Source organism: Lichenostomus cassidix, chromosome 1 (assembly GCF_008360975.1).
Source record: "Lichenostomus cassidix isolate B80296 chromosome 1, HeHo_3.0, whole genome shotgun sequence".
NCBI classification, from domain to species: domain Eukaryota; kingdom Metazoa; phylum Chordata; class Aves; order Passeriformes; family Meliphagidae; genus Lichenostomus; species Lichenostomus cassidix.
Genome location: NC_139479.1, coordinates 65,600,701 through 66,177,416, shown reverse-complemented (window position 1 = coordinate 66,177,416; position 576,716 = coordinate 65,600,701). Strand labels below are relative to the sequence as shown.

Sequence of the window (576,716 nt, the reverse complement as noted above, 5' to 3'; positions counted from 1 at the left end):
ATGATGAGCATCACCCTGAAACACTCTTCAATACAAATGGAGCTGCAGAGCTGCATGAGACAGAGTTGAGTGTGCTAAAAGGCACCAACAGAGTCCTACACTTGGCTCAGATGGACTTGGGAATAAAGAAATTTTGTCCACAGCTCAGGTGATTTTAAATTTTAATCAGGGGTGTGTTGTTGGAGCCATGGGAATTTGAAAGCTATCATCTCCATAGTGGAAGTACTCTAATATTAATTTTATTATCAACGTATATGTATGTACACTTGAAGTGAGATAAAATAATGGTTTAAGTGCTGAGGAGAGTATAAGCAAAATTTCTGCCACTAACTGTGATTTCAGTATTTTTCCTGCAAAGTTTCGAAACAAGTGACAAGGTACAACCCTCTGCAGGAAAGTACTTGCAGGTACATTTAGGTTCTGCTGTTGTTAGCAGCTGTTAAGCAAATATTAAAATCCTAGTGCATGGTCAAGAGCTGTACTGAATATGAATTGTGAAGTAGAGGCTTTAGTTACGGTAAAATCCTTGGGATGCCCAACAGTAAATTAGGATATTTATAGGCAAATATCCAGTGGGGGATAAATTCTTACTGTCTTTCCCATGTTAAATAGCAATTTATTCTACCCACTCACTCAAGTGAGCATCAAAAATTGGTCCAAAGAGCCTGTAACAAATCTGTACTCCAAGTCAGGATTTTCTAGGAAACATTTTGTAATACCCAAAAACATGAATTTTAAGCTATTTATAAATATAAGAAGATAATAAATACATGATACAAGGGATCTTAGATTTTCTTGTCATTCCTTAGTTCTGTTAAAAATACAGAAATCTTTTAGATTTTCAAAAAAAAATGGTTGTTGCAGAATTTCTTTTAAGCAAAAAACTTTCACTTTTTTTCCTAATAAAACAAGGCAGTTTTCAATGCCTGACTCCAAACTAAACTTAAACTAATCTTTTTTAAAATCCAGCCTGTCATTAAATAAAGGGTGTATTTATTAGATGTGGGTGTTTGATAATCAGAATTGTAGAATGTGTAAAAGCTGTGCTTTTTCATCCTAGATATTTACACCTCTTGATCTCAACTTTTCAGCGTGTAGGGAAAGAGTGCAGTCAAAAACATATTGTTTGGTCTAAAACTTGCACTTTAAATAATTTTTCAGTTTAATAATTTTTTTTATTTGCCATAGTGAAGGCAACACATAAATGAAAACAGCGGAAATATCAACTTGAATAAGTTCTTAATGGCTGCTTTCCTTTTATTCCCCAAAATCCCCCATTTGTTATGTCATAATAATGATTACTTTCAAAGGCTGTCATTTGACAGTCCCACACAGTGTAGGAGGGGTGAATGAAAGCTGCTTCTTCTGCCTTCAAACTGAAGCACACTTGCACAAAAATCAAGAGCTGAGAGGATGCTATATATCATTATCTCAGTCATTGCCTAATGATGCTCTCAGTTGTTCTTAAATTTGCTTTTATTTTCCAGAGGGGTATAATAAAATAAGCCTCTATTGCCTTCTAACCCCGGAGGGTCATATTTTATGCTTTTAAATATTTGTTTCATTTTGACCTGCACTTCAATAAACACGAGGCTTGAAAAATTATTAAGTAGATCAGGCAAAGATAAAAATCTCCCATTAAACTGGACTTTTCCTCTACTCCAGACAGCCCACACAAATCCATGGACATTATTATCACAGGTAGCATTTAAATCTGTTACATTCTTGGGGCCTGACTGCCACTACCACTGCCTTTCAGCAATTTACACAGATGACTCTCTGATCCCTTGCTGACAGGCTAATGGAGTCCATGAAATGCTGTGCAGTGGTTCAGCTGTACTGAATTGCACCTGAAAATACAGTATGTGAATTGATTTAAGGGTCGATGTCCACCCTTTCAGCAGCAGCTTGTGCATACATTTAATTTTATACACATAAGAAAAGCCATGGTTTAATTTGGAGCACAACTAAGTGCCTTAATTTGTTCTTCTGCCATTTATAATGATAGTATTTCTGATAACTGAGCCACTCCATTACTTATTTATGCTCTTACAACATTATCTGTTACTATTTTTAAAAGCTTCAGTTTACACTTACAAAAAGCATGGTCTTGATCCTCCTCCCACAGAAGACCCTATATCTGCATAGCCATTGTTTTTGTAGGTGAGTACTGAGATTTTACCAGCTGGATTCACTGTGTTTCAGCACACCCAGCTGTGTCCACATTGCAGCCTCAATAGCAATACCAGCTCTGCCACATCCACCCACCAGCTCCCTCACTGTCTTCCCCGCTCCCTCAGGGAAGTATGTTATTATCAGCAGTGCAGGACTTTGGTATTCCTGTGGCTCTTTTTTCTAACCATGACCTGCAGTGGAAGCAGATTGGAATGGGGCATAAGAAGGAGGGTAAATAAAGCACCTGAGTGGGAATTTAGCCCCTCCTTCTTGCAGCTCAGCATTTTACAGATGGCACAGTTCTCAGCCTTTTACCTGACCAGCAGCCCATAGTATCCTTATCTTGCCCCTTTTCCATACTCTGATGCGTGAGAGAAGATCCAGCTGGAGCACCATTTCTTTGAATGGATGCTGGAAGGTTGCATCCATTCCTCAGCAAGTCTAGGTTAGAAGCACACCGTGATGGGACCATATCAGGCTAGAAACATGATATTAACTCCAGTGGGTTAAAAAAACCTCTTTCTGGGTACAGGGCTACTCTTACAAGCTGTGAAGACCTGATTTTGTTTCTGCCCCAACAGTGCTGTTGCTCCCAGCAATGCAGGTTTCTGTCACAGGAAGATGCAGGGTTGAAGCAGGACTTTGGATTGCCCAGCCAAGAAATGAGTGTCAGAGCACTGTGGAACCACAAAGTGAGAGTCTTGGAGAACCACTTTGGAGGAGCAAGGTTATCCATTACCAACACTGTCATGACTATAACTCTATGCAGTATCATCCATGCTCAGCACAGGATGCATCACAGATGCATCACAGGAGACAGGTGTTATTTTTTTATTCTCCTTAACTTCTCCTTAATTAGTAGTCCTTTATGCAGAGTGCAGAGTGAACTTCTGCTCTGAGAGGAACTCCAGTGCAGAGGCACATGGTGGATATCAGCCACTTCAACATGTAGGTTAGCTGAGTATTTTCAGGCCTTTACACGCAGCAGTATTCCTATGGTCCTGTTCCATCCTTGTCTGGGTCTCTGAAGGCCAGATAGGAGAGTCTGCTGGGAGAGGTGTGATGCCTAAAGAGATGGGGACTTCTGTGTTTCTGATTTTCCAGTCCCTGAACCTTTGTCTCTGCTTTGGAAAGCCTGAGGTGCTCCCCCAGACTCACGGCTGCTGTCCTACCACACAGGCGTCCTGACTCTGGTAGCACTCGGGCAAAGTAACAAAAACAGGGCAAAGGTGGCTTTATTCAGACTTTTTCAGACTAACAGGTGATAGTAATCCTCAATTAATCTTATGACTTGGAGTCATTGATCATTGCCATTTAAAAGAGATATGGATAAACCCACAGGTCTGTCTCTACTGTAATATAGGAGAACTAGAAAAAATTTCAAGTTAAGGAAACTTGGATGACCACATGACTGCAATTGGTGTAAAACAAAATAGACTAGGACCATCCAAAGTAGAAACAAAAGACTGAGGCAGACCTAATATGTTAAATATTAAGAGAATATAACATGAAACCATCAATATAAAAAATTAGTTATAAATATATAATTTTAAAATTATGTAGAAACGGTGAATGAGGAATGATTATTCACTATTTCTCACAGTAACAGAACTACCCAACGCCAAGGAAATTATCAGGTAACAGGATGAAAACAGGACAGAGAAATCAAGCTCTTCAGTTCTACTACAGTAGAATGTGCCTTTGCTGACATTTAAAAATTGAGTGAGACACCATGTGCAAGAAAACCAGCTTTAACAGCCACATATTCTCACAGGAATGGGCAGCTGAAAATGATGTTAAGAAGGAATGTGTGAGACATCTTCTGAAGACATGGTGTGAAAACCAGGTGAGGTATTTTCCACCATTAGTTAATATAAGTTGTCTTAATTTTCAGAGAATCAGTATTTTCTTCTTCATGAGTTGCAAGCCATGGCATCTAAATCATTATTCCCCCAAAAAGTACTTAAATATATAACATTGATAATACGCACAAAAGGAGTAGGAAAAGTCACTCTGTCATACAAACAAGCTGTGCACTGGCTGCTGTAAAGGCACATGCTAGAGAGAAGGAAGCCAGTAGTCCTGCTCCCAGTACTCCCAGGAAATTGTGGTCATCCCATTCATCTTGCCGAATGCCCAGCTGACAAGGAGGAGATGAAGCCTCTGTCACAGAGGGCTGAATCTTCACTCACTGACAGAAGTTACTGAAAGCAGAGAATTGGAGACATTTAAAGCTAAAATATTATGATGTCTGGTGAGCTTTGAAAAGTCATTTGACAACAAAGGCCAGAGATCCTGAATTGTTTTGAATTCGGACAGCAGAGGGTCTTTTTACATACAGAACAATATAACACTGTGAACGTCATACCCTTATAATTATTAATCTGGTATTTATGTCAGCACAAATTGGTTTTACCAAAATCAACAGAAAAATGCAATATAGAAATACTGCTTTTATGCTTATTCCTCTTCAGTATGTCATAACAGAAAAGTAATTTGAGAGGGTACATAATAAGAGAATGATATGAAAGTATACAATAAAATAATCTCTTTTACACTTTGGGGACTGTGAACAGCTCTCAAAATAAAATTGCCAGGCTTGTGGAAGTCAGTGAAAACTCTATAACAACTCAAGCAAAGTGAAATATTCCAATTGCCTTGCGCAGCTAGAACTTGGTACCTTGCTGTCAGAAGTCCTAAATGGAGCAACAGCCTCACCATCCACCTATCAGACATGTACTATACCTTGTAAAAAATGGATATGTAACCTCTGTATATGGTGATAGTTGGAGCAGAGTTCAGTCATGGAAAATAATCACCCTCCCTTCCACAAACTACAGAAATGGGTCTATGAGGGACCCATGGCTAGCGAGTGATAAAGACAACAGGGATTATTTTAGATATCCTAAAGTTGGAATGAAAGGACATAGACTGTACTCAGAAATGAAGAATAAGAAATCAGTTTCAGTGTCTGGAATGAAGGTAGTGATAGCGTGACAATGGCAGAGTTTATAGTTTCAAAAACAAGTAGAAAATGAAGAGGTAAATGCTAGAAACGTTCATATGTGTGTCAATAAATATAAAGAAGCTGCTATGGAGTGAAAGCCTACATTTGGTTAAGAGATGAGATAGCAGCAGGGTATTGTCAGCAGGAGAGAGGACCAAGCTTCTTTACTTTTTCTGGATTTGATATATTTTTCTTCTTTCACTGACAGGTAAGATAAGTCTTATTGTTATACAGAGGTGAAGACACTGAAGATAAAAGTGTGCCTTGTTTCACAATTAATAAATTTACTGGCTTCAGTGGAATCAGGTTTTACCCAAGGTCTTTTAAATACATGGTAAGATTTCAAAACAGGGAATGTTTCTTGCTTTTATTTCTTTTTTTTTTTAATTTTTGATTTTTTTTCTTTAATCATGGTGTGGCAGCTAAATTAATTTGAAGTTTAGGAGACAAAACTCAAGGAAATTTAATTTAAGTTAGATTTTAATGTAAGGTAAGGAAGCCCAGTAAGCCTTATAACCAATGCATGTTCTGTCTCTGCCCTAGTTGAACATGCAGAATGGACCTTTTTCCCCTTGGATTAACAGAGGATAAAACTAGATGAATACCACATCTTGCATCTGCTATCATGAAATATTTAGCATGTTGCTTGCAGAACCTTGTTTATGGGATACAAAATAAATGCCGTATGAAATGGATCTTTTCACAGTCAGGCTATTTTTTTTACCTGTAATGTCTTCAAGTTGCTTTAAAGATCTTGAAAGGGAATTGAGTTTGGATTTTTTGGGTTTGAATATTTTGAGGGGTTTTTAGCTACACTAAAAGGCATATAGGAAGCAAGTTGCCTGATCCTAACATTCTGATGACTACTGTCACAGGCAAGTCCAAGACAAAAGGTTTGTATTGTAAACAGTGGAGTACATGTTACTTCTAAATGTTCAGATTATTCTTCTTTTTTTCATGGAGAGCATCAAGCTCTTGCAAGCATAAAATATCAGATAGCAGACATAGCACTTAAAGACATCATTCATCCCAGTAACCTTTAACTTGACCTTTGGTAATTAGCCACTCTTTTTTCTCAGCCTGAGGAAATTGAGGCTATTATCTAACAAAGAAAGTTAGAGACCTTAGAAAAAGTTTAAGAGTCCTTGCTTCAGAATGCAGTTTGGAAACAGCTAGCTAATATGGGCTTTCCATATAGTATCTTTAATGTGCTACTGAAAATAAAATATTTGCTTTTATTAACAGCCAATAATAGTTTTTTCTGTAGAGGATTTAACATCAGTGAATACATCTACATCTCGGGATTGTGGTTCCCTAATATTTTTGTTTTATTTTAAGTTCCATTTTTTTTAAAAATGCATTTCCATCTGGAAACTTCTTGCAGAAAGCTCAAATAATATTGCACTGCTGAAGCTCTCTAAAAAAAGTGGAATTCATTTATCTTTTACTATTAGTGCATCAATTTGTTCCAATTCTTAATATCAGTTTCTTTCATTTGACACTGCAGATCAAAGCCACTGGCAAAACTGTGGCAGTTGCATTGAAACTTGCATTGAAATTCCTTCTGGGATTTGGTAAGAAAAGCTGAGCATTAAGTTCACAGTCCAAGGAAGCCAGAAATATTTTTTCGGACTTCAGGGTCCTTTAGAATAAGACCCCAAGATATATAGCATTTATTTTTCCTTAAAAAACTGGGATATCCCTCTGAGACTACAGGACTAGACCTAAGCCACAGCAAGCTGATGTGATTTCATTGAAGCTGAAGCTGTTTCTATCAAAGATGTAGCTCTGATTCACACTTTCCACAATGCATGATGATGTGGAACAACTTTAAGTATTTTGGCTTTGTTGTCCAAAGTGTTGTCCAAAGCTCCTTGTTCCTCTTTTACATATTTATATTTACTAACTTCTTCGTAGCAAATGCCTATGTATAAAGTAAGTGAAGAAAAGGTCAGGACAGGAAGAGCGGAAGTTTTCCTGTAGGCATTATTTATTTTCTCCCAAGAAAAAAAGAGAAGGATTTTAAATGTGTAAGCAAAAGCACTCTGGGGCAGGAAGAAGAAGGCAAAAGACTTAGAAAGAAATTGTACTTCACTCATGAAAGGACAGTCAGACAGCAGTGAGGAAGCAAGAAATGGTCACACATCACTGTCATTATCACATCTTCCACTAATGTGAAGTTTTATGAATTTTTCTGTGGAAAAAAAGAAAAAAAAGGGAATAAACAAAAGCACTCTTGGACTTTATTCCAAAAATCAGTGTAGTGCAAGTCCATTAAAACTGCCATACCTGAAACATCATGAATGTAATTCAAACTGTTCTGAGCCTTTTGCCAAACCTTTTACAGTATTTAAACAGACTTAAGCAAATTATACTTCAAACCCATTATTGGTTCTCCCTAACAACTCTGTTAATTAACTAACATAAACTAGCTGTAAAATCTTAATAAATCAGACCGCTATTAAAGTACAAAGAAATTTCAGCTAAAACTCAAGGAGAGCATACAAGTCAATAATACAATGGCACACCTTGTTTCATTGAAGTCATTGGCACTGGTCAACATGTAACAAAAAATGCATATCATAGAATCATTCAATATTTCAAGTGGGAAGGGAGCCAAAAGGATCATCAAGTCTTCATCCAAATAAATATATATTAAAAGCATCTGCACTTTCAGTAAAAAAACCATGTCCTAATGCTACAATGAATCAATCCATTTCCATTTCAAAGCTACTTCAGACATCAGAATTTCTCTGATTTATTCTGGTGCATTTGATTCCCTTTGAGACTGCTTGAATTCAGCCTTCAGTTACAAACACAATTGCTCAAATTGCATCAATATCAACATCCTCCTCCACTGGCATCCTCCCTGCACTGCTCCCACAGCAGGGACAAACAACACACGTTTTTGTGAACTAATGAAGGATCCATCAAAGATGCCACTTCAGGGTTCAATCAGGTGTTCATTTTATTTAGATAATGGAGAAGATCATCAAAGTCAGTTTGATCTAGTGTAGGATGGATTTGTTTAAAAAGTGCCTGGAGATATAACAAAAGAACTAATTTCAAGATACCTAAGTGGTATCTTGAAGTGGTAAGGATTCATTTTGAAAAGAATAATTATGTTATTTATGTTTAGACTGAAATATTTAACTATTCAACGACCAACAAGATTTTAAAATTCTACCTGTAATCTTTTCCTCTTCCACAGTTTTTGATTGTGAAAATATCTTCTTAGTTTTGTCCAGTTAACATTTTATGCACAAAAAACTTTTTGTAGCCCACTTTTTGGGGCTCCCCATCCTATTGTAGTGCTCCCAGAGCTGTGGCCAGATCTGGCTTCAGTGGCAGCTTGGGGGAATGGCTGTGAAAGCTACCAGGAGTGCTGAAATATCAACGTATGGCAATCAATCCTCAGGATGAGAAAAAAAGCTTCTTCCTCAACTTCTAAAACAGACCCAATATTTGGTCCCATCTCGAGGCTGCTGAGAAAAATATCCCATTTTTTAATGTCACTTCCAATTACCTCCTTGGTCTTGTGTCTGTTAATAGCAGATCAGCTTTCTCTAGATTGAGTCACCATACAAATAAGAAAGTCCTTTGTGAGAACACCACTGCATTTCCTTTTGATTAGCCAGAGCACATTGCGCAGTGTTCAGGTGGCTCTGTGTCAGCTGCATGAAGAGAGATACCTGGTGCACTGGGAGGCAAAGCTACCCCTTCAAAAACACTGCAGGAATTTCAGCTGGTAGACTGAACTTGCACTAAGTCAGTTCTGTACTTCATATGAAGGCAGCATCTCTGACTCGGTATTTTGTACCCTAAAATTGAATTATTTTATTAAGAAATCACGGTCTTGGTGACCCCTGAAACTTAGTCTGATGTTGGGAAAAAAACCATTTTTTTTTACACAAGCATAAAGTGCAGGCTAGCACTGAAGACATCCCAAATAAAGCTTATTCTATAAAAGAAGAGACCTGTTTTGTACACATATACCTTGGGGATGTTTTTGTTGTCCAATGCACTACAATGTTGTGTAGACATCCATGAAATTCCCTGTATCAAAACCACACATATCTGAGCCTTCCTGTTTGTAGACAGGTCCAGGTCTGAAATTAAGCACATAAGCACCAGTTAGAACTGGGACCTCTACGATTCACTAGCGAGTAATGAGGACATTTTGAAGGGTGATGGAAACAGGCTATGGAAAAGCTATAAAGATTCAATATTTTAAATTTAGCAAAAACTACATGTAGGTGGTTTTATAAGTGTTAATGAGTTATCGTTGGCTGGGATATCATTGTTACAGAAGGAGCTTGGAGGAGAAGAGGAGATAATTAACCCAAATGGGGACTTGCGTATTTCTGGCTCTTGTGGCTGGGAATACAGACACAGACTAACAAGTTGTGTTAGTGGAGGTGCAGGGATAGATACATCTGTTTGCATGTCCAATAAAACATTTTTTACTGGTTATTGTGGTCTCGAGATGATTGCAAAATTTATCTTAAAAGCATTCTGATTTAGGGCTCTTGAAAATCTATGTGTTTACTTTCAGTGCTTATAGTGAATTGGTTTAAAAGTTAATTCAGAAAAAAAATTGTTATTCCTAGAGAAAGGAAATGTAGCCAAGGCTGAGGTTTCATCAGATATTTTCCTTCACATTCACGTTTTATCCTGTTTGGCTATTCATTAGGATTTCCAGGCTTTTTTATTATTTGTGTAATCCTGTATGGGAGCTGCTATCTACAGCTTTTGAATTTATTATCTTAGGCTGCACAAAAGGACCAGAAGATAACCTCCTCCCCTACCCTTCTGTTGCAGTTGACAGTGACTTTAAACATTCCAATAATGGAAAAGATCAGAGCTAGGAGCCAGCTCCTAGCTTTTTTAAAAATGTATATACTAGTACTGCAATATTAGTACATACATTCCCAGAGCTGAGAATGGAAAAAGAAAAGAGACTAGCTGGTGGGGAGGGGAGGGAGGAGAGAGCAAGGAAGGAAACAGGAAGAAACATCTTCTTAATATAGTGCTACACTTTGGTATATCAACCAAGGTCTAAAATGAAAAAAGGAAAATTCAAAATGACTCTAAAATGTGAAGCTATTTCAATCCAAAGAGTGCCTTGGAAGGCATTCCAACATTTCTCGTGTGGACAGTGACTAAGGCAGGACTAGCTGTAAGCTGCCCTGCAGCTACGTTTGTCCTGTATCATGTGCTTGAGGGTCACCCGTGTCACAAAGAGCTCGTGTCTCAGCCAAACAGTGCACCCTGTTCTAACTTAGTGCACGTTTTTTATTTCTCTCTCCGCGAATGAGAAATGGTTATGGAAGAAGGAAATTGTTCAGCAGCGGCGAAGGTCAGGAGCTGAACAGATTTGTTTAACAAACCATCTCAGTACCATCTCTTTACTCCTCTGAGAGAAGAATAGAGCAGAAGTGCTGGTAAAGTTCAGTCTACTTCATTATTAATTTGCCTTTTTTCTTCCCTATTAACTCATATACTATAACACTTTTCATTTCTAAGCAATGGCCTGGGGCAAAGCCAGGGCCTGGCCTTAAGTGAGAAACATGTGCTTGTCTTGCAGGGGTTATCCAAAATGATGAGGCCATGGAGCCTCCAGCTGAAAGAAACAACTGCACCTTCCCTGTCACCTTCACCCTTGCTGCCCCAAAAAACCTTATGGGAAATGCAGCAAAGCATGAATACCTGCAGCATGAAATCCATTTTCCATTTCACACCTGGGAACTGCTCACTGTGTTTACATAGATGTGTTTGCAGGTGGGTGCTTATTGACATCTGCCCAACTCTGGAGATGAGTATCATGGCTTTAGCAGAGTTCAGTATAATCTGCAGATTTTTTGCAATTACAGCAGGTTGTGCAAGACACAACACCTGCTGACACCCACCCTGAGCAAAGTCTGAGTGTAACTGTTGGGATACAACCAGAACTAAGTAAAAAAAGCCTTTTGGGCAACAGGATTGCAGGTGTTAAATTTGTTCTTCAATCCACAGAGCAGACCTATGTACATAATAACCCTCTAAGGATTTCATATATACTGTGTATACATACATACAACTGAGAAATCAGTAAAATGCCTCCATTAAAACATACAGCAAAACTGAGAGCATAACTGGAGAAGAGCTGTTATATATAGTTAATAGCAAAATAACATACTGATGGGGTCTGTCTGGTACAACTGCCAGTACATTTCAGCTAAGAATATCTGAAACTTCACTAGAGTGCTTTGTTCTGCTGAGTGTGGTAATGGAGACCCGGCAGAAAATAAGACAGCAGAAGTTCTCAGATGTTCACAGGGTTTTTTGGTGTAGTTGTTTGGTGAGGGGCTTCATTTGAGGCAATAAGGGCTCCTAATATAGGCCAACCAAGCAGCTCCCGGGGATAAGATTTCTGCTCCACTGCTTTCTGGTGCATTTCTTTGGAAGTCTTCCCAAGTGGCCTTTTTTCACTGCAGCTGGATGGTCTATCTACCTCCAAGCTCTGCCTCAAGCCTGACGACACTCCCCCAGGTGACTTTTCTTAGTTTCTCTAGTTTCAAGACTCTTACAATTGATTTTCTCTTGTAGAGAATCCCATGCACTGTTGGAAAGAAAAAAGCCCCCACCTTTAATGACATTTTCTTTAGCTAATTTCTGGGGAGCAGAAACCCTTGCTGCAACTAGAGTCATAGACTGTGGAAGGTGAAAAGAAAAGCTCCTATTCCCCCCAGCATTTCATTTGCAGCTCAGGGACAGGTAAGAACACCAGGGAGGGAACCTAGTGCATCTCCCACTGTGCTGAGCTGGACACTTAGGGGGTGTGTGACGTGTGGTACTCACTGTCCAAATCCTTCTCCTGAGCTCATGCACCTTGTGAGTGCTGGTGTCTCACTCTAAAATAACTACAAACACACCATATATGAAAAAGGGGGAGCTGTCACTGATAATGCCCTAATGATGGCTGTTCACTCCAGCCATGGATGGATGTCAGACTCAGGAACTCCTGTCCTCTGCCTGCAGGGAAAAAACTTAGCCACCATGTTAACACAGGTACACAAAGTATCTTGCATCATACCTGCATAAAATAGTTCCAAAGTTAATCTAAATTATGATTACCCTTCCAGAATAAGCTGGTTCTACTTTTCCCTCAGGCATATTGTAAATTTTATGAACCAAAGACCATGCTGCAGGCTAAAATGGATTAAGAAGCTAATATCACATATTTTTGTTCAAGAAGACTGAGATAAATTCTTAGAAACACACTCCTGTTTATAGTAATGGATTCAATTCAGAGCATGATGATGATGATGATGATTATGATGATGATTATTATTATTATTATTACCACCATTATTCAATGTTTCTACTCAATTACTCCTTTTGATTTTGCTCTCTGATTTCTGGCTAATTATCACACTCATAGGTGACTTCAGATATTTTCAGGAAGTTGGATTTCACCCTATTGTCTCTATTAACCTTATTTCTCATTAGTACATAGGCTGCAGTCATGTAGAACTGATGGAAAAGTAAAAGGCACAAATCTTTCTAAAACTAATCTCAGTATAAAAAGTCTTTCCTGGGGACTGTTGGAAGCCGGGTTTTATGCCTTGTTAGAAAAGATGCAGTGGCCTTTTGACACAAAAAGGCTCTCATTAAAACTCAGACATTAGTGAACTCTCTTGATCAGGATTGATTTCTCTTTCTTTGTGCTGTGATTAATGTATGAAAAAGAAGCAGAATTTGAGCCAAGGGTTATCCATTTATGGACAATAATATCTGCTCAATCAAGAGACCTCACAGAACAGCTTTTTGTTCTGATTAAGATATATACTCAATTGAAGATTTCAAACCAGTTCCCACTCAAATCAAAGGGAGCTTTCTCCACCAACTTTGATGGTTGTTGATTAAGCCTGCAGGAGAGGATGTTCCTTCATATATGAAACTTTCCCCAGATCATTCTGTTTTCCTGGAGGTAAATTACTAGTTCAAGCAGGAGAAGGAGAACCCTGAGACAACACATTGCCTGAAAGATTTCTGAGGAAGAAAATTTGCAAAAAGACAGAGGTCATGAGTTATTTCTAATAATTTCTGCAAAAGATTAATTTATTGAAGTCTGTACTTGGCTGTGAATCACACATGGGGTGTATATACATAAGGTGCAAGCATAAGCATGCACAGAATAATCAGAAGATTGGATCTTATTTCTGCTTGAGAGTGCATTTAAATAAATAAATAATGTGGGATGATAAAGTTTTGTTTTGTTTTTAGGGTTTTTTGGATCTGTTTTGGTTTGAGTTTTTTTTTCTACAAGTACTAGTGAAATGAAGTACCACTAGAGAATGATCACACTAAAATCTCCCTTGTTAATGCCTGTAAGAATGCTTGAAAAATATTTAATTTTAAGGAATATTGGAAGAGTTATGGAAGGGATGGTAAAGCAATTTATCTGAACAGAATTACATTCATAGAGGCATTATGAGAAAATAATGCTAGTACCTATAGCTCTTTGGTACCACAGAGCCTGCATCTGCAATATATTCACAGATATCACAATGAACTGGGATTGCTTTCACAATTGAGTAGCACTGTGACCTTTTAAAACTATTTTTTGACATTAATATGTCTATAAAATATTTTAGTTAAATAGATGAAGTGAAATGCAAATAATAAATTCAAACATTAACAAACATAATGCATAAATATTAAAAAGTAATTAGAAAACTAATAATGGTACGAGTTGTGCACTTAGAATCAAGATTCATGCATACATTGAGTGTTACATGATTGTAAATACTGAAAGATTAAGAATTGGATCTAACTTTCAAAATTACTTTAACTTATACCATTTACCAGAGCTGAGATTTTATGCTTAGTTGGTTTAATTCTGGTGTGTAGATCCATCCTCTTCAAAAACATGGAATTTGTTCAATATTTAAAGGTTGCCTTTTTTTTTTTTTAAAGGAACGTTTAAATTGTAAAGCAGTTAGAGGGCAAACTTTAAGAACAAAACCAACTAAGGTACTAGAAAACTCATAAGATTAAAGGAAATTAGCTTTTTTCCAGGTCAATGTGACAAGAAAAAAAGAAATGACTTCAAGTTGCTCTGGGGGAGGGTTTGATTAGACCTTAGGAAAAATTTCTTTGCTGCAATTTTTGCCAAGCATTGGACCAGCCTGCCCAGGAAGGTGGTGGAGTCTTTATATACCTTGGTGAGGTGTTTGAAAGATGGGTAGACAGGGTGTTTAGGAACATGGTTAAGTGGTGGACTTGGCAGTGCAGTGTTAACAGTTGGGAGTGATGATCTTAAAGGTCTTGTCCAACCTAAGTTATTCTATGATTATTTTATTTTTGTCAGAACACTGCACATGCTGCCAGTACATCCACTGCTCCACCTACACTATGTGCCTCCAACAAGTTTCTAGATCCCAGGAGGGATTACAAGGAATGAAGAATCCATTAGGACCAGGTAGATCTGCACATACATAAACAAGCAAAAATATGCAATTTTCAGATTTGAAGTGAAGAACTACTGGCATTTAGAGTCTTTTGGTGCAAAGCAGTTAATGAGTGAGAGAATTTGAGTTTGCTATTTTGGACTTTGGATATAAAGTTCACCTAAATCCTTTTCTGGATTTGGCCTGTAATTGCTAATGCCACACTTCTGTGTATGTTCTTTCTCTAACTCATCTTTTCTTAATTCAGACCATATCCAGTTTCTGTGTGAGTATCAAATGGCATAGTATTAATATGTCCCACCATTGTGCATGCTCAGGCTTTTGAATGGAGAATTTATTTGAATACTGAACATCTTAAAGAATGCCAAGGAAATCTCACATAATGCCAGCTTCAAGAGAATTAGTGGGCTATGGTGAAAAGAAACATTCCTGGCATCTCATAGTTTTGATCCTCTTGGCTAAGCCCTGTTTGCTTTTAGTAATTTCTTAGAAAATGTAAATCTTTCACTTGTCTGACAAAATACTCAGAAATTACTAGAAACCTTGAGTTAAATATATCATGTTTGCATTCCTACAATATTCATGCTTATTTTACAAATTTTGTCCACCCAATATTCCTATCAGAATGAATCCTAAAGTTGAAAGCATCATTCCAGGTGCATGTATTGTTAGAGTGCCTATGGACATATCAACCCAGCATTTTTACAGTGCACAGTGCTGTACTAAGAAAAAAACAGAATGCAATCCCCATTTTAAAAAGACTGCTATCCAGGTACAATAGAAAAACAACCAAAATCCTACCATAATTTAATGCAGACAAGTCAGCACAAAAACTGTTAGTAACATTTTTTTTCATTTCTGGAGATGCAGAATTGTTCCCTAGTCTTTTGTCTGTCTTTCTGAGTGCATCCTTTAAAATGTTAGATTTCATTATTCTTACCTGCCTGAAGTGAACATTTTCAATCCTCCATTCTCACTTCAGAAAGAAACAGCCAAACAGTGACCAAGTATCATCATTATGCAGTTAGCAAATTGAGATGAATAACATTCTTGAATTCTATTTCTTCGGTATTTTAAAATTTTGTATAAAATTAAAAGAACAACACACTCAGAGGTCTAGGTCTGCCTAGTTTGCTTCGTGTTAGGCTAAGCCGGAGATGTCTGAGTTAAAAGAGGAAAATGGATGCAACTGACCTTCTCTGAGCAAGAATAACTTCATCTCTGTTAGCTTCCCAAAATATCTATCATCTCCTCAGTGGTCTGAGTCAGCACGTCAATCATAGACTAGAATCACAGAATCATTAAGGTAGGAAAACACCTCCGAGATCATCAAGTCCAACCTGTGACTGAATACCACCAAGCACACTAAACCATAGCACAAAGTGCCACACCTACTCTTTCAGGGAAACTTTCCTAATATCCAACCTGAGGTGATTCCTCCTTGTCCTATTGCTTACTGCTTGGGAGAAGAGGCCAATCCCCATCTTACTACAACCTTCTTTCAAGTATTTGAGGAGAGTGATAAGGTCCCTCCTGAGCCTCCTTTTTCCCAGGACAAAAAAATTCCATCTCTCTCAGCCACTCCTCATAGGACTTATGCTCAAAAATTAATTGTATAAGGCCTGTGTGTAAATTCTTCTGGATACAGCATCACCATCAAGCAGTCAGAGGTTCACCTGACTTAGGTGCTGTTTATATTGCTTGTTCAGGTAGAGACTGGTGTAGTGAGCCTTCTGATTGTCATCTGTTTTTTATATCCAGACACATTTTAGGTACAAGGAAGCAGGAGCTGGATTCTTGCAAAAGAAGAGCTGTTTGCTGCCACCCAGCCAGGTGAATTTTTACCTGTGCTGTGGAGTCTCTTCTGCTCTATTGCTGTCCAAAGGTGTAAATTGGAACCACCCATGCCTATAAGTAATTATGTCTTAAGATCACCTGCATGCCTTTGCATTGGAAGAAATGAAGATCAGTGGTCTCAGTGGGGAGGTGGTGAACACCAGAAATCCCTTTCAGCTGGTGGAAGTTGTGCACTGCATCTGTTCACTGCCTGTGACATTTCAGCCCACCAGCAGAGCATCCTATCTTACTGTGCTGCTTTGCCCCAGCTGCCCCAAATATGCATCAGGTAATAAAACTTAATAAGCAGGTTTTGGTAAAACTGTGGACACAAGGGTAAGTAGTTTTCCAAGTTTAGTGGGCAAGAATTCTACTTTGGCTTAACGGTACCCAAATGGTTCTTCCAGACAGTGTACAGCCTGTCCTTCACTGTACCTCTGGGTTTAGACTGAAACAATGGGTCCTGCTGCTCACAGAAAGTCTCCTTGTCAAGCTAGATGCAACATGGAATGAAATGAAAAACTCTTCCTTGCAAGAGATGAAAGGAAAAGAATCAGAGAAAGTGACCCTGACGGTACCCTCAGGGAAGGAAGAAACGAGGAAACTCAGATTGGAAGAATCAAAGTGGAAATAATAGAGCTGGGCAGTGGAGAGAAGTCTTCATTTTCACATTTTCAAGGATGTAAATAGTTATTCTCCTTTCCATAAGATTAATCTCTAAGGTTTTTCTCTCATGTCAGTCTAAAATCCCCTGATGTTCAGACTGAAAACCACTCCAAACTCAACTATTACATGACATTTTGGGTACTCTATGACATATATATAACATGCATCATTCATCTTGATTTTGCCAGCATTTTATTTACTGTTCTTGCCTCCTTCTTATTTGAACAGGACGTCACTGTTTTATTTGCCATCTGTGAGCTCCATATGGTCACAGCTAATGAAAGCAAGTAGTCTAAAAAAGATGACACCATTAAATAACCTTTGTTTGATTAGATACACAGTCTATTTCTCTTAGACTATACTTTCCATCACTAAATGTCAAGATAGATAGTCTTTATTTTTTGCAGACCTCAGTGTTTGGGATAGCTGAAAAAAATATTGGCTGTCATGTTACAACTCCAGTGAAATCTCCTAAAACTCTCAAAAATTAAAGTTCTGCTATATCCTTTTTACTCAGATAAGACATATTCATATTAGCAGCTTTCCCTGAATCTCCAATTCCATCAGAAAGAAAAAGGACGCTGAACTAAGCCATCACATTTTTTGTCCACTAGTCTTAGACTCTTGGACCCCTCAATCCATAGGGCTCATCTCCAGCTATGTGATCTCATCATGAGCCCACTGATCTTGTTGGGAAGAACAGCCTGGAAATCCCCTGGGTGCTCTTAAACACCACTGTGTTTCTGAGCTCTTCAGAAGAATGAGCAACAGCAAAATCAGCTGCATGTGCCTCTCAGTTGTCTGTCTCATCAGTGTCCTTTGCACTTAGTGGTCAATAAAATATTCTTATCTAAAAGAATAGACATATCTGTAGCAATGAGGGATTTCAGACCCACAGTCTCTGCCTTCCCTGGAGGGAGTCTTAGTGACCAGTAGAGCATCTGCAATGTCCCAGCAGAATTCTCTGAGGAAGATACTTTCCCTGAAAACTCTTGAGAGAAGAGGCCAGGATTTGCACCTGAGATATTTTTACACTTCAGGGATATAATTAAGGCTGGCTTATGTCTGAGAAACTCCATTAAAGCTCTGGCAGCCAGAGTCAGGACCTTTTAAGCCAGTGAGTTTCCAAGTTTGATTTTTATAAATGAAGTTGAAATGGATGCCAGCTTTATGTGGCTACAGAACTGCTACTGTACACATGAATAGGGATTTTAATGATTAGTTGAAATCCCTATGGTGTTGAATGAGGTTTTAAATATTGTTTTAAAATGCATTAAATGAAAATAATTAAATAATGTCTTGCTTTTACAGTGCAACTAAAAGAGCTATGTAATTAGAATGAAGGGTAATATACAATATTTAATTGTGGCCCTGGTGTTCTTTATAATGAAGTTTGAGTAATTAGTGGCATGATGACTGAGTACTTATTACTTAGTATGAGGTTTGTGTTCCATTACACAAAACATCAATTACTGTTTCCCTGTGACAGCTGCTATGGCAGTGTCTCTTTTTGTCTTTTCCTCTGACTCTGATACAGATTTCTACTAGCCCCAAATTTTGTTTAAGCTTTTCACTGTCTATCTTGATCGCTTTGACAAATAAGGCCAAACTCCATTGCCATCTATATAATGTAGCATGAATGATTACCAAAAAACAGATTTATTTTTTCTTTTGATAAAACTCCTTGTATTCAAAGGCATGGTGAAAAATATCAGGTTAAACAATTTCGGCAGCATAACTGTCCATCTAAGAAGTTTTTAGGCCTACTTAATACAGAATTTAAAAGGCCTTTTTGTATCCTCTGAGAAGCTTTTGTCAAATCTTTGTTGATATGTTCTTTCCATATTTTTCCATTCTCTTCAAGAATTGAGCCATGGAAAAACATCATCTGAGATTGTTAAGTCTGATCTTAAAGGTTTTGAAGTGCAAAAAGTGAGTGTTAGTTTTGTGTTTAATTAGGAGCCAATACTGGAAAAATGTTTTTCCCATCACGTTTTTGTTTGCAAATATTCTACTATTCCCCTCCACACTGCCTCAGGTTTCTCCTGTAACCATGATCAGTCTGCATTCTATTACAATGAGAGTAGGTTACTCATAAATGTCTGGGGTTTGTGACTGTCTGACATCATGGTCCTTCCGTTTTTGGCTGGAGAAAAGGCCGAAAAGTCTTTCTTCTTGTTATATATTTCCCTATTTTAGATATGTTAGGGAACAGGCCAGAGCAGTTTTAGTAACTGAGTAGCTGGCATTCTAATGGTAATGGGATGGTATTAATTGCCTCTTTAGAGGCTGAGCATTTCCTGACTACATCCGAGACAGCTGTTCTTTGTTCAAAGTCTGATACCACCCAGACCTTGAGACCTGACAGAGTATTTAGGGTGAGCATGAAAAATAACAGCCACTTCTCAGTAAAACTAATGTGTAAGGTCATAGCATCTCCCACAGATCCTGCTGTCAGTTTTCTGCCAGGCTGTTTAATGGTCAGGCTGAGATCCACAGGCATTGCCTTACATCACACACATGGAAAGGATGGACCACAACGATATGATTAACTAAAAGAGTCTTTCTCAGCTGCCACAAGCAATGACCTGCCATGATAACTTGTAAATTGCAATGGCACATTTTCCACTTCAGTGAATGGGTGTCATATTGTGAGTAGAGGGGACAACACAGGTAATTGTGTCTGAACTGAACTGACCATTGCAGAGAACCCAGTGATTTGCTAAACACAACCAACAGCAAAAAGGTTTTTCTAAGATGAGCAGAACTTAACTGTATCACATCATGGCAACCTCTTTCTAACACCCAAGAAAGACAATGGGAAAAGAGCCTTTTCTATAGATATAAGCAGACTAAAACCAGAAAATTCTTCTGCCCTGTATCTTTTTCTTCCCTTCTGCTGAAGAAGCAGAAGAAGACTTATTAACATAAGAAGTGGAATGGGTGTTGGATAACACACCCGGTCTGAACTCCCCAGTTTTTTAAAAAATATTTTTCACTTTATTCTTTTTGTTTGTGTGTTTTTATTATACATTCAAGGAATAGTAAGAGACAGCCTTCTTGTACAAGAAGTCATTTTCATGAGAAAATTGAGACATGTAAATATTACCAACTTGAGGCATAAAATCAATCCTGAAAAGATGCTGATTTGCACTTGCTAGCTTGTTTGAGCTGGGCAAATATGTAAGGAACCTTCTCTGACAAAAACTGTTGCTTGTGCTCAGATTGACTCATACAGTCAATTTCATTGACTTCAAGTGAACTTTGCTGAATGCCATCAATTCCTATTGATTTAAAGTAAGTTTTAAGTATATGGAATACATTATATATAAGATGAAGGCAGAATAGACCCAGGAAGACCATTGGATGTAAAATGAAAAATGAAAGTATTAAAAAGAGGAAAAGGGAATAAGGCACAGGGCAAGTTTAGTTTCACCTAAGCTGGGTCGCACAAAATCTAGATGTGTAGACTGTATTAATTGTACAGATTTTCTCCATAGTCATGAAGAGGAAGTAACAACTCCACAGAGATATTAATTTCACAAATCTTGGAAAATTATTTCAGGAATGAATGAATCACCCTTCAGGGCATCTGTGTCTCTCCACTGAGTTTAAAGGGAGTATAGAGAAGGGTGGGGAAATTTTATCTGTGAGATAAATGCATTCTTTGAAAGAAAAAATTCAACTATGGAGCAGAGGAGAGCATACCACTATCCTAAAGACAAACCAATTACAAATTTGTCAGATTTCTTTTTTTCTTTTTGATGGTTTATTGACCTGTAAGGTATAAAAGATCTGAAAGGCTTTTTCCTACAGTAAGGCTATTAAGTTCTGTCTCTAGCTCCACTCATTTCTAATCAAATGAACCTAAGTGTTTTAAAGTACCTGAATGCCCATATACAGAAAATAAACCAGATGTTATGTGTCAGAATCATCTTATATGCAATCATAAACATTTGCATTATCACTGCTTGATCCAGAGTGGGTGTATCCCATAAGACCTGTAAGTCCTTCCGTGTGGGCTATAATCACAGAAAAGCTGAAGCATCTAAACTGGAATTTTGATCCCCCATAATCTTACTTTACAATCATTAAGCCTCCACCCCATTGTGGACATATTTTCTCTTTGATTTCTAACAGCTTGCTCTGCAGGCATTACTCTGCAGAATTATTCCCATCTGAAACAACAGGCATGTCACTCATTTCCAAGAGATGCCTATAAATAGATGCCATGAAACTGTCTGACCACTTGCTAATTAGGTGCTCCAATGACTAACTTTCAAGTATCTGGACGCCAGCCTGGTATCAAAGACTCCGAGGGGGAAGCTTAAGTGTCTTTCATTCAGTAAGAAGATACATTTAACTAACCCCTGGGAAAGGACATGATATTGGGAGGAGAAGAGTGTGTGGTTGGACAAGATAATGGCCAAGGAGGCCTGAGACAGGACATAGGGCAAAGCAAAATATTCTGTCTGAGACCAATGATCATAAGATCACACAGGGAGAAAGTGTAATCAGTGGGCTCAGGAGTGGAAAACAACCCTGCAACTGTCTTTGTCCAGCCACCTGCACTTCAGTTCTCTGGTCCTCCCAAGTGAGGAATTCCCAATGAGGACAGCATGCCTGCCCTTGGGACTTCCTCCAAGAGATCCTTTCTGTTGATTGCACAGCTAACATTGCTCACTTATTTTAAGGTATGCTCAAGTGCCACCTGAGCATCTTGGCCCTGTTGCTTCCAGCATCTGAGATCTTGCTGGGCAGGAGGTGGGAGCCTGTTTCTGCTCCCTTGTCAGATTGAGGAGTTTAAACCTTGGTCTCTCATCCCCACTGCCCCAAGAAGACACTTATAGCTTTGACTGAGTGCAGGAATCCTCTTCCCCTCCTGTGGAAGTTCCAACATTGCCTGGGGGAAAAGAAAACAATATTTCTATAATCAGAAACAGAGAACAGACACAATCAGCTGAAAAAGAACAGTTATCTGCCTTAGAACTTTAAGCTTTTTTTGACAGAGAATAAAAAAACCCCAAACACCTATTTGGAATATCTTGAAACAGTCTGTGCCTGTCTCATACAGTTCCTGCCTGGGTGAGTGTTCTGATTCCTACCTGGGGAATCAAGAGTTCTCTTCTGCTTTTTCTTTCTGAGCCTTGAATTTCTGAAATGAACTCTTAACAGTCCAGTAATCGCTACCTGACTCTAGGAGAAAGACTTAAATATATAGGAATATTTTCTCAGACATGGCTTCTTTTGCAACCCAGAAATCTCATCTGTGAGTGGCTCAAGAAACTGATGTTTGTTCCCGTTGTCCAGCAGCGTGTGGCTCCTGTTCTCCTGGAACAGTACAGCCCTCCAGCAACAACAGTGCAAGTGCTCAGTGGGAAATGCTGGACCTGTGTAACAGAAATAGTGGAATGCACTCTGGGATAGTAACACAGCAGAGACAATGTTTTTTTGGAGGCACTGGATTTATAGCTCACATTTCATAGATGTTTTGGCCGTGTGCAGTATGTATGAGGCCTCCTGGAAGAATTTAACTTACTGAGCACTTCCCAAATGTCAGAAATGCTCTGTACTGATCCTTGACACCCAGACCTTACTCCATGCCAGAATAGGCACTGAGAATTTATTTTGGTTTCCTTTATCAAGGTACAAAATTCTCCCTGAGTGCCCCACAGACCTGCCCAACCCACCATTGCAAAACACTGCACTGTGTAACCTTGATGCAACTCTGTCCTCTTCTAGATTTGGTCCCAGCTGTCAGTTCCTATTTGCTGAACAGTGATATTCTCTGCCTTGTGTTTGCATTAATAACTGTGCAGCATGAATGTAAAATTTTATTCTTATCTGATGATCTTTTGCATTAATTTTATTCTGATATACACAGGTGACAAAGGCTCAAGTCACTGCTCACTGAGCCTCACTCTGATTTTAGTTGCCTCTGAGTAGCAACATTTACTTTATTAGATTGGTTTGTGATAGTCAAGATTAGTTTCCCAGAAAATACAGCTTTTCTATTCCACCTGAATTCTGGGAATAATACCATGAAACTGTGTCATCACTAAAAACGATAAAAAAAGGAAAACCAAAATTTCTCAGAAATATGACTGAAAAGCAGTTCATATTACCTCTGGTCACTTAAGGGTATTTTATCACCCTCCAACTTCAATTTTTTAGTTGTTATGAGAAGTTTGTAACTTCAGAAGAAATCTTACTACATGTCATTTTCCTTCTCACTGGTTCATCAACATCAAAGATGCTGACACTTTCTCTCACTTGACACATTCTCCATCTACCTCTTCTACAAATGCCAGCAAGATGAATTTAGCAGTGTTTTCTGTACTTGCACAGCAGATAGCAACTTAAGGACAAGAGGGTATGAGTGGTGACTCTGCAGTCAAGATATCTGCTTACTTCCCTGAGCCAAATTTAACCAAGCTGATTCCTCATAACCAGCGTAATAGGTTGCTAAGTTTTAACAGGTCTCCAAACCTGCATATCAATCTGACTTCTCACCTCAGTTAAGACCCTCTTCAAAACTCACTGAAATATGAAATTATATTTTTTTAAAGAAAGGAAGTTAAAAAGATCAATATTTTAAAAAGCTGTGCCGTATCTGTCATATCCACATGGGCACCTTGGTTATCCTACAAAATATAAAATGTCATCAGACATGTACATTCGGTTGCTGTGATTGCTCACCACAGGTCCAGGTTGGTTGCCTGAGTTACCCTTCATAACAGGTAGAGGCAGACAGACAACCCCAACAGGCCAATCAGTCAATCTGCTTCAGAAATTCTCTGCTGCAAAATGAGCCTCCTAGTGGGCCTCTGCCTCTTTTCATCAAATGGAAAGAGAACATATTATCTAAGGACAAATGAATCCCATTTCAAACCTTACATCAGTTCCATGCCTATTTGTGTAATGCACACATGCTTGTGTGTAATGCAACAGGAATAATAACATCTTAGTTATCTGACTGTCAGAACTTCACAATGTATCTTACCCTGAAAGTTCTATGTAGATTCTGCTCCTACATGCACTGGTCCAAATAGAAATACAACTAGTGAGAACAGTGTGAATCTCCAAAAATATTTAAATTCCTGACTAATGCAACATGCACAGTGTAATACAGAGGGTTACTTGCAGAACAGTCCATCTGTTTCATGGCTTCTTACTTAATGGGAGTGAAATTAAACAGTTTGCAATAATTTCCTAAAGAATTAAATTTTTTTTCAAAAGTCCTTTTGGGGACTGAAAACAGAAAACTTTTGCTTGTTTAAGATGTGGAGGGTATGAACATTTTGGTAGACACCTCACTGACCTGATCAGGGGAAAGCCACGCCCAGATTGTGCCCTGAGCCAGAGAAGGGCTTTCCATCCCAAGACCACCCTAGATCAGGAAAAACCCATTTGAGGCAGATATGGTATCTCTGACTTACTTCTTCTTGAGCTTTAAAACTCATCCACTTTATTATAATCAATTTGTTCCATTTCATTCACAGTATTATAGGCACAGAGGAAGTATTAATGGGAGGCTGTAGTTAAGATCAGGTCGTTTTTGTGTAAAATGCAAGTTGCTTGTCACAGTGGTATTTTATCTTTATAAATGGTTTCTGTCCCTAAAGCAGATACAGAAAAGGAATGGTATACTTTTGAGATTAAGAACAGTGAAACTAACAAAAAATTTACCCAGAAGAAAAGATAATGATGATTTGAATCAAAGTATGAAGAATCAGCTCTATCAAGGAAATCCTGATGCTATAAAACTACTCAGGCAGAGGTTTGGGTTTCCACTTTTTCATTGAACTGAGGATATTGTCTATTATGGTCTGTGCAAATCTTATTTTAAAAGCTAAGGACCTGATGGGCAGTTTTTAGAAAGTTCATCTTTACATAGACTAGAAAGGAAGGTCAATAGGTTTTGACCTGCTCTGTTCTTTCATGGCCATGTTTTCCTTTATTATGAGGGAAATCATGTAATATTTCCCCAGCCTTTTGAATCAAGCTGTGATCTGAAGCTTAATAAATTAATTTGTGACACTCATACTCATTTTAGTAGTTTACAGTCAGTCTTTATTGGGCTTTTCCTGAGGCATCCTGCCCCACGTATTACTTGCAAAGATGCCACCTTGCTGGCCTAAGTTTCAAAAAGAAAGCATCACATTCAGAAATTTTACTGAGCACTAATCAATTTGCTTTCAGAAACGAAATCATACTTTTTCTTACTTGCAAAAAAATGCAGACATATGAAGATTTGGTTCAACTCGCCCTGAGATTTGGGACAAGTACAGGTGAATGCAAAGGGTAATGTTACAGCAGTGTAACATGTAACCTCTCGTGAGCTGCTGTGATATCTTTCAGGATGCATAGTCCTAGGCAATTACAATAGTAAAATAAAACATTTTACCATAAAGTTCCTTGGGAGAATGTAAAGTGATCACTCTTTGTCTCCAGACCTGACATGAAAGGTGATGGGGATGTGTTAGATTCAGTTCAGAAGGACACATCCTCTGATCCCCTTGAGTATACCAAGTAAAAGACCACAGCTGGAAATCTGGGCCAGGCACTTTTACTGCCACGTCTTTTATTTCTTTGGTTCATTAGTTTGTGTAAAACTACCAAGCAATACTAATTAGGCTGCTAAAAAAAAAAAAAGACAAGAAAAAAAAAGAAAAAGAGAGGGAGTAAGAGTAAGGAAAGATTAGGAGGGTGCTCTGCATCTTGTAACATCATGATCAGTTAACTGTGAAATTACTGCTTATCACCACTATACATTTTCTATTACCCTATGGACCTTTTCAGACTCAGTATGTTGCTGGTGGAAAAATAAAATTTTTAAAACTGCAGGTTAAAGTCAAGGTTAAGCAAATATGTATGCATGTATTTCACAGTAAAAACAAAAAAACCCCCACTTTTTGGTTATATTTTGTTATTTTTTAGGGAAAATTACTTGTTTCAAGGTAATTACTAGTTATGGTGGGCATTTGAATAATCAGAAATTTGCCTTAAGATATCCAGGCATTCTAAACTCTGCTCTACATGTAGATATTAAGAACCTCTAAGAAGCGTGTCCTATCAACACTAGCAAACAATTCATCCTGCACCATGTGCAGCTTGGCCAGACTCCAAATCTTTTCCCAGAGAGTGTATTTTCCAGTGGATATAAAAGGATTATATTTCTCCTTTAAGGGATACATTCTGCACATGATTAATTGCCACAGGGATGTGATATTGATCTAATCAGAAATCTGTATTTTAGCACCAAGATTAGGAAGTGTTAATTCAGAGAAATTCCAGTAATTCATTAAAATGGAGATCCAGGGGTTCATGTATTTTTTGCAATCCCATCAGTCATGATAAAACTGTGATAATTGATAACAACACAGATGACTTACACACATACACAGTTTGTTGACTTGTGCAGCACAACTAAGCCAGTATTTGAGCATAGCAAAATATCTTAAGAACAAGAATCAAAGCAGTTATTCTACAGTAAACATTTTAGAGAAATGAGATAGCTAAATGTGAAAAACACATAACACTTTTTAAAAGCCATCTTGTTTTAATAGCAGAGGTTGTAATAGCAAGTTTAGTTTATATAGCTGTATTCTTAACTTTTGAAATATTTTTAGTTATGCTAGTTGTATGAACTATAAAGATGTCATGATGTTTCATTATAGGAATTAGCATATCAATACTGAAAAATAAAAGATCAAACGGTATCTCAAAAATTTTCCATAAAATATCTTCCAATTCCCTCAAACAACTAATTTATCAAACTATACATCAGAGCCTAGATCTTATAACAAAAGGTAGCATTTGCAGGCGAGAAGAAAGATGTACAGAAATAGCACATCTAACTAAAGAATATCAATTTAAGAATGGAGTGTTGTCCTTGTCTATTATTGAGCTTCATTTTTGATCTGATTTAACTCCTACTGAAGTTGACGAAAAATTTCCAATTACTTCAATGAAAACTGTATCAGTAACTGTGTCCCTTAGTAGATGTGCAAACTGAAACAGTTATTGGAATAAAGCAAGAGCCAAAAGAATATAAAACAGGGACCTCAGTCTCAGATGAAACTAAATACTCAGAATCTCTCAAGAATAGCTGTGACAGTTAATAATATGTTTATTAGGCTATTCAGAGAATGAAAGTTAACAGAATTTTCTTGCAGCCTAAGTGCACAGTGGTATCTAGGTTCAGCAGTATTGGACACTTGTGGGACAGGAGATGGTGAGATGGATATCCAGAAACCTGGGCAGAGATGGAGGCTGTTGACACTGAACTTCACCTGGACAGGAGGTTTTCCCCTCAACAATGAAAGTCAATTTACTTTTCATAAAAAGAATTGTGCCATGTAACATGACAAACAGATATCAGAGGCATGTAAGCTTCTAACCAAACACCAGAGTTTGGTGGTTTTACTCAGGGTTTTCAAGCTTGCTCTGCTAAGTCCCCATACTGTCTCAGACACCTGAGAAGGGAAGTATGTGTCACTGCTGTTCTCTGGTATAGCTCACAGGTGTGAATAGGCATGTAGGGTTTTACATTTTATTTTACTGATCAGATGGACTTTTTGCTGGCATCAAGATTAATTGTGGAATATACAAACTTCAGCCACAGACGTGACATATCGGGGATGGAGGAATGTGTCAAGGGGCCACGTGCTCTTTAAATGCAAATATTAAGTGGGAAAAACATTCTTCTGAGAAAGGTAAATAATGAGAGGTGCTTTAAGCTGTGCAATGTAAAGGGATGAGACAACATCAGCACTGTTAAAACTGACCCCATTTTTATTTCTTTTGACATTTGTACACGTTGTCTCATCTGAAATGGCAGACAGAACAAAAGCACTGCAAGCTGGTGTCTAGTGCCAGTTACACAGCTAGCACTCCTGGAAGTCTTGCCAGCATCTATGAAGGGCTTAGGCTTTTGAATGGGATCATGTGATTTTATTTACTATAGACTTTGCAGGCCAGCAGTGGAATGATTTGGAACCACAGCTGGAAGATGCATTTAGCTACTATCATCTTACAGCAAATTAGTGTCCTCCTGTATGGGTGTCAAGGAAAGAAAAGCAGAAGGGGCTAGGTACAAATCTAAGAGCTTAGTTAATGCATCCTTTATCAAATGGTTTTCTCAACAAATTATCAGAATATTTACTATAAAACATTAGTCTGGTCACAGAAAAAATGTTTACGTAAATGTATGAGACAATGGGAAAAACAGCATTGATAAATTTCTTCAAATCATTAATATATTTGCAGTATTTATGCACTCACAAGATAACTGGGTTTTTTTAGTAATTTATACTTTTTGTAGATTCTAGAATTTCTTCTGAGGTGAGATATATGTTCTGAACTTTTGGCAAATATTTCACATTATGTGTTTGCACTTTCTGTGGTGGAGTGTGTGGTATTGTTCTCATAACTTCTTTCAATTATTTCATTGCTATAGGAAACAATATTTAACATAGTATATAGAAAAGAATAGTTCCAAAATGATTTCATTAACATCTCTGATGCAAATTTCTTCCCTATTACTTTGTGCAAGCAGTCAATGTGATTCTATTTTCTGCATATGAGCTCAATTATTGCAAGTTTACAACTAAACCCATATAAAAGCTTTTAAATACCAGAGCAGTAACTGCATTTTCAAAAATACTAAAGATACTTTATGACATTGAACATAATGTCAATTTCATGCCTACTCTAAAAAATGGACAAATGAATGTACTTTGAGTTACTTCAAACTTTTAAAGGTGTAGCTGCAAAAGTTGCAATTGAAAATGTGAATTCATATTAAATTTAGACAATGGCTCCAGAAAAATACTCTTTACCCTGCCCACATCTCAGAAAGAGGCTAGGCCAGGGTTACTCTTAAAATTTTAAAACATAAAGCAAAGGGTTTAATTGGGACAGGGTAATTGGTGTCAGATGGAAAATGTGACAGACAAACTAGCTCTAGTAAAAAATGGAGAAAATTACTTTAATATTTTGAGCATATATACCTTGAAGATTTGAAGACAGTGGATAAACCCATATTGACTTTTGAATTTAATTATACCCAAGAGTGATAGGTAAATCCTGAGTTTCTTGCAAGGGCTGGAACTTGTTCAGGATAAGGACGTGCTCACAGCTGAACTGATTTCTTTTTCTTTTGTGTGACAGTAATGCCTCTGTGTGAAGGAATTAATTTTCATGGAGCTCTTTCCCAATTTTCCACAGAAGTCTTAGGATATCTTTTCCCTCTCTCCTCTCCCTACCCTTCTGCTAAAAACCTCCAGGAAAATACCAGGAAAATGTAAATGTGAACCAGTATTTTTTATGCTGTCTCCTAAATGAAAACTCAATATAAAAAAAAAGTTCTTTGGCATCTTATCTTACAAGCCTTTTCTAGTACCAAGACTATATTGTGCAAGTTAAGGTCAAAAAGCCCAATATCTTCCAGATGCAATCTAGGCCACATTTGTACCAGTGAACATAACTAACCCTGGCCTGTTTCCTAGGTCTGACATCAAGTGATGTGATGTGATGTCATGTAAGCTGCAACAGCAAAATAATATTTTGACATCCTGTTTTGAGAGAGGAAATTAGGCAGCTGATGAATAGAAATGCATTAGGTTGACTCACTGCTTTTCTTCCTAAAATAGCTAGCTACTCACTGAACAGGTATCATAGCTTCAGAGAATTATGGAATTGTTTGGATTCGAAGGTACCTTTAAAAAGATGATCAAATTCAACCCCCCCTGCCATGAGCAGGGACACCTTCCACTAGACCAGGTTGCTCAAAGCCTCAGCCTTGAGCACTTCAATTTCTTTGGGAAACCTGTTTAAGTGCTTCAACACCCTCACAGTAAAGAATTTCTTGTGCTCTCACTCATTGCCCACCCTATATCCATATTTGGGACTGCCCTAACCCAAATGTGGGACATTTCTCTTGGCCCTGTTGAACTTCAAGAGGTTCACTCCTGAGCCTGTCGCTGTTGAGCTGCTAGCAGAGAAAAAGACCCGGATTCTCAGCGTGGCATAGAAAAGAGAGCTTTATTACTTTGATTCCAACTTATATAGACTTTTCAGAGATCACCCAGACTGGTCAGTCAGAAACCTCCCTCTAGGCCTGATTGGCCAGGCCTGAACTGTCCAAATCTCGAGACACTGTTTTAATAACATCCAAAGTTTAGCTTTGTTTATAAAACACAGGAGAAAGTTCTCATGGGAAAGACCTGTGCTAGCCACATGAGCCTACATCACTGGCCTGCTGAGGTCCCTCTGGATGGCATCCCACGCTCCAGAGTGCCTGCCAGCAGCACCATTCAGCTTTCTGTCATCTGGAAATTGCTGAGATTACATTCAATCTCAATGTTCATGTCCCTAATGAAGATGTTAAATATTACTGGTCACAGCACAGACGCCAAGGAACATAACTTGTACCTGATGTATTTTCCAATTCTACCAAATCATCTCTGAGCAGAGTAGAACTACAATGGGAATGGAAAGTACTGAATGCAACAGTACTTTTAGCAGGATTGATATGTTTTTATTTTTTACTTTCCCCCAGGTTTTTATTATTTTTTCCTAATAATATCCTGTTTTTTCAATGTTGCTTAGTTTTGAGATAGGAGTATAATTTTTTCCCTTTTTTTGGATTTTATTCAGCATTTTATTACGCTGTGATTCACTATCTTTACCCTTTTCTCCAACCTTTGTTAGTCAATTCTCCTCTTGACATATGTTTTTATGACTTATTACTATCAGCAAACTGTCACCTAATTATTTTCTCTTGTTTACAGATCATCTGTGAATATACTGAACAGTGGCAGTAGGGATCTCCATTTCCAGTGGTGAATGGTAGCTCAGTTCTTCTCTGCACTGGGAAAAGCACTTATTACTGCTCTGGCTTCCTGTATCTAACCATGTTAGAATGTTCCTTTTAATTCATGTGAGTTATTTCTGTAACAGTACTTTGTGAGTTCTTGACAAAGGAAATCGTGTAGTCTGTTATCTTTTGTTATCAGAACTCTTTTAGGATGTCATCTTATTTCTGTCTTGAGTGCTCTCTGGGTCTTTCTAACATTTTAAGTAATATGAATTTTCTGTGAATACCCTATATGTTGTCTATTTAATGCATTTTGCACATCAAGTAAAGACATTTTACCCTGTGGGTCTGCCCTATTTCTTCTTTTTAAACAAGAAACATCATCCTGTCTTGCTTATGTGGTCTTCTTTTCAATATTAAATAGTAGTATAAAAGCCTGGCTGATAAGGAGCTTGCCAGGACTACAAAAATCCTGGATCTAAGTAAGTACTACATCAAGAGCTTTTTAGTAAAAATTATGTGTTGCACAAGAGCAAGCCCCAAGTTCCATCCCATCCTACATGCTCCCTGACTAGTTCCTCTGCAGATCAACCAGCCATGTCTAAAAATTTAGTCTCAGCATCTAGCCCTGTTGTGACATGTTCCCTTTCAACGAGAGCATGAACAAACCTCCTCTGCTATTCTGTTTCTTGGCCTTTTGGTTTGATGATTGCTCTGAGCAGATCACATAAAATCATTGTCATCCTAGTTGTATATGACTACATGTTTCCTATTTAGAATGAAAATTTCAAACATCCAGCAGGGTTTCAATGTTTCCTGAAACACTGAAATTATTTCTTTGATTAGACTATTTCCATGAGATTGATTAGCCAATACACTACATTCTATGCTGTATTTCACATATAGTTTCTGTGGTTTTGTTACTGTGTCTCTAATTATCTTCCTCCCATTAAGGTTTTTTTGCATATTTATAGCACAATTTGCTAGTTTAAAACATGCAGTTTTCCTCTTCTTAATTCTGGGCTTTTTATAATTCCCACACTGAATTTTTATTTTTCAGTGCCTTATTTACCTGGGAACTCATTTTTTGAGATTGTTCCTCACCATTTACTGTCCTCTCCTTTACACGAGGATACACAATTCATCCACCTGAACAGTACTGTCAATGTGTCTCTGCTGGCTTCCTGTTCTCCCACCAAGAGCATATGTTTAACTTCTGTGGGTTTTTCACCTTTTTCACCTATTTTTTACCTTGAGCTATTTTCAGGGAGGGGAGGGAAGGGGAGGGGAGGGGGAGGAAGGAGGAAGGGGGAGGAAGGAAGGGAGGGGAGGAGGGAGGGAGGAGGGAGGGAGGGAGGGAGGGAGGAAGGAAGGAAGGAAGGAAGGAAAGGAAGGAAGGAAGGAAGGAAGGAAGGAAGGAAGGAAGGAAGGAAGGAAGGAAGGAAGGAAGGAAGGAAGGAAGGAAGGAAGGAAGGAAGGAAGGAAGGAAGGAAGGAAGGAAGGAAGGAAGGAAGCTATCTGTCCTGGGAATAGTACTTCTGTTCCAGCTTCTGAAGAATCTAAAAGCCTTCTCCGGTGTTTATCCTGATGTCTTGGCAGGAGGGCTCTGCATTTTCCTTCCTTTTTTCAACAATGTGTTACTAGCCTGGAATTGGGATTGCTCAGCAGTGTTTTTAGACATACTGTGGAATAAACTTCCTTTCTCCTCGGAGGACCTAGCTCTGGACCCCAGCACCTGCCCAGGGAATTTTCTCAGCAGGAATTACTGTAATGTGACAGAAGAAGACTGAATAAAGTTAATATAGCCTTAGACCGTGGAAACTTGATGATACAGAATCATCCTGGGGAGCAGAGCAAGTTTTGGAGTCCTTTAAGTAAGCTTGTGCCAAGGGCGCAGAGGGACTTGTCCGTGGTACATGAAGAGAGTTGAATGCGCTACCATGACTCATGACTTCTGCGGCCTGGGTCTCCCCAGACTGCATACAATTGGAAGGTAGAATAAACCCAGAGTAATTCTCTAATGCAAGTAAAAAACTGAAGGTTGAGTACTGCAAGGTAAACACCAGTGAAATAAGGTGTTTTCAATCAGCACGTCCAAGTGGAATTTTAACTACAAATATTTTTGCAGTTCTGAAGGAAAAACACTTTAGTTTAGTAGAGGATCTGAACGAAGGGAACAACTGTGGCAAAACAGAGTGTGAACACAGTAGATTCTGCCAAAACAGAAATCCTTGAGGGTAAAGGAGGATGAAGGTGAACTCTCAGAGTTTTTATTGGATTAGTTCCAGTATAGTGCTGCATGTTGAAATTATCAGCAGTGAGGCTTGAAACAATTTCTGGTCAGGAATCTGGATTTTTTTTTCCTCAGGTCAACAATGCTACAGATTATGGACTGCTTTTATGTTGTTCATTAGCTGCACCTTGCTAAATAACCCCTTGGGCTCTATAATAATTGCAAAATTAAGTCACTTTATTATATTTAAACTCCTTTTAACTTAACTATCTTTAACCAAACATATAAAAACTCCATCATTTTATTCCCTCATTGGAGCCTGGAACCCTCAACAAGTTACTAAGAGTCGATTTATGACATTGCAAGAACCAAGTCAGAATAAAATGTCAAAAAATGTAAATTAAAGGACAAGCAGAGACTCCATTGTGGAGAGATGTGGAGAATTGTCTTGTTCCCCTTGTTTTTCATTCAACACCTTTTGGAGGTTCCAAGACCTGGTGACAAACTGAGAAACCCAGGTTCTTCTTTGAAACTGCCATCATTTCCTCATTCCTGTTACAGTGCCAGGTACCTGCAAACCACTGCAAAACTGACTTAGCCTCGGTGTGAGCCAGAACTAGAAATCCAATTCAGTGTTTTAAATCAATGAGGAAGCCTTGCCAGAAGTCTTTAGCTCCAAACCTCATTTCTGTGTCAAGAGAAAATCCAAGTCCAAAGAATTGCATGAGTAAAATAAAAAATAGTGCTGACCAGTGTGACAGCAGATGTATATTTCCGTTAATAAAACAAATTTAAAATTTGTAGCAGCTCACATAAATATAAAATAGAATTTAGTGAAAGAAAAATATAATGAGGAACATTTTAATTGAATAGCTGTATTAAGAAAGGAAAACTGTGAGTCTACCTGAAGCATTTCCATTCATCAACTTCTCAATTTCCTTTGTCTCTGAAAACAGGATATGAAAATATTCTCTTGCTTTTACAGCTTACATCACCTAACAAATTGGAATATTTGGAAAATATGTTTTAACTGAAATCTCAGTTTCTATATCAAATTTCTAACTCAGCTGTGGTATCTCTTTTCATCATTAAAAAAAAAAGACTGACTGATGAGTGTCTTCCTATTAAGGAGCTACCATAAATGTTTAAAAAAGAAGCTCTGTGGGATATGAATGAAAGCCTTCAAAGAAGGATACAACTACATCACTATTTTTCAAACCGCCCAATCTTAAGCTCATAGCTCAATGCTTGACCCTCATGAGGCCTCTCCTGAGCAAGAAAATTTAAACCACAATTCAAATCTTAATGCAGGCTTAACAAAAACCAAGCACAGTTCAGCACACAGTACCCCAAATACGGTTCTTCAGCACTGAGTGCTGTGAACCCAATCTGCTGTTACCTAAGGAAGCATCATGCACAGGAAAGCATGGATTATGGGGTTCAGTGCACTTAAACTGCTCTAAGATAGTGTGTGGTAATCTCCCAGGAGATCTGTTATGGAAAACTGCTGGGAATGTGCTACTTCAATCCATCATGACAGGTACAGAAATCCCGTAACGTTTCTTTTTATAAAAAAATGCCAAGGATGGTGTTTGCAGAGGGGTTAATTATACTTGGACAAATATTTAGCTGTATTATGGAAAACAGCTTAGCAAGCTATTTGGGATCTCCTAAAAACTAGGACAGTTTCCAGGCAGAACTTCATCTTTATTTCAACCTAAAGAACAGTCAGCGTGTTCCAGGAAAGGGAGCTATCTCCTGACACCTCTGATAAGGAACAAACATCACACACAGCAGGAAAACAGTGAATTGATTAGGTAGAAAAAGAATATGCTAATAAAGGTGTATGCTCATGATTTGTGTAAGTGCACTGCTGAATCATCTGGAGAATAATACTGCAGTTATAGAACAAGTGAGACTCAAAACCCTTGCTGATGCTGTGTAAGTTTCTATCCACACTGCCTAATTTCAGCCATTAACAATTTTCAGAAGTTATCATCCATCAGGTTTTTCAGGTAGCTTTACTGTTCCACAGAAATTTAGTTTTTTAAAGTTTAAAGCTAAATAATCCAATTACTTTTGAAAACTGGAAAATTAGAGGAATACTATCCCCATGGCAAATAATGAAAACCATTCCTAATTTTGTGAAAGCTTTAGAGCTTCAACACCATTATCAGATCATGAATGATATCCCACATTTGCATCTAGAGAAACACAGCTCCCTCTCTTGTAGAGCAGGGAAGAATCAAAATGTACTGGGTCCATTACTTATATTTGGTGTACCTTTACCCATGGTGCACAATAGGGTTACCTTTTGCCCCCCTAAAATGAAAAGGAACATGCAATTTTTACCAAATTGCCAAGCATTTTGGTAATTATTAAGGACTTCAAATTAGACTATTTCTCATTGAGATCAGGGAATTGAAAATCATATTTGAGTGCCAAGCAAAAGCATTTTGCAAAGAATGACAACTGTACTTTAGCTGCCACTTTCCACTTGTGTCAAGTGGGTGGGATGGTCAAGTAGCCACGGATTCATGTACTAGAAATTAATTTATCTGGGGCTAAAGTTAGGAACCTGCACTCCCTCATCCCCTACAGAAGATGGTGACCTGACTCTGAAGGGAGCATATGAAGCTTGGTGTCCTTCCTGTATAGTAAATCTCTGTAAATAACCCCAGAATGTGTTTTTCATTCCATCCAGCAATAATGACCTGTAAGGTAGGCGACTTGGACATCAAGAGTGTCTAAACCAAAGACAGTCTAGGACAAGCTTTTACAGATTGCAATTTATCCCACCTGTTTTGGAGTCCTGTCCCAGGCTAAGGCACACATCTTTTACTAGCCATGGAAGAAGCTAAATTACAAGCCTAGGCCAAAAAATGAATTGCAATATTTTAGAAAAACCTTTTTTTTAGATAAATACTTCCACACCAGTGGCTTCTCTGATAGAGCAGCCACCAACCCATGGGTTAATACTTGAACTTTGAGGATATTTGACAGTAATTTATCTTGGCTAAGGTTTGGTTCTGTGTGTTACAGTGAGAGGCAGGGCAGCTGCCTGCAGCCAGACTCTCAGGGGGATTTCACTCCAAGGGATGGAAGCTCCTTGCAATTAATTACAAAAAATTAGTAAGACAATTTGCAATCATTGGAAGGATTTCTGGTGGTTCTTAACATTTTGAAGCTTCTACTGGTTTGAAAGATTGTTTGAATGAGCATCTGACTATCATGGCACTCCTAAGACCTGTAGTGATTTTTAGCTTTTAGCCTAGGAGCATGAAGCTGGGAGGGAACTCTTCAGTCATCAAGGACAACTGTTTGCTATTGTAGAAAATCACTTCATGTCATAGGTCTTTGAGAACAAAAGACCTGAATCAAATCTCTGACCTAAATCAAAATTTTTCCTTGTTTTTTCTAAACAGCTGTACAGAACATCACTACATTTATATTTACAAGCTTTTCTTGACTTTTCAGACTGAATGTACTTACTGAAAGTCTGTGATTATCTATTTTTTAATGCCCAAAGTGTTCTATTCTCATGTTTAACTGGTAGACTTCTACAATTTCTGCTTGCATCATTAATAAATTGACAGGAAAAAACCTGAAATTATCCTTTAGGAACATTGCTGGGAATAATTCTCTAGATTCATGATTCCCCTTTTGGCACAACCACTCCTCTCATCCTTAACATCTTTAAGCTTTCCTCTCTGTCTCGCTCTTTGCTGATATTATTGTCTCAAATGCCACCATAGCACTTAAGTGAATATCAGATACATTAGTTCCTTTTCTAAAAAAATATCTTTTCTTTTCTAAGAGAGATATTGTATTTTTCTGGTGTTATCTAGCATGTGTGACATGTTATGTTCTTATAGCATTCATTTCAGGGTTATTAATATCTCCTCAAATTTATTGCAAAGCTTTGCTTACTATTGCAATCAGTCTACTGCAGGTGACATTGCTCCATATTTTCCTGTTTTGAAATAGGTAATTTTCCAGTCATAAAGCACCACCCAGCACCAATAATAAATTTAAAAACTTTATGTCAAGATTTGTGATTTTGCACAGCAATTTTTCCAGATTTTGCGATGGTGATTTTCTGATGGGAGCATATTTTGCTTCATGAATGAGATTTTTACTCTGCTTGAGGTATTTTTTTTTAATACGCATGTCCATTATTTCCACTGCCTTCACTTGCTTTGTCTGTAACATGATACTAATTTAACTGAAACAGCTAAGGAAAATGGAAGGAAGGAACAACTAAATCTTTTTTAACCTCAGTACCATGGTTATTGTATAGGATTTCCCCTCTCATTTTCCTTCTTAGAAACACAGCAAAAAACATACCAGGTCAAACAGGAAGTCCATCTCCCTCAATATCATCATTACAAGAATACGCAAAGCATTTTCAATGATAAAAATAATAGCACAAAACTATAGATGCCACTGTCAAACTTTCAGAAACTGTCACTGTGCTCTTCTTTTCATTTAAACAACCTGAAAATATCAAATCTGTTTATTCTAACTTCGAATGTAAAACCTAACCTAGTTTGACCTGGGGCAAGTCTGAAGTGCCTTCTGCCTGAGCTTTAAGATGTTTGCAGTCTCATTCTGTCTCTTTTTCTACTCCTGATTATACCTCTATCTTTTTCAGGGGTGGCACTTGAGCCTGTTAGAACAAGAACCCTCACCTTTCTTCTTTAGTTGAGATGCAAACTTGAAGACTTTTTGCAACTTTGATTTAAGGGAAGTCCAAACCAACAGCATATTAAAAATCCTATATTGTACCATTTAAGTCTTTGAAGCTTGTTCCTTTGAGATGGAAAATCTTAGATGAAAAGCTAATTTTATGCCTAGGTAAATTTACATAAAGCAAAGCCAACACATATTATTCAGTCCAAGACTGTATTCTAAAGTCAGTCTTTCTATTCTCATGTGCTTTAGAAACCTAGCCTTAACCAACACCATTTCTTACTCCTGTAGTGTTTATGGGAATAAATCTTTGAGCCAACATTTTGAGAAATACCTTGACCATGTAATTCACTTTTATTGTCTCTCTAAACCAGTTTGTCTGTGGGAAGTTAAAATCTTCTTCCATTGTACCATTCCAAAGAGTGTTTCTTTTTTGCAATATTTCAGAAATCTCTGTTCCAGTTCCCATCCAGTCCTTGTATGCCACATATTACCTCTAATCCTCGGAATATATTTTACAATTTCCTTCAAAGGAATTTTTTACTCAGGAAGCTTCTCTTGTGTCTGTATTTTATAACCATCATATTTCTCTCTTATCTTTACAATATCTTGAATTCTTCCCTTTTTTTCCCCCTCTACAACTTGCACAACCCACAGTGGTGTAAATCTTGACCTTGCACATATTTCTAGCTGACAGAGGCATGGTCTATGAACCTTTGGTACTAATGTTAAGTTATACAGCTTTTAAAACTTGAAAATCTCATACAGTCTTAAGTGCTTGTTAGAACCATTTTTTAGGAAATCTGAAAAGACATGAATTATTCAATATATTATTTTGAAATTTAATGTAAGGTTATAGATTATTCCACTTTAAAATTTTTGCTGCATTATGTATAGTCTCACAGCCAGTTTTTGCACACACTTCAGCAGACAGTGTTTTCTCTTTGAACAGATACTGTTATAAAAAAAAGAAATGAGAAATTTTTATTAAAATATATGTTTTCATATGATGTGCAGAATAATCAACTATAAACCAAAACAATATTCAGACGTCAATCGAGCACCATTGGAGGATGTCTGGAAATTCTGACACTGTGAGGCACTCAGACCTGAGAGATCTAAATAAGGGCTTGGTGTATTTCAGAGGATGAGAACCTGAAAACTGCTTCAGACACACAGAGAAATTCTCAGTATATTTCTAAATTGGTTCTCTTTCAGGGTTCCCTTTCTTTAATGTAGATATAAGAATAAAGGTTTATGTCTGACAAGATTTCGTCATTCTGCGGTACAAAGTTGATGTTGCTGGATGCGTGGCTAGATATGCAGAAATATGTTGTATTTCCTGTACCATGACAGTTCCTCAAACTGATCTGAAAAATTCAATCAGAACAAAGGACCTATTTCAAATTTGAAGAGGTCATTCAAGTGCCACCTAGGGCCTCCTACTCTAAAGAGTTTAGTCCTGTGGTTGCACTGCCTGAGCCTGTAGATGCTGGGTTGGCTTTACCTACTTCTTTCACCACTGTGTGCCTCCCATATAACCCACACTAAACAAAGTTCTTCTTCCTCAGTTCACTGAGCCTGTCATGTCTAGAAATCACGCAGAAAAGAACAGTCCTGTGGTTAAGCAGTTGGAATGACATCTCCAAACTACCACACATTTCATAAAAGACCATAAGACTGCACATATGTCATAGGCAACTGCAAGGATTTTTCACAGACACGTGTAACATCTGTTATCACTTTCTATTGAGCAATTGTCCTAGGTTACAGTACAGATGTATTTAAGTATTCTATTACCACCAGCTGTGGAGCATTAGCTGTTATCTCCTGCTATGACTCATCCCTGATAACAGACAATGGGCCATCAAGAAACCACCTCATGACTCATGGACTTATCTCATCCTATTGTGAGATGCTCCACCCAGGAGGGAGGAGCCAAGCATTCCCACCTGGATATAACCTGGCCTTGGAACTGCCTGAGCTAGCCCTGTCTACTGGGTTCCCAGAGGACAAGAGCTACCACTGGACCTTCAGCTGGAGACTAGACCTTCACAGGATCACTGCTTCAACTGGACTACTTCAGTTGGACTGCTACTACCACCCTAACAGGGTGTCAGGCTATATCTGACTTTGTCAGCGCTTTTCCTTGTATTATTTCACTTATTTTTAATTTTTCCTATTAAATGTTGATCCTGACTTGTGATCTCCCACTGGTTTGTTTTCAAGCTAATACAGCAATGGAGAGAGTCCACAGCAGGTAACTTCAACCTCTTGCTATAGTTAGGTGAGCTGGACCTGAGAGGATGATTCCAGTTCAGAGTATAGCTGTAATGGGCATAAATACAAGCTCCTGAGGAGTACTAGTGAAGTCAAGGGGTTTTAAAAGCATAATTAGGCCTAAATGTGTTAATGGGTGAGAGCTTTTCCTTCTGTATCCTTTGGTTTCTTATTTAGAAAGAAAAACAACTCTTCTACATTCAATTGCTTTCTTTTATTCAGTTTGTGACATCTCTAGGGCAGATAATGTCTCTTGAAGTGGAATTGAAGACTGACTTCTCTGTGCCTTTGTATTTGCAAAGTTGATCTCATAGTTGAGACTTCTGAAATCACCTGACACGCTGGAATCCAGGCTTTCATTAAAAAAATTGTAAGCATCTCTGCTTCATAGATACAGAGAAAGGTTTAAATACATGTTGAGATTTATCTTGACAGTTTAGCAATCAGGCAACAACAAAAAAAAAGAATGAAAATCTTTAAAGCGTCATTACTTTTAAATTGATCTGATGATAATTGGAGTTTCATTTAGAGGTTTTGAAATTTTGATCTCCATAGTACAATGGGACAAAATGTTCACCAGAATCAAACACTGCAAAGAATGACTTATTAACAAATGCATGCTTTAATTGAAAGAACTTGTGTACAGATGTTTATGGAAATATGATCTTTCCCAGGTAGGAAGCTAGACTATTCCATCTCTCCCCATCATCCTTCTCAGCTGAGGCAATTGTCAAAGAATACCTAATTAATAACAAGGATCCTGAGGAACAGGGGTTCTGGCATTTAAAGTAAGCAAGGAGAACTCAAAGTGGAAGCAAAATTTTTCAAATATTCACTGTTGTGGGCAGCCAGCTTAAACAGAAAAGTCAGACACTTAGGTACAAGTTGCTTATTCACTGTTCTTATTTTTCCTTTTCATGTTATCAATCAGCCTACTCACAAAGAATATAAAATTCAAGATTTCTTGTCTATTCTCCTATTCTTTGAGGAACACAATTAACAAAAGTACTGAGCAATCAGAAGAATCTTTTCCAAAATTCTCCAAGTTTACTCAAAGTCTAGACAAGCTTCCAGTGAATACTATTTGCTACACATAAAAATCCCCCAAAACTCTTTCTCACCTGCTGAAGGTTTGAATAGATCCTCATTTCTTTCGGATCCATTTGCCCACTGCCAATTGTTTGTATTCTGTAGGAATGTCTGGTCCCTAAGACAGCTCCAGGTATTAAATAAACTGTGTCTCAGCAGGTTAGCTACTTATGACTGCAGCCACTTGAAAACAGAAGCAGTAGGAGAGCCAAGTGAGATTATCATGCGTGTTTGAGAACAGAACAAGAAGTCAAGGAAAACAAAAGTCTCTCACAGAAGTAAATACTAGAAAAAGAGTCCAATTATAGAACAAGCACATCATAAATTCTTTTTCTTCCTCCAAACAACAATAATAATGCTGCAGAAACAGGAATGTTATATTTAAAGACTAAGTACTTTTCAATTACACCAAATTGGATCGTGAGCAAGACAAGGGTTTTCCTCTGAATGCATGTACTTCAGATTTATACTAGGGAGGTGAAGAAAGGGATCTTACCAAAAACATGGTAAGCAAGATACCTGCAAGATGATAGATTTCTCCAAAGCCATTCATTTGGCAGCATAATTCCTGATGCCTAATTTGCTTAGCTCATGTCTAGATAGTTATTCAAAATCTGAGTCACTATCACCCAGGCAGGCAATCCACAAGTCAACCAAATTACAAACAGAAATATTAGAGGGGAAGGTTAGTGAGCAGAAATGCTCTCCAGAGATGTTGACTCCACTCCAGACAACTAACAAAGCAAATATAGCAATTTTTTCATAGTAGCTACTGAAGTCCCAAAATAGGTAGTTAGGTGAGCAAAAGATAATAGCAACAATATAGCATGGTCAAAATATGTTTCTCGTAAAAAAAGTGTATCTCATGTAGCACTTAATTTAGGTAATTATTTTTGAATAGGAATATCAATAGGAAATTAATATGTCTGATAGGAATCATCCAAAGGGTCTTTCATTTAGAGATCTTCCAGTACTTTTTTGTAAAAAATGCTTTAACTTTTTTCATGAGTGCATGTTGGTCCTTTTTATGCTTGTAGAAGAGATATTCCATGGCTTTTTAAAATATTGTACTCTTTATCTCACTAGCAGTGAGAAAAACATTTACTTTTTTTCTAATTCTAATTTCATATTAATATGTAACTTAGCTATTCTGTCATTTAAATATTTTTACATCTATATTTTCCTCCTGAATCGTTGGGATGAGTTTTAATTTGTAAAAATAGTATTCTTGAGCTCATACTTACACTTTTCATAGGAGCCCTCACCAAGAAATTCATCTTCCTGGGAAGGCAAACGTTTAAAGAATGGACAAATGTTTTAAAAAGATTGGGGTTTTTTTATACAAGTCTAAGCCTAAACTCAAGTAGAAGTGAGGCAGAGAAAGTTGGATCATCAAGCATTCTTTGACTTGAAGCAGTTAGATTTCTTTCAAGTAAAGTGCATGGAATATCTTATCACTGATGTAAGCAGATACCAAGGCAGGAGGCATAAAAATTTCTGCCTCTGACTCCAGCATTTACACAAAATTCAGGGTCCTGCAGCTTATTTCTGTTAGAAGAAGGAATAGGAGAGCCAGGTATTTTGTTGCCATCCTGTTTGTTTACAAACAGTAAAGGCTGAGTTCTCTTACTCTCAGAACAGCAGGAATGGAAAGGCCAGAGGCAGTTTCCTTGCTTGCAGTTCCAACCCCCTTCTAGACTCAACACCACTTAGTAAGTACCTTCCTTTCATAGCAGAAAGCTGAGGAAAGGTAAGAGTGTTTTTCTCTTTTTATTGTGGCCTTCTGTTTGTTTTATTTGTGGTGAACTGTAGAACTTTTAGTAATTCTTTTCAATTTATCACATCAGCCTGCCTTCCCCTCCTTTGTTGTTATCTGACATTTGAGAAAATCCTGGAACCACAAGACCTAAGTTTGCATTAAAGTGCTCCCATTACTTCAAACCAAAGAAATGTCTCAAAAAATTAAAAGAAGTAGTTAAATGTCAAAGTTTGCTTGAAACATTTCTATTGGTAAATTGAAACATTTCTATTGGTTTTTTTTCTTTGGGCTCCTCTCAAAGAGAAGAATAGCTGGTCAGGAACCAATTCATCCACTTAGCCTCAGTGAGAGAAGGCAACCACATTCAACTAATTTCAATGAATAAATTAATTGTACTACTGGTTTATTTGCCAGCTGGGGGCACTTTATTTATGCTCAACAATATGATTTCCCCTATGGTAGTCAAGATATACAGTGATACTGAATGTCAGGTGTCTGAGCACATTGTCCCACTGGTGGGGATTTGTCTGCTTGGGCTCAGGGCCAACATAGATAATGTGAGGGTGCCTGCCTTGAAGAGAGCTGTTGGCAAAATCTCTGCTAAAAAGCCTCAGTGGAGGCTAATCCTGAGAAGCTCTGCTAAAATACCCCAGGGAGGAATCCTCCTTCTTGCCCAGGAGTTGGTTTAAGATGAGGTTTTCCCCGAGGTACTGCCATAGCCACTTCCAGTCACAGCCATGCTTGTACCCTGCACATACCTGCTGGACCAAATCTGGGCTCCTGACCCACAGGCTAACCCCTAGACTTGGCCCCAGACCTGCCTGCTGCTACGGATGCCCAGCACTTGCTGCCCCTTGGGGATCCCCATCCCCACCTGCCCCTCAAAGAACAGCCAACCTGCACTAAAGGTTCAGTAAAAGGCACCAGAACCACTATGAAAGGAAATAAACAGCTTTCAGGCACCTGCATTGTACAGGAGAGCACAAGTTCAAACAGCAGCCAGAACAAATGATTGTGCTGATGGCAGAGTCTGGTAAGTAAACAAAATGCAGGAGTGCTTGCCCTGAAAGTTGTGTGTATCACCATCTTTCTTTTCAAATGTACTCAAAAGCATTGCATGCCTATTACATACACTACTACATACTCTACAAACTCTGCCAATCCTGAAACCCATAATAAAGTGATGTTTGTGAGGATTTGACCCTGAAAAACAAAAGTAAATATTATCTTGTGTTGTATCTCCATATAATGGATGGCATATTCATTTTTAATGCCATTTTTTAAAGATGCCTGACTTAGTTCATTTAGCAAGCCACAGATTTTAATGAAAAAATATTTTACTGCCTGCAATAAGACTGATAATAATTAAAATTATTTCAACTACATTATCGTTAGAGGCCTCAGGTTAAATGAATTCACATCATCTTCTAACACATTTAAACACATCATAAATCCTCTGACTTTTTTCTGTGCGTTGCTCAATAACGTTTCTTGAAATTTTCAGCTTAAGGGGAAACACAGTCTCTGAGATTTTTTTTTTTGTCTACATATATATTTATAGAGAAGAATCAATTGTCTCTGATCAAAGAGTGATTTATTAACAGAGTGCATAACAGAGGAAATAATCCTCCAGGTACTCGATAACTTCTTACTTAGCCTGTAAACTACATGTATATATTGTTTTTTTACATTCCAAGTAAAATGCAGATTCCATCGATAGCTTACTCCACTTTTTTTTTTAATTAAATCAGTAAGAGTGCTTGCATGGCAAAATCACACCTGTTTAAAAAAAAAGTAACAGAGAATCTGATCAAGATTGGTAAAAGACAAAATGTTAAGGCTGAAAAGTACTATTAGCTCTGAGGAACACTTCCAAGACAAAAAGAAAAACAAAGATGCAAAAACCCACAGTGTGTAAATTTGCTGCTGAGCTGAAGTTAGGAGTTAGTTATATAGAGCAAGATCAGAATATAATGCAGCCAAACTAAATGACCATGAAGACTAAGAGGAGCCAGTGAATGGTAGATTAACAGCAAAAGGTGCAGTGCCATGTAGGCAGAGACAGCTCTGAGAAATTATTTGTAAACTTGGAGTTTATGCTTGGAAACTGCTGGTAGATTTCAGGGAAGAGACTGACACACAAGAAATATGTCCAGCAACATGAGGAAATTGAAAAATGAAACTTTAAATCTAGAGTGTATCCTTTCCTATGGAGAGAGAGAAGGGGGAAAAAAAAAGTGAATAGTATACTTCTCTGGAGGTCCTATCCCACACTTCTGGTTACCTGTGTTCATACACTCGGATAAGCTAAACTCAGAGAAGATTAACCAGACTGTTCCAGAGAATACAAAACACCTTTTATTAGTTGAGGTAGAGATATGTGGCTTAGACAAGCAGGAAGAAATCTGAGTGGGGGTGTCATTGCTGTCTATAAATATCTAAAGCAGAGAATAAAAAGAGATTCAGATCTAATTATGCTAAAAAAAACTGCTTTGGCATAGGTATGAATGAACCGTGGACGCATTAACTGCAGATTAGATTATTTTCGTTTACTGTTGGTGGAATTATTAACCATTTTGCACAGACAATATATATACTCCTATTGTTAAATATATATATCTATGAGAACTATTGTAACAGTATAAAATTATACTACAGGAACAGTCATTGTGACTTCACCCTCCATAGAGTCATGCCTGATCTGAATCATATCCTGTATTTACCATTTTAAACTGATACAGAATGGATTAGTGCAGAAAGGTAAAGGAGTTTTCCAGATTTTCCAAGAGCTGTAGGCAACGTTGGAGGGAAGTGACTGCTCTAATACAGTGTTTCTCAAATTGGTGAAGCTCATTGGAAACAAGACTTTTTAACCAATGACATAAAAGTGGGAATTTAATTCAGTTCCTTGCTAACTTTCCAGCTCCTTCTATGGCCCACTGAAGCTCAGGATGGTTCTTGCCACTACAGCTGGTGGACATTTCCCTGTGTATACTCTTTCGGGCATCTTCTCTGCTACATTGCTAGCACCAGAAATTACACTGAGCTGTAGACAATAAGAGCCTTATAATGCTCATGCTGTGTTCACTTCTTCAAAGACTGATGTGACATTTTGGATGTCCTCATGCACAGCATTTAGAATGAGGGAAATCTGTAACTGCAGTGCTGTCAGAAAGCTGGAGCTCAAGCAAGGCTTGCGGAGCTGCAAGTGACCAGCTTCTGTGGAAGCTGCAGTTATGGAGTTTTTAAGGAGGTTTCTTTAGGGAGGGTGGCTTCCTATCTAGGTCCACTGCAAGGGATGGGAGACCTTCTCTGTTGTATGAGCAAGAAGTCCAAAACTTTGCAGGGTGGCAGCTGTCAACATAAGGTAGAGGGGACTGTTGTCACATTGCCATATGACAATCCAGACACCCCACACTGTTGTAACGTGTGTTCTTCCTGTCCCTGACCCCACCCCCCTGACCCCTTCTGACTGGATGTGAGTCAGGACCGCCTCCCATCCCTAGAGATAAAATCCCCAGCCAGATCCGGAACGGGCCTCTTTGGTTCTGGACTCATATGGAACCTGTACCCTCCCTCGCCTTCCCTTCCCCCTCCTCAGTCTCCCCATTCCTCCCCTGTTTTCCTCAATAAAAACACCATGGAGACCAGGAACCAAACAGCTGCCTTTCTAAACCTGCGACGCTTCTACAAGAACCGTGTCTGACCAGCCCCACAGCTCGTGGCCATGGAATGACCATCCTGCGTGTTCCAGTTCTAGGGCAGCCCTCCCCCCCACATCAGGGGAGAGCTGCTTTCAGGTTCTGCACTGCTGCACCACACCAGGAACTAACCATTGTACCATGGAACAGACACTTTCAATCTGTGAGCTTAGCCCCTGTTCATGTCACTTGCATTTACACACCACTGAAGCCTTTAACAGCTGCACCAGCCAGCCTTTGCTCAGCCTCTTCTAAAGGCCTTTTCTATTCTTACTAACTTTCCTCTCCAGATTTCAAAGAAATTTCTCCTGCGTTGTTCTCCACGTTCCATCATTTCTTTCTTACCAAAAAAAGTCATAACAGCCTGATTGAACTATGGCAAATTTCTCAGTTTCCCCTCACCAGTCAAATGTTTATTAGTAGAAAATGTATTTGTTTGTGACCCGCTGGACTCTGACCAGAACCTACTACAGAGTTACCCAGGCATCTTCTCCTTCAACCAGCATATACTAAAATTTACCTATAGCCATACATATATTCTGCTTAAGGCATCTTCTACCTAATCCCAAATGATATTGTATCAAGAGAAACAACTCATAGTAACTGTGAAAACTGTTTTTTCTATTCATTGCAGATTAACTCTAAAAACAGGCCAATGAAAAAGGGCAAACCATAAAAAATGGCCTATGTCTAAGAGCACTGTGCCATTTGGAAGAAAAAATGAGGGTACAAAGTAGGTATATACAAAGAATAGCTCCTTCTGGAGCCAGCATACCTAACAAAAATACCCAGATGTAATGGATAAGAAAAGGCTAACATTTGTATTGAGAACATTGTGCACTACTTAGAATCAATGGCTCAAAACATTTTATTCCTAGGTCTGCTTCTCTTACTTGAGCCCACTTCAATTAGGCCAAGCACTGTCACAGAGCAGTGACATTTCAAATATCTTTATTTACCTGAGTCACCAGGAATCCCTCAGTGCCCCTTCAGACAAAACACACAGATTAAATACCAGCTGCAGGAGGTTATTTAAAGAAAGGCAAGGAACTGGAACACTCTATTTTCTGAGAAACAAGAGTTTCTTCACAAGTCCAAGAACCAGTTACATGGCACCACTGGTACAGCATCTCCAGGGTGCACAGAAGAAGTGTGACATAGATTGTGTTGAGGACTGAGGAATCATGGTAGTCCTGTTCCAGGTGATCCACAAGAGCTCTTCTGCAACTACCTGCCAAGTTTGCAGGGTGAGGTTTAGCTCATGCCCTGCAGGAACATCATTCTGATAGCTGTTGGCCATTGCTGGCTTAGGAATGGGCCTTTAACAAATAGCAAAGAGTTTTTTGGATGCCTGTGGTGAGAGGAGGCATTCTCATACATATCTGTAGTTTGAATAAATCTTTTGGGGTGTCCTTAGTTTGAAAGCCTTCTTCTTGCCCTTCCTTCCCCACATCCTCACTGGTAATGATGCTTTCCCCTATAAAGCCTAGGCTGAGCATTCCCAAGGGCCATATAGCAGCTTTCACAGAATCTGCTAGAATGGATAAGGTTGGAAAAGATCTTTGAGATCATCATTTCTGACTCAGTGGCTGAAGCACTTCTGCAAAGGGCCCTTCTGTAAAGTCTATTAATTGCACCAGGATAGCCAGGGCTCAGGCATATATGCATTCAGTCTGTGTGTGGAAAATTAAAAAAAAATTCAAAAAATTAAATTCAAGGTTCATTCTCAAATGATTTTTTTTTCTTTTTCATATACTAAAATTCATAGAAATAACAGATTTTTGAATTATTTGGATTTTTTTAAAATATATTGGTTTTGATTTCCTGTCTCTATAGTATTTCCCAGTATTGTGTTAATGTACAAATACAATGGATACTTTTCTTATGACTATGACAAAAGTAAAGAGGCCACAGAGCAAGTTATAACCAGGCCCATAGATTTTCTTGCCCTTTTTTCCTTTGGACAATTTAAAAAAAAAAAAAATTATTTTATTGTGTTGTATTGTATTGTATTTTATCTTATCTTTCCTTTTCCTAGTTTTTTCTCTAGAATACTTTTGAAAGGCTTGGATAAAGCTATTTATTTTAGTTTATTTCCCTGGGTAAAGGGGTTAAACTAATTGTGAAAAGGACTGCACTTGACTAGCAGCAGATGTGATTGTTGGAAGCCTATCATTTAGGTTTTTATGAAAAGAATGAGAAGTATAATGAGTATTCCTGCAGCACCAAGGTAAAGTAGCACTACATCTGAAAGTTAAGAAAAGCATCAAGAGGCAGAGAGGCATCATTTTCTCCCTTGATATACCATTTGCTGTTTGCACAATGATCTACATTTAATAGGAAAAACCTGTAATTCTTTAAAATGACAAACAGCCAAAGGAAAATAATGTCTTTCAATTTATAGCAGATAGAGTCACTAAAGGTATACCAGAATACTTTAACAAATAAAAGGTCATATGAGTTAATTAGGCTTTTTTTCCTCTTCCATTTAATAAGAAACAAAGTTACCATGGAGACTCTCTAGATAATGCATTCTATTTTGGTACAAAAACACCTTTTAGAAAGAACATATTTAGTGAGGAATTTTCAAAGTGAGTGCTCTGGAAAAAAAACAAACACATGAAACCTTTACTTATTAATTTTCATTTGTGTCTGTAGTAGTTGTTGTTCTGTCCCTGTTGTCTGGTGGTTGTTTGGGAAGAGTTCTCCGTTTGTCCGTAGAACAAATAGATGGAAATAACAATTTTGGTGAGGCAACAGCCCTATCTGGCTAGATTGCAACCTAACAGGCCAAGTTATCTGTGAATCTGATATCCCTGGACCCCTGGACTCTGTGAACCTCTGCTGAATTGCTTTCTAATGCCATGGACCCTAAATTCCCTGTGCCTATATTGCTCTGTCTTGTACTATTGTCCCTAACCTAGTAGTAAGGTTCACAGGACAGAGAGAATACTCTTCCTGCAGCTCTCTGTGTTGGCAGAGTGTTGGTGGGAAGAAAAGTAGTTTCCCTCATGGTTTTGTGTGGCATAGATACCTAATTCAGATTAAGGCTTCCCTCTGACAGTTTTTCTAATGAGACAATTTTTTCAATATTATTTTCATCTTGGTAGATGGTGTGAAGTGTGGTTCTTGGGCACCAATTTCTTCTTCTCCAGATCATGCTCCAGGCTCACCATATTAGTTGAATGGTTCCATACAAGTTTCCATAAACTAAAGGGATTGCCATTATCATTTATAGATAGTTTGAATTTTATGGAAAGAAGCTTCTCTCATAGAATATTTGGAGACTGTGACTATAATTCTAAGACTTTGAGTTTTAATCTTGTAGGTTTATATTTTTCTGTAGTTTTTCATTCAGGTTATTGGATGATACATCTTTTTCACCCGAAGGAACAGTCCCGAAATATTTTCTGATTTGTAATTAAGTTTACCTTGACAACAGATTTTTTATGTGAGCTTTCATATAAACACAGAACAATTTCCTTCTCCAGATAATAATAATAAAAATTATATTACATTTAAAAGTGTTGAAATGCTACTGAATTCTACTTTTCATTATTCATTGTTTTAGAATACCATTGTTTAGCAAAAACAGATTAATCTTACTCAAAACCAGGCCTATAAATGAATTAAAAAATGCATATAGTAAGAATATTTTGAAGGACAGTCTCTACCTATATGTAGTAAACTAGATAAAATGCATAATGAAAAGTAAATAACATATATATCCTAATAGATGTGAAACACTCCATAATGCTAGACGTAGTTTTTCTCATTCATTTAAAATTCTTTGCTTGTCCTTGCACCTAAAGCAATTTAAGGAAATAATTGCTCATACTTCAGTTTAAAGGTTTTGTTGAAATAGTATGCCACTCTCAGCTTTTTGACACATACATAAGACCTTGGATGCAAATGGGCTGTTTTGAAATTTATCACAAAAAATCTTTATCAAGGAGGCAAAAAGCTCTGGACAAACCTGATTGCCATCTCCAAACAGAGCAGGTTGATACTCCATGGAACCAAGCATAATCTATCATAGGAAAGGTTTACTTGGGGTACTTGGTAGAAGTGAGACCATTTGAGGGGAAATAATTTTTCTTAAATTTATTCCCTGAAGGAGAAAAAGAAAATATTAAATATTTAATGAATGTGCAGAAAAATAAAATTGCCAACTTTAACTCAATTTTAAAGTCTGATTGATGCTGTATTATTTCTACAGCTGCATAGATGACTAAGAAGTAGATATATTCCCATAGTTTCTTAGCGAAATGCAAAATAGAAAGTAAGATATTGGAAATATTACTATCTTTGATGGTTTTGGTAATTGACTGGAAGAATTTCTCTAGCACACAAACCAGATTGACACTTTGAAGATGACACACTCAGGTTATCATTACTAGTGGCAATGGAAAATTCAAAGGAAGTGCTCAGAATTTAAAATTTCTATAAAATAAAATTAAGGAAGGAAAAGCATCAAAAGGAGTAAAATTAGCTGCCTGTACAAGAGATGGCTAGCAGTGTAATAAAGGCATAAAATAGTTTTCCTTCAATCTACAATATGCTACAAAGCTTGTGGTAGAGGACCTGTAGAGTGGGAGCTGTATTGTCAAGATGTCTGAAAGTGAGCTGTCAAGCCTGAACTAATCCCTGTGAGATACTTTATGATCAAGAGATGAAAATAGACACTACCAAAGAGGGATTAATGTGCCCTTTTGTTAATTCTGATGACAGGACAGCTTTTTTTCCCTTTCTACTAATAATAAAAGGAGCCTACGTTGTGTAGATTTTCTAATTTTTTGATGCTTAAACTAAGAATGATTCATTGCCCTTGTTTCTTGTGAAAACACATATTTTTAAAATGTGCACTCCAACTTAGTTAGAAGTACTTCTATGTAAGGGGAAGAGTGCACCACATTTTATTAGTACCCAGAACAGAATAACCATCCTATGGCTGTTTGCATCTTGAATCACAAGCAAAGTTCTGGGAATGTTTGGTGTTGGGTTTTTTGGGGGCTTTTTTGTATGTTGCTTACCCTATCAGAGCTTTTCATTGATTTATATTGATGCTTGAACATTGGATGTAATGTGTAGATACAACCTCTTTCCCATTGAATCTCATGGGATTTAGCTACTTTGATTCTTATAGCCAGAAGCCCTATGGGAAACTGAAGTCAAGACTGTTCATTTGTGCAAAAAAGGTTATCCAAATACTTGCATTCATTTTTCCATGCCTTAGGATCAAGTGACAAGTAATATCCCTCATGTTCTCCCCAAAGCACGACTGATTAACACCTCTAAGGGATAACAGTGCCTCTGTCGCACTCTTGTACAAGGTAATCCTGACACAAAGTTCTCAGGCAAAGATGTCCCATTTTGCAATCAGATCCACGTAGGTGAGAACCAAGAAATGCAATTCCCACTGACAGTGATCCAGACAGGAAACAAAACAAATGCATCAAAACTGCTGCAGATTCAGTTTGAAAATGTTGGCATTTTCAGCATCAACCATGGTACTTTTGCCTTCATGTAAAGTCCTTTGGTTCTAAGATGAAGCTGACCACACTCCTGTCAGGGGTGACTTCTCACAATTAATTTAGGAATGCAACCCTAGAAATTTGTAACAAAATCCTTTAGTGTTGCTCCTTTTGTCAGAGAAATATGAATTCCTCAGCTACTCTGCTGATAATAAAACACGCACCAGATATGGTGCACCTCATTCAGTAAGAATGTCTTCAATTGTTTCATTTTCCTCTCATTTTTAATCCCCAGAGAACTGGCAGACATACAACTCTCTGAGGTACCCAGTACTTGCATGCTACAGACATTTTTTATTTTGCTTCTATGAAACCATTTGTTTTGTTTTAATCTCTGACTTCTTTTACAGTGTCACTGGGCTCCGTCTACGACGATTTACTGAAGAAACAGGTTAATTGTTAGACTTCCCATACTTGCATTACTTATCTTCCAAGATACAATATTTTTCTCTTCCTCTTCACAGGAAACAACTTCATTACATTGTAGATGAGCAAGTGGGGATGTGCCAAGATACACAGCTCAACTTGTTAATTTTTGTTGATGTGATTTTTCAAGCAGGAGCAGCAGCTTGATAACACAGGGTTTGATTTTGAGTACTTTAATGGTTTCTATAATTTCAGTAATTTTTAGTCATCTACAGAGTTAACAACTGCATCAATCACTTTAGTGTGAATTAAAATATGAAACAACAAAGTATTTGGTAGGGAATCAACATTTGATGAACGATCTCAGTCTGTTAGGGGTAGCAGGGTGCTTTGCTTTGGTAAACAATTTTGAGAACTTTGCTGGATTTAGCTGAGATTCTTTGACAAAAGCAACAGTAATTTTATAGACAGGCATGTATCTATACATGCTACAGAGGATCACTTTGGACATTTTAAGGATTTGCATTATATCTCTTTATCTATCTATCTATCTATCTATCTTTCTATCTATCTATCTATCTATCTATCTATCTATCTATCTTCTTCCAAGGGTTTATCCCCCGGACTCACATGGCAGTTCACAAGTGAACAAAAGCAACAACTTCAAAATAGCTAAAGGTATGTGTTTTTGTCAGAAATAGCCATTCAAAAGAAGCATGAACACAAAGAGCTATGACACAGCTCAAAAATCCTTGCCATTTAATATTAGTACTGGATTGTGTCATAGCACCCAAATCCTCTGAAAGCCTGACTGCACTGCTCTGCTGTTTGCTGGAGATGTGGAATTCTACCTCAGCAATGACCACATTGTTTATTTCTCCTCTATTTTCTTCAAAACCCATGATCAAGTGTCCAAAGTGTTCTTGTAAAGAGCTTAAATTCAGTCCAAGTTCTGATTGCCTTCAACTCCACCTGCCTTTGTGGCTTGGCACATCAAAGTGCTCCTAGGAAAGGTCATGGTTTCTTTTTTAAAAGGATCCAAATCATTTGTTATATCTGATATCTTCATGGCAAGGTTTCCTAAAAGATTGCTAGATATATATGTATATGCCTCCTCCTACTAATATAATTAAGTCACCACTAATAATATCTGCACTATAGCCAATACTATGATTAATAGCTACTTAATTAATATGAATTAATTGGGGCTTGGGTCTTCCCTGTGGCAGTGAAGGCACAGTTATCCTTTCTTATAGAATAGCAGCGGGATTTTTCCAGTCTGCATACCCATATGTGCAAAGCAGAACCCCTGGGCAGTGAAAAATAGGATATGTATTTAACCAAAATCACAAGCAACTTCTTCAATAAGCCTTTGAGTGATTAAAGTGATTTACAGTATTCCTTTTCACTTGGGCATCTTTCTGCTTCATCTGGAATGTAATCACTTTCTCTTTTCTGTGTCCTGATTTAGTAATTTGAATTTAGTTTTTCCATTTTATTTTGAGTTTATTTTGCTTTAAAACAAATTCTTTGAGCACTGATTGAAGTAATTGCAGACATTAAAAGTGATTTTTACAAAATATGTCCTCACTGGAAGCACTCTATAAAAACAAAACAAATACAAAATAAATACACATAGGATAAAAAATTTGACTATGAAAGAGAAATACAAGTCAGAAGTGAACCATTACACCCTAAGTGGAAACCAACCATTAAAGCTTTGTTGATATGAAGGGAAAATGCCTGAATTCCACAATGCCTACCCAAATTAAAAACTGAGAAGTCAGGGGCTATTTTTTTCAGACTGAATTATAGTCTGTTTTGTGGCTTGCTTTTGAACTTTTAGTCAAACAGACTATATTCTCGAAGCACCAATAAAATAGTATAAACATATGTCAATTCCCCATGAAAGGAAAGCCACCATTAGAAATTTGGCAAATATAGTGCATTTCATTTGGTGCTCAGAATGACAGCATAAAAAGTCAGTACAGCTTGTTGAGGCAAAGAGATAAAACATTCAGCAGCTTCATCCATTTAGAGAAAAATAAATGAAATATTGGCAGTCTGGGAAGGAAATCCATTGAATGGGAAAAGAAGCTGTTGTGCCCTTCAAAATGTGTCTTATATGCCACTAAGGCAGGAGAATCTGCACTGTAGCTAAGATGCAACCATATCATAAATCTTGTATATCATACTTATTTGATGATGCTCTGTTTTGCAAAATATATTTGAAATCTCATTAGAATAACACAGCTTAGTGTAAGAATACAACCTGACAATATTTATTGTCAACTGTTTTCTGTGAGTTAACCACAGAAATTTGAAATTTGATGAAGTAAGCTCTCAGAAAAAGGTATTTCAATAAAATTGAATGTACTCCATTAAAGAATAGCAACTCCAGACAGTAGTGAAGAGTCTGGTAATTTTAGACTTATGCAACTGTTTTGAAAAGTGTTAAGCATTTCATTTTTCTTGTCTAATTGCCACTTGCACACACTGTATTGTGATGAAAAAAAACCCCAAAACCCACCATTTTCTAAAGTCTGTGTATTAATATTTGACCAGACATGTGTGTGTCTGTGCATAAGAATAAGAAAAAGCCACTATGTTTTGGGTTGATCCTTTACTTCCATTCCTTGGTGGTTTCCTAGGCCCATCCAAAATCATTCATGGCACATTTAAAAAGGCCACTACTCCAACAGGAGCCATGGATAAGTTGCAACCAATCACACTAAATCAAAATTGTTTGCAGTCCTCAGAATAAATTTCTGAAGAATTTATGGAAAACTGTGGTTGCTAATTCTGTAATGAGGAGAATGCTTTCATATGAAAATGAAAACACATGTTTATATGGCACTTTTTTCTTCATCATTTTCCCCTTGTGCTGAAGGGCATGTCTAGAATATTTTTCCATAGCAGTCAGTATTAAATGTTTGAAAATCTGGTTCTGTATTTGCACAGTATGCACAGAAAGTCAGCTACATTATAACCCAAGCTTTCTATATTATCTCTGAAAGCAACCACATACTGTTTCAGTTCTTTTGCAGTAAGCTCAAAATTGCTGTTTTCCCGTGCCAATCGTGGCAGTTGGCAATTCATATCCCAGCCCATGCAATTAAATGGTCTTGGGCAGTGGGCCATGCCCAGTGCACACAGGCAGGAGAGGACACAAGTTCTGGAAACAGAAATGGAGCAACTGCACAAATCCCCCCAGGCCATCCCCAGCTGCATGCCCTGCCTCACACCACTACATACTGAGCACTGTGCAGAGCCTAGCTGGTAGAGGTGGGCATTGTAAAAGGCTGATCTTATTCTGTGCACATCGTGGTGATTCAGAGACAAGAAGAAAAGAATGAGTACCCTGTGGAGATGCAATTCTACCCCCTAAGTTCATGCCTGAATTCGTTCAAATTAATGGCTCTTTCCTGTTTGCAAGGTTTATGCGGCTATTAAGCCCTGGAGGCTTGAACTGACAGTAGAGAACTGAGGAAATCCGTATGCTACTACAAAGTTTTATCATTGTATTGTTATGTTTTACTTGTAGGCATTTCATATCTGCTGCTGATTTACATCCTTATAACAAGGAAAACTCTGTTATTTAGTTCACCTTAGGACTGGTATGTTGGAGTAGCTTGACAGAGTTTTATTGCTGTGTCACTCAGAGAAGTCTATATTTTAACATGGCACAGAAAAATTTGCTCTACAGAAAATGGACAACCACCATACAGAGATATGAACAGAGCTGTATGTGGTTAGATTAAACGTGATTGGAGCAATCCATTAATTTTTGCCTTGAATGAAGCCACATAATTCCATTATTTTATTTACTGATGCAAGAAAGTAACCAATTAATTGGATGGTGTTTAACTAGATGTTGACAATCATCAGTATTTCCTACGAGAATGGAACCATGGTTCACAGAGCAGATTGAAGATTGGTTCGTTTTTCTGTTACAGTTCCCATGCCTCTTATCACATTGTTCTGATAAAGGATTTTGTACATTACTGGTAATTCTTAAGTGGAACTTAACATATTGATGTAAAACCCAAATATTTTTCCCTTTGGGGCTTGGGTCATACCATATCTAAAGTTCATAAACCTTCTACTTAGTCCCAAAGTCACATAGAAAATACCTTGATAATGTGACACGTGTAACAGTTAAGATCATGGAGTAGAGAGGTACTCTTTTCTTATCTTGGTAACATGTCCAAAGGAAGAAGGGGTGAAAGATACAATAGTTTATTATATTTAATCCATCACTGGACTAAAATACAACAACAAAAATTGGTTTGATAAATAATCATATTTGTAATATATAATCACATAAAGCAGAGAGACAAGGAAAATCAAGTAGTCCCCTGCTTTATTTTGGGACAGATGTTATTTTGCCCTCTTTGTGTGTGGTCAGGGCTTTTGCATGCTAGCATAAATGTATGGACAGAAAAGAATATTTATATAACACTAAAAGCTCAAGTTGTGAAATCTGTCATTCCTGGCTGTCTTCTCAAAGAAACCAAACAGCAGTATTCAGAAGAATCCAATGAATTTTAAGTTTCTTAAATTTCTATTTTTATGTATGGAGGAAACTGAGCAGAAGAAGTAAAATGACTGCTTTAGTAGCTATGAGTTTTAACTATTAGTGGCAAGTGCTAAAAGAGTCACTTTAGTCTCTATGCTTCTGTAAAACTGGTAAAACCTACACTGATTGTCTTTGTTAATTTTCAATCATAAAATTTCACCAAGCACATATCAGTGCTCATTTTAAAGATGAAGCACTAGGGAAGACTCAATTGAAAGAAAACAACTTCTCTCTCAGATATGAAGGTAGAACTAAAGAAAAAAAATGCTTCTTTCTTCTGCTAACTTCATGATTAAATTTAAGTAGTTGTAATTATTTGGTGACTTAATAATTTGATGCAATAGATTTATTGATTCAATTTCAATTATTACCTTGATTTAATCCTTGCATTAGTCTATTATTAATTAATATTTGAAAGTAATAGTAGCTTTAATCAATGACGTATGTATTTAATTCTAGATTAACTTGTCTTTTTAATAAAATTAATAAAAAATAATCCATTTTGATATATTGTTTTTGCTTGCAACATGGGCCAATTCATCTAAAACAAAGGTGTTCAGATGAGGTATTTGAAAATCAGCAAGTTTTATTTCTAAATTCATAACTTTGTCTCTCACAGGTATGTCATACTAGTCACCAATAAAATTGTGGTTTGTTCTATGAATTGCTGTTTACTGGCACTCCCAATAAGTGGTTGCCTTAGGAATGTTATTGCCATTACCACCAGACACAGAATAAATAGTTGGACACTCTGATTTAAAAGTAAACTGGAAGAATATTACAACCTGAGCCTTTTGTATCAAAATAAAACACTCAGTACTTCCCCCCTAGGTGGGCCAACACTGTTTTATCATCCATTTACTCTGCAAACAGAAAATAATAATTTTATTGAAAATTAAGCATGAAAGATATCAATAATCATGTCAAAAGTAACAAGGCTCGTAGTGGTTTATTAAATTCTAAAGAGAGAATGATGCAAATAACAAATCAATCATGGATTTTAGTAGCTAGTCCACAGGCTGTCCTAGGCAGATGCCCTTGGAGCTGGTCAGGAATAGCATGAGAACAATGCAGAGACAGCAGATGTGCAGCACCCTGTCCTGGCACCTGAAGGCTGAAGCCAGGGGTGTGTCAATACAGACAATACTGTGCCACACCAGCACCCATGTGGGGATTACCTTATGTTTTTATCTGCTCCAGTTTCTACCTACAATGTGCCTCCAGTACGTGTGTGTGTGAACTAACCCAGTCACTCAGGATCAGCTTTCAGAGACAGCAGAGATGCTTCTTTCTTTGTGCTTTCTCGGAGTGACAGGCTGTCAATGACATCAGAGCTGATAAGGGATCTCTGCTTTTTCCATAGCAGCCATATTCACCACAACCCTGATGCTGGGCATCGTAATGTTACCTTCATACAAAATACTAACTCACCTTGAAGTGTTTCCAAGCCCATCTTCAACAATGAGGATGGTCAGTCTGCATAACACCCTCTCAGTTTTCATTCAAATATTGTGCCAACCATTCTGCAACATAATCAACACCAGAACTGCCAGAATTTCATGTAGGTGGTGTCCTCCAGCAGAAAACTAGGCAGACCCTGCTCATCCCAGACTGAGACCACAGTGCAGTCCTGCGGGTCTTGCCATCTCATTTACCAGGGAGATATTCAGCCAGTCTCTCATGTAGTACTTGTGACCTTTTCTCCCCTCCATTACCTTTCAGGGTCAGGGTGCAGCAGAGTAATTCATATTCCATGGTGCTGCAGCCGCGTATGACAAGCTGTGATACACTTACCCTATAGCCAGAAAATACGGGTTTAAATATTACACTGAAGGATCCATACTAACTAACATCAGAAAGTATTAATCTGTAAGAAATCAGTGGTCTCTGTTGTTGGAGGGAAATTAATGCTTAATGGGCTTTCTATGCTTTAGGAGGTCCTAGAGGACTTACAGGATTTAGTACATAAAGGTATTTATAAGAATCTGATCTTTTCCCCAACAATGCTATGAGATGCCCACAGGGCCTCCAGAAAAAATTGTCATCATCTACAAGGCATAAATTTGGATTAATGCTGAAAACATGTGCCCTGGAAATAGCTGGTTAAAAGCAGTGAATCATTCATATAAATGCAAACTGCAAATATAGGCAAATAATATATATGAATCTTTGCTATTTCTCAAAGACACAATGCATAATTAAGAATATTGTCCATGGATGCACCAAATTCACCAAGTTCTCTACTCTCCACTGCAAAAATCTTTCTTCAGAGGTATGAATTGAGCAAATAGGATTTAAGAAAAATTGAAGTGGAACCAATACCAATGAACTACTTTGTAAAAAATCTTGTACATTTTAAAGATAAAAATTATGTTTTTTTTAAATTTTCTTATATTGTAAATGTCTGTGTACTCTGAGTGTTTAATAGCTTAACTGAGAGTCTTTTGCTCAGGCATGAAATACCTAATGAATTAACGGGATGAATAAAAGCATGGATAAAAGTTCACCTTTTGCCTCACAGCAAAGGGAGACAAACAAAATATTATTTTCCTGTTTTAAACATTGAATGAGTTAGGTTATTTTAAACATAGCACTCAGCTTGTGCTAGGCCAAATTAATATGACCAATGTCTTTCATATGTTAACAACAGGGAAATGTAAGTTTACATGCTGGCTGCAGAACTGCCTTGAACTCAAGTCACAGCATGTAGAGCCCACGTCAGAAATTTAGCCTGGGTCATAACTCAATGTGATTTATTTAAGATTCTGTATTGAGCTTTTTGACAAATTTTCTCCTTTCCTTACAATGCAATTTTCCCTCAGTATTTAAAGGACAGGAGAGGGAAAAAATTGAAAAAAACACTAAAGAAAATTGGTAGTTAGAAGACTGTGGAATGCAGAAGTAATAGGAGGATGCTGTCATACAGAATTGCAAATATTTAAAGCATTTGTGCAGAACATAGGTACTGACGTGCAAAGTATGTGAGCAGTATGAGACCAATAGCTTTGCATCCTCTGGGTTCAGCTGTTACAGCTGAAGCACAATGTACTGGGGAATGCAGCCATCAAGTCTCAAATAGAGCTGGCTGCTGGTGTGCAGTACAGAAACCTGTCTCCTAAGAAACACAGGCCAACAAGAGCATCTTTGGGTGTCTGAGTGACACCCAAGGTGTCAAACAAGTGACAAACAAGGTCAAACACATAGTCTTGATGTTATCCTGACTCAGAGAGTTTTTTCCCCCACTATTATCCTCATGGGAAAAAAGAACTACTGTTTGTCTGAGAGCATCTCCTGCTTGTGCCTTGCCAGTGACAGATCCCACCGCTGTGATGACCATGCAAGGAGGAGTTGCTCACCTTCAGGGCAGGATACAAGACATATTTTTGTTATACTTCATCCACATGCTTATTCTTCTACATCTCAGAGACCTTCCTGAGACAGAAAGGAAAACCATAGAACTATCAATCAGGTCAAACAAGGGAAAGAATTAGTCTTGGGAGAAGCACAGATGACCTACCTAGACTGCATCAGTAGGGAAGGCACACCCATTTTACAGCAGCTAGTTTTGAAGATGGCTTAAAGGCATTAGAATAAAGATATATCCAGCTCAGATTCTAGTGCAGGCTATTGTTTTTATTGTGCTGAAACCAGTATTTTACCTGATATTCTTACATGGGAAAGAATACAATATTGATAAAACTATTTCTTGGAAATTAGGGACATTCTACCAGGTAGAATAATTCATTAAAATATATACTCTATCATGTGAGAGATCATATTCTCTTACAAATACAATTTGGCCCTAAAATTTTATGTATTCATAGCTCTTGAGGTACTACAGCTGATGTTATTTACAGTCAGTATTTCTTAAATCTTGGAAAGCCTATACATGTTTCCCAAGAAAAATTTTTATGGGTCTTTTATAGGCCAGGTTTCCAATTGACTGAGAGAGGTGACTATGTACAGAAGGCTCATTGTCATTCTATGAGTTCAAAGAGCTGTCAGTGCCAAGAAAGTTGTTGACATTAGCAACTCTCCTTTCTGTTGTCAAAACAACTCAGAGCTGCAGCCAGAAACCAGTGGAGGAACAAGTTTTATACAAACAAGTACAAGGTGTGTGCAAATACATGTATACATTGACATTGGTGATACATTATTTGGTGGGTGGACAAGCAATGCATAATTATTGATGTCATAATAAATTATTTCATGTTTCCTATTTCCACATAATCTCAAGCAGTTTTGAAGCCACTCCATTAATCTGTACCATTTTAGCCATTTCAGTGATAAGAAGTTGAGTGAAGGAAGGAAGCAAGTAGGGTCCATATGTACTACTTTTATTTCAATTCTCATTGTGTAGAAGCACCTTTGCCCAAGAAACAGTACATTCAATATTATATAGTAAGAGGAGAGCATTTTTGGTATTAATCCATTATGATGAATACACTTATGAAAGGAATAGAGAATGTAGATAAATTTGAATGTAGGTAGGTTTATTTTCATATACTTTGTTTACAAATTTGATTACAAATATGGAGATAAATTCTTAGAGAAAAAATAAAAATAATAATGCTCAGAAATGTTAATCTATAAGTTGTTAGTCTGAGAAATTTTTATAACTTATGATTTGGTATAGCTGGAACATGTGTGAAAGACTCCTGAAATCTCATTCAGACCTTGTTTTCAAGATTTTACGATCTGTGCTCATCTTTAACAGCAGCTTTAATGTCATATAAAGTTTTAGAATTTTTTGTAAAGAATTAAAATAATTTTAATTAATAAATTAGAAATATTGTGTGCAAGTTTATATATACATTTTCACCATATTGCTACTACTTCAGAAGTAGAATTGTATGTAGTGCCTGCTGTGATTCCATAGGCTCCCCACCAGGACTCAGAAGGAATAAAAGGGCTACCCACTGGGAAGAGGAGCCACAACTGTGAAGCCTAGTTGGTTTAAGGAGCAATTATGAAAGCTGACAAGAAAGGGGGGAAAAAAATCAGAAACTGACTCCTATCATAAAGAGTGTGGCATCTTGCTTTGCCTTCCTGGAAAAAGGTGGGAATTAGGAGCCTTCTTTGATCTGAGAAAGGAATTACTTGAATAAATGGATTTGAAAATGCCTAAAATGGACTTTCACAAGTGAGAATACCTGGAGGATTGCTTTGCCAAACTGTCTCCACTTTAAATACAACAGGTTTTAATATCTGGACACTTCAGAAGAAAACTATGATATGTGCTCCTGTAACATCTGTCTTTTCCAAACTCCTTTTGGACATACCAATAGATATTTGTACAAATACCTCTCATTGTTATCTTATATGCAAAAAAGGTCATCAATCTGATTATTAAAAAAAACACACTGTGTATGTCAAAGTGAAACCTCCACTCCACTCTTTCTAATATTTCCAACAAAATAATCTGAAATTTTTCAAGGCTCATCTGCCTTACCTGACATATTTTTAAAACAGGATGAGCTACCAAATGGTGAAAAGAACAACTTTTCCAGCATTTCAGATTATGAAAAGTCTTTTGTACTACCCTCTGTTAGAATGTTTCTCTACTCGTTCAATGATTCAACTCTAAATTGTCACAATCCATGGACTGCGAACGGTATGAATATCCATACTCCTATAAAGTTCTTTCCAATACTTTAATGAATTAGATTGCATGCAAAACTTGAAACAGATTTTTTGAGTTTGGATTTTCAAATAGGTTACTCCAAGACTTTGTACACAAAGTACACAAAGACTAAATCTTTTCAAGTTATTCCTTAATGCTCTTCAGACGATCACTAGGAAAAGTTTAATCCCAAGTATACCAAGATTTCCCTTAGGAGATGATGATTCATAGTCAATCAAAAACATTTAATTAATACATGCTGTTCAGTGCTTTAGAGGAGTAACAACACACTCAAAAGATATCACTATATGCAGTCACATTCTCACATTAGAGATTCCCTAAAGGAAGAGAAGTTTTGGCACCACAGCATTCTGGAAAAATGGAAGCAATACATGGGCAGGCTATTGAAGCCTTTCACTGTTGTGGTTTGACCCCAGCCAGCAGCCAAGCCCCACACAGCTGTTCACTCAGTACGCCACCCGTGGGATGGGGGAGAGAATCAGGAGGGCAAAAGCTAGAGAACTCGTGGGTTGAGATACAGACAGATTAACTGGGAAAGCAAAAGTTCCAAACGCAAGCAAAGGGAAACAAGGAATTAATTGACTGCTTCCCATGGGTAGGCAGGTGTTCAGCCATCTCCAGGAGAGCAGGGCTCCATCATGAGTAACAGTGACTGGGGAAGACAAACGCCATCACTTCAAACATCTCCCTCTTCCTCCTTTTTCTCACAAGGTCTGGAAAATCCCTTTGGCCAGTTTGAGTCAGCTGTCCTGGCTGTGTCTCCTCCCAGCTTCCCAAGCACCCCCAGCATCCTTGCCAGCCTGTCAGTAGGAAAAGTAGAAAAGACCTTGGCTCTGTGCAAGCCCTGTTCAGCAATAACAAAAACATTTCTGTATTATCAACACTGTGTTTGTCACAAATCCAAAACGCATTTCCATACTATCCACTGTGAAGAAAATTAACCCTATTCCAGCCAAAACCACCACAACTGTCTTCTCATTTATTACTGGGTAAGAGCCCTCTGGCCCTCTAACTGTGATTTGCCTTTAAAATAATGCAGACTGAATGGTATAGAAACAAATATCTATTAACCTTAAATAAAATTTTTTATATAAAAAACAATATCCATGAATTCTACCTTACAGTTCTTCACTTTTCAAAGCCCTGTGCAGATATCAGTTCAGTTGCGATATGAATTCATTTGCTATATACGACAACTTGATTAAGTTCTAATCCTCATTCTTGTTCAGCCTGTAAAAAACACACTAGAAAATATAAATTTTTCAAACACCAAAGAATGCCTGTTTTTTGTATTGGTACTCTTTTCAATAGTATTCACATAAATAGACTGCTCAGTGTCTTGAAGATTTCCTCCAAAATTATTCCACCTTTCAAATAAAATTAGTAACTTTCCTAACTCTGTAGATGACTTCTGATTTGTTTCCATTTCTCAGCCAGATCTCACTCTGCCTCTCTTGAGCTGCACTGGTTTTAAATCAATTGTCATTGCTCATGCTCTGATATTTAGGCTAAGCCATTTACTTTTGCATGAATAACTTTATTAAAAACAAAGAAGAGAAATGCATGAAAGAATAAAAGCAAAATTGTTTTAGAATTTATACTATGTGTTTGGGTCTGAACTATGCTGCAGCACTTTGACCAACAAACTGTTCTCATCATAAAATGAAGTAAGTCCCACCCAATGACACTGTATCGCTGTATTCTCATTAAATCATGATACCCACAAAAAAAAAACCAAACAAAAAGCAAACAAAAAAAACCCCTCCAAGATATTTCTTTGGGTACTTCTCTCTTAAACTTCATACACTGGTAAGAATTCTGTCTAGTGATTTGCATTCTCTGGTAAACTCATAAATATTTTTTTATTTCAGTATGAAAATAAACACTTGTTAAGTTGCCCCATGATCTTGAATCCAACAGGAAGGATATAAATGCTTCACACCTATGGATCTTTCTTCACTGGAAATCAAAACTGTTGTGCAAATAATCATAAACAGATAATTCTCTCTTCTTTTTGCCAATTAAACTAGTCACCTTAGCTCCCTCTGTCTTACTGGGAAAAGGCATTTGCCTCCTACCTGCGTTGACATTTTTCTTAGGATGAGCTCAATTGTCTCTCTTTTTCACATCTCTTTCCAATGTGTTTTATTATCTTCAGATGGATAGCATGAGGGGGGTTAAATTCAGTGAAATGAATGTCCACCTTTTTGTGTGTATTCTGTTACCTCCTATGTAAGAATCATGTTATTTTCTTCCCTGTGCTATTCAAAGGACAAGGTGCCTTTCCAAGTTTTCCAGTCCAGCCTTGTCCTACACATTCTAAATGGTGATACAACAATCTTACAGAAATTTACAGATGTTGTGTAGAAACTGGAACTCCTTGTTCACTTTTCTAAAATCCCTAGAACCACCATGTCCTTTTGATACATTTGATGCTTGAGAACATTGTTGGCCTACTGTTGTATACATGCTAATTTGGAGATTCAAAACAAGATGGAGGATAAATATATGAAAGCATTCAATCTTCTGCAATCTTAGAATTAAAATGGTGGGTACGCAAGAAAATGGAATACATGCTATTATGTCAAAACAGTCCACCACATGAGGAGAGCATTTTGCTATACCACTGAAAAACAAATAGAGAACTTTTGAGGTGGAAAACTCAGCCCATGTGAGCATAAACAGCAGACTATGCTGCAAACAAAAGCACTGCATTGATTTGGAAAAAAACAAACACACCACCTCTGCATTAGAGTAATCAAAGTATTTTATGTGAAAATTTTGCCTTTCTGAACAACAAGATAGCAAATAAGCACAGAGCAAAAGCCATTTGGTTTCATCAACCGAATGAAACTCCTCCACAAATAATTACTTTCCCTTCAGTCTCAAATTTCTCTGAAAACTTAGTGTGTTAAAAAGTATAGTTCTTTTTTTTTTTTCCTATTTACACAAGATTTATCATGGTAACACAGTCTGCCATTCTTTATACAGTCACATAGCCAGATATGAAACAGTTGGCTAAAAAAAGCCTGTTTCCAAGCTTTCCTTATATGGCACGTCATTGGCAAATGCCTCTCATGGATATCACAAAAATGTAATTATAATGTCATGGGGTTTTATCATTCAGATACAGTGAGTATTAGTCTGTTTGAGTCTACTGCATGGGACTTTGAGTCTAGACAAAGCATGAAAGCAAAGCATTGGCTGACAATGCTTTTTGCTGTTTCAGTTATCCTCATCAGTCATATGTTAGTGTGTCTGTATCATTTCCCTGATCCTCTATTTTATCATGAACAAAAATGTATTTTCAAACTGACTGGTCTTTGATACAGTGCCAATGTTGAGAATTTCTGGGACTTCCAAATAACAAGTTTCTACCCTGTCCTTACAGATACATTGGTAATATAAATGAATATGCCACAATATCTTCATAAACAGTAGCAGAAGAAATAAATTAGAAGCATATTCAAGGGAGTAAAGAACAATAGGTACTGCCTTGAATTCTGGGAATTTCTTTTGGTGTGGCCACTATGCCAAAACTGTGCACAATATAGACCCTAGAGTGTTAATGGTAAGGATAATTTAATGGTCAGTGACATTGCAACCAGGAGCCTGTGTAAATAGCAAGACATACCAGGGAGAATTTGGAGTATGAAAAAATAATTGTGCTTTGTTTACTATGGACACAAAGGCAAAATTGATGAAAATACAGATGCATTTTGAAGTAAACTGCCTTCAGGGAATGAAAACACAGCCTATAAGACCCTTGGTCAGTAAGAAGAAAGGACATGACTCTCTAAACTCCAAAAGCAGAATTATCCTCATGCCCTTGTTTCACTTCTGAAAATCTTTCTTTCTCAATTTTAAGTACAATGAGGCTGCAAAACATAAAATGCTAATATTAACTCAATTCTGCCAGAGGAAACAGAGCAAAATTTCTACTGTTAATAAAGTCTAGCTTTATCAAAGTCATACATATAAAAAACCAGCATGAAATTCTGTTTCTTGCAAGTCCCTGGTTTGCTTTCAAATGAAAAAATGCACATATTCATGTACATGTTGCATTTGAGACATTCTAAGTCAGTTAAAATACTTTAAATTTGATATAATACTTTGTGTATTACACCCTATATATCTCTCTATATATTTATATATCTATCTCTATCTCTATCTCTATCTCTATCTATATCTATATATCTATATCTATGTCTATATCATCTATATCTATATCATCTATATCTATATCTATCTATATCTATATCTATATCATCTATATCTACATCTATAACTCCTACCAAAATTTTTATGATAGTTTAAGGAAGAGAGGCTACTTCCATACCATTTACTGGGGCCATCTGTTGCAGCTGAACTTCTCAGATCATTTGAATATATCATATTTAGGATGCATATATAATAAAAGACAACTCTAAATTATATGTAATATGTCAGTAATCAAGCACAGACAAATAAAGTAGGCATTCATGGTCTCAATTTTCTAAGAAGCTGAATAGTTGCTAATTACAGTAGACAGCATTCTATCCCATTTCAAATATCTTTATCTTTGTTACTAGGAAACCAATAACACATTATAGACAACATAAAATATTATAGTAATGCAAAAATCTGTTATTTAGCCTTCTGTTTTACTTATTAACCCTTTTAATATGTGTTTTGCTCTGCATAGTGGAGAGGAAATATTTTATAGCACCCATGAAAGGTATTATGTTTAAGATAAAAAACCTGTACACATTCAAATGGTTGAAAATGCATTGGCAGTCCAATTTACACAAACTAATATGTTCATATGTCTCACAACATAGAACGAGCATTTTAGGCACAAAGGATTTCTCTGGAACTTCTTTGAAACTAAAAGGGTTGACATTAGCTATCCGTAGATTCAGTTTATGTGGTAGTACCACATTTACTGGAAAGTAATTTAAATATGTATTATTCCCACTAACTCAGACATTTTTAAATGTAAGGTGCAATCCTGTGTTTTCAGAAATGAGTGTGAATAAATCATTTAACATTGATACAATTTTCAAATTATTATTTGCAATTACGGTTGGTAAATGGTGGTGGAAAGCCATTCTCATATTACTTAATAAAGAGTACCCTTCTAAGGAAAAACATTTGACAAAGCTGTAGAATGAGGAGTATATACCAAAAAACAACAGCTCAGAAAGGGGAGAGTAGCAGTGGACAAGCAGCTCAGAAAAATGTTCCAACACCACTCATCAATGTAAATGCAGAGGAGTACTTGATATTACCAAAGTAGAATATTGCATGTAGTTCTTGTATTTACACCCCTAAAAAATGTAGAAAAATTCCTGTAGAAACAAGAAATATTACTGAAATTATTAAGAGCTAGGAAAATCCTCTTGCAGTCTGAAGGTGTTCAGCTTTTCAAAAGGAAGCGCAAATGATGTAGGTACATACAAAAAGATTTTTCTTTGAGATAAGATATTAGATGTGAAAGGATTCTGTTGGGACAAAGTCTTAAAAATCCAATTGCATAAATTGCTGAGACACATCAGCTTCCAAAGACATTATCTCTTGCAAATAGTTTCACTCTTACCCAATAAGAATTATTTGCATAAAAAAATAAATGCAGTCCCAGAAATACATTAAACAAGAATCTATGTTTCTTGGATTTTGAATTGTTCCTTCTCATCTCTAAATAAAAAAAGAAATTAAAAAAGTGTAATTTTATAAATGGACTTGGAAATGAGGGAATATCAAACATCTATACCTTCATGAAGAAAAAAATAGTGAAAAAATGACTTAGTGTTCAGAAAAGAATGATCATATAAAAGTCTGTGCCAATTCTTAAAATACCATCTTCTTTCCTCCCTCTATATGAGTAGTTTTTAAAATTGCTACAAAAAATAAAAAGCTAGCAGAGAAAGGTTTTCCAGTATTTCATTAATCAAAGCCTTCTGAAGTTCAGAGTGATTTTAACAGCAAAATACATCATCAATTTATCACAAAGTACATTACTATGATAAACAATAAGGTGTGACTCTAAGTCTTAAAAAAAAACCCCAAAACCCAAATGTCTAAGTGGTGCTTATTCTTAGGCAAGGATGTTTCTCAGATTTGTTGACTTGAGAAGAAGTGTCAGTGAAGATTCGCTTTGGTAAAAATCAGGAATGTGTGTACAAACATGCAGTGATCAGTTTCTCAGTGTTGTCCATTTGAATTTGAATTATGAATTAATATTTCCTGATGATTTATTATTTATTTATATTTGTTTAAATAAAAAATCCCCAAGCTTAAGAATACAGGTGCAGTAGTAGAGAACAATAGCACCATATTATTCATCCTGAACTTTCTTTACAAAAATTATTTAAGCAACGTGGCATATTTATAACATCCAGGAGAAAGGATCAGTGTAATAAAGCTGCAACACAGAGCTCTGGCAGGAGACTGATTGTTTTTTTCCTGGCACCACTCACACAATCTGGATAATGGCCACCATATTGACTTTCACAGTGTAGGCTGCGAGAGGACAGGATGCTAATCTTATAATGTTTGTACAGTGACTCATCTTCCACATCAGTAATAGAGGCAGAGGACACTACTGTCTTTGTAGTATGCCTTTTCACAGGAGGCATTACCAGAATCTTGGGGCGAAATAGACTTGGCACCAGGAGAAGGAAGGAAAATTAGAAAATATGAGTAAAAAGGGAGGTTGTGTAGAATTGCTCTTTAGATTTTCATCTCTGTTCTCCCTCAAAAATGAAGATTATTAATTACCTGCTCTCTTAGCCATGGCAAATGATGAGAGTGGAGATTAAGCACACTAAATCTGCATATTCCAGAAAAACAAATGTTACTTCGGCCGTCACAATTTCAAATTTTATTTTAAAACAAGAGGAGGAATGTAGAAGGATGAGCCTGAATCATGCAGGACACTGAGAGGATGATTGGGGAAGGAAGGGTGGGAGAAGCTGATTTAGTTGCAATAGACAGAAGTATAGGACAGCAAAACAGTTTATGAAAGGCCTCAGTGCATCAGGCAGGCTTGAGCAATACCAGAGTGCTAAGAATTGCAATAGGACACCTGCAGCTGCTGGAGGGTGTTGATGGGAGTACATGTGAGTATATGATATTGGCCAGTGCCTTTTTTTTTTAAGAACTGGGCTGCTTATATCATAGGATTCAAAGGCAAAGCCCTGGTACCGGAGGCACTCGTGTTCACTGTCTTTATCATTGCTCTTCATCTGTGTGTCATTTCCCCGTGGTTGCTCACTGTAAGATCAGTGAAAGAGAAGGCAAGAAAAAACACATGACTGGATGAAAAGAGGATGCTAAAGGAAAGGAAGAACTATTGAGTAATGTCAGCCACCCTGATGAATGTCTAACATTCCAGCAGGGCTGCTAGAGACGTGAAATGCATGTGATTTGGAAGATTGGAAAATAAATCTAAGCCTGGAAAATGCTGTTGCCTGTTGCAGTCTTTCTCCTTTTCCCTAGAAGGCTTTTAAGATTAGCTGTTGATGCAAGAAATCAGTGTGGGTTAAACAAAGGGAGCTATAAGTCATCAGAAGGAGGAGCCCAAGTGAAACACATTTAGCTTCAGTCCTGAATGCAGTGATAAAGAGTAGTAAAGAGCCAGTGTCCAAAAGAATAAGAGTGAAAGCGGAAAAGACTGCTCATTGGATATTTTGGACGGGAAAGCAGACTTGCTATTGATAATACCAAAATTGAACTTTGCATGACCTTTAAAGCACATACCCATTTCCTATTTAGAAGGCACTTGGGAGACATGGGGAAACCACAAACGAATGAGGGAGCATTACTTTACTAGGAGGGTTCACTGTAATGACAATGAATGGGAGCAAATGCATGATCTGCTGGGATGGCAGGCAGAGAAGAAAGGATCTTTGAAGGGAGCAGCACAGTGCTACAGAGAAACACTGCACGTTAAAGAGGAAGAATGGTTTGGAGGAGGCCCGCATAACTGCATGCTGTCATCAGAGGGAGGAGTTTGGAGAGTATTTTAGAGATACAGAAAAATATGCAAAGCATCATTTGTAGGAAAGTGGAATTAATCAAACAGTTTCCATGCATCATAGTCTGTGGAAATGGCTAGACAACAGCCAAAGACACTGAAGAAGAACAAAGAAATATGCTAAAAGCATGTGAACAGAAAGAGTACTCATTGAGGAAATAACCTTGAGATCAGCAGAAAAGCTATTTAGCAGACTGCAAGAGGAAACCAGGAGGAAGGACAGGAAAAATTGCCCAAAACTGCAAAAATTGCTCAAATTAAAATGAATAAAATGATCAAGGGACACACGGAGTACATTTTCATTGAAAAAATTTTGTAGAAGTCTCGTGTGAGAAATATTTGGGGCTTTTTGTTTACCTGAATGCATATGACTTTTAAGGAATAGGAATTGTATGATGATTTGCATTTCATAAATTATCTGCTGTTCTGAGTTCCTCATCTTGACTAAAGCTTCTGAAGGTTGCAATACTATGCATACAGTACTACACCAAAATTCTACGACAGTAATTTTATTACTTATGTACAACAACTAGCATGGAAATAATGTGTCTTTGGGCACATTCTCTGTATTTGAGCACATTCAATCATTTCAGACACACATACGCAGACTTAATTCATTTGGATCTGGAAAATACACCTAGGGTGCTTTGGGCACCCTGCCACCAGAGCTATATGCGAGCCAGAGCAAATCTGCTGACAGTTATCTTTCTGGTTGCTGTAACAGAGGCACAGAAGTGCTTTGCCTCCCTCATAGCCATGACACAACATTTAGTAAACCTGTCACAATCATCTGAATAGCTGGTCTTCCATGTTCAGTATGTCCAGATTCACTTTGTTTCCTGAATGTCTGTTAAAAACCAAAGAGGTCATGAGCGACATGTTACTAAGAGTACTCAGAATTACAGCAGACTTGCTTTGCTGAAAGTTTGGACTAAAATTGTTCTGCTATTGTCTTTTAACTTGACTCTTGATTTCTGTATGCACAAAATCAAGAAAAACTAAGCCTGTAAATTCCTGACCATGACGTTAATGCTGAACAAATAACATTAATAAAAATATCATTAGGTAAAATAAATTTAAATAAGGGTTACATATGTATGCAGAGGGGAAAAAAAGAGCAACTAGAGCAAAAGAGTCTAATTAAAAAATGAAGAGGAAGAAAATTAGTGATGATGATATCACTGAGATGCTGACTACTCAGTTTTTAATGAGGAAAAACATGGGGGAAGTAAGTATAATTAGGAAATAATGAAGCTTCTCTAAATACACCTGTTTATAAAATAGAGGCAAAAAGATGCTGTAATGTACAATGGCTGTATTCACCAGCATATTGCTTTGTACAGAAAGTACTAACTGAGATCAGATTTTCTTCTGCAGAGACTGCTCTGACAAGCTATTCAAGGAGCACAAGAGTTATGTAGGGATTTCTAAAGAAGTTACCTATAGAATTTAACCTAAAATCTTGTTGGTCTCTACAGCATCCTGAGAGAGGGAAGCAGAGAGAGAGTTTATGAGCTCTTCTTACTGGTATTCAGTGCCAGGACACATAGGAAAGGTTCAAGGCTGTGTTAGGCAGGGTTAGATTTGAAATTGGAGACCATTAATTTGCTGAGATGGTAGTCAGACACTGGAACAGACTCCCTAGAGGGGTGGTTGATACCCCAAGCCTGTCAGTGATTAAGAGGCTTTTGGACAATGCCCTAACAACATGCTTTAACTTGTGGTCAGCCCTGAAGTGGCCAGGCAGTTGGACTAGATGATGACTGCAGATCCCTTCCAACTGAAATATTCTATTCTATTCTATTCTATTCTATTCTATTCTATTCTATTCGTGTCTAACCGATCTCCTACACAGTTCAGTATCTGACTTCAGACTCAGAGACTGTGAATGAACTTTAATAAAAAATTTCACAGGCTGTTTCTACATATAATGTGAGAGACTGTAAGAGAACTCATGAGGGATATAAACAAAAATAACCTCCTACACAGTAAACTTCAAGGATCAAATTAAGGCAGGGATATTACCTTCAGTACTCTAAAATTTCATCAGGAGAATGAACAGTCATACAAATGGATGGTGATATGAACATTCAGAGTGTGTTTAGCAAATAAAGGTAACATGGTGTAAATTGAAAATTACTTGCCTGTATTTTCTTGATAGCCAGCAAACAAGTCAAACACAAGTTTTACACGCAAGAAATCTAAAGGGAGTGGGTAAGACCTCTGTACCTGTTCATCTGGAAAAAGAAAACAGATCATTGATTTATAGTTAAAAAGGTGTTTTACATTTCAGAAAGGTTTTGGAGTTTTTTGTTTCAAATGAAACACAGATAGTTCCAGGTTTATTTTACATTTCCAGGTCTTGAAAGCCAAATTCAGTTCTCATGTCATACAAAACTCCCAATGTGCCTCAGATCTGTTGTTTATGTACAAGACTGCAACTATAAAGAATATTAGAATTTTCTCTTGCAAATAAAAAGCATTTATTCTAGGAAGTAATATTTGTACAGTGCCTATTATGACAGGATGTATCTCTAATTGTTGTCACTGGTAACATTTAAAACAAAAACACATTAAGTGTACCAAATAAAAACAGTACTGAGTCTTTCTCATTCAATAACAAATAAACAAGAAATGAAGCTGTAGCACTATTTATCCTCTTTTTTAATAATTAATTGAATTAATCAATAAAATGTAACATATTTTATATCAACTTTAGAATAACAGTGCATGGAGATCAAGGATATGAATTGCATTAAACCTTAACAGTTTAACCAACTGAAATCCAGTTCTAAACACCTTGAAGTTCTGTAGCTTCCAGATCCAAGCATTGCCTTGTACTGTCTTCCATGCATATATATTTTCCAACATGTCTGTTAAGGTAAGAAAGTTGGTATGGTTTGGGAGTTCTGCTGTAGTTGAAAACCTCTTACTTTCTTAAGCACTTTTTAATGGTTTAGCCCCAACCAGCAGCTGAGGACCACACAGCTCCTCACTGCTTTCCTCACAATTGGGTGGGGGAGAGAACAGGAAGGGTTAGAGTGAGAAATTTCATAGGTTGAGATAAAGACAGTTTAATAGGAAAGGTGAAAGCTGCACTCAAAACTAAGCAAAACAAGGAATTCAGCCCCCACATCCCATGGGCAGGCAGGTGTTCAGCCAACTCCAGGAAAGCAGGGCACCATCACACTTAACAGTGATTTGGGTAGACAAATACCATGAATTTAGATGTCCCCCTTCCTTCTTCTTCTCCCAGTTTTCATTGTTGAAGGTAGCACCACATGGTCTGGGTTACCCCTTTGGTCATCTGGGGTCAGTTGTCCCAGCTCTGTCCCCTCCCAACTACTCTTGCACTGTCAGCCCAGTCACTGGCAGTGTGGGATGAGTAGCAGAAAATGCCTTCACACTGTGTAAACCCTGCTCAGGAATAACTAAAACATCCCTTAATTATCAATGCTGTTTTAAGCATAGATGAAATCTCATGGAATAACAAATATTGCAGGGTTTTGGTTTTTTTTTTTTTTTGTAATTTTAAATTGGGTTTTTTTACTACAGTTATTTGTTGTTCTGATACATCTGCTGCCACACTCCTAAACAAGAAGACCCTGCTGTCAGTGTCCTTCAAGTCTCACAATTCTTGGCATGAAGATGAAACCTTAGACAGTCCTTCTCTTGACAGACAAACAACTTCTGAGCTCTTCTGAGGGCCTCCTTGCCATGTATTGATGACCCCTAACCTATAAGGGACATAGTGGACATAATTTGCCAGCCTTTCTCAGCATTTCTGGCTCTTCAGTGGATAATGGTAGATGAAGGAAGTCTCTATCTCTGAAGTCCTCAGGGAATGCTGGGCTGTTCAAAGATATTCCCTGAGGAAATATCCTTTGAAACACACACTTTGGTGGTGTGACTCACCAACAACGGCAACCCCATACATTGCATGCTTCAGTTCATCAGGTTTAAATATTTGACAGAATTTGTGATGTGCGCCAATTAAATGTACGGTAAGAAAATGAAAGATTTTTTATTCACAATTGTTTTTCAGTTTTAGCATTCTGCTGTCACAGAAACAAGTTTTTCTTGATTATCAGGAACAAGTAAGCAAAGACTATCCCTAACTAATCTGTTATTCTAGGCACCTACATCCTCTTTGGCAGTAGTATAGTGCAAATAAAGAGTGGGCAAGCTTAACTTTTTTGATGTATTACAGTAAACTGTAATTCCCAAATGACAGGTGAATAAATTTTACATACTTGCGTTTATCTTCAACTCTGTCTCAACTATGAGGCAGAAAAATAAAAAGAAAATTGTTCTTAAAATATTATCTTGCTAGATTAACTCTTTCACTCTTACAAGAAACGTTTATTAAAAAGGTGGAGCTCCTTAGACATGGAAATGCAAATAAGAAAGACTGCAAACTAGTTATCAGAGGAACCCCTGGATTCAAGCGGTCACCTTTAATACCATGTGACTGGGGCTGTGAGGCAAGAGATGCAACTTTTTTTCTTTTCAGCAGTAAGACCTGATTCATCTCACTTATCTTTGGATTTTTAGCTGAAATTCTAAGTGCATGGTGGTGTACAGGCACTAAAATGCCATTCAACAAAGAGAGGTATTTGCAAAGGGTGACCCAGAACTTCAGTAGGCATTTCACTCTGTGTGGATTATAAAGGGATGTGCAAACACTTGGCTTCTGGCCTAGATAATTCAGTTAACTCTAACATTAGGCGGAAAGAATCCTTGATGGAGTCTTAAACTTGTAGCGGTAGAGACACGTGGCAGTTTTCTGGCTCAAAAGGTATTATTAGTGAGAACAGTTAGCAAAGCATGCAATGGAGAAGTGAAATCAGAATAGAGGACCTGCTTTACCTATTCTTTCAATTCCCTATATTACCTGCAAAAACTAAAAAAGTAAAATACTGTAGGTTTTTGGTTTTTTTGGGTTTTTTTCCATTCACTGGAAGAAAAATTTGCGTCTACCTATTGCTCAACTGCATTTCTCTGGTTACCTATGATTTTGATTTTGCCACACTCTGGGAGGGCATAAGACCAGGAAACCTTAATTTGGCATTAGCAATAATTATTGCCACTGAATATAAACTTCATGTACCAAAAGAAGGATGATAGAATTTTGTTGAAACTTAATTTTTTTTTTTTTTTGCAAGTAGCAAAGAAGTGAAAACATTGAGAAAATACAGAAAAGTGTAAATAAAGTTGTTCCACAAGGTTCTGACTTGGTGAAACAGGAAAGGTGTATAAAATGAACATGACTAAAGAGTGAGAACAAATAAATCAAACAGTGAGAGCAAAGATATGGTGAATAGTTCATTAAAAAGGGTAGTGCAGGTTTCATCGTGAGTAATTTCAAATTGTACTAAGAAGCATGTGATGGGTGCTGTGGGAAACTGTGTCATGATTCAGACAGTCCTCTTAACCTGACTATTCAAAGTTGTTGAACCTATGCAGCCATGGAGAGGTCGGAATGCTTTACTTCTCTAAAATCCAGATTGTCTGCTTTGGGTCAGAGTAATCTGTTCTAGTTTTAGCAACCAAGCTAACTAACTTAGATGCCTAAGTCAGAGTTAGTAAGAGCAGATGTTCTCCAAAGCTAGTGAACAGAAATAGGCATCTTTAGCGAACAGATCAACTCATCCTGAGGCATCTAAGCATCCTTGACAATTAATGACCTGGATGAGGCAACACAGCGTCATCAGCAAGTCTGCACATGAAATGGAGCTGGCAGAAGTCGTTGACCCACCAGAGGCTTGTGCTGCCATCCCGAGTCACCAGCAACAGGCTGGAGAAATGGGCTGACAGGGACCTCAGGTTGCTCATCAATGAGAAGTGCAAAGCCCTGCAGGAATCCTGGGAGGAACAATCCTTTACACCAGTACAAGCTAAGGCCACCTGGCTGAAAAGTAGCATCGCATTAGAGGTCCCAGTGTTCCAGGTGGACACCAAGTTGGACATGAGCTAGAAATGTGCCCTTGTGGCAAATGTGAATGGTATCCTGGGCTGCATTAGAAGTAGTGCTGCCATCAGTTGGAGGGAGGTGGTCCTTTCCCTCTACTCAGCACTGATTAGGCCACACATGGGATGCTGCGTCTATTTCTGGGCTCCTACGTAGGAGAGAGACAGAGAGAGTCCAGCAAAGGACCACAAGGATGACTGAGGGACTGAATCAACTGAAATCAGGAAAGGCTGAGGTAGCTAGGACTGTTCAGCTGGGAGAATAAAAGCCTCAGGGGGGAATTTTATTAATGTATATAAAATGCATGAAAGGACGGAGGAGAAAAAAAATGGAACCAGACCCTATTTGGTGCTGCCCAGCAACAGGATCAGTGGCAATGGGCAAAAACAAACACAGGAGATTGCCTCTAAATATGAGGAAACACTTTTTCCCTGAGAGAGTGATGAAGCACTGGCACAGGTTGTCCAAGGAGGTTGTGGAGTCTCCCTCCTTGGAGATATTCAAAAGCCATTTGGATATGATCCTGGGAAACCAGCTCTAAGTGGCCTGACTTTAGCAGGGGGTTTGGACCATATTTCTTCCAGAGGTCCCTTCCAAACTCAGACATTCTGTGATTCTATGAAGTAAGTTCACATATTCCACACTCAAAAAACCTGATTTCTTTCACTTGATTATGAACAAAAATATGGTGAATAGCCAGGTCTCAGAGGTTCAGTTTCCAGACATATGAAGTTAAGTTAGATGACTTTAATGATTTTCACTCACAGTTACCCAAATACAGAATTAATTTCTTAACTAGACAGCACTTGGACATACAGGCATAGGCAAGGCATTAAGATGACGTCTGCTTTTTTTCAAATTTAATTTTCACTAGTTCAGTAAACTGTGAACAAGGTCCAAACTAGAATGTGGAGATTATAAAGCTTCTTATTGCATAAATAACTGTTCAGATATATTTACTGATCTGAGTTATTATTTTTCTTATGAAAATGAATTCAGAGGGGAAGAAAAATAAAATTGCACAGTGTAGGCACAGAAACTGCAACAAAAACTACCACACAATTGTAGCATAATCTTCCAAAATTTTTTACCTTTGCCATGCCTCTTAGTACATGTTATTCTTTAGGTAATATAGTTTCTAAGTGGAAATTTTGCAAACTTCCTTGAAGTAGCTTTAAAACAGTCAAACAAAAGCACGCAGGAGTTAGTCAACATAAAGCATCATTCTGCACTGGATTCTCTTCCTAAGGTATGAATATAACAAAATATTTATTTGAAAACACTCACTAAACTGACATTACTTAAAGCTGTGTAAATATCAAGCTAAGGCAAAATTACTGTATATGTAAGGATCCTGAATTTTTAAAATACTTCCTCATTTTATTCATGTAGATAGGATCAGATAGTGTAAAGATTTGTAATTCCTCAGCTGAAAGTTGCTATTCCCATTTATCACCCTCCTCAGCTGAAATCCAGTCCCTGTCATTGAGACAAAGAATTGTTCAGGCTGGCAGTGATCCTGGAAGGTCTTAAGTCCAACCTTCTGTTCAAAGCAGAGTCAACAGTGAATTCACAGCAAGTTGTTCAGGGATTTGCCCACAGCAAATCCATGCTGGCTTGTATGAATTACTTCATTTTTCTCCATGCACCCAGAAGTGGCTTTCAAGCAGACTTGTTTAATCATTTTCTTAGGGAATAGACTGAAGTTCACTGTATTGTGCTCCTTTCTACTTTTGAGTACAGTACATTTGCTTTTCTTCAGTCATCAGGAGTCTCCCTTCCCCAATCTCTGTGGCTGTTCAAAGATGATAAAGCTACCCTGCTCTGCATCCTTGAAGGTGTACTGTTTTGCCCGGCAGATTTTGATGGCCCACAATGTCTAAAGATCAGTTCTTTTCCACTACTGTTATTTCCTCTCCTCCTTAAACTCTGACCCTAGGCACAAAGGCACAAACACAAACTAAGGCCCAAGCAATTAAAATTTCCCAGCTGTGCACACAGTAACTGGAAACTGAAGGGAGGCAACTTCTTGTATCACTCATACATCATCATCATCATAAGACATCTATGCAATAGAGATGGGGTTCTTAGGTAGGTATTATCAGAAACTTATACTGAGAGTGATCTAATGTTATTCAGACATCTGAAATTTAACTGTATGGAAATGTAGTCATGACAGTTTGAACAATCTCATTACAAGATCAAGAAGGTAGAATAAAAAGGAAGAAAAATGCATCTAGGGGTATGAATAACAGCCAGAAACATTCACCTCTCACTCAGACCAAGCTGAAGGCCTATTCAGCTGAACACTAGCACTCTTGGACAGTTTTACAGCCCATGGAGATGGACACCTGCAATAAACCATAACTCTAACCCAGAACCAACAAATAGTCTTCTGGGTGTTCTTTCTGACTACAGAAACAGCATGGTGGTAACTGCCTTTGAAAGAATTTGTCATTTGATGAATTGTGATTTCAACAGATGTTTCCACTTAATAACAGTCATAAGTGACCCACAAACAGATGTCCTAGTGTACAGTATGGAAGGTAAAGCATACAGTAAAGCTAGGACCTATTTCAGACAGCATTGCCAACCAAATAAATGCAAGTCAGACTTAATAAGATTTAGATACCTAAAGTCTGACCAGATAGATCCCATATCTTTTGTGTACACAAGGTAACCCTGGAATTTTTATGTGTAAAATATTTGATACTCTATTAAGAAAAAAAAGACACATTACTAATGTTTTCTGGGTTTTTTTGTATCTTATGTGTAGACAATAAACTTATGAGAGGCTTATTATAGCTAATGGTAAGTGATATCCAAATATAGATTTAGGGAGCTGGAACCAGAGACATGGGCATTCCCAGGTATGCTGCTATAAATACATAGTTATGGGACAATATTTGAAGGGTCATATCTTTTGGATGAGGATTTTGGCTTAACTCATTTCCTTGTTTTTCTATTTTCACTATGAGGGAAATTCATCATTCATTTCTACATTTTTTTTCTAATTTTAGTGTTATGGATACTTAGTTTGGATTAAATTAATATTTGTTCTTGGTGGAATAAATAACAGGTACTGTTTTAAAAACTCTTACTTCATTAATAAATATTCAAGTATGTTGAGTTTTCTTTATAAGCCATTCCTAGCTTGCTGGTTTTGTCACTGAAACATTTACACTGTGCTAGATGTGCTGAAGTAGCTTAATGATTCACTAAATAAATGCACTAAATAAATGCATTCATTATTTTAGTATAGTACCAGATGAAAAGAAATCAGCCAGTGCTACACACAGATTTTCCGCTTTGTCAAAAATGACCATGATACTATCAACAGAGAAAAGGAAACGATATATTTCTGGGGTTTGCTAAGTGAAGAGGTGAAAAGGGCCTGCTCCTTGTGCTGCAGCTGTTGATGGATTTTTCTACCTGTTATAAAAGATCTGGCCTGAGAATTTCCACTCTAGTGTCACTCACAGAAATGTTAATGACTTTTCAATCCCACTTTTCTTTTTTGTGTCAGTATGCTGCCTAATAGTTCAAGGCACTGCCTTGGAATATGTGTATGCTCATAAATTAAATCAGCAGGTGAATCAATGTTTAATGTTTACATTGCAAACACCTCAAGATACTTTAACACCAAATTACATTCATATTATCAGATTACTGTAGAAAATCTCTTGGACCAGCTTCCTATCCACAGCAATACATGTTATGATCTTGATTTCAGTGGTGACCCATTGAAATGAAAACTTTAATGAATTAAGACTCAAGCTTTTAATGGAAGAGAGGTAAAGGCTGGGGAGTGGTAAGAGCAGAAGGATGTTTGCTTGACATTTTTATCAGATTTAATTTGCTTTTTAAAGAGGGATTACAGACCAAGAAAACTTCTGAGGTTTTTATTAACATAACCATGTGTAGCCTCTTATATTACAAAGAGTTGCAGCATCACTACTAGTGCTAAATATGAATGTTTAGGTGACAAGTTGCACAGCACAACCACTCAGTTTCCATTAAGATGAGGCTATGCAGACACTTTATTGCACAATTTCCAACATAAAATCTAAACACATAGGTTCATATATTTTAATTTTACTCTATACCTTCAATTCTAATATAAGAAAAGAACAGTGATAATATAAAAGAAATTCTCAGTCACATAAGCGAGTCTTTCCTCTTCTGTTTTGTTCTGGATTCATTAAGGGTGGTATTCCCACAGCAAGTATCAGAAATTTGATAAGAAATCCTCTTTTCCCATAGGACTACTTGTCTCATTGTAGCAGTGCATAATTTGTTTTACAGTTTGACTAAATGTACGTGTTTAAAAACTGGTATTAGCTATTTCAAAGTACTAAGAAACTGTAGTTTAAATTGGGCTTGTACTGCATCTAATTTATTCAAATAAGCAAAAATAATAATCTTCTCCTGGCTATCCTAAAATATGGTCAAAGAAAAAGACTATAATCAGACACTATGAACACCAACAGTAGGAAGAAAAAAAGGATGAAGAGTAAAATATAATGTACCACATTGAGTGGTTCAGAATCATATTTGTAAAATGATTCTTTTTATAAGTACAACAGACATCAGTAAAGTATGTGAAATGTCTTTGTTGCAATGTGTATAAAAGCCACATAATGAGACACATTTGTGCAAATCACATTAACATTTGGATTATGTGATAAACTAGAGTCATAAATCTGAAAACAAAAATCACAGGAATAAATATGTCCAAGCCAAACAGAAGTTGAAAGTGAATACAGTTATTTTTATCTCAGGAAGAAGTTTTAGTACTTTGATGGCAATGAAGACCTCTTCGTATTCTGATGCAAATTATTACATATGAGCGATTTTTATGTTTTTATTTAAGTTTTTTCCTTAGTTGTGTAGTGCCTAGACAAGTAAATCACGTAAAGCACTATCACAAACAATTGTCTTAAACATAGGCAGTACTTGAAAATATCTCGCTAAATTTATTTCTGATAGCTATGCAGAGAATGCTATCTATTTAGATATGCCTAGTAATGCCTTGAAAGGCAAATAATTGCTCACCTTGCAGTAACCAGCTCTGTGGGGTGCAGGATTTACAAAGATTCCATTTTCTTGTGCATCTGTATCCCAGGTATGAGAAATGTAATTCTTTCCTAATAAACTAGGAAAATGCATGACAACTTTATGAGCCTCCCATTTTGCTCAGTAATAAAGACACTTCATTGTCAGGAAACCAAATTTGTCAAGACAGAACACATGCTCGAGAAGCTTAGCTACAATAATATGAACAGCATTCTTTCTTTTTTCACATGGTAGAAACTTGGTGAGTTGCAAGAAGTGCCTTATTTGTGGAGATAAATAAGAAGCCTACTGCAATATCAACAGAAAGAGCTATCTATCAAATCTTTTGTATCTAAGTTAAAGTATTACACAATAGCACAATGTGGTATCAAAGTACAGACTGCACTCAACAGCAGATATTATATGACTTAGTTCCTAGAAATTGGCACACATTCTAGATATTCTTCCTTATTAAAATAAGTTATGTCTATTTGCTATTTGAAACCCAGTGAGACTCTTTGAAGGTATCCACTTTTCTGAAAAATGTTAAAAACATTTCAGTGGAAATGTAATTGATGGCCTATTCCAGACCTCACCAGAAATAAGAAAATCAGTATAAATATATCCAGAGTGCAAATCTGTGCATTGGCTTGAGGTCTAGGAAAAGAAATGTAGGAGGGGATTCATTAATTTGAGGGTAAATAAATTCAGTGGAGAACTTAAGCTGAATGCTTTCAAAAAAACCTGTCTAGAAGGAGCCAGCATGAGCTCAGGAATCATTTTACTTTCTATTAAATAAGTCATAAACAAAGAAATCTTCAAGAAAAAGTGAAAAAGAGAACAGGTATTGAGAATCTGCTAAATCAGGAACTCAGCATATAGCATGAGAAGCACAAATAGAAACTTTGTCCCTTAAGTAACCTTGATAAATAGATTTTGATCTTTTACAGAGTGAAAGGTAGTGCTCTTCCCCTTGGTGTAGAGCATCCACACCAGTGCCTGTAAAAATAGTTTTTATTCTACAGTGTAAGGATGGGACAGTTAGAAAGCAGAAGACTAGTCCAAAGGATTAAAAGAGATGACAGATGCTGTAAACTCACATCCTGAAAATTATTTCCAAAGGAAAAGTTTTTAAAAAGCTGCAACATTTGGATTATCTAGGATAACAAGTAGCTGGGTCTTTTAAATTCATCAAGTTCCTATATTGAGAGACTGACTAATATTTTCAAATGTGCTGCATTCTTCTTAAGGAACAAAGGGTGTTTATACTCTCTTCAAGATTCTATATGGCAGCTGTATCTATTGTATACACCCTTACATAAATGAAGCAGGGACCATTCTCTGGTTACGAGGTCAACATTTCAGCTTCAGCTGCTGCACATCTAAACTTCATAATGAAGCTTATAGAACTGTACAATACACATGATACCACCATCTAAACACCTCACTGAGTTGAATATATGACGTGGTACTCTGACAACCATGTCTGTCACCAGCAGGTTAGATTGAGTTCATTTTACATCAGAGACCAAAGAGGATACAGTGGAAACAGCTTTTTATATCCTATACAGACAGTTGTGTTGGCACTACTCAGTTTTTTCCTAGTAATCTTCTTAACAGTATGTGTAATCTCTTAATCTGGGTGGTTTTGAACCCTTGGTTCCCAGTTGCAAGGATACTGCCCCAGCCACCATGCTGGAATGATAATGTAGAGGGACAGTTGGACCTTTCAGGAAGAAGAAGAACAAAATTGATGGAAAGTCATAAAACAAAAGAAATTGACTTTCCAGTTGAAAGAAGGCAGAGCCCCAGACCTGCTGAAGAGAACTTCCTGGCAAACTTCATGTAAATGTATACTGTGCAGTCCTGATTTAAGTTCTTATTTGATCACACCCTCTTAGTCACTGTTTCATTGGTCAGCTCTAGGCTGCTCTTCACCCAGGATATGAGAAACCTTGCCACTGCTGGAGGCAAATATATATGGGGTAGTTGCCTCAAAGAAAAACAGAGAAAAAGAAGTACCTTATTTATATCTTCCAAGGCAGACTCTTTTGGGAAGCATCTTTACAGAGAGACAGAGCTCACAGATAAGCCAAACCACACTGCTGTAATCACAAGGCTTAATAGCAGGCAGAGAATAACACAAAGTCTGGCCAGTCAACCAGACCATTTCTATAAAAACACAGGGGAATAAAGAAAACTAGATAGAAGTATCTGTCCCACCACACAGTAATTCTGCTGAGAATGCAAATGGATGCTGAAATGAAAGTATATTGTGGGACGGCACCTATCTGAAAGCTGAAGACAGAACAAACAGAAATATTTACCAGAGTGTCTTGGATAACCAGCAAGTCAAAACAGGATTTTATCAGTTTTTCTAAAGAACCATTTAGCCAGAAATTTATCAGGTAATGTCTCTCTTTTTATTTTCAAACAAAAGAATAAAAGTCCAGTCAATAGCACACTTTGTTATTTCACAAACTGAACTAACTGAACAGAAAGCCCTAGGCTGAGCTTAATAAAACTTCAAGAGGGTAAGAATAACTTCAAATGAGCCTACGCAAAATATGAGCAAGCAGGCCACTCTGTATTAGGTAGGGAATAGAGAGTATCTAAAGTTTTAAAGCACATTAAAAAAAAAAAAACCAAAAACCAAACAAACACAAAATTAGGGGGGAAAAGAGGTACCAGGTAAGATATCCTACCTATCATGTTGCTTGCCTCCACATAAAATATAAAGGTACAGGTTAGACAGCCCAGACCACTTACCATGATAACAGCTCCCACAGATACTGCAGCGAAAGCCGACATGAATAGGGAAAATACGGAGATTCTTTAAAGACTAAAAAAGAAATGAAAGTGCAAATATGATATTGTAGTAAGATCTGTTGGGCTCTTCTGTTAAACAGTGGAGAAACACTCTATGAAAGAAGAAATCATCTGTGTAAACTTTATCTATAAGCAACAGTGAAGTTAAAAGCTAAAGTCAAGACTGTCCTGCTTCACTCATATCTACATCACACCCAAAGACCTTGCAAACTACCTATAAAGAAATTAAATATAGCATTGGTGTGTCTACCTGAAGTTGGAAACTGCAAGTAATTGAACTGTGCCGAGGTTAATAAAAACACAATGGGTATCCAAGGAAATAAGTCAAAGCTGTGAGTCTTGATGAGCCTTTTTTTTTTAAACACGCAAACCTTTGGGATGCAATGTGTACATGGCATACTGAGACTGACAGCTCCGATCAAATATAACATAAGCACTGTTCAAACCTTGTAATTTAGTTATTACTCACCAAGTCTGTATAACCTGTAGAGAAAAAAGGTTCTGATATTATAAACAGGAAAACATTCAAGTTATTTCAATGTAAGAAAAAAAAAGAAAATAAATGAAAGTTGATGAAGCTCTATTTAAATATGTTGCATTAATGCATTCTTAAAAGCTAACTACAATTTAGTTAATAAAAATAAAAAGGTGTAGAATGGACAATCTTACAGCCCAGAAATGCTAAACTTAAGTTTTCCTAGGCAATTATAGCTGCTCCCTTGTGCCTACATGTTATGACAATGTAATTGCTTGATCACCTACTAATTTTCAAATGATACATTAGAATATCTTGCAATAACTTTTACAGCTCTTATGAGGCACATTGTGGAAGGAATGGTTTTCCTGGGGACTTTACCTCATTCACCAGGAATGTCGGTAAATAAAGATTATTCATGGACTTTCTCATACAAAAACCTTGTGCATTTATAAAAAGATTTCTGAAAAAATGTATTATACACTTTTATCACAAAAATTATACGTAACTCTGAAAGAGAAGACAAATTTGTCACATTACAAAAGTCTGCAAATAGCTTCAGTGAATCTCAGTCTTCATTAACAACCTCCCACCCCCTTTCTCTGTCTGTATTCTTTATTGCTGTCTTAGGAAGATTAACTAAAGACTGATACTGTGAACCAAATCCATTCAATAACTTCAGTTGGGGATGTATCTGCTGAAGAAGTTTTCAGAATTTCTTCCTATAAAATATTTGTTTAATAGACAAATGTAAAGCACCCAAAAGTTGTGGGTTTTTTCCTCTTCACCTATAGGTAGGATTAATTTACAAAAGAATGACTTATCATTCATACAGTGAAGGTACCATGTCCAGCAGCCAAAAAACAGTATTAGAAGTTGCCTGTTAGGCAGGTAATCTAGTGTGTGTGGGAGGAAAACAGGGTTGTGCTGAGGTTCTTATTTAACCAACTCCTAGGGAGTGCCACTGACCAGGAACACCACAAATTATATGGAAACAGGAACTCTGAAGTAAGTGAAGCAGTTCACATTAGAGAAATAAACAAAGGAGCTCGCAGTCTGTTTCTGAGACACCACAGTTCTACAAGAGTCAGCACAATGATGATGTTGGCATTCCACAACACGTGCTCCCCAGCCGGAGCCAGACTGACTGTTCCTGGTGCACAAGTATTGACAGAGATGAAGCTCCTGGACAGGATCTTAATCATCTGGGTCTCAGGCTGCAGAGAGTGCCTGGCACTTCTCTCCAAGACTCCTGTGGAAGAGATGGTGTCCTCAATTGTATGTGTGCTCTGCTCAAATCATTGAGCTACCAGATGAAGCTGCCAAGACTGCATAATGTTGGAGAGAGTAAATGGGAAGAAATCTACAAGTTCTTCATGAAGATTTGTCAGAGGTCATCCAGAAGCTACGTTTGAGTGGGTGGTGGCTGGAAGCATGACTTCCACCAACAGAAAGCAAGCTCTTTACTGTACATGTGGAACTGAAGGACACTTGCCACTGTTGAACACCCGAGGGAGGTGCAGGCTTTAATCACTCCAATATCTGCTGCAAGGATAGCATGGTGGTGTGTAAGCAGTCCAGGAGTTTTCTGGAATCCAGGACAGTCTTTCAACACAGGAGAGATTAGCTGCAAAGGTGATTCAACACCTAGGAGAGATTCAACACACATGAGATTAGCTGCAAAGGTGATTCAACACCTAGGAGAGATTCAACACACATGAGATTAGCTGCAAAGGTGACCTGCTAAGTGTTCTACTAATAAGGAAAAACTTACTGGTAACACAAATATCAATAGTAGCTTTGGCTGCAGTGACCATGTGGTGATGGGAATTCAGCATCCTAGGAGAATCAATGAAGGTAAGAATCAGCATAAAGACCTTTGATCTCGGTGCAGATTTTGACTTGTTCAGGGATTTGCTTAGCAGGATTTCATCAGAGGCTGCCCTGAAGAACAAAAAGAGACTAGGAAAGCTGACTGATCTTCAAAGACATCTTCCTTAAAATGCAAGAATGGCTCCTTTATGGTGTTCTAGAACTTCAGCAGATATAGTAGAAGGTCAGGCTGAGTTAACAGTGAAGGTCAGGCTGAGTAAGCAGAGAACTCCTGATTGTTCTCAAATAGAAAATAGCAAGCGTACAGAAGGTGGAAGTAAAGACAAGCTATCTGGAGTGAGGTCAAGCTACACAGGATTACAGAACCACTGCTCAAGTGTGCAGGGAAGAAATTGGGAAAGCAAAAGCTCAGTTGGGATTCAAATTGACAAAAGACCTGAAGGGTCACAAGAGCTTTTGAAGGTAAAACAAAAGGAAGAGTAATATGTGGACTCATTGCTGAATAACTTGAGGGCAAAGTGACAAAAGATATAGAAAATGCTTAAGTACTCATTGCTTTCTCTGCCTCAGTCTTTACTGGCAACGTCTGCTCCCATTCTCTGGTCCCTCCAAGGTCCCTGGGCCCAGTTGCAGAGTTTGAGGTAGTCAAATGCTACTCATGCTAGAGGAAGAGTGAGCTGATGAAGAGTGAGCTGATGATAATTTAAACAAGCTGGGCATGCATTCAGTACTGCTGAGGGAGCTGACCACTCTCACTACAGGGCTGCTCTATACCATCTTTGGTCCTGATGATCAGGGAAAATTCCTGATGACTGTAAAAATGCAAATTTCACTATAATCTTCAGGCAGGTTGTGGAAGATTGTAGAAACAACAGGCCAGTCAGCCTCACACCAGTCCCCAGGAAAACTGCAGAGCAAGTCCTCGTGGAAATATTTTCTAGCACATGAAGGAGATGAACATGTTTAGGAACAGTAAGTACGGTTTTTCAAAACAAGACATGTCTGATTAATCTGATTGCCTTCTGTGGGTAAGGGAAGAATACTGAATGCTGTTTATCTTAGTTTTAGAAACACTTTTGACATAATCTCCCCTAGTATTGCTGCCGGATGATTTTTGCCTTTTTTTTTTTATATATATTTGTAGCCTTCCTAGTACTTTTGCCTACCCTCTTCCCCAGCTAAGAAGACCAAACACATTCCAGAGGTCCCAGCCCCGAGGGGCACAAGGCCCCTACCCTACCTTGGCTCTTCCTGGGAACCAAGATTGAGAACAAGGTTTTCAAGACACATCTTCATAAACAAGTACAACTAGTACCAAGGGTGGGGTGCTCCAGAGAAGGGGTTTGACCTGTGGGAATTGCATCATCACAACCGTCTTTGCTGAGGCCTTGTTTCCGAGCTGTCTGGAACCACTCTGTCCAAGGACCCCAAAGGAAGGGGAGCAGCCCTCCACTACACTATCCCTAAGTTGACCCTGGCCTCCAAGAGAGACGATTTTCTCATGGCCTTCACACTGATACTACTACTGTCCTTATTAAAGACTAGAATGACAGGATGGAGTTCACTTTCAGTTTTGTGAATGATGTCACCATGAGCAACAGTTGATAAGATGGAGGGCTGGGCTTCCATTTGGAGTAGACAGTTGGTGGGAGGTAGAGCAGGAAGAAGCAGATACTGGCTGCCCAGAAGGAGAAAACTAACTGTCTTCAAGGCAGGCAGGGGCAGACCTCACTAACAAGGATCCAGAAGGTTGAGTAGTTAAATCAGGATCAGGTCTGGACAGAGCAAACAGGTGTAGCTCAAAAATCTGCACTCACAAGGCAGGTCCAATGTTAGATAGGCCCAAAATCAAACCAGACATTCTGGGCCAGGGTCAGGATTAAGATGGTACAAGATCAGACACAGATGTAGATGCTACACAACAGCAATGTAGTACAGGCAGGGTACAGTAATACAGCCTCATCTAAACACCAGTTCCCAAGGGAATGGAGTGGCACGGCCTCATTTCTGTCTTGCTTTGCAACAGCTCTTACAATGAAGGAGCTGACCTCAGACTGAGCCAGCTACACTTCTTAGCTCAGCCAACTAAATTACTAGAAGGGGGGAATGTGCTCAGGAACCTGGCAGCATCTCATGAAATTCAGCAAAGGCAAATGCAAAATCCTGAATCTGGGACATAATATTGTAATGGCACAGGCTGACTATCTAGAATGCAGATCTGTAGAAAAGGATCTAGGTTTATGAAGATGAGTGTGAATAAGCAGCACAGTTCTGCAAAAATACAAGCTTAAACACAGATTGGGTTGCATTAGTAAGAACATAACCAGCAGGTTAGCTGAAATGCTTATTCTCTTCTTCCTGGCACTTGCAAGACTGCATTTGGAGAGTTGTGTCAAGTTAGGGGATCCTCAGTATAACAAACACATTGATAAACTGGCAGAGTCCATCAGAGGCCATCAAGATGGCTAGGAAATGGGAGCACACAATATATGAATAGAGGTTGAGAGCTCTGGGCTTGTTCACGTGTAATAAAATAAGGCTGGGTGACAGCTAATTGCTGCTTTCAACTATGCAGTAGGTGGAAACAGTAGATGGAACCAGGCTGCTTGAATATACACAGTGAAAATAGGAAAGGCAATAAGCAAAAATTGCAGGAGAGAAAATTCCTGATAAGTACAAGGAGAAAAAAGTCACCACGAGTATGGCCTAACACTGGAAGAAGATTCCCAGAGAAACTTCAACTCTGAAGATACAAAAAACTTTGGTGGATAAAAGTTCTTCAGCAACCTCAGTCACTCACATTGTTGAGGACTGGAGAGGTTAGAGAAAGGGAGAGTTAGATCAGGTTAACCCGATCCAGGGACCCTGACAGCCTAAATCTATGTTGTGCATAGATTGTCAGCTCAGATTATAGGAATGTCTTAGAGTGCATTTTAAAAACAAGACTTGGAATCATGGTATGTGTGTAACTTTTATTATAGGGTTATAATAAACCTGTGGATACTGTTCACTACAATGAAGAATAGATATTGATGGCTCACTGTCCACACAGAAAATAGTGCCATGTGTGCTTCCGCAGGGGTGACCAAGGTTTGATATTATATAATAATGTCGTTAATGATCTGTATGATGGAATGCAGTGTGTGCTTATTAAATCTGAAAACAATACTATGTTGGAAGCAACTGTGTACGTTGGAGGACTAGATTAGAATTCAAAATGATCCTGACATACTGTAGGAATGGTCTGAGAAAAACAGGATGTTATTGAACAGACACAAGTATGGGGCATTACTTTTAGTAGACATACTAAATTACACAAATACAGGATATGGCTCATCCAACTTGTTTATACTTTTGGAGAACATGATTCAGGGGCAACAGAGGATCACAGGCTGAGTAAGAGTCAACAATGTCATGTTGCAGCAACAAAAGCAAACAACACTGGCATTTTTTCTTTAAAAGGTGTAAACTGAAAGTCAGGAGAAATAATCTTTCCCCTCTGCACAGTACTGCAAGGTCTCAACTGTAGTAGCCAGTCCGGCTTTTAGCACTACCTCAGGGAAGATGCTGAACAATTAACGCAAGATCATGACTTTTAGCCCTACTGGGATTGTGATGACAGGGTAATAATTTTGACTTACTTTCTTGGTGAAACTGTAAAAGTCCAGAAATGCATCCTTTTCCCTGCTGTCACATCCCTTCTTTTACAGTCATAGATAGCAATCATGATGCCATTATCAATAAAACATCCAGAAAGGTAATCCCAAAGCAGGGAAATATAAATAATGCTTGTAAATTGAGGAAGAAGTGTTTCATAGCTCCTTCTTTTCTAGGTAATAGATGGCTTTTTTTTTTTTTTTTTTGTTTTGGTGGTTTGTTTGGGTTTTTTTGGCAGTAATGTCAGGAAACAAAAGAACTATCCAGAAGAACACCTTATTTTCTTTTTAGTGAAAGTAAATTAAAAACTAAATAAATTCCTTTGCATAAATCCTGCATGGATTTTTCACTCAGAAAACTTTTTGTGAATCAGTTGCTTTGCAGAAATATAACAAACATGTTTAGTAGGTGTTTTGTTGGTTTTTTAATAAATTATTTCCAATGTTACAGATATAATAACTAAATATAAAACCAGGAAGATAATATTAGAACCATTAAATCATAGAATAGCCCAGATTGGATGGAACGTCCATAGATGATGTGGTCCTGCCTTTTGTGGGAAAGAAAGCCTAGATGAGGCTATCTAGCACCCCGTCTGATTGCACCTTTAAAACCTCATGTGATGGGGATTCTACAGCATCCCCAGGGCAGTTGTTCCAACTAATGAGTGTTCTCAATGAAAAAAATTTATTTCTTATGTCAACTTTACATCTTGTACCCCCTGCCACTTGTTTTCTCCATGTGACTCCTTGTGAAGGAGACTCTGTCTTCTTTATAGATGCTCTTTAAGTACAGGAATACTGTGATGAGGTCCCTCCTGAGCATTCTCTTCTCCACAGAGAAAATATATAACTCCTTCAGCATTCCCTTGTAGGGTGTGTTTTCCAGCCTTTGAGCATCTTTGCAGCCCTGGTTTGGACCCTCTTCAGTCTGTCCACATCTTTCTTGAATCGTGGTGCCTAGAACAGGACTCTGATTGCATTCCTGACAAGTGCTGAGTAAAGTGTGAAATTATGTCAAATAATACTCATAGTTACTGTAGGTTCCTTCTGATAATATCAACGATATATCAATAAACTCAATCAATGGGTGTTCCATGATAATAAAATAAGGCCATGAATTGCATATACTTTGTTGAGATAAGCTAGCCTGTCAATTTTAAACTTTCCATTGATTTCTCTTTCCTGGTGTATTATGAATGTTAAGTCCTTAAAGGTATAATTTAATGGTATGTGTTTGGAAAAACGTTTCTAATAACATACAAGAGCTTGTTACCCTTCTTGTCTCCTATTGGTGTTCATATTGCAGCATGTAGGCAAAGTGTGTTACCAACATCCTTTCTGTCTAAGCATTTATTTGGTTTCAAGTAGCTAAAGTAAGCATGCAGAGCATGTAAATGAACATAAATTGTTAATGAATTAGGTATTTTTCTTCAAGAAATATATGTTTCATAGCAACAATTAGTTTGTTGCATTATGGCAGTGTTTCCACCAAAAGTTAATTTCCATTGTAAGCTATCATCTACAAACACAATAAAATAAGTATGTCAGAAGCAACAATAATTTACATATTTTTAACGCTAATTAGAGTTTGGAATTTATTAAAATCAATACTTTATGCTAAAAAAAGCTCATAGAAATCTAGCTGTAAAAAGTGTCTTGGACTAACAATGGCAGCATGTACTGACTTCTCTAGGATTTGGCCACACTGTGATGATCATTGAAGGATAACTCTTAAAGTTAGCTGGCAGTGTGACATGCTGCATGAAAATAAAGTGTTTGAAAAAGAGTAGAGATTATAAGGAGTGGAGAGACCAGCAGGAATTTTCTTATGATTCTTACTGTTGTCCAGATAATATATCTTTATGGGCCCTTACGTTACCACATTCCCATTATGCAAGAGCCAACAACATAGATTAAGGCATCCACAGATCAAGGAGTCGAGATATCAGTATCAATAAAATGAAAAATCAGTTATGGAAAACCAACAAAGAGGTCAATATTAATAACTGACCTTCATAATAACTGATCTAATAATAACTTCAATACCAAAAATTATTGTAATTATTTCAGTACTCAAAAGGCTGTCACGGTTAAGTTTGCAAAATATAAGCAAGATGAGAATAAAATGTTCAAAGGGATTAAGCAGCTCAAACTCATGGTTTTAAAGCAAGATTTGTGAAACAAGCACAAATAAACTCTTTTACAGCCAAGAACTTAAGCTATACATTACTGTAACAAATTGTGCAGTATGTTTTCTGTAATAAAACATACAAATCCTACTGTTTACATGTAGACAACTTTTACTACGATTATACCCTAATAAAAGCAATTAAGAAAATAAAAAGGAAAAATTGAAAGCATATCTTCATTTAAAAATAAAAGTTCTATTTTATGTAGGTGTGGTTACTGTTTAACTACTTCCCAGACTATTACCTCTTTTTACCATAAAAGCTTATGTTTAATGAATTCTTTTTAGCAGAATTTATCATTATGAGAAGAAATATAATGTCTCTTATTTTTACTGCTCTGAGTGTAAAAATCAGAGTGATTTATATAGATTAATATAAATTTCTTATAGATAATAGCTATATATATTTTTAAATTGCAACTGAATTATTTGGATAACCCATTTCAATAAAAACAAAATTGAAGTCATACCATCGTAATCTGCTTCACTGTGATTGAAATGCTGAGAATCTCACTTGGAAGGTCTGTTACAGTGTTTCTGAAATTGTACAGGGTGTAACAAAACTTGCCTCAAGAAACACACATAAGGGTTTTTTAAATATTGCTCTCTTTCAAGTCTAAAGTAAATTATAGAAAAAGCATGTAGAAACTGTAGAATTTATTTACAGTTAGAGTAGCAAAAAATTCTAATAAGTTTTTTTTTACTTCTGCTTTAATGCACCCTGTCACATGGAAAGCAAAAACTGAATAAAACACCACCAAGCTGTGTGGTGCAATTGACATGCTGGACAGAAGGGGAAGCCATCCAGAGGGACCTTGACAGGCCTGGGAAGTGAGCCTGTGCCAACCACGTGAAGTTCAACAAGGCCAAATACAAGGTCCTGCACCTGGCTCAGGGCAATCTCAATCACAAACACAGGCTGGGCAGAGAATGGATTGAGAGCAACCTTGAGGAGAAGGACTTGGGGGTGCTGGTGGGTGAGAGGCTGGACACGACCCAGCAATGAGCACTGCCAGCCCAGAAAGCCAAACATGTCCTGGGCTGCATTCAAAGCAGTCTGGCTAGCAGGACAAGGGAGACAGTTCTTGCCGTCCACTCCACTCCGGTGAGATCACATTTGCAGTACTGTATCCACCTCTGGTGCCCCAAACACAGAATGACATGGACCTGTTGGAGCAAGACCAGAGGAGGGCCATGAAGATGGTCAAATGACTGGAGCACCTGTCCTATGACAACAGGCTGAGAGAATTCATTCAACCTGAAGAAGAGAAAGCTCTAGGCAGACCCCATAGCACCTTCCAGAACCTTAAGAGGGCCTACAGGAAAGCAAGAGAGGGCACAATTGGAAAGGGCATCTAATGATAGAACAAGGGGGAATGGCTTTAACCTGAAAGAGAGCAGGTTTAGGTTAGATATTAGGAAGGAAATCCACTGTTAGTGTGGTGAGACACTGAAACAGGCTGCCCAGAGAAATTGTGGATGCCCCATCCCTGGAAATGTTCACGGTCAGATTGGGTGGGGTCCTGGGCAATCTGGTGTAGTGGGTGGTTCCCTGCCCATGGAAGATGCTTGGAAGTAAACAACCTCTAAGGTCTCTTCCAACCCAAACCACCCCATGATTGTATTTGGTGCAACCCATATGCACAGCAGGGAAAATTTAGATATTGTGATGGGCTTTCTTTTTACATTTGCCAGAGGATTTTTTTTTGAACTTACAAGAAATCCTGGTTTTCAAGAGAAAGGGGCTAATAGCACTTCCTGATCCTGGCACAGGAACAAATCACATTATCCTTACTCATGAGAATAATCTAATTAAACACAACAGGAGTCCTCATATGGACATGGTAAAGCAAGCAGTATTTTGATGCCACAGTGGCAGACAAATAAAAATTCTTTTCTTCTTTCAAACACCGTTCAGTTCTGATCTATATAATTTAATTATTAAAAAACACATTTTTTCATGTCAGTGAAAATATATGCCTGTACAGAGCAGTCCATACTTACTGAAATAGTTCCATGTTTTGTAGCCAAGAGTCTGTCTTCTAAAGCATGTTCTTTCAAGCTTTCACAGTTGAATGATTGCATAATCTTTTTACCCCAAAAATGAAGTAGTATTGATAGAATTTATTTGAGAACTGAAATAAAAATTGAGCTAAAACTTTAAACTCTATTTGTCAGTTTTATTTTCTTCCCCATCTGCTTGTGGCAAACATAGGAACATGGATAAAGGTCTTTTTCTTTGGGGTTTTTTTATATTATATTTGAGACCACCTTCTGGCATTTATGGAGAATGGAATCTGAGAAAATTCGAAGAATATCACAGAAAAAAAATCCCTCCTGTCAACTATTACAGCTGAGGGGGAAGCATACACTGGAGGCAAAGGGATTGCGTTCTCTCATTTCAGTGGGGAGCAAGTGATGTAAAAGGTACAGAAAGAGCCAGGATCACATCCTGTCATCAATCCTATTTTTGTGAAGGATTAAGGAGTCCATGGCATCCTTTCACTCCTGCCACACCTAGTCTGGACCTGTGTCAATGACAGATCTTGCATGCTGACCTAAAAAATGGCTACAATTATGCAAATGCTGTGACTTGTTAATGCAAAGCACCTTGCTGGACTGAGATCCAACAAAACATCTCATGAATGAAATTGTCACTGAGAAATTCACAGTCTTTGGAATGAATATGTCAATATCAAGAAGATGAGACAATATTTTTAAAGGAAGGATATGAATCATGCTCCATAGCATTTCTTGCGTGTACTTACTTTAATTTTCAGTCTGATGAGGTGTTAGAATGGAAGCAAATGAACACCAGAGTTGTAATTACTAAAGGGCTGAGATTAATGTTTCAAATTTGTTTTTCTTTCAGAATGCCAGTGCTACAATAATGTTCACATGAGTTGATGAATGGCTCACCTCAATGAAAGTTTGCTTATCAAAAACAAACAGAGTTGATTAGAGAAGACAGCTACTTCTTAACAACACTCCAGCTTATAAAAATAAAGAGAACATGGTTTTGTAAAAAAATTATTTGTAAAACCAAATATGAGTTTAAGAACTATAGGAAGTCTCTCCTATTAAACATACTATTGGGAATTAACCTTCTTTTAATGCTTGGGCTTTTTTTCCTAATACTACATATAGTATATTGCATTATTTCAGCAGTGGAAATGCTAACCAGCTCAAACTGGATATTATATAATAAAAAAATTTCACTAATACAACTTTTAGAGAAACTCATTATTGTAAATTTATCAGAAATTCAATGTGGAGGACTGCACTGATAGTTGTATATGGAAAAGCTGTAGTCAGGAATTACTGCAGCAGTTGGGTACATTGGTTATTGATGGAGTCTTCCATGAATAGTAGCATGAAGCATGGAATGGATAATAAAACATATCAAACCATATTTTGTTATCCTGCTTTTCTAGAGAAAGAAAGTTTATGTGGTTATGTGCTATTGGTTCATCTATTCGACCACAAAGATGAACAAGTCATTGACAAATTTTAAGCCAATTTAACAATGGATCTCCAAGCTTCAAAGTTATTTTGGGATTTGCAAAATTCAGTAAGTCAACATAGATCAAATTTAATATACCTACCAGTAGAAAAGCAATGATAACTTAGCTTCCTACCCATTTGGCAAGGACAGGCAGTAACCATGAAATTAATGAGAACAAGAAAACCAGTCAACCCATCAACCAATATGAACCTCTCAACCAACAATACTATTTGTAGCAACATGTCTCACCATATAGATGTAGATGTGAGAATAATGAAGAGAACTGACTTGGGTGAGCTCCTAAAGGTGTTATAATTTTTAGTGACTGTTACAGAGTTCTAGGCTCAGGGTTCAGTTTTGCAAAAGAGGTCATGTATTCTTGAAAGCATTTAAGTGAGTTTGTATTCAGCTTTGCTAGTTCTGCTATGGAGCTTGTCAGAATGGAATCCTTGGCACTTCCATGAGTACAAAAAATTAAAGTAGACCTTTATTATGAATCATACATGACTGCTTGTGGCTGGTGGCAAATTGTAAAGGAATTTACTTCCAAGAAAACTTTGTGCTTTCTTATCTCCATAAATGACCTTTTGGGGTTTCTTCCCATCCTTTGCAGCTTTCTGAAATAATGTTGGTTTCATGTTTCACAGCTAACCATGGTTTTAGTCATGTCTTTTTAGTCCAAAGTACTTATGAACTTTGCCAAAAAGTAAATGTATCATACTGTATCTCCAAGTACATAGAGAAAATGCATCTTAGTACAGAGCTGAGGTATTCTCTTTCTTCCCTTGGTGGAGTTTACAGCAGCTGCTGTAATCTAGGAGGATGTACTGATCCAGCTTTGCTGATTCATCTTCTTTATGCAGTTCATTACCTAAAGCTGGATGTAAGGAGTACCAGCAGACCAGCCAAAATCCCAAGTTTGAGGCTACAGAAGAGTCAGGATGAATGTTATTCCAATACCAGGGCACAAGCTTTGTTGTAAAATTAAACTTTGTGATGACAGTCACTATTGAGGCCAAGAACATCTTTTTTAACGGGTATGGTTTAACTCCAGCACACACAGAGCAAATATACACAACTTTATTCAACATTCAACAACTGTTAGAATAATTTGAGTCTCCTCAAAGCATTGGAGGTACTTCTGTTTTTTGAGTACTGGAGTGGCTTGACAAAAATGCTCATGAGCATCACTGCTTGGTGAAGGGGCTTGGTAAAACTGCTGTTGACTGGACATTGCTGTATGTAACATCACCACTAAGCAAGAAGAGCGCAAGTAAAAACAAGAACCCTGGGAATATATCCCTTTCCTTGAACGAGCAGCACAAGATTTCTCAGACTGGCTGATCCCAAGGTTTCCCGTGTCCCTCCCCAAGCACAAGGGAACCCCAGCTCAGGACCAAGGCACAACCCCTGACAACCTCACTCCAACCTCACCACTTGCTAAGACTGGAGTCGCTAAGAAAACCCACCCAAAAGGTCACTACCCAAACACTTTCAGAGAGCCACAGAATGGGTCAGGTTGGAAGCGACCACGGTGGTCCAGCCTCCCTGCTCAAGCAGGGCTATTCTAGACCACATTGCACAGGATTGTATACAGACACTTGAATATCTCCAGCAAAGGGAGACTCCACAACCTCCCTGGGCAATTTGTTCCAGTGCGAGGTCACTTTCCTCCCAACAAGCAGAGGCGAGAGAGGCACACACCGTGCGGGAGCGGCCCGAGGGGGCGAGGAGGCGGCACCTCCCCGTCACCTGCAGCCCCGGCCGCGCGAGGCCCGACCCGCCCCTTCCTCAGGGGGCGCGCTGGGGCGGCGGGGCGCGGCCGGGCGGGGGCACGGGGGGCTCCACCCTGTCCCTTCGGGCGGCCTTGCGGGATCTCCCCGGGCGGGAGGGCGGCGGCCCGCGGCGCACGGGCGGGCGGCGGCGGCGCGGCGTCTCCCCGCACCTGCTCACCTGTGCCCCGGCCGGCTGGGGGGGCTCGGCCCGGCCACTCCCCCGACGGGCTCGGCGCAGGCGCCTTGGCGGCTACCGCAGGCAGGGGGCGGCAACATGGCGGCGTGAGCGGCGGCGGGTTCGGCTCCACAACAACAGCGGCAGCGGCATCGCTCGCGCCGCCGTCCGCCCCGCGCGCCGCTCGCCCCCGCCGGGCCGCACCGCACCGCACCGCGCTCGGCGCCGCCCGCGCCCCCGGCCCCGCGGCGGGGAGGCGGCCCCGGCCGGGCAGCCCTCGGCTAACGGGGCATCGGCGCCCATAATAATCCCTCATTATAGCGGAGCGGGGGAGCGGCTCCTGGGACGGTGCCTGCGCCTCGGGCCGGCTCCCTGCGGCCCCGCCGGGTGCGACTGCGGTGGATGCGCGGCTCGGCCCGGCCGGGCGGGGAGGCGGCGGCGGCAGGTGCCGGTAACGGCGGGGGGTAAATGGCGAGCGAGAAGCCGGTGTCGGGGCCGGACCCGCAGCCCGCGGGACTCATCTCCGTCGGGGCCGGCGGTGGAGGAGGCGGCGGAGGCGGCGGCGGCAGCAGCGTCGCGGTGATGGGGGAGCTGAGGGCGTCGGGCTCCGGGTCCGTGGTGCTCCCCGCGGGGATGATTAACCCGTCGGTGCCGATCCGCAATATCCGGATGAAATTCGCCGTCCTCATCGGACTCATCCAGGTTGGGGAGGTCAGCAACCGGGATATCGTGGAGACGGTGCTGAACCTGGTAAGCGGCCGGGCACCCCGCCCCGGTGACGCCCCGGCGGGCACCGGCCCGCGCAGCCCACCTCCTCCCGGGGCTGCCCCCGCGCCCCTCCGCCCTGTGCCACCCGGCAGGGACCCGCATCCTCCCAGCCCCCGTGTCCCTCCTACACGAACGGCCCTTCTCCAGCCATCCTTCCTTCCCAAACTCCTCTCGTGCCTCTCTCTTCTCGTTAATCCCGCGACCTGCTCGTCTCCTCGTCGTGCGTGTGACAGAAGCCCCCTCAGCGCTCCCTAAACTCCACGCAGGACCCTACCTAGTGCAGACAGGCCACTCTTTCCCTTCCCAGTACCTCGTCCCAGCCGCCTCCTGCAGAAGTGTAGTGTGTGCGATTTACAGTCTGAAATATAAGGAGATTAAGTAATTTGCAATTTTATTTTATGGACACTGCCCTTTAACCTAGTAGCTTTCTCTTGGGAAGAAGAGTGGTGCGAATGTTGTGTGTGTTTTTAGTTGAAAAACGTTAAAAAATATCCAGCCTGGGCTGGTATCTTTTCTTGGTGGCTGAAACATGTGAAGGGTTTAACCCTGTTAGATCAGAGCTAGTTGAGCATTTTTTGTGGAGGAAGGGGGAGGAGGGAGATTTTTGCAAGGATTTAATACGCTTTAATATCTGTAAGAAAGAGTTAGTTGTATTGCAGTATTGTGTTGGGTTGCCCATGTCTTTAATAACCTGCCATGCTTTCCAAAACACATTCTTGTCTGCAAAGTAAGTGTTGTTGCTACTTTGGTTCAAGGTCTGTGCTTTGCAAAATACTGTTGTACAGAGGTAAATAGCTGAAACTAGGAGAAGATGCTAAAATGTAGCTCCTTAGTCAGCTGCTCACTTCATGGAGTGAAAGAGTTACTGCAGGACTGTATGACTTAATGTTTTTGCGCTACCTACACCAAAGCCTGAAGAATCTACAGAAGCCAAGCGAGTGCATCTAAAAATGAATCACTTTCAATTATGTGCAATTTGGTGCTGTTCCTGAATGCGAGATTTGCTGCAGCAAAGCTTTTGAAGCAGTTTAGTCAATGAAATACCCTCAAATTTTGCATATAGAATAGGATAGAAAAATGATTGCTCAAAACTGAATGGCAATTAATTGAAACTGCCTTTGTTTCAAATGAGTTTAATGCTGCTAACCTCCAGTCGTTTTATACAAAGTCATGTAAAGGATATATTTTGTTTCAAACACTTCAAAAATACGTATTCTTCTGTTTAGCAGTTATTTGCATTTGACCTAGCACAAACTGAATGGAAAAGCTGCAGCATGCAGGGAAGGACGTAATTTGGTCAGATCATTTTAATATTTATGGCTTATCTGAACACACAGGGTTAAAACTCTGATACTTTTGAGAATATGTCAAAACAGTAATCTGGTATATTTCCCATTCCTCTCTACAAGCTGTTTGACAGCTTGAAATGTGACTTGTAAATTCTATTTTTGTTCTTTGTACAAGTGTGGTACAAGTCAGTATAACTTCATTGGTTTATTACCCATTTCTTTAAAAGTAGCACTCAAAATAAGTGAATGACATGCAGTTATTTTATTAACTGGCTTTGTATAGATTATGGCAGATACAAAGATGTTTAATCCTGTTCTGGTTTTCTTTCTTCTTTCATTCTTACTGATATTTAATCTCATTTTAATTCTGGCTGTTAGTGCACCAGCAACTGGATTAACATTGGCTTGTCTTTGGTGGGGAGGTTAGAGTATGTTTTGGTATCAGTGTGGAGGACATTCATTGCTTGAATATAGGATAGACTTACTAATTAGTTCCTCTTGCGGAAAACAATGTTTATGTTTTAAAATAAACACAAGAGTGTTTAACAGTTCTTTCAGCATTGGAAATGTATATGAATGTGAAACTGCTTGTGAGTCTGCTGCAGCAGCGATGCATCCTGGATAAGTCATTACTTAACAGATGGAGTCTAATATACAACAGTCAGTATTCCCAAAGCAGAGAGAGGTTATATTGTGTCTGTAATTTTTTTCTTCTCAGGGCAGTAAATGTTTCAATATTATGTTTTTATATTTTAAGCTTAATTTACTCACATGTGAAACAAACAGTGAATATGGCAGATACAAAGTAAAGCTGATGGCATATCCCTTAACTACTAAACATTGTCTGATTCTATATTGAAGATTTCAATAGCAACATGAAATAAAGTTCAGTTTTCTATTTTAGAAGCATTCTTTGGGGGGGTGGCTGGAGGTAGAGAGAACTATTTGGTTTGGTATTTTTGTTGGTTTGTTTTTCGTCAGTCTTTACCTGTACTACTTCTGAATGACTTTTGATGCAAGTGTGATAATGAGTGAACAGTGCTAAAGAGCTGATCTTGTTTTGATATGTCAGTTGATATGTTAAGTCTCTGAGAGAAATATGACCTATACTATGCCATATTGGGTATTTATGAGCCATTTGGTAATACTTTTTTCATATAAGAATTCTGCATAACTGAGATGTTTTATTATCAGAATCAGAAGTTAAAGATTGAGATACTTTTAAAATTTTCTTGTATGAGATTTTTGCTGTATTTTGTGTAAAGCTTAAGTAAGTCTATTCATTCTTCCTACATCTGCATGGAAGCAGCAGTAAATGTTCAACACAAAACTTTGTTTTGGTATGCCCTTCTCATGGAGGTGGTTACACTTCTGTCCTGTTAAGTTGTACTTTTAGGGTTTCTCCTGAAGAATGTTTATCTTTAAATGTTTGCTTTGGTGGCCACACACTGTGATTTCTATTACTGCATTTGGGACTTATTAGTGTAGTATCTTTTGATACTGATGGACACAATGATTTATTATATCTATGAGGCGAGGAAGTGGATTTTTTTGCAGTGCTGGAAATCTTATTCTGGTCTAATACCTTGTTGGATTTTCAGCTTTGCCAAATTTTTACAGTGGACTTTCAGCTCAGACAGTATGTTGTTCTTGGGACTGCCTCCATTGTTTATGGGATTAGTTGTTTCTCTTGATACTCTTCTTAGTGTTCCCTCAGAACTTGCTGAGTTAAAAGTTCTGTTAAACTGGTGAAATTTAGTTTTATGAAGGATCACTTTGTAGAATATCTAGTATTGCTTGTGTTATTTTTCATTGTTTAATGTTATAGTGAAAGACCTAATGGAGAGAGGGTTCAGCCCTTCATATGCCAGTGACTATGAAGGACTTAGTTATCCTTGGAAATACCTGCTGGGGTTAGTATAGTGAAGGTCATCAGATCTTAAGAATCTATGAGCTGAAGGCTTTTTTAGAATTATTTTATAGAATATTGTATTCTTTTTACATTTCTGGAAGTAGGAGCGAATGCCTCATTGTATCACATGCATTCTTCTGTGATGATGCTTATTTTGGTTTTGGTCCATGGGTTTAGTATGAATTCCCAGGCTCAGCATGCTCTCTGAGATGTGTGTTCACTGACCCTTGTGTACCGCAAAGCACCAAACTAGAAAGGGCTTTCCTTAAAAACAGTGTAATCCTCTAATTGCTCTAAGCGATTTCTCTTTGGGGATATTTTGACACCAGTTCTATACTTCTGTTGATGAGGAGGCCTTTCCCCTTTGAACTGCTGTATTAATTTTCTTAGGGTGCTGTCAAGGATATTGTTATTGCATGGTAGATGTGCTTCTTGCTGTTTAAAATAAAGTTCTACAGCATGTGCTCCAGAAAATGTGATGCTAAAGTGGAAGTGGGTCAGTCTGTCTACCTGTGTTCTTCTACTTTTGTTTATCTTATTTCCTAGTGCAAAGTTTCCACACATGGTTGTAATTAGTTTCTATAACATACCTTGACTGGTCTTTCCTTCCATTACTTTACTGATTTGCTTTCTCAGTTTTCTTCCAGTGTTTTAGGGGTCTTGGGAGTTTTTCTGTGTATATTTTGAACTGACTCTTGTTTGGCCGTCTTTGATCAAACACAGCTATGTGAATTGCATTGTTTCTTAGCTTTTAGGAACCTTTCTCTGTTACAGTTTGAATTTCGTAGCATTTTTGATTTTGGGTTTTGTAGTGCTGATTCTATGGCAGTGCACAATAAACAAGGTGAACAGGAAACTGAATGACACTAAAAAGTTGTGACTGGTGCTGAAACATGCTGCTCATTTTGCCTGTGCATCTTGAACAGATGATGTGGTGCAGATTTGAACAGATTTCAGTCTGATACAGGTGTAGTTGACCAGAGTTCTCCTCGTGCAATCTGGAAAGCTTTTATATATGTTTTGTCAGGCTAGAGAGTGCTTGTAAGAAGTAGGTCAAACACCAGGCTTAGTTCAAAAAGTCTTTTTCTGTTCTTGTTGACTGCAGCCCACGCTTCTGCCTAGCTCTTCTCATTTTCTTGCCTGTTCCATCCTACTTCAGTGTTAGTCACCCATCACAAGAGGTAAGCCATTTTTTAGTGCTCTGTCACATTGTGTACTCGTAGGAGTGGCATTTGCAGCTTCAGAGCAAATGGGTTTAATTATGTGAGAGAGATCCTCATCTCCCGACAGGCTTTGTCTAGTAGTGGTCATTAGGAAAAGTGTAAAGGGAGGCCTGTGTAAGAAAGTTTTTGGGGTTTTTTTTCCCTCCTTTGGTGGTACTTTTCTTCAGAGGTTGGCTGGGGGTCTTCTTAAGCTATAGTTGTCTTTGGTGTTTGAGTTCTTTGAATTCATTTACAGTTTTGGTTGCTGCACTGTCCCATGGTACAGTTCTACTTTTGTGTGGGGAAAAAGAAGTACTTTTGTTCATTGGGTGCTGTTGTGGTCTGAGAAGAAGTGGGCCTCCTGAGCTGTAGCCTCCATCATATGACTTCTGTTTTTCTTGTGGAACTAACTTTGCAGGCTTGAGAATCTTATTCCATTTTCATGGTGAAAGCCTTCTCATTTTGAGTATAATTCTCTGCTGATAAATGGTGCTAATCAGAAAAATGAAGTTCGGGGAAATGTTGAAGTTGGGTTTTTTTTGGGGGTTCTGTTTGTTTGTTTGCTTTGTGTGTGAGTTTTAGTTTAGGTAGTACTTAACTGAAGGTTGCAGTCCTTGTCCAGGTTACTCTCTGTCCTAATGGTCTCTTGGTATCCTGCTCATCTGTCCAACTAATCTATATTTGGACATTATTGTACAAGCTACCAGACCCTTATGAAAAGGGAGTATGTAATGTGAGAGTTTGTTGTAACATTCCACGAGCAGCTACTTTAGAGTACTATAGCTGTTGGCATTATTTAATGTTTCTGTGGAAAACTTAGTTTTGCTTACAGAAAATCTTTGAGTGAATGTTTGCTTAATTATTTTAGTGTAACTGATTTTTTTTTCTTTTTTTATCTAATCTTTGACAGTAGGTGTTTATGGCTGAGAAGATTTTTTCAATCCTTGTATCAGTCGTAAAGCACTAATGGTATCTCAGCAGGCAGCTTGGAATCTGCTGTGGTTCTGGTATGATGGGTTCATACATTTCTATAGGCGATAACTTTAAAAAATCTGTCATGTTGAGCATATAACTGAGTGTTCCTTAATGCTTAACTCTGAACAGCTATTTTCTTCTCAGCTTTACATCTTACTTGACTTTTCTTCTCACTTGTCTTTACAGGATTGAGTTTATGGATTATAAGGCAGATGAATACCTAGGGTTTTTTTTATTTTTGTCACACTGAAGTAATAAAGTTGTGAGACTGGTATTGAAAAAACACCTGCAATCCTTGGCCTTTCCCCTGACTCCCTCCTGAGACCCTACCTGTGTTTTATCCCTTTGCATCAAGCAAAGGGTTAGCACCTTTCTCTGTCAAGATGCTATTTTTATGAAATTGTGACCTGATTCCCCATTTAAGCCATGAGTTTTAAAAGACTAAGCATTTAGCTGTGTACTCAGTTATACACTAAACTTTCTCTCTGCCCTCCATATTTTCCCCCTGCTTTCCGATGAGCACTCAAAGGGGTGGAAGCTGGGGGCACAACTAATAACATTGATGAGACTGAGGTATAAGAGGCTGTGGTACAGTTTTTTCTTTGATGTTAATGCTTTTCAGTGTCTTCACTCATCTCAAATATATGAATCACTGTCTGAAGTGCATCCTTAAAAAAAGCCAATCAAAAACTAGCACCCAAAACCTTCATAATCATCTTAGAATCCCTACCAAAGTGTTTGTTCCCCTTTTGCACTGTATTGAATTTAGTCAAAGTGGAATGAAATCTGTGATTGGGTTGGTACCAAAATAGAATCTTTTCTGATAAATACTGTGCGCAGTATTAACAGAATGTTAACTTAATAAGCCATCTAAGCTATTTTAAATCAGCCTCTTAGTCTTACCTGTTCATTATTTGGTTTTCCATTTTGTATTTTAGCTGCCTCAGTAAATCTATTTCAGATCAATTTGTGTTGCTCTTCCATTAATGTACAGAGTTTTGTTGTACTTTACACAGAACAGTATCATTGTTTCTACCTCATTATATATTCAATGTGCCTGGTGGCCAGAGGGTTACTGTACCAGTGTGTGTTTATGCTGATGAAGTTACATTTATTTTTTTAGTGAAATTTGATCTTTAATTACCATTTGTTTTTTATGGCAATACCCCACTGTGAAATTTTAGTAATCCTTGCATGGACAGAACCTTCAAGCTTTCTTTAAGTCTGAATCAAATTTAGAACTTGCTTTTATAATCAGAGGCAGCAGATCTTTTGAAACATCAGTTTTGAATTTGATGTTCTACCTCCCACATCTGTCTTGCAAGAGTTTGGCATAGATTTACTGCAATGATACAGGATCCAATATATGATCATCAGCATAAAGATAATAAACAATTAAAAATATTTTATTTGTGGAGAGTCACATATTGCTTCCTTAATGATAGAAACATTCACTTCAACTGTAGGATTAAGATGGATTTCAGCTATTTGAACTGTAATTTTGTAACTTCCAATTTAAGAAGATTGTTAATGACATTAATGTCTAAGAGAAAGATCATCTATTATTTCCAGTAGAGAAGCACCTTTACTTCTGATCAACCTACTGATTGTCCACAAAAATTGCATTCCAGTAGTTTTTACAGTTTAGCATTATACTTTTGACATAGATGGAAAATGTTAACCTTTAGTAAATAAGTAAGTCTAAGTAGTTTTGGTGTTACTGAGATTTATACCAGCAATGTCAGTTTGCATTTATTTTAATGCAGCCCTATAATATGACTTGCCTGCTTTGCTTTAAAATTGGGTGGCATCACTGAAATTGTTCCAACATGACAGTTCACTGAAAGCTTGTATGAATGCAAGTACTGCTAATGCTGTTCAGTAGCTTACAAATGCGTCTGTCTTTGGAAGATGATGTTTTCTTCACTGCCCTTTTGTTTACAGGTGAAAGCCTTTCTTAACTATGAGGAATAGGTATTAAGTTTTGGAATTAGCTGAAAGTGAGATAGGGCAAAATATTCACTTAAAAGTGAAGTTGTTATTCATATCACACGTTTGTAATACTGGGACAGTGTAGTCAGAAGGATGGAAATAATCATTCTTTGAGTAAATTCTTCTAAACCAATGAGGCATTGTAATCAGTTTTGTGCGATCTCACTTCTTCTTTTGCTTTATAAGTCTTCATATTCTGCGACAAATACTAAATTACATAAAGTTTTCCAACTTTTATTGAATTTTTATTGCCTGCTTTAAGAGCCACTATGGCATGCTTGTTTGGTTTTTTAATTTTTTTTTCATAAAAAGAAAACAGTTTGAATGTTTATAAACTCAAATATGAATTTGAAAACCTGTCCTTTGATTGACAAAGCATCCCATACAAACCTGTTGCAACAAAGACTCCTACTACAGAGTTATAGAAAACAATAAAATATGCTCTCACTGAATATAGAATAGCAGACATGTTTAAGCTAGTGGTGAACCGTTTTATATTGCTCATGCCTGACAACTCAGAGTTTGCCCATCATCTTCAGCAATATTTAGTATAGCTCACTGCATTAAAATATACTCATTGATTTAATTGGGAGAAAAAAAGTCTCCCTATGTCACTGTTAATGTTAAAAGCTTTAATTAAAAAAATAAAAAGGAAAAAAGATTACTTTGAAATCAGGGGACCATTCATGCTTAAAGTCAAGTGTATGTTTTTATAGCTAGCAGAAAGGGGAAGCTGTGTGCCCCTTCCAATAGGACACATCAGAATGGAGCTACAGAGTGATGGCACCTGCTGTTGCATAGCATCTTCATAATGAGAGCAAACGTCAGCTAGTATTTGTGAGAATGCAGGGAGAATGAGCTTCCCAGTGGTCTGGAGAATGGACTTGGAATTCAGTGTCTTTGCAAAAGGACATTAACTGCATCTGCTTAATTGCAGGAATTGGAATGTTGAGAGAATGGATAAAGAGCTGTTCCCTGAAAAGAGAAGAAAGCCTATTTTATAGGAAAAAAGTCAGTTTCATCCCTCTTCAAATCATATTTTTTGTGTCAATAATGAAACTTAATGAGGGGCCTCTGAAAGCTGCATTTTTGGCTATGTTAAGTCATGGAATAGGGAAGGAGGTAAAGAACCTTACTAAGTGGTGTGCTATAGTTTCAAGGCTGGTACCATTTGCTCTTTTCTTTTGAGACTGAGAGCTCCAATAAAAGCTCAGCACCCCCTCTTTTCCTTCTGTTGTTCCAGTGAAATAAATTATCTGTTTTTGTAAATGGCAAGGTGTGTGCAGTATTTATGAGTCATGTCCGTGACTGATGGCATCTTGGCTGCTAATATTCATCTACTGAATAGCTGAAACTTATGGAAACAGTGTAAGACTGCATTGGATTGAATAAGGTCTTCCAACCAATGTGCTCAGGAAATGGGAGCTATTTCATTTTTCTGTTTCCCTCAAGAGATTTGTGGAGTGGTGCCCAGTGTTTCAGTCTCTGGGGTTCCAAAAATCTTTGCTGCTGCTTCTGTATCTTCAGCTATGGCATATATACCTTCAAAGTACCTGCAGAAGTCTTGTTTTTGTTTATGTAGCTTACTAGGTGATTTGAAAGACTTGGTTGTCCACGCTAATGCTCATGGAAATGTTGCAGTCTCCACTGAGTCTTTTGATACCTTAGAGAGTGTGAATGCAGAAATAGAAGAAGACCCTGTTACAGTTATATCTACTGTCCAAGGCTGAAGTGAATTGAGTCCATCTGAATAGAAACTTTGTCATACTGTCCTGGGCTCATACACAGTACTGAGAAGAGTCTGGCTCCCTTGTGTCTACTCCCTGCCCGTCCTACCCCCCCAACAAATACACATTTATAAGATCTCTTCAAACCTTCTCTTCTTAGGGCTAAACAATCCCAGCTCTCTTCAGCCTTTCTTTGTATGTCAGATGTTCCAATCTCTTAATCAGTCGCACATTTAGATCTTTATTCTTGTGCAGACAACAAAAAGTGGGAGGTGGAGTCTGGGAAGCCTTTTAATTACAGCAATCCTCTTCCTCATCTCACAGTATGAGCTGCAATATCTACCACAAATAATCCAGTCAATGTTGCAATGCCTAACTCAGCAGAGGACAGTTTGCACCACATGCAGCCAAAAAAGAAAACAGACCTAGGTGAGCCACAGCAGTGAGTGCTTACTTCTCATCTGTTGTGCCTGTTTGTTAGTAGATAGTCTTGGATGAAACACACAAACCCAAGACAGTCTGTCAGTTCTGCAAATCACAGTTAGGTAAGCTTTATTTATTGGATTTCAGAAATACAAAATGTAGCTAGATTTAATATTTTGCTGAGAAAGTGTGGAGTTAATGGTGTAACACTGGGTTAATGAAACTTTGTGGCTCTTTACATATGGTGTAAATACTGCCTTATTCAACAAATTAGCATGAAATGAAATTAAACTAGAAGAGCTGTTAGAATAGTTTTCAAAGCTACAGAGGCTTGATTTTATAAGGAAAAATAAAAATATAAAATTCAGTATAGAGCCAAAGCTGTTGAAATTCTGCATTGGGTCTGTCAAAAATAATAGATTCATGACTTATATGTAGTGTAATATTTGTGAATTAAATGTTCAGTAGCACTTTATGTGCTTATAACTTTATGCAACTTAGAAATTGTCATGTATGAAGCAAAGATGATGGTGTAACAAAATTTTTATAGTTTTTCATGAACAGAAAACATTTATTCAAATTTACTTATAATGTACAGTAATAAACATGTTGTAACTAGAACAATGTGTAGGCTTAGTCACTGAGAGGTAGTCAGTCTTTCACAGTTGATACAGTACAGAATTTGACATTTTAAACATAGTGCTCCCTGAATAGGAGCTGATACAGTCTTTAAAATGGATGGTTCTTAGAGTGAAGCTGGTAATTACTATTTTTTCTAAAACCCAAAAGCAGGTTATTCCCAGTGCTCACAGTTGTGATGATTTTCCTTAGTATTAGGGGTTTTTATACTTTCAGGGCCAGATTGGATGGGGCTTTGAGCAACTTGGTCTTGCGAAGGTCTCTGCCCATGGTAGGGGAATAGGAAGTAGATCATCTTCAAGGTCCCTTCCAAACCAAGCCGTTGGATGGTTCTGTGATGATTCTGTAAGAAGGGAAAATGAACTATAGTAACATAGTTTCATTTGTTTGTTTGGGTTTTTTCCTTCATAGAATGTGATTGAATTCTATTTAAGGGCAAATTTGTATCTATTCACTTCGTTGTATGTCCTGTTTCAGTAAAAAAAAAGTAGTTTTCAAGTCTGTCATCCTCTTTGTCACTTGAAGTTGTAGTTTAAACTTACACTTTTCCAGAAACTCAACAGCTCAAGCTAATGCAAATGCATTTATAATGTATTAAGAGCTTTAGTGTACTTTAGCACAGTCAAGAAGGCTGGGAAAGGGGGGAAGCAGAAGTTTCAACTGAGTGAGACTTATAACTTTTAGACTGTTGAAGCTGATAGTTTTCCATCTTAGACTTAAAAAAAAGTGGCAGAAATTTATCAAAATTACCAAAATTCAATTAGCTGTTTAGATAAAGTTTATCTATTGAGAAATGGTACAGTTGAAAAGAAGCTTTGCATTAAAAAAAACTAACAGCATGAGTGGAAAATCCTGAGTGCAACAGGTTATCTTCTTTCAGTGATGCAGTGTCCGCCTGGATTTACAAAGACCTTGAAATGACTTGTTACATGATGTTTTATTAATTTTTGAGGTGTGTGAGGGAATTATCACCATCTGTTAATACCAGAGTCTAAGCTGACATGTGGGTTTCAACATGTTTTGTGTTGAATTTTTTAAACTAAGAAATCCTTCTCTTAAAACTAAATGCAGTTAAGAGGTTTCAGTGTAAATAGGAAATACCTTTTATAGTCCAGATTTAAGCTCTTGGATCATTTCTCTCAGAGTTGGTTTGTGGTCCTAGCCTGTCCTCTGACGTTAGGAATGCTGCAAGTACTTGCAATCGAGCTTTTCTCATGCAGGAGTTAGGACATAACTGGCTTTTCAACTTGTGTTAAGTCAGTGGAGCTCTGTTTTAGCCACAATTTACTTCACCCTGAAAATAAAGGAGCACATATAATGTATTTTCTTCTTGCCAAGATCAATCCTAAATATGTCTTGTACCAAAACCTGATACAGAAAAAACAGTAAATGTTTTGAAATGTCGTTACAATCTAAATCCTTTCTGGAGGTCAGAGAAATCTTGGCAGTACCTTGTTTAAATTATTACTTCAAAATTCCTCTCTCATATGCTTTTTGTGGAGTTACAGTAGATTTTAGGCCTTCCTTAGTAAGAAGGCGGTGAAGCAACCTGAACATCTTTGGGAATGACCATTGGGTTGTTTTTGCTTAAGCATCTGAGCTGGCCATGTATGTTATGTTGGTTTTTGAAAAATCACAGATTTAAAAATCCCTTCATGTATGCATTCTGTGGAGCATGAACAGTTGAGGAGACCACATACTTCATAGTACAAGCAGGACATGGCACAGCTGCAGCTGACAGTATAGCCAACATAAATTTTGATTTAAAATTCCTTTAAGAAATCCTGAAGATTGCCTGGGAGATAGGAAGATTTGTGGTCCAAATGCAATCCTGACTTCAGAAGAACTCTTTGGCATTTCTATTTATTTAGAAAATGGAAATCCAGCTAAATAGTCTATACTTAGTATAGCAAAATGAGGTCTTTAAAACACTATAATGAAAAGCTACTCAAGCATTATTAAAAATTAATACAGCCAAGAGAGTTATTGAGAAAAGTTGCATTTAGCAGTAATTGTTAATACATTTTGGTACTGCTATGTGGGAAGTAGCTTCCAGCTTTGTTCTGTGTTCTGTTTCCCTTGTAATATTTTCCATGATTTTTCAATGGTCTTTTTCTCCTCATATATTTTAAAGTTAAGAATAACCATTCTAGGTCAATAGGTTTGTACTGTGACTGAAAACAAAGAGTTGCCTAAAGTCTTTTACTGTATAAGCATCAAAATAAGCTGTAGAAGAAAAATACTTTAAGTAATAAAACTGATCTTTGGGGAGTAGAATGTCATACAAAAATCTGTATTATGATGCTTTGTGGTGATAATGTCTGGGATAATACTCAGTTTTTGAAGGTGTGGGGTTTTGGGGATTGGAGTGGAATAATCCTGGTCTCAGAGGGTGTACTGGCTTTCTGTGTCCAGGCTTTGGTAGTGAGGGCAGCTATAAGTGGTTTCTGTGACAGCCTGCCAGGAGCTTCTCCTATATCTGATGGAGCTGGTGTCAGCTGGCTCCAAGACAGACCCACTGCTAGCCACCAGTGATGTTGGCAGTGTCTGTGGGCGACGGATTTAAGAAGTTGCTGCAGAGAAGCAATTGCAGCTGGAGAGAGGAGTGACAATAGATGAGGGAAACAGCCCTGTACATGGCAGGGTCTATGAACGAAGAGAAGGGAGGAGGTGCTCCAGATGTTGGAGCAGAGATTCCCCTGCAGCCCAGGGTGTGGTAGCTGTCTCTTTGCAGCCCATAGAGGTCCATGAGGGAGCAGAGATCCACCTGCAGCCTTTGGAGGACCAGGAAGCCAGGGGGATGTCCAAAGGAGCCAGTGGCCCCATGGAGAGCCAGTGCTAGTGTAGGTTTTCTGGCAAGGCTTGTGACCTCATGGAGGACTTGTGCTAGAGCAGCCTGTTCCTGAAGGACTGCACCCCATGGAAGGGACCTGTGCTGGAGCAGTTTATGTAAAAACTGTGGCTTCAGTTGGAGAAGATCATGGAGGAATGTTACCCGTGGGGGGAGATTAAGGAGCAAGGTGTAATGGAGACAATGTGAAATGAACAAACCCCAGCCCCCATTCTCTGTCACTCTTCATCATTTGAGGGAAGGAGGGAAAGAATTTGGGAGTGACGTTGAGCTTGGAAGGAAGGGAGAGGGATGAAGGGACAGTGTTTTAAGGGCTGATTTTATTTATAATTGTCTTACTTTTGATTTTTAATAAATTTGTTTTCCCAAGTCATGGCTGTTTTTCCCATGGTAGTAATGGCTGAGTGATCTCTTCTTGCTCTTATCTCAATCCATGAGCCTTTTGTTGTATCTTTCTCCCCCTGTCCATCTAAGGAGAGCAGTGATAGAGTGGCTTGGTGGGCACCACGTGTAAGGAGATACAGTAAATCTGTAGCTTAAATACTTTCATTTGTAGTTGTAAACGGAATTAGAGTTCTATGCAGGGATTGATTGATATACACTACTATTAATCTGTCTGCATTTCAACAAACAGCTGCTTTTCAGCTTTTGAAATGTGGACTTTCTTAATTGCATTGACATTTGCAGTGGTGAGGTATAATTAAAAAAATGTGATTGATACTTTTGAGTCGTGAATAAGGCTTAGTTATGCTTAGTGGCTGCCCTAGGTGCATTGCTATTTGTGATACCCTAATAGATGCTGACTAGTTATGAGAACTGGCAGTGGCATGCAGCTCTTCTGTAACTTCACTGCTGCCTCTGGAGAGTCATGTTTGACAGAGGGGAATCAGCTTGCTCTCTTATGCAGATTGCTGACGTCTCTCTTCATACACGTGAAGCTATTCAAAGACTTCTTGGAGGACTGTGATACCAGTAAATAGGTTATAATAAGTTTTTTGTGTCTCTAATTCCACATTCTACGCCATGTGATGTGGATGCAAGTGCTTACATTTGATGCTCTATAGCTTTTATGTACACATCTTGGGATTATTTTCTACTAACTAGCATCCCTTGTGTGACACATCCACTGGAAATGCAAGCCCCTCTTTAACACAGAATGGTCAGAACTTGTGTCTTGTAGGATTTGTATCCCGTAGCTGCATTGTGCTTTTAAAGCCCCTAGCTGAACAGAAAGGCTTTATCTGTTCTCATTGTGGCAAGTTCATAGTGGGTGAGATGTTTTACCCTGGCTTGTAATATAACAATTAAGTGTGTGTTAAAGTGGAAAATAAATGTTTTCTTTTTCATGTCTTACCAGACAGCTACTGCTATCTAAAACTCTTTTGCATAAGAGAAAACTGTAATTTATTTGTTATGGTGGTAGAGTGGTAAGTTACAATTTAAATTATCAAACAAATGGACAGGAATTTTTCAAGTTTGTCAGTTCTGGATATATTCAAAATGCATCCAATTAATTTTAAATTAAGCATCACACTGCCATGGCAGAGTTAGTGGGGGATTTCTATTTTAAAGTGGAAAGTTGGAAGATTTTTCTTTTTTCATGGAAGAAAAGATCAGGGTCATGTTTGAATTCCTTCCTGCTTATCACTGTCAAATAGTATTTTCTGTTTTGGTCGACTGCCAGAGTCTAGTATATGTGTGTGTGTTCTACTCGGAAACATTTGATTGTCTTTATCTGTATTTGGTAGTTATACTATGGATGCTTACATAAGATTTTCTTTGTGTGGGTGAGATTAACATTGTTTAATTTTGTGTGCTTTTAAAATTGCAGAACCATTCCTTTTTCCTTGTACAGGGCTAGTCAAGACTTTCACAGATATCTGGCACATTTAATTGCAAACTACCATTAAACTGCACATGTGCTGTTTAGTTGGATCATATTTTCTATTTTAAAAATTCATGGCAAAAATGAGAGAAAATGTGGAATGCCTAGTGAGCATCAGTAAATAAATGTAAATATAAGCACTTGGAGGCACTTCTATGGTATGATAAAAGTGTTGATGTAGATGTTGTTACCCAGTTTTGAATCACAGGATTCTGAAGACTTAAGAGATGACCTATGTACGTTGGTTAAAATTATTTAAAAAATAGCCTTGGATCAATTACAGAATGTTAAATCATGACTCACAGAACAATTTAAAATGGAAGGCCTCTTATTAGTGGTAGTCGAAACTGAGGAAGCATGTATTCAGCTGTAGGCCCTAGGGAAGGCATGATGGAATGCATGCAGATCTAAAAATCTAATACCTTCCAAATACTGTGGTTTTGTTTCGGTTTTCTGTTCACATACTTAAAAAGATTTGGATTTACTTTCAAAAATGTTAAGAGGTTGCTTGTTTTTAAAAAATGTGGCATTATTGGATCTCTTGTTCTCAACAAGTGGTTCTTGGTTGGCTGCATTGGGGACACATGACTTATAGGTGAAGAAAATTTTCTCCTTTGAGAGAAACAGGCTCTACAGAACTGTTTAGAATCAAAAAGTAACTAAAGAAGATACATATCTGTTCTAAATAAGATAAAACTGGATTAAAAAGGGGACATATCTGTTTAGTGAGGCACTGATAGTTTTTCTAGATATTTACTGGCTAGTGATTCCTTTATCGTTATTCACCTAGTTGGACTTTAGATTCTTCAAAATGAAAATTTGAAATAATTCACTTTTTAAGTACTTTACCATCTTTGCTGTTTAAAAAAGATAGCATTTTTAAAGTCTCCTTTTGGTCTTCAGTAGTAGTATTCAGTATAATCTTTGTCATAAGTATTTCAAGAAGTGGTTTACGGCTTTGCTTTCAAATTAAGTCAAAATTGAATTGTCGTGGAAAACAAGTATTGAGGATGCATTTCAATGACTCTTTGTGGAGTATGGGGTAGATATTATTAGCAAAGGAAAGAGAAACTAAGCATGGATGCATACTTTCAGTCTGGTTTTTTTTTTTTTGTCTTTGTAGGCCCATTCAGTTGAGCTTCCACAACTTCACTATTACACTTTATCAGTAGTTAAAATTATTTGGTTTTCTTTTCAGAATTCTGTTTTTAAATCATTCTTCAAAGTCAGTATCATTGCTTATTGAATGAAAGTAAGGCTACCATAGTCTTTTATCCTGAGTAAACATTAGTTTTCTGTACTTAAATTTTCATTAGCATCAAAGTAGTATCTGTTCTAACAGAATTTTGGGATAATTGTATGGTTGGATTTTTTTTAATGGATTGCCGATGAAAAATATGCATATATTTCTAACTCTTCATCCCTTAAAATAAAACCTATGCTTTTCAAATAATCTCCATGATATTAGAAATATTAAGTCTTTTTCCTGGCTGGAGCATTTCAGCAAAATATTCTTTCATAAAAATCTTTAATGTGTTTACATTGATTTTACTAAACTACTTTTCATACAGAACAATGAAAAATCAGTTTCAGGCTTGTGTGGTGGTTTTGTTCTTTGTTTGGTTTTTTTTTTGGGGTTTTTTTTGTGGTTTGTTTGGTTTTTTTAATTTCCTTTAAATACATATTCTTACAAAAGAAATAATGACAAACTAAAAAAAAAACCCAAAAGACAAATCCAAACATGTAATGAAACAATCTCACTTGACTTGAAATGAAGTAGTTACTTTTTTAAACTTATTTTTAAATAATTTTCTTTCAACTAAATTTTAAAGCCACTTATTTGTGTAATGGTTTACTAAAGGGGTATCAGGAAGTCTCAGCTCTGGTTATGGTCTGTGAAAGTTTTCTTTCCATATTGCATTATGATAGGCCTTTGAAGGAGGAAGAGAATTTGGGAATGTTGGTGGACAAGAAGTTTGGTATGACCCAGCAATGTGCTCTTGCAGTCCAGAACAACCATATCCTGGGCTACATTCCAAGGAGTGTGGCCAGCAGGTCTAGGGAGGTGATTCTCCCCTTCCACTCTTGTGAGATCCCTCCTGTGGTACTGGGGTCTCCAGTGTAAAGAAGATGGCAAACTGTTGGAGCAAGACCACAGGAAAGACATGAAGATGATCAGGGGCTGGAGCACCTCTCCTGTGAGGGCAGGCTGAGAGAACTGGGCTTGTTCAGCCTGGAGAAGAGAAGGCTCTGGGGATATCTTACTTGCAGCCTTCCTGAAACTAGAGGGGGCTTACAAGAGTCCTGGAGAGAGTGTTCTTACAAGGGCATGTAGTGGCAGGACAAGGGGCAATGATTTAATTAGATGTTAGGCAGAAAATCTTTGCTGTGAAATGCTAATGAGGCACTGAAACAGGTTGCCCAAAGAAGCTGTGGATGCCACATCACTGGAAGTATTTTGGGCCAGATTGGGTGGGCCTCTGAGCAGCCTGGTCTAGTGGAAGATGTGGAAGATGTCCCTGCTTATGGCACACAGGGGTTGAACTCGATCATCTTTTAAGTTATCTTCCAATACAAACCATTCCATGTTTATATGAACACTCTCTGGCAGATGACAAATGGCTATTTAATTTTCTTAGAGGACATAAATAGAAGCTATAGTCTGTCCTTCGCATCCGTCTTGAGGATCTGTTTCTCTGGGATCAGTTTTTCATTGAGGGCTCAAGAGGAGCATGCTATCAGTCTACTCAAGGTCCTCAGTCAGTGGTCTATGTTGTATTTTTCCTAATTCCTTGGTGACTGAGATTTTAATGTAGTTGAAGTGAGTACAGTGGAGGAGTGCTTGTGGCCCTGTGTAGGACTGTGTGGAGATGTGTGTTATTGTTGTTTCAGTCAGTTATTAGCTAGGATTTGCAAACCTGTTGTGTTTCTGAAATACCTGCTCAGTCAGAAGGTGAAGGGGGTATCTCTCAGCTGAACCTCATATTTCTTGTGAAATGGAGTTTATATGCTAGGTACCTTTCTTTCCTAAACTTGCCTAAAACGTGGTAAGGGCTGCATGGGTTACAGATTCAAGCATGAGTTGTGCTTGTGAGTGATGGTCGTCATCAGACTGAGACGCTTCTCAGGCTGTGAACTGCATTAAGGTTGGCTGTGTTGAAACTTTTCAACATGAGTCTTTCCTTGATCTGCTGTGTTATCTCTTTCTCCACACTCCTTCCACTCCCTCCACTCCTTACTAGGGGTAGTAAGTTGCTTACATTTTCAAGTAGGTTGTACCTCCATGGGATCTGAACTTCACAGTCAGTAGATTGTTGGCAATCCATTTGTTTCACCTTTTCAGAGAATGTGTCTCTCTACTGGAACAATTCCTAGCTTTACTGACAGGTTACTGTTATGCTGGCTTTTTTTCCAGTAAGAATGGAATATCAGATCACGCATCCACCATGAGGGTCATGACTGAATTTCTCCCCAGATGAGCTTAATTTATGTCTGTTTTGTTCACTGTCTGTCAGAGGCATTCATCTGTTTTCTGGATCCAAGGAAATCACCTTCATGCTGCAACAAACCAAGGTGTTGAAATTATCATGTGTTTTTAAAGATGCAGCTGTATTTGTCTAGAAGATATCAAAATTGTGTTCTATTGTGTCAAGACTTTATACAAAGCCATGAAAATGGATTCCATTCAAAGTTGTAAAATTTTCCTTACTGGACATCAAAAGGTTGCTACCTGGAGTCTTTTTCTCATTTCTATCAAGCTGTGTGTAGTCAAAAAATATCCAATAACAATGCTTTTTTGGCAGAGCAGTTACTTTCTGCATGCATTCTGAAAGACACTTCCAGTGAAATCATAAGATACTGCTATTTCACTTGGAACAAGCACTTGTTTGTGCCTCATAGAATTAAAAATTAAAAAATAAGACATACAAAAATTGTTCTTTTGAATATCTTAGTATATGGATGTCAAGTTGGGAAATTTATATTTCTGTCTATGAAACCTCTAACATGACAAGACCCAAGATATTTTTCTGAATTACTTTTAATTTTTTTTTAAATTCTACTTAGTCCTTTGGCTGATGCAGATGAGCTATCTCTAACTCAGTGATGTGATCGTGTTAGTGGAAGAGTGCTGGAGATGTCAGGATCCTACAAGTCTTTGTTGATACTTAGCTATGGCTAGACTTTCTTTGGAACAGAGTTGTCTTGTTTTTTAGATAACCTCTGTCAGAAAAAGGTCCCACATTAGCTATGAGTGGTGATACCAGGGACTTGGAAGAGCACCACAAGTGTCCGCACGCCATGCATTTTAGGGGAAGTTACTTCAGATTAATTTTAGCCTGGTCCTGTTTGTTAGCAACTAAAACATACTTTATTGTGTAAGATCTGGAGTTACTCAGGTTGATTTTTGTGACTACTCCTGGCGCATATGTTTCATTTTAGTAATCTAAAATATAATTTGTGCACTCCAGGTTAATATTGTGATATGAAAATGAAGACAGCTTAGTAAAGCAAAGGCTGCATGTGGAAGCAAAGAAAAATAGAAAATTTATTCTCAACTTCCCATCAGGAGGCAGTGTCCTGCCACTTCCTGGGAAGCAGCACACATAGCAGCAGCTCTTGAGGGCCAACATCATAATAACAGAGGTCCCCACCTTCTCCTTTCTCTTAGCTTTTATTGCTGAGCTGTTGTCATATGTTATCGAATATCCCTTTGGACAGTTTGGGTCAGCTGTCCTGACTGTGTCCCCTCCAAAGGTCTTGCCCACCCCCAGCCCACTGGCCATTGAGATGGTGAGGGGGGGAGAATGTTGGAGAGACAGCCTTGATGCTGTGCCAGGACTGCTCAGCAGTAGCCAAAACACTGGCATATTATCAGCACCTCTGTAGCCACAAATACAGAGTGCAGCACTGTGAGGACTCCTGTGGGGAAAATTAACTTCCTCTCAGCCAGACCCAACACATCATTTTATATCACAGAATGGTTACTGTTGGAAGAAATCAGTGGAGGTCATCTCATCCAGCCCCCCAGCTCTAGCAGGGTCCCCTAAAGCATGTTACTCAGGATTGTATCCAGATGGCTTTTGAGTATCTCCAGGGAAGGAGACTCTACAGCCTCTCTGTGCAGCCTGTTCCAATGCTCTGCCACCCTCACAGTAAAGAAGTTCTTCCTCATGTTCAGATAGAACTCCTTGTGTTTCAGTTTTTGTCTGTTGCCTTTCATCACACTCATGTAACTTCATCTGCAGTCTTCCTCAGAGATGCTGCTGAGACACCTGTCTGAAGTAAGGTTCTGTGTGTGTATGTGTGTGAGTATGCTCTGCTATGCATTTAAACCCATGCATTAGAGTCTGCTACAAGAAAATAAATGGTAGGAAATTGGTGCTGCCTTTACCAAATAAAATTTGTATGTGCTTTGGAAAACTAAGTAGCCTTAGTCTGTCAGTACAGCTGTTAATTCCTCAACATTGTGCCTCTTTTCAAGAGCTATTGATTTCTGACTGGACCACCCATTATCTTATGGGTCTCTCTTTTTCTTTTCCTCAGATGCCTTCTTCAACCGGATGAGTCACGATTTACGTAGTTCTTGTAGTAGACTACTCCCTATTTAAACAGAAGAGGTGGTGAATTGAAAAATGTTTTACATCCAGCATTTCATTTCTTAACTGGAGTGAAAAGTGTTTTCTAGAATTATACCTTTCAATCTTAACTACTGTTTGGGTTTTGAGTTTCTTATTCGTGAGCTTTCTGGAACAGATTGAAATCATAATCCCTTAGTTTTAAATCCCCTAGTTTTGAAAACATACTGTTTGGTCCTGTGCATTGTGCTTCCCCCCCACTTCCTGCTTAAGTGAGTGATACATGAAACAAATCCTTATCTGTTTGGTTTACTTTCTCCTTCTGCCTTACTGGGCCTTGCAGCCCTGCTGACACTGGTTAGATTGTTTTGTCACAAATGATTGCAATAATGATGTAGGGATGCAAGAGTATTTTACTAGAATTAAATTTTATGACCATTCATTCTTTTCAGTGGAAAGAGAAGACTGTGGAAGTTTGCAAAGGCCATTACCAAAATTAAATTGCAAGACTTACACAAGCGTGATGTGGATTACATTTGTTGCTTACGCATAGCTGAGGTTGTTGCTACAGTGATATCCCCAGAATCTAGTGGTGGCACGACCTTAATTCTGTTGGCTGGATTTAGCTACCTGTAACTTTGTTACCATGACATTGTTTATCAGATGATGCTGAACTTCAGTAATTTATCAGAAGTTTTCATCTAAGTGGAATTTCTTTCCTAATGTTTGTATAGTGATTATTGTTAGAAAGTAATATAAAACTCCTTTCTTGTTTTACTCAGGGCATAAGGATCTATATATTTACTTAGCACTTCACAATAGGCTAATTTTTTTATTCTAAAATGTGAAAATACTTTATATATCAAATTGCCTATTCTGTGATTCTGTTGTAAAGGTACTTGGGAGCAGAGGTATTAGTGTGTTGTTTCTGGTCTTTGTTAATAACATCTCAAGGTACTGTTATTTTTTCATATTCCCTTGGTTACTGGCAGGAGAATTCAAAAGGAGATGGGATTTTGTGAAATTTTTAGTATTTCTCATAGCTGCTCCTTAATTTGCTGTTTTTTTTTTTCTTAAAGTAATTTACTCTGATGAAGGAGAGATAAACTTTTTTTGCCTAGGTATGTCAGATTGTCAGGTTTTAATGTTTCATTCTTGAGCGTAGACAAAATGTGGCCATTTTTCAGTGCCTTCAGTTTGCATGTAAATCTGATCAGGTGACTGTATAACTCTTCACTAATTTAGTTTCTCCAAGTTTGGAGTAATTTTTTCAGTCTTGTTGGTTTAATTGTTTGTAATAGCCTAACGTGCTTTTATGAATCACTTTCAAAATTTACTGTGTTTTTTCACACTTTCAGACTAATCCTGCTACTAAGCAGTGTGTTAACATAGGTATTAAGTGATCAATGCTCACAATGATGTCACCAGTTACGATCTATTGAGATTGCGCTTACCATGTGACAGAATGGGGAAATACCATGGTTTTCTATAATTCAGCAAAACCTAAATGAAGCAAAGTAAAAAACAAAACTACCATCCTGTAAAAGAGAAGATGGTATCTCTTGTCCTGTGACCAAAGCACTCTGCTGAAGGGCTGTGAAGTATTAAAGATACTGTAGAGTAGCTCATCTTTTCCTGGAGTTGAGTCATGCACCTATTACCAGATTGTGAGATTGTGTAGTTTGAAGCATATCAAGCAACACATCCTGGATTCTCTGACAGACCTTTTACTGAGACTCTGATAACTTGTGAACATGTCGTCAGGGGAGGATAAAATGAAGTTGGAGAGTTGGTGACGATTACGGTATGTAATAGGCACTATGTCTGAGGCTGTCATCTCTATAGATGCACTTTATAGCCTTTCAGAGAAGGGAGGAGATGGAGAAGGAGTCTTACGTAGATGGGAAAATGCCTGAGTTAGAATCTTTCTTTCTGTTGACCTTAGAAAAGCTTATTTTCCCATTTCCCTTGTTGCAAGAGATGAGTCATTTATTTAGGAACCGAATTAGATCTTTTAAATTTGGTGATGTGCATATTTTCCAAAACTAGTGATTAATTTTCAGTTAATCTCAGATCCATTGTTGTGTAGTCAATGTTGCCTTTCTTCTTGTGGTACAGTTAGTGTTACTGACATACTCAAATCAAATCTGGGATTTGAACTTTGTTATTTTCTTCTTAGAGCTTTACAACTGTTTTGGATTTTTTTAACCCAGACTTTTCTATTATAGTCTATTTTTGATTTGCTATGTAAATTATACTGGTTTTGCTGAGCAATTTTGTTACATTTGATATAAAACATATCTTTAATTTTCTAATAGAAAAGCTATGAATATATATGATTTCAGACTCTGTTTAGAATAAAAACAGTGAAATGTCAAGTTCATTATTTTGTCTCTTTAGGCATTGTGCATATTTTTGCATTGTGCATCTCTCTCCTGGGTACTCTTCCCTGTTACATGACCATTACCTAGTTAAAATCAGTGAGTTTATTCTTGGTGTATTTTCTGACCCAGATACAGTCAATTTTGAATGGGTGGGTTTTTCTTGTTTGGTTGGTTGGTTTTTTAGCTTTGCTTGAATAATAATGCTTTTATTGAAAAATAATTCTGTTTTGGCAAAAAGCAATCTTGTCCTCTTATTTTCATAAGGTTTCAACTCCAGAATTACCAACAGAGATATCCTTCCTTACAGACTGAAGACTGTATCAATTGGAAGTCAGTTTCATTTCTTACATTATCCTTAGAAGTCATAACACTTTTAAAAATATATAAGTAATAATCTGTTCTTGCAACTTTTAAAAAATTGCCATTTCCTATGTGTGAATCTGAGTAATGACTTTTGAGCATGATTAATAGATTGGTATAGTAAGTGTTGTCAAAGCTGTAACTTGTAAAGCTTTATAAAATAACTTTTGGGTACCAAAAGCCAAAATGAAGCAGGATATGCAATGTATTTTTATGGCAGTTTTATGGGAAAAAAACCCGCACTCTTTTTTAAACAACAACAAAAAGTTTTAAATCCTTGTCTTTTATTGTTTGTCTGTTTTGCACTGAATACCTAGCCTGAGGCTTATGTTTTGTTCTCTGCTTCAGTGATGTTATAATTGAGCATGTCTAAGGAGACTGATGGAGGTATTAATTAGGAATGATTCCTAAAAGAAAGTGTTGAACACTGGAGGGCAACATTACCGTTTGCTGGAAGCAGTCAACCTCTGCATGTAGGAGAAACTGCTCATAGTCAGTGCTCTATGCTGGCTACCTTTTCTATTTCCTGCCCTGTTTTAGAGGTTTTCCAATACGAGTTAGAATTAATGTGACTGTTAGAGCTGATTGCTAATGTGGCCTTTGCTTTGTTTCCTGCAGTGCAGTGATTTAATGAAATTGAGTACTCAATTTTAGTCAAACTTTAAAATTACATCCAGAAGTGTAATCTTTTAATTTATCATTTACGTCTGCTTGATAATTGAAATGTTATTTTCCATTCCATATAAGCTATGGGGTTTTATCATTGATTCAATGAGTATTTTCAAAATGCATATAAAAATATAAATTCCTTTACTAGACAGCTGTGTGTCAGAGGGAGTTTGGATGACCATTGGGTTTCGTTGAAATACATGAAATGGCATTTTAACAAGCTTTAAAAACAACAATGCTTGTTTTATGAAATTTTAAAAAATCTAAGAGTCCTGTGCTCAATAGTTCAGTATTTTTCAACATACTGATTGGAAATTTGAAAAATTAATGAAGTCAGTGTTTCAAAACAACTTACATACACCTGTAGTACCAATGACATACCCAGGTGCCTCTGAAACACTGGCTCCACATCTCCTAAAGATTTTTTCTTTTTTATTTTTATAGGTGTATGTCACTTATGAACTTATTATAAACTTTTTTTTTGAGCAAAGGTTTTGTATTATTTGCAACTAGTTCAGATAAAATATTCTGCTTTCCATTAAATAGGACAAGCCATTACTTCCTTGCCTCCTTTAAAAACATAATGCTTAGCTTGTGTTGCAGCGCTTCTGTCTCTGCTTGCTTTGACATGGGACTTGCCTCTTAATTTCTAAATTCTAATTCCTGATGCAAAAATGTTTTTGCAAAGATACTGCCAAATAGCATTTTTTAATGACATCTTGTTAAGGTTAGGTTTCTTCGTGGACCTGCTTCAACATAGTCAAAATTATCTTTTGCAGGTAGAAAATTGTTTTCTTTCCTGAACTCATGTGGGATGTCTTCTTGTTTGTGTGTAGATTTGGTCTAAAAGAAAGTTTACATACACCAGCTTTTTACAGCATATCAGTATATATGTGTAGTTATTGAAATCAGTGAGGGGTTTGCATTCAAATTTTTTTAACAGATGTGTGTGAGTTACAGGTGTGGAATTGCTTTGCAAAAGTTAGCTGTCTAGGTCTTCATCTCCAGCTGGCTGCTGAACACAGTTGTCTAACCTAAAGCTTCGGTCTCTGTGATTAAAAGAGAATGCCATGAGTAATTCAGTTCTGAGATGGATTAATTTTCTGACATAAACCTCTATTGGCAGTGTAAGGTGTGTGCTTGTTAGATGTTGCCCATTGAAAATGCCTTGTGGTATCAGTAGGATGAGATTTGCTGTGGCCAAATTGAAGGATTGTCAGGAATAATGGGCCAAATTCTTCTGCTATGGTAAATATTTAAAAGACCCTGATGTTCCTATCTCTTCATAAATGTATTCTAATAACATTGATATTGAAGGTTTAGGAAAAAGCCATTGTGTGAAGTATGAATGAGTAACTGATGGGTAAGAAAATTTAGCTATTTTGGTAGAAATGGGTAGAAGAGAGGAAAAAGAGAGCAAAGAGAAATAAGGTGACATTTGAGTGACAGTGCAAAGAAAGGATTTGGAATACGGGAGATTCAAGAGGCATCATTTCATCAAAAGAAAAGATTAATATGCTTGGGAACGTGGAAGATATGCAAGAAATTATATAAACCGAAAGAACAAGAAAGAATAAAAATAAGGATAGTCCTAAAATTTGAGGATGGGAGGAGGAAAGAGAAATGGAGATAAGTAAGGGGGGAGCAGTTAAACACTAAGCTTCGATTTTGACTGAAAAAAGTACTATCTTCAACATTTAATTGGTCTGAAGATATGGTCTTGACTCTGTATTTTAATATCCTTGATTTACACTTTCATTTAATGCATGCAATTCTGATAAATAACAGAGGAATTTGAGTAAAGTATAGTTAGTTGTGAAAGGTATCCCAGGCTACTTGTATTTCTTGTCCTTAGATCAGTGAACCACTTAAACTGGAATCATGCTGTGAGTTCTTCCATAGTTGGCCATTCTTCAATAAGAGCCAAGGAAGCTCTTGGTTTTTCTACACTGCTAATCAGGTTCTACTCTATGTACTTCCCTCCACTCTGTCAAATGCTCAGTGCACTTCTGGAGTCACCTTTTCCTGTCTTCCTGAAGCCCTGCATGGGCTACCCATTGCAACCCATCTGAGAACGTTTGCCTGTTTGGCTCCACTGGGCACTCATCAAGATCCACTGCCATAATATCATGCTAAAAAGTGAAATTGACCCAAATCCAGGAAATACAGCATTTCAACAGGAGATAGCTTGCTGCATTTGAAAGCTAGTATGTCTTAGTTTTCTACTTGGTATTTGCATCTTGAAAAAGTACATCCATCATGTGAAGTGTAATACTTTTGAAAGCAACACACTTGAAAGTTATTTAACATCTTGGAACTGTATCCATTATTCTGCATCATACAGATTACAGTTTTATGTGTGGATGTTTGCATAACTAAATATTTTAAGATTCCTTTAATTGTCATGTAGCCCATGTGTTTTATGGTATCTAGGTCTCATAATAAATCATGGAGGACTCCTCAGACAAAATCATGGACAAAATAAATCATGGAGGGCTCCTCAGAAAGCTAGATTGATAGATGTGCTTCACTGTATATCACCGTTTGGAAGTGGGGTTTTAATGTGTTTGGAAATTCCATAATTTGCCTTAACATCCAGTTTTTCTGAAGGTTGAACTGGTAATAATGTAAAAATTTTATCTGTAGTCTCTCATACACATAATTACACATCAGAAAACTGATTGAAGGAAAATACAGTTATTTATGGTTTGGCTAATTTGCATAGATTTGAAAAACAGTTCTACTTTTAATGGTTGTCTTCTTATGTTTTAATAAGATTTCCTGATTTAGCACTGGCAAACAATGGCTTTTTTAGAGATTAGCTGGAGTTTACCTCTGCATGTCCCGCAAGAATAAAATAGGGTTAGGAATGTTTGTTTAACAGAAGTAATTTAAATGACACACACCTCATTTATATAGTGTAATTGTATACCCTCAAAAACATCAATCACATAATTAAAAGAATGAGAAATTTGTAAAGGTCACAAGCTTATATTTTAAGTGGGTTTTTTAACAAGTAAGCCTTGTTCTCCAGGGATTTAATTCCCTAAAAGTGAGTGTATGAAAACCCTAATGGTGTTTTTACTTCAAATTATAGTGTAAATGCTTGCATTTTAGCAAGGTATGCTCCACATAGATGCTGAAAATGTTTGTACAGGCTCAGTTAGTTGCCAGTTAAGAAATTTGAGTTGTTGACCTGGTATTTTATTTTAAATGTCCTACTTGTCCATTTTCTTTTGAAACATGTCAGAAATGTTTCTCAAGGCTTTTATGCAGGAATACTACTGCTTTTGATTGGAGTCTAAGAACCACTTTAAAGAACAATGAAACTAGGATGTTGGTTCTTCAGATGTTTTTTTACAGTCCCACACGTATAGGATAAAGAAGCTAGTGGCATTAACTTCAGAAACTTGTTCCTGAGCTGTATCTACTGATCAAGTCAATGCATCTCCTCACACAGAGTTTAGAAGCAAGGAAGACTGTCTTTTTTTTATTCTTTCTAACTCCTAGGGTGGTTGTAAACTTGCATTACCTTCAGAGTTTGAATTGCTTTCTTTTGCTATTTCTGTGATACTTTCATAAAGGGGAAGGAAAAGGTTATGTGCCACCTGCAGAGTGCATACCTTATCTCTGTCAGCAAAGATGGAAGCATTGCCTTTGGCTGTTCTTAAGGAGAAGTCAGCTAGGATCAAAATCCAACCAGTTGCAGCAGTGGAGCTTCAAGAGCTTGTAACACTTGATGATCACATTGTGTTTCTGTTACAGCATCATCGATATGTCCTAGTTTGTCCATCACTTTTTTGGATCTTTCTTCAACCATATATCATTGTTGTACAGCACATGGCCACCTTATGCCACTGCAGCCTGGTGAGCTGCGGGGCTTTATTTACGTAGTGGTAACTGAAGAAACTTTTTTCAACTTAAAGTTGAAAACAAACAAAGAAAAATTGCTATACTGCTAGATCTTAGAAAATGTACTTTACTTGGTAAACTTCAAAATAATTAAGATAAGGAAGAACTAGATCTGGCCACTGATGAACAGGCCTTTGGACTCAGCAAATTGGTATCTTAGATAAAGTGTACATTTCAAAAGTAAAAATGTTTATTGGGGGGAGCGGGGGGGCAGGCATGGTGGAGAAAATTTTTCATTTTGTTTATGATACCACTTGAATGTACCAAAGACTGCTTAAATAGTTTAGAAAGACCAGGAAAAACAGTTGAAATATCTAGAATCTTACTCTGTGTCACTTATTACACTCAGGATTGCCTAATTTCTAAAGTTATATTTTAAAGATAAAGTAAGTACAAAAAAGTTATTGCTTCTTCACTGGACGTGAATGACTGTAAATTAAATGTGAAATTACATTTGCTTGGGAGTAAGGTGTTTAAAGAAGGATTTTGATTTAGTTATAATATTATTAAAGATTTTCTATTAGAAATGAGATTAACCTGTACTTGGGGGCTGTGGGGATTATTTACATATATTCGGCATCCAGAGAAAGAACACTTTTTTGCCCGTACTCCTTTCTTTTCAGATTTTAGTTTACAATAACTTTTTTCTCATCAACTAGCTAATAAGTAATAAAAGTGACAATGAAAATCTATGTAAACAGGGTATGAGGGTTTTTATGGCTAGCAGAGAACAGGTATGGTTACTGTAAAATTAGAAGGGTAAGTGAAAACAATCCTGAGGAACTATATCAAAGCAGTTTCTCATTATTACAGTGGCTTTGTTGTAATGAACATAGAAGTCATGTTCACTAATGTTCATGGAATATTCAGTTTTTCCTAAATTTTACAAGACTGTGATGCTTCAGAACATCACAATTGCATTTAAACATTTCTGTGAGAGAACAAATTTAGTAATACTGTTTTGGTAATGGTATGAAGCTGAAAGCATCAGACATGTCTCCATAAATCTGCAGTTGAAAAGTCTGAGACTGTTTTACCTACTTCAGGTGATACAATTTGCCCAAAGTCACCCTGAGTATTGGCATTTATAAGGAAGACATGATCTTATTTGACTAGCAGAGAAGAACAATTACTTAAAATAATTTATGTTAGGAAAGCATATGAATTAAACTTCTATGAGTGTTGCAATTTACAGTTCATGAAGCTGTATTAAAATTTATATGGAAACTTATAAATAGTAAACCAACTGTGTTCAAGTGCTCAATACAGTGACTGCTGATTTGACAGGTGCCTAAAGATAAAATGTTTGTTTCTATGTACATATTCTGAAGATTGCTGTCCAACGAGATTGATGTTCAAAGTCCTGAGAAGTATCAAATTCTCTTTGATCTCTTTTTCTTCATTGTAGTGTTAGAATATGTAAACTTATTTTTAAAGAATAATTTAAAAAATACTGCCCCTGGTATGTGAAGTTCTTATTCTTTTTCTAAAGAGGTTTAATATTGGCATTTTTTGAATCAGAGGTTGATCAAATAAAGACTTTGAAAAACTTTATGAACCTAATACAAACCCCAGCTAATGTGATACTAGGATGTGGTAGTTTTTCAGCAACAGTCTGGTGTTTCAGTGTTGCCTGCAGTCTGCTCAGTGCAGTATGATGTCACAAAATCAGATTGGAAATAGTCCAAACAGCGCCTGTAATGTCCTCCTGTATGGTAACTAGCAACAGATAAAATCATCAGTCTGTTGTTTCCACTTGCTGATACATGAGTGCAACATCTGTTACTTAATGAGTATCTTAGGGAGCAGAGAAAAAGAGGGAATGTTAAAGACTTCTTTTTTTCAACCCACATTGACCTGTATATTAACCTAGTATGCTTCATTTAATTTTTATCAAGGGAATGTGCAGTTTCATTTGGGGAGATTGGTGTCTGTTCTTGTCTTTTTTTTCTAAATAAAGCAGGACATGTCCTACAACATGCAGAAATTTAATTGCTGGGAAGCAAGCATGCAAACAAAATCAAGGACCTCATTCCATATCTGATTTCATAGCTGCTGTCTGACTTTTGAGGGAGTTATTTCTTACATCACCCTTCTCTCTTGGGGAGGAGTGCTTGACACGTAGCATGATGTACTTTCCAGCAGTCCCTCAACAGTGTGACAGCTGTGAGGTGTGTGCAGTTTCTCCCAGAGGTAACTAACTGAATCAGAGCAGAATCCCTCAATTGAACTAGTACCTTAAAAATAAACAAATAAATAAATTCCTTGATCCCAAACTATTATCTTGAGGTCTTTGTTGCTCCCAAGTTTGAGATTTGCAGCGTTATTGCAATTTCAGGGTGATTCCATTAAAGGTGAGTCTGTGACACTGAGCACCCACTGGCTGTAGGGCTGCATGAGTCAGCTGGGATTTGCAGTGTAGTGTTCCTTGCTGTGTGAGTGAGTCAGCAGTGTGTTCAGCAGCACGAGACCATTCTTCAGCATTTGCCTCTTGTGCTGCTTGCTTGCTCCCAGTCTGCTGCCCCTAGCAGGGACTGTATGTGTCATGTCATCAGCAGCAACGAATAAGCACAAGTCATCCTCATCAGCCTTGCTAACGAGTTCAAGTGTGAAGAAATGAATTTACAATATATAATAATGAAAATGGTTCTGAGGAGATCAGTGGAGGTGCAGGTCAGTATATCTGATAAGTATACTGGCAAGCAGCTAGAAATCACAGTTCAAAATAAGAGAGCATGTGAGTGAACACTGAAAATATTTCAACATGTTTTAAGGAGTAGCATTTTTTGAAGGAAACTGCATATATGAACACTTAATATCATCCAAAGTTTTTGGCTAGATGTTTCACCAGCGGCTCTTAAAAGAATTTGAGCTGCCATGATATAATGAGAAATTCTTACATGTGTAAAAACTGCTTAAAATGTACAATGAAAAGGACAAAAATAAGTGCCCTGATTTCATACTGAAGGGAGGTCATCAATGGAATCCCATAAGGATCTGAACCAAGGCCTGTGTTTTTAATATATTCATAAATTATTTAGAAGAATGAATAATGAGGTGTCAAAGTTTGCAGACACTACAGAATAATTCAGGATAAGTAAAAAATATCCAACTGATAAAATGCAGTTCAATGTAAATAAGTATGTACATGGAGTGGGAATAATCCTGATATTACATATTGATCTAATGTCCTTCAGTTGATTGTTGCTACTTAGAGAAGGAAACCTTGTAATTGAGAGAGATTAATGAAAATGTTAGTTGAATCCTCAGTCACAGAAGGGGAAGTTTAGGGAATCATTACAAATGTGATTGAAAGGAAATGATGAGAACAGCATGCCAAGAGGGTAAAGTTCTGCTGAAATAATGATACAGAGAGTTGAACAGATTTGCTATTGCTTGTAACTAGAAGTTATGTTAATCTAACAAGTAAAGAACATTCAAAATTCAAGATGCTTTTCAACATCATGTGTAGTTAAGTTCTGAGACAGTTTGCTATGGGCTTTTGCAGTAGAAGCCATCACATACAAATATATACCCACTAGCTCAAGAAGCTTAAAGAAAATACTGGAGGTTCTAGAGAGGAAATTAGGCCAAGTGATGTATATGTTTACCTTATGCTTATATTTTTTCCATGGTGTCATTCGATGTCTTGTTAATAAACAGGTGTTTTTCTAGATAGATGTGTTTTTGTCTGACCTAGTATGGCAGTTTTTTTGAACCCTTTCAGTATGAAAGCCCTTATTCAGGCCCCAGGCTTTAATTAAACCTCTAATTAAATTTCTCTCACGAGGGAGAGGTGAGAGGGAAGACAGAAGTAATATCTTTGATACCTCTTCTCCTGTGTGATGGTATTGATGTACAATTCTCTTCTAGTCTTGCTGACACTGGTGATCTGACATTACTTGTAATATTCTTTTTGTCATATAGGTCTGTGTAGGTGGGAAGTGTTCTGTTTGCTTTCCTGTTAGCATGCTAATCCTGTTCTCCCACTATAGCTCTACAGTTCCAGCATGCATAGTACTTCTTTAATTCTTCAGCTCCTTTTATCAGATTTAAGAAACTTAAGGGGAGCTATAATGGTCTGCTAGAAATAGACATTTGCTTCCAACTTTGCTGTGAAGCAGGAAAAAAGGATTGAAGCTGTACTTATTTTAAGGTCTATCTAATATATAAGTCAGCCTATTTAGAAATATTATTCCCCCTCCTCTCTCCAAACTAATTCAAATTAGAACAGGATAACCAAAATGGTTAATGCAACTTTATTATCCTAAATGGGAACTTCAACTAGGAGAACTTAACTGTAGCTGTCCCTGAACCAAGGAAGGAAGTTGTTCTGTGCCATGGCTCATTACCTTCAAAGACAGTATTTGTGAAGTTGGGGTTGTTTGGAGCTTGCTAAGAAACAGTTCAGTGTTAAATAAAGTTAAGTCAGAGACATGCCTTGTGTGAAAATTGGGGGAGATTTTGATGATCCTTAGTTTGGATGACATTCATTGATCTTGACCTGACTTCTTCAGAAATCTCTCTGCACTACAAGATGGGATAGGCTTCATTTTTGTGCTTCAACAAATTGTGGCTGCAACTTTAAACATGAAATTGTATGTGACCTTTTTAAAATAAAAAAAAAATTAAAAAGGGAAACCATAGAACAACATTAATATAAGTAATAAACCTTTGAGTGTAATATTGTGAGAAAGCAGTACAGGAACAGGAAGGTCAGACATGATGTGCTTTTATAGCATTTGTTTTCTAGGCACTGAAGAATGTGCCCTGATATGCTCTTCTGTTGTTATTTAGCCGGACAAGGGCAAGTTATCATGTGCTTAGATAGATTTACTTCATTATCTGAATTTGAGATACTATTGTATAGAGTAATACTAAAGTGTAGACTGAATTTTCCTCTTTACAGCCATTTAGGATTTCAGCATAGACTGAAAAACCTTCACAATCCCTCCTTCCATGAGACAAACTCCTATGTTAGCAGAAGATGACTTTTTGTACTTCCTGATCAGTTCTGGAAAATTTATTTGACTTAATTATCATGATGCATTTTCTAAATACGTTAATAACAAAAGGAGGTCTAAGGAAAATCTCCATGCTTTCTTGGATAGTGGCAAAGGATAAAGAAGAGATTGAGGTACTTAAGCCATCTTTGACTCAGCCTTTAATGGGATGACTGGTTGTGCTCAGGGTACTCAGACCCCTGAGCTGGATGACAGGGAGCAGAATGAATGATCCAAGGGGAAATAGTCAGTGACCTGCTACAACACTCAGACACATATAAGTCTCTGGGACTGGATAGGATCCATCCCAAAGATACTGAGGGAGGTGGTAAAAGTGCTCACTGAGCTACTTTCCATCATTCACCGGCAGCTCTGGCTAACTGGGCAGGTTCCACTTGACTACAGGTTAGCCGGTGTGACACCCATTTAACAGAATGGTCAGAAGGAGGATCCAGGGAACCACAGGCCTGTCAACCTGACCTCAGTGCCAGGGAAGGTCATGGAGCAGGTCATGTTGGGTACCATCACAAGGCTTGTACAGGACAAGCAGGGGATCAGGCTCAGCCAGCAGGGGTTTGTGAAAGACAAGTCCTTCTTGACCAACCTGATCTGTCGCAGGGCGACCCACTTAGTGGATGAGGGAAAAGCTGTGGAAGGTGTCTAGACTTCAGGGAAGCTTTTCACAGTTTCTCACAACATTATCCTGGAGAAGCCAGCTGATTATGGCTTGGACAAGTGCACTTTTTGCTGGGTAAAAATCTGGCTGGATGGCTGGACCTGGAGAGTGGTGGAGAATGGAGTTACATCCAGTGGTCGCCAGACACCAGGAGTATTCCCCAGGGCTCAGTACAGGGACCAGCCCTGTAATGTCTTCATCGATGACCTGAACAAAGGGATTGAGTGCACCCTCAGTCAGGTTTCAGGTGAGGCCAAGTCAGGTGGGAGTGCTGATCTGCTGGAGGTCAGGAAGGCTCTGCAGAGGGATCTGGACAGGCTGGATCAAAGGGCTGAGGCCAATTGTATGAGGTCAAACAAGAAGTGCCGGGTCCTGCACTTGGGTCACAACAACCCCATGCAGAGCTACATGCTGGGTGCAGAGTGGCTGGAAAGCTGCCCAGTGGAAAAGGAGCTGGGGATGCTGGTCAACAGCAGCTGAACATGATCTAGCCCAAGTTCTTGGCCAATGTAATCCTGGCCTGTATCAGCAGGATGACGGCCTGTATCACCAGGGCAGTGGTTGTACCTCTCTGTGGGGCATTGGTGAGGCCACATCTCAAATCCTATGTCCAGTTCTGGGTCCTTCACTACAAGAAAGACATTGAGGTGCTGGAGTGAGTCCAGACATGGACAGTGGAGCTGGGGAAGGGTCTGGAGCAGAAGTCCTGTGAGGAGCAGCTGAGGGAGCTGGGGGTGTTTAGCCTGGAGAAAAGGAGGCACAGGAAAGACATTACCACTGTCTATAACTTCCTGAAAGCAGGGTGTAGCCAGGTGGGAGTTGGTCTGTTCTCCCAGGTAACACCTGATAGGAGTGAGAGAAAGTAACTTACGTTGTACCAATGGAAGTTTAGGTTGGATAGCAGGAAAATTTTCTTTGACAAGAAAGCTTGTCAAGCTTGTCAAGCATTGGAACATGCTGCTGAGGGAAATGGTGAGTCCCTGTCCTTGGAGGTATTTAAAAAATATGTAGATGTGGCACTGAGGGACATGGTTTAGTGGTGGACTTGATGGTACCAGGTTAACACGTGAACTTGGTGATCTTAAAGGTCTTTCACAACCTAAATTATTCTGCAATTGCTGTATATGTTTGGAGAAATTTACTTTAAAGCATTTAACAAGCTTGCTACTTATTCATTGGACTGAAGCATTTAGAATTGCACTATATAACTCAATAAAGGAAATGACTGATTGTTTTATTCTCTCTTTTTCCTGAATTTTGAATAGTGCAGATAATACAGTGTGTGTGCATGCACACCAGTATGCAAATGGAAAACATCTTTGAAATGATACTACTTATGAAACCATGTCTAGATCTAAAGTGGATTATATGTATTTTGAGATGTGCATCTCTCAAGCGTTCCAATGTTGCTAAATATGGTAAAAGTAAATTTTGTGTTTAGTGTAACTGTTTCTACTCAAGTATGTGTACACCTGAGGCAAGTGGGGCCTACAGTTGTCTGAAAAAGAGATGCCTCTTAAATGTTGAAGCCCATGTGTAAAGACATGGTATAAGGACAACTTATACCAGAGCAGGGACAGCCCTGAGTTTATACGATGTAATGATCCATTTATTGATGAACATAAAATACATAATATAAATAGTATTTTTTCTGGATTCATAAAAAACTGCTTGAGAGATCTGACTAATTAAAATAAAACCAAACCATCAGACATGTCTTGCATGCAGCCCAAATTAGGCAGTTTAACCCCTCATGTCTAGACAGGCAATATGTTGTTCTAAAATGCACTTAATCTTCTAAACAGACCAGAAATTTGTTCTAGGTAATGTTTCATGTCATTGTGGTACCTATTTACTGTACAGAATTGTGGAAGGTGTGGCACTCAGAGGTATGGTTCAGGGATGTTTGTGATCATGCTACATTGACATTTGGACTTAGATGATCTTAAAGGTCTCTTCCAATCTTGATAATTCTTTTTTTTTGATGTTTGCTGTTGTGTAACTTCTTCATCTGGTGTGTCTTTCACTTAAAGACAAGGTCATATTAGTTATGTTAGGGGCATAATATGTGAAAATATAACCCAGTTACCCAAAATAGTCTGAAGTTTAGTGTTTAGTTCTAAAAGAACATTTATTTTTGGAATGATAAAATTGGCCGTTTTCTTGGAATATCTTTGCTTATGTTAGGTTAAATGTATCAGTGTTACAAGATACTTAAAGGGTTTTTTGTAGGGTCGTGGAAACACGGGAGATGTATATTTCCTAATTTCTGTAGATGCTTTAACAAGAGACTCATTAGCCTGAATTAATAAAAGGCAGATAATATAATTTATTTATAGGGTTCACGTAAGAATGCCATTGATGAAAAATTTGCATTAACTTTTAATATTTGTACTAAGTAACCCTGTCCTGCCCTAGGGTTCACATTTCATATTATGGATACTGAGCAGTCAAAGACTGGCTGTGTTAATGTTACAGCAAGCAGTGGTGTAACACAGCTTATGGTGTATTATCAATAAATCAGCAGCTAGAATTTAAAGCTCACTAGCCATGACTCTTATCATGTGCCACAGTATACTACTGTGTAACTACTATCACTTGGTAGTGACTGTAGTGACACTATTAAGTGGCTGTATATTTATGACATATTGTTAAATAGCACATGACTAATTGTTCATGAAAGTATGTATATACTTGTATATATATACACATTCATATATATACATTTATGTATATAAACATATGTATATATACATTCAAATATATTGTTCAGTACCTTTGTTGTGTTTAGTGTACGTATGTGTTAGTTTTGTACCTATTCTGGCTCTTTTGTTTGAATTACAGAGCATGTGTGTAATACAAATTACTTGTGTAGCTGTTTTGCTAGCATATTAACATTAGATGCAGTCCTGCAGCAACCAACAGTTTTCACATTAATTGTTGCTGAATATGGTTTTTCCAGTCTTTTAAACCTCACCTTTACTTTTGTTCAGCAATGAATCCGCATTTAGAGATCAGGATTATTTTTCATTTGCTAAGGAGAGATTCAATATCAGTTAAAAATTCTCTTATTTTTACTAGGAAGGCTGCAGAGGTTATAGTGTTGAGTGCAGGAACATCATTCAGAATTGAAAAGGGGATAGCAAATGAAGGGGGTACTATGCATGCTTATGCAGTATTGTTGCATAAAAGTGTAGCAATGCAGTGAAATCAATGATAAAGTTCTGTATCATAGTAGTCATCCCATTTTGCACTTAAGAACCACCTCCTCAGGTTTTTTCATAGACGCTGTTACTCAGCTAAATCTCTCATTTCTTCCTTACTTTTCTTTTTCAGGTTCCCCAATGGAAATAAGAGAAAACAGAATCATAAAATCATAGAATATGCTGAGTTGGAAGGGACCCATAAGGGCCATTGAGTCCAACTCCTGACCCTGCACAGGACACCCCAAGAGTCACACCATGTGCCTGACAATGTTGTCCAAACACTTCTTGAGCTCTAGCAGGCTTGGTGCTATGACCCCTTCCCTGGGGAACCTGTTCCAGTGCCCAACTACCCTCAGGGGGAAGAACCTTTTCCTGATATCCAACCTAAATCCCCCTGACTGAACTTCATGCTGTTTCCTTGAGTCCTGTCACCAGTCACAAGAGGGAAGAGATCAGTACCTGCCCCTGTGCTTCCCCTTGTGAAGAAGTTGAAGACCACAGTGAGGTCTCCCCTCAGTCTATTCTCCAGGCTGAACAGCCCAAGTGACCTTAGCTGCTCTTCATACCACTTCCCCTCAAGGCCCTTCACCATCCTCATGGCCCTCCTTTGGACACTCCCTGATAGTTTAATACATAATAGGTCTTCTTAATATTTTGATGCCCAAAACTGCCTCCAGCACTCATGGTGAGGCTGCCTCAGTGCAGAGCAGAGCAGGACAATTCCCTGTCTTGCTTAGCTGCCATGCTGTACCTGATACATCCCAGGACATGGTTGTCCCTCCTGGCTGCTGGGGCTTTGCTGACTCATGTTCAGCTTGCCATCAACCAGGACCACCAGTGTTGCTCTTCAGCTGCAAATTCCCCAGTCTGTACAAACAGCCAGGGTTTCCCCATCCCAGATGTAGAATCTGGCACTTAACCTTGTTAAACTTCGTATGGTTTGTCATTGCCCCTTGCTCTAATTTCTTAAGGTCTCTCTGCAGGGCCTCTCTGCCTGCCAGGGATTCAACAGCCTTCGCTAATGTGATGTCATTGGCAAACTTAGTATTCTTCCAAGTCCTGTGCCCAAGCCATTAATAAAGATGTTTAAGAGAACAGGGCTGAGGATAGAGCCTTGCAGAACCCCACTAGTGACCAGTTGTCCGCTGGATGTCACCTAATTCACTAAAACTTTGTGTCTGACTTGAGAGCCAGTTGCTCACCCATTGTGTAACACGGTTATCCAGCTGAATGTGGACAATTTGGCCAGAGGGATACTGTGAGAAACAGTATCCAAAGCTTTGCTGAAGTCCAAAATAATTGCATTTACTGGCTTTTCAAGATCAAATAGATGGGTTACCCTGTTGTAGCAGGAGATCAGGTTTGATAAGCAGGACAAGCAGGTCTGCTGGGAATTCTCCAGATTCCCAAGACCATCACAAGTCATTGAGAGAGGCTTTGCAGGGACATCAACTAGCTCCTTGGGGATTCTTTGATGAATCCCATCAGGCCCCATAGATTTGTAGGGATCCAGCTGGAGCAGCAGATCCTGCACAAGGTTGGGGTCAACTGGGAGTTGACCATTCTCTCAGTCATGGTCTTAAAGCATGGGATCAGATTTCTATGATTTCATTCTAGTCATCCATTAATTTGCCCGCACTATTTTCAGACTACTCCCAGGCAACGTTGATAAATGCTATTAATAAAGTTGTTACCATGTGAGTCTTTTTCCTAGATGAATATGATTTTTGCCTTTATGGAAGAAAGGGGAGAGAAGCACTGTTTAACACACTTCACTCTATCATTTGATGGATGAACTGTTTGCCTCTGCATCCTGTGTCTGAAGACATTTTCTCTGAGCACTGGGTACTTCTGTCAAGGAAGTTTGTCTTTTCTATCATCTGTATGCTCAGTTGCTACTTATGATCAGAGAATGCTCAAAAGAGGTGCAGGATAAGTTGCATTTAATCAAGCTCTTTTTTTCCAGTTTAGACCTTTTGATTATTCTTGCACAGATGCTCATGTCTTGCTGGACTGCAGTTCCTATATGGGAACTGCATGGGTGTTTACATATCTTATCTTTCACATGGATCACATGCCTGACTTATTATAGTTGGTCATTTATCAGTGCCACGTGGATGTGTAGGTAGCTTGCTAAAGGATTTCATCATTTCTAACTTGTCATACCACCTCATTTAATGAGGATATAAAGATGAGGTATAATTTATTTAATGAATACTGCTCAGGAGACGGATCTAGGATCTGCCTTTGCCGTAACATAGCCAATAAGCACAACAGCAGTCTGATAAACACAACAGCTTGCAACAGTTTTATTCTGGTTGAAAGCCTTTAACTGGTGGCAGTTCCATGCTTCATAAACTTGTCAACTGTAATAGCCTTTTTGTCTATTATTCCCATACAATTACTGGTAAGATCTTGCAAGATATTTATCACCTGAATAACATATGGAAAGTTCAAGTCTCCTTCTAAAAGAGTGTCTTTCCAGTCATGGTCAGCAGAGAGAATCCACTTTTCTGTACCAGTTGCTTTTTCTCTTTTCTCATACAAAATGGACAAATAAATAAAGCCTTAGTCTTGCTGGGAAGATTCTATAATTCCAAATTCAACACAAAAGATGCCATAATAGCTCACATGATCTTTTAGTGGACCCCAAAGTTGACAGTAAAGCTCCTCCATGATAACTATTCATTTTGAAGGAGAGGCCATGTAGTGGTTGGCGTATCTTATGTGGAGGTGAAAAAGAAATACTAAGTATCAAACAGTTTCAAAAGAACAGGGGTTTTTTGGGGTTTTTTTTGGTTTTTTTTTGTGGCAGTACTCGTTCTAAAATAGAGTATTGCTTTTAGATTCCCTGCTGGCATTTACAGATCAACATAAATTATTCTGTGAAACTAGCAGAAGTCTTTGGTGATTATTTTTAAAGATGTAAGAGTTCATACTCTCTTGAAATGCGCATTTTGATTTGGGCCATTTACCTTATGAAGTTTCATGTTAGCTAAAATCTGAACACGTTTTAAAAAAAGCTGTAAGCTGGAATAAGCCATTTTTAAATTCTTTTGTCTTTGTATTTGTTTCTGCAATAAAAACAATGCATTCCATAAGGTTTAAACTCTTGTGATCCTCACCTCTTGAGCAAAGCAGAGCATTGAAGTATCTGGGAATATGAAACATTCAGGAATAGCTATGAGTTTTAATGCAATGGGATAGGAGTGCACATATCTAATGCAGACCTTAGCACAAAATGATTAAGTGTCTAAATTGTGTAGCAGGTGAAAAGAGATTTTTTCATTTGCCTAGCATCCAGATGGTACATGGAGGAAAATAGGTTAATCCCTATTTTGTATACAGAACTAGTACATACTGATTAGCAGATTTCTTTTCCATGGAAATTTCAGTCTGGTTACAGTAGAGCTCTGTTCCATTGTTGTTCCAGCGTTTCTGTTTTTATAAGGATATTGCATAACATCCAGATCTCTGTGATCCTAGAATTCTTGAATGCTATGATACAGCTTTTCTTAATCAAATCCTTCACAGGAAACACAGCATTAAAGGGTGTTTTGAGTGTAGTTCACTCTGTCATGGATGTTCTGTTGTGGACTATCAAAAAGAATAGTCTGCTTCACTGAAAATGCTATTTGCAAAAGTAAAATCTTTCACTCATGGTAGAAAGAGAAAGGGAAGTTTGAAGGTAATCACGCTTGAAAGCACTGTCCTGATCCCTTATCTTAAATATTTATATCTACTTTTCTTTGATTTAATAGTAGTTTTAGAATTTGCTTTGGAAATTTATGTGTGCATCTATCCGAAGGTTTTTTCCACAGGCTATATGTGCTTGAGAGAAACCAGTCATTGTAAATGAGCTCTGCAGCGACTTAGAGACTTACATAGGCAAAACTTTCCAGTTTGTGAATTGCGAATCACTCTCTCATACTGACAAGATGTTGTCAGAAAGACCTCAAAAGCAGAAGAGGCTTCTGATCAGCTTTTTCCCAGAGCAGTGCCTGGATATTTGGTGGACACAGATGGAACCAGATATGGAATTACCTTGTGAGGTTGCTGGAATGTTTCCAGAAGTCAGGAATGTCTGTAGTACTTGAAAGCAGTCACAATCCTTTTCCCATAGATGAGATAGTCAGTTTAAGCTAAAAAAAAAGTTTTACAAGTTTGGGGAATTTATTTGTTGGTTAGTTTGTTTTTTTTTCTCTGTTCTGGGATTTTTTAGACAATTCCTATCACATTAAATTGATGGTGGTAAGCTCTTGGTTTGTCAAAGTTTTCATGTCTTTGCAAAATGTCATACTTATTGCAAGTATCAAAAGGGGCCTTTTTTTCCCCCTGTATTGTTAAAATGCACTCTTGTGATTTTTTAATCTTATTTTTGTCAACAGTCTGGCTATTTAAACATATACAGTGAAATTACTCTGTGTCCCTTCCAGATAATACAATGATAATTTTAAATGTTTAACATGGCTTTCAGTAAAAGGAGTTCAGATTAACTTTTTCACTTAAAGAATACTGACTGCAAATATTTCTAGGTCAAATGAAGTGATAGTTTCAACGACCATAATAGCAGGATTCCAAAACGGAAAACTTACATCTAAGAAAAGAATGATTTTTGGCTTTAAATATTTTAATATGAAATTTCCCTTCTTAAATGACTTGTTTGTTTTTAGCCTTTTAGAATATTAAATGCAGGCCTAAGAAGAGGCTGATAATGTCTATGGAGGAAAAATCACTGGTTTTTTTGTTTAAAAGTCAGAAATATAACAAACTTTACCATTCTCCAGTGATCCTACTGGTAAAGCCTGTTTCTTGGACTTACATCAAAATCCATGGTTGTTTTTAGGGCCTAGCTTTTAGAAACTTACCTAATTTTCTTACCTTTTCTCACAAGAGATTTGGAAAAGGCCGTAGAGAAATTTTTCTTGCATATAAAGTCAAATTGGTGCTTACAATTTGTTGTCAGCACTGAGGCAGGCTTCAGCCCGAGACAGAAACCAGAGGGATTTCTAATGTTTCTGTCCTTTTCTTTTTTCCCTTGAATGTTGATGGCTTTGAAATGAAAAATGTAGATTCTTCTTTAATTATGTGACTTCAGAAATCAGAGCAAATTTGAATGTAAGCATTTAGTGGTACACTTTCCTGAAATTGCTAATTTCGGGAGATTTTTTTATTTCTGGGGGGGGTGGGGAGGGGAAGAGGGATATGTACATGTCCAAGCCCTTGGGAGTTTTAGAAGGAATTTTCTAAAATTAGATCATAATCTTATATCAAAGTAATTTATTAAAGGGATACATGTCTATTTTCAGAGTATCAGAATTTTAATAATTTTATTGTGTTTAGGCTGTCAATTTGTCTTCTACTTCTGTGTTTTTTGGTTACATTTCATAAAGGAAAGCTCAGTGCTTGTTGCCCTTAAGGTGTTCTAATATACCCCTAAATAAAGCTTCATTCTGAGCTTGAAGCTGCCTTTCTGTCAGTAGGCATCAAAGCTTAGTATTTTAAAACTGTTTTTGTTGGTAAATATGTGTAATTTTAGGTGTTCTAATTACAGTTCCTCAAAATCTTTGCATTTAAAACAGCTGCAGAAATACTGCAGGTGGTTTGAGACTCAGTTAACTGAGTTCCTGGTTCTTCATGGCATTAGATCTTGTAGGTCTGCTTTTTCACTCACAATCACAGATTTAAAAGGGATGTGGGTTTTATTTTTTTTTTAAATATCTTAGCCTGATTCAGAAATTTGAATGAACTGATAAGGATGAAGGTACTACTAAATTTTATTAAGAAATAGACTAAAAGTAGGTATTTTTCAAAACTTTTCTGTTACTTCATAAAAGACTTTGTTGAGGGACGGTTTAGTCCGTCAGCAAGCAGACTTTGATGCTTAAGCAATGGCTTTTGTCTGTTTAGCTAAATTTATTGCTTAAATGCCTTACTTAATTAGACCATTCATTACTACAATGTGTTTACAGTTTATGTGATAATTTGAAATGTAATTTGAAATTTGGTTTTAATAACTGTTTATTGTGAAAGAATAAATTTCTCAATGATTTAAGCAGTTTTAGAGGTGACGAATTGAGTTGACTTAGATACATGTTATTTTCTTGGTTTAGTCTTGAATGACTTACAGATATGGGACATTCTCTCTTTTTGTCTTCTTGCTGAAATTCAGGCCAGGCTCTCTAAAGGCAGGAACAATTCTTCTAGTGTATTCACAATGTTGCTGGTTTGAGTTCCTTCTTTAACTATTCTGATAAAAGAGAAATATTTGTTAGGCATTCAAATATAAACAGTTATTTTACAGTAAGAGAAAGGAGACCTTTAGTGCAACAAAATCCGTGGTTACTTTAGTGCAACAAGTAATGAGAAAGAATATCAGAAAATTCTGTTACTGTTTGGTTTTTGTCTGGCTCTGGAGCAATTACTTCACTGTTTTATATACAGGGAATCTTACTCTGCTGGAAATCTTGGTAATGATCCTTCAGGTCACAGCATCTTTAGGTCTTCTCAGAAATGGAACTGTGTTGTTGCAAGCAAGTATAAGATGCTGCTTTGTCTCCTGTCCTCTTTCTTTCCACAAGGACAAATGCTAGGTGGCTGGGGAGAGAGGAAAAAGGAGGAAGACTCAGCAAGGTGCTGAGGCTCTGCAAGACTTTCAAGATAGAAACTTTAGTGTAGTCCAACAATGTTCTTCTTTTTAGCAGAAAGAAAAGGAGATCCAGTATATATAAAGTACACTCATTTTAATCAAAGTCTGCACCTTGTGGAGGAGAAGGTAAATTGTGCTAATCATCTCCATATGCAGTACATCAGAAGTAGCATTTTTGTAGTGTTTTCTTTAGAGAAATGGCTCAACAATTAGTTTTGCTTTAATATTTCAGATATTTTTCTTTTCTTTTTTTTTTAACTTACTTGTAATAGAGGGAAATTCACTGACTCCAATATTTTTTAATTAGAAGTTTGTGCTCTCTGTGCTTTCTCCTGTTTACTGAAGGAAACTTGGGAAGTACCTTTCTAGGGACTTTGCATTTGAAAGTCCTAACATTGGTCATTGCCACTGGGTGGGAGTAAACCCTATCCTCTACTAAACTGTGTCTGCTTTGGCAAATACAGTTTTCTTAGAGAGCAAACAATGCAGTGTTTGAGATTGTAACTTCCTGAGAAAAATTGTGGTCTTTACCAATCAAACCTCCCTTACTGTAACAGTAAGAATAGGAGGATGGGAATTTTCTTTTAGAAAAATAGAATATTCTATTCTATATTATAAAACTGGAAAAATAGTTAAAGAAGACAAGACAGAAATGAGTATAAGTCATGCTTTGTCTTTCAGTTTAGTAATGGAGTCATTGTTTCACTATTTGACCTACCAGCCAAAAACAACCATTGATGAAGTTGGTTTGATCTTTTTGTTCCTTTGGATTGTCATGCTATAAACGCCATGTTTAGTCCCAAATAAGCATCTCACTTTGGGACTTATACCATGTCTGGCTAATTTTTAGCCTAATTTCATGATGAAATGGAAAAAAAATTAAAAAGGAGATAAAATAAACATTGAATTTCCATCCTGTCTTTTGCCTTGAGATGGTGCTTTTCCCCTTCTTTCAGAGAGTGTTCTTAAAATTGCATTTCCAATGTATTATTTAATTAGCTAGAAATTACAGTTTTCATCAAGTCATGGAATCTTCAAGAGCATGGATAATTTTATGAATAGTTAATGGCAAAATATTTACTCTAGATACATCTTACTGAACCTGAAAATTATGGTGTCTTCCCACATTGACCACAACAGGCAGTTAAACTTGGCAGTTTGACCACATTTTTGTAGACTCTACTGCCCTGCTGTAGCCTCATTTGGGAGTCCAGATATAACAGTTGATCAAAGACTTAAATTGAAGTCTTAGATTAGTTAGATTTGTTAGGTGAAGAAAAGCAAGTGACTATGAAATTACTAATCAGTCTAAGAAGAGGAACTACTGGAGACATTAAGTGAAATAAGTAAATTTGTCACTTTCATTTTGCTCCTGAAAATCATTAAACTCTCGTATATTGTGATAGCTCAATTGTAACCTCTGTGTTCTGTTTCAAATTAAAAACAAAAAAGGTGAGTCTAGTTTAAATAATAGGTAGAGACTTCGTTGTAACTGGTGTTTTCAGGAATTTGGGACTAAAAATAGAAATTTTGGCCAAAAGACAATGTCATTAGTTTATTCAAACTTGAATAAATGCTTAATACAAGATTTACATAAATCTTGAAACCTTTGAATGAGTTCCTGCAGTTCTGCTGCAAGTTCTTTCTCATTGATTGGAGTAGGAATGAAAGCTGGAGAAGACAGGGAAAGTGGAACAGCACAGTCAGCCCAGAGATGTAGGTTGCTCCATATATCCCAGCATTTTGCAGTGATCTGTACTGATCAGCAATCACCTCTCGTTCTGGTGTCTTTCTAGACATTACCATGTGCTTCAACATCAGTATTATCCTGTAATCTGTGTGCTTCTCTACTAAAGCATTGTCATTCCAACAACCCCAGACCTCTGACTGTTTCTGGAATTGAAGCAAGTTCTGAAGCAGTAACCTAATCTTTTTTGCCACTCTGAATTCCCTTTGAGTATTGGTGTCACTTAGATGAAGGCGAGAGATGATTGCTCCAGCTAACATCATGAGAATTGCAGAATACTGAACAGGCATGAAGCTGTTTGAAGGAGAGGAGGGCTGTATGAGCAAGGATGGGAAGAATTCTGGTCCGGTGAAATTTTCAATACTGTACTTGGCGCAAACAACTTCTCTGTGACTTTGTTGCAGGAAAATGTGCTGCATTAATAGCAAGAAAATATGTTCATGTATATTTCTGTTTGCATAGTATTAAACTAGTTTACACCATTAATAGCTTTTGCTTAAATAGAAATTATGTCTAGTTTCTCTAGAGTGCTTGAATTTTGCAGTAAACTAGCAGTGTGAAAGAGCTGAATTCATTCAGAATAGTTGAATAGGCAGAAATTTTGGGCTCAGAATGAATATAGTAAACAAAGATTAAATATATAGCTAAAGAGGAAATGGTGTCTGTTCAGTTTGAATGACATAAATAGGTAAGGTTTTAGCTGAGTCAGCATCTAGAAAGTGATGCATGGGCAAAAGGCAGTTTGAATGCTTGACATGTTATTTTTTTTGAAAGTAAAACTTTCACCATGGATGTTTTCAGTCTTTTCTTTCTTCTTTAAGGTTAGAAATCTTTCCCAGGGTCAACTTTTTTGTTTTGTTAGTATTACTTTCTTGAAATTAATCTAGGGGAAAAGAAGAAATAATCCCAGTCTAAACAATTATATAAATACTCCGTTAATTTATAGAAATGAAGAGGTGGATTGCATGAATGCAAGAGAATGTAAGCAATATTATCTTTCTTTTTGTTCTCTATAGTACATGTGTCAGTCTGCTAGACATTTTGCTTTATAGAGAAAATGGAAGTCCTATGCTATAGTATGTTTTATGTCACTTTTTTTCATTGTGGTAATAATTATTGTGTCTTTCATGTCCATTTCTTATTAGAGAGAAAACGTGGTTTGAGTTTAGGTGTATGTCAGCCATAATTTGTGTTTAACGGGCTGTGACCTTGAAATAGAGGTAATTATTAGATGTTATATAGGCAGATTTGTTCATAAGCTGCAGCCTGAACATCATGAGTACAATGCTTGAGTTGTTCGACTGAAATTCATCTTTTGTGTGCATGCTTGCATATGCACACCAATCAAAACACCAAAGGTTTCTCTTAAAGAAAGACTTACAGTAAAAAGCGTAGTGTTAAAAAATGTGTAATAGTGCCATCTGCTGACCCCTGTCATAACATAACTAAGTTGTATGAGTGGGCAGTGGAAATGTCACTGCAGAGAGTTGACCTAAAATGAGAAATGAGCCAAATCTGGTAAGAGAAGTTAATAAATTTTGAGCTTATGCTAATGTAATGAGAATAAAACCTGAATAAAACTGGAAGTGAACATGATTACAGTGAGAATGTTCTTGGGTATTTTTTTGTATGTTGACAAATGATGAAATTTCACAGTAATTAAGGTCAATCTGATGCTTTCTTGCTGTTCAAAAATGTTTGACTTTGTTGTGGCAGTCAACATAAAGAGTTTTACTGTCGTGATGAAACATATGCATCTAGAAAATTGATCCAGCATGACAGCATATAGAAATTTATGGCTAGAAGAGAAGAAGCTGATAAGACCTTTTGTTTCCGTGGCAGTTCATTCTTTGATGGTCTTAAGTTGCTCTCATGTCCATGTTTATTAAAGACTCATTTGAACCCACATAAGAAAGATATGAACCTGTTGTAGTGGGTCCAGAAAAGGGTCATTATGATCAGAGGGCTGGAGCATCTCTCCTCTGAAGGCGGGCTAAAAGAGTTTGGGTTGTTCAGCCTGGAGAAGAAAAGGCAGCCTTCCAGTTACTAAAAGGGCCTGAAAGAGAGCTGGAGAGGGACTTTTTACAAAGACATGCATGATAGGACAACTCTACTTAAAGAGGGTAGGTTTAGATTAGATATCAGAAAGAAAATATTTGCTGTGAGGATGGTGAGATACTGGTACAGGTTACCCAGAGAGTTGCCCCATCCTTGGAAGTGTTCAAGGCCAGTGTGGATGGGGCTTTGAGCAACCTGGTGTGGTGGAAGGTGTCCCTTCCCATGGTAGGGGATTGGAACACGTAAAGACTAGTTGGTGTTTATGGTCTCCTGCGACCCAAACCATTCTATGACTCTATGATCATAAACATCTTTTGGCCATATTACCTCAGTCCTGCTTCTATCCTGACAGCTTTCCTGAGTTTTTCATTGTAGCATGCCTGCTCTTAGAGGAACTTCATGGAAAGATTGCTCTCACAGTTATATAGAAATGTGTTTACTGCTTGAGTTAAGGAGTAAACTGGAGGGGGATTTTTAAAGTATTTGGGTGCAACATCTGAAAGAGCAAGGACCTTGGAACTAAAGCTGATCTCAGAAGATTGTTTCAAGGTCCTGAAAACTGACTAGAAGCCTGGATAGTGAAGATTGCTGCAGGTCTGTTTGTAAGGAGAGACAATATTCAGTATTAGGTCAAGCATTTGTGTTGGCATTTTTTTACTCAACATGTAGCAGTAAAGGGTTATAGTTGCAATATTTCATGTAATTTGAAGAGCTTTTGAGAATTACACTAGCCTAAATTGATCTTCCTTTATATTGCACCATAGTAAAACCAGTAGAGTGCTACAATACTCTAAAAAAAATGAGCAAAGTAGCTGACAACCTTCTAGATTTTTAAGATTACTTCAAAAACTTCATTGTTTAGGACACCTTTACTTCAATATATAACAAGAATTTCTACAAAATCATTTGAAGTAAGAAAACCTGTATTTGTAATGTATCAGTAACTAGTGCCTTTTAGCAATATCCATTTTATTTTGCTATTGTTTTCATGGGTATTCTTTCTATTGCCAACATGAGAGTTTTTATGTTTTATTTTTACTTTGCATGCTTTAGTCATTGGGTCTTGTACTCATATTCTATATGACTAAAACAAAGAATTGTCATACACTTGCCTCCAATCTTCAAGAATGGCAAGAAGGATCCAAATTCAAGAATGGCAAGAATGCCAATCTTCAAGAATGGCAAGAAGGAGCACCAAATTGAACATGAGCCAGCAATGTGACCTTGCAGCAAAGAAGGCAAATATTACTCTGAGCTGCATTAAGCAAATTATTGCCAGCAGGTCGAGGCTGTTGATCCTTCTCCATTATTCAGCACTGGTGAGGTCACAGCTCGAGTTCTGTGTCTGGTGCCAGACTCCCCAGTACAGAAGATAATTGGCCATACTGGAGAGGGTCTAATAAGGGACCATTAAAAACAAGAAGGAACTAGAGTCTCTGTCCTGTGACTAAAATCTGAGAAAGCTGGTCTTTTACCCTGGAAATGAGAAGGCTGAGGAGGGGTCTTATTAATGTATGTAAATGCCTGATTAGAGAGTGAATAGAGGGTGCAACCAATCTTTTTTCAGCAGTGCCCAGTGACAGATCCAGAGGCAATGGGCACAAACTAGAACACAGGAGGTTCCTCCTGAATATCAAGAAACAGTCTTAATTTTGAGGATGGCAGAGTACTGGCCAGGTTATCCAGAGGGGTGGTGGAGTCTCTCAGTTTATGGATAGTCAGGAGCTATCTGGATATGACCCTGGCCAACCAATTCTAGACAGCCTTGCTTGATCAGGGGACCTGGCCTGATGGTCCAACTTTCATTGTTAACCATTTTGTGATTCTGTGATATACCTTTGAATTTTTAATAATGAACTAACAAAATAGGGGGAACTTTTAACCATATTACTCTAAGCAGATCAGAATTAAAACTTCTACTAGATTATCTTGCTTCTTGACTACATCTTTTTTAATCAAGTCATTGAGGTATTATTTTGTTTCAAAGTTTTTGGTTTTTAGTGGAATTAATCTGGGATTATGTAGCTTTTAAACAAACATAAAAACAACTCAGCCCACTCAAACATCCCCAAATCCAAACAAACCTTGAAAAGATGATTCAAAAATGAACAATTCATATTCTCACTGAACTCCTTAAGTCATATCTTGTGGCTGTGAAAATTTGCAAAAGTTCAGCAAAGACCAGTTGTCTGGATGACACTGTCTCTGCTGTCTGTGCCATCACTGAACACTTCTGTGTACCTTCACAGCATACAAGTCTACATGTGATGAACTGAATAGTTCTTTGGATATCACTGACTGAGCTGCCAAGGTTTTTACTGTCAAGAATGCATACTTACATAGACAGCTGACATGTAGATATTTAAATTAAGGACATGTTTAAGCTGTGCTGAAGTTCTAGCTGGTATACCTATAAGACCTCAAAGCTCATCCGTATTGCTTCTGTTCTGGAAGCTGTACCCATCCAGGTTTTTGAGGGATCTCCAGTTGACTTTGCCTAACAGTCCCATTTTTAAGCAACTTCTTTTTTTTGGTGTGCCTGAATACTGTTCAGGGCTTTTCTGTTTATCTTTTCCAAGTTCTTCTTTTACATTTCTAGAGAATCACAGATTTCCTTTTCACTTCTCCTGCATGTAACTATTTTTTCTTTTAGTACATATTTTTATAGTAAAGAGGGTAAAGTTTGTCTCCCTGTTCTTTTTTCATCCATCTTGTTTGACAATTTATGCTCATGTATTTTTTCTCTTTTTTTTCTCTTTTAAATTATTTTTCTCTTTTGCTCTCTAACATTGTTAAAATTATTTTTATTAACTATCCTTTTCTTTCTATTATCTTTCCTAACAAAAGTGTCAAGACACCTTTGTAACCTCATCTCTGAGTTGTTAAAATACAGTCTTTGAACTTCACTGCTTAGTCCAAATTTGTTCCACTTATTCTGGCCATATTTTACAGCATTTTATGTCCATTTAGGACCTTATTTTGATTCCTGTGTTTGAATGTAAACTCATTTTAATAACTAATCAGTTGATGATGAACCCCCTTGTTCATTGACTGTCTGCCTAGCATGCTGGTATTAATTCAACTGGACTTTTATTCTTATTGGCCCCTTCTGTTTTTTAGAGTACTGTGTTATTTTCTTTCCAGTATTGTAAAAGTAGTACTGACTTCTTTTCAAAGTACACTGTTGATGTCTAGCTTGCAGAACACTTCATAGGGCAACTTGAGGTCTGTCCTTCAGTCTAAACTTTATTTTAAGATTTAAAAATAATGTTATGTGCTCATGCAATTAAAGCAAACAAACAAAAAACTGAACAACAAAATGAAGAAAATCTCAGCATATATTTGATATTCATGGAGTTTTTGTGGTAAAGCACTCAGCTTTTAAGTAAAGGCTAGTTGGAGTCATTATAGGAAAGAATAAAGAAATTTGCCTATTTTACCAATACGTATCTGAAAGGGCAATCTGATGAGAATTTCAAAAACGTGATTCTGCCCCCCAACCCCACCTCACCCCAAGCCGCCACCACTTTTTCTCTTATTTTTCACAGCAGTAAGCTCAGTCTCCTGGACCCAAGGATGTGCTGACTTGGGATCCCAATGCATGTGTTGGGGAACAGACTTAAAAGACTAATGCACTTCTGTTTTGGGGGGTGGGTGGGTGGTATTTGAGGGGCTTCTTTTTGTGGTGCTTTCAGTAATGGCAATTGTTTGATATTTGCTTTGTAATTTGTATTTAGCTTTGGCCTGTGGTTCTGGTATGACTGCTTCTCACTTTCAGGTTTGCCTTTCTCTGCACTTAATTTTCAGTTATAATTCTTCGTTGGTGCTAGGGGAATCTGTGACTGTAGCAGCTCATGCTATTTTACTGTCTTACAATGGATTTAAGTGCTTGCAACACAGTAGGTTTTCCAAGTTATTTACTTTTGCTCTCCAGTGAATTTTTAGGTGTTATAACTTAATTTACCTGTCTTCTGAAATCCAATAGCTAGAACTGTAAAATTTCCATTAATTATTACATTTTATTACTCATTTTCAAACATATTTCATTTTGGAACAGAGCCTTAAAGATTATGAATGTAATTTATTTATAAAGATGTAAATTACATTTTTCAAGGATTTTTTTAACAAGTGGTAGTTGCTTTGTGTTTTTTTTAATGTTAAGGCGCCTTAAGGGCATTGCATCAGAATGCCTAAGTATTTCAGACTTACAGAGCTTAAAGAATGGTGTAAACCTTGTTGCTTCCAAATCTTTCAAATATTTATCTTTTGTGTTCCCTAGTGTATTAGGTATACCTGAATACATCTAAACTCTTACTTGTATTGCTAGAGAGAAAGGAAAGCACTGTAAAATTTTTAAAAATAGGGTGAGCGCAAGGAATGCACCTCTCTTGGTTTGTTACAGATTTTTTTTTTTTCTTGTCCCATACATATTTTACAGGTACTTCACTGAATCTAGCCAAAGAGCTTTAGGCCTAAATAAATTTGCCACTGCCTGGTATGCCAGAAATATGAGAAGAGGGCTGCTCATGCATGGTAGAATGTGAAAACTAATAGGGTTAACTACCAGTGAGTAACTATTGCCTAATGCCTTCACCATTGTCATGCTTTGGTCGAATGGTCTTGCCTACTCATTGAGGTACCTGTGGAGTTTGCTGGTGAAATACAGAACATAGTTTCACTTTTCCAATTCTTTTTTTTTTTCCTTTTTTTTTTTTTTTGGTGATGCTGAAAATGAAAGATAATCTCCATATGTTTTTCTCAAAGCTCTTGTATTTGACAAGTATTTATGAGCTGCTTTGTAGACCTTCCAAAAGACTCAGACTAATGAGTCCTGATTGATGAAATTTGCCCTCCTATTCCATGGTTTGTGTGGAACAGTAATCATTTTATTGATGCAGGGACATCTTAAGGCACTACTATAAGAATATAGGTTCAGAAATTTTCATGTGCATGGTTGCCAGATTCATAGTTTTTTAAGAAGAAAAGGAAAAATTCTCAAATACGTAATAAAGTGTGTTCTTCTTTGAGGGAATCCTTTTCTCTTTATCTTAATAATTTCTTTGAATAAATATCTGTTTCCTCACTAACAGAGTGGGCTAAACGAAAGCATTTTTCAATATATTTGGAATCTCGGAAAAGACAGTATTTCTTTTTCAATACGGAAAACGTACAGAAGTTAAATGAAATTCTCAGAGTTAACTCAAAAATCTGTTTAATGCAAATATTTGGAAAATAATATTTCTAATATAAAGCTACAGTAGTAGATTTTCATTGTGGAATCAAAATGATTGATGGTTTGACATTAAAAATTCTTTCATCCTTGAAGTGTTTCTCTTTCTAGATCTGTTAAAAGTTATTGCAAAGGAAATATTTGTAATAATTTTGTTTAGTAATGCATGACAGTCTCTATGTAAATAGTTTTGTTACCTCTGAAAATCGGTGAAGTGCGCTGGAATTTTCATTCTTTCAGCATTGTGTGTGCACAGAGAAGGGAGTAAAAAGGAAGCCAGCTGGGCCTGGGCAAAAGGCACACTGTGTATCTCTGGTTGCATTACAGCAAGGTCATTTGGAACAGGCACAGAGCGATGAGACACAAATGCCTGTGGGATACTAGAGGGTCTTTTGTTAATGCTTAGTAAGCGTAATGTAAGGGCAACTGACAGTGGAAGCAGGTGGAAATGCTGGAAGTAATTACAAACACATATTTTAGAACTGCCGTTGGTAAAAGTGAGTGAATAAATTGAGAGCATGAATATTTTACTTTATAGGTTTTACCATGAGAATTTTTAAGTCTACTTTGGTGAAAATAGAGGGAATGCTAAAGCAAGAAATCTTTACGCTCTTCAGGTAAAATCATGTAGTATCTACGGTCTGTGTATGCAATGTTGAGTATGCTTTGCAGTTCTATATGGTATGCATACAGCTTGACTGTACTGTAATTTACAAATTCCTAGCTAATACTCGACAGATAAAGCACACGTTATTCTAATAGCACAGACTGTTGTTATGTCTGAAAACTCTACCATTGCCGACTTAAATAAACCCAAGAAACCAGGCTCAATAGTTAAGTCTTTTTGTCAGCAGTTTCTGCCATCAGCAATCTAAAATGTCTTTGAATGCAAAAATGGTTTACTTTGATATGACATTTCTCTAAATAAAATGGAATGGTTATGTGAGCATAACTGAAAATAGTTTTAGACAGGATTATGGAATTCTCTCTAATAAAATAATGAAGACAAAAAGTAGCCATCTTTGAGTTCTGGTTCTCTGGACATATCTCTACGAATAGTCATAGTACTTTTTCTACCTTTTTTTCCTTAACTCGTATATTAGCTTCAGATAGTGTTTTCACTTTGTACCTTTACCTGATTTCCTTTTTCCTCCGAGTATTATATCTCTGAATAATAATAATAATCTCTCTCTCTTATAATTCTGAAAAGTATTTAAGGTGAGGTGAGCCAGCTTGTGTAGAGGGCTCAAGTCCTTGTCCCATTAATCAACCACACCTTCAAATCTGTTGCTGCGTGCTGATTTACAGTTAGTATGAAAATGGGTTATGCACTGCTGAAATTTAAAGAAGGATATTTGCTCCATTACTAATTCAATTTTCCTTATAGTTAAAAAGTCAAAGCCTTACATGCCCTTGCATGTTGCAACTTCGGAGCTGGTGTTTTCTTTTCTTACAGAAGGTTGGGTTAATGGCATCACTCTGCTTGTCTAACAAATTGTTGAGAGCAAAACAGCCTTTATTTGGGTATTTTTAATTTAACTCATTGCCAGTTAACACAACCTTTGGTCACTGATTTGCGTACTGGGGAGAACTAAATGATCAAACACTTAGACAAATGCTTTCTCCCATTTACCTTAGGCTGGAGGCAAGCTGAATGCCTGTTCTCCCTCCAGCCCCAGCTAGCCCTACAGTCCCCATGCGTGGTTTCAGGTTCACCTCAGCTCCTCCAGCAGGCTCTGGGCAGCACACTCAGGGTCATTTGCATTGCAGTACCCATCTGACATTTCTTGTGTCTCAGCAATCTCCTCCACTATACTCGTCTCTCTCATTTTTTCTTGCAGCTGTTTGTTTATTAATAGTTTTCCCCTGCCACACAGGGTTTCTTCAGGCTTTTCCTCAGTGTCAGTCAATTGGGATGCTGCTGCTCTGGTGGGGGTCTACCTGCAGCTGTTGTCCCTGGGGGATGCACACAGCTGCTGGAGTGAGATGTTCCTCACCCCAAGAGCACATTGGTGTCCCCTGCCCCTGAGGCTGCTGCCTCAGATGTACAGACAGCTGAGCAGATCAGCATCCTGCTCAGGGGTATCTGTTTGGGGTGCTACAGGTTAGTCACAGCAGTCTGGGGGCTGGCTGGAAATGAGAGAGACCAGACCAGGGCACTTCACATCCACTCCCACCTTTTGATACCAAAATGTGGAGAACCTGTAGTAAATTCTATATACCCTATACCTGGATGGGTATAGGAAAAATAACTTCCTGTAAAGTAGCAACACTTCCTTTAGGTCCTAAATTGCTGGACTAGATAACTTTTAGTGATGGACTGATGGCCATGTATTATGTTTTCATTAAAAATTCTAATGATTTTCTGTGGTAAATCTTGAGAATTATATACTGGTAGAGATATTGTAGACTAGAAGCAAGATTTTGAGTAATCCAAACCTATTTATTTATTAAAAAAAAAAAAAGAATAATATTTTAAAAAAACAACCCCACAACAAAAAAACCCTATGTGCTGAAAGAATAGCCTAGACACAACCATTGTTCAGATAAAAGCTTAGGGATTTCTCTTTGTATGGGCAATAAAAAGTAAATTCATGAACAGGGAATAGCTAATGAAGGAGCACTTAGAAACCAATATACGGGTAGAACGTAGCATTAATATATATGACAGTCCACATAAACATCCCTATTTCTAACTTGTATTTCCATGCATATTTTTATACACTGCTTTTCCATAAATTAGCTCTGTTCAATAATTAGAGTAATTTCAGTGATTTTTCCTCTGGTACATCTTTAGAAAAACTCTTCCCAGTTCCACAAGTGAATACAAAAAGAAAGCTATTTTAGTATTCACTCAGGAAATAACAGAACTTAAAGTTAAAACATTAAATTTGGTTTTATAAACAAATTTTGAATATTATCATTTACCTGTATTCACAGAACAAAAATAACTTGCATAATTAGTGAAAAATGGGAGGATGATGTGAAGAAGAAAGACCAGTGAATTAGGAAGGAAGAAGATCAGGACATTTTTAAGTATGAGCAAGGGGAGGAGAGACAAAAAAGAGGATCTCCTTTATATCTTTAAGATTACATGAAAGAAAAATACTTGAGTCACTTAAAAATTTGGCAAAATTAAATGGAATTAAGCCTTAGTGTTTGCTGGGCTCAGATGAGTGAGGAACTCTGGGATGCATTTGTTTTCCTAAAGAATTAAACAAAAAAGTGTGGTTGAGAGGGTTATTTCATGTTTGAGCGGGTTTTTTTGTTTTTTGGGGTTTTCTTCCTTTTTGTTTGTTTTTCTTGGAAGGTAACTTGAATGCTGCTTAGGAGAAAAAGCTTTTTCAATAACATTTGTTTAGGTTTATTTGTTGTTAAAAGAAAGATAGAGTTCTAAAAGTAAGTGGTTGTTAGGTTTCTCCCAACTCTTCTTTTCTTTTTCACTTTCTTCTTTTTTCTACTGTTTGTGCATAAATTTTTAACACGTAGCTTTCTATGTAACAATACATTTATTACACATTTTTTACTTTTTTTTTCATTTTAGTTTTATTCCCTCGTATGCCTAAAGCTTCTTTTTATTTTTTTTTTCTCCTGTCTACTAGCCTTCAAAAGTAATTTGTTTTATATCTGTAAGAGAACATCTTGCAGGAAATGACATAAAGCTCAGTCAAATGAACTTCTCAAAAGAGATGTGGTGTGACTTGATCTGAAGTGTTCAGGGACTTCTTTGTGGTAAGATTTTCTGTAATAAAAGTCTTGTTATTTGGTGACAGAAAACTTCAGAAGAACAAATGGCCTAAAACTGCATGGGCAAATTAAAAATGAGTTATACATTTTTAACAGAATGAAAATCACTGCAAGAATTTACCCATTAGTTAGTAAAGGATCCATGTCTTTTTATTATACATTTTTAAATAGAGATTTTTGAGCTGTTTACATGGTCTTTACCAGATCTAAGCACAGACAATCTCATGTTTCTTTTGGAAGAGCTTTATATTTGCTTAAATTTGAATAAAAAATGCATTCTGATAACTGCTGCGTTTTAGAATACCTTTCAGAGAAGAGCAGACTAGTGTTTTGCAAAGAAGTGGTTTAGGGGATGCAAACATTTTTTTTCCATTGCTATTTTGTCAGTATGCTACCACAGGTGTTCAGAGCAGACATGTGGTAAAATAATTGTATTTAATATCAGCATCAGGTCCTTAACCTAAAATCCCATTTGAACAGGAGTTTTCTGAGCATTATGGTGTAACCATCGTGTAAGTGGAGATCTGAGTATGTTTGTATTCAAGCTGTCATGTGGAAGTAAACATGACATTACGCTAATTACTTTTGTTAGATGTGTGCATCTGATGATGTAAACTTTTACTCACTGTCTCTGCTTTTTTTCCTAATGTATTTTTTCTAGAGTAGTAGAGCTTAAGTCTTGTATTTCCTTCAATTGTAGATATTTATGAACATATATATATATAATACATATTGTGACATAAAGATTTTTTCTTGGTGTCCTCCCATCTGATAAAATCATGACCTTGTTGAGCAATTTTGTATGATAAGTGCCATGGTATTCTCTCTTCTGTATGCAGGAATCAGAGGAAACCATTTTTTACAGTGGATAGTCCTTTTTAATCACCTGTCCTTCTAGTCAGAAACTTCTTTCTTTAAAAAGGGGCATAAATCAAATGAAGGGATAAAAGGACATAATCTTGCAAGGTGGAAGACTCAAGGAACAAAAACTGCTTGTATGGGTGCTCTTGATATGGAGGGGCATTAGTTATATTTTGATATAACTAGTTTCATCAGTAAGAAAGCTGTAGTATATTTTTCTTGCAAACATTGCATAAAAATACATCAGCTTAATTTCTACCAATTTTGTAAAACCATCTTATAGTTTAAGAATTTAATTACCAAATTTGTGAGCAAATAAAGTAAATCAAATGCAGTTGTATATATGTTTTTGAGTGTTTCCTCAATGTGATGATTGACACAGCAAATAGCCTAAAAACTTAAAAGATAACTGGACATAACGGGACTTCTTAATTGCATCAAGTTTCCTAAGCTTCATCAGAATTAATTTTTTTACTGTAGCAATGACATTGGTTGAATCTGTATATCAGTGTCTGAAGCTTGTGTTAACGTACAGAAAGTAACCTAGTTTCTCATCTCCCTCTCGTAATGAAAACACAAAGTAAAGGCCTTTTATAAGCGTATTTTGTAATGGAAATTTTAGCAGCCTTTTGAATGAACAATTATGTCTTTGTTTCCATGGAGCTAGCACTAAAATAGCTCAAAATCAGTTTGGTGGTATTAAGGATCTTATGTTAGGGCTTCTTTGGGGAACTTTCCACTTGTCCTGCTCAAGGCAATTTCAGTTAAAGAAATTGTCAGAAAAATGTTAACTGATCAAAAGTAAAATTCTGGAGGGTATTTGTTTTATTGAGGCTTTATTTAGTAAATGTTTTTGGTGCTCCTCCCTTCCCTGAAGCCTTCCCATCAGCAATAGGAAATGTTTCACTTTTGTGTATAAACACTGCACTGGTAACTTCACCCACAGTCTCTCACCCATAGGAGGTATGTGATGAAACCCAGGAGTTTGGGGGAGTACATTTCTCTGTTTAATAAGAATTTTACTTGGACTCTTTCCTAAGGTCATTGAGTCCAAACATTAATCCAGCATTGCCAAGTTCACCACTAAACCATGTTCTTCAGTGCCACACCTACAAGTCTTCTAAATACCCCCAAGGTTAGGGACTCAACAACATCCTTGAGCAGCCTATTCTAATGTTTGATAACATTTCCATAAAGAATTTTTTTCTAAAGAGTTTAGTGCTTCAAAATCTCCTAGTATTTCAGGTGGTAAAGCATGAAAATGATATCCTGAACCAGATTATTGTTTTAGGATAGGATTTTAGTCTGTGTGTTTTAGCATAAGAAGAGTAATTGCAAGTGACTAGTTGATACTGCAAGTGTAATGTGTTTTCACCTGTGGGAGTAATTTCAAGGGTTTGAAATATCATCTGTTGTTTTCTGGTCACTAATGTGGTCACTAATGACTGTGAAGGTATGTATTTCTTTCATGGGACCTCTTGTTCGCTGAGGAATAAGTTTCTTACTCTCCTCTCTTCCCACTCCCTTAAAACATTTTCCCAGCACCAGCCCAGGGTTTGCTGCATCTTTTCTGTAATGGAAAGAGAGCCCTTAACACAGATGTCACTCCTAATTACCAGATTCTGATCTGTTTTTAGAAAAGTGTGAAGTTTGTACCACAGCAGGGGGTATCAGAAGAAACCAAAAAGGAATTTGCTTTTTTTGTCCTCTTCCCTTTTAACCATAGAATAGTAGCCCTAATGCATCATGTTGGAATATGTAATCAGATTATTTAGCACAGTAGCAGTACAAAACAACCCCATAAAAACAAAACAAAACTTCGGGAAATCTGAGAAATAACAGATGGATCTCAGACATATCCTTTGTAGCTTGCAGAATAAAACAATGCATATTTAGTGTCAGATGTTTAACTAATTATTTCAAAATATGTGAAAAATGTTACAGAGGAGGTATCCTAAACACTATGTAATGGCTGATTTTTTTCTAGCTGAGTCACTGCAGAGTATTTAATCTGGCCAATCTGTAGTTCCTTTGTTTCCAGACAGTCTGGTACATATGGATTTGAGAGATACCTGGGGCGTCAGCAGCTGTGGCTCTTGAAAAGCCTTTCTAAGATTGCTCTTCTGTAGATGAGTAAGGCAGACTTGTGTTCTCTGAATACTTGCTGAAACACCTGGTTGTCTGACCTTCATCCAGCTATCTTTTTTCTGGGATTTTTTTCACTTGTTTGGTGCAGCCATTGACTTTTCTCACTACCCGATGTTCAGCTCAAACCTTAGCTGTGTTCCTACCTTGCCCTTTGAATCAGTTTCATTCAACTGGTGACTAGTACCTTTAGCTGTTCATTTGGAATGTGTTACATTAAACTTCTGTAGCTGAAGAAATTTTGGTTTTGTTTAGCAATAGTGAGAAGAGGATAGTAAAAACTGTCATGTATTTATCAAATATTTATTTATACCAATGGTCAAAATCCTTAAGAATCAGATGGGAAAGCCTGTATGAGTAAAACTATTTTACCTGCCCATTAAACATCTTGAGGAGGCTGTGTGTACTTCCATAGCTTTCCCAGCATCTTCAGTTACCAAGCGTTGACTGTATTCCCATTTTCAATGTGATAAGTTCTGGACATCTTCAGGAAATAAATATCTGTAGAAAGAAAATAAATATTTGTAGAAAGAAACTGAGAAGCTTGCTTAGTATCTGCAAGTTAAGGTAATTTCTGCATGTTATAACTCACTATTTATTGAAGATCTGAGAGGTTCATGTAGCTTATACTTCTAATAGAAGAGTACAAAGATTTTTCAGTATGTGCAGTTTTTAACAAGTACTTTCAGAATTTTCCCAGATTGGATCTTGTCTTTCACAACCATTTGCAAGACTGCTAATATCTGGACAGTACTTTTGTAAAGACCTCTTAAAAGCTTTACTTAATAACCATGTGGAATATTCTGCTTTCTATCATTTGAAGCTCCCTGAGTTGTTGATTTTTGCCCTTTGAAAAGATCAAAATTACTTTACTTTTGAGTTTTTTCCAGATTTGACATTTCAAATTTAAAAAGAAGGAAAAATACCCCGTGATGTGCCAGTGTACTAAAGCTTTTGTATGAAACTGTGATCATCTGACCATAGTGGCTTTTGTTATAAAATGTGATAGATAAGGCATTTGCTCATTCATGTCTTTCATCACATGATTTCTTCATGTTTCACATATTCTCAGTGCTAAGTCTAGTTAGGTTGTGATCACATACATCTTAAAATGCTTTTTCTAAAAGCTATCATATTTTCATTATTTTCACAGCGTGCAACTTTTAACCTTGGACATTTTAATATTTATCTTATTAAACATGATTACAAATTGGTGTTTATTGTCTTGTCATTCTGATTGCTACTGATGTAGCAGTAAATACTTTTGTGCTGCATGAAAGAATAAATAGCATTTAAAATATGAAGTATGTTCAAGTGCTCAGTCTGTGAAAAGACTTAAGCAGATTTTCCTAATGTCCACTCTGAGCTTCCCCTGATACAGCTTCATTCTATTTCCTCATATCCTATCACTGGTCACCACAGAGAATGATCAGCACTTCCCCCTTTCTTGCCCACTTTGAGCAAGGTTTGTAATGCAATGAGGTCAACTCTCAGCAATGAGGTCACCCCTCAGACTTCTGTCCACCAGGCTGAACAGACCAAGTGACCTCAGCCACTCCTCGTAAGTCTTTGTCCTCAAGGCTTTTCACTGTCTTGGTTGCCCTCCACTGGACACAGTCTTATAGTTTGATGTCCTTATATTGTGGTGCCCAAAGCTGCACTCCAGAGGTGCGGCCACCCCAGTGCAGAGCAGAGCGGGACAATCCCCTCCCTTGCCCAATTCGCGATGCTGTGCTTGATGAACCTGAGGCTAACAGTTGTCCCTTTTGGCTGCCAGGGCATGCTGTTTATTTCAACTTGCCATGAACCAGGACCCCGAAATTCCATACTGCAGTGGTGTTCTCCAGCCTCTCATCCCCCCGTGTGTACGTATTACCAGCATTACACCCATCTCAGATGGAGAATCCAGCACTTGCTCTTGTTAAACTTCATGCAGTTGTTCATTGTCCAGCTCTCTAATCTGTCCATATTTCTCTGTAAGACCTCTCTACTCTTGAGAGAGTCTATAGCTCCTCCTAATTTAGTATCATCAGCAAAGTTACTTAACATACATTCAATTCCTGTATCAAGATCATTTATAAAAATGTGGCAGAGCACTGGCCCAAAAACTGAGCCACAGAGAACCCCACTCATGGCTGGCCACTAGCCTGATGTGACCTGATTTACAACAAAACTTTGAGCCCAACCTGCCAGCCAATTGCCCATCCAGCATATGGACTTGAACTTGTCTATCCATGTCCTGGACATTTAGTCCAGAAGGGCACTGTAAGAGATGATTCCAAAAGCTTTGCTGAAATAAAGAAAAACCACATCTAGTGACTTCCCTTAGTCAACTAGTTGGGTGACCTTGTCATAAAAGGAAATCAAGTTTGTGAAACAGAAACTCAAAGTTAATGAACTGCCATGTAATCAAGTATTAGAAAATTAAACACCTGTACTGCAGCTGATGGCACACCTTTTTAAATAGAAAATATTTGTTCAGCTAATTCAGCACTGTCAGTCAGTCTTCATGTTTCTATATTCCTAGCTTTTATGGTTTGAGATAAAATTCAGGTTATTTATTTTGGAAAAATAGATTTTATGTTGTTGATTAAATAACTTTTTAGTGGCTTTAGTAAATAGTTACTAATTATTAATTTTAAAAGACAGATTATTAAATATATATGTCTATGTGGAACTGTAGTGTCTCATAAATATTAAGACAGTTTTTACAATATGGGCATCATAATATATTAAAAAAAAAAGTGAGAAAGAAATCAACTTTCTTGTAACATTTTGCAGGATTTTTTGAAATTCCATTCTACCAGTGATCTGAAGTAAGCTTCAAATATTACTTAGGATATTTAATTATTTAATTTTACATTAAATACATGTAGTAAAAAAATGTAAATATTTCTATTATAGTGTTTTTATACTGCTGTTAAGACTATCGCTACTAAGCATGCTAAATACTTTTTATAAAATATGTTTTGGTGCATTCTCAAGAATCCTTTAAGAAAAAATTAATTTTTCTGAAGAAATTGATGTAATTTGAAAATAATTAACAATAAAGTGTATCTAAAAGGACCTATCCTATATTATGTCTTTTGAAAATTATGTTGTGAATGTGACTTGATCAGTAATCTGGAATATCAAGAAATTATTCAGATGAGAGAGCTTTTGTTGAAATTACTATTTATTCTTCTAAGGTAGTTTAAATCTTTTGAGCTGAGAGAGCAAGGGTTATCCAAATTTTGATAATAGGGTTCTTTAGACCAACTTGGTTTGCTTTTGCACGCTTGCTGTGTTGTCATATTTTGTTAAAGATAGTTTGGATAGCTTTTTGGTGTTTTTTTTACATGTGAGCATTAATTAAATGGCACGCTGTCTTGCTTTTATTACGTTCCTCAGACTGTGAGGTATTTTTTATGTAAACTTAGCCTTATATACTTTGTCTATTACAGTTTTTACATTTTTATTTTACTTGGAGTGACTCTGAAATCACTTCTTATAAATGCAATTAGTGGGACTTTTGTGGATTACCAGCATGGTAAATTTGTTAAAATTCTAACTAAAATCAGAGCAGAGGTTATTCACAAAACTGTTTCACATAGTAACTGCACTTGTGTGTTTGTCAATATGGAATCTCCTTTAAATGCACTCGTGCCCTAAGTGAGTAATTTTACTTGTGTATCCTGTGCCCACTGCATGCCCATTTGTTCTGGTACAAGTCTAAAAAGCAGGGAAGGCATGACCCTCTCTACTTCTCTGTTCTATGAAGTGAGGAAGATCGGATATAATAGCATTCAGTCCATGATACTGCAGTCTCAGATCTTTAACCCGTTCCAAAACAAAACAGGCAAGAAAATCACCCCTCAAAAAAACTCCACCCAAGGCAATGTAATCTTAAATCAGCCTTTGAAATCTTTATAATGTTTATTGATTTTAAATTAAGTAAACAATCTCCTGTAGTGCCGGTATGGAATTGTTAACGTGGCCCTTAAATTAGAGTGGAACTGGACAAGGAAGTGTTTATCTCTCTCTCCCACCTGATGAGATCTCCCTGTGTTGCACATGGGTGTCTGTGGTTGGACTGAAGGCTGGCACAGCCTCCTCCAGCTTGGCCACTTCTACAAGCACCTCGGGGGGGAAATTGTGTTGCAGTAACTACTTAGCTTCGGTCAACAATCAGGTTGGGAGGGAGGCTGGTAAAAAAGCATCTTTATTAATGAGGGAAAAATCAAATTGAAATTTCTGTGTCAATCAAACCTGCAGTATGTTACCAAAACACACATCTGAGTCACCAGCAAAGGGAGGAGGAAGTGTCTAGGCTAGATCAAATTTGCATCATTATTGTCACTGGTATTGAAAATAGTATTATTTACAGTACTAGAGATTGCTTTTCAACACAGAAGAGGCTTTTGGAAGCTGTGTGACAGTACCTCGAAGGATGATTCTTTCCACATAGAGCTCCATAGGAGAAGCATTCAGAAGTAAACCCTCGTCTCCTGTGGGACTGAGCAGGGAGCGACATACGCTGCTTAAGTTAAAGTTAGATTTGACACCAGGAGTTTCACTGGCACTTCTTGGAGGACAAATTGATACAGATTCAGGTGCTTTTAAGTGATAAATGTTTTTAACACTGCCATACTTAATTTTCAAACATTGTGGTTCTGAGTAGGTGTAATAGCCTTGTTACAAAAAAGTTAGAGCATGACCTGTTTTTCTTTGGGAGTGATGCTCACTTTCTGATTGAGCTATTAATTTTCTTCTGGTTGTTAAAAGCAGTCACAATTTGGTTTTGCAACTTTCCATGTGCTTTATTTCTGTTTAGCTAATTATGACTAGATTTTTTTTTTGTGGATTTTCCTGCTGCTTAGACAAATAAGAAATGTACAGAAAATACAGAAATGAAGAGTAATTAGTAAATTATTTAGACCTTCAGAATCAGAACAAAGCCATCTCTTGTTTAAGATATAAACTGTAGAAGAACTTAATCTGGCTACTGGTGTTCAAAGTCCTATGATTGGAAAAAGGTGGGTTTTTTCCCTCCCTAGTGTATTTCTGTAATTTCTGTAACTTCTGTTATGGTAGATGATTTAAATGTGACATTTTTTGAGGAGGTAAGCCCCACCTATATCTTACATGGAAGTGTCGCAAGAAGAACTAATGGAATAATTAGTTGTTTCATTAACTGATAAACCTGAAAGTGAAGTAGAAGAGAAGTATTTGGAGAACACAATTAAGGTTATTGCCTGTATTCAGTAAATTAAGAAAATCATTAGATTTTTCATGTACGAAAAGTTGGGAGGAATACTGGAAGGAGAGATGTTGAACTTTTGATCAAGATTTTACAGTCATTTTAGTGGCTATGTTCTTGCAAAGTTGTTCTCTTCTATTTACACATAGGATGAATTGGCATACTGCTTCTGATTATTATCTATTTGATTAAAGAGCACCGGAATAAATTTTCTATTTTGCCAGTTGATAATTGTTTTTGAATTGTTTTCACTTATGAAAGAGCTTTTATGGATTATGATTATTTAAATAGCTCTGCTTTTCCCATTTATATAACTGTTCCATTTCCTCTGAAGTAACATTTTCACCTAAATTAAGCACTGATTCTGTTTTACACCACACAAAAGGGGAAAACTGTACTCTTCTTGATAATCATAATGAAGTAAGACATAGGCCTCTGGATATTTATGTAAACATTTTAATGTAAATTAAAATGTCTATACTTTATAAACTAGTTATAAATAATATAAATTATTGTTAAATATCCATTAAAATAAAATAATGTGTTTCGTAAGGTGAAAATACAGAGTAGCAAAATAATACATTCATATTGCCTTTCTTGAAGTATCTTTGTTGCTTGCTCTTTAGCATTCACATATGCATATTTCAATTTGGAGTGTTTAAAATGAGATCTGACAAGTCCTCTTGATAGACTCTGCTGGATTTATGGCATTAGATATTTTTAAAGGGTGCACTGGAGGTATAGTTCCTTTTTATGTTTTATTCCCCTTTCTAAATTGTGTAAGAAGTTGAAAGCAGATGGAAAGTAGCTGAATCCAGCCATTTGAGAACACCTTGTTTAGAAATTCTTTCCTTTCATTTACTGTTTAGTATTTTATACTTTTTCCCAAAACAAAAATGTAATTGTAATGTAATTGTCCTTCTGAGATGATGCAAAAGCAGTCAAATACCACGTTTGACTGTTGTGTCATGTGAATGACTTCTAATTTTTTTTTTTAATTATGGGACTAGAATGTTGTAGGGTTTGGGTTTTTTTCATTTTTTAATAAGTCCTTTGTGTTCTAATTTCTTTTCTAAAACATGATTGAAGAATATAGGCATCACCAAACGTAGTTACTTTAAATGAGAACTGATTATTTTAGAACCAAAGTCTTTGTTAAAAAAGCATGGCTACATAGAGGGACTGTGTTTGAAAATGTGTTCTAATATGATTAAAACCCTCTTTTCTTACAGACCCCTCCTATTTTTTTAAAATTCTTCTTACTAATAAGTTAATAACTTTGTTCTGCTGAGTAGAGGTAAATCTTATTTATGTACTGAGAAAAAAATGTCATAAATTGTTTCGTATTTTGGCAATTTTTGAGGTTTTTTACTAAGCAGAGTATTAATTTCTCTGTTAATGCAAAGAAAAGCACTTGAATTTCCTCCACTATGTAAGATCTACCCCTGTAATTATTGACACTTCATCTCTAGTTGTCTTGTAATCAAATCAAAAGATATGTGATTTTGGTTTTACTCAGTTATATGATGCCTTGAAAAGAATGCTTAGTACAGATGGAGCTCTGTAATTTAGATTTGCAGATGGAGTGTTTGAAACTCAGACCACAGCAATATTGTTTTCAAAATCTGAGTATTAAAGAGAAGATAAAAGTGTATCCTTAAGTGTTCCCTCCAAGCTTCATTAGTTGATTAAATGACGAATAGAAATAGTATCAAAAAAGGGAAGAAATGTTAAGATGTGATGGAGTATTTTGCTGAAAAAATATTGTTGCCTGTTCATGATATTTTTTGTAAGCACTTCTCTCCATTGTTTTTTTTTTTAATTGAACCAGATGAGAGTATATATTTTCTTTTTTGAGGGAGAAGAGAGTTTAGTATCCTAATTCTTTATTAGTAGAATTATCCTTCCATTTGAAACTTTGTTTAGCAATTACATATAAATATAGTGTGTGATGGGAATCATAAATGGGAAGGGTTTGTTGTTTGTTTGAAGTATGGTGCTTATGTTACTGCATTTATGTTGTGTATGTATATTTATAAGAAGGTTTTTCAGAAGTCTATTTTCTCCTTATCTCATAGGGAGTAATAGAAGTTTTAACTTCATATCTGCTACCCTGTATTAACTGTGCACTCCCACAAACTGTATTATAAATGGCCTCGCAGTGATGGTAGCTTTGTGGAAAATGTTTTGGTTCTTAGTAGCAATCAGAAAATCAAATTAAATATCAGAGAGTATTAATAAGAAAAAATGAGCAATAGAAAAGTCATTTTTATGAAACTCTTATAAATTAATGATATGTCTATATTTTGGATGTTGTATGATGTTCTGGTGATTCCCAGTCTCAAAAGAATATATTAGGATTAGCAAAAAATATGAAGGGTAAGAAATGTGATTAAATATGGATTTCACGGGAGGAGTGAGTGAACAAAGTAGGATTGTTCGGCGTGGAAAAGAGATGACCAAGTGTATGAAATGTAAGTGAATAAAGGGAAGTATGTGTTAGAAAACATCTGATTTCTGCTTTTCAAAATGCAAGTAGCAGAGGGCTGAAATTAAATAATCCTGTGGCAGGTGTATAACAAGGTATTTTTACACAATTCATGGGGAAAATGTGGGACTCCTTACTATGGTCTATGAAAACTCCAAAAAGTTGAGAGTTCAGAAATCTGATCAGAGAAATTATTGGAAGAAAATCTATTGGCTTATTTAAACAGAAATTTTATTTCTGGAGCAAGAAATTCCTGTGTCACAAGTAATGAGAGGTTGTGACACTATAATGGAAAAATTACTATATGCCTAGCCTAGTATATGATATAGTTTTTGTAGATACTTGGTCTCTGGTCACTGAGTTTGAAGTGCTGAGATACTTCGTGTAATGAAGATCCAACAAACTTATTACATAAAGAAAACTCAGACTACTAGGAAATTGTTTCTTACACTTATTTACCTGCCTTTCAGTTTCCTCCTCTAAAATAGTCCTTTGTGATTAGAGTTCCATCTCCTATATTACTGTAAAATTCTGGCCTTTGTTCTTAACTGTGTTATTTATACGTTAAAGCAGAGGTCTTATTGGATGAAGAGCTGCATAATAAATCAAGTAGAAGCTTGGGGGAAGGCAATTAGGATGCACTTAAATGGTTGTAAAACAATTCATTATGGTCTGTGTGGTGCCTCCTTTAGCAATTGAGGTTTTGGGTTTTATCATTGCACAAAAAAGATCTTAAATCATTAATGACAGCTAAAACCCTGTGGGAGTCCAGTCACAAACTAGAACAATTTTCTTACACTATTTGAGTTATTTAGAGAAGAAAAGGGGACAAATATTGACAGATCTGGTTAAAACATCCTAGCTGTACAAATCCTGGTATCAGAAATTGCCTTTACAACCAAAGGGAGCTTTTTCTTGTAAGGACTTGAAAAAAATAAATTGGATTAGAAAAGTTTTAAAAGCTTTTAAAGCACAATTCTTGTCCTGTAACTTGTGCACTTTTGAAGACAAGAAAACGGTAACAAATAGTACAACTTGTCTTGATTTTCTTAAGGAAGCACAAAACCTTAAAGAATATATGGACTGTCTTTGCTTGAAAATTTAACAAACTTCAGGCTACCAAAACTGAAAAGCAACAGGACTTATATGGCTATTGTTAGGGAGTCTGGCTATCGATTTTTCCAGCCTTGACACCTTAAATTCATGTACATGTGTAATGTGATGGTGTTCTGCATTTTTCCACCTACTTAGCAACACTGTGCTGTTGCAAATTATGGTATTTCCTGAGAAATTTTTGTTCTTTGCAGTAACTCATTAGGTTTAGAAGGGTTTTGCTTGCTATAAATTGAAATTTATATGGGAAAATGCACTTATCAAGGGAACAAAGTAAGGTTTGAGTTAAAACCATACTTCTTTATACATTTGACTGTGCTTATTTATAAAATATAGTCAATGGGCATTTCAGTCTTACCAATAATTAGGTAGATTCTACAGGAAGCCTTTGCTCAAGCTTCATTAATACATCTTACTCTATAATAGATATTGTTATAATTTCCTGCAATATACATATATTTTTTATTAGGAAAAATTCTGCTTGGCTCTTCCTCACATACTGTTGGCTTTTACCTAGTTACGTCACATGCACAGAACTAAACGAAACTCTATATCACCTGTCCAATATTGTCCCTAAAGAGTTACTGTTCTGAAATGATTGAGGGCTTTTCTCTGTGCCAAACATTAGGTTGTTTTCTCCCATGTTAACTTTTTTGGGAAGAGGACTGCATAGTAAGTAGTTAATGCATTTGGTGTCTAATTAAAAATGAAAGATTGATGAAAATGAGCATGTTGAAATTGAATGTAGAGCTTCCAAAGGTGATGATAAACATTGCCACTGGAAAATTTCAGAATATTGATACCAACTAAAAATATTACTACAAATCTCAAAATTCTTCAAGTAAGCAAGCTGCAAGGTGTTGGGAATTAAGCACACTGTTCTTCCCATTAAGCTCATGCTTTTCAGCAATATAAAGCTGAGGGTAATATCAGTGTTGTCCATGTCTCACATCAATGTTATTTGAGATAATTTGTACCTGACATTGTGGTTTGCCTGGGCTGCCACTCTGCCATTAATTATTAATGTTACAACTATTGGTATCTGTTGGAAAATGGCACTGTCATAACTAAGTTCATTGGAATTGTTTTACTTTTAAATATAGCATAGACATGATTTAGTTTCCAGGCTTTTCAGAGTTTTAGAGTGTTTTGTGACAAGAGGGAAATTAAACATTTCAAAGTGGAAGCAGTGAAGGACTCTAAAGAAAACCAAAACTTAAGAGAAAGGTAAACATGAGAGTGGGACACTTCAAAAAAGAATTATTTGATTTTAGAAGTTAAAATAGTAATAGATAGCTTAATCTTAATATAGAAATATAAGTAATTCCTTTTCTTGTCAAACAACAGTGCAGTCATAAAAAAAAAAACAAAACTGGGTTTATGACAAGTGGTATTTAGCAAGGTAAGAGAATTGAACATGTTTGCATTAAAGAGAGCTCCTGAATAGTAAAGAAAAATAGGTAACACCCTCAGAGAGCAACAACTTTGCCTCCCTGTTTGTACCTCATGGGAAAGAAGGGGACAGTAAGAGAGCCTACAGACTATTTGTTTTTGATTTACAGACTAAGGGTCAAAAGATGATTCCTGCTTAGAAGAAGATACTGGGCTAGTATGTGGGGCTAATGGGCTTTGTCCTGATGTGGCTATTTTTGTGATCTTAGCCAAAATGTGTAGGTACCACATGTGCCATAATCATGTCGTGTTTTTCTTCTTGATTTGCTGTGTCCTTGATGTACGTAGGAACAATCCCACAGACTATTCTGAAATATACCCCATCATTTTCCAATATGAAAATTCCATTGGGTGTATTGTTGCAATTCATTCTAGTCACAGAATGCATCTGTGAGTTAACATACAAAATAAAAATTGCTTTGACAAGTATGTTTGAATAATAACAAATGAATAATATAAACAAACAAATGAACAAAATTTAACAACAATTTTTCTGAGTTACTGGCAGCTTCTGTTGACTGAAATTGTCTATTAGTATTTAGTTGCAAATATATTCTGTTTGCTCCTGTATATGAAATTCAGGAAACAGGTGTGTGTGCATTGAGGGATTTTTCGGTTGTTTTCTTTTAAAAACAGATACTGCTGTTTGCACAAACATGTTGTGTGATACTGTTTGCTGTGCCATTCAAATTAGATTTAAATCAATGTGTAATTGTTGAAAGTTTAATGTTTCTTAGAGTTTCAGCTTTTTGGTGATGTTCTCTGATAGCTATGTTAAACCTCTGCAAGGTTTGCTTTACAGTGATAATATATCATTCAAATTCCTAAAAAAGAAAAACCCCAGAAATATACATACAGTTTGTGACTCTTGAGAAATAAGGGATGCTGCTGACCTATTAGACTCGGCTGTGCAAGTTTCAGCAGTGCAAGAGCATAGTCTTATTAGAAGCGGCTACAGAAGTAATTGCAAAAAATATTTATTTTTTCAGAGAATATTTTCTTTGTGACTTTGGTAACTCTCAGTTATTCCAATTTCTTTTTCCTGTCTTCTGGCTTGGAAACAAAGAAGATACCTTAAAGCAAAAACAACAACGAAAAAATAAAGCACAATTCCAAAACATCACCAACTAACTTGTTTCGAAATATACGTGGTTATTGAAGCCAGGATATTAGAAGCATGAGCTTGTACTGTACTAGCATCTGTACCTTGATCTTAAAGTTATTTTTGAAAGTGAGAGAAGGCAGACAAGAATGGGCTATGAAGTATTAAAAGAAAAATGGACCAGTAATATCTGTTTAGTAATGCTATTTTTCATGCTCTTTAAGCTGTGCTAATTTATCAACTTCTTTATAGTCCATAGAAATCCAAATTGAATTTTTACTTTCAGACATGGGGAAAACCTAAGCTGCTTGGTTTTATTTATTAAAATATATTGTCAATAACTGTTCCCTTTTCTGAGTTGCGGAAGTCCCTTATCCAAGTGGCTGATCTCTTTTGTGATTAAAATCTGAAGTAATTTATAAGAGAAACTGAACTAGATAAACTGAAAACAAATTAGTTCCGCATTTGAGAATGGTTTTAATTTTACTTCACTGAAAATAAACCCACAAGTTTTCTTTCTTAGGGTCACCATCTTGAGCTAAAAGCTCATATTCTGCTTTGGCCAAAAATGGCTTAGTGGAGATCGAAATAACAAATAGGAAGAGTGTCTCCTTCCAGTGACACAGGAGCAATAGACCAGGAGGAGGACTTCTAGCTTTGTGTTTTGGATTAGCTACTTCCATCAGTCTTCATTTCTGTCAGAAGGGATTGAATTACTTTACGAATTCTTCTAAGTGGGTGAGATTTGTCCTGTGTCACACTTTAAAAGTCTCTTTATTTACACTCCTTCTAAGGTGGCACTTTTTATTTCAAGGAGACTGAGTCCTGCGCTAAAGAAGCTTCTACAAAGGCAGGCATTTGAACTTTATCAGACCAATTCCTGTCCTACCCCAAAATAGTACTTTTAACAGTTAGGGAAAAAACAGCTTAAGAAATTTGTGCCGAATAGCCCATTTTGGGTTTTTTTTGGTGTGGGTTTTGTTGGTGGTGGGGGGGCGGGTGGGTTTGGTTTGGTATGTTTTTTTTGTGCTTTGTGGTTTTTGATTTGGTTTTTTTTTTCTTTTTTCTCTTTAAGCCTCCACAATACTTAGAAAAGGTCTGACATTGTCAAAAATGTGTTTAAGACAGCAGGGGAGAGCAGGAATTGAAATTTTCTCCTAGCAAACTATTAAATCGAACTATTAACTCTGAGTTATACAGCCTTGTGGTCTATCTGAGTGTAACTGATACTTGTGTCAGTAAATCATATGTATATGCAGTTGATCTACCACTGGAGTTCATCTGCCTACAGGAGTATCCTCCCTCAAAAGGAAAATGTAAGAAAATAAAGGTAAATCACTGAGGTATTTTTAAGCTTGTATAATTACAAGCTCATTCTTGAAAACACTAAAAGCTGACCATATGAATTCATTCGTATTGTCTCAGCAAGTATAAAAACCATTTAAATTCGTTTCACAGATTACTTTAAAATGGTCAATAAACTTTCTGGGTAGCGTTCCCTTAGTGAAAAACTGCTGTGTATGTGCAATACATTATTCAGGGTAAAAACATTTTTGAAGTTAAAAGGAAGGAAGGCTCATTTAAAAGGGGTATGTTAATGTGCAGAATTACATCCTGTTGTAATGATTCACATGAGAATCAGTCTTTTTAGTGCTGTCATTTGGTTATAAGCCATATTGTGAGCACATTGGTTAAGATTTATCTGACATAACTTTAGATGTTCCTGTCTGAACTAGTTGTCATTTTATAGTCAGTAAAAAGTACTACATTCCCTGAAAAAGATTTATTTTATTGCATCTAAAACCACTGAGATGAATCACTTCCCTGAAGCATCTTTTACTTTCCAATGATGGTAAAGAGAATTGTGAAAATTAGCCCAGATACACATAGCTGTAATTCAAATCTCTAAGGACCTCCATTCACCAATTTAAATGTTCCATTTAAAAATAAATAAATAATGTGTACCAGTTATGAAACATACCTTCTTGAGTTTTTTTTAGCTTTGATTTTCTCTGTAGTTATATTGATATATTTAGGTTAACAAGTGCATATGATCAGCACACATTTCTGTCACCGAACAGTTTAATATATTCCATTTAGCATTCTAAATACTTTTGCCTAAAGAAATCTTCTTTCATGAAGCTGAAGAAGAATCTTTTTAAAAATCTGAATTAATTGTTTAGAAATTTAATTGTTTAGTTAATGACCAGAAAATAATAATTGTTTTTTCCTGCCTGGGTCCCCCACTGCTTTTCTCAGACAGCTGTTTTAATGCTTATGCTGTTGCCTTGTCTTTATAAAAGAAAGAGTAGCAGTCTGATTCCACATATTTTGAATTCTTACTGGTGATTATAAAATCAATTCAGTGTTGTTTTGTAGAAAAGATGTTCCAGTTTTGACAAAAATTATTCTTCAATGTTACATGATGACTTTAATTATCAAGAGTTAAATATTTACTAATATTCTCTTCAAAACAACTAATTGATTTGGGATTTTAAGAGATTTTCAGTCCTATTCCAGTAGGTTATTCTCAGCTTCTTTCCTGTGGAAACGTATGCCAAGTCATGCCAAATCAGCTGTTTTGCAATGCCTAAATCTCCCTGATGAGCATCAGGGAGAGGAAGAGAATTATTAATTGTGTTTCCAAACTGCTTACCTCCTACATACCTACAAGGAAAGATTTTTTTAATTTTGGTTGTATATGTATATATTTGAACCTCAAATGCTTCAGTCCAGAGCAAATGAGGGTTGTTGTCATGTTGACTGTGATATGCACTCATTTATTTTTGCCTTTAGAAAAAGCAGGGTAAATGTGATAGTAGTTAATTAGGAGACAGAATGTAGGAGTGACTTGGTGCATATTGAGCTTGGATGTGGTTAGGGCTGTAAAAATTACACTAGTATGATATTGAATTTTACAGCGGCACTGTCTGTCTAGTATTGGAATTCATATTCTTGATTTTTTTTTTTTTTTAATAAATGCAGATAGGACTCAGACTTGAAGGAAGCTAGAAAACGCTTCTTTGACAGCAATGAACCACAAATGTAAATATTTAAATGCTTGGAGAGTTTGGTTTATATAGTTCTAAGATACTTTCTTTAATCATTGCTTTCTACAGTGCTCCTGAGGGAGGGAAGTGGAGAGGGAAGTTTTGAGCTCTTCTCCTTGGTATCCAGTGCCAGGATGCATGGGAATGGTTCAAAGCTGCATCATGAGAGTTTAAAAGTGGATGTTAGGAAGTATTTCTTTGTGAAGAAGGTGGTCAAACACTGGAACAGGCTTTCTCAATAGATATTTGATGCCCCATGCCTGTCACTGTTTAAGAGGCATTTGGATAATGCTGTTATCAACATGCTTTAACTTTCAGACAGCCCTGGAGTGGTCAGGCACTTGGACCAAGTGCTTCTTGTAGGTCCCTTCCAGCTGAAATATTCTATTCAGTGTGAGTTTTAATCCATTCTTCCGAACTTGATTTGAATAATATGATACTAAAAAATTCCAATCTTCACAAGTTAAAAATTTAATTATATATGTTCAGCAGCATGTATTTTACTGCATTTCAAGATCTAGAAAGAATATACTGTGTGAAATATGTAGACAACTTCTCTTGTTTGGAGGAGTATTTGTTCTCTGTTATAGATCAAAAGGCCATAAAAGACCAGCCTAAGTTCTGCAGAGGTGTGGCAACTTAGGAAGAAACACTTTTATTGCATAATATGATGAATGGTAGAGACTTACTGAGGAATGTCTACAGTATTCAGAAAAATGGAGATTCTGAGTAAAGCAGCTGCCTTTGAGAATGGTGGTATAGGTTAAGGTCGGTTCTTGGAGCAATTTCAAGAGAGCATCAACCTGTTATTACAAACAATCTCAGCATGGGGAATATAGCTTAACTTGCTTATTACTGGAAGTTCAGTACCACTTTGTGAGGAGTTGTGTTTGTTGACCACAGTCAACAAACCTGGAACCATGATCTGAGCATTAGTTTGGTGCTTTGTTTCTTACAGCTGTGCTGCGAAAGATGCAGAATAGGACAAAGTACAAGCAATACTTCAGGATACTTAATCACAGTGAAAGCATGGTCTTTACTGAATATTATATATTCCCTTGAAGAATGCAAAGACAGTGTTTGACACAAAAAAAGATTGTATTTGAGATTTATAGGAGGAACACTGATTTACAGTATGGTATACTGGGTTCTGTAAGGATTTCTTTTGAAGTGTTCATATTATACTGCAGCTAAAATTTGTCTTATTACATGCTATATTAAAAGTAAGCTACTTTATGAAAGTGTGATTTAACTTTTTGCTACGTGGTGTTGCATCCACAGTGTTATTCCACTTAGAAAGTTGTAAATTCATTATGAATATTTAATTGCTTATTGGCAGTTTTTAATATGGCATTATTAACACTTTGAAGTAGCACCCTCAGGGACTCCAAGATCTCTTTTCTGGATGAAAATAGCAGACTTTGGAGAGTGTTGTCTTGTACATGTGAGGAAAACGATAATAATGTAGTATTACTTTGCATTTACTAATTTTCAGTTTTTAAGCATTGTTGCCTGGACCGTTGATAGAAAAATCTTTGCAGCTCTTAGTAGTTGGCACTTTTTAACTGTGTTTAATGATTTCTGGCTCTTTGGCAAACTTTATCCTTTCATTAGTGTCAGCATGTTGCCAGCTCATTGTCATGGTGGTTCTCCGCTGGTTACCTCCCTGTGTTGTGAAGACTAATTATTCCTCTCTACCTACTGTCTTCCTTGGGAAATGCAGGTGCAGAAATGTTGTTAGAGGATAGTTTATCGTAGTGAATGTTCTACTTTTATTGGTTGAATTCCATTTGATTGTGCACATTTTAAAGCAGGGATGCCTTCTTTATATGACTTCTTGAGCACAAATTCATGATGTTCATTTATTTCTGTATACTGACTTCATTTTTGTTTAGTTTTTCCTTGTCATCTTAGACTTCTTATTATCAAGACTGTTAATATTTTTAATTCATGATGATTTTTAGGATGACTAAAGAAGTCACTTCCCCCCGCCTTTCTAAATTTTTGCCATCATCGTCAATTAGTTCATTAATTTGTTTCCTTTATTAAGGAAGTTAATTTTAATGATAATTATTATAATTTTTACTGTCTGAAATATGCTTAAACTCAAGGCCAAATAGGAACATTTTGATGTTTTCTTTGGTGAAATAAGCAGTTACCCTGATGTGCTATAAATTTCTTGTTGCCGATTGTACAAGTAAAATAATTGTAGCACCTGCTGGTTAGTCTGCAGCCCAGAAGAACGTTCTCCATAAAACCAGTTTCATTAGCATTCAGTGTATTTTTTGATGCAGATTTTCTGAAATGTTTCATAGAAAGAGACATCTTGGTTTTAATAGTACTGAAATATCCTGTCACTTTAGACTGATATGGGAGCTTCATTTCAGTCTCTTAAATGTTACATATTAGTATATTGATTTACTTTAGAAAGCAGATAAAGTTTGAATTATTCTAGTCTGCAGTGAATTATTACCATCTGTTTTACTATATCAGTTTATTAATTTAAATTAACTAGAGTTTTACAATGAATAGTGTTTGTGGAAAGGGGATAAATCTCTATTGCACCCCTTCATTCCAACCGAGGCATTACTAGATTTGTCCTTGTTTTTAAGTCCATCTTACCAAACAAATGGTGGGATTCATCTCACCTAAATTAGGTATCTGAAAGTAGTATATCTAAGTATTATGTCAGAATTTTTGAGGTTTAAACAAAAGTCTGGAGGTTCTCTGATCCAACCCTTCTGCAAAAGCCAGGCCAACTAAGGCCAGTTGTCCAGATTGGTGACCACATGGCTTTTGAATGTATCCAGTGATGAAGACTCCACAAATACAATTTTTCATCCTAGATTTCCTCCATGGAAAGAAATGGAAGAAAGTAGACACTTCTAGGAGGTGTTTAATTTCATTTTAGGATAAGCATCTATCCTAAGAGTTCAATTGAATGTCTTCTATAGGTGGCTGTTTTACTCTTGTGTTTTTAACATATTCTCAGTGAGGTGAAGAGATATCTGAAAGTGCAGCAACCCAGATTGCTGATGAAGTATGCACAAGTTGCTGCTGTTTTCAGAAATAAAAACTCCACCTTGGTTTCTTGAAAAGAGAGTAAAAACTCTATGAAAATATTTCATGATTCTAAAGAATGATCATAGAAATATGGTCTGCATATTTCTATGCTGTGCTTCTAATCTTGAAGTTTTTTTGTCTTCCTTTTGTACACATTATTTGTTTACCAAGTATGCAAATATATGATATGCAGTCACAAGTTTTAAATAAAAGTACTAATTATAATTAGGATAATAGTTTTATTTGAATGTAATTAAATGTCTCAGGAGAACTAAGGAAGTAGTCAGTTTATATATTTAGCATATTAGAAGCTTTTATGTTAGAAAATTATAAATTGGTTATTAGCAATTAATTGATAGAGGAAAAAGTAATTTGAAAGTGAATGAAAAGTATGAATTAGGGTGGAAGCCAAAACTAGTCCTTGCTTACTTGTATTAATTGTCTGAAGATTCAGTATAAAAGAAGTCTTTGAATATTTGGATAGGTTTAGCCATCAAAAAAGAGTTTGCATAGTATTTAAACTTGCTTATTTTTTGGAGTTTAATTTGAAGGCAATACCAACTGCTTTTGAATAGGCCATAGAATTCCCTTCTATTAAAAATGACTGTTGAAATTATGCACTTCTAAGAGATAATTTTTTAATATCTTTAATACATGTTATTGAAATTTTAATTATATAACTCCATGAAACAAATAGAACAAAAAGTCTTAGAATATTTTAGGATTAATTTATTCCTTTATTTTATGTAAAATATTTACAGTTACTGAAATTAGTGTTACTGACAGGCTGAGAAAGCTGGATTTGTTCAGTCTGAAGAAGAGAAGGCTCCAGGAAGACCTTATAGCATCTTCCAGTACCTAAATGGGACCTAAAAAGGAACTGGACAGGGAGTTTTTACAAGGGCATGTACTGATAGGCTGAGGCAGGGAAGGCCTTAAACTGAAGGAGGGAAGGTCTAGATTAGATATTAGGAAGAAGTTCTTTACTGGGGGAGTGATAAAGCACTGGAATGGGTTGCCCAGAGAGATTGACCAAGGCTGGATGGGGCTTAGAGTAGCCTGGTCAAGTGGAAGGTTACCTGCCCGTGGCAGTGAGGTTGGAGCTAGATGTTGCCTTCCAACCCAAGCTGTTTTGTGATTCCATGATTCCATGAAATTTCACACTGCTGGTTTCAAAATTCTTGCAAGGTACTAGGATAAAGTGGGATGCATGAGAGTCAGGCTGTGTTTCCTTCAGAATTGAAAGATGTTTGTGCCATTAAAAGGGGACTGGTTTTTTAAACTAAATTTCATATTCAATTCAGTAGCTTGTCTTGAGTTCAGCTTTTTAAGTTACACAAATGACTGATAAAAATTGAATTCCATTCATGAAGATATATTTGGTCTTGACTGTATCTTATGCTGGTTTGCTTTTCCCTCCCTCCTAATACATCCCTGGTAGTTGTGCTATTTAATTGAAGCTCAGGACTTTGGGTAGTGTTTTGCCAATATCTGGGTAGACAGGAGTCAGGCTGTAATTTCATCAGTGCTGCTGTTAACTCACTTCTCATGTGAGTGCTTGTTCCTCTTCTGGTGCAGTCTCTCCCTTGCACCAGCAGTAGGTTTCCTTGACAAGACAATGAGCTGATCTGTGGTATAGTAATATAAGTTTTCTATGTCTGTGTTGGTCCAGAGCAGATCACTGATTCTTTTTCTGGGCATAACTGCATGACTGTTTGGATGGGACAATGGAAAGGGCAGTAAGGTCTTCCAAACACGTAACTAAGGGCAAATGTTGGCTTATATCAGGAGGGAAAGCTGTTAGTTTTAGTGTCTTTTTAATTTTGAGTAGGCAGATTTCAGAGAATGGTGGAAAAGCCTCAATGGCTTTTTGAGCTTTTCAGATTCTGCACTGCATCTGTCTGGGGCAGGCTACCATTTCAATTACTTCATAGGAAGGAATACTTCAAATATATTTTTATTTTATTTTATTGAGATGCTGTATTGAGAGCACTGTGACAAAATTGCAGGTAGTGTTTCATACTAGTGTGTATATTTTTTACAATCTTTGTTTTGCATAGTGTGATTGTCAATTCGCTCTTACAGAGCGTAGCTGTGAGTTTCTCTTACCAAAATTTTCTAATAATGTAAAATGTAGTCTGTATTGGTCACAATGAAGGTATGAGAGACACCAAACTATGTATTTCACACTGTAATGCTGTTCTTGTTTTCTTTTTTAGCTGGTTGGTGGCGAATTTGATCTAGAGATGAACTTTATAATCCAGGATGCGGAGAGCATTACATGCATGTCAGAGCTTTTGGAGCACTGTGATGTAACGTGCCAAGCAGAAATCTGGAGTATGTTCACTGCAATTCTCCGTAAAAGTGTCCGTAATTTACAGACTAGCACGGAAGTTGGCTTAATTGAACAGGTACTGCTGAAGATGAGTACTGTGGACGACATGATTGCAGGTATAAATTGCCAACTGATAAAATAATTATTGCATTTTTAAGCTGTCAATGTTTTGTGATTATGGAAGGGTGTGGAATGTTTTGGTTTTTCCTTAAAGTGATGTTTTCATTAGTACTGCCATTGACTCAGAAGTACTATTTTATTAATTTCAGGAAAATGATAAAAATATATTCTTACTTAGAAATCTATGTAGATACATTGTGTAAAATAACTGTTAGTTCATCGGAGAAGATATTGTTATCTTAGTGATGAAAAATAAATTTTTAACATAATTAAAAACAGTATGTTAGACTTTTTAACTAGTAGGGAATATTTTAGTATTTAAATACATTGGCCATTTTTAATTATGATGTCAGGATTTCTAGAAACATTTTAAACATAACCTCATCTAACAGCATAATAGATATTATTAATAGGTTTGAATGCTGAACATACGGATTATGTTAAAAAATCATTCCATAATGTATACCTTTGACACCTATATTTTCATTTTTTCTACTTGGGGGGTTTGCATCTTATAACTTTTTGCAGCATTAAAGAAATAGCATGCTTTGTTTGTTTGCTGAAAATAAATGATGAAGTTATTGCCCAGTTAAAGTTTTTATTGTATATGTATTTGAAGGAGTTCATGATATTCCACAATATATCCTCTCAGTAACAGGGTACAGGTTATAATCCTGATTACATAGATAAAGAACAGGTTTGCTTGTCATATTTAAATATGGCACCTGAAGAGATACATACAATTACTATTTATTTTCCCTGAGGAAACTTAAGCAGTTTCTTTCAACACAGTGTGAAAGCAGTTCTTAATTTTTATATGGTTTGTGACTGATAGTAGGATACTTATATTGTGAGGCATTTTTGAAGGACTGAAGCGGTTTACCTTCCATAATTCTAATGGTTTAGTTGATAATCTGATTCCTGACACATATACAGGTTTTGTGGAATAGTAAATTAGCAAGGATTGCAGATGAGAAGCAAGAAGACTACAACAATAGGATGAAATCTGGATTATTGAGGAATTATTTTGTCCTTGCCTTTTTTTTTCCCCAGTATAAATGCATTTTTAATATTAATTATTTAGAAAAGCTACATTCTGTTTTTTCAAAACAAGTCACAATCACCATCTTGTTAAATAGAAATGTATCTGTAAATATTAAAATCCTAAGTGTTGTGCTAAATACTATACTGTGATATTCAGACTGAAGTATAACAGACCAATAGATTCACAAATGATGGTTTCACCAAATATATATCATTTTGAAGTACTTGTAAGTATGTCAGAATAGTGTAAGGGTAAAGATACGATTTTATTCCATGTTAAATATAGCAGAACAGACATTTCTATCTTGAAGTTTTTCAGGGTTTTACTCATGGAAATAATGTTCTTACATGAGTAATCACACCAAAAAAATTCATCCAGTTTAAGGCCCCTAAGTAGTACTTCCAAACATGGCATACAAGACTGTAATGATGTCGCCATAGAGAGATTTTCTTTTTAAAAATGCTTAGGTAACTGTAGAAGTCAAAAATCAAGGGCATAGGATCTGGCTTTCAGAAGCATTTAGGAATTGAAAAATCACTCTGAATTTACAGATATTAATATAAGCCAGGGGTAAGAAATGAAAAAAAAACCCAAAAATCCCTAATGGACCCTCTATCTCATTAATCTTTTTTCTGAGTGTGGTCACACAGTGCTTCAGAATGAGACTTTCTGCAGAAAAAGCTTGCTCTTTGGTATGTTTACATGGATGAAGGGAGCACATATTTCATTTAAAATCAAAACTGAAAATTGGAATTCTAAAGACATTTTAGCTTTGCAGTGTGTTTCAAATTACCTGAATAGTCTTCTATATATGAACTTTTGAAAGCAAAGGAATAAAGTAAGAAATTTTGTGCCAAAATTATTTTTAACATTAAAAAGATGTTTTGAATGAGAGCTGAGTTAGTTTTTACTTCTAGGAAGTTAGTACCACTTCCCAAAACAGTTGCTAATACTCTGTCAGCCCAATGTTTTGAAATTGGCTTTTATAATCTGTAAAGAGTACAGGTTTTCTGGTTTTGGGGTATTTTTGTAGTTTTGATGGTTGGTTGGTTGGTTTGGGGTTTTTTTGTTGTTTTTTTTTTTTTGTTTGGTTGGGTTTTTTGTTGTTTGGGTTTTTTTAAATTTAATTTGCTTCTCTGGGAGCTGGTTGTTTGTTTTTAGGTCATCTCACTTCTTCCTTTGTGAAACACTTTGATTAGACCTAGATAGGTTTTAAATAGACAAGACAAGCATAGTGTCCATTTATGTTCTGACAGCACACCTTCAGGACCACTCTAAGTCTGAAGCCATCCTCTGGTTTTGTGAGTGTAAGACAGCAACAAATAAACACGTACCCAAACTTTTGCAATGAGAAGAAATTTTCTGTCTGTTTAGATGAAGACTATAAGATTCATGGAGTTCTGAGTACTTTAAATATCTCACTTTATGCAATTTTACAGATTCTGTGATAAAGAATAAAAGCTCAATCACTTAGAAAGTCTCAATGGCAATCCAGTTGGGTTCAATTTGCTTTGTAGAAGTATCACCTGTCAAAAGTAATCTTTGTACTGTCATTATCTGTTATATCAGGGATGGTCAGTAATTTTATCAATAGTTAAGGAGAAAATATTTTCACAGATGATTGGTGCTTTTTTGTTTGTTTTTTTTTTTTTTAAAGCTGCACAGGATCTTCCTTGAAGGATGAGGGATTCACTTTTTACAGTTCTGTTTCCAGGTGATGACTAGTGAAGCAGATGATGTGCTCTCAGGGACTCTTTGGGATAATGTGTCTGTAGACCTTTCTGAGATGATAGAACAGTGGATGAGAAAGTAGACTGAACTCATAGAGTGTAGCTATGTCTCACCTAAGTTACATTTTTTTCCCCACAATTCTGTTGTGATGCTGTAGGTAATTGTTCTAAAATTGCTGGGACTGAATTCTTAAGCACTGAAACAGTTCCTAGTTTTCAAGAGACAATGTTGGGTTTTGACTGCTCTGTCATTAATGCACTGTTAACAAGCTTTTCTCTTCCAACTCATTCCATAAGAAAAACTGCAAAATTATCACACTCTATATTTACAACCCATAGAAATTAATTTACATCACCAGCAAGGGTTAAAATTCACAATTTCATGGCCATGGATTGTTAAATGGTTAAGGAGACATGAGGGTAGTTTTCTGAAGTTTTCTTTCAAATGCTGTTTAATAAATCTTCTAAAGTTAATGCCAGACCCTTCATTTTGATATATGTGCATTGTCACTTGAAAGACAGGCAGGCACTTTCACCATTGTATTTTCTTATTAAATGACTGAATTAAGCATTCCTTTAAGGTTGCTGGTTAATTTATAGATCATATGAAAACTGCTTAGTATGAAAGTATTCAGAAGGTGCCATTAAAAGAAATTAGAAATGCATTAAAAATGAGAAACTGCCTGTTTTCTCCTTCTGGACGTAATATTATTTTATACAATCTTGTTTCTGAAATGAGATCATGGATTCCAGTTATATATGTAATCTTACTTAATATTAAAAAAAAAAAAGTAGACATTAAAAAATCCAATTGTAGTATGCTTTCTGACCTTTGTCCATTTATGGATGAGTGGATTATTGGGATTTATAAACCAGATGGGACTGACTCTTTTATGAGATTTCTAATAAGTATGAATAAAGTTATGTAATAGTTCTCTTTAAGTCTTTTATATTGAAACAAGAAACAAACCTTCTTTAGAGGCATTTACAGAAATACCTTTAAATAGCCTTAAGTGCTTCAACTTCCACAGATATTTGCTTTATCTTTACTTGTTACCTACTGGGCTTCAATCTTCCAAGTCATTATTTTACCCAGAGTTACATAATTAGGGAGCTTACATTTGTTTCTCTCCATCAATGTTTAATTCATTACTTATAAATATGTATTTCTAATGCCTGTAGGTTATCCACATAGTCAGTAAAAAATAAGAATTCTTCTGTGCCATAAGGTAGTACAGGGCTCTAACAATGAAACAAAGCACCGCATGTTCAGTGCTTTTTATAATTTGCCAATTCTTCCTGTGTTTTACTGTATTAATTTGCACTTTTTTCATCTATGTTAGAAGATTTTTTTAAATGATCTGATTTTCGCCAGACAACTTTGCTTCTACACAACATTCTTTCTCTGTAAGGGAATCCAAATTTGCAGTACTTTGATCTGAAACAATCTGAAACTACAAAATAAGAATTGAGAAATTCTCAGCCAGAGATTACTGTTCACTTGTGCTTATTTCTTTTTCTGAGCATTCTATGTGTGACTGTTCCCATTTTTGGATCATGTACAATATGTGCAAATAACTGCTAGCTTCACACTGCAGGCTGGAAATACAGTGAAGGAGGCAGGTACTAGAGGAGCTGAGTCATACAATTCACCACCATGAAAGACAAGGCGTTTAGTTTTCTTAGCTGTATTTTCTTTTCTCTAATTCTGTCACAAATCTATGTGGCACTATTTTTAAAGGGAAGATTAAAGAAATGGGAGAAGGAAAAAATCTATTCTTGAAGATTAAGACTATATTCAGAACTTATTGTGAAAATGTCTGCGAAGTTGCAGTGCTTTTCTTTTGCCTTTCCTGATGTGCAGTTTCACTCACCAAACAGTTTACTGTGTCTTCTGTAAATTAAATGATATTTCATTCTTCACACATGCCTTTTGCTTGCTAAGGATCAGAGGCTAGTTTCATAGTGGAAAAAGCTAAGTAGATATTAATGCTTTTGCTCAAAATCACATATATATGGATTTGTAAAGAGAAAATTTGTTTTAAAACAAAATATGAATGTGAAATGTCTTTGGAAAGAATAGTTGCTCCTGAAGGCTTTTCTTTGTCAGCACCTGTAAGAGTCATCCTTTCACTAATGAGCAAGGAGAACATGCAGTCCTGCACTAAGATATAAACTTATATGTAGAAAGTTACGTCTTCTACAAGTTTTAGCAGGGAGGCAGGAGGGAGGCAAGGGAATACTGTAATTGTTGAACAGATAGGGAAAGTTTGTTAATGCTGATTCTGTTGAGTCATACCTCATTTTGAAAACTCTGTACTTCACTGCTTGATCTTTGAATTAAATTCTTATGCCTCATCTGTGAGGATGAACAAATTGGTTTTCCTCCTGGTAGAGGAAATAGTAATTCTTATTTGTACATTTTATTCCAGAAAAAAGGTGTGGAGTATAAGGAAACGTCCACAAACTAAGAAATTCTTAAAATGAACTTCTGGGATTTTAAATAGAAGTTCAAGCTCTACCATTAATTTTAAACCTGATACTCTCTGAAAGGAAGACTCTGTTTAATGTTCTTACTGTAAAAGTTTATGGGTTTTGAGATGTTACAATGAAAACTGTATTCCATAAGTTTTTTAGCAACTTTGGTAACTTATTTTTATTGTGCTCTTTAATTATTTTCTTGCTATGATTTTGGGGTTTTTCTTCCTTTTTTTTTTTTTTTTTATTTTGTTTTGTTTTGTTTTGCTATTGTTTGGTATGATTGCTGGGTTTTTGTTTGATTGGTTTTGTGGGGTTTTTGTTGATTTGGTTTTTTCAGGGGCCAGAGAGAGGTGTTGGTTTTCTTATTTTCCCCCTGGCCTTTCATTCTGGTAAAGACCAGAAACATTATCGCTGTATCAAAAATGTGGGGATGATAAAATTATAGTATAATGTGCTGGGCTTAGGTTAATGTCAAACATCTTTTAGGTCACAATTTTTTGAAAAATACTTTCTTCAGAGGAAGGAAGGAACTCTTATCCTAACAGTATACAGCAGGAAGGAGAAGTTTATAATGTGTGATGAATGTTGTGAAATGGGAAGGATTAATGGTCCGTAAATTTAATAGTTTTTTCAAAGTGTGATGCAAAATTTAAAACTGCACATGTAACTTTTTCATTCCAAAAAAGCTAAAACAGTGAAAACATTAAATCCTTTGTAAAATATTTAAGACAAGTAAGTTTGACTTTTAGAATTTGTGAATACATTTACTTTTAAAAGTATTAATTTTTTCAGCTTTTTTTGTGTCAAAGCAATCAAATTCAGAGTTCAGAATAACTTTATTTTCCTTTGAAGATCTCCTAGTTGATATGTTGGGGGTTCTTGCCAGCTACAGCATCACTGTCAAAGAGTTGAAGCTTTTGTTCAGCATGCTTCGAGGAGAAAATGGAATCTGGGTAAGCTGTGATCAGATAAAGCATTAAGTGTCATTCCATTAGAGCCTGAAGTTCACCTAAACTGTCTCCTGGGACATATAAATTTGAATTAATTTGTTTTCTCATGTTGACTGAACATATGTTTAAGAAGTATTTTTGGTAACTATTTTAAAGTTAATTTGCTCTGTTTGAAAACTGTCCACTTTGCTGTGCAGCCTAGAGAGTACAAAAAAAAGGGTTGTATTCACTTTTGTGTAATTTTCTTTTTTTTGCAGCCAAGACATGCAGTTAAATTATTATCAGTCCTTAATCAGATGCCACAGAGACATGGGCCTGATACCTTTTTCAACTTCCCTGGCTGTAGTGCTGCAGTAAGTTTTCAACCAAAATACTTCAATTTCAGGAACAAATGAACAGCACCTTATTTGCATTTCCCTTATTTGGTTTCAGAAATTCTTGAAATTCTGAATTCTTGAAGAGAGGGAAAATACATATTTGAGTAATGTAGACATTGCTTTCCACACACTTACATGGTAGCCACATGGTTGAAAAGTTGCACTTGTGAGGTCAGATTGTCAAGCAGATTTTGGTCTCGGCAAGTTACTGTAAAAGGGAAACCCGAAAATTCCAAAGTAAAATGCTATTTTATTAGAATAATATAATCAATATTATATAAAGGAGAGAGTTGAGGAAAATCAAGCAGTGAGCTTGGCCATATTATTACAGTTTATACTACCTGCTTAATCATAAATTTTATTATAAAGTTTTCAATTTATCTGAATTCCATCAGCTGTTTCTTTACCATCAAGGCAGTGATTTAAGTGCAGATGTCTGACTTTTCGAGATAACTTACAATGGTGAAATAGTATTCCTTTAGAAACCTCTCCAAGTATGTATTCTCTCTTGCATTCAATGTATGTACTTTCAAAAAAAAATCCCTACAAATAAATTCAAGTATTGTACACAGATTTATAGATTACTGAGAGAGTAAATGCAAATGGTTCATACTGAGAAATAGAGATCTGAAGTACAGTTCCGTTCTGCTATGGAATTGCTTAGGTAGAACTTAGAATCTTCTAACAGAAAATAATCCTGATATTCCTGTTTTCTCATGCCAGTACATGAAGGCTGCTCTACTTGCATTTCATCCATCAATGGCACTGACAATTTTCTTTAAGCACAAACCACTACATCCATTCCTTGTGAACAGACTTGTCAGTGTGGCAGATTGCATTAGGGAAGTAAACCGGATGAAAATCACTGTTTTACACCTGGGTTATTTTTTGCTAGATTACTTCTTTGGTCTTGTTTGATATCCAGCCTCATAAACAGATGTGTCAGCAAAATGCATAGGCTGGATTGTGTAAAGAATTAATTACTAAGTTTTGAAAGGGAAAGTTTCATTTTCTCCTGCTAAATTAAAACCACAGTTAACCTCTCTTACAAGTACACACACCACAAAGACAGCTGTTGCAGAATATGAATGTTTACAGTGACACATACTTCTTTGACATTTTTGGCTTCAGAGACAAAGCCTGATGAAATTGCTGTCTTAAATTTAATTTTGTATCAGAGGTTCAAAAAAGGTTTTGCAGGGGAAGAATTTCAAATATTCCTTCCTGTCCAAAGATGTGCATCAATTACAGGACTTTAACATTCTTGATTGAAATGCAGAGTCTCCTTCCCTGGTTTGGATCCTTCTAGGATCTTGTTTCACATAGCACTCATGATGTTACTGCACAGCTGTAATTCAAGAAATATGAGTTTCAAATTTACACTTCTTTATTAGTGAACGTTTGTCAGAGACTGATGGATTACGCTATGAAGTTCTGGAGAGGATACATCCTCTGAAAGGGACCAAGGGCAGATAATTATAAAATGACCCAAAACCAAAGTCGTTCCATTAGAAGAAAAAGACTGAATGGGACCAAGCTCACTAGCACTGAGTTCAGGTTAGCAGGTGTGATGCACAACGTTGACATCAAACAGAGAAACAGCATAACTTTTAACTAGCATGAGAGACATCAGGTTGGCCCTGTTTAAAGTTAGGTGCATGCTCCTTGTATATCCAAGCCTTCAGTGGCATTTTGAAGGAGCCAAGAGCCTACTGAACCAGTCTATGGATATGCTGCTGAGAGCTGCTTCATTTTCCCAGCTGAAGGGCTCTTCCCAATACTGTGTTACATCTCTACCATCCTGTACAGGTACCATGTTAGTCACTCCATTTGGAGGACTTGTGGTGGTGTTAGTACTACTCCCAGGTGTTGTTCCCATTTGTCATCAAGCAGCTTTTCTGTTTCAGGCAGGAAACTGCCTCTCAGGAGCTCCTTGAAATGTTTCATTTTAGTTTTAACAATGAATCTCTATTTTAGGATCTGTTGATTAATTTGATTTTATATTTATTGATGAGATCAATAATTATTAAAAGCTGAATTTATGGTTTAATTTCTGTACAAGTATTTTTTCTATTTTTGTTCTGTTAATGCTGCCCATTCACAAATTTGATTTTTTTGTCCTCTATTGATAGAATTTACGTAGTTAAAAGTTAAAGTATTTTAAAATAGTTATAAAAATAATGCATTTATTCAACAGCACAATTTGAAGATTTTTTCTCTATTTTGTATTTGGAAGTTAAAGCAGATCTACAGATCTAGAATGACACAGGATTTTAGAAAGGCATTATTTTTAACAGTATTTCCCAAAAAACTAATTTTTTGTTTCTTTTTTTCTCCCCTCCTCCTTCCAGGCAATTGCATTGCCTCCTATTGCTAAGTGGCCTTATCAAAATGGGTTTACTCTTAACACCTGGTTTCGTATGGATCCACTAAACAATATCAATGTAGATAAGGATAAACCCTATCTCTATTGGTAAGTAGCTTTTAATGTTGCAGTTATGGGTTTTTTTGGCTTCCTAACAGCAGTTAATCTTTCTCATTGTTTTTAGTCACTGACATGCTTTCCCCCTGCCCCCGCCGAGTAAATGCAGATTTTAATGGCAGTTCACTGTATACAAACTCTTAGAAAGCCATCTGTCCTTTCTGCTTTGCAATTCATAAATCCATGGATTCAAAACATGTTCCACATAGATAAACCATAAAACCTAGTCTGGTGGTTTCTTTAGGAATTTTAAAATATATTATTTCTTAGAGCTTAAAACTGAGAAGGTTGTCATATTTTCTGTTTTGTGGTAAAGATTCTCAGCTGATGTCAGTACTACAAAATAAATCTGTTAAACTTAAGAGTGGACTGTTTGCACATTAAGAAGGTAGTAGAAAGTAGGTTTATGACTATAAAAATGCCTTACTGATCACCTGTTTCCCAAAAATGTGAAATTTTAATGTGAGTGTAATGCACATAACAGAAACTGAATATGCGAATCTCAGAATCAGAAATCACAGAATATACCGAGTTGGAAGGGACCTATCTGGATTATCGAGTCCAACTCTAAGCCCTGCAGAGGCCACAAGAATCACACCATGTTCCTGAGAGCAGTGTCCAAACTCTTCTTGAACTTTATCAGGCTGATGCTCAGACCACTTCCCTGGGGAACCTGGGCCAGTGCCCAGCCACCCTCTGGGTGAAGAACCTTTTCCAATTATCCCACCTAAACCTCCCCTGCCATGACTTCCAGCCATTCCCTCAGCTCCTGTCACTGGTCACTAGAGGGTTTAGATCAGTACCTAGCCCTCTGCTTCCCCTCACAAGGAAATTGCAGACTGCAATGTGGTCTCCCTTCAGTCTCCTCTTCTCCAGCCCAAGTGACCTCAGCCACTCCTCATACAGCTTCCACTGAAGGCCCTTCACCATCCTCATGGCCCTTCTTTGAGCACTCTCCAATAGTTTAATGTCTTTCTTGTATTGTGGCACCCAAAGCTGCACACAGTACTCGAGGTGAGGCTGCCCCAGTGCAGAGCAGAGCAGGACAATTCCCTCCCTTGCAATGCTGTGCCTGACGCCCCCAGGACAGGGTTGGCCCTCCTGACTGCCAGGGCACTGCTGAGTCATGACCATCTTGTTATCAACCAGGACCCCTGGATCCCTTTCCAAAGCACTGCTCTCCAGCATCTCATTCCCCAGTCTGTCCATAGATCCAGGATTGCCCCATCCCAGTTGCAGGACCCAGCACTTTCCTTTGTTGAACTTCGTATGACTGGTGACTGCCCAGTGCTCTTATTTGTCAGAGTCTCTCTGCAGGCTCTCCCTGCCTTCAAGGGAGTAACAGCTCCTCCCGGTTTTGTACTGTCTGCAAACTTGCTTTTATCCCTTCCAGTCCTTCACCCAAGTCATTTATGAAAAGGTTGACGAGCACAGGACCTAAGATGTAGGACTACAGACCCTGCTAGTGACAGGAACAATGAAAATTCTTATCATTTTTATATAGTGGATTAAACCAAGCTCTAATTAGTCATTCGAAATAGGAAAAATATCCATCTAAACTTGACACAGATTTCAGACATGAGAAGTTTGCATCTCACACAACCACCAACAAGAGAAAGATACCAAAGCAAACATTTATTTTCTTTTAACATACTTTTTGGTTATGCAATATGTTCAGTTTAACTACATGAAAAATGGCCATATAAGTAACTCTAGGCTTTAAGTGTGTGCAGTGCCTCTGTAGTGTAAGGCAGCATCTACACCAGCCCAACCATGATGTGAAAACTGATTCCTAAAACTGGAGACGGGTAGCAAAAATATGCTTTCACATTTGCCAGATGTGAGGGAAAATTGCCACTGTTTTGTAATTAGGTAAATGCTAAATTCTACTTCAAGAGCTGTAAACCAATTAATTTTTTTCTAAAAAAGTAATTGTAGTTATCTCCGAGGATGTTGCTGGGCAGCTGCTGACAGTCTATTAACACTTGTGTATTGGAACAGTATTGTAGCTATCTTACCAATTATAAACTGAGTGTGACAATCCTGGAAGAAAATTAGAAGTCTGACATTTGCATGACCGATAAATAACAACAAGGCAGAGCAGTCAAATACAAAGGGTAAGATTCAAAATTCTGTAGCAGGGATTTTAGTGTAAGCCAACCAACATGATATACCTAGCAGTGGATAATGGATGCCATGCTTTCAGAATGACTAGTTATATATTAGAAAGCAGGAATTACAGCAGGATGTTAAGGGTTATTGTAGGTTGCCAACTGACCATAAAATGCATTTTTATTGCTCTAGCTGAAAGAGCCAACACGATCTTTTAAAGGATAGTCCAAACAGGATAATAAAGGTGATATGATCCCTTCCTGAAATCTTGGCAAAAGCATTACTGGAATGCCATTTACATTGAAGAATTGCTACTTCTTTTAAGAGACCATGAGAAAAATTGGTGCTATTCAGAAAACACTTGGGAGTGAGCTGTCCCCTGGAAAATACATTTTATAATCATTTTTTTTTAATCTGACATCCAAAACTGTACACTGCAAAATAGGAAAGTTCCAACTTTAAGATACACAGTACTATGGTCACTTTAACTATCCCAATTATAAGACACTATAAATAATAATCCTAATCATAATATAATAGATGGAATTGTTTCTTTAAAAATAAGGTGTAGATTCTTTGTCATAAAGACACTGCAAATTTAGATATTTAGGTCTAACCTTAAGCATGCTCAACTGGGAAATCTCCATCCTCTAAATCACTTTACTTGTTCCTGCTAAAAAAGGGGATGGATAACATAACTATTAAGTAAGCCTTGGAATTAGAAATAGTCAATCCAGATGCTAAGACTGATTTTTAGTGGGGTTTTTTCTGTTGTTTTATTTTGTTATTTTTTCAGAGGTCCTTTTTTTCAGATTATGTATCAGGTTCTGTAAAAGAATTAGAAGGTGAACTGAGGCTGGATTGTCATAATTGTTGTTTTTTGGCCAAGTGCGTCCACAAGCATTTAATGGAAGAATGGATAAAACTTCTGAAAGTGCATTTCACATTTAGTTTTACAAATGCAGAGACAGGGAGGAAAAAAAAACCAACCAAAAATCAAGCTGTCTAGTATTTTTAGACCTTCTCTGGGGCACATGATAATCGAGATAATGCAGAACAGTTGCAAAAACATACAGTGGAATTCCAAAGTTAGTAGAAAGCAAATTTCACCCACACCTTTCAGGCAAGAATGAATTAATATCTTATCAATATCAGTACTACGATCATGTGTTAAATTGCTCAGAAAATCCTAAGGTAAAGAAACTGGAATCCCTAAACAGTTCCACCAGTGAATAGAAGAATGCTCTCTTGCTACCGAAGTGTAATAACATTCAGAAGCTGCTTTGAGAGACCAGCTGAAATGAAACATAATTGTAAAGGTTATGTGAATGAACTGTAGGAAAATTGTGTTCCAGCTGCTAAGGGAGGTAATCTAAGGCTTATAAAACTATATGGCTGTTGACAGTGCTGCTTTGTTGTCTCTGTGCATTTCATCTTTGCATGTGGCAAGTTCTGCACATGTGGGTAATTGGTAAGATAATTTCTTTGTAGTATCCTAGAGACCTGTCCTAGCCTACATTACCTTTGGCGAGAGAGAAAATGTGAAGATTAGTGTTATGTCGTATGATGTTGAGGTAAACAGAACATATTTGAATACTCAGTCTCTTAACTACTGTTGTATTAGAATTCTAATTAATTTAGAGGAAAAAAAGTCAAATCTTGGCTAAGTTGCATGTTTATAACATCATTCATTCTATTCCAAGACAAAGAGCCCTGCTAAGAAATTAGTAGCTTTTTCATTAATTCTTTGCTTTCCTGTGTTCATGTGCTGAACTACAAAAGTTACACACATAAGGACAGCTCAGTATTTAAAATTTCAGAAACAGTCTGATTTGACCATAATGGTGATAAAATCAGCCCAGTAACCTGGAGGGATAGGAAAGGTGAAAAAATTTAAGATGTAGACATTTCTTCAAGAGATATTCTTTATTTCAAAATGCTTTCTAGCTCTTGTTCAGAGTAGTAGGATGCATTTTACACATTGGTGATCTTTTTATCAGGTAAAACATCATGATATTTACAATGAATGGCTGTTGGAAATGTAAAATAAAAGATTGTATTTGACATCTATAATCAAATAATACAACATCATTTGTCAGAACGTAGTGAATCTGTGTATTGTTTTAATATCCTTCAGAATGATATTCTGTTAAACAAAATCATTTTAGACTGTGGAGATTACTTACATTGCTGAGAAACAAATTTGACAATGTGAGAGATGCAGTTACCTGCTGAAAACTTCTTTGAATGGCATAAGGCCCTATGGAGATAAATCAGTCTCAAATTATCTCTCAACACATTCAGTTTTGTATTGAAAGAGCTGTATTTTAAGTTTTTTAACTTTCATTTTATTGTGCAAAATTCAGTGCTGTGGTTGTGTATACGGATAATGCAGATTGTATGGGTATATAAGTGATATTCTTCCACGAGGCTTTTCACTGCTCCTTTTGTTGAGGGATACAGCTGCCTATGGGGTCGTTGTGGAAGCCAGATCATTGGCATGATCCAGGTTAAAAATAGCCTTCAAAAGATGCCAGGGAATGGCAGTGTTATAAAGTGTCTTCATTGTTGAGGTCAGTGGTAATGGACAGCATGTAATTTTTGTCTTCATTCTTAGGTTATGTCTTAGTTTTATTTAGAGAAGACATTTTACGTTTATTAAAGAAGCTTTGTTATTTCTTTCTTTGCAAAGAGAGTTCTATGGAAGCTCTTACTAAAGGCAGTGGCAGGGAATAATGTTCCTTTTCAGCACAAGAGCTTGAGTGGAGAGAGAATTGTGTACTATGTAGAGAAGCACATGAATGAATGAATGAGGAGGATACAACCTGAATTTGGGGGAAAAAAAAGATATATTCTATATATACTTCAAGACTGGAAGTAGGAACTTCTGTGCAAGGGCCCATTAGGGTTCAGAAAAATAATCTATAGATTTTAATACTCCTGTTCTGTTTACTCTGCTTTTAAAATTTGATAAAAGTATTCTAATTCATTGAAACAGAAGTGGCTTTCTAGAATTTGAGAATTTGAATGTCTCTTTTTTTCCTCCTTTATAAATTCCCTCATAGGAGAAGAATGTCTCAGCCCTGACCACCTCAGGGTCTAATCACAACACCTATCTTGTAAGGAATTTATTTTTTTCATAAGGTCATGGTTTATCAGCTATTTTTTTGACAGTGAGCAAAGAGGAAAATCTGATTCTCTCCTTAATTAATGTGCACATACAGATTTAACTGTAAGTTTCTGAAGATCGAATTAGGTCACTAAATATGCAATTTTTTCCATATTAAAATCAAGATTGTATTTGTGTGGTAGACTAAAAATATAGAATTTCCCCAGCTATTAGGATGAAATTTGAACTTAGTGTTTGCATGTACCTTTCATCTCTTAATAGTCCTAGAAAAAAACTAGTAAAACTGTTTGATGAAAATGTTGCAACAAAGAAACCATTTAAAGCATTATTATTGCAATAACATAAAATTATTTTATAAGTTAGCTACATTAAGAGAATGAGAAAGTATTAATTAGTGGACTTTGTACGCAATTAGAATTTTGTACAAATGGTCAAAATTAATAGTGTCTTTTTTCTATTTACAAAGCTTCATTTTAGAATTCATAGATGAAATTCACTGTCTAGACTTTGTATTTCAGCCCTTGCTTATTTATTAAGGAAAACTCTAGAAGCTGTATAAAAGAGTGCTCCATATTATTGATAGCAAACTGCTCTTCATTGTACTTAGCTTTTCAGAAGTGATTAAGCAGCATAGCTGTAGATATGGACTTGCCTTTTAAAAATTGTTCTGTGAATGTCATTAATGAACTTTCCACCTTTGCAAAGTGTTTTTTTAAGAAGTCCAGAATTGCTCTTTAAAATGCTTTTGATTTCAAATGTAAGTGGAGAAATATATGAGCTTTCAGCATTATCTGTCTTTATTATATTTATCACAAGAAAGCTTGGAAGTCCTTGTTAGACTTACTTTCTTAAAATTGCAGTCCTTTAACCATTTGACAATGAAAATAAATCCACAACTTAGAAAGTTAAAACTTCATGGATCATTAGCATAATTAATTCATAAATCTTGAAAAATAATTCTTGTGCAGAGCAATTATCTTGAGTAGAAATTTATACATCACACCAGCCGCATTGTTCTCTGAACCCCCCAAAATTGCAAGGCATCTCACACTCATTCTGTAATGGATATTTCTTCACAACTTTAATCAGGTGTGTTATTTTAAATGATGATTAATTAAGAAGCTGAGGGGGAAATGTGATAGATATAAATTATTTTTCTTGGATCTTAGGAAAAAAAAGAAAAAGTTCTGATTTTTAAAATGTAGTCGGGAATCAATTAAGTGCTAAATGTGAGTAGCCCTCCAAAAAGAATGGTGGAAGAAAATTAGGTTCACCATTCCAGGTAGGAATTGATTTTCCTTCTCGTGGCAATTTAATGTGATATTTGGACCTTTTTATTAAACAATAATTCCCCTTTTCCCAATTTCATTCATAATTCTTTCTTTTCAGCTTCCGCACTAGCAAAGGTGTTGGGTATTCTGCTCATTTTGTTGGCAACTGCTTAATAGTTACATCATTGAAATCAAAAGGCAAAGGTTTCCAGCACTGTGTGAAGTATGACTTTCAGCCACGCAAGGTAAGCAAAATGGTATTTACAATAAAGAATAACACTGAAAATGTGATAAACTGCTTCTGGGAAAAGGGCTAAAATCCTTTTAGTGTCATAGTGTTAGGAATAAGTTCTTGTTTAGAAGTAACTGCTCTAATGGTCATGCTAAATTATAGTTCAGAATCAATTAAAGAAAAAGGTAATAATTTATAGGGTAACACTTCAATAAACTCAGCTTGCTTTTCAAAATTACTGCTTAATTAGCATCAGATGGAGAAGAATTTTGAGTATTTGTGAAATGCTCATTTTAATATTTAAATACCATCACTCTATTTCTGAAAGTTCTGTACCTGCTAACTTAGTTGCCAATGTCTTGAAAAATTTTGCTGGCAATGCTATAGTTTCATTAACTGATGCTGTATGATGTAAGGCTCTGAACTTTCTTCTGTGTCAGTGCTGTTTTGGGATTTCTCATTTTTTGTAGTAAATCTTGATTACACCTCTAGATCATTTTAGTGTTCATTTCTACTCTATGCCTAGTAGTCCTAGGGGAAAAATTACTTTGCGTCCTTCAGTATTGCAGTTCGTTGACTGAAGAATTGACTTTTCTGTACAGCAAGCATTATGTGTTTGTCATTGATATCAGTCTTGTGTATATTTTGCTGTGAAGCTCATTAATTTTTTTATGGGCTTAAAATTTGTATGTTGAATATCAGTGCTTGTTTGGGTTTTTTTAGCTTGAGAAACCTATCTCTTAGGGAGGGAATGCCATTGTTCACACATCACCTTAATGTTCTACTATTTCTCTCGGTGTGTATTTGTGGTTCAAAATATCCCATTCTAATTTTGTCATGTAACTTTGAGGTCACTTGTGGTTTTCTTAAAACTAAGCACTGTCTTTTTCTAGCATATCACTCAGGTTTGTATAAAGTCTTATAAACACATAAGCTGCTGAGTCTATCGGAGTGAATAAATACTGTTTGATGCATTTTATTCAATTTTGTAGCCTGAAAAGTGTTTTGATGACAGTTCAATTTTCTGTTTAAGTTGCACATCTGAATCTAGCAACAATTGTAATTGTTAACTGTGGTATTACGTTATTGATGATCAGCTTTTGGGATCTAGCTGATCTTTACTTGTTGATGAGCAAATAGTCTTTCATATTTTAGCAAGATATGCTTTTGGTTATTTTTAATGAATTATTAGTTTTCTTCATGCCAACTCTGGAAAATTTTAGCTTTTGCTGTTCTACTCACAATAGCTAATTCTGAAACACAAGTACCTGTATATCTCATTTGATGAATACCAGTTTCAAATCAAAATCAGCTGATCTGCTGAAGTATATCCAAATATAACTCCCATGTTAGCTTTACAAATCCCAAAGTTCATGCTTCATGTACTTTGGGTCATATGTCAGATTAAAAAAGTAACTCAAATTAATATTCTAGAATATATTTGAAAGTGGTTTAATATATATTTTTTCCATCATTAAGTTGTGTTTACATGTATGTGTTAAGGTACATCATGCATAATGGTGGAAATAAAACCTTTCAAATACAATTCCTGGCCCTAACAAGTCAAAATTTATCCTATTTAACATGTAAATTTATTTCCTTCATGTTATTTAGATATGATATTGGTTTCACTGTGCAAATTTTGTGCAGATATTTATTCAAAAAATGTGTACTCATTTACAAAGCTGCTAACTGTCCAAATGCTAATTTGAGAAGAGTGTTTTTTGCCATCAGATATACCATTCCCTAGCCATTCACTCACAGACATTTCACCAATAGATTTTCTCAGAAACATCATCCTAAATAAACATCTAAATAATGTGTTTTGGTGGTTTTTTAAAATTTTTTGGTGAATCACAATGAAATTCTGTATGTAAGTCACATGTATGTAGGCAGGTCAGAGAGCTCCTGTGTTCATGTGAAGATCTTCCTGCTGTTAACTGTGTCATATGACGCCATTCACAGCACAGTATGTAATCTCAGTTTATAACTTTAAGATGTCCCAAGTGGTTACTTTAGGTTTCAACTGGTGCATTTTATTAGTACTGTAAAAGCAAGCATTTATAAAAATATATGGAGAAATTTGGTATCGTATCCCCAAATAGAAAATGTGGGTGTAGAATAATAGCCTGACATCTCAACAGAGCTAAACTAGCTTTGGCAGTGTTATGTTTAATACATTTACTGCTTTTTTGGGACTCCAAATTGAAATTTTTGTGTGAGTAACTCCCAGTGGTTTTTGCTCCCTTGAGTTTCAGCCTCAGCACAAATCCTTGGGAAAGTGTAACAGGAAAGCATTGTAGTCAGGAGCAAATAGCCTTTTTTTTTGTCTTTTGTGTGTGTGTGTGTGTGTGTGTGTGTGTGTGTCTTTCTAATCCTGAAGACCTTTATTAGCTGTAGCATAGACAGAAATAAGTTCCACATCCTGGAAACACTTAGTGTGTGATGCCTCATCTCTGATTGTACTGTGCTGTGGAGTAGGAATATGACTTAGTGACTTAGCAGCTGGTGACTAAGCTTGACAGGTCTCAGCAGGATAAAAAATGCTTAGTGAAGTGTCATTTTGTACTACCTAAAGAAGCTCTTGTTACAGCAGAGAGGCATGGGCTTTGTGCATTTTTGAGAAAATAATATGGGGAAGGCAACTGCAAGATGAATGTGAAAGAAAACTGTATTACTGAGTTTGACGATTAAGGGAAAAAAAGGATTTTTTCAACTAAAAATTGAAGAAAAATTGTATGTGAGATCATACAACTTGGTTTGGTTTGTTGTGTAGTAGTATAGTGCTGAAAGTCATGTACTCAGATACACGATACAGAAATAAAAAAAAAGAAGCCTGTACAGCATCAGAAAAGAGCATTCATATAGATGAGACATAGATACTAATAGGTTATGATACATACATGTACGCCTGCCTCTACATATCTTAAAAAAAAAAAGAAAAAGAAAAGAAAAGAAAAGAAAAGAAAAGAAAAGAAAAGAAAAGAAAAGAAAAGAAAAGAAAAGAAGTTGGAATTACTTATTTTAAATGTAGGTATTGACATAATAGAAGTATCAGAGGTTTTGTGGACTTGCCCATCAGTAGTCACAGTTATGACTGACAGTGGGGCAGGCCTTGCCCATAGCTTGGTGGCCTGTATTAAAGACTTAGCCTAATCAGGTAAATAAGTTCAGTATGTGACAGGGTTTCTGTGCTCTGAAAATCAGCAGCTCAGTAGGAAAACCATACTATTCAATTAAATTGTTAGCCACATGACAAGGATGGTTACAGCATTTGTGATGGACTGGAAAATATCAGAAAGCATACTAATGTAAAGAAGCTTACCTTGCTATAAAATGGGTGGTACCTTACTGGTAAAGGAATGCAAACTTTTAAATGACACAAACATTTAGATTGATTTATTTATTTGGGGAACTTTCAGAGAGTTCAGACATTGACTCTTGCTTGAATTTGTTGTGAAAAATGCAGAAAATTCTAGATGTGCAGGATTAATGATTTTTAGTGTCAAAGGAACTGCAAAATTCTGCCTTTCCTTCTTAAAAAAAATGCATTTCCTGGTGCTAGAGAAATTGCCTAAATGCAATGATACAAAAAGACTATAAGCAAATACACCATTAGTCAAAAAATCCAATACAGTGTTTAAAAGCTCCTTACAACGTATGTGAGCATACATAAATAGCAAAGTACAGATCACTTTAAGTAAAATGAAGTTGTTCAGGAATTTGAAAATGAAGAGTACCTAAAAAAGTACAAGTTATAGCATACTATGTGCAAAATTATTAGACAAGTAATTTTTTTTTCCAGTCCATAGGTCCCATTAGATGACTGAGGCGTAATAGGAGCACTAGAAGGATATATTAACATGGCAAGAAATCTAAATTATTTAATTCCATCATTGTTTACTACAAGGCGACTCAATGGGGATGAGTCCGAGGAAGTGTCTGAAATTTAAATGTGAATAGAAGAGACATAGAAATGTATAGAAGAGATAGTAATTAATTTCCAGGACCTTAGAGTAGGCACCCCCAAGTTCAAAAGAAATTTGAATGCAAAATTTGCCAAACTTTCAATTGGGGTACATAATTTTTTTTTTCCAAAGAAATTGTGGATGGACAATAACACAAATTTTAGAAAATGGATTTTATGATATTTATAATACGATATAATCATGCTTGATTTCTTTGCCATGAAACTGGGATAGAAGCCAGGAAAATGCAAAGTAAGGATTAGAAAATACACAGATAAACCTATCTGGGACAAAGCAATGTGCTGTTGTGTGGCTAGCACAGGTCTTTCTCGTGAGAACATTTTGCTGTGTTTTATAAACAAAGATAAAGTCTGGATGTTTTTCAAACAGTGTCTCGAGACTTGGACAGTTCAGGCCTGGCCAATTAGGCCTAGGGAGAGGTTTCTGTCTGACCAATCTGGGCGACCTCTGAAAAGTCTATATATATACGGAAATCAAAATAATAAACGCTTTTCTTGCTACACTGAGAGCTGGGGTCCTCTTCTCTGCTAGCGGCTCAACAGCGACACTGCTGCACTGGAATTTTTGTCCCCTGCTTCCACTGAATTTTTTTAAAGATTCTCACTTTGCATAAGGAAAGGTTTGTGAGCCAGTTGATACACACTGTGTGGATCCCTGAAGACCTTTAGGCATTATACTCATCTGAAAGCCTTAAAAAAATAGTATAATTATGTGATAAGAGAATTATATTCAAGAAAATACAGTGATGGAAGGATATGAATCAAGTGAGCAAGCAGAAATCTCAGATTTTGTTTTCCTGTTGCGAAGAATGCATCATGGACTTGGTGGAGTTTGTCATCCTCTATTCAGGAATTAGCTTTGAAAACCTACATTACTCATTTTATCTAGATTGATAGTGACAAATACGAGACAAAAGAGTAAACCATTTTTTAAATGCTTGAATACTTTCCTGGCTAAAAAGAAGTCGCTATTTAAGATGTGAATTTAGTTAATTCAAGGGTAGGAGGACAAAAAGCAGTATTTGACTGGATTAGTTACAGTAGTGAGCTGGGATAGACTGTGTGCACACAGGTGTGTTTATGCACGTGTTCAAGAAGATCAGAGCTGAGGAGTTTTTTTTAGAGGTTGCCTTGTGTGTGAGAGTAACAGACATAGGCAGTGCTCTGACACAGCAGCGATGCTAAAGATTCAGAAAAGTTGCTTGGAAGAAATGAGGCTTGAACTAAAAGAAGCTGCATGTGCATGTATGAGGGTTAACATGAGGGAAAAAGATTATAAAAAGGAGTTTATGCAATTTTCCTAAAGTTTGATGTGAACACCAAAGTTCTCCCAAGATAGCATTGCTCATTTTAGTTCCTTGTAGGCTCTGTGGACAGTGTTTCAACAAAGGTAATAAACTATTTATTTCCAAATGAATGAATCATCTGTTAAGCTTTAGCTACACCCAGAGACAGCCTTACAAATCGGTATTTTTTCAGAAGGGCTTTAAAACCCTTTAAAAGAAAAATCACAGGCAGAAGATAGATAAATAGATAAAACCTGGGGCTTAGGGATTGTCAACTGATTTCTGCTACAAAAGTATCATACCTGAAAATATGAATAAATACACAAAAGGTGCAACTTTGAATAGTACCAGTGCAAAGAATACCTGCTGTTAGGATGAAAATATTTAAAATCAGCATCACTTGGTGGAGGTTATTGGTAAATTAACCATTAAAGGAATGAGAACGTGGGAATATTTTTCTGAGAGATTTATGTTAGGTTGTATGGAGCTTTTGAAAAGAAGTAATGATGTAAGGAAAGCTCTAGTCATGTGGTTTGGACTTAGTTTCTGATTAGCAGTTACACATCTAGACATTGAGTTATGAATATTTTGCTGAATTTATAGTGAGTGTTCCTTCCTTAAATAAAATCTGATTACAAAGTAGGAAATAAAATTTGCTTTGTGAGTTTTGAGTTAGGTTTTTCAATTTTTTTTTTGAGGTTGACAGTGACTGACAAAAATTACTTCGTACATGATTCCTTGAAAAAAAAATAGAGTTGCCATACGTGTCTTCAAAAGCCAAAGACGGAGCAGTACTTCTTTAATCCAATATTGCCCAATAAATCTGTTTGGTTGGAAATGGAAGAAATGAGATACTCTAAAGTATTATTTATGATCAACATCGTTTTTCTATCTTCTGTCAGCTGTAGGCTTTAAGAAGGGAAAAATAAAAAAATATTTTAATATCTAGAAACAGATGTGTAAAAATATGTGTAATCTCATATCTATAGATATTACAGACGTGTAACAGAATACAGCTCAATTTGACGACTTCTGTAACGCTTATTGTCAAAATGTGTTTTGCTGCATTTTTTTTTTTTATTAATTATGGGTTTGTCTAATTTCAAAATCAACATGTGAAAACATTTGCTTTTATTTTCTCTGATACGGAGAGACAGAATTTTATATTAGTAGGCTCTGTATCTACTTATCCCATTTCAGGAAGAGTCAACCACCCCCATGGGTTGCAGAACTTTTGTACCTTGAAAAAAGGGACTTATCTGTACATGGAAATAAAAATATAATAATTGAAAAAGATACCCAGAAGGGAATGATGATGAAAATGTCAATTATTGTTCCAAATTATTAGAAGATAAAAGGATATTTTTAAGACAAGCTGACATTTTCACAGAGTCAATAGGTTTGGAAGGGGATGTGTTGCGAACATTTGGTCTCTTCCTGTTTGAAAAAGGGATACCTAGATCAGGTTGCTCTGGATTTTGTCCAGTTATGTTTTAAATGTCTCCAAGCAAGAGGACTCCATAGTTCTTCTCAAACTTATTTGTCATGGACATAATGATTCCTGTTAAACAAATTATGGGAAAGATCGCCATAGTTGTACATGGAAGCATTTAATTGTGGTGCCTTCTCTGTTGAATTATTTAATGCATTTTTAATGATATGACAGCTGTCCAAAAGTTGGTGGAATGGTAAAGAATAGAGGAAAAATATCAAAGCAAGCAATCAGGATTGCATCCTAAACTGGGCTCTAAATCTTCTACTGTGAATTTTTTCTATTTATTTAATAATTTCTGATAGCCAGCTCTGATGCAAAGACAGAGGTGTGTGATATGAATTTGTTAAGGTAAGAGCACATAGCTCTGGATTTCCCATCAAAACTTAGCTGTGTTTTGTTTTATAGAAGAGTGTTTAAATTAAATTGCACTGTTGAAATTAAATTGTATGTATGCATTTTTGCCTCTAATCCCATAAAGGAATGCAGGTAGGTACATCACTACATTTAGGCACAGTTCTATTGACTGGACTTGAAGTCCCACTGACTTGAATTTTAATTTTACGTGTTTGCAAAGATTCATCTGTCTGTGTAAGTTTATGAGACTGGTCACTTACTTTTAGTGCCATTCATTAACTGCATGTTTTATAGCACAAAAGCTGCCCCTGTGTACTGATTTTTTCTGTCTTTCCAGTGGTACATGATAAGCATTGTACACATCTACAATCGGTGGAGAAACAGTGAAATACGCTGTTACGTGAATGGGCAGCTGGTATCCTATGGTGACATGGCCTGGCATGTCAACACGAATGATGTAAGATTTTATTGTTTTTCCTTTCTCATAGTTTTTCATTTTAAGGTTTAAAAATAAAAAAGTGCTACATTTTTTTCTCAAGATCTTTGCAAATTTTCTTTTTAAAATATTCTCATTTATTCTTACTAATTTTTCTACTTAATAAAATGTAATATTATTGGCTTTTGGGGTTTTTTTGTGTGTGTGCTCTCTCTCTGTACCTTCAGCTTTGGAAAGTTTGAGAGCCTGAAACTAATGCAGAAAATATTACTCTTTCTATCTCAAAGTTATGGCTGTGGAAGGCAGGAAAAATTATTTGCTTGTGCTTTGCCTTCAGCTAAGTCTGTGATAAAATTTCAGAGGTTCTTGATTCATCAACTTGCTACACTTTTGTTATTTTTTATTTATAATATGATTTTCATTTTATGACTGCTGTAAGGGCTAAGGAAGCCTTTTTGTACTTAAGGAAATGAACTGTCTTTTGCTAAATTCTAGAGGCAAAATTGGATTTGAAAGGGAGAGTTTAAATATTACATGTTAATTAAAGTAGGAGAGCTCTGCATTCCAAAGGTTCTAATTTCCATTCCTTGGGGGTTTTTTGGTGGCATTCCTACTTGCAAGAAAAGGCTAGCGTTCTGGTTTTTGCAGAGCATGGTTTCTCCTTGGTAGTATTAATTTTTTTGTGATAAGTAGAATGTGCTGACTGAAAAGCCAGATGAGGTCTCAGAGGATCTGGGCTGGGTTACTGCTTATATGGTGTGGGGATCTGTAATCCTTAATGACAAATGCTTAGCAGGAAGAGCTCCTCCTTCTGTTTGTATTTTCTCCAGTGTATTCCTTTCTACTTTGTCATGAAACAGAAGTACAGTCTTTTCTTAAGGTGAAATTGGTTTAACAAGCTTTAGATATTTTGATGTAAGTCTTATATATGTTTTAGGGTTTTATTTTGTCCACTGGAGAATAGTCTAACCTATAAAGGACACTAGTTATCATTAGCTCTCTGTTTTTTAATAACAAAAGTCTGTTCTATCAATAGTAGGAAGTAGAATAGAAATTTTGAAAAATTCAAGAAGGCTGTATGAATGCAAATGTATAAAATACATAAAAGGGAGGACAGGGGAGTATGTACACAGGCTTCTTAGCACTATTTTGCATTATCTAGGAAAAGAAGCTCTTGTTTGAACTGTAGTAGAACTTCTACTACTCTTGTAGTGGAACTTTAACTGTAGGAGAATAAAGGTTGAATTGTTACAAGCATTCCCTTGAAAAGTCTTGAGCAATTATCAAACAGTTATTTGTTAACTTCTCCCTTCATACCATTACACTTGGATATAATTTTAGTCTCCTGCAAGATGACAAGAAAATACCTTACCATAATAGTTTTGTGGGAAAAGAAAACACTGTAAGTCAGCCAGTAATTCTATCTTTACATCCTGTTTTTTGCAGGAGTATTTACGTAGTTTATACTGACAGATTTAGCAGGAAAAGTTATGAAAACTGGAAGGGTCAGGAGCTGCACATGGTTGTTGTTGTTCTCTTCAAGGTGTAGAATACAGTGATGCAGAGGCTTGGTGGAAGATTTTCATTCAGATAGTTGGATGAAGATGAATTAATGATGCCTTGGCATCTTTCACAGAATTTTGCGTTTCCATTGTAGAATAAGGAAGCTATGGAAGGATCTAAAAAAGTTCACTTAAGTGATAAAAAGCCAACAGGTCAATGGCATTAGTAACACTTATTTGAAAAAAGGCTTATAACTATCAAGATTATTAAGGATAAAGTTTAATCCTTAAATAACAAGATCCATAAATCCCAAGAGTTTATTTTTTTTTAATTTAAATAAAATAGGAGGTTTTGGGCCAAGGGAGTGAGTGAAGTAAATCTGTCACTCACTGCATCTTGGAGTTATTAATGACATACTACCAGGGATGTACAAAAATAGGCAAGCAAACTTGGTGTCTGTCAGGTTTAAAACCATGGAAATGTCAGATAGAGTGAGGAAGACCAAATGAGCTATGAGTATTGGGTGCTGATTTCTAAATAAATTAATTAATTAATAAATCAAGTTTACAGATTACTTGGCATCTGGAACAGAAGTGAATAAAATTACCAAGAATTCAGGAGTTAGCCCTCCCCTCCAATTAAAAATAATGGAAACCCCTAATCAAGAATGAAGTGCCAGAAATGGGAAAGTGTAAACTGGGAAGAATGAAATAAGCCAGAACAGGAAATTACTGCAGGTTAACAAACCTAGAACTTAACTATAATTATAACTCAGAATCTGTTGAGAGCTACAATAGCTGTTGGACAATTAATGATTACTAGAGGAATCCAGGAGAATACCCTTATAATAGGCAGGGATTGAGTCTCAGAGTATTTAAGTATCAACTAGGAAAAAAGTGGCATCAGTAGCACAGACAAATTCCTCAAATAACCATTGAAAATGGTAATTGCTCAACATTAATTGTTGTAACACTTTCTGACAGTAATGGCACAGTGTCAGGACAGCCTTCAAGGCTAAGAAGAACTTGAATAAAGTAACTCAAAATTGTTATAAAATTTCACCATTAGGTTTATCAGGAGTCAAAGTGGTCTAATTAACCCATTTTTTGCACTGTACACCTTGGATATGACTTTATGAATCAATTTTAATGTATGGGTTTTGCCAAAAGTTTTTTTAATTTTGTCCAAAAAATTGCTTAAAAAAATAGAAGTTTCAAGGGGAAAAAAAAATAAAAGAGGTATTTGGTCCAAGGAGGATAAATCAAGGTAAAATCCTCGATACTTCCCTCACCTGTTCTCAAAGCTGAGCTCCAGATCTTTGCCTGTCGTTAGACCTTTTCCTTGTTAACAGGCTATCCACCTAGACCAGTTGCTGTAACAGTTCACCATATTTGATTTCATTCTCTAGACTGACAAGAGTTTTCCTTAGGGTAAATCTTAGCAGTCAAGCCAGATGACAAAGCAGGTTTCCTGATGTGGGCTCTACTGGTTTGCTGATTCAGCTCAAAAAGTGAGGTCAGATCCTTGTTTCCATTCAATAAAGTACATGTGACTCAAGGAAGCTGAGACAATAACCTTCAAAGATCCTTGAGCTTCCTTCTGGTGTCCTTTTGTTCTGCATCATGTTTTCTGGTTACTCAGGTCTTTGTTCTAGACAGGTTTTTTTGGAAGCACCTGAAAAACTTTACCAAATCCTTGCAAAATAGTCACAAAGAATAATTTCTAATCTGAAATAACAGGACATGGACAGATGGAGAACAGCAGAAGGGAGGGACAGTTTTTGGAAGAAGAAATGGAAAATAAGAACTCTTGTGGGTATAGAAGAAGGCAGAAGAGGATTCAAGGTCAAACCAAATCTTTATGGGCTGTGGTCAGAGAGGGAAACTATGCAACAGCTGCAAATTAGAAAATTTGTATTTGTTTCCTTTTTTTTCTGCTAGAGGTGTTTAGCTCTATTAGCACAGCAGTGAAAGAAGAGGGCATTTCAGCATGTGTTCTTGTGTATTAGCAGTAGGAGTTCTGAGTACAATTACAAGGAACTTCAAGTGTTTCATATTCCTAGAAGGCAACAGGGGGGATTATTTTGTACTTGAATGTACTATTCTAATTTTCTATGTTGTGTGTTGACCAATTAATAAAAAATGAATCCTAGCAGCCAGTCATATGGACCTCTAAAACAATTAGTGCTACAATATTCAAAATGAAGTTGTTCACCACAGGAAAGTAATAAAAGATTGATAATGGTTGGTTTATCTTTTTAATTACAGCCTCCCTTTATTTGTGGCTTCAGTAGCTGTGCATTAATATTATTTCATTATTAACTGCCTCTTTCTGATACAGAGCTATGATAAATGTTTTCTTGGATCTTCGGAGACTGCTGATGCAAATAGAGTGTTCTGTGGCCAGCTTGGAGCAGTATATGTATTCACTGAAGCACTCAACCCAGCACAGATTTTTGCAATACATCAGTTAGGACCTGGATATAAGGTAATACCAGATCTTAAAAAGCATAAAACTGGAAAAAGAAAATGATTGATACATATGGTTGAAAGATATATATGCATGTGAGTATTCGTTTTAGGATCACATAGATTTTTTCCATGTGATTTATTTCAGCAGCATATTTTGTCGAGTATCCTAACTAGCCCTAATTTTCTACCATCTTTTTGAAAGATGCAAGTTTTGTTTAGAGCAGAGCTGAAACATGTTTGTATGTGAAATTTATTACTTTGGGTCATAATCAGATTAGAGAAATTTTGTATTTGGTGGTGTGAATACCAGAAAAATAACTTTCTTCTCTGCTGTTTGTATTTAAAAACTTGAGTTAAGGCAGATTAACATTAAACAAGGCATAATAAACCAGTTCTGTTCAAATGCATGGTTTCAGACAGTCCTGTTGAAGTAAAAGTTGAGCTTTTTACTAATGCTTTGCGAGGCATTGAGGGGACAGATTGGACAAATTAATGGTGCATGCATAAACTTGGATCTCTAGCCAGACACTTATGTCTTGGAATTGCTGTGTATAGTATTATTTCATCAAGAAAAACAGCACAGATATTTTGCAGGAATCTCCAGAAGCTCCTTAGTGGATAATGCTTGAAAATTAATCTAACCCTGGGTAAACAATATTGAATTTCAGTTTATACTATCAGTTATTCCCAAGTTTGCTTTTTCCTAATTTTTGAAATCTGTGGTTTCATCTGAACTGGACTTTTGGCTTTTCAACATATATCATATACTCTGACAATAAAAACTTAAATGCCACAAGTAAAAATCTACATTTAGATTCTAATAGTATTAATTTTGTGTGTTGAAAATGCATACTCTAAATCATTTGATTATAGCTAGCACTTGAATGACAGGGAGAGTTGGAAATATCTTTTCTGGTATGTATGTATATGGTGTAAATAACCATGTATATGTCAGGATTACTTAGAGAAGAGGAAGTCTGTTGCATATGATTGATGGTTAAAATCTGTCTTGAAACTAAAAATGTTTAGTGATTTAAGAAAGGTCCATCTCCTGTGCAAACAAGGAACATTTTATTTCAGACTTAATACTGTATTTTGTTTGGACAAACATTTCTGCAAATATTTTTTGTTCATACAAAAAGAAATTAATGTGACCTTATACTTCTTAATAAGAAATGTAGTAAGCCTTTATGATTTTAATAAATTACTGGATTTTAGTATGCAGAAGCATACAGAAGTGATAACAAATAGGAATAAGGCTTTCATGTGTTTTAAAAAGTGAAAATTATTATGTAATATTTTGTGAGCGTTGAAGGGGTCGATAAGGATATCTGCTTTCATGCTAAATGACATTTCCAGTAGTTACTGCACTAACCATGTTACAGTTGTCAAATTGCCCTTCTCGATGCGTTAAGCTTCCCTTAAACTACGTTTCTGCACACCTGTAGCTTCTTAGTGATTTTTTTTAAATGTCAGATATATTTAATATTTTTGGGAAATTATTCTTTCATGTATTGTGATTTTAGATTTGGGTCATGTTCTCAGCACAGTTAATGCCCCCTTGGTCTCTGAAGGATTTTTCTTCCTTGTCTAAAAATCTGGAAGTATACTTTACTATTCAATACCAGTTAAAAAGAACAGGCTCCCAGAGCAGTACCCTAGAAATATCAACATTTATTTCTTTGACTTTCTGATTCCCCCAAAAAATGAGAGACAAGACTTTTTTCTGACCTTGTTCCAACACAAGATCTAGTCACAACCAAAAAAGGAACCATGTCTTGTAATTTAGAGATTTCAGGGCACCAACTGTAGCTTCACTCAAAGACTGCCTGTTTCATATCTCATTTAAGGTTATTTCTGTAAATGCTTTCAGATTCTGTGCTGGTGAAAAGGTCCACCAGTTCAGAATACTTCAGTATAGAATTTAATAGTCTAAGGGAGCCTCAACTGGCATATAGCTTCTATTACTGCACCTTAGATCATGTTCTTGCTCTTACACAACTTGCTGATGCAAGCTGGCCTTTCAGAAACTTTTCTTTAGTAGTTCACTACATGTCCTATGAATTCCAGTTGTGCCAAACTTTTTCTCCAAAAATAGGGTTATTGAAAATATTTGGGCATTTTTGGAAAATGTCTTCATATGGATCTTTTTTCTTTTCTATGACTGTATATGGTAGTTCCTTTGTTTTACAATTCATACTTTGGTTCATAATATCTACAGATCTGATTCTTTAGGGGAAGCAACCATTCCTTTATCTACTTTGTTTATGAGAAGAGACTATGATTTTGCCTCTCACTCAGCTGCCCTCACAGTCATTCATAATTCCCCTAGTCTACAATGCTGGCATTAAGACCTCTGGAATACTGAGAAATCTGCATAATCTGCCAGCATAGAGGACAGTTTGCACATTATCTGAGAATATACATATTATATAGTAATGCAAACTACACCAAAGCCACAAAGTTCAGGAAAAACGAGAGCTTGATCTACAAATGAAAATGAATGTTGCTCCTTGTCCCACCTGTTCCGTGGTGCAAGTAGAAGCAACTAATTTTAGGATTGAATAGAGAAGTCATTAAAACAAGTCTTACTTATGATACATATCAAATAATTATATATTTATGTATAAAGTTGTTATTTATTGCACATGACATGCTTATGCAGAGTGTAATAACACAGAAACAGTTCATAATACTTCCATGCTGATCTTGCTCAGCATGTCCTTATTAGTGCATTTGATTATAACCAGCATGCCCTAATATAACAATTCGTTAAGCAAATAGATGTTTTCATTTGAAATACTAAATTTTCACTTGTAGCAAAAGGCTTTTTAAAAAAAAAGTTACATTATGTGTTGAAATATTTAAATATTGAAAATATTGAAAAACTGACACTGTTAGTAGCTATTGAAAAGAGGGGAAGAGAGGCAAATATACTGGCAATAGAACAATGTGATTTGTTTCTTCTTCATTAAGTCTTCCAAAATTAATCTATAATTTATCTTGAAATTTAAAACTATATTTAGTAGAAATGTATTGCAATTCAATATTTGCATTCTGAGGTTTTATCTGTAATAAAGCAATCTCATTTTGAGCCTTGCCATTGCTGAACAGGACATTTACCTACTCCACTGACACTTTCAGTTGTTAAGGACTGAAGAAAGCAAAAGGAAATGAGAGCAGTATTCTTGCTCTCACTGTGCTTTCTCTGCTGCCCATCCTTGTTCCCAGGCAGCAGAGAGAAAAGCCTGTCTGTGCTGGGATCCCGAGGGGCTGATAAATAGAATAGAGGGACAAGGGAGGTAATGTGAGAGGAAGTGATGCATCTGATAACAGCGTTTGGTGCTGTTTATAAAAGGATGCTCCTCAAAACCCTGTTCTAATAGCCCTGTCAAATCTGTGCCATTCCTCTTAGCCTTCCCTTGGGCATTTCAAAGCAAGTTATCAGATTATTCCATATGTTGCTGCATCTGAGTTTGGTCTTGATCAGTGCTGCAATATCAATATTTTTGTCACATAAGAAGGTTGGAGTAAGAATATACTCATGCATCCACATACACAAAATAGCATTGAAAATTTAAATGTGCTTAAACCAATTATATAGTACAAGATAACATTTTATGTATGATCACTGAACCTACAGGGACAAAATGTAATGAATCAAAATCAAAAAGCCATACTCTTGCTGCTAAAGGAAAGGAGAGAACTGCTGGTATTTAAGCAGTGTTCCTGATCAAGCACAGATTTTTTTACTGGACAATACAGTGCTGGAGTAATTCTCATCTCTCTCTTTCTATTCCTGTAGGAGCAATAAACATACTTTATATGGATCCTGTATACATTTTTACCTTAAATACAATATGTTAAATCCAAGGCTCTTTTTTTTGTCTTGGTGCCCTCGCGCTGTTTGTGCCCATGTAAGCCCATGGCTCTCAGTGGGAGCTCAGAACTCCAGGTGTGGCTTCACCAATGCTAAGTAGAGAAGAAGGAACACCTCCCTCCAGCTACTGGCAGCACCCCTCCGAATGGAGCTGAAGATATTATCCTTGCTGTCAAATGCAGATTGAGCCACAGACTTGCCATTCCCATGCATTTGCCTTTCCTGGTTGTGTTTTCTGTTATGGTACCTTTTCAGCATTGCAGCCTCCCTGCTGCCAGACGTCACCAAGGCTGGGACAGTGCTGACCAACAGATGTGCTCCAAGGGTTCTCCAAAGCTCCAGTCAGGTGGCCAGTCTGTTCAGCTTGTGGCCCACATACAAAGGCCTGCTAGTCAGCAGGCCTTATATTGCCATGTGTCAGTCACTTGAGCAGATGAGCTTTCCCATTGTTTGGCTGTAATCAAGAGAATTTTGTTTCAGGGTTTCTAGCAGCCCTGAGAGTTCTGAAAAGGCTGAATGGGATTTATGGAGTTGCATAAATGGTAGAAACCTCTAACTTGTTTGGAAAGAGCAGCTGATAGCCTATAAGTTGCCTGTTTTAATTCTAGCATGGATAACAAAACCTCCTGTGGTGGTACTTTCAATAGTTTCATAATACAGGATTTCATACTGGGGGGAAAGGGGAGATTTGGTAGGACCAATGGGATAAAGAGAACTGTGATCACTATATTTCCCAGTGAAAGCAAGGGAAATGATTCCTATAGAACTTCAGAAATAGATAATTTTAAACTGAGTAAATATTTTAGAAATAACATTTCATAGATAGATAGGTATCTTCATTCAATGGTGGTAATTTCTAACAAATTTGCTTTCCTTGTATCACTACAGAGCTGTATTGTGTTACTGTGTTACTACTAGCTTTTTGCCACTGTTAAATAATTGTTATATGCAATAGTTACATGCCAAGTAAATCTGGCAATGCTTTGCAGAAAGACAGTAATCTATCTTCTCATGCCTTAGTGATTTGTCAGTGTTGCCAGAAAACTTAGTTTCAGATCAGCTATGAATCATGATATGTTTAAAAATAACAATGACATTCTTCAGTCTTCCTTGGAAAAACTCGGAATTTGAGAATGATTAATGTGAAATATGGTATTTATGATTTATTTTTGATTTTATTTTAGTATAAATAGCTTTTTATATATACACCTGACTGTTAATGAAGCATGGTTTTTAATGCTGTTCAAAAATAGTATTCCTTTAATCAACATGGTATAGCTTTTTATATTCGAATTTCAGTGAGTTTATATAAACTAAAATACAAGGCATTTAATTTGTTCTTTTTTTTAATGTGTTTTATGCTTAATTTTTATTTTAAAATATTTATGGCTGGTTAATGTGACTTTTTTAAAGAGTTACTTCTGAAACTCTTTTTAAGAGTTACTTCTTTTTTACAAGTTACTTCTGAAACTTGTAAACACTGATGCAGAAAGGAGAGATAATACATAAAACCCCAAATATTGTATTGTCACATGGATGTGGTGTAGAGTAAATAAAAGAAAAATATATCTCATTGTTCAGTAGTATTAAGCTACTGGTAAATGCAAACAAATTTTAGTAGTTTATTTATTCCCTCTCAAGTCTGATGTAGTTTTTGTACATTTTGTGGCAAGGAATTTATCTAAATAAATTACTTTGTAAAACTTTTGGTTTTTTTCAGAGCACATTCAAATTTAAATCCGAGAGTGACATTCATCTGGCTGAACACCATAAACAAGTGCTGTATGATGGGAAACTTGCAAGTAGCATTGCTTTTACTTATAATGCAAAGGCCACCGATGCTCAGCTATGCCTTGAATCCTCACCAAAGGAGAATCCTTCAATTTTTGTACACTCCCCCCATGCTCTCATGCTTCAGGTTTGTGCTGCTAAGTTGATATTCTTTGATTACTCTTAGCTGAACGTCACACAGAGATTTGTGCGCTAGTATACAGAGATTGTTATTTTGTGTTATGTCAGGTCTTCAATTTTCACTTGAACTGTACTTTCTTTGCTAACTTTCTAAAGCAAGAAAAAAATATACCATAAGAAATATAGTCTATATATTAGAAATACATACCATAAGGCATGGTTTACCGTGATACTGAAAATTTTCTGTTTAATGTTTGCCTTTAAATATAGTGATTATAATTGAAATATAAGTAATGAAAAAAGGTTTTAAAAAGTTTGCACTCAATTCTGTGTTAAAGTGCTCCAAAATTATATTTTTAACTGTCCTTTAAAATTTAGATTAATTGTGGTTTTTCCCTTATTTTATATATTTAGGATGTGAAAGCTATTGTAACCCACTCCATTCACAGTGCAATTCATTCCATTGGAGGGATCCAGGTTCTTTTTCCTCTCTTTGCCCAGTTAGACAATCGACAGCTGCATGACAGTCAGGTGGAAACAACAGTTTGGTAAGCCTCTTTTAACAAAGATAAAAACTAAATTAAGTTTATAATATTTTTCCTTATTTTTAGTGGGAATGTTCTATAATTTTTTTCTACATTTTAACTTTGTTTCTTTAAAAAAATTACTATTTTTTAAAAGGTAGTTTACTGTACAATATGTAAATTGTATTGATCTGCTGAGATTCCCAGTGCAACTGGCATAAAACTGATATGATTAAATAATGAATTCAAATCAGTCTAGAGTCTTTAAGGGTAGTTTTATGACAGTTCTTCTAACTTCTGAAAGAAATTAATGTGCTTTTACTTGAGAGTGCAACGCTGTTTACCTTCTCAAAGTTTGTGTCATTTGAATTCATATTTCGTAGCATTCACAATTTATTAATGCATGGTCAGAAATTCACAGAGCTATGATTAGGTGTTTTGTGGCCATATTATATCTGCAGCGGTGACTGGGGGCACCCCAAGAGAGTTTTAAGCTGGGCCCCATGAAGTCTGTCCTCTGATACTACGGAAGACATCATTATGTTGAAAAGCCTGCTCAGATATTAGAATAATGCTTCCACTGGAGCCTGAAAAGCACTACCTAGGAGTCTGTCAGTAGCCATGCTGACTTAGAATCATAGAATCCTCTAGGATGGGAAAGACCTCTAATATAATGGAGTTCAACCATGAACCTGGGAGTGCTAAGTACACCACTAAAATGCATCCCTAAATGCCACATCTGCATGTCTTTTAAATACCTCAAGAGAGGGTGACTCCTTGCTGAAAACTACCTCAGCTACAGTTGTTTTTGGAAAGATGTCCTGCCACTTGCTTGTCAGGGCAGGCTCCTGTCCTAGTGGCAACACAGGATATCTGAACTTCTCCAGAAAAACGTGTGGCCTAAACCTTTAGAGGTAACAAATCTGAAAAGGTAGTGCAGAAGAACTGGAATGGTGTTTCACTGTAGTATTATTTGTAAGCAAAATGTGCTAAAAAACAGTATTTAGGGCCAAGATAAGCTGACTTTTCTATTTGAATTAAGTGATAAAATAGGTGTGTAATGCAGAGCACATGGCTTATTTTCCTGGTTAAGAATATTCTTCTATTAATTAATCTGGGTATTTCTTATTGCATGGGATAGTTCAGTAAAAAATTAGTTAACTGAAAATAATTAAATTATACTAAAATTGCCAGCAAATTTGAAAGACAGAAAAGCTGGTTGTGTATTGGCTCATGTGGAACATTTATTTTTTTAAGTCTGTTTTGCAGCATGTACTTTGCATTGAAGTATTGTAAAGCAAGTGAAATATAATAAGAAATGGTTGTTTTGGAATAAGCTTGGGGAAAAAAATCGTGTATGGTTGTATTTACTGGCAAAGCAGAAGGCAAAAATGCTTTATTCTTATTTAAGGAAGAATATGTGTGTATGTGTCCCCACATGGGAATAAAATATATGTTAAATTCATTATTGAGCTGAATCTCTAATAGATGACAAAGCAATAACTAGATCTGTTTAAAAATGAAGAGCTAATGGAATGTAAGTTTTAGAAGTTGAGATAAAGACTAATTCTTCCCAAGTGTGTGGTCTACCCAGCAAGGGAGAACATTCATAATGTTTAACTGAAAATGTACAGAACATTTCTGGAGTTAGTTGAACTGTAAGTAGAAAAAAAAATTGTTCTTGAATAAGTCAATGCATTTCTTCTATAATTAGATTATATTCTAAAAAGAGATCTGTAATTCATTGTGCTATATGATTGTACAAATGCATAATACAAGAGGATGTGATCCTAACTCAAGAACATATTGAAAAAAAAAATTAAGCAAATGGCTGCTTGATGAGGTGTAACTTATATGTTGAATTAACAGTTTTGGTGTATGTGAATTATTTTCACTTACTTTGTTTAATGGCGTATAGATATCAAGACCAATAATACTGGAAGTGAACAAGAAAGTAGGCAAATAAAATAATAAATTTTTTTGGGGACCAAAGAAAGGAGGTGATGGGGAAAGAGTGCTAAACATGAAAATGTTCATTTGAGGGGTGAAATAAGTGATGCCCTTAGTGGGTCCTTCTTCCCCCTTATGTGTTAGATTATTCTTGCTCTTTGTTTCAAACTGTATCTGCTCTCAGTTATAACTTTCTTACTTTTGAAAATATATCTACAACAGCAACAGAGGCTGCCCCAGTTCTACTACTTTTCTTAATCCTTCTCACCTCTTTCTCTCCCTCAAATATTAAAATCTGTTTAAGAAGTTCAGGGTTCTCAGTTATTTAATTTGTTGTTTGGATTCTTTTAACTGTCGAAGGGCATTATTAACAGGACTACAAGGGAACAGCTTGGTTTTTAATCATCTTGACCCATATACAATTTTAGTTTTTCTAAATTAATAGATCTATCGTAAATAAAATTTTAAATTATAAAGCAGGGCTATATGAATATAGCAAATATGTGCATCAGTGGTATTCTTTGTTCTTTATTCCTGTTATATGTGTGCCTTATCTACATCTTTCATGAGACCAAGTATTGAAATAACCTACAATTCTGCTTCTGGAGCACTGTGTACATTCTCCTACTCTTGTACACTGAAATTAAAAGAATGGAAACTGTGTTCCTACCTTAAGTATATTTTCTCAGATGAAATGATGCACCTGCTGTTCAGAAGAGTGGTCTTTTAATTTCATTTCCGAGACTGCTACTTTTCATTCTGATTTTCCTTACTCTGGTTTGAATAAAAAAAATAGCAGTTTAGGACAATAAGGCATTTAATGTCATAAAAAGAAATATAGAGTCCTTGTGGTGCACTGACTCTGACTGGGTGTATCAAGTTCCCCACCAAAGCCCCTCCATCACTCCCCTCCTCAGCTGAACAGGGGATAGAAAATATATCAAAAAGCTTGTGGGTTGAGATAAGGGCAGGGACAGATCACTCACCAGTTACACTCACAGATAAAACAGACTGGACTTGGGGAAATTAGCTGAATTTATTAGCAATCAAATCGGAGTAGGATAATGAGAAATAAAACCAAATCTGAGAAATATCTTCACTCCTCTTTCTGGGCTTGATTCCTTACTCCTTATGCTCTCTCTTTTCCCCAGTGGTGCAGGGGAACAGGAAGTAGGTGTTCTGGTCAGTTCATCACATGTTCATCACATGTTCATCACATCTACTGCTCCTACCTCCTCAGAGGAAGAACTCCTCACACTCTTCTCCTGCTCCAGCATGGGGTTTCTCCCATGGGAGACATCCTCCATGAACTGCTCTAGCATGGGTCCCTTCCATGGGGTGCAATCCTTCAGGATGACACTGCTCCAGTGGCTCCCCATGGGGTCATAAATCCTGCCAGCAAACTCATATGGACTTCTCTCTCCATGGGGCCACAGGTCCTGCCAGGAGCCTGCTCCAGCATGGGCTTCCCTCAGAGTGTTGTTCTAGAGTTTCCTAACTGGATTTGCTAGATCACATACATGATACAATAAAATTTAAGACTACATCTGCTGTTTATCATACTAAATAAACACAGTGTCTAGGTCCACTTCAAGTACTTAGAGTTGATATGTACACCCAAATAAAATTTGTAGCAGAGTGAATATAAGCAACTTTTCAGACAGTTTTATTACTGACATTATTTTCACTATTTAATGGAGGTAGCCCAGTTACAAAGTACATTGCCCACCTATTGTAAGTCAGTAAAATGGATACAATTCCTGTTCTTGATTTTTTTCTTTTAAATGTTTAGTGTGTTTTGCTTTGATCAACTAATATCTCATTAATAATTGTAATAATTCTGTTTTTTTCTCTTTGCTATTTTTAATGTTCAAATGATGATGTTTTGGGTTCCTGTCTAGTTGTGTTGCTGCATCTAATTTTTTAGATTAATAGTTTGATAAGAGGCAGTTTTCCTATCAGTTTCCACAGATATGAAACAACACAGCTTGACAGGAATTAGAATTTGATGTATTGATTTTATTTATTAGCTTAATGTTAAAAATCTGTGAGTTTCCAATAATTCTTATTAATGTCTTTAGTTTAATTGAATTTATCTTAAAGTACATGGCAGCAAATAAGATGAATGCCATGTAGTACCCTACCTTCCTAACCTGTCCTCTCATCCTGTCTTTCAATAATTTTCTTGTCATAGCTGGCACAGGTATTTAAACTTGAGAGTAGGTATGGAAGCAATCCTTGCTGAGGTTGTTGCATTTGCCTTTGTGCCTCTGATGGAGAGCCAAGGTCCATTGCCTCCTCCAGTGTAAAATTCAGAATTTGCATTGTTGGCTGCTGGTAACCTTCTCCCTCTGTGTTTCAAAGGGAAGAATGCTAGATATTGCTCCTAAAATTTCACATCTCTAGTAACCTAGCTGTGCTCAGATAAAATCAGCTGTACTGAAATTTTCCCAAACTGTGACAAGCAGAAATGTGACTTGCCAAAACAGACTGCCTGGATAATAGTATATAATGATAATACAGGCACTGCATCATGTAGTAGAAATCCTGTGTAAACTCCTAAACTGCCATACCTCTTCAGAAGATCCAGGGACTATGAAGGGTGGCTAATTTATTACTGGAATATGTGTCCCAAAATGTTTTGCCTCTTGTAAACAGAGGTGACTTGCCTCTCTAGTTCTCCCACACAGCACCTGTTCAGCTGACTCATGTTTATGAATGAAACCCAATTGTCTTATTAGCTTCATCACGTTACAAGAAAAGAAGTCAAAAAGGTAAAAGAAGTCACTTTCTCTCCAACAAGCTTATACAAAGAAAAAAAATACTTAAACTGGAAGCTAATGAAGCACTTTAGAGAGCTGCCATAGCTGTAGCTCGTGGAAATAGTAATTGTTGGTGTATGGTTTTCCCTAATACCGCTTTATCTGTTTATGCTGAGATTAATTTTCAGTAGTTATCATATTAACAGCCTGTGATGGAGTTATTCATACAATCTTTTTGTATTATTTTGGAGAAACTGAAAATACAAATAAAAGATTTTTATCTTTAGAAAGGATTCTTTCCCAAAGAGAATCAGTCAAAAGAAATACCTGCCTTATTCTCTTTTATATAGTCTCTTCAAGTTAAATGGTCTGTTATTAATAATCACACTTAGATCTCCAAAGCAACATGTCTACCTTAGCTAAAGGTGTCTTTTGTAAAACCCAATCCAGATAACTTTGTAATACATAATCCAAAATGAAACTTATATTAAGGCAAATCTGACAGAGAAATTATGATGGGCATGAGGAGCCTAGAGAAACTGATCTGTGTAGTGGTTTAAAAATAAAATAGAATAAAAGAGCAACAACAAAATAAACCAAACAAAAAACCAAGACAAATTTCACTTTTTTTCCTAATAGTACAAATTCCTGACTTCTAAAGTACTTCTAAACTATATCATAACCGTTGGAAGTACTGAATCATCATGCTTGGTCCATCACCTTTTTTTTTCCTGCTTTTTAGTAATGGAAAACTTCTGGATTTTTTCCCCCTGAAATTAGCTATATTTTCAGTCTTCATCGTAGTTCTCTGATTTAGTCTTGGTTGACATACATAGTTTCATTTTCTGTCTGTATCTTTTAGCTCCACTGCAGACAAACTGACATGCCCTAGGAAGGGCATGGTGAAGAGGAGAAGTAGGAATGGGCTGAGGTATCCTTTATGTTTGCATTTGTATCTAGAGGTGTTGAAAATAGACAGGAAAGGGGAGAAATTTTGTGTGGCAGTGCACAGAATTTTGCAAGTTTAATGTGAGCTATGCAGTAATCTGATGCATATTAGTTGCTGGTAAGTTCGTAAAATTCTGTTTGAAAAATCGTGCAACTTAGAAGACAGTCTTCTAATCAATATTTTTTTCCTCTGTCTACAAAAACCTTTTTAAAAGAATGATTTTGGCAACCTGTTTCTGCTGATAAATGTTTTCATATTTCAAATCTTCCAGTTTAATTTGTGTTCAGCTGCCAAGGTGACTACATAAATTGAGTATCCTTAGAAGTTGTTAAAAGTTCTGTATATAGTCCTCCAAATTAGACCTTCTAAATTCTTAGAAGGCAATATTGAGGGGAAAAATACATAACTTCAGTATGGATTTTTATATCTAGATACACATTCGCTTGAGGTCAGTCTGACCGTGTGGGGAAAGAGAAATTTTGAAGAGGTTGAGAAAGGTTATCTGGGAATTTAGGCAGATCAGATGCTCTCTAGCACAAACTATGTAAGGTAGAGAACATAATATGTGAAACCAGTGTTGTGTGCAAGAGCTGTTACTTAGTACAGTTTCATTCCTCCTTCCTCCTCCAAAAAGGAAGTTTCACCTGAAACAAGTCTAAGCACCCTCTCAGAGGGAAAAAATCCACAAAACAAAACCCAAACCACAAGTGCCATACAACACCGTCACCCCCCAAAAAAACCAAAACAAAACCCCACAGACAGCATGTAGTCTGTTCTCTGCCTATCTCTGATCATCTTCAGGTAGTAATAGCTTCAGTGCTGTTCATGCAGTGAGAATTTTAAAGCATTTCTATTTTGATATTGTAGTTCTTCTATGAGTTGAAATATTACAGATCTTTAACCTACTACATTTCCTGCATAATAATGTGAGCAAACTGCTAGTTAAATTTAATTATTATGTTAATTTTTATCAATACTGTGGTCCTATACAGTATTCATCTCAAACTTCATTGTGCCTCTATGTGCCTGCCAGATGGTTCTCCTTAACTGCTGCTTTTTCTGATACTTGGAGTTTTTTAATGTGCATGAAGCTGTAATGATGCATTCACATGTGCTTTCCCAAGATTTGAATTACTCTATATTACAGTCAACTCTATTATTTATGGTGGCAATCTTGGGTAATGCAGAAGGATTAGAAGTTAGAGTTACTGCCTGCAGACCTGAGCTGACTCTGCAGAGCTGGATTGAGGTATCTTTATGTGTCTGGATCAATAGATGTAAAAGCCATTTTGGAATTAAGTAAAAGCATAGCTCATTCACAAAGGCATTGGCTAAATTAATACTTTTTCCTGAAACTAGAAACACTGGCATTGCTTCGCAGTAGCAGCTAAGGTAGCTCTGTGCAGATGTAATGTGGGCAGGCAGGATTAATTCAGCCAAAACCCACATAAAGATGGTTAATATCTAAAAAGTGATATTTGGGCGCTGGCTGCATGTGAATTACTACATTTTTCTGAGTTGGTCTTTTTTACATAGAATCAGCTTGTCTGTTTCTGTGGCTGTGGCATGGTTAAATATAAACTGGACACTTACTATTTCTGAGTTAACTCGTTGTTTATGTGTGCTTAATAGAGGGAGAGAAAAACGTTTGTTGTTAGGGTGTCAGTGTGTCTTACAGCTTGCATTCAGAGTCTATCAGAATTTCTAACAGTTGTATAGAGATTGTATTGATATGAGATAAGAATTACTATAGCCCATGAGTTTACATATAAGTTCACAGAATGAACAAGTAAATTGTGATACAAAGTAAAAGGCATTTGGCAAACTACTCGTGAAAATAGAAAATAAACTTAAGTTCGGTGCTATGTACATGATACAAAAATCTTTACAATCCATTTTAAGATTTTATTTTTTGACATTTAAATATAATATTGATAGCATTTGCCATTGTAATTTAAGTTTGAATTCTGCAAAGAGGTGTGCTGTTTCTTGACTTTATGAGAGTAGATTGTTGTCCTAAGGTTACTCATAGAGGATGGTAGTAAGCACCATCTATCTAAATGGAGTTTTCTTTTACATATTCAATTTAAGGAAAAAATAAATCTAAATTTAAATCTTCAATCCTGTATGTGAGCTGCTTATGGATTTTCATGTAGTAAAATGATTAGATTCTTATTTTAGATGACAAATACAGTAGAAACTTTTGGTTGGGGTAAGAAAAAATGAAGCAAATAACGTGGTTTGAAATTGATGTGACAGCTTGACAAGCTGTTTTGATAAAAGCTTTGGAGTACTATAAATGGTTATTATCTGTGTTCTTTTACTGCTGACACTCTGTGGAGCATTCTGTATGTGATTTTAGGTGGATTATTATGACCATTCAACAATGAAGAAAGACAAGGCACTATTTCATGTTCCCAGCATGTACTTTGGCTATACTGTGGTTTTTTTGCATGGCAGCCTTACTCAACAAATAGAATAAATCTTGTTTTCCTCAGCACTTTGATTATTTTTTGGTGCTGGCATGGATTAACCAATATCAACACTTATTTCAAATTAAAACATTCTGTCTGGAGAGCAAGTGAACCTTTAGATGACTAGATACTGCAAAGAAAGTTGAAATGTATCAAATGCAGCTTGGACATATCCTTTAATTCACTTTTTCATAGCTGCAAAAGCTGCAGTTTTCACCTTTGCCTGTGCCTACTACCTGTGTGAGAACTCTCGTGGTTGCAGACACTTGTCTGTACTGCTAAAAACTGTTACATTTATTTAATTTTTAGAAAATAAAGATTTTATATATGCATTGTATAAGCACTACGATGCATTCTGTCATCTATCTTTTTGAGCTATTTGAAAAATAATTTTAAATACTTCCTTTCTGTCATAATTTTTTTTTCTTTCTCGCTTTCCTCTGGGTTTTTCAGCCACAGATAAGTGTATTTGTGTTTTGTTCTCATCACCCAAGAGTCAGCTATGATTTTTTTCCCTGCGGTGGATTGATCTGTCGTGTTTCTACTGCTGGTTTCATAATATAGTTTCACTTTCTTGCTGATTCTATCCCCTGAAGTCTTTCATATCTCTTATGTTTCTGTACTGTAGCCTTTTCTGAACACTTTCCCTCCGTGTACTTTCTGAACACTTCACTGAAAGATACTGCTGCTATGGGCTGTTAGGTGATTTCCTTGTGGCCTCTGGAGTCTCTCTGTGCTTTCCTAACTGGATGAAAGCTAATCCTTAATGTTATTTGGCCAGGCAGATCCTATTCTCCTGTTTGGTCTTTAGAAAGTGTGAAGGAAGCTCTCCACCCTGCTATTGTTCCACTGTGGATTGCAGTGGGCATCGCTGCCCATGTGCATGTTTGAACATTTTATGCCTCATTTCCATGGCAAAAGAGTCTCTAAGGACTGAAAGTGTGGAATGGTGACATACCTAGTGGCTGAAAATTTTGCTGTTTAACATAGTTAGTCTGGATAGTAAAATGTTTGGTATGGCTCCTGCCTGCATCATTCTAGCACTTTCAGCTGGATTCCACTCAGCGTCTTCTGCCTCTTTCAGCTGCCAAAACTTTGGCTAGGACTGCAAGCTCCAGGACTGGATATTTAAAATATGGGATAGTCCTGGTCAAACCAGGAGTATTGACAGTACTTGTTTGGATATGAATTCCCATTCCTACCATTGTAATATGTGAAAAATCACTGGTGAAATTTGTCAACAGGAAAAATAAGACTTGTATTCTTTCAAGGAATTCTTCCCCACCCTAAGTCTGTTTCTGTTCACTTAATAGCCGATGCTTATTGAGAAAGCATTTTTAATCTGAAAAAAAATCTTGTTCTTTACGTGCAGTGCTACCCTATTGGCTTTCTTGGTTGAGCTTCTTAAGAGTTCAGTAGCCATGCAAGAACAAATGCTTGGTGGAAAAGGCTTTCTAGTCATTGGCTATCTCCTTGAAAAGGTATGTTTGGAGAATTTTTATCTTTGTTCTTAGTGTTTCTACTGTCATTGTGGTACTTTCGATCATTTGGCTCAAATGACTGGTGGAATAAAATATATTTGTTATATAAGTATTAAAAATTAAAAATATATTATAAGTTGTCTACAGGAGTCTCTTCATCTTCTCATCCTCTTATAAACCAGAATTCAAAGAATCAATTTGCTGGAGCTGGTTGTATTCTCTTATTTATGTTCTTGGTTTAGATCTGTTATGAATCACTCTGAACTAGTTTAATTTCTCCGCTTACTGTCCACCAAACTTGCTTAGGAAAGTTCTTTTGTTCCTAGATTGTACAAACCTGGCAGAAGTGTCATAACTGAGGTTTAATTCTTTTGTGTGTATGTGTTAATGAAAGTTAAATTAATCTTCTGTGATTAAATTCTGAAAGTGTTGTTTCAGAATTGAAATTCTGAAATAGTTGCTCTGTGTTTTGAAAAAGAAAAGCTGTAACAAAATTACTTTCGGAAGCAAATATTTGGAAGGGGCATTCTCTTTACTTGCTCGTTTTCAAGTATGATAAGCAGTTATCATGAAACTGAGGTTCTGTTCAATTGTCTGAGGAGCATTACCTGCCACCTGGCCCAAAGCCCTCATGAAACTCTGTTACTGGGGTTTAATAATCTAAATGATCTAAACTACGGTCAGCTATACCAAGATAGAGATGGTCCTACGATTGACGTTTATGGCTCTGACATTCCTGAATGTCTGCTACTGGGCTTTTATTACCATGAGGTCAGCATAGCAATGTTTTAAGAAGATAAAAAACATACTATCACCTTTAAAAAATGTTCTGAATTTTGAAGTAGAATGATAAATAGTTTCTCTCATTCTGTTCCCTTTTTTCTTGGTGGCTAGAGAAATACCTTCACTCAATACCTAAAAGCAGATTTTCTATGCTTTGGTTTTCATTACTAAGCAAGTGTGATTTAGAATGTCAAAGAACTAGCCTAAGGTGGTGGTTTTTTTCCGAGGGTAGGTTTTCTTGTGACATAACCAGAATGAATTTGCAAAGCCGTTAGCTTTGGTTTTGTAAGTTACACACAGGCATACTGGTGAGCCTGTGTGGAGGGCTTTCTTCTGAATAGAGCACTGTGGTTTACGCACTTGGAATACATTAATTTAGAATGCTGTACACAAAATTTTTTTTAAAGTTTGCATGCTCTTCTAATTAACACCTGCTATGATCATTAGACTTGGGCATGTGAATATTAAAAAGATTTCTATTGATCACAGCATAATTCTTACAACATATATTATTTTCTGAGTATTTTTTAAAATTATATTCCCTTAGCTGCAGTTTTTAGAAAGGATGTATTTTATTTTTTTCAATGTATGCTTCTATTCAGCTGGCACACATGGTGGGAAAAAATCCTTCGTTTCCTAGCCAGTCTCAATTTTATTATTTGTAAATTATCTGTTGTATCTGTTGTTCATTTGCATGCAATCAAATGCTTTATAGAAGACAGAAAGCTTTTTTTTTTACTTGAACTTCTAAATAGCATTTTTGTTCTTATTAGTTGCAGATTATTTCTTGTGAATTTTGTTGTACAAGCCAAGGGAAATTCAGCATCCAGGCTGAACTTGTATTACTGACAAACAGATTTCAGATCTAAAAATAACAAATCTCCCTATTCCCAGACTGTACTTACAGCATTAAAAGTAATTGAAACATAGAATCCCAGAATCATTTAGGTTAGAGAAGACCTTTAAGGTCATGGAGTCAACTGCTAACCCAGCACTGCCAAGTCTATCACTAAGCCGTGTCCCTCAGTGCCACATCCACATGTCTTTTAAATACCTCAGTGATGGTGACTCCACCACTTCCCTGGGCAGCCTGCTCCAATGCTTGATGTTTTGTGGAGAAGGAAATGGGAAGGATGCTTAGAGTTTTTCCCTATTTATTCATTTTTTAATTTAGCATACAGAGGAGTTTGTCAAAGTCTTCATGCCATGTTACTACATAAGAGCAAATCTCAGCAGTGATTTTATGGCATATGCTATGAAATGGAAAGACCGCTGAAATTTGAGGAAACCATGAACCCAACTCCTTCAAATAGCTACTTATGTTACAGAAACAAAAGCAAGTCTCCCAATAATGTGTGTTCACACACTGAGACACCCAATTTGTGTGGCACTTCTTTAACTTAAGAAGGAATAAGGACTTCAGATGAAGTTCTCAAAGCACTGTGTTACAAAATGTAGGATCCTGACTGGATTTTAATAAAATGAAAACAAACACAACTAAGCAAAATACAAAAAACCAGAAAGTAAATTTATTGATGAATATTTTAACCTGTTAAATATAGAAATTAGAAAGACCATTAGTATTTTTAGAAAGTGTAAGTTGCCTTCATATTCAATGACATCAAACCATGCAAGGCTACATGTATTTAGTAATAATGAGCTAGGAGAAAATACTGCTTCATAGTTCTGCTGTATTTATATTAAGGAAGAAGATTATTTCTTTATTTTTTTCTTTCTGATTATTTTCCCCCAGTCATCTAGAGTTCATATAACCAGAGCAGTTCTGGAACAATTTTTGTCATTTGCAAAATATTTGGATGGATTGTCTCACGGAGCACCTCTACTGAAGCAGTTATGTGATCACATCCTTTTTAATCCTGCTATCTGGATACATACCCCTGCAAAGGTAATAGTACACTTGAATAATGTTATGACTCTCCCACAACAAAATTAAATACTTGTATTCTATTATAACATTCTACTTAGGTTTTTGGGTTTTTTTAATAACATGCTAATAGCAATTATTTTTTAGATAATGCAGACTATACCCTGCTTAACTATTTACTCCAATAAAACCAGTTCAATTATTGCCTAAGAGTCTCTCTAATTTTATTGAAAAGACTGCTTCTAGAAAACTGGTCCATTTTTCAGTGGTTGCATTACATTGTTTACCTACAGATTAAGTATAAAAGTTTGTATTTTCAATTGCGGGCCAAATGTGGTTTGTTACACATTAATGTAAGCTCTCATTTTAATTAAAATTATGTATTCTAATTTGATAAAATCTATAAAATGTTGTCATTCCTCTCTGGTTATAATGAAGTTTTTGTTTTCCTAAATAATCACAGTAGAGATATGTGAACCAAAGTGAAAAGTGGCATTCTCCTAAAAACGGATAACATATACATCTCATATAAAAAGTCAAAATAAAAAACCAAACCAATATGTTTTTCTTTACTTAAATCATAGAATCTCATTCCTAGATCAGTCCAGTACCTGCCCTAATGAAATTTGTAATTAGTTTAGTTTTTTGTATCATATCCAAAGTGTACTCTAAAAACCCTCTACAACTTAAGGTTACTAATAGAGAACTTACATTCATATGGATAACTATTTCATTCCTCAGGTGCAACTATCTTTGTATACCTACTTGTCAGCTGAATTCATTGGAACTGCTACGATCTATAACACCATACGCAGAGTAGGAACGGTGCTGCAGTTAATGCACACTCTGAAATACTACTACTGGGTGGTCAATCCTGCTGATAGCAGTGGCATTACTCCTAAAGGATTGGGTAAGTGCAACACTTAAGAAAGAAAATATAAGCATTTCTCCTGTAGGAAGATTTATGATGTAAATGTCTGAAAGCTCCTTGCATCTGTAGACAAGGAGGTAAATAAATGTCAATAGTTGATACTAGTGGTTATCAGTAGAAGAAGTATGGAAGTACTCTTGGTGTGTCATACATGCCTGATGATAATTTTATGTTTATATGTATTCCCAGAAGATTCCAATTCTGGTCTTCAGTCACGTAGCATATACTTATGTGGGCACACTTTATGAAACATATTAAAATGATTGATTTTTCTTCTTCTGTAATAAAGAGGAAATATTACATGTATTTCATATGCCAAAGAAAGCTTTGTGTGGTTTGAGTGATTAGTAGCGTTAAGTGACCTTGAAAACAGAGTGGAAACTTCTAGCCCTCACTGCAGAGGTCTCTGAAGCTGTATTTCCAGTTCAATAACATTTTTTCTCTGTCCTTATAAAATAGAGATTGATTTAACTTTGCTTTAAGTGATGCGCTTAGCCTAGCACAGGAAGTATTGAATGACAGCACCAGCAGAATGCAATAATAGATAGTGGCTGAACGCTGCATGTTACAGATGTGTATTAAGCAGAGCAAATCATTCTAATCCTATACATTCTGGCTGTAATGCCATTACATTTAGCTATCCACTTGTGTAAAGCAGGGAGGATTTGGCGGAAAGTCTCTTAAAAATACTTGATAAATGAGAACTTATTAATTATTTTGTAACTATTACTGTCATGCTGAGAAATTGAATAATTGGGGAACATTTTTAGTACTGTCACATATCCAAATATTCAAGAGTGTGACATATCTAACACATTAGTTATTGGATAATTCTTATTTCTAAATGAGCTGTATGCATAGAGTTTTTCCTCTCTCTCTATATATATATATATATATACTTAATAAATAAAACCAGAAATAAAAATTCTTTTCCTAGGTAAGGTATCGTAATAGGCAGTGAAGGTGTTGAAGGTCACAAAAAGAGCTGCTCTATGATCACTTATAGTTTTCTTATAGTGTAATATTGGGTGAACAGTAGTCTTCAAAAAGTATTAAAATTTATTTTAAAATACTTAACAAAAGCCCACTCTTCTCTGTTCATCTGAATGAAAGATTTGGAATCCTAGATAAGGAAAATTACCTGTGGTGGTTACTTGATTAGCTTGAAATCTTTGTCAGTGATAAATAATATTATCCACTTACACTGATTCAGGATTCCTGCTGCCAAAATGCAAATAATTTCTTTTTTGGTGCCTACAGTGAGGGTGTCATCATCTGAGCTAGGTGTCTGCTGATCACAGACAGTGGAATGCAGGAGCCACTTGCCTTAATACAGGTTTCTAGCATCATTATAGTCTCGGTGGGCCATCCCACCTGCCTCTCAGAAGGATGCAGGCTTCCTGTCCATCCAACATCAAATCTGCTTGATGTAGATATTTTGCATACTTTATGGCATGAAAGCTTACACTGGTAAGTATGTTTAGGAAGCTGTGTCCTCCCTCTAATTGACAGACACTTGAGAAATACTTTGTTTGAACTGCAGTTGATTCCTAGACTGCATTGCTTCCATTGATTAGATCTCCATTAACCTCGGTGGGAGGTTAGAAGCTGCGCTTGTGTGGAAATTACACTGTTTATGTCCAAAAATAGGGTGAGCTGAATCCTACCCTGGGAGTGGCTTTACCCGGTTTCATGCTTTCAGAGCTCTGCTCTGTTGAGGTTTACACTGTTTTACTGCATAGGTAAAGTTCTACCATCAGACAAATTAACTGTGTCTGAGGTCCATGCGGAACTGGGATGTTAAAACTCAGCTGATCAGCTTATAACATGTACATTGTGTTAGTGACTCTTGAATATCCAGCTATCATGAAGTACAGTTTTCAGGTGTCAACCATGTTTACAGCTAGATAGAGACTTGGGAAATTGCTCAACTACCTTGAGAGTGTAAGTTTGATAATAGAGTCTACTTGTAGTAGCTGAGATTCTTTTTAATTTTTTTTCTAATATATTTGTCTTAATTTAAAAATTCCTGTGCTTCTGTGTCATGATACTACTACCTAACAACACTTTGAAAATGTATTGTGTATTACAGACTGCTTCCCTCTGGCTAGGTTTGCTCTTTTGTGGAGTCAGTGACATTTCTTTCTGTAGGAAGCATGGATTGTTTTTATCTTGTCCAGACCTGCCTCTTTATTTAAAAAATAGCTTTATTTTTTTAGTATTTGTATGTGTAATGCTGGTTTCATAGCTTCAAAATATATATAATGTATTCATCAAAATCTGAACAGAAGGCATGAGGTACACAAGGATACAAAATTAGGAATGAGAAATGAATCAGTTAAGTCTAAATTAGCATACATATGGGTGGTTTATATCCCTGCCTTTTCTTTCATTCAGAGTATAGTGCATTCTCCACTCATTTGTGTCAGTTCTAGACAAGATTATTTTTTTATCAGGACGGCAACCAGGTCAGTCCCTGATAGGTAATCAGACAGTGTAAATTAGTGGTTGCTTGGTGTAGCAGTTTGACAACAAAAGTCACAGTTATTAAGGCCTTCATACAGTAGTTGGGAAGGTGTTTGATAAACTGAGGCCATGCATATTTTCAAAAAACATGTTATTATCTACTATATCTGAATTTTCTCATTTTGTCTGTAGTTAGATTTATAAATAGGCTTGACTTTTTGAAAGTTTAATATCTTCTTTCTTCCTCGTTTCTTATCCTCTTCCTGCCTCCCTGTTTCTTAGACTGCAGAAAGCCCTGTGTAATTGATACAGCTATAAAGAGGTAGTAGTCTCTTTTCTATCTGTAAAAGTGGCTTTTCTTCTATTCAGTTGAAGAATGCCAGCCTGAGAGAAGGATCAGTGACTTAGCAACAGATTTGCAAGCCCAGCACAGCTATGGAATTTTCTCCATGCAAATCAGCACTGGGACTTTGTTTTGCTATTATTTCACAGATAACTTCTGCTTCTGACTAAGACAGCTGTAATAACTGTGGTGATTTGCAAGCAAACAACTGTGAAAATATAAAAATTGCTGAGGTGATGGGTTGCTAAATTTAATTTCATATTAACCTAACTTCATATTAGATTTTTTAGCAAGTCCACATTAGTTGCTTTCAACTGATGAAGTTCCTGAAATTTTTTCAAAATTTCTTTTCTTTACTAGATGGTTTTATAACATTAAGTGCAGGGTTATAGTAATAGAATACAGTCTTAAAAGTAGCTGTAGTTATTACACTTAAAGGTTTTTTATTTTCACCTATGTTTTCAGCATCTCCTAACTTCGACAATCCTACTTGTTAAAAGAAGTTAATTCTTTCAGGATTTTGGTTTTGTGTTGATTTTTATTAACCTGCATGCAACCACAACTGCCAGAAAGTTTATTATTTGTTAAAATGTAGACTGTAAAAAAAAAAAAGTTAAAGTAAGGAAGTTACATTGTAAAAATACATTTATGTGAAAGTTAAAGTTGCTGCATCTTAAGTAGCATTTGATACATCAAAATGGAAGAATATGACCCATTTTCTATGGACATTATTTTTAATGTATGAAACAGAAAAATGTCATCATATTGAATAAATGGCAGCTGAAATTCTAAGCTGACTTGACATGAGACTTTTCAGATCTGAAGACTTTATGGGAAATCTTGCCAAAATCCAAAATTTGACTGCATGTGCTACAGTGCCTTCAAATAATTTGCTGTCATATTAGGAAGTAAGCTTATTCATGCAGACATTTTAGTAGTGTGATGTTTTCTTGTCTTCTGGGCATGTCATTTTTTATGTGGAGTTACTGAAACACTTTTTAATATTAGTAGTTTGATTTACTATTATTTGCAGACAGCTACTCTGCTTCAGGGTCTTACTCCCTTCTCCTGTCTTAATAAAGCACAAAGTGGGTGAGTTTTCTGTACTGACAGTTTCGTAGCCCTTATTTGAAGACCAAAGGGGCTCAATATTGAAGTTTCTCATTTGGCTAATGCTGTTTGCTTTTAAAAATGAGTTTTTCCCTTGCATCTCTTAGTAATCAGCTTATAAAATGGGAGGTATAAATTCTGCTCTTTTTTTAATGAATTTTAATGAATTTTTTAAAAGGCTCAGATACTTATTTTAAATTTGGGGTTGCATCTTTCATTATTGGTTTCCTGTTTCACACTGGTATTTCTTCTTAGATTCAGAATACTGAATAAATATTTGTTTTTCCATTTCCTTCTGAGGTACTGGAAACACTGTTTCAAAGTGCAAAAGTATCAGCTTGCTCCGTAATTATTCTTAATAAGTTTAATATTTCAGATATAGATCCTCACAATGGAGACAAGTTTTCCCATTAAAATTATGTGTTATACTTTTCTTCTGGTGTTGTTTGTTTTATATTTTTTTACAAAGAGAGTAAAAAGTAAAACCAATTTTGAAAGGAAAGAATCTGAATTTTATTATTTACTTAGAGTGCTTGGACCATGTTTATAGCTGTTTTCTTGATTTGCCACATGCATGCCTTTAATATTTTATTAAGTCATATTAAGCATCACCCAGCAGTTGCAGATTCTAAACACACAGCAAAGCAAGCAATGGAGTGAAAATTATTTAAAATATGTAGCTTCTTTCTGTAATTATTTTATTTTGTGCTGAGTTGGATGGGGTCCATCACAGTCATCAAGCCCAATTCCTGGCCCTTTACAGAACAGCCCAAGAGTCACACCATGTGCCTGAGAGCATTGTCCAAATGCTTCTAGAACTCAAGACAGGCTTGAGGACCTCTGCCCTGGGGAGTTTGTGTTGTATCAGAGAAATGTGCATTTAAGTTCCAGACTGTGGAATTTAAGTTCCAGACTACTGTGTAATTTAGTTCATTCCTGAACTAAATAGCCAAGCATTTCTCTTTCTCTACTGGTGCTTCCTGTGTGCTTCACGTCTCTTACTCTGAATGGACCTTTATGATAGTATTATGTCTCCTTATTGAGAATGCGTCATTGTTAAAGTGCAAGTTGTCTCATGCTAAACAGTTTTCAGGAATGTTTTTCATGTCCAGTATTTTTGAACAGAAGCTGTAGAAGTGGAAATTATGAAAATTATGAGGAGAAAGTAACTATAGTTTTTGTGGATAGAAAAAGTTCCACAGTTATTTCAAGAGCTGGGTTAGATTGGAACTCAGTTCTCATTAGATTTACAGCAGAGAGAAAAACAGGTCCTCTGTGATCCACATACCATGTGATGTTATTTATGTGTGTGTGGAGATCAGATTCTGCTATCCATATCATGTTTTATTAATTTGAGTAGAAAAATCATGCTCTTAACATATGAAAAAATTAATCAAACCAGATGGAAGAATGTTACATTTGGTTGTTGGTAGATCTGATAACACAATGTTTTATTTCCAAAGAAAGAATTAGAAATCATTATTTTTGTCATACAAAGCTCCCTGGCAGTTTTTTGTTGCTTTTTGTTTTTTGTTTTTTTGGTTTTTTTTTTCCCACAGCAGTACTGATTGTACTTAAATCTGTGAATAGGTTTACCTATTTCCTCTTATTTACTTCTGGTTTATGCCCCTATAACTTCTCTATGCTGCAGGGATGAATTAGATAAAATTATATTTTTTTCCTTTATTTTTGTCTGGATAAAGCTGGCTAACTCTTAATATGACTGTATATTTTTAAAAATCTGACGCAAATTATGGACTCTCTGTGAAAAATACATACATAAAGAAATCTAAAAGCTGGAAATGCTGTAGTGACTCATCCTCGTGTGGGATAAGGGAGGAATCCTTTCTCTTTGCCAATTAAAAAAGAATGTTACAATTAAAAAAGAATGTTACTACTTTGTATTGGGGATTTATGGTTCCTGTACCAGATCTTGAAAGGCTTATCTTTACAGCTGATCTGATCTGAGCTTGGTTTTAGTCTGTAGCAGTGCTGATTATCAGTGTCCAAGTGATGGTGACACTGAATTATCTGTATGCAGTGATGGGCATAAAGATTAATAGACAGTAAAGAAAATTGCTTTTCAGTGTTTGAGTTGAACAACAAGATCTACTAGTCTTTCTTTACCTCAGCATATGTGTGTAAAATACATATTTTTTTAAATTATAGCATAAATCACACCACTGTTTGGTTAATACTACTTTTTTTTATATGAATCTTCAACTAGTAATGAGGTCTTTCAGTTAGTAATGAAGTAAAAAACCGTGATGATATAAAAATAATAGTGGCAAATCTGCTTTAGGTAGCTTTAGAACTTCCTATTTAATTAATTCTATTCAGTCTGTGTCAGGTGATCATTGCATTATATGGCTGCAGTCCTTTCTTCCGTTCTTGTAGCTGTCTGGTGGTTACATAGCCTCCAGTTTCTCCAGCCTGTCTTATTTTTTCTTGCAAGTCCTCCTTTAATTTTTGAAATTAATGAAGTCTTTTGTGTAGCAGCTGTCCCCTCGTTCTGATTCTAGTGCAGTGAAGCTTCAAGACACAACTAAAATGCAAGGAATAAATAGTACTAGAGGACAGAAGGGAAAAGTACCCTTTACCTGCTTGGCATACAGCCTGCAAGCAACAACTTCTTTTGTATCTTTTGCATGTTGAAGAGTCCTTTTCAAGGTTCTCAGACATCTCCAGGGAAATGAGTGGGTACATGAAATAGTGTAAAACTCATGTATCTTTGAAGAGGTTCCTAGTTAAATTGGGATATCTTCTTTCTGATATGTCCTTACAATTTCTGTTACAGAAATATTTTGCAGATTTCCCCATTGCCTGTTTTCTGTTTCCATCATTACATCAGTATTCTGTTTCCATCTTTCAGAAAAGACAAAATGTCAAAATTATTTTTTTAGTCCTGGTTTTCAGATATTTTCTGATACTGAATCGCAGTAAGGTGTAGGAAGGAAGAAGGTGTACAAAGAAAGAGACTTCTGTGATGCAGTTAGGGAAATTGAATCCTCATTTGGATTAGGGGAAAAATAGCTGTTGGTAAGAAGCACACCACTGCCATGAAAAAACCCATGCAATCTTTAATATAATTATATCTAGTAAAAAAAATTAAAAATCCAATTTCTCTTTTTACCGTGGAAAATAGATGTTTAATGGTGCCACTAGAATTAATTAATATAAACTGGTCTGATATCTTTAAAGTGTATCTGATAGTTTTTTACTACAATATACTTACTGTTTTTACACACAATGGTAGGGAGAGCTTGAGATGGATTTGCTTTTTTCTGAAGCATACAGAGAGCTCCTCTCTCCAGTCCTAAACAGGGAAGAAAACTTGAGTGTATTAGCCATTCTTTTTGTTCCTGCTAGTGAAATAAATGTACCTTACATGAGGTGTTCTCTTGTTGCAAACTTGAATTGCTGTGTGTAAAGCAGTGGCTTCCCTTCATACAGTGGCACCAAAGACTAATAAAAAATCTTCATTGAAAAATTGCATTCATCTGGATTGGAAATAATATTGAAACATAGATTGTTACTAAACTTTTATCTGTGTTTATCAGCATAAGATGAAATGGTTGATGAAAAAAATAATTTTAGTTGCATTTATTTTTAGTGTGAAACTTAAGACTATCTATGACATGCATTGTTTGAAAAGAGAGAACTTAAGAAAGGAATTTCCAGTTCAAATTCAATATTTATGAAAGAAGAGAGAGAAAAATACAATAGAACAAGTTACAAATTACTATAGTTGTTCGAGGTCTGCTTTTTAGATATTTCTGTTTTCCTAATGCATTTAATCAAGCACAATTGTTTAAAGCGTTATGGATTACATTTTTTTTCCTGGTTTAAATGGAATATATTTTTCAGATACTAATTTCTCTTTGGTTAAATGGCTTTAGTTGCTCCTACAGATAATGGCTACCACTAGTATTTCATAAATCCTTTCTCTGTTGGTTTTCATTCAGATGGTATTTAACATACTGGTTTAGTCATTCCAAGTTGTTATCATGTATTGCTATCTATTACTATCACCTTATTACTATCTTTCATCTTCCTGTGTCTTTAAAAAAACTGAATAAAATGTAGTATGGTTTCCCTTTTTTCCTAATGGAACATCACTTAAATATATTGGTGTTGAAATACATAATTCTGAAAGGTTATAAATGATATCATTTGCAAATATGAACTTTTATATAAGAGTAGACTACTAAATCTGTTGTAGGAACTGTGATTTCCTTAAGAAGCTGAAGTGATTAAAGGAATTAGTTTATATTTAAAAGTGCTATATTTTGTTTCTTCCAGATGGTCCTCGGCCCTCCCAGAAAGAAATCGTATCATTAAGGGCGTTTATGCTTCTGTTCTTGAAACAACTTATATTGAAGGTAAAATAGTCTATGACAGATTGAAAACATTGACATCTGTTATATACTTGTTATAGGATCTTTCATAGTAGAAAATAGGTAATACCTGTCCAGTATTGTGTCTTTTTCTGGTTAATTTAATGTTCATGCACCTCCTTCCAATCAACATAGAAGTAGTAAATCCATACAAAGTTTCTTATTAACTTCACCAAACTCTGTCATGTATCTTTTATTGAATTTTTAATATAGTCATATTAAATATATAAAATATGTTTTAAATTAATTAAGCAATATTTTAAAAATTTTAATAAAATGGTCAAGTGAAAAAAGGTAATTGCAGTTATCAAGCTACTTATTGCTTTATCCTTCTTGTTGGTTCTACTACCGGTTGAAATGGTATAGGACTTTTTCTCTCTCTTGCAGCTGAATGCTACTCTTTGTGGGATCATCTGCCATTTCAGACTAGACTAAAAATCAGTATTTTCTGTTCTCTCTCAAAAATTGGAGGAGTAACAGTAATAGTTTCTGGAATCTGAGGGCCCACACTAAAATAATCTGACCTCATACTGTTTTGAATTGTCAGTGTGATAAAGAAAAGCAGTAGAATGATAGAGAGAATTTGGTCTTTTAGGTTTAAATGAAAAAGCTGTAGGATTATTTGACTAGGTCCAATTTTTGCTTACCCAAACCTGAGGAATAATGGCTTTTTTTTTTTTTAGGATCGAGGAGTGAAAGAAGATGAACTGCAGAGCATATTAAATTACTTATTAACAATGCATGAGGTACATTTCTGTAATTACCTTCCTTTTATTGTAATTCATTGTGCCACTTCTGTGGGAAGCTTGCTGTTGAGGTTAGTTTGTAGAATAACATTGGTGCTTGTCATACAGGATGAAAATATTCATGATGTGCTGCAGCTGCTAGTGGCACTAATGTCCGAACATCCAGCATCCATGATTCCTGCCTTTGATCAGAGAAATGGGATACGGTAAGACAGTGAAGTGAGAAAATACCTTAAATGTAGTTCCAGTATCATCACTCTCTGTTTGCTTCTTTTTCACATAAATGTCACACTTGCTGATCTTTTAAATTTCAATTTCATCAACTTAGACTTTATTTTTTAACTACATGAGTGATTTCAGTAAGTTGACAGAAAAAAAACAATTTCCACTTAAGATTATCATTATGATATTTCAAAGTAAATGTACTGTTTTACTTGCTTCTCAGTCTCAAATAGAATATGTAATTAACAAGATGCATCAAATAGCCATATATACATCTCAGAATAATTTTATGTATTCTTTCTTTGAATGTTTAACATTCTCTGGAGAGAAAAGGAGGAAAACAAGAAATTGTGCCCTAACCTCTCAAATTCTGCCTGGAAAGAGTGGAATTCATTTGTTTATCTGTTTGACTGTGAAATTAATAACTAACAATTCCCAAAGAAGTGTTATTATTTTTCTTGGGGTCTTATGCCTAAGTTGTTAATATAATTTTTTTCAGAGACTAATAATTTTCACATTAATAGTCTCATATTTACTACGGATTTTTTTTGTGCTGTTCTGAAAATACTTTTGGAAAATGCAAGGGACTTATAAAAGGGAAAAAGAAACCCACAGCATCTATTACTTGATAAATTCAAGCTTCATTTTTCAAAAATACTAAGATCTTTATACAAAAATGTGTACTTAAAATTTTTGAATGACAATGCTAGTTGAAGGGAAGACTCATGGTTAGGACTTTTCATTCTGCCTGTAGCTTGTATTCAAACAGAATTCTATTCCTGACATTTTTTGAAGAAGGGTAAGTCTGGTCTGCAAGACTGAAGATGTCTTTATGAAACATCTGTGGTACTGATATTAAGAGTGTTTGTGGCACAACCTTTACATTTAAAAGTCTGTGTTGTAGAAGTGGGGAGAATGCCCAGAATTGTAACATTTAAGTATTTAAAAAAAAAAAACCAAACCAAAAACAAGAACAAACACCCAAAGCCTTACATAAAATTAGGGGTTCATCTACTTAAGTTATCAGAGAACAAAAGCCCCACAGGTCATTTGGTAATGGCATAAGTCATTTCAAAATAGGAAAATATTATTTGCTACATCACTCATTAGTAGAGAAAGACTAGAAAGAATGGTTAAAAGCTGAAGCCAAGCAAATTCTGATGTGAAACTAAAATATAAATTTTAAAATTTCTTGCAGAACAGTGAAGGGAAAGCCTAATATTTTCTGTCTCTTGGTGCCTTCAGATCAAGGCTTGTTTCCTTTCTGAAAGACTGCAGAAATTGTGCTTAAACCTATCATAGTAATAAAATGTATCATAATTAGATTAGTTAATATTTGAGGCACTATTTTTTTACCCACAATTTAAAAACAGAGGATGTACTGAAAGGAGATTCTCATTAGCATCCAGGTGCTCCAGGAAACTGCAGGGTATGACCTTATGTGTTCCGGTCTGCTTCTCTTGTCCTAAGCTACAAGTTATCAGCCTGTCTTTTATTTGGTTGTTCCAAGAGAGAATTATAGGATAAGATGTTAGTTTCAGTTATAAAACATTGAACTGAAACAAAATACACCATGTCTCCAACCTCAAGAATTCATAATCGAACTCTTACGCTGCACTTCATTCTTTCAGTATATCCTTCTGTGTTGTGTAAATTGGTTTTTTTATTGTTTTATTTCTTAATAAATGTCCTTGTTCAGTGAAATATAATCTATATATGTGATGTTTAGTAATAAGCTTGAATGTTTTTTTCTTTTTTAGAGTAATTTATAAGTTATTGGCTTCCAAAAGTGAAAGTATATGGGTGCAAGCTTTGAAGGTCCTTGGATATTTTCTTAAACATTTGGGTCATAAGTAAGTGTCATTTTAAAATTTTTATAGTGGTGTATTTAAGGTCCCAATTCTTCTTGTCTTTTTGTCATGATTACTGTATACTCTTTGTCAGTCTTTAGAAATTACTTTAGGTTTCCTGATTAATAATTTGTACACTGTTATTTTTATATATCAGATAGAATTAATTTTTTCAGTTAACTTGCTATTACTATGATGCTTGAAACAATACATTGCTTGTCTTTCACATACGATATGCTGAAACTCAAGTCTTAAAACAAGAGAAAAACATTTTCCAGAAATATATCTTAAAACTATATATGTCATGTTCAGTCAAAGTTAACAGGAAACATATGAGTGTGACCTAAAATTTGCTTCTGGAATTATCAGTGTCATTGCAATAAAATTTTCAGGGCAGAACTTCTAAAATAGTTTTAGAAGGATGGGAAAAATGAAATAAAATGTTTTACTGACATGGGAATGTTTCAGAAGGAAAAGCACACAGATCAAGCAAGTGGTGTTTAAAAATGCTGGTAAGGACATATCACTGATATGTCTAATATTTCTATCACATAGAAAATGTGGCAGCAGGAAATACATTTTAAAAGACCTGATGTTAAGAAATAGGTTTACTTAATCTCATCTTCCATATTATGGTGTCAAGAAAGCACTAACAATCATGCAGTGCTGCACAGACTGCTGTTGCTCATTTTTCCCCTTCTACACGTGGTGTTAAGCTCCCTGCTAGGATTAGCCCAAAATGGCATTTTAGTGAGAGGCTGTGTATTATGAAAATTAACCACAAGCTTCACAAGAGACTTCATCATGTAAGCCTCCTTTGAAGGGAAAGGAGGTAGGAGTCCAGCCAGAGTGCAGTGTTGCTAGAAATGCTTTTCTCAGTAAGATCAATAGAGTATGACTGTATAATTGCAAGACAGTTAGCTGAGAATATGCTTCTAAATGGTATTTTTCCTTTGGGATCCAGCAAGTCAAATACTGTTCTGAGAATTAATATAGCAAATTGACAGTCCACTCAAGAATCTCCAAGGACTTTTCAAACATTACTTACTAAAAGTCATTCACATTGATAGGAGTTAGATTAAGTATGATACACCAGATGCAGATTTGATTTGTCAGAAGGCTGGTTGTATCCAAGTAAGTACATTTGCTTAAAATATTTATCACTTATTCAGAAAATCAAGTAGCAAACTATGTCCTGGGGGGGCATCAAGCACAGCATCACCAGCTGGGCAAGGGAGGGTATTGTCCCCTCTGCTTTGCACTGGGGCAACCTCATCTTGAGTGCTGGGGGGCAGTTTTGGGTGCCACAGTGTAGAATAAGACATTGAGCAATTACAGAATATCCCAAAGGAGGGCAACAAAGATGGTGAAGGGCCTTGCAGGGAAGCTGTGTGAGGAGCAGCTGAGGTCACTTGCTCTGTTCATCCTGGAGGAGACTGAGGGGAGACCTCGTTACAGTTACAACTTCCTTGTGAGGGGAGCAGGAGGGGCAGACACTGATCTCTTCTCTGGTGACAGTGACATGACCCAAGGAAACAGCATAAAGCTGAATCAGGGTAGGTTAAGGTTGGATATCAGGAAAAGTTTTTTCACCCACAGGGTGGTTGGGTACTGGAACAGCTTCCCAAGGAAGTGGTCCCAGCACCAAGCCTGACAGAGTTCATGGAGTGTTTGGACAATGCTCTCAGGCACAGGGTGTGGTTTTTGGGGATGGTGCTGCTCAGGGCCAGGAGTTGGTCTCAGTGATCCTCGTGGGTCTTTCCCAACTCAGCATATTCTGTGATTCTATGGTTACAGAAGAAAAAAAGTGAGAATTTTCAGAAGCTGAAATTTCAATTCCCAGTCCTTAACATCTACTTGCAATTATGGATATATCAATGTAGTTTCTATTGTTGAGTGAACATATGTACTTAGCAAAAATTAACTTTATTTTTCATGTAATTGGAGTGATTGAAATCCCCTTGAATACTCTGTATGACTTTCTAAGTTGGGGTTTTGTTTTTAATTTTTAGACCTCTGAACATCTGCAAATGTGCATATTTTATGTAGATTTTAGCAAGTAAATACACCCTCCCATTTCATGTTTTACAGCTTGTGCTTGTGCCTTTTTGTTCACATACATATGTCATATGCATGGGTTTATAAAATGAAAATCAAGCATAGGAAATTCTAAGCAATTATAAAATTATAAGCTACATAAAACTATAAAGCACTTAGATTTCTGTTTCACAGTACAGGAAACAGTCATTGCATTGTAACACACTGAAGCAGAATTGCATAAAGAGATGTTACTTGATTTATGAAATCTAAACCAATACAATATTACTAGTAAATGTGTAGACATAAAACCAATTACTGTTGCTGTAGTTCATATATAGAATCACAGATGAAGCAATAGAGTGGAAGTAATTGATTCTCAGAAGTGACCAGTAATGTGTTAGATGAGAGCCTAACTTAAATGATTTTTCTTTGTGATGTGTGATGATAGACTGCTTTGTCTAACCTTAACAGTTGACAAAATCCTGTTCTTTCTCTTTGCCATATTTGAGTCTTTCTATACCACAACTTGAAATAATAGTCTGTTGTTCACTTTTGGGTTTTACCTGCACATTTAAATCTACCAATGGATTTCTACTTCTATCTGCTAAATCATATCTTAAAAGGTTGATTAATTATTGGTTTTCTCATAAGTAACTCAATAACTCCCTTCTGTGCACAAAAGAGTACACGCCATTGTAAGTTGTTGCCACTCTCTTTTGTGCATCTTTGAAAATGATAAAATAATCTGTAGATTTCAAAAGTTCTAGAATGAATCTATATAATTTATGTGTTATTTTCACTGGTAATCATGGAAACACAGTTCCTTAGCTTCTGAATGCATAAAATTTTTAGGAAGTTTTCTGTACTGCATCCTATTTAAAATTTTTTGTTGCTTTATTATTATTTATTTTGAAAAATTATTTGTATTTCATATCCAATATAGTAGGTAAATGTAATGATGCAAAGTATGAGAAATACTGTATTTATGATGTTATATCCCATTTTAAGAGGCTGGGGCTTGGAGGCAAGGGGAATTCATTGATCTTTTTAAGATTTGAGTAGTTTCGGGTCACAGATGTAAAATACACTTCAATTATGTAGAATTTCAGAACTTTTCAGGATTTTATTTTTTTCATTGTAACATGTGTTATTCCAGGATTATATAAAGAAGAAAGGTGGTACTGAAAAATCCATATATATATTAATACATACAGATTGCTTGAGCAGTCTGAGGGAGGTTGGCCCAGTTCACTCACTGTGGTTGCTCCCAACTTAACCAATTCTGGGATTCTGTGACTAATGCTGGAAAAAATGAAGTTCGATTGTCCTGAGTTCTTGAGATGTGACGAAAGGTGTGTTCTTCAGTTGTCACATTTTAATCAGCCTGTGAACATCTTGAACTTTCTTACCCTGAGTAAGATAGAAGGAGTTGACTTTGAGAATGGTGTGTAATTTATTCTACACAAAAGCCCCTCCTAAATACAACATTGTTTTATGAGAACATTTATGCATTTCTCCAATTGCATTCATCTTGGGAAATATAATAAATTATATGTATTACTTAATATATACAGAATAACACGCTTGAGAGATTTTTAGTACAGCATCAAAATATTTGGCTTTTGGATTTTATCTTGCGTTTACTTTAAATGCTCAACCTGCTTGGTATGTGCTTAATGTTTTTGCTTTCTCTTACAGGAGAAAGGTTGAAATCATGCATACTCACAGTCTTTTCACACTTCTTGGAGAAAGGTTGATGCTGCACACAAACACAGTGACAGTTACAACGTATAACACACTTTATGAGGTACGAATTGTTAAACATAAAAATTTCTATTGTAAAAAGTATGATTTAAAAATGTCTGTGCTCTATAATATCCTGATTCTCAAGACATTTGAAAAAAATTTTGGCAATTTTGAGAAATTACTTCTTGATTCAAAATGTATTTTGTTATGTTTTAGATGTTTTTATTAACAAGGTAATAATTTTTACATGGGCTCTATGAAACTTTCCAGTTTTGATGGAGGAGATTCTGCTACTTAAGATGTTCATCACCTTCCACAGAAAAACCCAGAACAGTTACTGCAGACCTCCAATTGCTCATACTTCTCCACTGTTTGGAGAGTTTTTTTTCCATTGAAATGGAAGGTGCTGAAAGCTGATATGACTCTCTCTTTTCTTTTTTCTTTTTCTTTTTCTTTTTCTTTTTCTTTTTCTTTTTCTTTTTCTTTTTCTTTTTCTTTTTCTTTTTCTTTTTCTTTTTCTTTTTCTTTTTCTTTTTCTTTTTCCCTTTCCCTTTCCCTTTCCCTTTCCCTTTCTCTTTCTCTTCTTTTCCTTTTTCTTTTTCTTCCTTTTCCTTTTCCTTTTCCTTTTCCTTTTCCTTTTCCTTTTCCTTTTCCTTTTCCTTTTCCTTTTCCTTTTCCTTTTCCTTTTCCTTTTCCTTTTTTTCTTTTTCTTTTTCTTTTTCTTTTTCTTTTTCTTTTTCTTTTTCTTTTTCTTTTTCTTTTTCTTTTTCTTTTTCTTTTTCGTCATTCATCTCAAGTTCACAACACTTTGAAAAGTGCTGTTTTTTCTTTTTTAGCCATGCCAAATGATAACTAACACAGCCACATTTATGCAGCAGGTACTGCTTGAGGCAGATAAGTACAACCCCAAAGCATTCACCTCTTCTACTAGGTTCTTGTAGAAACTTCAGTTTTGATGATGAGAAACTTTGTAAAAGCAAACCCATGTCTTTGTGCCTGCACATATAAAGTTCATTTCCAATCATCAGTTATTACTAGAATGGTGAATTAGAATAGAATCTCTTGCAATTTCTGAAAATCTTATGCGCTAGAAAGATTTTTAGTATTTTTTTAGTCACTAATAGATTTAATGACTAGATGCTCAGGGTTGGTTCCAGAAAAGAAAAAATATAGTAGAAGAGTGCTTGGTTTTCAGGGTTCTAAGTCTGATTAATGTAGGAATTGATTTTCCTGAGATTGTAAAAACTTAAACATCGTCTCTTTGCCAGTGACTTAGACATCAAGTTCTTTTTTTATTGCACATTACCTTTTATGGTTTGGCCACTTGAATCTCACAATCCAGTTCCTGCATTCAGTGTTCTGAGAGTTTTTCTGATTGGTATTCTCAGAAAATGCTTAACTCATTGACAAAATCAAAGTCCTCATGGAGTTCAGCATCCACAGGCATTTACATTTGAAAAAATAGCCAGAAAAAAGGAGAAAAAAGGGGTTAAGTGCCATTAGTACAGAATATTTTCTAAAGAACTGGTGCTAAAGAACAGATATTTTTCCATATTCTCTCATAAAAAGCAAGAGCAGATTTGCATTCTATTTTAATATGTAAAGACCTATTCTAAAATACTGTGTTCATGACTGACATTAGTTTAATTACTTTTTAATGAGTAAGCAAAAGTTCTGCTTTAAAATAAATATTGCTAGTGAAATTATTTTGAAATGCATTTACATGGTTGTACTTACTGAGAACTCTCTGTTGATGCCATTGAATTTTTAGCTTGTTCTCTAAAAATGAAGTTGCATACACAGATCCAGTGACAGGTATCCCAGTGTGAAAGGTTTGTGGTGTTACCTCAACACAGATTAATTAGGTTGTCAGGTACAATTCATGCAGCAGGAGAATGTTCTGTCTTCCTCATTATGTGAAACCCCAGGATTATTCCTATGGAATGCTGTCTCTGACTCTTTACTAGCTGAAGGAAACCAAACCCAGTTTTAAGTATGATTCAGTTTGGTTATAAATGAAATGTATGAGAATAATTATTGACGTATGTAGCTTGTGAAAGATATTTTGATCTGTGAATGTATAACAATATGAGAAATATGAATGGAATATCTTTAAAATGATGCTATTGTATATTTAGGCAATGAACTCAAAGGTTAGCTAATCAGCCACAGTGCAACTGTGAAAATCTTGATCCTTGCATAGAGTAATTGCTTTATCCCACTGTCATGAGCTAAAATACTTTACCTGATTTTTTTATATGAGGTAGCAGTAGCCATGGTAAATGTTCTTAACAAATTTAAAAATTAACAAAGAAATGAGAGAAGTGCTGTAGTGTTTCATTAAAAATGGTAAAAGGAAGTTAATATTCTGTTTTAGATTTTGACAGAACAAGTATGCACCCAAGTTGTTCATAAGCCACATCCAGAGCCAGATTCAACAGTGAAAATTCAAAATCCAAGTAAGGATAATATATTATGTTTGTTTGGTAAATGTATCACCTAGAGGTTGTGGGGTTTTTTGAAATGATGGTTCAGAAAGTGAGAACAATTCATTCATGTATCTTAGATACATATGGGTTTCAGTTGCCTCTCACATTAGTGGCTGTCAGCAACTATTTCTTTTTTTAAACACTGTTAAAGTGCTTTACATAACTAATTTATTCTTTCAAAGTGATTCTTAAGGTGGTGGCAACGCTGTTAAAAAACTCCACGCCAAGTGCAGAGCTGATGGAAGTTCGACGTTTGTTCTTGTCTGATATGATAAAACTCTTTAGTAATAGCCGTGAAAACAGAAGGTATGTCAGTACAAATAGTATTTTCTCATCTTTGATTTCTGGGTAATAGCAATCTGTTAGTCTCTGTGTAGAGTTTTATACTCTGTAATAAATTAAATATATTTAAAATAAATTTAATAGGTTTGTGGTAACTTTCCTTAACTCAGTAACTAATACCTGATTCTTTTCTTTAGAGTATACTTTATTTTTAATTAATACTGAAGAATTTTTAAGTTTTATTCCTAACATGGGATTGATGTTCAGAGATGATGTTCCTCCCATCTTAATTAGCATAATGTTAAAATAAAGAATCTTTGTTTGGATATATTTTGAACTAATTATTTCACTTTAGATGTTTACTTCAGTGTTCAGTGTGGCAGGACTGGATGTTTTCTCTGGGATACATTAACCCTAAGAACTCTGAGGAGCAGAAGATCACAGAGATGGTTTACAACATTTTCCGTATTCTCTTGTACCATGCAATAAAATATGAATGGGGAGGCTGGAGAGTGTGGGTGGATACTCTTTCTATAGCTCATTCCAAGGTAAGAAAGGGCTCGTAGATTTTTTTTAAATACTGCTAACCCCCAAAGGCAGTAGCGATATAGTAATACAAGCTGTAAAGGGATTTAGTGCCATCTGGTGGCTGTCGCTATTCATGTCAGGGTGGCTTTTTTCCTGTCAAATGCTATGTAAGCTGTATTTAATATATTCTTAAGAATCTTGCTAGTTTTTGCCCAAGTTTATCTAGCATATGTTCATCCACATAATATGTTTTTTTTATTTTTAAGGTCACGTATGAAGCTCACAAGGAATATCTGGCAAAAATGTATGAAGAGTATCAAAGACAAGAGGAAGAAAACATAAAAAAGGGGAAGAAGGGGAATGTGAGCACCATCTCAGGTCTTTCCTCTCAGACAACAGGAGCAAAAGGTGGAATGGAAATTCGAGAGATAGAAGATCTTTCACAAAGTCAAAGTCCAGAAAGTGAAACAGATTACCCTGTCAGTACAGATACGAGGGACTTGCTCATGGCTACTAAGGTGTCAGATGATGTGCTTGGAACTGCTGAGAGACCTGGAGGAGGAGGAGTGCATGTGGAAGTTCATGACCTTTTAGTTGATATAAAAGCTGAAAAAGTAGAAGCTACTGAAGTAAAGCTTGATGATATGGATTTATCACCAGAGACACTGGGAACGGCAGAAAATGGTGCACTGGTAGAAGTGGAATCTCTTCTGGATAATGTATATAGTGCAGCTGTTGAGAAGCTCCAAAACAATGTTCATGGAAGTGTGGGTATTATTAAGAAGAATGAGGAAAAAGATAATGGTCCATTAATAACTCTGGCTGATGAGAAAGATGAACCTTCTACTAACAATACCTCATTTCTCTTTGATAAAATACCTAGTCAGGAGGAGAAACTTCTTCCTGAACTTTCAAGTAATCACATTGCTATTCCTAATGTGCAAGAGACACAGATGCATCTTGGTGTAAATGATGATTTGGGATTGCTTGCACACATGACAGGTAGTGCAGATATAACTTGTGCTTCAAGTATAATAGAGGACAAGGAGTTCAAGATTCACACCACTTCAGATGGAATGAATAGCATTTCTGAGAGGGAGTTGTCTTCATCATCTAAAGGTTTGGAATATGCTGAAATGACTGCCACTACTCTTGAGACAGAGTCTTCTGGCAGCAAAACTGTACCTAATGTTGATGCAGGAAGTATAATATCAGATACAGAAAGATCTGATGATGGTAAGGAAGCAGGAAAGGAGATACGGAAGATCCAGACAACTACCACAACCCAGGTAAATTTCAAGTAGTCATGTATGTGTCTGATGTAATCACTGTTCATTGCTGAGAGATAAACTAATAGTATGAGGTCTGAGAGATATTTGAAGTATATTTCTTTAATTATATGAGAAGTGTGCATCTTCCAGGCCTATTTTCTTTGAAAATGCCATAATATGAAGTCTTTCGTGACTGTACAGAAAGTATATTGCATATACTACTTAAATAACAGTTATTTCCCACTAAAATCAATGATAAACTACAGTTAATTGATTTAAATATGTGGACATCAATCTCTCTTTTAAATAATTTTCTTCAAAAGAATTATCAACTGAGCAACTAGCAGAAATTTATCTTCTAATCTTTTCTTTGGGTACTTCAAAATACCCTATAAACTCTAAGCTCTCCATGGTTAAATATTTTTTTCTTAAAACAAATTTAACTGTATTTTTTTAAAAAAATTAAGCAGGTGTTAAATACAAGCAGTATGGAGAATTATTGTTTTATTAAATAATGAGCATTTTTAATTTGAACATGTATATAGAGGAGCTGGCGGTTGGAGTATTGATTGCTGTAGATGTGGTAACTGCCTCATTAGATCTGATCTCCTTGAGAACACTGAAAACACTGAAAATTACTTAAAGACCAGACACCAAAGTGTAGTTACTTACATGTTTCATGCTTGTTTATGCAGTGGCAATGCCCATCAAAGCCTGTCATTGTAGATACAGTATTATTGGCTAGATTAAAGTTCCTCTGTTTTGGTACAGATATTATACCACTGCTGCTGCTGGCATGACAGTTACCTGCAGTTGTACCTGGAAGAGAATGTCTTTGACTGGAGTTGCTAACCTCAAATTCTCTAAAAAGAGGTCTACAATAATCTCCCTGCCTGATCAGTAACTGTCTTTTATTCAAATGGACTGAAAGAAAGCAAGCAAATTATGCAACAGATGTGGGAACTGTTGCTTAATTCTAAGAGTTAATGCCATTATCAATAATAGATCAAATATTGAAGAATATAAAATGCACTCTTTCCTATGTTTCCAATTAGAAAAAACTGAAAATACAATTGAAAGCACTATGAAGAAGATTTATGTGAAAAATTGAATTATAAGTCTAAGAAAAAAAGAAACTAATAATTTAAAGATAACTCTAAGAAAAACATGAGAAATGCAAGCAACACTGACAATTTTACTCCTGAGAGGTCAAATTGAATAAAGGAAGTCTGCTCTCAAAATACTGGCTACAGGAGAGCAACATCAGACTAAATAGACAAGAAGCTTTTCAGCTCAACTCCAATGCTATGTCCATTTTTACATTACTAACATAATTGTTTTGCAAAGTTCTCTTTTGCTTTTAAATTGGCAAAATGGGATTTGAGAGACTAAATGTAATTCTCTAATGATCCTGCTAAAAAGACCAGATAAATAAATTGGCTTTGAAAAATGAGGAGCTGTGTAAAAATACACTCATTCCCTGAAGCCATCACTGTGTAGTTTGTCCATGTTTTGATTCAAATCTTCAAAGAATATTGTGTTATTAACCCAAAAAGATAATTGTTTCATATAAACAAAGTCTTGTCACTGACCCTGTATGGATTACATTTGGCCTTTACTGTAAGACTTCAAGTGAAGAACCTGAGTGTAAAAGCTTGGTGAGTAGCTGAAAGGGAAGCCAACCACAGCCCCTCATCACTGATTGATTTGACTTGGAGCAGCTCATCTACTGAAGGGTACTGCCTGCCTTGGAACATCAATATCTCCTGTGGTCTGGGGCCACGTTGTTTAATGCTGTCCTTTCTCAGATTCTGTATTGCATTCCAAAACACATTGCATAAAGTTAATGTCATTTTTGAACCTCTTTTTGATGTAGGCAATACAGGGTCGATCTGTCACCCAGCAAGACCGGGATTTACGTGTTGACTTGGGATTTCGAGGAATGCCAATGACGGAAGAGCAGCGGCGACAGTTTAGTCCAGGTCCACGCACAACTATGTTTCGTATTCCAGAGTTCAAGTGGTCTCCCATGCACCAGCGGCTCCTGACAGACTTGCTTTTTGCACTAGAAACAGATGTCCATGTTTGGAGAAGGTGGGTCGTTGTTTCTTCTTTAACTCCTGATTTGTGTGACCATCAACAAGGGACAATTAGGCATCTTGGAGAGGTGATGTTACTGGGATAGTGGGGAGGAAAAGAGTTGGTGTTAACTGAAGTGCCCTTCCATATCTGCTATCTTCTCTTTTTACCCCTCCCTAGCCTGGAACAGCTCTATTTCACAGGTATTTCTGTTTTCTTGAGGGACTGTATAACTCCTCCATACCTAAACAAATGAGCTGCTCTTTCAGCTTATATTTAGTGTTAGAATCTACTGCCTCTGTTCTAGACAGGATGACTTGTGAGTCTGCTAATGGCCATTTTCTTAACTGATCAACTGAAGGACAGCTTCTCTACCTGAAGGTAGCTTCTCTACCTTTTATAGAAGAGATTCTATAAAATCTCTTTCCTATAACATTTTCTAAGGCACTCCTCCTAATTGACAAATTTTCTTTTGCATGCCACCTCCTGGTTGGGGTTAGTCTTGGTGACTATGTAATATTTTATGACAGCAATGTGATTTTCTAGGGTTTTTGTACATTTTGTACATGTTAATAGAAGTACTCTGTACCTATAATACAATAGAGGAAATTTATTCTAATTTGCACCAGACGATAGTTCATTTTCACAAAACTTGAGCATAGTTTTATCAAAGTTTTATCAAATTTATGTTGCATTTTATTTCCAGTTTGGTTAACTGTTCTGTGATACTCACTTGGAAATAGACAGTTTTGATATTTTTCTTTCGGTCAATTATATGGGACAGATTTGTATTTAGATAATACTTGAAGGTTGAAGTTCAGATTGTGTATTTTCAGTTCAGGCCTTTAATTTTTGCTTGCTGGCTGACAATAAATGTTGTTTTGAGCAAAGACCATACTTATAGACAGAGTATCCCTCAATATTTTCACACAGGGGTTTTATAATTTTGGGGAGTGACTGTTTTATTGGACAATATCTCACCAATTAGGAGTTGCAGAGTTTTCGCCTAATCTTACTAGCATCTGTGACTTGCAGAGTTATTATTAATGCTAGATTTATTATCAGTTAATAAAGCTAGTAATAAATCAAGGTATGGCCATGCTATCATGTTTTTCCTTTAAAACAGTATCAGGTGTTACCATTAGGTGTTAGCAAGGATGCTTGATATCAGTTTGTTCTTTAGACTTGTGGGGATCTCATGCCTTTGTTCCCCAGTGCTACACAGACTAGTCTTGTTGATGTTTTTAGACAATTTACCTGCAAAGATTTGTAGACCAGATTTTTCATTTTTGTCAAAGAAACATTCACAGTCTGGTTGCAAAGAATGTATTTATCTAAAATTTATTTTAATTGTTTGTTTTAATCCATCCTTTCTTCTGTTCTTGCAGTCACTCCACAAAGTCTGTGATGGACTTTGTCAATAGCAATGAAAATATTATTTTTGTACACAACACAATACACCTCATTTCCCAGATGGTAGACAATATTATTATTGCTTGTGGAGGAATTTTGCCATTGCTGTCAGCAGCCACATCCCCAACTGTAAGTACAATATTTCCACCTAGTGGACATATTAGAAATTATTGTTAATAATGCAAACTACTTTTTACAGCTGTCTTTTCTTCCTGTCCCCTTTCTGCTAATTCCTTCCAAAAAATTTAAATTTTTAATCAAACTGTTACTCTCTGATATACAGAGTATTAATAACGTTTTGCATTTGAAATGCTAATTTTATCAGAGAAGTACTACTAAGTAAGAGTAATATTTCATAGTTGTTTTATATTTCATTTAAAGCAGTTACCATTAGGATAATGATTCCTGTAACAAAATAGCATGCTTTATGATTTCTACTCATTGATATTCATAAACCTTCTTTTGTGTGGCTACTATTAGTTTGCATACCAAATGATACCAGAAGTCATCATCTCTCTACTCTGTTTGCTTCTTTCTTCAATAGGTCCTTTCCCCCTCTTTTTTTTTTTAAACTTGTATTTAAAATAACTGATATTTTTGTCCACTCAAATATTCTTAGTAAATTTTAAGTGCTTAGCAGATTAAAGATCAGGCATGCAGAGTATCTTCACTAAAAAGGAAGAAATATTTTATAAATATTTCATTATTGACAAGAGTAATTATGTTATTCAGATGTGATGCCTTGTCTGTGCATTTAATATCTGTGACTATTTCTTTAATACTAAATGTTATCTTGAGCATCTTCGAAACATCTGTAGTTAATATTGGTGTTTGAAAGGGAAGACAATGAGACCTAGAAGGGACAAAGAGGCTCCCCTGAAATAATGTGGGCAGTGGGCACTGGAGACTGCAAATGGGGTTTGCAGTAAAAGCTCAAATCTTTGTTCTAGCCATTCAGCAATTCATATTACTTTACTTTTTCTTCAATGTTACTTTTAGTAACAAATTTTTTTTCTTTGCAGATTTTTTTTGAAAGGTATGAAAGTATGGGCTGGCAATTTGCTAAACATTAATATGATTTTCAGACAGGCAATTAATATTAAAATGCTGTCTCCTTACTGTTTTCACTGTGTTAACTGGAAAAATATTTGCTATAAGTGAAAGTGAAAGACTTCAATAATTGTCTGTAGTCACAAGAATAACATTAAGATCCTGATTTTGCAAGTGCTTTATTGTAAATATTGATGAGTGGATACACACCGAGCCATCTTAAAATACAGGCTGTAATATCATTCTTTAGAGTAAAGGACATTGGGGGATTTTTTTTAAAGTGAACATTTTTGGCACCATTTGAAAATGATGGTGTTTTGATACTTTTATATAAAAATATAAAACAAGCACAACATTAATTAGGCTGCAGTTCCACTGGGTGCTTTTTGTGGGTTTTAGCTCTTGTCCTGGCTGATAATAATGCAGAGCTGTTCTATGGAATAGCAATTTTGAGGTTCACCATTTCCCTCTATTTTTCTTGGATGATGTACCTGTGTGTGTGTATGTATAGATAGTGACCTAAAACATCTTTAATAATGACACATCTATTTATTAAAATATTGTGTGTCAATACTGTCTTGCTCAATAGCATTGATTTTCATGCACTGATACAAAAGACTACATTTTCAAATTTGTGTATTATGCACACATTTCTCCACTGTATGGGGACTATGTGCATTACTTGAATGCTTAATTTTACCATCTGTCTAGGACAATAAAATAAAAACAAATTGTGAAATAGAGTAATCCACTAAAAGTTTGGCAGCTGGCTTCAAGCTGAATGAATCCTGCTGTGTGAAATTTAAAAAAAAAATATTCTTCCCACCCATTTCACTCCATTCCTTTTCCTCATTGCCCATCCATAAACATAAAAAAGAAGGTGGATTTATTCATCACTGTGACAGATACGAAGAGCACAGCACACCCTCCCTCCTAAGAGAAGGTTCTCTCCCTCAGTCTTGTTCTGAATCATGGTTTTGAAGGGAGCAGATGCCCTGCTGGGCATCAGACCACTTGTGAATATCCATCATATGATAAATGAAAAGAAGTTTCGTACTGATTCTCAGACTTCTAATGCTTGTGCATCCTTGAACTGCTGTGGAGAAGTGGATGGATTGCTGGTACAGAATATATTTCTTCTTAGTCTTGAAAGGGCAAAGTAGGCCACTGCAAGCAATCAGTTACAAAAGGCTGGCTCACCCTCCTCCTTCCAGAAGCTGCTAATGGGAAGAGAGAAGAGGTTTGAAACAGGAAGATTTATATGACATCTGCACTGCATAAAAACGCTTACAGCAGGTCTGCTACTGGTCGCTTTCTGCCAGAGTAACTCTAAAGAGAGGAAGAGAATCCCTCACGGATTCAAAGACAGAATGGTTGAGGCTGGAAAGGGGATGCAGGAGGTCACCTGGTCTAACACCCATGCTCAGGCAGGCCCAGGACTGTGTTCAGACAGCTTTTGACTATCTCTGAGGATGGAGTCTCCATTACCTCCCTGAGCAACTTGTGCCAGTGCTCAGTCACCCTCACCATGGAAAAGCATTGATTGATTTCCATGTGGAACCTACTGTGTTGTAATTAATTACATTAATGGATGAGTTTTTATCCATAAGGTACAGAATTCAAATTTTGTGTTGCATCTCCTGAATCCCTTCCAACCCCAAACATTCTGTTAGTCTCTGTAGTTCTGTAATTGAAACTGGGCGTGGCATTAGAAGTCCTCTCAAACCTTATTGCACTACTCTTCCAAGAGGAAACTCTTCACAGGCTACGTAAGCTGCCTCTCTGGGTCAGTGTAAGGGCCCAGCTGCTTTAGCATTCTGCCTCCAACAGTGACTGTTTGCAACTTATATCAAAATGCAGAAGTCTGAGCAAGCATATTGATTGCTATAATAGCGCTCTGTTTCAGCATTTAGGATTTTAACAACTAGAGAGGGTGTTTGAGTTGTCATATTTAATAACTGCTGAGGAATTTATCCTTCTAGACTTTATCTAATCTTTTTTGAAGCTACTTACGCTTTTAGCCTCCATAATATCCTATGGCATTGAGCCTGACAAAGCAATTACATAACCTTCGAAGCACTTCTTGTCTTTGTTTTTTTTAAGCCTGCTTAAATGCATAAAGTCACTATGTGCTTTACTGTTTAGGCTATGAAAAGAGTGGTTAATCATGTCTATTCAGCTCCATATCCTTTATGACTTTGTAGGATTGAGTCATATCTCCTGGTGTGCCTGTTTGAATCCATAGCATCTTCATCTTGTTTAGTCTCTGATCCTCTGAATCTCTGTTCTGTGGAGCTTTTCTGGGGTGTCAAAACCCTCACATTTTTTATATCCTCTAGAATACATATACTCAATTTATCAACAGGTATGAGCTCATTTTACTTAATTTCTTCCTTCTTCATGTTCATGAGTGGTGACACTCTCATGAATGGTCCCAAATGAATGGGCTTGAGTGGGGGCTGGGATGTACCACCATACTCTCCAGTATTCCCACTGGAGGTTTTTTTTAAATTTTAAAGTAGTAGTTCTTACTTATTTCCTCTTAGTATATTTCATTTGTGGCATAGGTGACATGTTTACATCTGCTTATAAAAATTAATTTACTTTGGTCTGAAATAATGAAATATGAGAGAAAAAAGACTATAAAACAGAAAGTAAAGGTCATTCCACCATTTAACTTCAGGATGATTGAAACAGGGGTGGAATTCATTAAGAGATTAGGGTAAATCTAAGTATTCACTTGAAGTACTTACATGTGGCCTGGATTTCTATCCAATGGAGATCTACCCAACAGAAGCAAATGATTCAGCTATCTCTGATGTAGACATCTACCAGATCCCTGTAGGGTCCAACTGGAATGATTGTTAACCTGGAGCTCAATCCAATCTCTCTTTATGAGTTAGCCTACTTGTTTTCTAATGGAGAAAGGCAGAAGCACACAGTTCCTTTTTTCAACTGTCTCACACTCCTGCCTGTGCACAATGCCTTGATTTCAGTGTATCAGTCAGAGTTCAAGCAAATCTGAGTTCGTCTTGGGCCATTCAAACAGTCCTAAATTCTGCTGCAAAACTCTCTTCTCAACAATTTGCTATAGAGTTGGTTGTTCTTACATATGTCCCATTGCCTCTTGTTTTCATAAAGCACTTCACCTACTTCTCATTAGTAGAAAAGATTCTGAATGGTAGATGCTTGAATTAATTAAGTCTATTTGTGGAAAAGAGCCAAAGATAAATTTAGCAGAATGACTTTCAGGGCGTTGGAGCAATTGCAGTTTTGGTTTGGATTTTTTTTCTTTTGTGCAACAGATTCTGTTTGCACAGATTTGTGTGCAACATGTATTGTGTTCCCTCCCTTGCTAAAAAAGCAGTACTGTCACAGTTGCCTTAAAAGATGAATGTTTGAAAAACTTCCCATTTCAAAAAGACTTTTTTTCTTTTGCATAGTTCAGATTTGGAGTGAAATGGCAACTCTTTTGGGCTGGGTGGAAGATTACTGCATGGTTCCTTGCCTGCTGTAGAACAGGCAGTCTTAACTATGGGATCCCCTCACTATGGAATTCTTGTAATAGAAATCTGCCTTTTATCTTGTAGAGTTTTTGTTTTGTTTTGTTTTGTTTTTGTCTGGTTTGGGGTTTTTTTCATTTATTTGTTTTGTTTTTATTGTTTTGTTTGGTTTTTTCAAGATTTTTTGTGTAAACAAGCCACTCACAAACCTGTGAGTAACTTGAGAGTGCAGGGAAGGTTATATGTTTGTCTGGCATACAGTGGAAATTTCACTCTAATTCACAATAATCTATTCCCACAATTTTTAATATTTCACTCAATTTCAATTTTATACTACATCTGTCCCAGGGTCTCTACATGGGAGGTTCAAATGCTGTTTTTTTTTTAAAAGTGCTGTCAACTGTACATATGAAACAATTTGAAACTGAAGCAAATATTCACAAAAAATATGAGCCGTTTTGTTGGTTTGCAATATAATCTGGAGTGTATTCCACTTTGGATTCTGATGTCTGGTTTATTAAATTGGGAATGTTAGATAATTCTGCTACAATTATGGAGAGGTCATAAAATACAAAATACTGATTTCCTTTTATTTTCTCCTTTCTGTTGGGGAGGTCTTTGAGGCTTTCTAAAAATAATTACAGCCATAAGGAAGACATTATTAAGATGTTGTGGAAGTGTGAAAAACAGGATCTGTAAGGGTAAAGGGTTTTCAGAAGATGCTTTCTGTTAATAGAAACTGGTTTACAGATAAAACATTTTGTGTACAAGCTAGCAATTGGAAGTAATCACTGCTTGCTACAAGGATAGCAGCTGTGGCAAGGACTTGAGGACATTGAGCAAGGCGAAAGCAGTTTGAGGAGTTTAAATATATGTGACAGTTCAGAACAAATTTTCAGACCCTTTGCAATCAGTTTGTTTTTCCACTTACTCCAAGAAGTCTATAATTCAGCTTGTTACTTGGAGAATTGAAAACATCAGCTCTCAAATTTTAATCTGAGGGCTGCTGGTGTTATATGAATGGTCCATGAAACTCTATCAAATATTTAATGATGGCCTCATTAGGTCTGTGGATTAAAAGCTGAGATGTATGTCCTGTGTCTAGTGTTAGCATTATCATGTTCAGGACTCGTGTGATTCCATGGGTTCTATGTGATCTATAACAATTCTAAGAAGCAAAAGTGGTAAAATTGATATGAAAATTGTCAGTCGGTAATTGAGAGATATTAGCCACAGGTTAAGTCTCGAGGTGCATCCTACTACAAAAAGACAAAGACACATTTAAAAACTGATTGAACATGGTATTTTCTGTCCTGAGAGGAAAGAAAACAGTTCATTTCAGCTTGTTTTTCTTTCTGTTAGATTAGACTTTTCCACTGTTTAAATTATAACGATAACTGACGTACTCTGAAGGTTCTTTCTATTTTTAAAACAGAACCAGTGAAAACTTATGAATTAGTTCCTAGCACACTGTGATAATAGAGAAAGTGCTTCTACCTAAAACTAAACCATAAAAATTCAACACACGTATTTAATTCTGAACACAGAAATTTGAAGGCCAACTCAGTCCAAGGGACTTAGTAAATCTTGATTTTTTTTTCCTGTGGTTTGAAAACATTGTCATACTGGTTTAGGTTGAAGAAATCATACCCAAATGTAATATAGTAATGAACTATCTGGTGGTGCATCCAAGTGAAGAGTATTATGCATGAAGAACCAGGTTGCTTGTTGTAATTTATATTTGTTTTGTCAAAGCATTTTAAACATATTTGCCTCCTCATAAAAGGATTAACTATTTTATTACATTTCACTTGAAGGGCTTGCTCTAAAATGCTCATATCTATATAATCATTTAAAGCATTACTTTGTTTTACATTGCTTCATAAAATTACTCTATGTACCACAAAAAAAGATGTACATTGGTTTGGAAGAATCAGTGTTTACATGAACTCCATAATAATACAGGATTTAAAGTTTTCCTTGTGCATAGCTATCTTTGACAAGCCTTTATTTTCAAATGTTCATTCTGAGCTTAAATGTTTTGCTATTCTAAATATAAATTAAACAAATGTATAATTTCAAGATACTAATTTGTTTCAATTTACCTTGTATTTTTAGTTAACTTAAATAATTTTCTTTTTCTTTTATTGTTGTGATCTGTTGTCTGTTTTGTCTGTTGCATGTCCAGGGTTCTAAGGTTAGTATTGCTGCTGTAAGTTTCAGTTTTTTGCATTTTCCAAAGTACCTTATTTTTGATCATTTAATATTTTGCCTTTTTTTTACTATTATTATTCTTACAATTATTTTCCTATATCATGCAGTAGGATGTGAATAAGAATATATCAGGTGTAATAATTAACTTTTCCTGCCATATTTCCCCTGAGTAACTTAATGCATTGTCAAGTATGGTGCTTGCTCTTAGCTCCTGGACTGAATGTAGTCCAGTCTGTGAGCTAATTTAAGTTATAAATGCAGAAACTCTTTATGTCCTGAGCATGCTCATTGTATGGGAGAGATGCTACTGCTCTTAAATTACACTGAGTAGTCACAGAGTGGTGATCAGCTCACTTTTCAATGAGTTTTTGAGATATCCCTATCTAAAATATTGGTGATACTAGAAGGCAGCTTGATCAATAATGGAACATATTTTAAAAACTATTGCAATGTCAATGTGCTGTATTTAACAGGTAGAAGTGATGGTAAGTTGGGTGTAAAAAAACTCTTGGTCATTTTTTTCCCCTTCATCTAGCAGAATTTTAGGGAGATCTGTGAAAAAAAGAAAGATTCTTTTTAATTCAGAGTTTGCTAACATCTTGCTAGAATGCACTAAAGTGTTATGTTAAGTGAATTTGCTACGTAACTTGCAAAAATAAAATGCAACAGATATTCTGAGAGTTTTAAGACTGTGATTGGCACAGTACAGTTGAGACTTGATAAAAATCAACATCAGGCAATCAATTGGCTGCAAGCAAGCCTGATGTTATTTCAAGCATGAGTTCAAAGTTCAAGTTTCTGTAACCACATATGAGTTTTTCTAGCAGACTGTTATGGCTATAGATTTTTGCAAATAGATTTTATTTGGCTGAGTGCTTTCAAAAAAATCTTTTTCCAGTATGTTATAAAAAAAGTATTTTTCCAAAAAGTGGGAACAAAGTGCATACTAAACAGGGGAGCCCTGGTTAAAGAAGATAGGAGATGATAGGCTGAAAATCTTTTTTCTGAGAGTTGTCATTTTACTATTTTTCTGATATTAGTGGGCAGTTCAGACAGATGACAGCCCTTCCCAAATCACTGATGTAATCGACATGCTACATCCTTAAGAGAAATTAAATGAAGGGCTATCTATCATTATGGTGACACATGCCACTTTGTATCTTTCATCTTTGAAAACAGTTGTTTCCTTAATACTGTTTGGCACAGTTTGCACTTTTATAATTTTGTATGTAAAAACATTCCAAAAAGTAAGCCATGAGTGAGGCTAATAACGTTTTAGGCATATGGAAATAAAGGAATTTTTGGTTTTCTGTATTTTTTATTTCCTTTGGAAGGAAATGGCCTTAAGAGCACAAAATATATATTTTTAAAATACTTCTAAGCAAATTAATAGAAGTAGAAAAGCACAATGAAACTACTTTTCAAAGGGACTAAACTCTGTGCTCAGAAGGCCTTGCAGTTGGAAACCTTGTTGACAATCAATAAAAATTAGCCACCTGTAAACCAATTTTAAAACAGTATTTAGACATATAATTCTGGACACAGACAAGTATCCTACTTTCCTGTTTTCAATTTGCCTAGCTCCAGAGGTAAAAGTCTTTAAACAGATATTTATTTTTTGATTAAGCTGTTTTCTCACTTATCTGCGCTGTTAGATACCTTAAAGCATTTGAAAACATGACTCTGGACATCTAAGTGTCTTCTCAGAAAAAAAAATTGAGCTTTCAGAAATATTGACCTCATCCAGAAATTTTCTCTGGACTCCCACAAAGGAGAGTCCAACACTACATTAGGAAAGAAACAGCTATTCTCTGGGACATGTGAGCTGCACACCATGTCACTTGTCACATTTTTACTTTACCTCTGTTTTTGTTGTGAGGTAGTAAATGTTATTGGAGGATTGGACTCTGTCAGGATTCTATATGCTGTAAACATTCCAGGGAAAATCAATTAATGGAAACAGTGCAAAAACTGTAGGTTTTTCCCCACTTCACTCCTCACATTTAGCTTTTTATCTGAAGGAATATAAAAAACTAAAAGCTATACACTAAGTGATTCCTTTCATCTGTTACCTGTTTGCATAGCCTATGGAAGAATGTAAGAATATGTTGCACCCTTTTACACCATGCATTGTTTTACTATCTGCCCATACTTTGTCTTTATGTAATTGCTAATAACTTTCTCATCTGTACTAGACTTTTTCTCATCTATTACAGCATGTAAATGTAAATAATTTTCTCACTCTTCATGCTGTCTTACTTTGAAATTCACTCACAGCTTATGTTAATGGTGTCAGTAGGAGATTTTTAAATAACTTTTCAATCTATCTGTCATTAAGCATAACAATTTAGATTTCTATGTGTATGTGCTGTCTTTATATTTCAGTTGTGTTCAAACTGTTTAATTCAATTATCTCCTTTTAAAGACTGAATTGGAAAACATTGAAGTGACACAAGGAATGTCAGCAGAGACAGCAGTAACGTTTCTCAGCCGTCTGATGGCAATGGTTGATGTATTAGTATTTGCCAGTTCTCTAAATTTTAGTGAGATTGAAGCTGAGAAAAACATGTCTTCTGGAGGTCTAATGCGACAGTGCCTAAGGCTTGGTAAGTCAGCAGACAGGATGTATTAAATAGTTACTTACAGATCAATGGCTTGCGATGGATCAAAAAGTGACACATGTAGGAAAGGACCTTGTAGGTAGAGTTGGATGTGACAAAATAAAAATCCCATTTATTATTGATTTGATACATTTTTAAGGCCAATTCAATTTAGTCATAAAAAACACATGTCTGCAAATGTTCTTCCTTATGTATTTTCCTTATTATAACTTGTATATATTCGGGGAGAATAAAAATATTAAATTTAAGTCACTAAACATATTATTTTTTTTGTTAAAGTTGCTTTGCTGCTGCTGTGTTGCAGGTTTATTTATTGAAGTCTCCATGGATTTGTAGGACTCTTTATAAGCTATGTAAGATATAAATCGTGGGATACTTGTGCAGACAATGTAGACCCCAATATATTTTGCAACAGTATGGCATTTATCTTCACTATTTACTATTTGCTACATATTGTTACAAATAATTTAGGAAATTTTAAAAATTATGGATAATTCAAACTATTCTATGCAAACTAGTCACTTTATCCTTATGAACATTAAACTTTTGCTGTTATCTGGCACGATGCTGTTTTGCTAATGTTCTGTTCCACAGACTTTTTCATTTCTCAAATGATGAATAATTTTTGTACTCAGCTTATTTCCTGTTATTATTCATACCACTTATTATGTTACTGATAATTTTACTATTCCTGGTGTAAAATTTGTGCGTTATTCTCAATTATCATTTTTAATCAAATTTTCAATTATTGCCCACTATTAAAGAGTGCTAATTGATGATCTAAATATAATACTGAGAAAATATTCTAATTTGTGGCGTTTTCACTTCTTCTTTCAGTTTGTTGTGTGGCTGTGAGGAACTGCTTAGAATGCCGGCAAAGGCAAAGAGAGAGAGTAGTAAACAAGACATCATTAATTGGTGGTAAAACTCAAGATGCTCTTCAGGGTGTAACTGCATCAGCAGCAGCCAAGGTAACTGAGCCTTCAGTAACCAGAAGCAAATGCAAGTCTGAACCACTGCTTTTCAGGATCAGAAAATAACTGTAACTGCCTTCTCAAATATTTGGCTAAAGCTTCGGTTTTCCTATTAAGTGTTTTATGGTAAAAGTGTGTGAGGAGGCTTATTTGAAACATGAAAACTTTGATGCGGTAATATGGAGCAATTCTAACCAGCTTTTTCACTCCTGTTTGGCCTACTTCAAAAAGCAAGTCCCTTTACTCACCTCTGTCATACAAACCTGCATAGATTTTTTTATTCCATCAGGGTAATTTGCAGTTTTGATGAAATCCTTCAATCTCATCTCTGTTGGTGGAATATCTGGTTTCCAGTAACTTCAACAGACCTTTGAGTGCTTATTAGGCATCAGTATTTACTATCTGCTCTTAGGAGTGAATTTTATTGAATATTTAGTTGCTTAATTAATTCTTTTCTTTTTAAACTTGTTCACAGCTTTAAGACTTTGGGAATCCAGAAATAAAAATCTGAAAAAAATTGGCAGAGCCCATGACTAAAATACAAGTCATAACATGATGTAAAGGATCCCTTCTTTTTTGCTATTATATTTTCGTTATTAAATTCAGTATTTTGTCTTCTCCAAAGACTTTCTGTATAAGCCTTTACAATGTCAGCTCCTTTCACAATATTTTTTCTTTAAATCTCACAAGACATTACATTTTTCATAATTGACACATTCAATGCAAAGAAAACCAGTATAAGGAGACTTTTAGGTGTTTAGGCCTCACTTTTAATACATTTTATTTTTTAAAGGAAGCATAGTATTCCATGTTTTTTTTAATAGTAGTGGTTATTTTATAAGTAGCCTGTAATATGTCTCAGTAAAATTAATTGGTTTTTTATATTTCTGTTCAGCATTTTCAAATGTAACATGCATAATAGAAATAATTTATTGTTTTGCTATGAAGCAACTGTAATCTGAAACAAACTTTTGAGTGCACAGTATTTTCTTAACTCTGTCTAGAGATACAGTTGTTCCAAGCTACTGGAAAGATGTAACAATTTATATCTAAATAGTTTGTATGAAGACAGTAATTCAAAACATCACTTTATTTCTGGAGCCTTTGCCTGAGTATTTGGGGGAAGCACGTCAGTAGTAACATATTATCTAAGATTAATGTGATATATAAAAAATTATGCCAAATTAAGGTTCTAAGAGAAATGCTTTGATATTTTGAGGGGACAAAAAAATCTCACTACTTTTTATTTTTAGACTCCCCTTGAAAATGTCCCTGGAAATCTTTCTCCCATAAAAGACCCTGATAGGCTTCTTCAGGATGTTGATATTAATCGTCTACGAGCAGTTGTGTTTCGTGATGTGGTGAGTAATATGTGCTGTAATTCTTGCTTCTGCAAAATCATCACTTATGTTTTGAAAGAGATTTTGATTGTACCCAAACTAAAAATATATTTCATGGGTCGCACTTCATATATTGTCTGCAAACCATCTACTTGTGGCTTTGTAACTACCAGCCACCTTCTGCACTTCAAAATTATATTGATTAGGCTTTTTGAGATTAGTAGTTGACTGTGTTTAACACTCAGCCTTAATTTTATAGTAGCCAAATAATCACAGCCCAGATAAATAATTTATGACTTATGTTAATTAAAATTGTATTACTAAAGGTGTCAACTATTTGTCCAACTAGGGTAGGAAGAATTAGTATATATGTTACAGAAATGCAGCTAATTACTTTGTAAACACAATTCTTGCTTCTGCTAAATATATATATGTATGTAAACATATTTAAAAATGTTTTTCAGATTTTTCTGCAATGGTTTTTAGCGCAAAACTGCAACATAATGTGCTTGGTTTTGAATGTAGTGCAATAGGGATTATAACTGTATACCTACAAATATATATGTCATGTTTAAACTTCTCCAACCTGAGTTCAAAGTGGCAATTTTCTGTCTCTATTTCTTTTCTTAACTAATGGAGAAAAGAATACAACAAAACACGTTTTTGGAACTTCTATGAAAGAAATTAATAAGAGAATTTCTAGTTATTTTAAGAATTACAAAACCATGCATCCAGGTTAAATAACACCCAGAAAACATGGAAAACAAGCACTGGATTTGTAATAGAAAGTACATACTTGTGGAATTGAAAAAAGATGAAACCCCTATAGGAGTAGATAGAAACTGATGTCTTAAGTCTTTCATGGTAAGATAATAGAAGACACGATAATAGAAGACATTTCAGTTGAACTATCAGGACAATATCTAAGTCATAGATGGCAGTTGTCCCTGAACAGCAGATTATGTGGGATGAGAAGAAGACAGCAAAGTTGTAGTGGTCCTGGCTTTCACTTAAATCAGTCCTGGAAAGCTAGGATTGCTGCTGACAGTCCTGTGGAAGGGGAAATCAGAATGTACGAGCTGGAATTTGTTGCTGGAAGAAAAACAGTGGTACATTCTCCCTGCTTTCACATGTTACCAGAAGCTGTTATGCCTTCTTATGCATCCAGTGTCAGCTAGAGAAACATCAGTGAGCTTGGATTTCCCTCTCAGCAATAGTACTCTTTACCTCCTTGTGTCAGGGGCCTTCACCATCTCATCCATGGGGCAGCAGAGCACAGTTGCCTTTGCTGCTGGGGAGCCTTTAAAGCACTCTCAGAGTAGAGTCAGGCCTCTGTTTTGAAAAGTCCATTGACTCCACAGACCCAGAGATTTGTGTAGTTGCCAAATTACCTCCAAAATTCAGTGCTCAATATATGCTCTGTGTGTGTAGGACTCCATTGAAAATCCACTCAGCCTTCTGCATTATCCATTTGCTGCTATGCTGGCAGAAGCAGCATTTCAGAAAGGTATTATTTGTTAAGCTTTGTAATGATCTTATAAAAAATTCCATGGACATATTCAATATTCTAGATGTGTTTCTTTTTCCCTGACACAGGATGACAGCAAACAAGCTCAGTTCCTAGCTTTGGCTGTAGTCTACTTCATCTCCGTCCTGATGGTCTCCAAATACCGAGACATCCTGGAACCACAGCGAGAAACTGCGAGGTCTGGGAGCCAGGCAGGTAGAAATATCAGACAAGAAATAAATTCACCGACTAGTACAGGTAAATTTGTTTTCCTCAAATGTTATTTGATTGATATTTTTTTTTTAGAAGTGTTATTTTAGTACAAATTATTTTTAGGGAGTAGCGTAAGATCCTAATAGGAAGTTACATATTACTTTCTTCCTGTATAATAATTTCTGTTTTAAACTACATTGGCATATTTCAGGTATTCTCTATATTTGCTTGTAGGGTATTACTAATTTTCATTTATGTATTTTTTTATGTCTTTATTTTTCTTTAATTTGAAAGTAATTAAAAAAACCCAGGATTCCTGCTGGAGTTAAAGTTTTTAGGTACAAGATAGTTCACCAAAAATCTTCCTGAATCTGTTATGTGTAAGGAAGAAGAGATCTCTTTATACCATGAAATGAATAAACTGCAAACACAGCTGCTTGCCCATGTGAGCTCCTTTTGAGTTAGGAGGTTTGTGAAAGGGTGGTAGTGGAGGACGGAGTACTTTCTTGGAGTCCTGCTGTATTGGTGCCTGCATTTAAAAGCCTATGGTAACAATATAATAAAAAGGAAACATTGCTATTGCCTTCTTTGACTGAACGGTTTGTGATTTTTATTAGAAGTAGTAGTTTTACTGGCACGTGTTCTTCAGCCTGAAAGGGAGAGTCTGTTAGCTCTCAGAAGCTGTTAGAAATGAGGGATACAAACTTTACCCCACTTTGTTTCATGTATTTTGTACTGTCAGTGCAGTGTGTTTTTTCAAGTCTGATTGGATTGATTACAACCGTACCTTCTGTGTTAAAATAGTTGAAAACAGTTGCTAAATTTGTCCATGAAACTTTTTGTGTATGTTTTCATTCTTGTATTGATCTGTAATTGCTTACTTCATTTATGGAGATGCGGATTTTCATCCTTCATAGATATTTTCTTTCAATTTCTGTCATATTTACATTTATTCATTATTTTATGATTCAACATAATATTTTAATTTGTTATGTTTACATAATTTTCAGAAGTCAATGTGCTTGTAAGCTTCCCATTTTAAAAATACTACATGAACATAGTCAGTTATGAGAAATCATAATTTTTTGTGCCTTTCTGATTAAATGTTATGGTTCTGAACTAAGAAACTGCTACTTTCATCCATGATTGTCTTGCCTGTTTGCTTCTATATATCTACCTATCTATCTATCTGTGTCTCTTTTTCCCCATAAATGTTGCTCTTGAAGTGCCCAAATAATAGGTATGCTGTTTCCTATCTCTTGATACAGAACTTCTTTTTTCTTTTAGAAATGCCTTTTTTTGTTGATAATACCATATTTGCATGTTTCAATGAGATAGGATATCTGTCATGGATCCACAGTGGACCAGGCCACACATGAGTACAAGCTGGCTCACATTTGATTCCATGATTTTCTCCACAGTTGTGGTCATACCATCTATCCCTCACCCAAGTTTGAACCATGGATTCCTTGCCAAGTTAATTCCTGAGCAGAGCTTTGCCCACTCATTTTACAAAGGTAATATTAACATCATCTCCTAACCTGTTTGGGTGTTCTTATTTAATGTAATGCACTTCAAGAACTAAATGTGATGTTACTGTTGATAAATAAGTATACGCCTCAGGTTACATGGAGATCAGACCTGATGATACCTTCAAAACTTCCTGCCTACATTTTTCTAGAAAATGTCTCTCCCATTTTTACTACCATTTATTATCTTTAATTATTATATAATAAAAGGAAACAATTGAAAAAAAAAAACAGTCAGGAGAAGGGAATGGATATAGGAAAATTTAAATACTTTTGGTTTGTGGTTATGCTGTTATAATATTAGGTCCATAAAAATAAAATCAGGCCTACTTTAAAAATATTGCATACCACATGAAGTATAAAGTAGCTTTATAGTATTCCCTTTCCCTATATCTTTTCCTGTTCTTTTGCCTTCCTTTCTTGCTTTTTTTTCTTGCCTCCTGATGGTTTGTAAACCTCTGATATTGTATGTGAATTATTTTATGCCTGTTAATGTGCTGTGCTGTGTTTCTCTTGAAGGACACCAATTTTTCTGCCAAAGCAACTATTATATGTTTTGGGCCTGATTTGTTTTGTTTTGTTTGTTTGTTTGTTTTAATAGATACTCTGTAAGGTAGGAATATGGGGTTTGTCGTCACTTCTTGAAAATGAGAGGGTTACCTGAATGTAACTTTAGCCAAGTTTGCATGTACATTTCCACATTTATTTGCATGCATTGTGCTGTGAACACAGAATGTAAAACAATTAAAAAAATTTAATCTGATGAAAATGTCCTTAGTATAATTTTGTAAAATCTCACTGGGTAAAAAGACTTATTTATAAAAAGTATAAGCAATTTAGAATGCATCTAGTTTATGAAGAACAGAATGCTTAACTTCCTACGTCAGTAATAAGGTGACTTATGTTTGTCATATGCTGTTCTGGGAGCATTATGTTAAATACTTACTACATTGCCTTAAACTATCATTATGTTAATCTGGCATTTCTTAAGCTTTGATATGTACATGCATGTATATTGTAAATTGCTTTAATTTATAACAGTGTGTGAGCCAGGTTTTGTGATTTTGATTCATAAGTCTATTGTCTGCCATACAGAAAAAAAAAGTCTTGTATTACTCAATATCCTGATGTAATATTTGTTGTTGTGACCTTGACAACAACATTGCATTTCTGTGTTTACATTTCTATGATTTAATCCGTCATTGACAGAAAAAGGAATAATTTGCTCTTAGTTCAGAAGAAGACTGCAGTGCTATATGGTACTACACAATAGACTTTTTTTTTGTGGAGAGTCTGGTTTGGTTGGGGTTTGTTGTTTCTTTGCATTTAAAGCAGTTTCTGTGTATCAGGCATTGGATATTTTATTTTTAACCATCTTTTCTTGAAAATTTGGATTGATTAGACTGCCTCAAAACGCAGTTATTGAAAGACATTTTAATTTTTGTTAAATCTAACACAATAAAAATAGACTATGCAGCAGAAATTACATGATATTGCTATTTGCATGAAACTTGACATTTGATATAATGGGTGGCAAAGACAGGGGAAAAACAAAGTTTTTCTTCTTATTCAAAAATAGTAGCTGAATAAAATATATATATCAAAGGCAGAAAAAAAGGTTAAGAAGACCTGGCAGCAGTCCTACAGACTCACCAAAATATTTAAGATAAAGCATTTTTTAAGAACTGTATCTTCTGTATTATTATTTATGGCACTTGTTTTACCTTGAGTTCAAGTAATATAGTGTTGGTTTTGAAGTAGTTCAATAGAGCTACATTAAAAGTGTGAGCAGGATAGAAGGAAAAGTGAGTTTGGCTTTAGAAATAAATTATTCAGTAAAGCAAATGTTATCTGTGGTTAGCTATTTTATTTGTTGATATCATCACATCCTTAAGGGTTTTAACTCTCTGAGATCTCAGTCTCTTCCAGCTTCAACCATTAAAGAGGAAAAATTCCACTTTTTATATGGTTAACAGATCCTCAGTTTTGAACATCAGCAAGAGGTTAAATGAGAAAAGATTGCAAACACTGCCATAAAAGGCCAGAAGTCAAAACATATTTTGCCATTTCAAGAGAATCTTTCATTCCAGTGGATAAGCCAATTGGTTTCTTGCTAGTGGCCTGACTTACTTTCAGGTGTTGGTAGCAAACATGTAATTTTTGAATATTATTTTAAAATTTAAGGTATTTTTACTTCATACAGAGTGGCTTAATGTAGCATTTAAAATTAGCAACACATTTTTAAAGCAAAGTCCTATTTATTAAAAAATTAATAGAAATTTAGTAGTTACCTTTATTTTATCCGTTCCATGTGACTCTGGGTGGATATAAAGAATTTGTTCTTTGTTAATCCAGCAAATTGTATCATAATTGCTAGAACTGTACAGGAAAAGATCTCTGTGAATTCAGGAGGAGGGATTGACTCCTTAAAGAAAACCCTTTAAACATTTTTAGTAGGATCTAATTAAACTTACCAGGAAAAGGGTAAGATAGAATTAGGTATATTACCAGTATTTACGATGATGATTTTGTTCTAAATGATGTTTTCTTTTTTTTTTTTTTTCTCCTTTACATGGGGCAATATCTTTAGTGAAAATCTATTTAAAGCTATGTGAGACCCTACTTGTCTCAGGTACAATAAAGTATGTGATCAGCAAATGCTTCCTATGAGTAACTGCAGCTGGTATTAAGTGTGGGTTAGAAGAATTTTAATATCATTTAATTTGATATGAAACTCTTCTGTTATCATCATAAAAATATTAAATTTTGCCTTCTTTATTGATGTTATATTTATTGTTTATAAGTTAGGTGTTACTTTGTGGTGCTTCAAAGAGAAAGGTCACACCCAGGAAGGAAAAACTATTAGAGTAATGTCCATGACTGCCATTTAACAATAAAAATATTTATTTCTTTACAATATTCTATACCTCTGTATTTATTTTTCCTTCTAACCTGATACATGGGGAGAGAAAAACATCTGTAGATTTACTCTTATCATAAGTTTGTTGAAAGTGCTTAGGTTTCTTCTCCCTGTTTCAAGTAACTTTAAAGGGTCTTCAGTACTTCTAAATTAGTGTTTAGTCAGATAAAGCAGATCTTGCAAAATTAAGAGAAAGTTCCCTCTCTTCAATTTAGGTCATATATAGTATTACACTTTGAAGTTATTAATTCCCAGAGTCTCAAGGGAAATGGCAGATCAGAACTTTTCCCTTGCATCTGAAGGTTGTCTGAGAAACACAGTCCTACAGAAGTAAATGCTGCAGACTTGCTTCTTTCTTTATTTCTTTCTCCTCTTTCTTTATTTTTTAATTTAAAAATAATTAAATAAATAAATAAAATATGGAGATGTAGTAAAGATGAGAAGAGCATTAAAAAATTACTAAAACCTCTGTACTGGATATTCAGGGTTTTGTCTCAAAATATTCAGTCATATGTGAGTTCTACTTTCTGGAAAATATTAGTAGTGATTCAGTATCTGAGCTATTAATTTTCTTCTCCCTTAATAATAGGTGAAGTTAGGGCATGTTTAGGGTACAGTTCATCTGATCTGCTTCAAGATCTAGTGGTGACTAGAAATGCCCATCTTTTTTCATTCACTCTAGCTGCCATTGTACCAGATCTGTCTTGGTCAGATCAGTCCTGACTCCCACAACTTAACTGGCTTATTCGAACTGCAGACACAGACCTTGGTTTACAACAAAAGCTGGAATCAAATTCTTTGATGTCAGGCATTTAATCCAATCTAATGACTTTATGTGTCTCTGTAATATCCCCATCCATAGCTACAGTTTTTTACATATATGTTCATAGATACAACTCTGTTAGTCAAGACAACATTAGAGGCCATTTAGTGGTTAGCAAGAACTACCCTCGTGAACTTAGCATAAAATGCTGAAATTTTCATTTCTGAAATGGGAGCACTTGGAATAGCTTAGAAAATACTGGTTTGTTCTCTGTTGATTTCTCTGGTTAGATAAGGATATTTTCCCGAAATTGGAATGAAAATATCTGTGTTATATCTGGAAGGTGTGGAAGTAGAGACTGAAAAACACAGAGCAGCCCTTTCTCTTACCCAGCAGAAGGTAATCAGTACATATTTTGAGAGAAAAATATCATTTCATGAGAATAAAGAGGAAAGATAGAAGAGCATGGTATCTTCTGCTAATAACAACTAGTCAGCCTTACCATGTCAAGCCAAGTAACCTCTCCAAATTACAGCTACAAATTACAGCTCAAGTAGATTTAAGTATAGTGGTCAGGATCACTTGAGATGAGTTTTTTCAATTCTGGCTGTTATTGAAGCTATTCTTGCTTACCTTGAAGGTTTATTGGACTATTTCTTTCAACCGTGTTTCCACATCTCCAGCAGTAGAAAAGTGTGAATCTTTTCTTTTCTTTTCTTTTTACACTTCAGCTGACAGCCTGTTAATTACTGAGAATACAATTAATGTTAACCAAGTAATGGATAGAAATTTGCAGTTGAAAATTGGTGCTTCCATATGCATTATTCAGGAGTGTTTCAGGAAATAAAGCATTGCAATTGTGCAATTCAGCTTATAATGTATTGTGTGAAGCAAATCAGTATGTAGGTTATCAAAAACTTTTATCAAAAATTGATTGACTTTTCTACGCCCTTGCTATCACTGTCTGTATTTTTCCCAAAGCACTGTAAATTAATAGATTTCTTAAAAGTGTGTGCTGCAGATGGACTGGAAGCTATTGATTTTTTTTTCTTGACAGAACGAACTATATTAAAAGATTGCAGAAACAGCTTTTTCTTTGAAGACAAGTATCAAGGTTTTTCAGATCTCCTAGGTATATAGTACTCAGGGAGTTACATTGCTACACTGTTGTTTGTATTTCTAATGTAGTGGCATAGAGATTTCCAGGCTATTTTTAAGCTATTTTGCATAAGAGTAACAGCCTAAGTAGGCAAAGTGGACTAAAGAATTTCCATTGCCTGTCAAAATATTCTTTGCCTCTAGGAAGTCCTGACAAAACTCATGTCTCCATCTTCCTCAAAATCTAGTTAGTTGTACATATGTTTCCAAAAAAAGGGAATACTTAAGGAACATGGGTGATAATCATGGTTATCATAAAAGTCCGATTTTATTGAATTTCTGCCTGCTGCTCAAAATAATCATGCTACTCTTCTGACAAAACATGTGCTACTTATTCCAACTACATCTGAGAAGACATGCATTTGAAGATCATGAGATAGTAATGAATACATCCTAATCTATTATTTATTGCCTTTCACCAGCTACTTAAGGCATCACAGGAGATGTTTGCACATATATTTCATTATTAATTGATCATTTATTATGTATGCATGAAGCAGTTGTAGTAGGGATTTTTGTAAGTAACATCAGTATTTATTTTCATTTATTTGTACAAATTACAGATCTTTTAAAAGTTTTGGTTTTCAAAATAGTACTTAAACCACAATGTTTTAATATAAGTTTTGTTGTCTATATGGAACATACTCTGTGCTTCACTGTTAACTTTTCTTGCTGGATGCTGTAGTCTATGTGAGAGATTTTTTTTCTTTTAATTTCTCTTCTAAGAAATGTCTAATTACAAAAACACCATCATTCTCAGCATGCATCAGGAACACAGATATTATGATAAGTACGTGTAAAATAATTTATTTTTTAATTATGTGGTTTTGAGTTTACACAATACAAAATAAATGAACAAAAATATACACTGAAAAAACTAGGGAAATCCACCTAGGAAAAAAAATTACCATATTTTTTCCTAATTTCTATTTGGGTTTTGTTTCAAAATGTAAGCACCTGTTTCTATACTCTAAAGCTAACATGCCCTTAATACAGCTTTTCATTTTCTTATTTTTATTGTATTTTGTTAGTATCTTTTAGTTAATGTCTTGGTAATGCTTTGGTTTAGAACTGGTGGCATTTTGTTTTGCAGCCAGGTAATCAATCAGACTGATGTCTTATCCATCAAACACTGAGTGAAAGACTTTTGATTAGTAAAGAAGAATTAAGACATTGATTAAAGGCACTGCCTAAACAGATCAAGAGGTTGTGTCTGTCATAAATGGCCCTTTCAATGTCCTTTCTATGGTCAGGGTAGAAAGAACTGCCTTGTGTGGCTGCCTTAGTGACTGCAGGGAAAGAAACAAATGATAAGACTTTTGAGGAATTTGAGCGCGCAGAAGAAATTTCCAGTGAGCAAAAAGAGAAGATGTGCACTTAGGCATGTCCAGCTGTGAAAAGGGGCTGATGATAACTGTCCTCTTCAATCACTTCCCAACCTTGATTTCCCCACTCTAAGTCTCTCCTATTCTATTCCTCTCCCATTTCAGAGCCTCTCTGCTTTTCCTGCTTGGCAGGTACATCCCTTCTCCTCACAAATCCACTCCAACTAAAATGAAAATTTCCAACCCTCTGTCCTAAATCTCCTGCCCCAAGGTCTGTGCCCTTTCCAGTTGCCAACCCATCCCAGAGTCTTTCTTACCTGACCTTCCTCAGACCTTTCACATTCAGCTGTGTTCCTTCTGCCCTCAGCTATCCATATCAGAGCCCTGGGGTATCCTCCCTGCCATGGCATGTGCTCTACTTCCACCTCTTCATGTGCACGATTGCTGCCATGCTGTTAGACAATTGAATCTGCACTGTTGCATTGCTGTCCTTGTGGAAGGAAAGGGACAGTGTTTCGTCTGGCAGGAATCTCATAAATCTGGATAAATATGTAGGCTGAATAACAGATTCAAGTTAAATGCAGGTTGCATTTATCAAATGTTTTTGTAAAGACTGATAGTGCAGGAATGGCAAATTGTAACACTAAGCCACTATCTTTCCCCTCACTTTTTAATAATTCAATTTACAAAGAAACTAGTTTAAAAGTATGTTAGAACAGCAAATTAGTTCTGCTGTCAGTGTTGTTCAGGTAGCCTTGCCTGAGAAATAACAGAACCCCATGAAGTCTGTTGGTGGGACATGACCAAATTTGCCCATTAATGCAGTTACATGAAGATTAATACCTGCCAGGCTGCCACAATGAGTAGGTTCTACATGGTTGAGCCATGACCAGGATCAGTATAAAAGAAATTTCTACTTTGGTCTGCTAATAACTTTCACAGAGAAATAGAAATGCCAGTAGAAGAGAAAGTCCTGAGTAGATACAGACCAGCTTGGGATCTTTAGAGTGATTCTTCTCACTGTTGTGCCTCAGCCTCTCAGGACATCTATTACAAGTCCGTTCTTGCTTGCTTCTCTCAATGTACTTTTAAATCAGACCCTTATTACTTTTTGATTCTGTTCCCATACTTAGTTTCTCATCTCAGTTTAATTGTGCTGCTTCTTATACATGAAAATAAGTAGACTCATATTTCAGGAAAGAATTTTTCAACTCTCTCTTTAGAGCCTAGAGTTTAGGAATTGATTAGTTGACTCTTCCACCTATGGAGGAAGCTGTAATATCCCTGCCTGGTTGGAATGAGAGCATTTTCAGCTTGTAAGGTACTTTTTCTGGAAGTCTGTAGAAAACTACAAAGGGGTATATAAAAGGCAACTATTAAGGTTATCACCAGTGCTTTAAGATAGCTATGCAGAAAACAACTCATAAATTTTTCAGTGCACATGCAGACTGAAAGGTGGCAGTAATTGCTATATGAAATTTGCCCCAAACCTTCCATTGCCAAATTTTTCTATATTGTTTACAGCAGAAATTTGACAATGATTTGGGATAGTATTACTTCCCAATATTTTTCAGCCATATTGTAAGCAATCAAAAAATAACTCATTCATCTTTTCAAAAATTCAGCGCATTTTTACCTAGTATGGAGGTTTAACAATACGAAAAAGACAAAAAAATCACAGGAATATACATGTAATTTTTCCCTCTTTTAAAAGTAAATAAACAATAAAGTTATGATTGTTATAATCTTTTTTTTATAATGGTAAAATTGTGCGTATTTACATATGAAACGTCTCATTATTAGGTTAAAAAAGAGGGGGGTTGTATATTTTAGGCATATGGAAGCAGTGCAAGAGCTATTTAGGTAACTCAGTAGGTTAAAACAATTACAAAACACTTCATAAATCACAAGCAAACAAGATATTTTAGGGAAGGAGCGTGACGGATGAGGTCACCAGATATACAATATGTCATTTAGTTAACTTAGGCCCATATTTTTCCCATAATGTAGTAGATGAACTCATTAGTTACAATGAAAAACAGTAAGAAGGAGGCATCTGGCTTCCAACTGCCTGTTTCTGATGGGGTTAAGATCACTAGATCTAGTAATGATTCTGCTTTGTCTACTGACATGGCCTTGTGCTGTAGAAAACTGATGAGGTTTGCTGAAAATTTAGAGGCTTACTGTCACAGTGTTAGAGCATAGACAGATGCAATCAGTCGTGGCTTTGCTTCTGTTCATGTTTATCATTTTGCTAAGTTGCTTTAAGTATTTAGGATTTTTATAAAAGAATAGATGTTTCTGATTCAAGATTTTTCTGAATCACATTATGAAGCAGTACTTATTTCTGCATTCTGAAGGCAACAGAAGTGCTAGGAGATGATATGAAAGAATATAGAACAGAATGTATGGATATGCACCTTTGTAACTAAAATTGGTTGGGTTTTGTGACCTCTGCTAAGTTTACCAATTACCTAAAATAGTACTAGTAATAATAATACTGTTCAAGAAGGTCTTCTATTACATCTTTTCAGTCATATTTATCTGGATTTCACATATCCTAATTTGCTAGGATTCTTATTTGAAAAGTAGTTAAGTTTTATCAGTTCTGAATTTGTTTTTCTTTAATTCAGAAAAAGTAAATAGGGCCTTTTAAACTCTTCTTCATTTAGCTTGTTTGATGTTTTAAAAATGAGAGTTAATGCATTTGACTTAGGTAGTTTTTAGAGATTGTTATTCATAGTGATAAATCAAACTGAGCTTAATTGGCTTAGTGCACTATATTCCTATTAGGTATTGGAGACACAGTAAGAGAAGTAAAGTTACAAATCTGATTTCTGTGGAAATCAAGTATCCATACACTTGACTGCATATCAAATAACTCCCTTTGATATTTTTTTTTCCTAAATCCTTTGCATTAGTATTGGGTACTTTATAGTATGTTACGTTTAAATTCTATGCCCACAAATATAATTTGACTTCCATTTTTAGTGTCAAATGATGAAGGCCTTTCTGCATTTTATTCTCATTTGGGAACAAAGGTTTACAAGGCACCTGCTGAGTAATTAAGTATAGTCCTATTTATAGCACCTCGTAATTAGTTATGTTTTTTTAACTTGCTACACTGATTGGAAAGCTTTTCCATAACCTTAATTATATATTGATGACTGTCACTTTTCAAACTAAAATTTATTCCTGGTGAGTTTGCACTGTTGCACTGTTTTTCTCATGCCAACTCTGCAACTCTGCCATTTAGATTAAATTCCTTTTTTTTTTTTTATGAGTCTTTATCAACAGCTTGTGATAACTGTTGTATAACTTCTCAGTATTAGTTTGGCCAGCCTATGTCAGCCAAACCCTTTTTCTGCAACAGTAGGTCTCTATGTAGCTCCATAGCGGTACTTCCACCTTTCTCAAATATAAAAGCATACACAGTATTCCATAATGAATCCTTCCAAGGCCTCCTCTAATGTCATTAATACTTTGCTGTTGCAGGAACTATTTATTCAAAAAGGTTTGGAGCCACATTTGCCTTTACTATTACAGTATTGTATTGGTACACAAAGAGTTACCCAGTAATTGATGTATCCAAGTCCTTTTCACTCATTTAGAGAAGATTAATTCCAGTTATAACTGGAAGTTTTGTGATCTTCACTAGAATCATCCTTCTGTGACCATCAGTTGTACCTTGTAATTTTGTCATCAGCAAATTTCACCAGAATGTTTTTACCTGAAATCTTTCTTAAAATTTTGATCAAAATAGCTCCCATGGTAGTTTGTCTCAGTCTGATGGGTTTTTCTTTTGTTTTGAAAGTAACTGATGGCTCCTTCTTCACCAGTTTATTTTCCCACATTCTTTTAATTTCCAGGTTGTCATGACTAAATTACAATCTGTTGTGACAACCCCACTTTTACTGAATTTGCTATATTACTAAATTACCTTATTTTCTGTGAGCAATAAGTATTTAAAAAGCTCTTTTAACAAAGCCATTTTTTTAATCTGCCTCATTGCATTCCTTTACTATTCTTTATTTCAAAATAAATCCTGAAATCTTGCTTACTGTTGAAGGTTTGCAGTTATCCAGATAATTTTTTCCTATTTCTTACAAAGAATCCTTTTGTGGTTTTCTGCAGTCGTGTGTTGCTGTCTTCAGACATCTCTTTGGCAAAAGTGCCTGCTACTAGACCAGTGATATCATGGATGTTTCTTTCACAATTGGCTTGGAGTCAGTTCATTGCTATGATTTCAACATGTTAAAATCTTTCTTCTGGTTTAGTCAAGGTAGTTGACTTTCCACAACTGTGTTTCTATCAGGTTTCCTGTCTTTAGTTTTCCGTTCAGCATTGTTAACTGTAATGAAAATTGAGGTTGGGTGTAACCTAACTTCACCATGTAGTGGACCATCGTCTTTTTTCAGTGCCCTCTTTTCATTTGCATAATAAAGGAGCCTTATGCCATTTTATTCACCATACATTTCATGGGCAACAACCTGCTTTACTGGCTCTCCAGTCCTAATCTTCCCTTCAGTTGAGAAGTGTTGTCTTTGTATGGATGGAGTTTAAAGAGACAGGCAGAAAATTCATTAGGATCATTCTGTGGATCAGATGTCTCTCCGTGCCAAATATAGGCAGTACTAAGTAGATACGGATCTTTTTGCTTCCTGACCTGGCAGATGCTAAATGCATTTGATGCAGCTCATAAATCCAGTCTCTACTTCCTGCTTCACAAAGAAGAGCTCATATCTATTTGATAAGATGTGTTTAAAGCACTTAGGAGAAAAAGGAGGAGGAAGTGGCTTCAGTGTTTATGGCTGTTAAAAGAAGAAAACAATGCTCCTTATAATGGGTGATTCTGCCTCGTCTTTTTAAAAGCCTCTTCTGTTCTTTTTTAATACTTGTACATATGCAGAGGTTTACATAACCATTAGTTCAAAGTCATAAATAATCTCTTATAGATTTTTTCTTATGTGCACATGCATGCACCCACACTTATGCCCATATGCTAAATAGATATTTTATACCTGACTGTACCAAAATATTGGTAGCAAGTTATGAGATTATTATTAAAGTTACATTGCTGAAGTAGATTTTTTTTGTATCAGAGCTTCATCCAAATACATTTTAAAATATTTCCCATAATATCTAAACCACTATATCAGAGCTATTTAAAAAGTGTTCTTGTTTCATGCATAGGACAGCTAAATTTTTTAATCAAGAAAAGTAATCTAATGAAAATAATATAGTTTCAAAATAAACTAAAAAATCACTTTGTCATCAAAAATAGCCAGTTTGTTTTGCTCTAACCAAAAATATGAATATATAAGTTACTCACAACTCTAGCTAACTTTTGTCTAAGCATAGCAAATTACTCTTATTTAATGAAGTTTTTCTGTCTGTTTCACTGAAGTAATTAATAGAGGTAGGATCTTCTCGGTCACAAGATGTTGTAGAATCCTTTTCAATCTGGAAATGTTCCAAACTCAACAGATTTCACTTGCCTATCTCTATGAAGCTGTATTTATTTTGTTCATGATTTTTTTTTGAATTACAGAATTTTACCTTTTGTGAGAAAAGAAGAGGTATCTAAAAAATCAATAATAACACTTTTTTATACATGTATAAATGAATCTCTGTTCAGTGCAATGATATGTGTGTAGAAATGTGTGTAATACATGTTTTAAACAAAACACAAAGCAAACAAAGGGTCTAGCAGTTTTCTTTTGAATGCAAGCTTAATATTTGGTGACAGCAATACAAAAGACTAAATTTTACAGTAATCCAAAAGCATAAGTGATGGCAATTTTCTCTTCTAGTTGACTCAAGGATCATACAGTTCTGCAGTTGATAGGTTATAATTTTTAATGTTATTTTTGCTGGCAGTATTTTGCTGCTTGATTACTGTGTGAGTAGTGGGCTGTAATTTCTAAATGTCACTGAGTTTGTATAATGCGATTTTGGGCTCCCTCTTCCAAGTCTGTCTATATGCCAAATAGTTGTTGAAGGTAAAATGTTTTGTATGTAGAATGAGTTTTTAAGGTTTAAAATACCATGATTTGTGGGCTTTCTAACAGATTTCTGTCATATAAAACCTTATTATCATATTTTTAGGGGAAAATATCAAACTAAATTTTGTTCATAATCTCTATTTCACTGCAGAGACACCAACGGTATTTCCAGAAAATATCAAAGATAAAGAAACACCAACACCAGTTGAAGATATTCAGCTGGAAAGTTCTATTCCTCATACAGATTCTGGAATTGGAGATGAACAGATGCCCAATATTTTGAATGGGACAGACTTAGAGACCAGCACAGGTCCTGATGCTATGAGTGAGCTGTTGTCTACTTTGTCTTCGGAAGTCAAGAAATCTCAGGAGAGCTTAACAGAAAGCCCCAGTGAAATTCTGAAACCTGCATCATCAATATCCAGTATCAGCCAAAGTAAAGGCATCAATGTCAAAGAAATACTGAAAAGTCTTGTGGCAGCCCCTGTTGAAATTGCAGAATGTGGCCCGGATCCAATCCCTTACCCAGATCCTGCACTGAAGAGAGAAGCTCAGGCTATTCTTCCCATGCAGTTTCACTCATTTGACAGGTATATTGTTGGACTCACTATTTTATATTGATGTAATTCAGACGTTTGAAGGGTTTTTATTTTTTCAAAAGGTTATTTTACTATTGGTTTGTATTAGACTATGCTGAAATCAGCTGCACTGTGTCTCCTTTTCTGCGTTACCAACACAGATCATGTAGTGTAGACAAAAGTAATTCACCCTGTTTTTCTCTGTTAGCAGTGAATGCAACAACACTACAAAGTACTAGGAAAACAAGCCTGTTGCAAAGAAATATATTTGCAATAAAAGCTTTTTTTCTTTAAAACGGCATTTTAGTGAGAAGGAGGAGGGGTAGTATCTGCTGATATAGAACAGATTGTGCAGAAATTCAGCACAATGAATATTCTTTCAAAGGCTTAAATCTTAATTAGATCCATCATTGAGCTCTTTTCTGGTACCGAAATGCTTTGACCATGGCAAATTGTTTGCTTGGTCATGGCAGAAACCAGTTTCCTTTTAGGTCTTTAAACAGCAGAAGTTGTTAAAGCTCAAAAGTTAGTGCTTAAAACTAAAATGATGAACATTTCCACAAAGAGTCCTTTGTTTCTTTTCTTAGGCTGTATCTTCCTACTGTATCTTCCTAGTTTCCAATGAATATACTTGCCTTTAAATGTCCAGTCCCCTTCAGTTATCCTGAACATAGTAATTATGCTAAGAGTTGCAATTGTCAGCATCCCTCAAGAAGTGTAGCCCCATCCATTGTGAGTTTAGACCTAACTCTTGCAAGTGTTGATGTGGTTGTTTTTTCCAGTATAAGATCATTGCAGTTTCTTCAGAAAAATATTTGTAAAAAGTTAAAAATAGAATCAAGACATAGAGATATTTTAGGACATGTCTTGAAAATTTAAAAGTATATTAGTGAATCAGGCAGGTATAGGAAGTAAAACACTGGAGGAAATAAACAAATTAATGTATAAAAAAGTTATATTGTGATTTAGGAAAAAGAAATTTGCATTTGCAGAAAACTTTCAAAAATATCATAAGTATCTTCATTAAATCTTAAGAAAAACAATATGCAATCAATGTTTTCAACAGTAAAGTACAAAAAGATATGTCAGCATTTTAGAGTAAAAGTGAAATGCTTTTCCATTATGAAGTCCACAAAAAAAATAGATGTCTTTTTGTCTCTCTGTATAGAAAGCATTGGGGCTGCTTTTTTGAAATAATTCAATTAACAATCAGATAGTGTCTGTTGTAAGAAAGTTAATTACATCAAGCTAGGAAAAGTGAAATATACTTTAGAAACAATGAATATATACCTTTCTAATAACATTTTAGGTCTTAAGACTGTTCTAGAGAAAGCTCATTTAGCAGCTTTTTCATTAAGATGATTTTATTTTGTTCATCAATCTACGTATTTTGATTTCAGATTGATTTCAATGTGAAGTGAAAAATACTTTTTCTTCCCATAAAGTTAGGAATTTTGTCTTATTCTCTGTGAGGAATCACCGTATTTCAGAAGGCATTCTTGTACATTAAGCAGTATAAAAAAATCATGCTACATGTAGAAATAATAACACCTTGACTGTAATCACCAAAAAGGTTACTTTATCTAAATTTCTACCTGGGTTAATAAGAAAAAAATTTCATTCAGAGGGCTACAGTTGATTCACAAAATGCCAGACACCTAAATTAAAAAGGAGCATATCACCTCATGAGATGTCTTTTTCATTGTCAGAGGGGACTTGACAGCAAGGTGATTGAAGACATGAATTTCACTGTGCATTTCTAAATGATAGCTCTATAAGAAAGCCTTAAAAACCTTAAAGGCTGCAGTAGGTTGGCCATAACCTGTATTTAATGTGAGCACCACCATTTAATTGATCTTGCAACAATGTCACTGTTTGTAGGTTTTGAACATCATTAGTTGTAGTTGCTAATACAGAATTATGGAATTCTTTAAGAAGTGATTCATGTCTAAAGCTTATGCGTTTTGATAGATATTTAATACTTAATAACTTCAGGAGCTAGTCAGTTTAGTGGTTTGTTTTTTCCCTGACCTGTTACCCTGACAACCAAATTTTATGATTTCCTGTACAAACTGCACCACTGCATTTGTATCTTGGTAGCATACGTTGTACATGTCAGCCTTTGGAATTGTTCACTTCTTTAGAAGAAAAAAAAGGGGGGGGGGGGTAGTGGGTGAAATTAAGGCAAAAGAATTCATTTTTACATAATTTTTGTGGGCTACTTTTTTTCTCTTAAATAAATGATCCTGCTATCTGATTTTGGTGAGTGAGGTAGATCATGGTTTTTAGTAAAACCCACAACTATGAAGGGAAAAATTACAGGTTCCGGTAGGTCCAGCAGATTAGGAAATGTTACATTCTTTTATCCAATTAAACGAATGTTTTTGAACTGTGGGCATCTTGATAAAAATAGTGAAGTTCTTAGCCCACAGGACCTCAACTGGCTGGTTGCACCCCATGGCTGCATTATTGAATGATGCTCACTGTTCAAGTAAATATTTCTCTGTGCAGATTTTTCATATTGGCAGAGTACTTACTCAACCACCGTGACAATCTTAGGAGGCAAATATGGATGGGGATGGTGTTGCTTTTCTAAATTACAAAGGTGGAGTGGATGCATATACTGACCCTATAACTTTTCATGGGGGATGAAGCAAAGGTTAGGGTAGAAAAAGCCTTGAATAATATATTGAAATAATAGTAGAATGAGTTTAAGGATTAATTGAGAAAGCAGCATGAATTTTACCTAGTAGTGATTTCTGAACATTTTGTTTCCTGTAGTATCCCAATGACTATTGAAAAACTGAAAAAAAATAATTACAGCATGGTTGTCCTTCTGTACTTGCTCATGTAAATGTTTCTGTGTTTAATAATATAAAATAACAGTTAAATAAGATAAACTGGTTCTTTTTTAAGCTAGCCCTATGCCTGTAAACTGTGTTTCTGTAGGAGCTTCTGTTGCTGTAGTTGATGCAGCTTTTGGTACTTCACTGAGCAATGTAGCTATTGGTCATCTTTGTTGTCCCTGGGGAGAATCATGAGCAGTGGAGTGTATTGTTTTGTCAGGTTCTATTTGTTTCAGGTTTTATAAAATAAGCACAGTGATTCCATATTTATAAGCAAATCTAGGTTAGAGAAATGTATTTTTCACATTAATTTGAAGATATTCTTAGTCCTTGTGAGGCTAGCCTTTTTTTTTTTTATTTCTGCATTTGGATGCTGAGTGCCTAGCAAAAGAACAGTTTTCTGTAATTTTCTTTAATTATCATCACAGATGAAGGTAAACACCATGTAAACTAAATTTCTGCAAATAGAATTGAAATTGAGAGCCATATTTTAGCATTTAATGTTACATGTTTTGCTCTGCATGTTCTTTTAATTGTACATTGCTAATGTGTCTGTAAGGATAATTTTCTAACAGGCTACCGCGTATTCTCCCACAGAATTTGCGCAGTCATAAATGAAACATAAAACGAGAAAAAGTGCCCACCACGTTTCACCAAAGGGGAGCTGTGTGTAGCTAATGTATGCAGCAGTTGAAGTGCTATCGAATGTAAATGATGAGGTGATATTGATGAAAGGAGGGGATTGAGGTCTCGGGGGGCGCTGATGACGGATTGAACAGAAGCGCCCTTGCGCCGCACGTAACTCAAGTCTGTCGTCTTCACCACTCAAAGCCGTAATGGGAGGTGGCAGTCTGAAATGAGTTGCCACGGCAAAGAGTATTATTTTTGAAATGCTTTCACACAAATCACTAGGCCCTGCATACAACTTAGTTTCATGCTTTAATGTCATCAGGAGGCACAAATTGGTGTGTCTAATTGTTTGCCACCTGCCAGCAAAATGAGCTGCCAGGCGGCCAGACGGGTTTGATTGTCTGTCAGCTCTTCAATAGATTGAGAGTGACAACATCAAAAATTTCACTTCAAACTCTGAAGCTTTGAGCAGCTTTTCAGAGACCTCTTCCCCACAAGTGCTTCTGGACAACTGCATTTTTCAATTAGTTTTCAATATATTGCTGCCTTCTGCCTCATCTGTCTTAAGGTAGCTGTAATTACATTATGAGCTATATAAACAGATTTCTGGGACACAGGAGCCTGGATCCTCGAAGTTATGACATGTCTTTTAACGTCAGACTGAATTTCTTGAAAATGGCATCCAGGTTGACATTTTTAGAAGCAAACACAAAGGGTTATTTCACCTAGATTTGCGACTAATGGAGCATAACTCACCAATAATTCCTTTTTGCCTTCTCATCTTTTGTCTGACAATAATCAGTCCCTGTTATTGATTTTTAGGGTTTGGGGATTTCTTGTTTCTCTTTTTTTAGGTCAATTTGCGTTGGTCCCACTAGATGCAACCTAGATCATGATGGTTTTTCAATTTGTTTGTGATTCTACTCAGTATTGCATTTTGAAGCTTACACTTGTTCCTTTCTGCTTTTTTCTAATAGAGATTTCTTAGGTGAGTTCTGTTATTGAAATTGAGAGTGCTTGTGCTTTTGTGTCTCATTCATTATTTTTTCAAACCAAGTTAATTTACAAATATTTTCTGTCCTTGGAATTATTTCAATGAGAAGCATGCTTGCACAAGCAGAAAATCTGGAGTTCCTAGAAATGAAAAGATCAGTATTTTTTGCTGCTGTTAAAGCTGTTATTCACTTTTAATCCATTATCACGTCATAAATTGGAAGATTATGGGTTTGCTTAGTTTACATGCTTGGTGAAGTCTTTAAGAGCATATTTGGAAATATTGTGGAGAACACATTTTTGAAGTATTTTAGTTTTGATTTTTGTAGTTGCGTTTGGATTTTTTTCCCCAAAAGAAGAACTCTGAGGCCGGTTTTAAAGGTGCTAGAAAAGGTGAAAAACTTGTGAAATCCAGTCAGATCTCATACATGTCCTTCCCATTAATACAGAGACAGATGGTCTTCAGAAATATGTTTAATTTGATGTATTTATGCTATATTTAGGAGGACTACTCCAAGAATCTATGTGTTTTACTAGAATACAGTAGGGGAGTGTTCTTTTCCCTTCTTTTTTTTTTTTTTTTTTTGCTTTAATGGTAACTGACAGAATGGGAAAAGACAAGAACTGTGTGAGAAGATGCACTGGAAGTTCAAATAGAGAAGTTCAATATTTATCTGTTGTATGACTTCCCACCTCTGGGAGATCATTCATATGCACTGGTCTACTAAGTCATTTAAATAGGAGGCTATGTTCCTGTTAGAGTATTAGATTCTCCAAAAGATGATTACTGAAAAACAGATTTGATTTTCCTGAAATCTTACTAAAAATTAGTTATGGATAAATACATTTTAGTCTTCTCCCAACAAAAAAATGGTTACTTTTTAAGTTCTTAATGACAAATAATTGAAGAAAACCAGAGCACCTTTCCCATGAATCAAGAAGGGACAGGTGCAGGTGTCATCTGTTCTTAGGCACTGCATTCCCCATTACTTTGGGTATCACAGCAGTGTGTGAATATATGAATGAAAAATCTAATCAGTAGTGTGGGAATTAAAGGACTTATCTGGGGTTCCAGTTTACTCAAGGAAATTTCCATTGTCTTTGTACAGTGGGGACTGGTCCAAAGAAAAGACTTGACAGCTTCTTTCTCTAGAATATTTTTTTCCAAGCTAGCAGTAAAAATACACTCCGGAGAATGAGGTATGGTTTCAGATGCTGTTAGACAGAGAAGAGCTGAAATTGCATTGTCTGTATTCCTAGAGAGTGCCTTGGTCACTCATTTATTATAATGGAAGACAAAGGGAAAGCGCATCCCCACCTCAGCTGTTCAGGAAAAAAATTCTAAGTTTTTGAATAGGTTCAAGTCAACCAAAATTGGGCATATTAACCCTCAATTTTATTTTCATCAAGTTGTAATCATATTCCCCATGTCTATCATTTAGCAATCTATACAAAGGTAGCTCTTTCAAAACTCCTCTATCACCCTTGCAATGTGTGTCTTTTCATATTCATGTCCATGGAACTGTAGGTTTATCTGGCCTGAAGTTGGTGAGGAGAAACCAGCATCTCCCCACTCTCTGATATAATTCACTGGCTATATAGATGAAAATTCTTCTGTATTTTTGCCTTGCTGTTTACCCCTATACACCTCCTTTTACAGGACTGATTGCAGCCTTACTTTTTTTTTTTACAGTGTATATATAGGGTTAGGTTCCTCACCCATACTCATCTGTACCCTATTTGATTTTCTTCTATGAGTTTTTTTTTCTATATTTGATGATCTTCCTGATATTTAATACATCACATGTTCACTTAGATTCTATTCACTTTCTTCAAACTTATTACACTTCCAGTATTTTCCATTGCGCTGTTTGGCCAAGACCATTAATCTTTCTTGATAATTGGCTTTTTTATATTTTTAAGTTTTCCTTGTTTCTTGTCAATATTTTAGATCATTTTAGATGCTTCAGCTAATTTATCCTGAATGCAAAGGATGGAATTTCTTTGTGAATAAATACTTACTGCTCTGCTTGATCTGAGGATCAATGATCTTCATGTCCTTGTCCTAAAACTGCGCCTGAGATTATTTGCTTTCTTCTAGTTAGAAACAAGCAATTTGTGTTTAGTAGATTAGGTTCATTTCATATACTTTAAGAGTTGGATGTTTTGGTGCATGTGTGGTATCAAATTATTGAAAGAATCCATAATACATGGACATTCAGAACTAATATTTCATTTACATAAATCCCAAAGATTTTATCCTTCTGTCAGCCTTCCATATCTCTTCTACAACTCATGTGTATACCGCACAAATTTTTAATGCAGTTTTTTTCTCTGGCTGTTTACCCTGAGTTAGACATTTCCTTTTTGATATCAGATGTATCTTATCTTCATGCAGTCTGCCTAATAGGAGGTTGTCTAAAGTAGCATTCAGAATATATTAGTAATGTTACTACAGGCTCAGGTCAGAAATCTGAAAGAACAGGGAGTAAACAGTGTAAATGTTTCATAAAGGACTAGATCTGTACTGAGATATGGCCAATATAAATAACTTTCAGAGAAGAAATATAAAGCTTTCTTTTCAGAGATTAAGTTAACTTAAGTGTAGGAGCAAGATAGCATGTAATATAGCAGACAAATTGCCACCCACTTTCTAATGTGAATTCTTCTGTAACCTCTGAAGTTGCTGTTTGACACAGAGCAATTCTATGAAAAACTTGCCTGAAGTCTGTGCTGCTTTTTGAAGAGCACTTGAAAAATCCTCATGCTTTCTGCTACTGTGGGGAAGGAGAGGAGGGGTAAGAATATTAATTCTGCCTTAAGAGGTTTCATACATCCCACAAGAGAGTTAAGTGATTCTAATTTAATTGCTGCTGCTCAGATAGGTAGCTCAAGACATCCAGTATTGAAGGCTTATCTCTGACCTTTATGTTGACCAGAGTGATTAAGTTGGAAAGCCTTCAAATTTTAAACTGGAGAAGAGATACAGAATGTGAATCGCAGAGAAAGAGAGAGAAAATATAGAGCTGCATAACCTGATTTGTCTCTCACCAGCACTGTGTAGCTAAATATTTAAGTAAAGTCAATTTGAGAAAGTGGTGGGTTTTTGGGTTTTTTAATTTCCATTTTCTCTTTTTGCAGTTCAATGCATTAATGGTATTATGTTGTATCTAGTTACTTCATGCAAATTTCTAAACCCCAGAAGAATCCTGTAGCTATTTGCTGAGGTTATTTAATGAACCAGCAGTGCATATGTAGTATGTGGACAGAATCAACAACACTCATCTTAAGCATGATATGAATTACGATGAATTCAGGATCAGGTTTAAAACTGGTAAAGGACACTCGGAGAGTAAAAGAGCAGTGATTAGTAGCCACAGTTATATTTTTAGAATTATAAAACACCCAATGAACACAGAAATAAAACCAGTTTCTACAGACAATTACTACTAAATTTTTGCTGACTAAATCATTGGGGATCATTTGAGACCATGATGATGTGATTCAGACAACTGTGGGCCAGTTTGGAACATTTAGGAAGTCTGAAACATTTTGTACAAAACAAGCCTAAACTGAAATACAGAAGTGTATATAACCTTCTACTCTGTAGATTTCTGTTCCTTTATGAAAGAAAAACTTGAATGCCTGACAGATACATGTAAGGCATCTATCACAGTAAATTCTTTCCTTAAATCATGTTATTCTCAAGTATAATACTTCTTTCATAAGTCTGATTTGTTTTTATATGCCTGTTTTGACAGTATGTGCCGTTGGAGTGGTTAGATTGGTTAAAAGAAGACTTTCTTTACTTGAAGGGCAGTCATTCTCTGTCACCTTTCTTGTTCTGCCATCTCTCCTATTGTTTTGCACATTTTTGACCACTCTGTTGTATTGTTAATACAGTTTTTCTGTCTGCTCCCTCTTGATGTCATTCTGTATTCACTCCGTGTATTTTATCTGTAGGAATGAGACATTTTGACAAGGTCACCATGTATGACATGTCAGAAAGCTGCATTTTCTTTCAATCTGGGATGATATCATCTCACTGATTTTCCCTGTTCTTATGGTAGAGAGGTTTCTCTTGATATTTTTTGATAATTTGTTATTTAGTAGCACCTGACCTATCTTAATGTGGTGATTTAGACATACAAAACATTGCCAACCATGTGCAGAGCATCATATCTGTGGGATCTGGGAAGGATTGTCCTTCTTGCTATAGGAGCTGTATTTCAGCCCTAAACTACACTTATAAGAAAAGAATCTGCATTTATAGCAGGTGGGTACATTTGGGGATTGGATGACTCTTAAGAGTCCCTTCCAAATCAAACTGATTCTATTACATCTGAGAATTAAAGCTAACATTTGTGGTGTTTGCTGTGGAAAGTTAGGTGACCTTTTGGACACTTGGAAAGACCACTGTTTAAATTGGAAGAAGACCTTGAATTTAGCTGCATCTTTAGAAAAGTAGCAGGAAAGTGGGAAATACTTCTGCAGCAATTGTATTGGCAATTTAGCAGATAAAAGTACCAGACTTTGTATGACGGACAAATTGTTTTTCTTAAAATGAAATGCAAAACAAAATGTATGTCTTTCACTCACAGTGTCTCACGTTTGCACCCACTGGAATAAATGTGTGTCTAAGGAGACTGTTCAGCAGTCAGGCATTGCTTGCACCCAAATAAGAGGCCCAGGATCTGCTCCAATGGCATAGAGACCATGGGATAACAGCTGTCAAGTCTTCCTCACATGTCCTCTGTTGTCCATATGTTGGCCACTCCTTCTGGGTTTTGGATATGCCTTTTTTTACCTTTATGGACCTGCCAACAGTCTTTCTGTCCTTCCCGAGCTCTTGACTCCCAAGAGTCGTTACTCTTCACAGGTTTTGTCTGCAAGGTCAGATTATACTGTGAAGCTACACATTTCCCTGTGGTCTTGATGACCTGATAATCCATGTGCTCTTAGAATAGGGCAGTATAAGATGCCTTTTCCTCCTGTGTCTTTCCTTCTTGTGCCCCAGCATACAAATATTCCCATTCTCTCTTCATTCACTCTTTCACTTGCAATTCTCTGCAGAGATGGTGGATAATGACAGTAGTTTCCTTTTGAAATTAGTATAATTGGGAGACACTCCTACTTAAGAAACAAGTCCTAATTTCTTCTTGTGTTTCTATGATACTAGAGGGACTCTGCCTTTGAGTATTTATTCAGTATTATAACCCAAATTCAAATATTTGATTGAAGTATTAATTGAGCTAGAGATCTTTGTATGTAGACTGGGGCTAATTTTAGGAAATTTCATGGTGTTACAGAGCAGATTAATCTAACCCCTGTAGACCAAGCTTTGTTCAGCTGTAGCTGCTGCTATGTAAACACTTCATATGAACAATGATTGTAAGATTATTAACTACAGACAAAAGCAATTATTTTAGGGTCACTTATCTTAATCAATAGCTATTGCATTGTTCAAACCCATCTCCTCCTAATGTAAATGGACTGAGAAAAAACCCCATCGATATTCCTTGACTTACCTCTCTCACAGTATGTGCTGCAGGGTAGGGGAAAAACTGTTGTTCAGAATGCAGACTTCAATTCTCAACCCTGTAAAGAAAGTGAGGAAAAAAATACTTAAAGGTTGTCCTGTACACTCTCACCACCAGTCTTTAAAATCCAGGGAGATGGAGGATTTAGACATATAGGAACAAAGTATATTACTGTAAAACATTATGCCACATCCTACGATTCATTATATGCATCATATTTACACAAGAGTGTAACAAAACAGTTACTGAAGGAAGTTCATGAGCAAAATGTGGCCTCATCACCCTAAATAATTGCCTTTTCTTGCTCTTTTTTAATCACCATGATTCATTTTAAAGAAGAGTGTATCTGCTTAAACAGAAAATGTACATAAAAATGAAAATATATTGTTCAACATTATAAAAATATGGGTTTTTTCTGGTGTTTTTTCACTCAAGTTTGCCAGTGAAACAGGCTTTTAAGAAGGGAATTTTATAGAAAAATGGAAATATTAAAAAGAAAAATGTAAATATAATTGCTTGCTCTGTGAAAGCTGGTCAGTGCTGAAAAAATATTGTCTCCAAAGAGCAAGTATTTTGGTCTTCACACTTAAAAATCACAAAAGTGTGATTTAAGATTAAGTTAAAAAGTGTTTGTTTGAGTGCAGTGTTGTCTGCTTATATTTGATATTGTGTTGGATTTTGTGCATGAAGGCCCTGTTCTCTTCTTAAAAGCTTCAAATTCTCAAGACTGCTTTTTAAACCTTAGCAATATCAATACTGTGAAAGCAAGTATTTATTGTATTACATTTTTGCTGTTCAATGTACATCATGTGTTATTGACTTAGTTGAGGATGAAAAAAGGCTGAATCTAAAATCGTGGTTCTTCACCTCTGTTTGAAAGACTGATATGTTCATGGTACTGAGAAATAACCTACTGTATTCAAATGTTCATATTAAAGACAAAAAATTGTTATCTTCATTCGGATCAACAAATTCACAGTCTTTAGGATCTCATGCATATGGACTTCTAGTCTGCTGGCATAATTTCTGACAGCTAACATTATCTTTGCAAATCTAGAACACATTGCAGTGTTACAGAGTTGATAGCAGTGTTCTCAACATAATCACATGAAGCTGCAGAATAAGAATAAGAGCATGGCTTTAGGGCCTGTTAAGAGACTTTCACCCTATTTCCGAAAGGTTATGAAAATTTACAGTATTATGTATTTCTCATCAACTGCATCATGCAACAGCCCAAACCCATCACAATCAAAAGCTCTTCCTGGCTCTGTTGTGCAATTTTCGTAATCTGCTGTTTCTTTTTCCACAGGAGTGTGGTTGTACCAGTAAAGAAACCCCCTCCAGGTAGTCTGGCTGTTACCACTGTTGGAGCTGCCACAGCTGGGAGCGGACTGCCACCGGGTAGTACACCTAATATATTTGCTGCAACAGGAGCTACACCAAAAAGTATGATTAATACAACAGGTATTGTCCTTAAATATTCTTGTGACCCTCATTTTGTCTTTGTTTTTTGTTTTGTTACCTTTAGTGGTGTTTTGTTTTTTAATCATCTTTGTGGTGGTCGTTTTGTAGCGCCAAAATAAAAACTGGAAAGACTAAACCTTGGCCTTTATTAGAGACAGTGTTTTCTTTTGGTCTATGTTTATAATCCTTGATAGTGCACATTGGACTTTCACAGCTTTAAAGAAGTTAATAAATAGCCTCAATATTATTTTAGAAGTGTAGTTTAGAATAAAATGAGCCAACTTTTCCAGTGCCCTGCAGTAGAGGATGTTTATGTGATACATACCAATTAATCCCTCCTTATGTGTCATAGAAAGTAAAGACAAGTAGCTACTTAATAGACATATTATAAATTTTAGGGGTTGAATATTTTGGACAATTACTTTTTGTCAGTGAAAATTATGTTCTTTTTGAAGGATTTTTTAGTAAGAAGCTACTTAATTTACCTGAATTCATGTCTTATCAGTAGTTGTTTATTGTGACCTATGGAAGGAGGATCAGACCTTCTTTTTAAATTATTTATAATAGTAATAATGGGATTCTCTATCGTGAAGGAGCCTGTTGACAGTGGAGACTGTGGTTTCCATTACAAAATGAATCTTTACTGAGAGCAACTGATATTTACTTAAACTCCTTTGAAATATCTGGCTGTAGTGTGTTTTCTTTCTAAAACAAGCAAAAGCACTTGAGAGAAGAGCTCTCTTCAAGGATATCACAACTTCAGTTTAGGGTTGAGAACGTGAAAATCTCCCTGGGATTGTAGCAAATAGAGGGGGATGCTTTTGGCATCTTTCTGCTTTGTGGAGTAATGTGAAGACACACTCATTTTTTTTCTCTCCTTTTGCAGATTACCTTTAATACCTGATAATAGAACTTGGATTTTTCCAAGGATAAAAAAACCCCAAATCTTCAAATCTAATTTTCCTGAGGCAGATGGGAGGAATGAATACTCTGAATAATGTTATTGCTTCTCTGAACAGTTCCATTTGTGTAGACACTACTGTTAATCTTGAATGGAATTCCTTTTAGGTATTCTTATGTCATGCAAAAAATATCCTACACTGGAAACCTTGTTTTCCAAATTATACTGAATAGTAGTAAGCTTTCAGTCTTCTCACTGATTAAAGATCTGAACTATTTTTTCTGGAATGTAGTAGCTCTTGTTTGTAAGTAATTGCATTTTAAAATCAGTCATTTCCCCAATACTGTTGTTAGTAGAGGACCGTATTACAGAAGCCATGGTACATTCACTGTGGATTAAAGGCTCCTTTTTTTGACAGATCTTACAGTTTCTTTTTTTTAATGAAATTGGTTTTGATCCCAATCTATGGATTAGCTTGATTAAAGGAAGAGTATTGATTGATTTGAATTTCAGCAAGTTTGAGGTTTGATTATAACTATATTTGTACTGATTTCTTTAGTGAAGCATAATAATGCTTTAGGTTTGAATGAATGTTTGAATTTTTGAAGATTTGAGATCTATATTAACATTTTAGAAATGCTAGACATATAAATGACAGTTTTAACAAAGTAGTATCACATTGAAAATATTTAAATATATATTAGATTAAAATGCTCATTTTGCCTTTTTTAATTAAGCTATGCCCATGGTAGTCAAAACAGTGACTCATATATGTCAGTTTTTGAGACATGTAGACAAAATATTTAGATACTTTCTGGTTTTATACTTGTAATATATGAAATATCTATGTTATTAATGATTTTAAAGTAGCATATAGAATTTAATTGAACAGCAATTTTTTGTTTTTTGCTATGATAAAAAAGAAGCAGATTGCAATTCTTTAGAAACACTAGATGTCTCCCCAAACCTATTTACAGTTATTTTTACAGTATGTCACAGATACTCTAGCAATACAGTTATATCTGTATATATGTATATATACAGGTATATTCTGTGTTGGATTTGTGTAAAAGGTGGGATTTTTCTCAGTTATTCATGGGTTGCAGTCAGTGTTTGCATTCCATCTCCCATTGCTGTCACAGTCAATGTCACTGTCACGATTTAATGAGATGTATGTTACTGAACTCCTATAGTGCTGTGAATGTATCTTTGGGAAGATAGGTTTTCTTCCGTCATCTTTTTGTGTAAGAAACTGGCTTTATAGTTTTTTAGACTGGATTTCTGTAATTCATATCCTGATTCTTACTTCTGTGTTAATCCAACAGTTCTTGGTCTGTTTGCCTTTCTAGAAGCCTAGTTGGTTGAACAACTAGCAACTGAATTTTTAAACAAGCTTAATGAAGAAAATTTTACTTTGGAAGGAAAAGGGAAGAAGCAATAAAAATATGAATTGCCTATGCATATATGAATAAAAATATGTGAATAATATAAACACACATGTGCACACACAGAGACATATATAAAAGTGAGGGCTTAATCTTTTTTACGATATCCTATTCTCAGTTAAGTTGCTGTGACTCCTAGGTTGGGAGAGATAGCCTACCTTATATTTTTATGTTTCTCAATATGTTTGTGTACATTTAGAATTTGTGTTTAGTCTGAGTCAGAACACACAGTGTAAGCCACAATCCGTCTCCCAATCTCATTATTAAAAAAAAAAAACCAGCCTAAATAATTTCCTAATCTAAATCCTGAACCTCACCAGCTACTTTAGTATCAGCAAGCCCAGTAAATCCTGCTGCATTTTGATACTGTTTTGAATGTAAATATTCTTAAATGAGCTAGTCAAAATTCCAGTCTTTAATTCTTTTATCAGTAAAAAATATGTAAAGACACATAAAAAAAAAACCAACAAAACCCTCATTCCTGCTGCCAGAGAGTTTAACAGAATTTGACCTCTACTTAACAGAATTTGACCACACTTAACAGAATTTGACCTCTACTTTACTGCTGGCTAGCTGCTTAAGCAGTTAAGAAACCATAAATGCTTTGTAGATCCCTGCAGGAAACTGAAAAATAATATATACCTGTGTAATGCAAAGGACAGTGATGTATCAGCTGCTAAAACTGACCAGAAATCAGGTATTAACAATTATCATTTTAGAAAATTGCCAGAATAATGTCACTAATCTGTAAACTGGGGTTCTTCACCCCTCATTGCTAACTTGGATAAATCTTGTTGCCTGTCAGCCTCTTCTCTGGTAGCATTGCACTCCCTCAGGCTTCGAATTCCAGCTACAAGACTGTTTGTAGCTACCTCTCTTGCAGTGATGTGTTGCAGAAGGACTGTGCAGAACAGGGACAGCATTTATCACAGCACTCTCACTGTTCATGGCCTCTCTGAGCCTTTGCTGGTTTGCTTCAGAGAGGCTGAACTCACAGTACCATTTCAGCAAACATGATAGATTGGCATTTAGAGTCTAAGTTTAGCCCTTAGCTCTGACCCAGATCACTTAAAGTATAAATATATGCTCTGTGTGCATCTTTTTTTCTGGGCAGCTGTTTACAACCCATTGAAATTATACCCCCATTGCCCTCCCTACTTTAAAGATTTTACAATTCTCCTTAAATCGAGGAAGGAAACAGAACAATTGTAATTAGAGTCTTAATACTCCTCAGACACTAATTTACCCTATTACTTCCTATAAAAGTAATACACATTTTCTATCTTCTCTCTCATTTTTTTAATTTCTATTTTATTTTCTGCCTGTAGTTGCAACTGGGCAGCCAGTTTGCACATATAAATATTTAAAAAAAAATTAAAATTCTATTCTCCACTCAAGGTCATCTTAAGTATACCTTTACTTCAGCAAGATCTTGCTTTACAGGATGATGTAAAATTATTTTCAATTTTGGAATATAATTTGGGAATAATGAAAATGAGGTAAGGATTTATTTTGCCTGACTTTCAATAGATTTTAAACTTATTGTTTTTATACCAACAAAGTTAAGGTATTAATTGTTATGATAATAATATGGAAAGCTTTTCATTATTTTAGAAAAAATAGGATTATTTCCTTACTTAGAAGTAGGTCAATAATACAAGGACTACATGAAAAGTTTTTTAAAATTTTGTTTCTTAAGACTGAACTAAGGTTTGTGTTTTTTTGGGGGACAGGTGCAGTAGACTCAGGATCTTCTTCTTCCTCTTCATCATCCAGCTTTGTGAATGGTGCTACCAGCAAAAACCTCCCAGCTGTCCAAACTGTTGCTCCAATGCCAGAGGATTCGGCTGAAAACATGAGGTACACAAGTTCCATCTTTTGATATTAATTAGAATTTCGTTTCCCAAAATTCTTTTTAAAAAAAATTAGCTCATTTAATGTGCATTACGGTAGTTATACATATGCTACAGTGTGTATATTTTGGGGTACTAAGAATGTATACACTAAAATAACACTTTACTGAAAAGTCTGAGTTTTTCAACTGAAGAGTCTAACTTGTTCAAACTATACCAGACACTAAAACTTCATTAAAGTAATTCTTCAAGTGGTTGTTTTTTTCTTTATTCAATAATGATAGTACAAATTGGAAAGTTAGCAGTTTGGTAATGGAGCACTAGAAAGTGGAAAGAGAGAGACAACCTCTCCTGAGCTAGCGAAAGCTGCGTTAAACTGGAGAGGACAAAACCAGACCTGCACTTGTGAAGGTCAGTAAGTGAGGAACTCGATCTGAGTTGGTGGTCCAAGACACTCATGCCCAGAGTGTCTCCAAGACACTCATGCCCAGGGCCTCTCTTGCCCTGACTGGCAGCCAGGAAAATGCCCTCTGAATTTCCTATTAAATATCTTGTATAATAGGTTATTATTGCAAAAAAGTTTTGCTGCAGCACTTCAGCGACAAATTTTTGACCTTTTGAAGGTGCACATGCATCTGCCCTAAAAAGCTGACATGGGACATATTAAGGAGTGGCCAACTGTCCCTTAGTTGGCTGGGTACTGCAAAGTATGGCTGTAAGAACACTGGAATGCAGCAGCAAGCTAGGTGTTCATAGGCTCTTCATGAGGTAACAAGCTTAGAAGCTCATGAACAAGAGACTTCGTTCCCTAATGAACTAGAAAGGAAATAAACCTAAATCAGGGGCCCTACATAACCCATAAAAAAAATATCAGTGCTTCAGTGATTGAAGACCCAGTGAAAAATATTACTTTTTTTTGCTGGTCCTGCCTAAAGGATCAGATGAGTTTGTGCAGGTGGAATCACAGCCAAGGGTGCAGGAGCAGGCTGAAGGGAGAAGGGATGTTGGTTCCGCACCAAAAAGATGCAAATTTTCAAGGAGACAATGACCATTTGTATGATGTTATTTATTTCTTGACAGTTTCATAAGGCAAGTCAATATAATTGTGGTGTAATTAAACCACTCCTTTTGCTTCTTTTCTTCATGTGCTAGGACAACACTTCACAGAGGGAGACATCTTTTTCTAAATTCCGATACACATTTTAAAATCTATTAAAATTAAATAGGTATGTTAAAATACAATAGGATCAATAATCAGTTTCTTTTTCAGTTATTACAAAAAATGCAAGGTCATGTGGCATTTTTAAATTTTTTGTCCTGGAATCAAAGAAAATTTGAGTTGCAAAATCTGGAATTAAAATTTTGAACTCAGAATTTGAACTCAGATGTACTCTGAGTAGTAGCTGAAATGTACTAACATGTAAACAACTTAAAATTTAATCAACCCAAGGAATGTCTTTTGGGCTTTCTTTCCTTTCTTCTGCCTACCCTCCCAACTCTACATCTTCTGCCTAAGAAACAGCTAAACCTTTATTTTGGTAATTTTTTTTTTTTTGTTATGTCATATGAATTCATTGTGCTATAGCTTTTATGAGATTACAAATCAGAGTTGTTTGTGGGGACAGAGGGTGTGACATGAAAGCTAACATTTCAAAGCCTTCCCTTATGGCAACTGCATAGGAGAATTTGATTATAGCTGTCGACTGAGCAGAGGAAAGTGAAGAGGAGAATGATCTTGAGCTTTTAGACATTTAATAGTCTTGATTTGGAGGCAGAGGTTTGCCTTGGAATGAAGTTGGGAAGGTAGCATACATGGGACTGGGACAGTGGTGTACACCCTCACTTCTCTTGGCACTTTCTTGTGACCAATTCAAGTAGGAGGTAGTAAGAACCTTCCACAGGATTATTTGGTCTTTTTGATCACAGTTTTATTAGTGTCCTTTTACTTTGGTCTTTCAGTCTTTTCTGTCACAGTTTATCACCTTTCTATATCTGAATTATATATATATTTAGATATAAGCCAATTATAAATGTATATAATTTGTAGTAAGTATTATAGCAATATATATTATATGTAATATATATTTATATATAGCTTATTTTCTGATATGTATTGTCTTTAATCTGCAAATTAAATAATCTTGAATTTGGGAGCTATTAAGAATTTATTTTCATTGAAGGTCCAGAAAGAGAAAGGGGAAAAAATATTATTTCTTCTCAAAAACCCCTTAAAATCCTTTCACTCAGTCATGAAAAATAGTTACATTAATCTCCATAGGAAATCCCCTAACGATCGCAGTATGCTGTATAAGGTTTAATAAATGTTAGAAACAGCTGTAGAATCAGTTTAGTCTCTCTCATCTGTATGAGTGAATACAGAAAAAGCTGTAAATGGGTCACCCACCTATCCCTGAAAAATTTTTGGAGTCTCTGTATAGATTTATTTCTTGATTTTGCTTGTTCTTCTTGGAACTGAAGGACCTGAACTCTACCCAGTTCTCAACATATAAATGAACCAGGAACTTCTCTTCTTTCTCTATTTAAATATTAATTTCTGTCCTTAGATATGCATATTTTAAAAATGCTAACCTTTGAACTCATTTTTTTACAGAATACTATTTTAAATTGCCCATTAATAGGTCCATAGTAAACAAGATCCATCAGCTGTCCATTTGATAAGAAGTTGTTTATCAGTAGTTCATCCAAGGTGTTGGTTAATACCATATCTGTACTTCCAATATTGCTTGATTCTTAAGTAAAAATTAATCTCAATTTAAAAATGTTTGAACTTGAATTTTTTTCAATTGTACTTGAAATTTTCAGTTACCTTTAAAATTAGAGATTTTATAAAACAATTTGCAGCAAAAGTATCTTTTAAAACATGATTTAGATAAGTCTAGATCAATCGAGGAGGTTTTTATCTCTTATCAGTAAAAGCTTGGGTTAGATTCATGTTGCAAATTAAAAACTCTAAGCTAGTCACCTGCATTTCAGCTATAGTCAATAGAGGCTTTACACCAGTGATGTTCACTTCAAATAATCTTTTTAAAACAGTCTTAAAAGGCTGGTGATATGAGTCCATCCTTTATAGCATTAGAAAATCATTATCTGAATTTCAAATGAGAGACAGCACACTGAAAGAAAATAAGCTACAGTAGTTCAGTGAAATAATTTCACTCTAGGGAAAAAAGCTTCCAATATGTTTACAACATCATCTTTTTAAATGTAGGGATCTTCAAGTGATCTGAGTTAAAACATCCACATTTGCTTAGTGTTTATAGATAGTAGGTAAAGTATAAAATTTAAATGTTCATTCTCTTAGATTCTTATAATTGCACTTTTGAATGCCAATATTATATTGGTGCCATAATGCAAGCACAATGAAAACCCCTTCAGCCATCAGCAATCTGAAAAAGAGCAGCAAAAATTCTTGGTACACCAGAATATGTATGTAAGTTCATTTCCATTTTAAAGTAATAGTTTTAAGATAATATATCAAGTTTTTAATCTTGATGTAAGAGGGCAAAGGTGTCACACCCTGTCAAGTTTTAAAAGGGAAGAAGGAACCCTAAGGGGTACAGTCCTTGGCACACTGCTGACATGCTCAGGATATTGCTAATTTGTATCCCCAGACAAGGGAATATTATTTCTGGTATTCAAGAAGCAAACAGAAGTCACAACACCTCTTCTCATTGTGCAAGGAAAAATTAAGGACCATATCATGCTTCAAAGAGCCTCAGCAGGCAGAGAAGTCAAATGCAAAAACAAAGTGATTTACCTGGGATCATGTTCCCACAAAGTTGAAGAAAAGAATATTGGTTCTCTTGATATTTGTGCTATTACAGTTTCTCATATGCTCCCTTGCAATACCAAATGTTGTTATTTGAAAGCTTGAATAAACAAGCAAGTTGCTTGTGATTGTTTGATGTGAATAAAAATATTCTCTTTTCAAGATTACAAATGTATGTAAAATCAGATTTTAGCTGTGACAGGTGAAATAGTCCTATACTTGAATATCTGACATTCTTCTGATCATGTTTGAAAATGATAATAAAAATTGTTCTTGTTCTGGAGTACTCTGCAATTCCTTTAGAATTTATGAGGCTGATACACTGCTGATTCTGATATGATATTTTCATTTACTTGAAGCCATTTAAATACTATAAAGTTTATTCAAAATTATGATCATCAACTTTTCTAAGGAGCTTACGGAAACTTTTAAAAACAGGTGTGATTTGACATCATTTAACTTCTACTGTGAAGTGTTCTTCCAGTCATGGTCTCTGTTGTTTTTTTTTTCCACAGTATCACTGCAAAGCTTGAAAGAGCTTTAGAAAAAGTGGCCCCTCTCCTGCGAGAAATTTTTGTTGATTTTGCCCCTTTCCTTTCCCGAACATTATTGGGCAGTCATGGACAAGAGCTGTTGATTGAAGGTACTGTTTCTGTTATAAGATTATATTATTTTAGCTATTATTCATTTGATATAAACAATTTTTCATTTTGACTGGACTTTCTATAACTATTTTTGATAAATAAATTAATCATTTGTCAATACATTGTGACTTCACTTCCTTGCATTTAATTTCATTTAAAGAAATTAAAAGTGATAGCTTTTGTACCTGCTTTATCTTTCCCTGAGATCTGTAAAGATACATCCTGTCACCTAAGAATGAAAAATCTTCTCTGTAGTTTGCTTTTATCTCCTCAGAATAATTCAGTGCTTCAGCCTGTCTTTGAGAAACTAGTGAAAATACAATTAAAAAGTGTAATCCGCTCCCACAACAGAATGTGAAATGAAGACCATGCTCCAACATTATTGATGCATGTATCTGCATTTGCTAGGGCTGTTATTTCCCCGGGTTGGTCAGTTGGATTCACACAAGGCAGATAGAGTTGTCCCTAGAAGGGGAATAAAAAGTGGAGATTTTTAAAGAAAAATATCCTTGACCACTTTCAAGGATTTTTATGGGGTTTATGTGCTGTCTTTACTACTTCATATTTAGAAAATTTGCCTCATAAATCAGGCAGGAAATAATGCAGAAATTATGCAGAAAGTGCAAATATGGCAAGCTCACGGGGAAAGTAATGAATCAGTAGTAATGCAGTTAAAATAGTGACGGGGGAATTTGCATGAGCTCCCAGATCATGTTTTCAGGGAAATATACTCAGCCAAGTAAACCTTTTTCCTTCCAAGATTGTTGTTATACACAGTATTGCTGTTTATTGAGAGGAAAAGTCTCATTCTGACAAGGCTTATAATATGTGAAGATCTACACAGAAAAAAATACAGCTTTGTGTTCAAATTTCAAAACTCCTTCTATTATATATGTGTTTTACGTAAACATTAGTGTTCAGTTTTTCTATGGTAATTCCATGATTACATCTCACAATGTAGGCTCTTGTTAATGGGAATATTTACATCTTGTAAATGAAATCTCCCAGAGCATTTTCTTCTTTTGTCTTATTATTGTTTAATAATATTACTGTTCAATAATACCAAGGAATGGTATAGTAGCTTAGTAATACTCAGAAGCTTGAGGTATTTTATATTGTTAATTTTATAGCTGTAAGTTGCACTTCCTGCTTAATGACAGCTACAGTTAATGGTCTGAGATTCACATTGAGATGACTAAGATAATGGATGGGTTATATTATTAAATCTCTTAGTGAAGTTGGTTGAAAAATTTGTAGCAGCATTTTCCTTTTCCATTTGGCAATTGATTAATTGCTCTGTAGTTTTTATAAAAATATGACTAAAATTGTCTGGGTTTTACTTGAGTTCTTTTACAGATTAAAAAAATTCTTCATTGATGCCATTTTGATTTTGTCTTTGGTCAGATCTATATCATGAACAAGACTACAACAGCTCCCAACATATGAGAAAGACTAAAATTTAGAGGTGACAGGAACCTCTAAACTATATGGCAGTTTTTTATCTTACTGCTTATCCACAGAGAAATGGTCTTTTTGGCTTGTTTCTGGCTTGTAGCAAGTTTCTGATAACTGCTTGGAGCATCATTCCAGATTTTTTTTCCATCTATGGGAAAAGCGATAGATTAGCCACCCAATTCAGAATCAGAAAACATTGTTTACAAACCAAACACAGTTCTAAAACAAGTAGTATCCTCCCCAAAATTTTTCTTTAATGTTATGTCTAACCTTCTATTCAATCACTCTCTCATCCCTGATTTCTAAAACCCAGTTCTTTCTTCCCAATATATTGAAATTACAATCTGTAAGTAAAAAGTCCAAGCACACCATAGATTTTTACACTGCAGGACTTGAATTTCTCTTTACCAGCTCTGAAATAATTGGGCTTTTTTTCTTCTTAACAGAGGATTCAGAGAGTTGCTTTTATAGTCATTGTGTGCTTGTGACCTTTTCCTTCTTCATTGCCTCTGTGAGACCCTTTTCCTCAACCAAACTGAATTCTTGACTAGTTAAGTTGCCTTTGAAAAAGAATACCAAATTTTCTCCTAGTCTGATACCTGATTTACTTTGAGAAATTTCTTGTCATTGCTTACTGAAAGCCAGTGGTAGTCTAGAAGTATTTGAAAGTGCTCTCCAGGTAATGACTCTGCAAAACAGAGGGTTTTAGTGGTGTTATTCAAAATATGAGAGTGCATAGAATTCCCATGGGGCTTACTTAATTGAAATTTGGTTGGTTTTTTTGTTTTTTTTTTAACTGACAAGCAGTAATTAAGTTGACAGTTTTACATGCAATAGTTTGATTTGTTACTTCACATGTAAAGGTTTTAGTTACAAGAATCAAAAAGTAGCAAATAAACTTCATATAATTAAGTCTTTAGGCATTGTCTGTTTTTCAAATTGATCACCATAAAAAATATCTGTTGCATTCTATGAAGCTTGTACTTTCAAGCTTGACATAACAATACCTTTCCTTTGTTGTTTTTCAAAACTTCCTTATGGTATGAAGTTTTTCCCTATCAGATTTTGCTAAAATCTGAATACTGTAAGACATCCTTCATGGCACGTGCTTTTTCCTGAAACTCTTCCCAGTGCTCTTGTGCTTGTGTGGGTGTAAGTAATGCTAAATCATTTTCAGATTTAGTAAAAATGTACACAACCTTGTAGCTGACTCTGCATACTGAAGAGCACAAAATAAAAGGGAGCAGAAAACAAAATTAGTTTTAATGCTTCTAAAACAGTCTAATTATGCAAACTTTCTAGAGTATCTGATGCTTTAAGATACACTTTGTCAATATATTTTTGGAAATGTGTATGCACCTTAGTTATGATTTCACCCTTTTGTAGTAGTGCAGCTGCCTCAAATTTTTGATGAAAAATCTTGCAGTCATCACCTTTTATCATCATCCTGTCCCAGGGAAGATTGGCAGATCTATTATTTGAGTAAATTATGTTTAATGTCTCAGTGGCATCTTAACTTTTGATAGAGTTGAAATGTGCAGGCTGCAATGATCTGGTCAGTCTAGACCAAAAATTTAGACCACTAATACTTGAAATTGTTCATTTTTCTTGTTTGTTCTGGTGAATTCCCAAATGTGACTGGTAAGAGAGGAACCCAATCAAATAGTAATCTGACATTGCATAATATATTTATTGGTAAAACTCTTCATCTATTTACTCCATTAAAATTACCAAATTACTAGTTACTGAAATAGTGCTTGCTCCTTTTGCCAAAACCAATTCTTTCTTCAAACGTATCTTACACTCAACTGAATTTCAACTATTTCATCAGCTCCTCAGAATATTTTAGAAGTGGAAAATATCTTCAGTGATGGGTTAATAAAGACTTGTTTGCATTTGAATGCAAATAGCTTCAAACAGAGTATACCAGAACCAGCCCAACACTGCTGTGGTTCATCAACTGAGGTTCTTCCAATGCCTCAGAGAACAGAAGTTGCAAAGGTTAAAGTTGTCCATATAGAGTCTAATTGGAAACAAACATGCAATATGTCTAGGTCACATATTTGAGCTTAGCAGAGCTCATTGTGGAGTTCCATTTAACACTTGCACAGATATGTTTTCACTAACTAGTTTCCATATGGTCTGCAAATCCCCTCCATGTAAAGTGCATTGCAACATTCTAGCTTTTAGGTGAAAATGTTACAGGCAAGTGTAATCTGATCCATAGCCGAAAGAAAAGCTATATCCTCTTTTTGTCAAGCACAGATGGGTCAAAGTATTTCCACTACAGCTATTCTTGGAGTGTCTTGAACTGTAAGTATAGGTCCATGATTGAAACATAGTCACATAGAATGCTTTCCCCTCTCTTGAGTGAGGTACCAAAGACACTTCACTGATGCTTTTATTTTGCTATATCATTAGCTGGGTAGAAGGTCAGCCAGGTAGCCCTTCTCCAAAGGATCTCTGATGAATTCCTTGGTGTACATTTGATATGTTTCTGATACAGGCACAATTCAAATCAGATGACAGAGAGAATGTTTTTGCACTGATAGGAGCAGAATCTGTTTCTCCTCATTAACTCACCACATGGCCCTATGAAAATATTCAGTAGAGGTGGTGATGGACTAGCTTTGTATGGTGTTTGACAGGAGGCTTCTTGAAACAATTGAAAAATTGCCAAAAACATTCCTTTGGAAACCACAGATAGAACTTGGGTGCTAAATGACACTACTTTAAAAGCTCCCCAAGACCACAAGTGTGACATCACTGTGGCATCTACCAGTACTGGCACAATTAGTTTCTGATTTCCTTGAAGAATACTGAATTTTGTATTAGGGAAAGCATTGTATTAGGACAACTATTTTCTATAAGATACTGTGGTAATCTGGAAATCCCATATACTTTCTGGAGAAAATTTACCTGTTTTTTTGAGCTTAACATGCCCCTTGTGTTTATCTTAGAAAGTTTTCCGAACCTTTGTATTTCTGTGTTGAGGAGCACAACTGCTCCTCAACTGTGCTATATAGATGCTATAAAGTAGAAAAATGCATGTTCTTGCAGAACTTTTTTTTTCTCTATACATGTAAGTCTCTCATTCTTTTTTCTCACTTTGCCACATCCAAAATATTTCTGTTTGTGTGCCCAGGCATGCTTTCTTCAACTAATTGGACTTATGGTAATTGCCCTACCAGTCTGTAGCACAGCATGTAGACAACATTCTGAAAAAAATAAATAAATTAATAAATATTTGCAATTCAGGGGGGAAAGGAATAAATTATTTTATGATTTTGAAATTTGTATTAATTCAAATTAACAGCATGTAAATAAAGCCTTAAGCTATTCATGGTAGTGAAATTTCTATAATACACTTTTGATCCTGTTTTGCTATTTTTATTAACAGTCTTTTTCACAGTGTTGAATTGTTTCTGACAAAACTAAGCACTTAGGTGGAGATACACAAAACAAGAAGCAAAGGCATTACATTGGAGTGACACATTGATACATTTTCTGGACTAACCAAAACTCAGAGAAGAAGCCAGATTTCAACATAGCCAGATGCTGAGTGCAATTCTAGGAGCAAAGAACCTAGACTCAGATGAGTCCTAAAGGGTAGGAGATGAGGGACAAAGCCACGCAAAGAATGTAGGGATTGCCAAAATAATTTGAATTCTTGGCTTCCTTAGCTCAGTGCTGAGGCAACAAAGATTTGTCCAGTGCCTTGGAAGAATAGGTGAGGAGGTGATTTCATTTCTGTGCACAAATTTGGTAAAACTCCTACTATCTTCTTCTATAGTCAGCACGTCAAGAATGAAGCACACATTGCAGAGGTAACAAGAGAGCAGAGCACAAGAATGACTGATGAGTGGAGATAAACTCCATGCAGTACAGTGTAAGGAGCTTGATATGTTCACTGTATCAAAAAGAAGAGATAAAAAAGTTAAATAGTACAGGATGCCTTTCCACCAACAGAATGCATAATGAGGGTAAATATAGTTGGAGAACTTTAATAGGGTTTACCCTCAAGTATTGCGATTGATGCTACTTGTAGTCATTATGACTATTTTAAAGATTGGTTATAAATATAATCTTCAATCCACGTTCTCAAGAGAAAAAAATGTCATGTATTTGCTGGATGCTTTTGGAGCTTCTTTGTGCGTTTTGAGCATGTGAATCACCATTTTCTCTGTGCTATATTGTGCAAGGAACAATAGTCTGCATTAACCTTAATTTGCTTTAACATTGCCATGACTGCATTTGTTTACATGGTGATAGACAGGTGTACTTCAGTGTCAGCTAGCCACCTGCAGAAATCAGTAAAAAACAGTGGTTTTTTTCCTCTTGTTCTGCAGCTGACTGCATCTTGAGTGTAGATGCAGTCAAGAATATATCATTTTCCCTTGAGGCATCAAAGATGGTCAGTGCTTATGTGACTTCATGAAATAAGCCTTTCTTCTGTTCTTTTATATGTGTGATCATGTGTGTATATATAAATTGATTTTCATTTTTTATATAAGAAATTTTTTAATCATTACCTTGAAGTTCATTTTAGTATGAGACATTTTCTCCTTTCTCTACATAATGAAGTTTGTCTTTTCAGGGAAGCCTCATACAAGGTTCATGCCAGCTGTAGTTTGGTCTCAGATTTCAGAGAGCTCATGCGATTTTATGACTGCATAGCTATATATGTATTTTAATGTGATTTTTTGAGACCATGAAACTTATGTGATCACACTGGGTGAGGAAGATCAGCCTTTTAGTCCCTTGATAATTTTTCAATGTGTTGGCCAGTTTCAGCCAGTTTAACGGAGATTGCTTAAAAGGTTCTATTTTTACACAGTATTCCCAAATACAAATATCTGTTTAGAAAGAAAATACCCTATAATATCTTGGGTTAGGGTGTATTTCTTACCTTCAATATTTGCTCTGCACTATTATTTGAAGTATGCCATCATCGTTTAGTAAATGAATGGAGAACTGAACAGTATCTCAAAAATAATCACACCCAATCCATTTGTAGCTGTGTAATATACTGTGTTGGTACAACACTGTGGGTCTTGCAGCATAAGGAGCAGGAAAGCAATTGATAAAGCAGGACTTAGGGAGCAGTGGGAAATCAGCCCTATTAGACATCAGGGAGTCCCTGTTAGAAATCAATGCGAATGTTGAAACTTTTTGTGGAGAGGTCAGGCCAGTGTCATTTGCAGTAGGTGTCTCACTGGACATGTTCATTCTGTTCAGTAAGGATGAGGAATCTTATGGATTATTTGGTTTGTACTGGGTCAGGAGCTCTGAATTGATTTTCAAGGCTAAGTTAATAATGTACTTCTTCTCCAGTGTGCCACATCTCACTCCTTCTTTTCCATGTGCCCTAGGTGTACTTTCTTCTTTGTCTAGGAAGAGGCAATGCTGCATGTTTTGCATGTTTTTCACAGTACAGTTAAATCCAGTGAATTTCACGACTCAGTCTCCTATAAGACAGTTTTCCTGAACTTGTGGTAGTAGGATTCCTATTCATAGATTCCTTTTTATCTTCACTATAAAGACTTGCAAAAAGATCCCAGAAAAAGTGCACTACTGTCTGAAAATAAGTCCTGTATAGATAGTGAGGTTGGAATAATGATTTACAGGTAATGCTTTTATTCAATAAGTTATGTGTTTTCCTTTTTTACTTTATGAATTTCTGCAAGTAATTTGCAAGGTTAGGTTTTTACCATGAAGAAAACCATAAGTCATTTTAAACAGGGTATGTAATCCTCTAGTAGATATAATTTTGAATACTGCTGCTGATTGAAAACCTGCCTGTGCACGTTGCAATCCATTCATAAACAGGAAAAATATAAAGTTCATGAATTTTGAACTGCTATTTACAGGCATGTCAGAAATTTGTTTTAAGAAATTCTCTGTCTATGGTTGGTATGATTAGCTCATAGTATCTTACTGAAAGACTCCACAGTGTGATCGTGTTTCTGCACACACTTCAAGACTGACTGTGGATTTTACTGAAAGCATCAGTAAGTCTGGCACACATGGAGACAGGAAAAAACACCAGTTTTCCAGCAGTCTGTATGGCAGGAACAAAGAAATGCTGAAGGGCCAAATGTATATTTAAATTTGCCTGTTTATTTACACCTACTCCAGAGAGTCAAGGTTCAAAACTTTGCAACTTTGGAAATTTCTCTAGAGTATGCTACTCCTGACAAGACAGATGCCAATTCAGAGAACTGAAGAGCAGATGCCACAAAAGAAGTCCCTGTTATTTATCCACAGTGACATCTTCAAACTATAATGACCCCAACACAAGTTACAGAACATTTTTCTTTCACATAATATTCCTTTTTGACATCTTTAAAGGGATATCATTACAAACACCAGAAAGAGGATACACGTATATTCATTCGATTTTGATTTAACTCTTGATTTACTGAAGTTCCTGTGTGCAGAAGTATGTTCTGAACAGATGTTTAACATGGCAGGAAACATTATAGATCAGAGATCCAGATAGCAACTAGGAAATGCATAGCATCTGGCACCTTTTTGAAAGTAAACCTGCCAATAATTAATTACACATATGAGCCACTCTATCCTTGTCTAATGAGTTGGACACTTACTAAGATGTATTAGACTATGGAACAGAGGTTAACTGCTCATGCCCTCTCCTCTGTCTCTGACTTGTGTGGTCCCACTGTAACTTAAGGGTAGAAATTGTTGTTGGCACTCAGATTATGTCGTTGAATATATTATGATTATTATATTGATTAATAATTAAGATGTCTTTACAATCCAAAATATAAGGAGTTCCCATTAGACAGAGAACAGGGGTCTTCTCTGGCTTTGACAATGAAGAAAAAATATGACTGAAATTGTAAGACTAATTGTAAAGTTTAGTTAGGAGAGCACAACTGTAAAAAATAAAAATAATAATAAATACATGCCCTCAGGAAAGGAAGAGCTGGTAACAGTGTAAAGTAGTCAGGTTTACTGGAGAGAAGCTCTGAAAGTTATTCTTGAAAGTTATTCTTAAAAGTATAGAAATCACCAGATGTTGGAAGTTACTAAATTACTGTTGAAAATGATACAATAGAACTTTCATTATTAGGAACTAAAGAGTACCAATTGCTCTTCTTTTAAAGGACACAAGGAAATACACAAAATACTGGAGCCTTTAATCAGTAAGAAAAGAAGTTAGTTGTTTGTTATCCTTGGGTCCCACTTAGTTCAGCAGTGTTAGCCACTTCCTCACAAATCTATTTTTCAAGCTAGTGGCCTGTATTCCAGTTGCAAGCCAAAAGACCTAGAAAGGACTGGTCTTTCTGTGTAGAATTCCAGAAAAGTACCCTCCCTGCTGTCCATCTCCCTGATTCCCTCCTTGATAGTCCTTCTTTGTGGTAACAGCTTGTAATAGCACCAGTTTCTGTCTTTCTTCTTGCTTTAACTTTCAGCTTTACTAGAAAATATTTTTAGTGACTTTTCATACTTAACTGCTACCAGAAAAAAAAAAAAACCAAAAAAAAACCCCAACGTAAAGCAGCAAGAGAGCTATTTAAAGTTACTTCAAGGCAATAATTTTTAAAAGATTTTGGAGAAAGTTCTTAATATGTGCAGGCACTACTGTAACACAGCCTGTAGGTGGACTCATCATATCAGGTATACAGCAGTGCTGAATGGTAACACTGGACTAAGTTGTACAATTTTTTTTTTTCTTAGAGCAGCCACCTTTTCCCCCCTTATTATTTTCTCCTCTTCTGTCCAGGTCCAAAGAAAAATGAGGTGGTATGCCAAAAAGGTATTCAGTATCTACAGGATGTTCATGCTGTGACTGAAGCTCTCCACAGGCAGAGGTTCTCTGGTTCTTATTCCACTTAATTCATCATTCAGAACTCAGCAGGGGACTCTGCCTGATTTTGGACTTGAAACAGTTAGGCTGGTATTTGCCCCAGCCCTTGTCCTCTAAAGGCTTAAAAATGGAATCAATCTACTTTATTATACCAGCAGTGTTTTCCAGAGAACTACCTAACCCTGATAATCTATAGGGTGCAAATAACATCTCTGTATCCCATGTTGCTGTGAAAGATGTATTTTTCATGAGACATAGTAAAATAATCCTTTTGCATGTAGCCTGAGCTCTATGACCAGGTTCTTTACAAAACTAATCTCATTAGAACTGGTCACAGTTTTTCCTTGTATATTCCTTAACTTTCTGTCAACGTACCACCTGTTCTTATGACCCAGACTGAAATACTTTAATTAGTGACCAAATTTACCAAATTTCTTTACTGGTCTTGATGATTTAAAGGAACTTCTTCAGTTCATACTGTTGAATATGGATTTGCTCGTTTCTATGCCATTAAGGCTTAAAAAAAGAATATGGCACAAAACCTATCAACTAAACCTGAGAAACTAATACACTTGAATCTTAAAAATATACCTGTTTATAGAACCTTTTTTTGATAGAAAAAGAAGTTAATTGTAGCATAAACATTAATGAAGCATCAAGTTTGATTTACCTAGATGTTAACAGAGTCCCTACATACCTGGGATTGTTTTTGCAAGAACTAAGATACTATATCTTTACTGTGTTCAGTGCAACTTTATGTAAAATTTTGCCTCCTTTAGAAATGCTAAACATCTATTCTCTTATGTCATTTTTGTCTGATGGTGTGTGGAATTTTATGATTCAGTCTTTTCATACTTCTTGTCTGTGGAGATTTTCTTGCAATAAGAAACCCTCATGCTGAAAGAACTTGTCAGACAATAGAGACAGTTGTGATATGTCAAATTAAGATGGCAAAGTGATGTCAAAGCAGGTCTAGGGAGAGCCCATAACAATGTTACTGTCAAGTAAATAAAGAAAACTGAAACACAAGAAATACAAGTTATTTCAAGAGATCTATGACTGTGGTAGGTTTTTGTGTTTTGAGAGACACTGTTTCAGAATGATTACCATTTGTCAGTAGGGCTTCAGGATAGGAGCAAGATCTGATGGCTGCCAACTAAGGTCAGCAAAGTTCAGCTTGCAAAGAGAGATTTATTTTTTTTTCCCCGTGTTACGAAATTCTCACGAAATATTTATATTTGTACAAAAATTAGTTTTGCTTCTCAGGAGATCATACCTAACTTGAAATAATGGTCGTCTTGGCCTTAGAAATTAAGTAAGCTGCATGAGCTCTGTGAGGTTTTCTTATACCTCTTATTTGTAGCTGCACTGGTTCACTCGTGTGGCCCCAGTGTTACTAAAGCAAAGAAATATAAGGAAGTAAGGAGGATCAGTAGAGAGGATTTATTGCTGTGCAGCTTAACCTTTTCTCACCATCCTTTTTTGTCATTCACCAGGCACATATTTCAGTTTTGTCATGCCATGATGATAATTCTACCCCTAATAATAGGAAAGAATGTAACAAAGAACTAGAAGGAAATAGTAGAAAGAAGAAAACAAAAGGTAATTTCTATGTTTACAAAAAGAGGAAAGAAACAAAAAGGAATAAGCTCATAAAATAGGACATCAAATAGGAATAAGTTATAGACTGAACCTAAGAAAAAGTTGATAAACTTCAGGAGTAAAAATAAAACTTCATACCTAAGGAAAATATAACATTGAGTAATGCCTTTTCAGGGAAATCCTGGTATTCTAGGGACTGTTATTTGGGGTCATACCTATGACGTATTTTTTTCTATCATGTCCCTTTTGAAAACTTTAGAAAGACTTGGAAAAAGTCATCGAGATGAGGAGAAAGCACCATTGTTATAAAGACGGTATAAAGTACAAACATTTGCTTGTGTTAGCAAGTGAAATTAATGTCTTTATTTCAGTTTGTATAGTTCTCTGAAAATAATTAACTCTTTAGGTAATAATTCCAAAATGTATTTCCTCCTGATTTGAAAGGAGGTGAAGGACTGAGGAAAAAAAAAGGAAAAAGAGGGGTCGATGTTTCTTCATTTAAATAAGAAAATTGTGAGGGATCAGTAGGACATAAAATCTCAGAACAGCTGGGTTTTGTGCATTTTTTTCAATATGTGGCCACTTCTTTGGTATCGCTTGTTTTCATTTAGTAATTTTTCTACAAATTTAATCACAAATTTGGCAACTTTTTCAGGAAAGGAATGACAGGAAAATACCACACAACAAAACTTGAAAAATCTTTTAAATTGTCACATTTTAAATTAATTTTAAAAGTCTTTATCCATTAATTTTTTCTTACTTCTTCCATTGAAATAAAATATCCCTGGCAGCAGCTCTGGCAGAAATTTATTGACAATTCTGAGCCACTTATTGGAATAATGTTTTAGTATAAAGAGGAAAATCTGAAGACTTTCAGGAAATGTTTGAATTTTCACAGTGGACTGTTTGGTTTTGGAGGAAAAACTGTCATGCTTTTCATTAAGATTCTTTCTAGATAAATAAGAGTTTTGAATTTTCTAGAACCTGTAATTGTAGGGGTTTTCCAGGCTTCTGCTGGGAAGAAAAAAAAAAGTTTATAACTTACTCAAGTCTACCTGAAATTGAAGTACATTTTGACAGAAAAGCAGTAATTCCATTGTACAGACATTTTCAAGATTTGAGATACATTAGTTTGATCAACTGCAGTGCAGCATGGGTGTTTTGATGGGTGTTTTCACCCATAGTCTAGAAGAAGACTTTAGAAGAGGACGAAATACATTTCAGTTAAAAATTAAATTCTAGTAAATAATACGCATCTAACCATTAAAAAAAAATGGCTTCACTTAAATTTAACAGGGAATTGTTTTCTTATAATTAACATTTTTGTTGAATTCTTTTTTTAAAAAAAGAATATTTTCGTGTTATTGTTTTTGTGTTATTAATGCTGATTAGAACAATTTCCCAATCGATACATGATACACTGATGTAAGTTTTAGATCTGTTCTGTTATAGCAGCTGGATAAGCACATTATTTCACCACATCAAAATATTTGGAAAGATGTGGTAGATATTTGTAAAGAGTTCCGTCCAAAGAATTACTGTTTTAAGATAATGACAGTGAAACACAAACGCATATAATGAGCATTGACCAAATAAAAATTACCACAGGTATTAAATGAAAAACTGAATCAGTTTTGAAAGTCTTCCATGGGATATTAAAGTGAACAGTGCTAGTGGATTTTATTTTATAGTTGAGGTCGTCTCCTTCTCATTTGATGAACAAGAATTTGTAGATCCCATTACAGTAATGGAAAGTTGCCAGAAAATCCACAGGTTGGCATAGGGTTGGAAGTTTCAGAGTAGTGTGGCACTAGCATCAGTTTTGTCAATGTCATCACAGCTCATGGGATTATAGTACGAAAGTCTGTAATTTAAAAAACTAAATCATGTATGCATTGTAATAAATCCCCTCTCTGTGTTCTCAAGGGTTTCTGCCATTCTGTGATTCCATCTGGATGTTTTACCGTCCACATTTAGATTCCTTTTTAGTAACTGCAGTGGTGAAGAAATTTAGGTTTTCTCACTTTAATAAAATAATTCAAGAAACTATGACATACCATTCTTACTCTTTTAAATATTATCCCAGTATTACATTCTATTTTATTTTACAAATCTAACTAAAAAAGGGCTGAGATATTTGTGTTGCGTTTGAACAGATTAAAATCTGGGGGGGTTTGTTGACCTACAACTGCTTATTTGAGTTGTTTATCTTAAGATGTCAGTTTCTAAAGATTTATGATAAAATTTTAAAGGTAATTCCATTTGATAACTTGAATGATACCTTTCCTAGATTTCCAGGTACCAGATAAAAAGAATTTTGCTTGTATTATGCAGTGTCTTTCACCATAATAAAAAATCCTTTAAGAATTGTAACTATCTTGATCAACTCAAAAGCATTGAGTCAAATTCACATTCACTGTATTTTTCTGTGTCACTCTTCTGTTCTGCAAAGGAGATTTGCCCATACAAAAAATGGTCTGGAGTACTAATACAGCCATCCTTCATGGTCCCTAGAGTTGGTGGTAATGTCAGTCAAGGCTGCTGAAGGGATTGTTAAATCTATAACCCTGACTTTGTTATTTTAGTGAGTTATGTTCTTTGGAATAGTGTTTTCTTTCATCTAGTAAAAGCAGAGTTGTAATTACATTGCAGCATGGCTGTGATTTCCATCTGTAGACTTTCTGCAAATCTGACTATTTCCCAGCCTTTGCTTTTAGTAAATTAAGACCATTAGTGTAATTTAAATGCCTACAAAATATGTGACATATGTATGGTTCTAAAACCAATTTTGAGTGTAATCTTGCAAAACTTTGCATTCTGTTTAATGCATATCTTTTTCTTCCCCCCTAATAATCGCTTGGTTTGGAATAACAACATCTGTTGTTTCAGTTTAAGTTTTGCATACTTAGCATTTACTTCTAAATTTTTCACCAATCTTCTATTTTCTCTCCATACTCTCTCCTTCCAGATCTGTAGAGAATTCACCAGCAACTTGATAATTAATGAAAAACATTAATTTCAATCTAATTTTCTCTGACAGCCTATGGAAGAGAGGAAATAATAAGTAGATTTAAATTATCCAGATAAATTTTTTGGTCAAAAAAGAAGTCCTAAGGTCATTTCTTTGACTATAAGTTGAAATATAAGAAAGATATTTCAAGAAATCATTTGCCAGATTTTGCTGGCAGAAGAAGGAGGGTTAGAAAGAACAAATAAATATTAAAGAAAACTCACATTTCCAACCAAAATATCAGCATCACTTTTTTTGTAATATTTTCAAAGCCAAAACATGCATTAGTTTTTGTCCCCAGTGAGAAATCTCCTTGAATCTTTGTTGTGCCATTCCTAACAAAGGCTGAACAAAATATAAAGGATTAGTCAATCAAAAATGAAAACCCAATTTGTGAGTGGTAATTACCGGTAGAAAATTCCTACTCTGTCTCACGGCACAGAAATTACTGAGGATTATGGGAAGAGATATCACAGTATGAATTACCCATAATTATAGTGAACAATTTGAAACAATTTGAAACTATACAGTTTTTTTCAAAGTACATGTAAGACTATATCACTAGAAAATAGAAAATCGCTTGCCTTACAAAAATAAAAGTTACATAAGAGACTTACAATGTTTTCTGATTTTACCTATTTTTAGGTCCTTTTGCTCATTTCTAGGTACATTCACACTTCTCACATTACTAAAATAATGGATATAATAGTATGTGTGTATTTTTTCATAAGTATTTTTTACTCTACAAAGGTCCTGTAGTTTTGATGACATGCTGTAGAGGAGTAAGAGACCAAGTTTTCCCTGTGAACTGGGTTAAATGGATTAAACTTTCTAAAGCATTTTACTTAGCCATACCTGAGATTTTTCAGATAAGTAGAAGCTATAATTGAGTGAAAGATTTCTGCAGGCTCTAAAGTTTTGTTAATTGCATCTTTTTTCCTAAGTCGAACATGAGCTATAAAAACATTTAAGTTTTGGTTTTGCTAGTATTACAATTGATTCCAGTTCCAATAAGGGTTTAAGTTGACACAAAGTAAAATCATTGAAAGAAAATGCAGGCAAACCTTGATAAATACCAGATGAAATTGTGGTGGTATTCAGTTAGACTCATACACACATTGTATTAATAATAATAAAAAGAAGTTCAAAACCATGATCTTATTTCATAAGGATTTTTTTAAAATTGATTTTATCAGCCTACATTATATTTCTTCAAAATGGAAATTCACAGTGACTAGTTCAGCATGGTGACTTGGAGGTTTTGAACCCATGACTTCATTAATGCCACAGGCATGACTAAAACAGTATCGTTGAAATTAATCTTTTTTTAGACATTAATAAGGCATACTGGAAAGAAATAATTAGCATATCTTTGGGCCAACAGAAGAACACTGAAAAAGAAGTCAAGTAAACCAGAGCATTTCAAGATAATTGCCAGGCATACATCATTTATTCCAGATTAGGCAAGGTCATGCACTTGATGCTCCCAGTTTTTGCATCAGTATATTTAGTCATTGTTGCCATCAAATTGCTGAATTTTGATGGCTATAGTTAATGTTCTGAGAATAGACCATGAAGAAAAGTACTAAGAACAGCAAATGTAAAAAGTGCATACTCCATTCAGTTCAACAGTGACCTTTTTAACCTTGCTGTATGCAGGAAATATCCACTTGTATTTTAGTAATTACATTAGTTTCCTTAATGGCATTTGATACAGATGGTATAAGAAGAACTTCTCTGCAGCTGAAGAATGCAGGCAACAGTTTTAGTTTGAGTGGCAAATACTTTTTCTCATTAGAGTTAAGGAGGGGTAAGAGAACTGAAAATAGAATTGTGTGCTCTCTTCAATCAGAGAAGACATTATTTTTCAAAGCTCATTATCTCTTTTTTTCCTCATTATGTTAAAGCTAATAAAATTTTGCTCACACTAAAAATCTCTGTTGAATCCTGCAAAACGGCAAAAAGTAAGAATAAATGCAATTGTTAATGCATTTGGAACTTAGAAAATCAATTAGAAAATTGGTATTTATTCTGATTCATAATACAAATTCTATTTTTAATTTTATGATGATACCTCAACTAGTTTGTGTCTTCTGTTCTGTCTGGAAAATGGGAGGAGAACTTTTCTACCCCTCTTTTACTTTTTGCCTGTCAGGATATAGACTGTGTACTGAGGGAACTTTTTTTTGTTCCTGTGCTATGCCAAAAGAAATGAGTCAATTCACACAATTTGGACTCCTACAAGAGCAGGGGGCACAAATTTGGAAACCAAAAGACCAATAAAATTATCTTTTTTTTTTTTTTCTGCTCTGTGAAGAAGTTAAATAGGACAGGAATTGTAGTTCTTCCTAAACTTGCTCCTGCAGCTTTTGATGATGTGGGATCTTTGTAATGCAACCAGAGATTGCATTCTGACAGTTTTTCCTAATAGGCAGAAATGGATCTGTCCTCCATTAGGCCTGATCTGTTTTTATCATTCCCTGCTATTGACTGCACAACAATTCTGACAGTAGATTTTGAAGATTAATTGTGTTTTGCGTAACAGAAAAAAATCATTATTTAATTCAAATCTTAACTGCTCATTCAGGAAGAAGCAAAAATGGGAAGAAGCTCAATAGAGCCCTTGGCAGCTAGGAAGGAAGAAATGGAGCATATCATGGAGGGCACACACACTTTCCCTGAGGTTTGAGTGGAAGGAGTCCCTGAAGTAGGATTAGGGGGTTGATAAGTAAGAAATTTATAAAGTGAAATGGTGGCCCTGCTAGGAATGTTTCACATTTCTGTATTCTGTTTTACATCGAGGAATGTATGATATGAGTACTTAAGGGTGAACAGAAAGTATTTTTGTTTCTATTTCCTTCTTCCTACCCATCAAAGTGCATAGGATTCCCCATTTTCGGTCTGGGCTACTCCCAAATCAGTTTATTTATAAGCAGAGTGCTGCACACTTAATTTCTGAAGTAGATTGAGAGAAACATCATTGACACCATGACCTTCTTTTAGGAGGCTTCCCTATCCAGCTCTCTATTTTCATATGAGAAAATGCTACAGTCTCTAAGATAATTATTTGTTCCTTTTGTACATGGAAACCAGCTTCTTTTAATACGAGTGGTTATGAGAGGTGTTAATGGCTATTACCAGTGGGTTGTTTCATCAGCAGGCAATTAAAGAGCTGGTTACAGCTGAGGGGCCTGCTGATGTGCTAACCAGATGTCAGTTCTGTGTCCTCTTTCTTTTTCTGAATTTCACCAAAATCAGTTTGATTCTCCTTACCAAAGCTGGAATGCTACATCCAAGCTTGGAGTTGATTAGATGTGAAATACAAAAATTATCAAGTAATGTCCAGAGGAATTGTGAAATGACCTAAAATCGATTTTAGGTCACATGACCACTTTACTTAGACCCATAGAATCATCAAGCTGTTAAAAAGTTAGAGTATATAAAAATTCTTATTGTAAATAGATAATCTCGGTCTAAGTTAGTTATGACTTTCTTTAAACTGAGTCCTGTTTTGTCAAGTCTGTGGCTTGTGTTATTAGAGCTGGATCATCATTGTTATCTGGATGATAACCATGAGTATTTATTCTAGCTTTGTGCCATTTTAGGCATGTTTGTTTCGGTCCACGCTCCAAATTTTTTCATTGTGTTTGAAGCTACATAGGTAGCATAAGAATCCCCAACTCTTTGAAACTTAAGAACTTCTAATTTAATTAATTAAGTCAGAAAATATTCATTAATTATTTCTCTTTAAAGTGTATATTTTGCATCAGGTTTTCTTTTTGAAAACCTGGTGAAGCTACAAAGGCTTTTTTGCTGATGCATAGTCACTTTTATGTAACTTAGTTGGGTTTTTTTTCCGTAACTGTCTACGGTGCTTGGTCTGGATGCATTTGTTCTTTTGATGTAAAATCAGAAGTAAAAACATGTACATATTTAGAAGATTGTAGCATGGAGATAGGTTTCCAAGAGTGTTCTTTTGCCCTAGTCATGTTTTAGTACACCCGAGGTCTGATTTTGAAAGATAAGTGAGTGTGTGACAGAAAGGGTTTCTTTGGTTTTTTTTAGTTTTACAGAATATGAGGTGAATTCATAATAAACCAGACAAAATTCTATGATTAAATATTTGATGTGCCCGTGCTACCTGCATTGGCTTAACTGTAGAATTGAGTCTTCTGTTTGGATTTTCTTTGTCAGCTTTCAAGCAGTGGAGGTAGCCTGCAGGTGATAAGTATCTCATTAATCTTTCTGATCCTCTAGCACTTGAGCATGAGAATAGCTGATCAATTACAGCAATTGTCTCCCTAAATGAGCTTTGCACATCTGCCTCTTATTTCATTAACTGCCTGGCCCTATATCTGATAGAATGGAATCCTAGCGGCTTCTTACACCTTGTTCTGTGTTACTGTACAATAAGGATGGGGTTGTTAGCAAAATGGGCACAAAAGGGTATTTATCCACTACCCGAAGTAAATATACATGTTATTGTGTAGGAGTGCTTTTGTCTCTGATCACTGTTTGTAGAAACCTTCTTAAAGCACATCAGTTTGCTTTCCACCTCCTATTTAGTCAGTACTTGTAAGCTTATTTGTGAATTTATCATTCTTTTTAACACAACCAAAGTGTTTCCATGCCCTAAATCATCATACCAATGTCTATATGGTTTTAGGCAGCAGAAGCTAGCAGAAATAAAGTTAACAGAAGTGAAATTTCCTCCAAGTGTCCTTACAATGCATCTTTAAAATACTTAGATATGACATCCTTCTCTCAGAAAGTAAATTCACTTTTCCAAAGCTGCAAACAAGTATTTGCAATAGTAACAATATTATTAAGTATTTATTATTTAAATCAAGTACAAAACAATGAGTAACAGTTAGTCTACATAATTCAAGGTTTGTTTTAAGAAACATGCCCTACAAATTATGGGTTATGATTTTAATAAAAGTAAGATTTCACATGAATGCCTCTTTTATTAATACTCAAGCTTTCAATTACAGGATAATCAATTACCAAATGAAAATTAAAATAATTTCTAGGCAGAGGCTTTATTCTTTACCTGTTATTAACTGATCACTTTATTCTTAAGAATTTACACGATTCAATATTTAAAAGTTGTTCACTTATGTTTATCATACATTAAATTGCTTTGGAGCATACCAATATTTATTCATTTATTTAAATAACTAAGCTAAATGCCAAAAATAATTAAAACATATTCTGTCCTGAACTGGTGTAGATTATTCCAGGTGATTCTTTGATGTTTTATGAACAGTAGAATATTCTTGAATCTGAAATTCTCAGTTACTTACGCTTGAAATTTGTTTTAGTATCTTTGAGTTATAAAAAAATATACATTTTATATATTTCATGGATTTCTGGAACCATGGAGCTAGAATAGCAAAATATCACTGATCTTTTAAATTAATTTTTGACTGTTTATTGCAGGTCTTGTTTGTATGAAGTCGAGTACTTCAGTGGTTGAACTGGTTATGCTGCTTTGTTCACAGGTAAGACATTTTCTGGTTTTGATTGTATTAATTTCCTTGTGTAGATCACTGTCAGCCTCAGAATTGGATCTGGCAGTTTGCTTCATTCTTCCATTTCATCATAAAAAAATACAAATTAGTTTCTTCTGGTAATATATAAATTGTAGATTGTCTTTTTTTTTAATATACATTCCATAGCCTTTCTATATTCACAGGATATACAAGGCATATTTGTATTTGTGTTCTAAAAGAGTATAGATGTACATTATGCATTTTCTCTGTGTATGGACTCTCTTTCAAGCCCATTCTTATTTTGAATATGTAAATGGGATACTGTGGTCATAATTTTATGTTGAAATCTGTCTTTGAATTAGTGAGTTTTTAAAACTTTACTTTGTGCTGACCTTATTGCTTTTGATATACATGACATAACATTAAATATTTTACATAGCTGCTAATATATAAAAAGCAGAGAAATATGGTTTAGGTAGTCCTCAAGAACTGGAAGAAACTGAATATTTCTATATAAAAATTGTGTGGTTAATTATTGGGGTTTTATCAGTAGTATACAGCAGTAATGGGTTTCTCAGAAATCTAAATTAATTAATTTTTTTAAAATCCTTTCACAAATAAAATACTCAAAGCTAAAATAATTTTTCATACTTTTTGGATTATTTTTATCTCAATTTTAATATTACTTGCTTTGATAGAAGTGTTGTTCGCTAATTTTGTATATACCCTTCTACTTTAAACTGCCAGTAAGAATTTTTCAGAACATTTTTGAATTTTGTTAATTTTGTCAAATACAAGAATGCTATGATGGCCCAACAGATCTGAATATCTTTACAAGTTTTTCTACTTCTCTAAAAACTCGTAACAACATTTCATTAACCAGGTTCCCCACAGAATTATAATGCCAGTTTAACTCAAACCAAGTTAGTATATAAAATACCCAGGCTTACTTGTAATGTTCTTATCAGAGAAAATGCTTGTTGTAGCTTTACTTAAACATTCACTGCTGCACATTGACAGCATACACCAAAAATATACTGAAAATAAATTAGTTTCTAGGGGCAATTGAAATTAGGATCTACTTTTGAGGAATCTATCTGAAAATAGTAAACATTTACAGCTGATTTTGGGGGAGGATATTCCAACTTACCTTTTTCGTCTGTAGATTGCATTTCTTCAAGCTTGTGTCATAAGGAAATCATTAAATCTTGTTTTCCTTTTTTCTTTTTTTTCTCTTCCTTTTTTTTCTTCCTCTTTTAGAGGGCTATCAGTTAGGGAAAAGTAAAAGAAAAATACATCCCTGGCAGGAATCCTCAGTGGGATTTCAACTTCAAACCTTCTCTAGCAGGGCACTTGAAAAATTTGTTACCTAATGGTGAAGTCCTGGGTTCCACGAAAATTCCAAAAGATCCATTAAGGCTTTTGAGCTCTATGTTCATGTCATACAACTTTTTTCTTTCTTTTTTAGCAGCTCTTGAAACATTTTTTTGAGGGGAGGAATAACTTACAGTCCTTTCTTTCCTAGCCTTTGGTTTTACTGCAGTTCTCAGGAATAAAGTGGAATGTAGCATTAGGGTCTAGTGTCTTTGATGGCCTCATCATCTAATCATAGGTTTAACATTACTCATTTGCTGGCTCCAGGAATTCCTGCCATTAAGGGCCCTAGAGATGAAACTTTGCCTCAAATATTGATTGAAAGGAAGAGAGAGAAATTTAAGCTCTTTCTGCAATGCTCTTTCTTTAGACATCTCAGTAAAGCTATGTAACAAATGCAACAAAAATCAATTTGTTATTTTTATGACTACTATACATGTTGGGTTTTATTTTAAAGTATTTTAAAAATAAGATTCACTTTATACCTGGAGTAATGTGAAGAGCTTCATCATTTTAAAGCTTCAAACATTTATTTATTTTCTTCAGTGTTTGCTTGGAAGTACTAATTTCCATCTATCTAATTACTTGGGGAAATTGCAAGCTTGTAGTTTTTATACCCCATCTGATACTTCAGGGCTGTTTCCTTGACCTCTGTATAAGGAAGATTTTGTCTCCGGATGTCCATTTGTTAGTAAGCACTTCAGGAGCTAATGCTGTAGCGTTTGTTGGAGTCATGATAATTGTTTCTGCAGGAGCTGGTCAACAGGGGGCCGCAGTGGTGCCAATTGCAGTCTCCTCCCCTCACCTTCCTGACTCCTGGAGTATTGCTTCTGAACTGTTGCATCTCCACAGAATATTGTGGTTTACCCTACAGGTGTAAACGAACCACTCTGTAGTCATATTCACCTGCAGGGAATTTATTATTTTTTTTTTAATTGTAATCCAGCCTAACGCTGGCAGAAATTGGAATTAGGGTTTTAGGAGATGTTTTCTGCAACAAATGAGGATAATTACTCTCTATAAAAAGAAGAGATAGTGCTACGTGAGTTTTTCCAAATGATAAATCGAGCAATATGAACTGGAAAGACTATATAAAGTACTGTGGTTTTTTCAATAATCCCAGTGTAAATAAGGCTTTTCTTTCTAACATGGGTAAATCCTTCACATTCAAATTGAATGACAATTTACAGATTATGTAGGAAAGTTTGAAATGTGTCACTCAAAAGATAGATGATGATAATGAAAACCTTTGAAAAGTACAATTTTGTTTGCACAGAACAGAGTAACTTTAGACATTGAAAAGGAAAGGGAAATGCAAAGTTTGTTTTCCTTTCATTTGCTACAGCAAATTAGATGCTTTTATGCTTTTTATGTTGGAAATTCCATGTTAACGACTACAGATTAGCAAGGATGTCAGAATTTTTTTTCTTATCTGAGCTCCTGAATAAAATCAACATTGCCAGCGGCTCACATCCAAGGTATGGTCTAAATTTACATGAAATATCACATTACAAATGTCTGAAGGTACATGTCATGGATAATTCAGTTCATATGGGCAGCCTTTTAGGCTCTGAGGAATATGCAATCAAGCCTTTGCCCCAAAGGAATTTGGAGTTTCTGTGAAAAATACATTTTAAGTTTTAAAGGAACTCGTGTATGGATGGTACATCATTTGTAGGTTTGGGGGAGAGCAAAAAGCACTGTTCTGTGTTTTCAGAATTTTTCTTTGTACTGTCACTTGTATTATATTTTTTTCCTAGTATCACATACTGCACTAGATTAAAATTTAGGTTGATTTGAAGGCTTTCTTTTCTGTATTTCTTATATAACCTGCAATGACACTTCCAAGTATTTGAAAAAATTTTCTAGATAATTGATAATAAACATAAATTGATATTCACTTCTCCTAAAATAAGCATTTTTATTTGGATTTAGTTCATTTTAACATAAAATGGATGAAGATGTGTTATGTTTGACAAGATCTGTGCTTGATTAGCTGGTCTTTGTTCCCTCAGCCTAGTTGAGCATGTCACAGCTGTGTTGCTGTTGGAGTGGCAGATTTCTTCAATAAACCATGCAGTTAAAAAAAATACATCAATTATTGCAGTGTAGTTCCTTCTTACATCAGATTTAGATTTCAATTACTTTTTTTCTTATTCTTTTTTCTTTTCTTTTTTTTTCCCTCTAACCAAAACACTACAATAGTTTCTAATTACTTCCAGATCTTTTGCGGATTCTTCTTTCTGGGGACACAGCTTCTGAAGAAATTGAGTAGTTGTGTCGCAAAGGAGTTTTATCTCATGCCACTTGTATTTTTCTGTATCTTATCTATTAACAAGGGAAATTTATTTTCTTAAACAGAAAATACTGACTTATTATTTAAGATATCTTGCTACTTGATCTCTTTAAAAATACAATTATTATAAGGGTAAATAGTTACTTTTGAAAAAAATACTATGTCATTTGTGACTTTGTAATATACATCAAATATCTGACAAATTTCTGGATTTAGTTGTTTTCAATACATCATTCATTCTGTATTGCCTTTCCACCTATGCTAGAAATTGGGTGAAGACTGTAATTTTGCAGCCTCCAAAGGAAATATCAAAACTAAAAGGGAAATAATGTGCTTTTAAATCACCATGTTGAGGAAGAAGATTTGTTTAAGGTGCTATCCTTTGTAAACAGACTTTTATTCAGGAAAAAGACTGTGTTAAGGTATTAATTTCCAAAAAGTGCTTTACTTAAGACTGGCAAACTTTTTACTTAACTTTTTACTTAAAACTTAATAGGAGATTGTCAAAGAAATGATGACATCTAAGTCCCTCTTATAATTAAGCTGTAAGTAGATTCAGAAAAGTGTTTATTTTAATGAAAAATTGTAGAACTTAACATGCCTTAAAGCAAGCTATACCAAGAGTATATCCATAACTTGAAAAAACCCAGTACATAACTAATTAAATTGAGCTTCAGCTAAGCTTTTCAAATGTTGGTTAGCAGTGTGAGCTTCATAAATGAGTTGTGTCTGTCCAAATTGTCTTTTCTATTGACCTGGAAACTTAGAAGCTGCTTGGGCTGAGTCCAGCCTTGTCTCTCTGTATCACAAGCCATTTTTCCATATATGCTTAAACAAAGATCTCGGAAGGACCTGCTCCCATGCAGCAGACTTCATAAAACACTTTCCAGGAGTTTAACACCTGTAAAACAGTAGCTGTACACTACTATAGATATGCTATAGCAGTCAGAAGTGGCAAAATGATGCAGACAGTGGCAGAGGGGAAGGCAAATAAGTGCAATGCCTCATTGTCCTAAGTGGCAGAAAAAAAATTTGAAACAATATCAAGAAAGTAATCCCACTCCAAGGAGACACGTAAAAACAAATGAACAAACAAAAAAATACCCAAAAGATGTGCCTGGCCACTGTAAATTTGAAGGAAATCCTCGCTGAGGAAATTTGGTGGTTATTTTGCCTGAGAATAGAGACAGACCCGTCAACCAGGCACTGCCAGGATTTCAGTAGACAACAGCTCATCTGAATGTGCATTCTGCCTCAAAGTATGGGATACCCCTTGTATTTCAGAAACTGGCAACTGCTTAACACAGAAACTAATCAGAAAAAAAGGTAAAATCTTTTTCTAGTCCCTACAGCTGACCAGAAGAAGCCCTGAAATGTGCAATTCGTGTAGTAGAAACAGTCCACAATTCTTAATATTAACATACTGTATTCAAGGCTTCCTATAAGAGTTTAAGGAGGAATTCTGCAGCTCTGCCCTGCAGAAACCTTTTACTTTCCATTATAGGTTTTTCTCTTTTGTAATATTTTTATCCATTTACTCTTGTTGGCAGTATTAGATTTAACCTAAATTATACTTCTTGGTCTCCCTCCAAAGGTATTCCTGGAGTTCTCATAGTCTTTAATTTTTGTTAAATAAGAGATAAACCCTTTCAGAGTAACTATGATAACGGAACAGTTACAGAAGTGTTTCCTATTTGTCTTTTTGACACCAACTGCAATAGGAAAGGCTGAAGATTAGTTAAATGATGACTGCTTCCCCTAAATGTAAGGAAAAACTTGCAAATTTATCTACTTAGGAAATTAAGTATGATATAATTTCAGTGGTTAAATTAGGGTTGATTATGCAAATTCCTATGAGGATATAATTTTTTAATCTTTATTTTCCTTACCATGAAACAAGTTGGGTTTTATCTTTGCTTGTGTTTTCCCATTTGTCCTGTTGCATTATCCAGTGTCTGGTTTTGTACTAGTGCAAATAGGAGACAATGCTGCATATAATATCACTGCAAAAATGTGAATTAAAATTTGGTTTTATAGAGGGGAATGATGCATAGCAACACACATGCAGAAACTCATTGTCTCAATAATTCTATTTTCCAGCATATCTTTAAAATATCTATCCTAACAAAGCATCTGCTACGCTACTTCCATCCTGCAGCTTCTTCTCTGCTAACCCCACTTTTGTACCACTGCTGATATTTGCAAGACTATCTCACAAATGTGTGTGAAAACTGCTCAGACATTTGTTCCCTGGTTTCATGGGTTAAGCTGACTAAGAGCCTTGTTCAACAGCCACCAGAGCTACTCAAAAAAAGGATTAAGGATTGAAAAATTGGGAGAAGAGAGAAGAGAGAAACACAACTTGTATTTTCATGGCAGCAAGCTGTAAATTCAGATCTCTTCATCTAATGGAATCATACTCTGAGGCTGCAGTTTTAGTGGTCAGTTTAGGCTTCTCTCTGGACAAGATCACACTTGCAGATGTATCATATCTTCTCCATGCCTAGCTCCATATTGCTGCTTCCTTTTCATCGATACATTTAATGGTGAAAAGAGTCACATCAAACCAAAAATTAACTCTGAGTAAAAAAGTTATTTTTAGCTATGCTTCTAGAGCAGCCACAAAACCTATAGCTTATAGCAGGTGGCAGATAGGATGGCTGGGGCTGTAGGAAAGACAGGCTGCCTCTGTGACAGTCAAGAATACAAGAAAGGAGTTTTGGCATTTGATGGGAGAAGTTAGAGCAAAAGTAAGTTAAAATGAACAAAAAGAACTCCACAGATTTTTCTACATTGGACAAGGCACTAGAAAGGTTTATGAAAATGTCAGCAGTGTAGCTCCAAAATGAGGCTTTGTAACTTCACATTTTACCACAGGCTCAAATTTAAATTCAATAACCAAATTCTTTGTAGGAGAAGCTAGCACTTTCTATAATATTCTTGTCCTATTTGGTCTACATAAAGGTCCATCAAGGAAGAAGTAATATTCCTATTGTGTCCTTTGCAGTATCAGATATGGTGCAGCTTGAACACATACTCAGGTTCTGACATTGGTTTTTGGGCTCTTCACAATCCACCACAAGGCCTTTACACAAATAGGTTGTTGCACACACTTTGTGTACTTTCCATATTGAACTCTAGCCCAAGCTACTGGAGAAGCAGAAAACCTTGCCCTTTATATATTTTTTGTGCTCTAAAAATTAAATGGTTTGTTCGAAGAGGGTTTTTCTGGGTTTTTTCGGTGTTTGTTTGGATTTTTTTGTGGTTTGGTTTGGTTTTGAGGTTTCTTTGAGGGCTTTTTTTTCCCCTCAGCATTTCTCACCTACTTTATGGAATTCTGGTAAATTATCTGGAAAATTATTTTCCAAAAGTTGATAATTGTGCATTACTTTTTTTTTTTTTTAAATACATATGCTAAAGGGGTGTCAGAGAGTTTTTTTTACATTAATTCCTTGTCTGTGTGGGGAATGTCTTCCAGCCCAATCTCAGTCTTCATCTTTGATCATCTGCTTCTGATAACTTGTCTTTCAAATGGAAACCATTAGAATATTCTTTCCTACTTGTTGAGCAATTTTTCTTTCTTCATCACTCTGTGAGGTGTCCTTAGAGATTCCCCTATATTCAGAAAACTAATTCTGGGTTTTGCTTTTAGTAAAAAGCAGGATGTTGTCTTTTTTATCTTATACCAGAGTTATCATGGAATTTCGAGTCCTTTCTCTTGCCTGTCCTTAACAAAGTATTTTTGTCAAAAAATTTCAAAGAATACACATCAGTGAGATGCTGAACTGAATAATTTCTGGATCAATGGCAAAACAGGCAGGATCAGAAAACTGTAAGAATCACCTTCCCCATATATCCTAATGTGGCAAGGGGTCTTCCCCTGACTTCTCAATAAAGCTGCCTACAATTAAGGAGGATCTTAAATCAGAAGGAAATACCAAAAAAATCAGTGTCGGTATTTCTTAAAGGGCTGAGAAGGAGTAGAAAGGTTTATTACTGGAGAACTTCATTATTAATAAATATACCATTGTTTTCAGGGGGGGTCACTATAATGAAGACAATATAAGGAGTAGTTTTCTGTACACCCAAAGATTTGTTTGTTTGTTTGTTTTGGAAGACTTCAAATTAGTTATTTACCTCTAACATCAAAGAGTGGTTGAGTAAAAAGTGGACTGGCTTTTAGGATTAATAGTCATACATAGCATACATATTGGTAGTAATAATTTTTTCATCTCTTTAAAAAAAATAAAAATTTCCAATCAGAAAGTAAGCTCTAGAAGTTGTGGAGATATGTGTATCTTGTAGCACAATCTTCTGTCTGTAGTAGAAGATATGCAGAACTTCTACAAGGTGATGAAGGTTAATTTTGTATAATCTAAATAAATTTGGCCATTTCCCTAGTGTTGTTTGAATAATATAAATGTTTTTGCAATTGCAGATTTTTTTTTTCTTCCAACATACTAATGAAATGTTCCTCTGGGAAAGTTTGACTTCATTTTCAAGATAAATTGGGCAATCAGAAGGGCAATGAGTCTGTGTGTTTCTAAGAAAGCGAAAAATTAACGTATTATTTCAAGTCGAGAAAACAGAGGAAAAATGAGGCTGTAGTCTTGTGAAATTGAAATTTAAAACTTTCTATTACCTTTGTATTATTAAATTCATATTCACGTAAATAGTGTTATGGAAGTTTCACATTCTTTTCCTTTCTGTGATTTGGCCAGAGGCCAGGAGTATTCAAACACTTGCAGATTTTCCTTCCAGGAGGATGTCATCAGTCATTCTGCAACTAGGTTATTGTGGGAAATAGCCACTTTTAAAATGGATGACCAATTACAAAAGCTTAAAATTTATCCCAAATTTATTGAAAAACTAGACCAAAAGTACATTTTATTTATCATCTAACAGCCGTATATATGTGAGTGTGGGAGAAGTATACAGGCATTGTTACTGGATTTCTTAGACATGATTCTCCTTCCAAATAATAATGCTAGGCTTTAAAACACCAGTATATTTAGGTAAATTCTTCTATGACTGGTAGGGACTGTTCTGTGATCTTAAATACAGTATAATAATCTCAAAAATTCATGAGACTGTGGCTTGAAATCAGTTTTCCTGTTTTTACCTGCTTTTAATGGACATGGTTTTCTGCCATAAAAAGCCCCACAAAACATTTTCTACATCTTGTAACATTTCTTTTGAATATTTTCTCCTCAATGAAGTAAAGCAAGTTATTGGTGACTTTTTGGTTATGAAGTATTGGTGATTTTAGGAGGTAACTCCACAACATGGAGTTCAAACCCAAGCTAAATTACATGTATGTTGTGAATTGCAAACACATTTTTATAGTTTCCATTTCATTCTCCAGATAAAAGCTAGCACCTGTTCAGCTCTATACAAGATTTTCCACCAAGCATATTCAAGAATCTAGAAAGAAGAAAGTTGATATAGTAAAATTTCATCTGTCTCAATAAGTTTTAATTAAAATGCAGTGATTGAAGAATAGAGGTGTCAACTGTGTTATCAATGTCTTAGACTAGAAAATTCACTAAATATTTAGTACAACAAAAAGAAAATAAACCTCAGATTAATTTAAGACATGGAGAAGAGAGAAGTTTAATGAAGATACAATTGAGTCATACAGTGGTACCTCTAGTTCAAGAGAATTGTAGGATGATTACTGCACCAGGTGTCTCTCCATTCAGTAACTGCACTTCTTTGAGAAACTTGAAATTTATGGCACAAATTTAGACTTCCTTGCAGAAAGTGGAAAGGGTGAGAGAACTCTGAGAATCACCATTCCTTTTTTTGTAATTATATCATTTAATTTTTAATATTATCACAGATATTTTTAAGACATTTTCTAGTCTTCATGAATAAAAATTTTAAAATTGTGAGCAAAAGATTATTTGGAAAGAAGTATACTATAGAGTAAAAGTAGTGCTTAACATGCCATACCAATCAGGAGCCACAAAGAAAGAAAGAGCAATGCATTTTTCTGTGGAAGTAGTTGTCTTGCACATGATTTTGTCGAAGGCATTTGTTACTTCAGCGTGTAATTGGCACCAGCATTTTTGAGGCACAGAAAATGCTTCCAGGTCTTGCTTTAAGGCTCAGAAGATTCATGATATGAGCTACACCAAAACCACACGAGACTGAGTGTAGTCATTCAAGCACTTAGCTGCTAATAACCAAACAACTATGTTGTGATTCTACTTGGCTATAGCATAAATCTTCCAAATACTGTCACTGCATCCATTTCATTTAGTACTGCTTCTTCCATCTTGAGGTTGAGAATGATTTCTTTGGAATCCAAGATAATATAAACAAAATTGCTCCACATCTTAATCCAGTTCTTAAAGTGCATGCAATGATACGGAATTGCAAATGTAATGCTGGTATTGCTAAGTGTTTCAATCTACTGTTTGCACCTTTTAAAAAGAAAATGGAAAAAAGAAAACCAGGTGCCTCTTCACATTAACAGGTCATCACATAGGATCATGAATCTGTAATGTTAAATTATGCCTAAAAGTGGGGGGAAATTGTAGTAGTAATAATTATTCCCTTATTTGTGAATTAATGGAGGGTTGAGAGTCTTCAGTGAGTCCTGTAGTAGCTACTTTGTAGTGAAACAGTGTGTGAGCCACGAATCCTGGTTCCCTTCTGGTTCTGCATCATTGTGGTTTTCACTAGTTTTGGGTAGATAGTTGGGCAGGTTTCAAATATTTTTATCATTAATAATTTCATCAGATAAATTGATGAGATTTTCTACCTATGGACATGTAAGAAGAGATTTATTTGCTTCCATATAGATATCTTAATGACTTGTTAGGCATGCTAAGATATCTCAAATAAAATCCAGTTAGCCATTTTTCATGTCCTGCAGAATCTGAGACATTTGGACTGGGCAGGAACATCTGACAAAATATTTACAAAAATCTTTTGGTCTTTTGCAGATATAGGTGGACCCTCTGTTTCTCTTTAAAAGTTTAATTAGCATGCTAACTGCTTAAATGTCTAAGGTAGCCTTTTATCCTTTCTCCTCTCTCTTTTCAACTCCTTTCCTGGTTTGTTGTCATACCAGTTCTGCTTTCCTGACTGCAAAGTCATAGCAGCTGTGTTGCAGAAAAACATCTCAAAAGAAAATGCTAATAGTGGTTATTATAGCATACAGTAAAAGGCCCTGATAAAAAATTAAAAATGCTAAATTTCAAGCACTATCTCTGACCCAGGCTTTTGTTTCTTAAAATGTCTTGAAGTGCCTGTGTTTAGATAATCAAATTCTTTAATTCTTAGTTTCTCAGGGTGCTTTTCTACTCTACCAAGATGATTTAACTGCTTTCAAAAGTAATATCATTTGCTTTAGTTACTGGATTTGAAAAATAACAAAATCAACAGCACTGAAAAAAGGAGCTGTTACAGTGGTTTTCTAGCTCACAAGCTGGAGGCTTCAGTGCTGATACTCTGTGTTCCCTAACCAGGAGTTACCTGCTCAGCAATGGGTCAAGAATTTGTTAATTATTTGGTTGTTTTATTAGCCTGCCTTTCATGAAACCAATCATGAGTATAATCTTGTTGTTGGGTTTCTTTTAGGCTGGATGACTTGGTCAAATCGGTGAATTTTCATATAATCAGTAAGAAGCACTTTACTGATTAGTGACTAGATCTCACAACTATTCTTTGGGAAAATTTCCTTATCTGTGCAAAGCTATCTTTTTTCATCCATATTAGGAAACAAGCATTGGGAATTTCTGCCTGATTTTTTACTCTTGGAAAAAATTAAATGTAAATTGAATAGTTCTGTAACTGTAACCCTCAACCCATTGATAACATGAAGTTGCAAACTAGGAAATCTCTCTGTGAACTGCAATCCAGATAATGTATTTTGATTTGTTTTTCATTATGATGAAGAAGAAATGTTTATAGCTCTTAAAAAAAAGATTTAAGGAATTCTTACAAAAGAAAGTGATCTTTACTTTTCAGACAGAGAGAGATCAACCCTTTTTCATCTCAAGTATCAGAAGTCTTTTGGTGTGATAGAGTCAGTGGGTTGTAGGACAAAAACTGTTTGTGATGCATTGAGAAACTTCTCTTTAACTTTGTGGTATAGGAAATAAAAGCCTGTTATCATTTAATATAAATCAGGTGGTTTAAATTGGTTTGAAGTTTCATCTTGGAAACCCATAGTAAAAGTAAAAGAATTTAAAAAATGTGTTTTGTTATCGCTGGCTAGTTTTGTTTTCACGTATAATTGGAAAGAAGCAAAAATTGAACTGCAGGAGGGATGGATGTAACACAGATTATAGCCTGTTTTATATAATAAAATGTACAAGGTGAAGCAACATGAAGAAGATACTTTGCTGCACTAATGCTCATTGGGCAACTGCATGAACTGGAGAAACAACATACGTGTTCATTTTCCTTAGACAAGAAAACTAGAGCTTGCTTAAAGGTGAAACAGAAAACATGACCACCTACAATTTATTTGAAAATCAGAATGAATTACAGTTTTAAAACTGTAAAAAAAACTCAGATCATTCTTCTTTAGGAGGGAGGGGGAAATTAAGAAGTTCAGCCTCAATTCAATCTCCTTAGGAAGTGATCAGAATCAGCTTCAAAAATGTGTTTTAAAATCGTTGGATTTTGATCATGTTATATTTTATCTTCTTAGGAATGGCAAAATTCTATTCAGAAGAATGCAGGACTTGCATTTATTGAGCTCATCAATGAAGGAAGGTAATGAATTTTAAAGCTTTCAAACGAGTAGCCATTTTGCATTTATTCCATTGGGTGATAATACTTCCTCACCATCTGTTCCAAAAAGATTGTGAAAAGGCCATGTAATTAAGAGATTTACTGTGTAGATACTTTATATACTAAATATTTAATTTGTAAGTGTGTAAATTTTGAATCTTTTGTTTATTGACGGCAGGAAATAGAGTTCCCTTGAACTGTATATAAGTATTTAAGTTTAGGGTTGTTTGAGAATTGAACCACCATTCTCCAGAGCAGCAAGGTTGTTTTACCCAGGCAGTCCAGGGAGCCCAATCTGTAAAACCATCTGCTGCTCCATCTGTTTTAGGAGCACAGCATTCATTTTACAGATGTACTTCTCTATACTATCATTTCATGGTTATTTTATCTAGAATTTCCAGTCCAATTTGAGCCCTGTAAACCACATATGACATGTTTATATGAGCTTCCTTGATTTTGAAATTTTTAATGAAATTTATTATCAGTCCTCAAGTAATTTTAATTCTGTATGTTCTACTCTGTGCATTGTTTTTTTGATACTTCCAGCCAGCTGGGAACCAAGGGGAGACTCTTTGGTCCTTCTGGTAATGGAGTACCCAGGACAAACAAAACCACTTGTGCTACATGTCTGATTTGTATCGGCCAATACATTAAATCCACTTGAATCTACACATTTTGTTGTGTGTAGCTAAAAAAAAAAGAAATAACAATATGTCTGTTGAAGAGATGTTTTCATTTTATGTGATTTCTTATTTTCACCGATGATAACTCATCACCAAAGTGAAGTATGAAATCTTCTCTTTATTGTAGGATATTTTTTGTCTAGCTGATATTTCAGTGGTTAAATCATGATTTTATTTGAAATGAAATTTAGAAAACATCAGAGTTTAGAAATACAGGAATATGAGTATCAAAAAAACCAGGAGCAGGTAGCTTATTACCCAGTATTTGCATGGTGTAAATTCTCCTAGATTCCCTATGCACACTGAAGTTGTACTGCCATACAGCAGTAGGAAATGTAAGTCCCTCCATTGGAAATTCTTGTTATGAAGTGCAAATATGAGTTTTTACACCATAATAGGGCTCAGCTGAGTGGGTCATGTACTGAAAATTGTACAACAAATATTACCTGGCAACAGACTGAATAATTATAGTAAGCTTATGTTCTTGGATAGTAATATACATTTGGACCTTTTTCTATTTTCTCAGCCAGGGTATTGAGGTCAGATATTATTGTATGCTCCCTATTGATAAAACCACCGTTCTGAACAAATCCCATACCTGCATATTTTTAGTGGTCAGGTATTAAGATACCAGTGGTCCTTCTAATCCCCTCTAACAATGACTTTTCAAGATAGCATTTAAGAGCTGCTGCTTAAATCCAGTCGACGGACTGTCTGATCAAACTGCCCTTGGACACATGGTCCTCCATATACTTTTCTCAGAAAGGTGTTTTAGAAAAGTGTGTGTACATTGCTGGAATGCTCTTCTTTGCAATCAGCCCATTTGTTGTTAATTTACCCTTTTGGGGACAAAGATAACAATCCTTTAACTGAAAATTGTTATAAATATTTATTCTGCTTAATAGCTAAACTTGTGAATGCAATTCATCAATCATAGCTAGAGAATGCAATTGTGCAGTTGTCAACAATTAACAGGACATAAACAGTTGATGAATGTGCAGCTGAATTAAAGTGCTCCCTAGGATAACCTGAAATTATAAACTGGATCATTTAAAGGAATCTAACAAAGGATCTTTATAATTAAAACAAAGCAGGGTTAATGGGATGTAAAATTGCATATAATCACTGCGCATTAATGATCGAATTTTAAATTATTAAAAGCAAAATGAAGACTAAGAATATTTTGAAGGACTTTCTGGGTAAGATTTTGAGAGACCTGGGTAATAAATCAAAGTTTTGAGAAAGATTTTTCTTTTGAATATGGATGAAAACGTTTAGGTGTAATGCAGACCACCTTGGTTTTAATATCGTCAATTAGACATGTATATTTTAATATGTGGATGCTATAAGGTGATTTTCTCTTGTTGTTTTTTCTTGAAATAATTCAAATGCCTTTTGGATCTTTGACTATATTAGAAATGCTCTGAAATAAAATATTTCAGTTTATTTATAGTTTAAACAATGGCATCTATATTCCTGTGTCTTTAACAAACTGGAGTTTCATTTTAAATTGGTTGATTTACTGTGTTTCAGAGGTTTTTTGGTGTAGATATTGGTTTTTAGGAAGATCTGAATAACACATATTTTTGGAATTCAATATACAAACACTGATACAGCTTTCTGAAAACAGGACTGCTGTAGCAGCTTTTAGTGCAACAAGAGATTTGACTATAGATTTAAATTAATACTTTCAAGGTATGTAATACACCTGAAAGATTTAGTGACATCCTGGTTATGATCTTGAATTTTCTGCTTCTATTTAATCAGTCTCCTGCTATGAATGTGTGATGTTGAGGGTATCACACATGTAAAGAGCTTCACTGACAGCAGCTTAATTAGGATTTCAGATTTACATTGGGGTATACACATAAGTAGTCTTCATAATTTTAGACCTGGATGCATCTGCAATGTTGGCTGTGAAAGGAGACATGAAAAGACTTCTTTAGGAATGATATGTGTGGGAAACTAAAGCCCACATTTAAGTGGAGTAGTGATGGATGAGGTTGAAAGGAAATGCTGCTTGCTGACAAAAACAAGAGAGAAGAGTACCCACCTCAAGTAAATATGTATACCAATGCATACATCTTGGGCAGCTAGGAGTAGAAATTACTCCACATGCAATCAGAAAACTATGACATCATTGGAATGAATGAATAAGATTTGGTGGGACAGCCTGCACTGCATGACAGAAGTGCTGCAATGGACAATTTCCTTGGAAAAGACAGCCAGAGAAAGCAATGAGAGTGTGTGGCTTTCTCTGTGAAGAAGCAGCTCAGAATTTTGAAGTTCTTTTTTTGGGAAAACAGTCTGGTGGATAACTTGCAGGACAGGATGAGAGAAGAGTCCAATAAGGGTGACATCATGGTAAGAGTTGGTTACAGACCACTCATTGAGGGAGAAGGAGAGGGAAAGGAAGAAGCATTCTTTACACAAATTGAAGAAGTATCTGGATCACAAACTGTGGCTCCCCATGAGGGTCTTGAATCTTCCTGACAACCTCTGGAAGTGCAACAAGGTGGGATGCATGTAGGTGAGACAGTTACTGGAGAGTGCTGGGGATGACTTCTTGATACAGGATGAGACAGGTAAAAGTGACACACAGCTGAATCTGCTATTTACCAGCAAGCAAGAATTATTTTTGAATGTGGTAATTAATGGCATGTTTGGCTGTAGTTGCCATGAAACAGTGGTGTTCAAGGCCCTGAGGGAAGTGAGAATTGAGAGTAGCAGAATACAGATTCCATGAGCACAAATTTTAGCCTATTAAGGAAACTGGTCGGTAGGACCCCATGGGAGGCAAATGTGTATGTCAAGGCAGCTCTGAAAGGTGCCAGGCTTTTAATTACAGCATCATCCAAGTGCAGGAATGGGGAAAAAAGTAAATGTATCAAGAGAGTGGTTCAGCCAGCAAAGGAAATTATAGTAGAACTCTGATGCATAAAGAGGGTATACAGGAGGTGGAACTAGAAGCTGGCTAGAAAGAAGGAATTTAGAAACACTTCATGAGCATGTAAGGAATATTGTCAAGACAGCCAGCTGGAAATGAAACTTGGAAGAGATATCAAGAACAACAAGAGCTTTGTAAGTAGGCTGACCAAGAGGAATGTCTTGTTGCTGAATGGGATGGTTGATTTAGTCACACATCTGTCTGAGATGCTCAGTGACTTACTTGCCTCAGTCTTCACTAAGGTTTATCAAGGCTCTGTCTTTAGTGAAAGGGTTCAAGGAGGACATCTACCAACAGTGGATAAGCTTTGAGTAAAGAATTCCTTGAGACAACTTGTCCCATACAAGCCCATAATACCTGATGGGGTACATCTGATGGTCATGGAGTCCTTGAGAGGATGATCACCAGTCCAAGAAGTTAAGGAAATTGGAGCAGGTCACAGGTGCCTGGAGAAAGGCATATGTTGTACCCGTCTTTAAAGCAGTCCTCAAAGTCCAGTGAAAAGCCCATCATTTTTTCTTCTGTCACCTGGAAAACCATGTAGCAAGTACCTCTGAAACACATTCTGGCTGCTTGGAAGAGAAGATAATTGAGAACAGTCAACATGGATTTACAAAAGCTAAACCATCCATGGCCAACTTGTTTGCCTTCTATGATAAAACAATCAGATTTGTGGGCATGGGAATAGCAATGACCATAATTTACCTTGATACTGGAAAGGTCCCACAATACTTATGCATCAGTTAGAACTCTACATTCTGAATGAATGCACAGCTAAACGGGTAAAAAATTTACTACTTAAATGGTGTCTGAGAGTTATGGTTAATTGTTTGTATCTTAGCTTGATGTTTTTGTCGAGAGGAGTATCTCAGGGATCTATCCTGCCTAAGAGATGGATTCTACAGGTCATTATCTATTAGTCTATTAGAGCTAAATCGCTACCTCATCATCCATTTCCTTCCCCCTTTATGCTTTCACGACACTCACCTCTTTAAAGAGCTGATCTTGTTCCTTTCATTTAAAATATTTTCCTTTACTTTTTCACATAATTTCTTCATTTTAAATAGTAGTCTAATTCTAATATAAATTTAAGGCAACATGAGACTGTATTTAATCTCAGATTTAAAATGGTAAGCTCTGCTCCCATAATTTCATCTCTGTACCTAAGTCTGCTTTTTGACTTTAGCCATGAAAATATTTATTTTAGCATATCCATTTACCTGGACCTCTGAGCATACTTAAAATTCACAAGAAGCCGTTTTCTTTTAAAACTTGTTTTGTTGAAATATTTTGAAAAAATAACAGAATGTTTAAATAGTCTGGAATTAGTGTTTGTTTAAATTTGGAAGAATTGCTGATTCAATCCTGAAAGGAGGCTCACAAAGACTTATATTTTTTCCATGTTACCTCAGCTTGGATTGTTGTGTAACTGCATCAAGATTTCTTTTGGACATCTGCTGTTGCAGTTTGGCAGTTCTGATATGTCTGGTTTGTGGTAAATTAGTTCACAGCCATTATTCAGTGTGTGCAATATTTAAATGTTCAGACATGTGTTAAAAGAAATATCTATAGTGCCCCTTTCCATATTTGATTTATGATGTGCATCTGCATTTGGATCTCTAAATAACCTTCAAAGAACTAATTTAGTAGTAACTCTTCCGTGTTTCTGTTTTGATAATGATCTTGATTATGGGACAGAATGAGGACCTCACCTGAATCATCCAAGAATGCAAGATATTTGGTCTTCAGACCATATGGAGCTCAGGGATACCAGAACAACTTGATTCTAGTCTGATGTGCAAAATCCAGTATATGCAAATACAGTCAGAAAATGACACTGGGGAAGCAGTGGCGCTCAGAAACAATAAATAAATAAGAACAAAGGTGTTTGATTATCCTTTGACAGCTATAACCAAATTCTGGTGCTTTATTGTCACCCTCACCAAATGTAACTTTTGGTTGGAGGAATTCTTTATTAATTGTGTGCGGCTGTTTTATGGGAATTTATCCTAGATGTCATCTTCCTTTAGCAGAGGATTCATGTCACAGATACTTCGGTAAAACTGGGCACTGAATGTCTGTGTTTCTGCTCCAGCTAATGCTTGAGTTCCTTGTTTAGATGTGCTTTTTTATAGTCTCACATTCCTTACTATAGCTGTCCTTGTCCTACCTCCAGACTAGTAGTTTGTGTTAGACAAAGCTTACATTGTTATGGTAACCACCTGTGTACTTGTGGGGTCAGCACCCCCACAGTTCTGAGATCTGTTAGAGGTTTTGACGTATCCTCTCACCTTCTAGCATTGCCTGATCAGCTCATATCACAAAGCAGAGGCTGATTCTGAGATAAAGGCCATCCATCTCAGTTGTACCTGCTGGTCTTGGATGTTTACTGGATGTCACTATTTCAGAGACAGATTCCTCTTGATTTAGAAAATTCTTCTGCGAAATAAAAAATCTTTATGGGGAGTGGAATAGATTCTTAGTAGTCAATTCTGTGTTTCACTGAATCTGTTACAGCTTCTGTGACATTTCTGAAACAATAATAGTTGCTCTCCATTTATCATGTCAGTGTGCTCATGTTGTAGTACAATAGTCAGTGGCTGCATGCTATAATTTAAAACTTTTCCCTAGGGAATTCTTCATCATTGCTCTCTTGCAAGAAATGAGGCCTCTGTGTTAGACATTACTTTCCAAAGTTTATAGGAGTTTACTTTCAAAGTATTGATAGCAACACTACATCTTGTGGAACTTCAAACTCTTCAAGTTAGACTAGTTTATGAATCCTGTTACAGATACCAGGTGTGATAGATCTCATTTCTTATGAATGCCATTAAGAGCAATAATTGTCAAAACAACTGCTTGATGAAAATGTGGCACATTTCCAAGCTGGGGGGTTTTTTGTTGTTGTTGTTGTTGGGTTTTTTTGAATAATAAAGCTATGGGCATATGATGAAAGTAAGTCAGAGAAACATCTGTTTCCCTGGACATGTGAGTTGGCAGAGCTTCAGGAATGAGTAGAGGAAACAAGACCTTAGCTAAATTATAACAAATGTTCATTCAGTAATCTATTTTGAAAATTGCTGTTTGGGAATGATCTGGGATTTTAGTTTATTTCAAATGCAGGAAAGACTGGGTAACATAAACTCAATTGTTTTATCTATCAGCATAACAGCTGTGAGCCCTTTCTCTCTGTGTGAGATTATTACTAGGAACAACTGACTGCAGGACAGAAAAGCCAGGTTAGAATAGGTAGTGAGATAAGAATTTTCATCCCTCAATTCTAATAGGTGTACAAATAGCCCCCCAACACACATCTAGATTGTGTTGCAAGCATTTTATGCTTTTTACAGGTTTCCAATAAAGTTTGTGTATAGTTTTCTCACCATCTCTATTCCCAAAACTCTAAAAAAGTTCTCCCAGGCTCTGGCTATTTATCTGAATGACTTCATGGAATGCGGAACTCCGCAATCCATCCTTTTTAAATTCCAGTATCTGTAAAACAGGGGCTTCTGATTGATTAAATGTACTTTTTCACAAATTCCTTTAACCTCTTAGCACTCTTGAATTTTAAAGTAACTTTGCTGAGGACAGAATTCTGGAAAGCTAACTACATTGATTGAAAATTACTTCTTACCTACTCCCAAACAATATTTACGAATGAATATTTTTTATCTTAATAATAAGACTTTATAAATAAGTCTTATTTATAAATAGTCATGTACTGAAACTTGTCATCAGTCTGGCCTTGCTCATAAGTCTGAGATTCTTCCATTTCTAGGTTAAGGAGACTACACCGTTTATTTCTGCAGATACTTAAGCCCTGTCATGCTTATTATGAAGTACCAACTAATTTTAATTAGAGTTTTTTTCTATATATTCAGCTGAAAACTCTACAGCTATCTGAACAGAAAGCTCATCTCTCTGTAGAAAGATTTGATGCACAAGTGATTTCAGATTGCTTTGTTGGTGGATTCCTTACTGAAAATCTTTTGATTTGGTCTAAAACGAAGTCAAACCTCTTTCCTAGTAAAGGAATTTTAACTATGGTCTGTAAATTTGTGCTCATTAATAAAAATGAAGCTTGTCTGGATGAAGAGAAACCATAAGTTGCCAAGTCATGTTTAACCTCTACCTTATGCAGTAAGGATTGCCACACAAAGAGGAGATAAGATTTTTGCTGGTTATCAGTTCCTGGTTGAGATCAGCTCATCTGGCAAGCTCAGTTGTCTTAATTCTGGTAGAGTTTCAGTGGTTTAAGCAAATGAAGAAACAGTCACACAGGATAAAGCCAAACAGTTTTCAAGGTCAATGGCTTTGCTTTTTTTTTTGGTAGATCATGAATTACTGGAAACAAGTATAAAATGTACACCAAGCCTGTGGTGAAACTTCTCTTAAAACTCCTTAGCCCTTTGGAAGTACTACTTCTGTAGAGATTTTTAAGTATGACCAGAAGGCCTCATTCCTCACTGTCTCTACATTAGTACAGCTGCTAGGTCTGTTGAGGGTGGTGCTTGCTAAAACAGGATGAGGATTTACAAGGGTGAATGAGAGCAGTGGGTATAACTCAGCCACAGTGATAAGAAGATCTCAGTAAAGAATATGTTTTATTTCCAAAAGAGAGTAAAAATTGTATGGCTCGCAAATTTTCGATCATCCTTTTTTATACTTTTTTATACTCATTCTTTCTGCTTTAAAAATAGCTAAGGGTTAGATATAATAGAAAGGGTTATTGAAAGTGTTAAAGTCTACAGTTAAACTTGATCCAAGTTTTTTTGTCTTTATGTCTAAACAGAGGCCCCAGCATTTATGGTTTCCCTTGCCCTGCACACATATTAAATATTAGCTCAGGATAAGTGATTTCTTTCCTTGACAAATGGTAGAACACATCAAAGGAGGCAAGAATAGAGTTCAGATATTTCCATCTTACAGGTGTAAGGTCTAGTAATAATGACTTTCATTTCTAATAATAATGAATTTTACTTGTGGTGCTTCTAACACCAAACACCAGCTTTAGGGTTGAATTTGCTAGAAATTTCACAGTCTTAATATAAGAAACTCTGAAATTGTTTCCCTGATGATGCAAGAAGAAAAATCCCAGACCATGTTCTTCTTTCACAAAAAAAGAAACAGTTCTTCCTGATCTTGGACAGACCTGTCAGATCAATTCATCCTGAAAGATATTTCCTCCCTGCTGAGGGAGGAAGAGCAGAGCAGAGCAATTTTTAATAAAATGGCCAACCCTAGATATGGACTATAGGGACAAAAAACCAGTTGCTTTGATTCTTGCTGCCCAAAAAGATGTGAGCATTTTTAACAATATAGTGTTGTTTATGCTGCAATTTTATTATGCCACTCATGGTATTTTGTGGTCTTTACACAAGTCTTAAATTAAGGTGTCTGGCTGATAGCCTCAGTCTCAGTCCAGTCTTAATCTGTTTTTTCCTCCTTTTTAAGTGAGATTTATCTATTTCTGGTATCTTGAAAACTTGGAAGTGTGATGCACTTTTCACTCTAGTGTTTGAAAAAAACATGTGAGAGATATTGATACTAATTTGTAATTTTAATAGAATTTTACATATTCAGTAATGTCAGGACTTTTTAAGACTGAAGTTGGAATTTCTCTATCTAATGTTTTTAATGGTACAAATAAGAGTTTAAGCAGTTGTCTAGATTCTTTAAATGACAATGCAGTAGTCGTATTGAGACTGCTGTTAAAAACACCCTGAAAAGATATTTTCCATAAAGAACTTCTCCCTTCAATAATAAATGGATTTTTTTCCATTTAGTGTGATTTCTTTGAGCTTTTACAATGCAGAAAAATTTGGATAGAATTTTTTTTATTTCAACTAATTTGAAAATTTAATTACAGAAGCTTCATTGATTTTAATTTCTTCCATTGTAAGTAGATCTGCTGAAATATTTTATTTGAAGTACATCAAATAAAAAGGCTGATTCTGATTTTTCTTATTTTAGATTATTGTGTCATGCAATGAAAGACCATATAGTGCGTGTTGCAAATGAAGCAGAGTTTATTTTAAACCGACAAAGAGCTGAAGATGTCCACAAGCATGCTGAGTTTGAGGTAAGCCTGAGAGCTGGTGCATTTCTGGTTCTCTGTTTTCACTCAGATGTCGCCTGGACTGTAATTCCATGCAATAAAGATTTTATTTTTTTCTTCCAAGGAAGAAATTTACATTGAAAGCATTTCAAAACTAGGTTTTAAAAGCTTTGGTAAATGTCAAACACAAGGAATGGGTTTAATTTCTCATCTTGTCACTGAAATTCTTAAAAGCATTTACAGCTTGAAGAAATGCCTTAATCAGAATGTCTAATCTGATATGGCAGACCTTTAGGTTCATAAAGAACTTTTCTGATTTATTGAAAATAGTAATGCAAATCACATTACTAATTATTTTTGTTGAATTTTTTCAACGGTATGTATGACTTCAATTATAAAAGAAAGTAATTAATACACTTAAGGTACTTCATTTTGAATTTTGGAGCACTTTAGAATGCTTAATTGTTATAATTTATATAGTGAAATATGATACTGCATATATTTCTTGGTAGTTAGGAATCATTAACCATTGACAGTAAGCTTCACTATTGGAAGACAGAGCAGCAGACTCCCATAACTCTTTAATGTCTATAATTCTCATTCTGAAGACACTCAATTGCTTTATCATCAATGAGTGTTACAGCATACAATTTAAAATACATTGCTTGAAATTGATCCAGATGCTAAACCCCCTGGTTTTAAAATGTCTGCAGTTTAATTGGTTTCCAATTGTTTCTACAGGACTATTTTTTTCCTATTTAAAAAAATCATGCAAAAGTGATGGAGTAAATTTAAAAATTCTTTTTTGACAGAATTTTATCATAACTTTATGGGTTTGCATTTTTATGGAGTTTTATACAGCATTTCACCACTGTTTTTTATCATTTCTGAACCTGCCCTGTGTTTGCATACATTTGTGTAGCTGTAAGTATATATGTGCAGTCATATATTTCCATGTTTTACTGCTCAAGTGACCTAACATGGGGATTAAGATAGACTGATCTAGTATTGATGATAATAAATAACTATATCAATTTATTAATCTGTCAGAAAATGTCAACAAGCACCTGGTGGCTAGAAATAGGATCCAGTAATCTTTGTTTCGATGAGGTTTTTATCTTCTTGAAACAGCTCTCTTAAATGTGCACTTTGATGTAGTAGTTTTTGTGCTCCTTGACCTAGCTGAAAAGTGTGAGACACAGAGATATCTGTTGTCATTTTGAATACACATAACCTTTACTTCATTTTGTCAGAGCAGACAGCAGACACTTGTCATATGGGATTGCAACAACTTTATTACCAAGCTTATACTGGATATTTTGAACATAGATAAAATCACATTTACAATTAAGTGTATGTCAGAGCGAAGTTTTATATTGCCTCAACAATAAATAACATTTGATATCTATCAGAGCATCATGCAGTAACCTAAGATGACAATGGAAGATTGAGTTATCTGCTCTTTGAAGAATACATTGAGGTATAAGATCTGTCAGAACTCTAGACAAAATGAGAATATTCAATTAACTTCCAGCTTCTGTTAGCAAATAGGATTTAGAATATTAACTAAATTCCCTAAAGGAATAGCCTCAAGCCTGTCTTATTGTCTGGTAAGGAAACCAACGCATTTTTCGTATATGAAAATTTTCATTACATTTGTTGTAGGAAAAGCCTCACATACACATTTTAGATGAATAAGTTAAAAATTGCAAGTCATAAAAGAAAATTGTAAAATGTAGACTGTTTTAAATGTGAAATCCACAAGTACTTAAATAAGGTGATGGTTAAAGTCTGAAAGAATGCTTTATATATTGTCTTTAATAACGGTGGGAATATAACTGAACATTTTATTTTTCATCTTACTTAAAAGCAGTAGGGACAGAAATTTCTGGTAGTTTTCTGTTACATAACTGTATATCTGTCATTTTGTTTTAATAAACTATATAGGTATATGTTCTGGGGTTTAGTACACGTTAATCATTACTCGGAGCTAGAGAGGTGCATGACTATTTTATTTTATTTCTGCCCTTTAAACTCTAATTGAATCATTATGGGTGAAATTATTTGGTCCAAGCTGCCCCAAGTAACTGTGTCTCCTGCACAGAGGGGAGGCCATGGACCATCATCCAAATTTTATTCTGTTACTCCAGTTGTAGTCACAGCCAGGGAAATTCCTCCCAGAATGGGTACTTCACAGTTAACTTTCATTTTGTTAACCTTTGTAATTGTTCAGGAAGAAAAATGAAAATTTAATTTTACTGTCCAATGAGCTGGTGAAATATTAACCTCATTACTAAGGCAGATCATTGTACTAATTGGTGCCTCCCTGTACAAGAAGATAAATTGAAAAATGAATTAACCCTTTATGAATTAGTGTAACCATTGTTCTTTCCCAGATAGATTACTTGAAATAATGTCCATAAACACAATGGAAATACCAGTGTAAAAATCGTGCATAATGCTAATGTGATCTGTACTAAAAGGGTATCATGCAGAAATATGAAGAATAAAATATAAAGTATGAGGTTAATTTTAATTGCTCTTTTAAATACTAGAAAATTGGATTCTAATCAGCATTATTACAGCATTGAGTGTTGGTTAAACATTCTAAAATGGTGCACAAAAACTGTAAGTGCAAAAATATGTCTTAAGATATTTGTTAAATTTGCTATTTTGAGAATAATCTAGCCTTTGTAATTTATACCTAGAAAATTATACTTATTGTTGTGGATTTATTTTGATTACTCTGGCTATGTTCCCTTTTTTTTAGACGTTTTGAAAGAATTTTTACTTGGAGGAGAAATTGAGTTTGAACTTAGCATGATTTTGAGAAAAGAAATGGAAAAATATTGTCCTTATATATAAAGAAAGGATTTTTAAAAACAAAAATACACTATAGGATTCTGGCAGTTTAGAAACAAATTTGCTTGAAGGTGAATAACTACAGCATTTATTTTAAAGGTAGTTTTCTCTCAAAAGAAACATGATGGAAATATTATATGTTTTTCAGTTTAAAATATGAGTGATTTTTTATCCATTAGGGTTTTTAGAAGTGGTAGTATGTTATCAAAATTTTTCATGTTGTGGTATGAAATAAAAAATATATTTCTTAGGTTTGTAGTTTAGCATCCATAGTAATAAAAAAAATCTAATAACTTTTTAATTTTAGTAAATTTAATTTTAATGTAATTTTAAAATCAAAACCAGTGTACATAATTTTTCTTCTATATTATCCTATGTCTGTTAGAGCTGTATTTTATACCTGAGAACACATGAAACATTTACAAAGAATGGCTAGCTTTTAAGGCATCTCCATGGCCACACATATACACACAGAAATATATGGCTAAATGTTTTTCATTGCGATTCTGTTGTCTTTGGCCTTGGTATTTTAATTTTTACGCATTCTAACTGAGTGCTTTTTCATGGATAATATAAAGTAGTAGAACCATTTCAATTGAATGGTGTTGTGGTTTAGAAATAGTACTACTGAACAATTCAGTGTCTCCTAAACCAGACACTCTTTTCTTGCTTCCCCACCCCTTCCAGGGTGGAGTTGAGAACTGGAGACACAAAAGGTGAAAATCACAAGATGAGATAAGAACGGTTTACTGGAAACAGCAATGAGATAAGAAAGAGAACAGTAACAGCAACAATATTAAGAACAAAAGTTCTAAGACAAAGAATTGTTTATACAGAAAGTAGAATGATACTGGGCTGTTTCACCTGCCACCCTTTTTCCCAGACAAGAGAGACAGTGTCCCTTACTCCTGCCCCTGGCAAGTGACATGAGATGGTATCAAATAACATTAGGGTTTGGACATGCCTCCCTCCTGGCTACTGTAAAAAAATTAACCCTGTCCTGGATGAAACTAGGACAAATGACATGTCCTAGTCTTCTGAAAAGTATTTCAATAAGCTCTTTTTATATTGGAAGAGTTTAATAAATAATAATTTTAAGGTGATCACAGATAGCCTGTCTTTGAAGTGGATGTGCTTTCATTCCCAGTCGCAGTGTGCTCAGTATGCTGCTGACCGGAGAGAGGAGGAGAAGATGTGTGATCACCTCATCAGTGCTGCTAAGCATCGAGACCATGTTACAGCCAACCAGCTGAAACAGAAGATACTCAACATACTAACGAATAAGCATGGTGCCTGGGGAGCTGTTTCTCACAGGTAAGCTGCAAATGTAAAAAATGTGAGGCTTTAAATGTTGCTTTCAAAGTTTGAGAGAAGCAGGCATTGTAAAACTGAAATATGATTTTATTAGGAGTTTAAATGTACTTAAATGTAGCATGTGGAAAGCTGAACATAACCAAAGTGCAGCTCAATTAAGCAGGTATTCCTGTTAAAAAAATTAAAACCCAAAAAATATATAATTTCTTCTGTAACTGATATGGTATTTGAGGCTTTATTAAGAGCTGTATTGAGTACTGTTTTTAAAAGTTCATTCTATTCAACATAGAGGTGAAATTAAACATTTCCATATATCATGCCAAAAATAATAGCCTTGCTCTTCTGAATCACAAAAATAGCCAGTGGCTAAGGTGCTGACCCTCATGTGGAAGACTTGAGCTGAAATTGCTCCTTTCCTTCATTCAGAGCAAGGTCTTGAACCTGGGTCTGTCACGTGAATGCTCTGTCTGTGAAAGTAGAGACTGCCAAGTATCTCCCTTGTTTGTGCATTCTAGCCAAAACCACTTGATTATTTATTCAGAGTGAAACAACTCAAACAAAAGAAATCAAGGAAGTCCTGCTCCCAGATAACCAAAATTTTGCAGTTTGATTTTCTATGTAAATTCCTCTTTGTCTGCTCTGAATCAGCAAAGAAGAGAAAGTTCCATTTTAGCTCTGATAAACCTTTTCAGTAAAAACAGTCAGGATGGATAATACAAAAACTTTTTTCTAGATATTCATTCAAACAATATATTTGCATTTATGTTGACTACAGAGTTAGTGCTTAAGCCTATTAGAAAAGTTGCCAAGTAATAAATTTGACATATCAACAATAGGGTTTAATAAACAGCAAATACCGTGTTCATTCTTTTTGTAATTCTGTCTAGTTGGTTCTTGCAGTTACACTGTGTCTAAAATAAAAATTATATTTTTCTTGTTCATTATCCTTATTTCTTCTAAAGAAATCACTCTTTCCTGGATGATGATGATGAAAGTGCATTTATTTTTTAAGATGGTAGAAATTGTGAAAATTCAGTCTTACAGAACCACTGTTGTCCACCACCAGATGTTCTGGTGAAAATTACAAAAATGGCAAGTAGAAAATTGTGATATGGTTAATTCAAAACAGGTCCATAAGGGATGCTCATTTTATCTCTGATTCAGGTGTAAAGCTGTGTGTCTGGTGACTTGAACATGCTGAAAATAAATGCAATTTTCTGTCCTTTTAATGTTTTTGAGTAATGAATAACAGTTTCTGAATAATGCTGTTGCTCAGCTTTGTGAATGGCTACACTTTGCAGACTTAAATTAGTTCCCGGTCACTGCCTTTTCCAGGGGACTATCTCTTCTTAGGGCCAGATAACTTATCTTCAGGATTGTTGATGTCACCCTAAATGGCGACTGTGCAATGCTGCAGCCTTTTTTTCTCTTGAGTCCATGATAGTTCCTGAAGAGCCATAAAGTAGCTTGACACCTGTAACAAACCTGTGAAATTTCTTACACTGAACAAAAGAAACTTTTATTTCATCCCTGTCATGCAACTTGCCCCGTGTGGTTTGCTTCTCAGTTACTGGCAGAGCTGCTTTCCCATTTTGATGCTTGCAGTGTTAGGTGCAGCTCTTGGCTTGGTTGTGTTTTAGCTGTGGATAGCAGCTTAACCTGGATAAGGTGGACATGGTGACAGCACAAGACCTCCAAGTAGGGCTCTCTGTTTGCAGGAGCCAGTTGGGAAATGGCCTTGCACGGCAGGTTTGGCCATATGTGCCCTGGTAGCTTTGTGATCCAGAGCACACTCTTTGATGGGACTAGTGGACTGTGAATGGGAAGGACTAGGATGACAGCAGGGAGGGGGAGATGCCCAGTGGAAGAGTCTCTGAGCCTTGTTAGGGACTGAAGTCACTCAATGGGCAGACCTGAAAGGCTTTGAGGGCAGAAAATGGAAAGGAGACTCATTAAACTGCTCAGCCATAGTGTGCAAAAACTGTTGTTAATTAGATAGATACTCCCATACTTTTTATATGATGGAAATTGAGATGGCTTCCAAAACCATACACACCTCTGGTCTTGGCTGGCACAAGACAAAACAGGACTCAAGTCTCTGGTTTTAGATCCTGACAAACAGTTACAACATTAGCAATCTCTTTATAAACTCATGCTTCTCTGTGCCACAAGAGATACAGCCTGACTGGAATACAGTTACTTTAAAAACACACAAAAACCAGGTTGTCACTCCAGAATTCTACACTTCTGTAGTGATTCTACAATTTCTGTTGGGAAAAGTGTTCCCAATTTTGAAGGCACACAGCTCTCAAACACTTTTGAACACACACTGTTCTCCTGTTCAGCTTGAGAGCTGGAGACCCTTCATTGAAATGGTGAATTTAAGGAGATCCTTCTCTGGCCCATATGGGGCGGGGTAAGAAACAGGCCATCACTTCTGCACAGTAAATACTTGGGTAGTAGCAATGCCTTTTGACATCCAAAATGAGTAAGACAGGGAAATATTTGGGCAGACATGAGTGTGATTCTTCAAAGCTTCAGTTCTCTGTCTGCACAGCTGCAGCTACCAATTCACTGTTAGTTGTAGCACATAGTACAAATATTTATATAATCATAGAATCATTTAGATTGAAAAGGACCTCTGAGATCATTGAATCCAGCTATTAACCTAACACTGCCAAATCTACCAACAAAAGGTGTCACTAAGTGCCACATCCACATGTCTTTTAAACACCCCCAGGTATGGTGACTCAACCACCTCCCTGGGCAATTTGTTGTGATATTTCACAACCCTTCTGGTGATTAAATTTTTCCAAATATCAAATCTACATCTCTCCTGGCATAACTTGAGGCCATGTCCTCTGGTCCTATCTTGTCCTATATGTTTTTGTTTATCTATCCTCAAGATAAACAAGCTGTTTTAAAGTTCTTTAACACAGATGCTAATGTTACAAAATATTACAGTTTCATTTTGTCGAATATGACCCAACTGTAGGGAAAATTCTTCTTTGTGTTTGCAGTTCAACACAATGAGCTTCTAAGCCTCCCCAGCTTTTGTGTCTTTGCATATTCTGTCTTTGCAGAAAGCAGCAACCAGCATTTATTATTTGATCTGTAGGTGCCACAAAGCTTACCCTTTGTTCATTATGGAACAAAGACACTCTTAAGGACCACAGAAGGTTAATAATGAGAGGAAAAGCAAAAGGTCTGATGAGTGACATTCTACAGTATTTATAAATTATGAATTTTAAATATATTATCATAAAATCTTCCCAAAATGCCTGAAGAAACATGAATGAACTTGAATGGTCTGAGCCAACAAAATACCCCATGAGACTTTAAGATCATAGTTATATATGGGTACCTTAACTAAAAATATCATAAAATCTATCATAAAATCATAGGTGATTTGCATTTCAATTAGCTTCATAATTAGCTATTAATTTATGAAGATGAAATTAATTATAGGCAAGTACTCCACAACTTGAATAAATGCCTACAAACACACTAGCACTGTACAACAAATTCCTGTCTCTATGTTAATCAATCAGTAGTTTGAATTGGTCTGAGAACCTCTTTACTCTTTCATCTCCTTCTGACTAAAAATGGTAATTAACAGTTTTGAGAAAAAAACTTTCATTTTTATTGCTTGTCAGTGTTACCTTCTCTCCACCTTCAAATGTTTTCCCTTTATAACGTAAAGGGAAACCCAAAGTACTCTTTCTCAGTTTCTTCCAAATGTGACCATCAAATCCTCTGCAACAAATGGAAATTTACTGAATCATCTTATTTTCATCTACATATCTAAGACAAACCATAATAGATTTCAAAATAAATGTCATTAGTTTGTTATAAATCCTGGGTTTGCACTTAAACAAAACTAATTCTGTTTCCCACATTTGGGCAATTTGACACTTTTAGGTATCTTTGTAATAGCTTACCCTAAACATACTTGTTTTCCCTTTTTTAATTTCAGCATGATACCAAAATTAAAATTATGCAGGTTTTTCCCATTCAGATGAGAAATTGCTGAGTTGGTTATTTCCTTGTTGCATTGTCCCTTGTTCAGAGGGAATATACAACATCAAGAAGAATCAAACAGGGTGTTTCATAGCTTAGCATTCCCAGCTTCTTTAAGCCAGCACTTACCCTTAGCTTTTTTCAGGGTTATAGTTTTCATGTCACAACATATGCTTCCTTCTGCCTTCTCTGTCAGCTTCATATGGTGCTTCTCTTCCTCCCCATCTGTGTCTCTCCCCATACACATCTTTCTTAAAAAAAAAAAAAAAGAGAAAAAAAGTTTTGTAAAACTTGTCTGTACACACAGTTCAAATTCATTATCAACCATATGTATGCCTATGTTTTGGGCCATAAGCTGTTACTTTCTTACTTCAGCTTCTTGGTTTTATCAGATACCTCAAGTTTTCAAAAACTTTTACTCAAGAATACAGTATATATATCTCTACCTTACCGTTTTTATAGGCTTAAAGCAATTTATGGCAATAAAAAGAGTTCAGAGTTCCAACTAGCGTTCAAAATCTAAATATGAAATACTTATCGTAGATATTTTCACATGAACAGTTTTGATATTCACAGGAGGACTACTGTAATGAGAAAAATGACATTTAAAAATGAGACTTGGTTCTCTTGCTTTCTGTGATTTAATAAAGGAGGTTCCACCTACATTAAAGCAGCTGTACCAAATAGCAAGTATACAAGGGCTTTTTCTGTTCAAATCCATCTTTGGTTAAACTAGACACCCATAACAAATTAATCATTCATGGTGGAGGGCAGAGCTGTCAAACTCATTCTGGGGTGAAGACCAAATTCGTCTGGGGAGACAAGCTGGAAATAAAAAGTTTCTTGCCAGACAGCTAGTTTTGTCTCTCTCTACAGTGTGTGCTTCTGAAGAGATTGGGTTCTGCTGGGGGCCAGAGGGCTGAGAACAGAAAGAGAACTCCCCTTTCCCAAGCCTAAGGGGGTTGGCAGTTAAATAAGTTGATTCTGGAAAAACACTGCTTCTAAACCAAATGTTTCCAGTTTACCACAAGGGAGACCAGATCACAGGAATTTAGTAAGAAGTTGTTTCCCTTACAGCCATCCTTTGGCATTCTCTGACTCCATCTCTATACTAGCTGCTGTCCCAGGAAATTCAGAGAGGCACAGAACCTATTCTAACCCCCACTGCAAATCAGCTTCATCTGGTTTAGCTATTCATTCATTTCTGGCTCATTTTAACTGCTAGGCATAAATTACAAAGGGAGCTTTAGAAGAGCGGAAAAGATGTAGGACCAGATCCTGTCTACTGGATCCAGAAGCGTGTTTGACATGCCCTTTCTTTGAGGGCCTCTTAAGGTTCTGCATTTTTTCCACATACTCTGTGAGAACTATGAATTTTGTGTTTCTGGAATTGGCGGATTTTTTTTTGTTGTTAGACGAATATATGCTTCAAAATTGGTCTGATAGAACTGCACAATTTTTAGCTTCTTCATTAGCTATCCTGTTACAAGTTCCAAATATTTAGTTCTGAGATTATTTCATCACAAGAAAACATTAAGAAAATGCTTGTCTGTCTTCTGTTGTTTTTACTTAACTGCACTATTTGAGAGACCTTGAGATCAGCAAATGTGTCAGCAACATATTTTCAGTCCAGTATGAGTTGTCCATCTATAGCAGGATTTAAACATGAGTGAGGTAATTTTGTTAATCTGATTACTCTATTGTAGTATTTTCCATTTCAATGCACTTTTTAATTTTCTTACTATGCTTTCAACTTTGTGGCTACTCCATCCATTGCACACCCTCTTTCTTTCTCCCTCCCTGACTGCTTACCACTGTGGTGGAAGGCAGAGCTTGCTAATGGTGCTGAGGATTTTGACAAGCATGATGGAAAAAGGGGGATGGAAGAATTCTGTATCCTTTCCTAATAATAGGTGTAGCATGGTATTTGGAGCATAGAGATACCTGCCAAGAAAGGAGTATTGAATAACCAGAGAAGGGCTGTACAAGCAACTGCACATTTTGCTTATGTGAGGTTTATTCAGTTCTGTATTTGTGCAAGGTTGCTCAGTTGTTTTGAACTGTGGCACTGTTCTATGGATTTTTTCCCACAGCTGGAATAAACCTCATAAGAAAATATTTTCTTTGGAAAGAAATAGTGTTTTCAAATGTTGAGAAACAAGTGGTACTCAGGAAAGACTTGTTCAGCTCTGCGGAAAGACTTGTTTATCTCTAGGAAGTACATACATTTTTTTTAATTATAAAGAATGAAGTCTTCTGCACTTTTATATTATTACTTCTGCATTAAGAGAATTTTTTTTCTTCTTTACTCTGTTTTTTTTTTTCTGCTTTGCTTCAACATGTTCTCTGTTTCTGCCTAAATTTGAGGTTCCCCTTTTGTTCATGGAAAAAAAAAGAGCAAAGCCTTGTAAATTTTGTTTTCATTTAAGACTTTGGGACAACAGATCTTTAGATGTAGATAGAATCCCTAACTGTAACAGTAATCGGAATACAAATCCAAATTTCACACAGTCAATTTGCCATATATACACCTATTGTAGGACTAGACATATATTAGGAGGAAGGCCACCCTTAACAAACTGAGGGGGACTTCTGCTACTCCCTAAGTCTGGCCATGGATTTAGTACTTGCATGCACATGCAGCCATTCAGTTTTCAGGGTACCAGTCACAAGAACAGCCATACAGGTTCAGACCTGTGGTCCATCTAGCCCTGAAACCTTCACATGCAATTGAATGATTAAGCAAATGAAAACTAGGACAAGTAGACATGATAGACCCATCTAATAGTCTCTCAGTCTCCTTGAATTTTCAACTCAGGCCTTCCTGAGGAATCTCAAATTCAGTCAGACTTGATTTTGAATTTTCTGTATCTCAGTAGAGCTTCAAAGTACCTTCTGCCTTCTTGTTTTCCTCCTAGTTCCTGCAGCAGAAACAAGCTCCGCAGTGGTTATCAGCAGACTGAACTAACAGTTGCTGATGATATTAGAAAACGTTCCTAGAAACTGTGCTCCTCCTTATACAGAAGTAGAAACTAATTGGAAGCCACGAGGGAAGAATTTCTCATTAGGCAGACACCCCTTTGTTCACATGATTATCACTTTTCCTCACATGTCTACCTAGTAGTATCTGTGCAGTATAGCAGTGGGTTTCCCATCTTCCCCATATAAAAGAATAGAAAACAAAGAATAAAAAAGGAACAAAAGTCATAGATTTGAAGATTCTGAATAAAAAAAAATCATGCTTCTAAGGCTGTATTTTCTCAGAAATAAGAATTCTTTGCTGCATTCATTCTTTTTTGATATAAAATGGGTGAGAAAGATCCTGTTTTTACATCACAGTAGACTGCGGTAGTACCATTACAATCCAGGGTTCTTTTCCATGTGATGTTTCAAATACATTACAGAAGATGAATGTGAAGCTGTAGATTTTGTTTTTTTCCTGTGCTGTTTTAGTAGATTTCTCAGGCATTTCTTGTTGTAGACATCAGAAATGCAAAGTTTAACCAGAAATGAAAACCCAGTAGAACAATTCTGATTCCCTTAATGCCTTGTACATTTTATTTGAAATTTATTTATGTCCAATGATACTATTGTCAAATAGTATCACAAATTCAGAAGACAGTTTGGAAAGGAACTGAAGATTAAGTCATCTTTAGGCACTGAGGAAGATGTAGTGTGGTACATCCCAGTCACATGCTTTGCATACCCCTTTCTTTGTGGGGTATAAAGTGGAATTCCACAAACACCTCAGAAAACCTGTTCCATGTCTTTTAGAGAGTTATAGTTCAATTTGTATGTGTGTTATTGGATCATTTTCTTTGCTAAAAATTAGATTACTCATATATGGTTTTAAACCTAGCTCTTCTCATCGTCATGTCTTCTTACTTCCTTTTCCCTCATGGAAATGTGTAATCAGGTATTATATGTAATAGACTGATCTGTTTTCCTCTGTTTTTTGGTTTATTTTTCTCCTCCTCTTCCACAGTGGGGAAAAAAAAAATCCACTCTAGTCATGATTTTTTTCCTCCTTAATTTTACTTCTCTCTGGTTCAGCATCTTCCTCATTCAAAATAGTTAAGAGCTTTCCTAAGCCAGTGCTTGGAGCCCTGTCTTGCAGTATTGCTGCAGAGGCGTCATAGGCAAGTGCATAGGGAACTGCTGGGTGCTGGGTAAGAAGGAAGCCCTGTTTTCAGGTGTACAGGTGTGGTTACTCAGACACAAAGGCCATAACCAGAGTCTTGTCTCTTCCCTCTTGTCTTAATATAGCTTAGCAGGAGGTTTCCTTGGGTTTGGTGTTTCAGTATGCATTTTGTTAGCACAGTCTTTATATTCACAGATACTAAACTATGAAGACCATCCTTAGACAACTCACATATCTGATTTCTGAAAAATATTCCCAGCAGATGTCTCTCTTTCAACTGATGACTTTTGGTTGGCTTTTTTTGATGGGTTGGTTTGTTTGGTTGTTTATTTGTTGAGGTGTTTTATTGATTAATTTTTACTTTTTTAAAGCAGTGAAAAAATAAGTTTACACAGATTCACTTTGACTGATTCAGAAACATGATGTCTGTCATAGATGTTACATGACTTGAAGAAGATTGCTGTGCTTGATTATTGTTAATAAAATGGATATGGTAACGTGTATAATTCTAAAAACTCACATTACATCATTCAAGTTGGTATTGGAAGTACTGTGTAGGCTTGCTTTTATTATTTGGTTTTACATGGCTTGTGTAGATTTGGTACATTTGTTATTATAATGTTTACTCTTTCTTTATAAACTGTATTTCTACATAGCCTGTAAGTTCCAGGCTTTTTCAGCAGTAGTATGTGTTCACATGGAGTTTTGATCTATATTGTAGATCTATTTCTTGTACATTTACAGACATATCTGAAGATGACAGATAGCAAACTTCTCCCAATATTTTGGCTCCCCCGTATATTGATATCTGTAGTCAATAATATAGATTCTCGTAAAGCTCTATTGCTCAGGAGTGTTATATTTTGAAGTCATCTGTCATGGATGTGTTGTAGAGATAGGAGACTATTTATGTTTATGGCATTTTAAGTAACTCAGTAAGAGCCTTTAAAATATACAGAAAAGGCTTGTTTACTGTCATCACTGCTCACTTAATCCTGTGACCTTGACATGATCATATGCCCATAAAGCTCCCTGCAGGTAGTTCAATAAAACAGAGTCATCAGAGTCCAATGAGTGTTTCAGCCTCAGGAATATACTGTCTTATGCCATGAGTGTTTCTTGAACATTCAATAGTGCTGAACCATTTTAAAACCAAATAATGTAGCAAATTATCCAATTGTTTAGATAATTAGAAAATCCACCAAAAAATTCCTAAACCATATATACTTCTGTGTTTAATTTGAGAATGCTACCCATTGTTTTGAAAAATAGTCTGTATACACAATGCCAATAGACTGATATTTAATTATTTCTTAAAGTGTCCTAATTTTTCAGATTTCCATTGTTTTTTTCACTTTTCACTTTTCTCCTGATATCACCTCTTCAGCTTTTCTCCTGCTGTTACATTTATTGAGTGGGAATGCTTCTGTTTCTGTTACAGTCACAGTCTGAATCTCGGAAATATTAATGTGAAAGAGATCTCTTTAGATGATTTACTAGAAGCTATGTTTGCACTTACGGTAGGAAGCAATAAAAATGTACATAAAGAGGAAGGTAAATTTGATGTCTCTTAGGCTCAATTTATAAAAACTCCTGAAGCCTTTGGGATACTTTGACGTAAGAGTGCGATAATTTTTATGCATAATACATCTTGTGCTATGTGAAAACATGGAAGAAAGTAAAGCATGATATATTTGCCTCATGGTGAGTGGAAGGGTTGTTTTGGTACAAAAAAATGTTCAGTTCCATTTTCTTTAACGTCTAGATATTAAAGTTTCCAATTTGTGTTAGGTAACAATGCATTATTTTTAAACATATAGTAGTTTCTTACACTGAATATCGCCCTAACCTCTTCTACATTCTTGAATGAAAAGTGAAGTTTTTAAAGTTGATGACAGCTTAATAGTAGAGGAAATTTATTTTGTGAACTTCAGATGGTATTTTCAGTAGTAGAGTTTCATACTGAACTGTTGAGCTAAATATTATGAAAAGTCAGTGAGTGAAACATGTCAAAAAAGAAGAGCAGCCAGAAGCAGGTTTTGATATTTATCTCCCAAACCAAAATGGACTCTACTATCCTTCATGATTTAATCTCAATTAAGAACCACTAAGAAGCATGAGAGAAAATGAAAAGCTATTCCACATTTTTTGGCTGAATGCCAGAAAAAGTCAAATAAGAAAAAATAATTTCTCTCATAATAGTCTTTTCATGTGAGGTCATCATGATGAGCTAGTAAAAATCTCACTTTGTATATTCTTAAAGGACTCAGACGGACAAACTGTTCAATTGTTCCCCAAGTACACACTACCTTTCATTTTTAACAGTCTTGGAATTAAAAATTTAGAAAAAACATTATTTGAAATTTGTGTGGCATGGCCAATTTCTCTGGAAATGTCCTCAGTGAAAACTACATGGCCTGTTACATTTTAACAAAGCAGGTGTTAACAAGTTTTGAAGCCTGATTAAATAAAACCAAAATAATAAAATTAGCATAAAAGATAGATTGGAATTTATGAACAATTCAGTAGTGTTAGAGAAATATTACCAATTGTATTTTAAAAAAAGGAAAATAATTTTTTACATAGAAATTATGTGTTTCTTTATGGTGAGTTTTCATTTAGCTTATCAAATATGGTACATTTTCCTTTAGCTTATCAAATATGTTCAGGCTTAGTTTTTGAGTGGGTTTTTTGACAAATGCTACTGTTTACATTGTTGCTCTTGCTTGGTGATGAATATATTATCTTTCCTGGAAGGAAACAGACATGTGTCTTCTGAAACACACACAATAAAAAAAAAAATTATGTACCTTGCCTCCACTGATATCCATTCATGCTTCTTTCTGAATGGACATCCAGTGGAAGCCATGTGCATTAATTTTTTTAGTGTGTTTGTTGCAGAAGCTGAATCTACAGGTCAGTGTTGGCATCTAGCTATGGTACTCCATCTAGCTATGTATAACTGTATCATTTGATAATCTTTTGCTAAGCTGTGAAAGTGTGTGATTGACAACTCAGCAGGGATGTTCAAAAGGTTCTGCAGGACACCACTAAATTTTAAACAGAGACCTTTTCTTAGGAATGACCTATTTTGAAAGTACTAGAATAGCTCCTTTATTTCAGTCACACTGACAAATTTCTAAGGGTGACACTCTCAATGCAATATTTATTTAGAGGATTCCTCTTCTTCAAAAGTAATCCACAAATTCTCAACTTGTGGACGCTTTAAAAAAATGTACTTCTGAAAACTTGTTCTCTATTAGGATTAAGAAAATAGATTTACTTTAACCCTTTCTTTTGTGGAATTTAACTTTTCAGAATTCTCACAGTAAAACTGTAATGCTACTGTTTTCTAAAAGACATAAAATCTGTAGGAAAATCTCAGCTGTGAAAATTAAAATATCACAGTGGACATTCCATAACACGTAAATATCTACAGACCTCTGTGTCATTCATGGTTTCAATAACATTTAGAGGATGTTAAATAACAAGCAAGTTTTGAGGTATCTTTTAGTAAATATTTGGGTTACCTGGCTAGTGGCATCTTTAAGTTTTCCACTGGCTCCAATATGATGAAGTTTTTATTGTTTTATCCCCATATTCATCCATACTAGCAGTTATAAAGGCAAGGTAGATACCTTCTACTATTTCTATTATAAATTCTTAGTTAATATCATCACAGACATTAGAGAAGCATAAAGATTGGTGATTTATATAATTGACATACATATAAGTGAATGAAGATATCTGTTCCAGAAATTGCAAACACTTGGACAACTGATGAATTAAGGTAGGGAAAGGAAGATTTTCATACTGCCTAGCAAATACTATCTGACTGAGAAATAGCTGTAGGTATGACTGAAGAGTCACTTTGCAAATCCTCTGGGTTTTGATCCAACAGAAAATAGGAAAGCTCTTTAAGCAATAGTTCTTGCTCTCCGGATTTTATTCTCATGTCTGCAATCAATAGTGAAACTATGAAATATCAGCCAAGAGTTTGTATTACCTTTTGAGGTGAATTTCAATATAGTAGCAATATTTCTATATAGTAGGATATTTTTAAATATTTTGAGAGCAGAAAAGAAAGAGGTGAATCTTCTTGCTTTCCATAGCTGTGTTTATCACTCTTCACTTTGTTCTCCTTCTGATGGTAAAAAAGGCAATCAGGAAAAAAAAAAATTTACCAATCCAACATCAGTGTGGAAACATTAAAGTCTGAAGTCCTTTATGAGCTGAAAGAATTTCCGGGAATTCCAGGAAGGACTAGTTGCCTTAATAGAAATTCTAAGTTCTGATATGTCTTTTTTTTTTACATTTGAATCAAGATGAGAAGAGCCCTTGGGGTCTTTGCCAGAAGGAGAGAAAGATTGCTGCTATATTCCAAGATTTACTGTATTTTTACATAACTTACTTCCTTTTTCTTTTTAAACCATCCAGCAATAATGAAGGGGGAGCATGGTTTACAGGATTTATAGCCATGACATCTGTGGACCCTTCCTCAGTTTTCCTGCCTAAACATAATTGTCCGTGCAATTCAATTTAGACCCAATTATATGCCTTCATTTACAGTATATATCTTCTAAAACTTTCCTGTAGACTTGGATCACTGAAAGGTTTTTAAATGATGCTTTACGGAATGCATTCAGTAGTTTATAGTCTCTAATATATGAAAAAAAAGGGCATGTAAAATGACTATTTTATCTGCGTATTTCATTGAAATATTTCATTGAAATCAAGAATTAAGAGATAGGAATACTGCAAAATTCTCTTTCATTTGTGTACTGCATTAAGTGACTGTGCTCATGAATGCATTTGTGCCATAGTATGAATTAAGTTACAGGGTATAGTCTTTGAGATTTTCTTCAGCACTGTTGCTTAGTTATTTTTAATTTTGTGGTGTAATTCTTTATTTGCATTTTCAGTCTAAGAAATTATGTGCTTTGACATATTTCCTAAGCATTCCTGGGTAATGCAGGAATATTTTGCATGGGATTTTGAGAGTGAGTGAAAGTTGTTTATCTGTGGGTCAAGAGAGCAATAGGAGTGAAAAAATGGTGTGTTATTTCCATGATCTAAATGTTCTGCAGCAGTAGCAGCAGCTGAGCAGCTCACTGTTATTCAATGCTACATTAACTTTTCCATTAATGCTGGTGCTGTAAAATATGAAGCCCTTAAGCATTGTGAAGTTGGTGCCTGATTTTTGTTCCTTTACATGGCTGCTGTATATTTGCATGCTACAACCATTATATGGATAATCACCATCATTACTTTTTAGAAGGTCATTTTCTTATTGTACTGAATACTGTTAGATACAGAAAACCCTTAATAGAAGAAAGGATCTTTAAACACATTCAGTATACATGCTGTATTTTTACTTATTTGTTGCTGTTGCTAGATGATGGCAGCCCAAGTGTCAACAAGATATTTTACTTCTGGATTTTTCTTAATTTTTTCATTAAAGAAAAAAGAAACCCCAAAATAAGCCCCTTAAAAAAACCCACAAAAAACAACCAAAAAACCCCACAAAACCAGTGACCAAGAAACCTTTACTTCTTCTCTAAAAACAAAATTAAACAAAACTGTTTAATTTCATTTGCTCCCCTGGTAGGAGGGAAATTATTAAATGCTATTTTGCATCAAGATAAGTTTTTGTCATGTATAACATAATTCTATTTTGAAAATGCTGGATTTTAAAAAAACTGAATATTTTACACTGAAAACTGAATAGTTTAAAAAAACTGAATCCAATGGGGATTGGAATTATGGTTATCCAAATTTCTTGTATTATTTAACATATTTGTTGAAAATATATACATTTATGGGAACAGTGGATTTAATAAGTGTCGATAACAAACCAGAGCAGCAATTCATAGTACTTCCAATCAAGACATACCAACCATTCCACCCACTCTCCCCTCCAGAATTCACAGAACAGTTCATATGGGAAAGCAAGATTCTTACTTCAGCTATGAAAACAGTCACTTTATGCCCTAAATAACGAAGTTGTAATCTTGGTGGTACCAGTGAGGTGACATCTCAACACTGAATAAATCATTTCAGTCTTTATCTGTCTGCATTGTTTTCCCATCTGTAACACATGAATCATGGTACATTGCAGCAGAGTGATCTGAAATCTCTTGATGGAAGAAAAAGCACTAAAAGTAGAGCTTAATAAGCATATTTTGTGTAAAGAGAATGGTCTTAAGTATTTAGTGCTGTCTTGCTTTATTTTTAAACATGCTTTGATCGTGTAGTTCTTTAGGTTTTTCTATGCCTCAGATTCACTATATTCACTGTTTTGATGGTTAAATCACCATCATCTGAACCAGCATCAGCGTCAGAATAACAGGATTTACGTGATGGTTCATATAGAGTCCATTCTAGCTGCAGAAGCCATTACCATTGCACTTAAGATCAGTTTCTGGCATTTTTGGAACAGGATGAAAAGGCATATCTGATTTGACTAGCGAGCTTCTTACTTCTACATTCGGTTGAATGATTCTGATTTTTTTCTGTGGTTTACTCTCCCAGCTCTCTGTCTCACAGAATTTTTATGATACTAATTTTCTTTTTTTTTTTTTTTAAGTCAGACATTTTGATGTCTGCTATTATTTGGTTTCAAGTACATGTGGGAAGATTAATTTAGTATCCAAATGCTAAAAATAATATAATGTATAAATGTACAAGCTATCCATATTGAGCCCTAAGTCACAAAGAAATTCTACCCTGGTTTCATGACACTAAATTTGCAGAGAAAGTTTTGAATTTATTATATTCTTTACATTATGAAAATATCACTTTTCAGGAATCTCACTTACTCATTTTCTAACTTAATAATTTAAGATTTTTTTCCCAGTTCTGTTTAGTAAGCAGCAATCTGAATGGCACTGTGTTACCAACGCAAGTTCTGAACTTGCATTTACTAATCTAAGCCCTAGATGAGGTCTTGCTTAAATATTGTCCCTGGACTGTATCCTTCCAAAATAGGATTATGGTTTTCTCATTTATTTCTCATACACTGAGGAAAAAAAATATCTTACAGTTTTATCCAGGTTGTATTTCAGCCTAAAATCTGTTCAGTGTCTTCACTCTATTGCTGCCCTGGCTGGAAAGTGTGTCTGTATTTATCAGTGCCAGCAATGTGGCACTCAGAAATGTCTTAAGCAGCTCATAAGGGGGCTTTTTAGGATTAGGAAAAAAGGGAATAAAGAAAGTAAGTAATAGGTTCAAACTTTTAAATTATTTTAATGCTTTTTTTCTTCTTATAGGTTTTTTAAAATGAGATAAGATGCTTGTGATGAAATAATTTGGAACAAGAAAAGCTGTACAATTAGAATTGTCTTACAAAGTTAAGCAATTTTTTTTATGATTTCTGTATTTATATGAATTTGAATGAGCTGGCATAAAAATCAATACTATACATGAGAAAATAACATAAAAATAGTATGTTTTGAATGTTGAGGAATAACAGAGCTCTTAGCATAATATGCAAATTAGAAATGCCTGTGAAAATATTATTGTTGTGTGAATATATGATAAAGATTTTTGTTTCATTAAATAGCTGTTCCTACTTAGAGAATTTGTTTTTTCTTTGGTATCTTAAAAAAAAAAATCCTCCTCCTGAAGCATTAAGTGGTCCTAGATTTGGGAAGCAAATTAGTGAATATTCTAACTTGAAGTTCTATTTTTTCTCGCCATTAAAACTGCAAGGAATCTCAGGATACTTGATGAGAAAACAAAGAGAAATTTTATGATCTTCTTCAGTATGAAGCCAGTTAAAGGATTAGCAGTGTTAGTCAGACTCTGAAATGGAAAGGCAAAAGGATATGACTCAAAATACATTTTAGCAGTGATTAGCTGTTATCTGGAAAAATAGATTTGACTTCACTCAGTAGAATGCTATATTTTGTTGAGAATCAAAGTTTACAAAATAAATTTCAATATTTTTTAGTATGGCAGGTGATGAATGTTCTCCTGCAGAGGTTATATCAGAAAATCAATATTTGTAAAATTGAAACAGTATAGGTTTGTATTGATCCGTGTGGCTAAATCAAAATGAAAGGCTTTGTAACAGCTTTCTTAGACAGCCTGCTATCCAGTAATGGCAAACTATCAATTTTAGCTTTCCACTGATAAATCAGCTTGAAAATTGGATGTCAAATTTTTTTTTTACTGAAGTAGTGATTTTTTTCTTCCCTCTAACCTTTCTTGATGTGTTAGATTGGTTTATAAGACTAAGCTCTGCCTTTTTGAAAGCAGTTGTCAAAACTGACATTTAGATATATTTTGAATCAAAATGTAAACTCTTAAGGCCTAATTTTTTCCACTAGCTGGCTTGATGGTAATGCTAGGTGTGCATCTCTGGGTAAACAAATGTGAATATGTGTTTATGGGTTTAATACTGAAAAAGATATTGATTTAATACTTCAGGTATATATGTTTCTCCCTTTTCTCATCCCTTGAGTTCACAAAGGTCAGGTCTTCAACTGCAGCTTTTAGAAACTAATGCCTCAGAAACTATTTCAGCTTTTAATGATTAGGAAAATTGATTTTTGTTTAATTGGCTGATTTTTATTTTGTGTTAAGTGAGACTTTATGAAATGAAAACATGAACATCAGTTTCAGCTGCAGGTCCTTAAGACCTGCATGGATGTTCTTTGTTTTTAATGACAGAGAAAACAGGATACAGATTTTCTCAGAAAATAGCAAAATCCATTGTAACGGTGCAGGGAAACCCTTTAATTTGGGTCAAATGCAGCAGTTTTCAGTGGCAGTTAGCAGTGCCATACCTTCATGTCTGTACAGCAGAATATAAGTTAGCTCGAGTGGGTATTGATTGTGAAGTTTGCTGTTGTATAATTACTTTTGGCTGTAGAAAAATGTGGTGTGTATTGATCTAGATGGAAGCATTTGACTAGCAGTTTCCCTTGGCTAACAGTGAGTGTCATCTTTCAGCCATGATAAATGGTAACACTCTGGGTCAGCATAATTACTTGGTGGTGAAATGAACCTCCTGTACCCTTCTCCTCTCACACCAAGGAACCGCCATAATCATCTTTATCTTAAAGCCATGATTTACTGAACTAACCAGACCCTTAACACAGTCCTCTCCTCCCCTTCTCACAGTATGCACCCACATTAAATGTGCCTCTATACTATTATTTTAAAAACTAAGCTGTTCCGTTCTGAATCCACAGGCATGATTAATTTTTTTTACCTAACCCCTGTCAGTTGACCTGGACCTGCAGGAAGCCAGCTCTTGCAACAATCTTTTAATCTTAATGTTTAGTATTTGTGTTTAAAAAAAAAATAAAATTAAGGTGTTCATTGTTTTGACATACTGCTTTTTAAGTCCTGGAACCAAATGTTATTAATGCACTGTTAAATTATTAGTGTACTGCAATGAAAACTGCCATATGAATTTATTGTCAGTAGCCCTTTAATTTTACAGAGTAATGTACACTCTGATGTGCTGTCTTTTGAGAACAGATGATGATATCTTTTCACTATATGCTGCTAAAACAGTTTCATTTAAAATAAATTTGACACCTCATTTAATAACAGTTTTAAATATAAGATTTTTTTAAAGCAGTAGCCATTTTTCTCTTTACATGTATGTCTAATAGGTGACAAATATGTTATCAGAAATAGGGAAATAATATTTATTCATAGAACAGAAAACTAAGATGATTTGTGTTGTTTGGCACCTTTTTAATAGGGAGTTTTCAATTTGTTATCAATATTTCATTAAAGCTTCGTATCATGTTGTTTAAAATGGATTTGTGTTTACTCACCAGTAGTGTAATATGGCCCTGGGGTAATGACTTTTTGTTAAGTAATGTTAGTTAAAGAAAATCTGGCAATAGTTTTAGATCATTTTAAGACAGCTGTGAAGGGTTTGGATAAAGGTCATTTTCAATGATTGTGCTTAGTTAAATAAATGTGAAGGGTTTCACAATGGGAATCTTGCTTTTCAGTATGCTGTCATAAATTTCCCCTTAACACATCTGGGAATAGGAAGTAAAATGTAGTTGTTTCTGCCTTGAAGGCAATGTATTTTATATTTTCCTTGCTTTGTTTGTTTTCCCCTTATAATGCTGTTTATTCACATAACTAGAGTTCAAAGGTTTTACTTTGTCATAAATTAAATCTTCTATTCTCTGACAGTTTGTGGGACCCGCTGGATATAATTTTCAAGTGGTTGTAACTCGAAGATTTTTTTGCTGAGATTTAGTCGTTAAAAGTGTTAAATTTTCTGACAACTCAGCCTCTATTGTGACCCTGGTTCATTGCTTGCTCTCTCCCTTGGCCACAGCTGGCCTCTTGCTGTTCACAGCTGAAAAGTGAAATCAATGCTGGGTCTAACAAAATGCAGATGAAAGCCATTCTGATCATATATAGTCATTTCCCGTAATTTTATCAGCCTTCAGTTTCCTAAATGATCTCTGGAAAACATTGTTTGTTCATGTGAATACAATATCGAGTTTTGTGATAAAATGCCCTTTCTTTCTGAAAAGTAATACTTTTTTAAGCATTAGTAGTGATATACAACTCTCATTGCCATAGCACAGTCTTTTAAAATACAATCTTTAAAATACAGTCTGGTCCTTCCCCCTTTCCCTCCTGAAGGGAACCCCGTGAAAGAGCTGCTGGCTGAATCCTGCCAGCTTTGAGCCTTTGGAATCTTGCGAATTGAGGTTTTTATGTTCTACAAGGCTCAGAGCTGGAAAGTAAGAACTCTTACCATGTGTCAATCCACATTTCCATTGATCTTGCATCCTTTTTATTTTTATTTGAGCAAGATTGGGAGGAAAGCTATGTTGCAGTTAGAGGTGGCAGTGTATGATGTAGCTTAATGCTCCAAAGGTCACAGAACTACAATGAGTTTGATGGAAAACAGCCTTTCTCCTTATTTTAAGTGGTTCCTGCTTTGATTACAGGCATTTATTATAATTATCAAGAGATTAGTCTGTTGTTATAGAATCCTTGTAATGGAACCATTTAAAAGGAATATAATGGCAGTTTATTGGATTTTGCAAAGGAAAAGAGAACAGATAAAGTGGTGGTTTTTAAATGGATCAACTGCTGCCTTAAGCATACTAATTTTTTCCTTTTGTTTAACTTCACATTACTTTTTGTTTCACAATTTTTAGTTACATACTAAAGAAGTCACTTTTGAAATACTGAAGATATTTTACTTGTAACATTTTCATTGCAGTTTAATCCCATGGAGTTTAGTTGTTAAAGGCATTCCTTCCAAAATGTTCTTACACTATACATATCATAGGTGTACCGTCTGACACAGCTGCTTTGTAATTTTTTTCATATCTCCATTTAAAAAATGGCAACAAAAAGAGGTATTTTTTAAATCAGAATATATGTAAAAGAAATTGTGTCTTCTATATTATATCAGTTGAAGTGCAGCTAGGTTGATTTCTGATTTTTATTAGCAAAATACCATAATATTGGTGAAACCAGGTGAATTCTTTCATGTTTATGCCAATTTCCCCTGCTTAACAGCATACAGTTGTATTTACTGCACTTACTCTAAAAGAATAAATGTTAATAATATAAAATAGTCAACTTATTCAAATGTTAGAGAATACTATTTGTAATCTAGCTGTGAATGTAAGAACTGGATGACACTGGAAAAATTTAAAAGCTCATAAGCTTTGGGAGTTTTGTATTAGAAGTTAGTTTATATTTCAAGACCAATGAATTTTGCAGTGTGTGTAAGTATGTCTTATCCTTTCTATGAAACATTCCACTAAAGAATAATCACAGAGCCTAAATCCTCCTGCTGAAAACACTCTGTCCTACGCTCGTTAGCTGAGCAATGGCACGAGTTACTCAGTGCTGCTGTTAACCTGGGAAAGAAAGTCAGCTGACTCAAACCTAGTTGACATGGGGCTATCTAATGGCAGTGGGGAATCAGCCCCAAAATAACAGTGAAAAACCACATAACAGCAAACTGCAAGAATAGGATTACAAGTCTGTTACTCCAATATTTGTCGGCTGCCAGCAGAGGAGGCCTGGGGAGGAGTGTAGTATTTCCCCAGGTGACTTTATCATGATACTCCCTCAGCATATCCTCCCAGCTTTCAGCAAATTGTAGCTCAGGGACTTCCTGAGCCAGAGGTGATATCCTTGAGTTTAATAACTTCTGGTGGGTTTTTTCCCATCTGTGAAAGGAAATGTCTTATCCTTTTAAGAACTCATTTAAACTTCTGCTGACCATGATATCATGTAGCATTGAGTATCCCTACCTTGAGCATGTCGTGTGACAAATTCACACAAAGTGCACCATCATTTGTTTTGAACTTGTTGCTTGATAACTCTATGTTCTCTCTAGGCATTTTTTTATGAGAAATACTGAGTTCTTGTTGTCAAATCACCATCTTGGTGCCATTTATAATATTAAAGACCACTATCATATCCTTCTCAGTTATGTCTCTGTTCTTTAGCTGCGGGGCTCCAAAATGGCCTTTTTCACCTTCCTGGAGGCTCCCCTAGCAGGCTGTAGCTTATTCTGGAGCAGGTCTCTGTTAATCCTTCCAGCTGGAGCTATTTTACTTTGTGTAATAGTCAGAGAGAAGAGAATGATACACATATGTACTTGCTTCTGTCTCATTCCCACCCACCCTCCCTCCTGCAGCTGTAATGTGCCAGCCAGGTTGTAGCTTTATTGCCAAAAGGAAGCCAACTGGGAATGACTAAACCTTCCTCACTGATTCAATATTTTCGAAAGGGGAAAAATAAAAAGACTTGGATTCTGAATTGGAGCAATGTGGTAGGAGATGAGCCTGAGTCTGAGCCAGATTTGTAATTCTATGGTTGTAGCCCTTTCATTCCCCATTCCAATTAATGTTTTACTAGTGTGAAATGAGCTAGCATCTTCAGAAAAGGCTGACAGTGTTCCATTCCACAAAACTTTCGTGATTCATGGGGGAAGCATGCTGTGTCCACCATAGCTTTTCTTGTATGATTGTATTTACTCTCAAATAGAATCAGCTGTAATGGTCTAGGCACAAATTTTTATTTGTGTGTACATTTGACAGAGACACTTTGTTGGCAAAGCCTGAAAAAAGCAATTTTGATTTGTTGTCACAGGCTTTGAGAGTATCACCAGACCATTGTAGGCATAATGTTATATAGTTAATGGCATTCTGGTGCCTTTGGATGTTAGTATTTAGGGTGTATGAGTGTTTCACAGTGATCAATGGTGGTTCCTTCATTTTTTGATACTCAATGTACAAATTAAAAAGTACTTTGCTTGTAAATATAACTTGAAAATTAAGGAAAGTGACCATGATTCTCCCCTCATGCATACATCTTGAGCACTGAATGATACATAGTGACTCTTGGGCAAAAAATTAATCTAGGGAATAAGACTTCTCAAAGCAAGGAGAGATTTCTCTTCGTCTTTCTACAAATTCCCATATATTCCTACTGCCGAACCTACTGGTGTATTAAGTATTAATATAGTATAGTATTATAATTATTATAGTATTTAGAAATATTATGACTGTGTTATACTAATTTGCTTTTATTATTTTGATATGCTGTCAATCTTCTCCTATGGAGCAAAAGTAGAACACAGATTTGATTGTATTTTTCAAAGTTTTTTATCTCACACCAGAAAAGCATTTAATATCAGAAAGAACAATGACCTTGGCTAATTGCTTTCTTCCTGCTTAATTCAAAGGCCTGTTGCAGGCAGATGTTCACGAAACAGTTTTGGAGATGTTCACAAAACATTTTTAATGAACATTTTTAGTGAGAACACCAAGTATCATAAATAAAAGAGCTATTATCAGCTCAACCAACAATCCTTCATGATGTTTCCTGTTTTTACCTTGTACTCAGAGATGTCAGTGTTTCTTGTGAATCTGCTCTGAAGGCAGACTCTGAATGGTTTCATGCCATCAGCCATTTCCATGATGGCAGAGCAACCCCTAAGGGAAGAAATTACTGAGTCTGTGCATTTGTGACTATTAACTGGTGACTGATAAAGCTCGAGCAAATCAGTGTCTGAGAATGTATTACTGGGAGTCAGTTCTGGACCTCATGTCTCCTTGAACATGAGATTTTTAACCTGTTTCTTTTCTACTATGTTAGCCATACTGAGGCTTGTGCAGATATTTATTTTATCAGCAAAGAGGGTTTTGCTGTGCAAGGGCCAATGCTGCTGGTCAAAGGCTGGTCAGAAAGCATTGAGACTCTCTATCAAGCAAATAAATGTAGGCAAATTAAATGATTACTGATAGGGAATAGGTTCTGAATCATACTGCCTTCTTGCTGCTTGCTGAATCACTACAGTCAGAGACACACTGCATTTGTTTTTAATGGTAGTTTTTTTCCCATTATCAGTCTTTTGAGTTATACTGCTTGTTTGGGAGATAATATTGTTCCCATCAGGAATTAATTGATAACACAGTGTTGTAAGTGTGGTGAAGAGTAAAGATAGAGTATTTTCATAGCATTTTACGTAGATATCATGGTACAGTGTCATTTTTCAAAGGGCACCCTGAAGCTAAGTAATGAAAGTATTACCTATATTTTTCAATGGATAAGATAAATTGAAGCAGAATCCTTATTTGCTGTGAACAGGCAAGTCATTTTTGTGTGTGACATTCCCCCCCCAACCACACAAGAAACTTCACACAGGTTTAATGTTGAACTAGAAAGAGTTGTTGGTTTCTTGGTCCATAATTCAGCTTTACTGCTCCATGGGAAGATATTGCTGCTAGAACAATAGTAGATCTGATCTATTTTATACCTTAGTTTGTATGTGCAATCTGGAGCAACATCACTAACTGCAGAACATCTACAGAAAGACAAGGATGCTTCAAGTCAATGATAATATAAGTATGACTAAAGTAACTTAATTTAGATGGTTTGGAAAAAGAAAGACTCATGGAAGGTTGTATTCTATAAATATCAATCAGCAAAACAATATAGAGGAAAGAACTGAACTATTTTGTCTTCTGCTAATAGGATGAGGAGCCTTTTGCTAGTTCACTTATACATTAGAAAAGAAATAACATAGCTGTTGAGCAATACAGAGTTCGGGCCTGGTGTGTGTATTAACTGACCTAGTCACATGTTGCTTTGGTTTCTTGAATAAAGTCTGATATACTAAGTAAAAGCTATTCTAGAACTGTCCAAGAGTTACTAATGTAATTAAAATACTTTAAGGCAGGAGATGAGAATAAACTACATTTGTTTTCTGTAAAAAAGATTAATAATCTTTCAGAGTGATTTAGCAGCTCTTCACACTGGTGTCAATTCAATCAATTTCTTACTAGGCATCTTGGAAGCTTTTCACTGTCTTTTGTGGTTTGCGTCTTATATAAAGAAATAAAATAACTTCAACTAAAGTCTTATTTTAATGTAATAAACAGCAATTTTTATATATCTTTGCCAATTATTGTTCAGTCTGTAGTATTAAAAAAATTGATTGATATTCTACCATCAGCATAAAGCATTTTTTTCAGATAGTGGTGGACTTAAGCTCCTAGAATTGTTCCTGAAACATAGCTCATTTTAAATACACTGTTGACTTTAATGGGATTTTTTATAGGCATATACTTAACAGAATCGTAGTTCCTTTAATAATTGGGCCTAAAAATTATATTTTTTAATAAAAATGTTTATATACTACACCACAGATTCAGACTCTCCAAAATAATAGTCTTGATTTTTTATTTTGAATTATACATAATAAAGAGTATTTTGATTTTAAGTGTTTAACTGTTAGACTTTCTCAAGTGGTTTAATAATATAGTCTGAGAGTGTCAGCTTTTTTTTTATTGTTTGAATTTATATAGCTTTTGTCTCCTGAATTTCTATAATTTACATTCATTATTAGGTGCCAGCTCAAATAAGACATTTGCAGTCTGAATCTGGTGATTTTAAATGCTGACTCTCTGATTCCCCATTCCTGTTGTGCAGCAATAAAACCATAAGCCCATTCTTTAAAAGTTGAATTTTGAAATTTTTTTGAATTAATTTACATGAAGAAGATGATTTCTGTAGCTGTTGCCTATTTTATCTGTCAGGATTCCCTTTATCAGGTCAATCAGGTGATGAAAAGGTACCTCCATGTTGCTTGTAGTAATATAAGACTGGGACAAGTCAGTCGACCACATTCTTCTTTTCTTTCATTTAAGAGGACCCATATAGCCTATAACTCTATATTTTCTGAATCCTGCCTCTTGGATTTCACTCAGTCATGTGAGTTCTCTGACTTGATCCTTCCCTTGACAATTTACATAAGTCTTAGATGGCAGATTTTTTCATGAGAACTCCAGGTTTTTCCTTCTGCAGTGTTGAGACCTTTGTTACTTGATACAGTAGCCGTAGGATTCCTAACTTATCACCCAACTATTCCCAAGGTGAAACTAGTTCTCTCCATTGCCTGCGGAATGGGCCTGGGTTGATTAGTTAAATGTCAATAATGTAGACATCTTAAGTTAGATAAAAGAAACTCAACTCAGCTATCATTTGGCATAATTTGACAACCTTAATCTTCCAGTAAATTGCAACTGTTAATTGCTGGTATTAACTTCCCAGTAATTGAACTGTGTCTCCCAGGTTGCAAGGAAGGAAAACAAATTCTATGAGGTCACAGACAATTTGGTCCCTGTAGCAAAAGCAGTTTTCAACACTAAGGTGATCGTCAACTTTGCAGCATCTTCAAACATAATATCTATTGAGTGACACAGGGGAGATCTGGAGCAGGTAAATTAATTGAGAGGCTACAAAGGAATGAAATTGGTGAAGAACAGAGAGAGCAAACTATGTTTTCATCCAAGTTGGTCATTAGAATTTGGAGAACCTCTGAGGCTGACATGACCTGTGCCATTGTTCTTAAGCCATATGTGACTTTTCAGCACGTCAAGACCAACTCTTTCCAAGGATGTATCACCAGAGCTTTGGCACAAAATATTCTGAATTATCCAGATTCACAGCTGAGAGCAAGTAAACCAAAAAATGCCTTCACCAAATTGCCTTCAAACCCAGGTATAGACTAAGTCCAGCTCCATTTTGTCCCAATTTGTCCTGCTTTTGAACTACTCTTAGAATTTTGTCTTTTCTCAACTCATAGTTTGCATTTCACAGTTGTGTGAAGTTCTCAACTTTCGCTTTCTTGGATCAGGAAATTTGGCTACTCATGCTCTGAAGGGAGAGCAGCACATCCTTCTGTTCCCAGGTGTATGGCTCCTCCCACCATCATTTGTCAAATTCAGTACTGAATCAGTCAGTAAGCTTTCCTTTCAGTTGTAATAATAGATGGGTTTGAACTCCTTTCTCACTTTTCATCTTCCATATGAACGGCAGTAATAAAGTCTCAAAAAAAACCCCCAAAGCCAACAACCTGCAATGAACATGTAAAGGATAAAATCCACTTAATTAGCAAGGTTGAGGATTGTAATTCCTCATGGTGACACAGAAAAGTGGAGGAGGTTTGTGTAAATTTATTAAACTGCTGCTGATGATTTTTCTTCAATTGTAGTATTCATTCAAGAACATACACCCAAATATAGCCAAATGAACATTCTGTAATATATTTGTGAAACATATCCCTATAGTGAGTCATACTATACAATAGCAACTAAACTGTGAATGTGACTGAAAAATGCAGAAGTTTCACATGGTCATGCCACAGATTTGTGCTACATACAGGGGAAAAGACATCTGTATCTCATGATTGTCACACAGAATTGTGTAACAGCTTAAGTAGCTAAAAGGAAGGAAAACATTAGAAAGTATACCCAGAGTAATAGATTGCTAAATATTTTGTATGCAAAAATTCTGTAGAATATATGCTGATTGTTTTTCAGAACCCAAAAAAATAGTAATTTTATTTCAAGACAGAAAACAAGGAAGTTATAATTTGATGTCTTCTTTTTTTTTTTCAATGTCACGTCTGCTTCTTCTTGTATAATGTTTTCAGAGCCCAAAATAAATCATTAGGTCATGATGATATATTTTGAGATGTTTTATAGGAAACTGTTTATATACTTCTGAAGAACCTCTTGACTGTCAAAAATAAAGTATAAATAGAAAAGTTTTTATTTACTTGCCAAGCTGGCTTTTTAGCTCTCACAAAAATTCCCAGGAACGGGAAAGATCAAAGTTAAGATTACTTCAGTATTTATTTGATTGTATTGTAAACATGGTCTTTATTAAAAATTCTATAGCATTCATAGCCATGGCTCTTGGCAAATGTTTATTTCATCTATACAAGCTATATTTGGGGATAGGAATAACTGTTTATTTGTCAGATAAGGGATATCCACTAATTGGACCAGTGGGTCTTTGTTTCAGTTCTTAAGAGCAGCATTAGGTTTAAAGCTAGATATGTGCTTTCTCTTAACTTAAGCTGCACTTCTGGATGATACTCAGGATAAAAATAAATCTGAGCCAAAAAACTTGCAGGACATGTAAAACTTCAGGCTTCTATAAATTTTAAATTAAAGGACTTCCAATTACCAAGCTTGAAATGGCATTTTGCAAAAAGAAAAAAACAAACCAAAAAGAAACCCACATTCTTTTAAAATAGTGTATTATTAGACTTGCATTTTAATAAACAGCACTGCATGATGAAAATTAAAACAGTGCCTAGGTAAAACTTTATTATTTATTTATTAGATTTTGATTACTGATGCTGTTTGTTGTTAGGCCTCAAGGAAGCTAATTATTTCATCTCAATGCCAGGTTAATAAATTAGCTGTCTTTAAACAGTTGCAGCTTGAATACTTTATAAAGGTTTGAAACAGTAATTCATTATGGGTTTTTAAGATATAGTATATATTAAAAAAAAAAAAAAGCCATGTCTCTAAGTGTTAAAATAACACTTTCAAAATATTTAGACAAAACATTTTCTCTTTCTTCTAATTGAAGACTTTGAGAGACTAAATTTCTATTCCTGGATTCCATAACCTTCAAGCCATGACTTACAAACAAGTAACTAATGAGATAACAAATCCTGGCTGTCTATCTCAACCATGCTGTTTCTGTTAAAAGTGCAGCTCTAGATTTTTTGACAAGTCATTGCTGGTTTGTCTTGAAACTGGACTGTAATTTGTATGCTCAGTAGGTTCTTCAGCAGTTCTTTCACAAGAAATTCAGACACCTTAATCTGTGCATCTGGAATGGAGCAGACAGCTGGGACAGCATCCTCATCAGCAGTCACATATGTTATCCCTACTTACAAGTCTGAGCCTTTAGTGTTTGACCTTTAAGTGAGCCAATGAGGCACCGAAGTTTTCAAGAGCTTCAGCAAGCTCTTTTACTTTGGATACCCACTTGGAAATCTGGGGACTGTTTTCATTTCTCCAAGCACACTAATCCTAACTAAACGAAATTTTAGCGACTGTTAACTCTTCCAGAATTGCAGGCAAGTCATAAAAGCTCAGATTTTTTAATAAGATCAGATACTGTGATGTCTCTGGGTATATACTTAATATGATATATAAAATCTTGAAATACAGAGTGACTTGTTTTTCTTGTAGAAAGTCCCTGCTTCGTTAGTACAAAATCTCAGAACTTCTGCATCATGCTGATGTAGGCTATATGGGGGTGATGTTAACAACAAGCCTCCAGCTTTGTTTATTGGAGTTTCTTAATGCAGCAGTATTATTGTCATTCAGAATTCAGTGGGAAAATGGATTGTTGTGGTTTGGGTTTTTTCACAATTTCTCTTCAGAAAAGTTAGAAAAAACTACTGAAAGAATCTAGCTGCATTCATTCCACTTAGAGCAAAATACCCTATCATTTGCATGAGTAGTGTAGTTAGTGCTCATGCAGAAGGCAAAGGAGGTGGGTGTCTCTGTGAGATTTGAATAATTTGTTCTCTCAATCTTCCCTTTTCTGTTCTACAACTGAATTGATCAAATAATATAAAAAGAACCCAGAAAGGCAAGGGTTGCTTTGAGCAGGAGTTGAGATTTGGGTTTTTTTCTTTAATTAGTCTCTATGCAAAAAAGGAGTCAGACAATAAGAGGCAAGGCTTAACTGCAAGAAAGAATTCTCTTCCTTTCCAGTGGTCATAACACCAGTTTATTTGGATTTTCTGCAACCATTGTTCACCTTCCCGAGGCAGAACTGAGTCACCACACTTCCTACTCAAATGCACTTTGATGTTCTTGGCTGAAAAGAAGTAGTGAGCTGCATTTTCAGATGAATTTTGTCTATAGAATTGTTGCTCAGAGAATATTTAATGTTTGAAGTCAAAGAATGAACTGTAATTGAAAAAAACCCCCAAACTCAATACTGTAAATATCTTAAGTTTCATAAGAAATGTTTTAAATATCATATGTGTCTATTAAAGTTAACTTTGTTTGAAAAAGAGCATCTTTATGGCAAAATTAAAAATTGTCCTAAAACTTTTTCTATTTAATTTATTAAATCAGCATTTTATTCTGCTAAAATTAAGATAAGGAAGTATTTTTTTGAGATGTTTGTCTGATTTCTTATGGATTATAGTTCTAAAATCACACAGTACTTTTCAGACAATTTTGACAAAAATTTGTAATGTTTTATGATGTCTCCTGGTTTTGTGTTCCAAGTGTACCCACTTTTATTTTTCTTTTAGTTTGACACATAATATTCTTAAGGTGCAAAATAATTTTCACACCAGTAGGTAGTCTGCTTGTAACAACAGTAGAAGAATTGAATGGGATTTTCATTTTAAAACCCATTTAAATCAGAAACATTGTTTTGATCAAATCTTCTCGTAAAAAAAAATGATGATAGAATTTCCTATGAAAATACCTGATTTTTCTTTTTCATTTTTCTAAATTAATGAAAGTCTTCAAATGTTTTTATTTTCATACAGTATTTTCTAATAGCAGGACTGTGTAAGTTACTGTCATGGTGCCTATTTCAGATGTAATGTTATAACAAACATACTGTCAAAACGTAATTTTTTTTGCTTGAAATCTGATGATCATTTTCTAGACCTAGTTTTGTGTCAATGAAACTTTGAGATATCTCTACATTTTGAATAAGAAAAGCTGCACACTTAGCATGGAGTACATTTTACTCAATTTTAGCCACCTATAGTTATGCTTCAAGTCTAAGCCATTCTATCTGTCTCTTTTTTGCAGTCAGTTAAGAAAGAGGGAGATGACCCCCAGTTCTTTCCATCTTGGAGTTTGTTATACTATGGCATCATGGCAGCACTTGTGAAATCTTACTAAGTACTCATTGTACTGAGATAGCATGACATAAAATATGCATTAAAAATAAAAATGTCCTAAAGCACTCTATGGTCTTTCAAGATATTTTCCAACAGAGAATTTTACCCAAATTTTCCTTTATCTAAGACTATAAAATGGCTTTTTGGGCTTTTTGGGTGTTTTGTTTCCTATTTGTTTGGAATGGCAGCAAACCACATTCTGAAACTGAATAAAGGTTCCAAACCAGAAATCTGAGTTAAACCAGAGTATTGTTCCAATCACTTTCTTTTCTGTTTTTCACATACAATCTTTTATGTCTTAATTTTAACCCTAAATTTTATTTCACTTTGGTGTTTCTAAGTGTACAATTTATTATCTATATAATGTGGTGCAGTTTCTTTCAATTGTTACTAATTTTCTCACTAAAAAGCCCTTTGTGATTCTGGTGAGTCAGACACTCACCAGACAATATGTATTTGCTTTTTATATTGCTTAGTTGTTCATTCAGTGCCATTGGGTTAAGTAAAAGGAACCAAGTATATAACTTTAGGAAAGTGTATTTTTCATTCAGCTGTACTGCATGTGGTGTCCTACAATTGCCCATTAGTATTTGGATAGATTTGACATACTTCTCTCTCATTACTTTAAATTTGTGTTTAATGTTAAATTAATTGAGTAATTTTAAAATTTCTACCTACCTTTAGTTTTACTTTGTAGACATTTGAGTTATTGCCATTTCCATTACTATTTTTAAGAGGTATGTGGCTTTCGTCTCTCTACCTTTTCCCCTGTATTTGGCTTTCTGCATGGTTAGTCTTATTTCCCTACAACTGATGCTTCTTGGTATAAGTTTAATACTTCTTAATAATACAGCAGCCATTCCAGAGTGAAAAACTCATTCTGAAGAACTAAGCTTTATAAAACATCTAGGCAATCAGTAAATTGTTAGTCCATGTTCATTTGTGTATTCAGTATGAGTTTATTCCTTCAGACTCTATGTAATACACTAAAATCCATAATCCTGGGATTTTACTGCCTTACCAGTTTGTGGTTTAAGTACTACCATACAAATTAACATCTCTATTGTCACAGCCTCCCTTTCGCATCTACAGATATTACTCTCCTTTCTAACATATCATCTAACTGAAGATTAATTAAAATTGAGAGATTTCTCTTTTCAGCTTTTGAAGTGTTCTCAATTTTGTCTCTGAAACTAAGTCACAGAAATTTCAGGAGTTGTAAAGTTTCATTAAAAGTGTGTATTAAAAAATCTTTTCCCAGTGCCTCAAGAAGAAAATAAAAGCCACATTAATCACTTCCTCCTTTCTGACAAAGGTGTTACCCTTTAAAAGAGTTCTAAGAAAGCTCTTCTTCATAAATTTAGTGGATTTAGAATCATTAGGTATCTTCTGATAGCTTTTGCTGTCTTTCATTTGTAGCAAATTTTCCTTTGTCTCTGTTTTGTCCTTCATTATTAATGCAAGACCATTAGTAACACGATCATAGGAGAGACACTGTGTTGGCAGTTCTCTTTCTGCTTTTCAAAGGTGATTACTCTGCTCCTGTTCTGATGATCCGTAGCATTATTTGCTGTTAGTTCAAGTTTCTCTGTACTCTATTTCATCCTTTTTTAAAAGTCCAAGTGGAAACCCTTCCCCTCTCTTACCATCTTTTTCAATTTTCATGATATTAGGTGTTTCTCAGATTCATTACATCTTTATTCCCTGAGTTTATATTTCCAGTTTTTAATATTATTTGCAATTACTGTATCTATTGCAACAGTATTTCTGAACCTTATTTGCTGCTTTCTTGTTACAGAAGGCTTCTGCTACTTGGATCTTCTGGCAAATAGATTTATATTTTGGCTTGCACTTTTTAACTGTTACAAATATTGCATAAGTATTTCTGTATTTTTTCTACTTCAAGTTTTATTTTATTCCCTTTGTATTTTAATGTCATTCATTTTCTCTTCTTTATATTACATTGGGGAATACTTTATACTTTCCAAATATGCATAGTTTTCCCTCATTTCTCAAAACATAGTCATAATTCCACACTGTGAAAAGAATAATTTTTCTTTTTCAATATATGCCCCATAAAAGCAACCAGGACTAATTTTTGAAATTATAGAGCATAAATTCCTTGACCTTTCTAGTATTTTCCCAGTATTACAAAGACTATGGATTCTCTGAGATCCTTCCAGTTCTGTGACCCACCTCTTTTCCAAAACATTTTTTTCCCCTTTCCCCATGCCTGCAGGCTTGTTCCTCTTCATTAACATATTCAAACTTAATCTCTTCCATCTGGCAGCCCATCCTTTGGGCTGCAGTCTGAGGCTCTTTTATGGACATGTGTACTGCTACTCTCTGCTCTTTATGTTTGCCACTAGTTGCTCTAGCTGTAGGTGATGTAGCAAACTGCACCTTCTACACAAACAGGGACTGAGCTTCACAGCCATGCAGCTGCTGTCACAGATGCTGAATGGCCACAGGATGGACAAACATTTACAGTTTAGGAGAGCTAGTATTCATAAGTCAAAGAAAAAGCCCTTCCCATGCACTTCATTGCAGCTATGGCCGGGGGAGTTAACAGAAAATCTTTTCAGAAGTTGTCTTTTGTTTAAGTCATGGGGATGTGAAAAGGCATGGAGGACTTTACTGTGCAGACTGACTTGACATTCCTCCTAATTGTGTTGGTGGCAGAGCATTCCACAGTTTCTCCCCTGAGAGGGTAATTGAGCTACCTGAAACACTTTAGTCTGCCTAAATAATCTTTGTCCCCCTATGTATGGAAGGGGTGTGTGTGTATGGTATGTCAGTAAAGAATATTATGCAGAATTCTGGGCAGATCTGAGGTTTTGAGCAACCTGCACCTGTGAGACTTTAAAGCTGTTTGCTCCAGCTTATCAAAGTCCACTTTGGCTACCTGGGGAGGCATAACACCACTTTACCTCTCCATCCGCTGCTAGTGAAGAAAAATTTATTTGAAGTAGGAGAACAGAGACATCAAGCTGTCAAGTGGGCACCAGTGATGACAGTGGCAGTGAAACAAAATTTTTAATCCTCCACTATGTAGTAAAGTAGGGCTTGTTCCATTACAGCATGTACTTTCTTTTTCTTTATTAACTATATGAAATAGTGCACATCTGAAATACAGGATTAAGTTATGACATGCACACCATTCCAAATAATTTTTTCATTGTTAGTAGCCTTGTAGTATTACTGGTTTCATGCCAGTTCTCATTATGATGAGAAAGATTTATATTGGATTATACTATAGTTTGTAAGGAAGTTATCTTTGACAGTTAAACTCATCGTGCAGACTTCTTTTGGTTGTGTGTTTTAGGGAGAATTTTAAATAACTGTTCAGTTAAAGGGATATAGATATATTTCTCTTTTCTTAACAGTCTTTAGAAGTAGCTCATAAATGACGTTATAAACTTTTAGTTCTTAAAAAAAAAAATTCATTATGATGTGCTTAATATGCACTTCTTCATTCAAACAAGCCTGATTCAAAATGTCACTTGACTGGTATAAGATATGGAGGAATGAGAAATTACATGTAATCTAGTTGGCTGTGGAAATAAGGATTATTAAGAATATACATTATTAAGAAAAGTAAAGCTTATTGAAATATTGTACTTGTCACAGAAATAAATTACTAAAATTACTTGATTTAGTCAAGTCACTTCAGGGGAAAATGCGTTGTAGCAGAAAGAGATATGGGCGATTTGCAGGTGTGCCTAATACAGCATTAGGAAGTGTAGTTCTGCTTAATTTACAGCCATCATTTAGATCTACCTAACATCTACCTAAACTCCTGAAAAACCCTAAAGCCTGAGTAATATCCACAGCATTAGTATATAATTATTTCTAATGTACTGTAATCTATGGGCTAATCAATTTAACACTGATTTAGTCCATAGCACTGGACTTCTAAAGCAGGTTAAATTTTCAATTTTAGGCTGGAACTGGTGCCACTGGCTTTTACTTACTAGTATTTTTAATCTAATCTAGAGATGTAATAATATAAAATTTTAGGAAAATCTCACATTTTTTTCTGCCTGTTATTTAAGTGATGAAACTCAATCATTCAAAACTTCCAGTAATATAGCTATCATCTTTTGAAGTGTGTGCTTTCTTTCTAACAACAAGAGAGGAAAAGTACCTTGTCTTTTTGTTAATGATGTTGCTCGAAGTTTCAAAAAGAAATCTTAGATCAGCTAGTAAAAATGCAGAAACCTTTTCTGTAGTATTGAGGTACTATCTTCCAGTACCTGGAAGCATGTAGTAACATTGTGGGATAGACTTCTGTAGAAAACTGTACAAAGAAACTTCAGTTCTGTTTTCAAAAGTCATATAATTTGTGATTAGGAATGATGTTTCTGTTCTCTTTTCTCAAAATTTTAATTCTGCACCATTATTACATATTTCAAGCTTCTGTCCCTGGTGAACTTGTAATGTTTTTTTTCAAATCTGCAGAATAGACTTAATCCTCTGAAAATTTCATCACTTCTATACTTATCACTTCATTAAAACAGTGGATTTAAAATCTGGTTTACTTTAAACTGAGAATATACAGTATTCCTCAGACTGATTAATCAAAGTAATGAATTACCAGATTAAACACAGAACAAATTAAAAATGTAGTTTTTTAGTCTCTGAATATTTCTTAATTTCATAACTTTTTTATTCTTACATATTTAGATCATTCTGACCAACCTAAGAGTCTTTTTTTATTACTGCCAATACAAAAGAGTTCTCATTCCAGAGAGCTCTTAGTTTTTGAAGGGATTCATTATTATTTTTACTCTAGTTCTATCATGAATTACTCTTAATTGCTTAAAATGGGAAGGTTTCTCATCTTTCAAAAACCCACTGAAATTGCCTCCTCACTGCCTGTAAATAAGTAAAATGCATATTCTGCAAGGCAGCAATTAAAGTAGGACTTCACGCAGACTCAAGAAGCATATAGTGAAAATGCCATCCAGAATGTAAAAAACATTTACATTGACTAGAAATGTGTGCTGTTTCTGAGAATTTGTAAGTGGCTAGAAGGTAAAGATCCACTCCCCTTGGTGCTCTTCCCCCCAGAACTGATCCAGGTCTCATGAGAGCATTTAATAAAGTTGGACAATAATTAATGAAAGCATTAAAAAATGTGCTTAAGTGGACTGTAAAAACTTAAAAGGTCTGTTCTACATTAGCATATTCCTAGTTTTTCTCTGGAAATGGCTACCAGCATATAGCTTCTCAAAATGAAAGCAGTATGGAAAACAGTGGCTGAAGTAATAACTAGAAAAATCCAGCAAAGATGTAGCCTGTACTCATGAGTTAAGAACTTTTTTCTCTTTTTTTTTTTTCTTTTTTTTATTTGCCTTTTGATCATGTACCTCCAGAGTATACAGACAGATTGATAATGACTGGTTTAAAGCAGTTGTTCCCTAGTTAGGGTCTGCAAGGTCATGGTCTGCAGAGTAATTTTAAGTGTATAGTCCGTTCAATTATGAGTTTGATGATAAGGATGCATCCACAGACATTTTGGGTTTTTCCTAGTGATCCAAAAAGCTTTTAAAATGTTGTCTGAGAATGCAACTTTGCCCAAATATCTTACAAAAAAAGATGTGGGGGGTTTGTGTTGATAAGGTCAAGAAGTTGTCTGGAAGTAGAGCTGGTCAGTTCTTTCGAACCAAAGTTCAATACCAGATGATTATACGTGTATATGTTTTGGATTTAATATAGATTAAAAATGGCTTATATCATTCTATAGGAGTTTGGTATTCTTTTGAATGTAAAAAGGCAATGTAACACAAATATGGCCATGGTTGTTAATGGCTTGTATTCGCTGGGAGCTATAAAATCATCCTAGTACTCTGTTAGTGCTGGAATAATAATTTACCAAGACAATTACCACATGGTGGAACTTTTTTTCTGCTCTAATTCAGTGTTATTAATAATGAATAAAATTGCAATTTTCTCAGGTTGCTAGGGGCAGTGGGGAATTATTTCAATGAATATTTCAGCACATTAGTTTAATCATAGTTCCACAAAATTCAAGTGGGCAATATTTTATACTTTTAAGTTCAGTCTGCTAAGGGACCATAGTCATTAAATTGCAAACTATTTGCGCTGAGGTCCATTCTATGATTTACAAGCCTTGTTAAAAACACTGTAAAAGAAAGCAAGCTGTGCCATTAATACTTGTAATTTGATGCTGCATTTGTTAATGGGTTCAGTGTGATTAATGTTTTTAGCAGCAGGCAGAACATTTTGAGACAGGCAGTGCTGGGGTTTATAATACATAAATGCATGTATAGAAACGCTAGAATATTGTAGGTTTTAGTAATACATGTTTTTACAAGATTGTATTCCTGAAATGGGAAAGCAGCAGTGAAATTATACTATAATGTATGTAAATACAGTTCAAGCTGTGGTAGGTGCTGATGTGTGTGTTCTTTATTTTGCAGCCAACTGCATGACTTCTGGCGCTTGGATTACTGGGAAGATGATTTGCGCCGACGGAGGAGATTTGTTCGCAATGCTTTTGGGTCTACTCATGCTGATGCTCTCCTAAAAGCTGCTGTGGAATATGGTCAGTATTAACTCATGTTTAAAAATACAGCTTGTGATGTTTCCTTGATGTCCATGAATGCCTGAGAATCATGTCCCTTCTTTTTCAAGGACAGTGCTGAGAATTTCTAGGACAACATATTCTTAGAATAAGGAATTCTTTCAATTCTTGCACTTTAATGAACCAGAAGACTTGAGCTTGTGAGCTGTTAAATTCCCTGATCCCCAAGGGATTCACATTACACTTCCCTAGCATTCCCAGACGCTAATTTTGAGACAGTGGTAAAAGCAACTGAACTTGTTTCTCTGGAGTGACTGAATGAAATAGGTCATCAAACTAATGTGTCATAATAGTTCCATTGGAGACCTTTTGTGAATGAGGATTAAAGTATATCAGAAATTTTATCCTGGCATGCATAATTTCAGCCAAAAGTATTTTTTCTTCAAACCATGAAATGCAGAACAATCTGTTAAGAATAATAATTTTTAAGGGTAACTTGTGATCTGAATAGTGAATATATAGAAGTTTTAGTCTTAGAAACTGAAGAATTAGAAGATGTTTGATTTTCATGGAGATGTAGCTGGAGTATAAAAGAGGAATAAGGAACATGCTTACAGATTCCTTTATATAATTTAAAAGTTTCATATGTTTTTGACTTCTGTACAGCAGACTGAACCTGAAAACAAACAAAAAGACCCTATAGCATATCAAAGACAGGGAATTTTTTAATGGTATTGAGACAGTTTTTTTCTGTTTGGTTGGTTGGTTGTAGTGCTGAAATCTGTAATGCTTAAAAGAAAATGCTAAGATTCTTTAGCATTTAGGAGTAAAAAATTGAAGCAATCATTCACAAAGCAAGTTGAACCATTCATCTGGTGTTTAGCCAAAGGCTAATGTTGCTGAAAGTTCTGAATGTGATAGATATAAAGCTAACTCTCTATGACCTACACTTTTCACCAACTTTGCGGCTGTTGAGGCAAAAAGCTGGGATCCAAACAAGGTTAGACATATTAATTAATATCTGTGTGCAGTTATACTAGCAAGTGTAACTTAATACTTACTTAAATGTGAAAGCTATCATGAGCAGGACTGCAAGTCATAAACTGTTCTTAAGTTGGGTTAAGGAAGCTATTTCCCCTATTAGTAGATGGTATTTCATATTTGACAAAGGATTATTTTCCCCATGTTCTTCCAAAACATCAAGATAGAGATTTTGTCAGAGTCAGGAACAAAACTGTGCTAATTGCTGCATTGCTTTTGAAAGGCAAATAATCACCAAACCCATGGACTTTATAGGTGTATAGCACCTGTTAGTGCATTCAACATACATGAAATTTAAAACTCAGGTGTGCACACAGATGGTGCACATCAAACTTAGTGGTTGCACAAAAATTAACAATAGACTGAATTTTGCAGAATAAAAAAAAATAATTCTAGCGTTTCATGTATGTATTAAAATTAACATGGAATTTTAAACCAGCACACATTAAAGTATTAATGGATTCTATCTAGATGTACTTACTTTTCAGAGGCTTAAGCCTTTGGATTTTAATACTGAAACTTTTAGCTGACCTTTCTCTGTAAGAAAACATCCTTAACACTGATGTTATTTTTATGCCTCTTGGTGTTACTAATGAGTTGAATAATTTATGAGGTTGTCATGTGGAAAGGATTTGGTGCAGTTTGATGTACTTCTAGCCTCTGGTGTTGGAATGTGATTAATAAAGAGCTAGAGGCAGATTTTTTTTCCATAGGGCTTAACTTTCATTGTAGTTGGGTTTTTTATTGGCTTTGTTTTGATAATTTTGTTTGGAACAGTTTGATAGTAAAATGCCCCTAGCTTCCAAAACTGAGCATGACATCAAACTACAGAAAGAATTTAAAGCATCCCAAAAAAAAAAAAAAAATAGATAGCATAATTTTTCAGTAACAGATTTTTTTTTCATGACCTCAGATACTTTATTTGTGAGAAATAAAGTATACATCAAAGAAAATTTGTTGGGCTTTTGTTTCAGTTTTTCATCTTGACTGATACCTCTAGTGCAAGAAAAGCTGTTTTCAGTATCAGTAAAATCGTGGAAACATCTTACAAGTTTTTGTTATCAACATTGACTGTCCGTTATCATTTAGGATTCTGTGCATAAATATTGCAATGGAGGAATGTTTAGTCAAAGCCTAAGTCAGCAAGCTCCTCAGTGTGTACGATCAAAGGCATCAACTTAAATAGGTCTGATCAGGCATTGCGGAAGAGGGCAGTCAGTTTCAGCTGAGCAAAAATCACAGAGCAAAGATGACAAAATTAATCAGTCATTTCTTTGGCAGTAAATAATAAGATGTGCTGAGGATTGCAGATGAGAGAATTATCAGATTCCTTGGAGATGTGCCTGCTTAACACCTGATTTATCTGAGCTTGTGCAGTCATCAAGATATGACCTTGATAGATAAAAAAGCGCTTTACAGCTACTCTAGTCTTAAATCATATTTGATTCTGGATGTATGGGTACTGTAATTATATTATATTTGCTGTCATTAAGGAACAGTGTTGGAAATGAAAACTATGGTCTTTATATTTATTTTAGAGAAGTAAAAACAAGTGTTAAATTCTACCTTGAAGACCTAAAAAGAAAAGTGTTAATTTTAGATGATACTGACTTCTTCCTGTAGGAAACATTCAATGTAACCTACTACTGGGAAATAATATTCTCTCAAAAAATTTCTGTCACAGTGAAGTTTCTGTTTAATTGTTAGTCAGCTCTTGTATGCATGTTTGGATCTCAATTTTTCATAAAATATAATATGCACACATATACATATGTGTGTGTGTGCATATATGTACACATGAATATAAGTTCAAAGTACCTGACAAGCAAAATATATTGCAATGAGAAATCATAACATGTTTCTATGCCTATATAAAACTGTGTGAAAAATTATAGTACATTCCTATGGCTAGATACTTAGCTGTCCTTTGAGACTGTATGCATCTCAGTTATAGCAGCATTTACAGAAGACTGACTAGAGAATTTTTCCTTTTGGATTAGTCTCCTCCACTTCCAGGATTTTGATATGAGGCATTGGATTTGTTTGTAATCTGTGAAAATTATGTTCTTACCCAGATTTAAAATGCAAGCATAATTAGTTCAGCATTGTATCTGCTGTGCCTTTCTGCTTCAGTTAAATTCTTACTTGAACCGAAATATAGATTCATTTATCTCTTTTGTGTAACTGAACGGATGCTACTTACTGTGGTATCAAAGTGCAAGCTATAATGGAATTTGAATTACCTGGAACTTCTAGTAGAGTTTTAATTTTAGAGTGTCAATAACTTAAAAAGTTTTCATACTAAGTTTAGATGGAATTTCAATGTAAATAAGTAAAGTGTAACTGAAAAGAAAAAAAAAACAAAAAATAAAAGATTGTATAAATTATTACACACCCCACTTTTCTTCCCCGAATTTTACTACGATAGATATGTGAAATATGCCGATATGACCCAATTCACAGGGATTCTGTACACGTGGTGAAAGATCTGTCTCTTCCAGTTAATCACCTTAACAGTTTACAGTCATTGAAGATTAGCATAGATGAGACACTACTGCACCACCCTGCCAGTGAGACAGAATACTGGTCCACAAAGGTCAACTTAAGAATAAAACAGTTAGTTCATTAAGATTTAGTCCTTCAGCCTTTAAAGATTGTAGTCTACAGAAAAATTGTACATAGAGGGAGTACAAGAAAGGCTACATTTTCTAGTCTACACTGGAGTAGATGAGAATGAACTCAGTGCCCACGTTCTAAACATACATGTGTAAGCTGGTCAAATATATCTAGGGTTTGTGCTCGAGAATATTTAGCCTGTTAAGCTGATTAGCGTGACAGATCCTAAATGCTTAGAATGAAAAAGAAAAGAAAAAGAAAAGGAAAAGAAAAAGAAAAGAAAAAGAAAAGGAAAAGAAAAAGAAAAGAAAAAGAAAAGAAAAAGAAAAGAAAAAGAAAAGAAAAATGCCTTCATAATGTAATACATTCCGGTTTTGAAACAAAGCCACAGGTATGTCTTATATGTGCAGTATAGCCACATATGGCTTTTGAACTTGCATATGTGTTTGGATATCTAATTAGCAACCTTATTTCAAGGGCAGTACCAGCTGAACCAGATTGTGCCTGGCTCCTTCTGGAGCTTGTCGTTAGTGCACAGAGTTTCACTAAATATCGTGCTTGCTCATCACTAGAAATACAGTTTCGTTACACAAACACAATTAAAAAACATCAGGTTTGGAAATCTGGGATGTTCAAACCTTAAATCTATTTTCATTACAGCAGATGAATTTTGGTGGACTGTCACAGAATGGCAGGCAGGATTCCTTCAGACTGATGAAGGACCAGGTTATTTAGCTTCAAGCAAGCACTACCTTAGAAGCAAGGTTGTGTGGGATCCTGCTATGAAACGGAGGGTCTGAAATCCATGAGAACTCATACTCAAACAAGGGACTGTCTTCAGAATGGGTTACCTGGGTGTCCCAGAGACCCTAAAGGAAGATTCAATTCTTTCAGGGTCCCCAGTGTTAGAGAAATATCCCAAGATGAAATTTCAGTGACTCTAGCTCTAGAGCAATTCCACAGTGCTGGCAAGTCCAAAGCAGTTGATTTCCACAGCTCTTGAGTTCCATCTCTTGAGCTGGAACTCAACACTGCTGGAGCCTTCTGCAGACAGTGTTAGAACAAGATAGAGGGAGGAGTGTCCAGAGAAACTTGTAAGAAGCTAGTCACCGAATGTTGTTCTAGAAAGCCAAGTCAGTGTTTTACAAACAAACTTACCTGACATTTTCAAGTGATTTGAAGAAATCAGAATGACCCATGAACTGGAGATGCTCAATTTCATCATCCCTATTCAGAAGCTTTGCTGTAAAATCAAATGCCTTATTCTAGGAAATCTGAATTTGAATGTAAAAGCTAGTCTTCATTTCCATCCTGCATTTCAGGTTCTACACTTTGATACATTAGGCTGTTGATAGTAATGACATTACTAAAAACCTAAAGATGTCTTTTATTGGTGAAAATACCACCATTTTTGCAATGAATTCAAGACTGTCTGTCAAAGTTACTGCGTAAATCTATATCTAAAAGAGTTAATTTACTTTTTCTTGGCTTCATAGAGTTCTTGGACTTTTTTATCCTTCACCCTATCTTTTTCTCTGTGCATATTGCAAATGCCTAGTGTATTTCCAGAATAGTTTCAACAACAGTGATCTCAGAACCAACCATAAGAAAGCTGTATTTTTTCAGTAATTGACTCAAAGCTGAAAGCAAGTTGAAGACAACTGATAGTGAATCATTACTTATCAGAGTTTTGCTAGCAGGCCAACTAGATGCATAAAACCGAGTTACTTTCCTAGGTGTATCTGCAGTGAGAGCATTATATATGTACCATCTAAGAGATTAAAAATCAAATTATGCTTTCAGTTTTGTCTATGAAATACTGCTTTCTTGTACAATATCTATATGAACAGCTTTGGTGTCAGGGTTGTGTTTTATAGATCCTTTTGCTGGATTCTTTTACATTTACTTCTAAACTGGTCCAGTCATCTGTTGGTTGCCAGCAAAAGGGTCAAAGGCAACAGGCACAAACTATTTTTTGCTGTTGTGGTGCTCAAACAATGAACAGGTTATCCAGAGAAGTTGTGTGGTCTCCACCCTTGGAAATACTGAAAACCAAAATGCATTTATACACAACCATGTGGCCCCCTTGAGTCTTCTCTCCTGAAGACAAGCATCATAACAAAGACAACAAAGAATATCTACAGAATATCTGGATCAATTTAGTAGTAAAAGTAAATATAAAATAATATCTGTGTCTCTTTGTACTAAGAAGCACAGAACTGGATGCAGAAATCCAGGTGTGGCCTCATCAAGGCTTAGGAGAGGAGAAGGATTACTTTCCCCAACCTACTGGCAATACTTTGCCTAATGCAGCCCAGGACAGCATTCTGCATTGCACCAAGGGCACATTGCCAGCTCATGTTCAACCTGCTGTCCATCAGGGCCCCCAGATCCATTTACAGAGCTGCTTTCCAGCTGTGTGACTCCCAGCATGTTCTGGAGCCTGGGCTTGTTCCTCGTCACTTAGTACTTCTTGTTGGACTTCATGAGGTTCCTCTCAGCCCACTGCTCCAGCCTGCTGAGGTCCCTCTGGAATATCAGTCACTCCTCCCAGTTTCTTGTCACGTGCAAACTTGCTGAGGGAATTCTCTGCCTCATCATTAATGAAAATGTGAACAGGTATAAAATGCTTCAAATCTCAATTTGTTCATGTTCAATATGATAGTTGTTATTATTGAAATTGAGTTTGTTGTGACTGCATAAGCCAAGACAATATTTTTGATTGTCTTTTTTTCCCCCCTCAGATAATGCACAATCCTGAAAATTAGTCACACACACACAGACACATACACATACACAATCATAAAATACATTGCTCTGGGGAAATACAGTATGACCCTTATCTAAGATAATTTCCCAAACTGATCTTTATTAAAGTAATGTCTTAAGTAAGAATACATAAGAGCAACTAAAGAATGAAAGCCCTTTACTAAAAGGAAATCTTGTTCCCTCACCTCATTCATGCACACTTAATTTTAGTCTGTAAGTAAACACAAGATGACCATTAATTGTGAGCAGTTTTAAGAAACAGAATAGACTTTATGGGCACAAAACCGCACATACTTGATGTTTAGTGGTGAGCATTTTACGAATATGTATACAGCCCTTAAATTAACCCCCAGCAATGCTTCCATGTGCCAAGACCTCTTTGCTCTTTAGTCTAAACAGGATCATGCTGCCATGTGAGACAAGCACGTAAACATTTCTGCTTCAGTTGAAGCACCTAAATAATATTTCTCCTATTACAAAACTTCCTTTCAGTACATGAACTAACTTCACATGAATTGTGAAATCTTCAGTGTACTCTGAATGAGTTTATATCTGAACTGTGAGCCTGAAGGACTCACTAAAATCTTTTTTTTTAAGCATAGCAATTCAAGATTTTCATCTATAGCCCTATAATTGTAGCCCAACAGTGCCATCCACTGCTTCTCCAAATAAACTTCCAAATATTTCATCACAGGATTTTAGGTAAAACATTACAAGAGTGTTGTGTCTTCTTAATATTTTATATGGTAATTTCAAAATACAGTTTTGTCTAAAGAAAGTCTAGGAAACAGCTTACATTAGGTACTAATAGAAGGATCTGCAAAGAAAAATCTTCATAGTGAGAATAATTAAATCTTAAATACTGGATTTAACTTGGTCTTCTTTATATCATTTCCCACCCTGCTCCCCCCCAGTCATAAATAAATTCTCATTAAATATATCTACTATTCTGGTGATCCTTTCTCTTAAAACCCACTGTAATGTAATGAAAGGCACCTTCAAGATGTAAATGATAATGTAATTTTCTTAGGTAGAGTACTGAACACTGCTGTGTTGAATTATACTGAGCACTCAGTGTCTGAGCTTCTGCCCTCTGACTAAGTCACGGAAATGAGTTGCAATTGCACCCTATCAGTACTTTGCAGTCTCTAAATGTCTTCTGCCTGTAGTATGTTATTTCTAGCATAGGAATTTTTATGGCAGCTTTATAATAAACTTTAAGTACAGGTTCATTAAATAGTCACTTTTTTCTAATTATTTCCTCAACTCTTGAATGTCGGAATCTCTCTCTTGACTCTAATTCAAGTTTTTCAGAGAGCCAAATAGGATATGAAAACTTTTCCCTCAAAACCTGCATGCTGGGTTTCAAATGCCTTTCCTCTGAGATTTTTAGGTTATCTGGCATGACCTGGGTTTTAGCTGTGGTTATAGGTCTGAGCTAATAGATTTTACTGCAGAACTTTCTGGCTTTTTACCAACATTTAACATAACTACCTCTTTCTTCATCTGAAAGTATATGACCCCGTAATGTTCTTGAAGTAATGAAATTGGCCTGCAAAACCATTCCTAAGATCTAAGAATTGCAACCATTGTCAGTATTAGAATTCTAGTTGCATTTTTCTCCCCTCCACAGTTAAATTTTCATGTAAAAAGAATGCACAATATCTGTCCTGCCAAATGACAGTAAATTATTTACCAAACCCAGTAAATTGCTATGATAAGAAAAGTTTTCAAACACAGTGAACAATGTATTTGTTCTGTTTATTCATTTCAATAGCTATTTGGCAAAGAAATAGAAGTTATTGACCCATGAATATTCAGTGAATCTCACAGAAACATTTCAGAACATTCTGTCAGTGAAAGTCTAATAATAGTCCTTCAGTCCTTCAAAGCTGGGTGAATGTAGGTCTTAGGACTCGGGTTTTAACATGTGCTTTTCTAATCTCCTATTTTCTATGCTTTCAAACTCTGTATTAAGGAGTAACAGCATTTTAAAAATCTTCTTTGGCTATAGTTAGAAAATACTCCTTTTCTAAATTTCTCCACTCATCTTTTTCTTGATGTCTTCTTCACTGCAGGACTCCATTTGCCACTTTGTATGTAAGTGGAAATATATATCATTTGTGTTTCCTAAAGACGTGGCAAAGACAGCACGCCAAGCACGTGGCTGGAATGGAGAAACATTATTTCAGCAGTGCTCCAACCTTTGCAGCCTATCATTAGGAGATCATAGTGTAGATTTAAAAAGACTTTACTGTCCCACTCTTTCATGGTCAATGGGAGATGTGACAGGCTTTTAGATAATAGACTCAGGGGTTTGTGAGCCTCTGGACTACTTGCAAGGGTTAAATCAACTGAGAATCTCTTCAATATAGGTGATTCCTTGTCTTTCCCAGAGAAAAAGAAACTGGTACATACAGATTTTGAAAAGAAAGGAATTCATTTTCAGAGACAATATATTAAGATACCTAAGTATTTTTACTCATCTTTTTACATTGCACTACTTAATATTTATCACATAAAATCTATTATATCACAGGAAAATTCTTGTAGACATTTTATCTGAAGAGCAAGTTTTGTACACAAGAAATGAAGATTTAATTAGATGTGCAATGGCTATTCCATCCTTACAAGTACAGTGAATTCTTCAACATCACTTATTTTGTGTGTTTCATTATTTTATAGTGTAAACTTAGAAATGCACACAAAAAGTACCAGTGCAATGAAATAAACTGGATTTTCTTGTGAGTTTCAGTGTGGTGCAAGTTACGGGCAGGAATGAGGAAACACCTTGTGAAAGTACTGTATTAAAAACCAAATACATTTTATGGAAAAGTTCTCAAATATACCAATAACCGGCATGATAAGGAAAACCCCTTGTTAAGAACTATATCAGCCAGCATTTTATGCATGTTTCCATTTTTTTATTTTCTTTTTCATATCATATGCATTACATCATGACATGACTTTTTTCTTATCCTTACTCTGAGCCTAAAGAGTACATCTCCTAGTGTGTTTGTGTAACACCCTGGCCATAATCTGAAATAGATATACTTTCATAGCTGAAAGAACTGTGCATAATACTGAAAAAGTGTTTTATTTGTGGATCTTCTGCAATATAGCACAAATCATTCAATCCTTTGCCCTTAAAAAGCTGATAACATTGTCTAAATAGCATCTTGGCTCACATCAAAATGGAAAATAATGTTGCTGGTGTTTTAAATTTAATATAAGCATGGAAATTTTGCAAGTGTCCCTGCAGTTACATGCAAAGTTTTTGCTCTCTTGTAATATTGGTGAAGCAGAATGAAAGATGTCACAGACCCCACGTGGCAGCTTAATGGGAAGTGAAATAAAATACTGCTCTCCTTTTTTCTTTACTGCTGACTGCTGCTGAGATTTCTGTGAGTTAGTTCTCCTTAATACACACTCAGGCCTTCTACCTGGGACAGTGATTACCAGTCACCCATTTCAATTATCTCATTGAGCTGCTTTAATGATAGACCCTCATAATCTGCTTTGTCTCTTATGTCTTGTGTACCACTACTGTTTCACTCTTCATCTGGTGGTCGGCATGAAACAAAGATGTTTTATAACTGCAGCTATTTTTGTTTAAAATAAAAACTAAAAAATATTTAATAATTTAAAAAAATAACAAAACAAACAAAAAAAAACCCACAAAAGGTGTGGAGTAAAAAATTCTGTTCCAAGTCAAGGAGATAGCAAAGCTTTGATTTTATTTTGGTAAATAATTGCTATCTGGATAGATAACTTTGATAGATAACTGCTATTGCCAGGTAGTTTCTAGTTTGGAGGAGCTTATGTCTTTACAGCAGCCTGGCCCAAACACAAGTGCTGTCTGCTGCTACTAGAGTGTAGTCCCTTAGCAGCTATAAGATTTAAACACAAATATCCCAGTGTTGGAGTCACAATGAAGCCTCACAAATGTGCATATCCTGTGGGTGCTGTCCTTTGTCTGGTGTTGCTATGGGCATTGATCTGTGCTGAAATAGAAGCAATTCTTCCCACCAGTTACTTTAGCTGCTGATGTGAAAATATGTAAACCAGCTCTGAAGATGTGGTGATCTATGTGAGAACAAAATTGAATTTGTACAGATAAAAACCAGAGTGCAGAACTCTGAACCAGTTGTAACTGTACAGCAAAAGGTTGTACAAAGTAAATCTAGAAAGTAAATCTAATCTGTGTTGTAATGACATTTTTATACTGACAAATTTATATTGACAAATTTATTATTTATATATAACATTGACAGTCCTTTTAAGAAACATTATGTCATGTGATACTATGTCATGTTTAGGAGATTTTGTCTGTGTAAAGATTGCATAAGATTGTTCTTCGGTATGTCTCAAAAGAGCAAAGTTTCACTTGAAAATATTACCATTCCTGAAAGATAAAGTAATTTCAGATATGTTGGCAAATGGGTCTCTAAAAACACTGATCATGAGCTGTTGAGGCTTTCTTCTGTAAATAATTAGTCTTGGTAGAAATTGAAATAGTTACTTAACTACTGGAATTACAATAGCTACTCTTAAAAAATTTAAAGTTACTTCTCTTGCACCTTCATTCCGTGCACTAGAGAATGAACTTTTTTGACTGTTCTATTATGTCTCTGCATAGTGGCTTTTTCTAAAAAGCTGATCTTTTATGGATCTGAGAGCAAAAGCTTAAGTGCTGAGAGGCAAAATTGCCTTCTAGCAAAGACATAATCACTCATGGCCACAGAGAGAGAGAGAATTAAAAAATTGCAGATGTGTAGTATGCATTTTCTTTTTAAAAATATTCAGGTTTGGACCAGTCTCACAGTTTGGAGGCTCTAATTTTTAAATATTAGGTAAGGGTTAGAAATGTTGGGGTAGAATACCCTGGTTTGGCAGGCAAGATCACATTTCAAAGAATCATAGAATGGCTGGAGTAGAAAAGGACCTTAAAGATAATGTAGTTCCAAACCCCTGTCATGAGAGGGTTGCCTCTTTCTTTTCATGGAATTTCATGAAATGCCATGCCATTTCTTACATGTCACTGCGTTATCAAGTGTTTGTATTTTCAAAGAGCATTTCATTTCTTTGCAAGACTTTATCTTTGCTAGCCTTTTCAATTAGATTTTTTTTTTTTTTTGTGAACAAGAAGCAAAATTAAGGCCAGCATATGTAGGTGCAATTCCTCAGTATTGACTGTGCCAGTTTAGAAGTCTGACTGCATTGATCCTGGCTTTAGGGTCTGGGTCTGAAAGCAGATAGTCAGAACATGTTTTCTCCTGGAGAATGTGTGCTTAGGAACTAATCTAAAACTTTCCAGACATAATCCAAGCCTGAATGTTAAGATGTGGCATAGACGTATTTTTCACTTTTATGTCATCTTAAAAAGGTTTTATCAGATGCTATATCAAAAGCAAAGAATGCCTCTTTTAGCAAATTTATTTCATTATTTCATTATCATGTCATACATATTGAAATTCAATCACCTTTTGTTTCTTACCTTATTAATTAAATTTTTCTATTGGAATAGTTTGGTTACCCTCTTCAGTGGCCTGTCTTAAGAAACCTTTGCTTACATGTGAATATTTTGAATTAAGGATAAATGAAACTCCTTTTTGCTGTCAAAACCAAATTGTGAAAACACGTTGCATGGCTTTGAAAATCAGTACACTCTATTAGCAGACCTGTCAATATAAAAAGTGCATTCCATTTCCACCTCTTGCTCTAATAACCTTTTCTGTGTTACTCAGAGGCAGTTCACATAATCAGAGTATATTGTCAGCTTACTGGAGTTGGGGAAGCATGAAATGAAAATCGCGTTAATATTGATCCAATTCTCTTACTTGCAAGTGTCCTTGATGTCCTTTCCACTGAGCAATAACTGTTGGTGTGATGCAGCTATTTGCCTCTCAGCTGTTACTGTACTTTTGTAAAATGGCTAGAAACACATCTAGGAAAATTTTATTGCTCCTAATTATTTTTCTTGTGTATCATCTTTGCCTGTTAAAATGATCCACAGCAGAATTTGGTTTCTTTCTGCAATTTATCAAACTACAGTATATGCCAAAATGCTGCCCTTCAAAGTATCAGGGATTTGTAAAGGTCATCAGTCATGAAATATGAATCCATTCCTATGTGTACAAGTTACAGTGGCAAAGTACATCTTAATCCAAATATAAACATTTGACTGTTGTTAGTTCCCATTAGAGGGACTTCCTCTGGTTCCAGTCAGAATGAAGACTGCCTTTCAGGAGCCTGAAATGCATTGGAACATTTGCTGTACTGGGAATATCTGACTCTGTCACTTGCTGGCTATTTACAGTCAGTGCTGAATCAGTGCAGGACCCCTTCTCATACACTCTGAAATCCTGAAATCTCAAATACATATAGTGGCAATACTGACAAATTCTAGAAGTTAATTTCACAAGCACTCTGAGTCTCAGTTTTCCTGTCTGTGAACCGAAAAAATAATGAGTGCCTAACATGATACTTCCGCCTTTATTTTTATGTGGGACCCTTTTTATTAATATACAACACTTTGACTGTATTTATTGCTTGAAAAGCCCTTAGCCTCACCAAGAAACATGGTCATTTTGGCCTTGCCTGTATTCTCAATATCCTCATTGGCATAGTCTGTGTCAGTCTCATTTTACAAAGCAAAACATCTGAGAATATGAAAAAGGAAAATATGTACAGCATTTAAGTATTTATTTACATATTACTTACATAAAGAAGATCATTTGGTCAGATATTAGGTATAAAAATTGGAGAAAAATGCATGGAATATCTATGATTAAATTTTCAGGTATTTATCTATTATAGAAAACAAAAATGAGATTTGGTTTTACTTTTGGTGGAAGTAATTTCCAATAGAAATATATTTTTAATTTCTATGCAATTTTCATTATTTTTCTCCCTCATTTCTTCAAAGATCCTTAATAATGAAAATGTGATTTAGATTTCTCTGGTTTTTATTAAACCTATTAAAACCAGCCTTCCTTTATACACAGTCACTCCTCTGATTCTCTGGGGAAACTAAATTATATGCCAGTCAAAGCTGCCAGTTCCAGAAACACATTGCAATTTAAATAACAAGCCCAGCAGACACAGGTGGGGACAGCTTATTGGAGCTGGCCGTGATACACCAGGATCAGGCTGCTAGGCAAAGCCAAAAATTCAGTCTCTTGAGCAGACCTGGGGATAGCCAGAGCACATTTCCCATGGAGTGAGCGCAGCCCAAGGAAGGCTGGCTCTGTAGTCCCGCAGAAAGATACTAGGCTGAGATAGAGTGGTCACCATGTGGATGATTTAATCTCACTGGGTTTTGTAGAGGTCAGTTTACAGACTGCCAGGCAGCTGCTCTCCATAACTGTGACCGCGGTGAGGGTGCTGCTGCCTAATCAAGTTACTGGAGATTAGCAATGAAAGCAAGGGCTTAAACTGTTCAAATATAAAAAGCAGGAAGATTATCTAGCAAATCTTTTTTCTAAGTATTTTCAATTATTATTAATGTTGAATGAACAAAAAAAGGTAGATAATAGTGGTACATTTTAATTTTGTCCATATATAAGCTTGGTTCTTCCTGTAAAAGTTAGTTTGTGCAATAAAGAAAAACATCTCTCGCAAGAAAAAGTTTGTTCTTTCAAACTCTGTTTGATAAATTGTATTTCACCTGTGATAAAATTTCATGTTTCACATCATGAACTGTCAGGTAGCCTCCTGTGAGGAACGAATGCTGAATTCCTTTATTTAATAAAGTAGTGGAAACTACCTTAACTTATGAAAATTCAGCAAGAAAACCAGTGTTCTACAGAGCAGTACATACTCTAAGATCTGTAAGGAGTAAAAAGCAGGTTTACCTTTAAAACTTTCTGAGGAGAGCTAAGCTTCACAAAAACTCTACTTCAGCCACTATAAAAGAGAGTTTTTAATTAAATGCAGCATTTTACTGTAAAGAGAACAGACTTTACTTATGTCAAATGCTCCTTTAGAAGCCACATAAAACTGTAAAAGACAGTATATGAAAAAGGTTTCTTATAGAAAAGAAGAACACCATCCCATGAAGCAGATTTCCAGATGTTTGGAAACATTAGAATTTCCTGTCAGTATATTTAGGTAACATTAAAATGAGGTTAACTTTCCATTCTGCCATCTCTCTTCAAAGATCAAAGAGCGCTCACTACATAAATTGCCTTATCGGTAATTCGTTGAAGTAAACTATGGAAACAACTTTATAAGAAGCAGTAGTCTCCTTTTGTTGGTTACAGTATTACCAAGCAAACTTTTCTTAAAAATAACCATATTTTTAACCTAATTTTTTTCTAAATTCAGAAAGAAAAAAAATCTAAAACCTTATATTTGGATATATAGTAAATGGAAGAAAGAGAAAATAGGAAAAAATTAGAAAAGAGAACTGGAAACTCCGTTGCTGTGTTCAACTAAGTCATAAACATAAACATAAATTAATCAATAATACAGTGTGTTTATACTGCTAATTTTAAAATTTTATTTATGAACAGTTTTTGTGGATCTGGACCTTTACAGTGTCTTTGAAATGTAGATTGCATCCCTAGAACCTGTTGTGACCTACAGAACTCAATAGGGAATTCATTGATTTGGTTGAAAATAGAGAGGCAAAAAATTCAAATGTCATAATAAAAACACCCGCCTGCCCACCCCCGTTTCATGAAGTATTGCCTATATTAAATACTTCTAGTGGCTGTAACTGTAAATTAACATGAGATTCTCCTGCTCTTAATAGGGAAATGATTAGGTTTTGAGGGGTTGTGGTAATGGTTTTTGTGGTTCTTTTGGGGTTATTTTTTGACTGCTTAATAGTTTTTGTTTAAGAAAAAGTAATACTACTAGAAGAGAGATTATTGCATTCTTGGCAATACTGAACAAGTTTACAGTGCAGATCCTACAATCTGTCAGATATATGAAATACACACCTTCCCATGGATATTGAGGTTTTGTAGAGGAATAATGGTTGGTTTCTTTAATTTCTTTTAAAGGTGAGCTGTTTTCAGTTATCCTGAATTACTGTAGAAAGACAGTTTGTAACATGCTCATTTACAAAAATAATCAAGAGTAAAACAGGTCTAATGAAAGAGGGATTTTTTCACAGTTTATCTAGTCATGTACATACATTCTCTTGAAATATGTTTAAGACAGAGCCTTTAAGTTTCAAGAAAGCAAGTCACCAACTTCAGGTGGACTTCAGTGCAATCTGAGTGACTTATTTCCTTCAAAATCTTTGCAAAATGTAGTTTTAAGAAATACTTAGCTACTTACTTCAAGGCTCCTTTCCAAATCCCAGTCTGTCCCTTCAGTCTATCCCTTAAGTCTATCCCTTAAAATATCCCATAAGAAGGAACTTGATAAGGACAAGAGCAGATAGCATCTGCCAGTTCTAGTTCTGTGCCCTCCAGTGTCACAACGTTGCTTTCTTGAAATGACATCTAGTTTTATTTTTTTTTTCTTATATTAATGGATTTGAAACATATTCTAATTAGACTTCATACAATTTCATTTTGTGTCTTTAAAACACAGGGTTCTTGTCTGCTAGAAAGTTCTAAATGAAATGTCCGGCCACAGATTTAATTTCATAGTAATTTTGCTGAAGCTTTGAAAAAAAACCTTGAGTTTTGATTTTTTTCCAACACACTGAAATATCAAATATTCATTTATTCATTTCTGCTTTTTATATCATTGTTAACAATAATAGACATAGTTTTATGACATATAATTTTTTATTCAGTTTGTTGTCTGGTTTTAAGGAGACAAGTTGTTTTTCTTCTTGCTCTTATTTGGAGAGTTTCTCTTATTTTAAAACCTTTTTGAAGTCATCTTGAAATACAAAAATAGAACATCTGTGACAGATCTGTTTTGAACATATTTCACATTTCAAGATCCAAGGAGATCTGGTGGTCTGTGGTATTAGCTTGTTAATTTCTTGATGAATGGGTAGAAAGGCCACGAAGTGCACTCAGTACAGCACGTCTTCAGAAGATAGATGATCTCAAATAAATTCTATTCCCAATCAGTTTTTGATTTGTTAGGTGTTAAACCATTTCTTTGTAAGGACAGTGTTTACAAGCCTTGTAATGAGACAGCCCTGTGAGACCTTACTCTTCTTGTTGTAATTTTGATAAATGGAACTCTAATTCATAAAGGATATAGTGATTGAAGGGCAGCTCCAGGTCCTGTACACTTTCATTTAGATAAATGTTTGGTACAGTACAGCAAAACTAAGGTACACTCAACAGAGTGATAAATTTTAACAACAGCCAAACCAGAGGTTTTTCCCATCAAGACAAAGAAGGACTATTTATTATATTTCATATAAATAAATGTATTTTTAATATTATAAACTAGAATGGATTTTAGAAATATTTGTCTTATTGCTAAGCTCCAAATTTGCCAAACTAATTGAACGCCTTCTACTCTAACATGTTTGTTACAACTGTGTCTGTCAATATTGCTGTAACCTGGGACACTCATCACAAGAGATTTAAAATACCATACATTTCAGGTTCTTTGGATGTAGTTTAAATGTTAGTAATAATTTAGAGCTTAGAACTTACTTCCCAGTAATTTTAAAAATATATTTTTATGCATATATAATTTTACAGAATTTTCATTAATCAGTTACTACAGAAATTATTGACTCAACAATTACTCCAGATTGGTACTTTTCACTTAGTTAATTTGAAGATTTTCACAATTTTTAAAGCTCAGAAACTTTCATAAAACTCATTAGAGCTACCAAAAAGGAAGAGAATGGTGTTTTGATGCTTTCTTCCCCCACCATGTTAGTTCATTTCAGGCCTGGTCTCCTCTAGTGTCATATGCTTCACAACAGGAGTTATTACCTGTGTCAAATGATGCTAAACTCCCTTGATGTAAACACAAGTGTATCAACATCCTGACCAACTGATTCAGTGTGCAGAACAATTCTCATGTAATGAAACTGAAAATCTGTTACAGCACATTACTTTTTTGTATTTTTTCCCTAACTTATTTAATTCTGGCTTTTTTTGTGAATAAGGGAGAAAAATAAATACAAACAAACAAACAAAAATCCAAAAGCTTGTACTAATACTGAAAACTTTTCCGACCATTAGTTAATTGATCTGGTTTTAAATTGGGGAAATAATTACAATTAGTTGAATTAAGCAATAACCTATGCAAGTGAGATAATGATCACACTGTAAAACATGAGTTAGCCAGCAATGAAGTGGCATGTTAACAGTGATCTTCAGAGTAAACACACTCACAGAAAGATATGCCTCCAGCATTTTTATTTATATGGTGTGACTCTACTGTGCACAAACTAATTAAAAGACTCTAATGATAAGAATAGGAGGTAAAATCAGAACATCTTCCCTACTGCTTGTGATAACAAAACTGCCTGACACATCAGTTCCATTCCATGTCTCTATCTTCACTATCCTGTCTGCTTTCTATATTCCTGTTAGTTGTCCTCTATTAATAAGGGGACCATGAGTCTTACTGGACTGTACCTCAACATTTTACATCTAATTGTAATATAATAGCTGTAATAGTAGTATTCATCCTGTTTAAGTTCAGGCATTGAGGAAGACAAACAAAAGCCACATGTGCATGGTTTTGTCTGTTTTCACACTCATTCTGTAGCTTAGTAGGAAGCAAATTTCCAAATTACCCTACCAAAAAGGTGAGATGGTTTAGGGGCTTTATTTCTTGGTTGACAGAATTGGAGATGCCCAGATCTTATATGGTTCACGGTGAAGATGCAGGGTTTTCTGTTTAAGGAAAAAAAAAAGAAATCTTTCTTGCCTGAGGCTACTGTGAGTCCACAGTACTGAAAATAAAACTTACGACCTCTCTCCAGCTAAGAAAGAAATATTATGAGGACGTCACAAAAATAACATTAAAGGTATTTATTATATAAAACCTAATTATTATTCTGTCACTTGACCACACTAGGATTTATTTTTTTACATAATAAGAATAAAATCTGGCAAGTTTCAGAAAGATATTCCCAAAATGTAATAAGGTGTATCTCCTGCCATAAGGAACCATCAGGCTGAATAGAAAAAGCCAATTGTAGTCAAGAAGAATGAGTATTATCCATTAAAACCTTTGGGTAATTGGCACATATCCATATACTGCCATTTTTACAGTGTTGCTTAAAAACACACACACAGATGTGCACCAAAGTTCCCTCACCATGCTTGTCTTTTTTTCAGTCTTTTCTGAATCTCTGCATAGACGACCTTGTTGTTACTCTGTATTGAGGAAAACCAATTCCTATTTCACCATCCTGTCCTTCCTATCTCAAAAGACAAAAATCCTGAGAGATTTTGGATTCCTAAAAGTAGCTTCTTTATTTAGAGTAGGTGGCTTATGCTCTCAGGTTAGTCAGAGTCAGGGCACCAGGATCCCAAAAGAAACTCCTGCTGAATTTGTTGCAGGTGGAAAACTAATGGAACAACACTGAACACAAAGTAAATAGCAATTATTAAAAACAGGAGAGTCTTTGTGGAAAAGTATTTTATTCAGGGCAGAACAGAAAACAGAATAAAACTGCATATTTTCTAAACCTTTGTAAAGTTTTAGAAAATGTTCCTTCCTTTTTTCGATAAAGATGATTTATACTGTAATCTTTTTACTACTTGAACGTCATTGTTTTATATTTAAAATATTATTCAGGTAAATTCACAACATTTGTAACTTTTTTTTAGGCACTGAAGAGGATGTAGTGAAGTCAAAGAAAACTTTCCGAAGTCAAGCTGTGGTAAATCAGAATGCAGAAACAGAACTTATGCTGGAAGGAGATGATGATGCTGTTAGCCTGCTCCAAGAGAAAGAGATTGATAACCTTGCAGGTAATTACACTTTTCATTAGAACTAAGATGTGAGTCAAAACACTCTTTTGAACTTGTTATTTTTTTATCTTTTTGGTTAGTGTCTTAAAATTGACAGCTAAGCATACATTTGCAGTATGAACAGATTCTTTGTATTCCAGGTTTTATTACTTTCTCCCTACTTCCTTGAAGTGGGGAAACTGATTACAAAGCATTTACCCATTGCACAGTCTTTGAGCAGAGATGTGAGAAATAGCAAAACCTCAAGTGTTTTTATTAGTGCAGGTGACTAGTTGAAAAGTCTGTAAAAAAACATGTGAAAGCTTTTTTTTTCTTCTTTTTTCTTTTTTTTTCTTTTTTCTTTTTTTTTTTTTTTTTTTTGGTTAAATTGTAAATATGGACTAATTCCACAGCTCAGAGTTTTGTGAGTCAGAGTGTGCTTGTGCCTGATCCCAAGTGCCACACAGCTTATGCAGAGACACCTGCCCTCCTGCTGGCACCCAGTTGTCTCAATGATGGAGTTAAGGGGGATCTGCAGTGTCTCAACCCATCTGTCACAGCGAGAGAAAAAGTTGCCTGTTTTAAGCAAGGAACTAAGACAGAATGAAGCTGTAACCAAGCTATGAACTTTGGTAGTTAGCATACGAGCTGGGATTGAGGCCTCTGTAAATATGCACGAGAGAGCCCTTCTGGTCCTTTCCTGATGGAGGAATGCAGTGAGATCTCAGTTTCCTCTGTCTTCTAGCAGGTTCTGTCACACCTCTGTCTTAGAGGTGATACTACCTTTCCGGGGAAGTAGTCTGGAAAAACAGACATGTTGAAAGTTGAAAATCCACTCTCCTCTAAGATGGGATAAAACTGAGAAGTATGAAATGCAGTATCATTTTTTTAGAATAATTTACTTAGTTTGTGATGTCATGATTTTTTCTGCATAATTGAAATTCTAAAATAACTTTCTTTGCTCCTGCACTTTCTTCTGCTACCCTAGTGGAAATCTGCAGCAAAGATTATTGTCATGAATAGATTATTAAACCAAAGCAAAACAAACAAACAAACAAACAAACAAAAAAAAGTCAAATGAAAAGGAGAAAAAAACCCAACAACTGCCAGCATGGAAGTTAGTCTCATACTTTGGAACTAGAACAGAGCAGAGAGGCGGAAATAGATGCTTCTATTTGGGAGTAAGCATGAGTATATGATTATCACAGTTAATATGTCACTCTGCTTGCTTTCTCAATCTGCAGCTAACTGCTGCTGAGACACTGTTGTCTAAAGTCAATAAAGTAGTACATCAAGCAGGACCATGAATGGGATCATTTGATCAATGTCCCTTTCTCCTTTAGAAGGAAAACTCAGTACTGCTTTGGCTAAGTTCTTACCTCTAAGAACAGTGCTTCCAACTAAATATGCATACAGTAGTTTAAAAAGATGTTTAGAGGCTGAAATTTTTATTGAAATATAGATTAAAACTGCAGAGTGGACAAGAAAAATTCTTACCTAGTCAGGAAAATCTCAGTCAGATATGACATTCTTCTCTATGCCTCAACACTGACATTTTGTTCAAACACACTGATTCAATACAATTCCTATAGCTGCATCCCTCTGCAAAACCCTGGTATTTCAATGTGTCCTTAAGTATTAATGTGCAATTTATCCTTTTACTCAAGATCACTGCTGGTTGACATCCCCTGCTCCTTCAGGACCTGGCACAGGCATTCTAGCCCTTTGCTTTTACAGTTGGTAAAACTGGGAGATATTTCAAAGGCAGAAATAATAGAAACTGAAAAAATTGACTTTTGAAATATTGACAGAATGCCCTTGTGTTCCCTATCAATACTATCAGAGCAAGCAAACTGCTTCCAAGTGTGGTGAGGTGATGTGATAATGGTGCCATATGGTACCAAAACCTGTGAACTTCTCAAAAAGAGTCCAGATTCCACTATCTCAGTTTTACTATTAGATTAACTGCAGCCTTCACTACTCAACTTTCGTTCATCTTTGGAGCTGAAATTATGTTGAGAGTTAATGGTCACACACAGTATTATACATGTCTTCTGTAAATATTGCATTGGTAAAAAAAAACCTGAATCCCACGATACCCTCTCTTTAGCTGCTGATTTTGCATACAATGATGTCACTGTTTTTCCCAGTTTTCAATATATAGAATGTGGCTCTGAAACTTGAGCCCAATAGCTGAAATCAAGAAAAGCAGTAGGCAAAGAAGGTGGGCTTTATGCCTAAGAAAGTTTGAACAATCTCTGACGGCTCTGAAGAGCAGGTCCCAATAAAGCCACACTGTCTGTTCTTGTCTAATTCTAAAGAGTTATGTACATTCAGTACACATGATCTGGAAATTTTTGAGATCTATCAAGTTATGGCATAGCACAGCATCATTTATATCTAGTTACTGCTCACAGTGAAATGACACATAGGAATTTCTATATTCAGATATGCCTCCAATTTAACTTTAAAGCTTAAATCAATTCAAACCTGATTTACAACGATTTGGATTGTCTCAGTAAGAGATAGGAATTAAAAAAAATCTTTATAAACCAGGTTTCAATTGATTTAAGATTGTCCACATTTAACTAAAACAATTTAGCATTGTTCATTCCATGAAACTAAGGCACATTTTAAACAGAATAAACCTTGGGTTTTAGAGAATCTTTAACTAAGAGAATATAAACAATAAAATATTTTGATTTGTGAAGTAAAAACTGGAAAAAAAGGAACGTTTGTAACAGATTGAGATTGTTCATGCAAAGTTATCTGTACATACCTTTTGTTCCAGAGACTCTTTATAGTTTTTCATCAACCATGTGGCACAAATCAATGCAAAGTTCGCTTTGATAAATTGCATATGGGATGGAGAATTTTTAAATAATTATAGTCTGAATATTTTTATTATATAATCTTAGTATTCCATATGTTGCAATTGCAGTTGGTCAGATTTCCTTATATTAAGTAATATTTTAATAAAATATGAAAATCTGATTCCATGTTATTATGGTCTTAGAATTATGACTTCTAAGTTTGCAGCACAATTTTTAACAAAAGCAGTATTGAAACTGTCTTACAGTATGAGTTAGCAAAAGACATTGTCTTGTTTTAGCATTTATGTATTAAAATATTTTACATGTTTCTGTTTCAGTTTTAGCTCCTTTTCTTCCCAGGCTGTTCACTTCAAGAGGCAAGTCACATCTCTGTTAGAACTAATGACTGAGATAGCACAGTCAATTTTAACAGTTTTCTAATATATTGTGAATCTGTGGGTAACACAATCAAATCCACTGTAGTGAGTTGATATTACTAACTCTTCTCCTTTTCTTTTCCATTTATATTTCCTAATGCTGCAGTAGGGCTCTTAAATACTTACCTTTTCTCTTAAGATCCTGAGACTGTAAATTTGCTAACAGTTTGTCTCCGGCTTAATAGGCAATTTTTTCAAAATGAAAAATATGTGGGTGTTCTAATATTGTGAGTTTGAGTTTGCATTTTCACAGGGAAATGTGCTTTAGTAGATATTCAGTTTTCTTTTGCCAAAGTTTCTTGTTTGGGTTGGTTTTTTATTTTGTAGAACACTGATCTTGCACTGAAATAGGTCATTAAAAAAATAAATCAACATTGATCCACTCAGGTTTTATGAATTTTATATTTTAGAAAGACTTTCTTTTTTCTTTGTTGTGAAGATGCATTTCACTTGCTGAGGCTTGTTTGAGAGCGGAATTTAGCCTTAATGACATTTTTGAAAGATACATGTTCTTAACTGGAGCACATTTCATCTATTTTGTCATACAGCTGGTGACAGCAACAAATATGCCCCAGCCAAGCAAGGGATCCTTGATGGAATCTTTTGCAACTCTCTAAAAGAGTATTTTTTACAAAAAAGAAAGAAAGGAAATAAAAATAGGAGGATATGATGCTTTGAGTTATTTTAGGAAGACAAAGGGCTTTGGCAGGCATCTGGTTACTTGCGTGGGCTCAATCAAATCAGAAGCTGATTTCCTCATCAGCCACAGTGAATTACAGCCTCACAACAGTCTTGCAAGAATAAATACATCTTATTTGCTCCATCATAAGAGCAGATTGAGCAACTCATCCCAATAAACACAAGAAAAGCCACTAACTGCCTTTAATGCATTTTAGTCTTACTGTATCTTAACCTTCACTACAGAATCTTCCCTTCTTGGACATCTGCCTTGAGGTGGAAGGAACCTCCCCCCCAAATGCAAATGGGCCAGGAATTTTGAGACAGATGCAGCATTGCCAAAACTTTTAGCAACTCTGAACTTTGGAGAGAAATATTTCTAGAAAGCAGCAATATTATTGCTAAACAAAAGCTGATCTTCTGTCTGAGCCAGCACAGGTAGCAAGTCCACACTGGCTTGAGGACTAAATGTGATAAGCCTTCCCTCCAGACTTCTTGGGAGTGTGCTGAGTGTATTGACTTACTGCCCTGTGCTAAGGAACACACCAGGTCATGGGGATTTGACAGCTTGTATTATTATTAATGAGATATAAGACCTTTCACTTCCAGGTCATCTGTTTGAAGTCCGGACAAAACTGGTGGTAACCAAACATTATCAACATCTGTTTTGTGGCCTATGCAATATAAGCCTTTTGTCTCATTTCAGACAAACTAACAGAAATCATCACAATTTTGACCAATTTCCAAATGAAAAAATATTTGATGCTGTCACTAGAGGAAATTGGAATAGTGCCAAAAGTTCTACTACATAGAATTACAGTAAAATTGTATAGCAGTTAAAAAAAAAAAATCATTTAGCCCATAGGGCAATTTTCTATGCCAGGTTCTAACAAAGAGCTCATTTACATTTCTAGAATTGTTTTGAAGTCTTGCACAGGATCAGATGCAGAAATAAAAATACTAACACACCAAGAAACTGCATCTAAAGCTACAAAAAAACCCCTGCAAAAGAAGTGTTTTGTATGGAAAACTTAAATATTTTTTACTCGTGTATAATATGCATTTCATATTTATACACATACATTTTGAGTTATGGTAACATTTCTTATGGCCAAAGTCTGACATGGAATCTTCTTTGCAAGAGTTGACCAGCATAGACAATCTCCGGTAAGCAAAGCTGTTTGAAACTTTTGCTTACCTATTCCGAAGGACTAATGGAGGAGCATGATTTCTTCAGTTTTCTTCTGTTGCCATTCTCAAAATCATATTAATATATGTCATATCATTTCTATTGTTTTTGTTAAGGAAGTTAGACAAACAGTAGATTTTCTTAATTAAAAAAGAAATAAGAACAAATATTAGAGCCTCTATTGAAAAGGCAGAATTTCAAATGATTAGATTTTTCAGGCATATAAATATAATTTTTTTGAGGCCAGCCAGAGAAAGTTTAGTTACATTATCTGCTGTTATAGTAATAGATTCAAAGAAAGAACCAAATAGCATTTCTATTGTCTCCAGCAGTGACCACAGCCTACTCAGCAGGTTTAGGAGTAGAGGAAAGAAATCATCTTCATCCTTCTCCCTACTGGACAACAAACCATGACAGTGGTTCCAAGGGTGATCTCATCTTCCTTCCTCTCCAACCCTTCTCCTCCTGCCCTGGTGTGTTGTCTCCCATGGGGCTGAGAAAGCCCTGTTGCCCACCACATGCTCTCCTTCTCCTGCAGCAGCAGCTGCCATCCCCACACCAGGGGCTCTGATGGACTGGGGTGGCCCAGAGGGCACCAAGCAGCAGCCATGAGGGAAACCCAGCAAGGACTGTAGCAAGTGCAAAGTGATGCTTCCTAATAATTCTCTCTCAGCCCCTAACAGCTTGCACCTCTGATACTTCCAGAGCCAGAGGTAGCCAGCCTTCCTTCCTTCCTTCCTTCCTTCCTTCCTTCCTTCCTTCCTTCCTTCCTTCCTTCCTTCCTTCCTTCCTTATCTCTCCCTTCTCCCTCTTACACTCTCACTTTCTTTTTTCTTTCTGACTGAAGGTGGCTAAGGTACCTTGAGCTTTGCCATACTTCATGCTATTTTTCTTTAAGAAAGTATGTGTGCGTATGTGCATACACCAATACATCAGTTAAATAACAAATATCAAAGTTTCAATAGAAAATACAAAAAAGTCTTACTATTCCTCCTAGATTTTCAAGTTTCCCAATGGAAACTCTTCACTGAATTCAGCATGCATTACTAAGTAGTTTTTTTTCCTTTCAAACTTCATTATTCTTGCAAATTAGCATTCGAGATAAGAATTTCGCCAGGGCAGTTGCTTGTCTGGGAAAGTGACAGGAATGTGGAAGAAGAGTGATCCGTTTCCCATTTTATGATAGATACGTAACCACATAAGCCTTTTACTTCCAAACATGGAAATTTAATTCAGCCAGATTTCCAAGGTTTCTGTTTTTCATGTATTCAGATTTTGATCCTCAAGTCTAAGTATAAAAAAGAAAAACATATTTGTATGAGTTTAATTTAGAGTATAGATTCAGGCATAAACTGAAAACAATTATACTTTTGATACGTAGTTGGCTTTCACACTGAAAAAGACCTACAGTTTCTATAATATACCATTTTCAGACTGCTGTGTTTTATTCTAATAATTTTTTTCCATATTACTATCCAAAATAGCTTAATATTTTATAAGGTGGTTGTCAGTCACATATGATAGTGCTCCTAAGCACAGCTTTGAAGAACTCTTCTCTTTGTACCATAGTACACCCACTCTAAGTCTGAGCATCTTCAACTTGTAAAATGGCAGCCAGATTTCTTGCTTTCCAAGCTTTAAAATTAAATCAGTTTAAACACTGTTGGTTTGTATTTATGAGTGGCTCTGAGAGTGCTTCAAGTGCTGTTACTGTCTGCTGATACCAAACCTATTTAATTTTTTCTATAACTTGCAAAACTCTTTTTATTTGAAATTTCTAAGGCTGCACAATTAGACTACAGTGAAGCCTATGACTTCACAGGTCTGTAGCTTCTCCCATTTCCTGAGGTGCCACACCCTGGATGGAACTGGTCAACACACCAAAGGTCAAGCTGATGAGCTCCCCGATATATAGGAACTACAGAAAGACAGGCCTAGACATAAGGACACTCCAGCATTTTGCAGTTTATTTCATCTTCACTATACAATTGGTGACCATACCATACAAAAAATCCATGTCTTCTTCACAGGAACGTACTGGGACTGACCCACCACAGATTAGTTGAAGGAATGTATCCAGAACTTACTGAGAAGATCCATGTTTCCACTAAGCACTTTCACTGACCTTTGGACAGGGCTTGTTTTTTGCCTTTGTTTTTTTCCTCTGATGTTAAAGAAGCAAATTAAAAGATCAGTCAAGAAGACATTTTGGTTAGTCTTGGTTTAATTAGCCAGAAACTGTAACAGAGGCAGCCTCATCCCATGCTTTTAGATTGGCTTTCTAAAGAAACAAGGTTTATGTAAGCATCCTCTGTCAGTGTCTATCTTTGTAACTTCTGAACCTGGAAGCCATTTTGAACAAACCTTTAAACAGGAGTAAAGACTTGAGAAGCAATAAAATTCCAACAATGATATCAGGTTGTGAAGGAAAAAAGCCTGCATGACAGAGCCTGCCCCATTACTTCTCCTTTCAGTAGGTACCAGAGGATCTTTGTGGAAGAGGCCTCAGAATTACCCTAACTCTGGGAATGCAAAACATTCAGTCAGCCAGTAGACACAGTTGCATTAGAGAACATTCTCTGATGGTTCTGGTGTTGTTTAGAGATACTCATATTTTCAGAAAATTTTGAAATTTCAACCATTGCATTTCAGGTGATTTTTCCAAACATACCTGTCAAGTTATATGCTGATCCAACAACTTATGTCTTTGTTCCCACCCACATACAGGAGTTACTATCCATATAAGTAAACTTTGAAATATCACAAGCTATCTGAACATCATATTTCTATTCACTATGGTCTCAAGAAACACAAGACTTACAGTTTATCTTAAGAGCTTTTCCAGAATGGAGACTGGATGAAATGAAAGCTGAAGGGCTCACTTCCTTAAATTTCTAATCAATCGAGCTATATTGGCATGACAAGGTACACAAACTGGACTGTATAAGATACCTGTCAAGTCTGATTCACTCACACTGGCATCAGGGATTTGATCCCTTTTGTTCCTGGCTTGTTAGCTTGAGTTCCTGTTTCAGTGATATACCATTATAGCAGGCTTCTCTCTCTGCTTTCTCCTTTCTTCTTTGAACATTAAATATGCTTTTCCAAGGTGTATTTTTTTCTTTTACTTTTTGATTAAATAGCTAGCTATAGTGACTCTCTCAGAGAAAAATTGTTACATATGTGGGCATATTCAGCATCACTTAAGGTTTTCTAGGTTGAAAAAGTATCTTAAGTTTTACCTGAGAATGAGGAGGGAGCTAGTGCAGGTCCTACTGCATCAGTGTAGAACACTCACATCTGGATGCACTGCTTAAAAATCAAGTTCTTAGTTTCTAAACCATCTTAATTTCCTCAGTCCTTCCAAGGTATAGCTTCAGGCAGAGCACACTGTATGAATCTAATTTTGAAGTGGCAAATGTGTGCATTGCAGTAGTGAGGTCCTTATCCCAAATATTTACATTTCTGGCCAGATGTAAATCATTAAGGGGAGACTTGACTATTATTAATACCTGATCATCTGGCAGGTTGGTGCTTGGACACATCCTGGAAAAATGCTAAAGCCATGTAAGCCATTTGGAGCTTCAGCACAGTTCAAAAGTTCTCAAGCATGCCAGAGTAAATCTGACTTTACAAAATGGGGAAAATGTTGCTTTTCTGAGTTGCTTTAGGCTCTCAGACACACAGCTAATTGTGTGTCTAACATGGGAACCTTCAGTGGTTCAGTACAACTGACTTTGTTTTGGTGTTGAGTTTGTTTTTGCATATTCTCTAACTGTTCTGTTAAGTGGTTGCTTTCTATCACACTTTGAACACTATAAAGGAATAGTTATTCCTAGGAATATTGGGAGGCGTGTTTTCCTTCAGGAAGGAGTACTACTTTGTATTTTTCTTTTAACGGGACCAGGAGGTATGGAGTTAAAATAATAATTTACCTGTGAAAGTGCATATGTCACTTAATTCAAATATATGAGCAAGTATGTATATGTTTGAGATAAAATTACTTTTTTACTTCTTAAGCAACACTATCTTTAGCTATTTTCACAACCTCATCAAAACTATGTAATTATTTTTTTACTATTTTATTCACAGTTGTAATACGTAAGATTGGTTTTATTTACATTTTCTTTTTAATCAAACACATTTGCTTGCTGTTATGGCAACCACTTAAGAGAATTGAGTTGCTGTAATTGTTTAGTCATTGTTGTTGAAAAAGACCATCCAAGTGAATCTTTGATGTTAGTGGTTGTAGTGCTACATGCTTTATGGAGGAAAGGGGGGAAAAGTGGGGAAAATTTTGAATATCAGGACCTATCCACACTAACTATGACATTTAAACAAACAAAAAAAAATCAATCCCTCTCTCACAATATGAAACATATGATTGTGCAGGAGTAAAAAGCCAACAAAATAAGCTTGGATATCTCTGAAAACAGGGGAAGTGAATTTGGGATATTATTCAGTGGTGGAAGAGAAAACCAAGGTTATATTCATATTTAGACTTGGATTCTGGTTTTTGCATTAAAAAAATCCTGCAAATTATCTTTAATGAAACTGTTGAAAGTGATGTGTAAAGGGAGCTGTACATGTACATTCTTAAAACAGCCTTGGCTTGAGTGAAGTTACTGCCTTCAAGTATTTGCCATAGCGGAGAACAAATTGGGGGCAGCCATCCTCATGTAAGTTCAATATATTTACTGCAGAAGTCTTTCTAAAGGGTAGTTTGAATCAGATTTATGATGACAATGAGAACAAAAATAGACTAAATTCTGTGAATTGTTTAGGAATCTTACCTTGTTTACTTGTTTTTCACTTGGCACTGCATGTATTACATTAGATGTTAATTGGATGAAATACTTTTCAGACAACAGAGCTTTTCCCAAAGGCTTCTGGTACATATACCTCTTTCTGCTTCCATGCTATGTGACTTATATTACAAGAAACTTAAGTTTTTGTGTGCATGTGCATGTGTTTTATCTAAGTTGTTTCAAGTATAAGGATTTGTACGCATTTTAAATACAACTCAGTGTCAGATACACTTGGCTTTACAGTTAAAGAGCTGAGAAAATTTCAGTTGTCTTATTTCAGGTACCTTGTGAGTGATTTCTAATTGTTATTCTCAGTATCTAAAATTCTTCTTTAAGTATCATATCAAATTACAAAATGTAATTTATGCAAACTATTTTACAAAGTGAAAGTATTGGTCTCAGTTAATCTATGTTGAATATATGTATATTAAAAATATTTTTTTTTCTTTTAATCAGATAAAAGTTAAATATGCCAACATCCGCCACTTTTTTTTCAGAGTAATTACCAATAGATTGTAAAATTAAATTGGTTGAGCTGGTTGGATATGTTTTCAAAGTACTTGTCACAGCTAATACTTTTTCATATATGAGTAATCACCAACATTTTATTTTAAAAGTTATACTTTTAGGCCTGAGGCAGGTAAATTTCTTTTTCTTTTTGTAATTCGGCATATAAAGCATATACCTTATCCTCCTTAGAAGTAATTGTGTCCAATCTTAGCAGATATACCTCCAGTGTAATTTTCAGGCTCATGAATGCAATGCATTTTGCTCTTACAAGAACGACACTTTATGAAAATGTTTGAAATAATAAGTTCAAAATACCACTTTAGCAGCTTTCCATAAGAGATGTAATTTTACTGATATTGCATTAGCAGATAGCAAACTTTTAAACCTAATAGATCTTTTTGCTTGGCTTGACTTGCTTTACTTGAAAAATACAAGAGCTAAGTTACAGGAACAAAATACAGGGACTGAAGTCTCTGTTTAACAAAAATTATGCAAGGGAGCAGGGAAATTACATTCTGCTTTTATTCACTGGGACCTTCTAATTTCACAATCATTTACTTTTGGAAAGAAAATATTATTTTAAAAGGTGTATGTGTGGTAGTGTTTATTTTAGAAATGTATATCACATGTGCAGACCACAGGGATCAGGCAAAGGCAAAAATTCACCATTTGAACAGCTTGCTAGACCTGTGGGTCTGAAGTGATTCCTGGTCTCGTTTTAAGGCCAGAATTTCTTTGGTAGGTCGCTGCCTTTCTGTTGTGGGCGCCCCGATAGCTTTGAAGGATGTGGAAGAGGTAATGGAACGATCCTTAAGGAGAGATGCTTTTGCTTAGAGCCCCAAGAGCTGACCAGCACCCTAAACACGGGTTCCCTCCACAAACGCCAGCTTGTCGGGCGAAGCGAGGCAGCCACAGGTTGGCGTTTGCCCCGGCGAGGGAAGGGAAGGGAAGGGAAGGTCCCTCGGTGCCTCCGGCGGCTCCTGCGCTGCGCAGGGAGCGCCCGGCAGCATCCCCGAGTGCCGCTGCTCCGGGTGCCTCTCCCCGGGCAGCACAGCCCCAGCCCCGTGCTTCTCCGGGGCCGCAGCCGCGCTGGAAATGAATATTTACATCCCCTGGAAAAGCGCAGCTCGCCATCGCCCAGGGGTCGGGCGGAGGCTGGAGCCGAAGCTCGTTATCCTTCCCGAATGCGAATGAGCCCGTCCCGCGGCTCTTGGCTCAGGTGTGCTCGGCTTTTGTTTCATTAGATTATCAATTAGGTTTGGGAAGGAGACCCAGAGCTTCCCGATAGCTCCGTGCCATATGGAAAATCTGCGCTATTTTGATTATGCTCTATGTAAACATTTTAATATCGGATCCTTAAAATCCAGAGACTATCCCAAAGGGGATTAAAACATAATCCTCTCCCTCTATAGCTGTAGTGGATTAATTTCGTATTCTCTCAGTGGCTGGCTTGCTCCCTGAAGGCTACAACAAAAAGACTCAGTGCTCCTTAAACATGCTATGGAATTGCAAGTTGTAATTGGAGATTTCCAAAGGACAAGTGTAAAAATGAAACACTGCTAATACCGATTTTTTTTTTCATTCTGTGCTTCCAGGAGAAAAAAAAAAAAAAAAACCTGGAAAGATTTTTTAAACTTAGTTTGAACATCCTCTTTCCCGAAATCTCATTATGGGACTGCTATTTATTTTGCTTTCTGCTTTTGTTTTTTCCCCTCCAAAACAAAAAACACAAGCAAACTTTTTCTCATCTGGAAAGTACAATAATGCTTATTCCTTGTCGCACTGTGATACCTCTGACATGTTTACCTTGCAACAAATGTAGGGTGTCATTTGAGTAGAATGCAGGGCAGATGCCAAAGTACCAGTCTGGGAGGGAGCTCGGAGCCTTTTCTCGGGAGGAGTAGAAAGCCAGAAATCCCCGATTTCCCCTGCCTTCTGAAGCGAGCTAAGAAGTGACTGTTCCCTTTCCCTCCACATTCACCCCTGCTTTTGCAGCTCTGCCCCCTGCTCCAGTCCGTGCGGGCACATCCCTGGCACACCAGCTAACCGGGCTGCACCATTGTCTTCGCCTGAATGGCAGATTATAGGGTTTGGCCTTTTGGCCATTAAATAGCGGTGGCTTTATTTTTATTTTAGCCACACAACACCAGGGAAAAGAGGTAATTGGATTAAATTGATGTTCTTCCTTCTGGGATTCAGCAAAGCCCACAAACGCCTCCTTTAAAGTGATAGAATATCGGGTCGTTTCCAGGACGCATCTTCCGAAGGCGCTTTCCTCCCCGCACAAAGGCCCGGGAGTCCATCGCCCTGCGCCGGGCCAAGTGTGCCCGAGAAGGGCGAGAGGAGGGTTGGACGCTCTGCTGGAGAGGACAAGTACTTCTGCAGGGCAGGGAACCGCTGGCTGCCCAGACCCCCCTTCTGTAAACACAAAGAAAGGGGGCCTGGGGAATAGAAACCCAAATCCACTTGTAATCGTACAAGAGAATCGGGCGTAATTACTTGAGCAACCTAGATGAAGATTGATGAGGCTTTAAAGCGGCGTTTCGGATCGATCACCCTGCCCTTTGGAGCCTGCAGCCGGGCTTCCCCGGCTCGGATCGGCTCCTTTCCCACCGCCAAGGGAGGCAGAGAAGATGGAGGCGAGACAGGGAGAGCAGCAAGGCAAGCCCGGCGCATGTGATTCCGATCAGCTGACTGGGGTCAAGAGGCTACCTCGGTTTATTAGGAGATGGAAAACAATAAAATGAAAGAAAATAGAGTTTGTATCAATATTATCCCGTCTGCTACGCTGGGCTGCTGAAAGCTGTCACTGAAACTGTGCGTTTTAGCTTCCCCCCGTACGCACAGTAATCTCAGCCTTCCTCTTTATTTATTTTGCAACGTAAATGACAAAATATTGTGCAATAAGGGCTCAAATTGGGTGTTACAGTAAAGTAAAGCATTAACAACATGACAGTTAGATGCGCCGATACGGGAGTAATTTGGGCTAAGTGAGTAATTTGAAGTGCTGCTTGCAAGAGCTGGTAGTGAGGTGTGCGGGCAGCGCTGGGGAGGAGGAGAGGGCGCATCAGTGGCGTTGCTGCCAGCCGCAGTCCCGGGCTCGGCTCGGCCGCGCCAGCGCCCGCACGGCGCTGCTGGAGGGGCGAGCGGCCGGGCAAGGCAGCGGGAGGCTCACGCCTCTCTGCCCTCTGAGCAGGGGGTCCTCTTACTGCAAGGGAGATTTTTAGCTGAGTAAAACAAGCAAACCCTGTTTAGTACCTCCTGAGATGGTCAGTTTGCCAGGTTCTAAACGGTGCATCAGTCAGGTGCTGTACGCAGCTTCTCAGGTCATCAGTCAGGTGTTGTATTCAGCTTCTTATTATTTATCTCTCAGATGCATGTTTGTACATGCATGCGGTTCTGTGTGTTTATGTATGTGTATACAAATGATCCCATACGATTTTGTGGTTAAATAAATTAGAATATTTTATATATAATATTTTCTTCGAATTAGAGCAAGTGAGCTTCCTAAACACGGACACTGTCAGCGCTAACAGCAGATTGCATTGATATTGAAGATAAGATGGTGAAAAAGTGATCCTCTTGTCTTTTGGGTTAAATAAGGGTTATTTTTTTATTATTATTCTTGAATTAAAATCTAACAATTTGTGTGGAGAAGGCTGCCTTTTACAATAGGTTATCCCCATCCCATCTTTTCAATGCCCGTGAAAGCGCCTTGTTAAGGAATATATTTGAGCGAAGTATTGTTGCAGTAATTTTAAAAGGATAAGCGGCAGCGACTTGAAACAAAAATGATCTTGCCGTAAATATATTTAACGATGCTAGCCTTCATGTGCGTGGGGTAGGTGTAAAAATAAAAAGAAAGAAAGAAAGGAGAGTGTATCCAAAACCAAATAACCAAGCAAACCCCCCGATATTTCTCTTTACTTTCCGAGGTCTGGATGCAGAGTTAGCAAGAATGCCCCCAGGCCTCGCAGGGTCGGTGTGGCGGGCAGGGGCTGCGGGCTGCCCTGCCCTGCGCCCCCAGCCCGGCCCGGCCGCCGCGGGGACCCTGCGCCGCCACACCGAAGCGCTGTGGAACGAGCCGCCGCTATCGCACATAAACAGTGATACTGTTAACGAGGAGCAAAAGGGCATGAAAAGAGAGGGGACCTTCTTCTAAGAGGCAGCTATTTTTCACCCTAACCCCTCTGAATTTCGCTGCTGTGATTTATCTCGCAACCCCGGAGCTCACAAACTCGCTTCTGCCCCGGCCGCGGAGTTCAAAGCGCTGGCCGCGGGCAGGAGGGGAATGAACACGGCGATTACAAACTGGGTTTACGAGGGGGCTCGCCGGGCGCTGGCTCGGCGGAGGGAAGGGCCACCGGGGATGGGCCGGCCGGGCGCCTCCAACCTGACGCCGCTGCCCTTGCCTTGCAGGCCCCGTGGTCCTCAGCACGCCGGCACAGCTCATCGCGCCCGTGGTGGTGGCCAAGGGGACGCTCTCCATCACCACCACAGAGATCTACTTCGAGGTGGATGAGGATGACTCGGCCTTCAAGAAGATCGACCCCAAGGTGAGTGCGGCGGTCCCGGTCCCCGGTCCCGGCACACGTGCGCCGGGGCCGCCCCCTCATTCCAAACTCCGCTCCCGTCTGCCGCCTTTCGCTGCATTTAAAAAAAAAAAAAAAAAAAAAAAAAGCGCCATGTATTAATGATGTTAAATCCTCTATTACGGCAGCGTGCGCATTTTCCAGCAGCCTTTCGCGCGGTGCCTTTGTATGAACGTGGTCAGATTTAGTAGTTAAGCCAATTGCTCTGAAATCCCTGGAGGGAACAGCAGTCCTAGCCCGCAGCCTTCCCGAGACACAGCGGAGGGGTTGAGGGGTTTACGCCTTCCGAGGTTATCGGAGAATCCCGTTATTTCGAGAGCGTTAGTTTCCGTGTAAGGAAACACGGTGCATTTTGTAAACACTTTAACTGCTGAAATGAAAGTTCATGCTTTTTTTCTGGGGGAAAAAAAAGAAAGGGGGGGAGGGAGGGAAGAGACACGTACCGAAGACTTGGTTCCTGGGAAAGCTCTGTTTTTTTCTGAAGTCATTTACTACTACCAATTCCCCAGCGCCGCCCCCCTTCCCCCTCCCTTCCGCGAAAACCTCCAGCCCAGCCGCAACAGAGCAGGGGTGCGTGACTTGAGCGGAAACCTTTGCGTGGCTTTCTCCCCGCGGGAACGGTGCGGGGGATGCCACGCGGGGGAGGAGGGGACAGACGGAAGGGACGTGTCTAACAGGGCGCTCCTTTCGTCTGCATCTCTCTTTATTCTTATCGCTCTTGCTTTATTTCTTTACTATTGCACTGGAAAATGTTGGGAGAGGGGAAATAGGGAAGGTACTTTTACAAAGACCTTGGGGTTTGTTTGTTTTTTTTTTTCCTCTGCAGAAATATTACAAATAATTTTCAAGTAAACTCGTCTGAATATGTTTGCAATGAAGTGACTTCTCTTTGGCGAGTAATTTGTCAAACTCGGAACTTTCTTCACAGTGCTGGGATAAAAAGTTTCTGTCAGAATTTCTGGTGTTACAGTTTCGCCAAAGTGCACCCGCTGAAAATACTTGCTAGTGGGTGTCACACATGCGATCGGCCTCTTTCAGCACTTGTTGACTGTTAGGATCCCAATCAAAATCCACGTTGTTGATTTGCGTTTTGATTTAAAGGGCATTTTATAGAAATGCATCCTGTGAGGGACCGGGCAGTGTGGTACAGACAGGCGGCTTTGGATTGCGTGCAGTTTTGTAAGCACGCACATGTTATTCCCTCTGAATGCCCTGGGAGCTCAGGGACTTGATTTCTGGGAGTGCAACTGGCAATCTTATCACATTCGTAACAGATTTGGAGGTCAGAAGTAATATTGTTGTTCACTTTATTGGTGCTGGCTTTCACCTATAAATTTTATTTTCTTCTTTATTAGTACCTGCACCAAATTGCTAGTTTTATCAGGATCACTGCTTACTCAAAACACTGCTTCACAGATATGTTGTGTTTCCTCAGCTTTGTTCAAAAGAGAGCAGAAACACAACAGCACTGTATAATAAACCCTTCAAAACCAGATTTTTTTCCTGATGGCTGAAAAAGTGTAGCTGTAATAATAAGTACGTCGGTGTCTCACAGTTGCTGATGGTCATCTGGAGCTAAATTCCAATATGTCTGTACCACCAATATTTCCCTATTCTACAATGCTATTCAAAATGCAAAGTCAGAAGTCTGCCCTTAAGTGTTCTTCTTTACAGGATTTAAGCAACTATCCACAGAAAGGCAAAATCCACAAAACATAGCTCCCTCTGATTTTTCAAGTAGAAAACTTGATCCGATATTGAAACGCTTACCCATATGCATTTTACTTCATTTATTAGCTTGTAATTAAATAAATCAGCAACAGAAATTAAAATCTAAATCACAAAAGGTAATTATCCAGTGTATTTCAAGTGCATTTTCAAATATATAATTCCAATATTCAAGCGTTATTATATAAGCAGAATCCAAATTTCTTTTGAATATATTTAAATAACATTTCAAGTATATTTATGGAATGTTAGAAATAGAACAAGCAATATATATGAAACGAAAAATGTAAACTTGTTAAGTTCAGACACTTCAAAAGACAATTAACAAAAGTACCGTGATAAAATCTACCTTTTTAAATGGTATCTTCTTTTTAGCAGAAAATGTCCTTGAAGTATCCAAAATGGCAATTTAACTTCTGTTCACCAAATCACAAAACACCAACATCCACAATTTCAAAGACAATGTGAGATCACAATATTTGATACAAATTAAAAGGTACATTAGGGTTTGTTCAGGTGGCATATCCAAATAGCTTTTACTCACAGAGGGCTTACATAAAAATACCGGGTTTTGTTATAATCCGTTGGTACCGTTTTTAGGCAGAATGGTCACAATCAAATTACGGCCAATTTTCCTTTCCAGGTAGCACACTTTCCTTTTCTCTTTCTTTTTTTTTTTTCCTTTTTTTTCCCCCCCCACCACGGGGAACTGCAAAACTGTGACGAAGAGGAACGATGCTTGCTGTTCTCATTTGCTTTTCCTTGTGAAGAGCCTAAGCTATATTCCTTTTAAAAAGAGAATATTATTTGCATTGTCAAGTGGAAATATATGATTTTTCAAACAGGCATCCTAAACTTCATCGGGAAATTAGCAGATTTATCGGTCAGGCCGGTTTTATAGCTACCCTCTAAAGTTTCTCCAAACTTTTCGGGTTGGTAAGTATTTCCCTAGCCAGTCGCCACGTTTGTTTGGCCGCGTTTTCCAGGGCCGAGTGAGGTTTGCCCTGAAAGAGGTCTAAGTTGGGCAAGAAGTAGTGCGGGCACCTCCTGCACTGGAGGCACGAGATGAGCTGCAGTAAAATCCCGTTGAGCCGATCCCCCAGGCACGATTCATCCCAGTCCGATTCGCGGGGATGCTTTTCGCATTCGTAGGAAACCAGAGTCTTCATGTGATAATTATTCAGGGGCTGGCCCGGCAGCTCTAGGTGACGGTCCCGTAAGGTTTTGAGGATGGAGAGGCATTTCTTCCTGCAGCCGCCCATCTGCAGTCTGTTCTCAGCTTCCGCGAACTGCAGCACCCAGGCATCGCTCTCGGCCGAGCTCTGCTTGCCGGCCAGAGAGTGGCACTCCTTGGACAAGAGGTTGAAGCCTTCCGCCTTGACCTCCGCCACCCGGTTGGGTCCCGGCCAGGGGATGTGGGGAAGCGGCCAGTGTGCAGCACTCCGCGGCCAGATCCCCGTGCACTTGAACGCTGGAGTGATCTGCACGACGTACCGATCCCTGATCCTCAGCTTCACTTCGCTGGTGTCCGCCACCATCTTTACCACGTCTCTGTAACTGCACTTATCCACGGCTTGAGCCACCAGAGTCTGGAATCTGGACCGGATTTTGCGAGCGGAGAGGTAGCCAGACGCCGTGATGAACTCCACCCAGAGGGACATGCTCCTCTTGCGCCCGTCGCTTAACTTTAACACAGCGCAGCCCGGCAAGGAGCCGTCGTCCACGAAGTTGAAAACCCCCATTTGGTTCAGATACAGCACGACTTCAAACTCCGTGGGAGAGATGACTTCCAGCCCCTCGTAGCGATTGTCCATCTCGTTCAAGGAACTGATGAAGCGAGGCTCCTGCACCTCCACCTCCTTCAGCACGTCCGACACCACTTTGCAGACTTCTCGGATCGTTTTGGCGATGGCAGCTTTCCTGGCTTGGCATTTCTCATTGTAGTATTTATTCAAATGATACACCAGCTTGGCCTGGGCCGCGATCATGTTGGGGCAGAGATCCGGATTGTATACCGGAGTCTCGCAATAGGCTGTGGGATCCAATGCGGCTGCTAAGGCTGGAGCCAACTTCAGAGGAGAAACAGGCTGCCGCACTCTGAAATGTAACAAATGTTTTTCAAAATGCGCCGGGGCTGCTGCTCCTCAGATGCTCTCTTCCTGCTTTTTTAGATCAGCCGTCTTGAAGTGTGTGTGGCGGGGGGGGTGGGGGGTGGGGAAGGGAGGGGGGAGCGGGCGGGGGACTGGAGGGGGCGATATTTTTCCTTCCCCTTTTTTTAAAGGGTCCGTGAGTGAGAGGAAAGCATCGAGAGCAGCACCTTTCCCAGCAGCAAGAAAAAACAAAAGTTGCACTGAGACACAGCGAGGGTTCCAGTAGTCAAAATAATAAAACCTCTTCGTATTTATTTATGTTTTCCCGTAGTAATCACCGTGTGTATGCAGGGCGGTTAATCAGATGGTGGAAAAAAGTGCCGTGTGTGTATGTCAGAAGAAGCTGGCTGTTGGTTTGTATAAGAGCCCAGATGCACTCGTGTGGAAATTATAAAGGCAGGGCCAGGCAGGCGGGCGGCCAATCGCCACTGGGCTCGTCACTGCAGCCTCTTTCAGCTCAAACCCGGCTAATTAATCCCTCTCTAGGAGATAGATATGTATACACAGCCACACGCACACACACACACGCACACGCAGGCACATATAGAAAGGTAGACGGTTACTGGCTAAAAAACCACCCCGGTCCTCTGTACTCTCGGAAATCAAGAGAAATCGCTCTCCTTTGGGTGTAACTTGAAGGGTATTGACGTTTCGAGAGGACTTGGCAAAACTGTGCCGCTCCGTACTGAATCCCTGCGTGCCTCCTCATGGCCGGGACGTGAATGCAGGTGTATTAATGGGCATCCATCAACTAGGGAGCTACAGACCGGGCTTACTCCGGCAGGAGCACAGGCGTAAATTCATTAACTCCCACTTGGCGTCACATCACGCTGTCCTTTTCCTCCTGATAGTTGTCTGTAACTGCAAGTGAGAAGTAGGTTTGGATTTTTTTTTCTGTCGTGAACCGGCCAGTGAACAAGGCAGTGGATTCACGGCAAATTTAGTGTTCTTTGGAATAAAATATTGCTCAGAAGCCCACGATTTGTATTGTTTTAAAGGATCTTCTGACGGGCTGCAATCGATTTTGAGGTTTAGTGCATTTCGGCATTGTCTCTGCCTTGCTTTTTGTATTTGTACCTTATGAAGGGAGAATCAATCGCTAAACATATCTGTCAGGTCTTTTTCGCGTTCCTTCCAAAAATCAAGTAGCAGATACAGACGGTAAATCTCATTTGCCAATTCTTAGCCTCGTTTTTATATTCTGTATTGCGCTCCGATATGTTGTGAGGAGTGAATGTTCGGCTGCTTTTCGGGATGCACTATAAGTACCTATTAATTTCAGATCTGGAGGATTTATCGTATAGCGAACTGTGCTAGCAAGCTGCGCTTAGTAAATGTGCACACGGGAGGCACGCTAGCGACTGCAAACATGCTGGCATGCTTGTCTGACAGTTTGGGGTTTCGCCTGTGTGATGTGTAATTAGCAAATTTCGCCTTCGGTACTCTAAGTGTTAGTAATCGGGACCTTTATTTGCAAATAAGATGGAGTGGCAAGCTCTTCTGCTTCTCAGCATTTACTGAGCTTCACTTTAAGAGAGCCCTAAATTTTATATACGTATATACATTTAAAGAAAAAAAAAAAAGCCCCCTAAAAAACCGAAAAAAACCCCAGCAAAGCTTTTGATCACTTGGAATCTTTAGAATACTGACCAATTACCTTTTCCTAAGGTAACTGTCACAGGGATATCCGTCGCTGAGGAGAAGTCATACCACAAAAAACATTTCACGACATTTATTCAGCTTACGAACGCGATCAACTTTATCGCACACAGCGGAGAATTTGTGACTGTGCGCTTGGCTCCCTCGGTCTAGCGGTTATATGGGTGTTCCCGTGTCGCTCCCGAAGAGGAAGCCGACCGGAATCCTTTCCTGCCCACGAGTTAAGCGGGGCTAGGGCTGTCGCTGAAAAACTGCAGGTGACAGGTCGTCCCGAAGCAGCTTTCCTCTTCTCGGCCGCAGCCCCTGGCCGCCGGGAGAAGGACGAGCGCTTTCTGGCTGTTTGGGGCGGAGAGGAGGCAGCTTTCCCCCGGGTTTTCTTCCTCCTCCGGCGAGGCGCCGGGCGGGACACGCGTGCCTCCCCCCGGCCGCGGCGGGTCCGGCGGCGGCAGCGGCACGGAGCGCCCTGTCCCGGTGCCTCCCGAGCCGCCGCCGCGGAGCGCAGCCTCCAGCCGCCGCCGCCGTCCCTGCTCGGGCCCGGGGCTGCCGCCTCCCTTCCTCCCTCCTTCCCTGTCTCTCTCCTCCCCCGCGGGGCGGTGGCGTGCGCGGCCGCTGCGCTGCGGGCTCGGGCTGCCCCAGCCTTCCCGAGCAGGGGTTCGGGCTGGCTGCGCGGGGACAGCCGGGCGCCTCCCCGCCGCTCCTACCGGCGGCCGCCCCCGGATGCGCGGGAACCTGCTCGGCGGCGGGGGCCGAGCTCGGCCCTTTTCCCTTTTCCCTCTTCCCTGTTCCCCCTTCCGCGGGGGCCGGCGCACCCAGGGCCGGCTCGGGCGGGGAGGGGGAGGCACTTCTCCGGCCCGGCACATCCCGCCCTCTGCCCCAGGATGGGGCCCGGCACGACCCAGCCCGCCCCTCGGGGCCGCCGGCCATGCGGGTCGCGCCGTGCGCTCACACACAGGGCAGCGTCGGCCGCAGCGGGGCACGGCTGTGCACAGGAAGGAAAAGCGGTCAAGTTGGGACCGACGGGTGCGGGGAAGGCCCGCGGGGCCCCAGTCCCGGCCCCGCTTGCCGCCCTGGGTCGCGGAGCCGTGCGGCTCGAAAGCGCCGGCGCTGCCGTGTCGGGGGCGCTTGCTTTGGGATGTAAATGTCAAAGAGCCCCTTTCCCGCAGGGTCACAGAGCAGCGCCGCATAAAACCGAAAGTTACAGCGGGCGGACAAAAGGTTGTCCCTTCCTCCCTTCCCCGGCGAGGGAACAGCCCTTTCCTGCGGAGGGGGCACCCCGCAACTTGCCAGCGCTGCAGGAGCCTCAGAGCTGCACGTTAGCGATGGGGATGTTCCGGGCCAGCTTTTGCTTTTTTTTGCCCCCTGGGTTTTAGCTTGGCAATTCCAGTTGCTAAAGGCAAAAGTGGAAAGGTCGTACCTTCAAGCTGTCAGAAGTCGTAACATTCATAGTGTGGCAAAAATAATTTAAACAAAACATACGTCTTATATACTAAATCAGAGTTTTCAATGTGTAATGCTAAGACGAAGCTGTGATATCAAGCAGTGCAGGTTATACGTATTTATTGTATCTCGGTGACTATGAGAAATATTAGATTTGCCTTGGCTGGGTGATGTTTAATAGTGAAGGTCGCTATTAACTTCATTCTGGCATTTCATTTCACACACCAAACGTAATAGTTTAAAAATTAGGCATCACGGACACCACTGAAATGTGGCTGTTGAAGTGACCCAATCGTTTAACATGGCAAGAAGTCTGTTTAGTTTGGATGTTGAAAATTATTATCTATATGACTATATATGATATAAAAATATGGATATTTTTCAAAGCTTCCCACTGCTTACTGCAGTTAATTTTTTTCTATAGTTATTAATGTGTCCTTTGTAAACTACAAAAGAAACACCTTTTCAGCAATGAGTTTTATTTCTACTTAGTTTATTGAGTATTGAGTTGTTTTGGAAAATCGGGATTAAAGTCACCTCATTAAAATGATGATTGATCGTTTGTCATGATAATGGTACCATATGATATTGGTGACTTTTACCAAATTGCTGTTTCCCAGATATTTCCCCTAATTAGGGAATACTATAACAGTATTTGTTGAGCTCTGCTTGTTATTTCAAATCTTTCAAACTACATTGCCTTGTCATGTAGTGCTCATGTTAGCCAAAAAGCCAAATGGTGTTGAAAATCTTTGTCCCCAAAATGCAGTTTGAAAAAAAAAAGAAAAAAGTTGCCATACATATAAATTTAACCAATAATTTCTTTTTCATATGGAGAAGAGTGTTGAGTTAAAATGCACATGCAGATGCATATCTACACAAAGGGCTTGCATGGATATCACTTTATATTTCTTATTATAAAGTGATAGTTCTTCCACACACAACTGCTCATGAATTTTAAAGTTTTATTTTTTAATATCTGCCAATTGCACTAGGGAGGTAGGAAGAAAAAAATGAAGCTACATTGATTAAATTATTTATCCCTACTGCTGAAGTGAGTTTGAAGGCTCATTGAATGTATCTGATTTCTTGGCTCCTCTTTCTCCCCTTCCCCCTCTCAATTCTTCCTGGTTATTTCATCCATATCATCCTGCCAGCAACAATAAATTCACTTTTTTTTTTTTTTTCAAGTAAGAAAACTAAAGACAGATATTTGTGCTGGGTTTGCTATATGTGTCACATTATATAAAATAGGCAGCATCTTGGTTTTTTGTAATAGAAGTTGACGGTACCTTCAATTTTCTGTGTTCTTATTTTGTAGTTTATTCCTTACCTCCTCTTTCAAATTAACGAACAAATGAAAAGTTTGAATGCAAGTTGCTATGTTTGCAAAATTGCAATTTAAAAAAATTATACACTTCATTGCTAAGATTTGTGGGTATCAAGTTCTGCATATTTTGATACACAAATATTTTTCCTCTGTTGTGAACAGTTTTCTGCAATTTTTTTTTTTTTAATTATGACACAGTTCCTTTTGCGGTACACAACTAGCATTCATTAGTGTTAAAGTTAATGTGTATGTATTTACTTCCTATTAAAAATGAAAGAAAAACATGAAAAGGGTTTGCGTTACTGTGGGACTTGGTCATCCTAGATCTTACGGATGAACTGTTAATGCTTTAAATTCCTCTAATCTGCAATCTGTTAAGGAAAAAACAGTAATTGATTTGTTTTCTCTAAAATGTTATGTCTTAAAAGTAAACATGGAACTTGCACAACTGTGATTTTGGCTAAAACTACAGAAACATGTAAGCAGGAAAAAAATGCATTGAATTATTCATTTGGTTCACTTATCCATCAACTTCTTCAAATCCAGACATTCCTTATAGTACAGCATTTTATTTAAGCAGTCCAATATTGGGGGGGTTTTTGTTTGTTTTTTAAAGATCTCTAGCTTGGAGAATGTTCTTTTTTTGCTGAACTCATAGAGGAGTGTGGAATCAGTGGGGATTAGCGCCTTTTAATCTACTACATCTGCAGTGGGTCATCCCACACTGCAGAACTCTCATTACTCTCTGTTGCTGTATATGATTAAATGACTGAAAATATTGAACACTGCCCTTGAAAATCAAGCCGTATGTGTTGGATGAGCAGCTTCCGAAGTCTTCATGTCTAAACTGATCTTTCCCCTCGGTAACTTTAGCCCTGGAATACGAGAGGGGACTAGAGTGTTAGAAAATGTAAGATGAAATTGAAGTGTGGGAGCATTTGAACTGATCATTGTGTAAACTATGGCATCACACAATATGCTGTGTCTTAGGAGTAACCCAACATCTTCTTAGCACAGTCAGAATGCGAGGGCGGTACGTCTTGAACATACTTGGGTGGTATGTCTTGAACATAGTTGTTTTTGTGACTGGTTCTTTTCTGTAAGCTGGTTTCATATTGACTAGCAAACTAAACTGCATCATCTTGTCAGTAGCTGCTAAAGGTCCTGAAATTAGCAAAAGATGTTGCTTAACATCTTTGAACATTAGCCAATACAAAGTTACAAGTAAGCACCAATTTTTGCATACATTTGGTTATAATATGTGTTTATTGCTAATTTTCATGCTGCCAATACTTTAGACACCTTTTGTCCCTCCAACTCAAAATGAAACTTAGTCCTCTCTCTTTACAATTACATGAGTATGGTAAATTACCTGTGTAACTCATTTTGTCTTGATTTAGCTATGAAAGGGCATACCTAACATATTTCAATGCAGACTTCTATTTTTAATGTAGTGTATAGCTCTGCAATATTTTCTTTCCAAATAATGGTGAAGGGAGGAGTTGAGTGAGTTGGTTGTAAGTGATTAATACGTTTCATTGAACCTTATGAAGGCCCTGATCCTGCAAGTAACTGCCCGTGCACTTCACTGTGAGCCTGAAAACGCCCATGACATCACCAGGACCAGCATGGGCAGGATCAGGGCCAGAGCAGGATCAGGGTAATGCTTAGAGGTTAGCGTTTGAAGAGGATGAAATACAGTGAGCCTCTAAAATACCTAATGTATCAAATGCATGCATTGGTGAGGAAATAGATTTTTGGCTCAAATATCTTCACTTCTTTCAAGAAGCACTTCCCTATTCATTTCATTGTGCTTTAGCCATAGTGTTAAAATAGCTTCTTGAGAAAGGACAGTGCTGTTTTGTCCATATTTTAACAACATGCTCTCACAAAACGCCCCCCCAAATCCACTCTAAAACCGTTATGAGGAGTGTGAGGTTATTCAGAGAAGCAAATGAAAGATTATGCTTTCAAAATCTCCATTAAAACTGTATTTTTTGTCTACTTTCACATATTCTGGACTATTTCTAAACTCCCTAAAGTTCAGAGTCTTTTAGCAGTCTTAAATATAAGCAACCTACTTGCTAAGAACACTTATTGTTCCTAAAAATATCCTAACTATAACTAATATAAGCATGTCAACCAACTTATTATTTAAGGAAGAAGAGGTGAGATCTGTTCAGGAAAAACATGATACATAGATCTTTTGGCCTTTAAAGTATTTTCCCACCACCACTAAACTTTTTTTTTTTTTTTTAACTGGTGGAACATTGTCATTGTAGAACACAAGATTTTATCTAGGGGAAATTGGAGTCTCTTATTAGGAGCAGCAAATCATTCCAGTTGTCCTCTTACTTGAATTTGAAAATTTAACCTACATCACCTACTGCCCTTCCTACTTTTCCCTACCAGTTTTTAGGCCAGCTCTAGGAGAGGATATAAAGAAGTGGATCCTTTGTGGTGTAGTGCTGGTGTCCCTGCAATGAGAAAGGCTATAGAAATAGCATGTAGCCTTGTAATTTGATAAATATCCAAATTGTTGAAAGAGAAATATTAGCTTATGGAAAGATCTATTTATCTGAAAGGAATATTACTATCAATTTTTCTTGATAGTTGAAATAGATTTTGCCTTTTGTATATGTTATAATTTATAAAACATTAGTGCCATTGTAAAGAAGATTAAAAAATTACAGGGTAGTGACAATGTTGTCTCTTAAGTTTCCTTAGTTTTAGATTAAGCAAAGGAGATATCTTTATTACTTCATATTTATGAATGTTCTTTATTTACTATTTTAGTCGATATAAAATAATTATTTTGTAAAATTAAAAGAAACTTCCAGAGGAAAAATTGGGTGGTTTACTTAGTTTTTTAAGGTCAATACTGATTTTAATGGGGTCATGTAGTGTGTACAGGCCTACTAAGAGAGAAGTTACTGTGATCAACATGGTTCTGTCTTATTTTCAGTAAACGTTTTGCCATCTCTATTTCTTGTTTTCTTCTGCAAATTATTTCCAGAAATGAACTGGCTTCGATTTTCACTTCAATTTTGTTTTTTTAAAATAACTCCATCAAAAGGAACAATTAATAAGTGCAGAACTCTTACTAGTTGTCTGAAGCGCAGAGGAGTATATGGCATATGCCAGGTGTGCCATAATGCTTGCCATTTTCACCTACACTTCAAGACATTGCTTCTTTAAATAGGTAAAAAATGACAGCAAGTGTGTTGGACAACAGTTTTCTCATTATATTCTGTGAGTACATTCATTATGTATTATTAGTCCTTAATTGTAAAGATGAAATAATGTAACCATTTATCTTGGCAAGTCCATTATTTATAATCTGTACATTAGAAAACTGCGTGGATCTGCATGGATGTTTTTTCCTACGTGTTCTATTCAGATTTTTGACATAGGGGACGAGAAGAAACTTTTTCATCTAAATCTATAGCTAACCTAATCCACCCTTTGTAGGCAAACTGTATTTCAAGATGGTAAAAAAAGTCCTCTCTCCCTCACCCTTTATCCCCACCCCCCAAAATTCAGTTCTTCATTTGTTTTGTTCACCACGCTGCATTAACACAGTTTTCCCTTGTGTGCATCTGCCAGTGTACAATTTAGCCACGGGCATCTGTAGACCTTGTGGTGATCAGTATTGCAGGCAAAAGCCATATGTGTTTAAATAAAAAAAAAATCTCTTTATTTCATTTGCTGTTTTAACTGGATGGATAACTTCTGTGCCTCAAGACAGAGGAAGAGAAAATACAGAAATAATTAATTGCCTCTATTCTTGAGGCAGTTTCATTTTCCCTCTCCAATATGGAATGCTTGTCAGCTTCCCTGATAAATGACTGCATGTATTTGCATAGATTTTACATTAACACAAAAATTAGTTTTATTTGTGAAAAACTATTTTACATAATAATGCAAAATCTAGCATTATGGATTATGTTTCCAAACTTGGGAGACTGTGGAGAAATGAGGCTTTTTAATGATTGCTTTTTAAAATTCTGTTTGGTTTGTGTTGATTGTTTGTTTGTTGTTTTTTTGGGATTTTTTTGTTTTTTGTTTGGTTTTGTTTTGTTTTTTTTTTGCTTGTTTCATGTCAAGGTATATTAATTTTTAGCTTTGTATTTTGTTTTTGTAGAAACAACCAAGTCAGGGTCTCTTAATGTTTATAAACCATTTATCCAGTCTTTGATAGAGTGAATTATTGATGGTGGTATGAAAACAACTTTTTTCATAGACTTCTGCACATTCCATTTATTATATACACACTTCAGTATGAATACATTTGCAAAATTTCATGGAACTGTTTTGAAAAAAATATTACACCAAATTTAGCTGTTAAATATACTATGAGAATGTACCTTAAGTTTCTTAAGCTGCTATTAAAATAGTGCTCCATCAAGTATTCTTTCAGAGGATTAATATACTGCATTACCCTGTATGCCAGTGTAGGACTATTTTTTTCCTCTGTATCTAATAACCTGTCTTTTTTAAGCAATTAGGCACTCCTAGCGAGGAGTGACAGTACTATACCTCTAGTTAAAAACTGTGTTTTATTTGCAATTTTTCATGTCCATAACTAAAATCTACAAATCAGTCAGTCTGAAATATCTCTGAAGGAAAATATACTGCCCTAATTTTCAGCCAATTGTAGTTATTTTCAAGTGACATGAATTGGATATTTGCTCATAGAATAAACCTGGTGTCTTGTTGTCTAAAGGCAGCTGCTAATTGTATATCAGCCAGTTCTCCATGCTGGAAAAAAATACAGATGCATTCACTGCTGTTATTTCATGCTCTATAACAAGAAGAAAATACTGCTCCTTATGAAACATGCTATTCTTGATGGCAACTTAAGGCAAAAGAGTGCCTTTGCCTCTTCTTAAATCTGGGACACCCTAGGTGCCAGCTGTCACTGCTCAGCTAATGATGACAAATGCCCCTCTCTATGCAGATTGCAGAGCTTGCAGGCTGCTATGAAAGTCAGTCAGATTACCTTTCTTCAGATAGTAACTTAACCTTTTAAACTCAAGTGTCAGAATGAAATTATTAGCTGGGATAGTTTCAATATCTGTTTCTTTAAAAGGGAAAAAAAAAAGAAAAGAAGGCAGTGACTTCAAATAATATCGTAGCACTTGCATTCACAAATCATTTTTGATTCTCTGATCTTTTAAAAATAGGAAATTGCTGCCACTGTGCCTGTGAGCACTCTATGGCGTTGAATGCATGAATGCTGAAGCTGACCTCTCGGTTACACTACACAGAAATGGGGCCAAGTGGGACAAATTCTGTCCTTGCTTACATCCACACAGTGTTACTGATGCACAGACCTGACAGATCACAGGTTAATGGATGCTATTTGTAATAGACGTTAATTTATCTTAGGTATTGTGGATATAATCAGCTTTCTCTGTGACAGTTCATGTTACCACTCTAAGTCTATGAACTTCAGCTAGATTCCACTCTGTCAAAATAACTGGGTATCTATTTTGTGGGTAAGAGTAGTTTCACAGAACTCAATGTTGTGGTTAATATTGCTAATTTAAATATATTCTACAGTCAGAGTTTTGGAGTTACTTTCTGGGTTTTCTTGGCAATAGCTAACAGATGTGAAGATATTACATAGTTCTTTAACAGCACATCAGAAATGTAACACAGTACAAGCCCTGAATATGCCACCTAAAGTTGTGGGGTACTTTTTGAGTATTTGCACATACATCTGTCTGTACTTTTCTGTGAGTCTGTTTCCATGTGTTTATACACTTGAATACAAAAGTAAATAGACATAGGGGCATTCATACCAGTATGTGTACATGTGCACTATCCTGCACGTGCAACATCCAAACAATATATATTTCCATGTTTATATTAAACTACTAACATATATGAACATGTTTAACTAGAACATTGTACTTGCCATTGAATCAGTCTGTACAGTGGACTTCATATGAATATCAGTTTCCCTCTGTGGTAAGCACATTTTTATTACAGTAAACTAGTATTTACACCAGTATTTTTCAAAAACACATCTCCATAGGAGAGGGCAATAATAGAAAACTACAGAAAAGATGGGGAAAGTCTTTTAATGAGATGACTAGGAACACTACTCTATACAGATGGAAAGAAGTAAATAGCAAGAATAGGAGGAAAAAATGTGCATTTGGTATGAGATTGGAATGTCCCAGACAAAAAATAGTTATTATGATTTGCAGAAAGTACATAAGGAAGACAAAAATGTACAAGTTTACAGAGAAAGCTGAGATCAATGTTGCAATAATTGCAATGTGGTTGATTCGGTAGTAGTCATTAAAGTAATCTAATGCATGAACATAATATTCATTAATATTATTTTCTCCAGAAAATAATAGATCTGGTTGTTTATATGAGTGTTCTTAAGGAGCTTTAAGTCAGTACTTAACCTTTTTTGGTAATATGATGTGTGAAAGGGAGATGGTGGTTAATATTATATTAGAAATGTTTCATGTTGAAGTTTAGGGATGAGTGTTTGTTTTTGCCTGTGCATAAGTATGTTAAATTTAACATCCTGTTTTGTTTTGTTTTGTTGCACTGTGTTCTTTTTTCTCTAAGTCATTATGTTCAAAGTATTTAAAACTATATGTTTTATTATTTTGAGCAAGTGTAGCACAGTCTGGGAAATAAAAGACAAAGATGTAGTGTTTCATACTCAGCTTTCTCAGCTTGTTGGTTCAATAGGCATCAAATGAAGTCCAATGCCTATACAAAAGAAATGTTCCTTGTTTAGATTTGCCCCATCTGTGTCATCTGGTGGCTTATGCAGTAGGAGGTGTTATCACATGAATCCAAATGCACAAGCCAGTTGTTTTATGGACTCTTTCTGTGCTTGGAGGAGTTTATAAGTTGCCCACTCTATTGTGTGTCACTCCCAGATGACACGTGTGCATTCTGCTGAGCATATTTTGGGGGTAATTATAACTAATGAAGCCTGGTACACAGCTTGTTCACAGAGTGATTTATTCTGCTCCTGTCTGATTCCTGAGAGTTCTGTAAAATGGTTATATTGTGCCCTCCACTTTGGACATGTATGGGAGCATGTGGTATTAAGTCCATCAGAGAAAATTTGCTATTCAGTGTACCACAGACTAATTACAAAGATATTGGCTGGGTACATCTGTTTAAAAATACAGTCAGATTGAAATTATAAATGGGATCTGTAACTTCAGGGATATTGACTTCAGTATGGCTCTTGTTTAGTCATTTACTCTTTCCATTTAGATGTACTGCTGTTAAATGGCTCAGAGTTCCTCTGAACCCCAAAAGTTAAGGTCAGGTTCCCTTCGTACCTTTTAGCAAAGCAGATTTTATTATGCAATTTGAGTTTTGTTGGGTGGTGATATTTGGTGGAAAAATTGATTTAAAAGTTGGGAAGAAAATACCTTGTAGTTTTGCAGGTTTCATAAAACAAGAACAACAAAAAGTCATTACTGAAGCCTGGGTGTCAACCTTTATTTAACCTTAGATCTATCATTCTCACCCTAATTTATCTTGACTTACCAGTCTCTCAGGGAAGTAAATCCACTGACATTAGTGGGACTCATCTACTATACAAGTACTCATACATGTTTTTGCCAGGATGATTCTAAAGATCTTTTTTCCAAGATGCTAACATGCCTCTGAAGTCACAGAGTAATGGTGTGCACAGAAGCTTCAGGGTTTGTCACTTTATCTGCCAGATTCACAGCTATCCAAGGAGGCTGGATGGTTTTACAAGTATCTTGGCATCAGTGTTCAGTAATAATAGTCTTCAATTATATCTGTCTTCAGTTATATCAGTTTCTTCCATCCCTTAACTTTATATCCAGATTTGAAAGACTTTTGCATTTTATTTTTTTTCAGTACTTCAGCAAAATTTTCTTTTTCTTTCTTTCTTTCTTTCTTTCTTTCTTTCTTTCTTTCTTTCTTTCTTTCTTTCTTTCTTTCTTTCTCTCTCTCTCTCTCTCTCTCTCTCTCTCTCTCTCTCTCTCTCTCTTTCTTTCTCTCTTTCAAAAAAAAGGAGACATTAAAAGTTATAATACTGCTTTGTAGGAACGGGAGAAGAGAAATAGTTATTTTGGTACACATTAAATAAGAAGCATTTTGTAAGGTTGGAAAACAGCTGACGAGAAAATACAGTTCACATCCTTCCTACTGGCTGCATGAGTAGAAAAATAATGTTACTGAAAATGAATTATTGTTATAATCTGGTTTTGTGACAACAACCTGGGATATCTCAAGATGACATTAGCAGCATTGGAGGTGAGAAGATATCTTTAGTTGTGAGGAGTGGATGGTGTAAGATAACATTCCTTAGCTATCATGTTAAGCAAGAGGATGTGGTCACTGGCAGACCTGAAGTTTACCTGTGCCTTAACCTGTTCCAGTAGTGAAGTTTATAGTATTGATTGCATTTTTAAAAATGAGTAGGATTTTGAATCACTGGGAAAGGAAACAAAATAGAATTTCTACCTAATTTTAATCTTGATAACCATGAATATAAAAGTGTCAGAAGGTCTGATGATGGTTTCATTTTTATTGCTAAATTTGTGTGTTATGTACCCAAGATAATAACCATCAGAAGATAAAAGTGCTGTTTGTATACGATGAGTGTGACTATACCTGTATATAATATGTGTGTTGAAAAATACAATTCAAAAACTGGCTGGTTGGCTGAGAACAATGGTATCATAAAGTAGCAGTTACACTCCACTTGTTTTAAATAAACAGAATTGGGTTTTGGTCTTTATGCTTTGTTTTAAACTTCCTCCATGAACAAAAGTTCTGAGAACATTTTTTACATGATGATTTATAGTGATGTAAGATCTGACCTGGGTTTGGCTTCACTGATGATACAGTTGTGATAGGTTTTGATTTTTGGGATGAAGCACATAATAGCTGGTTACAATGCCAGATATAACAAGAGGCCTGCTAAATTGTCAGCACATTCTTGGAATTGAAATCCTTAGATAGGATACGTTACAGATTAAAACACACATTTTGCATGTTTTGTAAGGGTGTTTTAGGCTTTTTTTGTATTCTCTGTTAAAGGACTGTGGCCAAGTACAATGACTGGTATATTAGAAAAATGACGCCTAAAAATGAGCAGTTATTTTCCTTGGAGAAAGATTGTCATGAATTTAAAGACTATTTTACTGGAATTATGGGTTTGTGATATTCAAATATTGCAGTTGTCAGGTGTAATGTTGGCCACTAAGTAATCTACTCATGTTTAGCCAGAGTACATCTGTTCTATATAATTTTAAACATTTAATAAAATATTTAAGACTAATGGTCTAAATGAAGCACTAGCTAAAATGATGACACTAATTACATCAGATGTAGTTGGGTCAGTGAAGCTTACATGTCAGTCATTCATTTGCATGAACCCAACTTTCAATGCAGGAATTCATGTCTTAGTTTGCCTCTGGAAGAGTTTGTTTCAGAGCAGAGTGTGACCTTCCAAAAGCTGGGAATTGCAGCTGTAGTTTCATTCCCTGTACTACTTTGCTTTTTTTCTTTGCTTCATCCATTTTATTTCCATTTTTTTGCTACTTTACATGAATTTTGTGACAGGAATGCCTGTTTAAGTCACCTTGATTGTAGAAACTTCCTTATGCTAGTGAATATGATATGCTTATCAGGTATGGGTAGAAGAAAATAGTTTTTCATAGGAGTATTTAGGAAATAGTAGTAAAGTAGTACTCACTAATACCTGCCATGAAAACTGGCAAAAATTGGAAATGAGAAGCTGAGGTGTTTTTTGGGCATTCATTTCTTACCTTGTTAATCTCACCAGTGTTAGTAGCAGAATTTTCTTTTTCCTGGTAAGCCATTACCTTCCACTTTCCCTGGTAGTCTCCCAGATTTGTGGGGCCTTGCTGCCTAGTTGGACTGTCTGTTTTCTAGAAGTTCTGAGAAAGTACTGAGAAAAGAAAGTTTGCCGTATTCCATATGTGCTGATCAGTCACACAGTGGACATGTTGGACTGCTTCTAAGGCAAATGCTGGCATGTTTGAGTTTACTACATGCATAAGGAATTTGAAGTCCAACCCCACACTGACCCTGTGGTACTGTATTTGTTGTGCAGTCAAAATTATAGTGATTCCATTAAACCCTCAATTTTTATATCAATTTAGTGAAGTTTATACAACTCTGTGGAATAGAGGAAATAAATCACAAGCAAGAAGACAAGCAAAAAATTTGCTGTGCTTTGGTTAGAAAAAAAAATGAGTAAATGAGCTGAAGATCAGGGCAAAGAGATCAAAGCAGATGAATTTGAAATGGAAGACATGAAAACTTTTCAGGCAAAATTAATTTTAAAATGTCCAGTAAAAGTTTTTTCCTTGAAGGGACTGGACTGAAAGAACAATATAAAATTCCAAAGGAGGAAATCAGGACAGAGGACAAATTAGGAAAGAAGAAGTAGTTTTTTGCTTAAAGAAGTTTCAAATAAAGTAGAAACTGTAGAAAGTAGCAAAGGGCTTTCTTCACATAAAGATAAATACCATACTAAGCAGAAATCCTAACTTTAAAGAGTATCTACCAGTACACCTAAGCACAGTTGTCCATGTGATAACTCTGATGGGAATATGCTGTAAAATATCAACATTCACCAGAATTACTCTTGGCTGTGCTTGAACTGAGCCAGCCTCAATGTAGTTGCTGCTTTTGTGGGCAGAACTCATTGCTTTTTGAAAGCAAGTAAGGTAGTTTTCCAAGAGCTGCTCTCCAGAGCCCCAGACCGTGACAGCAGTCTCTTCATCATCCTTCACTGACCTTAAGGTTACCCTGTCCAGAGGCTTGTGAAGTCTATACTGTAAATGAAAGCTTTTTTGGTATGGGAAACAGAATATATCTGAGAAGAGTGGGACAACAGAGAAACCAGAAGTTGTGAGGGAACACCTGTAATGAAGTTCATGGCAAATCTTTAGAAGTACACACTAAGTCAAGTCCTAATGAGAAGGACTGAACAAGAGCTTTGTATATGCACAAACTGCTGAACCTGTTTCTTTTGCATGATGCTGTATATTCTTAAATGAATGTTATTCAACATGGAACTTGTGAGGACTGCATTCACAGGCCTGTGTTATTTGTTACTGGTCTCATTTAGTATTTATAGAGTGACACACGTTTCTGTGTGGCCTTAGAGAAATAAAAATTATGTTAATCTGGCCTCATTTCACTGTCTTAATTTTGGCAAATGCAAGAAATTGTGAAAATAAATAGAAAGAAGACGTAGTGAAAAAGGTAAAAAGGACCTGATAAAGATGGCTACTATATCATGCAGGAAGATGGTATATCTGCTTTTTTTAAAAGTCAATATAAAATGGTATTTCTAAAAGGACAGCAATGTAGGGAAGAAGTTCTGTTTAAGGGTTAGGACTGGGAGAAGTACAAGTTGAAAGACAAAGGTAGATGGTGTGAAACTTGGATTTCCATTTGATGCTTGTTCAGATTGGTTGAGGCTGCTGACTTCAATCAGAGGTGTTTGAATGAGATGCAATGGCAGAACAGAAGGGAATATTTCACTCTTCCTGTTTCCAGGTGGATGAGTTGAGGACCAAAGGATAGGCAAGCTGCAAAGTAAGCTAACTGAATCAAACACTAATGGTGTCAAGGTTTCCCAGAAATGCACAGTCCAGTGCATGGACACAATACATTCAGCTGCAAAATTTACATGTATATATGAACATAGGCAAAATCTCCAGGTCAAGAAAACCCAACAAAAAATATTGCCAATCAACGGCAGGAAGATGATGGCATTGGTGTAACATGATAATATGTTATTTTTTTAGACATGGCGGCAGTAATGCATCACATCTCCTTGTTGCATTATCAAGCCTGTAATGGTACTTTCTCACTCTTTTTGATGCACACAGTGCTACTGTGGGTCTTCAGCTTTGAGAGGGGGAGCACTAATGTATCTGAGTCTTCCTTTTGTCCTTTTCTGGACTCATTTGAAAAAATTGCCATTTCAGCCAAATTTTACTGTTCTAGTGTGGTATTTCATTGGTACTCGGTGATATATCAGAAAGGTTGCTCATATTTTTTAAAGTGTTCAATGAAAGATTGATTTGTCTTGTTAGTCATACAGACTGCAGAAGTGTTCAGAGCTCTTCATAAATGCTAGGCTGATAGAATACCTCAGTGCAGAAGCACAGAATCAATTATTTATATTTTTTGTTTAAAGAAAGTGTTCTTAAGTATGAATTTTTCCCTTCAACAGCAAAAGGTATAAGCTTTGAGTAGAAGGTCTAATATATATCTAATTATAATAATCAGACATAAGTCCCGACAAGGAATGAAGTATAAAATTTCTGTATAAAATACCACTGAAATTTAAAGGGGATGACATTGTGGCATAAAAGTTGACTGATTTTATTTTTTTTGTGTGACCTTAATAATAAAAGCCAACTAGTTTTATGATTTTTGTGTGACCTGAAGCGAAACAATACTTTGCATGTAAGTTCTGCACAAGTACAATTTGTAATGTTTTAGGTTTTCTGTTTAGCTGACTCATAGTAAAAGTATGCAAACTGGTGGGGGGTTTTGTTTTTGTTTTTTTTACTATAAATGAAGCAAATAAGATGGCAATGGCTGTAATTCCAGTTATTAAACCTGTTCCTTTATTAATGATAACCATTAGGTGGTTGTTAATCTGGCTAAAGGACACACATGAAGATGGTTTTGTGATAAGAAAGCAGCTTTGTCTCAAATGAGGGACACTGGATGTAGTGTTCTGCGCATTACATCTCACAGAAGCTCATAGGATCTGTTTACCTGGTTGAAATTCAAATTGTTTTATTATGGTGTCAATTCTTTGGTTTTGGCAGCACTTCTAAAGTGTCTATACACAAAAGGACTACCACAGTGAATGAATGCTAGTGTTGACACCACCTAACAAGCAGGGATTATGTGTTTACAGAAGAAGTAATATGATAGGTCAAGTATAAGAGGCACTTCTCAAGAGCACTTCACCACATAATGAGTGACTGACTAGAAAGTGCGGAGCTGCCACTCTTTGGCTTCGTTTCGGTGTTGATGCCTGCCTCTCTCCTCCAAAGCCCTCTTGATCATGTTCAGCTGCTCTGTTCTCATGTGGTGAATAATAGTAGAGTAAAGCTGCTTTTCTGTCTCATTTTTCTTGCTAATTTACACATTCAAGCCATTTTTTGTTTGCTATCCTTATTTGCTATTCCCTTTTGTCAAGGCACTGTTCTCTTTTTTGCCTCAGGCCTAGGAACTAATTTGAGCTTCTATAATTACTTCATGTTTTACACCTGTCTGCATATCATGCACCCCTTGTCTCCATGCTTAAGCTGTATATTTCCTTGGAAGGAGAAAAAAAAAGAAAGAAAGGCTAGTTTTCATACACAAGGAATCCCCAAGTTTCTCCTCTCAGTCTTCCTACAGGAGAAACACAATTAAACTGTTGAGATGTTCTCAGCAATGCAGCTGACCTTTTGGGTTCATGAAGGACAAATGAATGCTGTCTGTTCAGACAGTTTGTGTTAAGACATTGTTGAGCAAAGAGCCCTGAGCTTTGTTCCTCTTGAATGAAGCAATGGTTGTAGTCATTTTAAAATCATTAAGAGCCTGAATGCACGGTATCATTCTACAGTGTTTGCTCTACAGCTGCTCTTCTGCTTTAATAGCAGCTTATTAAATTTGGGTCAAGCACACTCTGAAGAGTATCACAATGAAGAAACTGTTCAAAAAGTTACCTGTTTAAAAAAAAGGCAATTGATTAGATTTTTAACTTAAGTGACAGCTGCAATTCATTGCCTGTTCTTTGTGGTGTCCTGCAGCCAGAGTGGAAGCCTTTTGTAATTTGGTCTTCATTTTGTAAAAGCTTTCTTGAATAATCCAGGGTTGCTTTCCACTCTGAGACCGCCTCAATCCAATTAGGAGTTTAACAAGGGTCAAATTAAGGAGACTTTACACTTCATGTTTGCATCATTAGCCATAAGACTGTTTTGTGTGTGCACGACTGTGTGTCGAGGGAGGAGGGGAGGCTGCAAGATGGGCAGACACAAAGCTGTCATCCACCATGTGGTGCATCCCGCCGCTGAATGAAGGCACAGCAGGCTAGGAACAACATTTCCAGTTGTCTTTTGGGGCTGTCGTCATGTGGATTTCAGCTGGTACATAGCTGTTTGGGGTTACAGGTGCTAGCTAGAGCCGAGGAAGAGGAGCCCGTTCTGCGTCTAGTCTTTTCTCTCCTGGTAGTCTATTGTTATCGGACAAATGACTGGGAAGAGATGAAGTTAGAACTCTCTTGAGCATTCATTATTTTTGATGAGATGACAACTACCCCAGTTCCTTGTTCTCACAACTCATGCTGTTTCCTGTTATTTTTTGAAAACATTTTTTTTGAGTGTTAAGTGTATCATACAGTGTGAACTTTTTTTTATATCAGTAGTTAGCAGGCTTTCGATAATCAGATGTGTATATAGAAGACAACAAACGTTCGGTTGCATTTTCTACAGTAACGAGTAATCTAAAAATGGTGCCTTTTTATTTATGCAGTTTTTAACTACGATTTCATTTTCCTAATGAATTATTTATAAAAATTGTCAAAAATTAAAGAGAAAGCCATAAGACACTCTTTTCTATACAAGATTGTTCTTAATGACAAGAAAAATTCTCCTGCTAATCACTGTTTAGACGTGCGGGATATTGCTGGAGAACTGTTGCAGTGTCTCTTTAGCAAATGCTTTGTGCTGCTACATACAAAGTAACGATTTATCTAAAAATAACACTTTCATTGTTCCTCCCCCCCTAAACCCATTAGTAGGTACTTTAGTATCATGCGAGTTTTCATAGTTTAATCCCTTTTCAAAAGCTTTTCAGAATAAAAGCTCTAAATGGTCCTCAGTATTAATTTGATGTGACTTCTGTACAATATGGTTTGAAACTCTCAGAAGCACATTTTTACAGCTTACCCCTTTTCACTAGATCAGTGTGCGGAAAATACCAGCTAAATGTTTCATGGAGTCTCTGCTGTAAGCCTTTTTTGTTGTCTTGCAGATGCTATAGCCTTCTAGTGATTTTTACTTAGCACCATCATTATTAGATAATACTTAAGCCAGATCAAAAACTCTACATAGATTATTGCTGATTGAATTTAAATTTTAGGAAATGCCCCTTAGAAGATAATTAAAAAAAAAAAAAAAGTTTTGATCTGTCCCCTGAATCTCATTTGTTGAGAATTTACCTTCAACAGTAAACTGTGCATACCAAATTGTGATTGCATTTAATGTAGTCTGCTTTTTTTTTAGTCAATCAGGTCTTTGCTTACATTTAGACAGGAATAGCTGGATATAGGGTTTTGAGCACCCATATATAATTACATTTTTAAAATGCTCAGCTCTCAGTGAAAAATTAATATGACGTATCTGATGAAAGTAACAAGAAATAATTTAAAACTTGTTCTGTCAACCTCTCTATCAAATGAAAAAAAAATCTTGACTATCCAGTTTTATGCATAATGTATGCCTCCGGTGGTGATTTTGTTTCCTCAAAACCACTGCCTAATTTTGGAATAAGAGGGTTCTCATAGTAACAGATAGTGTGAAGGGATGTATTTTGTTTAGTTTTGTTTTTTTCCTTTGTTACCTCAACTTTTAAGGCTTTTGCATATATTGGTATCATGAATTAAGTCAATGTGAATTGTATGATAAAAGCTTGTTTGAAGATATTTGGGCTGTTCTGAGCTCTCGATAGCCAGGAGATTCAGGATAATATGAACCAAACCACAACACCACACAAAAAACCCACACAAAAACAACCAAACACCCCAAAAACAAAAAAAACACAAAACCACACAAAAACCCACACAAACCCACACAACCAACAACAACCAAAACAAAAACACACCCCAAAACCCACCAAAAAAAAAAAAAAAAAAAAAAACACAAACAAACAACAACACAACAAAACACACCAAAAAAAAAACAACACCCACCCAAAACCACCCCCAAAAAAAACAACAAACCAAAAAAAAAAAACACCAAACAAACACACAAAAAAACCAAACAACACAACCAACCCAAAAACACAAAAACAAAAATAAAACAAAAACAAAACAAACAAAAAAAAAACAGCTCCTGGAAAGTTAGCAGAGAAGGCCATAATATCACAAACCTTCTACCCGCTCCACCAGGATTTATATAGCTGTAAGAGAAAAGACAACAGCATGATTTATGCATCCATGTAAGTTTCTGGGAGATCACCCAGTCACCATTTCATGCCAGTGTCACAGAGATCTGAAGGTGTGAATGGTAATCAGGCTGTTCAAGCAAAGCCTAAAAATTTCTGTCACCTACAAAGGTTGGAATTGTAGATAAACAGGTTTAGAACTTACATAAAATCAAGAATTAAATATTTCTTCCTTTACAGTAAGTCTGTATTCCATAAATTCTAAAAAGCAATGAAGCTTTAAGGGCTGCTAATCTAAACTTTGAGATGGCCTGTATTGGTGTGTACATTTCAACTGCTATTTAGTGTTGTACAAATGTTTTCCTCATTCTAAAAATTATATTTTTGAGTGTTTCTATTTTGATGCAAAACCTAATGTCTGTCACGTATGTCTGTCTATATTGAAATAGGAAGTAATTTTTCTTGTAACAAACTCACCAAATACCTTGTTTGTTTTGTTTTTCCTTCTTACTTCTAATGTACAAAATCAGTTACTAAACCTAGTTTTACTGTTAGAGTAACTTCATTATAAAACTGATTACATAGTTACCCAGAAGAGTGTCAGAAGCCAGCTTTATTCCTTTTAGAATGGCTATCTACACTTTCTGTGTATAATGAATTTAGTTCTATTGAAAGATGCTGGATTGACAGCCCTGAAGACCGAAGTCCTTTGTTTATGCATGAGCAGCAACAGTTCTGCCTTTCCCACACTGCCCTCCTGATATGCTTCACCCATGCCCTGAAGGATCCCCCTTAAGGTGACAGCTTAGAACCCTTCATGCCCATTCACTCTCCAGTCCTCTGCTGAGAGTGCCAACAAGGATGCCAAGGTGTGGTGCCTTTTTGCTGTGAGCATTTTATAATCACCTTGCAGGTTGCAGTGGTCATCTCATTTTTCGTAGATCATTGAAGAGCAGTCTGAGGGTGATAACTTTCAGGCTCTTTGGGGTGATGGCAAAGCAGAGGTCTTAAGGTAATTAAAGGCAAGACCAGGATTTGGTTCAATTATTGAATGTAGTCCAGTAAATTAGAGTTAAGATCTCTAGTCCATTACCAATTTCCTGATTGAGCTAGTCCTCCAGGACTTTTACAGCACTACTAATGTTTTTCAGACCCTCTTTTTACTCACTGAAAAGAAAGAATGCTTCTTTCTGCAAACACGGGTCACAAATGGCCAAATTTTCTTCTGGCTTGCAAATGCAAAGCATAACTAATTTGATAGTGGACTGTACAAAGTTTAATTTGACTCAAAGACCTTATGGTTTAAATGAGTATGTTTCTGATCTCATTTATGGTAAACTAATTTTAAATTCCATTTGAATTACGCTAGATACACATGTGGGCCTAAGCACAGGATTTGGTTCCCTGTGTATCTTATGTACTGGATGTATGTCATTAGTGCTTTATGAGACATAGGATACAAATGTACATTCAGAATTATAATGATAAGATGGTGTAGTGCTAACAGAAACTCTTTTTTCCCTGTAATAAACATATTTCTGATGTGTTGCATCAGAGATACATTTATGTTGGAAATATGTGCATCTGAGCTGCCATTCAGTTGCCCACTTTTGCATGTATTTTGAGAAAAATGTACCAGGAGTTTGATTTTATATTGCTAGTTATTCCATAAAGTAACACATACATGTGTTTAAATTAAAAAAAAAGGCATTAGAAAAGGAAGGAAAAGAGTAACTGTTGACTTCTGCTAAATGTGCATATTTTCAGTATTCAGTGGAGTATTGAAATATTCCAAACTCTAAATAAGAGTACACGAGCCTGTGCATATGAAGAGCTCCACATGTGAATTTATTTTAGAATCCTTAATGGATAATTTAAATGTTTGCATAAGGTAATTCAGTTATATATATACATTAGAGTCATTAAATGAAAACCAGATTCTGTATTTCGGAGTATGAGAACCTACATTGTATACACACAGCTAGATGCAAAGCCCTCATCATGTTGTTAAAGGTTATCCATGGCCCTTGGGTGGGGGGGGGGAACTTCAATTTCAGCCTGATTAATTAATATTTGCCAAAATTATTGTGTTCTTAACAACTTCTATTTAAAACAAGCCAAAGTTTAAAATGAAATTATTTTAAAATAATTTAATTCAAGTTTGGAATACATTTTTCATTCACTTAAAATCATTTAAAACAACAGCCAATTAATTTATGGAAAAGTTACTCAGCTAAAAAAAGTAGATGAAAAAAACCAGTCTTAAATTAATTATCTCAAGGGTTGTAGGCTTGTGAAAAACACATTTAATTTGAGAGCATCATTTCATAAAGTTGTTTATAATACTGAATTATTTGTTTAAAAGTGTATAATAGTAAAATAGTAATGAAATCACATGGCAGTATTATAGTGACCATAAGTTATTTTTTTCTAGCCTATGCTCATTGATAAAAACTGGGGAGATATCTAGAAGAACAAAAAATTCTCCTCAGTTTCTGGACTCCACATTGCAGGAAGGCAATAAATGAGAAAAAAAGTAGATTTTAATTTTATATCAAAGAAACCCTTGAGGTGGAAAGTTAGGGAAAGCTGCACTGGTTTGTAGCACACAAAATGTCGCTTGAATTTTGCTGCTCAGTAGTTTGATATACTCATTTGCTGATGCGAAATGACGAGGGCTTAGAAAGCAGGGTTTTGTTTTTTAGCTGTCTGCAGACCTAGTGGGGCCTTACAGAACCCAGTCAGCAGGTCATTAACTCTGGAGAAAACAGCTTGCATTAATATGCTCTAATCCGGTATAATTAGTCAAATTACTGCACGCCGACCGGCTTGTCATGTGTTGTCAGATTTGGCATGCAGGCAGGATCGCCAGGGTCCCTCTGGAATGCCACCCTGGATCAGGGAGAAGGGCTCGTTTGTAGTAGTGGATTTCTTGATGAGGAAAGCAAATGGAATCAGCAGCCTCACAGAAAAGAAAAGAACAGGAAAAAAACCCCTGACAACCAAAAAACAGATCTGTTCTTATTTTGTCGAGAAATAGGGAATTCATGTCATGGGAACCATTCACGTTTGATACCCACTGTTAGATATAGGAGCTGTTCAGTTGCCTCCTATAACTTCTATGTATCTAACAAAACTGGAGATCCGCTGTACCATATAAGATTAGCATTCATAAAAAGATTTAAAATAAATAATTACAAGAGGATCAGCTACAAATTACCTACCACACTGTGACACAGATTATTAAACTACCAGCGTGTGTGGGTGCTAGTGTATGTGTGTGCTCGTGTGTGTGCATGTGCCCCTTTTTCCAGTAGGGGAGGAGGTTATTAAACTATAAAAGGGCCATATTAGCATAAATTTACAAGAGCTCTTGTTCTGGCGGCATGATAAAAACCTGTGTTACCTTTGCATTAACACTGAATTGCTTGTTGTGCTTTTGGCAATGACAGATAAGTCAGTGTAATTCCCCATCGCAACGGAAATGATGCTCCAGATTCCAAACGCATCCTGAAGATGTCACTGACAATAATCTTCAAAGAACGGCCAGTGAAAGTGGGCTGTATGTTTGCAGGATGATATACTGCAAATGACAGGAAGAATTATGTGAGTGAAGACGAATCTGTAACATATTATTAAGCAATTTCACGAGAATAACAGGGATAAAAGGATAATGGATGAGGGTGTCATTATTACCTTCATGTAGAGGGAAAGCAAAAGCAAAGGTAGAGAGACAAGATTAATTGAGGAAGGGTGAAGCATTCATTGCTCATCAGCTCTTTTGTACTCTCTGCTCCTGAAATTCCAGACAAAAAAAAAAAAAAATTGCTCAGGGCTGCATTTTAATGCAGCTGGCAAGACAGAGCTGAAAACTGACAGGGCACTTTTTAGTCACCTCCCTGCTTCCATAAACACACAACGGCTATTACTCCTGGAGTCTTCCTGTGATCAGAGCAGTAAACTGGTGGGATGTTCTCCTTTTTTATCACAGCTACTCTTTTTAATTGTGCTTCCGAGCTCAGCAGTTTTATTTGTCGATGGTGTGGAACTGAACAGGTCATTCCCTACACATTGTTTGCATTGCACAGTTGCAAATGGAAGCAGACTGTACATAATAGGTGTCAGCAGAGGGGCTTCTTCTGAGCACAAAGGCAAGCTGGAGTGTCCTGTGACATTAGTGACAACATAGAATTATGTCAAGGCATCGAGGTATTACAGGTTTTAATATACAAGATGAAGAAACAGGAAGTCATTTGGCAATTGTGCAGTCCAACCCTGCAGTGTTAACTCAAATACAATTTCTGTTGAAGTCAAGTTTTGCTTACTCAAAGAGTTATCACTGGGTCAATAATTTCAATTACCATCCTTATTTTCTATATATTCTCCATGTAGCAGCTGACTTTAGCTGCAGAATATAGCTGATTCTGTAGCAGCCGAATATAGTTTTTAAAATATGCCATTTGCTTTTCAAAATCTTGATATAAACTACAGTTTTAAAAATTATAATATTGAATAGATATAGAATATTTTCACCTGTTAATGACATTATTTTTGTGTGCATTTTAATTTAAAAAAGGAATGTCAGGGACTTGAATAATTAAGAGCATATAGCTGTTTATATTCACATTATAGATTTTGGGGTTTCAGCCATCAAAGATCAAAGTATTCAGCCTCCTTGATTTTCTTTTCTGTGTTTACTTAATAGTAGTGGTTTATTGAAGTAAACAGTTGTTATTTGTTTTATTTTTCTTCACTGATTAAAGTTATTTCAGAGTTTTGACACCTAAAGAAAAGGAAATAAATTAATTTTTCATCTGCTATCTGTTGGGAAAAGAAGAAAGGAGTTTTTGTAGGGATTTTTTACTGTAATGGATACAGAGGAAAACCTTCAGTTTTATAAGAAAGAAATAAGGGGGGGGAATAGGCCTTGATTGATTGCTGTTTCTAGAAATAAAAATTTGATTTGATTTCATAAAGTTGTGTGTTTCTTAAACTGACCTATTCCCATATGGTAAAGGGCATATACAGGATTTCATATAGAAGTAGCTAAAGTCAACAGCACAGACCTACTCACTGGCAGAGTCTGGAACTGAGACACCGTTGGAGAAGGATTTCTTCTGCTTCCACTTGTGTAATGGGTTAGGTTGGGAGGGAGCTGCACTGTATTGTAGTAGATTTATCTATCATTGATGAATATGTGTGCAAAAAGCTAGATAGCAGTTTTGTTCAGAGTTATGCTTTGATATATTAGCACGAAAGTATGAGAAGGTTATTTCAGCAGTGTGAGTGTTGTGCTGCCCAAGAATTAAATGACACTGTGAGGAGCCTCACAGGACCATAGGACTATTCTGGCTCATTACAAAGGATTTTTCAGTAATCTACAGGATCTCAGGCATAGACCTAGCATAGTGTCTATTGCAATTACCTGCTTGAAGACTGTAACTTGGAAACTGGGTCATCCCACATGCAGAACACGTCTGTGCTTGATAGGTCAGATCATGTTCCTTTTTTGTGGAATTTACTTGGTCCTAGTGTATACTACAGTTGCTATGTTGAAAAGTTTAAAATCACTGCCATTATCAATAAATAATTATCAATAGATGATCAGTGATCAGTGACAACCCTTATGAATTTTCCTATTTATGTTCAATGAAGTTGTTGTTAATGCAAATTCAGACTGCATAATATATCTGACTGGAGATATTAATTTCAGTCTTGTTTCTTGTATTCTAAATTTAAATTAAAAAAATGCTGACATATTGTAATTAGACCACAGTGGTAGTGGCTAGACAGCTTAACATCAGTGAAGTCTTTTCCTTAAGCATATAGTAAATTTTTGGCTGTAAAGGAGGATGAAAAGATTCTGCTCCTAACACCCACTTCTCTTGTTCTGAGGAAGAGAATTCAGTTGGTCTGTGGCTCTACTACCTAGCTTGGCTTATTCTGTTCCACTATTCAGCAGTGTAATGTCTTACAGTAAACTCCTAGAAAAATGACCAAGAGTCACGGAGAAAGTGGGAATCTAATAGGGTTCCTCGTGTCCCATCACTGCTCGGTGTAATGTTTGACTTTATTGAGCCTGTGTGTTAGAAAGGAGAAGGAGGTAGAGAGCGAAAGCATTTGGCCTGCAGAGATTTTAGTTTGCTATGACTAGCAATGCTCAAAAGAGCACAGCAGAATTTTTCATGACTCTCTATTTAAACTAAGCCATGAAGAAATGTATTTAGCTTTGCCAGCTAAATGCAAACAAAACCAATTTACCTTTTTTTTCCCCTACTGTTTAACCTACCAATCTACTGAAAATTCTGTACGCCTCAATTTTACCATGTCAACATGAGGCATATGCCTCAGGTGGCTTAACAGGTAGCTTAACAATGAGATTCTTAGATGCGTTTGCTTGACTCACCATTATAAAAGAAATCTCATTCTTTTTCATGCAAACCATTCATATATGGGCTGAACTAAGTAGGGTGGAACCTACTGACTCTGTAGAACTGGCTTTATGGAAAATTTTGGACCAACATCTGAACTGATGTGTTCATACTCAATTGGAGATGAGTTGCCCAGGGAATTTCCTTGCCCAGGGAACCAGAAGCATGTCCTGACAAGACACAGTGATGCCTTCATTGTATGGAATCAACACTTTTTGGAAATACCCCTTTCTGTGTATTTACAGAATGCAGCAATACTGTAAAAGGTCAGGGTATTGTGGTTGTCTTTAGTCTATCCAATGTCCCATATCCTCCTTTTATTGCTTAATCATTTGAAGAGAGGGATTTGTTCACTTTCTTTCTCTCTCCCTGTTTCACTATGTTTGGTGCTTCTCCCACTTTTCAATTACATTTCTACTATCAGAGTCCCATTCAATCCAAATCTGCTGAAATCAGTGGAAGGATGTGGAACGATTTTCATGGGTTTTGGATAAGACACAGTCCTTCTAAAATCAAGCAGTTCTGCGATTTTCATGAAACCTTTTGCAGTTCAATGTCCATGATAACCCTTGGATATTAGTGGCTTCTGGAGACATGAGTGTACTACCATCCCCATTGAACAGGTTCATCTATCACTGAAGAAAATCCAGACAGTTAAAGCATACAAGTTACATCTAATTTGAATTGTGTTACAATTATATTATTGTTTATACTCTCGGTAATTTTATTTGAAGTGTTGAGATAGATGAAATTTCAGTTCAATATTTTAATTCCCCACTCCTTGCCCTCTAGTGGACAAACGAGCTCATTATTGTCAGATCCCGACACATCTGGGACAGTAATTGCCTGTAAGCAGGTTTCTCTTCTTTAGAAAGAGTGGTGTTTTCAAGTAAAATGTATCTTGGGTTGCTTTACTCTCTTGTTGGTATCTATTTAGTTTGTCTGTATTGAGCTGGGAAAATGTTGCTTCCTGGTGTTATTCGCTATATCCATCTACAAAACTGGAATGCTTTTAGGAGTAATTTGCTCAGTCTCATAAATAAAGATCTCAGCAGGATCAGACAGATTCTTCCCATATTCTAAATTTTTAACAATAAGTTCGAAAAGTAATTTTTGTTGATTAATTCCACTATAAAATGGCAAAAAGTATTTGAAGTGTTTGGGTTTTTACAGAACTAGTTGACATTGTCCATTGTGAAAAATTCATGTTTTTTCATAAATATTAAAAATACCCAAAGTTTTCCTGCTGGCAGTGAAAGCTGTTCCAATAACAACCAACTGATTTAGAAAAGCTCTTCCAAGAATAGTGCTTTCACTAGATTTTTTAAAAAATACAGCTTGACTACCTTATTCTCCATGGAAAATATGCTACAATGTAATGATGCAGGGGCCTCATACAAATGTTTTACAGTTGTGTTGGAAGGTTGAAATGGCCAAAGGGAAGGTAACTGTTTTCATTCACTGTGGTATTTCACAAATTATTGTGGCCTTGTTTTGTTTATGTTTCACAGTCTTTCAAATGAATCACACCATGGGCACTTAGGATAATTGGTTAATACCAAGCAGGAGAAGTCCACATCTCTATTTCTCCTCCTGAAGCACAAAGGCATTTCTTCTCAACCATTCCTTATACATGGGGGAAATTGTCTTTCATGGGACCAGCAAATAAGGTCACTCTGTAGGTTTCTGATAGTGGGCACCTGTGTGTCAAAACCAGGTTAGACTTTCTGAAGTACTTCCAGATTCTACTTCAAACATACATAAGTAACAGCTGTTAAGAGCACTCAGCATTTTTGAAAACAAATCAAAAAGCAGCATTAATATTTATAATAGCTAATGTGTCTTATTTAGGTACTGCTTCTGGAATGACAATATAAAAAATTCTCATGTGTTTTCTGTAGTGTTAAATTTTTAAATCATTTCTACTAATTTGTATAAAATGGATTGTTCTGTCAGCAATGCTGACACAGCTCATTCAATTAATTTGGTGGGATGGCATAAAAATAAGTGTAGGAAAAAATTTCCTCCAGTTCAGTCTTTCTCTCCCTAATTCTGCTATATCTTCATTTTCCTAATGATTTTTGGCAGAAGAGGAAGGTAAGTGATTATGGTAATTTTGCATTGCCCTCCATTTTGGAAGCATGTCCTCAGCCTTGTCTTAGCTTCCGTCTCTACTTCTAAAGGAGAAACACATCCTTCAGCTAACATTTTAGAGTACAAAATGGAAAAATTGCAAATACACAAAGGAAATAATGCTTTTTCAAGGGGCTTGTATGGCTTTGGCATGTACAAAAATGCTCTAGTACTACTACATTCAAAAAGGATATATAGATTTAAATTACTTTTGTGTGCTTGACAGAGATAGCTAAAATTGAATATAACATTATCATAAGATATGGTGATTAACATTAAATTTGGATAGAAGAATGCTGGATGCTCATAATGATAGAAAAAAGGTTAATATTTTAAAGTGAGGCTAAAGGTTGACAGGAGAAAAATTGAGTTAGTTTGCGAAAAAGAAATTTGTTTCTTTAAGTGAAAATTGGGGTCAAGAGGCCAGCACTCTCTGCTTCAACATGAATGAAATAAATTAAATAATACCACTATAAAGCAGCAGTGTATAAGCTAATGATAAAATGGTACATGGTAGTTTTGAGAAAGATGCTGTCTATGAGAAAAAAATCTGTAGGAATGCTCTTTCAAATCAGGGAGTTTGTTTTGTTTATTTATTTCCATTGTTTTAAAATAGAACATCTTTTTTCAGTCAGAATGTTTAAAATTTATGCAATACCTTTAATTATTAACAAAGGTGATAATGCTGATGTTGAGAGAAAATCACAATTTTAATAATTTCACTCTGTCTAGCAGAAATTTCTGGCATTTCGTATGGATGTGCTTTTCTGTAGCATTTCATGGCCCAACTGTTGTGAGATGTCTCACCATGGTACAGCAACAGGAGTTGACTGTGTTTCTTTGGTCAGTGTATATGTGAGTAAAGATAAGATATAACATCAATCTGTAACTAGTCATTTACCAAAATATACCAAATATAGGAGATAGGAAATCGATCAGTGTCATTTCCCTTCATGTCAATCTATGCCTTTGACAGGCAGATCTGTGCAGCTAGTTTACTATCATCATGTCCAGAATGGCTTACCTTTCTTTCTCTAATAATAGACATATTTTTCTCCACTCTCTTTATCAAATGAATAAAAATAAAATTCTTAAAAAAAATCCTGAACATGTTTCTTATTTCCTGCTCTCTAAAGGATTTTTGCAGTGTAGGTAGCTTATGTATCAACATACTAACAGTTTTTCTGGCATCACTTACTTTTACTGTCTCACTTTTCAGATTTTTAAGATGGGTAGGAGATTGTAGGTTCAATTATATTTACATTTATACCTATGTTCCTTGCAGAAGTGCATTTATATTTAGACTGGTCACAGGAGATCTATCCATTTGTGTGTATGCAGCAACAGTCTTCTGTTTGGTTTTCTTCTCTCAAGCCTACAGATAGATTATGAGTAATGGTCAGCTCTACTATGTATCCTTCTGAATAGGTTTTCAGATTGAATCCCTAACGGGGTGTTTTAGGCTTTGCTGGAAGGCTGAGAGTCACCACTTCTCCCTGGCATTGTCAGTGGCATCTGCATCTGGCATCAATTTCTTTTTTCTTTTTATCGGCTTTAGCTGTAGTCTTTAAAATGTGAAAGAGATGACTCCTTCTCTCTTTCCAGGAAAGTAAGATTATGCCTAGTTGAATACCTAGTATCTCAAAAGGGAAAAAAAATCATTAGTAGTCCTGAGGTTAAAAAAAGATAATGAATCTTACTGATTTGGCCATCTCATTCTTACAGAAACATCAGGGTGGCTGTGGCTTTAGTCAGCATATATTTGGCAGCTGAATCTAGATATTACCCTTCCGTCTGGGGTCATAGTTTGTCTTAAAAGAGTTATGTATGAATTTTCTCTAAATTGTAGCAGAGGGTCATGAATTAGTGTCTAAATGTGGGCTTGACAAGATTATTATAGTCTGTATTTCATGCCAGAAACAAAGATGAATAGAGATAGCAAGCTTTTAAACAGACTTTCTGACATCTGTAATGTCAGCAGAGAGTGAATGAATGGCAGGATATAATAACAGATCTTCATTTTTTATTATTTTATGGGGATTAAATGGACCTAAGCTCATTCATAATTTCTCCCTAAAATAATTACTAAGTACTACATGAATAACTCATTTTCCATTCCAGTTCACTTTCAAATGATGCAAATTGTTTGCTAAGATATACATACACTAAAATACATACACCAAAAGATAAATATACTATGATTTACACTTAGGAGTAGATAGGATACATGTAGTTAACACTTCACATTTTCATTTTGGCTGAATGTTTATTTTTGAAGTAAATTTGTGTCTAAACCTAGTAATTTGTTTTAATGCCTTTTGGGGGAACTACTTTTTCAAGTTACTTAAATAATGGTTTTCAGCCTCTCTTTCTGTGGATTTACTTATTATTAGATTTCTGGAGTAGAGATCTGTGCTAGCAATTTTTGAATGAGAAAGACAGGATGCCTACCAGTACACTACTGCCTTTTCATTATAGCCCTTTTAAAGCTATGTGTTCAAGATTTTCTTTTTTCTTTATTCACAGTCTGTGTGAAAATATAAAAGAGCCAGCTATGTTGAGGCCAAGGGTCCTAATACTTTGGTTTAAATTTTTACTCTTATGCATGAATATACATTCCCATTTCAGGAGCACAAACAGTCTTACCATTTATGCTTTGGCAATTTTTGTCCAAATGAGAATGCAAACCCTGGAGTGATGGCTATGAAGAGATATAACAATTAACATAATTGAGCCAGCTTGCTTTGAAATAATACAAATACATACCATTATTCACACATTTTCATAAATATAGCTCCACCAATGGTTGCAGATAGATTTATGTCTGTATACATGTTGGAAAAGAGTGCGTATGCATAGTTTTGAAAGTAGCAAAACCATATCCAGGTGCTGCAAATAGTGTCTCATTTTCACTATTTTTGTAACTGCTGGCATTAATGTCTGTATTGGTCTTATTTGTGTTAAAAGAAAGACAGAAACAGTTCCACTAAAGGAAACCAGCAAGCAGTGCTAGCAGCTTTAAAAAGCATTCCCTGCGCCCACTCCCCTTCCCTGTGCCAAAAAAAGGTTTGTAATTGAAACAAAAAGCATTGTTTCGCTCCTATTTTTTTTCCTTTCTTTTTTTTTTCTTTTTTCTTTTTCCTTGAGCCCATCCTGTCAGGCTGCAAGCGTGCAAGTTATTTTCTGGTGGCGTGATTAGATTGGGGCTGAACTCTCCAGCTGGCAGGCCTGTCTGTGACTGGCGGCGGCCTGTCCCCAGCGCTTGTCATCTCCTGACGTGCCTGACAGGATGGGGACAGCAGCCCCAGACAGGTTCATTAGATGGTGTTTTCTACAGCTGGGCTAAAAATAAAAAAATAAAAAAAAATAAAGTGGGGGGGAAAAAAAGAAAAAAAAAAGAAAAAGGCCACGCTTTGTCAAGGCCCGAGCTGTGGGGGCCCTTCTTGTTGGTTTAAACCAAGGCCTTGTTTTGACAAATTCTGATCTGTGCGGTTTTTAGATTTTCTGACACGTTTTTGTTTTCTTCCCCTTTGGCCTGCGCTCTTTGCACTCTGCCTTGTTGCTGCTTCAAAATCCTAACGCTGCCTTCCCGGGAGAGCAGGGAGAATGCTTGTGGAGGGCTTGGAAGAAAAATAGAGCACTACAGTGAAACGGCAATAAGTGTTCATTTCCATGGTGATCAGCCCAATGGCACAAAAAACAACCTTGGGACTCTCAATAAGCCAATTACAAGAAAGGTTAAGGGGTTTATAGTGCCAGAAACATGCCATCTACATGAGGAAATAGTATCATTACCAGCAATCTATGCTGTTAAATACATTGCTGTCTGGTGCTGCCAGAAACATTAGCTGGTTTTGTTATTTTGGGAGTTTTGGAAGCTGCCAGAGTTTTCCAATGGTATTGTCAGGCTTTGGTGCAGTACATCAAAAATCTACACAGTTAGATTATAAAACAGTTAAACCCAGTAATAAAATTATTAGAAAGCATTACACATGTTGGATGTCACAATGTTAACTGGATGGGTTCAGACGATGAATTTCCTACAGATTTGTATCAGATTTTCACTTCAGATTTTTATCATAAAGACAAAGAATTTGTACATCATGTATAATTAAAGATTCCTCTATAAAATTTTTGAATAGAAAAAGACAATGTACTTTTGTTTTTCCTATTGCAATTTTAAAATGCAATTGGATGCCTTTAATTTATGGGCTGGTGACTGTAGATTGACTCCAGGGTTATCTGCTGTTTTTCTTAGGGAGTGTCATTTAATTCTGCACATTTTAGGTAGCTACAACATGCTGGAATGTAAAATGCTACTAGCTACTGGGGAAAAAAAGGAAAATATTTACTATTTTGCTTACTTTGCCCTTCTCCTTAGGAGTGAGGAGAGTATTACAGCCTTTTATATTTTCTGCATTTAGCTGCTTGCAATGTGAGCACTGCGGCTGCAAACCAAACCCTTCATTCACAGAAATCCTACCACTTACCTTTCCTTTGTATTGTTAGTTACTGCTGCTTTAGTTCATGGTCTCTATGACAACTGTTTAAATTGGGATGGGCAACTGTCATCTGGAGTATTACTGAAAGAAAAGTGTTAGTGAGCACACAGTTCCATAGATAGAGCATTTCAATATAATCCAATTTTAATTGAGCTCCAGAGACTTTGATGTGCTGCCGAAGGTTGGGAGAGAGCTATTCCAGGGAGAAATTAAAGCAGCCCAGCAAGGCTTCACTACTTCAGACTGTCACCATTTTAAATAAGCATTAGCATCAGACTTAACCTTCCCCTATGAAAGATCTCACTTTTTTCCCCTTAGGTTTTTTTTTTCTTCAGTATGTATAAAGGCAAAGACACTTTCATCTTTTTATATACATTTCTATATTCCCTTGATTAAGTTTGAAAAGCATGTACTGGACCTGAGATGCATCTGAGGCTGTCTATTGGACCTTGTATTACAGTTCATAGAAAGAAGTAGAAGCAGAGTGAGGATTAGTTTGCAACAGTCAAATGGCATGTGTTGGATTTTCTCCCTAAGACTGCTCTAAGAGTAACCCGTCATTATACTATAAAGTTGAGTGGGGACTTATTTTAGCTTGGTTTCATCGTTAATTCCCTTTAATGTAAATAAAGAAGAGCAAATATTTCACTGTAGATTCTCTGACTGAGAAAATGAGGTTCTTTCCATAGCTATGTGTCCATTTACTAGGGGATTTTTTTGTTGGTTTTGTATGGTTTGTTGCATGCATAACAGGCAGAAATAGTCATATAACATTTAGAATAAAAATTTTCAGACTTTGTTTTCACAAAGTGAGGCGATTAGAAAGTCACTTTAAACTTTTGAACTGTTGAATTAAAGTGTTTGCTTCATTTAATTAAACTGTTATGATCCTTTTGTACCACTTTCTTTTTCTCTTACAAATGCACAGACATACAAAAAATTCTAAAAAGAAGGAAGTTAATGATAATATGGCAAAGCTGAGGATCACTGTATATTTTTCAGTATATTAATATACATTGGACAGCATTTCATGTTCGAGAGCTAAGACACATTTTTACATGACTAATTTTCCTGGCATTGAATTTGCCCTCCCCCACACCCTATTTTTTTCTTTTCTCTTTATATCTGACTTCCTTGGCTTTCAGTGAAAGTGAATCAAATTTGTAGGGTGGTGAGATCACTTTCTGGATGGTCTCAGTACTCTCAGCTTCTACTTCAAGCAGTGGAAGTTGGGATACTTGTTTGCAAGGAAAAGATGCATCCTGGGAAATTGAGTCTGTGAGAGATAAATTGTTACATAGGGTGCTTGTGTTCTTTAAAAGAAATGTGATATGCATCGCATCCAGACTAAATGACAGTAGAAATAGAACCAGTCACAGTACAGGCACTAATCTGTCTATACAAGTTAATAGGGTTTATATTCTTCTAAAGTAATCAGCCTGTTCCCCACAAAAACAAACAAACAAAAAAACAAAAACAAAAAAAACACCCCAACCAAACTCAAATGTAAGAATTTAGATTAATAGGAGAATTTGAATGGTTGGCTGTTGTAATCTAGTTAAAAAAAGAGAAAATATATAATCTCTTTGGAAAGCTTGGGTTGAATCAATTTTATTATTTTTTTAAATTAAATAAAAGTTAAGAAGCAATTAATTGAGGCTATATGAGAGAACCCTTTTTGACTAGGATTGGCACACTAATTCATAGTCACATAGTATCCAGAAGTCCGTAAAATTTAAATGCCTTCTGTGGTGGAGCAGCTTGTAGTGGATAAAAACTGAGGCACATTCACACAAAGTACCTCTACATGCTGACAGGTGTTGCAGTAATTTCATACTGGGAACCCAGAGTTCACCACAGGAAAGCCTGTGAGTATGCCCAAATTTATGACATGCAGGTTTGCATTCCAGTTGGCTAGAAATCCAAAGAGGAGGGAACTGTATATCAAATCTGCTTCAGCACTTACTCTAGTTAGTGCAGACATTGAAAGACCACATGTGTTCCCCAGAATCCATTTTTAGTAGCCAGCTGAGTAGATATTCTTAATATTCTTCCTAGTTTTCATGAGGATTTTTTTGAATATGATTAGACCCCTGAAATATTTTAATTCTCTTTAACTTTGGCATTTAAACTGTTGAAATTAAAAAAGTTGATGGTTAGGTATGGGAAAGAATATACACAATGTGCATACCAAAATAATCTGTAAATATGGCTGCATTTGTTGAAAGAAATACAGAAGTCATTTATGGAGTTTATATATACACAGCTTACATTTGATACATGTCAATTTTTGCAGATTTTTTTATTTTGTGTATCTGATAAAAATATGTTCTTTAAAACAAGTATAGAATGCATAGGTACTCTTCCTGTAATATTAAAACAAAATAAGTATAGTGAAGTGGAAACTAATTTAATTATTATTGAGTAACAGCAGGCAGTTTTCAAACACTCTGAGTTGAAATTCTGAGAAGAAGCTTTGCTATTCTTTCCTTACATGGACTTAGTAATTTTAGATAATATTCAGTATGAAATATTAAAAAGTACAGTAGAATTTAATTTGCTATTGGAGCTCTTGATTAGGTTTTTCCCAGTGCTATAATTTCTTGTCTTCTCTGGCAGTGCAAGAGAAACTCATCTTAAGCATGTTTTAAGTGGGTTAATAAAGAATCAGTTAGTATGGAAATATATTAGGAAGACGAAGATACTTTGATGTATGTCCACCATTATTCACAGGCAGTGTAATTGTACTTTGGAGGCCTTAGAAGTTGACATAACCTGGAGTAGCCCTGAATCTATTCTAAATTCATAGACCAAGCAAGCTGATACCCAGGAGTCACTGGTGCTCCATACCCAACACTTCTAGGCACAGCTGAATGTCCAGACACAATCCTGTGCCGTGTGCCCTGGGATGACCCTGCTTGAGCAGGGAGGTGGGACTAGATGACCCACTGTGGCCCCTTCCAACTTGACCTTTTCTGGGATTCTTTGAGCTGTAGAATTTTGAATTTCTTGAGGATTTTGCTTGACTGTTACAAACTGTATTGCAGAAGTTTTGGGGATGGTGAGGATGTTGTAGATATCCAATATATATTACTTTAGAAACTAATATATTTCTTTTTACTTATAAAAATTAATTTTAAATCTACTGCTAAAATTTCAGCAGTAGAATATATTCTGATTATAATCCTAAATGTTGGAATTAATGGAACGGCTTTTGTATATGGAGTTGAAAATAAAGTATTACTGGTTTTTGATCAGTCTTATATAGGAAGAGATATTAGGAGCAGAAACTTAAAAAAATTAAGCTGGGTAGTGGAAATAAAATTGTATTCTATTGACTTTTATAGATCTTAAATCATGTGCATTCTGCCCTGAATAAATCAGATGTGAAACTGTTAAAATCCAAGATGATTCCACATATCTTCTGCATGACATGAAGTTCACATATATAAAAAGAGTGATATACAACAATCTTTCTACCTTCATTTGGTAGCAAATGGGTAATGTTTAAGAAAACCCAATGTTTACACTTTTCCCTAAGACCAGTTATAGTGCCTTCAGTCATTATAATGTTAAGAATTTGTGACATGGTACATTTGAGTATTTATGCATTTTTTTATTGCATTGTGCTTTTGAATAAATATATACAAGTTCTGGGAAAAAAGCAACAAAACAAAACATGCAGAAAATTTTATGATGGCTTTATTCTTAGGAAGGAACACATCACATACTTAGGGGTACCATACATTCTTTATTCTTCAGACTAATCCTATATCTTTTTGCTTCTGCTGCAACTTTTCTCAGCTAAAACTCTCATAAATTCTGTGAAATCCACAAATAATGCAAGTTTAATAAAGCTGCATTTTTGTCAAAAAACTATTTCTTGAAAAAATATCCTGATTTGGTTTCAAGTTACAGGCATTTCTTAACACTGTGTTCTCCCTGAATTTGTAAATATCACAAGTCCCTTCTTTCAGATGCCTTACATCTGCTGAGGAGAATGAACCAGTTGAGAGGAAAAGAAGCTCTCTATTTTTATTCCTTAAAAAAAAAAAAAAAAGTCTGGTATTGCTCAGATCATATCAATTTTATGTCCTTTTTGGCGTGCCCACTCAGCTGTAATTTGTGCAGTTCTAATTGAAATAATTTGATTGCATGTCACTGCTGGGGCAGAATGGCTCAGAGCAGTTTGAGTCTGAGATCACCAACCCCCAGTTTGGATTGATCTCTGAGCGCGAGATGTACAGTGAGAATGGAAGCATAGTTCAGTTAACATTTCTCACTGGATTTAAGTCTGACATCCCACTGTTGCCAAAGTCAACAAAAAATCATTTTAAACCTGACACAATCTGCTTCAATCCTGTGGCTACCAGAACTAATTATGCTTTTCTACTTTGGATTTTGCCCCATTATTTGTTTCTTCAACCTCTGTATTTTGAGTTGTACTGTGCTCTAATATAGCTTTCTATGGCACTAGAGTAGATTTGCCTTCTGCTTCTCCACATGTGCCACTGCCCCAGCCAGCACCATTAGCTTTATTCCTGGTTTTAAAATCCTTAAATCAATGGAACCTCTGCTTAAAACAGTAATTGCTGAATATTTTTGAAAGTAGAGCCTGAAAAAGGCCTCTGCCTACCTTTTCTAAGGTGATAGTGTCTAAATCTGCTATCTCTTCCTGATTCTGTTCTTTCCAAGAATGTCAGTCTATCGCTGGCATTTCAGGAGTTGCCTAAATTGACAATCGGTTTGCATTTTGCATGGGGAGGAAACTGTGCAAAGGCACAGAGATCAAAATAAATGATAAAATAATTCTTAGTCAGAATTCTGTTTGCATTTATCCTTATATTTAAAACTATGCACTGGTGTTTCACAAACGCAGTGTTAGAAATCAGTCATTTAGAATACATAAGATATTGGAGTAGGTTTTTTTACTCTAATTACTTTACTGCAGCTCTGTCTCAAAAAATCCCAATATCCTTTCCATTCCTTGCCTAAAACACAAAATCATAACATGCAAAACCATTTTGCCACTGAAAAGAGGAAAATGGCCTTCAAGTAGACCAGCTTCAAATAATTTTTCAGATGACTGCAAATGAACGTGGGAATAAGAGCATCTGTTGCTTTAAGCTGAGTGGGCATTGTTTTAATGGATAACGAAGTGGTATGCTGACCAGAGAAATCAAATTTAGAAAAGGTTTGGATGAACAGAACCTCATGTTTCAAGACAAGGGGCCTCTTGAAAGCTAAAAAAAACATTGGAAGTAGAAGTATAAGCTGAGAATATTTGGCAAGGAAATAAAGTCCAAAACCACAAAAATAATATCTGCATTTTTTAGATCCCTGAAGAGGAGGAGAAAAATGAAACAGGAGTGCCAATATTTATTTAAAAAAAAAAAGTCCTAAAAAAGATTTTTAAAACTGATGTGAATTGAGAAATTATAATGGCACATATAACACTCAGCTCATCCTGCAGAGCATAGCATTACAAGAGCTACTTGGAGGAAAGCTTTTAAGGCTTACAAATAAAGAAACATTTTAGGCAGAAGCATGTTATAAAGAAAAGGAAAAGAGACCTTAATGTAAAGAGAAAGTGAGAACATTTTACTAGACCAAAATGTGCAGAGAAAAAAATGATAGCATAGTATTTTGGTGAGATTTTAGAAGTATTTAATGTGATTATGGCCAAGAATTTGGCCAATGATTATGGCTAATGTAATTGAGTCCAGAAAGATGTTCTTAGAATGGTTTAAATGTATAAAAAAGTAGCAAGTCAATGAAACACTAGGACATTAAATTAATTTGAATTGTCCTTCCTGTCTATTTACATTCTCAGTTGCCCATTTTAGAAAAGCAAAATACAAAGTGTTTCATATTTGAACTTTCCTCATTTTGAATTTTCTTAAGAAGTATGACTCCTTTTTACACTTACGTATCTTGACATATCTCTTGTAACAGTGTATACTTCTTTTTCCTGCTAAATCAAAAAGTTGTTCATACTCAGTACTTCATCAAACATTTTGAAATTATAAAGTGCTTAATCAATATGGTATTTCATAAACCCTAGGAGTGTGACTCCATGCCATCAGTGTCTATCATCTCAATCCGTACTTAGAGTACATGAAGCAATCACGCAGTCTGCCATGTACTTAGAGTGAACTCTGTGTTAGATTGTTCTGGAGAGCAAAGTTTTCTGTGTGTTCATGGGAGCCATTTCTCTTCACCTATGAGGAGCTGCATGCAGAATTTCATATTTTCCCTGCGGCAAATTGTAGTGCTAGACAACTCTTGAAAAAGGGAAATCGAAATCCCTGACAGGAGAGAGTGATTTTCAGTAATCAATCTCATGCATTTCTAACCTCTAAAAGCATATGATGATGCCAAACTATTTTCTAAATGACTATTTTGTACCTGGGCCAGGTGCACAACCACACTTGTGTGGCTGACTCTAGATGGCATTCTGCTGAAATAGCAACACACTGTGATTTGTTTTTGTGAAGTCCTCCATGTTTTCTCCTCGGTGGAGCATGTTCAGCAAAGGGCAACAGGGCTTGCAAAAGAGCTAGAGAACATATCTTGTGAGACACAGCTGAGGCAGCTGGGGGTGTTTAGCCTGGAGAAAAGGAGGCTCAGGGGGAACCTCATTGCCCTCTACAACTCCCTGAAAGGAGGGTAGGGAGGTGGAGGTTGATCTCCTCTGCTGTACCTACAGTGAGAGAATCAGAGGAAAAGGCCTTAAGCTGAGACGGGAGATTCAGATTAGATGTTTGGAAATGTTTTTTCATGGTTTTTTTTCACCATTTGTCAAAAAAATCTACAAAAAGATTGACAAATATATTGGATATTAATGGATATATGCATTTTGCACTAGATGTAAACAAAACATGAAAAATGTTACAAATATCAATCAATACTTTCATTGAGAAATCAGGCTAATATCAAAATATCCTGAATAAGAAATCTGGTTTCAAAAGACAAATGATGAATTTCCACTGAAAGCAGTGGATTCAATTCACATACATAGGCACTAATGAATCACCCCAACGAGCTATTTAAGAAACACAAAATGTGTAACAATTCTTTGCAATAGACTGCAGAAGTGACCATTCTTACTGCGAAGTTAGTGATGAGGATAGATAGGATTTTACAGGTTGCTTTCCTTGATTTCTTTATTGCACCTGATTTTGTGATTGCTTCAATTCCAGAAACAATAATCAAAAGAAAAGGGCCAAAATATCCTCTTGCATGCTGTGTCTGGTGCTATGAGATACCAAAAAATGGTACAAAGCATCAAAAATAAGTCTCAGTACTTAAGTGTTGCTTCTGGGGAGATAATCTATCAGGGATTCTGGCAAAGTGGACACTAGTATTTCTGGTCTTCTGGTTAATGCAAAATTCCAGCTGTTAATTAGCAATTAATTATCAATAATTGAATAACTACTGAATTAGGTTTATGATTAAAAATGCATTGACTCTTAACTTGAAAGAAACAAAAAAAGATCTTGATTACATCAGAAATAAAATTAAAATAATGGAGCCTTTATTTTTGATCCAGGTAGGAAAGCACTTCAGTCATGGTTCTGCTTCTCTTCTCTAGAGCTTTCCATCTCCATCCCATGCTGTTTTAGTAACCTAATCTAAATAAGTGTCACCAATAGATGTTTTTGAATATTACAGAATCCCAAGTTTTGGAAATTTCTCGTTCCCTTGTTAAGTGGGGGCTTCATCTTGCTGCAATGAATTCCAGCAAATTGATACCTTTAAAACATACACATATTACTAAGTGAAAGGGTTTTACAAGCAGAAATGCACTTTAAACCAAACAGCTGCAGCTGATAGTAAAATTGGAAAGTGTGCTTAGTTCAACTGTAGATATTAACTGGTTGTTTTTTTTTTAAATAAAAACAGCTTGTCTGAGATATAGCTAGAATTCTGTGCTTAGTCATGAATTTTCAGCTATCAAAACATGCCTAGACAGGAAGTCCTCATCAATGTTTTTAGGAGAAAAACTCATAAAACTATCAAAATAAGGAGTACTGACTTTAAGTATAAACAACGAAGTGTTGGAACACATGGAAATTTTGCCCTCAGATAACTAGGTAACATAATTTCAGTGTATTTGCATAGTGAAGTGGTTATTTCCATGTTTTTACGAATAATGAAATATACAATACATACAATCTGTAAAAAAAAAAGTAAAATGGCCAGGACTTCATTCATGTCCTATGAGAAAGTGAAATGCTAAAATCATTTTGGAAGGAAAAAAAAAATAGGGTGTATAAACCTTTTAAATTATTCAAATTCAGAAAAATAAAATTCTTTAATTTCACTGTTATAACAACAATAAGAAAGAATCCTGCAACAATGTCAGTAATATCTGCTGTAAATTGTAGGTATCTAATAATGGGAGCTTCAATGCATCACATGAAAATGGTGTAAGATGAATGTTATGGAGGATGGCAAAAATTGGTAGTATATCTTGGACAGGAAAATGTTACAACAGAAATACTGAAATAATTCAGATAATTTGATAATGGCATGATAATCTGATATTTGTAGGACTAATAGACAGTTAAGAAGAGTGTAATTGAGGACAGTAATTGAATTATAGACTCCTTTCTTTCCGCTGATTTCCTATTCCATTCTGCTGTTTTACTGGAGTGGTATCATAAGTCATTCATTTCATAATAGGCTGAATGTACATCTGTGTAGTTGCAATTGCTTTATACTTAATTAGACAAGAGGAGGAAGTATAAGGCAACCATTGTATAGTTGGTGTACAGTGTGCTTTCAGTGTTGATCCATAATAGCTAAGCTGTGGTATATATCAATACACAATTAATATTGATGTGAATCATCTAAAATTTTAATATATAGGATATAGTTAGTATTAAATATTTCTCTTTACAAAAAAAGTAGCTAGAAACATTTTTGATACAAAAAGTGATTTCCTGAAGCATGATGCTTTGTAAAGGAGCTAATTCTTTGGCAAATTTGTTGGCTGCTGTAGATCTGATTACAGCTATATAAATTTCAAACTCCTTTCTCCAAGCAACTGTTTTCTTACTTTAGCTTTTTAAATGTGAGCGGTTTCCTTCATATTTCCTCTCTTTATCTTAAAAACCTGTGTATCTACAAAAGTGATGTATCAGATAGCCGCAGAATACATTCAAAGGAGAGTGCTTAAATCTTCACAGCCATTGAATTGACCTGAATTCCACATACATGGTATGAGCTGTATCCTAGCATCTGATCTTAATGAAAGAAAACCAAGGAAAATTTGGTTTATTTAGCTTATCAAAGAGAAGGCTAAGAAGTAACTGGATCCAGTCTGTAATTACCTACACAAGGAAAAGTTACCTGATCCTAGAAAGCTCACAGACAAAGGTGTCACAAGACCTGTCAGAGTTCAAAGTAAAAATAAGGAGCAGATTTTTAACCATTACACGAATTTAGCATATGAGGTAGCATTCCACAGCTGACTTGTGACTGAGGGGAGCACACAGTCTCTTGCACAGGTCTGGGAGACCTCCAAAGAATCAAGCTCCTTCCCTTCTTCCAGCTAGTGTGGAGAGCTGAGGTGAATGAAAGTGTCATCAGCCACAATGTTGCTCTAACTTCTGCCTGTAACTTATTCTTATGTGAACAGTACAGGGGGATCACTGTGTTCCTTTGACCAGTTTCTGTCAAGGACAGAACTAACATTTGAACACTGTGCTGTATGCTGAAGCCCTTTTGTGTTGTTGCTGTTATTTCCATCCTCTCTGAAATAGGCTCATCATGGTTATGAGAAAAATGTTTAACACCAAGTGCGCAAACTCAAATTAGCTTTTTCATATATGGAGATGTGTTACTAACTTGAAGCTACACCAGTGAAAAGATTGAAGAAATACATCTTCCATTTCCTCAAGCATGAAGGATCACTGACAGCAGTGGCATATGGTCCTCCTAACATTTTCCTGTTCAGAAGTTGGGGAAGGTCATGATTACAAAAAGTAAAGACCTCAGATAAGCTAGTTAAGCTCTGCAAGCTGGTCTGCGACAGTTTTTGTGTACCTAATGCAGAGCAGAGAAATTCAGTCTCTTCAGTCCGAATCCTTCTTGTTGCATTTCTCTTTAGGGAAGGTGTTCTGTATATTTCTTTGTTTCACTGAGGCTGCAATTCTCTTAGTGGCTGCAGCCTAGGCAAAGGCACAGTCTAGAGAGCCTGGGAAATGCAGATGGGTGTGGTGAGGATCCACATCCCAAACAACTGACTCCTCTTAGGAGTGTCATGGCAGAGCCATAAGCAGAGGTGCAGGGCTGAAGGGAGCCTGCCAAGTGATGAAAAGGATTAGAAAAAGACTGTTCTGCAGTGCATGAAACAGATGAGATAATAAAGATGACATCTAATTAAATTGTGTCTTTTTTGTCTATTCTTTGAACACCCAGAACACTGAAAGAAAAGTGAAAAAGATTATTTGGATATTAATATCTAGTCTTACATTAATAAACTCAGTTGAGAAAATGTAAAACAGGAAAAGCAATGCTAATTTTTAACTATTTTATTTTAAAATATTTTCACATTAATTTTAAAATGGTAAATCACAAATTTCTAAATTTTGTTCATGGTTTGGGATATTGATGTACCTAACTTTAGAAAAATTATTAAGGTGACATGGTAGTTTTACTAATTTTTCTATTTATTAATGGAATGGGGGAGCTTGTAATTTATGACCCTGATGTGGATGTGAATAGCAAGTGCTACTATTTTGGTTGTACTTTGCATAAAGCAGCCTCAGAAGTAAATCTGGTATCTGATACATAACTGACAACGATGTCATGCACACTGTTGGAAGAAGATAGAGCTAAATGTAATTGCAAGTGTGTCTGTTTCCCTGTGCTTGCTTGTAGAGTCTGGTGTTTTGGTGTTTTTGAGGAAATTAAGTTGGTGTGACACATGAGAAATAGATCTTAGGAGTATCAGGTTACAGTAATTATTGATATTCTTCTAACAGCAGGTACTTCTTTTTTGCATTTCTTAAAAACATTTGAGTTCATTTTAAGTCACAGTTTTTAAGTGTTAAAGAGACACTATTAACTTAATTGATGGGTAAAATTTCCTATGTTCCTATACAATACTTTATTGAAAAACAGCTGCTAATAATTACCACCTTGACTTTTTTAAAGGTCCTTGCCTATACCGAAGGCCTTCATGGAAAATGGATGTTCAGCGAGATTCGAGCTGTTTTTTCAAGACGTTATCTTCTCCAGAACACAGCTTTGGAAGTGTTTATGGCAAACAGAAGTAGGTCATAGTTTATATTTGTTGCATAAAATTGTGCTGGTAGGTTTTTTTTGTGTTTTATTTAATAATCTTAATATTAGAACCCTGTGCTTCCTCTGATAAAGTGCTTATCTTTTTTCTATGATTTTTACTCCTGTATGTATTTGGTGCAAATTGTATTAAAATCAGTCATATAAATCAGTCTTTCTGCTTTCTGTGCAGCAGTGAGATTTCTTTACAGAACCAGACCACTGTGATTGGTAAATTCTTCAAATGTTGGATAGGAAATTTGTTTTTTCTGTTGTCTCACTCTTCTTCGCAATTATCTGTAAATATTTTAGTGAAATATATAAAAGGATATTTCCTTTTCTAATTAAATGAAATAAAGTTAAAAAGTACCAGATTAATAAATGGATCTACTCAATTTTCTGTATGTGCTACTCTAAATCACAGTTCAGTGGCTGGTGAGGATTTATAAGTGGTCTTTTACCCTGAGGAGCTCTGATGTAAGTTTTGATTTGAGTTGGAGACGGAATTAAAGAATTCCTTATTCCTGGGTGTTTTAGCGCACTAGTTAGAAGACCAAAGGCCATGCCAACTACTGAACAGCTTCCTAGCCTGATAAGAGATTAGATGGGTTAATAGTAAGCTCCGATTCCTCTAAAGTAAAAAACACTCAGATCTTCTGCAAAATGGGAGGATTAATGCCAAAATGTTGACCAGCTAATTATACATAGGTGTGAAGAATGCCAGGAATGTCTGTTGTACCTTGGATCCCCTAGAGGATAAAAGTGGAACTGACTTCTCTCCCCAAATAGAAAACAGAGCATTTAAAAAATATATGCAGGTGAAGAAACAGACTTCTGCAAAAGTTTTACTGGTACATATTTTCCTTTCTTCATTTAGCTTCTGTTATGTTTAACTTTCCTGACCAAGCAACAGTGAAAAAAGTTGTGTACAGCTTGCCACGTGTTGGAGTAGGAACCAGCTATGGTTTGCCACAAGCCAGGTAATTTAATTAAAATAGTATTTATATTTTGTGTTTATTATGTTATACAGTTGATATTTTTTAAAATGTCAATACTAGAACATTATTCCTGTCATGAAACTCTAGATTTTCTTTTTTTAAGGTTAGTCTGACAAACATTTCCCTTTACTTACTATATGGCCTGCTAGTATATGGAATAAAAGTCAAAATATTGTAAATTATATTATTAGATTTTTTTTCTTTTTAATTATGTGAAATAAGTATCTTAAAGTGAAAAAACTTACACCTTATCTCTTCAAAGTCTGGTTTCCAATGAGGTTTTATAAATGTATAGAAAAATATTTATCCTTGTTGTGATTGATATGTAGGATGTGGAACTGAACTGGACTGGGTTTTGTGTTTGCTGAGTATAAATTATTTTTTCTGTGTGAATCCAAGGGGATTTAACTTCATTTCTTATCCGTGTAGTGTCTATTTTGGAATTTCCAAAATTCTTCCATTCATTAGTATAATGCATTATTCTTCTCTTTCCAAAATCAAGGAGGATTTTTTTTTTTTTTGACAGAACAACTAAGGTTGAGTTTTAGAGATTTTGACATGGTGTAGAAAATTAAAGTTTTTATTTTCTCGTCATCATCAAAATAAAATCAGCATATGGCCAGAAATAAGGCTGGAAATTATCAGATCCTATATTACAAGTGTTCCTATTTCAGGGATGGGTGAGACAATCTTCATGTGTACTTCACTGAATTGGAGGGGGGACTTTTTTTTGTTTGTTTTTAGGTTCAGGATTAACTTCACATCAAAATGAGACAAAAATAAAGAAATACAAGGGAGTGAGGAAACAGCGCGACATTAACAAAATATGGTGCTTGGGGCTCAGACCTCCATTTGGCTTGATTTGGCCAAAAGCCAATGACTTAATCATCAGTGTAGTGTCTGGGATGTATCTTTCTCTTTCTTTAAGTCATTTCCTACCAAAGAAAACTTCACATTGTCCTTGTTTTATCCCAGTGAAAAATGTGGAAATACTCTGAAGTGTCAAAGCATTTGTAGAATTGGAGAACTATTTCATTCCCAGATGAACATCATTCCCTGTCATGAGCCTGAGAGTCTCATGATACCTAAGGCTTGATCTCCTGAATGTGCTGAAGTCTTTAGGCAAACTGCCAAATTTCTCAAGTTTTCATTGAGATCAAGGCAAAGTTGGGGCATTTATTTGGAAGGCACATCTTGTTAATATTTGCATTGTTCTTCCATATACTAAAGTTAAAGGAAATGCTGTCTCTAAATGGAAAGTAATAGTATTCTTTTCTGAAATAGAAATGGCCACATGTTCTAGCACAAACAAAATGCAAATTTCTCAATCAGAATTTCATATCTACGATGACACTTTTTACTTTTGAAATTCATATCCTTTGTGCATTATTCAGTGAATAATTGTCTGAAAAAGTTTGTTGATATATAATTATTTAGAAAAGTTTCTGCTTCAATATAATATGCAGTTATTTCCATACCTTTTTGATTAAAGTTCAATTTGAATCGAAAATGGGCTTGCTAGCCTTCAGAATATATCTGGCATATGGTAGTGAAGTTATTTTTCTTTCTTTTCTTTGGTTTTTTTTTTTTGTGTAATCATGGTATGATTTATGCACAATAAAGACTCTGTAATCAGGGTTTTTTTTCTTTTTTTCCCTGTCTACATTTCCTTATTGTCTTCAGTAGGATTGCAGTGGAGTAACTGAGGGGAAATCTGGCTCTGTAACTGCTCTGTAGTTAATCTTTTGTTGATATTAGAATATAGTTTTCCTTCCCATGAATATGTTGGCTCTTAATTCTTAAAATTATGCTTATTTGTATAACTAACATAGGAAGAAATTATGCTGAGTAACCAAAAAGAGCTGCTATACTGAGCAAAACATTTTTTTTTTACTATCAAATTTTCCAGATTAAGCTGTACCTTAAAGTATTTTAACAAAAGCAGATTTTTCTGGTTGTTTTGTTTAAGGTCTCCTGTTTCATTTATGCAAGTAATATTTCCTCTCTGATATTACTCTGATAAACATGTCATCTAGAGTTAATTACTGTATCATAAAGGTTTGCATTCATGATAGAAACATTCCAAAGAAGTAAATTACGTTTACAGTACAAGGCTTTTAAGTGTATGTCTGTTTTCATGGTGAAATCCTGCAATTAACAAAGGTGCAAGGAGGTGGAAGTAAATAGAAATATTTATGATCTAATGGCACAAAGGATTAGAAGCAGGTGAACCATTATGACTTCCCAAGACTTTACAAACCTGCTGTTCTGAGTGTCTCCAGTTTTTCTCTTTGCTGCTTTTCCCAACAGCCTGTCCAATGCTTTGATTCAACAGAGTTCAAGCCTGTGCTTAATGTTACAAAGAAATACTTACAGCCTTAAAATAAATCACATGTTGAAGACGTCAGTCTGATTTAGTAATCAAGTTAGTCTGTCTTTGATAAATGCATTTTCACTGTTCCTGAAACATGGTGCATTGATTGTAGTTTCCTTATGACCTTGCCAAATGATACAACTGGGCAGACAGTGCTGTGTCTTTTAACTTCTACAGTTCCATATGATTCTACATAGGTAGAGTAATATCCACATTTTTAGCATGGTATTATCAGACTACTTTTGATGGTTCTAACACCTCAGGTGTAATTTACTGGTGTCTTTTTACTGAGGGCAACATCACAGCTCAGAAACCAGCTGTGAGCTGCCTGATGGTTTTGTAAGTGTATAGAGATCAAAGAATTGGTGAAAGATACAGTATCTTCACCACTAAACATGCTGATACCTTCCACTGAAATTCTGTAGGCTATTAATGCATTAGAGAAAACAATGGCTGCAGTTAATAAAACTAAGAAATTCGAATGATGGGTTTTTCTTCTGCAAAAATGCATTTTGGCTGTTGCAGTAACTGTATTCAACATCAGCTCAGCTCTGCCACATCAGTATCTTGGTGATGGACTTCCAGATCTCAATACAGCTGGTTGCAGAGGTTGAATTTTGTGAAGGGAGAGAGATAGAAAAACTAAGTTTTGATGCCATCAAAGTATAAAACCCTTTTTAGAACTTTGATTAAAAGTGAGTATTGACGAGATTTTTTTGTCAGAAGTCAGCAACTTTCCCAAGTCTTTTTCTTTTCTTTTTTCTTCTGAACAAGAGCAACAGGACACAAAACATCATGCAGGTGCAAGATACTTAAATGTTCTTTGTATGAGATTGCATTGTAGCTAAATAAATTAAAAGTGACTGTGAAAGGGGGTGTGTCATATTACACATATGGGATAAATAACATCCCTTCCTTCACCAAAATGGCATGAAGTGTTTTCTAAATAGATTTAGATGTATAAAACTTGAAAAATTGGATCATTCTGTTGCACATTAGAGTCTTCTGCAGTTTCCATTTTGAATAGCTATTTCATGGTTCTCTAGAAGCAAAGGAAGCACATTCATTTGTGCATCTTCATATTGGTGATGGCATATTGAAGAAATAAATGGTTTGATCAAAGTTGGGTGGTTTTAGCAAAACAGAAAACAGTGGGTCTTCCTGTGTTAGCTGAAATAAGCAGGTGTGGAACCAATTTATTGTGCATAATTTCTTCCAGTCTCTGCTGAAATAACTGTGAATCTTTCAAACACTCCTTAGATATGGAGTAAATAAGGACATTTTTAGTATAGGTTGATTTTCTGTAGAGCTCACTCAAATCAGGCATTCAAATGCAAAGTCCAGCACTTGATAGTTTATAGATTTTTGAGATTCCTTAGGAGATTGTGAATAAAATCTAAAGACAGCCACTAAGGTGTAGTGATGCATAGATGTTGTTTTGTCATGGGAGGATGAGAAAGTCTGTGACAGAAGTACTTTGTAAGTGTAATGATCTCTTTAGTATTTTATTTTCTGTGTTTATTAATTAGAATGTAGCATTAGTCAGAATTTACTGCAAACAATATGTCTTTGAGAGTTCTACTGTAAAAATGGTTGTTATTCTATAAAATGCAATATTAAGTACGATTACATTCAGATATTTCTTTAGATAATTTTTTTCATAAGAAGCATAATAGAAACAGCTTAAAAAAATTCTTTATTGTCTCCTTTGCACTAGTAAAGTGCATTTACCTTTGGTATCCTATAGTCTACTGTAAAATAAGGCCAGCCAAGCTGGCAAGACCTAATGTCCTTTTATTTGGGTAAATACACTTGCATGGTATTTTTGTATGCCCAGTTTGTAAGCTGAATTATGGCAGACATTGACAACCTACACACTGGCAATTTAGGCACATAATTGTAAGAATTGTACACTCCAGTCACATCCCAATACTCACCCTTTCTCTGGAAAAATAGCTTAGTGCATTTCCAGGAGTATGTACATGCATCTTTAGAAACAGATGGTTCACATTTTTGTAAACGCTGCCCAGTTTGACACCTTGTATATGACTTTGTTTTAAGAAGATACTCAGCTTTCAGAATCTAGAAATAATGCACTTAATGTGCTCAGGGTGCAACTGAAAGCTGAATCATTGGGAGTCCCTATTAGTCTTGATAAGCTATGTAACTACAATTACATACATTCTTTAAATTCACTAAATCCAGACTGCACATTAGAAATTGTCTTTTTTTATTGTTGTTGTTTTTAACAGGTATAAAAATTTTCTCTATTTTGACAGATTTAAAAATCTAATTTTCTTCAGAAAAAGGTATCTGAGGAGATGAATATTTTCCCCTTTAAATTTTTTCTTGTCTTTTTTCTTTTCAGGCAAGAGCTATTTTCTCTAAAAATGAGTTTTGAACAATGAAAATGCTTCTGCTTGCTGCAGATTTTTATCTTTAATACATTAGCCTAGACCAGCTCTAGTCCCCTATATTTTACCTACCAGGGACAGAATATACAGTGGTTAATTCAGACTTGGTGCATGGTATTTGCATATTGTGATGTTGTCAAATTGAATATATAAGAGTTGAGGTTTCCTCCTTTTCTATTCCTTGGCATGTAGTTTGATTCTTTCTCCCTAATCTAGTCATGTAAGTTTAAAAAAAATGTGTGGAAATTGAGTGTCATAGAAACTTCTGCTCCTCTTCCAATTTTGAATGAAATGCAATTTAGAAATCATTATGAAGAGACAGGCAGATGAACATGTGAGCAGATAACCAAGTAAAATTTGTTTCTTTCAGAAACCAGGCTATAAATAAAAATCTTCAGTCTTATTGGGATGTAGGAAAGAATCGTGGGTAGTTGGCCATAGAGGAGGTACAGAAATTGTGTAATAAATATCTTCAACCCGTGTGATGGAAGTGTATTTCACTTTAATCTATCACTCACTCACCTTAATGAACTTATCTCACTGTATCCTTTTGAAGTAGGGAAATAGTATTCCTCTTTTATTCCTGCTGGACAAGCCTGGCACCAGGAGAGCTGCAATTTCTTTTCATCTCAGTCTTTTAACCAGATTCAGAAAGAAATAAACCACAAAATATATTATTCTGATTTATTGCCATGCTGTAGTAGTGGTAAAATAAAATATAGTTCCTAATTTTAGCCATTTCTCAAATAACAGTAATAGTGTCTTCTTGACTTCATTAAATGAAGTAAAAAAGCCTCTGAGAGAATCTAAAATTAATCACTCCAATCACATTGTCCTACATCTTAAAATTTAATGAAACTCTTAAAAAAATAATTATTTAAATGTATTTTCTAGGAGAATCTCTCTGGCCACACCCCGACAACTTTATAAATCCTCCAATATGACTCAGCGCTGGCAGAGACGGGAGATATCTAACTTTGAATACTTGATGTTCCTCAATACTATAGCAGGTAAGGCTTCTGGCTCTTTAATCCATGGTGATATGTTTATGTTTGTCAAAGTCTTAAGCACCATGACTTGATAGAATAAATACATTTATCCCTCTAGAATTCAGCTGCAGCTTTGTGATATATTCTGAAACACACACACATTAAATTTTATCAGAAAATGCACAACCTATCATGGAGACTTTAGATTCATGTATTGCTGTGAAGGCTGTTCCTTGCTCCCCTTCTGCCGTTTCCTCTGCTGACAGCTTTGTCTGAAGCTTTATTAGAGTCAACAAACCATTGCCAGAGAGTGTCTGGAAATAATAATGGGAAAATGTAATTTCACTACTTCATCATCCTCAGCAACAGCAACTAGACAGCAGAATAACAACAGTATTCTGCCTAGTACAGATGTCACCTGGATTGTGGTATGATTAGATTACAGCATCTTTTCTCATTTAGTTCTTTGAGATGAAATATAATATCAGATTAGGTATTTAAAATGAGAAATAACTGCCATAGACATCCATTTGTTATTGGCAAAAGAAAAGCTTTTCTGGCAATTGTCATTAATTAAACATTCAGAAAGATATTATTCCCTTCACCTTTCCCTTTTCTATGTGTTAACTCCAGTGTTAATTTGAAATGTAAAAAGCAGCAGTTTTCTACACCATATACAGACATTTCCAGGAGGTTGTCTACTGTTATGATTCCTGCCTGTAGCACACATGCTGCTTATAAACCTGCCTGTGGAGAGCCTCATACAGGCATTTCACTTGAGTGAGCTTTAATTTGAAACCCAAATTAAATTCCACCAGGCATCACTTTGTACTCCGGTGTTACAACTCTCATCTTGGTCCTGACTTTTATGCTCGAGGTTATCCTCAGGCCAGACACAAGACACATGCAAGTGTGAAACCCAAAGGTAGCTCTCATTACGCTGACCAGTCTGAGGACAGTCACTGTGTACTTCCCAGTAGGGCAGTGGCAGAATTCAGGAGCTGTCAGACTCACTCACTTGAACCCTTAGGCTTTGGCCTCTGTGCTTAGATGGTAGTCATCTTCCCTGCATCCAGTCTTATGGATGTTAATAAATGTGTCATCAACTTATCCCAGTGAGATACAGAAGAGTTACCACTGAACAGTTGGAAATCTGAGGGCATGTTTACCTTGTGCAGTGGAGCAAAAAGCAGAATCCCCGAAACTACTGGAGATCTGGGCTGGAAAGTCCATATGGTAAAGTCCAGTGCAGGCTCACCAGCTTGGTTCCCAGACATTATAGCTGCAGTTCTGCAGATCTCTGCTGGAGGAAGGAGACCTGCTGAGTGTTTATTGCCTCTGGTGCAATGCCAGGAGAAGGCTGCTATCCTGCTTCTGGCCACTGGCTTGTCTCCAGCTGCTTCGTGCCTCTCACACATCCGCTGCCCTTCTAGGGATGAGGAAATACAGGTAGACCCTTCTGGCTCCCTGGCTGCCTCACTCAGACTCGGAGGGTTTACTGGAGAACTGGGAAGTCAGCCTGGATCCCCTCAGTCCTTGTCCAATACATTATTGACAGAACTGGCTTTTGCTTGTAATTTCCTTTTTATGTATTAATTTCTTCTGTAATCAGTGAATTTAAACTCTTTAAATGAGAGTAGACAAGAGCTAAGCCATTTTTTATAAATTATTATTTTTTAAAATCAGTTTAAAATTCCAAGGTCATTATTTTTTAGGTGCATCATCAAAGCATTCAAACCTGGAAGACACCATTATGTCTGAAGTCAGTTAGGAATTGCACTAACACTTCCACTAAAACATCTATCAGTTAACAAGCTTCAGCCTGAAGATACTCCTTCAGAGTATCTCAGAGGTCTCAAGGGAAATATTTTTTGACCTCTTTTTTGATACTAGGACTGCTGAGTGGCTTTATAGTCAAAAACTTGGGGTAGTTGCATGAGACAGGTTTCTCTTAAGGTCAATTAGTGTCAATCATCGGCCTTATAAGAGGATGACCTGATGCTAGAATTCCAGGTTCCACCTGCCATGGCCAAGGTTTGAAGGATTACTGACTATTAGTTATTTTTGGTATGTGTCCATGAGTTTGTGTTCTATTTGGAAAAGCAGTTTGGTCACTGTCCCTAGTAGTGTCTCTCTCTGACTTAAAGCGTTTAATTTCTAGCAGATTTATTGGTATCAGTCTCTTAAAGGTAAATCTCATTTGTTCATGTAATCTTGTTTGTTAATTGCATAGGATCCTTTGCTCATTTCATAGCATTGTTTACCATCTTATAAAATCTTTCAGCAGTACATGATTTTTAAAAAAATTAGAATAAAATTTATCCTCAGTAGCTGAACTTGCCAATGACACACACAAAACCTTTTCTGAAAATAACATAAGAGAGTAAAAGCTGACTGAAACCCAACAGGCAATTCTATACATGACAATAAACTCTTTATTCCAGTTTGGAAAAAAACCCCAAAGTTTTCCAACTTTTTGAAAGAAGAAAAAAATCCCCTCAAGTTATTTTTTGGAAGATCAACCAGGTTTTGCAGTTTTAATGAAGTCTGTACTTCATCTAGAAAGCTCACTTCCAAGAACTCATGAAGTACTTGAGGGTATTTGCAAAGAATCTCCTCATAAATTTCTTGGCAAGCCAGAAACCCACCCACAACTGAGTGCTCATGAGCTCGAAGTCCAGTTGCAGGGGAGAAAGCTGCAAAAAAGAAATATATGTTAGAACGTTTAGAAGTTCTCCCATCCCCAAGCCGATCCTGGCTTCACCACAGCATGGCACTGTACCAGCAGGGCCTGAGATGTGGGAAACTGCAGGGTTGAGAGCTGTGAGGCAGCCTGAATGGCACCACTGCTTTTACAGCTGTGCCTGTGAGTCTTCTTGAAAGGTGTTCCTCAAAAACATTTCCCTTTCAACAAATAGATGTTTTCTGATGAAGCATTAACAAAAGTAATAACTCTACCAGAAATACAATACTGGCAGCAAAGGACCTCTACTAATTTGTTGCCCTGGTTTTGATAACAGCTGTTATACACACTGTTTTGATAACAGTCCAAGTACACTTGTATTAAACTGACACAAAATCTTATATGCAGTGTAGACAGGACTTTCAGCAGTCAGAAGAAAATGCAGGATTTTCTATTTTGTACACAAAAATAGACTACTGAATATGCTTGTGACCTCCATTCCTAAGTAAAGATGTGTTTTCGTTTCTTTCTTCTTGGAAATCCAATTTCCAATTACAGTCCTAATTATACTCTTTTGTAATGAGATTCCATATGAAATGTTTCTTATAAATTTCAACTTCTTCCCCAGTAATTGTTAGTGTAGCAGCCATGACCTAGTTTTAGAATAAAAGTGTTTATTTAAGCAGCATCTTATTCTCTAACAATATTATTGTTTTTAGCTATTGAAAAAGATATCCATCCATTTTTTTGCCATTAAGCTCCTACTGGCTTATTCAGCAAATGTGAGCTGTAGCTTAGTCAGAAACAGGGAGGTTTGACACTTAAGCATTGTGGATTATCTGCTGGTAAGTAGGTGATAAGTAAGGTCACTTCACTGTTTTTTCTCCTCATCCAAATAGAGGTCCACTAACAAAGTGGTTTAGTACATCTTTTGCCCAGTCTTTGTACCTTCCTTTTTTTCGTACAATGGTGCTTAATTAGTCCCTAGCCCTATACAAAAGAGTAAGAAATCACTCGTGTTTTCTTGTGATCCTTCTCTGAAATTACATAAGAAGCAGTAGCCTTGGAAGAGAGATGTTCAGAAGTGAGGGTTCTGACACCAACTTAATTCTCTCATTGTGACATCATGCAGCTGGGTCCTTTCCCACAAGAAGTCCTTTGCCTGTTAATTCTGTTAATTACACAGACTGGTTGGTCTCTGTAGAACAGAACCACTGAAATAAATATATGAATCTCTTCTTAAATCTCTCACTGGTCTGCTAGTATGTCTGCCCTGAGAAGCATGGCCCCTGGCTGTTCTATGTTCTTAATATTTGAAGTATCCTCTTGGAAAAAAATCCATAATTCTAGGACTATTTTAAAAAATCTTACATCATCCTATTACCCCCTCTGAAACATTGCCATGCTTCATTTTTAGTTTAACTGTTTCTGCTGTGATCTGTGCTCATGACTTACTAACTGCCTACTCCAACTCTCAAAGATCTCTCTTTCTAGATCATTTCTTATCCAAGTTTATGTGATTGTCAGCACTTGTGTTGGCTGATGTCTCATTGCAATTTCAATTCAAAATCTCTCTCCATCTTCAAAACTCTCTAAAGTCTAGTTTCAACCTGTTTCTCTGGCCCTCTAGTCAGCTATTTTCTAACCTCCCTATTCTGTTTCCAAGCTCTTCACCTCTTTCTTGCCCTCTTTTCTGGCTCAAGCATATTTCATCATGTTTACAGCTCTGGGCTTTCCTCCCAAAGGTAAACACTGCACTCTGCTACTTATCAATCAGTCTCAGTGTTATACTCTCCATGCCCCTGGTTTTTGTCCTGATTGTGTAGACATAAGCCTTCCTGGGCACCTTCCCCCTCCTTCTTCTACCTACTTCATTCTCAGGGATCCTTTTGTTTTGAAGGCTTGGAAGCCACTGTGATTATACTAATTGTCCTTTCTGCATGGGACCAGCATATATGTCAACTGAACCCTCTGGGTGATATAACAAGTAATTTTTACTATTCTCAATTACAAGATTATTGAAAAGAGTACTTAAAAGTAATCCCACTACAGCAAAAGGGATCAAGTGGAGTGGGAACAAAAAATTGTTTTTAATATCGTTGCAATGCTCACTGTTTTAGCTAGAAGTCTAGATTTCAAATCTATTTCTCATTATTTAACTAATTTCTACTGTTTGATTTCTTTTCAAATTGCAGTATATTAAATGTGTGCTTGCATTTGTATGTACTGGAATTTTAATTCTTTTAAATCCCACATGTCACGGCTTTTAAAAGGAATGGAGAATAATTGCATCCATAATTTTTGTGAGTAATTTCTTGTAGTGGAAAAGGATTATTTTTAAAGGTTTGTGAAAAAAAAATTACATCTTCAGTTAGGTAATAAATTCAGATGAACTTCTTCCCCCTCACCATTTTTTTTTTTTGCCTGTTTAGCATTTTCCACTTTTTTACTCTGTGATGTACAAGCCCTCACTGGTTAATTATGTATATATTTAGCTACTGCATGTGTTGAGCTTATTATTGTCATCTAATTAGATGTAACTCGAACTACTTACTTCTAGAAAAATCATTAAAAATTCTTTCCTAATGACCTAGAGATGACAAAATGTCTGTAAAGTGTGAAGAAGCAGACAAGCACAGGAACATCGCTCTTAAAGAGTGTTAATCCAGATGCTGCAATCATCTAATTAAACAATATTTTGCTGTCATTAACATTTTCACCAAGGAATTGCAGTTATAATTTCTTTGTCAGCTGTCTCTAGCTCACTTTACCTTCGAAACTAAAGTGCCATATAAAAACATTAAATTGGATGGTTTAATTAAAAAGGTTTTTTTTTAATGAAGAAACATATCCAGAGTATTTCTGAGATCTCATTTACTCTGTCTCACTTTTATTGTTCAAGTGGATTAGTGTCACAGGGCTTGAAATATTTAATATTCAGCCTTTAATATTAATCTCTGTAAGCCTACTTGAGGGGAAATCTGAAGCTTCTGAAAAGGTATAGGGACTACCAACAGTCATACAGGTTCATGTTTTATATTTATTTGGCTAAAGAAAGGAACAAATAATTCTTGCTGAAGCACCAGACAATTGATGAGATGGCTAAGTATATTCATCTGCTGACTTTACTCTGAAAATAATCAATTTTGAAGCCAGAACTGATCAAGACAGCATTTCTAAAGTGAAACCAGTAATATTTATGCATGTTTAGAATTAGGGATTTGTAATCCCATTATAGGCCTAGATCACTGTCCTCTGCTCAGATAAGTACAAATGTGTGGTCTTACCTTGTAGGTTTGATCTCTTTTCACAATTTAAATTATGGTTCATCTTCTCAAGTTGGTTGATATTGAGAAGAAAATTGTTGAATTGAGAAAAACAAATCACTAACTTTTTTATGAAAAATTAAGAGCTATTCTTAGTAGTTAATATCTTCATAAATAAAACATGTTTTATAAAAATTGGAAGTAGAAGAGAATTTTTTTTCATAAGACTATGCTTATATTTACCAAATACATAATCACAAAGGCTTCATTGTTTGCAGTTCATCCTACCTAAACTGGGAGAGAAGCTGATTCAAGTTATTTCTCATTGTGGGGCAAAAAACTGCACAGAGGAGTTACTGCAGTGTTCTGACATGGAGCTAATGTCACATTATAATTTCTTCATGCATCTATACTATAAGTGACCACTCAGCAAAAGAAAACTCATACAGCAGTTAGGCTCAGGATTGCTTTTTCCTTGACCTATTCACACATTTATATTTTTCCATATGGAATGGGAACAAAAAGTCAAAATCTTGTTGACTGAATATTGAGGTTGGATTGATATGAAATGAATGAAATAAATATAAAAATTAAATAAAAATCTCAATATGAAAAATTCTCAATTTCAAAATTAGAAGTAGTTTTGTGTAACCCTACATTTCCTTTCAAAACTTTGCAAAACAATGCTCTCGCTTTTTAAATGCTTCTATAAAATGGTTACTGTTGAAGACTTTTTTATTTCTGTGAGCTCTTTTCCATACAAATTTTGATTCTGAAGAATCTTCATTTTTGCTTATGCTTTGTAATAGATTTCAGTCATCTCAGTCATTCTCTTCCTGGATCTCAAAGCTCTTTCAGTCTGCTCTCTGCATAAACACAAATGTCTTTCTATTGTGGAAGCTTTTGAACACTCTTCTGTTAACTTAATTAAAGCTTCTGATGGTGAGAAAAACATTTATTATATGAAGCTGTAGTTTCATAGAGGTCATATTTTATAGCACCCTAAATTTCATCATCTCAATAAATGTTACAAGTCATATATATATAATTAAACCCTTGCCAAAGACGAAAACAATATTCTGATTTGATGGATGTGGAAAATGAGGCAGAGTTGTCTTCCTTCAAGACACATAGACCGCCTTCCCAAAAGTCTAAAAGAATTAACATTCTACCAGAGAATACCTTTCCTTTTCCTCCCTCACAAGGATAATTTCTGGTGTGCTTCTTGATTTAGTTGTTTGATACATTCTTGTTCTGTCCAAGAGTAATTTTGCATTCATTCATTCATTGTTGATATTAAAGAAGTGGTTTTGTTTCTATCCATATTTGTTTGCACTGTGTAGCACACAGTGCTGGCATTGCTTTATTAACAAAGTTATATTTGCACCTTAATTTTTTTTTGTATTCTTGTGAAAATCTATGTATTCAGAGTGTAAAAATGAGGATGTACAATTATTAAACTATGCACTTTTCTGGTATTCAGTGAAACTATGTACAAAATAAAAACATTCTTTTTGTTCATCAACTTCTATTGAAAAAAATAAGGTGTTTGTAGAGCAGTGAAAGTTTCACATTTCCTTAAAGCAGAACTCATTTTTGTGGAGAACTGCAACTGCTGCTCAGAACAAGGAAGCCTGTGTTTTCCTGTGCCATGTTTTGTACCCCAGGAATCTGTCTAGAATCTGGAAGGAAGCAGTTAGTGAGACAGGGCTGTAAATCTGCCCCAGGACTGGGAATTGTTAACCTGGATTATTTCAGTCTGCTAATTATATTATATAAATATACACACACATATATTTATGACCTGATTTTGTTTTAAGACTTATGTTGCATATTGTGTGGTTCTCACTATATCAATAGGGTGGACAGTTCTGTACTAAGAAATTTCATTTGTCTTATGTCTGAGATGCTAGATTCAACTAAATACTAGAGAACACAGAAATAACAGCCTTTCCCAAACTCACTTTTCTTTGTGATGAATTCATAATTTTCAGTTCATTGCAATTGCAGATTGTTCTTTTGAAATGGTATCTAAAGATGGCTTTTGCACATTTGAGCTGCTGGGATGACAGCAGTATTTCTTTCATGATTGAAGAGAGTGGCCTGGGGTAGTCAGCTCTGTCTTTAGGAGGGAGAACTGTTTTTTAATTTTGAAAGTGATTGCAAAATAGTGTTACAGCGAACATGACTTTGACCACTTTGATTCCACAGTTGTCGTGGAATCTCACCACTTCTTCAATGAAGAAGAGCCACAGAAAATGATGGATTAATATGGACTATCTAGGATAGACTTAGATTTGCAAACCTCAGATTTAGCCCCTTGCTGTTTGGAGTATCATTTAATCTTTGCTAGCTATGACACTTCATAAAGTTCCTAGGAAAGTAATAGTCTAGTTCTTTAAAATTTCTAAATTCATGCTATAAAAATATCTTAATGGAAATACAAAAGAAATTGTTTATTGGCATATGGTACATTTTAGTTCTTAAATCTTTAAGTCTTAAAAGGTACTGTTCTTTTTATATTATTTCAGTTTGTGTGTTGACTTCTGGTTCAAGTGCACCTAAATGGCTGCTTTTGTCTGGAAGATTTTTACCTGATTCTGTCAAGTGGTGGGAACTGGGAACATGTGATGCAACAAATGTAATCACTAGATTTTTTTCTAGCTGGAGAAGTGGACACTATTTCCTAATTCTTAAAACTTTCCTTTTCAATAGGACGAACGTACAATGATCTGAACCAATACCCTGTATTTCCGTGGGTTTTAACAAACTATGAGTCTGAAGAGTTAGATCTGACCCTTCCAGGCAACTTCAGAGATCTTTCAAAGGTATGCTTCATCTTTGTTAAAGAATGGTCAGACAGCCCTTTTAGAAAGAGATTTTGTTTTATATTTATAGTCTGGTTAAGAAAGGTCTTTATCTCAAACTCATAAAAGTCTGAAATAGACTTTTATGTTTTAGAATTATTTTAAACTGAATCTCTACATTTTGCCACTTCCATGTTCCTAACTTACCTGGTTCCAAATCTGCAACTCCTCCATACCTTCTGACTTATGGAACAGGAGTGCTTCAGACCACTTGATCTCACTAATTATCCCTTTTAGTTTATGAAAGTTGATCCTTTGGAAATAAGAAGCTTGGACTAACATTTCACTTTATTTTGCAGTGACTTGAATAGTAATATAATATCAGCACCTCCTTTTGATTTAATAGTTTGTAAACAGGAATATTGTATTTTAGATCCTGGAGTATCTGGTCCTTATTGTTATTTTTTGGGTATTTTTTCCTCCAACTAGATTTGGGCAGTTAATTCTTTATAATAAAAATGTTCCTAGTATTTTTTCTCTAATAGCACCACATTTTTATCAATACCCAGCTCTGGTACTCTGGTTGTGTTAACAGATTGCAGAGAAGTTCTGTCCTGGCTAATCATAGCAGAAACATATGGAAGGGCTCTATTTTTGGCCAGCTAAAATAAAGACAAAAAAGAGAGCTCAAAACTGAGTTGTGGGAAGTATCATTCCTGGTTCCTATCAACTGAGACAGTGTATGCACTGTCTTGCTAGTGAAGGTGGGTAGTCCTGCAACACCCCCAGTGTGAGGTTTCTGTTGTCTGGTCTGACAGCTTTCTTGCATCCTTACCACAGCTCCTCAGCCAAGAGGGGGAAGTTGCTTGTACAAATTGAGTGAGGCTCAAAACCACAGGAAGCTGTCACTCACTGCCTTAAGGAGTGAGGCTGGAGAGGAGAAAATGACCCCCAAGGCCAGCTCTGCAGTTCTGTTCTGCAGCCCCTGCATTCCCCTCTGCTGCTGGTCAGTCATGAGTGTTTCTTGGATTTCTGCTTAAAGTCTGGATTTCTTTCCTCCTCTCCCTGCAAACACACATCCTGGGGAGCAATGGAGACATCCTGCCCTGGATATTTCACAGTTTCATCTCTGCCGGAAAGTGTGCTTGCAGTACCTCCAGATGTATTGTAATCGTTCCTGAGAGCCTGCTTTTGTAAGACTTCCAAAGTAATTTGAGTGGGACTGGAATTCATAATAGCATATAGAGATACCTACGTTTCCTCTTCTTTTTTTTTCTTTGACAAATAAAAAAATAAATAAGCAAATAAGCCCAGAATTTACATTACATTCACAGTATGCCTCAAAAGGAAATAAATTGCTTGATGCTTCCATTAGGTTATGTAAAACTTCTGACCTCTCACAGTATTATAGGTATGTTTCACAAATGCGTTTTTCAGTTCTGTGACACCATTGTAATCTGTGCCAAGAACAATAAAAGATCCACAGACATGACTTAAATAAAGACCTGTGATCATTTTACACTGGCTCATTCACTAGAATGTATAAAACTATTGCTGGTTTAGAGTTGTTCAGAGAGATAAACCTTTCATTAAGGTGCTTGTACTTTTCAAAATCTCTCAAACTCACTTCCAGTGAGTATTAATAGCACTGCATGCGGTGAAGTGCAACAAGATTAGACAGTGTCTCATGAGTCCTTCACTAGGAATTTAGTTTGGTTCAATCCGGATTTTTATAACAATCTACTAAAGTATGTAATCGCTACAGGAAGTAGTGTGATAGCTGAATAGATAGGTTTTCCTCATGAGTTGGTAAAGACTCATTATAGAATTAGTGCTTGTATAGCTTATTACGTATCACTGTGTTTTTATTAGTGCTCTCCTCAAAAGGAAATGTAAAATCAAGTCTGTGGCTATTTCTTTTTCATCAAGAATCCATGCAATGTGCACCTTCTCTTGCCAATTTGAAAACTTACCAAAAGGTATCGATGGTTTCCTCGGAAAAGCTAGGGTTTTGACCACTGAAAAGCCTACACAGAACTAGTCAAGGAAAATGATCTTTCCATTCTGGCAATATCTGGGCTGCATTTATTCCATGGATGTATGGGAAAACACATGTGAAATCTCTAAAGTGTTGTGGAATACCTCAGGATAAAAGGGTTTTAATTGTCAATTTTTTTCAGTGTTCATCATAATAACATCTGATAGATTTCATTTCACCATGGTTTTGAAAGGAAAAGTGGGTTAATTATTTATTTTAAAATGCAGCAGCCATTAGTACGGAATACCTTACTTGGGCTGTTAAGCATTACTTGCATTCTGTTTCAATTTTTGCATTATCAGTAAAAAATCTTCAAAATTTGAATGCATCTGAGGTATCACCTCGTCAATTCTGTTTTAATTTTTGATATTGTCCTGTATCTATGAGTCCCTTCTTTCCTTGTCATGGAGCTGAATCCTGAGTAGCCTGGTGTTTTAAAGCAGGAGTTAGTGATTTATTGTTAACGTTATTGAACCAGGTTGTACTATCAAGCCTTAGCCAGACCTCTGGGGCAGGCCCATACAGCATCCTTTCCGTGAGGAGCAACTTCCTTCTGTCAGATTTTACCCTGCCATGGAGACATGTTCCTGCAGATTTGAGGGCAGATCAGAACCTCCAGCTAAACTGTTGATGGATAAAATCTCCTTTGTCAGTTCCTGACCTTCTGTCTCCCTGCAAATTTTGCCCTTCTTGGTTTCACAAAGCCTCTGTCCTTAATATTTAGCAATTAATAGTCCTGAAACAATGTTTTGAAGTTATTTAGAATTCTAACACTATTGCATATGTGGTAAAAGCCCACAAAAGCAGTGAATTTTAAAGAAAAATCACCTATTATGCTTTGTTTTCTTGTTTTAAAATAGTTTTTTTAGTTAAATGTAGTTGCTAAATCTAGCTTTTAAAAATGTTTTGTGTGTTATTCCTCAAAGTTCATACAAAACTCTAGTGTCAGTTCTGATAATTGACTAGACTGCTTTTGAAATTTTTTAATCTTTGGCTTCTAGGCTTTCTGTATAAATTATGATACACCACCTTTTGATATCAAAACTCCTAAGGGACCACACGTATCAAATGCAATTAGAATGTTTTTTGGAGATGAAATTAGAGGTGCTTTTCTTGCTTAACATGTCAGTAATGGAGTAAAACATTTGCCTTTTACATTTAGTCTAAACTTAAATATTTACATTTGTGCGAAGCCATCTTGAACATATAGTTGGTCCTTCCTTCCATTCAAATTTTTCCTGGTTTTATGTAGCACTCCTTATTGCGGTGTTTTTACACCCAGATGTTACTTGTTTTCTCTGAACAATTGCATTTAAATATTAGTCTGAAAATTCCTCTGCCCTTTTTCTTTTAGGTTTTTGGAAATTCCCTTATCAAGGCTTTTCAGTTTTTTTCCATTTACATATAGTTTTAGATTTCAAACCAGGGTTCATGGGCATGGAATGTGCTGTAGCAGTGGGATATATTGGACCTCTCATTTGATTAGACAGTGTAGGTTCAAGTTTTATTCATTACATATACAAGGTTAAAGGTTATATTTATTGTTTGACAGGCTCAAAAGCTAATGAAAGAGGCTGTCATAGATACATAGATTATCTTTTCAGTATCAAACCACCAGGTGATCTGCTTATTTTCTTCTTTGTTGAGATTTCCTTTGGAAGAACACTTAGGATATTAAACATTAGTCCAGGAAACATGTACACAGCTCTTATGATAATCTGATTTTTGTGAGGTTCAAGACACTTAAAATGTGGTATGGTTTGTTTGCATAAAATTGTATGACTTTTACTCCTAAATTATAGTGAATGCATGGTTTTGACATGCTGCATTGTCCCTGCTCATTAAAGTGTAAAGGGGAATTTCTTCTCATTTACTTCCAGTCATACATCCTGTTAAATAAAATGATTTCTTCACCAGGCAAAGTAATACTAATATTGACATGTGTATGAAACATCACACGCCCATTCATTGAGTGGAAAAAATTATGTTTTGTTAATATAGAAGGTGTTTGACTGATGGGTGGTGATAAGCATAACCACTTTTCCTTATTACTGTGCCATTTCAAGAAAAGGAAGTGATAAAGCCCCAAGGCTTCTAAATGTAATAATGCAAATGAACACATCCAAGTGTGAATATTTCAAGGCAACCACACTTAATACTCCCAAAAATGTATGTGCTGTGGAATGGACTTCATGGGCTTATTAAGAGCCCTTCATTTGAAGAATGAAATCAGTTTCTGTAAATTAAACTTCTCTATCACATGCAACTCTTCCATCAGAAGAACAACTACACACAATTAAAGCCACACAATTAAATGTGTTTTCTTAAATAAAAAGTTCATTTACTTAGTGAAACTCTGGTAATACAAATCTGTGATTACTCTTATATTTGATATTGTTGATATCTGGTTTTAATATTAGGATGCTGAAGAAAATATGTTTACAAATTTGGGTGAAATTGCAATTTATTTTTAAATTTAAAGTATCATCCTAAGATGTCCTATTTATATGTTGTTGTTCATTTGGTGTTTTTTAATAAAAAATCAAGCAGTCAGGAAAAGCTCAGTCAATTTTCAGCTGAGGCCAAATAAAGCTACATTCAATATTCCTTTTTTACTCAGCTATAGTTTTGTGCAGTACTTTACAAAAAGAAAAAGAAAAAAGATAAACAGATAAGGTAGCTGCTGCATGAATTAGAGTAAAGATAAGCAGAATATTTCAGTGGCTAGATAAATAGGATGCTACATTCAGTTCTGCTCTCATGAGAGAATATCATTCTAGCAAGATGGCTGGCAAAGTAAATATTACATGACCTAACATAACATGTCCAGTGGATATAAACACTAGATGTATTGACAATACACTTGTTCAAAGGCCAGATGTCTAAAGAGATTAGCCAGGTAAAAAAACAACGATGTTAATCGTAGCATGTTTTTAATGTTAAAGTAAATACTTACTTTAAATGGAAGAAAGAAACATAAACTGAAACAGCAGGTTTTAGTACATCAGAAGTGAAGTGGCTGAATAGGCATTGTCATAGAGTGACTTGTTTTATTTTTTTGATGCAAAGAATATCTTCTAAAACCATTTTGTGGGAAGATAATTCTATTTGAGTCCTTACAGAGGGCTTTTTGCAATAAAAAGACAAATGGTGTGTTTGGAAAAAGCATTTTATGAAACAGTATGAAAAGAACTTTTTAAATAATGTTCAGAACAATTTATTTTACTCAAAGTCAGTTTCTGTATTTGTCTTATGGTTAAGATATGGACTAAGACACAATATATAGATTGAGCTTTGCCTTTGTTGTGCAAGTAATTTTAATCAGTGCAGAATCTCAGTCAAATGGAAATGAAATTATTTTCTTTCATTATGTGAAGTTACAGGGATTGATCCATAAAGAAAATTTATCTGCATTTTATAGCCATGATATTAGATTAAAACCAAGGTAGTTGACTTTCTGGGCTGAGAATGGCGTAATAAAGCTATGGAAAAGTGACCAAAACTCTGTATATCCTACACATTTCACAAGAAATGTGAGAGATTACCATTACTGTAGAACTTGTCCTCCAGTAGGACCAGTGCCTCATCAGAATAAAACTGGGTTAGTTGCTAGTTTGTACAATTGAGATTTAAGGTCTTTACAGAAAATCTGTGTCTTCACTGAAGGATCAACTCTTACCATTACTTTGTGTAACAGCATTTTCCCACATGGACATTAAAGTAACGCTAAGGAAGCCAGGGACAGACCTTGCTGAATTTAGTCCCTGCTGTTTAGGGATTATAGGATTTTTTTTTTTTCCTTTCAGAAATTGCTTGGTCATTTGGTACACAAAAGCTGATCTATTTGTGGTTAATCAACAAGTTTTTAGATTGTACAACAAAAAAAGACAAAGAGAGATTTGAGCACTTTCTGTTAGCCTTTTCAATATGCAGCGTTTTCTGAATCAGGAGAGATGTCCTTCCCATTAATGTGCAGAGAAGTGGTTCACATCAGGATCCCCATGAATGCACAGAGAAAGGAGATCAGATGTTTCTTGTATTTCTTCACCACAGGCCAGAGATAACTTATGTAAGGCTGAACTAGAAGCTGCAGAGTTGTGTAAACATGGGCATCTCCCAGCTCTCCTTCCCATGTAGTGCTGCATCGAGACAGTTGTGCCACTTCTGGGATCCCAGTTGTCATCTCTGCATAAATGGGGCCATGTTTGCACACTACCCCCTCTAGGAAGCTCAGGGACTTCCAGCTTACCTTCCTATTGCAAGCTGTTTCTTGAAAGAAAAAAAACAAACAGATAATGACTCTGAAAAGAATATTGATGTGGATGAAGGTAAACCAGAATACAGCTTTTCAGGTTTATCATTTAATACAATTAATCATATATCTTCTGAAGGTAGATTATTTTAGCTACTTGTAGAGGCGTTATTTCATGGAAATGGGAATGTACAAGCTTACATCCTTATCTTCTAACTTTTAAATTGAAATAACACCTCTGGTTGACAAACCCAGAAAACATGATGGTGTGTTTGCATTAGTATTTTCTGGGACTTTAAAAATTATTGTCAAATTCTTGAGAGAAATAACCTTTTTATTAAATACAACTGTATATTATATTAAAAATGTTATTTAAAGTATTGAACAAACCATCATTAAAATTTTGCTAGTCTATAAAATAAAATACCTTGTAATTATTTTGAGCATCAGTTATACCTCACAGGCCTTGTTACTATAGTCAATTTATGGTGAATAATCAAAACACATTGCTTATTTGATGAAAGACATCTAATCAGCATCAACTATATTTTGAAAGGCCAGGAATTTTCCATATTTTCAGTCTTGCATTAATCATCATATTCATTCTGAACTGTGCCTCCAAGCATGTATGTACAATAATATTGTGACAGATGACGTCTCTGTCTTCCATAGCCTCAGAATTCACTGCAGTGTAGGATAAAATGCAACTTCATAGTGGAGAGAAGAAATATTGTCAGGATGTTTCTCCATTACCAAACACAATCTCACCAATTTGTCTGCTATTCTGTGTTTCCTTCTCAGAGGGGGTGAACATTTCATTTTAACATACTATGGTGTGAGTTACTGCTTTAACTCTTGAAATGTGCAGTTGGGACTGGAATTTTTCTGCCAGAGAAGTGGAGGCACAGTACCTTAATGAGAGTGGTGTCAGCAGGTTCCATCCAGTCCCCAAAGCAACACAGAGCCTGATATAATTTAGCAAAGTGCACATATATCTGCACAGTGTGTCAGTCTAATGGGAAAAGAATGTCTCTTTCAAGGGAGCTGTTGAACAACCACTTTTATGTAATGATAACTTAAAGGCTATAATAATACCAGTGTGTTTCCTGACACTGGCAGCAAGTGTAACGAAACCAAGTGTAACAAAAATGCAAATATTTATTTTTTCCTATTTCCAGTATTTGGGAAACGAGCCTGGAAAGTGCTGGGGAATGGCTCATACTTCTTTTTCAAGAATGTTTTGTGAGGTCTTTCAGTGCAGTCTCCACCAGATAACGCCAATCCTTTGGGATTACTCAATCATTTTACAAATTATTAAAAAACTATTAACATCTCCATGACACAGAAAAATATTAAAAAGCCAGAGTGCTTGATGTGAAAAATACTGAAATCATAATGTTTTAAAGTGTAAGTGTTCACCACAGACTGCTATTTAAAAACAAGCTCTAAAATACTGATTCAAAAACCATCATGTTCTATATCAACCTTTTAAACAGCCATCTCAAAAACCACAGCAGTGTGGAAAGAATAAAATACTTGTAGCTTTAAAAATTTTTTGTTAAATATCTAGTGCAGTGAAACACAGTGATTTGACCTTGTACTGGCATTTCTATTCTAAATTACTTTGCCTTTTAATTCAGTAGAAAAATTGTGCAGTGAAATAAAATGCGAAAATACTGTTAACGTTTTGAAAAGGGTCAAAGTCCTTGCCTGTATGGTGTTTTTTTTCAATTTGTAATACTCTTAATGATATCAATTCTAATTAAAATTTGATTAATGCAAGTCAAGTAATAATTTAAAACTACAATAAGTTTATACAATTATTTTGTGTGGAAATGTGTTCTCCTCTAAGTATTAAGTTCAGTGTGTTTGGTTAATTTTACTATAAAAGCTAAAATCTGTATTTTCTTTATCCAAGTAACTTTTGTATCACACAATAACAAATACATTTGGCGAAAACTTCTGAGATAAAATGGATTAAAAATCATAAAAAGCTTGTATTCCTCAAGCAGCCACATCAAAACCAACAGTTCCTACTACTGCCTTACTTCTCTTTTGTTTTTCACCTAGTTTGTATAGATTGTCCTTTAAGTTTTCTCAGAATGGAGTTTGAATTTATGAATAATTTCCACATTCTATTGTTTTCAAGCACAAAGCTTGTTTGCTTTGTTCAGTAAAACGTGGCTTTGTTCAGACAGAAAGTACATGCAGTCCTGAGGACTATGCATGGTTTTTAAGTATTTCTGCTCAGGATCACCAGACACCATCAGCAGTTCCGCGTGAAATCTTTTCATCATGAAATGCGCATTACAAAGTATCCTGTGTGAGCAAAAGTCAGTTTTCATTAGCTGTGCGATTATGGTGAATGACAGCAACAGAAATATTAGTTTGGCCTCAATGCATTTTAAATGCAGTTTTAGAAGTCTATTTCCAGAACAATGTTACTGAACTAATTGGGAAACAACTTGTACTTCAAGAAGGTCTTGAAAGTTTGCAGATGTGGATCACTTATATTTGACAATTAAAATAAGGAAACTCATAAGACTTCTAGGGCACAAAGCCTTTGAAAAGAAATTTTAAGCTTACAGCAATCTGGAGGGGTTACTACAGCATGGAATGTGTTTGGTTGCAGAGTCTCCTGTGCAGTGAATCTTAACACAGAATTAACCTATGACATATCAGACATGCTGCCCTTCAGCTGATATTTGACCTCTTATCACTTTACAGCCTATTGGTGCTTTGAACCCAAAGAGAGCTGTCTTCTATGCAGAACGGTATGAGACATGGGAAGATGATCAGACTCCACCTTATCATTACAACACCCACTACTCTACATCTACTTCTACCTTGGCTTGGCTTGTTCGCATTGTAAGTATTTCTGGATCCTGGTTTTCATTAATATCTTTAGCTGCAGCATCTCTTCTGTCACTTACCACCGTTTTGTTTTTTGGGTTTTTTATTAAAGCACATTTCTATTTAAATCTCATTGTTCTTCCCAACCTTAAAATCTCAGAAATTCTCTAGATATACTGTATATACTCATTTTTATTGATCAGGGTGTCCTTCCTACCCAAACAATCCAAAATAAATTTAAACATTAAATTGTGGTGGTATAAGGACATATACAATGAAAAAAATGTATCTAAAACTAAATCAATCCCACCAAAAAATGTCTCTAGATAACACATAAATCTGATACTGGTCATATTCATTTATTATTTTCAGCTAGGGAAAGATCCATAAAACATGAAAAACAAAGCCTTTGTGAAAACATTAAACCATCAGATTGAGAAGGCAAATATATCACCAGTTTAATATTAAAGCAGCATAGAGTAATATTTGATGCAAATGAACTATGCTTCTCAATTAATTAATATCTCTACAGTTTTCAGAAATGTAAAAATGTGGATTCTAACTTCAAACCGTTATGTCAGTTCTGGAAACTTCATGCTTAAATCCTATCACCAAAATCAGATCTAGGGAAGGGGACCCAACGTTGAACATAGAATGAATCTGAATTCAGTTTATGTGTTATCGCAATGATTTACAGAATAAAGAGTGTTGATGAGAGACGAAGGTTTCACAGAGAAACCTAAATTAATGAAAAATCAAGTCACTGTGTAATTACTTAAGTTAAACTACACCCTGCCAATAAAAATCTGTTGCATAAAGTGTATTCTAAACATATTTTGCATACAACAAAGCAAAACAGAGTCACACAACGCTTGATAATTGAGTTTTCACTCATCTCAGCTTCCCTTAGACATGTTCTTTTTTTTCCACTCAGAAAGGAAGAATTCAGGTGTCTGTGAGTTTAGGATATACTTCTTAAACCATGGGAAACTAAGTGTGGATTATACTCCTATGTTGGGTGACCACTGTATTCTTTTTAAGTGTTGCTAAATTATTCATATACTGTGAATGCATTATGTGGTACACATGGACTTCTGTGTTGCCTTAAAGTATATTAAAAACAGTAGGTTTATTTGCATGTTTATCTATTAATTTTGACTGCGATACAGCAAAAGATCCCCTTTTGCTAGTCAGCAAATTCTCTGAAAGTCTGCTTACAGGCTGAATATACAACGCATCAAGGAGTATTCATTTCCTGTATTAGGCTAATGCAATGTTATTTTTACTACTGTTATGTAATACTGTAGATGTTCTTGCTCTCTTAGTGTTCTCACCTAAAACAGCAAGCGAACAAGGTCTTTGTCTTGATGGCCTTGCAATATAGACCTGAAAAATTACATTTGTTAGAGCAAACACTATATGTTCGAATAGAAAGCAGAAGAGGAAACCAGTGCTTTCCAGAGAAGAGGTTGCCAATAAAAACGTGAAAACAACAGATAACTTAAATACAGGGACATTCCTACATAGGTATTTTAAAGATTATTTAAATATGATTGACCAGCAAAGAAAAACCATCTCTAATGGGAGTAGATAACAGAAGTGAAAGAAGTCAAATCCAGGAAAAGTTTGAACCTCAGAAAAGGAATAAAAAGATATTATATTAGGACTGGATAAGGCAGCCAATGGAAACCCTAAATAGATATTTGAAAATAAGTGGGTATAGTGGAAAAGATTATGGCAATGAGGATTATAAAGTCATAGTGATCCATAGAGAGATATTTTTGGCTACAAAATAAAGGATGAAATATCCAAAGGGAGAAGATGGTGCCAGTGAAACTGATAGATAAGGCTAGGTCAGATTCCTGTAAGTTAAAGTAGCATTTCTTGCTTGTGAATTTCTTGAGCTAGAGCTTTGGTACCAGTTTGTGAAAAAGACTGTAAGAAAAGGTAAATTACAGTCTAGTCCAGAAGGAGGAAGGTGACATTAAAAGATGCAGAGATTCAGACAGAAAAATGCATTCAGTGATTTGAGAGATTGCAGAAGAGTAATGGGAAAAGATGTGTTACAGTAGAGCTTTCAGTAGAAAGTGACAACAAACTGAGAGTGAAGGACAGGAGTACAAACTAGAATCGTGGGATAAGACTGTGTAAACCAAAGGAAAAGAGAAAATGAAAAGCAAAAGAAAGAGAAAAAAGCAAGGAAACAAATGAAAAAGCTATGAAAAAAAGCAAATTGGAAATGATAGTTTAGAGAGAAGCAGAACAAAACAGTATGTAGTAATGAGGATCCAAGGGGAGAAACTGCCAGCCTAGACCTTAGTATTGGAGGAAACAGTATTTGCAGTAGGTAAGGAAGTTTCAGCCACTCTGAAGTATATATATATAGAGAGAATTGTGTAATTGCTACAAAACCTTAAAATAATTTTAAATCTTGCTTTTCAGCTTTGACAGATGCAATCTGGTTTCTGTCAGTTGTCTTCAAAACATTGCTTTTAATATCATATTTCTGAGTCAATTCTGTGATAATCTGTTCCCTACTGCCTTATATTTCCCGCAGTTGCTTTGCCTTATCTGATCTGTTGTGGTGGGTTGGCTCTGCCTGGATGTCATCAGGCTGCAGGTGGATCTTTGCTCCCCTGTGGATGTCCATGGCTGCCTCACCATGAGCCTCCGCTGGGGCTGCAGGGGAATCTCCGCTCCAGAGCCTAGAGCACCTCCTGCCCCTCCTCCTGCTGTGAATCTTGTGTCTGCAGAGCCATTCCTCTCACATATTCCCATTCCTCTCTCTAGTGTTCTTCTGCAGTTTTCCCTGAGTCTTGTTAAGTTTGTTGTCCTAAAGGCACTGTTCCTGTAGCTGACAGGCTTAGCCTTGGCCAGGGGCAGGTCCATCTTGGAGCCAGCTGGCATTGGCATGACTGGACATGGCAAATGCTTCTCACAGAACCACCCCTGTAGGCTCCCCCACTACCAAAGCTTTGCCACACAAACGCAATACATGTATCAAGCTAGTTTTTTAAAAGACATTGTATGTCTTAGCCTCAGTTCTGTCCTGTGTAATTGATTTTGATATCAACAATCTCTGGCTTTATTTTGTCATTAATATATATTCTGTCCATCTAGTTCCATTTTTGTGTAATGAAACTGAATATCCATAGTTTATGGCTAGTGACCTTACCACCTGGTTGAAGACTCATTTTCTTCATGTGCATTTCATTTGGAGCATATAAATTGAATATTTAAGTTGCAGAAGACAGAATAGTTTAAACTAAAAATGCTATTTCAGAATGCCATATATTTCAATGACTTGACCTGAAAAGTAGACAGAAGGAAAAAGCAAAATAGAAGAATGAATTCTGGCTTAAATCATGTAGAATGTAAATTTCAGCATTGGTTTCAGATTTTTGGGAGAAGTAGGATAGAGTTATGGTACAATTGGTTGCTCTCAGTAATTGCTATTGAAGAAATTATATTTGTGTAAATCAGTTGCATCTTCATGGAAACAGAGATCAGTATTTGTGAGCACAATTCTCTAACGTGATAGTCAGAGAGGTGTTTGTAGGGAATAATTATCTTCCAGTTTCTGTTGCAATGACTGCATATTTGTACAAGGTAGAAGAAATTCTGGATTTATTATGATTTAGGTCAGATTGAGTTAAAATAGTTTTTAGTGAGATCCAAAGGTGAGGAGGACTGGATGTCATCTGGTAAATAGAAGTGAATTTGAGTCTTCTTTTTGTTAGATTTGAACAGGACAGTCACAGATATATCAGACAAAAGGAGTATGTCACTCTGACAAACCCCTGCATACTCTCTCTCTTTTACAAATGGCTGGAAAGACATTTTTGTTTGACATAGGATGTCTTAGAATGACCATATCCCTTCCTTCTTCCTCCTCTACTCGCACCATAAAGGATTCAAATGAGTCTGGGTACTGCTAAAAGGGAAGGGAGGGAGAGAGGTTCTATTGAATGGAAAAATTCATTGTTATCACAGCTCAAGCTTGTGTTCAATATAATCAAGTAGTCCACAAATTTCTCTTCTTGTTGGCAGTGAACAAGGTGTGAATTTTATTCAGAATATTAGGAACAAGCGGAGATGGAGTTATAATGAAAACACTGTGGTGCTGTATAGCTTTCACAGCAACAAAACCTTTACATGAAATGACAGTAATCGGTATCATAGAATAGCAGTATTTAAATGAGTATATTGAATACGGATATGAATTATATGTATATAATATAAGCACTTGACTTCCCAGAGAATAAAAATTACCTTAAAATTATGTTAGAGGTCTGAGATAAAGCAAGTGAAAGCTCTGAATTTCTGCTAAGGATTAAAAAATCCAAAAAGATAGCACAACAGGCCATGGCAGGATAGCATAATAGGGCACCCTGTAGTGCTCAGCTACTAAAAGTTTAATCCTTGATTATGAATTTTTTTGCTTTTGTGTATTTGTCTCTGATGCTTTAAATAATGTTATCATGGAAGTTTGGATTAATATTTTTACATAATTTATTGTAATTACATCCTTTTTCTGCTTTCTGCTTTTTTACCTCCACCAACTGCTTCTGATTTCAGAACCTCAGCAATGATTCACAGTCTGCTCCACAATACTAGTCACAAAAATTACATGTATCTTAAAAAGAAAAAAAGTGATGGCTGGGAGTTGGTAGAAGACAAAATTATTTGTGCTCAGATCAAAAACATGTAATTTTTTTCAGTATGGGCAAGCTAGAAAACATAGCATAATTGCTGTTGCAAATATGTACAAATAATTTGGAATAGGAATTAATTTTCAAGCAAAATAATTATAATATTTAAAAATCAAAATTTGATATTAAAATTGTAATATTAATATAGTTTTATGATAAATTAATATCCTCCAATTCCTCTTAATATTGTTTTCCATTTTGTAGTTTTGGGTCTGACTCATAAATGTTTTCATTTATATTTTACATGAAGTTCACTACATGGAGCACTGGAAAATCTGGATAGATAAAAACTTAATTTATTTTCTTTCAATATTTTAGTTCGGTGTGGTAGTTAATACTACTCACCAAGTTGCACTACTGTTAAATTTTAATATTCTCTTTAAATTATAAATCTCTTCCTCACCACACAGCCTTTCAATATTCACAAGTGCAAATAAAGCCATTGTGCAATGGGATTTAGGGTCCTTCAACAAGAAATTATATTGTGATGATTTTGTATTTAATTCAATTATTTTAATTAATTATTTAACACATATTAGGATACTCTGGTTGGAATGAATACACTAATGAAAGTAACTTTATGAGATACTATTCTTTTAGAAACAAATTCCCAATATTTTAAGAGGAAAAAAATAGGTTGGAGTTTTTTCCTCTTTGAAAGAAAGTAGCCTGTGTTGACTCTTGTGCATGATAGAAGAAATTAATTGGGAAGGCATGTGGAATAAAGGTAGAGAAACAATGGTCTCTGGAAGTCTGAATTGCATCTTTTATTTTCCTCTTTTTAAAAATATTTTCACTATTTTTGCATCCATGCTTTCCTTATGTATATTTTAATTAATCTTAAAGACGACATAAACATGAATTTCTCCATCTGGGGCAATTTACGCACAATGTGTATAATGTGGCATAATTCCTTCAAAGATCTTTTATTAATGGAGGAGTTCCCTGCATTGTTCAAAAATTTCATAAAAGGAAACAAAGAAAGTTTAGAATAAAATACAAATAATGGATGAATACTGTAATAACAATTTTGATCTGGTGATCATAAACTGCTTTGATTAACAAAACTTCTAAATGATCAGGATATGCAACGAAATAAGTTTGGGTATGAATTGAATGAAAGGGACCCTCTAAAACATTTCCCATGAGACTTTGGCAAAGTGGAAGAAACAACTTCCATCCTTGTAGACACACTGCTAGCTATTAGTTGAATAAGAGAGCTAATGGAGCTGTGGTGGAAGTCTAGGTTTGTAGCAATGATTGCAGTATCCAGGTTCTATTGTCATATTAAAGATTTGGGCCACTGTGAGCCCCTTTCCTGCAGTGGAATGTAGTGACATCAAAATGGGTTATCCAGACTGTCTAGTACCTGAACTCTTCCTCCCCAAAAGCTGGTAGCTGTTTCCATTTAGTAAGAATTGGGCGTAGGGTTTCAGATAGAATTAGCAAAAGTAAAGACTCTAAATATTTAATCTCTGTACCTCTGCCCTAAAGTAAGGATAAAGCTGTGTATCCTGGAACCATAGTCTGCCTCATAATGACCACAGAGCTGTTCTTCTCACCTTGAGGCACAGTTGTGACCACTGAGCTCTTTTCAATTAAATGAAAACACAAAAAAGATTAAGAGATAGGATTTCTTTAAATGCAAGGAGTAAACAAAGCCCAGTTACATAAATAATATAGAATGTGTTTATGATAGTTGCAGTGAAGGCAGTCATTGTGAACTGGAACTAAGATACATGTGTCTGCCACTGATGAGTAATTAGTCTTATGGAAGAGAGCCCAAGATTTGTTTGTGCAAAATGTGTTAGTGCCAGTAAATACACTCAGATGTTCAGTGCAGATACCCATGCATACATATAGCTATGGGATGTCATGTTTTTCTTTAATTCTGCCTTTATGAAGTATTTTGATCTGCAAAAGGCAGTTAGATTTAGGCAGAAACCTGCTGCATGAATCCTTGTAGTGTTTTCTTAATCTGTCTTAATTTCATTAACTACAGGAGCCCTTTACAACGTTCTTTCTAAATGCAAATGATGGCAAGTTTGACCACCCAGATCGAACCTTCTCTTCAGTGGCCAGGTCCTGGAGGAACAGCCAAAGAGATACCTCAGATGTGAAGGTAACATACGTTAAATAAATTGATAAATATTAAATTTCATTATAATATTTTTGTTTATGTGAAGATAAAGAAGTTGCCATATTATATTTTATATGTATTCCATTTCTTTATATTCAGTACACTAGGTATAGTGTAAATAAATAGATGTTACAAAAGTTTATTATTCTAACACAATCAAAGATTCTTTGAAGTTGAGTGGACAAAAGGTGTTTTGTTTTTAGAGAAAAACAACCTAACTGATCTAATTTAGATCAGATAATCAGGAGATGGAGAAAAGCCCAATAAATTGTTCTTTCCTGCTGTTAACTCAATATTTGGCCCACTCCATAAAACACAGCAGGAATTGGATTTGACCTTAAAGTGTCATATTGTTATAGCTTGCCTAGCTCTGGGTTTGCATTGCCTGGGGCAATTAATAAAGCATTAATGACAAGACCCATTTAAAATGTTGGCTTTTCTGTACAGCTTTAGCTTTTACTTGAATGTGCCTGGGGATATTATGCAACAATACACATTAGATTAAAACAACTTCTACACGATATACAGAAACAGCCAGAGAGCAGGGTGATTTTACTGTTGTTATTCCTTACCTTTGTATTTACCTTGTTAAATATAAAGGGTTATTGTTCATATACGTGGGACTTTATCAGAAGGAAACAAAAATCTAGTAATATTTTGAATAATATGGTCCTTTTTTGACTCTCATTTTTTAGTAAAGTAGGTAAAGGCTGCACGATACCTGAAATGGCTCCTTTTTAAAAAAAAACTTTTACAGTGGATATGTTTCTCTTCTATTTGTGTGCTGCCAATCATACTTGTGGAAATAGTAAATTCAAGGTCATATTGCTATTATATTTTTTACTTGTCTTGGCAAAGGAAAAAAAGTGTAAATTTGTCGATTTATTTTTATTCAAGAACTCCTGCTTGCATAAATATTACAACAGTTTCAGAAGAGTATGTGGACAAACCATGTTGTTGAGTTACTAGTTATAGTAACTAATTGCAAATTGTATGTCCATGCTAACATATGGGAGGAAATGCTTTTTAAAGAAAAGAAATCAACCTGAACCTCATACAAATAATTTTATGTTTATTCATGCTCTTCTGGAAGTCAATAGTATTTTAAGTACCATCACTGTTACCCTTGTAAGGAAAACAAAGAAAATTTCTGAATTTGGAAGGAATTTGAGGTAATAGCTACAATATTTGATATATCTTCAAAGTGCTGACATTTTGATATTTCCTTTTCAGTAAAATCTGGTTTTCCTGGAATTCCACTAGAATATCTGGGAAAGTGACTTCCTAGGAGTGGGGCTCAAACAAAGGATAAGAGCCTTAAACTGAGAAATAAGGGAAGACAGTTGGAAGTGACTGTAATCTTCTTGTCTGGCTTTAGTACACAGGAGGAGGGCAGTTAAATACATCAAGGCATTGCAAAAGATAAAGGAATATCTATGGACAGACAGAGAGATGGTATTCAAGTAGGATATATAATTAGTGAAAGGATTGTTCCTAAACTAGCAACCAAATGAGTTATCAGTAAAACAATTAATTGAAATGTTTGTGTGGAAATACCAGGAGTCTTGTGAACCAAGTGGGATAATTTAAACTACTGCTGCCAGCTATTACAAGGATGAAGGAATTAAGGATGGATAACAGCTGCATTGCAAAATGTATTTGTATTAAAAAACCCAACTTACCAAAACAAAACAAGTATTAAAAAGATGCTCAAAACCAGATACCTTCAGAAAAGGAAGGCAAAAAGTGAAGTAGCTCTGTTCTTTTATGCCATTGAACATAAAAAAAGGGAGCTGGCGAAAACAGGTATAATAGTAACAATTAAAGGTCAGAATTGCTCTAGGGGAAAGATTGTAAAACAATGTGTTCTGGAATACATTTGGCAGTCTGCTATAGAGCCCCTGAATCAGATTTAGATATTTATATATGTACATTTCTGCTATGCCATTAGAAAGAGAAATACTACTTGGAGCTAAATCATTGCAGAAAATCTAATATGGGAGTAACAGATGAGGTATGTTAGCCAATAAGTGTTTGCTCAAGATAATCCCTGACCTGTCTGTTCAGGGATACACCAGGGATTAAAGATGTTCAAAACAGGGGTTTGTTAATTAATGAAGATACAGGGAAGGTGGGTTTAGAAAATAACCTTGAATAGATTTATTATGGATTTGTTTAGCTTAAGATAAAAATAGATAAATAAAAGAAGATTCAAAAATGAGCTGAATCTTTATGGGATTCTAAAGCAAAAAGAAAGCATTCATAAATTATGTAACAAAAAAAAATCTGTAGAAATTAGAGGAGATTTAATACTAGCATTTGATGTATTGCATCACCAAAGTAATTTATTCTATATTAATACAAAGCCGTTACTGGAATAAATCCACTGAGGTACACTTCAGTAGCTTAAGCAAAATATGTCAATGCATTGCTGTTTTGTCTTCAGTTTTACAAGGAAACTTGAAGATCAGCAGGATGGCAGAAAGCTTATCATGAGACCAAAGGTTTATCCTTAGATTATAACAACTGTAATATCTCATGGCATCTAATTTCTGCCTGAAACAGTCTGATTAGTCATTTATTCAGAGCTATTATGTTCTCAGAGAAGATAAGTTATTGTTTTTTCCTTTTCCTTGTCCAGTTTTTAGTATGAATTCTTGCTTGATAAAGCAAATGCTTAGTGCTTTCTTTGCTGGAAACTACCTTGTGTAAGATAAAACTAAAGTGGAGTTAGACATAAGAATAATAGAAAATGTGTTTAAGGAGTTAGATACAAGCAGAAAAATGTGTGTATGTGTGGGGTAATTAATGACTAAAAGTGAAGACACATAAATGCTATGAAATATGCAAACATGAAAGAGAGAAGAATTGTCAAGGAACAAAGGGGTAAACCTCAGAGGAAAGGAATTGGAGTGGAAAAATGCTTACTTAAGCTATAGAATATGAAAAGTCAAGGTGAAATAGAGTATCCTTTGAGTTTGAATATCCTCACAAGGGGAAAAAGCAAACTCCTTATTTATAAAACTTTTTTTCCTAAGTAGACTGGCAACATACTGGCAAGGCCTTTTTATTTGCAGCGTCTGTGTTTCTTAGAGATCAATCAAGAATGAGTATAGCAGCTAATTGTTGGTGTTGTTTGTTGCTTAAGATCTTAATGAACTACATTTCTCAATGCCATGACATCAGGGCCAACCTTTTCCTGAGGCTTTGAAGTTCATTCTGCAAAATGATAGGGAAGTGAACTATTATTAATACTACAAATACCTAATTTTTTCAGATTAGTTGTGCTACTGTTTGGAATGCCTTGCAGGCAAATCAAACAGTTTAATCATGTTTTCAGGGACTTGAAAAGCAGTGAAGTTTGGGGAACCACCAAGAAACCCCCTCAAAATTTCTACCCATTTTTGTCACTCTCTTAAGAGCAGCATCCACTGTTGCATAGCAAAAAAGCTTCAGCTCTGAAAGTGTGAATCATTCAAAAACTAACAGTCAGCGGTCTGGCAGCTTTTAGTATTTATCCAGCAGTCGTGTGAGAAAGTAGAGAGTGTGCAAAAGAGAAGATGTGTAGAGGTTGTGTGTGAGTAGAAAATCCGAAGGCCTGATCTCCGTTAAAGGTTTCTGCATGCTTGTGTAGCTTCTTCTGACTCCACATGTAGCTATAAATGGGCATAGGGGCTTGGCAGTGTGGATTTCCATGTGATATACATGCTATAAATTGTTTTCCCATACTAAAGATTTTTTAGAGTCTGTATAGTAAATATTTAGTGCATGGAATACAGGCTATCCATCAAAGTAGCAAACTTTGAAAACTGTTAAGACTAGCAATTGTTCATTATTCATGTATTCCTTATCATACATTTGAAATTCATCTGAGCTGCTTTAAGTACATTTATCTCTGATCTTACTAATCTCATTAATTATTATGGCACAGGTTATGAAATAGTTTTAAAACAGCATGTGTAATGAATTAATCTGACATTCTTCATTCCTGTGTGTTGTAATTTGGCCACAATTTTTGCTTTCAAGTACTGTATTAAATAATTATATGAATTGCCTTCATTCTTTGTTAGCAAGGTCTAATTAAAAAAAAATTAGGAAAGAAAAATCTGGAGGGTTTTTTACATCAGTTACTGTTTAAAAAGGAGGACTATGAGGTACTTTATTTTCAAGTGCTTAAGTAAGTGCTGAAGTAGGTCAATTTTAACTTACGGACTGAGATTTTTAAGTGCTGCAGACACTTTACACAACAGCGTTCTTTTGAAGCCTCAATATTGTTTAAAAAAATATGTCAAACCACTTTCACAAAATTCTGCATTAAAATTTAGAAAACAAATACCTGAATTTTGCAAAAGAATGTATATCTCTTTAGGAAGCTACATTTCTTTGGGTCTAGCTCCTTTCTTCACATGCTTGTCTCCTCCCTGTCATTCTCTGTCTGTTTCTCCTTTTCCTTTCCCTCCTTCCCTCTCCCCTTTGCATATGTGTTCCCTTCTGGAACTGAATTATTTCACGCTGAGCTAATGAAAATAGGGCTGTGGCAGTAGTTTGATCAGCCTGAAAAACAAGCTATAATTCTGGCACCTTGAATTGTGGCAAAAAGTCGACCACCTTTGAAAAATGTAGTGTATGATAGATTATTGCTCAACAAAGGATTAAAGATAAACTTACACCATTTTGTTCCTTACACTCAGATTGTTTTCATTCATTTCCAAGAAACTTATTCACCTCGAGAGGATGAAACAGAATTAATACAGTATGTGCTGTGTTAGAGTGGTAACACACAAGGGAGAACCTGGATAACACAGTTTATTTTATTGTGTCTCTCTTTATCAACATCGACCTTCTCTCGAGATAATCAGTACAAGCTGGGGGAAGAATGACCGTTCACGGGGTGACCTTTGAGGAAGCAAGTCACCCGGAAATGACCATAACTTGGCCAGTCAGCTTGCATATTTTTTCCTCTCCACCTCTCCCCCCGCCTCCAGTTTTTGGTAACATTGACTTCCCTAGAACCTGCTGTTCAGACACTAATCTTTCCTAATACCTCTCAAACGTGTTATATTACTTTTTTGAATAGTCTGTTTAGAAGTTAGAACGGTAGCTCTGACAAAATGTCAGTAAAGTGCCTTAGTGTGAAATGAAGGTACTCATGACTGACTCATTGACCCAGGACTAGACTCTTGTGGAATTAATGGATGCCAGGGGATCAACCTTTTGGGAGGAAAAGAAAAAAAGAAAAAGAAATGGAAGCTTTAAAACCTTGAAGTGAATTATACTAGAAAAGTGAAAACGTCTGGGTTGAATTTGATTTCATTGGGAGGCCATAAAATGGTATACCCTTAGCAAAACATATTAAACAGAAATGTCAGATTTGATGCAAGTGGTGTACAATTATAATAGTGTTAATAGTGGTGCTTTATCACCTGAAGACATATTTTTAAAGTTTAATTTCTCAGCAGTTTGGATTTGTCACAGGCTTGTAAATTAGAAAATGCATTTGGGGGATGTTTTCTTATATGAAGACACAAGGCATATAATACTGTTAACTATACCTTGGGGTTTTAGTATAGCTATTAAAATAAACAAGAGATCACATTTACAGACAAGAAATGTCTGCTACAATATTCATTTTACTTTTTTTTATACACCCTTCAGTAGCTTTACTGCATTGTTTTTCATGTGAGAAGAGCTAAGCTTCTAGGGCAGTTTGAAAGGTAGCTGAGTATTAAATGATAGAAAGCTAACCTGTCTTATTAGAAGTGTGAATGAAAGGGGAGCAGAGGAGGTTACCAGCTTGTGAAATGTCAAGGACAACTAGACAGAAATTACTGCAAATAGATTTAGATCACTAGAATCCCTATTTTTATTAACTCTTTGAACTCTAGATATTTCTTGTGGTACGAAATTACCAATGACAGGCAATGTATTCAGAAAGATTTATTAAGAACTTTGATATGGTTTGGCAAGAGCAATGAAACAAATAACATTTATTTCATTGTGTCAGTTAATGCAAAATTTTAGATCAGCTGAGTTGCATACAGTAACATATGCCTTTAAAATGCTTAATTGGTCTGTGAATATTTTTAAAACACCAGGCTTTTAAAAAAACATTGTTTTTCTGTGTCTTCTTTCTTTGCATTCCCTCATTTTATGCTTGCTAAATTATGTAACTTGTAGGGAAGATCTTTTATGGGTTTGTTGGTTTGTTTGCTTGTTTTGATATTTTCCTTCATACCTTGATTTGCACTGGCTGACACAATGTATGTACTGTAGGAAAAAATATTTTGAGACTTGTCTTTCATGAATATTTGTAGCTTGAAACCTAAATTTGTCAAAGTCATGGTAGCTTCAAACAAGCATTTCTTTGCATAGACCTGGCTTTACATTTGCCTTTTGCCGCTAGTGCCACTGAAGGTGCAATAGGAGTTTTAAAAAACCTCTTATCAACTATTTTGTCTGTCAAGTGGAAAGCAGAATGGGAGACAGGAGGTCCTCTGTGTCCTATCCCTTGACATAAATACCATCTCTGAGATACATTTTTCCTCTGCTAATTTTTGAGTCTCCTTGTTCCTATCTTCAGGGTGAGTTTAACAATGACACTTCTAAAGTATGAAGCTGGTGATTTGTAAAAAGCTGTGTTGTATGACAAATTACACTCTGCACTGAAATGAATGAAAAATAGCAGATGCTGTCAGAAAAGTATGCGATTTCCATCTCCGATCTAAAGACTACAAAGGTTGATGAAAACGTTTATTTTGGCTTCTGTGTGATGGACATGTGACAAAATATAATAAGGCTAAAGTATGTAAAGAAGTAGGACTGTTTAGCAATAATTCTACTAGCTAATTTGGGAAGGTTAGAGGAATGTTTTTCATTTCTGTAACTAAAACAATGGAGCAATACATCATTGTCTTTCATTTGGACTTTTAGGGTCTTAAAGGCTGTAAAGCTGGTAAATAATGCTTTTCAAACATGTAATAAACAATTCAAAGAGAAAACAGTAATTTATTCTCTGTATCTGGAATGGATTGATATAGCTATGATAAGGGAAAATGGACTTAGATTGTGTAATGAAAGATTAAGGGCAGTTGTTAGGTAAAACTTCCTCAGATGAAGAACACTGAAACCAGTTGCTGGAAGAATCGTGGAGTTGCTGTCACTCAAATTCTAGGATAGCAGGGTAGACTTTCAGGATAGATCTCATAGCTGAACCTCATCTGGAATGGAGGAATAGACATGGTCACCTCTCTAGATGTCACCCCGAAACAGCTATTTATTTGAGGTACTGTTTCCTGTCCATAACAGCAAAAGCACCAAAACAGTTGGCTCTCTCTAGTCACAGTCTTTATTAGAATTTGAACTGGCACATACACGTTTGTGAAACAAAGAAAATCCAAACTCTGGCTGAGAAAAATGTAAATAGGTTTTGAAAATAACTCTAGCTCTTGCTAGTGTTATCTTTTCTTGCATTCTTGTGTACATTCTTGCAACTTTCAATGGCTTCTTAGTTAACTCAATTCTCTCTGGGCCCCAGTTGTCATCTTGTTGTCTCCTCTGAGGTTCACTCCTGTCTGTTCCTTCCTTTTCCCAGCAACCTCCCGGGCTCCATCCTTGCTGCCTCACTGTCCTTGCTAATCCTTCTTTTCTCTGCTTCTCCCAGCTTATACTTCTCTTAGTGAAACATGCTCAGGGGCCCTGGGGAAGAGAATATTTGCCCTTCTATCCCCAGCCACAGCCTGCCATTGGCATGAGATAGAAGAGACAGCTTCTTCAATTTTTCACGGCAGAATAAACAGTGTACACAAAAAACCAAAATTTCTGTCACACATCTCTAGCTTAGTTGTATTTTCTATGCTTCTAAGTAGTTAAATACTGAATCTTAAGTTCATACATACAGGGTGCCACAGGCTTTCATATTGGACCTGTGTTTTAGTACATATCCATTCATTCTCTGTAAATGAGAATGAGAAATATTTATCTGAACTATTTTTAAGCACTGTGGTTTCTTACTCTAGTCAATAGTGGAGACAGCAAAATTACAAGAGGAATATCAAATGCTACGAAAGAAAACTGAATGGTTAATACAAAGTATGGGAAATATGTAAGTATCTGGGAAAGGTCACATGCGACATGGCTCACATTTCAAGAAAAGGTTCAATTCATGCTAAATAGTACTCAAATACACAAACATAATTGTAGGCTGCACAAAAAATAACATTGGAGAGAATGCTGAGACTATAACACAGTGGGTTTATTATTTTTTTAAAAAATACTATGCTTAGGTTTTTTTTTTACTTTGACTAAAAAAACCCAACAACCTACCAGGAGATGTGTAACTGAAATGATTAGGATTCTAAGGAGAGTGTTATTTGAAGAGGATTTAGAAGTCTGGCACTGGTTAATTTCCAGAGCATCGGAATAAGACAGTTCAAACTAAACATACACAACACAATAAATCTTATGAAGAAAGTTAATCACATACTTTTGTTTATTCTATTTCTATTTATGTTTTCTGCTATACCAGACAAGGGAACATTAAATTACTCTGAAAGCAAAGAGCAACAAAGAGAAACTTACTAAGCAGAAATACCATTAAAAATACTCAGTGACTTAAATCCCTTTGTTTCAAGATGCCCCTAAAGCCAAAAGGTTAGTAGAATTCAGTTAAACACTAGATGTATCTCTGGGTAGCACAAATCTTTCAGGTATGTTAGGTGTAAAAGTCCACAGTTACATGCTATGACATTTAAAACTGAAAAAAGAAATTTAAAAATAACCTTTCTTTAATGGAATCAAAGAACTTGGTTGCTGTGACATTACAGGTTAGTATGCCACCATATTGAATGAAATTGATAGTAATGAAAACCAGCAGTATGTGCTTCAAGGCTTTTATACAAAATAGAAACTAACTTTGCTTACTTTTTGCTTAATTAATTCTGTTTCATTTGAATATTGGCTTTTGGATTAATTTTGACTTTATGATATTTTGGAGGTTCTTATGAATTTTTCCGCTTTTTAAGGCAATCCTCTTAGTTTATCAGTGATTTGTGTGATACCATATGTTGGGTTGTGGCTTGCTTCTAGACCTGAGTTAGTGGTTTGCTCTGTATAGTTTTCTCCAACGGTGAGGGTCATTCATTCATCTTTGGGCTCCATTAGAGAAAACCAAAGGGCTTCCCTTGGAACCTGAAATTTAGTGAATCCTGTTTTTGGGGAAGGGGGAAGATTGCTTTTAGAAATACTCTGAATGCATTAGAGGTGTAAATAATAAAACTTAAGATGGTCACCAAATGAATCTTTTTTCTGCTAATATTATAGGATATTCAGGATTGCTTTTATTTTGGCTTTGATGTAGCTGCTGTTTTAATATGTACTACATCTATTCTTTTTTTTCTGTTTGGAATTGCAGCTTCTTTTTTAATGAGCTCTTCAAATTCAGGCGTGTCTCACTTGGTTAATGTTTTATAGTGGTTGGATACTGACTGGCTTTGAGTTCAGTAATATAGTAGTATAGTCTAACCTATATTATTATAATATGATGAAAAGAAGCAAATTGCCTCCCTAAACATACTTAAAATTGTAACAAAACCACTTTTTTTTCCCTTTACTTAATAAATTTGAAAGGATGCTTTAACTGGTCTGTTCTCTGTGGAGTTGCAGATCAGATTTAATTAGATAAGTTTGTGTCTGCAGTGGGTTTTTTTGCTTCGCATGTCTGCAGCCTTTGAAATGACCACAAAGAAACTCAGGTTTCAGGTGCTGTGTCATCAGTTTTGATCCTATTACACAACTGAATGCCAAAATGCTTTTAACAATGTAATTTGGTGAATTTAACCCATATCTGGATATTAGGGAAGAGATAGTGGGCTGTTAAGCTTTTTTGTTGTTGTTGCAGTTCAATACTTAATGCTAAAATAATAGGAACAAATAGAAATATTCATTATGGCAAAATGCCTTTCTGTTTAGCTATTCTGGAAACTGGGAAAAACTTTACACCATAAGTTATCTATAATGTATTGTATTTTGCACTTATTGATCTTTCACATTTTAAGTATAATGAATATTTGTTTGAAGGACATTTGTTGTATTGATACTTGTCCCTCTGTGTATTCTTAAATTTTTTCTTACAGTAGAAAAAAATAATTCACCATGTATTATTTTTTCTTATATAGGTAATCAACTTACCATGTTTTTTATGCAATTAAAGAATATCCAGAAAGTAAGATGAAGACACTGTTATATCTGCAAATTTTCCCCTTTTAAGTATTTTTGTTAACTAATAATGAAAAAATACAATATCTTTTCATACTGAAGGCTTAGCATAAATTTTCTTGTACCTGTTATTCTGAAGCTGTCTCCTTTACTCGTATAAACTGCCTTTCTAAAGTTGTGCTTTTCATAAAAACAGATAAGGGAAAAACAAAGATTGAATGTTTCACTATGAGAAATACATTTGACTGTAAGTCAAAGAAAGCAGATTATACAATTTCTTAAAAAAAGGTGCACAGAAACTCGAACAATCCCAGGCATTCTTTAATATGTGCTACAAGAGAGCCTGATTCTGGGAGGACCATTTAGCATTTCTGTTAATTGTGAAGTCTCATTGTGTGTTTTCTCCCCTCTAGGAGTTAATTCCAGAATTTTACTACCTACCTGAGATGTTTGTCAACAGTAATGGCTATAATCTGGGAATCAGGGAAGATGAAATTGTTGTGAATGATGTTGATCTCCCTCCGTGGGCCAAGAAGCCTGAAGACTTTGTCCGTATCAATAGGATGGTAAGTTGTGCTTTAGTTTAATCTAATTTACAGGTTCTGTATTTTAGCAAGCTAACCTGATTCTGTTTTTTATCTCTTTAGAACTACATTTAGAGAAATAAAATAAATAATGAAAGAGAATTTGCATTCTGTCTTGCTTGACAGAGCCTTTTATTTTACAGTGGATTTTCTTTCCATGTGCCCAAATTATGGGAAGCGAAAATCAGTTTGTTCTCTCATGAGAAAGCATCAGACATGCATGAGCCTGGCAATACAAGATAGCCTAAAAAATTTATGTCTGTTCCTCCTCACCATCTTCTACATGAAAAAATAGAAGAATACTATTAAATGCTGTTATCTTGCAACCGTGCTTTATACCTCATTCACCTGAAGAAATGCACTTCCTGTTCATCAGAGATGGGCTGGAAGTGTAGAAATGTGAACATAAGCAAACAACTGCAATCTTTGGAGAAATTTTGCAAAACAACTGCTCTGATTTAAATCATCATGAGGCCTCCAGAATTCGAGCAGAAATAACATTTATAGTTTATATTTTTTCTTTAATTTGATAGATAATTATTTTATTATTGATAAATTTAGTACATGTGTATGCTTTCAGTAATTTTTAGGAACAGCAAGGTATAATCAAATGCTTTATATGCTTTATTGGCCAGCAATACTTCAGTTTATGGTTCTGTTCTGTAAATAGTTCTTCCTTAAAATGCATATTGCCTGTCTTTCTTGAAGAGTCAGGACCATGATTTCAATAAGTTGTGGGTTTCCGTACAGTTGCAGAACTATTCAGTTTATGCATTACTCCTGATGTCCTTTTGTGGTAGCACTGTAAATCTAGCTGCGTTGATTTGTTGGGGTTTTTTCTGATCAGTTTGGTAATTTGATTTCAAGAACTGTCTATTTAAAGAAAATTGTCCTTCAAGAGTTGATAGAAAAAAAAGCTCAATGAAGTTCAAAAGCATAGAAGAATATTATAAAAACAAACCTATTCCTAGATGTAGATGATTTAGGAGTGTCCTCTATTTAGAAGAATAAGTGGTTTGACATATGTATAAGAGTCTCCTAAGGAAGTGATGGCAACCTCATCACTTGAGACATATGAAATATACTACACAAACCATGAGAAATGTATTCTGTAATTGACAGATGAGTCTGTCACTGACAGGAAGAAGCTGAACAACACGTCTTGGCTGGTTTCTCTTATACTGCATATATTGTAAAATTCTTTTTAAAAACAAGTAATTATCAGAGCTGATGGAAATTAATTCAAGTGCAACTTTATTGGAAAAGATGGGGGTGTACTGAAAGGATCACTGGAGTCCGTTAGAATTCTCAAGTGTGGGATGTGCAATCACAGATACGTGTCTTTGGAATGCCCATGTGACTGCACAGAGCCCTTTTCTGGGTTGTAGTTGTGACTAAACCCAAACTGAGCCCAGGGGTAAGCACACTAAAGTTGACCTAGAAGTTTGGTTTTGTCATCTGAATGAACAGAAGTGGAATTCCTTGATGAAAAAGGAGAAGCAAGCTGCCACCTATTGGGGGATGTAATGAGAGATGCATATTAAGGACTCCTTAAATTTTGTAAAGAATGTTCCTTGTATCTTAAAAAGCATTTTTTTTTCATCTTTTCTTTCCACAATCTTGGAATTATTACCAGGAGGATAAAAGGCATTATGTGATAAGAGATCTCCTGAAGAAAAACTTCAGCTTTAGTTTATTTAATTTCCCATCTGCAATTTCTGCTTTTTAGAAAGTAGCTCTTCCCAGAAACGTTTTGTGTTGTTGAAGAAAACAGCTGCTTACATGAATTTAGAGTACAGCATTTAGGCCTCCTTAGGACCACAGGACTTGATAGTCAGGTAATGACTGAATCCACATGTGTGTAAGTATGCTCAGACTGCCAGGAGACAGACAAACTGATGTTAAAACCAGAGTAATGTTATAATTACAGGCTTCAACTCATTGACTACTTTACAAATTCTAAGATCAAAAACTATTACCCATTTTTATCAGACCCTTCCTCTACTGTTTTCCAGCCCTTTCCCCACAGATTGTGAGCATGATGCCATTCTTATACAGTTTTGCCAGGAGGCAGTTTCTGCATGCCCTTTATTCATCCCATCATCTACTTTTAGCAAGAGTATGATCACTAGCTAAAATTCATCTCTACACAGATAAATGCTATCTTCAAGTGAGCAGTCTGAGGAAGCTTGCAAATGATAATGAAGTTAGGAACTGCCTAGAAAACAGAAGGAAGAGGCATAAATTAATTTGAATTAGATGCAGAAAATAGACTGAAAATCACCTTGGGAGGGAGGAATTAAAGGTAATAAGAAGCAGAAGTCTGGAAACAAAAACAGTACCAAAAATAGAGCAGTAGCAGGTGACAATGAGTAGTAATTAGATTAGATAAAACTCTGTAATTCTATATCCACCAGAAATAAGTGTATTTTGATGCCATCTGTGGAGAATCATTGCATCACAGAGAATGTAAACAGCTGTACCTATCTATGGTCCTTTTGAGACTGCACCTGGAATATTGGATTCACTTCTGGGTGACTAGAAAACAGAAGCATTCACATTTGGATGGAGTTCAGAGGATAAAAGCAAAGTGAATAACTTTGGGAGTTTAAAGAGCATGATATATGCATAGTATTTTACAAAGCTTATTATGAAAGAGCAAGTAGCTAAAGAGGGATAATCCTTTCCACAAAAATGCAGATAGTATGTGTAGTAAGAAGTAATGGAATTACATTTTGAAAATGTAATAATTTGAATGTGTAATAATTTTTCAGAAAAACTTCCTCATGTAGGGTTTTGTTAATACATACAACAAACTGCCAGTACCCTGTCTGTTTGGTCTCCAGAATGGAACTGGTCAAAGGGAAAAATACAAAGGGATTGGAAAGTTTGACATTCCCTACCTAATGTCTTATTCCATTATTTGAACCGGCCAGCAGATGTATTATTCAGTTAGGTCATCCCCAGGCCAGGCTTTGGCTGTTATACAAGAATCTATCTTGAGGAGAAGAAATAGCCTGGGTGTGATGCTGATGTGTAAAACACAGCAAGCTTGTGCAAGCCTGGAATTTCTACAGCAACTTAGCAAAGCAAGTAGAGAATATGTTTACAGAAAACTAAAGAATGTTTCAAGTAAGGGTTACCCTGGTCCCCTATCTAATAAAATCAGCAGTAGTCATTTCATTTTGGTGGAAAGAATCCTATGTGGTACTGCATAACATACAGTGGGATTTTTTTTCCCTAGCTGACACTATTTTCTTCCCTTCGTATACAGATATATAGGGAATTATATATCTATATATATAATTTTTTTTGCTTTCTGCAGGCATATATTATGTGTAATATTATGTAAGTGTAAATACAAATCTGTATATACTACTTGCACATTTATGAATGTAAACATTTTCTTTAAATAACAGCAAGAATTCCAGCATTTTATCCTGATACTTACCAAAGAAAACACAGAGCAGCCTAGGAAACATCACAGAGGCACAGTGTCATAAATCAACGCAATTTAACCAATTAACAAGCTTTACTAAAATTCTGTGCAAATGAATATGGAGCAGGCAAGGGTTTTGTATTATATCATTTGGTTGTTCAGCTGGGTGTTTTACACTTCAAACTAAACACAGAAGTGGAAGTGGAAATGGTTTTCCATCAAAAGAGATTGCTTTAAACTTGTGAAAATTAGATTTATTATAAATACTGGAAAAGACATTCAGTCGAGTTACTTTTAAGACCTATTACAGTGTCTTCTAAAATATTCAATGTATACATCAGGGACTGTTGTAGCAGTTTTATTTATCCATACAAAGCTAGACTGATTACTATGGAGTTACTCATGAAACATTAATAAAGCACTATGTTCAATGCTAACATGATTATGGTCTGACCTCAGCAATGGTACAAAGGACAGAGACAGAAAGTGTCCCTGATAACATTACCCTAATGCTGGGCTCATCAATCATAATCTCCCAGTTTACCAGGAAAAAAAAAACCCACGCATAAAACCTTCCACAGATGTGCATCTGTAGTCCTACTCAGCCTCTCAGTCCCCACAGACTCAGAGCAGTCCTGAGAGCCAGAAATAGAACAGACTCAGTCAGTAAGTCAAGCATGTTAAATCAAGGCAGGGAACACCACTGTGAAACACTGAAGCACAGCTTTTATAATAAGCATTCTTTAGTTTTGAAACAAAAGATGCGAGATTGTGTAATTCAAAGTTAATTATAATGATATTTTCATTATGGTTTATGCACATATTGAATTACAAATTGCAGTGCTGAGTAAAGTGTATTCACTATAAATTATATTTTTGAGAGACTAAATGGTGTCCTGTTTTTGTTATACATATTTTGTTCCTATTACATAACCGTTACTAAGATTGAATTTTCTTTCTGTCTCTGAAATGATTTATTTGCACTCCTCTGGTGCCAATTGCATTTTTGTGCCATTCCCTGGCTATTCAGAAGTACGCATAGAATTTCTTAATTAAAAAGCTTCTTGAATAGCCATTAGAAATATCTGGTATGAACTTTCTGTGCTGTGAGAGTCTGGAAGACCTTTTCCTCCTACCATTCAGCAGCAGTTGACATTTCTACGAGATAAGCAGTAGAGAAGATTCAATATTACTTCCTCAGTAGTAGCTTTGATTTTATTTTGTGTATTGCCAAGGTTATGCAATTAAAACTTATTCAGACAACAGGGGTTTCAATCCACTTTGGATTTTTCTGTCACTTTTAGCAGTGATTTTTTTTATTTTTTTTAACTTGCTATCTTGCTGAAGAATCTTATTTATATCGTGAAGATACTTACATAAAGGATCAGGTTCTCTGCAGACATCCCTGAATAACCCAAATCTGTATAATGCACTTCTGTGTCACCTCTATTAAAATATTACTTTGCTTAAATGAACATAACTAATCTCAGACAGCAGTATTGCCTGGAATATTTTATGAGGCAAAGATTTCACTTTGATAGTCACTGCAAGGAATGGTATCTGAGGAAGAGAAATATTTGGTGGAGAGAGCCTGCCATGGCTGCAGAGGAGCATAGATATGAGGGGAGAGGAGAGAAACCCAGCTCACAGGCCAAAACAGCTGATTGTCTGTTATACAGCACATCTGTAAACCAAACTCTCTCAGAATAATTATAAGAAAGTATCTTTAAATATACTAAATATAATTTCATAGCAAAGTAGAAGGCTTTTTGGAGAGACAGACAGCATATAGTTAGGGAGGGCAAAGAAGCAAGGCAGGAGCTGCAGAAAGAGGAGGGACAGGTGCAACCATAGTCTAGATGAGGAGCAGAGAGGAGCTTTCCACTTCTCTGTTGATAAAAAATACCTGGATCGCACAAAAGTTTGTGTTGTAAAGAGGTTGGAATAGCATATTTTATAAATCCAGAACTTCTGATATTTTACACGGCACATAGTCTAAATTAGAATAAAAACCGCTGCCTCCTGCTGACATGTCTGTGAAAAATACTTTTAACATCAAATTAGGGTGAGCAGAGGAGAAAGTGAGCAGTATTCATAAAGGTCAGAAAAGAGTAAGCAGTAATTTGGTTTATATTAACTTTTTTAAGTTTAAACATCAACTTTCTAATACCTTTTTCTATTTTAAAACAGCCACAGGTCAGATTTTCAGTCTGTGGAATATGTGTGCATAGAGTTGCCTGCAAACACACAAACCCCACATAATATGTATACTCTAGATATATAATAATGCTTACAATTTCCCTATTAGTAATAAAAGTCACTTCACTGGAAACAATAGCATGATAAACTCCTTCCTTAAAACAAAATCCATGAAAAAACTTGACTGAGGTGTTGCTATATGAAAATAAATCCCTTATAACAATTTAAATGAGTTCGTTTTGGGAGTGCCTGGATAAAACTCTGGTTTGTGTATATTTTAATTATAATAGATAACAAGCTGGAGGTTACCTCATTTCTGTTTAACTGTAAGAATCTTTAAAAACCATATTACATAATTGTATAAGTAATTATTATCGCTTTTTTTAAAAAAAAGTTTTCTTATCTTTCACATTAAAAAATGCTCAGAAAATTAAAGCTCCTAAAATAATTTAAATCCAATGTGCTGATCTTTATGGCCATCACCAGCCTATTTCAAGGATATCATTTGTTATATCTTTCTGTATGTTTTTCCTACTGTACCTACAAATTATGTTTTATACAGAAAATTCACTCACCCTATTCCCTACTGAGCATTGCATATTCTTGAGAAACCAAACGATGTACTGTTGACAGTGAACAGCTCATAAATTTTCAGGAGGCACTTACATGGAGGGGGAGTAGCCTGTGCATTAGAGCAAATTAGGGAGAGGATTCTGCAAGTATCGCATGAATAGCATTGCAGAAGTACTTGGAAGAAATGCTAGCAAACCAGGTCAGACCTGATATAAATAAGCTTTCTTCTGACTAAAAAAAAATCCAGATTATAAAGCCTTGACCTACTGAGGGACAGGTGAGACTTGGTAGCATTTTGGTGGCCTATTCTTGAGGGCACCATACCTGTTGGTCGTATGGCTCAGTGCCATACCCCACAGGATACCCCAATTGGGAGGCTGTGAACATCACACAGCACCCATTGCATCCTGCAGCTGGAGGCTGTGTGGTGCTAAGGCCCATGAAGATCCAGTCTTCTTCACAGCTCTGGGTCCTCTCTTCACCTTCTACTCTGGTCTTTTCCCTAAATTCTGCACCACACCAGTGTTGCACCACACAGCTACCAGTGTTCTGAAATTTATAGTTCTAAATAATTAAATTCCCTTGCTACAAATTTCCCCAAAGTTTCTTCAAGAAACTAAGGTTCTTCCCCAAGGAATTAATACCTTGAAATGTAGTACAATAAATCTGTTTAAAGAATTGGAGACAAAGACGTCATATGCAGCTTTTAAAAAGTAGTTCATTTAAATAACCGTGAATCCATGTGAAATAGAAGTTCTCCAAACCTGCCAGGGTCAGCAAGACCTTCTCTAAAATGAAAAGTTGCTAAGTAAGGGCTGGTCATGCAAGTTGAAACTGCCTCAGGGAAATATAACATATGTGTTCAACTCTCTTAACTCTTCTAATTTAAAAGGTCAGAAAAAGTGTAATCCCTCGCATGAGCAAGACTGAAACACTGGTACCAATGGACAAGGTACTCAACAACTTTTTTCCTTTGTCTTCAATGGTGGCCTCTCTCCCCACACCTCTAGAGTGATTGGACTGCAGGATGGGGACTCTGGGAACAAAGTCCTTCCCACTCTCAAAGAAGATCAAGTTTGTGGCCACCTGAGTTACCTAAACATGCATAAAAGTCTATGGCACCTGATGGGTTGCATCCCAGAGTCCTGACGGAATTGGCTGGTGTAGCTGTCAAGCCACTCTCTGTGAAATGTCATGGCAGTCAGGAGAAGTTTCTGGTGACTGGCAAAAGGAAAACATTGCTATCATTTTAAAAAACAGTAGAAAGAAGGACTCTGGGACCTACTGACTGCTTCACCTCTGTGCCTGGGAAGGCCATGGAACAGATCCTCCTTGCAGCTGTGCTAAAGCACACAGAGGGCAGGGAGGTGATTCGGGGCAGCTAACACAGCTTCACCAAGGGAAAGTCCTTCCTGGCCAACCCTGTGGCATTCTATGAGGGAATGACTACATCAATGGACAAGGGAAGGGCTGCAGGTGTCATCTGTCTGGACTTGTGTAAGGCTTTAGGCACGGTCCCTTGTAACATCCTTCTCTCTGAACTGGTGAGAGATCTATTTGATGGGTGGACTGTTCAGTGGATAGGGAATTGATTGGACAGTTACATTTAGAGGGTAGTGGTCAGCAGCTCAGTGTCCACATGGACATCAGTGACAAGTGGTGCCCTGCACTGAGATCAGTACCATTTAATATCTTCAACCATGACATGGACAGAAGGGTCAAGTGCACCCTCAGCAAATTTACAGATAACACCAAGCTGAGTGGTGTGGTTGACACACCTGAGGGCTGGGACATCATCCAGAGGGAGTTGAACAAGTGGCTCATGGGAATCTCATGAAGTTCCAGACCAAGTACAAGGTGCTGCACCTGGGTCAGGGCAACCCCCTGCATCTATTCCAGAAATAAAAATGCTATTTTTGACTAAAGGAAATGCCTAATATTTTTTAAAATTATATGTTAATAAATAAATAATATATACTGATCAAAAGACACTCTAAATGTGCAGAGTTCAGATGCTCAAGAAAACTCTTAGGCTGGTTGCTGTGAATTGATTTGAGGTGGATGCTGGAAAGATAACTGGCTTGAAATTCTAAACTCTTAAAAAGTTTTATTACATACAAAAGGAACATTAAAAATTGAACATTTAAAAGTAAGGAAATGCATTACTGGTTGTTGCTGTGGCATGTTAATTTTATCCTTGCATGCTAGCATCCTGCACTCTAACTGAGGTAAAAGTCCTATGGAAAAGTTTATATGGGATGATGTAGTTGCTGACTGTATCACATTGTATATGCACAGTACAATATAATTAAGGATATGGCAGTTTTTAATTATTTATTGGGAGGCATACTTTGAAACTAAATAGTATTAGTTTAATAGTAGTTAGTATTAAACAATGTTAATGCTATTTTAATAATACTGCTTTATGCATATGATGGCTTCTGATTTTGAAAAGGAAACAACAAAATCTTGTATGGCTATCTGCAACACTTTATAACTTTTTATGGTATGCTGAACTTAAGCCCTTGAAAACTGAGCTATGTGTCAGCTCTTAAGCCTGAGCCTTCTCTCCATTTTCATCAGAAATAGTAGTCACTGGTTTTGACAGAAAAGGGTCCAGTTTTCCAGCAAAGCACAGAGAGTTCCTCTTCGATGAGGAGCATTACAGGGAAAGTCTCTGAGGAATGGTTGCATGATGACCCAGGCATGGTTTGTCTTGTCTCAGGCTATTCCTGCTTGTGCAGTGGTGAGGAGGGAGCTGCTGCCAGTGAACATGGCATGGTACTACATCAGGCATAGTGCCTGATGACTAGTTCTGAAGCAGCCTCCTTTTGATGTAAAGGAACAAAATGAATAATGTTGTCCCAAAGTTTATCATCTTGTAAAATCTGAACTTTCCTCAGGAAGACATGAAGCTCTGTCCTAGCAGGGAAGTGTTTGTGCTGAGTAGTGACACTGTGATAAAAACAATGAAGCAATTTCCATTTTAGATTTAAGACTAATTATAACTAGCTTGAAAATGAGTTGAAAGTCTGCTTTTTTGATTTTTTTTCCCAATCCCATCTTTTTTTTTTGACAAATTACCTAACTTACTTGAAAAGCCCAGAAATAGTTAAAACCCTTGCAGCTAGGAGAAACCCAGTAGCTGAGAAGAAAATTAGCATGATATAAAGGTGAAGGAAAAGGGAATATGTTTCTAGTGCTTCTATCAATAGAATATAATAAATGTTTTAATGTTTGAAAGGTTTCAAATATATCAAACAAGCCTGAAGAGAAAATGTAATGATGCCCACTATGTTTTCTCAGTTGTTTCCTAATCCTGGATTTCACTTGCAGGCCCTGGAAAGTGAGTTTGTATCATGTCAGCTTCATCAGTGGATTGACCTTATATTCGGCTACAAGCAACGGGGACCAGAAGCTGTGCGTGCACTCAACGTTTTCCACTACCTAACATATGAAGGCTCTGTGAACCTGGACAGTATCACTGATCCTGTCCTCAGGGAGGTAGGTGTTTACTGTCATTTCATGCTAAAAACTGCTGTCATCTCACAAGAAATGGTACTTTTTCCATTTTTCACTCCTGGAGAAGATGGATGTGTGTGACTTGATTCAGAATTTAGGCCCCAGGTGACTTCAGATGCAAATATGAATAAATTAGCAAGAAAACAAATGAACCTGAGAGAATTAATATTCAGTTATGGTTTGGGAAATTATAACGCCATGAATATTCTGTAATATATTGTCTGCTACTTTTTATAATTTACTTTTATTAAGTTCACTTAATAGAACAGAAAAACTGGGGGAAAACCCTGCATCATAGTCATAGGGGAAAAAAATCCAACCTTTACAGTCACATGATGTTGGTGAGAATATTTGAGAGAGATTTGCTAGAATGACAGCAGCAAATATTCAGATTACTTTTAATCACATAAAGTATAATCAAATTGTTACCAAAATAGAAAATGTTTGCTATTTTTTATGCATTCAAGTAATTACATTTGTATATATGTATGAATGATATATATATAGATATATATAGATATATATTTGCGAATATATACAAGTGAGTGTTTTAAAGTAATCAGTTAATTAAAAAAAATTACTAGGTATCCTGATGTGTTTCCTTCCAGTAACTGTATTTGTTTTCACTAAGACTAATAATATTAATGATGGTTCTCTAGTACCTATTAATTTGAATGATGATTTTCTAGTACCATTCATTTGTTGGCTAAAACAATTGAAATTTGGGGGAAAGTGTGATGAAGCAACAGCTGCTAGATGAGTACTGCTGTGATGAAGCTCTACACACAATCTTCCATTCCCCCAGATAGCTGCCATCTGCTGTATGCAAAACAGTAATATTATACATTGCCAGGCAATGGGAGATTTTTTGTTTGTTTGTTTCCAGTCTTGGAGACAGAAATCTACAGAAAGCATTCGTTCAGCTAGTTATTGAGTTGTGTTGGGTTTTTTGGGTTTTTTTTTTTATTTGCTTGGTTTTTTTGGGTTTGTTTGTTTGGTTTTGGGTTTTGGGTTGTTGGGGGTTTTTTTGTTGTTTTTTTTTAAAGCAGTGCATTGCTGCATTCTGTTACATTTGGTGATTTTTTAGGAGCAGAACTAAAAAACCAATCAGACCCCTGGCTTCCAAGAACTGGATTTTCACTATATGCACTGCAAAGTTTAGATTTTCTAAACAATCATTTTTTTTTAAGACTGGACAGAATTGCTCTGATTCCCTCTGCCTCAAATATTTAATGTTGACACATATGTAATAGTTTTCTGCATTTGAAATTTTAAGTACAAGAAGAGTCATGCTCTTCTAGACATAAGAAGAAGCAGCACTTCTTTTTAAAGTATAAAACAGGTGTCAAGAACCATGAATACAAGGGATTTGCATGGCTTAAGGTCCTGATTTGCATGGGCAGACTCCTATATCTTGACTTTAAGGGTCTACTCCCACAGGGCAGCTTGTAGGATTGAGGTCTATCTGTCTGTCTGTGCACCTTGTTTAACATCTTGTGACATGATGAGACTCCTCAGTTCTCCTGTGGCTCTACTTACATGCATAACTTGTCATCAGAGATTTAAGAAAGTTCATGGAGATGTTTTTGTTCACTCACTTGTACATCTACCCCATGCCTTTAAGTCAGTAACATATAAACCTCTTCTTAGCCTATTTACACCATGTAAACTTCTAAAAGCACAACTTCATTGCCACAGGTTAGATTTGTAAATAAAATTCATTGTGAGCAATGAGAAGTCAAAATGACTAGGGAAAAAAGCCTCCTTATTTTTGTTATACATAGATAATAAAGTTGTATGCATCCATTTAAAAACAATACAATTTCTCCTCCAAGAGATCCTAGGATTGTTGATTTTTGGTTTGTCATAAGAAGGTTAAAAATACTTTTAATTAATTTTTAATCAGAATTTACAGTACATGTTTAAATATAGATAGATTTAGACCTGCTTTCTGTTTTCCTGGGCTCTGTTTATGAAACTAGCAGACATTTTCTGGCCAGTAATAAAGCATTTGACATCTTGATGATATAGAGGACCATGTATTTGATTGTCATGTTTCTGTTACCTGTGTATTTGATGGGTTTTTTGTTTTTTTGTTGTTGTTTGTTTTGTGTTTGTTTGGGTTTGTTTGACTTTATTCTGGCTTTTCGTAAATATTCCAGAAAATAAATTAAAAGCAAAAAGATATTTTAAAAGCCTCTGAAGACCCCTTTGAAATGCAGAACTGTAAGGATAAGAACACTAGCACCTTTAAAAATAGTGACAACAGTTATTTATCATATTTTACAGTTGCAGTTGGTAGTGTCTGGCATTTTAATTCAGAAACACTGCAATTTGGAATTAATTGCAATCTGCAGGAGTGTATTATCCAGGAACATGCAACTCTTGCTATCCAAATGCTGTTGATGTTTATTTTGTTAACAAACTAAAATATTTTCGTCCTGTGTCACGGAAGATGGTGAATGTTCTCAATAAATGACTGTAAAATAAGCCAATCAATACAATCTTATTGGCAGCAGCTGTTATCAGACCAGTGGGCTCAAGAATGGCAATAATTACGGCCATAACTAATTTCATCTTGAAACTGAGTCCCAGCAGAATCTATCCTGTGAAATAAGTCTCCAAATAAAAAATACCCTCCCACCTAGGTCTGAGCTGATTGAAAGACCTAATTTAAAAAGGTGGAGCCCTGTGACCTGTTTATGCTATACCTTGGCCCTTTCACTTTCACTGTTTGTTTGAGCACCTCACTTAGCCACTAAGAATTATGCTCTTAGCTTTCTGTGAAGAACATTAAACAAGTCACTTCAGTAGACATCTATCTAGGAAAAAATATTCAACAGTGGAACAAGTGATCCCTTTCATTCCTTACACCTTTCTCACATGCACTGGGAGCCCTCCAAGAAATCTCTACTGTTTAACAATGGAAAAGTAGCCAGCCCGTGTTACTGTTCTTTGTAGATCTACTTAATAGAAGATTTTCCATCTGGCTTTCTTTCTTTGTTTTCCATATTGAAAATTCCTGCTGATAGAAACCATAATACTGGGATAGCATTGTTTTGGATTACTGCAGTCTATGAAATCACATTCATCTGCCCCTGTAATAGCTGTTTGGGAACTTAAAATGTGTACTGGATTGGTAAAATAAACTGATTCCATTTCAATATACTGATTTTAATTTTTGAAACAACTTTGTAGTTCCTGATACCACAAAAAAAAATACTTGGTCATGATAATTTATCTCAAGTAGTTATGAGAGCAACATGAAAGTCCTGATTTACAGGCCCCATAGAATAAAAGTATAAAATTGAATTTTGTGGTTTCAAAATTTTATTATTAGAAATTAGTAAATTCTCCAATTCTATCAGTAGTAATGCTCTCTTAGGTCACATATTGCAAAATGATTTTCATATTGTAATGAGAAGAAAAATGTGTAACAAAATAAACATTTTCCAGGCCCAAAATTATTCTTCTTTTATTTTTTTAACTTCAATTTTTTATTCTATTGCTATTTTTTCCTTTTTTAAAGTAAAAGCAGTGAGGTGGAAGCTAAAACTTGAAGAACAGCTTAAGGATATTGATTCATTCTTACTTGACAGGTGGAATAATGGTTGCAGTACTAACCACAGCAATTACAGCATTAAAATGTCAAGAAATTAGAGGTCAGAATAACAGATAATTTTCTTCCTTTTGTCAGATTAAAAATTGACATTCTTTGACAGCATAGGATTTCTGGCTGAGAAAATTATGACAGCTTAACTCATCTTGTACTTGTAAGGCAGTAATTGATAATGAACTTTACCATGACAGTCTTCTCCTGTGGAGAAACATGACAGAACAACCCTGGTACAAAGCCTGTATCTCTTTTTAATATGTAAACAGTAGTTATATTGGACATTAGATGTTATTTGGAATTGTCTTTACTGTTAGTTTACATCATAATCCAAATCCTTTTCACTAGACAGACTTGGCTGACTTCAGGGGATTGATGCTGAGAATGCTAATGTATAAAGAACAATGTAGGAAATACAGTTTATTTATGGTGTTACAGGTCCACTACTGTTGTTGGTCCACTTCTTTGGTAAAATATAGTTTCTCCCCTGGTTTCTCTCAGAATGTCAGGAGATTTTAGGAGTCCCTTTCCTCCCCAAACACCTGGAAATGTGGGCACTCAAAAATCCATATAATTGCGTTTTTTTCAAGATCGGAACTTGTAAGACCCAAAGTGTTGTGGCTGAAAGGAAACAACACAGCCATACTGGTCATTAGAAAATGCCACAGATGAGATACAATTATTTTTATTTGTTACTACCTTAATTTAATGCCATGTAGATAAAATACAAAATAATTAAATGGACAGTTTAGTGCATAAAAGGCTAATCACATGTAGTATTGCAGGCACATTTACTTGTAGAAATATACTAATTGGGGTTTTCTGATTTTTTTTTTTAATCTTAGCCAGATCTCTGCTTATTTCTTTTTAGACTTTCACTTTGTTTGTGATTGGAAATATTTTGAAAAATCTTTTCAGCTTTTCGGTTGCTCTGGACTGTAGGCTGACTTTGTATCATCCTTGTGTTGAGCTGCAAATCCAGCTGAGCAGTGCAGTACAGTGACTTCCCTGTGACTGTTGCATCTTCACCATATGCTTGTATCTTCCCAGTCCAGCAGGAATTATTACAAGGGTGTAGTAAAGCAAGGCAGTGTGAACCTGATGGGCTCAGATATTTTTTCCAAGCACCTGTCAAGATACCTGAGCATACTCGCAACTCACACAGCAAATTGAAAAATGATTAAAATTGCTAGTGTTTGACAGGCAGTTGCTGTGCCCATAAACTAATCCTAGTAGGACAGTTTTTCTGGCAGCTAACAGAGCATATGGCCTATGCAATATTTATTTCTTAGGTGCAGACTTGATATTTAGCATATTTAAATAATTTGAAAAGTCATAATGATGCGGTAGTCTTGCAGTGCTTTTCAGCTACCCTCATTGTTGGGTTATACTTTTCCTAATATATTTTCTTCTGTTATCTCTTTCTTTGATCTGACAGGAATAACAAAGCATCCCTCTGGATCTGCTATAGTGAAATATGCCCACAGGAAGCAGAGTAGATCACATCAGTTTTCACTTTTTTTTTTTTCTCCTTTCTTTTTTCCCCCCTCCTTGCTGAAACACTTTTTGCTACTACAGAGGGCTGACATGATAGGGCTGTCAAGACTCAGCAAGATAGATATATCTTTAACAAAGGGAGCTGGAATGCTAGCCCTTCCCTGGTGACTGAATCTGGCAAATTTATGAGGAAAAAATTAACACGCTATTCCAATAGCACTATATAACACTTTCAAGGTAGTGCTAGTTCTTTCTAACACGTGCTCATTCTTCCTTTCTCTAGGAGTTATTCTTATTTATCCTGATTTCAGTCTTAACTTGTTAAGGTATTTTTCTTCTGGGAGCTGTTTCTTTGATGTGACAAGAATATCAAAACCACCCCTATGGATCTGCTTGATTGAATTGTACCCACAGCAATGGCCACTTACATGTTCACTTGTATTTAATTGCCTCCATACAAGAGATGGTCTTTGCTTCCTTTCTAGGAGCAGTCCTGTTTAAGCATGAATATGGAAAGTGGTGAAATTGGTTGGGAGCTGCATGTAGTATCTATATCTGTTTTTTTCAAAGTTAACTTAAGGAATTGAAGTAAAAGCTGTCATCAAAGTTGAAATTATTTTCCTCTATGCTAAGAGCTCTGTTCTTCTCTAAGAAGTGTGTGCTTACACTCTATTGATTTTTGTCAAGAGATCTACTTCTTCATTCCCAAATACTGTTTTTCCTAGACATACAGAACATGCATTTTTTTTCAAGTTTATACTAGTCTGGCGGAGAAAACCCTTGATTATTTGATACTATTTTTGGCCTGTATGTTTTGTTGCAACCCAGTTGCATTGAGAGATTATCAACAGAATAGTAATATATGTATTTTTAATGTTTTGCTCTGGGAACATCTATGCATATAATATAATAATTTGTAGGTCTTTCTGGTGAGTTTCAGTGCTCAGCATCATTCTCTAAATGGAAGAGTTTTTATTTGCTATCACTTTGTTATGATAACTCTGTAGATCAAGAGGCAAAACACAGGCACTTTTTGAGGGTAAGATATTTATTTCTGTAGGTAAGATTCCTGCAGAAGACACTGAATATAGGAAAAGATATATTAAATCAGAATATTCAAAAAGGAATTAATATGAATTGCATGAGGTCAGTTACCACACAGTAATCGCCGAATGTATAGACTTCTACTTGGATATTAATGTGTGCGCTTTCATCTGTTTGTTGTTCAGAGGAAAGGGCTTTCAGAAGGTGTTTGCTTCAGAATAACTGAAATATTTTAATTATGCATTCAATTTAACTATGAAATAACTTTTTGGGAGGACCTACCCTAAGTAATACAAGCTGTTCATGACAAGGAGTCAGAAATCATAATCTGATCCATAGGACTCCAGTTTTAAAAACATCCTTCTACCATTGCTTAAAACAATTATCCACAGTTAGATTAATGATTGATCATGATATCTCCAGTTAATTAATTTATCAGAGATTATAGGTAGTCAGTATTTCAAAGAATGTGTGATGATACGAATTCATGACCATTCCTGTTTCATGCTGTTACATCTTTATGGGAATTCAGAAGCTTTTAAAAATTGAAAAAAGACACATTCTCTTAAAGTGGAACAAATGGCATTTGTTTGTGGCATACAAGAAGGGTATATACATGTGCTCAATGTACGTCCCCAGCTTTACACTAAGCATTCAAACAGAAGAGCTGATGATAACTTATTAAGCTGATGAGACTGCAATCAGCCTAATTATTAAATATTTCAGATCATTCATTCATCAAAAGAATAGTATGGTGAATTTGTAAATGACCCATATTCCAGAAAAATATCTTGTAATATTTCAACCTACTTGAAGTATTATTTAGAATAAATTGTTTGGCCCATTCTCATCTACATTAGAAATTTCATATGCATTTCAAATTTCGCCAATATGAAAAGAACATTAACCGCAATTGCTCTCTTTTATTGCAGAAATATATAAAATACAGGTCTTGTGCATGAAAATTCCTTCTTTGTTGTCTGGGTTTTTTTGTTTTTCTCCATATGGATGACAGGTACCAATTATTGATTTTTAAAATTAGCAACAAGCATTTTCACAAGCACTTAGAGTAATATTTTATGCAAGAGAGAGAGATGGGGTGAAAATTACTCCAGCTGATTGTAGCAGAAATAGCTGGAAGGGGCTTCTTTTTTCCTATTAGCACAGATTTCAGTTGTATTATGCTGTCATTACCTCAGCATAAATTAACCATTATTCAAAACATTTCCCACACAGTAGTTTATTGGAACAGATATTACTCAGTCTAAATATCTAGTCATTCACTTAGAAAGATGCAAAGCTGAGCTTTCTAAATGTTTTAAACATATTGATAATGTGCCTCTTTAATGCCATTTTGAAGCCTGTATACAGTATATCTATATTATTGTTTTCAATTTATGTCAAGAACAAAGTGAAGTTTTGAAGAATGTGTTCTGGGAAATAATCCAAATAGAATTATTTCTTTATAAGCTAAACCCTGCAAATAACTGAGAACATTTATTTTAAATGTAATAGTATAACCTTCTTCCAAAACTGCAATTCTAATATACACTGAAACCTGATGAATACTATATGTGATACTTTTCAGTATGTATGTTTTACCTACTTCCCCGTTAGTCCTTTTTCAGATGTGAGTTTTGAAGGTTTGCCTGTTCTCTGAAATAGATCTTATGTCCTGCAGTGGATAAATTGAAGGTTGGCAGATGGCTGGAGCCTCATCATCAGCACAATTTGTAGTGAAGTGTATGGGCTTTCAAAATCTCAGTGCACCTTCTTAAGGTGGGAATAAGACAGATGATTTGTAATAGAAAGATGAAGCTGAGGGCAAAGAGATAAGCCTGCATTTACTTTCTGTTCAGATGGAAAAAGGAAACTGCTAATGTTATATCGCCAAATTCTTTAATTAATTTTATTTCATTAACAGGAAAAGATTTTGTTCAGGGTTTTGCAATTTTGTTGTCAAAGCAGAAGTAGAACATGAAGTCACATTTTTAATTTTGAATAGTTTTATGCTTATAAAACAGGAACAAAATACACATACAAGATACTTTGGTTTACTGAGCCTGTTCTGCTTTCCAAGCATTAAAAACGTCTTCAGTCATCATGTTTTATTTCAATAATAAACCAGAAGAAAAAACATCACAGCTAAAATGCATTCTTTGATGATTAAGTACCCTTTCCTCTTCTATTACAGCCCGGCTTTCAGAAGGCCTGTTCTGCTGTTTGCTTCCCTGTTTTCCTCATTTTCTTTTGTATTTTCCTGAAGGGGAAGTTCTTAATTGTAAAAATAAGTAGAAATAAATACGATGTGTATGTTCTGCATAATGTCCTTCTGAAACACATGTAAGTCATTCTTCTGGCAGCAAAGGTTACTAATTATTTGAGGTATTAATAACATTTATTTTCCACAAAAATTATATTCTCTAGACTTAATCTTATACCTTCATTTATTTACTTCTACATAAAAGATGTCAGTGTCCCAGTGGTTCAAAAGACTACCTGCTTATGATTATCTGAATTCTTGTCAACCACTGGCCAAATTGCTACAGGGTATGAATAGAGTATAATAGTAGTTAATAGAGCCCCTTTCTTTCATGTTTTGGTTGAATTTCTTCATGACCCTCTGTGTTATTCTCTATGTTGGTTTACCAAAAAATCTCAGAGAGCCCAAGGAAGAGCATCCTAGTGATGAGAGGACGGAGAAGACTGATTTAGGAACAGAATTTTAAGAGCCTGACAGGACATAGCAGTCAAAGCAGACGTGTAGCAGAAAGGCAGGAGTATGGAGAGTTGATCATGCCAAATGATATAGGGATATTATTAGGTATGATGCCAGATTAACTAGCACTTACAGGGTCAGATTCAGACATGAAAGTTTAGACATTATGGCAGAAGTTTCCAAAGGCTATATTATAGGCTATAATATGACTGTACATATCTCATGAGAGATATTGTAGAAGCCTCATTAAATGGATCATCTCAAGCTAGAAAGAGCAAACACTGTAAAAATGGATTGTTAGGAAGAGTGTACAACATGGGAAGATGAAAAAATTGTGACTTTTTCACCTGTATCTTTTATTTTGATATATTTTGTTATGATGGTGGCTGTATGCACAACATGAACACAACTGTTTGTAAGTAACTTCATTAATCTGTGCCTCCCTTGATTACATTAATTTCCATTCTGAGTTACTGTGTTTTTTTCTTTTTGTTTGAATTCAGGATTATATTTATAAATTTTTAATTTCTGAAAAATTAATGTAGAATCTGTTGGGGGCGGAGGAAGGGGGAAGGGGTAGGCTAATTTATACATTATGGATGGAAATTTTTCTAGACAGCCAAGTTTTAGGAGCTCTTCATCATTTAAGACCCTGTCTGAGTCGTTGATCCTTTGGTGACTTAAGTAAGCCAAATTCACTGGGTTTAAAATTTGTGGTCAGTAGGTGTCCTGAGCATCTACAATGTATAGATTGCCATCCAGCAAGCATAGTTTGCTGCAGTTCCTACAACCAAACCCAGTTGCATGTAATGGACACCAGTCACAGAAATTAAATATTGTCCTAAATACTCATATTCCTTTTTTTATTTCTTACGTTACCAGTTTTGTCAGGAGGTTACGCAAAATGTGTATGTAGTAGTTTGACAGAACAGAATGCAAATATGTGTGCATTTCATAAGACAAAAAGAGGACAGTATAGAGGGAAATGCAATTGAGTTGGAAGAAGACTAAGTAAAAAACTTGAGACTTTTTCTTGTAAAAAGGATAAACTCAATTGATGGACAGAAAAATAAAAAAAAATGTTTAATTGTTAATTTTTAAAGCTCATAATTTAGCTTTTAAAATAAAAAGCATAGTTAAAACCATCTGTAAGCATGCACCATGAAAGCTCTTAGTCACAAAAAAAAATCAATTAGAAAAAAATGGATGAAGTTTCAAAGTTTCAGTAAAAACTTTTAGTATTACTGTTGCATTTTTATGAATAGGATGCCTATGCTTAAAGGACTCTGCTCCGAAAAATGTCAATTAAAAGCATACTGTTTCTTAAAAGCAAAAATGAGGGGAGCTAATAAATAGTATTAAACCTGATGAGATCCCCAAAAAATTCTCTCTTCTCTTGGCACAGAGTAAAATTTTGCGATGTGTAAGAGGCAGTGCACTATTCGGATGACATCAGCATCTCTGAAAACCATGGGAAATAGCCCAATACTTCTTCCTTGGCTTCAATCCTAATTACTCCCCAAGCACTTAACAAGTCTAGGGTAATTGTATTTTATTCTCATTCTGGTTATTTTTTTCTTTTTTTCTTTTTTTCTGGCAGCTGTGTGTGAAGCAGCAAGCCAGGCTCTTTCTGCTTCTTTCTTTCTGAGCCGTTCATGGCTCATGAAATAGCCATCTTGAAAGTCAGGAATCCTTCAGAAATGTTCCATCCCAGTGTTTTATCAAAAATATCACTGTTTTTTTCACTTGCTGCATTGGTCTGTTGAGAGCTGTGCTTGGAGGTCAGGCTGACTGCTTTTTCTTTCTGGACCAGGCTATGGAATAAGGGCAGAGATGCTCAGTTTGCCAGTTTGCTGTTTTGTTCAGGCTAGAGTTTGCTTCATGTCTTTTTCCCCAGGAGATCTTCATGAACAGTAGAAGTTCCTTTCTTCTGCCTCAGTGGAGAGGGAAATAACACGAAATTTTTCACAAGTACCTTCTCTCTTTTGGAGCATCTTTATTCATGCTCATCATCTGGAGCTTTATTACCTGTATTACATTTATAGCTGTATTCGTATAAATGTGTTAATTCCACTGTCTTCATTTCCACAGAATAACTAGGTTCTGCTTTCAGCTCAGCACTCTGGTTAGTATAAATGATGATGGATCAGTGATATGTGAGTTTAAGATTTTCTTAATGTCTCTTTAGATAATAGAAAAATCAAAAGCAGTATCAAGTTTTGTCCAGAATACAGCCTTGCATGTGCTGTAGATTTTAACTGGACAGGTCAGGGTGAGCAGCTTCTCTGTCTGAAAAGAAATAATAATGAGGGATAAAGGAGGGGAAATGTAACTGCATGGGAAGGTGGGCATTTACACAACTGCTGTCTTCTTGAGGGAGGGAGCATGAGAAGACAGATGAACACAAAGAGATGAAAAGGATAGAAAAGACATTTGGAGCTTTTGTTGTGGAGGAGATGGAAGAGAAAGGGTTAGAAAGGCAGTCATTGGGAGCCATAGAGAAATGAGGGAATTACCATAGGAACAGATAGCTCTTGGTATAGTTAATGGAGAGAAATTATTTGCATTATTTGCAGCCTTCCTAAAGCTTTATGGGATTATTTAGTCTTGACCTTTGGGACTTTGTAACTAGTGAATTCATTGAGATATTGTATAGTTTAATCTTGTTAGGCATTTCTAAACAAAAACCGAGACTTTATTTTACGTACTTTTGACTTGTAAAATTTAGCAGACTTCTAAATGCAGTTGATGGTCTATTGAAAAGTACTACCGGCAATTTTTAGCCTGGCACAGCTGGAACTTCAGTCTTTCTTGCTGTCACACACTGCTTTTCACATGTGGAAACAATTGTAGCCTCCCAGACAGAAGCAGTGGTTTCGGTTTTTTTAAAATGCCTGTAAATTTCAGTGACTGCCAACTAAAGGATGATAATTACAGGTTTTTTGGGGGGTTGTTTTTGGTTTTTTTAAATTCTTCTACTTTATCGTTTGTAGACTTTGAAAATCTGTAGCGATTCCAGTGAGAAGAGAACCTGTACTTAAAAATTCAGAAGACTTTTTATTTCTTACTCTAGAAAACGTAACAAATTTGTCTGTGCTTTAGAAAAGTCTTGAAATAACTACTCATTACGGGAGATAGTACACTTCAAATCTTAGGAGCCTTTTTAAAAAGCAATGTGTGTTTCATAAGTTTCCTCTATTAAAAAAAAAACCAAAAAAACCAACAAACAACCATCCCAAAGATCTAAAAACACAAATTCAGATTTCATCATCCTGGCTTGTATTTCATAAGCAAAAGAGAAAAAGAAATTACTTAAAGGATGACATAAGAGAAGCACTACATAGAAGAAGAGATACATAACAGCCAAGACTGTAATGGTAGATTAAAAAAAAAAGAAGACAGAAAGATGTAGGAAAGAATAGCTTCAAAAAGGAGTTTTAGTAATGACAAGAGCTTGGATTTCCTGAAACTTGAAACCAGCAACAGAAACTCAAGAAGAAGGGAACAGTTTGGCCAGACTAGAACATGATGCTCAGAGTCAGATCTTTCTAAGGCCTAAGAGTGAGGACATTTTATTAGGAATAGGAGTTATACAGTAAGAGTCACATTGAGGAAATGGAGCTGGTTTGGTTTGGTTTGCAAATACAAACTAGGACACATCTGCAATTTTGTATGTTGTAATGCTTTGATTACCAACATATAAAGGAGTAACACAAAGGAGTAATATAAATAGGGAAATTCCATGTTGCAGGTGTACATTTTAGTAATTTGCATTGCAGAATCAAGATGTCAAAGAGAAGTTCCATAGACCTAAACACCAGATGGGAAAGATCATCTAGATTGGCCTCTCACCCAACAAATCATGTAGAGCTTTTGCCCTGTTAGCCTTTTGAATCTGACCATCAGGGTTGGTGTCTGAATAATGAAGAGGATATGGAAGGGTTTCCTTATGGAAAGGTACCCTCTACCCTTATGGAAGGTAGAGTTTAGGTGCTGAGAAATTATTTCAGACAGTCACCTTAAAAATTTGTAATCCAAAAGCAACAATAAAAATTGTTGTTTTAAAATAAACGAGTGAATGTTTTTGGAAAAGATTAAATTCTTTGCCAAATTGAGAGGAATCCTTGTTTCTGTGGCTGCTCATTAGGTACCAATTGGAAAATGATTTAAGGGCAATTTTCAGTCATCTAAAAATAAAAAATCCTGATTGCCCAGTTTCAAAACCTTAATTATTTATGTCATTAAGTTACATATTTGATGAATTATTGCATCATGCTATTATATCTCTTACAAAAATAATTTAGCAGTAAAATATTTTCTAATCTTTGTACTCAGTAACTTAATGATCAAAGAAAGCAATGTGTTTTATACACTTACTACAGATTTGGAAGAATGATGACAAAGCAATGATTTCATTTGGCATGACATCAATGAACAGTAAAGAGATTCAGTAAATTTTACCAATCTGTATGGGACAGAAATAATTACAAACATGAACATAAGAAATACAATAATTCAACTGAAGACAATAATGGCATGAAATGAGAATAATAAAATGTTCTTTATGTGATGGGTGACCTCATTACTTTCTACAGCTACCTGAGGAGGGGGAGTGAAGAGGGAGATGCTGAGCTCTTCCCTCTCATATTCAGGGACACATGTAAATGGTTCAAAGCTGTGCCAGGACAAGTTTATACTTAACACTAGGAAGCTTTTCTTTACTGAGTGTGTGGTCAGTCACTGGAACAGACTTCCTAGAGAGGTGGGCAATACCTGAAGCCTGTCAGTGATTAAGAGGCATTTATAAAATGCCCTTAACAACATGCTTTATCTTTTGGTCAGCCCTGAAGTGGTCAGGCAGTTGAACTAGATACTTGTAGGTACATTCCAGCTGAAATGCTCTAGTCTATGCTAGACTGCACAAAAGAGAAAAAACTGCAAAAATAATTTTGAATGCATTTGTAAACAAAATTATAAGGAAATATATAACTTTCTTCAGTTCCAGGCTATGTTTAGAGTTTTGCACAGCATGGACTCTACAAGCAAAGGGATGCTCCCTGTTCATATACAGGCAAACATCATGGGAGAAAAGGCAATGGAATTGCCATGGACTGGGAGCTAGACCCGCATTATTAAAAAATATCAGAGCTGTAAAAAGAATGTGGTGAAATGAGCGGTGTGGCCTGAGAAGCCCCCATAACAGCATAGAGGAATTTGGAGTCAAAGCTTTTTGCTACAGATTTTTGTAGGTTTTGTTGTAATTTAACAGGAGGCTTTGAGGTATCAGTGGTAAACTGCTTTGTTCCAGGCAGAGGTGGAAGGGACGAGAATGAGGAAAAACTACAGGAATTTTTTTTTTTACCTTCTGGTATACTTAGGAAGGGAGGGGAGCACTTAATTCCTTTATATTAGCCCTTTTCAGCCTAAGGAAGTTCTCCATGATTTTTAGGGGAATGGAAGCATTTGTGCTGAGGCACAAGGGAACTTTACTAGTGAGAGAATGCATGAAAGAGTAAGGAACTCTTTCAGCTAAACCTGTCCTGCCTGGAGGATATCCATTTTTATGGTATTTTTGTTTCATCTGCTCTGTTTCTGTTTGTGAGATATATTGAATTTATTTCCCACTTGCAGTCTGTTAACCAAATGCTTGCTTAAGCTGGCAGAGTGTTTAAAATATTTTTATGTCATGATAGGCATATTGGAGTATCGGGGCAAGGATGAGAGAGCTATAAAGGTGAGAGAGGGGAGAACTAGGTATCGCAATTAGTAGCTTAATGAGGTAACTGTGAGAGGTAATATGCAGCACTCCCCGAGACAAACAAGATCGCGGATGTGACTCATGCCTGTAAAGAGAATGGGAGAACTTAGCTTTCACATTCTCATTCCTTTCATAGTACTCTCTCCTTTCACAGGGGAATGAAGAAGCAGTTCAGGGGTGGACAGCTCTGGGGGGAAGCTGAAGGTCAGCTTTGAGCTGTTGGTGTTCTGCTAGGGAGCCATTTAATTGCACTCAGGATCCAATGAGATACCTCCTGTGAGGGGAACAAGCTTAAAGATGCTCCTTCTCCATTGTTAAATTAATAAAGTAGTGACCTGTGGAGAAAATCCATTTCAATGCCCATCTTTCAGTCCCCTGAGTATCCTGATTAAATAACTGACTGTATTGAAGCCTCCAGAGTAGTTGAGTCATTGCTTGTGTTTAAACTACAGCACTTCTTTCCTCCAAACATACAATAATAAAATGGAATTCAATACTCTTAATCTAACTTATGAAAAACCTGAAGATATTGGTGCTGCTTAACATCTGTAGATGCAAAGGAAAAAGCAATATCTCACATCACTCGTAGAAAACAAAAACACTTCAAGCTGTTTATGTTACCCACCAAAGGGCTGTCAATCATATCTGCTCTGAAGAAGACAGTGCTTGGGGGCTGTTGAGTGTGCTGGCTGCATGGGAGGGAGAGGACATAAAGGACTCCTATATTTACTCGGATGCAAAAATGAAATAAACTTGCAGGAAAGGCAGTGTTGGATATTGTTGTGGTGCATATTTCTCAAATGCCTACAGATTTTTACTCTTCATTTGACAGAGTCCTCATGCACAGGGGAAAATGGATTATAGAAAAACCTCAATGTGGTATGTGGTAACAAAGAATAAAACACACCAGGATTATGGGCATTAATCATAAGAAGCCTGAAGATGTAAAAAAAAAAAAAGTAATAAAAGCATAGAGAAACTAAATAAAAATTTTAGAAAGTTTACTGATCATTGTAGTAATCAGTAAAGATTAATAAAGCAAGAGTACTTCACATAAGAATAAAAATATTGTCTATCTGCAGCGGTCTGGTTTTTAGGAATTTCTTTTTTCCCTTCATGATTTATAGTAAAAGTGCTCATGCTTCTATGTTTCTTGTGTTAGTTAATCACCAGGCATCCCTCTCAGCAAAGGGGATTTTGCAAATGAAACAGACTGTTAATATCTTTCTTGGTGATTTTATCTATTTCTAAAGAATGTTTTTAGAGATAAACTATGTTAAAAATAAACTGCTTCATGCATTACCATTTTGCAAAGGTATGTCAGCGAGCAAACAAAACCTTAATTTCTGTGATGTTTCAGATGAGTCAGTTCTAGCATTTGCATTTAGATTAGGACTGTGCTTCTAAAATGAAAATGCCAACCACCCCTATTTTGCCATGCTTTCACTCAATCTGCAGAGAAGCTTTGGAGAGTGAGAATTGGCTCCCAAGTCACAGAAGATGAGTATTCCAGGGGTGCAGCTGGCAGAGCTCAGTCACTGTTGGGGTCTGCAGCCCTCAGTGGAGCCAGCCTGGTGGGAAAACCCTGCTGTGGACATCTATTCAGCAGGGCTTCCTCAAGAGTAACATGGCTTCTTCTCCATGGTATACAGTGATAGGACACGTGAATAGCTCAAAGCTGCCTGTGGAAAAGTGTAGACTGGACTAGAGGAAGCATTTCTTTACTGAGAGGTTGATCAATGACTGGAACAGGTGTCCTAGAGAGGTGGTTGGTGCCCCAAGCCTGTCAGTGTTTAAGAGGCTTTTGGACAATGCCCGTAACAACCTCCTTTAGCTTTTGGTCAGCATTCAGGTGTTGATCAGGGGGATTATTGTAGGTCCCTTCTAAGTGAAAAGAACATTCTCTTCAGTTCTCAGAGCAACTCTTTTGCTCTGCAGCTCTGTTTCTGTTGTTTCACTTCTTGTTGGTGGAGGCATTGCCTTTGACCACTAAAAGTAATTCTTGCACCTAAAGAAGCAGAATGCTTGAATTATTTAGTAGCATATTTGTATTTATTTCAATCAAAATTAAGAAATAAAACCCAAATACTTCAGTATACTGCATAATAAGCAAAGTAGATGTATTGAACTCTTCACTGCATGGGAAATTGACACTAAGACCTCATCCGTCAGGGGGCAGGGGAGCATTCCAATGTCCTTGTGAATGTACAGTCTACCTTTAAGCATAAAAAATGGAAACCAATCATTTATTTTCTTGACCAAAATGTATGCAAAACATATAATAGATATTTCTTTATATGATTGTTAAATGGCCAGTATTAAGTCCTATGGAGGTGTGTTTTGTTTGAGTGCATAAATTGGCTCGTGTGAGATCAACTAATTTTAAACTTGGAATTGCCAGCAAGTTTGCAGATTTTCTTTTTCCTCATTCTGACCTATTATTATCAAATAATAAGCTGAGAGCCATTTTATTTTTCTGAATACATGATCATATTCTAACAGATACTCCCTGAAGTGTCTGGAGTACAAATCTCATTTTATGTGTATTAAAAACAGTAGGGAATCTCAAATCAGCTCACTAAATAGCTTTTCTGCAACACCTTATTGAGGAAAACTAATATAATTGCCATTTTGCTGTTCTGAAAGCATTTAATCTGGCAGCCACTGAATTCCAAGCTTACATTGTTTCTCCATGAAGGCCATTTGAAGGTGAAATGAGAATAAACTTGATTTTATTAAAATTTGTATTAAATTGACTAGAATATGTGTCTCAGGGAGTGGTGTAGCACTTTACACAATACTCAAGATCTGAAGGGAAAAAAGGAATTGATTAATTAGAATGAAATGTTTAAGACCATTAAATAAATCTAAAGTTTGATGATTTACAGCTCAAGACAAACCGCAATGTACACTTACCAGTTTTCAGATTAATTTGAGATACAGCCAGAGTTTTCTTGTAAACAAATCAATGTATTACATTATTATTCACAGATCTGTTCTGTACCTGCTTTTCATTTTGTGTCAAGTTATCTGATAGGAGGCAGCATTAGGAATACCCTTGGGCCAGTCACTTTATCTCTGTGTGCTTATGTTTATCTTCTGTGTTAAGTTTTGACAAGGTTTTTCTGTCCTTTGTAAGTACTGTGAGCTCCAGAGAGCAATACCAGTTGCAGCTGTGCGCAGCAGTGGTGGTGTGCAGACCACAGGCTCAGTGCATAGCCAAATGTTATGGGTGTTTTTTAATAAACACTGTTCAGCTTCTTTAACGCTTCTAAGAGGTGCCAGTTTTAAAAATGGTATTTCAAATGAAAAGGATAACATTACTATCCATGGGGTGGGGGACAGTCTTGTATGTGCAAGCCTGCAAGAATATTCAATGTTCCCTGACTATCAAGGTCTTGATTCTGCATTTGTTCTGGTTACAAAAGGACTTGACATTAACTTAAATGTTTTAAAATTATGGGAGCATAAAGTATGTGAGCATTTACCAGCACATCTTCACCTGTAAAATAACAGCTGCTTTTGACCATTATATTTTAAGTATCCATTCCTCTTAATCTGAAAAATTCATGTGAGTTTGTGATTGTATTCTGCTTCTCTTTCTTGTCCTCTATTGCCTCCATAAATCTACTTGAACTAAGAGGGAAAGCCAGCAAAATTTATTTGTGCAGAATTTACAGCCAAACAATCAGAATTTGCCAGGACTGGACAACATGAAAGTAAATGTGTAAATTAGAACTGGCCTGCATTGAAAAATATTAATAATTCATTTCAGTGCTCCTGCGAGAGAACATAAGTATCATTTAAGGGATCACTATAAGGGGTAGGAGAGGACAATCTGGGTTTTTTCATTATTGCTGCCAAATACAATTCACACTCTTATTTCAACACAGAATTCTTCCAAAAATTAGAATTAAATTAACCTTGATAATTATTTGGAAAAAAAAACAAAAAATGGAAATTACTTTTCTGAAAATGTCATTGACAGATATGTGTGGAAGTATATATCACACTGATGTATACTGATATTGTTAATATTAGTATTTGTAATTTTGAAAAATGAAATTCATAATCAAGTATAATACCTTTCCCTTCTTCTCACCTGGTAAATCAGTTCTGAAGTACTGAATGTAATAGAAAATGCTATCTTTATGTGACTTGAAGTGAATTTTCTATTCCTGTAGAGAAATGTCTGCAGGAGTGAAGGCATCTACACAGTGTGCAAAGAGATAGTTTGTATGGCACATATAGATAGCTGCTGTATGGACATGTACATGAATATACACATATGCCCACGCAAATGTGTTTGGTTTGTATAAAATTATTTTTTGATTTTAAATTAATTCATCATCAAATGATGTTAATAAAACCTGAGATGCTCGCCAGTTCCCAAGAAACAGTCTGTGCCTTGGAGGCTGAAGTTCACTCTGAATTAGTCAACAAACAAGAAATCACCTGTACTGGGATAATTACAGCATCAAATGTGCTGGGGCTACAATCTATTCAAAGTCCTTCAGCTGCTTGACTGGACTTTGCATTGAGTTTCTTTTTCAGCAAATGTTTGTTTGTGGTAGTCCATTATATACCTGTCAGTCTAGGGCGTTAAGAGTGGTGGACATGAGTGACCTGTTAGGAAATCTCTTTCTGACATCTGTTCTTATTATCTATGCTGTGAAGTAGAGGAAAGCACAGATTGGCTTTGAAGAATGACAAAATATGTACATTAAAAGGATTCTTCTGTATCCTGGAATATTTATTGTGATTCTTACCATTTTACATCTGAAAGAAATAACAAAGTTTACCAAGACAGTAATGCTTTTGGTGGGTTTTCATGTTAATTAATTCTGTGTAGCCAATGAAAAATTCATAAAGCTCAAAAGAAAAATATTGAGGGTCAGTAGTTCATGGTACAGGATGTATACAGGTACATAATGCACTGTGCATTTCAAAATCTGACAGTTTCGTTTTCTATGAATGCTTTATTCTCACTTTTACAGGGTCAAATAAAATAGTACCTGCCTGAAAAATAAGTATTCTCTAACAGTATTGTTTCTACAAGTAACAATGTTTTGCCAGTTTTTAAGATATATCTTATATTTTTTTGTTTGAATGAACTGTTTGAATAGCAGGAGCATTGTGGTATATGGGCTCTATTCTACCTATAGAATTAGCCAAGATTTATTCTGAAATTAGACTTGTCTTGAATGCATTTAAATTTCTAAGTTTTCATTTCTAACCTGTGAAGCCTGAAAGCCCATGCAAAAATGCAATAACATTAAGGATAAAATAAATATTCAGTGAATGGATGCAAATTGGAAAGATTTCTACGTTAATGTGCCTGACAAGATTTGTGTGCAGCGTTTTTTTGTTTTCACCTACTAATGTTGTTGAAATAGTACTTATTTTGGTTTTTTATATTTCATACATAAATTTTCTTTCTCAGTTTTCTTTTCTTTCCCCCCATTTAAGATTCCAGAGGCTTATTTTATTAGAGATCCTCATACTTTCCTCCTTACAAAGGACTTTATTAAGGTATATATGTTCTTTTTAGCGCAAAAAAACCAAAAGCTCTCTCAAGACCTGAACTGCATGTCCTCACAGGTTAACATTTTCACGTATAATGCCAGTTACTGGAGATGAGAATGGTTAGTTGGTTAACTGAAGCATGCTTGAAAGGAGAAGCAAAGCTTGTCTACAAAATACTAACACTTGGATGAGTCTGCAGCCTGGGAGGAGAGCACCGGGTGAATTTTCTGGACTTTTTTCATGGCTGACTTGGGATATGCCTGCATTGTCACACAGTGTGTTGACCTCTCTCCTTGATGCATATTGCTCCTGACAGTCCCTCTCCTTTGCCTGCAGGCCATGGAGGCGCAGATACAGAACTTTGGACAGACGCCATCGCAGTTGCTCATTGAGCCCCATCCACCTCGGAGCTCTGCCATGCACCTGGTGAGACATGACTGCTGGCTGGGAATGCATTCCCTTTGAACCTTAGGATCTGTTGTAGGTCATAAAGTACTCATTAAAGCAACACTTTTAATGCCCTCTGTTGCCCATGCAGCCATACTTTCTTTGGGTAGCAACAAATCACAGGGCTCTGGCAGCGCAAGGTGGAGGTGTGACTAGCTTTGGATTCATATAGCCCTGGCTCTTCATTTCTGATATTGTATAAGAAGGCCCCACCTTAAGAAATACAAACTCGATAAATGCATATTTGCATTCTTGTTTCTGCAAGTGGTGGGAATGACTGCAGGCTTTCCTTAGAGTGAGTATGTTGTTCTGTTTTAAAAGATGCATTGTTAGGGGCTGATCTGTGAACAATGTCTGCTTGACAAAAATGAAGTATTTGAATTCAAATCGTGCTGGAATCCTCCCACCCATTCCCTTGGGAGAATGAAATGTATATTTTGAGTTTCAGTTCAAACTCCAAAATTAATTTCCATCACATTCTTCTCTGTGTTTCTTGCAAAGAATTGTATGAAACAGCCAGACTGAACAAGACAGATCTCTGTGCCCCTGAGTGCCTTTGATAAACTGCTTAGAGCCAGATATTTCTTTTAAGCTTTTTAAATCAACAGTAGTACATGCAGTAGTTTCAATCATTATATACAAGGAAATCACTCTATCTAGCTGTACGCTGCAAAAACAGCAATTGAAGTGGTTGTGTTATTTTAAGTAATGTGTACAAGTCAAACGTACATATTTATTTTATATTCTTAAGATATAGATAATATATTTTTAATATTTCCAGGTGATAAGCAGAAAGGAATATTTGAACTTCTAGAAATAGTTCTCTTTGTTATAGCAGTGGTTGAAAAAGAAATCATTAAAACCAGTACTCAGTAATCATCCTTGTCCATGTACAAACAATTGTGTCATTTGTAGAATCATGAAACAGGCTTAGGTTATTATAAACGTATTAGGATAAAGACTCCCTGATAAGCATATGCTTTACATAGAATAAATTGTCTATGTTTGGAAGTGCTGTATTTCATATGAAGAATCCATTAAGAAAAATTAAATATTTGTGAAATTTTGAGTCATACTTAAATTTTTTTTTTCAACTGTTGTAGTTTAGAGAATTAATATTTATTATATATTGATTGATTAACACATTAAGACATATCTCTTTTATGAATATTAACTACTGAATAATTTTACATTCTGCTGTATGTTAATTAATGCTAATGGTTATTTTGCACCCTGTAATGATAACCCTTACCATACCTATTCTCTACTTATCCTCATGTAATGTTCCAATAATAGCTTCTGATCTTGCTCTCGTCCATCACTAGAGTAGATGCGCAGGTAGTGTTGTTTTCCCTGTATGTGCACATGCTTGCCTGCTCTGTTTTAACCTCGTTTTCCCTCAGACCTCCTCACTAATTGTGTTATCCCTTCTGTTTTCTTCTGCTCTCTTCTCCTTTCTACTCAACAGTGTTTCCTTCCACAGAGCCCCCTCATGTTTAAAGATCAGATGCAGCAGGATGTCATCATGGTGCTGAAGTTCCCATCAAATTCCCCTGTCACACATGTGGCAGCCAACACACTGCCCCACCTGACCATCCCTGCCGTGGTGACTGTCACCTGCAGCAGGCTGTTTGCAGTCAATCGGTGGCACAACACAGTAGGTAGGTCCTCAAAGGCATATTTCGTTCAAATTTGGAGACCTTAACAAAGCAGCTTTAATTTTGAGTGCAATTTAGCTCACTCTCCTGCCTTTGCACCAAGATTTAGTTTCTACTGGTTTGTGTCAAATAATCACAGCTTCTGTTTTCTCTGGTGTCATTCCTGGAAACACTTTCCTTAAGAGTAGCACATCACCATGGCAGCCAATCAATTTGTGGTTACTTCAGGATCAGTCTTTGATATAATGCTTTTCAGGAGGAGAATGCTGGTGCTCTCAACACAGCCAATATTAATATGTCCCAGGTTTCAGGAATACATACTGGCATGCTAGAGAGTGTACACATCCCTGTGTGCTGCTTGAGAGAGATTTCAGGATCTTGTCATAAGCCTTCCTCTGTGTCACTGTTGGAATATCTGGGACTGTAAGCAAGCCAAAGCAGCTGGATGCTGAACTACTCTGAAGAGAAGTTTCCTCATTCCTTCTCAAAAGCCCAGCCAATGAGGCCATCCCAAAATTCCCTTCCAGCCCCTCTGCTCACCTCTCCATATTGCCATTAGGACTGTCCATGTCACCTGGACATGTAGGTTCTGAGGCTGTTCCAGGCATTGCTAAATAGGTGATAGGACCATGAGATACATGAGGGAATAAACATGTTTTTCTCAGGTTGTTTCCTGCCGTGATAGCCCTTATGATGGATTATCTGGAAACTTTTCAAAGTTTCTTACCACCTGAGAAAAAAGTAGAAGGTACCTGGTACTTGAGAGTGTCAATATCTGGGTCAGAAGGTTTATAGAGACTAAGAAAAGAAAAGTCCTCCATTCCTGGACAAGAGAGATCCTGGACAGGAATAGGTCCTACTGGTGAGGAATTTGTGATGTTTCAGTTAGATGTCTGCCTCCAGTAGATATGTAGGAATTCTAAGTTTCACTGACTTAAATGTAAAGCTCTCATAGGTGAATAATTCAGTTCAGGTGAAATGGATACCACCTTGTGCACAAGCTGGACCAAGACTCTTCTTACAAGCAAAAATTAGGGGAATGAAAGAGAATTCCTTTATAGGGATGCTTTAGAGGAGCTATCAGGGCAAGTAAAGTTAATATCACTCTGAATTCTTGAATAGCAATTATAAGTTCAATATCCCTTTTATTCTAAACATCTGAATAACTATAGCATGAATGTTAAATTTTGCATATATGCAGAAGGTATCTGTCCTCTGTTTACACACAAACTACGCAGTGGAATTTAGAGAATACTATGGGAGAACAGGACTTCTGATTGCCTTTCACAGACATTTAAGACATCAGGTGCAACTCCATTACATGTAAATCATATTTTTCCCATTTCTTTAAAAGTAAAGGGAAAAATCTGGAGGAGAAAAAAATCCAGTAAAACATTTTATAAAGTATTTTGTGGCAGTGTTCTCAGTGGAAGACCCCAATGTCAAGAATGATTCAGAGGTGCAGAAACCGTCCTGTGGTAATTTAATAATCCTTTGACTAATGTTGATTGGCTAATTCCTAATTTATTTTCCCCCAGTTGTTCAGGAATTCCGTCCAAGTACTCTGTACCCATCGTCATTTATGTCTCCTCTATTTGAGGATGCTTGTTTAGTTCTAGAGTAGCTCTTTCTCATCCAGATTGTCGAGTCAAGGGAAGACAAAATTCCTGCCTGTACTTTACTACAAAGGAGTTAATCTCATTAATATCGCAATATGTCAGAGTTCAAGGGTTTCCTTAAAAACTGACTTGAAGTCACTTGAAGTCCTTTAGCTTAAGTGATGTTATGTTGGTCTTTATGATGCACATAACAGCAAGGTTTTAGTTTTTCTTCTATACTCTTGTAAATCATACTCTTGTAAATCATTACTCTTGTAAATCATAAGTCATGTTGCAAACATTCAGAATTCAAAGTATGAAGCAGCCATAAATTAACTTCCACACCATTTGTAAAACTCTGGTCTAGATTGCAAAAAGAGGAATACTTTCTAAAGATACTATAATGGGAAGAGAGAAAAATGAAACCGTTTAGAGAATCAAACCTCATTGTAATGATTTTCTTATCTTTTACATCCTCCTTGGCCATGTTGTTTATTTTGCAGGCTAATCCAGGACAGGGTATCAATTTTCTACTATTGCTATAATATTGTTTTAATAAAGCATAACTCTAGTATAAAGGATAGATTTATCTACAGAAGTGTATACACAGACTACTTGTTGTAGAATATATGTAGAGCTTTAGAGTTAAAAAACAGCAGGAGGTGTTTACATAGACGTCTCACAATAGAAGTGAATAAATCTAAGTTAATAACAATAAAAATCTGTTCTAAACTGTTTTGATTTTGAAAGAAGAGACAGAAAGAAGGGAAGAAGTTCTCAGAGCAGTGTCTTTCTGAAAATGGCAGAGCTAGCTGTAGACCCTGTTTTCTTTTACCTCCTCCAGTTGTCTATTGGTGTAGTAGAAAATGAACTTTATTCTCCAGAAATCTGTATGCCCTATTATCGAGGGTATTCTTGTGCAACATGGCAGTTTGTGACAAAAGTTGTGTTTTCAGTAGTGACAATTTGATTTGTATGCCAGGGAAGGTGCTCAGAAAAGCCAAAGCAGTGCTGTCTGTGCATGAGAGCAGATAACAAATGCTAAATTTGCAGCCCCTGATGCACATTTGAACATCTTAAGGACTGCTCGGAATAGAATTAACAGGAATAAATGTGGCACATTTACTTTAGCCTACAGTTTTACGTCTAAAAATTTTAGATAAATCCATGAAAAGGTCCAAGTTTCTGTCACATACTGGTTTCCATATGTAAGAAACTTATAACAATGTTTAATCTAATTAGCTTTATTTTCTGTGCTAAGATCTCTGCTCAAATGTAAAAAAAGAGAGGTTATCTCTTATAGTATTTTAAATTAGTTATTTAATGAATGTGTATGGCTGCAGAAGTGGTGATGAAGTTGATGCTTCTACATTTATAGTCACTTTTACATAACAGAAGAATTAACAAATACATATTTGTGTAGCACAGAGGAAGAAATCTTAAAATATTAATAAAACAAATAGTAAAAAGTTACTTTTAAAAATATATAGTAATCCCATGATGAAATTTTAAACCTAGAAAAGTCGTATCAAAAGGTTTCTATGTGCTTTATTCTTCCTTTCATGTGTAGGCCTTCGGGGAGCCCCTGGATATTCTTTGGATCAAGCCCATCATCTTCCAATTGAAATGGATCCATTGATTGGTATGTCAAGATGAAAATGTAGCAATATATTTGAAATTGGCATTTTCAGGAATTATTGATTAAGCTATATTTGTATATTATGCTTCATTTAACTCAGAAAATAGGAAAATATTTATTCTTGTCAGTCCTGGAGAACTAAAAGCATTAGCTATTGATGCTGAATTAATTACACGAGTGCTGTTTGTTATTAACATCACCAGCAACTGGTATTTAAGAAACAACCAATTAAGTCAGTTACATTGTCTGCCCATATCTATAATTCTGTTCTCTTATCAGGTCACATTAATAAAATAAAATGTGAGGGTCCTGTGGAGTTAGTATATTTTCTTTTTTTTAGAGCCAGCACTATGTTTATCAGTGCAGACGCAGATCCATTTATTTTCATTTACTTTAGGATTTGGATTTAGTTGGCAATACTAATTTAATAATGAAAAGACTGAATTTTTTTAATTTATAGTATTTTTTAAAATACAGAATTTTTGAGAGAGTGAATTATTTGAGAAATAGCATCTGCTAAAATTGTTAGATTGTGGTACTTCCTAACAATCATGGTTTCTCATTCATTGCACCTATTTTATTTGTAGGTGGGTTTTTTTTCAGTGATTTGAAACAGAAATTGAGGGTAGGGAAGGTGCTTAGAGACAAATTTGTAGCATTGTTGAGAAAAAAATGAATTTTTAAATATAGCCAGATATAAAATTCCTTTTCTGTCTGTGTCAATATTCACGTTTGAAAGATTCACATAGAAGTACTTCAGGAGAATTAGCTTTCTCATTCTGTGTGCTACATTTGATCTCATATAATGACAATGGTTTTCTCCTTAGTTTTTTCTCTCACAAGCTAGGGCACAACTATTGTGCCCCTCTGTTCTGGAAATCTGAATAATTTGTTATTTGTTATCTTTTGGCTGGTGGACATAGAGGCTCTGGTAATTTAAATATGTGTTCTTAGAATGTACATAAACATGATATTAACTTTCCCAAGCAATTTTAAAATAGAATGGGTGATTTTTTTTGTTTCTTTGGTTGAGTTTTTTTGGGTTGAGTCTCCCATTTCATATGATTGTGAGCAATTTAAGTAGAATAACAAAAAGTAGGGAAAAAATCAGATTATTATCCGCATTAAGTTCAGTTCTTATGTTAGGCAAAAAATATTTCTCAGAATTATTTTTAACTCAGCTAATTTCAGTTAACTGAAGTTAGTTGTCAAGATTCCATCCATAACTACTGTAGAAGGAGAAGCTCTCCTCTGGAGTTGTCTAGCACTTAGACAGCTATTACAGTGTGAGATGACTTGTCATGTGAAACAATTTCTTCCCCTCCAGTGACTCTGGATGGAGTATATAAAATTAACTTAGATTATATACTGAACTTTTAGAAAGTTAATATTGAGATGGAACACGCCTTGTATTGCCATATCTTGTCTGTTGTGTTACAGGGAGTACAGAGCACATTAGCTGGGGTCTCCCACTCCTTCTTAGCATCATTCTTAACAGCTCCGTTTGGCAGTCGGGTTGGTGGGATTCTGCATGAACCATTTCTTTTCCATCTGTCTGTTCCCAGGTGTCACTGCATCTTTTAAAATTGCTGTCCATGGCCTGGCTCCCTGCTTGAGGAGCAGGTTATAAGGCTTACTTTTGCTGTATTGGAAAATCACATTAGGTTTGAATAGATTCATGGAATCGTAAAATATGCTGTTGGGAGGAACCCATCAGGAGCATTGAGTCCAACTCCAGGTCCTGTGCAGGACCCCCCAAGAACCACACCCTGTGCCAGAGAGCATTGTTCAAATGATTCTTGAACTTTCTCAGGCTGGTGCTGTGACCGCTGCCCTAGGGAGCCTCTGCCAGAGCCCAACCACCCTCTGGATAAAGAACCTTTTCCTGATATCCAGCCCAAACATCCCCTAACTCAGCTTCTTGCCTTTTCCTTGAGTCCTGTCACTGGTCACAAGAGCGAAGAGATCAGTACCTGCCCCTTCACTTCCCCTCGAGAGGATGTTGAAGACCACAGTAAGGTCTCCCATCATTCATTGGTTGAATTCTTATGGCTTTGATCTGGTTAAGCATCTGGAGGTATGGGGCTGTCCAAGCCACACAATACAAGGTGTTTTCTGTAGAAGAGATACCATCCACCAAGAATTGTCTCTCTGCAGAGAAAATATTGATTTCATATTTTAAATTGACTTCTGCCACTTTCCCCTGGTTCAGAATGGTTTGGGGGACTGCTTCTGCAGAGCACTAAATTTATTACCACATATTATGCAGTGCATCAGGCAGCTTATAAGAAATTGTCATCTCCTGTAAAATCTTTTCTCTTATTCAAAGGGAAACTAGAAATCTCACAATAATTTTGTATTTCTGACACCCATATAGACAGCTCTAAATGTTCATACTCAAAATGCTTACTCAACAACAAATTCACAGTTCATTGAAAGTTAAATGTATTCATTTTCTCCTGTAAATGGATGACAGGAAGGTGTTGGAATGGCTTACATGTAAAATGTGTTTTGCATTTCGTTACAGCCAATAACTCGGGTGTGAACAAACGGCAGATCACAGACCTTGTGGATCAGAGCATCCAGATCAATGCGCATTGCTTCGTGGTCACGGCAGATAATCGCTACATTCTTATCTGTGGTTTCTGGGACAAGAGCTTTCGGGTTTATTCTACAGAAACAGGTGACCTCAAATACACCTCTCTGGTTCTTCCTGGTCACAAAGTGGACAAAGGCTATTGTGTTAATAGTACCATATCTACTGCTTGTGCTTACCCATCAATGGGTGATAAAGCGCAGTTTATAAAATCCTTTTTTATTGTTTCAGCATGATAACTTTAAGGTTTTTTTTTAATGGAAGATAAGGGATGTAAAAGGAAACGGAATACAGGTTATTAATGGTAACTTTTGAAAATCATAGTTATTTTCAGGAAATTTATCACATCAGAAAGATCAGCCAAAATTTTTGTTACAATATTTTCATGGATGTATTATTTCCAGCTCTATTTATTCCATATAGTAAGGAATTAGGTTGAATATCCTGCTACAGGAATGAATATTTTTTTGCTTTGTCTGATTACTTAGCCTAGTATCACAGCATATTGCTAAAAACTAACTGCAATAATGGAAGGGAGGAGGTGATAGTCATAGTAAACCTTAGTTTGACATTAACATAGAACAAGTACACATTTTAATATAATAACGTAACACAATTATGAAAAAGTTCATATGCTGTCTTATGCATATCACTCATGAAATTCATAAATAGTGTCCTAATGCCATTGCTTAAATACTGGTGGAGCCGTAACTCCACTTAATATTCAGTGACTGCAGCACTGACTTATTTTCAGAGATAGGGATTAGTCTGTGGATTGACACAGAGCACAGCCTTCAATAGGAACAAAAAAAAACAAACTTGGAAATAGTTTTATCTTGGTGATTTTTAATCTTCTTGTAGCGCTAAGTGAACTTTAATTACGGGACATGAGGCCAAAGTTACATTTGAACTGAATGTTGAATGTATAGTTAATGATTTCTAAATGCTGCAACTACCTTAGAAAACTGAATTTGTATGACTTTGCATTCCCACCAGGAAAATTAACTCAGATTGTGTTTGGCCACTGGGATGTCGTGACTTGCCTTGCCAGGTCGGAGTCCTACATTGGGGGTGATTGCTACATCGTGTCTGGGTCTCGTGATGCTACATTGCTGCTTTGGTATTGGAGTGGCCGACATCATATTATAGGTGACAATCCAAACAGCAGTAAGTATCCTTTAAATGACACCTTTCTGAGAGGTCTTCTGTCACACCTATTCATTTTAACATTCCTTCTCTCAGTTTCAGAAGTTATTACCAAATATATCGGTAGCTTCGCTTAGGGGTTGAAAGTTGGTATAAGCAGAGTACCACATGCTAAGCAATGCATTGATTGTGAGCCAAAAATAACATTTAAACACTCTGTGCATGTTGTGAGATAATAGGATGGGAGTACAGTTCTTAAGTTTGTAATTGCTTTTATCACTTATAGCATCATGTCATCATAAACTAGAACAAGATGGTTGTGGCCTTTAAGTGACAGGACATATATCACTATATTTTGACTTTCCTTTCCCTGGAAATACTTTTTGGCATTTTAACTTACTCCTTTTGTGCTACAGCATGCTATATCAGCTGCTTGCCTTTTCAAAAAAGGAATGTCTCACGTGCCATGGAATTAAATGAGACTCTCTTGAGAAAGGTCTTTCTATACTTTGGGGAAGCAATATGACTGAATAAAAATAGAAAAAGATAAAGTGTCAGGAAGAGTTTACATTTCATTTGCATGGGACTATCAGTGCTTTGCAGAGTGAGTGGGACACAATAATAATTTATAGAAAAGGGCACCTAAAGTGCACAACTAATTTAAAGATCCCATCGCCCAAGCCAGGGTTATGGCTGCAGCTAAAGAGCAACTTTTATCCATATACTGGAGCTATTTTGCACAATACTAAATCCATTTCACTTTAAGCAGTTCCTGAATTCTGATGGTAATTTTCAACGCAAAGATTTTGTCTTTGGATAAAAATGGAAGAATCTGTCACTATCAGTTTTGATCTCTGATTCAAATACTGACTGGAGGCAGTACTGTCAGTTACAGATAACTAAGTGAAAGTGTTTCTTCAGCTAAATGGCTGGTAGAAAAGTGTTTTATTTATTTCAAAGTAAATATTTTGTTAATTTTGCAGCAGCAAACTTTTTATTGAATTTTGATTTTTTTCCATTTGTCTGTAAGCAGAGTAAAGGGGAGACAGAAAAATTTTTTTCATTTTTTCACCAGATTTTGTTTGCATTTATAACAAAGGAAATAGAGGAGGAAAACCAAAATTGTGTTCCAATACAAATTTCTCTAATTTTTGCATATAATCCATGACTTTTTTAGTGTGTAATTCTCCAATGGATAAATTCAGTCTGACAAGGATTTCAATGTCTAAGCAGTCTGTTTAGGTTGATGCCATTTTTCTTCTTTGAATGCCTGTGTGATTCATATAAAGTATTAGCAATTTCTATGTTAAGAAAAAAATAAAAAAAACTTTCAACTCTCCTTAAAGAAAACAATGTAAGACTTTTCCTCTACCTTCTTGATTACAAGGTGCTTGGACAGCCTTGCGATCAATATCTCCTTTCTGGCTGATACAAACTGCTTCAATTCTTTTCCAGATAGAATTATTTTAGTTCTGGTATTGTTCTGTCATCGCTTACATATCTGAATGCACAAAAGTGGTACTTTTTGGTACCTAAGATTTAATATCTTTGCTGCATAACTTTGGAAGTGTCTGCCTTGGAGATCTTTAATTTTATGAAAGGAAGGATATAAATTGGCTGACAGAAATAAATGAAAACAAAGATGACAGGTATGATTTGCTCTCTGTCTCTACCTCTATATGGATAAGGCATTGTTTTGCTGAAGAAAAGGCCTTATAGTGAGATTAATGGAAGACTGTGCTGCAGATACTTATGGCCAGCCAAATGAAATCTTACAGGCACAGGCAACAGAACTCAGGAAGACTAAATGCCCAAGACTGCTGTGGTAGCTTTGAAATATATTGATAAGATTCTTTAATATTCATGTTGAATACATGTTGAAGACTCATGCTGAGGAAGAGTGATGGCATTTCTATTATTGCTATCTCTATTCATTGGATTAAAGCTACCATGGATATGCTAATCATATACTAGCACTGTACTATAACCAGAACTTCATGTGTTGGAAACATACCTTTATTAACAGCTTTTGACTTTTCATGCGCATGCATTAATGGGGATAGATCACAAAAACAAATGGCTTTTGAAAAAAGGGCCTTTAAAAACTTCTACAATTGCTAAGTGTTTCTGCAGAAGTAATGGCTAGTAGTGTCAGCTAGCTACCATGAGCAGACATGATAGTCATTTGCCTGATTACCTGTAAACTAATTTTTGAGAGTGAAGCATTATCATCTTCATATCCTTATGAAAATATGTTTGAAATTTTGCATAGTTAAAGCAAAGTTGTAAAGAAATATTTCCTAATCTACTCTTCTATAGCTGCTGTTAGAAGGTTATGATTTACCTTGTATGAAAAATTAAAGTGATATGATCAATGTAGGTCAAATCCAATTACTTAACATCTTTAGAATGAGTTTCCAGAAAGATGTAGATGATATTTTCAGAGGGAAAAAGGGGTATTGGTTTTTTTAAAAGCTGTCATCTGGAGACATAGATAAGGTGTTTTATACCACAGGATATACGAAGGTGAAGAACTCAAAGAAAAATGTCAGGTATAGTAATTATCTGGGTTAGATGCTTGACTTTATAATTATCTTTTAGCCTGAAAGACAGTTAATTACCAATTCCAGTTTCAATACATCCAATTACCAAAAGGAACATTAGTTGTTTCAGAAAATCTTAAAGGGGAGAAAAAGCAAACACCCAGTCCTAAGTAATTTGTGTAGTTTAACATTTGTATAGAAAAATGTAGATAGCATTTCATTCAAAAACATAGCAATCACAATCATTTATTGTGAACTATTCTCAGGCAAAAGATTGTCAGATCAAACTTCTTACATATTATGCTAAAATTCCATATTCCAGAATCCATGAGATAGATATAATGTTCACTAAACAACATGTATATCAACAACCTAACCTGTCAGATTTCTGTAGAACCTTCTGCTGAAATACCTGTACAGGCATATGCTCAGTGGGTCACCTCAGCTGTGTCTGTGGGAAAGACAGAGCCAGCTCTTGTTTAAAGAGAATTGATAAAAATTGCAAGTGGTTGCTCTAGCTCAGTAGTTGAAAACTTGCCTATATGAGCATGGTAAGCTTTGTTTTATAATTTTAAAACAATTTTTCCATTCAACATATTTATTAGATTATCACTTTTACTCTACAGTAAGTGTCAAAAATTAGTTTCTGGATTAGTTTGCACTTGTCACAATTTCTTTACACTTCTCACAATCCCTGGGAGAAGAATTAAGTTCTACCAGATTTTAAATGCAATGTTTTCCACAGAGTAGCTTTCTGAATAGCTTGTAGGAAATCTTCTGGTTAACGTGTTTGTCCAGGAAGTGGGAGACTATGTTCTTGACCTCTAGAGACTGGGGGAATTAAAGCCCTCATTCCCATGTTCACAGGCATGTGCTGACTATCAGCTATAAATTACGGTGGGGTGGGGCCCTGTGAACGTCCAGCCTTGGTAGAAAGCAAAATTATTTTCTATGCTCCTCTTTATGGATCTTACATGTCATAATGATTGGATGTAGAGATAAATCAAGAAGTCAGGAGCAAAAGCTGCATACCTTCGACAGCAGCCTACAGAGCAAACCTTGCCCCTGTTTGTACTTCCTCTGGTCCAACAAACATTGGTTTCATGGCCATGCCATTGCTAAGCTCCAGCAGCAGTGATACAAAAGGTCCTGTTTAGACTAGACTAGAGACTGGTGTCTGGGAATGCTTCTGGAAAGTAAGAGATGTGGCAGGGTTTCCTGTAGGCTGAAGGGCAGTTGAATGCAGGGTTTATGTATGTTTGAACTTCCCTTTGTTTCTTGATCCTTGCTTACTTAAGTACCACCTTTTGGAAAAACACTGAAATGAATGAAGCTTAGTCCTCTTGCCAGGGTCAGATATCTACTTTCTAAGCCAAAACTGTCCATCTGAAATAGCTAATCTGAATCTGCACCTTATTAAGTTGATGACCACATTATATAAATCTGCTGCAGTCTCAAGAACAGTGAAAGGTATCTGTTTTCTCTTAGTAAGACATGGCACATGCAAAGGATATAGTTTGCTTATTTTATTTGTTTGAAGTGATATGGGAAATGTAAATCTTTGCAGTTCTCAGAGACTGAAGAGAAAAAATATTGTGATGGAGTTTGACAATTTGTGTTTTGATTTTTCTTCTCTGATGATATATAGGGATTTGTTTTAGCTGAGCACTAATTTGTATACAAATTTCTTCTCACATGGCAACTGTATTAGTCATCACAAAAAGGAGCAAAGAGAGTATATGATATGCCCTGGAGTTCAACATGTATCATTATAGCTGTTTTATTTTTATATTTTATGATTACTTTATTGAATGTCTCTTTCAAACAAGTAACTTTGAAAATGAGAATTATCTCAGAGTCTTTGAATAGATATACCAAAGTGGATGATAGAATTGCAGAAAAGTGAGGGACAGATGCTTTCATCTGAAACAGACACAAATTCAGAAACTAATTTGGAAGTGATAAAAATTAATTTGCACACTTTAATTGGAATCAGACTCCTGCATGAAAGAAAGAAAGGGTAGGCAGCTTGTGCTAAAGGCTGATTGAATTTTTTGTCAGGTAAGTATGTTGGACTTGGCCGCTTATCCTCTTGAGCCAGTCCGTGCAATATATTACATTCACCCTCTGACTGGTGTTCTTTAAAAGGATCAATGCTATTCCTGTTTTTTCCCTAGAGCCTGAAATTTCATTGATCTTGGGACTTGACATTTCTCATTACCTATTTATTGTAGCTTCCAAGAGGATGGTCACAAGAGGTGTGGGAGTTAACCCACTTTTTCTAACAGCAAATGTGCTGCCCATTGGAAAATACTATCAGCCCTAAGATGGGTTTGTTTAGCATTGTAACATAGTCTTCACAGATGCTAACAATTCATCCTGTCCCAGCGAGTATATTCTGTATATATCTGAAAGGGAGAGTAAACATTACCATAAAAGATCTTTCTCAAGTCAACATGCATTTCTTTTGTGTCTGTCATGAAGTATATCATGTGTTCATTTTATGTAACATAATTTTGAAACAATTTTAAGTTGTGAACATCAAGGGTTCTGCAGTATCATATCTTGAAAGAGTAGTTATTCTGAACTCAGAACATTCACTTATTGTTTTATACCCACTACATTTTAATATGCCCTACCTTAACCTTGAAATGGAAGCAGTTTAAAAATAGTCACCAGTTGTGCTCTGCACCAGGAGGATTGGATGGTTGTCTGAAGGTCCTGCATAAGCACATGGGCACACATGCTATCTGCTTTGTCTGTTTAAAGGCTTATTATGGTACTTGTAAGGTTGTACAATTTAGATGTTAATTTTTGAAATACAGTATCTTAGGATTGGTCTGCCAGAGCAGAAGCACTTTGAAAACCAGTCTGTAATTTTTACTGGCACGATCTCTACTCAGGTTGCTAAAGACATCTCTCTTCTAAGACTGCTATGTAAAGGCAAAAGAGCCAATAATCCACCTGAGATAATGCAGTTATCTCTAGCATTTTATCAACACATGTCTGTGCCCATGCTGTGCTGTATTCTCCGTGGGAATTGTACAGTGCAGGTGGTTCATCAACTTGCCCAAGATCCCAAAGCAATTTAGTGGAAGAGATAGGAAGAAATGCTACAAATCCATACCTTTGTGTTCTCCACTATATTTTAGCTTCTGGAGTCTGGATTGTCGCAAGGTACCCGAAAACCCACTTACCTGGGTGAATTATACATACAACATTCCTTAGCAAATAAACCAGCTCTGCTTCCCAGAGCTGGGAATATTTTGAATATATTAATATTTTTCTGTGAGCAATATTTCTTTTACACCCATTGCTCCCTCATGTTGTGGGCATTGTTATTGACTATTTTCTGGTTTGAGATATTCATAATAATTGGTTGTAGCCTTATCTTTTCATTAAACCCCACGGTGCTTTTTTCTGACAATAAAAATTTGAGAAGGCTCTTACATTTTTACTTCCCTGAAAGCCATTGCATTTTCTAAGATTTTGTTTTCTGATGAATATCCCCTGAAAATTCCCAACACTAAAGAAAATAGCAAAGTAAATTCTTTTCAGCAATTAATTAAAGTATAGCCTTGTACTTGCTTTTGTCAAAGTAAGAGATGAAATGGAAACTAAAATTTGCCATGTGCTCTCATGTTTCTTTATACAGGAGACTCCTAGCTGTGTCCCCATAGAAATCTGTACATAATTCCTGGAAAAGGTTAATATGAGAGAAATAGTAACACAGTCTGTTGTCTTTCTTTCCCTCTTTTTTTCTTCGCTGTCATGTGAGAGCATCATCTGTTCCCAAACATCCTTACAATAATATTAAGCATTATATTTTTCAGCAAGGAGGAAAGATGTGGCTTTTATTTTAGACTTTCTAGAAAAACTTACTTGTTTGGAAATACAGCACATTTTTTTTCTTCTGCCCTCTGGTAATTCAGTTCAAAGGTGCTCCTTTGGGGAAATTACAGGGAGTTTACAGTGATGGTATCTCAGTTCTTAGGTAGGATATTTTCACCTGCAATTCCCTTAGAGCTACAGCCTTTGACCTCTGGCTGCATCTATCAGTGGTGATGTGACAGTGACAGAATATTTTGCTAGATTTTGAATGATTCCTGGAGTTCACAGCTTCTTTCCTTAGAAATAAAATGTAATGTGACTGAGGTTCATGCCATAGCTTTTTGTGTAGAAAGTATCAGTGAATAATTTTTTCATTGAGCCCTAAGGGGAAAAAATCCTATTTTCAGTTACTGTTGGACTGTTACTCTTAATATTGACATTCCATTATTAATTTGGATTTACTGAAAAACAGAAGAAAATAAGACTCATAGATCTATGTTTAATGGCAGTTGTTTCTTATAAGCATTTTCCTGTATAGATCAAGAAGTCAATAAAATATGCTTACAGAACTCAATTCTGGAATTTCAGTTCCTTGATATTGTAGAGCTTTCCTAGGAAACACTGAGGAAAATGTCCTTTTGAAAATTGCATTATTTCTTTTCCTTTAAAAAATTTTAACCATTTTATAATTTCAGTCATCCAGTCTGATGCAGTCTGATGACACCTCTGTAATCAGATCTTGAGCCAAGGTGGCCATTAAGCATAATTCTCTTTTTTCCAGGCAGACATACAGAAGAAAAAAAAGTGGAAAATTTTGAACTTATTTAATTGCCTTTTTTTTTTCTTTCTTTTATGTCATGTACTTGGAGACAACAAAACCTTGAAACTAGATGGGGTTCTCAACAGCAATATTGATGCAAAAATCATAAAAATCAAAATATGGCCATCTTTGATGAGATACACAAAGCATCTTTCTGTTTCTTCCAATATCCATCCTTCCCTAACAGTAGAACTCAGTTTTCAGATCACACCTTCAGTTTCCAGACTAAAAAGCTTATTTTTGTGCAGTCTTGATTAAAGCTTGGGAAACTAGGATTTATTGAGGTATTGATTTATTGCATTAGAGGTAAGAAAACGTTAATGCACTTTTACATTGGAACGACTTTGTGTGTTAGATTGACACACCCTGTACTATTGTGTCCAAAACTGAAGTCTGTAAATTCTTAGTTGGTAGTTCTCATCTTCTTCAGAAAGATATGGAAAATACATAGAATTGTTATTAAATTTTGATGACAAAAGACATTAGGGTTTGACAAGAAAAACTGTAGATTCATGCTAAATTTCCAAGCACTATGGTTCTATACATTTCTGATACCTGAATTTTAAGAATGGACTTAAGTCTAGACTGGCAAAGAAATGGATTGCTACAATGGCTAAAAAATGGCAATCCCATCCCTTCAAAGGAGTTTATAAGGGTTTGGTTTCATTAATAGACTGAAAAAGAAAGACCAAAAAGGGTGATTAATACTTTAAATATGTAAGTGCAGAAAAGGCTAGAGAAGACCTGAAGCTAAAGGACAACACTAACACAAGAACAAAGAGAGGCTATGTAGACAAGAATAAATACAAACTGGAATTCAGAATACTTCTTTCGAGAAGAAGACATCTGGAACATCTTTCCAAGTCACATACCCAGATAGCCATTTCATTAATATATTAACTGTTTATATCATATGAGTGTCTGCAATAAAAAAAGACTAGATTGGTTGACCCACAAAAGTCTATCCAAGCCTCCATTCCTAATGCATATCTTTCAAAAATCCATGCAATATTTTTAAGCTACTCAGATAGAAGAACCAGTTTCCAGCTCCTAACTGAAAACCCTAATTTCCAAAATCCTTATATGTAGCTCATAGTATACACCTCTCTATGGAAAAGAAATTTAAGGTTTGTCCTTGAATCAGCTTCTGTGCTATCCATGTTGTCCACTCTCAGTTGCATATAAAATATCCAATTCCAAAAATATATAAAATATAAAATTCCAAAATATCTTTGGAATATGCCTGTTTTCTGTATTTAATTTGTACAATGCAAATGTAATGATGTGAACTCTGTGTTATTTAGCAAATTGCTAATTTTTTGTTGCCAATTGACTTTGCCTGGCAGAGCAATATCAAATACTAAGCAATTATATTGTCAGCATTTGTTATTATTAGAAACAACAGAAATGTTGCTGTTTGTCATATAAACACTCCATAAATGCCCACGTGTGTGAAACCAAAATAAAATGTATTTCAGTCCTGAAAGCATATATATATACACACATATATATGTATAATTATGTATACCCATAACCATTTTTAGATATATGATCATTAATATAGGAATATATTCAATTCTTTAGGTTCATAGCGTAAGTCTGGAGACATAGATGTTCAGCAGCAGACCTTTACATTAGAGCTGCTTTCAATACCATCACAATTTGTGTTCCTTTAATTAATTCATTAATGCATTGGGAAGTTGTGGCTTTGAAACTTCATGGTGTCTGAATGTATTTTGCTCACTATCCTAAGTGTGAGATATTTAATCACACTGCGCCTCTCTGATGCTTAATGATTTAAAGGAAATTACAGCAAAGTTCTTTTGTTGATAAAACACGTCTGATTTGTCATTCTCAGCTGTTCCCTTATTCTTGTTTTTCTAACTTTTTTTTTTTTACAGGTGATTATCCAGCTCCTCGCGCTGTTCTAACTGGTCATGACCATGAAGTTGTCTGTGTGTCAGTCTGTGCAGAGCTGGGACTCGTTATCAGTGGTGCTAAAGGTCAGAAATGTTTTTATGATTTAAGTCTTAACATTTTTAGAGTCTTTTTTAGTGGTACTTCTCAGACTTCCCTCAAGCCACATATGCTTTAATTATCCCTAAAACATGTAATTCTGGGGAAATCTGTATTCGTTTTTTCTTAAAATTGTTACTTACTATCTACACTTATAAGTTTGGAATTAAGTTGGTAATTTCTTCCAGCCATCACTATATGCAGATATTCCCCACATATCTGGAAGAGTATTTTATAAAAATATATACAATAATTCTAATGACATCTAGTGATTTTGAAGAAACCTTGTTGATAGAGACGTACTTCAGGGAGGGACAGCTCCAAATTCTCCACCTTGATCTTAATTGAAAGGTAGTTTGTAGGACTGACCTCACTCTCCAGGGAAGCAGGACCAGTTTGCTTTGGAACTATGTGCAGCATTTTATCCAGTAGGGGGTTTTTGCAACATTCTCTAAATAATGACCAGTTGCAAGTTCTCCCTTTTATTTATCTGTGGAATCTAGAGTACACAACAATTGCTAATACAAGTGTTCAAAGTACTTTTCCAAGTCTGCAGCAACATCCTGTATAACTGGTAATCAATGCAAATAAAGCACCAGTCTCAATGAATGTTTGTTTCATCTTTCCTTGCTCTGTTTCTCCTTGATTTGTTCCATTTTACTGTTTCTGCCCCTCTTTTCCTACTTCTCCTTAATTTCATGTCCACTGTTCTTCCCCCACTGCCCTCTCTCATTCAGCTTCCTAGTTTGCCAAACTGCATGTCTTTTTCTCTTTTCCTTTTCTGTTTGCCTCTCCCTCTCCCCTTTTTCTCATAGTTTCTTTTGTGCTACATCATCTCTTCTCCCTTCTTATTTCCTTCCTTTGCATCACCCTCGTATTTCCTTTTTCCTTGTGTCTTCCTATCTCATTTCCACTCTACTCCTACATCCACATCCAGTGACTTGCTTTCTCTATCTATAGTGGTGCCTGTTTTAGTCATCCCCATGGATATCTTTGAACTCATTTTTAAGTTTGCTGCTTCTGAGGGTAAGAAGGATGTGATGCTTGTTCTGCTGGCTTTTGCTCACAGCTGAGCTCCCAGGTTATTGCTTTTTATACTGCTTTGGAGCTCAACATTTATTTTTAAAGCTGAGTGTGAAACTTTTGAGTAAAGCCATTTGTAACAGGAAATCCTAATGGGTCATTAACTCTCGTAATGGCATACTACATAACAGTCATAGGCAAAGTCAAGACATTTGTGAAAAAAATGTAGTGATGCTGGACCTAAATTTTTTTTCTTGATGCACTGTTATTTCTTACCCTTTAAGGCAGCTTCATACCCCCTGCCTGGCATAATAGTCTACGCTTTCCAACTATCATTTTGAAAATTTCCTCTTCTTAATATAGATGGAATCTGTACTCAATTATCTTCTGATACATTAAGTATATGCTGCTTTGGTTAACTTATACATTTTTAGAGGTAAAAGCTAATGGAGAACCAAAGACATTTCAATCAAATTCAGACTATGTAACTGATCAAGAGAAATGGAGGCCCAGTCTGTCTCCTGGGGTAGTCTTCTCATGTTCTTTATTTTGAAACTCTAGACCAAATAAAAAACGCAGAGTGTTTTTTTTTTTAATTGCTGTTTTCCAAGAGATGCCTTTTTTGAAGCTTTTTTTCTTCAGATCTGTTCTTTTCAGTCCATTTCCAGCTTCTTAGATTGCATCTCATGGCAGTGCTGTGCTGCCCTGCCATCCAGTCTGAGCTCAGCCTGTGCTACCTGGTGGGCAGCTGTTCCTCTGGAGCTGGCTGTGGCACTGTGGTGACACATGCAGCACTTGAGAACCTACTGAGGCAGGAAAACAGCAGGACAGGACTCCTCTGAGGAAAATTCTGTGCATCAGGTTGATGTTTCCATGTTCTCACCCAACAACCCCAAAAAACAGTGGTCAGCCTGTATGTCCTTATAGTGGCATCCTAAATCAGATGTGCCTTTTTGTGCCAATTGCCATTCAGCTATGAAGTTATTACATTTTTGTTTTGAAAAATCTAACAGGGCAATTATTCTAAATGTGAAGGTATTCATTCTTGTAACATCCTAGCACTTCAGTATTTCCAAAGCTGAAACTCAACTAGTTGAGGAAATAAATTAATTCAATTGCAGTGGTACCCCATAGATGCAGCCAAACTTGAGGTCCCTCTGCATCAGACTTTATGCAAACACAGATAAAAGCCTGTATCAGAGGGTTCACAGATGAATGCACTGATGCTGATTCATTCTACCTGGGCAAACCCAGCTGCTGTGTGAATTTCAGAGAAGTTAGAAGGACTTAATGTGAGGTGGCTGAGTCTGCCAATATGAATTTAGTTTCAGGTTCATGAAGCAGTTGTATAAGGAAGAGATTACTGTGCTATCCAGGGTTATCCTGTGTTTCATAAAAGAAAACATTTAGAATTTACTGCAACTCATTGCATTTATCAAAGAAATCCTTTTTCTTAGTAGGAACACAGATCACACTTTCCAAAAAACTTTTCTCGTCGATCTTGAAATGGAAATCAGTAAATATAAATTTACATAAATTATTGTAAAAATTATGTAAATTAAAATGTACATTGTACATTTCATAGCTGTTTGTTTCTTTCATGAGAGTAATAAAAAGACATTAAAATCTCATATTAAAATCTCTCTCTTTGGAACAAATGGAGTTATAGTGGGTTCTCCTAAAATCTCTTACAGTCCAAGTATCATTGTAACTCTGTTGGCTTTCACATGACTCCCATTGCTAAAGCAACTCAGGGCTGAAATCTATGCATATCACATGTTCATTGGGGGAGAGGATTCACAGGAACTGCCATTGTCTGTAGGAGAAATATGCAGTAATATGATTACATGCCCTATGGGAGTTGCTCCCACTAGTCACTGATAGGGCCACATCTGTTTAATGTGAATGGGCAGGCTAAAGAGAGTTCATGTTGTTGGAGAAAATCAGTAAAAGTGAAGCTTCTGGATGCTTGGGAGATGGAAAGAGTGTTTTAGAAGATAGATCAAGGAAAACTCCTACCAGTCTAAGTAAATAATACACTTCTGGGCATGTTGTATCTGTTTTCTTAACATGCTAGCTCTTGCATTTCCTTTTCTGTTGGGTGTTTTAAATTCTTTAAGTAAACATTGCAACTTCTTATATCTATGCAGCACTAATGTGATATAAATGTGTATTATGCATCGCCTTTTTGCACAGACTGTATCATCTGTATAAACAGGAAATGTATGATATATTATGTTTTCATATACAGAAGGTCCTTGCCTAGTACACACAATTACTGGAGATTTGCTGAGAGCCCTGGAAGGAACAGAAAACTGCCTGTACCCTCGCTTAATTTCAGTCTCTAGTGAAGGTCACTGCATCATCTACTATGAACGAGGACGGTTCAGCAATTTCAGCATTAATGGCAAACTCTTAGCTCAGATGGAGATCAATGATTCAACCAGGGTAAATCTAAATGCAAGCAAGCATTTTGTTGTGTGTTGCATTTATTTATTGAAATAAATTGAATTTATTTGTCATGTGGTTTAGATGAAATCATACATGTAAAATTTCTGCCTCCTGGTTAAGCCATTCAAACACATATTCTTCCATCACCATCTCCAAATATGAAAATACACTTGAGCTTTTCCAGAATAAATAAGAAAAAATAGTTTATGAGCCCATAATATTCCCAGAATTTTTGTTTGGAAATAGAGTGGGAAGTATGTCTTTGAAACAAAATGCTCTGAAAAGTCCTCATTCTTCATTTATTAGCCAAGACATGAATTCATGCCTTCAGGGCTCTGCTCTGCCACTAGCACTTGAGGCAGCATTAGGAACGCAGATCGCTTCTCTGCTTAGGTGGTAGTGATAGCACTTAGTATTGTAGAACAAATTATGGTATGTAGAAATGTGCTGAAGTCAAGGACTGGCAGATTCAGTCAAAGAGCTTTTTTTGTTATCTATCATGTTTAATACCACACAATTGTTTTTAAAATTTGGTGATACAAAACTTGTTGGCTTATTTTTGGACTAGGGAGAAAGTGGAGAGGGAGAGCATTTTGCTTCAAATTCAAAGTGGGCAGAAGATAAGAAATGCTTTTAATTAAATTTTTTTATTTCCTTGAAAGCTAACTCTGTGCTTGGGATTTTTCTTTTTCTCCTGAAGGCCATCCTTCTGAGCAGCGATGGGCAGAACCTGGTGACAGGAGGAGACAATGGTGTAGTGGAAGTATGGCAGGCCTGTGACTTCAAGCAGCTCTATATTTACCCTGGCTGTGATGCTGGCATAAGAGCTATGGATCTGTCTCATGATCAGAGGTGAATTTGTTATTCATATTTGTATGGAAATGCTAAAGTTCTACAACGTATACATCTCCATGAACTTTAAGTTATGAATTTACTGTATGCAGTTGTTAACAGGATGTGTACAAAACAATTACTCCAGTTATTTTCCTGTTAATTTCTGTGACTCAAGACTTGCTCTAATACTTGAGACTCATAATGCCAGCACTTAACATTAAGGTGAGGTCTTATCTCATTGAAGTCAGTAAGCCAGACACTGAGCTAGCAAAATATGACTAAAATTGCATTAACTTAAGAACACAGGAACAGTTAGATTGCATCAGAGTGCAGTAGTGCCTATTAACCAAAGTCTTAAAACCAATTGCAAAAGTCTGTGATACACTTCTGATTTTTAACCATGCAGAGCTTGAGAACTTCAGACAGGGTGGCAAAAAGGGCCTTGTTTGTTTAGCTTTTTTCTGTTTAAGACAAACCATGGCTCGAGAAGGCAGAAGAGAACTAACATCAGCATGTCTGATATCTTTTTCAGAACTCTGATTACTGGCATGGCTTCTGGCAGCATCGTAGCTTTTAATATAGATTTTAACCGGTGGCATTATGAACATCAGAACAGATACTGAAGTGCAGTGAAGAACTGAAAGCCCAGGTAAAGCTGAGAGCACAAGTGCTGCAAAGAAAGGTGTAGTCTCTGGTGGAAAACCACGTCTGCATTGACCTCCGTTGTACATTCCATTACACCCAGCAATAGCTGTACATTGTAGTCAGCAACCATTTTACTTTGTGTGTTTTTTCACAACTGAACACCAGCTGCTGAAAAGCAAGCTTGTATCATGTAAATTATATGAATTAGGAAATGTTTTGGTAATTATTTCATATATCTTTGTTTATTGAGAAAAGGTAGTAGGATGCGCCACAAGAGACTTTTGAAAATTCTGAGGAACTTTGTGTCCAGTTATTTCAATGTTTAGGCTTTGAACCTAACATGCATCCCATCTCCAGCCTCTTTTCAAGCTGAGATTAAAAAAAATATGTTTGATACTTTTTACATCAGATGCACATCTTAACTTTAAAGGGATACTTTTGTAAAAGTAAAACCTTGTATAAAGAACAAAACTGTTTCTTAATTTTATTGTGGAGTTACAACTTGCATGTACTTTAAACCTGATGTCTTGAAGGAACAGGTGCATTCACACAAATCAGACTGGAGATCTGCCTAAGGGTACAGCTTGTGTTAAAGGGTTGAATTTGGGAGCAAACAGTAATTCTGACATTTCCACCAACACATTTTTCACTTTTTGAATCTAAAGTTTACCCCTTTTAAGTGGAGTTCTGCTCACGAAGCATTTGGATAAAAAGCCATCATTTGCCATATTTATACTTTATACAATAGAAATTAATTTCCTCCCTTTTAAATTCAAAGACTAGACAGAAAGGGAGCAAAGGGGGAAGTTCAGTTTAATGCTTTGTAATGCTTAGTGATTCCCAATACAGACAAAGTGCTATACTTCTGGATTATTAACATTTGGCATACACTGATTTTTTTTCCCTTATTTTTAATCTGAGGAGCTTGGTTTATTTGACAGCCTTAGCTTCATTGTAAAGGTGACTGAGGTTGTTCTTTTCAGTTCTGAAAATCTCACCTGAAGCCACTCAGACTAAGGCACTTCATCTTTTACAATACTGTAATGATAATTATCAGAATAATTTTCTGCACATTGTACTGATCAAATTACACACCCAGGGGTATATACACTTTAATTCATGTTTCTTCTTTGTATATTTGGTGACTGTATTGTCATAGATGTACATATTGTGTCGGTAGGGCTATGAGGCATGTAACAGGAATGTAATTTTCTCAGAATTTACACTCACTTGCAGTCATTTATTTAAAAAGATAATGGATTCTTTGTATTGGCACTTTGCACCAGGAACATATCATTATTTATTGATGTGATTACTTATTTGTTATCCACCTTGTATTAGTAAGTTTAGCCCCAAATTTCCTTCTTCATTGTTGTTTGTATTTATAAGATCCGGAAATCATGGGGATCAGCCTAATGATTAAGTTATTCATCACCTGTCTGTAAGCAATATCTTGAGTTTGTAGCTTAGAATTGGGAGACTATTGAACATCTGGAAGACAAGTTCATTTCATCTTGAGATCATGGTGAAATATTTTGGATATATAAATTCCTTAAGCTATTGTAACCATGTTTTATTGCAAAGATGTAAAATATGCCAGATGTGTGTGAGTTGGAAATCAAAAAGAAAAATAAAATATGCAAAGAATTCAGTGATTGATTTTCATTCTAATGAATTTTTTTCAAAGCATTCACATTATCATTATGAACAAACAATTATTTTGGAGAAATCCTTACTTATATGCTAATTACATGCCAAAAAGTATGCACATCTGTGTGGTTGTATTTCCTGAGGTCTCAGGAAAAACCCCAGAGGTTACAGAGTGAGTTTCACAACTCTTTGTGTGTTGTAAAGAGAAGCTACTAAAGTTTGTTCTACTCTACTAAGAAGAAGTAAAAAAGAAGAAGAAAAATCAAAGCCTTTGAAGGGATATTTAGGATCCATGTGAGCAGGATATAATCTTATGTAGTAGACCTCACAGAGAGCAAAGACCTGATGAGAGAAATTTTGGACATCTCTGAGATAACATGGAATAAATTTAATCTTATTTTGGTCATTAAAAGTTAGATATCTACACTACCTGCATAGCATAACAAAACAGTTGGGATAAATTACCTTTTGGAAATGCTGAGGTGCCTACAAAGATTACAGCAAGTAAGTGGAGACAGATATATATCTAAATGTCAGATGTCTAATTTAAGGTAACAAGGGTAAGCAAAATACTTTTCTAATAATTAGAAAACTCCCAGAAGTTTTCTAATTATCAACAGTAGAATAGCAACCAATATGTCAATTTGTTGCCCTACCACTTCCTTTAAATTTAGAAGGAACTAAAGCCAGTATTTGAGAACCTTACTAGAATACAGTACACCTTTTAACAGCTATCTTTTTATATCAATCAGCTTTTCAACATATAACAACCGAACTTGTTTTGAAGATGTAGGTGATATGGGGAGAGGAGATGAGAGGATTGATATGTTAATAGTCATGTGAAACAGTTTATTGTATGCACAACCTGCATTTCATTGTTATACAAGTGTCACCCCTAATTTCATATTTTATTCAAGAAATTGATTTTAAAATGCACCATTGCAATTTAAAAAAAATTGATATTGCTATTATTTTAATTGATACTGTTGTGTTAATTTAGTCTCTCAGCACGATGTTAAATACAATTTATTCACAAATTAGAAGCTTTTGTGCCCATGCAAACCTTTACATGAAAAATTTGCCATGGTTTACAAGAATAAAGATATACTACCACTGCATTGGATTCATATGTGGGGGTACCCAAACAAGTCAGACTCATAAAAAAAATAATAATAGTAATTTCATTTTAGTAATAGTAATAGTAATAGTGATAGTAATAGTAATAGTAGTGGTAGTAGTAGTAATAATAATAATAGTACCAAGACATTTGAACTCCTTTATTTGTTGATTTGTGTTAATTACATTAGTGTACACCTAACTATTGCAGGGCCTCTTACAGTAAACAGACAGTATGCACAGATCTCCATTTTATGTCACAAGTCTTTTCCAAAGCTTCAGCTGCCCATTTCTGTCACACAATAAATCTTACCTTTTTTCTCTCCAGAAACTAGAGCTACTGATCCCAGGGAGTCTCTGAGAGCTGCTTGTGGAACATGAAGCAGCTTTGACCAAACCAGTTAAATGCAACGAATCTCTCATCTAAGGGAGATGCAGCATTAAGGATACAGCTGTGCAACTAAAATATGCCTACGATGTATTTAGTGCATTATTGTTATTGGCTGCATTTCTGCCAGTTCATCCTCGGTTAAACACTGGACTACAAGTCATTGCCTTCCAGGAGAAATGATGCAACAGCTGTGAGGCATATTCCTCATCCACATCCTACCACTGTCAAGGAGAATGCTGCTTTCTCTACATGAGCAATAATAAAAGAAAGGCTTCTGCATATTCACCCCAAGAAAAGACTAGTTAGGTTCAATTTACTGGGAGAGCTTTGCATAAATTATGATTGTGTTGATAGAGAACCTTGCAGGTTGTGCTTATAGACCTAAAAGTGCTGCCTGTGAGCACCGGTTGTGAAGAATGCTTTTTGTAATGCAGTGCATTAACCCTGCTGACAAGCAAGCAGGATGAAGCAAGCCTCGTGCTCCCAGGGATAAAATCATTCAAAGCAGACACAAGGAGCGAAGGGCTGACTTATGACAACAGCAAGAGAACCACCTCCTGATACAAGATGTTTAGTACATATGAGTATCTTGATACTTAAAGCTGGAGTTTATGCTTACAATTTTCAATGTCTTGACTGTGGACTGGTTTTATTTAGGCTTTGGGGGGTGTGTGTGCAGGTTACTTGCAAATTTTAAAAATGTATGGACTAAAGCCAGTATTTAAAGGAGGAAAATGTACTGGAAATTTATATGTGTATGCAATACAGTACAGTTTATGGAGTCTCTAGCCAGGTGATTAATTTTGCAACATCTACAGTTAAGTTTCAATGTCTGAAACTGACAAGAAAAACAAGTCTGGTTGTTGCTTTCTTATAAAGTTTGTAAGCTGTGACCATATAATTAGTTTACATTAGGATTTCATCATAGATGAAAATCTGCCAAAGAGCTGACTTGGTTTATGGGTCCCTCCATGGTGATATTGTGCCTAAACAGCACTACAGCTCCACTTTGTCAGCCAAAATAAACCCTCTCTCAGTTGCATCCTATTTGCACAAAAAAAGAAAAAGACCCAGGTAAATAATAGGGGTACCTATGTGCAAAATTTGGAGTCTGGAGTGCTTTTTATTCATGCAGAGATTGGCATGAGGGCTCTGTGTGCCCAAGGGTGCCACAGTGCCAAGCCACCTTCAGCCTAGCATTCCTAATGTCAAGCAGAGAATATGCTCTTATGTACAAAACTAGATGGAGAGAAAACCTCCCCTCTGGTGCCAGAAGATTACAGACTGCTAAAAGCTATCTGCACTAGTGGATTTGGCTTAAAAGTTTCATGTCTGTTTATACTTTGAAGAGACTTAGTTTTGGCAAGATGCTGCAATGACCAAGCTCTGTGACAAAGCTAATTTCTAGTATCACAGCTGTGCAAATTTCAGAATGATGCACTTAGTTTTCCTCACTGTGTAGCAGAAATAGTCTTTGCCAGAAAAGGCAGTAGGACAGTTGAAAGTGGTCTTTCAGTCTCACTGTACAGATATATGTATAAATCCAGTGCCCATGGCTGTTCAGATGCATTAGTTTGTGCAGAGCTATCAAACAGGAAATAAAATAGTGCCTTGTGGCCAGTGTCGCCGCATCCACATCTTTTCAACTAATAGTGGTAGAAAAAATACTGCTTCAGCAGGAAGGCAGCAGCGCTCTGGGAAGTGGACAGGATCTTGGGGAAAAGTCAGAGGGACAGATTTGCCCTACAACAAAACACTTGGTCCATTTCTTTCAAATAGGCCCAAACAGATTGTCCCAGCTTTGCCCTGAAATGTCCCTTCTGTCTCTCTTTACTCTACTAAACCCTTCTGTCTCCCTTGTTTTAACTTGCCACAAAGAGCAGTCTGTGAGTCAGATTTTCTCTCTCCTACAACTATGTCCTTCCTGGTATCCATCACATTCCCTCACTCCCCTCACTGGGCTCCAGAAAGCCCTCAAAAACATTTTCACCTAGCTCCTTGCTGTCCCAGTGTGATTTGCAGGAGGTGAAAACTTGAAATGAAAATCTTTCAGCCTCCTGTTTGTTCAGAACTGACCGTCATGTGGGAATATTATTCTAGTAATTAACACAAGTCAGGGCCCTTCTCTGACCCAGTGGCAAGAGGCATGACAGCTTCTAGCCATGCTGCCAGACTTCTGGGATCAGCTGTTCACCCATGCTAGCCCATGCAGGCTGTAGGACATTGTTCAGAGAGTGACAGGCTAATGGTGAGCTGTTTATGCTGTGCTGATGAGCACAGCCCAAAGCCCAAGCCTCCACCTTTCCTTGCTCAAGCTGCCAGATGTCAGCATGGCACCTGTGAGGAGTTCACTGGGCTCCATGACCATCAGCCTATCAGCTGTATCAGAGTCATGACAGATGTTGCTTGCAACCCACCAAAAATTCCCAGCCACAAGTTTGTGCACAGAAGCCCTCTGTCCTCTTGGAGCACCACACCCTAAGCCTACAGATTTTGCATCACTACCTACAGCTATAGCAAGAACTTGCTTGAAAGGTGCTTAACTCGTTAAGACCTTTGTGCTTTTTGAGTTTCTCAGACCCACATTCCCCTTGTATGCTGCTGTGAATGTATACATTTACATGAGTGAATATCTATATTGATCTGAAAGAGCTTCTGCTCACTCTGTGGAGGTATATGGTCCTCCTTGGCCATTCCTTCATAAACCTCTTTAAAGATCAGTGTCAGATCCATGATACTGAATACCTTAAAAGAGATAATAAGCTCCCACCACCATTGCTGTAGGTCCCTCCAGTCAGAGGCTTATGCCCTAACTCACTTAGTCCCTCAATGGTTAGAAGGTATGTTGTGGGAGATAAGCCTGACAGCCAGACTCCTATTTCTGTACTTCCGATCAAAAATTACATCTAAATACAAACTATGCATGTTTTAAGGTACAAAAGGCTAAGAGAACAGGGAAACTTTAAGCAAGCATTAACATAAATGCAAAACAGACCCACTGAAAGGCTTTTTCCAAAAGAAAATATTTGAAATCCCAGGTCAAAGAGAAATTTAGGAACTCAGAAACAATTTTTGACAGATGAAATAAAAAAAAGAGATTCTGCCTTCAACAAATGTAGGACAATCAGAGTGTCTTCCTGCTGTATCCTCTATTGCTTCTAGCCTTTGGAATGAGGTTTCTAATGAAAAAAACAAACAAAACAACTTTCTTGCAGAATTACAACAGAAGCAACCACATTTTAGACACTGGAAACAACTATGTTTTGAGATACTGACATGGAAGTGACTCAATTCTTCATCAAAATAATAATCAATATTAGTTGAATGCCTTTAATGAAATCACCATTATTCCTTTTACACATTTGTAAACTCATCAAAACTATTAAGTCTATCTTTCACAAATTATTGTGATAGTAAATAATCTCATTATTTTAATTAATCCATAAATTACTTATAAATTACTGCTTTCCGTAGGATACTGTGATAATGACAAGCTTGTCATAATTTGGTTAATTTTTCCTTTTACTATATTAGCAAGGATTTTGTGTTTTAATCAGTTCATAGAAAAAAAAAGTAAAAATTGACACCTCAAAAGATACCTCATCTACTCTTTAAACTCTTTGAGGTAAATTACAGAATAAACTGCCTTGAGATATATTAGCAGAAAATTTAATCTCAAGCACATAGGAATTAAGTAGTATTAATTTATTTTCAACGTATTTTTAATTTATAATTTTCATGGAGGTGGCAACATATAGTATTTTCATTAGGAACTTCTAGAATAACATTGTTCCACCTTTAAAGTCCCTCAGATAATTTCTTTGCCTTGTGTAACATGTCTAGAGGAATTTCTACAAAGAATCCTCAGCTCGTTTCAGAGGACCAAAACGCCACCAACCAGTTGGCAGAACTGACTCAGTTTGCCCTGTAGTTGAACTACTCATGTCTTTCTCTGTTGTGGATAATTTGCAAATAGATGTGATTTACCTTGACTGATTAGTGAAACTGTTTTTTTATATCAGGTGGTTCCAGAAAACATTGGTAAATATATTACAAGGACTGATTTCACGTTTGTGTCCCAAACACACCCAGTTTCCAGGTCAAAACGAGGAGGATTCCCCTTGCTGCCCCAGCCTCCACACCCCAAGCATCAGGTCAAGCCACATTCCCCATCCCAGCAGCAGCAGCAGTGCCGCAGGGCTGGGAGAGGAGCTGGGCTACACCTGTGCCCTGCTGGGCTGCAGGAAGGCCTGGAGGCCACAGAGGTGCAGCCCTGGCGTGGTGGCTGGGCTGGGTGGGTGTTGCTGTCTGGATTCATTACACGATTCTGATGATGATGGGTGAGAGGCACCAGCTGCTCCCTGCCCAGGGATGGCCCTCATGTGCCGAGGCTGTGGCAAGAGAGTCCTGGGTTAGACCACATTACTTTACTGATGCTCTTCTCTGCTCCTTCAGATTTTTCTGGTTATTAATCCCATACACATCAAGCCAATAGCATGAGAAGAGGAGCCTGAGTTCCAAAGCCCTCCTCTGAGGGAGTCTTGTTCTCACTCAGGGCAGGAAGAGAACAGCAGTTTTGAGAATATGATGGGAAAATTTCATATTAAAAAGTGTGCTCCTTGTGCACTGGACACTTCCTGTAGCTGCCAGGGGCAGGAGAGGGACAACACCTACAGTCCACCCAAATTTTCATTTGCAGTTGGACCTTGTTGGACTAAGGAAGTCCAACGTGTTCAGGTCCAGGCTGGCATCTCAACCACATATTTCAATGATACAAAACAGCTTACATGGATTTATGGGCAGGTAGCTAGCCTAGCTCTTCAGTAAGGCTCACAGGAAGGCACATTGTGGTTGACTGGAAAATATTTTACTGGGGAAAAAACCATGAAGATATAAAAGGCAATCAAATAAGCGTCACAACTGATGAATATACAGCAACATTTTAGACAGAAATATTTTTATTCCAAGAAAATAATATATCTTCCAGTTTAATGAGTATCCTAAGTGCCAGTGACGATGTATACTCACTGGAGATCTTTTGCATGTGTTCTGGGATTGTCCACAGTAATACACAATTGGCATCAGACGATAATTAGCAAATGCATACAATCCTTTTGCAGCCCAAAATAACTCCTTTGCAGGACTGGTTTAGGAGGCACTGTGGTCTCTCTTGTCTTACACTCAGTAAACTTTAGAATACTTTACCTTTAATTTTTCAGTCTAATATTGATCTCAATGCCTTTTGACATTTGGAGAGATTTTACAAAAACCTTGGATTTTGAAATGTATCTCATGAAATCTTAAATAATGAGTTCGATATAATGTGGTAATAAGTGTAGGAAAAGTTATTTTCTGTAATAAAGTGGACCTTCTCTAAGCATGTAAAAACATTGCAAAAGAATAGGTAAATTTTACATGTAAAGCAATTTCTGAGAAAATTCTGGAACTTAAGGAGGATTTTATAGAAATACTCTTTATGTACAAACAACAGCTAAATAAGGTTTAGAATAACAACAACAAAAACACAGGTTTCATCAGCAATTATTTTTTACCATCTACCACTTATCCATTTGTGTGCTATCAAGGTTTCTTCGATCACTTAGGCTCAGTTGGTATGTACAAGCTATATCTAAATGTGTAGAGTATATCAAACACAGGATTCTCACTGTTCTGTATTCTCCAACAGTATTCAAACAATGTCAGGAGCTAATTTTAGCTCAAACCCACATTTTTGGTGAAACAACTTCTAACCTCAAGCTAATTTGAAATTCTACCTTTCTTTTTATTTGCACATTTTATGCAATCTTATTTTTATAAATATCAATTATATAATTCAGCAAAGCAGAAGCAAATAAGCTATACTATATCCTAAGGTTATTATTGTTCAAAATAGCTGTTGCTAGAGAGACTATATCTAATTGTACCTAATGGGTGTAACCCAAACTTCAGAAACAAAAATAAAACCATCTAAAATTATTTTTCTACTTGTGTAAGTTTTCTACTTTTGGCAGTAAAGTAAATCTACCTTCATGATTGGTGATTGTCTAGAAAAACCCTCTGCAATATTACTTGATTCTATCGTAAAAGTGCAGGGGTCATCAAATACTGAAAAATATTCATGAAGTTTTTTGTAGGACCTTTTAAAATTATTTTCAGGGTGGTGGTGTTGGACTGGACAATTAAGAGGAGCAACATAGACAGCAAACTAGGATTGTCAGGCAGCAGGTAGATAGTTTATATATCTCTGATTTTGAAGACATTTCCTGAGAATGCTAGATGTGCCAACAGGACTTGAGCTGAGCAGCAACTAGGTCATGTGAGATAGAAAATAAGCATGAGGAACTGCAATAAAACAGTAAGGTGCATCAACAATCCTATTCTCTCATGGTATAATAAAAATTGTCAACATCCCTTGGATGGGACAACTTATCCCCTGGCACAGCTTTCCAAGGCTTTGATTAAAACACCATATTGTCCTCTTCTCAAAGGAAAGGCATCAAGTCAGCCTAAAGAAATCATACAAGTCACTGCTGTTCAACATGCTGTTCCTTAAAGTAGGAATATCCAGATAAAAGAAACTGGGAGCAGCACCACCATCATCTGAGTAACACAAGTGCCCCCAGCTTCATAACAAGTAAAGCCATGTTGCTGACAAGAACCCTATTAACTCTGTCTTTCAAAGCCTTATCTAGGGAGACTGCTGTGAAATCATGGAAGAAAATAAGAATTCAGCTGTCATAACACGCAGAGTGAATCACCTGATTGAACTCTCTATCTTCAGAAACCAGTCTCTAACTGTGAAGTGGAGCTGGAGAGCCCACCTTCATGCCGGTTCCAGCAGATAAGTAGAAAGTGACACTCAGTAATGTCAGGCTAAATGCTTCTCAGAAAGCCCATATCTGAATTAAGGAAAGACTAGATGCATTCCTTGATTTCACAAACAAGTTCACTTTTCCTTATCTATCCACTACACTAAAAATCAATGTGTAACTGAGAATGTGAAGGCTACAGGGACTCAAGACACTTATTACACGAGACACTTAAGCTTAGTGCTACTTACAGCAGAAAATTACACTTGCTTACAAGATAGTTGTGAGAAAATGTTTCTTGAAAATTTAAAATTGTTTCAAATGTTTCAAAAAATTATAGTCACACAGATCTTATGCAAAAGAAGACTGACACAAATATTTAGACACAAAAATATTTAGACACAAAAGAGAGACATTTTGAATTGACTTTACCACTAGTAAATCTAGTTTACAGTGCTACACTGGCTTACAGGCCTGGTTAAATTCCAGAGGAACACACTTCATGGCAACATTTATCTGTATATCACACTTGACACTTAATTTATCATAGTTTTCTCTTTGTCTTCCAGCAGAGAAGACAACTAGGCTGAAGTCTGAATTTCTAATAAAAGTCTGGTGTGACCCCCTGAATTAAATCATATAGCCATTAGCATTTGAAGTGTAACATCTTGTAAAAACACCTCCTGGAGACTGAAACTCAAAGCTTGCTGGTTCCTGTCGAGTGTGTCCCCAAATGAACTGATTCCCATGGAGGTGAGCTGTGTCTTTGAGCTATTTACCAATACACAGGTGTGTTTCAAGTTCATTTCTTGAGACATGCTCTGGGTGGAAATGCACCCACTAGACCCAGGATATGTTTCACTCAATGCTCCTTTTTTGCTAGGTCAGATATCCAAATCTGTACATGCCACCCCAGGGCACCTTCATTGTAAATGGAAATATGCAAACAGGTACTTGTGGAGAGGGAACCATTTGAACTATTGAGATACCTGACTTATGTGTTAAAGATGCCTAATGAGAGAAATCTTTCTGTGGTAATACCTACTTATTTCTCTCCACCTGTAGCAAATACAGCCTGGGGTGACTGGCTCAGAAGGAAATACCTCATATCTATAGAAGTTAAAGCATTATAAACCAGTGTTGTTCATCCAGTCCCTCCTTTCCATTTGGTCCTCACAAATTTGGACCCTCCCTACCCTTCATGTAGAGCTGCTTCTCCCACCTGTCATGTAAAGTGAATCAGAAACTAGAAGGAGATGCTTTGTCCCCCTTGTTTTGTACCTCACTGTCTTTATTCTTGACTGGATGAGTTTTTTGGATGCATTAAAGCTTAGTCACACTGTCCAACCATCACTCCTCAGAGCTGTGTTACAGGTATCCCCAGAATAATGTTGAAGGGGATAAGGCATAGGAAGGGGGAAAGTGGAAGAGAGGAGGAATACAAAGGACCCCAGGAGTGGGAAGAGGTATAAAATCTGGCATGTTCTGCTGAGAATGGCTTGTCTCTGGGGAACACAACCTTAGGCAGTGGTTTTGTACAAAGAAATATTTCCAGGAAAAATCTACTGCAAGTCAGGCAAGTGTAAGGACAGGGGGTTTTCTGGTTGGATCTTGGTGATGGTAGTTTCAGCATGTTTTTCTGTCTCCTGTGTTCCTAAGTGCCTGTAACTGTGATTTCTGTTTGCATGTTGTAAATGAATAAATTGATTTGAATTTGAATTTTACTGTATCCTGATTTAAATCAAGAGTGATTTTGTGCAATCTGCCTACAACAATGAATTCTTTACACAGGATACAGCAAATTCAAACCACAAGATGAGGGCTACAGGAATGAGTGCTAAACTCACCAAAACCCTGTTGAAGGTATTCAAAGAGTTAAGCAGTCCTCTGTAAAAGGTGAGCAAGTCTGGAGACCAGGTGAAGGAGTGGCTCCTGTATACCAGTAATAGTCAGAAAAATTTCCCCATGTTTGAAGACCATGCTTGGACCTAGAGATGTGTCCTTATCATGTACAATTTCTGACAATTCAAAGCTAAGTGAAGGTCCTAACATATTTGGGGAGTACAGTATCCACAGCAGAGATTTGCTGCCAGAGCTATGATCTGGGCAGAGGAAGGGAAAAGCGGACAGGAGAGAAGCCTCAGCATGCTCCAACAGGTCTCTGATCTAAGGACAGGAGGCTTATCAAAGGACAAAAATGAAACTATAGCATCATGCCCTAATGAGAACTCAGAAAAGAACACGTTTTCTGTATTTTATATCTTCCTTTTAATATCAATTGACTAATGAAGCATACCGTTCTAACAGCATCCCAATTTCTGTTCCTTAGCTATAGAACACAGATGCAGCAAAGCGTTAGAAAGAAAGCAGAATTAATTTGCTAAATAATTTAACTAAGCAGGGTGAGTTAAATAGGATCTCACAAAATGAAATTCATTATAGCAAGTGGGCCTTACAGATAGCACAAACACCTGCCTGAAATACCTAACATCCACAGAGAAAATTTCAAAATCTCCCATGAAACTGTAAAAATTGTCTTGTGTAAACTGTTGAGCATTTTACATTTTATTTGTTAGACTGTGTTTATTTTATTGTTGGGGGAAAGAAAACTGGTTATTAAAAACATTTGATTTCAGTCCAATGGTTTTTATAATCTTTGTTTGTCAACAGATGGGAGGATATATTCCAAACACATAATGGGTTTATCACTTTTTAAATACAACTGCTGCCAAGTCTCTAACATTAGAGTCTTCTCCCGGCTGTAGCATTGTGAGCACCAGAATAATTATAATGAGATTCACAAATGTTTATGACATTTCAAATGAGAAAAAAATTATTTAAAATTAGCATGTTTGCATTATTGTGTAGGTGTTGTCTGGTAATTAATCAGCAAGTATTGTCATCAGAGTAGAATGGTTTGGTGGTAATATTCATTAGGCAGAATCAGCTCCAAAAATGGCTGTCGACCTTTGCTCTTAGTTACCTCTGATACAGAACTGTATAAAAGACCAAATGCAATATATCACATATTACACTACTGACATTTTATTATATATATTGTGTTGACCAGCTTTAAAAAATTTATGTAGTGTTTGTTTTGGAATGGAGGTAATTTCTGTGGTTATGGATTAGTAGTGCAGCTTGGCTTTTCCCACTCTCTGTTACCCCAGGCTGTAGCCAGAGAATAATTTTTGTTTGATATTGCCAACTTGGAATTTATAGGTGCACAGCTCAAACCACCAGTTGCCAGAGGCGCTCATAAACCCTTCTTCCTAGCACAAACTATCAATATATAACCTGATCAGGAGCGTGCACTGAAAGTAATGGCTCTTTGTTTCCTTCCAGCTGCAAAGTGCCATTGCTGGCCACGCAGGATTTGGGTAAGAGAAAAGTGCTGATAGCTACTGTTTGCTGACAGATGCCTCAGCAATTTTAACCTGCTGATATCCAATGCCATGAAATAGCCCTATCTGGAGCCATTCTACAGAGAAAATCTGCCCAAAACTTGCATTTGGTTTGAATGAGGCCAGACGGGCTCAGTAGTCAGTGTCTAACATGGAACTCTGCAAAGGAGGAGAGGTCAGTGTGAAAGTCCTCCTCCTCTTCTTCCCCCTCTGTTTAATCTGGACATTTCTGGCAAAATGGAATTTCTTCTACAAATCATAAATTTTAAGAGATATGACAAGTCTGGAAGAAATATCTTTTCATATAGCAATTTTATCAGAGAAAGGAAGTCCAGAGCTGTGTCTGTAAGGTGCTGATCTGAGATGTGAGGGAGTCCTTAATCCAGAGCAGTTTTTAAATGTCAAGAGCAGTTTGAGGAAGACTGAGCAGGGTCTGACACCCGGGCAGGTACTGCACAGACTCAGGCATGGAAAGAGTTCACCCTTCATCAAAAATGTTCAAAAGAGGATTTTATTACATGCCAGTGGTAACAATAACCCTCTCCTAAACTGCAGGAGTTATTACAAAAAAAAATATTCAAGTATCCATCCTTTATTCATATCTGCCATGGGAAGACCTTTGCAACATCAATGAAAGCTCAAGTAGGCTACAAAATTGATGCTGTGTGGAGAGGAGGTTTTTAATAAAGGCATAAAAGGAGAATGGATGCTAAGCATGACAAACATCTGCACAAGAACAAAGCAGGTGAAAACCATCTTCATCTGCCCAGGCCTACAACTGCTGCTTGTGCCCTTCCTGCCATAGAAACAAGACACTATAGGCTCAGCTTTCACCATCTCCAAAGACTTAGCCAGAAATGTGGAACAGTTGAAAAATACTTCAGATTGTATAATTTAGGGGATCATAAAACCAGTAGGAGAGTTTGAAAATTATTTAGATTTATGAGCTGATGGAAGTTACTTAGACATCCACACGGTCAGAATCTCTTCCATGAAGTCAAACCGCTTAAAGATCAAAGTATTTGTATCAACATCATCAGCAGGCATAAAAAAAACCCAACCATGACATACAACAGATGCTCCTTTGTCTGCCTTTAAAGTGTCAAGAGTTAGAAACTTTCGGTGCTATTGGGCAGGGCACACACAACATACACATGTAACATAGACAGGGAGGGAGACCCTGGGGAAAGGGCAAACATGCTTTTGGATGGGAAACTACCAAAAATAGAAGAGTTGCACACATCTTTGTTGATTTTTGTTCTTTACATTTATAGTTTGAGTGCTATACACACCATTGTATGTACAAACTCTGAACTTTGGGAAGTTTGCACATTTCCAGCAGTGGTGGTAACCAAAAAGCCATGACTAAACTACAGCAGAAAATGAAATAAACTACTTATAGGCCTACATATGCTATTCTACATCAGGTAAAAGGGATCCCACAAATTAGAATAGTGGGATTGACTCTGTAACTTCGTGACTGTCACTTCAGGGTGTAATCTCCATTATGGCTGTTCATTCATTCACACGCTGACCTGATGGTTCATGAAATAAGGACAAATCTGAGGGGATATTAGTAATCCATACTAAATCCTATACCAATCTACATTTAAATATGAACCCTTAAATAATCACTCTTTTCTATAAATAATGTGGTGTTTAGATTTCTGAAAGTTGTTATTTTATATACAGGGAGAACCTTAAACATTTGCTTTATTAACAAAAACTAAAGGACTGTTATGCAGAAATGTTGTGTGGAGAAATTAGCCAGTTGTTCACAACCAGGTAAACACCAGACATTGCTGTTACCCTCCATAGGCAATGGGGCTCCAGTGATTCCAATGGAAAGAGGAATTGAACCCTCCCTCATTCTGAGAAAACCACTCTCAAACACTTCTGCCCCAGGACCTTGACCCTTCACAAGGCTGCAGCCTTCCACTTGTAAGCCTACCTCATTAAATTCTTTCTCCTAACTATTTCTCAACTCACTCTCAACACTGTCCCACTCCTTTATTTTACAGGGCAACCTAATGTGAGCAAGATGTTCAGGACATCTGGGCTGAGGCAGGACCAAAGTGACAGCCACAGTGAGCTCAGCTGAAAGCAGGGCAAGAAAAGGTTATTTTAAAGAAGTGTTCAGCAAAATAATCTCCTCCAGGAGACTCAGGGCCTGTAAAAGATCTCCAAGAGGAGAGGGAGCCCCCTTCTCCCCTTGCAAAGAGACTGGCTAACAGAGTATCCACCTTTACTGTAGTGACAAACTTCAAATCCTTCTCTCTGACCATGGCATTACCTGGTTACACAAGACTCTTTCAGGGTCAAGAACCACACATTTTCCTTCTGAATTATGAGGTCCATTGCAATGTGTCTTACAGGATTTTTTGCTAAATCTCTTTCCGTATGTGATGGGAATGGACCTGTCTCCCATGAACCCACTGAGGTCATGGCCAGTTTCATTGTTCCCAGAGAAGGCAGCTGCTGAGGGAGAAAGGTAATTGGGGCTGTTCCCAAAGACAGCTCTGAACACAGGAGAAATATCTTGAAGTACAATCTGAATTTAAAAAAAGAAAAAGAACAGAACACAGGAGCAGCGTGTTCACATTAATGCATTACTCAGTAAACAACCTTCTGTAATCAGATCTCTTGGAGCTTTACAAGGATAATACTTTCACTCCTAATGGACTGAATGGCAATCATTAAGTATGAAAATGCACATAACTCTGTGCTATTGCTATCTGGTAAAAAGTCTATTGGAGGAATCTACAAGAAGCCCACTGAGAACAAGTATCCTACAATACAGGTTTAATGGAAGAAATGCTTTGTAGATCTGAAGAGTTTTATCTCCACTTTCCTGGAGATAACCTTAACTTCTTTTTTATTTTTTTTTTTTTTTTTTTTACAGAGTTGTCCTTTAAAATATCAGAGAAGGAAAAGTCATTGCCATTTTCCTTTGTGCTCTCTCAGCTTTCAGTCTTGGCCAGACATGGGACAGCCTTACCCAAAACAGCCTATTTTCAGCTGGCTCAGGCATGGTTACATGAGCTGCAACTACAATTATGATTTCCATTCACACACAACCTCCAAGAATCATCCCTCACATTATTGTGTGACTTCTCCACACTGACAGTACTTTGCACTACAGGGCACCTTCAACATAAGAACTGCAAAATACTCCACAATATCTCCACAGACTGCTTATGAATTAAGTCTTGCTTGCACTGGCAAGAAATTCCTGTCATGAATTAAACACCCCTTCCAAATCCCTAAATAAATTCATGAGACTACAGAAATCATCATAAAAGATATGTGGGATCCCTTGTCTCTCCAGCCCCCTTCATCCCCTCACAGATGTATGCAGTGTTGATTATTGCCTGTATTAAGACAAATTATATTTAGAAGACCTGAAGCGGCACACATTTTTAAAGCAGACTGGCTCTGTGTGACTGTGTGGAGAAACTGTTCTATGCAGGCAGTAGTTCACAGTTATTGCTTGGTTATTTTCTTTAGGTTTTTTTATTTAAAAAAAAAAGCTTCCCTATAAAACTTGGGATGCAATAAAAATGAAGATGAAGGAAACAAAGGGTTTTGCAAATGGTGAAACCAGTCAGAACCCTGATTAACGGGAAAAAATCCCAGCAGAATTGAATTCTTTGATTCTCACATTTCTCTATTAAGAGAGACTTCCCAGGAAGCTCATTCTCACATCAGCAGTGTAGCCGATATCCAGGGAGTAAATGAGCAGGAACTCACCGCAGTGCCAGACTTCTATCAACCATTAGAGCAGGCAAGATTTACAGCACGAAGCTGTGTAATAAACCATACTTATGGTGATAAATCAAGTCTCAGAAGAGAGAGAAGAATGTGCTCCTATGGGCTGATGTGGTTAAAGCACAGGAGTGGATGTCAAAAAAAATGAGCCTTGTGTGGAATGTAGATATACTGTGATCAGGCTGCTGTGTGAATTCTGCTAATTCATAAAGCATTCTCCTGCATTGTCTATCTTTCAAGTATGATATTTCCTTTTCTCTCAAGTATTCATGCCTGTGAAGGGCTCTAGTATTTTTAGGTAGGAGGTGCTGCAGAAGCACAGTTTTGCAATAATTTTTTAATAGGCAAAAATTTTCAAATAGGCATTTCAGTGTTTTACAGGACTGGAACACAGATGGGAAGAAATGTACATTTCTGGGGGGATGCATAACAATTATTTTTTAATGCAGAATGGTCTAAAGGTGAAAAGAGCACAATGTGACTCCTTTTAAGTTATGCGATAAGCTGGAACCACACATCTGCAAGAGACTTAACAGGAATAAAGTAAGCATCCTGATAACCAGTGTTAATCAACTATCATGGCCTCACCAGCACCCTTAAAAAGGGAAGGGAAGAAATAACCTTAAAAAGAGCCAACATTTCAGGCTCGTATTAGAGAAGCTTTACAGCAAGCAGCAAAAGCAGTTTTTTTCATTGGTGAAAATGCAGATCTCATTTACCACACATGCAAGAAACAAATCTGAATAATGGAAAATACCTGTTTAACATCTTTAAACTTCTGTTTTAAGCAGCAGATCAATCAAGTAAGAGGAAGTGAATGGGAAGAATATACTGTGACCTATCTGTTCTCGGGCACAGACAATGGGGCAAGAAGCAGAAGGTGCTCCGGTGTGACTCAGTTTGCATAATTCAGATGCCACATCCACAACAGAGCTTGTTGTCCTCAGTTCCCATTACTGACAAAGGAGATAAAAAAGAGTTTCAAGACTACATTTCCTCTTTTGCTAAAGAAAACACTTAAAATAGATATCTGATGGTTTAAAATGCTTGTTTCTCCCTTTTGTCTATAAAGAGAGTTCAGGATGGCTAACTCAAGTAGAGAGTTTAAGGTGGTATGAAGAATCCCATCCCAAAATTCATACCAAGAAGAATTTTCTCTTCCAGTTGTCCTGCCACAGCAGTACCTGTCTCAATGTTGTGGTAATTCTTTACAGAAATTAAGCTGTTAGGAATAATCCCATCTATCTAAAGAAAGGACATTTGACAATGATGCTTTGACCTCAGAATAGTTTTATACATTTCCATGTATTAATATTTCCAGGCTTCTGTTCCAAGCATAGGCCAAAATTGATTGTGAAAACAATCTTATGCTTTTTGCATCCATCTGTTCACATACCTGCATGAAAGCCTCTGCTTTGCATCTGAATTCTAAGTGCATCTGAAACCCTGAGGGATCTGAAATTTGCTAGTGGCTGTTGTAAAAAAATAAATCCCTGGGAAAACTGCAAACCTCCTTGCAATGTTAGGTATGAAGCAATGGCTGCTTAACAGTGGCATTAAAAAAACTTGCTGGTATTTTGCTGATATTTTTGCTGATAAACTCTAAAATTTCCAGATTCAAAAATGGGACTGAGTATATACTAACAAGCAAGCCATTGGCCAGGCCTGGAAAGCATACTGCTTTCTGCTGTTGATCAAGTGCAGCAGCACCTTAGGAGACGGATTGCATGAACTAAATATTTTTACAAGACATAGCAAGACAGGCCCATGGAGCTTAGTGACACTAAATGCTAACATAATATAAATATTTAACACCCTCTGCTTCCAAGAAAATTCAGTCCACATGAAACATAAATTAGGATTGTGTACCATGAGCCTATTCCAGTATTAGCATTAATGAGATCTAAACTGGCCAGCCAAAGCCAAAATAACAAAATAGTTGCTAGAAAACAGCAGCTAATCTATCTGCCATGCTGTCTTCAGCTGTCTTAGGAAGGTCTGAGTCCAAGCTGCAGTCAGTGATACTTACCCTAAAGTCAGAGAAGATTAGTAAGTCAGGTGTCCTAGTCCACAGTACTGGGCTGAAAGATAAAGTGGAATTCATTTAATCTGTTAATCAGGATTCTAACATTCAAATGCCCTATCCCGAAGCTTTTTCTAACTGACATTATGTTGAATGATAAAGTTAATATCAGTTGACAGTTTGCCAGAAGCCATTAATATAAACTCTCAGTTTTGTTTCAGGGCTTATTAATTTTGTTGTGGCCTTAGAAGACGAAGAATCCAAGTAAAGAACTACCATGTTCCTTATTCTTTACTTTCTTTTAGCAAAATTTTCTCCTCACACTTTTTTTTTTCAAAGAAGTAAAAATGAGACTAGACCTTTGTTTATACAATACTCTGCACTCATCCTGGATTTATTTTTGAAAGTTGGTAAACTCTCCTTCCAATTTAAATTGATTAAATAGGTACAGCTGAGTAAATGGACAGATTTAGGCTATAAGTCATATGTTTTCACTTTTAAATTATGTGTAGATGAACACAGAGAAAATAAGCAAAGAAGAAAAAGTGTACAGAGAAGAGTTCACTGTTTTCAGGATTAAGAAAATAAAATTACAAACCAGATTTGATTGCTGACACATTTTGCTCTCACATAGCAGATGCTGTGGTCAGCCACAGCTGACCTACCTACACCAGTGGCCGGGGATGCAGCACATGCATTTGTATGTCCTTTGGAAGTATTCTGTATCTCATATTACATCAGTTCAATGGATTTTCACAGTTTGTCAGCCACAACAGAGAGCAGGTACACAAAAACCCACTACTAAAGTGCAGCTGGAATTATTTTATAATTAAGTGTTTCTTTTACCTTAAAAATAGAGAATGTCTCCAGTCCTATGCAGCAATTGGGATCTATAAGTCTTCAAATAAGGAATCTAGTAATTCTAATAAATTCTATTTCCCTATCGAAACCATGTATTAGACTGTAAGCCAATTCCTTTGTGCAAATGAAGCATTTAAGGTTCTGTAATGAACCTAATGGTTTTGGATAAACTCCCCAAAAAAACCCCAAACAAAAACCTAGAGGCAATTTTTTGTAGTCAAAAAGGATTTAATACAGTTTTTGTTAAACTATGAAGAATAAAACAGGCATTATTTTCTTAATATGGGATTTAGGCATGGATATTTGGAAAGATTAAATATATAGAAATATTTATACATATGCAATAGAAAAGGAAATATATGGAAATAATAAAAATCCAGTATATTGGATTTATGGAATCTGGAAACAAAGAGATCTCTACCTCTTCTTGAAAAATAACTTATGTGCTTTTCTGCTTGAAAGAACCTCCTTAGTCTCATTTGTAAAGAATTTTTGCCACCCCTTAAAAAAGACTGGAAATAGCTTCTGTATCTTCCCTAAAAACTGTTGAAGGTACAACAGTACGAAATAAAGACATACTTATTGCCTTAGCATATACACAATATTATTAAACTAAACTATTTTATTGCTTTTCTTTATTTCATGTCTTAGTGTTACAGCA

General features: G+C 36.1%; 2 protein-coding genes across 9 annotated transcripts; one reads left to right on the top strand and one right to left on the bottom strand.

The window, feature by feature from the left end:
- Nucleotides 1-98,416: 98,416 nt before the first annotated feature.
- On the top strand, nucleotides 98,417-568,634 carry NBEA (neurobeachin). 8 transcript variants are annotated; one of them, XM_085061526.1, is made up of 61 exons: nucleotides 98,417-99,070; nucleotides 177,933-178,164; nucleotides 184,277-184,377; nucleotides 184,632-184,727; nucleotides 187,103-187,224; nucleotides 193,865-193,991; nucleotides 201,439-201,558; nucleotides 205,381-205,527; nucleotides 211,112-211,309; nucleotides 211,717-211,850; nucleotides 221,334-221,442; nucleotides 223,979-224,131; nucleotides 224,852-225,020; nucleotides 233,263-233,342; nucleotides 234,041-234,103; nucleotides 234,212-234,309; nucleotides 236,086-236,178; nucleotides 239,914-240,022; nucleotides 242,339-242,420; nucleotides 242,633-242,756; nucleotides 243,088-243,280; nucleotides 243,527-244,549; nucleotides 246,408-246,625; nucleotides 247,999-248,152; nucleotides 254,765-254,788; nucleotides 257,216-257,396; nucleotides 258,249-258,382; nucleotides 259,639-259,746; nucleotides 261,322-261,490; nucleotides 262,867-262,962; nucleotides 275,297-275,735; nucleotides 287,042-287,196; nucleotides 291,276-291,402; nucleotides 295,701-295,828; nucleotides 315,173-315,234; nucleotides 327,564-327,628; nucleotides 337,250-337,358; nucleotides 341,344-341,510; nucleotides 377,326-377,450; nucleotides 396,581-396,724; nucleotides 399,855-399,893; nucleotides 411,558-411,694; nucleotides 460,449-460,566; nucleotides 461,452-461,554; nucleotides 467,255-467,370; nucleotides 476,014-476,126; nucleotides 485,123-485,263; nucleotides 491,963-492,082; nucleotides 502,726-502,878; nucleotides 512,444-512,611; nucleotides 532,730-532,792; nucleotides 533,123-533,212; nucleotides 534,702-534,894; nucleotides 538,060-538,131; nucleotides 540,656-540,811; nucleotides 541,721-541,891; nucleotides 550,966-551,067; nucleotides 554,355-554,551; nucleotides 555,255-555,406; nucleotides 555,921-556,037; nucleotides 559,128-568,634. In XM_085061526.1, the coding sequence occupies exons 1-60, from the start codon at nucleotides 98,789-98,791 to the stop codon at nucleotides 556,009-556,011; spliced, it is 8,955 nt and encodes a 2,984-aa protein (XP_084917652.1). In that variant the 5' UTR covers nucleotides 98,417-98,788; the 3' UTR covers nucleotides 556,012-556,037; nucleotides 559,128-568,634. The 8 variants fall into 8 exon arrangements, with proteins under 8 accessions (XP_084917652.1, XP_084917668.1, XP_084917659.1 ...); XM_085061542.1 differs by lacking the exons at nucleotides 532,730-532,792; nucleotides 559,128-568,634 and having other exon boundaries at nucleotides 534,717-534,894; nucleotides 555,921-557,684; XM_085061533.1 differs by lacking the exons at nucleotides 532,730-532,792; nucleotides 559,128-568,634 and having other exon boundaries at nucleotides 555,921-557,684.
- MAB21L1 (mab-21 like 1) lies at nucleotides 413,562-416,105 on the bottom strand. The gene has a single exon (XM_085061597.1). It carries the CDS (start codon nucleotides 415,444-415,446, stop codon nucleotides 414,367-414,369), a length of 1,080 nt encoding a protein of 359 aa, XP_084917723.1. The 5' UTR covers nucleotides 415,447-416,105; the 3' UTR covers nucleotides 413,562-414,366.
- Nucleotides 568,635-576,716: the final 8,082 nt, after the last annotated feature.

What these genes read in the sequence shown, in the direction of transcription:
- NBEA (XM_085061526.1), top strand. Translation starts at nt 98,789, where the DNA reads ATGGCGAGCGAGAAGCCGGTGTCGGGGCCGGACCCGCAGCCCGCGGGA. An exon ending in CAGTTGTGTTTCGTGATGTG is followed by an intron (nt 259,747 to 261,321) that starts GTGAGTAATATG and finishes TCCCTGACACAG; the next exon opens with GATGACAGCAAACAAGCTCA. An exon ending in TGGGGAGCTGTTTCTCACAG is followed by an intron (nt 341,511 to 377,325) that starts GTAAGCTGCAAA and finishes TTTATTTTGCAG; the next exon opens with CCAACTGCATGACTTCTGGC.
- MAB21L1 (XM_085061597.1), bottom strand. Translation starts at nt 415,446, where the DNA reads ATGATCGCGGCCCAGGCCAAGCTGGTGTATCATTTGAATAAATACTAC.